The sequence below is a fragment of the Lynx rufus genome, unplaced genomic scaffold (genome assembly GCF_022079265.1).
Source record: "Lynx rufus isolate CCGP_SWC_20201006 ecotype Redwood Valley unplaced genomic scaffold, mLynRuf1.p SCAF_4, whole genome shotgun sequence".
NCBI lineage: Eukaryota > Metazoa > Chordata > Mammalia > Carnivora > Felidae > Lynx > Lynx rufus.
The window spans coordinates 24,650,314-25,227,029 of NW_025814856.1; the positions used below are offsets into that span (position 1 = coordinate 24,650,314).

Here is a 576,716-nt window from a genome sequence, read left to right on the forward strand (position 1 = left end):
TTCTCTAGGAGTAAAATAGCTTTTTCTTCATTTGTTTCTTTTAAAAGATGATTGGGGCGCCTGGGTGGCGCAGTCGGTTAAGCGTCCGACTTCAGCCAGGTCACGATCTCGCGGTCCGTGAGTTCGAGCCCCGCGTCGGGCTCTGGGCTGATGGCTCAGAGCCTGGAGCCTGTTTCCGATTCTGTGTCTCCCTCTCTCTCTGACCCTCCCCCGTTCATGCTCTGTCTCTCTCTGTCCCAAAAATAAATAAATGTTGAAAAAAAAATTAAAAAAAAAAAAAAAAAGATGCTCAACTCTGAAAAAAGGAAAAGTTCTGAAAATCATGTAACTCCACATTTTTGGAGGAACAGTCTTCCTGTTTATTTGTGCTTAAGTCAGGGAACCTGAGACTAGGGCTTGGCTAGAAAAAAAAAACACCCCACATTTGCAGCTATGAAGTCGCAAGACTGAACTTTAATATACAAACACGCACGGCCTCAAATTATGACCCATTGATTCTGATGATGTCATAGTTGCTAAAGACATTTTTGAACTTCTGCTCTGGGACTGTCTTCAGTTATTACTAATGTGTTAACCAAAAATGGTCTCATGACTTTAAGGCCCCATCTCATTTTGGTTCAAAATGCTATTACCCAACCTGAGGGCCTGGGCCTGGACCTGGACCTGAATGTCTTCTGATTCTCTCTGGAGATCAATGTGCCTCAAAGGCCCAGGATTTGGCCCTCTGGAGGATCCCCTGCAGGACGCTCTGTCCACTGTGTGGCTGGACTGGGTCTGTCCAGGTGGTTCTTGTTGCTTGTGGCCAACCTCTGGGAGAAAAACACACCTTTACCTGGGCTTCCACTTCCCCAATCCATCCCTGGACAAAGCTGACTATGTCAGATGCTAAGTCCTTTCTGTAGGGCACTAGGGAGTTAAGATGAACACCTAGCTCCCTACCTTCAACTACCTTCAAGATTTGCTTACCTGGGTCCTTGGACCTACTCCAGGTGTCCTGCCCAGAGAACACCAGCTAACTTAGCTACACAAGCCTCTTATTCTCAGGACCAAGGCTTTTTATTGAGATCATCCTTATATTCTAATTCTTGCTTCCCCAATTTCAAGAAGCCTGTGATTCAGTAGAACCTTTATCTGAATTCTGTGTTATCATTTCCATTGCCTGGAACAATGTATCAGTCAAAAACTGCAGGTCTGCTTAAAACAGATGTTTTGCCTTAATCTACAAGGCAACTATTCTCATTCCCAGCGGAAGATGGGAGGTTTAAAAAAAAAAAAAAAAGTGAAACTAGTAAGGCAAAACCAGGAAGTTGGGACATCTCAACACTGTGGTTTTGCTACTTGGTATGTTAGAGTCTGATTGTGTTGAACATAAGAAACATTAGTATTTGAAAATAAGTATCCAAACCATAAATCCAAATGAAAAGTTTACCTGATTTTTGGTCTAGCACATTTTTTCCCTTGCATTTTCACAAGAAGGAAGTTCATTCAGCAAGCTCTCTGCCCACATGCATGGAGCTCAGTTGATGCTCCCCACCCCCTGCCAGTCCTCCGTGCTGTTCCTGGGGTTGCTTTCTCAGAGATGCCTCATTTTCTGTGCAAAGCTGAATATCTAACCTAAAAGTAGCTCCTCGGGGTTCCTTTGGAGCACGTACCATTTCTTGGCTTCAATCTCTCTTGATACTGTTCCAGAGTGAATTTTCACGTTAGCAAGTTTGGACTGACCAATCTCCCTTGCAGAACGTATCCTGACAGTGGAAGGGCAGGGCAGGCATATGTGGGCAGGAGCTCTGCACTTGTCCCAGACTCTCCAGTATCATGGAACATCTCTTCTCCAACCGGATGCCTGGTTCTGTGGGGGAGGTGGTTGTGAGGCTCACTTGTCTCCCCTGCAGAGCAGCTGCAGGAAACTTGATGCCAGAGAACAGACAAACACGTTCTTCCCCCAAGAAGCCGTCAGCTGCCTTTACAGAGCATGGAGTGTGGCATTTGCATCAAAAATACACACAAACCTCTTCTTTGCAGCAAGGCTGAAAACCTTCCCTTCTCACCTGCTGAGCATGTGCTTGGATGGAAAGTCCTGCCTCATTCTACCTCCCAACCCCTCCTTGAGACATTCCTCAGTGTCTCCCTTAATATTGGTCCTACCTGCTAAAGGAGTAAAACCCAGGGTCCCCTGTGTAGTGCTGAGTAAAAGCAGGGTGCCCGAAGCCAACAGCACCCACGGAAAGGGTGGAGAAAGATGCTCACAACCCCTCAAGGACACAGGGAGAAGGGATTCCACAAAGACATCATCACACACATGCTAATAGACAAGCAGGATTTGAACAACTGTTTTCCCTTCGGAAGGAGAAATTCTGTAGAAACTTCATTCATTAAAAACAGAACATTTACTTTTCCTTTTTTAAAGCAAATTCTTTCCTCCTAAACTCTAAATACCTATTTTTGGTAGGAGCACAAGAGACCAATCTTTCACTGGGTAACTACAACAGAAACACACAGCGAAACATGATTCACAGGCTGAGTTGTGGGGGGAGTACTTTGAGATTCAAGAATTGAATGACTTCAGGTCTCATGTCTTCTTCAGATGATATTAGAAGAGCAAACTCATCTTTGTGACAGTCTCCTCTCCACCTTCTTAAAATGAGATTTATCATTAGTCAAAACCGTTCAGCAGATTAAGTGGCTGCCACCTGCACATCGCCATATTTCAATGGATTCTGATCCCTGATATTCTGGACACAGCTTTAGATCAGAAGCCAAATGAAGCACGGACTCCGGCTTCCAGTAATCCAGCCCAGTTGGGTATTAGTCTTTTAAAAATAAACTTCCAGGCAGCAACATCTAAGACACTGCGCAGTAAATGTAACCCCGGGAAACTTGGTGGGCAGATCCCACCCCCCACGAAGCCTACTCAAACCAAGAGGCGGTCCTGTGTCCTGAGTTTTGCTGCTTTCTGGACATTGACCAACCTATGCCAGAAAGAATTGTCTAGATGGTCAGCCTGACCCTGCAGCCCCCACCTCAGTGTGCCATGGCACCCACGAACACATAAAGACTCGTATTATGAAGGTGATACGATATACAGTCATTTCCTTGACCTTTGACTCAGAGCTTTTTTAACATCCAAGCCGTTGTAAATTCTACACCCAAAACAGACAAGAACATCATCTGTAAGAACATGGATTCCAGATAGACTGGCACTTGATTTCTGTGGCTGTAATGGTACTAAAAGTGCTTCTTCCACAAAGCATTTCCAATCAAAGTAGCCAACAGCGAATGGGCAAAGTCGGAAGAGATAAATAAAATCTGAATGAGCAGTGCAGGTATTTTCCTGTTTCTCTGTGCATGTTTCCTCCCGACCTCCCAGAGTTGGCTCTAATCCAAGGTCTGACCTAATGTGACCAGCTGCCGTCAGACCTTGTGGACATGCCTTCCAGAGATCCATATGGTTTTAGAAAACTGGAGACTTTGCCAAGATATCAGGTAGAGGGATGGGGCAAGGAGAGCAAGTACTGGCCCGAATTTCACTCCAAATATCCTTGTAGGAGACCTCAGCTCCAAGCAGACTGCTCAACCAGAGAGAAGAGCTGGGGGACCAGAGAGAGGCAGCAGCTAAAGTGGCAATGCGTAGACTCTTCTGTTTTGTTACAAAGGGGCGACTGCGTGGAGTTCACCAGTGTAGCTGCAGCAACCAGGCTCTGCTCGGCACGCCCCAGAGGTGAGGAGCTTGGAAGGGAAGGCGGGAGGATCCTCCTCACCTAAGGAAAGAAGACAGGGCAGAGACACGTCATCGCACTTCACTGGGCTGGGGGCTAAGGCCAGAGTGTGGCTGCATCTGGGCTGGGACTATGGGCTTTACAAGCGAGGCAGGCATACCAACCAGCTCAAGACAGGGCACTCTCATCCTGGTGGCGGGCTCCCTTAGCCCAGGGTCAAGGGTTTGCATGCATGACTCCCGCTGGCCACAGGGACCGTAAGGAGCAGTCCCAGATGGCATCCTGCTGGTGCTCCCTTGGGAGGTAGGACTCTTCTACAGAGCCCTCCTACCTGGCCCTGTGCTGAGATATGATGGAGAGAACATCGTGTCCATCAACCCCTGGATCACAAGATGTGGCTTTCAAAGCACTGGCATTGGTGAGGGGTGGTGAACACCTCAAATCCCAACAAAGATAGAGGTCCACAGCCCCTCATCCGATACCCCTGGGGCAAGCTGTCTTGGCAGTCAGATGTCTGTGGGGTTCAGGAAGGTGATATAATGCACACACTGCATGTTACATAACACCACTTGTGGGGCTTGGGCAAGCTCCCTGTAACTTAGCATCAGTATTTCTGCAGTTCCCGTGAACACTCCCAGTGCCTGGAATAAATCGGGACTACCAATGGAGTTGGGTTACTTCCCATGAGGTTTCATTGCCAATAACTCCACCCGAAAATTAGGAAAACCCTTGCATGGATTTGGGAATTAGGGACAAAGGCTGTGGCCTGCATCAGGAACCCAACCCAAAGACACTCTGGGCTCTGCTGCACCTTACCCAGGCCGGAGGAGGAGGACACACTCTCCGTCAGTGAAGATGTTTCTGTTTGATCCGCTGAGAGTCCTTCCATTAGGGGCAGAGACAGCTCCGAGGAGGGCACGGATGAGTCGTAGATGCCCGAGTCCCGGGGCATGTCCGAGGGGCTGGCGGCTTTCACCACGTGCAGCAGGGGGCGCAGGACCGAGCCGCTGCCGGGCCCAGGCCCCGCCTCCACGTCTGGGTCCAGGCCCAAGGGCTGGCCCTCCGAGGGCAAGTCGGCCTGCAGCCCGGGGACCGCCTCGGCCTTGAGGCAGAAATCGCTGTCAGGGCCTGGTTTGCACATGACATCATTTAACACTAAGCCCGAGTCAAACTTCTCCAGCACTGGCTCCCGGTAGTGAAGTGGGGTAGGGCGTAGGGGAATGAATTGCTTCTCAAACCAGTCGGGCTCCTCATCGATAAATTGGTGCATGTTGCAAATGGCGACGTAAAGGGACCGACCTGATTTGCTGCGAAAGTAGTTCCTTCTGCTCACCTGTCCGGGGTACTGCCCGGGCTCCGGGAGACCGTGGTCTCGGGAGTGCAGGTGGGAACAGAGCTGGGGAAGGTTGTCCATGAGTTTGTACTTGGTGCTCAGGTCCAGGATGCCGGGAACATCTCCCTCGCAGGAATAGTCGAAGTAAACGGTGATGAACTTGCTGAGCTGGGCTGAGGAGCTCTGTTTGGCCTGGCGGAGCTTTTCAGCGATGGCGGACACAGCCACCAGGAAGAGCTCGCCCTTCCCGGAGCCCCGGCCGCTGCCTTTGTGCTTGTAGTTCTTCTTGTCCACAAAGTACTTCATGCCTTTGGAACACACCACGATGATGAACTGGGACTCATGGATCTTCTGGATGACCCATTCTCTCTGTCCTTCTCGGCAAAGACTGAAGTCTTCCCACAAGTCCAGAGCCACCTGGAAATAGATCACAGACTTCACTCACCCCAACCGCCTGGCAAAAACAAGAGTGTTACAAGAAGGTCACATCATACGTCTCTTGAGTATTATCAGCACTGCCGTGTGAAGGCTCAGAGCTGCTGGGCTTTGAGAACAGCTCACATTCTGTGGGTGATGGTCACGTGCCAGGCCCTCTGCATTGTGCCCCTGTTTTAGCCTAACGCGGGGCCATTAACACACTCACCCTATGAGGGAAGATCCTGAAGAGAAATCTGGAAGGTGATGATGGAAGGATCTGGGTGAAGGACCCCGAAGCAGGCAGCAAATGGGGCTCACATCTGGATGCCAGAGCTGCCCACAATGCTGACTGACTCACATCTAGAGAGCGTGACTGACAAAGAAGACCTCCTTGGCCCCAAGGTCAGCCACACTGTTTACCAGTCAATGGCCAGAGAGGAGAGGGTGGTGGACCGTAGTAACACAGCCACTCTCCTTAATGCACTTAGTGAATGACTGGCACCTCCCCCCATGACTTCATGGCAATCTATGGGGTCATCTCCCTAGAAGGCCTTTAACCCCAAGGAGCCTCTGGGAGGGCATTTGGGGGGAGGGGCACTGACAAAGGAAGGAAAACCAGGCACGCATGTCCCCTTCAGAGGGCTTCACCTTCTCTGACCATTTTCATGTGATTCTGCTGAAAACGTCTCTTGGCAGTTGTATCAACCTTTCTTTCTGTGGCTCAGAAACTAATTCCCGGGGGTGCCTGGGTGGCTCAGTCAGTTAAGTCTTCAGCTCAGGTCATGATCTCACGGTTCTTGAATTCGAGTCCTGCATTGGGCTCTGCACTTACAGTGTGAAGCCTGCCTGGAATATTTTCTCTCTCCCTCTCTCTTGCCCCTCCTCCATTTGTGCACGTGCTTGCTTGCTCTCTCTCTCTCAAAAATAAACAAATAAACTTAAAAAAAAAAAAAAGGAAACTAATTCCCAGGGGCTATGCCTGAGTGCAGGAGCCACTGTCTCTTATGAGGAAGGGTGTTCTGAAATGATTTTCTTCCTTTTTGGCTCTAAGGTGTTATCAAAGGGAAGAAGGTCCCCAGCATTCACTCACTTGCTGAAAATAATCCTAAATCATCTTATGTTTCCTTAATTCTCACTAGCATTACACATTCTAAAAGCTAACTAGAAATATATACCAAGCATTTAAAAAATTTTCCCATCTTTGACCCAGCAATTCCACTTCCTGGCTTCTATCTCTGGAAAATCATTAGAAAGGAGGCAAAATTGAACTACTGAGCTGTTTAACAATATGAAATAACTCAATTATAGTAAATTGATATTATGGATCATGTGGCTAAAGTTGCATGGTGCAGTCATGCTGGAAAACAGTATGGAGGTTCCCCAAAAAGTCAAAAACAGAACTACTCTATGATCCAGCAATTGTACTATTATGTATTTCCCCACAGAATACAAAAATGCTAATGTACCCCGATGTTTATAGCAGCATTATCAACAAAAGGCAAATTATGGAAAGGCTCAAATGTCCATCGATAAAGAAGATGTGGTTTATATACACAATGGAATACTACTTGGTGATGAAAAAGAATGAAATCTTGCCATTTGCAACAATGTGGATGGAATAGGAGGGTAATATGCTAAACAAAATAAGTCAGTCAGAGAAAGACAGATATCATGTGATGTCACTCATATGTGGGATTTGAGAAACTCAACAGATGAGTTGAGGGGAAGGAAAGGAAAAATAAGATACAACAGAAAGGGAGGCAAACCATAAGAGACTCTTTAAACACGGAATGAACTGAGAGTTGATGGGGGTGGGGGATTGGGAGGGTGGGGGATGGGCATGGAGAAGGGCACTTGTTGGGATGAGCACTGGGCATTGTATGTAAGTGATGAATCATGAAAATCTACTCCTGAAGCCAAGACTACACTGTATGTTAGCTAACTTGACAATGAAAAAAAAAAGATGTGGCATGTATATATTATATATTATACATTAGATGTTATATATATTTCATTATATTACATATACGCCCCACATGATGGGACATTACTCAGCCATAGAAAAGAATGAAATCTTGCCATTTTCAATGACATGGATGGAGCTAGAGAAGATTATACTAACCAAAATAAGTCAGAGAAAGACAAATACCATATGATTTCACTCATATGTGGAGTTTAAGAAACAAAACAAATGATCATTAGGAAAAAAGGGAGAGAGAAAGCAAACCAAGAAACAGACTCTTAACTTTAGAGAACAAACTGATGGGTACCAGAGGGGAGGTGGGGGGGGGGGATGGGTGAAATAAGTGATGGGGATTAAGGAGGGCACTTGTCCTGATGAGCACCAAGTGTTGTATGGAAGTGTTGAGTCACTACTGTCTATACTGGAAAATAATATTACCCTGTATGTTTTACTAACAGGAATTTAAATACAAACTTAAAAAGTAATGAAATAAAATTATAGTTTACATAGAACTTTCAATAGTGTAAAAAGTTATTAAATGAAGAGACAGGAAAAAATCATTCCAATCACCCCAAAATGGAAAACTGTATGCATGACTTCATCTATGTAGAAAGGAACTGGAAGGAAATACACCAAGTATTAACTGTGGGTCCTCTTTTCTCCAGGTTGAGATCACAGGCCATTTTTTTTTCTTTGTCATCCTTTAGTGTTCACAAATTTTCTACAGTAAGCATTACCCTCATAATTGGAAGACTTTTTCCACCTGAGTCTAGTTACAAAGTAGAGCAAATGGGTTGTCTGTGTCTAAAGACTGTGTGGCACCCGCTAGAGCTTGTAATTGCTTTTTTAGTAAGTACATAGGCCAATCGGCCCATCTCTGTAGCTTCATGTGTCAGCCTTGTAAATAGGTGTTCCTGACACTAGGGGGCAGCCTCGCTACATGAAAAGACTAAAACCTACCAGGAGGCAGAGTACCAAGGCACAAATAACTTCAATTACACAATTACTGTACAATTCTTGCATTGGCAAGAAACAGAGTGTGCCTTCCATGAGAGCTTCAAACTTCACTCTAAAATTAGCACTATGACATTATAGAAAAGCTACATATTTAGAGCTTAATTCAAAAGAATAGGCAAGAAACCTGAGTGGACCATTTGAGTACTTCACAAATTATTGTTCTTTCTTAGCAAAACTTCTCCAAAGAGCTGTCTAAACCCAATGCTTTATTTTTCATGTTCTCTTAGACCTTTCAAGGCTCACCAGGATATTTTGAGTGACCACCCCCCAACATGTTTCCAGGGCACATGCTGCTTCCCTCCAGGCAACTGCATGGTCTTTTTGATGTTTATAAAACTTCCTGCCAGGTAGGTACCACTAAAGGCTTTTGAGCCGGAGTGTTTCAGGGTTAGGACTAAGCATTAGGAAACATTTAGTGCTGGTGATGGGTAGGACAGACTGAAGAAGTGTGAGGCTGACCCCGATTTGGAAGCCAGCCCCTGGTGGAAGGCAAGAGTCACCAAAGGAGGCAGGGAGGTGGTGAGGAGCATGGGAGCATGTGTCCTGCCCAGGGGAACAGAAGAGACTTCAGACTCCTCACCTCACAGCCGCAGAAGTCCTGGAGGAAGTAGGCAAAACACCGGACAACGTTCATGTGATTCTGGCCATCTTTACTGGAATAGCAGAGGAAAACCTTCGGCCGAGGCCAGAGCCTCTCTCTGGGGAGTGCCGTGGTGTACGAGGAGGACTCAGAACTCTCTTCATCTAAATGTGAATATATATTTTCTAAATTGGAAAAGAAGATAAGGTTGATGCCTATGAACAATGCTTTGTCCTGTTCCCTGAGACTCAGGACCTAATGCCATCTTCAAGAAACAACAGTTGACATGTCTGCCTGAGCATGTGCCCAGCGGCGCCCCCCCCCCCCCCCCCCCCCGCCCCCAGCCCCTGGGGACACCACCGGGAATGGGACAGCTGATTTCTCCAGTGGAGCAACAAATGGCCAAGATTTGTTGTTCACCTGACACTGACCTCAAGTAGGCTGGGAAAACTGCAGGGACCACCCTGGCCAGCAGAGAGCACCCAGAAGCAGCTGGTGCTCCAGGTGTTAACTACCAGACCAATTAAGCACTGACAGCTGAGCTTCTTAAACAAAAGGGGTGGGCGGGAGAAAAGAAAACCCTTTTACTGAGGTATAACTTATAAAGTATATAACTCTTAAGAGTACATCTCAACAGACTTTTATCTAAATATACACCTGTGCAACCACCACTCAGATCAAGGTATGAAACATTTCCAAGCTCCCCCAGGAAGTTCCTTCCCAACACCTGACTTTTATAAGTGATCACGCCCTACCTCTGCCCTTACACCTTTAAACTTCCTTTATGTTCTTGAATTTACTACCTTAAATTTGAGAACAGAATTACAGCTTCGTGTTCATGGCTCCTGAGGTTAAAAATCAAGCATTTTAATGCCAGGAACTACAGGAGCTATGTGGCTTCCCAGATGCCCACTCTGGGTGGGACCAAGGGCTCCCAGGCTCCCTCTGTTGGCCGTGGTCCTGCCAACCTGGGGGGAACACACCACACAGAGAGATACCTTGTTGCTTCTTGCGGCACATCACGGTGAAGAGAGTGGCAAATGCGGAGATGACAACCAGAGGCACGGTGATGGCAACAGCCCTAATGGGCCCCGCCCACGGGGAATGTGCTGGGAAATTTCAAAGACAAGAGGCTTGAAACTTAAGCAGCACAAGGTCAAAGGGAAATCTCCCCCCTACCTTTTTAAACACAAGCTGCATAACAGATTCTAGAACTTCTTGACCACATTTCTCTAGTACTGGTCTGGTGATTATAAAAGGATTCCTTTTAAAGGGTTATAGGATACAATACCACAGTTAGAGTTGCTGAACAGTAAATACCTATGAGTGGGAATTCTGCCCAAGGAAACCTCACCTCCCACCACTTTTCTTCCAAGGACAAGTGACTATTTAGTCCCAGCTACACACAAATACACACCAACCACACTGGGGTCAGTTTTCCAGACACTGACATTAGGATGGAAGGAAAGTCAGCTTTGATGGGATAGCTTTTCTTTTTATTGTTTTTAAGTTTATTCTGAGAGAGAGTGTGCACACACATGTGAGAGGGGGAGGGGCAGACAGAGAGAATCCCCAGCAGGCTTTGCACTGTCAGTGCAGTCTGACTTGGGGGGATGTGGGGCTCAGTCTCACAAACTGTGAGATCATGACCTGAGCCAGGTGAGCCAAGATTATGACCGGAGCTGAAATCAAGAGTCAGATGCTTAACCGACTGGGACACCCAGGCACCTCTGATGGAACATCTTTTTAAAAGACAGGAGCTCAAATGCTGTGTTTTGATTTTGTAAAACATGAAGTATAGAATGTTATCAAATAGCATGGTCTGCTGTAGTCCTGTGCCAACATTTCACACAGAAAATTAAAAAAAAAAATCATACCTGGCTTTAAGGCATAATGCATCACTTTTCTTGTTGTATTAGTGTCATCCACCAGCTACAAAACAGAGGATGATGTATCATTATTTTATAAAAGTGATAACATCTCAACAGATTCCGTCCATGTTTCCATATGTGGACAGTGGGGGGTAGGAGGAAGGAGAGCTGCTGTCTATGATCACGAATGAGCCAGGACTAGACATTACATCAGATCCATCTCTGCTTTACCAACTCAAAACCCTCAACCTCATCACCTTTCCTTTCATGAATCAAACGTGGTTCATTCATTGATGAATCAGCTGGTGAGTTCCACATTCTAACAATCTTCAATTACAACGGCATCCTACCACTAATTTTATGAGGCCCCCATTAATGCTTTAAGAGGGTTTAAAACCCTCTTAAAACCACATACTGTTACCAAGTCATACAACCAGTGTTTCTCCTAAAATGTTGAAACATGTTGGTTTCTCTGAATAGTGGGGCTATGGGCAAATTTTTAATTTCATTTCCTATTTTTCTTTTTTTTCTATTTTTGTTTGACTCCTATTTTTTGTAGTATGTTTGATACTAAAAAAGTAATCTAAAATAAAGAAGAAAAATATATATTCCTTGCATGCTTTTTTCCGTGGTATTTAGAACTTCATATATATTAATACAGAAAATGTCAGCAGAAACCTAGAGAGGGATAGGCAGATATAATGGACAGCACTTTTGCTGTTTTATTACTAAAAGTTTTTATTTTTTTTATTTTTATTTGAGAGAAAGAGCAAGCGTGTGAGTGGGGGAGGGGGAGAGAGAGAGGGAGAGAGAGGGAGAGAGGGAGAGAGAGGGAGAGAGGGAGAGAGAGGGAGAGAGAGGGAGAGAGAGGGAGAGAGAGGGAGAGAGAGGGAGAGAGAGGGGGAGAGAGAGAGAGAGAGAGAGAATATCCCAAGCAGGCTCCACACACTATCAGTGCAGAGCTCGATGCCAGGACTGTGACATCATGATCTGAGCCAAAACCAAGAGTCAGACGCTCAACCAAATGAGTCACCCAGGCGTCCCACTAAATAATTTTTAAATCTAAATTTTTAAAAACATATTTTTGTAGTATGAAGATGTAGGGGCCCAGGGCAGGTTGTCCCTGTAGGTATCACAATGGCCTATTGATAAATACTTTGAAATGAAGTTACTTGGCGAACAAGCAAGGACACTCAGACCCTCCCTTCTGTCCCCGGAAAGCAGGAAACAGATCTCCCATATAACAAATACTCTCACTATACGAACAAGTAAAAACGACATCCTTCTGGTCTGAGATAGGGACTTGAAAGTCGAGAAAGCTGTAGAAACAAACCTTGTTATTTTTTTTCTAATTTATTACCTCAGCCTAAATTCCACTTAGAATTCCTTATTAAGTAAAGCTCCCAAACATCTATTTTCTTTATCCTGTCAACTCCTCACTAATTTAGTATCTCTTTGTTTAAAAAGTATAAAAACTACACCTGCCTTTGTCATTTCTTCGGGTCTCAATTTCATTATTGGGCCTCTGTGCCCACTCAGTAAGACTCTGGTTTTTTTCTCCCCATAATCTGTCTCATGTCAATTTAATTCCTAAAACAGCTAGAAGAACCCAGAGAGGAAAGAAGGAGGTTTCTTCCTCCCCTACAAAGGAATACTGTCTAAAAATTCTAAATCATGGACTATATGGTTTCATTAAACTATTTATATGAAATATTTGAAATAATGAATGAGAAAAATCAAAGATTGATTACATATAAACTTTTTAAAAAGCATGTTAAGGACCATGTAAAAATATAATTGTACACACCCTCAATGGCTTGAAATTTTAGTGTTTTAAACAGTGGGAATTCTACATGAACTAGATTCATTCTGCAGAATTAATAATAGGGCTTTCTTGAGTTATACGTACCTCAATTATATAATCCCCAGGAGAAACATTTTGAAGGAGGCAGCTGGTTGTCTCTGTATTTTGCTCCTGCAAAGAAACAAAACAACACTTTTAAAACTCACTTCTTGGATAAAGGTCATCTGGACTGCTCTTTTCCCCCTAGAGCTGAAGGAGACTTGCCACCAGTCTTAACCATGTTCAGAACACTTTGGTTAGGGCAGAAAGCAACCATGTGTATCTGCTACATGTTATCTGAACTTCACTTTGATAAAAAGGCCCAGGAGAGCCCAGGACCAACCCCCCACCCCCCATAGTCTAAACTTAGCTGGTGATGCCCTCAGCAGGCATATTTCATCTGAAGACAAAGAAACTAGTTAGAATACCCTTGACTTATTGAAAGGGTGAGGAAAGAAATTACCCGCCCATGTTTGTGCATGTTTTATGTGCTGTAATTTTAACTCGAGCAGAAGGTCAAGGAAGATCAATGACACAGATGAGAGCCCACAGGAAAACAAAACTCAACAATATAGGAGCACATCCAGGAAGGCACTAAGTTCTGCTACCCTGACCCAAACCCTCTCCTGGTGCTCGCTAGAGGCAATCTAGCAGTCCTGTGCACTTGCACCAGACATCTTCCCCTCTTGCTGGCCACCCTCAGTTTAAGAACTTGGCTGTTGAGCTTCTACTTGACTTTGGCCTATGTGTAAAATCAGTAGGCCCCTAAAATCCCAGTGGTTTGGCTCCTAGATGTGGCATTTCCACTGACTAGCTGTGTGACCTTGAGCAAGCTAGGTGACCACCTGAGCCTCAGGTTGCCCATCTGTAAAGTGGGGTGACAGCAGCCTCTGTTGCATAGAGTTGTAATGATTCAGTGAGCATAAAGCACGGTGACTGGCACACAGTGAGCGCCCAATTAATGTTTAAAATGTAGCAGAAGGAACTAGAAATACTTCATTCTTTTGGCTCCTTGGTAATACCTTTCCCAGGCTACATCACCATGGGGATAGCTGGGGTGTAGGTAACTGGGGAGTGAGGATATCCCTGAGACTATGCTGGAATATCTACCAACTGCTGAGAGTCAAAGCCTAATGTTCATGTTGAACCACCCAGATTCCAGGGGCCCAGGGGTCACTTTAAAACATGTACTATTCCAGGGGCACCTGGGTGGCTCAGTCGGTTAAGTGTTTGACTTCGGCTCAGGTCATGATCTCATGGTTCGTGAGTTCGAGCCCTGTGTCAGGCTCTGTGCTGACAGCTCAGAGCCTGGAACCTGCTTCAGATTCTGCATCTCTCTCTTTCTGCCCCTCCCCCACTCATGCTCTGTTTCTCTCTCAAAAATAAACATTAAAAAAAATTTAAAACATGTAGTATTCCTTAATGTACACATAGCAGCTCACCTGTTTACAGGTCTTTCGCTTGAAGGGCCCTTCATGCTTGAGCTTATAATGAAGATAGAAGAAACGGAAGCCAAAGGTGTGTGGTGCGTGGTCGAAGGACACCTGCATGTCCAAACCGTGCTGGGTGATGTTCAGGTTCCGAGGCTTCCAGACTGGGAGGAGGAAGGACCCGGATGAGCACCCAGAGGCCACCCCGACACCACTGTGCTGCAAAGACTTGACGGATAGGAAAGGCTATACTCACAGGGTTTACAGGCCAGGTTGTCCGGCTGTAGCAGTAGGTCGCAGGCTATTAAGAAAGATGTATATTTTTAGTTATAGTACAGTCTGACATTTTCCTCATGCAATAATTCAATAAAATGTAAATACATGGCGCTGGGTACTGCTGGTCAAAGTATAAAATAGATCAATTGAGCAATGATTTCCGGTACAGTGCAGTTATATCTCATGAACATTTAAATTGTACAATATAAAAATATTAATGCAGTTCATTTTGTGCCAAATAAATGGAAACAGTGTAAAGTCACCCAAGCTTTTAAAGCTTGTCAAGCATTACATAGTTTCAAGGCAAGTGGGACTGTGTTCAGCCCACGGCCACATGGAGGCTCTGTTTCAGCTGTAAACAGAAGTGACGCCAGCCCTGCTCCACTGCACAGGTGCTTAGGCGCAAGAGAACTTTGGAGTGATCCTAGTAACTGCCTTGGGTTGTTTCCACATTTGCCAGCATTCTATTTTAAAATCCTTTTGGGGGTGTCTGGGTGGCTCGGTCAGTTAAATGTCCGATTTCAGCTCAGGTCATGATCTCAGGGTTCGTGAGTTCGAGCCCCGAGTCAGGCTCTGTGTGACAGCGTGGAGCTTGCTTCAGATTCTGTATCCCTCTCCCTCCCTCCCTCTCCCTCTCCCTCTCCCTCTCTCTCTCCCTCTCTCTCTCTCTCTCTCTCTCTCTCCCCCCCCGCCCCTCCCCCACTCATGCACATGCACACACACTCTCTCTCTCTCTCTCTCTCAAAAATAAATATATAAATAAATAAACATTTTAAAATCCTTTTGATGGAGTCTAAAAATGGCATGCAGGCATCTACTAAATAGTGGCACCAGCACTGGAAACTAGGCTGTAGAGTTTTGAAACAGGACTTAAATGTGATAAAAACACGAGAGGGGCCAAACAGCTAGTCCAATATGCCATGTTGCTAACCCAGGGAGAACCTTCTGGAAAATGTCCACATACTGCCAAGAAAATCAAAGGCAGCATCACGATCACAGGGCATGGAAATGGTGATAAACACATCTCCCGCCTCTGCCTCACCCCCAGATAGACACAATGATTCTGATGGGAAGACTTTATCTTAAATTATGCTAGTTCTGATTAAGGCAAGCTTTTCTTAAACATATTTGAATCCTCTAACTGGTTCTGTGTAAGGCACTGAGATGTAAAATGCACATAGTCTTTGCCCTATGGAATCATATTTTAATTAAGAAAATGAGACCAAACTGTTATAAAATAATTGTGCTGCACAGGAAACACAGTTTAAAAAAATAAAAGAAAAGAAAGGCAAAAAGAAAACAACCAGAGTGTGAATGCTGCAACTGAGAACAAAAACATCACAGAGGAGGAGGACGGCAACTGGGCCACATAGGAAGGGCTGCTGAGTTGGCCTGACAGCTGACCATCAGGGGTCTGGTATGCCGGACAGAAAGACTGGACGGGAAGGCAAGAGGGAATGGCTGCAGGTTTCAGGATGCCTCGGCACCAAATCTGAAAGCAGCGATTCAGGCTGAAGAAAGACACACCACACCGTGCACAGAACAGACGGAAAAGGGTTGGCTGGTCAGCGTGGCTGGCTGGAGTGTGTGGACTCCAGAGTCAGACTTCTGGGTTCAAATCCCAGCTCCCATCAGGCTCTTTAATCTCTGGGTGTATCACTGCACATGTAATAAGTGGACATGAGAGGATTAAATCCTTGAAGGGTTGGAATGGGGGTAAACTGAGTCAGTGTTTAGAAAGCATTTAGGGGTGCCCTGGGTGGCTCAGTTGGTTAAGTATCCAACTTCAACTCAGGTCATGATCTCATGAGGTTTATGAGTTCAAGCGCCACGTCGGGCTCTGTGCTGACAGCTCAGAACCTGGAGCCTGCTTTGGATTCTGTGTCTCCCTCTCTCTCTGCCTCTCCCCTGCTCATGCTCTGTTTCTCTCTCTCTCTTTCCAAAATAAACAAACATTAAAAAAAAAAAAAAAAAAAAGAGCACAGGACCTGACACGTGAAGGTTAAAAAAACAAACTTTCTAGAAAAAGGCAATCTCAGGGTTGTTGCTTAATTTTCTTAATGTAATCCTGAAAACAGGCAATCACTCACAGAAGCCACCTTCCTGATGACAGGTAAAAGATGGATTATTTCACGCTCTCCCCTTCACCCCAAAAAATCAACTTCTACTGTTTATTCCCGCTCTTCTTTTTTCCTAAATGGTTTTAATATATGGCTGTCTGACAGCACTTTTAAAAAAAAAGAAAAAAAAAAAGAAATCAAGCATCAACATCTACTCTTGAACAAGCGTGAAATGGGTGTCGTAGGCAGTATTAGGTGAATACTGCCTAGGCCAAATCCTAATTCTAAGAATTGCTTTTCTGGGTACTTTTCCTGGATGCTTTTCTCCTCACAATGCTGGTGTCATACCAGTATTTGGTATATTTCTCCAAAAAGTCATTAGAATCAGGAGCAGTCTCATCATGGGAACCAGGCAAGAAAGGCCATACTCACCGCGGGTTCTGAAGAAGAAAGGGTGGTAATTGCTTTCATTTTTAATGGAAGGAAAAGGGACGATCTTCACAAAGTAATCCGTTTCAAATTTCATATTCAGGAAAGGTTGAGATTCCATTCCCTAAAAGGGAATAAAAACAGACATGATATCATGAAGAAATTACCCACCCCTCCACCTACACACAGGACCTTCAGTCCTCTCTTATAGTCACCCAGACACCACTCCAGAGCTAGGGGCTATTTTCTGGACCAAGTTTAGGTTTGGATCCCTAACCGAAATAAAGACTGACAATGCTGCCTGTGCTCTGGCAAAGAAGCCCTAGGTGGTGAATGCGGAACCTCAAAGCTGGTGGGGAGGAGTCCGCGTGCTCTTGAGTGCACAAAGCCACCTTCCAGGACATGTAACCTGAGAGGTGTGTTTACCAGCGAGAGGTGCTGGAGGGTTTCTCTGGGTGTGGAGCAGGCTCAGGGTGTTGCCGAGCTGTTTCTCGCCCACCTTGGCAGGAGGGGTGGACCCCACAGCCCCTCCTTCTCCAGTTTCACAGACATTCAACAGACCATTCAGACGCCCAGAACAATGGCGTGTCTCCAGGGGCACATTCCCCGCGTGTGACTTACAGTTCTTTTGAAGCTACTGTTGAGCTGCTTTGGGTCCTTTAGAATCAGTTGTTGGCACCGTCTTCCCTCTGACTTCAGCTCCTCCAGTATTACTCGAAATCCTTTTAGGAATTCGATGCCTAAGCAGAGCAGAATGCTTTTATTAAAAGCCGACCTAATTACTTTTGAACACACTTTCCTTCCTCCAAGATTACCATCCTTTCCACCTACACAACGGAGGTAAAGGAATTCTTACTTTGGCTAGCACATCTGAGTCTTACAGAAAGGAAAACCACATACCCCGCATTCCTCTGGTACAGGCCAGGTGATTGTCTCCATCCCATCATTACTAATTAATTAGCTCTAATCCAGCCAGCTACTTCACAAATGCCCATTGCCTCTGTGACATTAGGGTTCAAATATATAGACTCAAGTCACAACTGATCCTAAAAGTCTACAGTGGAATACACAATTTCTAGGTCCTGACACAGAGTGTATTCAGCTGATGGTAATTCCCAATGCTGACTAGGGACTCCCGTAAACCATGTTTCTGCTTTAAGTTTTCGTCCTATATTTTGCTGGCATGGTTCATCCAAGTAATGCACAAAATTCCCAACAAAGTGTGTGTCTACACCCAAGGGGTTTCTAGGCTTGGGATTAAAGAGCTCAGAACGCCCATGTGATTTACAAAGTTCTTGCTCTAATCATGCCTGAAAGGCAGACACCCAAGGGCTGCCCAGTGTGCGCTCTTCATACAGACCTCAGAGGCCCCGAGACGCCCACAGTGCCACTGAAAGACGCCCGGCCCAGCCTCCCGCCACCTGAGGATTAAGCTCCGCTGATCACAAGAGCCAGTACCAGTGCTCTTCGTCATTTGGAGACTGGAGCGGTCCGACTGCAGCTGGAGATCCCCAAAGCCGGCCTCAATTGGCACGGTATCGATTTCGCATTCTTTCTGAACACTAGACAAGGAGACAATTTCAACCCTTCCCCTCCCGGGGCAGAAGTAATGACATAGGATGCAATTAACCAGGTGGAAAAAGTACCGATGGCAAAGGACAGGGAAATCTTTTTTGAAAAGGTTCTTTAATCCTATAATTATTTGATGAAGAACACGTATTTTATGGTGAGTAGGGCAAAGGAGTTACAACTAGAGCTTCACATTTTCAGGGGTCATGGGGTACAGTGTGCAGGCACTGACTCTGCTGTACTGTATTTCAAGTTTAAAGCTTCCTGTGGGGGTGAGAGCCACCTGACCCACAGCCCAAGATTCAGACGCAACAGGAGCCACAGTCTCTGACCAGCAACTAAGATTTAATTCATGTCATGTCCTTAGAACTCCTGTTTAACAAAAGCTGGATGATTCATATAATTAAAGACTGCACACCTCACAGTTTCATAAAATTCATCAGCTGAGGTAGGAGTAGGTGGTTCTAGTCCTTATTTTTATTTATTTTTAAAATGTTTTTTCAAGTTTATTTATTTAGAGGGAGAACACAAGTCGGGGCAGAGAGAGAGAGACAGAGACAGAGAATCCCAAGCAGGCTCCATGTTGTCAGCACAGAGCCCGACGCGAGGCTTGATCCCACAAACTGTGAGATCATGATCTGAGCCAAAATCAAGAGTCAAATGCTTGGGACACCGGGGTAGCTCAGTCAGTTAAGGGTCTGACTTCGGCCTGGGTCATGATCTCACGGCTCGGGAGTTCGAGCCTTACGTCGGGCTCTGTGCTGACAGCTCAGAGCCTGAAGCTTGCTTCCGATTCTGTGTCTCCCTCTCTCTCTGCCCCTCCCCCATTCTCTCTCTCTCTCTCTCTCCCCCCCCCCAAAATAAATAAATGTTAAAAAAATTTTTTTTTAAAAAGTGTCAGATGCTTAACCAACTGAGCCACCCAGGAGCCCCTCGTTCTTATTTTTAAGAGGTTAGTGTGAAAAACCACTATGCCAAGTCTGGCAGGTGGGGGTAAAAGCAGCAAATGTAAACCTTAACGCCTTTATCACAACGCTCTGAATTCCTTTTAGTTACACATTTAACAACTTTACAGAGCAACTTCCCATGAAGGGACGTATTTACTCCTTCTCATCATTTAAAACTCATTAATCCTTCTGGCATCCATGGGAGGAAGGTATTGTCCTCATTTTACAAATGAGGACATAGGTACAGAGACAGTGAATGACTTATCCAGAATCACACAGGAATTAAATGGCAGATGTGGGATTCAAACCCAGGAGTGTCTGGCTCTAAGCTGGTACACTTTTTTTTTTTTTTTTAACGTTTGTTTATTTTTGAGAGACAGAGACAGAGCGTGAACAGGGGACAGGCAGAGAGAGAGGGAGACACAGAATCCAAAGCAGGCTCCAGGCTCTGAGCTGTCAGCACAGCACCCGATGTGGGGCTCAAACCCACGAACCGTGAGATCATGACCTCGGTTGAAGTTGGACACCCTTCTAAGCTGGTGCTCTTAACCCATATGCTTTTCTGTCACCCAAGGAGTCTTTTTTTTTTTAATGTGTATTTATTTTTAAGAGAGAACACAAGTGGTGGAGGGGCAGGGAGAGAGGGAGACAGAAGGTCTGAAGCAGGCTCCGCACTGACGGTTTGAGCCCAACGCGGGGCTCAAACTCACGAACCAAGAGATCATGACCTGAGCCGAAGTTGGACACTCAACCCACTAAATCACCCAGGCTCCCCAGGAGTTTCCTTGATAGAACCTGATAGAAACAGATAGAACCTGTCCACCCACAAATCGTCATTCAGGAAAAGCACCACATTCTGCCCTCACTGCTCCACCTGTTAGTTTTCCAACCACCTAGCTTCCATCCCTTACTTGCATTCTAAAGGAGACTGCAATTTGTCAGGCCAGCCCCTCAACCGTATAGCCTTACATGGAATGACCACTTCCTGTTGATCCACAGAGAATGTTTTTATCTTTAAATGTTAAGATAATGTTATTTTTGGAAAACCCACTGGGTTCAGACCCAGCAGTATTTACACGGATAAATGAGTCAGGCCCATGGATCTAATCCTTCCTCCCTCACTCTGCACTCACCTCTCCTGCAGTCTGGTTTTTCTGAGAATTATCCTGTTCAGATTAAGAAATCCAGACTTTATGTTACTTTTCCCTTATCCAGATTTCTTTTTCTTTTTTTTAAATTCTAAGATTCAGTGGCAGTGTCAAAGAAACAGGTTTGAGGACCAGGTTTTGATGATGATAACAGTAGCCATTTTTTTTTCTTCTTAAAGATTTTATTATTATGCTTTTTTTTATTTGAGAGAGAGGGAGGGAGCACAGCAGAGGAGAGGGGCAGAAGGAAAGAATCTCAAGCAGGCTCCAGGCTCAGTGCAGAGCCCAATGCAGGGCTGGATCCCACCACCCTGGGATCATGACCTGAGCCAAAATCAAGAATCGGACACTCAATCAGCTGAACCACCCAGGTGCCCCTAAAGATTTTAAGTAATCTCTACATCCAACATGGGACTTGAACTCACAACTGAGATCAAGAGTTGCATGCTCTACCAACTGAGCCAGCCATGTGTCCCAATAGCCACTGTTTTAAATTGTAAGAGCTCTTTCTAGAGATGGCTGGCTGACACAGTTGGATGACTCTTGATCTCAGTGGTCGTGAGTTTGAGCTCCATGCTGGGTACCCAGATTATTTAATAAAAACTTAAAAGAACCCTTTCTAGAAATACTGCGTGCGTGCACGTGTGTGTGGAAATCTTACAAAAACCAGGAGGCTGTCAGTCATCTTCACATCACAGATGGGGAAGCCAGGGCTCAGCAAGGCTTAGCAGCCTCTTGTGGCAGGTAGAATCTGGGTTCACACCCAGGCCCATCTGAACAAATGGGCTCTGACCATGTCCCCCACCCAGCTGTCCCATCCTCTCTTATATCATCAACTCATTAAAGAGGACAAACAAACTCTGCCCTAATCTGAATCTGACCAGATAATGTGGGTTTGCTTTTTTTCTGTTTCTTCATTTTGAATTTTTTTCAGCCCACACAGTTCACATAAATTCAGTTAGTTGCCAAGATTTAAAAACTATTGACTTTAGAGTCACTTGGGTGGCTCAGTCAGTTGAGCATCCGACTTCGACTCAGGTCATGATCTCATGGTTAGTGACTTCAAGCCATGCATCGGGCTTGCTGCTGTCAGCATGGAGCCCATCTTAGATTCTCTGTCCCCTCTCTCTTTGCCCTTCCCCTGTTTGCTCTCTCAAAAAAAAAAAAACATTTTTCTTAAATTATTGATTTTATGGATTCTTACGAGCCCTGAGATATTCCTGTAAACTCACAACACGTGCCAGTGCTGTGCCCGGATATCCATGTGGGCATACAGATGTCCAATGCTGGACACTAAAGCCATTATGCCCTTGGACAGGTCACCGGTCCCCTGGCTACTGCTTAGACCCAAAGGCTAAGGCCTCAGCACGATTTATTGCCATACACTATTATTCTTCAAACCCACATCTCTCTCAGTAACAGCCAAGGGAACAAAAGATGAGTCATGGGGTACAGTATTAAGCTCTGTACATGCCCAGGAAGTACATGCAATGAAGCAGGAAGCATATCTGTGCCCAAGCACACCTAAGCTACACGTATGTCAAGACCTGCCTGGCCCCTGCAGGTTGTCACACTGGGACCCTTGCACTGGTCACCACCCACACAGGCCACATGCTGGGCTCCATTTTGACCACTTACCAAGGGCCCCTGGGGACCAAAGAATGGTGACTGCCACTTGCTCATGGCAAGCATACTGACTGATGGTGATGTTCTGGGCATCAGCAATCACGTGCTTCCCCACTGGATTCAAGTAAGTGGTGCAGTCTAGACAGTTGCGAGAACAAAAACAGTTAGATTAAAACTTTAAATTTTACAATTTTTTATTCCCAGGTTCATCTTCTCAAATTACACAGAGCCATCCGGAGGCAGCCAAAGCCATTCTGTTTAAAGACGTGTGCCTCAAAAGCCCAAATATGACAGTAAAGTGTGACTATTTGGGAAACTGTAAGATGCAGTCGTGGAATTTATTTATAGCACCACCACCACCCCACCACCCCCCCCCCCCACAACTTAACTTCTAGGACAGCATTAGGGGAGGATCATATACAGTCTGGAGTTGGACTATGTATCTGGCATTAACTTTTTTTTTTTACTGTTAAGACATCTTACCTAAATCAAGAATTATTTACATTACTTCCATCAGTTTCAGCATTAGAGAGTGATCTGAAGCAAAACCAATGGCTAAATACTGGGGCTTGTTTTTAGAAGAAACCTGGAGGCAAAGTGAGCAGGGAAAGGAAGTAATAGGGTAAGACTCATGGGGGAGGGGTGCACAGCAAGACAGTTAAAACAATCCAATTAGTACCTGCAAAAGGTACTAACTGACTTCCTGATGAGTGAAGCACCTCCAGTGTTAACTGGCGTCGCAAAGGGAAGACACCATGTGTTAATCCAAGACATCCACAATGCCCACCAAACCCAAAGAGTTCCACATTACTCAGCCAATGAAGACCCGATTCTCTGATTTTGCCTGAGGACATTACTTGCAGCCAGCTGTCAATGTGGCCACTACCACGTGAGCAACTGTGACACCTGGTATTGCTAAACACATCTTCAAAGTCTACAGAATCCTGAAAAGCTGCCAGAAGCTTCCAGCCAGACTCAGCTTGGGACTCCAGACAATGGCCGTGGGCTGTTCTGGCCACTGACGCAGGGGAGAACCATCGGCCCTCCTCGGCAATTTTTTCAAGGTTTTTATTTATTTGCGTTGAGAGAGAGCGGGCGCGAGCGAGTGAGCAGGGGAGGGGCAGAGACAGAGGAAGAGAGAGATTCCCAAGCAGGCTCCACACCATCAGCACAAAGCCCAATGCATGGTTCGAACTCACAAACTGTGAGATCATGACCTGAGCCCAAACCAAGAGTCAGATACTTAACAACTCCCAGGTACCCCAACTCACAGTTTTTATGCTGCTTCATCTCCATTTCTTTCTCAATGGTTAAACTTGAAAACTCTCTTTGGTATCTGCTGCAAAAGGTCCTCAGTTCCATCTAATGTCCAAAACTACTCATTACCCCTCCAAAGTCGGGGTGTTTTTCTTTGAGGTGAAGCAGTAAGGGGTTATTTTCTAGGCTCAGTGAGTCTGCTGCACTCCCAGTGCCCCTGCTGTGCACCGTAGCATACATTTCCCATTTTTATGACTAAAAACCTTCCCTCGATACTTGAAAATTATAAAAGAACGTAAGAAAACTATAGAAGTCATCCATACCCTCCCACCACGGAGATAACTACTATCAACTTCTAAAGGACATGCTTCCAAGCCTTTTAATGTGCATATAGCATAAGTCCTTTTAAAATTTCTTACTAAAATTCAAAACACATGCACCACAATGCACCCCCCCCCCCAACTCGGGTAACTCCCATCCCTCACAGAGCTTTGTGCCCTGCTTTCTTGCCTAACTGCACCCCCTTCCGGAAACTCCATCTGCTTAAAAAGCAGCCACCTCTACATTTCAATATTACTTCTTTTGAAAAGATGTTAATAATTAATAAAACCAAATTCTACTTCTAATGAAAATTGACTCTTGAAGCATACAACATATGTTCTCTGGGTGCAGAAGAGAATTTTAGAATAGAAAAAAATGTTTCTTTAAACATCTGGTTTAACACCCACATTGTACAAATGAGGAAACGTTTTGCAGTTAAGAGGCCAGCTGGGTGGCTTAGGATTCCGCTGCTGACCAGCCCTGGGTCTGGACAGAAAGCAGCCTGGCTCATGAAGGGCTCTTGCCATTCTAGCCTCAGCACAGAGATTACGACTATAGTAAATTTTGAATCAGAAGTGGTTAGCCTGAAAAAATCCCTGGCTGAAACAAGCTTCCCAATATTAAAAAACAAAAACAAAAACAAAAAACCATCAGACTTGTCAATTTCAAGCATTTTTCATTTTTCGAAACCTCTGACTTAAACAGCTGTTAGGAAAAGATGCACGAAAACAAGAGCAAATCATGGGGTTTTTTTTTTTCCTTTGTTCATTCCTAATGCCAAAATTAGCACTCTCCAGGTTTCTATAAATATAATTATGCAAATATAAAGTCAAAGAATTAAGAAAATGTATTACAACCTACTCAGGCATTACCACTCAGAGCCCAAAGAAGAAACGAGAAATGCAAAATGAAAGGAGGCGTAGAGACCTAGGAGATTCGGTTTTGACTTAATGGCAAGACATTACCTTTCTTTGTAACATCAAATGGCAAAAGAGCAGAAATATAAGATTTTGTAGTTTAACCCTTTTGGTGAAAACCTGATCATTGGCTCTCAGCTCTTTCAAACAGAATGAGTAACCAGTCAACTGAGCAAGAATAGAAACTTCCTTGTGGAAGAGAGAAAGAAATATCTTTTCAATGGAAAACAATGAATAAATTTTTTACACAAACCTGGATCCAATTATTAGCAACTCTAACATTTTGGATTCTGGTTACCAAAAAACTATGCCCAAATGACATTTTGCCAAAATGCAACCGAGCTTCAGATGTCTCAGGAGTCAATTCAAGTTGCAAATTAAATTCTAATTAAATGCTGAAGAGTAAGAAAGAAAGAAATGACTAAGAGACAGGCATCAGGCACGTGGGCCAAATGTTTAGTCCCATGAAGAAAACAATAGATACTTTTAAGTTTTACAGGTACAGATCCTCTTTCACAAAACCCCGTATTAAATTAGAGCTGCAAATACTTGTTTGCAGCTGACCGGAAAATTTTGAACTCTTGAATGTAATACAAGATCTGCCAGGACCAAGAGCATATATTAGAAATTAACTTTGTAGCTCAAAGAGAGATCTCTTACACATGTCTTTACTTAGCTGAATTAAGTGTCCTGGACTTGCAAATCTTTCATTAGCATTACAGCATTTAACCAGAACAGGCACCCACCACTAACTTGAAATGTCTGTTTCAAATGTAAGTCCTCATTGGTTAACTTAAAATACTCACGTCAGCAACTGCGGGCATAAATTTGACGCACATATTTGTATCTTAAAATTGTTAGATTGTATACATGACCTCAAAAATCTTGCTCTAGCAGTGATCATTTCAAAGGCCTCACTGTGACCTACACCCATTATTTACATGGATTCACAACCCTCTCCGAGAGATGAATCAAATGTCAGGAGTCACTTAAATAGGAGTCAAGCTCCCTCTTGTTAACGTTTTTACATATAAATTATGGCTCATAAGGCTAAAATGCTCACAATTCCATATAATTACCTTCTCAGGCATGCAAGCATTTGCTGAGGGGAGATTCTATATGCTTAATCAGAAAAAGCACCCCACCCTGCCCTTAGGAAACAATTCAGACAGATTAAGTCACACTTCCTTGAGAGAAAGGGCCAAAAAGATGCTGTATTCCAATTCTGGTTGGAATGACTTCTAATATTAACAGATATCAATTACTGAGTGCACATCGTAGGCCAGCCACTGAGTTAAGCAGTTAAAAGCATTACCTCATTTAACCCTCAAAATGATGCTGAGGAAGAACCTAATCTTTATTTTATATGATGTGAAAGCTGAGGCTTGAAGTCAAATCACCTGCCACAGCTCACAGCTGACAGGTAGGGAACCAGAGCTGGAATCCAGGCGAAGTCAGAGATGGCCAACTGGAGACCCTTGGGCAAATCTGGGGCAACGTTCACTTGGCCCACTCTATGTGTGTGAAAAATTTTAAATAGATGACAGTATTAAAAAATGGTTAGACAAAAAATGCAAATTTCTTACTCTTCTTCGAAATCACATCTGGCCACACTCAGGGAATTTCAAGGCCACCGTGAGCTGGAATGGAGAGAAGCCAGTGCCCCCTTCAGACCAGACAGTCCCTGCTACTCCCTAGCATCTTGCACTTGAGTAGCTTTGTCCCATGCTGGGCCCTACAGGCATCTGCCTTAGTTCTTAAGGACATGACTATGCCCTGAAGAAATCAGGGGAGGTCTCCCTCCATCCAAAATTTCTCCCAACACTATGGAGGGCACTTGACCTATCCAGGCTCCCAAATACTTGAGTGACTTAATGGAGACTCAGCCAGCTGCTTTAGTTCTATTGATAAACCTGAGCAGGTTCAGAAAATTCCTCAACCCTAGGACCTCAAGTGTCCTTGATTGAGCATGACTGTGTGAGCTTTAGATCACTGAATGGGCCCCATTCTTCGGCGGTGAAGCCAGTTACTTACTGTCATATCTGAAGGTGATGTTGTGCAGCCCACTGTTTCTGCTGGCCGGCCCCACTCCCTGTGGGAAAACAAGAGAACATGATGAGGAGAAAAGCCAATTTGCTTTTCCAGCACAGATCCCTTGGAGTCAAAATGTACACAAGATAACAAAGACCCAGGGTCATGCCAGTCGCTGAGCAGTATCTACCACTCTTCCCGCCCACTGACTGCCAACCTCCCTCCAGCCCAGGAGATTCCTACTGCCAGGCCGACAGCATCATGAGAATGTACTTCCCTAAGACAAGAGGAGCATGCTGTTCGTGTTTGGGGGTTAAATAATAATTCATTAACAGTAAAATTGGGAGAGAGATCATGAGCTGCCAGCTGGAGCCCTTCCAGTTGGATCTGCTTTGAGCAGTGATTGGTTATAAAATTCGCCTACCAGACACTCTCGTCCAAAAGCTCTATTAAGCCACGACAGATAGGCAATTCCTCAAGTCTAAGGAAACAGGTTTCTCATTCCAAGACTGGGAATGAGTGTGGGAATAAGCCATTACTTTTAATGAGAAAATTCTTCACTGTATCCATACCTATGCTTGGAATATATAGGGTGGGTCATAAAAGAAAAAGAAAAAAGACTTTAAAAGGGCTAACTCTAACTCTTGGTGATGTGGCCGTTAGCCATCTGCACTCTTAATAGCAGGGATAACAACTCCGCCAGACTCCCCACTTTAATTACAGCATCCACAGAGGGAGCACCGGATTCCTCCCGTTGCCCAGCCTTTTCCTAACCCACCACTTATCCATCATGGGAAAGAGCAGCTACAGACCTGCCGACTCTGGTTTAACTGTTTCTGTAATAATCTGCAAATGTGCCATTCAGCATTAATTGCAGAAGTCTCCAAAAACAGTTAATTCTGAAATGCTAAATGATGGGAAAATATTCTAACCACACAGCTAAAGTTTCCACTTAACAAAGGGGATGTTGGGGAAAACCATATGCTGGCAGCCCGGTATTTAATGGGCAATTGTCACACTGAGACACGATGTGCAGAATACTTCTGATGGAGCCCAGGGTCTCAGGCCACAACCCCATCATATCCATATGCTGTAGACATGTTCACGCTTTTTATCCTGAAGCCAGGCATGCCCACTGAAACCGTATCCTTGAGCTCAGATAAACATGGACCTTAGGAAAGCACAGCTGTGCAGAAAGGGACACACACACACACACACACACACACACACACACACACTTCTAATTCAAGTGAGAAATAAGCAGTAACAAAATCTAAATCAACATGGTACACTAGCCCATGATCTACAGAGGCTCCCTTTCTTCCTGATTCACCTTCCTCCTCCAGCTTTCCTGTTTCCATCCTCCTTTTCCCACATACACAAGATTCCAGAATTCCTCCCCTGAGCTAAAACACTTTGGAAAGGGTTGTTTTCTTATTAAAATCCTAAATGCCTCCGTAAATCCTTAGGGACAAGGCCTCTAATGTGCCACAAGAGTCTGCCCAACTTCCAGATGGTCAAGCCCAGACAGACACAACCAGGCAGGAGAAAATGCAATCTCTCCAAAACCCTTAGGAAATGCCCCAAACCACACCTTTCTCCCTTAAAAACCCCCGAGATATAAAATCACTTACCATTAATTACTATTATGAGCTAGACATCATGCTAGGTACAGTGGTGAGGAAAACAGCCACTGGTCCTGTCCTCAGGAGCACAGTAGTTCATTCCTTCAAAGGAGACTAGTTGGGTATGTGGATCACATGCAAGGTATATAGACAAATTTCAAACCACACCTTGACTCTCCAGGAACCCTCAGTGTGGCATACAAGGAGGGTGCAACTAGGTGAAGAGCCGGCCATAAATAAACATACAGCTTATGAAATGCCATAAGGTAGCACCTTTGCTACCATGCCATGAGGTAGCACCTCACAAAAGATGATTCAAGGGTGAGGACAGCACACACCAGAAGCTTGAAAGAAGGAAGGGTAACCGGACTACAAGGGAGAGGAAAAGGGAGCATCACAGAAGGCAAACATCTACAGGCCAAGGTAGGTATCTTAATCCTTCCATCCTCCTGCTGGTGACCAAGGGCAAACCTCTTCACTCCACCGGGTTGGAGTGTCCTCAACTATTTTCCTAAAAAGATAATTTGCATGACTCTCCCCTGGGACAGGAGTTTGAGGAGGACCACGTGAAGCCATGTAGAGGAAGCACTTTCCAAAAAGCAAATGCATTTCACTTAATAGCATGCTTTGAGGTCTGTAGAACTCTAGTGACCAGTGACTAGTCACCTTACTTGTAGGACTAGCAGCTTTTCACTTTGTTCTTGTTCTCCTCATATTTCCATCGCAGCATGTTTTTTTTTCTTTTTTTAAAGATTTTATTTTAAAGTAATCTCTACCTCCAATGTGGGGCTCCTACTTACAACCCTGACATCAAGAGTCACATGCTCTACTGACTGAACTGGCCAGGGGCTCCTGCTGCAGCATGTTTTTAACAGGTATGTACTGGGCACTTGCGATGAGCTTGCATTGTGGAAAGAAGCCCAATATCGTGAGATGTGTTATATCTTGCAGACAAGAACCTAAATCCTTCCAAATAAGGTCTGTGCTGTGTGCAGAGCTGTTCAGAAGAGGGCCCAGTGAGCGTGGCCTCAAAGGACAGTGAGGCTTGCATACAGCATCGATTCACTACCCACAGGGCATTCCACCTTGACCCCACCCCTGCAGGGCTGGGCACTTTTGGTCATCGACCAGAACTGGGTCCTAATCTCAGGGGCTTTGGCCACCAAAGTGATCTCCTAATGTGCAATTCTGCCCTCATTCCTCTGCTCCAAGCCCACCACTAGCTCCCTGTCCCTCCTAGAACTTTCCCGATGTGGCTCCTGCCTGTCTTCTCAGCCGCTCCCCTCCCCACCTGCCAAACTCCTCCAGGCACTGCATTACTGCTCAGCACAAGTTCAGGAGCACTTCTGTATCCCAGAATGCCCTTCGTACCAGCCAAGACCTGCTCCTCCCATGGGCTTCTGCCTTAGTCCGTCTAGCTCCATCACACGGTGTTCCTGACACACAGATGTGCCTGCATATTCACCCGATGAGAGTACAGTAACCCACCCTCACAACCTGACTGGCCTGGCACTTCTGTTAACGCACATGCAAAACGGTCATTCTAATCCCACACAAAAATCAGAGACCAAAAGACCCTGTGACTAAGCCTCATCCTTGAGTTCAGAGGCAATAGAGCACAGAGCTCAACTCCATCAGAAGTACCAGTTCCTGTGTGCACTGGGAGATCTGTCACTCTTGGCAGTCATCAGGGCATGGCTTCTGAGCACATGCCATTAGACAGATGCTCCATCAGGCTGTCCTCGCTTCGCACCCAAATGCTCCCGCTGCTCCAGAGCCCTGAGAAACCACAGGAGAAACGGTGTGCCCAGACTAGCCCACACAGCACTACTGTTTTCTTTATGCTTTGTGGTAGACAGAATACCAGCCCCCACAAAACAACAGGTCCCCAGGACCCATGCGGTTACTGCACACAGCAAAAAGGACTGTGAAGATGCAATTAAGTTTAAGGAACCTGAGATGGAGAAAGTATGTTGATGAGCCCAATGTTATCACACAGGTCCTTGTAAGTGGGATACAGGAAGATCAGAGAAGGAGATATGGCCACAGAAGCAGAAGGCAGCGAGGCAGACATTGATTTAAAGATGCTACACTACTGGTTTTGAAGATGGGGATAGAAGGGGCTCATAAGCCAAGGAACATAGGCACCTCTAGATGCTATAAAAGGCAGAAAAGGGTTCTCCCTAGAGCCTCCAGAAGGAGCCAGTCCTATCAACACCTTGATTTTCAACCCCACATAAGACTCATCTTGGAACTCTGACTCCAACAACTATAAGATAATGAACTCGTGCTGTTTTAAGTCACTAAATTGTGACAGTTTGTTACAGCAGTAATTGAAAGCAATACATACATATACTTTAGCTGCAATATGGATGAAACGGATCTCAGTGTCACACATGTGCTGCGTGTTGTCATTTTCCCCTTCCCACACCCAGGGCAGACTGATCGATCACTTGTCACAGCCCTCTATCCCACCCCGGCTGTAGGCAGACATGAAACACTGACCCATCAAGCTGTTGCTTCAGATTCTGCCATCCTGGATGCACGCTTTTGAGGGCTAGCCTGGGGCATATCTGGAGTGGAGAAGTGGTTAACAGGATGAGCTTTGGAGTTGTACAGATGTGTGTTCAAACCTCCCCCTTTCAGGCGGTAGGACCTTAGACAAGCTTCCAAACTTTCCTGAGCCTCGTTTTCGTGAGCTATTAAAGTGTTTGAATAAAACTTCTTGGAAAAGTTCGGTGTGGAACTGCATGAGAAGACATGTTATCAAGTATTCTGCACAGCACAGGACACATTGAAATAGTTATGTTACCATTCCTGGGAAGATTCCTGCCCTAATAAGCAAAGAGCTGTGCAGCGTGGGAGTACGTGAGGTAGACAGGGGAACGCTCACAGGAAGGGGCATCTCCAGATATGACCAGTCTTAGCATCCAAACCTGGGGGGTCTGGCAGATGGGTGGAAAGGTCAGGGCAAGGTGACAGAGGCACTAACCACCAGACTAAGGAATGGTCTTGGTGGGAACTGGGTAACCCAGTGACCCCCATCACTGGTAAGTGCTCAGGCTGGATCAGGTAGGAAGAGACTGGAGGCAAAGTGACCAGGGCGGCCCCCTACTCCCTCATCCTTCTCCAAGCTTGCACCACAGTCCGGCCCTGGCCCATAGCCAGCCCTTGATATATATTAGTTTTCTGCCTGAATGAATGAATACATGATGAAACTAGGGAATGCAGACCAAGAACCCAAGAGGACCTAGCCTTGCGTGACAGGGTGAGTTATGGGCTTAGAATCAGGACTCGCACTAAGAGAACATGGTGAGCAACTTACAAAGCTGGTGAATGGTTTTGCAAGCTGTTTTTCAGTAAACAATCCAAAGCTTTTAGCTACTATACCTGGTTTGATATTTAATGAGCTTACAATTAAGAATACTTGTTTGTGGCCTGTAACTTAAAAACTATAAAATGCCAATGCTGTGGCCTTAGGGTGTCACATTCTTAGTTAATTAACCACCCTCATTTGCTGCTCTTGGGGGCAGCTTTTAATTTGTTCCAATGCTAGGGGAGAAGCCAGCCCCAGGTGCCTGGGGCTCTGCTATGAACACTCTATGGTGAGCAGGGACGGAAGCAGCAAATGGGAACATAATGGAGAAAACATCTTTTACTCAGGAAAGGGGGAGGGGAGGATAACCCATAAGTGCTCTAAAGGAATAAAATCCAAAACCCACACTATGCTCCACCCATATGGCAAAGAAGCAAAGGCCTGGACACAAAGACAGCCACAGGGAGGGATCCCACACAGAGCAGCTAGCGCGCCCCATGAGGGGCCATCCGAAGGCCCATTTCCTGAGGGGCCCTTGGGGATTCTAAGTCCATTGAAGACACCAACTTCCCAGAGCAACATTTCCAATCCAGCTCCAAAATAGCTTAACTGCCATTTTGGAAAGACGCATTTTGAAAAGGACTGTGTTAATTATAGTAGCCCCTTTCCAGTGGAAGGCATGGCCAAACTACAAGGCCTAAACAAGACTGCTTTCTAATCAGTTAAGGGCCTCTCAGAAAGCTAGCAATGTTTTAGTGACCCGAGTTTGGATGAACATTTAAATAAGAGCATCCATCATAAGGAACTGAGAGAATGGGGTTTTTTGGTTTTTTTTTTTTTGTTTTTTTAAAGATAACTGAACAACTACTAAAAAAACCAAGGCCAGCTTATACTTTCTATTTTCCCTTTTCCTCCACCTTGGGTTTCCAGCGTGTCAAGGAGATTTAAAAGATAGCAGACAATTCTGTGAGGCTTCAAATGCACTACAGGACTGACATTTTTGCCTGTGACCAGTGGACGTGGTAAAGGCAAGAGGCAGAACATGGGGTCAATTTACTCTGCACAAGTTCGGTTCAGATGGTTTCATAGATGAATTCAGATCCCACTTAACTTCAGTTCAAACCTTTAACTAAAAAAAGGCCGGGGGGGGGGGGGGGGGGAGAAAAGTCAGAAAAAAGGAGAGAAGCCCCAGGTGATGTAAGCTGAGGAGAATGCCGGCAAACCCAAAACACAAGGAAAATAAATCACAAAGCCAGCCTGGGTCTGGATCTATTCAAGATATTCTTCTCCACATTCCCGAGAGCTGTTCTCTCCCACTTTCCAACTAGATGCAACCAACTTCAGAAACGAAGGGTGCCAGCTGTCTGATTTGGGGAGGTAAGGCTTTGGATGTCTAGTGGGGAACACACAAGCTCTGGGGGAGTGCCCGTGTGTTCCCACCAGCAATTACCACGTCGGCCCAAAAAGACCCAGAGATCTTAAGCTAATTAGAGAGATTTGCTCGAGGAGGTAGGAAATCACTACTCCAAAGCATCGCCTGTGTACCAGACCAAAGCCGTAATCATGATTCATCTCTGACATGTTGCTAATCAGCACACACATGTTCCTAATTTCACGCTCCCCAAAGGAAAGCTGAAGGGACAATTGTTTCTGAGCTCGAACATGGAGCCAACCTATGCCAAGTTACAATATGTTTTGCTTATCAAACTGAGAGCTCTCGTTTCCAACTAAGCTGCCTTTCACTATTTTACCCCTCCTCCACACCCCCACCCTCACCTCACACCCAAGGAAATCCATTCACTAAAGATAAAGATGTGTTAAGGAATTCATAGGAGTTGTCTCTCAGATAGTAACTTTTTTTTTTAAATTGAAATAGAATTGACATACAATATATGTTTAAGGTATACAATGTATTGACTTCATATATTTAGTTATTGCAATAGCAACTTTTCTAACTGGACATTACCTAAATGGAATTTAGTATGTTTTTAAATGTCTTTCCCTGCTCCAGATTTTGATTTTCTTATTGCTTTGCCACTGGAATATACACATGCAGTTAATGCCCAGAGATATCAACACACACACACACACACACACACACACACACACACACACTCTCTCTCTCTCTCTCTCTCTCTCTGACTTTTCTCCTGTGTTTAGAAACAAAACAAAACAAAGCTCTCCAGTCTCCTTGGTTTTCACAAAGCAAAAGCCCAAATACTTTTTTCCAATTAGTCTGTTAAGGATCTGGGCTGTGTGTTCTCCCGTGGCTGATACTCACAAATAGACAGGATTGTTCCATTTCTCCAGTTCTCAAAACGTTAAAAGCAAGCTATAAAACATGCCTCCGGATAGCGAGCCAGACCCTCTCCCTTGGCTGCACACAGCACTCCCATCCACTCAAATGAGAACGGCATGTTAAAGAACTGGCATCTGTAAGGTAACTATCAGCCCATCTGCAGTTTAAAATGCACACACAGACAACTTCGCAGACACAGATTAACTGGTGTTCTGTAAACACTGGGTACGAAGAGGAAGCAAGCAACCAGCCACCCAAACACCCACCTAGCAAACCAGCTACCGGCTTGCTCTCACTTAGCTGTTAAAGGTAGTTACAAAGACTTCACTCCAGAAGCTCAAGAAAGTATCTCCCTGCAAGGGCAAAACAGTGATTAGACAATAGAGGAAAACTTCAAGCTATACACATGCCTGTTATGCCTAAGCTCAGAGGAAATGTTCGGATCAAAACAAAACTACTAATAAAAAGCCTTAGGACCACACAGAGAGCGTGCACTGAATTGTACCGCTTCAAATACTGTTTCCGAGGCCCCGGGACAGAGTCTCCAAATACTGTATCACATCTGGAATTCTGCTTTTACAGCACAAATGCCTGCAGAAATAGGGGATTGTGACGTTGCCATGGGGACCAAGCCTCCTCCAGTCAGGCAGGTCCCCAGTGTGTCCCACACATGTGCTTCCTTCAAGGTGGATTTCACATATTTGGAAATTATGGAAGACCGCCCTTTTAGGTTTTAGTGCAAATCGAACATCACAGGCTACACTAGAAAGCAAGGGACCTTCTGTCAGCCTATTATTTCTGTCCACATGGTGGTCTCAGAGAGAAAAACCTCCTTAAAATAACAGTGGGAAGCAGCAAGTCAACATTAGACCCTTTTTCAAAAGTTATTTGTGGCTTTTCCCCCTTCCTCCAGGAGGGAGGCAGGCTTCAAGCACCCCTTTTAAGCTCTCTTGTTCTCTGGCTGCAAAAATCCAAGTGAGTCCGCCTATGTGCACAGCTGCCTCCCATTGCTGGTCTACGGGAGGGATCCCAGGCTCAGGCTCTGTCACTTGCCATCACAAGAAGTGAGCCACTAATGCCTTCCCAGTAGGGCTACTGGCCAAGGTAGGGGGTCTTCATTTTTAATTGTTGTTAAAGCAAAAAGGTTTCTAGAACCCATAGGAGAATCCTGTGAAAAACATTCCTTACCCAACTTCCCCCCAAAACATTCTTACACAATTTGGGGGCATACCCAAAACTCCCAGAGGCCACCGAGGGCTTCACAGAACCCAGGTCAAAAGCCATATATAGACACAAAGAATCTGGAGCCCCCACTTAGAAATACCTTACGAGGTACGTCTGGGCTTCTCCACCTCTCTGGGAGGCAGCCTGTCCAACCAACCCCCCCCAGGTATGGATTCATACATACAGGTAAGCAACCCTCATTGGGTGCTGGCAGGTGCCCACGACCACTCCTCAACCTGCCATTCATCCTACCTCCCTAGGACTCCAGCTGGCTTAAAACAATGGTCAAGACCCTCATCTCTCTTTCCCCTGGGAGCATTCTCCCATCAGTTCTAACTAGAATGTCTCAAGCCAAAGCAACAGTGACTCCTCTAATACGTATCTGCTTCTCCGCAAGGTCTGGCCTTTCCCAGATTTCCTGGGGGGAAGGGAGGGAATCAGCCAGCCCAGAGGTGAAGCAGCAATCACCAAGTCCCATGGGCAGATAGAGGGGGCTCAGGGGGAACTTGTTCTCAGCCCTGCCCCAGCTCAGTGTGACCTCCAGATTGAACCATTTCCATCTAGTCTCTTAGATATCACATCCCAAAATGTCCCCCTGAGATGCAGCCAAAGTTCGTGAATGTGTGTGTCTGTATGTGTGCATACCCAGCCACACAGAAGAAGGAGAAAAAAAAAAAAAAAGCACCAGGAAGTCAGCAGCTCGGCTCCAGGTGTTAACACTTAGCGCATCCTGCCCAGCCCCCTCCAGCTTGAGGCCGGCCGCCTGGGAGCCGGACACAGCAATTAGGCCCTTCCCGGGCTGGGCGCCTTTGTCCCCTCACTAACATCATTAGTGTCTGACTTCCTGTGCACAACAGGGCCTCCCGGGGGGCAATCGCCGGCTGACCGGGGCAGGGCATTAGACTTCCTTTGTCAAAGACCCTCAAATGTTAACAAGCATGTGAACAAGCTTCTCCTCCCCCACAACACCCCCCCCACCTCCAACACTCCTCCAGCCCACCAAACACTCAATTCTCTGAGGCCTTGGTTCTCCCCGACTTGTGGGAATCTGAGTTACTTGAGAGCAATACCAAGTCTCTGGGTTGAGTGAGCATAGCTTCCTTTTCTGCAGAAGAGGTCGACAAATGTGATTTCCTACAGCAGGTCCCCTACAAACATGCTACTTGCATTTACCCAGCGCCTGCCGGATACCAGGTCTGTATCACTTGTCTGACATTAACTGGGGAAAAAATGAACAAAGGTGAAGGTGCTCGGACAACATGAGTCCCAGGCTGTGTAACACCCAGCCCAGCATCTCTGTAGGCACAGGTGTCCCATTCATGTGTGCTCATGGGTTCAAGTGCAAGATGGTCTCAAGATGCAAGGATGTGCCGAAGGTTTGCGTGATACTCCCAGGCTTTGAAACACTGATCACATCTGAAACTGGGGGAAGTGTAAGTTGCTACACAGCTACAACCCTACTGTCACCTTCCCTTTTCTCAGCAATACTAACACCATCAGGACCAACATCACTAAAATCCTCTCGTTTATTCCTCCAGCCCTCTCAACAGAGGGTCTCAACTTCTTACGTGGGGACACAGATGTCTTTGAGAATTTGGTGAGAGCTGTGGCACACGTACAAACACACAAGCTGCACACAGTATGTCAGGAAGCTTCTGGCTGGACCCATGCAATCCATTCAGGGGCCCCCACCTGCCTGCCCTAACCATAGATCAATAGCTTAACACCAGGTCTGTAGAAGGACACCATGAGTGGTTCAGTGATCCAAGGGAAACTTTGGTGGTTAAAAGCTAAATTCAAAGGGCAGAGGAAGATGGTTGGTAATAAGATCTCAATTTTAAATAGAACTCTGGATTGATTCCTCAGTTATAATCCTTTATAGGCAATATTTGTTACAATTCAATAATTAAACACTAGGTTCAGGATGTTGGGACTCACAAACTTTACAAAGTAGCAATATAAAAGGCAAGTATTTCTACTGTTATGCAAAGGAGCCCATTATGAGATGTGCCTAGCACCTTCCAGACAAGTGACAATAGTCATGTCTGCAGTCAAGTCAGTTTCACTGAATCAAGTTAAAAAATAAACAATGTGGCTACTTCTCACCCCCACCCGCCATAGTTAAACAGTGGAGGAACATATTATGGTATCCAGAAGATGGAGAACTGATTGCTCCTGCTCAAGTGCCTTTGCAGTCTGTGGTGTCTGTGGTCAACACACAAAACTGGGTTAGGTTTTGGATGCATTTTAAAATATTCGCCCAAGAGCCACCCTGGAGGATAATCTAAAACTCCCCCCCCCCTTTTTTTTAATGAAGAATAATCTATGGTTTTGACTTCTACTCAGACATACCAAAACACCTTCAAAGCTTCAAAAAGATGTTGGTAGACAGCAGAGAAAGGACACCAGCCCATCTATGATACCAAGTCCCCCACAAGTTTATTTTGATGAACTTTACAGGTTTCAAAGGGTAAAGTATTTCATCATTGGTTCTGATTTTTACCTTCTGCCAAGCTAATTTCAAAATAGTAGGGAATCGGAAGAATATACTCAGACATTAGTGGTCTTTGCAACCTTACGTCTCCCCACTTTTTGGATGGAAGCCAGCAGTCTGCCCTTAAACTATAAGCAATAAATCTACAAGACTCTCCCAATTTCCCAATGATACCACATGCAATTCCCATTAAAGCACACACGTACACAGTGACATACCAGTTAAATCACTGTGTGATTTAGGCCAGGAAATAATTGTGTTCGCCAAGAAATATTCAGCTTTGTTTTAAATTCCTTGAACAGTTAAAATGTCATTCTGAGAAGGAGGGCAAAGAATGATGTAAAAATGGAGAATCACTGTCTTGGTTGATTTCAGACTTAGATAAACCTTCCCATGGGTGGAGGAGGCAGTACAGACTTCCCAGGAATGAAGGCCTCCCCAAACTACCTCTCCAAGGACTCCTGGCATGGATTGATAGAGAGGGGGAAATCAGAAAGCAGATTCACGTGAGACAGATGAGGCAGTGGAACCACACACTTCCTCCCTGAGAAAGTGGCCCTGGTACTGGGCTCCAGCTCCTCTCTGATGGGGCTGAGACCAGCAAAATGGCACACACCACTTTCTTGGCCAGGCAATAGGAAGAAATCAATGCACCTTGTCCCCTTCATTAGGTTTCCCGTGAGAGATGTTTACAAAATCAAAGCATGACAAATCATTTTGTCATGAGGTGAAACAGAGACTTCCCAGAAAAAAAATTAAAGCAGTGACTAAGTATTTAAAAACTAAAATTAAAAAGGGAGGTCAAAGTTCCTGGCTAAAATGATTGCAATCCAAGAATGAGGAGCTGAGTCAATACAAGGCCATCCTTCAGGTAAGTAGCACTGTTTTGTGGACACAGAGCCAGTGAATTCACAGCAGGGCTGAGAAGGAAAAGCCCCAGACAGGCACAGCTGTCCAGGACGAGGTGGGCAGGAAGGTGGGATGGGTACCATGTTGCACCTGCCACTTCCCCATCTGCCCGTGAGGGGTGCGATATTCCCTGGTTCTCAAATACAGCACCTGAGGACTGGGTTTTCAAGTTTCTAGGAAAAGTGTAGGCTTTTCTTTTGATGAGGGCTTTCTTATTTTTTGTAAATATAACAAATTCAAAGCAAAAGGAATTTAAGTACTGAGAATATGAAAATCCTCCCTAGTCAACCTCAACAAAACTGTACTTTATAGTTCCAGATTGCTAAGGGACCAGATCTTAAACATTCTCACCACAAAAAAGAAATGATAATTATGTGACTTGGTAGAGGTGTTGGCTAAGGCTTCGGTGGTAATCCTATTGATACATGTAAGGTAACCAAATCAACTTATCATATACCTCAAAATTACACACTATCATATCTCAATTATACCTACATTAAAAACAAAAAGAAAACCCTCCCAAACATCCTCCCTGCCCCAGCATTTTGAAGACTCTTCCGGACTGTCTCTATTTCATGCATCACATGGAGTATGGCTTGACCTAAGTTAGATCCTAACATACAGAACACTTGTTCTGATAAATTTCCATTAGCAAATAATGAATACAGTTCCTTTTGGGAGAAGCATGTGGGACGAATGAGAAAAACAACAAAAGATCCTAATGAGGTAAGAATTAGGACCACTGGGCCAAATGGTTTCTTAAGGTCCTGCCAGCTTTCATTATCCATCCATTTTTCACAATGAGAAAACACCACTATTCAAAAGCAGTAAGACAGGCCCTTTCACCTGTTCCACAGCTGGTTGTGTACATGGAAAAGGCAACAGGACACACATATCAAGAAGGTTTCCCGGTGAAGTGCCCAACACATGTAGGTGACCTGCTGATGTGGGTATCCTGAATGCTGTTCTGTTGGGTAACCCAATTACTATAACTCATCCTGAAAGTTTTCAAAAATTACACAACATTAGGGGATTTTATGATTCGTTGGCTAGTCTCATGTAAACAACAGAATTGGGTAAAATGAAAAGGGAAACTCTGACAAACCCAACAAGAGGGCTGACAACATCCTCTAGCCCACACAGTAAATAAAAATCTAGGAGCACCACTCTTCAGAGTAAGGCAGCTGGAAGAGCACCAGGGTGGGGAGATTCTACAGACCGAGTGGTGGAGAGGAAGTAATTTGCTTGTTAAAACTAAATTCTCGGTTAAGCGATCGACTCTTGATTTCGGCTCATGTCACATCACCGTTCGTGAGTTCAAGCCCCACATTGGGCTCTGCACTGACAGAGTGGAGGCTACTTGGGATTCTATCCCACTCTGTGCCCCTGCCCCAGTCATGCTGTCTCGCTCTCTCTCTCAAAATAAACACATAAACTTAAAAAAAAAAAAACTGTAAGTGTCATTTGTGATTAAAATCACAACATATGCGTTAGCCTGGTTATCGAAGAAGAATGATCTCTGCCTAGAAAACTTTGCCTGATCTAAAAGCAGTATTTAACTGTACCCCAAGGTTCTCTCTTCTCATTTATTCACGAATAACCTCAGATAATGTCCCAGAATTTATTAACTGATATTTTAAAGGTTAGAAATGTACTTTACACTGGCAAGGCCATTTTGCATGCTTGAGAATAACTTTCCTCCAAAAGTTTATAGTTCATTTTTGAAAACAAAGCTAAAAGGCATGAAATTAGAGATAATAATGTTATACCTTATAGAATGAATGCACTTAGTTATTATGCAATTGAGCTCCAAGTGTAAGGGAATTTCAGAGAAGGGGGGGTTGAACAGAAGAAGGCTCCCCCAGAGAAGTGTCTTCACAAGGTAGACGGGTCCCTAACTGGATCCTAGGGCACTGGGAGCTTTGAGGTAGGTAGTGAAGAGACCATTTCAAGCAAATGTGTATACAAAAGGCACATGTAACCAACTACACCACCCCCATGGTAAGCATTCAGTAAATGGCCATTACACCTCAAGGTAAACGTGCAACCTTCCTCATCAGCCAGAACAAATTGCTCTAGAAGCCCTGGAGTAAGCGACAAACACAGTAATGCTTCTGTCTGAAACACCCCCACCAGCCTGAAAGAATGGGCACCAGAGGGGCTGGGAGGCACAAAGGAGCTCATTTTGGCATGTGGCACATCTTGCAATCAGGCGAGACCTGAACACCGTGGTCCTTACAGAGGTGAGCACAAGCCTGATTTGGCAGGCAGGAGTTCGGGGAAGAGTCCCTGATCCAAGCCAAGGTGGCAATGGGCTAGGATCCAGGTAGTGAAGATGGAAGAAAGAGGCAATAAAACAGCAGCTTCAAAGGATAAACCAAAAGGACCAGAAAGTTGAATCAATGGAATGAGTCAAACCCCAGGGCCCGCAGACAAGAGGTGCCAGTGACAAAACAGAGAAGACTAAAGCTGGGGTCTCGTTACACACATCCCCTTATTTCCAGAATGGGCCTGATTCTCTGCCCATGATACAGATGAAAGGCATTCAGGAAGGAAGAAGTGGAGTCCTGGTCACCATCCACTTCCCTCCATGACCACAAACATCACTGGGGCATCTGGGTGGCTCAGTCTGTTAAGCTTCTGACTCCAGCTCAGGTCATGATCTCATGGTTTCTGAGTTTGAGCCCCGCGTTAGGCTCTGCTGACAGCTCAGAGCCTGGAGCCTGTTTCAGATTCTGTGTCTCCCTTTCTCTTTGCCCCTCCCCTGCTCACACTCTGTCTCTCTGTCTCTGACTCTCTCTCTCTCTCAAAAATAAACATTTAAAAATTTTTTTAAAAATTACTAACTTTTGGTGCTGATGAGTGGAAGTATCAGGATCCCTCCCATCTTCCCCAGTCCCTCCCACACATCCTGACTCCCGTCTACAGCTGGAGTAAACCAATGCCATGCTCCCAGGTAGAGTTCATTGAGGAAGGGAAGGAGGGATGGGGGGGAGGGGGGAGAGGGAGGCAGGGAGGGAGAGGGAGAGGGAGAGGGAGAGGGAGAGGGAGAGGGAGAGGGAGAGGGAGAGGGAGAGGGAGAGGGAGAGGGAGAGGGAGAGGGAGAGAGAGAGAGGAAGAAGACCCTGAAATAAAGGCCCTTTGTTAGCTTTTACCAACTCTTCAACAAAATTTGTAAAGACCAGAATCACTAAATACAATAAGTAGGATATTGGAAGGTACCTGGGTGGCTCAGTCAGTTAAGTATCCAACTCTTAATTTCAGCTCAGGTTATGATCTCACGGTTTGTGGGATTGAGCCCCATGTCAGGCTCTGCACTGACAGTGTGGAGCCTGCTTAAGATTCTCTCTCCCCCTCGCTCTCTGCCCCTCCCCCACTCTAAATAGATAGATAGATAGATAGATAGATAAATAAATAAATAAATAAATAAATAAATAAATAAATAAATGGGGCGCCTGGCTGGCTCAGTTGGTTAAGCATCCAACTTCAGCTTGGGTCATGATCTCATGGTTCGGGAGTTCGAGCTCCACGTCGGGCTCTGTGCTGACAGCTCACCACCTGGAGCCTGCTTTGGATTCTGTGTCTCCCTGTCTCTCTCTGCCCCTCTCCCACTCATGCTCTGTCTCTCTCTCTCTCAAAGATAAACATTACAAAAAAACTTTTAAAAAAATTTTTTAATGTTTATCTTTGAGAGAGAGCGAGCGAGCGAGCATGAGTGGGGGAGGGGCAGAAAAAGAGGGAGACACAGAATCTGAAACAGGCTCCAGGCTCTGAGCTGTCAGCACAGAGCCTGATGCGGGGCTTGAACTCATGAACCATGAGATCATGACCTGAGCTGAAGTCGGATGCTCAACTGACTGAGCCACCCAGGTGCCCCTACAAAAAAATTTAATAAAAATAAACAAAATAATCTGGTATTGGCACAAAAGGACAGATACTGTATGATTCCCTCTGATCTGAGGTTCCTAGAGTGGTCACATTCACAGAGACATAAAATAGAATCAGGAGGCTGAGGAGGGGTGAGAGGTTCAGGGCGGAGTAACTCTTTAATGGGCACAGAGTTGCAGTTTAGGAAAATCAAATTCTGGAGATGGATGGTGGTGATGGTTGCCTAACTATGTATATGTACTTAACGCCACTGAATTAATACTTAAAAATGGTTAAAATGGTACATTTTATGTTGTGTCTATTTCGCCACATTTTTTAGCAGGATTCTGAGCAGGAAAGTAACACAAATACAATAATGCTGTAGCACATCTGCAGGAAAAACTAGGAGAGTGGTCAGTTGGAGCTGAGGTGGGTAGGCTTGCGAGGCAGCCGCTGCAGACGTCCAGACGTGAGGTGGGTACAGCCAGCAATGGTGGGAAGATGACAGAGGACACGCTTGAGGGGCATTTTTAAGAAAAAATGGTGGGACTTTGGGACAAATGGGATACAGAGGTGATGAGGAAATATTCCAAGGTACCTTGAGGTACCTATTTTGGGAACTTGGGAGAGTAGTGGTTTTTGCAGCAAGAAAGAGAATACTGCAAAAGAGAACTTTTCTTTTTTTAAGGAGGATGTAGAGAAGAACTTAACGGAGGTGACTAGAGAGTATCTTCTAATACCATATTTTGTTTTTTGGAAATGTGGGATTCAGAGACAGGAAGTCATGCAAGTAGTCATGTCACAGAAACTTAAGGACATGTGGGCTAATTAATAGGAGGAATAAAGAAAAGCAAAGGATCAGGAATTGGGCTTTGTGGGTCTACCCAGTTAGGGCACATGAAGAGGAAAAGAAGATAGAAAAAGTGAAGTTGGCCAAGTAGAAGAGCCAGGAAAAGCTATCAGGCAGTGAAAAATGAAACAGAATTAAAGAATATCAAATAGGTTACATGTAAAAGAATGTCAAGATGGATATTTTCAACATGAAAACCACCTTGCTGATGATACAAATCCCTGAGAAAATCATCATATTGATGGATCATTTAGAATCACTCCTCCATATCAATTCCCAGGTCTTTGGCTGCTATTCAGACTCATCCCCTGGTTTCCTATAAAAGAAAGCATATTTTAAAAGACCATCTAAATAAAATCTTTTTATATGTTTGAAAACTTAGAAGAAAACAAGTGATGACAGCAGTGGGAAAAGGTACTGAAAGACCGTCACTGTCAGGCTTTTGTGTGCAGGTAAAAGTTACTATGCAGGCAAAGCTACCTTCAGACTCAAGATCCTGCCAGGACAAGCCTCCAAACTCTCATGTTAGGGAGAAGAACATAGGACACCAAGTCACCATGCCTCCCAAGATCTGCTCAGTGCTTTATAGTCTGAGCCACTGTTAAATGTATAAAACATTTTTGCAGGTTTTGAAACAATGCTATCCGAAAAATTTAGAGGCAACCAATACTGAATTTACCACTCATTCTAAATCAGATCATTTTCCTTAACCAAATACTCCCAACTGGTTTAATAGCTAGCATTCTGACTGACAATTTCCTAGAACCCAAAGGAAAAAAAAAAGATGGAAAGATAAGTTAGAACATTATCAGTATGACTCAAAATTACCAATTTCAGTTGAGTTGATGAAAATGATAAATTTCTTCACAAAGGCACCAATACAAATATTAATTTTCAGACTATTCTGTTTGGACATTACTCAACACTTGTGGCCATTTGACATGTGCACATCCAACAGCAACGACAGGTTTCATAGATCAATTTTGGCTTCTGAGGCTAACAACCTTCTTCCCCAAAAGTAAAGAAATAAAGCCAAAGTGTGGTCTTCACTGAAATTTAATTCATCTCTGAGAAGAGGATTATACTGTTTCCAGACACTCAGGACAGGCCAAGAGAAAATCATATTCTAAGAAGCAGTAGCTACCACACTGGTTAATGCTTATCACTAATGAACATTTTTTGGGCAGTAACAAAGCCCTAATCCTCACAACTTAATCATACTACACTCCTAGGCTTCTGAAGGTACAACTTCATTTCATAAACATGATTTTTAAAGGCATAAAAAAGAACTCCTGCAATCACCCGTTTGAAAAGAGTGACATCATCTTACACGTTCCTCAACATGGCAAACGCCTCTTATATCTTGTGTTTAAGTCTGACATACATTTAAGCTCTTTTGAAATTCTCCTGACACTAGAAAAACCCCATGCCAACAACTAGTAGACTAATATTAATGAAAGATTAGCCTTATTTTCTCAGCAGCAATAAGCTTCTAGAAGATTTCCTTCTTTTAGAAGAAAACAAATACTATCTGATAAAGGGAAGAAAGAATCCATTGCAAGACCTCTGGGCTCTTAGATCTGGAACATTATAAGCCGATTGTATCTATATGGTGTTCATCATAAGGGCAACGCATGGGTAGAGAGGGCAAAACAGAAGGACCAAGGCTATGAACACCTCTGCCTCCTGGTCCCAAAAAGGCTACAGGAAGGAGAAAAAGTATTATCAAAAGGGACATATGGATCCCCTACACCTCCCTTCCCCACTCCCACCAAAAATAAACTCCCCCCAAACCATAAACTTTTAGCACCTCTCAAAGACTTCAAGAGAAGCATAAAGGAGATTGTGTTGGCCTAGCTAAGGACCCTCAAACCAGTGCAATTTCTTTCTTTACAGTTTTATTAAAATATGCAAGCACAGTACTTATAAACAAAGGAGTCATTTCAGTTTTTGCTTAGAAAAATGGGAGCCAATACATTCCTTCTGGGAATTCAGGGTAAGAGCTTTACAAAAAGTGTCCAGATGTGCCTAAAAAGTTAGTCTGTTCTTTCAGGGAAGAGTGAAGGGAGAAACAAAGGGTGGGAGAGACATTTTATTAAAAATTGAAAGGGCTATTAGTTTTTCTTGGCTCGTACCCTAACCTGCCCCTGCCCCTGCCCATGGACAAACCACACGGGAGCACCTAAGGACCACTGTGGTCTCCCGCAAAGTTGCAGGCAGGCAGGGACTGGCTGGTGGCAGCATGAGCCTCTGGACCTGTGCAAACCTCCAGAATGCCCTGAGTGGCAAGTGGTTCCACCAGGTGATGAAATGGGACAGAGACTCTGAAAGCCAAGGATCCTCAAATGAGAATCAAGTACTTTTGTATTAAAACATAAAACAATAACCCTTGGGACAAAGTTTCACCAAAACAAAACAAACAAACAAAAAAAAGCCAACAACAACAACAAAAACTTTCTTAACTGAAATGTTTTGTCAACATCACATCCCAGTTTTAACCTGGAAGCTCTGCTGAGATTTGAAACTTCCTCAGCCCAGTGACTCATTCCCAGAGTCCTTTGTAACCACAGAGAGATCTAAGTCTGTTGTTAAGTGCTGCTTCGTTCTCACAGCCGTTGATGCTGGCTCTGGGTCCTGAAGGTAAAGGAGTGTTTCAAAAAGAGCATAAATAAGGGAGACAGAGAGTCAGGCACATATTGTGAATAAAAAGATAATCCTAATAATAGTTTACATTATCACGAACCAAAGTTTATATGAGCAGCTAAGCCCCCTTTCAAAGTAGAGGGCAGCTGCTGGTACGGGCTGAGGAAAATGGTATGTCAGAAATGTGACCTACCTTCAAGTTTGTTTAACTCAGCTGTCAGCCACCGCTTCCTTCCGCCACCTTTCACTGGGCCAGGGGCGGAGGCGGCATCCTTTTTGAAGTGTTCTGTTTGCAAAGGCATGGAACTGTCTCAGTACCAAGCACCTGATCTCCGCTGTTCCTCGGCACTCCTGACAAAGGCCAAGTCACCCTCATCAGTCCCCTCAGGGTGACAGTGGTGACCCCACCAGAGAGGCAACCCTGGGGGTGCCCTCCTACTGTCCCCCCCAGGAGTCAGAAGAACACGTTCCGGGTGAACAGTCTTCATCCCTGAGGCTGCCGGGAACCCTACATGAAGGAGGCTGGGGACTCAAGGCTGCGCTTACGTGGGGACCTGGCAGGTCATGACGACCCTCCAGGCCTCATGCATTCCCCAAAATGCCGCCCCCACATAAACCCCTTTAGCCAAAAGCCTTAACGTGTGTAAGCTGAATATCTGCACTCAGTAGCATAATCTAGCCCTTATTCATACATCACCTGTATGAAGGTGAAGGGGCGCCTTTCAGAAGTAGCCAGCATCACCTTTCCAAATTAGAACAGGGTTACATTCCCAGACACTTATTTGGAGTTAAATATTTCTGTACGTACAGAGGCGGGAGGTACACCAGAACAGGAGAAACAGTCTATGTCATTTATCTCCTTTTCAATCGGGACATGAAGCCCATTTCAAGATGCTTTCACCCAGCCACAAGCTCTCTGCAAAGGTTGCAGCTTCGACCAGCCCAAGGCAGCACAAGGGGAAGAGCCCCACAAAGAGCGAACCCCAAGGAGGCCACCTCCTCCCTCGCCCCATCAGCCTCACCTCAGCAGTCTGGCCCCAGCCACAGGAGCACACAAATACACTCAGTGAATGACCAGCTGGTGACACCGGGGAGACCCTCAAATGATCTCGCAAGCATAAGGGAATAGCCACTGTGCCCACCGTTCTTCTGGTGGAGCACCAAAGGCCTCAGGAAAGGGACCACCATTCAGGGGGTGTTGGCAAAGGTTCAGGGGAGGTGTTCACAACCAAGCTGCCTTTGGGTGAGAACACCTGGAGGTACAAGCTGCAGGGACTGTGCGATCTCAGGCCTTCCCACAGGGGATTAAGACACTATTTGCTCTGCAACCTGCTGCACGTGGAGCCTCTGGTTTAAAACCGCCCTGTAGTCCCTACTACCTATTTTCTTCAAGCACATCTCTGCTTTTATCTTCTCTCTCTCTACCCACCCATGAATTGTAAGTCCGGGTCCCCTGCTTGGTCTGTTGAGGGTGGCCCAGACTCGCCTTTGTGGAAAGGAAGGGGTTGCTTTACATTAGCTCTTCCAGAAATGCTCTTAGTGTATCCAAGGACCATCACCTGGGACCCACTAAAGCAACACCACTTCAACCTGGGTAGGTGGTGATCACTCAGGATGACAGCTCCCGGGCCCCAAAGGAATCCCGGGGGACAGCAATCCCTGGGTGAGGAGCTAGGGTGTCTGTGTGTCACAATTCCTAACCTCTTTGGGGTGCCTGAGTGGCTCAGTCGGTTAAGTATCTGACTTTGGCCCAGGTCATGATCTCACAGCTCATGAGTTCGAGCCCTGAGTCGGGCTCTGTCCTGACAGGATTCTGTGTCTCCCTCTCTCTCTGCCTCTCCCCCATTCATGCTCTGTCTCTCAAAAATGAATAAAAGTTAAACAAAATTTTTTTTTAAATTCCTAACCTCTTTAGTGTTCTTAGTAAGACAGCCTGGTACAAATGGGGGTGCAAGAGAAACAAAAAATGAAGTAATCTCTCAGCTCTGCAATTACTCACATGCAGATTATCTGCCAAACAATTTCTTTTCTCTGATCAATTTTATCTGTGGCTGCCTTTGCCCTGCCCCCGCTACCACCCAGCACATACCCTGGATCCTCTCCTCCCCTGACAGTTGCTGACAGAGTGGTCCAGGCCTCTGGTTCTGTCAACACCCCAATGTAATTCGGAGCTCATGGGGAATCTGAGGCAGTGCCCTTGTTTATGGATTCAGTGATTGATTAGGCCCTAAAAGCTCCTGGCCCAGAAGACTAAATGGGCTGAAATCAATCATTAACAGTAGTGCAATGTTAAAAAACGAGTGATGCAAAGGGGCCTCTGGCCATGTGAACAAACTGGAAAGTGCACAGGAAATGCTAAAGATGAAGCAGAGGGATACCCTGGGCACCTCCCGGTAAACAACACAGGCACAACAACAATGCCCACTGCAGCTGACAGGGCACACACTGTAAAAAATAAAGTCTTCTGTGTAAGAATTTTTTTTTTTTTGGTCTCTATTTCTTTTCTGTTTAAATTCCAGTTAGTTGGGGTGCCTGGGTGGCTCAGTCGGTTAAGTGTCCAATTCTTGATTTCAGCTCAGGTCATGATCTCAGCGTATGGGATCTAGCCCCACACAGGCTCTGTACTGACTGTGTGGAGCCTGCTTGTGATTCTCTCTCTGTCTCTCTCTCTGCCCCTCCCCCACTTGTGCAGACTCTCTCTCACTCAAGATAAATAAACTTTAAATACATACACACACACACACACACACACACACACACACACACACACACATAGATACACACACAGGTAGGGGTGCCTGACGCTCAGTCGGTTAAGTGTCAACTTCAGCTCAGGTCATGATATCACAGTTTGTGAGTTTGAGCCCCACATCGGGCTCTCTTCTGTCAGCATAGAGCCAGCTTCGGATCCCCTGTCCCCATCTCTCTCTGCTCCTCCCCCACTTGCTATCTCCTTCTCTCTCTCAAAATAAATAAACTTAAAAAAAAAACCCTCATGTTCACTTAAACATCTTCCCTTAATATTCTCTACTAAGCAACATCTCATCCACACCTCACTTTAAAACTACCAGACTTAGGGGCACCTTGGTGGCTCAGTCAACTAAGCATCTGGTTTCAGCTCAGATCATGATCTCATGGTTTAGGAGTTCAAACCCTACATCGGGGTCTCTGCTGTCAGCCCAGAACCTGCTTCAAATTCTCTATCCCCCTCTCTCTCTGCCCCTCCCCCACTCACACTCTCTCTCTAAAATACACATTTTTTTAGAAATCTTAAAACTACCAGACTTAAAAGCAACAAAACTTACTCAGAAGGTAAATCATCAGGTGGAAAGATTTAGGCCTTCTCTAATAAATGCATAATAAAACAAGTATAAGGTACACCCAAAATAACAATGAGTAAATGAGGATTATAAATGTCCATATTTTCCAGGATGTGAAAAATGAGCACACTTATTCCTCTGATAACAGACTGCCAACCAATGACTAAGCACTTGCTATGGGGCTCGGTGCAAAGTGAAATGTTTTAAAGACAGCATCTTATTAAGTCTCAAAACAATGTGGGGGATAAACTGTTAACCCATTCTACAAATGAAGAAAATTGCCCAAGGTCATAAATGACAGCAAATGGCAGAGATGGGATTTGAAAACCAAATCTTCCCTCTTCCCAAACACAATTCTTTGTCATTATACAGGACAAGCTGGCAAACAAGCATGCAGTAAGACCTACAAAACTTTCCCCATGGGGGACATATGCCAAGCGAACTAACCAAAATTGCAAAGGGGGCAGGCAGGAAACCAGACTGCATGACCACGTTCAAGCAGCTTGATAATGGCAAAATTTTGGAAATGGCACAAATGCTTCATCAATGGGGCTAAAGGGCCAGCAAAGGTCCAGCACACAACATGAAAGTATTACATGGCCAGTGGCAGTGACATGTCTGTGAACTATATCAATACATGGAAATGTCTTCAGAAAACAAATTTACCTAACTTGAAGGGATACATGCACCCTGATGTTTATGGCAGCATTATCAACAATAGCCAAATTATGGAAACAGCCCAAGTGTCCATCAACTGATGAAAGGATAAAGAAGATGAATGTATATGTGTGTATATATATAATGGCATACTACTCAGCCATAAAAAGGAATGAAACCTTGCCATTTACAGCAAAGTAGATGGAGTTAGTGGAGGGTATTATGCTAAGCAAAATAAGTCATCTGAGAAAGACAAATACCATATGATTTCACTCACCTGTGGAATTTAAGAAACAAAACAAATGATCATTGGGAAAAAAGGGAGAGAGAAAGTAAACCAAGAAACAGACTCTTAACTATAGAGAACTGATGGTTACCAGAGGGGAGATGGGTGGGGGATGGGTGAAATAGGTGATAGGGATTAAGGAGGGCACTTGTGATGAGCACCGGGTGTTGTGTGAAGTGTTGAATCACTAAATTTTACACCTGAAACTAAAAACAAAAACAAAGTTAAAAAAAAAAACAAAACAAATTTAAGTAAATTATAAGTAAAGTAAAAAATAACCATAAAAAATAAATTCAGTTCTCATAACGCTGCAGCAAGATGCATTTGTGTGTTCAAGAGTGGAAGACCACATTTAATGTTCATTAAGCCCTGTTTTTTTCCCCCCACTAGATTGAAGTTACTGATTTGTAAAGGTAACACAAGGAAACCCTGCCTCAAGATCCTATGATTCAGAATGTCCTTCTCTTCTGGATCCAAAGAAGTAAAGTTTTTATATAAAAATAAAGGAATAGCTCCACTAATTTTAAACCTCTCCCTCGTTTAGGCATTTATTTTCTTTTTTTATTTTAGAAAGAGAGAGAGAGAGAGAGAGAAAGTACAAGCAGGGGAGAGGAACAGAGGGAGAGAATCTTAATCAGGCTCTATGCCTAGTGTTGAGCCCAACATCGGGCTCGATCCCACAATCATGAGATCATGACCTGGGCCAAAATCAAGAGTCAGATACTTAACTGACCGAGCCACCGAGGTGCCCCTATTTTTACTTTCTTATTGAAGTATAGTTGACATGCTAGGCATTCTTATTTTTAAATCAGATTAACCAAACCTCCTAAGCCTAGACCTCATGAAATTTTTGTTAGCCATTTAGTAAATTTATTTAAGACCAAATACGTTTGCAAATGGAACATTATTTGTTACCATTTGGTTTGCACTCATCAGAGGCCACACTCTCAGAATCTCACTCTTTTATAACACATTTGAAAATTTAATGCTATTTAAGATAACATAACTCCATGGGGGCTGGAAGAGAGAAGTTTAAGAGTGTCTGAATGGGGACACCTGGGTGGCTTAGCCACTTGAGTATCCGGCTTTGAGAAAGGTCATGATCTCACAATTTGTGAGTTCAAGCCCCACATCAGGTTCTCTGCCGTCAGTGCAGAGCCTGCTTCAGATCTTCTGTCCCCCTCTGTGCCCCTCCCCTTCTCATGCTCTCTCTCAAAAATAAATAAACATTAAAAAAAAAAGTGTCTGAACATAAGCCAATATGGAGGTTTATGCCCCAAATGCAATTTTTATAGGATCTCATTCCCCGAAGAGGAGCAGGATAGGCCCACATGGTTCTTCATTACACTCTCTCTAGTTTGCCAGGTGGGCCCAGCACATCCCCAGCCAGGCCACAGACATTCCCTGACACTGTCTGCACATCACTCCTTTGGACCCTCCAATGGCTTCCTGAATAACTGATCACGTCAGGCGAACAGCAGCACAATTAAAGAGCATCCAAACTAACTGCTGCATCTTTTAAGATGGACAAGAAAGTGGGCCAAAGTCCGTGCTATCTGATCTGCACTAGGGAAAGAAAATCATTTTCCTCTGCTCAGCAAGCATGTCCTCTGCCTGGGCAGATCCCGCATCAGTCTTCATTCCAAGGTTCCTTTTTCCCTGTCCTTATCAACCTACACATCCTGTCCATGTTCCTGTCTCGCTCTCTACTTAGAATGACTTAACTATTGTCCCTCAAACATAAAGAATCACTGGGCTCCGTGTGCACCTGGCCCCAAGCCAAAGCCTCCCCCCCCCCCCGCCCCGCCCCCAGTATGGCAACGTCCGCCTCCAAGGGCAAGCTGTCCAACATGGTAGCCTCTAGCCATGTGTAGCTATTTAAATGTAATTTGAGTAAAATTTAAAATTCAGTTCTTCAGTTACACTAGCCACATTTCAAGTGCTCAATAGCCACAAGTGATTAATAGTTACTGAACTGCATAGTGCAGAGAAAAAAACATGTCCATCACCACAGCAAGTTCTACTAGACAGCACTGAGCTAAGAGGTTTCAGCACTCACCCACCTGCCTCTGCAGTTCCAGGTGTCATTCTCTCACAGGTGGACAACTTTTCCTAGCTGTCACCAGGCACCATCTGTCACCTCATCTGACACCAAGGTGACAGCTCAGTTTCACCTGGGCAGGTTTTGGGGTTTTTTTTTTTAGCATTTATTTAGAGACAGAGAGAGAAAGAGAGCAAGAGCAGTTTCCATGCTGTCAGTGCAGAGCCCGATGCCCAATCTCACCAACCGTGAGATCATGACCTGAGCTGAGATCAAGAGTCAGACAACTGACTGAGCTACCCAGGCACCCCCATTTTTTAAAGCATATTTATTTATTTATTTATTTTGAGAGAGTGAGAGAGAGAGAGAGAGAGAGAGAGAGAGAGAATGCACGTGTGGGCAGGGGAGGGGCAGAGAGAGAGAGAGAGAGAGAGAGAGAGAGAGAGAGAGAGAGAGAATTCCAAGCAGGTTCCACGCCGTTAGCACAGAGCCGGATGCAGGGCTCAATGCCACAAACCACGAGATCATGACCTGAGCAGAACTCAAGAGTATAGCAGGCTTAACCAACTGAGCCACCCAGGCACCCCTGAGCAGTTTTTTGTTGTTGTTGTTGTTGTGTTTTTAGACCTAGTAAGATGAACATTTCCATGAGTTTACACATTTATCAATGTTTACATTTGTGTATCCACCACCACACTCAGCATACCAAACAGTTCCATCATACCCCCCAAAATTCCCTTGGACAGCCCCTTTGTAGTCAAATCCTGCATCCACCCCAAAAACCCTGGCAACCACGGATCTGGCAGCTTCCTAAAAAAAAACCTCAGATTCTTGGCCTTCTCCTGAAACTCTCACTTAAGCAGGTCTGGGATTTCCCCCCCTCCCCCCCTCCCAAAATGTTCCTTAGGTGATTCTGATATTCAGCCAGGTTTGGGAACTTCTGGGGTAAACTCCGAATCCTAGTTTAATTTAATTATCTGCAGAGAGCTCTCTGGTATCTAGACTTGCTCTCTTCCCACCCCCATTAGCTGCTCTGCTGCACATGGCAGACATCCATCGCAGGCTGGGTGATCGGAAGGCAGGGTGAGCTAGGCTGCTGGGGGCACGGGCAGGGTAAGAACCCTGTGACTCTGGTTTCTGGCAGAGAGAGGCCTTTCCGAGTCACGTGGCCTGCCATCCTAATCCCTTCCTGGCTCTTTGTGCCATGGAATCCTCATCTGGAAAAAAAAAGGAACCACATCAGAAATAATTGCCTACCTCCAAGGTTCTCTGGGAAGCGATGATTCAGATAATATGTTCAAAGGCACTGAGCAGCCATGACAAAAGGTACCCTGTCCTGGATACATCATCACCACACAGGGCTACCTTTGGATGGAACTCTCCTTACTTTGACTATTTATCTGATGGATGTGGGGGATCAGGACGCAAATTACAATAAAATTGCAGCCATAGAAAATTAAAAAAAAAAAAAGTCAAACTGCTTTCTCCTCCTAAATTCATGATCCCAAGGGCTAGGTGCCAAATTCCATTTTTAAAGGGGAATTCGGAAGAGTCAACATCATCCCAGAAAACGTCCTCTGCTCAGAAAGTAAACAATTATTACAAAGAGGGTCAACACTTGAGTGTAGCCACTCTGTCCAGCTTGCCTCAGCTCTGCTGAGGATTCCTGGAAAACACTTTGAAAAGTTTAAGATGATCAAAGGAAAAGCATGGCCAACACAAGAAATGCTATCATTTAACATCGCATGTTTATTTAGCCCCACCAAGCCAAAGAGAGAAGACTGTTTGAAAGGGAGAGAATGCCTGCTTAATCAACTAAAAATGCATTCATTACTATGCTATTCACCGTGGCTTTCCTGAAATCAGACACTTTTGCCCCTAGACCATAAGATTGAAGCGATTTGAAATGAAAATATTTCCTGTCCACTGCTTGCCAGTTTCTAGCCCCAGAGTGATATAACAGATGACATCCAGTACAATAAATGCTTTTATTAACCATAAATTTGAGACTGCTTTAGGGATTTGAAGTGTTGGGTTTCATGCTGAAAAAATGTAATGTTATCCACAGACCATCAGTGAGTAACAAAAACAGAGGCACAGGTTATGCTACTTTGATCAAATTATGGCAAAAAAAAAAATCGTCTTTTGCATTTAATAGTAGTTGCATTCAGGGCATATCTTTCCAGGAGCACCACAATAGTTAAATCATATGTCTTGGAGAGTTTAATAGAAATTCATCCTGAATGCAGATTTATAGAACCAGCAGCTTCTGTGAAATAGAAAGGAAGTTGAAAAGTGTTATAAGGCTAAGTGAGCTGAGAAATTCAAATGCTAAAATGGGACCCCTAAATCAGGGTCTGTCAACCTCAGCACTACTGACACCTTGGGCTGGGTAAGTTTTTACTGGGGAGGGCCGGCCTGTGCATTTCAGGGTGTTTGGCCAGCATCCCTGGCCCCTACCCACAAAAAGCCAGTAGCAAACCTCTTCCCCATTGTGACAACCAAAATGTCTCCAGGGATTCTCCAAATCACCCCCAATTGAGAACTATTGCTCTAAATCAAATTCTAGGCCTGCTTATTAGCAAATGCTGCCTGATTTCTCTTTATCCAAAGTACGGGTCTGAGCCCTCGGAGTCTCGCGGCCTCAGCTCTCTGCCCCAGTGCCTCCCTCTGCACAGAAATGGTGAGCCCCGAGTGATTTCTGAAAATCAGAAGCACTCTGCACCCCCTCTCCCACCGAAACCAGAGGCAGCACAGCCATGGAAACAAGAACGCTCTCCCCTGTGACCACAGCCCACTAGCCTCAGCAAAGGCAAACCGCCACCCCCTCCTGAGGCACACCCTGGCCGGGCCTTTGTGTCCAGCGCATTCCAATACAGGAGCCGGCCCTGGGCTGGGCTGCACCACATCCCTGCCAGCCTCCAGACTGCTGCTTTCTGGCCTTTTACTGTCAGGCCAAGGAGGGGACTAGGGACCTGGTGCCAGAAAAGAAAATGAAAAGCAAAGTTGAACCTCTGCGGCCCATTCTCTGCATGCTGAATGTCCCACTATTACAACTCGGCATGACATTTCACGGCCAGCAGGGGAGGAGGCCCGGTCCTGAAAGCTGAACAAACGCCGGGCACACAGGCCCGCCTGCGCCCTCCCCGTCTCCCCGGACTTATGAATAAAAGATGGAGGGTTTGTCTCTGCCGCTTTCCTGGTACCCTGTAAGAATAACAACTGGTCACCTTCTGACGTTTTAACTTACTTTGAAAAATAATCAATATTAACTTTACACCTCTTTTACTTTACACGCCCTGACATCTGGGGTAAGGACAAAGAAAAGAAAGAAAAGCCATGTAATTAGGGAGAAGATAGTAATTCATGTTAAACTAATGTAACGGTCTGTGAGGGACTCTAATAAAATAATTTAGACACTAGGCAATCACAGAACCAAAGGGCTGGAAACTGACTTTGAGGACATGTTTTGAGTGAAGTGACCTTTACTGGAAATAAAGTTCAATGTTTTCTTAGCACAAAGGAAAGTAATGGCTGAATTTTGGTGTGAGGATGCATTCAACCGTAAACCTGCCTGAGCCAAATAGAGGTTTTAATAGGAACTCAGTTCCCAGTCGCTGAGGGCGATATCTACAACTGTTTGCAACAAGCCTGTGTGAATAGCAAAAGCCTTAAACATTCTCCAGACACCACACTCCTGAGAGCACAGTTGATTTCAAATAGTCTTTAAGCAAAGAGATTACATGACACCCTGCATTTTGGACTCTCAGCAAAGTAAAAGGGAAGCCTTAATGTAAAGCACCAGCTTTTTATTGTTTTTTAAATTTTTTTTAAGTTTATTCATCTTTTTTGAGAAACAGAGAACGAGCCAGTGGGGAGGGGCAGAGAGAGAGAGACACACACACACACACACACACACACACACACACACACACACACACAGAATTTGAAGCAGGCTCCAGGCTCTGAGCTGTCAGCATAGAGCCCAATGCGGGGCTCGAACTCAGGAACCAGGAGATCATGACCTGAGTTGAAGCCAGCCGCTTCACCGACTGAGCCACCCAGGTGCCCCGGCATCGCTTTTTTAAAAAAGACAATACAAGGCTGAACTGCGTTAAACCATTGGAAAGGTCTCTGTGGGCAACAATTTCAAGTAGAAAAACCAAAGTTTGCTCATCGCTGCAACTCCACCCATATTTGTAACCTATTGATATGTAACATATCAACGTCCCCATATCACCTTTACAGGGATCTTGCCAAAATATTTAACTTGACCCTAATCGTGAGGAAACAATCAGAAATCTAACTGGGACTGTCTACACCACAAGTAACCCTGACCCTTCAGAATGTGTGTGTTACAAAGGACCAAAGAAATAGGTGAAAGGACTGTCCTCAATTAAAGGAGACAGGATGTCTGTGTCTATGTAAAAGCAATGAATGATCCTTGTCTGAATCTGGAATGTGATTCAGAAAGAAATCATGAAGGACTCTATGTAAGACAACTGAGGGACGTGTGGCAAGGAACTAGTGAGTCTAGACAAAGGGGAAATAGGTGTTCATTTTACCATGCTTTCAAACTTTCTATAGGCTTGAAAATTTTCAGAATTCAAAATACAGGAGGGAAAGTAAAGAGAAGCCCAGGCACCAGTGACTGGCCCACCTACACAGCAACAATTTAATCTTCCTGTTTAGTTTCAGAAAATATATGCCCAAAATATTACTAATGTTTTTTATAGGAAAATTACATAAAGTCGTCACACAGCATAGATCCAGAATAAAGATAAAAATTTAAAAACATAACATGACTTATTAGTCACTTCACTGGGCAAGGGGGGTGGAGATGTGCACACAGCAGACATTTAAGACATTCAAGACGTTCATGTTTCTACTTTTAAAAAAGTCATAGGTCCTTTAAAATCTGTTTTATGCCTTTCCCTAAAACTCTCCTGCAATTTATCATTCTCTTTCTGCTCATGTCAGAAAGCCTACTAATTTAAAAACTTCTTAGAACAGCTCTTTAAAACCCCCCACTTTCCGTCCAAAGTCTCTCCCATTATCCACCCTCATCTTTCTTTAATGAGATAAAAGCAATAATTACACTCGTCTTGACCAACTCCAAAACTATGCACTTAAAAAAAAAAAAAAGTGTGACCCTTTGAGTAAAAAGGGAGAAAGCTCAGTAAATGGGAAATGTGCTCAAGTGAAAAGATGTGGGGGTAGAATTTCTGTCTGCTAAGGACTTCAAAACCCAGGCAGAACAATGAGAGAGGCAGCCTTATGAGGGACCTGGGTGACTGTCACCTTGGGCGAGTCAGACACTGGGAACCAAAGCACAGCTCCCTCCCGCCGCCCCAAAGCAGCCTTGGGGCAGCACAACCAGATGTTACATTTTCTCTGCTTAATTTCAGTAAAACTCCATGACCTCTTTCTCAAATTAAAAAGGCAATGCTATTTTTTTAAGCCACAGGAGCTATCTTTAGTGAAGCCTTCTAAGGATTTCATTAATTCATAGCCAGCCAACCAGGACCTTTCCCACAGTCTCCCACAAAAAAGCCCGGGAAGTCACTGACTGCTTGGCTGGATCTGAATATGAGCAGAGGTAAGATCAGAAATATCTAGTTCCTCCCACAGGGAGGCAAGCCATGAAAATCAAAGCAGAGCAAAAACTCATTACCACAGCTGGCCGGCAAACCCACAGCCCTGGAAAGAAGGCAAAGAGCATCTTTGATTCTGGATGGACCGTCTGGTGACTTCAGAAAATGAAACGTGTTCACAACCAGAGGGGATGAAACAGAAAGAGACCTGTACCTCTGTTAAAAAGACAGGGTTTTCATACCAGCTGGGGGCTGCTGCCTGGGAGTGAGAAACACTCCCACGTCATTTCATAAAGTCCAAAACCAGGATGCGTCGTTAGCACTGAGTGGTAACTTTTTACATTTTTTTTTTTTTTAATCCACAGTGCAGTGTAAATTGTGCGGTCCAAACATCCTCTCTGGAGGCAACCAACACTTTACAAAGTGGGATCCCCATCCAATACCGGCCCGATCGCCACCTCAGTCATCCGGCAGCCCAGCAATTGGCCAGGATGGGCACATGGTGCCAATAATCCATGATATGAATAAGTGGAGCATATTTTATGCTAACTCTCAGCACCTAATGCCACATGATGCACTAATGTTGAGGAAAAGAAACTACAGAACTTCCGAGGAAATCTGTATGACAATCGCTCGCTTTCTGTGCCACCTGGTCAGAGAGACTGCCTGAGATCATCCGCTTGTGCCACCATCCCTCTCCTGGCTGATTTTAATTTCCTGAAGAGCACTTGGTCATTCAAGGAACAAGCAGGAGAAACCTACGATGTGCCGGCCACTGATCTCCTGCTGCAGCACGGAACAAAACAGATACGGGCCCAGCCCTCACGCAGCCGACCCCGAGGTGGGGGACACAGACAGAAAACACCATGTGTGTCTCATTGTGAAAAGTTCTGTGGAGAAAAGCAAAGTAAGGAAAAGAGGGCAGGTTGCTATTTTAAACAGGGTGGTCAGGTTGGTATTGTTGTTCTACTTGTCTCTATGTTCCAGAAACCAGTTGCAGTTCATAGAAAACACCAAATACTCACTGAATAAAGAAATGGTCACTGAGGGTCACTCTTACCAAACCACTCATCTGCTGGAGAAACCTGCCAAGCCTCATCATTCTTGACAGGTGCACACAGGCAAAATTCAAGGCACCACATAATCCTGTCCCCACCCCATCCCCCAGCTTTGCCACTTCTTTCTTTCAGCCACACTTTCCTTTCAAAGGATCCCCCCACCTCCTGGATGCACTCACAGACAGGGCCTGCCTCCTTTGGCCATCCAATCCCTTCTTCTAAGCCTCCTATGAACCATCCAAATGAAGCTTCTTCTTCATAAACAAATCAAGTTTCCACTTTTTCTTCAATGCATCACTGCAAAAGGCTGGATGCATTCTTACTAAATCTGGAGGCATGATGGGGTGGGTCTGACTTTACTAAATGCATGCTTTCTGGCACAGGTGATGTTCACATGGGGAGGCTGAAGGAGGAAAACACAGTGTGGAGAAGCCTCAGAAAGGTGAGCCTCTTCCAAAGCAGGGGAAACTGAGGCAGAGCAAGAGATCAGAGTTACATGGACTAAAAAGCCAGATTTCCAAAGGTGGGTGCCAAGCAGTGCCTCGGGCACTGGCACATCATTACCCAGCTTCTCACACTGGCAACTGCATAAGCTGGAATGTTCTAGGATGAGAAGCAGCAGAAACTGTGGTTCATGTTTCTCTGGGAGGAGTGGGGAGGTGCAGAGAGTTCCCTGTACCTTGGAATCCTTCCTGCACTTCCCCGTCTCTAGGCCCCAATCCCTTTTTCTTGCAGCCTCAGCTGGGTGGGGAGCCACTGCAGACAGGGGGACCTGACCTGGTCCTACCATCTTTGTCCTTTCCCTGGAAAACATAAGTAACTACAGAACCACACTGAGACTTGACACAGAGTAGCTGCTCAAAAAAACCCTGACTTGCCTCCTCACTCCATGTAAGTCTTCTTGAACTTCAGATATTGAGCAGTTACAATAACTCCTAACCATGTGAATGCTTGTGTCCTAGCCAGAGCGACCTTGAGAGGAAGGCAGAGATAAACTGTCACTTAGCAGGGACCACACTTGCTAGGGCTGAACGCTCCTGCATTGGTCTGGATTGCATTGCATTTTCCTCTGATGAAAGGCGGGGGGGATTGGGGGGGCATTTCAGGAGAGGAAAAACCAGAAATCACCTGGACAGAATAAAATCACAGAGAAAGGGTTTTTAAACCATATGGCCTGTCTCAGGAAAATGTACTTCTTCGTTCCATGGAAACCTTCCCTCTATCCCCATCTCAGAACAGAAGTCTGGGGCCACAGCCAGCATTTTTTAAAGGGTGACCATTCACTGGGGGGCGGGGGGGGGCGGAATCTACAAAACTGAGAAATGAAAAAAAAACTGACAAATGAGAACACTTGGAAAAACTCCTAGTTTTTAAGGGAATGAAGTACTTTTTAAATCTAAAAAAGGTTATATTTAAAGCCTAATCCCTTGCAATTGCAAAAGGATTCATTTGAAGTGTTCATTTAATGTGTGAAATGTAAATAGCCACTCAAACATTTAATTAATGCTATCAATTTCCATTCCCTTTCAAAGTTGTTGCTTCAGTTTTGTAGGACATCTCTGATAAGTTCAAGCAAGCTTTCCTACAATGTAGTAATTTTAATTAAAAAAGCCTCATGATTAATGTCTATTAGTTCAGGTTTGGAATGAAGGAACATACAGTAAAATTACAATTTATAAAATTTCCAATACTTGCAGTCTACTGCCCTTTCAACTCTTAAGGTACCAGCCTTATGCAAATAAGACATTTTACCGTTAGGTTTACTATAAAATAAATGCTTCTTAAAAGCACACAGTAGTTTTTTAATGGAGTTAGTTTCCATTCATGCTATTAAATCAGACAATTTATAGGCCAACTTCCGTTTTAGAAGAGAATTACATGTGTGTTCACATCACATCTTTATTTTGTCATCCACCCAGTGATTTGTTGAGGACAGCTGGTACCTATTAAGTCCCCCCTTTAAATGTTGTAGCCTTAATTAGCTACATCCACCTTCCCCCAACATTTCCAAACAAGGAACCAAAGAAAAGAGAAGCCGTTTTTATCACAGATGCTTTGAACAATGGAGTTGCAAATGTTAAAATAATAGTCTCCATTAGAAACTAGCTAGTTATTCCTTAGTTAGGCCCCTCACAAAGACAGGGTATAGACAGGGTTTAAATCTTCTGCCTTTGTTACTTAGGTAATTTTTAGTTTCACGCCTGGTGTTATTAAACTTTCTCAAGAAACTGCTTGGGAAAGGTTGAGGGACAGTCTCTCCAGAGGCTTTTTTGGTTTTATTCAGCTACAAACTTCTTACTTTGACTTCTGAGCACATGAAACCAGCAGACAGAATCTGCAAGTAGAGAATAAGCCTGGCATGGTTTTCTATGAAGACATCATGCTCTTCCCAGATAATGAAGAGTTTCCAACTCACACAACGAGAAATCCACTTGACTGTATGCCTGTAACCTGCCACACTAGATAAAAACTCTTTGATTTGGTTACAATTTTGGCTTCTCTTCTTAAAAACAAACAAACAAACCAAAAAGTACCCCATTCTGTACTCAGAACTTGAAGTGCGAATTGTGTCAACAAGCTACATTTCCAGCAAGATAAGGAGCTTCTCTAGCATTTCCCCCTTGGGTTTGGTTTCTTCTTAGAGATGTGCCCCCACTTTAATCTGCAGTAAGACTATCTGTTTCAATAGGATGTGCTCACTCCTGGGTTTGTGTCTTTTCAATCAGCCGGTGGCCCTGCCGGGTTTAGAGTGGCAGAGAGGAAGTGGCCTGTGGTTAAACAGAGGAAATACCAAGGCATTTTAATAGAGCAAATAGTCTCTTTACTTCCCACAGGGAAGAGCTTCAAAGGCCCCGGGGCCCTGGAGGAGACAATGTGTTGTGGGGCCATCAGTCACCTAATCGTGTGTCAGGACCATTCAGAATGTCCCAGCAGCCAAGACAAACACTGCCCAGAAGGACATTGCCTCCCACAGGACGAGCAAGTCAGGCTGCTGGGAGATGGGGCCCGTGGCACCAGCACAGACAGGCCCCCTGAGCTTGCTGAGGGGCAGGGGAACCTCCAAATCTGGGGGAGACGTGAAACAGAAAAGGTCTCAGCTACCAGGGCAGGGTGCAGGAGAGAGGTCTCCTGCGAGGGCACTGTCCTCCACCCCAGCCTGTCAAGCTTCTAGGGGTACCTGAGCCCTTGCCTCTCCGCCCATACTCTTATAAACTGAGGAGTTGGGGGTGGGGGCGAGCTTCCTGAAGCCTAAAAACTCATCCATCAGAGGTAAAGGCAGTAAGAAACGAAAAGGTACAATCAATTGCTGATGGGGTGGCCCCAGCAGCAGCAGACATCTGCTGGGCATGGTGTGTGAAAAGCTCAGGGACCAATAAGGGGAAAAGAGGGTCTAAAAGCTTAAACACACACACACACACATTTTAGGCCAAATGAAGCATGAAAAATACTCAACTTAAAATAAAGACTTAGGAAAGCATTAGCAGTTCTTTCCTTTGTAGGGACGCTGTAAGGTTTGAACTGCAGAGAATACGATTTGGATCCTACCCTACTCTTTCCTAAGACTGTTTTCCAGACAAGCCCAGCTGTTCTGGGGAGGAACCCATGGAAGTCAGGGTCCCCTTCACTCGTGACCTCCCCTTCAACCCCAGGCTAAAGGCACCCATCCAAACCAGGGTGACCTGCCCAGCTGCCTCCCCAGGATCCCCTTAACCAGCCTGACCCTTCTCACTGGTCGGGGGCTCTGACAGTCTCCACTTCCTCTCTAAGTCCAGAGAAGTACTTTAAAGTCAAACTGATTTTAAATGTTTAGAATGTGGCTTCTCTCTCCCTCATCTGGCCTGGGGAAGCCTGGTCTTCTGAAAGCAATGGCTCTCATCATTGAGAGTGCATCAGAAGAACTGAACCCCCATCTCACTCCCATTCTGGAGGCATTATCTTTGAATCTGCCTTTTAACAAGCTCCCAAGGCAATCCTGACAGTGGAAGCTCCCGGACTTCACTTTGAGAAATTGTGTTCAGCGGGAAAGGGTCCACAGCCGGTACTTACTTGCTGTTCTCATCCACCCAGCTGTATCCCCTTGTTAATAACTAGCACAATGCCCCAGGCACTGCAGGGGCTCTTGGGGGTCGAAGGGATGGATGGGGGAGGGGAGACAAGGGAGGGCGGTTCAAGAAAGGTGGATTTGGGCTGACAGAATTCCCAATTAACATGGCAAGACAAGCCGGAGGGAAGCATTGCAGTTCTTATAAAAACGTCTCTCTGAAAAATGTGTCAACCAGGGCTGAGTCATTTTTAACGAAGAATTCTGTAAGAGACACAAGAGCATGTACAACATGGAAGACATGGCCGCAAGACAGGCCGACCAGATGCAGGCTGGGGAGCCATGAGCTGCAAGTGAATGAAAACGCATCCAATTCAGAATCAAATAAACATGCCTGGGCCCACAGCCAAGGAGAGTTCTTGGATTGGACTTTTATCAGGACCTAAATTTTAACCAGCTGGAACTTCTTTTCCAAGTACCACCCTATTCCTTCCTACCTTTCGAAATGAAGTTATTTGCCTTAAATGGGAAACTTGCACTTCATTGTAAAGACGATGCCAGCATTCTGGCTTCCTGAATTCCTGAAGGAGCAGGCTTTTTGCAGGCTAGACATTTGTTTCAGAGATAAAAGACCAGAGAAGATGTACCTCACCTAGCCAGGAAGGCATTCTTGTTCCCTCCTTCTCCACTGCAGAAAATGCCACTAAATAAAAACCTGTGGAAGCTGATGCCTAATTCTTTGTTCCATAAATGCTTTTCAAACAACCAGCAAGACAGGGGAGGGGGGGGGACCTCAAAGCAACTGATTGACATAAAGTTACCCATCACAAACACAATCATTCCACTATCAAGAAACAAGAGTTAAGGTCCAGTGTAAATGAGGATGCTAGCCCCTCAGGAAGTTTTAGAAATTGTTACTTCTTTGGGAAAACTATTTATTACTCCAATAGTTTACCTGGCAAGGGCCCTAAGAGATTTTTTTTTTAAGCAGTTGAGGAAGTGTGCCCACAACTCATTTCTAAAACACTGAGCTGTGTTCAAGATGGTATCAGCCCCTTAATTGTCCCACTAATAATGGGGAGGTTGTGAAATCTGACCACTTAAACCAGGCCGGCTCCTCAGAGAGGTGTGTTAGCAGAGCTCCTGTGGGTTAGCTGGCTGCGGTCTACCTTGCAAGTCCTGGGAAAATACACATTCCTGCAGGGGCAAGAGTTCGTGGAACAAATGCTCCATGGAGATCAAGGGGGTCATTTGCTCAGTTCCTCGGCAGCACCCAGATCCTGCCCCTCCTTCAGGGCTCATTTTTCCACCCTGGTGTCCCCTTCTCAGGTTCCATGTGACCTAGACCCACAGGAAACTGTCTCCTGGTTGCCTCACACACAATCGACCCTTCTTGTATGTCTGCATGGCCCCAACTAGACTGTAAGCAACCTCATAACTGAGACCAACATCTACGGGCTAAACACCACTATCTGGTAGGGGACTCAGACATGAATCGAATGCCCAAGTCACTGTTCACCAGTATTCACTGGCCAGTCCTCTGACAGAGCAACTTCTGGAAGAACTGATGCAGGGAGGTGGGGGCAGGGAAGGCTTCCTGCAGGAAGTGCTGCTCGAGCAGAGAAGGGACGCTGAGGGGTAAAGAAAAGGAACACAGACAGGAACAGCATGTGCAAAAGCGTGCTAAGGAGAGGACACTGGGGCTCAGTGCTCTCATCTCTCCAATCCACTTCCTAAAATATATCACTTAATGCAGGATTTAACAGGAAGGCTGCAGAGTCTAATTGGGCTCAGCCAAGACTTACAGGGCTCCAGGCTTTGAGGCCACTAAGATGAAGTATGTAGTTAAGGAAAACCATCCTAAGACACAGATGTGAACAAATATTGAAATGGTAGTCTGGTGGGAACCAAAGTGCAAGGACCTGCATGAGAAAGCAAACCAAGGGGAGTGGCATTTAGGGAGGGCTTCCCTGCGGTGGCATCACCTGAGCTGAGTCTTTGGCCAGGGGGAAGGCATCCTAGGAGCAGAGAAAGTATGCTTCAGCAGCTTTACGCTGGCACAAAAGTTAGGGAGCAGGCTGGAAAGGTGGGCTTGCAAGACAGGTAGGCAAGGGGGGTTGGGGAGAGCTGGTGGCTCCATCAGATGTACCAAAAGGCAAGTCCAGGAGGGAAGCAGCCATGTATCAGGTTGGAAAGAGTGTAGAATCTGAGAGATGGTCCAGAGACTTCCATGCTCATTCAAGAAGGAATGAAAATGACCCAAGGAGAGGATTAGTGGGACCAAAGTAAAAGCTGTTGAGAAGGTCACTCCCAACTAGGAATTGTGGTGGGAGAAAAGAGGCCAGCCTGAGTGTAAGCCTGCTGGACCAGGGGCCACTATTAACTTGTGGAGAATGCACAGTTAGGAGACAAACACATTCCCACAGGCAGAGAGAACAAAACCGCCAGCCTGGCTCTTTTAGGTCACTATTATATCCAAGGCATTAAGACTTCACAAGCTTTGTGCACTGACACATAAAGCCACCTAGACCAATGCAGAAACACAGCAATTAGGACTGATCCACCTGTGCTGTCATATGAAAACTCAGAATAAAATGCATGTGATGCTCCTACAGTTCTTCAAAAGCCAAAATACCTGTTTAGACCCAAAAAGTTTAGCAGGATCTTGGGCACCTGGGGGCTCAGTCGGATAAGCATCCGACTCTTGATTTTGGCTCAGGTCATGATCTCACAGTTGAGTTCGAGCCCAGCATCAGGCTCTGCACTGTGTCCTTGTGGAGCCTGCTGGGAAATCTCTCTCCTTCTCTCTCTGCCCTTACCCCATTCACACACTCTCTCTCAAAATAAATAAATAAACTTTAAAAAAAATTTAAGTTTATCAGGATCAGTAAGTCAATATGAGACAGCCTTAAGAAAAACTTTTTTATCTACATACTGGGAAAAACTCGGTATCTTAAAATATAATAATAGTGATATTTTACTAAAGTGGGACAGAGTACGAAAAGGTGATGTTTTACCCAAAAAGGAAGGCTATATTCACTATGATGTGGTGGAAGGGTGTATTATAGCTGTCTATAGCGAAGCTATTGGGTTTGAAGATATCCCATCTGCTGCCTCATACTTGGTTTTCTGCACTGCGTTTCTCTGAATGTGGGGCAAAAGAGCTGAAAGCAATAGCCTAAGATCCTAAAAGGGTGCCAGGTGCTAGGCCTGGACTGCTCTGAGGCCATTCAGAACATCCCAGAAGAGGTGGCACAACGTTGTTCTAAGTAAATGACCCATCTCTCAGAGAAACAGTGCTGGGATAACTAGGAAATCTCCATCTATTCCCATTTTCCAAGTGAAGAAACTGGAGCCCCGAAGCACAGACAAGGTCATGTTCGTGGCTGCCTATGTCCTCTCCACATGTCTGAAGGCCTTGAGTGCCCTGACGCCGGGCCACCCTGGCTTCAGTGGGAGGTGAGGGGCAGACAGATGCACTCTCCCTGTTCTGGCGCCGCCCAAACCCAGAAACCCTGGTGGGGACATGGGAACTCAGCATCCCCGCGCACACAGCCTACCACCCCACGCCCGCCACCGGGACAGCATCAAAGTGGTCGGTTACTGGGGGAAGTCTCCAAGCACAAGGCGAAATCTGTGCACCTCTCCAGTCTCCTCTGGGGCTCCTGACCGAGGTGATAAACTCATGCCTCCCTCTGGTCTAGAAAAATATCCGCAGGTCAAGCTGGGGACGGGGAGAGGGGGTGTAGGTCATCCGTGAGACCATTCTCTAGACGAAGGACGACGAGCAAAATTTCCCAGCAAGTCAGGAGTCGGGGCTGGGGTGAAAGTGGGGTAAGACTGCACAGCCTAGAAGGAACAATGCGGCCACGAGAGGGGGCGCATCCCTCCCCTGCGCTCTGGGTCCCTTCTCTGGCAGTCCTGGGCCTTTGCAAAGTTGTGAACCGGAGGTCCGCGGGAAGACCCCCACTCCGGGTCCAAAGCGCCCCCAGTTCGGACAGCTCGGAGGATCCCAGACCCGGGGCGAAGGAAGTACCGGTCCGGGAACAAAGGGTGGGGCGCCCTTCTCCCGCCCGCCGCGGGACGCCCTTCTCACCCGCCCTCTGGGAGCCGGACCCCAGCCAGTGACCGCGCCTCATTAGCAACACAAAGCCGGGGGTCGGGCGGCCCCTTTCATCCGGGCCGGGGCTGGCGGACGTGCACCCCGGGAGGGAAAGAAGGGCGGGAGCAGCGGGGATCCCAGCCCTGCCGCTGACTCTGCGAAGGGCAGGCACGTCTGCACCGGCTCAGCTGCCCGCGAGCACCTGTGCGCACCGCGCCCGCCGCGCTTTTGGGGACGGCGAGAAGTTTCTCCTTACCCTCCAGCCGCAGGTGTCGGCGCCCCGCGCTCTGCTGGAGCCGCCCGCGGCCACGGCCAGCTGCGAGCCGTTAAGGCAAGCGTTGACCGTGAAGAAGACGGAGCAGAGCTGCAGCCACGGGGCCATGGCCGTGCGCTTGTCCAGCCCTACCTACTCTGCACCCCGGCTGCCTGCCTCTGGCCAGCCCCAAGTGGGCGGTGGCGCCGGCGGCGGCGGCGGAGCTGGCCGCATCAACGAGCATGCGCCGCCCTCTCGAATCCTGCCCCTTCCCTCAGGGCCCCGCCCCCAGCCTCCACTTTCGCGTCCTGGCCCCGCCCCTCTAGCCCAGCCCTCCCTTTGGCCCCACCCCACTCTGTAGTCCACGCCCCCTACGGCCACACCCCGAGCCTCCACCCAGAAGCCCGCAGCTGCAGTTTTTTTCCCTTCACCTGACAGGTCTGTTTTTTAATCCAAAGGATTTGTCCAAGTGACGCCTGCGCCCAGCAAAAACTCGGAAAAATACAAAGAATGTAATAATAATGGTTCTAGTAATAATTTAACCAGCGCCTATTTGCCAGGCCTCTTTTTTGTTTTTAATGTTTATTTATTTTTGAGAGACAGAGAGACAGAGAATCCAAAATAGGCTCCACACAATCAGCACAGATGCCAGGCTTCTTCTTGAATCCTTCCAACCACACTGGTAAGTGTCACTATTGTTATCTCACTTTGGGAGGGCACAGTAAAGTTAGGGCAATGTGATGGTTAGAAAAATCCTGGCTGGGGCCTCCAACAAAAGACTTGCTCTCTCCATGCTACTGTTCCTGCAAACTGAAATAACAAAAGTATGCTAATTTGGGGAGGATTGTACTGGTTAGCACATAGCAAGGGCTCAATAAATGCTACAGTCTATCATTGACTGGCAGAAGGACACCCAGCTGGTACCCACCTGAGATTCAAATCCAAATCTGACAAAAGCAATACTCTTAGTCACTACGTTTGTCAAACTTACATTGTGAAACAGGTGGTGTCTCTGTTTGGAAGAGGAAGCTGAGGCTCAGAGAAGTGGAGAAGCCAAGGTCATATGACTTTTCACCACAAGCCCCTACCCACTTTCACTTGTGTCTGTGCACCTGAATCCCACCACTTCACTCTCCTCCACTGCCCCACCCCTCATCTAGGCCCCCACCTCCTCCTCCACAATTGCTTCCTAAGGGCTAAATTGCCTGCTTCCACTTTTGTCTCAGTATATAATGCATCTCTCTACCTGAAATCAGATCACTGACATCTGATTTAAAATCCTCCAGGGTGGCATTTATTCAATGGCCATTTACCATTAAATCCATACTGACCTCCTGTTCCCCTACATTATCTCTTCCCACTCTGCCTTCACCACCTGGCTCCAGCAGTGTAGATCTGCTAACTCAATTGCATCTTGGGCTTCTTGTCCCAGCAAACTCTCACCTCTGTCTTTCCAACAAGGAATCCTCCTCTACTTGACTTTCTCCTTCTAGGGCCCATAATCCCCTTCTTCTCCTCGTCTGTCTGGCCTAAATGTGGTGACAGCTCAGTTGCTGCTAACACTGGGTTCCTGCAGTTTCCCTCATGGCTCCACACACCCTGCCCATACCTTGTATTTAAACTCCCTGTGGAGACAGAGGCGGCCCCAGCTTTGCATGCTACCCCCGTGGAGAAGGAAGACTCTTCTCAGTACAGCTAGCAGAAGTCCTGGGCACTGGCTCTGACAAGACCACTTTGGAACCAGGGAGCAGAGCTAGCTTCATCTGAACCCCAGAGGCTGGAAGTGAAAAACAACGGTTGTGCAAAGAAAAACTGGCATTGTTGCCAGAGAAAGCGAGGATGGGTACCATGTTCACCAAACAACAGCGTCCACCACAAGCCCCAGGTGCTGTGACTTCCTGTCCATGTGCACCACTGGACAGAAATGTTTTCTTTTTTATCTCGCTGCCAGGATATTCAGGTATTCAGCCAGACCCAGTGAGGGCAAGAACCGCAACTTCTTTGGTCAACCAGAAGAACCAGGATCCACAGAAGGTTGCCTACAAAGTAGCCTTCTCTGAATAGACCTCACACAGCATGTTGCTTCTCTGGGGGGAACTGTTGGTTCAGTGCTCTGCTCCCTTCCAGACCTCTGCCCACCTCCCTGACACTCTTGGTACTTCTCTCTGGGTCGTTCCCAACTCCTATAGCAGGGGATCTTAGAGGTCTGGCCATGAATATCAGGAGCGCCAGGGGCTGAGACAAGGCCAGGACCACATGGGTGTCAATGAAACGCCATGGAAACCATGAGGCTGCCTGCTCCTTAAGCTCCTTAATGTGTATGACATTCCAGCCTAGATAAGCTTCATAATTTATTAACCAATCACCTGCTCAGGGACTTGTCTTATAATCAGTGATTCAAAAATATCCTCACATATTTAACTCGATACATCCATTCACCTATTTTCTTAAGATACATTCCTAGAATCAGAATTGCTGGATTATACACATTTAAAATTGCCAAACTGCTCAATATCTACTGCAAGCTTAACTGCTTTTCTGATTCATAGTGAGGCCATGTTCCCAAGTATTTAGTGGCCCTTTGCATTTCTTCTTTGTTCCAGGGTTGGACTCTAGGAAAGGCAGCAGTACTTGGAGCTTATGACCAAGGGAGAGACTTTAGGAGGGCGCTGGGGAGAGGAAAGTGTTTCTTCTTGGTCTTTACTCACATCACCATATGATTGAGTAAACAGGGAAGGCAGAGCAACACTCTCGCTCCCTTTCCAGTCTACACACACACACACACACACACACACACACACACACCACCTCCCAGCTCACTGCCCAGCCTGGCAACTGACAGCCTCTGAAAACATGCTGCAGAGTGCAGAGTGCTCCAACTTTTCTAAAGGAGTACAGAGGACACAAGAAAGAAAAGGCCTAAATGTCCATTCCAAACCTTGTTAGAATGACATCCCTCAGGACCAAGGATTGAGAGGCCCTCCTATTTACCTTCTCGGGAGGCCATACGCCAGTTGGGGGTAGGGGGTGGGTGGTAGGGGAGGGGAGAACCACATACATCAAAGGGTCAAATTTGGTCAGGAAATAAAGGTAGTAAATTGTCATTTGGCAACATCCTCCCCATTCTGGTCTTCTCCATTGATTCCTTGCCTCTCATTCCCCCCCCCTTTTTTTAAAGAACATTTTATTTTTTATTTTTTTAATTTTTTAAAGTTTATTTATTTAAAGAGAGAGAGAACAGGAGAGGGGCACAGAGACAGGAGAGAGAGAGAATCTCAAGCAGGCTCCCACTGGAGCTGTCAGTGCTGAGCCCAATGCAGGGCTCCAACCCGTGAACTGTGAGATCATGACCTGAGCAGAAATCAAGAGTTGGACGCTCAACCGACTGAGCCACCCAGATGCCCCCTTCATCCCCTCTTTTTACCCAGGACCCTTCAGAGTATTTGTGAGACTGTAAGAAGTGAATCTCTGTACTGAGAGCTGAGATAAAATAAGGGGGCTGGGCCTCTACATGGCCTCCATGGACCATACCGTCCTCCAGACTACAGTGGAGCCCAGCTGTGTACGTAGGTGACCAGAGGATGAAGCCCTCCTCAAATACAATATATGGGCTCATGTACCACAGCCAAGATTGCCTGTGTCCCAGTCACAATTTCAGCCATCCCTCACCACCCCTGACTGATCCACCTCTCCTGCCTCCACTGCCTGGCTCTCTGCCTGGTCCACATTAGTGGGCAAGAAACTGATGCTGCCTCCATTCCAGTTTGGAATGAAACTGGAGATTAAACAGATTAAATCATCTTTAAGCTGTTCGTGAAATGTAAATATATTTCCCCAATTTACCTAAAACCTAACCAGATAAGAAAAACCCTTAATATAAAGACTGGATTTTGTTAGGAGTCAAATTATCCCCTGAAACATAAGAAAGGGTAAAGTGATGATAGAAATAAGTTGAATCCTGGAATCATTTTTAGCAGAGAAAAACTAAAGACAGTTTTAATAAGCAGTGGTTAGAATCACTGAGCCAAGCTTCAAATTTATTTTCGGTATTATGCTCAAGTAGTATGTTTTATATACTAATCAAGACATTAAAGGTAAAGGGTGTTCCCAGCCAGGCTCCCAGCAGGCTTGGGTGCAAGTTTCCCAAGGCTTTAGGGGAGCAGTATGCAGAGAACTGGCAGGGTCCTGAGAGCCCCAGCCTCTGTCCTAGCCTTCTAAGGCTGCCGGGATGCTAGCCCGGCCACGGGCAGTCCTGGATCCCAGGAGGTAGATGTCCACTTCACAGATGGGGAAGCAGAGATTCAGTGAGGAGGTCCTAAACTCATCTGACTCCCTCGTCGCCTTCCTCCTCCCTCCTTCCCTCACACTGCTTCTGACGCCCCGCAGTCTTCCCAAACTGATCTTGGCTCCGCCAAGAGTGCCCAGAGGCCCGAAACGGGGACTGGAGGTAGTCCTGGGGCAGACGACCGAACCCCGCGCCCGGAAATCCGCGGACCCGCAACCCCAAAGTGCCGGAGGCGGTGCGTGCTGCGGCCCCTAAACAGAATTCACGGTTCCACCGCCACTTCCCATTTTTCCCCCCCAGGAGGAAAAGAGGACCGAGGCGCCCAGTGTCCACAGTAACCCCTAGGGGGCGCGCGTGGTCCAGATCGGAGACGCCAGAACAATCCTGGACCGCGCCGCTGCGAGCGCACTTCATTCTAGGGCAAAAGCCCCAGCGCAGGTGCAAATACTGGCTGTTAGAGGACCCGGTGCTAACTTTGGGGGTAAGTAGAGTTCAGGAAGTGGTAACAAAACAGGGTTAAATATGGGCTTTCAGTAAAATATGGGCTTTTAGTAACTGTACAGCTTTGAGCAATTAAATTCACTGAGCCACCCTTTGAGTGTCAATTTTCTCAGTGGTCACACAGGAATGAATGATGTGGATGAAGTCCTCAGTGGGTTTTTGAAATAAGCAAATGGCTATGAGGAGTGCTACTATTGCAAGCAGTAGACCAGGAGTTGATGCAGACAGGCCTAGGGGCAGCTGGAACCCAGACAGTAGCTTAGAGAAATGGGCACTCTTACCTCCTTCAGGAGCTAGTGCCCTGGTTTGGATCTGCACTAGACTAGAAGGCTATGGGCCATATCCTGTTTACCATTCATTCATTCATTCATTCATTCAACAAGTACCATGGAATTCCTGCACTACATCAGGCATTATGCCAGAAGCGGGAACCAGTTGAACAATCAGATACTGTACACAACAGACACGGTCCCAGCTGTCATAGAACCAACAAACAAATGTTCCATGGGGAACGCTGGCATTACTCAACTACATGCCCGGGGGATAATTAAAATTAGATGGATTGCCTCTAAGGAAGTGGTGCCTGAGATGAGGTACCTGGACAAAGGAGAGGGGAGCAAGGACAGGAAGAAAGTTCTAGTCAGAGGGAGCAGCATATGCAAAGGCCCTGGGGGATTGAGAGCATGGCATCTTCAAGGAACCAAAAGAGGCCAGTGTGATTGGAGAGCAGTGAGATATGGAAGAATGGTACAAGGTGAGCTCAAAAGGCCTGCAGGGATAGGCAGGCATGACGTTGTACCCTGGTTTGAACCTTAGAGTACCCAGTGGCTTCTGAGAGGTTTAAGGGCAATGGCAGGACTGTATTTTGAAAAGGTCCCTGCATCCCAAGTGCCTGTGTGTAGTAGGCATTTGATACATACTTGTTAACTGAATAAGTTACTAGGATCATTATTGAAATTCTGGGATTTAATGTCCTGAATGCAAAAATCATTAAAAAGCCTGGAAAAGCATCCAACCCTACTAAAGTTCTAAATAATGCAAATAAAATAAAATGCATAAAGTTTTCTTGTCTTTTGAGGTTATTTATACTATAAAGCCCTTTTTTTATCTTTAATAGACTATTTTTTAAGAACAATTTTAGATTTACAGAAAAATCGAGAAGATAATACAGAGAGTACCCATATACCCTGTCCCTAGTTTTCTTTATTATTAACATATTACATTAGTATAGTACAGCTATTATAATTAATAAACCAATATTGATACGTTATCATACCGAAGTCCAAATTTTATTCAGACTTCCTTAGTTTTTACCTCATGTCTTTTTTCTGTTCCAGCATCCCATCCAGGACACCACATAACTTGTAGTTGCCATGTCTCAGGGTCCTTTTGACTGTGACAGTTTCCCAGACTGCCCTTGTATTAGAAGAACATTGGTTAGGTACTTTGTAGGATGCCCCTCTATTGGGATTTGTCTGATGTTTCTCTCATGATATTACTGGATATTACTATGTTTTTACTTTAATCAAAGTTATACATAAAAAGTTTTGAAAGTCTCATTAGTTTTAATAGATGGAAAATGAAAAACAGTAACCTCTGACCTGTCCCTTGTGACCCTCACTCCCCAGAGCATCTTGGTTCAACTCTTCTTGCTATTTTCCGGCATTTGGTGCCATGTTTCTAAATCATAGGCTGATCTTGCTTTTCCTGACCGACCAGTTTAGATGCTGGCTCCTAACTTCCTGCTCTTTATGACATATGAAAACTGTGCTCTCTTTGTGTTCTCTTCCTCTATCCACGCACTGAGGTTTGTCCTGGATGTCTCCCTCTGCCCTTCCAGAGCCATTCTAACCTGTACAGACCTCATCAATGGACTTTCTTGCCCTCAGTCTTCAGGGTGGGTTGGGTCAATGTGGGGCACAGGCAGGCAGTTGGGGGAGGGAGAGAGCCAAAGTGTTTCTGCCCTCAGTTACCTCTCTGTCCGGGTGCTGTGGGGGCTGCATGTCTGGCATTGGTGTCAGACAGGCTCTCCAGTTCCTGACAACTGCTCCCACCCCCTTGCCACCTCAGGTCTCTGTGTGTGCGAGGTGGGTAATAGCCCCCCATACTGGTACTGCACCTTCCTTTTTGGTTTCTTTTCATCCTGCCCACAAAGCCTCTTTCATGAAGTTCTCCTCAAATTACCCCACTTGAGAGTTGTTTTGTTTTGGAATCCTGACTAATAAATTACAATATTTTGATTAAATCAACATTCAGCATTTATATCATTGTGATAATAATTATGACACACCATTTACTTTATAGACAAGTAGTGTTTTATGATAATATTTCCTTTCTTGGGGCGTCTGGGTGGCTCACTTGGTTGAGTACCCAACTCTTGGTTTCAGCTCAGGTCACGATCTCAGGGTCATGAGATCAAGCCCTGCATCAGGCTCCACACTGACAGTGCAGAGCCTGTTTGGGATTTTCTCTCTCTCTCTCTCTCCCTCTCTCTCTCACACACACACACACACACACACACACATACACACAATAAATAAACTTAAAAAAAATATTTCCTTTCTTGTTACAACTTTTTTTGGTGTGTGTGTGTGTGTGTGTGTGTATTTAATATTTACCTTTTTAATATAACCCTTGTTAAATTTTCCCATACAACTTTCCACATGGTCAGAGGCATTAGCTTTTCCCCTCAGGGTTTTATTTCAGGAGAATTCCCCCTGGAGTGCTCATGCTTCTGCCCAGGGTTGGAGTCAGGGTTGGAGGTTCTTCAGGTCTCCAGCCCAGCTGTTCTTTCCTTTCCTTCCCTTCTCTCTGGTGCTAAAATCCTATTTTCTGTCTCTTTAAAACTTTTTTTTATTAATTTTGTAATGTTTATTATTTATTTTTGAGTTGGGGGGGAGGGCAGAGAGAGACAGAGACACAGAATCTGAAGCAGGCTCCAGGCTCTGAGCTGTCAGCACAGAGCCCGACACAGGGCTTGAACCCACGAACTGTGAGATCACGACCTGAGCAGAAGTCAGAGGTTTAACCAACTGAGCCACCCAGGGACCCCTCTCTTTTATGAAAATCCTCAGTTAGCTGATAGATATGCCAAGTTTATCCTTCAATTTTCTTATTATCAGCTATTTTCCATCTCCTACTCACTTCATTCCATGCCTTAGAACATTTCTCCAACTAGATCTTCAAAATCTGATGAATTTTTATTTTATTATATTTCCTTTTTAAAAATTTTTTTTCAACGTTTTTTATTTATTTTTGGGACAGAGAGAGACAGAGCATGAACGGGCGAGGGGCAGAGAGAGAGGGAGACACAGAATTGGAAACAGGCTCCAGGCTCTGAGCCATCAGCCCAGAGCCTGACGCGGGGCTCGAACTCACAGACCGCGAGATCGTGACCTGGCTGAAGTCGGACGCTTCACCGACTGCGCCACCCAGGCGCCCCTATATTTCCTAATATCCAAGAGCAGCTCTTTCTTATTTGGTGATTGTCCCTTTTGCAGAACATCCTATTCTTGCTTAAAGGAAGTAATTCCTTCTCTTATCTCTCTGAAAAGTAGTTTCATTCAAGTTTCCTCTATTTTCCCAAATGCCTTTTTTAGTTTGTGAACTTTTACAAATGGAATTGGATTTTTCTGGATTTTCTAGAATTATTCTTAAGGAAATGGACATGCTATGTCAGCAGGTTAGGATTCACACTGGGTAATCAATGTCCAGAAACAAAGATCCCAGACAGGTCACATATGTCAAGAGGAAAGAGGCCCCACTGAGCCACTCAGATGAGACACGGTCAATAAACAGCCTGGAGCAACCATGCAACTCAGCCATTGTATTTCTCAAATTGTCTCACCTATAATTTTTAATTCTCCATTTACCTTCTATCACCAGATTTGTTTATTCTCTCCAGTACCATCTTGAACCTGAATGATACAGCTTGTGACATATACAAGTGCAGAATCATAATGACTAGTGTTTTATTTTTATTTATTTTTTTTTAATTTTTTTTTCAACGTTTATTTATTTTTGGGACAGAGAGAGACAGAGCATGAACAGGGGAGGGGCAGAGAGAGAGGGAGACACAGAATCGGAAACAGGCTCCAGGCTCCGAGCCAACAGCCCAGAGCCTGACGCGGGGCTCGAACTCACGGACCGCGAGATCGTGACCTGGCTGAAGTCGGACGCTTAACCGACTGCGCCACCCAGGCGCCCCAATTTATTAAAAAAAATTTTTTTTAATGTTTTATTTATTTTTGAGAGAGATATAGTGTTTTTATATTCAACTGTTTATTTAGCAAACATTTATTGAGTGCCTACTGTATGCCAGGCACTGGCCAGGCACTGGCCAGGCACTGTGCAAGGCATTGGAATAGAACATGCACAAAGTCATGAGGTCCCTGCCCTCCAGGAACTCACTTTCCAGGACAGTACCTCACACTTAGCAGAACCTCCTGAGCTTTGGAGGCAGCCACTGAGAGCTCTACTTAACAGATGAAGGATCTGAGGCTCACAAAGGTTTCCTGGTTTGCCTGAATGACACACAGCTATTTAGAGATTATGATGCATCATGAACCCAATCCTCTTTTCAAAGTGTGTAAAGAGGAGCTGTAGATAATGAACCATGGAAAGAGGGTTCAGAGTAACAGGAAGAAAGCTAAAAGGAAATGGTCTTAGGGTTCTCCAGAGAAACAGAACCAACAGAATGTGTAGAGATATATATAAGAAGAGATTTATTATAGGAATCTATTCCTATAGGAATAGGTTCATGCAGTCATGGACGCTGAGAAGTCCCACAATCTGCTGTCTGCCAGCTGAAGAATCAGGAAAGCTCGTGGTATAATTTAGTCCAAGTCCAAAAGCCTGAGAAATAGGGGCTGATGATATAAGTCCCAACCTGAATCTGAAAGTCTGAGACCAAGAGTACCAGTGTCCGAGGGCAAGAGAAGATGGATGTCTCAGCTCAAGCAGAGAAAGAGAGAGAATTCGCCCTTCCTCTGCCTTTTTGTTCTACTGGGGCTTCAACCAGTTGGAAAATGCCTACCTGCATTGGGGAGGGCCATCTGCTTTAGTCAATTCACCAATTAAAATGTTAATTTTTTTTCTGGAAACACACATCCAGACACAATCCAGAAATAATTTTTCACCAGCTATCTGGGCATCCCTTAACCCAGTTAAGTTGACACATAAAATTAACCATCACAGAAGCCAAGGGGAAAAAGTGTTTCAAAGTATTTGCTCAGGCCCTAGCTGCCCCAGTTTACATTTAAGCAGGAGTCAGTTCAGGGCAAATGGCCGGGAACAAGGGCTCCCAACGCACTTGGGGGAAACAGGACGGAAAGGAAGGAAGAAACACACGATGCTCATTTTACAATTGCAGGGTGCATCTTCTCTGCTCCTCTGGAGTTAATGCCAGTGGGGGAAGAGCCTCACAGTTGAATAACTTGCACAGTTGAATAGAAGCAGCAGGTGGCAACCCCAGTGTCAGAGCCTTCGAGGGTGTGCCCTCACTGTGGAGATAGGGCCAACCAGTCCCTCTCAGTTGTGAGCAAAAAAAAACAAAAAAACAAAAAAAAACCCACAGCACTCCCTGACTCTAGTCTCCCAACCTAAGGCCCTCAAGCAGGAAATTCTAGAGCTAAATTTCACTAGAGATGGAGCAAGGGAGTGACAGATTGCAAAAACAGACACAGAACAAGGCATTGAGCCAAGTTCACGAGCAAGAGAAATCAGCCTCGCACCAGCAACAAAAACGTACAGAGAACCCTGAGGGGCCTGGAAGCACCCACCAGGCCAGGCCTCTTCCTCCTCCCAGGGAACAGCTCTGAGGATTCAGGTGAGATGGCAGCTCCATAGCCCTGCCCCACAGGCGGACCCCCCACTCCTTGGAGGGGAGATTAGCATAGGCTGGGTGTGTGGGGACAGGAGTGGCCCCTGTCAGGGACAATGGTTCACCCTCCCCTCTCTGGAGAGGTCAGACGATGACTTCCACTGGCCTTCCCTGGTGCACATAAATATATATACTTAAACTGGAGACCTAAAATAAATTCTTCCATCGCTGCTGGCTGCCATTATGTAATGTCTCACAGTGTTTCCCTGGGACTCTCCAGGCGGTCTCATTTATTGCCTTGGTTGTGCTTCCAGCTTTGTTCATGACTTCCAAACTGCTTTCCATAAAATTGAGCCATATGTACATTGGCTACTCTCGACATAGTTTGTACCGTTAAAAGTATGCATATATTGTTGCGAGGCCAATGTTGAGAGTGGTGTGCAAGACCATAGATTGGATTCCTTTTTTAAAAACTGGCAACATTTCAAGCTCGTTTAAAAAAAAAAATGTTTTTGAAATATTTTTAAATTTACAGAAAAGTTGCAAAAATAGTTCAAAGAGTACCTGTATATTCATTCTCCACTCAGCTTCCCCTAACCTCTTATATAACCTCTTGTGTAACCGTAGCCCAATTACAGAAACCAGAAACAACATTAATATGATACTACTGCGTAATCTACAGATGTTATTGGGATTTTACCATTCTCCCTACTCGTAATGTCCTCTTTTTAAAAATAAATTTTTTAATTTTAGAATTGTTTTTTTTTATTTAATTTTTTATTTTTTTAAATTTACATCCAAATTAGTTAGCATATAGTGCAACAATGATTTCAGGAGTAGATTCCTTAGTGCCCCTTACCCATTTAGCCCATCCCCCCTCCCACAACCCCTCCCCTTAACCCTCCATTTGTTCTCCATATTTATGAGTCTCTTCTGTTTTGTCCCCCTCCCTGTTTTTATATTATTTTTGTTTCCCTTCCCTTATGTTCATCTGTTTTGTCTCTTAAAGTCCTCATATGAGTGAAGTCATGTGATTTTTGTCTTTCTCTGACTGACTAATTTCACTTAGCATAATACCCTCTAGTTCCATCCACGTAGTTGCAAATGGCAAGATTTCATTCTTTTTGATTGCCGGGTAATACTCCATTGTATATGTATACCACATCTTCTTTGTCCATTCATCGATCGATGGACATTTGGGCTCTTTCCATACTTTGGCTATTGTTGATAGTGCTGCTATAAACATGGGGGTGCATGTGTCCCTTCAAAACAGCACACATGTATCCCATGTATAAATGCCTAGTAGTGCCATTGCTGGGTCATAGGGTAGTTCTGTTTTTAGTTTTTTGAGGAACCTCCATACTGTTTTCCAGAGTGGCTGCACCAGCTTGCATTCCCATAGAATTGTTTTTAAAATCACAGAAAAATTGAGAAGAGAGTACTGAGTTCCCATGTACTCATACCCAGTTTCCCCTTCCATTAACATTTTATGTTAGTATACTATATTTGCCCCAATAAATGAATCAGTATTAATACGTAATTATTAACTACAGCCCATACATTATTCAGATTTCTTTCTTTTTTCTGTAATGCCACTTTTATGTGCCAGGATCCCATCTGAAATACCACATGATATTTAGTTGTTATCCTGCTTAGGTGCCTCTGGGCTGTGACAGTTTCTCAGACTTTTCTTGTTTTTGATGACTTTGACAGTTTTGAGTACTGATCAGGTATTTTGTAGGCTGCCCCTCAACTGTAATCTGTCTGGTGTTTTTCTCATGAACAGATGGGGATATGGGTTTCTGAGAGAAAGACCACAGAATTGAAGTGTCATTCTTGTCACGTTGTACCGATGGTCCACTAACGTCCTATTTCTGGTCCAGGCTCCATCTGGAATCCTGCAATGCGTTTAGTTGTCATGTCTCCTTAGTCCCCAGTCTCTGAAAGTTCCTCAGTCTTTGTGCTTCATGATCTTGACACTTTTGAAGAGTATTCAAAAATGTTCCTTAATTTGGAATTGTCTGATGTTTTTTCATGACTGGATTCAAGTTATGAAATTTTGGTAAGAATGCCAGAAAAATGATGTTGTGTATCATATCATGGGGTACATGGTGTCACTATGTATTATTTCACTTTTTTAAAAGTTTTTATTTATTTATTTATTTATTTAGAGAAAGCATAAGTAGGGGAGGGGCAGAGAGAAAGGGGGGCAGCGGATCTGAAGCAGGCTTTGCACCGACAGCAGAGAGCCCAATGAGGGGCTCGAACTCTCAAACCATGAGATCATGACCTGAAGTCAGACACTTAACCAACTGAGTCACCCAGGTGCCCCTTATTTTCTTTTTTTCCTCATATTTATTTATTTTTGAGAGAGAGAGAGACAGACAGACAGACAGAGCATGAGCAGGGGAGGAGCAGAGAGAAAGGGAGACACAGAATCCAAAGCAGGCTCCAGGCTCTGAGCTGTCAGCACAGAGCCCAACGCAGGGCTCATACCCATGAACCTCGAGATCATGACCTGAGTCAAAGTGGGAAGCTTAACCAACTGAGCCACCCAGGCGCCCCTTTCCTTTTTTTAAGTAAGTGCTACAACCCAATGTGGGGACTGAACTCATATCCCCAAGATCAAGAGTTGCATGCTCTACTGATTGAACCAGCCAGGCACCCTTCTTATTTTACTTCTTTTTTCTTTTTAAACATTTTATTTATTTAAGTAGTCTCCACACCCAATGTGGGGCTTGAACTTACAACCCCAAGATCAAGAGTCTCATGCTCTTCCAACTGAGTCAGCCAGGCTCCCCCTCTTATTTTACTTTTGATCACTTGGTTAAGATGGTGTCTTCCAGATGTCTCCACTGTAACATTACCATCTTGTCTTTGTACTTCATTTCTTGGTGGTGATACTTTGAGATGACACAAATATCCTGTTATCCTCAACTTCTGCTAGCTAATTTTAGCATCCATGAGTGGATCTTGCATCCAATAATCATTTTTGGGATGTTCTAATGCTGATTTTTCTATTTCCCTTATTCCTTCTACATTTGTTAATTGAAATTCTCCTATAAGGAGATGCCCCTTCCTCCCATTAATTTATTTATTCAGTTAATTATTTATGTCAGCATGGACTAATGAATGTTGTGTGGGTTTTGTTCTAATGCCTCTTTCTTTCTTTCTTTCTTTCTTTCTTTCTTTCTTTGTCAAATTGTTCCAGCTTTGGCCACTAAGAGCCCCTTCAAGATGGGTCCTGTATTCTTTCAACATGCCCCCATAATTTTTTGAGCATGTCCTACTTCCTGGTAAACAAAATGCCCTGGGATCATCTTGTATTTTCCCTATTCCAGTGCTAGCTAGATCCAATAATTTCTTCGAAAATTTCTGGCTCTTTTTATCAGAGAATCACCTTTTGAAACCAGTATCTGGACACTAAATGTGCTCATTGCTGCTGGGATGTCTTTGCTTGTAGGCTGTGTCATCAAACACAGCTAGGAAATACATCCACGTGTACTAGCATACGCATATATATACCTATATTTGTTTCTTTATCCATGTATATTCAGGGGTTCTCCAGGGTATTTCTTAGAACTTTCATGTCTAATAGTAAAGGTTAATGGAAAACCAAAACAACCAAGAAAAGCAGGTACAATTAAGTACCTAGAGTCTTTGAGAATTAAGGTTTGGGTCACCCCAACCAGCTGAGGTTCTGCCTGAGGGTGAGGGAAATAGTGAGTGGTAGTAAAGAAGAAAGTCATAGATACCAGTTATAGCCTTATGACCAATTATAGAAACCACATTTTATTTGCTTGTCATACATATATGTTTATTTGTATATGCTAACCATTTTCTTCTTTCTTCTTCTTCCCATTTTATGTACAGATTGCTGAAGCTAACTTTACAGTTTAGATTTTAGGTAACAGAATATTCCGTGAGACTGTGGTTGAATTTAAGGGTTAATTAACATAGTCAATGATGGATACAATAACTGTTGGGACTGTTTCCTCAATAGGGGGAGAGGATGAAAATTTCTTCATTTCTTTTTTTTTTTTTAATGTTTTATTTATTCTTGAAAGAGAGTGTGTGAGCAGGGAAAGGGCGGGGGCAGGGTGGGGGGCAGCAGCAAGCCCAATGTGGGTATTCAATTCATGAACCGTGAGATCATGACCTGAGCCTAAGTTGGACGCCCAACTGACTGAGCCACCTAAGCACCCTGAAAATCTCTTCATTTCTCACATAAAAAGGTGTATCTTGTTAGGTGGAATTATAGAGAGGTTTTGTTTACATGAGAGTTCAAATGTGTGTAAAAGGTAGCATATGAAACATGAGTTGACAAAAGCGTGAACTCAGCCAGTTATCAATTTATTGTATCTCAAATTCAAATTCATCCTTCATTATCTGATATGCAAAAATGGAGCTGGTTCATTTAAATATGGCACCATGTTGAATTTTGTCAGGAGAGGGCGATGGAGAGACATTGCAGGAAAAAGGAGGAAGGCATGGTCTGGTGTATTCCTTCTGGTAGGCTCCCGCAGTATGGGCTGCTCCTCCAGCATCTGCAGTGTAGGCAGCTTCTCCAATGTCCAGTTCCTGCTGTGTAGACAACTTCTCCAATACCAGATTCTAGCTGCCGGCTCCTGCAGTATGCAGCATCCAGAAACACTAGTGCCTGGCAGCTTCCCCCTGGCACCCTTTTTGGACAGTTTCATAGTCGAGTGCCTCCAGTGAGATACCTTCCCATGAACAGTTTTCCTGGCACCATAGCGAGTGGGTTTCTGGCAAGTTCTGATAGCATGGGACCACAGTGACTTCTCTGCCATTTACTGAGCCACGGCTGTCCCCTCTCCAACTGGGTCTGAGTCTCTGCCCTGGAGGAAGGAGACTTTTCCTTGGGTTGTCTCTCTAAGCCCAGGGAAGTAGCTGCTCCTTAGATATGCTATTCCTATATTCTCTAGAGTTCTCTCTGCTTCTTACTAGCCAATCACTCATTTCTCCAATCCCTTGCTATAGTTAATAATTCTTTTTATTAAATTTTCCCTGTTCAAATTACTGTGGTTTCTGTCTCCTAATTGGACCCAGACTAGTCTGCACATAAAACAGTTTCAGAATTGCTAACTCATTCCCCTGTGAGACCCATAGAGAGGAACAAATTTACCGACTAAACTACAATCTCCGTGTATAGTCCTTCCACCTTTTGTCTTATAGTATCGAAATATCATTTTTCAGTTACTTCCATTAGGTGTCCTCTTCCCCATCTCCTCCAGTGTGGTTATGTTATTTGCTTGTAATACACTTAGATTTCTTATTGTTGGTGTTCCTTGTTGGGTTTTCTTCTCATCCTGGTTGATTTGAATGATTTATTTATTCTGGGAGTATGTAAACTGGTTCTAAGAATCACAACTACATAAAAGGGCTTAGATATACTCAGAATGGGTGTGGCCACCTCATTCCCACTACTTGTTCCCATTCCCTCCTTCTTTATGTCCCATCTCTGTATACCCACCTTCAACTAATCTTTTTTTTAATCTAATATTTAGCATGTGGTTTAGCCTTCCTTTTGCCAGTTGATATATGAGGGCTCATAGATGAGTCATAAGCCTTCTTAGAAGCCAAAGACTCAGTTCATAGTCCTCCTGTCCCTGTTTTGTTTGGAGCCCAGGGTGAGCCCATTCTGAAGCTTAATAAAAAGAAATATTTGGGCACCTGGGTGGCTCAATAGATTAAGTGCCTGACTTCAGTTCAGGTCATGATCTCACAGTTTGTGAGTTCAAGTCCCACGTTGGGCTCTGTGTTGTCAGCACGGATCCCACTTGAGATTCTCTGTCCCCCTTTCTCTCTGCCCCTTTCCCTCTCTCAAAACTAAATAACCATTAAATATATATATACATATATTTTTCTGGAGTTGACCACTAAAAGTAATGTTGTGGGGAAAACTGGCCATTTCTTTTTTTTTTTTTTAATTTTTTTTTTCAACGTTTATTTATTTTTGGGACAGAGAGAGACAGAGCATGAACGGGGGAGGGGCAGAGAGAGAGGGAGACACAGAATCGGAAACCAGGCTCCAGGCTCTGAGCCATCAGCCCAGAGCCCGACGCGGGGCTCGAACTCACGGACCGTGAGATCGTGACCTGGCTGAAGTCGGACGCTTAACCGACTGCGCCACCCAGGCGCCCCAAAACTGGCCATTTCTATTAAAACAAAACATATGTAGAATTTCTCATTTCTTCTGCAAGGCCATTCTGCTTTATGAATATTTAACCTTGGGGAAAAAAGTCATATTCGCATATCGGTAGGTATATACAAACTTGCTTTCTGTCATGTTTTTAATGGTGAAAAGAAAAAAGTAGTCAGAAGCAACCTTGATGTCTATGAATAGAGAAATAGCTAAAAACATGCATGGAATAGCCAACTTGGCACACTATACAATTCATCAGGGTTGTTCATTTTAATAAGGTAGAGTTATGGAGAACTTAGAAAAAAAGCTCTAAGACATGTTGATGGGGTGGGGGGGAGAGAAAGCTAGTTATAGAATGATAAATATGGATTAATACCATTTATGAAAAATCAACAAATAAAACAATACATATATTGGAGATAACAATACCGCATATATTGGATACCACATATATATATGTGTATATATATATATATATGAAAGCTTGGAAGCATGTATATCAAATCAAAAAAGTGGTTTAATTTGGCAGGGGCTGGGAAGAGAAGACTGGAGATTTGGGGTGGAGAGAGGGTTTCAAAAGGAATTTTAATCTGCAATGTGTTCAGTTTTTCAGTGTTAATGTATTCATGTGTTATTTATATAATATTCTTTAAAATTAAGACAAACAAAGGGCGCCTGGGTGGCTCAGTCGGTTAAGCGGCAGACTTCAGCTCAGGTCACGACCTTATGTGGTTGGTGAGTTCCAGCCCCGCATTGGGCTCTGTGCTGACAGCTCAGAGCGTGGAGCCTGCTTCAGATTCTATGTCTCCCTCTCTCTCTGCCCCTCCCCCCACTCGCACTCTGTCTCTGTCTCTCAAAAATAAAATAAACATTAAAAAAAATTAAACAAATAAACAAAGCATTGACTACATTAACTAAATCTCAAAATCCTCAGAAAGAGACTACAACCTATTGTGGAAACAGGTGACACACTCAAATACTCAGTATCTGCCCTTCCTAGAAAAAATTCCAGAAATGACTGAGAGTTTCTACCTCTCCCTCTCCCATTAAATGTAAGAATCCTTTCCTGAAAGTTGTCTGCCACTAAGGCTTGCTGTCAGCTAATGAAAGCAAGTAATATAAGTAACACAATAACTTAGAATCTGGATTTACAGTGAACACCATATACCTATTACCTGTATTCTATAGTTAATATTCAGCTAATTCAGCTCTATCACATTAGATCACTGAATGAAAACCCCAATATGCACGGTCTACTTTGATTTTTTTTCTTTGCTGAGCTGTAGGATGGATATTCAACCTGAGGAAAGCAACTAATGGCTAACAGGGTCCAGGTATCCCAAGGCCTTTGCTTTCTGTTTAAACCATTTGATGATGAAGGTGGAAAAAACCAACATTCCCACATCAAGGTTGTTAAATACATTACCAGAGATAAAGAGTATATAAAATACCTTCAAGTTTGTATTTAAATTATTTTCCTCTGGGGGGAAATAAAAAATAAAACTAGAGCCTTAGCCTTATTACTTTAATAGTAATTTTTAAAAAAAGATTAAAATGATAATGAGCAAGAAAGCTGACTAAGCCACTAATCAAAGACACAGACACAAATACAATTAGTGTTTTGGGCGAGTTGCTCTGAGGATTCTTGGCTAATCCTGAGATATCCAGAGGCTTCACTTGGGGAGCCCCATCCCCGCCCGGACACAAAAAGGCACTTCCTGCCACTGCTCTCTGGTTTTTTGTGTAGCTTGAGTTAAGACCATGCAAAATAAACAACGGAATTTTGTCCAGGCGTCACATTCCCTTCTGGGAGGAAATTACTACACTCGTTTTGTAGCTCCTCTGTTTGGAGTTTATTTTCTGGTTTTTAATTTTTAAACCCCCTAGGCCCTTTCCCGCTTTTTAGGAAAATTACTCGTGTTTTCTAACTTTATAGACTCAAAGTTATACCTTTTGAAAACCTCTCTTTGAGGAAATTTGCACAAACAGCAAAGAAACCTGGTTGAGTGAGATTCAACTTCCCCTCATCAAATGCACATCATCTATGCACCTGGAATCATACTTCATCCAGTAAGAAAAACACATTATAAAGTAGCATGTGTAGTATGATTCTACTTGGGCAAAATGCATGTGTACTCATGTAGAGAATGTCTGGAAGGACGGTAACATCTCATGGCGGTGAGATTGCCGATGATTAATTTCTTTTTTTTACTTGTCTGTATTGTTTGCATTTTAAATATTGAGAATATATTGTTTTCATAATAAAAATAACATTTTCAGGGTGCCTGGGTGGCTCAGTCAGTTGTGTGTCTGACTCTTGGTTTCGGCTCAGATCATGATCTTAGGGTTCGTGAGTTTGAACTCCGTGATGGCAGCGAGGGGCCTGCTTGGGATTCTATCCTTCTCCTTTTCTTTCTGCCCCTCCCCACCTTTTGCAAGCACGTGCGCTCTCTCTTGCTCACTCTCTCTCTCTCTCTCTCTCAAAATAAATAAATAAACTTAAAAAAAAAGAACACTCTCATCTTGAAGTAGTAGGGGTGAGTAGGGGATAAAATAAGTGGAACAGAAGGGGATGCAAGCAGAAACAAAAGAATGCACCAGGACTGAGGTTAGTACTCAGAATCCTCACATCTCACCCTCCAGAAGCCTCCTGTCTTGTCCCTCTGCCTACCTTCTTGCTTTACCATCATCCATTCTGTACACAGCAGCCAGAGTGATTTTCTTAAAGTGACAATCTGATCTGGAGTTCTACCCACTTAAAACCTTCAGTGGCTCCTAGCTGTACTTAGATAAAAACCCAATCTCCTTATCCCAGACTCAAGGCCCTGCCTGTTGTGGTCCTTGCTTCTTCATCTCCTGCCTCTCAGTCTTTTTCTCACTTTATTGCTAGTTCCTGGAACACTCTTTCCTGCCTCAGGGCCTTTGCACTTGTTCCTTGTGCTCAGATAGCTCTTCCCTCGGCTCCTCATCAGCCTCTGTTCCTCGGAGTCTCCAGCGGTAAGGTCCAAGGAATCTGCATTTTAAATATGTACTTGAGATTCTCATGTACACTCATGTTGGAGAGTCCCTATTCCAAAGCACTGGCTTTTGATGAATATTCAAGGGGCAGAGAGTTCAGGATAAACTTCTGGAAGATACTTGGAGTTATTCTCTCTCAGCCCCCTGTGAGGCTACCTAAATCCTCTGGGCTTCAAAAAGGACATAGGTGTGGCAGCTCACAGAAGGATGGGATGTTAGGGTCTCAAAGTTCCTCTACCAAAGGTAACGATGGCTGAAATTTCAGCTAGGAAGATTTTTTAGTGGTGACTATTACTTATTCATCTATTGGTAAATTAAACATAAAACACCTACAGCAAGTTAGCCCATCCTCTGAGCTTGGGTTTGGAAACTGACCTGGGAAGAGTTCCGAGGCAGGTACGTTCAGGTTTCTGTCTTGGGCATTCACTGCCTGAGAACTGGTGCATTCTGGAGGGCCCTGTCGGACAGACAGATGATGGGGGCAGGAGGGTGCGGAAGGTACTGTAAACATGAAACAAACAAACGCTCTCTGAGCTTGTGCTGAGGGCAAGCCCCCATGCTAGGCACAGGTATGTGGGGGAGGACCCCACAAGACACACCCAGGTCTGCCCAGCCTGCCCACGATGGCTCATGGTGAGCCGTCAGAGAAGCTTGTCATGGGCAAAGTGGTTAAGGTAGTTTTATTTTTTATTGTTGTTGAGGAATTTACCTAGTTCCACCTGGTGGGCATAAACAGAAGTCAGAACTTTACTAGGAGGCTGTGGCAGGAAAAGCAATAGAGAGTCATTAATTTTGTTGGCCTCTCCTATGATTCCTTTCAGGAACCCCCCCCCCCACTCCCTGTGGTTTTGGGGCTCACCAGTCAAGGTGGCCCCATCTCTCTCATCCCACGAGCTGGACCAATCACAGTCCTTCCTGGATCTTCTTGACAGAATCTAGGAGGCAGGCTTTCTTTCTGCTGGGCTTGCTAAACTGGCCAGAGATGACCCTTGTGCTGTCCAGTTCCATCACACCCACCCAGCAGAGAAAGCCCGAGTGACAAAGAGAGAGAGCCGCAATGATATCATTCAAGCCCCTAGATCCAGACGGACCTGAAGCTAGACCCACTCCTAATCTTTCCACGGTGGGTACTAATAAACCCCCTTAGTGCTTTGATCAGTTCGAGCTCAGTTTCTTCTCTTGCAACAGAAAGAGGCCTGACTAATGCATAGGACTTAGACTGTTTCTTCCATTATTATTCCAAGTCTCCAAATAAAAAATGTGCTATTGGCAGAAAGTCATCTTTGTAATGTAATAGTGAGGCCAATCTCATAATGTAGATGGGCAATGTTACAATCCTACAGGGTGTGGGGCTTCTATAAATAATGGGCCAAGCACAGCCCTACCATTTATGGTTCTCAGAAGCTGTTCTTGGGTGCGGGAGTGTCACAGTCTCTTACCACCAAATGCTCTGCTCTCATACACCATGAATCCCCACTATTACTTCCAATTCTAGTCCAACACCACGGGGTTCAGTCCAGCTTTCCTCCTTTCCATATTTGTAACTCCCTTTCCCACCAGTGACAAACTGGCTCCCACTGTACTCAACATACTTACTGACTTGCTCAGACCTACAATGCATAGAGAATAGCTTCAGAATGGCTAATCCATACCACTACAAAAGCAAGCCTACTAACTAGAGCTCAATATTTGTTTACAGTTTTTTGTCATTAGTCTCAGGGGATATAGCCAAAACACAGTGTGCAACAGTTGTCCCTGCCCTATTTCGCTATGTTTATGTTTTTCATTTGAAATAACACTAAGTTCATTGTTTCTGCTTCTATTTAAATTTAAGGGATTTTTTTTCTTCCATCCTTGTTGATATTAATTTTTGAGTATGCGAAACATGAATACAGTCCTGAGAGAAAACTATGTGTAATATATATTCAGACAAGTGTAACCCCTATTCCCACCTCTTCCACCCTGTTCCTCTGCTTCTGTCCTCTTCACCCATCCCTACCCCCCGAAGGGGTCTCATTTCCTGGTTTATCCTTCCTGTGTTTCTCTGTTTAAAAATAAGCAGATATATCTATATGTTCTTACTGTTCCTTCTTTTCACACTATGGACACTCTTTAGCACTACTCTTTGTTCACTTAATAATATGTATCCTGCGTATAGCTTCTTATTGGTTCATAGAGATGTTAAATCTTTTTTACAGGGGCGCCTGGGTGGCGCAGTCGGTTAAGCGTCCAACTTCAGCCAGGTCACGATCTCGCGGTCCGTGAGTTCGAGCCCCGCGTCAGGCTCTGGGCTGATGGCTCAGAGCCTGGAGCCTGTTTCCGATTCTGTGTCTCCCTCTCTCTCTGCCCCTCCCCCGTTCATGCTCTGTCTCTCTCTGTCCCAAAAATAAATAAACGTTGAAAAAAAAAAAAAATTTAAAAAAAAAAAAAAATCTTTTTTACAGCCATGTCGTGTTCCATTGTGTGCATGTACTATGGTTTACGAAACTATTCTTCTATGTATGAGCATTTCGGTTGTTTCCAATAGTTTGCAATGACAAATAGTGCTTCAGGGCATATTATGCATAAGGATTTTTGTGTTATTGGAAATTTTCGTTTTCTTTTTTTTTTTTTTAAGTAAACTGTGTTCTGAATGTGGGGCTCAAACTCATGACCCTGAGATCAAGAGTCACATGCCCTACCAACTGAGCCAGTACCCCTGAAAATGTTTCTTTAAAGTAAATCCCTAGAAGTTGGATTGCTGAGTCAAAAGTAAAACACATGTCATTTTAATTTTTTTTAATATTTATTTATTTAGAGACAGAGAGAGAGTGTGTGCATTTGTGCAAGCAGGAGAGGGGCAGAAAGAGAAGGACAGAGAGAATCCCAAGAAAGCTCTGCACTGTCAGCATGGAGCCTGACATGGGGCTTGATCCCACGAACCATGAAATCATGACCTGAGCCAAAATCAAGAGTCAGACACTTAACCAACTGAGCCACCCAGGCACCCCGTATGTCATTCTTTACACATTGTCAGATTTCTCCTTAAATGAGTTATAGTAATTTGCATACCTACCACCAGTGAAAGTGCCTATTTCTCCACAGTCTTGCCAGCAGAATGCTTTGTCAAACTTTCACGTTAGTGCTTCTCTAATAGGAAAGACACAGTATCTCAGTGTAGTTTTTTTCATATTTATTTATTTAAGTAATGTCTACACCCAGTGTGGGGCTTGAGCTCATGACCCCAAGATGAGGAGTCACATGAGCCAGCCAGAGCCAGCCAGATGCCCCACCAAAAAATTTCTACATGATGAAAACATTTTGGTATGCAGTTCTATCACTTTTAACATATGTATAGATTTTTTTTTTAATGTTTATTTTTGAGACAGAGAGAGACAGAGTATGAATGGGGGAGGGTCAGAGAGAGACACACACACAGAATCTGAAACAGGCTGCAGGCTCTGAGCTGTCAGCACAGAGCCTGATGCGGGGCTTGAACTCACAGGCTGCGAGATCATGACCTGAGCCGAAGTCGGACACATAACCGGCTGAGCCACCCAGGCGCCCTAGATTCTTGTAACCACAGTGAAGATATGGAACTCCCAATCCACTCCATGACTCCCCCAAATTTACTCATGGGACCCCTTTTTAGTCAGACACTCTCTTCACCTATAAACCCTAGTCACCACTGATCTGTTCTCCATTCCTCATGTGACTTGTCCAGTGTCATATGAATGGAATTATACAGTATGTAACCTTTTGAGACTTACTTTTTTCATCTAGCATAGTATCTTTGAGAGTCACCCACACTGCTCTGTGCATCAATAGTTCACTTCTTGGTACTGCCCATCAGTGTCCCTCTGTACCGATGCACCTCTGTGTGCTTATCCATTGACCTAATGAAAGACATTTGGATTGTTTGCAGTTTTTTCTGATTATAAGCAAAACTTCTATAAATATCTGTGTACAGTTTTAGAGATTAATGCCTAGAAGTGGGATTGCTAAGTTATTTGGTAAACATATGTTTAACTTTATAAGAAACTGAAACCATCGAACTCCCTAGAAGAAAATATAGGTGGTAAGCTCCTTGACATCGGTCTTGGTGATGATTTTTTGGACTTGACACCAAAAAAGGCAAGAAAAACAAAAAATGAACAAGTGGAACACTACATCACACCAAAAGCTTCTGCACCAGCAAAAGGAAACCACCAACAAAATGTAAAGGCAATTTATTGAATGGGAGAAAATATTTGCAAATTATATATTTAAAGAGGGTTAATACCCAAAATACATAAAGAACTTGTACAACTCAGTAACAAAAAACAAACAGTCTGATTAAAAAATGAGCAGAGGTGGGCACCTGGCTGGCTCAAGTCTGTGAAGCATCTGACTCTTGATCTTGGGGTTGTAAATTCAAGTCCCACCAGATTACTCAAAAGAATAAATAAATAAAATCTTTAAATAAATGGGCAGAGGAGCTAAATAAACATTTTTTCAAAGACATACAGATGGCCAGCAGGTACATGAACAGGTACTCACCATCACTAGCCATCAGGAAAATGCAAATCAAAAGCATAATGAGATATCACCTCACACATGGTAGAATGGCTAATATCAAGGGGCGCCTGGGTGGCGCAGTCGGTGAAGCGTCCGACTTCAGCCAGGTCACGATCTCGCGGTCCGGGAGTTCGAGCCCCGCGTCAGGCTCTGGGCTGATGGCTCAGAGCCTGGAGCCTGTTTCCAATTCTGTGTCTCCCTCTCTCTCTGCCCCTCGCCCGTTCATGCTCTGCCTCTCTCTGTCCCAAAAATAAATAAACGTTGAAAAAAAATTTATAAAAAAAAAATGGCTAATATCAAAAAGATAAAAAATAAAAAGTGTTGGCGAGAATGTGGAAAAAAGGAAACCCTTGTCCACTGTTGGTGGGAATGTAAATTGGTGTAGCCACTAGGGAAAACAGTATGGGGATTCCTCAAAAATTAAAAATAAGGGCGCCTGGTTGGCTCAGCCAGTTGTGTCCAAGTCTTGATTTGGACTCGGGTCATGATCTCATGAGTTCGAGCCCTGTGTTGGGCTCCACACTGGGTATGGAGCCTCCTTGAGATTGTCTCTCTCCCTCTCCCTCTGCCCCTCCTCCACTCTCTCTCTTTTTCAAAATAAAAATAAATATAGAACTATCATATGATCCAGCAATTCTGCTTCTGAGTATTTGACCAAAGGAAATGATAGCACTAACTCTAAAAGATACACGCACTCTTATGTTCATTGTAACATTATTTATAATAGCCAAAACATGGAAGCAACTTAAGTGTCTGTCAATGGATAAATGGACAAAGAAAATGCAGAATATATATACAATGGAATATTATTCAGTCATAAAAAGATGGAAATCTTGCCATTTGCAACAACATAGAATGCCCTTGAAGGCATTATGCAAGTGAAATAAGTCAGAGAAAGACAAATACCAAATGGTCTCACTTATATGTGGACTCTTTAAGGAAAAAAAAACTGAACTCATAGAAACAGAAAACAGATTGGTGGTTGCCAGAGGCAGGGAGTAGGAAGTGGGCAAAATGGGTGAAGATGGTGAAAAGGTACAAACTTCCAGTTGTAAAATAAATATGTCTTGGTATTAGCAAGTAATGTACAGCATGATGACTATAGTTAATAAAACTTTGTTGTATATCTGAAAGTTGCTAAGAGAGTAAATATTAAGTTATTATCATGAGAAGAAAATAATTTGTAGCCATATATGGTAATGGATATTAACTAGACTTACTGTGGTGATCATTTCACAAATATACAACTATTGAATCATTATGTTGTGTACCTGAAACAAATATACTGTTATATATTAATTATATCTCAATCTTTTTAAAAAGGGGGAAAAAGTTTTTTCAGATATTTCCAGTATTTGAGTCATCTTGGGGATGGTATCTGTTTCTTTTCCCATGATAATACGTCAGACTTTTGTGTTTCTTTGTATGTCAAGTAATTTTGGATTGCATCCTGGCCATTTGTATATTATGTTATGATACTCTAAGTCTTTTTTAAAAATTTTTTTAATGTTTATTTATTATTGAGAGACAGAGAGAGACAAAGCATGAGTATGGGAGGGGCAGAGAGAGGTGGAGACACAGAATCTGAAGCAGGCTCCAGGCTCTGAGCTGTCAGCACAGAGCCTGACGCGGGGCTGGAACTCACAAACCGCGAGACCATGGCCTGAGCTGAAGTTGGACGCCCAACCAACTGAGCCACCCAGGAACCCCTGATACTCTAAGTCTTGTTTAATCCCTATGGACAATTTTTTTTTAAGTTTATGTATTTGTTTTAAGAGACACAGAGATAGCGTGAGTGGGGGAGGGGCAGAGAGACAGAGGGAAAGAGAGCATATGCCAAACAGGCTCCGCACTGCCAGTGCAGAACCCGATTCAGGGCTGAACTCACGACACAGCGAGATTATGACTTGAGCAGAACCCAGGAGTCAGACGCTTAACCGACTGAGCCATCTAGGTGTCCTGATAATTTTTTTTAAGCAGGCAATTGACCTGGTTAGGTACGGATTGCAAGTTCTGATCTGCCTTCTTCTTATTATTATTTTTCTTAATGTTTATTTTTGAGAGAGAGAGAGACAGAAAGTGTGAGTGTGCCAGCAGGGGAGGGGTAGAGAGATAGGGAGACAGAATTCAAAGCAGGCTTTGCACTGAGAGCAGAGAGCCCAATGTGGGGACGGAACTCACAAACCCTGAGATCATGACCTGAGTTAAATTGGGTGCTTAACTGACTGAGCCACCCGGGCACCCCCGATCTGTGTTCTGTGGGCTGCATTTCCAATGTCAATTTAATTTTCATTGCCTTTGTGGTGCCCTTAGATCTATCCTGCATGTGTGCCACCCACAGGCCAGCTGATACGTTGACAGTTACCTATTCTGTTTAGTTCTCAAAGATTTTGATGCATGCTCAGCACAGGAGAAGTCCAGGAATTTGTTCATAACTTTGTAAGATTACCTTCTGAAGCCTTGTCTCTGTGATCACTCCTCTCCTCTAGTTCACAGGGGTTCCCCTTTCTAGTCCTCTGGCCAGCCAGGGCTTTAGTCTCCCCTTTGCTATGCACTTCCTATGACTATAACTGCTTCTGCAGCCAAGCGGTGGGAAGATCGGGAGATTTAAATAAAAGAAATGGATGAGGTGCCTGGGTGGTTCAGTCAGTTAAGCTTCCAACTTTAATCTCAGCTCAGGTCTTGATCTCAGGGTTGTGAATTCAGACAAAGAAAGAAAGAAAGAGAGAGAGAGAGAGAAAGAAAGAAAGAAAGAAAGAAAGAAAGAAAGAAAGAAAGAAAGAAAGAAAGAAAAGAGAGGGAGGGGGGAGGAAAGAAAAGGAAATGGAGATTCCCTCTATGCTCTTTGAACTATGGTTCAAACTGTGGTTCCTCTGGTCAGAGTGAAGGATTATCTTTGCTCTGAGAGTGAAGACAGAATAGAATGGGTTTAACCCATCTTAATTGGAACTGAAGGGTTCTTGGTGTGATTTTAATTTGCATTTCTCTTATAATAAGTGAATTTGACATTTTTTGGTATCTTTAAACAAAGTCCATATTAAAATGTCTTTAATTTCTTGTTCATATCTTTTGCTCATTTTTCTACTGGATTTTTGGTCTTCTTTATCTTCAAATATTTAAGGGTTATTAGCTATTTACCTGTTATATATGCAGAAAATATTTTCTCCTAGTTTTTCATCTTTTACTTTGCTTATATTTTTAACCATGAAAAAAGTTTTTATTTTTCTATAATTAGACTTATCAGTCTTTTCCTTTATTAAATCTGGTTTTTGAATCAGTTAGAAAACTTTTCTTTCCTTATGTACAGATTATAAAGAAATTTACTGCTGTCTTTTTTTAATTTAATTTTTTATTTTTTTAAATTTACATCCAAATTAGTTAGCATATAGTGCAACAATGATTTCAGGAGTAGATTCCTTAGCGCCTCTTACCCATTTAGCCCATCCCCCCTCCCACAACTCCTCCCCTTAACCCTCCATTTGTTCTCCATATTTATGAGTCTCTTCTGTTTTGTCCCCCTCCCTGTTTTTATATTATTTTTGTTTCCCTTCCCTTATGTTCATCTGTTTTGTCTCTTAAAGTCCTCATATGAGTGAAGTCATGTGATTTTTGTCTTTCTCTGACTGACTAATTTCACTTAGCATAATACCCTCTAGTTCCATCCACGTAGTTGCAAATGGCAAGATTTCATTCTTTTTGATTGCCGGGTAATACTCCATTGTATATGTATACCACATCTTCTTTGTCCATTCATCGATCGATGGACATTTGGGCTCTTTCCATACTTTGGCTATTGTTGATAGTGCTGCTATAAATATGGGGGTGCATGTGTCCCTTCAAAACAGCACACCTGTATCCCATGGACAAATGCCTAGGTGTCCTGATAATTTTTTATCAGGTCGTAGGGTAGTTCTATTTTTAGTTTTTTGAGGAACCTCCATACTGTTTTCCAGAGTGGCTGCACCAACTTGCATTGCCACCAGCAATGCAAAAGAGATCCTCTTTCTCTGCATCCTTGCCAACATCTGTTGTTGCCTGAGTTGTTAATGTTAGCCATTCTGACAGGTGTGAGGTGGTATCTCATTGTGGTTTTGATTTGTATTTCCCCGATGATGAGTGATGTTGAGCATTTTTTCATGTGTCAGTTGGCCATCTGAATGTCTTCCTTGGAGAAGTGTCTATTCATGTCTTTCGCCCATTTCTTCACTGGATTATTTGTTTTTTGGATGTTGAGTTTGATAAATTCTTTATAGATTTTGGATACTAACCTTTTATCTGATATGTCATTTGCAAATATCTTCTCCCATTCTGTTGGTTGCCTTTTAGTTTTGCTGATTGTTTCCTTCGCTGTGCTGAAGGTTTTTATTTTGATGAGATCCCAGTAGTTCATTTTTGCTTTTGTTTCCCTTGCCTCTGGAGACGTGTTGAGTAAGAAGTTGCTATGGGCAAGATCAAAGAGGTTTTTGCCTCCTTTCTCCTCAAGGATTTTGATGGCTTCTTGTCTTACATTGAGGTCTTTCATCCATTTTGAGTTTATTTTTGTATGGTGTAAGAAAGTGGTCAAAGTTCATTCTTCTGCATGTCACTGTCCAGTTTTCCCAGCACCACTTGCTGAAGAGACTGTCTTTATTCCATTGGATAGTCTTTCCTGCTTTGTCAGAGATTAGTTGGCCATACATTTGTGTGTCCATTTCTGGGTTCTCTATTCTGTTCCATTGATCTGAGTGTCTGTTCTTGTGCCGGTACCATATTGTCTTGATGATTACAGCTTTGTAGTATAGCTTGAAGTCTGGGATTGTGATGCCTCCTGCTTTGGTTTGCTTTTTCAAGATCGCTTTGGCTATTTGGGGTCTTTTCTGATTCCATACAAATTTTAGGATTATTTGTTCTAGCTCTGTGAAGAATGCTGGTGTTACTTTGATAGGGATTGCATTGAATATGTAGATTGTTTTAGGTAGTATCGACATTTTAACAATATTTGTTCTTCCTATCCAGGAGCATGGAATATTTTTCCATTTTTTTGTGTCTTCTTCAATTTCTTTCATAAGCTTTCTATAGTTTTCAGTGTATAGATTTTTCACCTCTTTGGTTAGATTTATTCCTAGGTATTTTATAGTTTTTGGTGCAACTGTAAATGGGATCGATTCCTTAATTTCTCTTTCTGTCGCTTCATTGTTGGTGTATAGGAATGCAACCAATTTCTGTGCATTTATTTCATATCCTGCAACTTTGCTGAATTCATGAAATCAGTTCTAGCAGTTTTTTGGTGGAGTCTTTTGGGTTTTCCATATAGACTGTCATGTTGGTGTTTTCTTCTAATATTTGTGTGGTCTCCTATTTAAGATTTAACTTTCTAATCCTTTTGTGTAAGGTATGAGACATAAATCTAATTTAATTTTTTTCTAAATGGCTATCCTGTTTTCCCAGGACTATTTATTTGAAAGTCCAACTTTACCCCCATGATTTTACTTACTAAATTTCTATATGTCTTTGGGTCTGTATCTGAATTTTCTATCCTGTTCCACAAATCTATTTATCTATTCATGTGCTAGTATGATACTTTATATTTTTATTTTTTAAAGATTTTATTTTTAAGTAATCTCTGTACCCAGTGTGGGGCTCAAACTCATAACCCCAAGATGAAGAGCCACACACTCCATCAACTGAGCCAGCTAGGTGCCCCATATGCTTTTTAACTTAGTTTTTGTAGAATGTCTTAAGGTCTGATTGAGCTGTTGTAGATTTTTCTCTTTTGGTGTTTCCCTTGCTATTGTTCATTTTTATTTTTCCCTATGAACTTTGGCATTAACTTGCTAGCTCCATAAATAAATTTGCTGAAGGAGTGCCTGGGTGGCTCAGTCAGTTAAGTGTCTGACTCTTGATTTTGGCTCAGATCATGATCTTATGGTTTGTAAGATAGAAGCCCACATTGAGCTCTGTGCTGACAGCATGGAGCCTGCTTGGAATTCTCTTTCTGTCCTCTCTCTGCCCCTACCGTGTGTGCATGCTCTCTCTCTCTCTCTCTGTCTCTCTCAGGATGGATAAATAAGCATTAAAAAAAAAAGAACTTTGTATTTTTGATAGTGCAGATAGAGATACTCTTGCTTTGTTCCTTATCTTTATGGAAATGTCCCTAGTGTTTCCCAGAGAAATAAAATATGTTAAGAAACTATCCATTAAAGGGGCGCCTGGGTGGCGCAGTCGGTTAAGCGTCCGACTTCAGCCAGGTCACGATCTCGCGGTCCGTGAGTTCGAGCCCCGCGTCGGGCTCTGGGCTGATGGCTCAGAGCCTGGAGCCTGTTTCCGATTCTGTGTCTCCCTCTCTCTCTGCCCCTCGCCCGTTCATGCTCTGTCTCTCTCTGTCCCAAAAATAAATAAACGTTGAAAAAAAAAATTAAAAAAAAAAAAAAGAAACTATCCATTAAAAAAAAGAAGAAAAAGATGAAAAGAAAAAGAAAATATCCATCAATTTCTATTTTCTTGCATTTTTTTAATAGATCTCAAATTTTGACAAAGGCTTCTTTAGGATCTATGGAGGTAATCATATGATTTTTCTTTCAAGATCTATTAATATGATATTTTATTAGATGTCCTAAGATTGAACCAATCTGCATTCCTGGAATGAAATCCTACTTGGTCATGATATATTATTTTTCTTAATGTTTACTTATTTTTGAGAGAGAGAGAGAGAAAGAGAGGGGCAGAGAAAGGGAGACAGAGGATCCAAAGCAGGCTCTGTACTGACAGCAGACAGCCCAATGCAGGGCTGGGACTCGTGAACCGTGAGATCATGACCTGAGCCATAGTCGGATGCTTAACTGACTGAGCCACCCAGGTGCCAATGGTATATTATTCTCTTAACATGGTGTTGTATCCTGTCTGCTAATGTTTTATTCAATATTTTTGTATCAATAGTCATAAGCAATCATAGTTTGTTATTTTCTTTCCTTTTCTTTTTTTATTATCTTTTAAAAGTCAACTTCATTTGATTTGGGTATCAATGTTGTGCATTTGCTACATTCTACAATAATTTATGTAGCATTGGGACTATGTGGTGTTTGAAGGTTTAGTAGAATTCCCCTGTGAAACTATCTGGAGCTGGTTCTCTTTTGTGAAATAATGTTCTATTTCTTCCACAGAAATTGGTATATTTAAGATTTCTATCTTTAAAGGAATCAAATTTGGTAAACTCTGATTTTTTGTTTTATGTTTTTTGGTTTTTTCAAAAGGTTTTATTTTTAAGTAATCTCTACACCCAACGTGGGGTTTGAACTCACAGCCCCAAGATCAAGAGTCGAGTGTTCTACCCATGAAGTCAGCCAGGTGCCCCTGTTTTTTGTTTTTTGGGGTTCTTTTGTTTTTAATTCACCACTTTGTCTAGTTGTTTTTTTTTAAGTTTATATATTTATTTTGAGAGACAGAGAGAGAGTGAGAGAGCAGGGGAGGGGCAGAGAGAGAGAGAGAGAGAGAGAGAGAGAGAGAGAATCCCAAGCAGGCTCCACTCTGTCAGCACAGAGCCTGATGCAGGGCTCGAACCCACGAACTGTGAGATCATGACCTGGGCTGAACCAAGGGCCAGACGCTTAACTGACTGAGCCACCCAGGTGCCCCTGTCTAGGTTTTTAAAATGTATTTGCTTAAAGGTCTACCAAATAGTCTCTTATGATTTAAAATTTTTCTTCTACTTAAATTACTCTTACTATTTCCCCTTGTCATTTCTTATTTTGCATATTTGTGTTTTCCTTCTTTTGCCTGATTAAGTTAGCAAGTAGCTTATCTATTTTGTTAACTTTTTCCAAAAACAAATCACGATTTTGACTTGTTCAAACGTACTATTTCTCTATTCTCTATCCACTAATTTCTGATTTTATCTAATCTTTGTGGTTTCCATTTCTGTACTTTGTTGTTGTTTGTTTATTCTGTAATTATTTTCTGGTGTCTTGAGCTTGGAATCTTTTTACCACTCTCTCATTTTTAATGATATATATGGTTAGGGGTATGGATTTTCCTCTCATCCCTACTTTATATATACATTTATTTAATTGACTCTGTTATACAGTTTTATTATCAGTCTCCAGAGATTCGATAATTTTGGTTTGTCTCCCCCTCTGTACCCAAGAGTTAATAGGTTTAAAAATTTCCAGGTTGAAGATTCTTTTCATATTTAAACAATATGAAACTTACAAAAGTTGCAAGTATAGTACAAAAAATATTTTTTCCTGAATCATTTGAGAGTAAGTTACCAACTTCTAGCCCTACTCACCTCAAACACTTAGTGTGTATTTCCTTCAGACAGGTATGTTTCCTATATAACCACAATACAGGTACAGAAATGAGGAAATTAACATAACTAACATAGATGTTCTTGTTTTTCTTTTGTCCTGCAGAATCCCTAGGTTTCTCCCTTCTGCTCCTTTCCCGCTTTTACCGTACAGTCTCCTCTCTCTTCCTTTTTACTCTTTTCTCCCCCAAAAGCATTGCCTTTCCAAAGGCTTTTCATGCACACATTTTAGTCCCTTCCCTGTAATCAGTACTTTGATGTACCAAGACTCTTCACATTTAAAGTGGACTTTCCCTATTGAAAAAAAATTTTGAGATGTAATTCTCATACCATAAAATCAATTTTTTTAGAGTGTACAATTCAGGGAGTCTGGGTGGCTCAGTTGGTTAAGCATCCGACTCTTGATTTCAGCTCAGGTCATGATCTCATGGGTTTGTGAGATGAAGCCCCAAATTGGGCTCTACATTGACAGCATGGAGCCCTCTTGGGATTCTCTCCCTCCCTCCCTCTCTCTGCTCTTCCCCCACTTACGTGCACACATGCATGCTGTCTCTCTTTCAAAATAAATAAATGAATGGGTTTTTTTTAAGTATACAGGCGTACCTGGGTGGTTCAGTTGACCTGAGCGTCCAACTTTGGCTCAGGTCATGATCTCACGGTTTGTGAGTTGGAGCCCTGCGTCAGGGTCTGTGCTGACAGCTCAGAGCCTGGAGCCTGTTTCAGATTCTGTGTCTCCCTCTCTCTGACCCTCCCCCGTTCATGCTCTGTCTCTCTCTGTCTCAAAAATAAATAAACGTTAAAAAAAATTTTTTTTAAACGAATAAAAAGTATACAATTCAGTGGTTTTTAGTACATTCACAAGATTGTGAAACCAGTACCATATCTAATTCCAGAACATTTTTATCACCCCCTAAAAACCCCATTATCATTAGCATCATTGTCCAACTCTGCTCCCAGCCCCTAGTAACCACTAATCTACTTTCTTTCTCTATGGTTTTGCTTATTGTGGACATTTCATAGAGTTGGAATCATATAAAAAGAGGCTTTTGTATTTGGCTCCTTTTACTTATCATGTTTTTTTCAAAGTCTATCCATTGTAGAATATATGGTAGAATATATCAATACTTCATTCTTTTTTATGGCTGAATAATAGTCCCTTATATGGCTATACCGCATTTTCTTCAATTCATTAGTTAATGTTAATTGAGGTGTTTCCACCTTTGCACTCTTATGAATAATGTTGCTGTAAATATTCATGTACAAGTTTTTGTATGGACATGTTTTCGGTTTGAGTGTATATCTAAGAGTAGAATTTCTGAGTAATACGGTAATTTTATGTTTAATTTTTTGAAGATCTGACAAATGCTATCCAATGTGATTGCACCATTTTACATTTCCACAGCAATGTTTGAGGGTTTCCATTTCTCTACATCCTTGTCAATATTTGCTACTATCTGTCTTTATAAAAAATTATATCTATCCTAGTGGTCGTGTGGTGGTATTTCATTGTGGTTTTGATTTGCATTTTCTGGGCTTTCTCTTTCCTGTGATTTTAACCCAGTCTGCCTTTACAGCCCCTACTCTTTTTTTTTTTTTAATGTTTATTTATTTGAGAGAGACAGAGAGTAGGGGAGGGGCAGAGATAGAGGGAGAATTGCAAGCACGCCCCGCACAGTCAGCGTAGAACTGGATCTCACATTCATGACATCATGACCCCAGGCGAAATCAAGTCAGATGCCTAACCGACTGAGCCACCCAGGCAGCCCAGAGTCCCTACTCTTAACCTCTCTTCTATAACAGATACCACATAAAGAGTAAAAAGTATTTTTACTTCCTCTTAATGCCACAGTAACCACTTGTTACAGCTTCAACAGTTTATTATAAATTTATTATATATCCTTATAGACCTTGTCCCTGCATATAAGCACTCTTAGGGTCATTTTAGTTTACTTTTGTTTTTTACATAAATGATGCTGTAATATGCATATTCTGTAATTTGCTTCTTTTTACTCAACATGCTATTATTTTTAAAAGTCTATAAGCATGTATTATGTAAATAAAAATTATTGTAAGTGGAATAATGGCATCTTCTAGATGAGTGAGTACATCTGGATTTCTTCTATAAATTTCTGATTGCTATTTTAGGGTAACAGACTTAAATCTAGTGATTTTGTTAAATCTTAATTGTAAGTTTTAATATTTATATAAACAAGAATGTACATATCTCTAGCCAAAATACCACTTATATTTAGAGAATATGTTATTTCTAAGGAATTCTGGGAACTTAATAGATGCTGATTACTTTAACTATCAAACACTCAGCCCCCCTACCTCCCCTACCTCCAAAAAAAGAAAAGAAAAAAACAAGACTTCAGTGTACTTCTTTTTAACTTAAAATTTTTTTTTTAATGTTTATTTTTGAGAGAGAGAGAGAGAGAGAGAGCATGAGTAGGGAAGGGGCAGAGAGAGAGGGAGACACAGAATCAAAAGCAGGCTACAGTTTTTGAGCTGTCAGCACAGAACCTGACAGGGGGCGTGAACCTGCGAAGTGTGAGATCATGACCTGAGCTGAAGTCAGACTCTCAACCAACTGAGCCACCCAGGCACCCCAGTGTACTTTTTAATATATTGCCATTAGAGCTGTTAACTATGTCTTCTGGAAGGTTTAGTGGGAAGAGGCAACTGTAGAGTTGGGCAGAACTTAGTCTGAATCATACCTAAGCCACTTCCTAGCTGTGTGGCCCTGACCAAATTATTTAGTCTTTCTGTATCCCACAATTTACTCATCTATAAAGTGGGGATAATAAGTCATCATAATAAAAATATCTGAGGTTAGGTTTTCTTATCTTTTAAAAAAAATTTTTTTAACGTTTATTATTTTTGAGAGAGCAAGAGCCAGAGAGCAAGCAGGGAAGGGGCAGAGACAGAGGGAGATACAGAATCGGAGGCAGGCTCCAGGCTCTGAGCTGCCAGCACAGAGCCCGATGGGGGCTTGAACTCACAGACCGCGAGATCATGACCCGAGCTGAAGTCGGCCACTTAACCGACTGAGCCACCTAGGCCCCCAGGTTTTCTTATCTTTAAAGTGGGTTGGCTATATCCAACCTGCAGAGCTGTTGTGAAAATTGAATCAGATAATTTATGTGAAGTACCATATTGAGTAGCTCGTGGTAGGCAGCAAATAAATGGTGATATTAATTATTGTTTTTATTAGTAGTATCATCTTTTATCTTTATGACTTTGGTGAGGAGGCTCATTCACTTCATTGTTTGTTATGCAAAAGGATACTGATAGGCTAAAAAACGTCATAAAGATCTGTAGATCATAGAAATAACCTATTAAGATACTAGAAACACAATGGGTAATCACAGGAATGGGAAGGTGTCAGATAAAGCAGAGGGAAATAACAGTAAAGGATAAGATTGAGATTTGTCTAAAAATATTTCAATTTAGGGGCACCCAGATAGCTCAGTCCGTTAAGTGACCAGCTTCAGCTTAGGCATGTTCTCACGGCTCATGAGTTCAAGCCCTGCGTCAGACTCTCTGCTATCAGCACAGAGCCTGCTTTGGATCCTCTGCCTCCCTCCCCTGCTCTCTCTATCTCTCAAAAATAAACATTGAAAAAATAAAAATATTTCAAATCATGTATGTAAAAATCATAAGATTAAAAGGTAAATGTTAAGAAATTATGAGTCAAACTATGGTAATCAAATGTTTACTGTATAAGGAACTGACACAAATCAGTAAGAAAAACTGTAAGACTATATTGCTTACAACAGTGCTGTTTTTATAACCCCTCAAACTCAGTGGTTGGAAACTCTCTCACAGGCCTGGGATTTGGAAGAATATAGGCAGGTTTCGCTGGGCTTGCCTTGGCTGCAGGCTGCAGGTTAGGTTGAGGTCTGCTTCATGTTTCTCAATTTGGAGGCTAACCTAAAGGGGCAGTAGGTACTCAGAGTGTGTGCTTCTCCCGGCAATAGCAGAAGAGCAAGTAGATAAGGGGAAGGTCTCTTGAGGCCTCTTCCTGGAACTGGTACTGCATCACTTCTGTCCACATTCTATTGGCTAAAGGAGATCACATGACCAAACCCAACAGCAGCGGAGATGGCAGATGTACTCTGCCCTCAATAATGGGTGGTGCTGCAAAGCCACAGGCCAAAGGGCATGGATGTATGATTTTAAAATACGGAGGGCATGGGGCACTTGGGTGGCTCACTCAGTTGAGCATCTGACTTCGGCTCAGGTCATGATCTCATGGTTCATTGAGTTTGAGCCCGGCATCGGTCTCCCTGCTGTCAGAGCAGAGCCCGCTTCAGATCCTCTGTCTGCCCTCTCTTGCACTCTCTCTCCCTTTCAAAAAAAAAAAAAAAAAATACAGAGGGCATGAAAAACTGAACAGTGACTCAACATACCACAGACTGCCAAGAAAGTAATAGGTGAAGTAGGATTGACCAAATGAGAAGATAAAGTTACCAGGTAACATGCCAAAAGTTGAATCTCAAAAAATCAAGTTGAAATAACAATGAGAAATCACTTTTCATCTGCAAAATTAGCAAAAGTATTTCTAAAAATGATTAAACTCAGTCAGGATGAGGTAAAACAAGCAAATAAGTAAAAGATTTTCATTTTTGTAGTAACAGTGCAAAGAAACAATGACATCTTTGAAGGTACTTAAAAGCTTGTTATTTATTTTCCTGAGCATGGTTTGAATTTTTGAGAGAATACGTCAAAAAGGTAAAATTTGTCCTAAATTTCAATTTCTATGCCTAATACAGCTAACACACACACATGCAAATAATTGTTTTGGATCCCATTTAATTTTTTTAGGAATTCTCTGCCTTTTTAACATAGTTCTAACACTTTTCTCTAATGTATTTTTCATAGTAATAGTGATTTTCAAATGTTTTAAAGCTTTGGGACCCTATTTGAAGTCTAGAACAAACTAGCATGTGGCAAAGTAGAGATCATCGGAAAATTCTGTTAGCATGGTTACTGTTATTACTCATAAGGATGATCATTACTTGTAAAATTATTATTTGCAGGGATTCACTTGCAAATTGCTAAGAAAACCTTTTCTCATGACAGTATCAGAAGTAAAAGAAATAGACGTAGGTAAGTAAAGTCCCCTACCTCCTGAGTGTGCAAGTTACAGGGCCAAACATGATCCAGTTCTTGCATATTTAGTAATTTTCAAATGTCCCAAAGCTTGCAGTACTTTAAATTCACTGCCTTCTCCTTTTCCCACATAGTAGCTAAAGCCTCCCAAATTTCCCTTCTCTCTCTATAATCTCCACCTTTCCATCTCCACCACCCCTACCTTTACCCAGGTAAGGTAAAGGTCAACAACTTCAAAAATACGTATTGCAACTATAGGTAGGTGGGTCCCCTCAATCCGGCCTTTAACTTCACCCCGCATCCTGTTTCTGTCTTCCTAAACCATGGTGCAACCCTAGTTTAGTAAACAAACATGGTTCGCCATTTCCCGCCACATCGTTTTACTTCCTTGGCCTTTTTCAAAGGTTCTCCATAACCTGTATCCACCCCTAATGGGCAGGTCTGGCTGCATAATTTGGGGGGTTCAGTGCAAATTAAAATTGTAGGACTATTGGGGCAAAAATTACTAAGATTTTCAAAATGGCAGCAGCAGAGCATCAAACCAAGTATGGGGCCGTTCTGAACACAGGGTCCTGTGTAACTACAGGGGGTGCATTGTGCCCACAAAGCTGGCCATGCCAACAGTCACCCATCGCTGTAGAGAGGCCACCATTCTTGCTGTCCAGCTTCCGAGTCTTCTTACATATTGTTTCCTCACCTGGAACACCGTCCTCCCAACACCCAGCTCCTGCCCACATTAAGCTTTAGTCTTTTCACAGACCTATTCATGTAGAGGCAACGAGTTGAGAGTTGGTCTTTACATATGTCTGATCCATCCCCTCCTATAGCTTATAGTAGTCCTGACCATCTACAAATCTACAAACATTAATTTAGACCTTAATTATATGCTTCCATGTGTTATTATCTTACTGTTTCATTCATTCATTCATTCATTCATTCACCAGATATTGTATGCCAAATATTTGCCATGACTTTGCTAGGCACTGGGTATAGTAAGTCCCAAAACAGCAGAAACCTTGTTTTACTTGTTCACCATTCCATCCCCATAGTCTCACATAGTGATGGGCTCGTGGCAGATACTGAACAAATTGTTGTTGAATAACTGTTAACCAGTATTTTCTCTCCATCATATAGTGAGCTCCTAGAGACCAAGAACTGTTTTTATTTGTTCCAAGACTGCTGATTGAGAACCCACTATGTGCCACATATTGTTCCAGACATAACAACACTGTTCTAGACAACTTTCTTTACTTCTTCTATATTCCCTAGCACATTATTATAAGTGAACATTTCCTGATCATTTTGTATTTGCCAGGAATTAGTCTAAGCCTTATCCACTATCTCATTTAATTCCCCCAATGATTCTATGAAATAGGTCCCATTTTATCCCCATTTTATAGATGACAAAATCGAGGCTCAAAGAGATTAGAGAACTGACCCAAAGTCAAATACCTATTGGGGTTTGAACCCGGGTGACCAGACTCTACATTGCTAGGCTGCCTCCAATGAGTACTTTTTGATTGACTGACTTGACTGAAATAGAGAGCTCAAGGAAGAGTAGTATTGGTGGCTCAATACACCATCAAATAGGGGCTGTGTCCTGTAAAACCACTGTTAGGCAATTTCTTGACCAACACCAGATACAATAGGTGTATGGTTCTTTGCAAGCTTGTAATGTGGTAAATAGGACATAAACTGTGGCATCATTTACTTCATCATATGAACTTCCAGTCATAAAATGCTAAATAAAGGAGATGCCCACTAGACTATCCAAGGATGCCTGGAAGAAGAGACCAGACAGGAAGCTCCTAAATGTTAACTCTTTACTAGACAGAAGGTAAGCAATAAACTTTTTGGGCTGGGGTTCGGTTGTGGGACCCAGTAATTCCTGTCGACATCAACAAGCTTCCTAAGGCATCAGCAGGGGAAAAGGAAAAGGGTGGGAATAAGAAAACAAGAGAGAGGAAAATGGGAAGGCGTGAGTCTAATGAGATGTGGACTGGTCAGAGCCATCAAGAGCTGCCTTGGCTGCTTGGCCACTGTGGGCTGCTGCCCCAGCAGGAGACAGAACACTTCAAATGAGCTTTAGGGACGCCTGGGTGGCTCAGTCAGTTAAGCATCTATCGACTCTTGACTTTGCCTCAGGTCGTGATCTTGCAATTTGTGAGTTCGAGCCCTGTGTTGGGCTCTGCGCTAACAGTGCTGACAGTTTGGAGCTTGCTTGGGATTTTCTCTCTCTCCCTCTCTCTGCTCCTCCCCAGCTCATGCTCTCTCTTTCTCTCACAGTAAATAAAGTTAAAAATAAATAAATAAATAAACAAATAAAATGAGCTTTACATGCAGCCAAAGGCACACGGAAGGGCTTTCAGTCCCATGGGGCTCAGCGAGATGGAGAGGGCAGGTCACCATGTCATACTTTGATTTCTGTTCCTCATCAAGTAAATGGACTCAGCTCCCTGCTTTTGAAAGAAGTAAAAACAAGGCCCAGGTTGATGCTGTGTGCTGGGTTTGGTAATGGGGGATTCATGCGATTCGTGTGATGTGTGATAAGATACAGGGAGTGAAAGCAGCTATTAACACTGATTAACTCAAAAGTTGACCACCGGCACACACAGCCATTGTTTCCAACAGCACTCTCTAGCGATGGGCTTTGTCTGGCTGGCTTCACAAGAGACAAATGCCATTACAGGAGACCAAATAACCTTATTTAGGCAGCCGTCAGATAATAGAGACGCTCTAGGTATTAGCCTGACTGCATTAGTTTGATTTGTTACTACTGTTCACCTTGTCCTGGGTATTAATGGAGACAAAGGCTTGGAATTACCAGGAGCAGAGATAAGCTGTGGATTAGAGCCTGTGTGTTTTGAGGGAAAGACAATTCTATCTTGGGTTTTCATTTCCATTTCCACCTTGCTTGATTTTTCCTCAAAGTTAAAGTCCAGCTTTTTCCCTGAATATCATTATATTCACTCCAAAGTACTAGCAGTTATAATTGCTTTAAAAAAAAAAAAGTTACTAACTCATTATTTCCTCTAATAAGATCAATCAGCCTTTATCTTTGGAAATGATTTTGGGGGAAATTCACTTATAATCTTGTATATTATTTTGCTTCTTTGAATATTTTAATATATTACAGACTCACTTCAAAACATTTAAGGATATTATGTTATTAGTATCTGAAAATATGTGAAATATCTGAAAGAACGTGCATATTATATTCATAGTTACTTCTTTAATATTACAAATTCTAGTATTATTTAAATTTTTTCTGACTTCCAAATGTTATTTTTTATAGATGCATTGTTTCTATTATAAATGATTTCAGTTATAAGTATGTACCTTCAGTTGTAAACACAACTTATCTCAATGATAGATAAAATTGAATTTTAGGCCCACGTAAATAGGTTATATTATGGTCACTAGAGAATTCTGAGATAATGATATTCTAGAGTTATTGTTTCTTTCCTCACTAGACTTTTTATAGGTATGACCAGGTTTTATAACTAAAAAATAAATTTAAGTGCATTATTAGTTATTAATCAATGTTTGTGATATTGTTTCATTTTTTTCAAAGTCTAGCACTTTATATAGAAATTTCCCACTCTTCACAGTTAGGTTTAATTTCAGGTAAGTTCTAGATAAACTATGATTACTCTTTGAAATATCAATTTGTGAAAAGTACTACTTTAAAAATACTTAAGTGTTAATATTGTAAAATAGCTTGTAATATGCAGGGCTGAAATCCTCTTCTAAACTAAGCAAACATTAGGAAAGGGATAGAGCTAGATGTCTGACATGGCAAAATGTCAGAAAGATGCACAGAATGTTAAGTGTGATGACATTTAAAAAAATAACAAATAGAGGGGCACCTGGGTGGCTCAGTTGGTTAAGCGACCGACTTCAGGTCATGATTTCATAATTCATGGGTTCGAGCCCACATCCCCACACCGGGCTCTTTGCGGACAGAGTGGAGTCTGGTTGGATCCGGTCTTCCTCTCTCTCTGCCCCTCGCCGGCTTGTGCACACACACTATCTCTCTCCCTCTCTCGTGAAAATAAACATTTTTTAAAAAATCTTTTAAAAAAGTAACAAATAGAAATGCGTGTGTATATCTATGTATACATATGTACCTGCCTTCGTGTAGAAAAAGATACATAACAATGTTTAATGATGATTATCTGGGAAGGATGAGGCTTGAGAGAGATTTTCTTCTATTTCTACATTACTTGAATTGTTTACAATATGTAAATATGATGTTTGGGATAAAAATAAAAGACTGAGAAGCCTACCCATCACGTGACACTTTCCTCTCCAACGCACTCCAGTTGACTTCCAGTCCTCAACTTAATATAACTTCACAGAAACCTAATGAAGAGCAAAGAAAGCTCCCAGTGGATGAATTCTTACTGATATATTTCATAAATAGTGCTTCACATTTTGTATTAGTGAAAGCAGCTCCTTATATTGGGAAAAATGGCCCAGTCTGACAGTAGACTTCCTTGGAAAACATGTAATGCCTCTGGTTTTCCAGTGGCTGCCCTTCTGTTCTTCCTCCCTCTCCATCTCAGCAATAGTGGAACAGAATAAGACCGTCTATTGCTGACTAGTTGTTGGGACACAGCTCTCTATCCCCAATGTGCTCTCCCTAAATGATCTTTTAAAAGCTCTAAAATCTGAGTCACACTCCTTTTCCTCAGTGATAATATGCACACTCCTTTTCATCTTTCTCATGCAATTAAACAAACAAAAATGTATATAGTAGGTATAGATTCAATAATTCAACAAGAATCTTCTACTGTGGTCATTGCTAGGAAAGAAGAGAACAGAGGAGCAGGAAAGAAAAGGGAGGGGAGAATTCAACTCAATGAGGACAGCTGAAATATAGTTTCCAGGAGACCAAGTCAAAGTCCTCAAGTAAACATTTCAAAGAGCATACGCACTCTGGCCTTCCACTAATTAACTAGAAAACAAACACCCAGACTTCCAGTGGTAGGACTTCTTTTTTGTGATGCATCTTACCTATTCCTTCCCATCTTTAGTTGATAGGTACAATGGCAAGTGCAAGGAAAATACATAGTTTTTGTCCGAAAAAAGTGCCCTGATTTTTTCTAGCGACTATGTCGCAGCACATACAAAAGGCAGATCAGTTACCTCATCAGTCAACGTATTACTTTTAACAACAAAATATACAGTTGTTTGGAAACCACTAAACTAGAAATAGATATTAGCCCAATGATCATTATTCCTTTAATGAATGAAAGTAAAACACAACATTAAATAGCTAGGAAAATATTTTAAAATTTGCATGTATTTGCAGCTCAATCCTTTTTGCAATATAATATCAAGGGTATGAATATGACAACTGATGTCTTTCTATCTCTACTTTGGCATAATGATTTTGCTTAAAAAAAAACAGCTTGAAACTGGCATGCTAGAAGGATTTGTATTGATACGTGGTGAGAAAGTTTCACTGCTTTATGTCAGAAATTAAGAGGAGCTAATAATCATGTTTCAAAATGCACTTGAAGAAAACTAATTGAAACAGAGCATATCTTTGTGCCATTCTCCAGATTATTTTACTTGAATTATTCTGTAAATAGAATCCAGCTTGTGGAGTCACTTAGTCACGAGCTTGCTGATTTTAGCGAACTACTTTCTTAGATTAAATTTGCTCACTTAAAAAATAGCTGGCTTTTTCTGAAAATGTTTATTAAAATATATAGGAAAGGCCTTTATTGTAACTAAAAGTGCCCATGTATAATAGGTACCATGTCTTAATAGTGAATATTTACAATATATTTTCGGAAGAAAAATGACAACACTCAGATTAAATGCAGAAAAGATCACATTTTTAAAATTTGATATCTCCATTGATTCCTCGGGTTCTGCAATTGTAAAATAATCTCACGTGGTCAGTTTTCCGTCTACTCCAGGAGGTTCGTGTTGAAATTTTTTTTCGCCATTAGAAACTGTGATTCTCTATGGGACCTTTTCAGCTTTGCACGCCGATTTTGGAACCAGATCTAAAATTAAGGAAAAATAAAGTAGATCTCAGGAACATTATTTTACTATTCTTAACATTTCCATCATCACAGGTAACAGCTAAGTTTGAAAATTACCTGGATTCTGTCTTCCTCTAGATTCAGTTTTCGAGCTAAGTCTTCTCTGATATCAATGCCAGGATAGCAGTTTACTCTAAAGACATTTTCCAACACTTCAATCTATGAATAAGGTAATAGTTACATAAAATATTGATATTTCGTATGTCATAAAATGGGCTTTAATTCGTATAGCAAAATAATTGTATTTACATCTTGGGCAATTAATCTATATATGCCTTTTACATTTTTTAAATGACTATCCAGAAACTGTCAAAAAAAAAAAAAACACCTCCATAGAGTCTATTGTTTCATTAACAAGGCTTCTTTCTAAACTGAGATCCCAAAGTGATTGGGCTTTTGCCCAACAGGGCGTTAGTTAAAACCTTTGTATTATCATTACTGCTTGAAAAAACTTCCCACCTGGTTTTGAGTAAAAGCGGTTCTTGGTCTTCGTCCTCTATACCAACTCAGTTCTCTTTTCAAAGACAGTCTTTCTGAGGGTGAAAAGTAATTTTCATATTTCAAAAATCTTTCTTCTGGCACTGGACGATCCACAGTATAAGGGAATGAGATCCCGTTAGGAAGGCTCGGGATATGTACACATAGGTTAATATCTTTCCCTAAAAGCAGAAAAATAAACTCCATCTTAGATGTCCAAACCTGTATTCCACAAAGTTCTATAAGAAGGAATTTCAGGAACTTGTCTTTAATTTTCCTGGGGAAATTCCTCTGGGTTTCACAAGAGAACTGACCTCTCATCAACCAAAAACCAAAAAGCAAACAAAGATGGAGATCCTGCCTTGCTGCTAGAGAACATTTTGATCTCTGAATGTCATGTATTTTTTCAGTGAAAAAATAGAATATCTGATGTGTCAAATACAAGAGACCTTTTGAAATAAATGCAGGTTCTTGGCATTTCCTGTGAACGAACTTTATACTCCCTTGGATCTAAGGCCAATTCTCTTTTCATTTCCTATAGAACTCAGCTGGAGGCACTGAAAGTCCTAGATACTTCAGTTATGTAATTGGATGAAACTGCAGTTTTTCTCTAACTCTACGTAATATGAAATAAAGGCCAAAATAAACACTGCAGACGAAATAACAAAGAATTTAAAAAATTAACTTGTGGTGTACCTGAGGAGCCGCAGGTGTCTGCCCAGGGCCTGTGGGGTTTCATTGATGGAACACAGTCTTTCTTCTGGTCCAATCCCAAAATGCTCTCAATTGAAAAGGAGCAGGGCGAGGGTTTGCTTTCCCCGTGCCGAGCCCCTTCCTGCAGGCTGGGAGACATCCTCGAGTGGGCTGCACAGAACAGCGGCTCTGGCCTCTCCTTGCTTCTTGGCTGGCTCTGCCCCATGTGTACAGGGCTGGGATCTTCCTGTGGTTCACCTCCTGGCTCCGCTGACAAGGGGGCTGGATTTAGAACGTCACTAATTAAAATCCTGTCTTAGAAAGTTTTAGCATGTCAATGAACACTCTCCCAGCCAGCAGCTTGAGGAGTTAATTGTTTATTTGTTTGCAAGTAATTAGCAACTAATGGCTACACCAGGGGGGCCACCTACAGGGACAAAAAGTGTTATCTCTCCTAAGCAGAACACAGACTTAACTTTCTCGAAAGAAGTGATGCACAAACTAGCACTCCTCTTTTATTTGAAATCATTAATGTATAAAATCATGCCTTTTATTCTGAAGTTTATACTTTCATGGACTCCAGTTACCTAAACACACAGGCAAGATAGGAGAGCAGTCAAGTAATAAATAATCTAATTTAAGTGAATTTTCTTCCAAGGAAATTGGAAAAAATAATAATCTCTTAATGCTATTACGGTAATTCCAATGAAAATGCCTGTTTTTCATATGCATATGTAATAGTGAATGTTGTCAATGAAAACACAATAGTATTTGGAGTGCAGCATACCGGAAAAGGTTGGCAATGTTATTAACACTGAGTATAATTGTCTTCCAAGTGCCTGGATTAATTCATAAGGAACAGTTGCACCAAGTATTTTAAATAATTAATGAGCTAATTCCATTCTGTCATCTTTTCTTTTAAATGAGACAGATACAAGTTTATGTGAAGATCATATGTAACCACCTGCAAGTAACTTAAAAGCATGACTGTTCAAACTAAAAGGAAGAATTTCTCTTCCCAGCAGGGTTGTTTCAAAGAACAGAGCATGATTCACTGTATTTTCTTAAAGAAGAATTTCCCTGTGTTGATTTTTTGAGGGGCTGGGAAGTCTTCACGAAGACAATAAGATTTGTGAAAAATAACCAAGAACAGAATATTTTCATTTCATCCTCCTAAGAAAACTTGAAATTAAAAGAGAAATGCAGCTGCTAATTGGGAAGATTGTGAAGTAAGCACACCCTCAGATAGTGCAATATTTTTAGTCCTTGTACTCTGCGGCTCCTCTTTTTCCAGTACCTTCTTGAGGATAAATTTAAGAGTTCAACTTTATCCAGGATTTAAACAACTACGAGACAATTCTTCAGGGAAGAGGAAAAGTAGTCTCCACTCATAGAGGAAATGGACTCTACAGGATGGAGCTCAGCTTCATCTGATTTTATCCTATCATGAGGTACAAATATTGAACTAAATTCCTCTTTAAGCAACTTCTAGAATGAATAAAGGATTCACATACAAAACATCAACAGGCACACAGAAGGATGGGTTTATAAATACAGGTGTAAAGCCATTGTAAGAATGAACAAACTAGTAAACATTTAATGCCTCATGGAGGTTTTGCCTCTAGCGTCTTGGAATGTAGACTGTGACCTTACCCTGAGGAAGACTTGGATGAAGAGAGAGAATTCAAGATCTTCACAGATTCCTTTCTCTCGAGACATTCATCCATCCATCCGTTCATTCCACTATTGGTTGAGCATCTACTCAGTACCAGAAAGAACAGGATCCTTGCCCTCATGAAGCTCACAGTGGTATGGGGTGGGGTGGGGGTGGGGAGCAAACAATATTTGTAACAGTAATTATAAGTCAGTAAATTACCTCATATGTTAACTGGTGATAAAAATGGAAAAAGGAAGCGGTGAGCCAGGTAAGCCGGCTCATCAGTGCAGGAGGTGGAGATCCTGAAATCCTAACCCCACAGATTAGTGCCCTAGTGCACAAATTGCAATGCTCCTACAGCACACACTGAAGCAACTCTAATCCCCAATTTCTTCTTTATCAACAAGGACATTCCAATATCTTTACTGTTTGAGTTGACTTTATCTGGACTTACATAATACCATTTTATACATGGATGGTAGATGAAAATGAAAGGTAGGAAAGAATTTCTCTAAAACTATCAGGGAAACATTTTCTTATATATTTATTCAACAAATTTTATAGAGCACTTACTATGTGCTAGACACCATTCTAGGTGCTAGATATCAGTGATGAACAAGGTAATTTCAGAGAGAGATAAGCTCACTGAGAGGAAGAAACAAAATGTCAACCTCTCCCATTTACTACCTTTTGCCTTATTATGTTATATATCTGTTTATTATGTTTGTTTTCTATTATCTGTTTCCTATCTCTAGAATTTTTGTCTTTTTGTTCATTCCCTAGCATCCAAAAACAGTGCTTGGCTCATACTAGATGAAAGAATCTCATTGTTTCTTTTTGCATTCCTTCAAGTAAAGTTGGGCATTTATTTCTTCATGTTTTTCAGCCAATACGTGCTCTTTCTATTGTGAAATGATGGCTTATGTCTGTCTTAGTCTGTTCAGGCTGGTCTAACAAAATACCACAGACTGGGTAGCTGATAAACAACAGAAAGTTATTCCTCACAGTTCTGGAGGCTGGAAGTCTGAGATCAGGGCACTGGCATGGTTGGGTGAGGGCTCTCTTCCAGGTGGCAGATTTCTCCTTATCTTCACATGGCAGAAGGGGCTAGGGAACTCTCCAGGACCTTTTATAAGAAACTAATCCCATTCATGAGGGCTCCGCCCTCATGACCTAATCACCTCCTAAGGGCTCCCACCTCCTAATACCATCACAAGGGGTATTAGGATTGCAACATATGAATTTTGGTGGGACACACACATTCAGACCATAGCATGTCCTTAGCCCATTTTTTTTTTAATTAGGGTATTTTTTTGATTGTTGTTTCTTAATGGTAAGAGTTTTTCATATATTAAAAGATGATAACTCTTTGGTATGTGTAATAAATATTTCCCCCATTTTGCCCTTGATATTTTGACTTTATTGATGCTTTTTTTTTCTCGTATGAAGCTTCATATAGTAAAATGTGTTGATATTACCCTTTATGATTTCTACCTTTAAAAAGGGCCTTTCTAGCTCCATTTATGGTAGTAATGAAGTAGCTTCTATTGTACCTACCCTCCCACAGATACAAATTATAAACTCTGGACAAAATGTTTTTTAAAACTACCCCAAAGTACTAAAAAGTAGTCCCAAACAGGGAAAATACATTTAGAAGAGATAAACAGCACTGGGTGAGCTTTCCATTTTTATGGCTTTTTGTCTGAAATCAGGCACCAGTCAACACTATGTGGGAGGATGTACAATCTTATTGGCTTAAGGAACCAAAGGAGAGAGGTCAAGTCAACCACAGCAGCTAGGAAGTGACAGAGAATCCTAGGAAGGAAAGAGATACAGGGAAAGGCCCCAAATTCTGCATATAAATTCTGCCCAAATCCCCGGATGACTTCTGAATTTGGCATGCACATGGAAAACACCAAACATCTCAGCTAATCCTAAAATGATTGAACAAAAATTTCAACCGATGACGACCACAAGGGAAACAGAGCTTAGATACAGTTTGAGCACAGACTGATAAAACAAAACAAACAAACAAACAAATGCAAATCAACATTCTTCAGACAGGTAAAAAAGAATCTGGAGACTATAAATATCATTTACAGAGTCCAGGATACAACACAACATTATTAGACATATGAAGAAACTGGAAAATGTGTCCCATATTGACAAGAAAATGCAATCAATCGAGACAGATCCAGGGGTGATACAGATGTTGGAATTAGCTGACAAGTTTTGAGAGCAGTAAATGTAAAGACGCTTAAGGACATAAATGAAAATGTGCTCATAATGAATGTACAGACAGTATCCATCATCAGAGAAATAATAACTACAAAAAAATCAAATGTAACTTCTATTACTGAAAAATAAAATATGAGAGATAAGAAATTCACTGGGTAGGCTTAACAGTATATAGGAGATGCCAGAAGAGTCAGTGAACTTGAAGATATATTAATGAATATGATCTGATCTGAAGAATACACAGGAAAAAACATTAAAAATAAAATCAGCAGAGTCTGAGTAACCTGTAAGACAATAAAACAATATCTAGCATATGTGTAATTGGAATTACAGAGGGAGAAATAGAGAAGATATGGTAGAAAAAATATTTGAAGAAATAATGGCTGAAGTTTTCCAAAATTTGGTGAAAGACATAAATTTATAGTTTCAGGAAGCTCAAAGAACCTCAGTAGGATAAACACAAGCAAAACTACATCTAGGTATATCATAGTCAAATGGATAAAACCAAAGATAAAGAGAAAAATTTGAAAGCATTCAGAGAAAAATGGTATATTATATACATAGGAATAACAATATGATTTGACTGAGTTCTCATCAGAAACAATGGAGGCCAGAAGACAATGAAACAACATCTTTAAAGTGCTAAAAGGAAAAATAAGCTTTTCAACCCAGAATTCTATATCCAACAAAAATATCTCAGAAAATGAAAGCAAAATAAAGACATCTCAAGATAAATAAAAACAAAGAGATTTATCACCACCAGACCTGTACTACAACAAAGTGACCAGCGTGACCTCCACTGTTAGGTGTTATGGGGCACTGTGGGTTCTGCTTTGATCTTTTGTTTACATTTTTTTTTAACGTTTGTTTATTTTTGAGACAGAGAGAGACAGAGCATGAGCAGGGGAGGGTCAGAGAGAGAGGGAGACACAGAATCTGAAACGGGCTCCAGGCTCTGAGCTGTCAGCACAGAGCCGACGTGGGGCTCGAACTCACAGACCGTGAGATCATGACCTGAGCTGAAGTCGGCCGCTTAACCGACTGAGCCACCCAGGCGCCCCTCTGCTTTGATCTTTTGGATAGCTCTCTCCAGGGGAAGCCAGCCACCATGCCCTGAGGACACTTAAGTAAACCTGTGGAAAGCCCACATGGAGAGGAATTGAAGTTTTTGCCAACAGTCAACACCAAGTTGCCAGGTATGTGAGTGAGTCACTTGGGAAGTGAATCCTCCAGTCCTAGTAAAACCTTCAGATGAATGAAGCCCCAGCTGACATCTGACCACAATCTTAATGGATACTCTCAGACAGGACTGGATATCCAAATCACTCCTGAATTTCTGACACAAAGAAACTGTGAGAGGTATTAAATAAACACTGCTGTTTTAAACCACTTTTAGTTGATTTGTTATACAGCACTAGATAATTTACATAAGCCTCCATCATAAGAAACTGGGTTGGGGTGGGAGGACAAAATAATATCATAGTTAGAAGAAGAGAAAAAATATAAGAGCAGAAATGAATAAAATCTAAAACAAACAAAGCTGGTCTTCTGAAATAATCAACAAAATTGATAAAACTATAGGCAGACTAATCAAGAATAAAAGAAGGGTGCCTAGCTGGCTCAGTTGGTAGAACATGCAACTCTAGATCTTGGGGTTGTGAGTTGGAGCCCTGTGTTGGGTGTATAGATTACTTAAAAACAAAATCTTTAAAAAAAAATAACAAAAGAGAGAACACAGAACACAAATTACTAACATCAGGAATAAAGAGGTGATATTACTATAGAGACTACAGATCATTAAAAAGATAAAAGAATATTATTAACAACTTTATACCAACAAATTCAACAACTTACATGAAATAGATAAAAATCTTGAAACAATATGATTACCAAAATTGAGACAAGATGAACTAGAATATATGACTGGTTGGATATCTATTGAAGAAATTATTTCACACACACAAAACTCCAGGCCCAGATAACTTCATTGGTGAAATTTATCAGATATTCAAAGAACAATCTTATACAAATACCATCTTACACAAACTCCTTCATAAAATGGAAAGGGACCCTTCTAAATTCATTGCATGAGTCCTGAATAACACTGATAACAAACAATTTCCAGAAAAATTATAGACAAATATCCCTTAGGAACACAGACACAAAATCTTTAAGACATTAGCAAATAGAATATAGAAACAAAAAAAGATAATAAATTATGACCGAGGCTTTTCTCAGAAAGGAAAGGATGGTTTAACATTCAAAAATCAATGTAATTAACCATTAATAGAAAAAAAGATAGTCATGTGATCGTTTTATCAGATGCAAAAAAATACTCATTTGTGACTGTAAAAAATCAGCAAATTAGGTTTAGAAGTAACTTCCTCAATATGACAGAGGGCATCTATAGAAATTATCAACTAACATTTATTTGTTTACTTATTTATAAAGCTTATTTATTTAAGTAATCTCTACACCCAAAATGGGGCTCTAACTCACAACCCCAAGATCAAGAGCTACACACTCCTCTGAATGAGTCTACCGGGTGCTCGTTCTAAACATCAAATTTAATGGTGAAATATTGGGGTGTCTGGGTGGCTCAGTCAGTTAAGTATCTGACTCTTGATTTTGGCTCAGGTCATGATCTCACGGTTTGTGAGTTTGAGCCCTGCACTGGGTTCTGCATTGACAGTGCAGAGCCTGTTTGGGATTCTCTCTCTGCCCCTCCCCCACTCACACATGTACTCTTGTGCTCTCTCAAATAAGCTGGTGAAATATTGAATGCTTTCTCTCTAAGAATAGAAACAAGCCAAGGATGTTCACTTTCAGTATTTCTATCCAACACTATATTGGATCTAAGCCAGTGTAATAAGGCAAGAAAAAGAAAGAAAACTCATATAGATCAGAAAGGAAGAATTAGGGGTGCCTGGGTGGCTCAGTCGGTTGAGCGTCCGACTTCAGCTCAGGTCATGATCTCGCAGTTGACGAGTTCAAGCCCCGTGTTGGGCTCTGTGCTGACAGCTCAGAGCCTGGAGCCTGCTTCGGATTCCATGTCTCCCTCTCTGTCTGCCCCTCCCCCGCTCATGCTCTTTCTCTCTCTGTCTCAAAAATAAATAAACATTAAAAAAATTAAAAAACAAAGAAAGGAAGAATTAAACTTCTCTATTCACAGATGACATAATTGTTTACATTGAAAAATCTTAAGAATCTACAAAATAGATACTAAAACTAATACGTAAATTTAGCAAAATCATAAATCAAAGGTAAATATACAAAAATCAATTTAATTCTATATGTTAGCAGCCAACAACAAAACATATACCTGCTATGATCCAGCAATTCCATTTCTAGAAAAATGAAAACATATGTCCACAAAAAGCTTGCATGAGAGGGGTGCCTGGGTGGCTCAGTTGGTTGAGTGTCCGACTCTTGATTTTGGCACAGGTCATGATTCCAGGGTCATGAGATCAAGCTCTGTGTTGAGCTCTGAACTGAGTGTAGAACCTACTTAAGATTCTCTCTCCCCCCTGCTCATGCTCTCTTTTTCTCAAAAAATAAAAATGAAAAAACTTGCACAAGAATATTCACAGAAGCTCTATTCATAATAGTCAAAACTGGCAGGTAGGTGTCTATCAACAGGAAAGTGGCTAAATAAACTACAGTATAGTTATACAAATTGAATACAATTCAGCAATATAAAGGTATATACTACCAATGTATGTGACAACATTGATGAATGTCAAAAACATTATGCTAAGTCAAAGGAGCCTTATACAAAAGAATATCTATGGTATGATTTCATTTATATGATGTTCAAGAACAGACAAAATTAGTTTGTATTGAAAAAAATCAGAAAGGGGTGCCTCGGTGGTTCAGTTGGTTGAGCGACCAACTTTAGCTCAGGTCGTGATCTCACGGTTTGTGAGTTCAAGCTCCGCGTCGGGCTCTGTGCTGACAGCTTGGAGCCTGGAGCCTGCTTCGGATTCTGTGTCTCCCTCGCTCTCTGCCCCTCCCCCGCTCATGCTCTGTCTCTCTCTGTCTCAGAAATAAATAAACATTAAAAAAAAGTTAAAAATAACAACAAAAAAGAAAAAAATCAGAAAGTGGAGGTAAAGGTGGGGACTAAATGGGAAGCAGAATCAGGAAACTTGGAGGGTGATGGCAATGTTCTAGGGTTTGTATTACACAGATGCAAGCATTTGTCAATATTTATTGATTGGTACTCTTTAAGATTTGTTCACTTCACTGTATATAAAATTTCATCCATTAAAGCATAAACAAGTATTGAACTAGATGGTGAATGATATGCATTTGAAGAATTTAGGGGAGAAATATATACATATATACACACACACACACACATACATACATATACATATCTGCAACTTGCTTTAAAATGCATTTACTAAAAAAATTAAATAAATTGATGGATGGACATGTGATTATTAAACATTATAATTGTAGATCAAAGGACTTCTAATCCAGTAGAATTTTCTAAGCTGATGTAAATGTTCTATATCTGCATTACCCAATACGGTTGCTACTAGACATATGTGGCTAATGAGCACTTGAAATGTAACTAGTGCAACTGAGGAAATGAATTTCAAGTTTAATTTTATTGTAAATTATTTAAATTTAGATAGCAGATGTGGCCACTGGCTACCATTTTGGACAGCACAGACAGAACATTTCCATCACGGCAGAAAGTTCTGTCAGACAATGTTGGTCTAGAAGCACAGAACAATGTTGAAAATAGTGATGATGACAACAGACCTCCTTGTTTTGATTCTGACAGGAGAACAGTGTCCCACCATTAATATGATGTCTACTATGGGTTTCTAATAAATGGTACTTATCTAGAGTAATGTTATAATGAATACAAACAAAATATCTATAGTGCTTTATAGCTTCTAAAGCATTTAAAAAATATTTGTATTTAATCCTTTCACAAACCCTCTACTCTTGTGGTTGAGAAAACAGAAACTGAGAGTTCAATTGTATATTACCACCAACTAGCAAGTGGTAGAGACTTGACTCAGATTTCTGTCTCCAAATTCCCTTTTCTATTGACTTTATCAATTAATGTCCACAGTAACATAGTCATCAATGATCTCATGATATAAACATCAAAAGGTAAGATAAGAAAAGTTTGTGAAAAGTTGGATATGACATATCCTCAATACCTTTTATTTATTTATTTTTTAACGTTTATTTATTTTTGAGACAGAGAGAGACAGAGCATGAACGGGGGAGGGGCAGAGAGAGAGGGAGACACAGAATCGGAAGCAAGCTCCAGGCTCCGAGCCATCAGCCCAGAGCCCGACGCGATGCGGGGCTCGAACTCACGGACCGCGAGATCATGACCTGAGCTGAAGTCGGGCGCTTAACCGACTGAGCCACCCAGGCGCCCCTCCTCAATACCTTTTAACACTTATTTTGATATAAGAAAAGCCTGACACATTGACAGTGAAAATTACAGGAATCATAAAATTGGGCAGTCTACCTTTTAAACATCTATATGTACAAAGTGAAGTAAAAATTGAAAGGTTTATGTTTTATTTTAGTAACTTGTATATCTACCCAGGTTTTGCTAATAATTTATTTTCTAATTGTGTATTTCAAGTAACTCCCATATCACTAACATCAGAAAAATGTTCAATGTCTTAAATGTTTTAGCAGAGTTTTACAAATCAGCTATACAGTTATCATGCTCATGGTCTGTGAACATGAGAGAAACACAATAAGCAAAGCTTTAATGACTCTTGCCTCTTACTTTTGCATAGGAATTACACTGTTCTATTTGAGACTATTTTTAATTGCTAAAATGTTTTCTAAAGCAATGTAATTTTTTGCTGTTATACCTTCAGTATCTCCTAGAACAGTGGCAAAGTACACACTCAATAAATATTTGTGTATGAGTGCATAAATGGATGGATGGATGCATAGAACTAGGAAGAGGTGACATTTGTAAACTGAACAGGCAATGTAAATGCTGTAGGTTTACGACTGTTGTTGTTCAATGTGCTCAGGTACTCCCAGTTTGCTATGAACTATTGATGTATCACTCCAGTGTAATCCACAAATTAGAAGACATTTTGGCATTCTGTAACTAAAATTTAATAAGAAGGAAGATGGGGGATGTGTTTTAAAAATCGGAGCGTATGTGCACTGATATACTATTGTGTACCAACTATACTTACATAAGAAAAATTAAAAATCTAAATTTAGAACCAAAAAATCCTGAGTCGTATTGAACAAACAGTTCACAGCCTTGGCACTCAGTCATTCCTAAGGCCCTCATCTGCCTTTATTGCTATCGGAGACACACAGTATCTTTCCCAGTGATTCAGGAGAGTTGGGAAGGTTTCATACACATTTTTCTCCCCCCTAGCACTATCACAGTGCCCATCACACAAGAGATGTTAAATAAAGGTTTGTTGAATGAGTTAATTTTCTTTATAATATTAGAACAATGTTCAACCTTTGTTCTTCTGAAATCTCAAAAGCGTAGTTTCATAGTTTTACATTATGAAATCCGTCAAAATTCTTTTCAGTATAGTGTCTTGTACATATCGTGCCCTTAAAATCATCTGAAACACAAATGCGTTTTTATTTTTAAAAGATTCATTCAGGGTGCCTGGCTAGTTCAGTAGGCTAGGAATCTGACCCTTGATTTAGGCTCAGATCATGATCCCACAGTTTTGTGGGTTTGAGCCCTGCATCAGGCTCTGCACTGCTTGGGATTCTCCCTCTGTCTCTACCCTTCCCTGCTTGCACTTTCTGTTTCTCTCTCTCCCCAAAAAATAACAAAAACAAAAACAAACAAAACCCCCAAAACTTTAAAAAATGATTCAATCTCACAGTACATAGAATAAGATATGATCATCTCCTTCAATTCTACCCCATTTTTATTCCCCAACCTACTATTGGCTACCACTACTAACAGTTTATGCTTCTCTTTCCTGCATTTTTAAATTTATTATTATTATTTTAATATTTTATTTTTATTTTTGAAAGAGAGAGAGAGAGAAAGAGAGACAGCACAAGCAGGGGAGGGGCAGAGAGAAGGAGACACAGAATCCAAAGCAGGCTCCAGGCTCTGAACTATCAGCGCAGAGCCTGACGCTGGGTTTGAACTCAAAACTGGCTTAATCTACTGAGCCACTCAGGTGCCCCATTCCTGCCTTTTTAAAGTGCTTTGGTATAATAGGTGGGTGCACACACACATATTTTTATCGACATGGAGTCAGACATATGAATTGTTCTGCAGTGGGCTTCCCCAACATTGACATGACACTATGTCAGCACATACAGTTCTGTCTCACTCTTCAACAGCTGCTTGGCACCTACATCGGGTGGATGAACAGTAATTTATTTAATTATATCTCTGATAACGGGCACTTAGGGTTGTCTCCATCTTTTTAAACTATTATAAACATTATAGCATTGAATACCTTGTACATACATTTTAGCATACATGCGTGAGTATTTCCATGAAAAATTTCTTTGAAGAGTACATTATTTTTTTTTGGTGGATGCTGTCATGTTTCCTTTTAAGAAATATTTACCAATGAACACTCCCACTCCGTCTAGTTCTTGCCCTTCTGTTCTCGCCAGATTAACAGTAAGAACAAGAAATCTCAGGGCTAGGCTAAATTAGACTTAGGTTTTCCATAGACACAATATTCAAAGATGAAACAGTTTTGGATTTAGGGCTTTGAGGGGTTCAGGCCTACACTTTAGTGCCATTTAATCTAATCATTGCAGATTAAATGAGAGTTATCGGTCAACCTTAAGACCGGTTTGTTACTTATAACATTGTTTCTGGGACAAGAATGTTATGGTTCTTATGTAAAAAACAAACAAAAAACAAAAAACAAAAAACAAAACCCTTTTAAATCACAACAAACATTTATTAAACTTTAGCATATATATATCAAGGGTGCACTAGGTAGCCAGGAGATGAAATTGTTTCTGTCCTCAAGAAACTGGTGATCAAGGTGATAGTAACTAACTTTGTTATAGGTGTGAGAATGTGATTACAGTTCTGTTAAAAAAAAAAAAGCTCTTGTAAAAAAGATTCTACTTTAGTATTTATAGATAGAATTTCAAGATGTCTGGGTTTTGCTTTAAAATATTTCAGGAAAACAAGGGGCGCCTGGATGGCTCAGTCAGCTAAGCATCCAACTTCAGCTCAGGTCATGATCTCACGGCCCGTGAGTTAGAGCCCCGCATCGGGCTCCGTGCTGACAGTTCAGAGCCTGGAGCCTGCTTCGGATTCTGTCTCCCTCTCTCTCTCTGCCCCTCCCCCACTCACACTCTGTCTCTCAAAAAAAAAAAAAAAAAAAAAACCAGGAAAACAAGAAAACACGGAGAGAATTAAAACAAGTGTTGCAAATGTTAAGTGTTGAATTGGAGTGATGGGTGGATGTGGATTTATTATGTCTTATTATGTGTAATGACTAGAGATATAATAATGTAAATTCATTATTTTACCTTAAAAAATATTTTATTTTTAATTAATCTCTCTACCCAACATGGGGCTTGAACTCATAACCCTGAGATCAAGAGTCCTATGCTCCACCAACTGAGCCAGCCAGGCACCCCTCTCTCTACCTTTGCATATATAAATAATATTCTCATTCTTCTAGAAACACCAATATATAAATACAAAATTTCAATATAATAAAATAATAAAGATATATGCACAAGAGGTTATGAAAGCAGAAAAGGACCCAAATCTGTTTAGGTGGGATTGAGCAGGACTGAGAGTATAAGAGCCCAACTCCTGTATCAAACTATCTGGGTCCAAATTCCAGTACCTCCTCTTTTTAGTTATGTGATATTGGCATGTAACTTGGCCACTCTGTGCTCAGTTTCCTGTATAATAAAATGGGGATAATTATAGTACCTAATTGAGGATCAAATGAGATAGCTTGCAAAGCCCTGAAACAGTGCCCAATACATAGTAAACATGAAACTGTGTGTTATAATTTATTATCATTGTCAATGTTACTATGAAGGCTTTTCAGAGATGTATTGAGGCAGAGATTTTTTTTTTAACGTTTATTTACTTTTTAACGTTTATTTATTTTTGAGACAGAGCATGAACGGGGGAGGGTCAGAGAGAGAGGGAGACACAGAATCTGAAACAGGCTCTGGGCTCTGAGCTGTCAGCACAGGGCCCGACGCGGGGCTCGAACTCACAGACTGTGAGATCATGACCCAAGCTGAAGTCAGACACTCAACCAACTGAGCCACCCAGGCGCCCCAACGTTTATTTATTTTTGAGACAGGGAGAGACAGAGCATGAACGGGGGAGGGTCAGAGAGAGAGGGAGACACAGAATCTGAAACAGGCTCCAGGCTCTGAGCTGTCAGCACAGAACCCAACACGGGGCTGGAACTCACGGACCGCGAAATCATGACCTGAGCTGAAGTCAGCCGCTTAACCGACTGAGCCACCCAGGCGCCCCAGAGGCAGAGATGTTTTAAGAAAAGCAACATAACTTAAAGCCAATCAGATGTAGGGGTGTGTGTGTGTGTGTGTGTATATGCATGTGTGGAGAGAGGAAGTTAACATGATCCCATATTTCTAGCTTAGGTGACCAGATGGATGATTACATCATTAACTAAGAAGAGAATATAGATGAAAGAGAGTTTGTCACTTTCAAATTGTATTTTTAATCATATAAACAAATGAGCAAATATACAACAAACTGAATTACCTCAGAATTAAAATACAGTTCTGAGAATGAGAAGGTAAAGTACTAATGAAAATTGGCAGCATGAAATGTAAAATGGTAAAGATTCTAAAAATACTTTAAGGGCTAACTTTATCTAGAATAGTAAACATTATTGTTATATACCTCATACACATAACCTAAATAAGTGAGGTCATTTGCTAGAAGATACCTGGAAATAACATTATTTCAGAAATCCAACAACTCAGATATTAATGGAATTGCCTTAAAAATATATATTTCTCAAAGGTTATAATCAGATAAGGTAGCTGTCATGGTTACTGATGACTCCTTCCACATAGGTACTACTTGGGAATTCTCAGCAGTGTCTGGGTCCCCATTAAAGCAGACACTGTTTAGGGGACAGGGGCAGAAAAGAGCAGAAATGATCTCTGGAATATCTTACTTCGAGTGCCCCAAAGTCTTGTCCCTTACCCACAGTTTCTTCTATTAGCCATGATATCTATTTACTTAATCATCTCTCTTTAGAATTTGAAAAAAATTAAGGAAAAAATAAGCAATTTAGTAATGTATCATGCCACTGGCCTATTCATGATTATAACTATTACCAGTTTTCATTTTAATTTTTAATGTTTTCTACTTAATTTTGAAACAATCTCAGATCTCCAGAAAAGTTGCAAGTACAGTACAAAATTTCTCTCCAGTCATTTGAGAGTAGTTGCTGATACGATGCTTCATCACCCCTGTATACTTTAGAGTGTTTTCCTGCAAGCAAGGATATTCTCCTACATAATCACAGGAAAAGCATCAAAGTCAGGAAGTTAACATTGACATATCACTATCATTTAACCATCAAACTCCATTCAAGTTTCACCATTGTCCCAAATGACATCCTTTACAGCAAAAGGATACAGTTCGGAATCACACATTGCTTTCAGGTCTGTCTCTTTAGTCTCCTTCAATCAGCAACAGATGCTCAGTATTTCCTTGATTTTTCATGACCCGGACACTTTTGAAGATTACAGTCTGTTACTTTGTGGAACATCCTTCATTTAAGGTTTGTTTGATGTTTCCTTATAATGAAATTCAGGTTAAGTATCTTTGGCAGGATGTCCACAGAAAACATGCTATGCTGTTTTCATTGTTTGCTATCAGATAGCACATGACTTTTATTTGTCCCATTACTAGTGATGTTTAACATTGAGCATTTGATTAAGATCTTCCTCACTATGAAGTTATTCTTTTCCCCTTTATAACACAGTATTGGTGGGGAGGTGCTTTAAAGTAGTATGAATATTCTGTAATAATATTCTTTACAAACTTTCTATTTATTCATTTGCTTATATCAGGATGGGCTCATTTTATTCAATGAGTTATAATTTCATTATTTTTTGTGATGTTGAAAGTTTCCCTGATTTTCCCTGTTGATGGCTGCTAACTGATCAGGGTGGTAGCTGCTGAAGGTTTGTGGCTGTGGCAATGGCTTAAATAAGACAATGAAGTTTGCCGCATCAGTTGACTCTTTCTTTCACTTGAGCACTTAGAGGCCATGGTAGGGATATTAACTGACCTAATTTCAGTATTGTTGTGTGTCAAGGGATAGGAGAGGGATAGTGGGGAGCGGTTGGCGGAACAATTAGAACACATACAGCATTTATGGATGAAGTTTGCTGTCTTATATGAGCATGGATCCTGGCACCCCCAAAACAATTAAAATAATAACATCGAAGATCACTGATCACAGATCACCGTAATGAATATAATAATAATGAGAACATTTGAAATAATGTCACAGTTACCAAAATGCAACACAGAGACACAAAGTAAGCAACTGCTTTTGGAAAAATGGCACTGAGACTTGACACAGCGTTGCCACAAACCTTCAATTTATAAAAAACACAATATCTAGGGTGCCTGGGTGGCTCAGTCGGTTAATTGTCCGACTTCGGCTCAGGTCATGATCTCGCGGTTTGTGAGTTCAAGCCCCACGTTGGGCTCTGTGCTGACAGCTCAGAGCCTGGAGCCTGTTTCAGATTCTGTGTCTCCCTCTCTCTCTCTGACCCTCCTCTGTTCATGCTCTGTCTCTCTCTGTCTCAAAAATAAATAAACGTTAAAAAAATTTTTTTAAAAAACACAACATCTGAGAAGCACGATAAAACAAAGAGCAAAAAACAAGGGATGCATGTAATTCCAAACTAGCACCATAAGGGTCATTCTAACTTTGTCCCTTTCCATACTTGTAATTCCCTTCTCTGACAGCGGGAAACCTGGTTTCCATTATCCTCAATATATTTATTGATGTATCCCCTTATGTAACCAAACTTCCATTGCTATCACCCTCTCTCTGCAGAGATGCCCTACTCCCCCACGTGAGCTCTGACATCTTGTACTAGGCTCCCCTCCTACGTGGAAGGGTTTCTAACTCTACTAGAGCACCCATAATCTGTCCTAGGTACTTCCTCATGCACAAAAGCCCTTCTCTCTCTGTTTGGGTTCTGACCCCCTGCTCGTAACCACTCTCTATGTGGGTGTTCTCTTCACCCTCCTCAGGCTCTGAGACCCTGCATTAAGCTGCCTTCCTTCATGGATATTCCTCTCACTCCTTGCATTCTGAAATCCTGCACTAGGCTCCCAACCTGCATAAAAGCCCTCCTCATCATACCTGGTCTCCAAGACTGCCCTCTCATTCAGATGCCCTCCTCACCCCACTCTTCTTCTTCACACCTCTCTCTTAGCTGCCTTTCCACCGAAATAGACTCTTTATCCCTCCCATGTTCTGACACCCACCAATGCAGACATCCTCCTCACCTTGAGCAGGTTCTGACACCCCACACAAGGATGCCCCTTTTTGGGAATGCCCTCCTCATCCTTGTACTCCAACACCCTATTCTCGGCCCCTGTGGCTCACCCACCTTGCACAGACTTCTACTTCATTTGGCCCCACCTAATGGCTTTAGGACTGAATTATTCAAGAAGGGAAGAGGAAAAACCATACAGCTGTTTTTACATGAAGTCATTGTCTTTTGTTATTAAAACATTGCTTTTGGGGCGCCTGGGTGGCTCAGTCTGTTAAGCGCCCGACTTCAGCTTAGGTCATGATCTCGTGGGTTGTGAGTTCAAGCCCTACATTGGGCTCTGTGCTGACGGCTCAGAGCCTGGAGCCTGTTTCGGATTCTGTGTCTCCCTCTCTTTCTGCCCCTCTCCTGCTCCTGCTCTGTCTCTCTCTGTCTCTCAAAAATAAATAAATGTTAAAAAACAAACAAACAAACAAAACCATTGCTTTTGACCCTGTATACAAAATGTGATTTAGAGGCACCTGGGTGGCTCAGTCAGTTAAGCGTCCGAATTCAGCTCAGGTCATGATCTCACAGTTCATGGGTCCAAGCCCCATGTCGGACTTTGTGCTGACAGCTCACAGCCTAGAGCCTGCTTCAGATACTGTCTCCCTCTCTCTCTCTGCCCCTCCCCCTTCCCCCTTCTCTCTCTCTCTCTCTCTCTTTCTCTATCTCTCTCAAAAAGAAACATTAAAAAATGTGATTTAGCTAAACCACTGAAGCAATTTTTCCATTAAATCACTCTATCTCATAAACTATGGAGTTTACTTAGGACAATGTTAATTTGTCCATAATTTATGACATCTCCTATCACTAATTCATTCAGCTTCCCCAGCATTTGTTTCAAATTAGAACCTCTGTTAAAGGTGTTTGGATCCAAAATGAGGGTAAAAGTCAAAATCCTCACATAGGCCAGAAGGCTTCATGTGATCTGTCCTCCTCTTCCTCACGTCTCCCCCTCAACTCTTTCCACAGGCTGCTCCTTTCTTGTCACCCTGGTCTCTATGAAATTATTTTCTTCATTTGTATTAAGTATAGTTGGCATACAATGTTAAATTAGTTGCAAGTGCACAACATACTGATTTGTCAATTCTATACATTATGCAATGTTCACCACAACAGGTATAGTTACCATCTGTCACTATACAAAGTGATTACAATATTACTGACTATATTCCTCATGCTGTACTTTTCATCCCCATGACTTGTTTGTTTTATAACTGGAAATCTGAATCTCTTAGTCCTCTTCACCTATTTCTCCCATTTCCCAACCCCTCTCTCTTCTGGCAACTTCCAGTTTGTTCTCTGTATTTAGGAGTCTGTTTCTGGGTTTTGTTTTTTGGGTTTCTTTGCTCATTTGTTTTTTTTAGATTCCACATATAAGTGAAAGCATATGGTATTTGTCTTTCTCTGAGTTATTTCACTTAGCATAATACCTTTTGTGTCCATAATACCTTTGTGTTGTCGCAAATGGCAAGATCTCACTCCTTTTTATGGCTCATTCTTTTTTATTCATTTTCATTAATTCATTATTTATTTATACTTTACACACACACACACATACACACCATATCTTTTTTTTTAATGTTTATTTTAAGAGAGAGGGTGGGGGAGAGAGGTGGTGGGCAGAGAGAGAGGGAGAGAGAGAGAGAGAGAGAGAGAGAGAGAGAGAGAGAATCCCAAGCAGGCTCCATGCTCAGCATGGAGCCCCACATGGGGCTCAATCTCATGACTGTGAGATCATGACCTGAGCCACAATCAAGAGTCAGACACTTAACCAACTGGGAGCCACCCAGGCACTCCTGTACCATATCTTCTTGATCTCTTCATCTATCTATGGACACTTAGGTTGCTTCCATATCTTAGCTATTGTAAATAATGCTGCATTGAACATAGGGGTGCATATATCTTTTTGAAATAGTGTTTTATTTTCCTTGGGTAGATACACAATAGTGTAATTACTGGATCATATGATATTTCTATTTTTCGTTTTTTGAGGAACCCCATACTATTTTGCATAATGGTTCCACCAATTTACATACTCACCAATGGTGCATGAGCGTTCTCTTTTCTCCACATCCTCACCAACACTTGTCATTTCTTTTCTTTTTGATACTAGTCATTCTGACTGGTGTGCAGTAATATCTCATTGTGGTATTGGTTTGCATTTCCTTGAGGATTAGTGATGTTGAGTATCTTTTCATGTATCTGTTGGCTATCTGTGTGTCTTCTACACCAATATAAAAAGATTTGCACAGCAAAGGAAACCATCAACAAAACAAAAAGGCAACCTACTGTATGGGAGAAAATACGTGCAAATGATTTATCTGCTAAGGGGTTAATATCCGAAATATATAAAGAACTTATACAACCCAACATCCCCCAAAAAAACAAATAGCCAATTAAAAAATGGGCAGAGGAAGTGAATAGATATTTTTCTAAAGGAAACATAAAGATGGCCAACAGATACACAAAAAGATGCTTTATGCAATTCTTAAAACAGAATGGCTGGGCCATTTTTGCCTTAGGGCTTAGGGCCTCTGCCCTGGTTCCTCTTCCTGAAATACTTCCTCCCCAGATGTCCCCATTACTCATTCCAGTGACTCCTTCATGTTTTTGTTTAGATGTCACCTTCTCAATGAAGCCCACTCTAATGAGCCTGTTTAAAATCGGAACTGCCTCCAACCCTGATTTCCCTGCCACTTACCGCTTTCTAATATATTATACTCCTAATACTACTTATTATGTTTATTTTTCATTTGCTGCCTTTCTTCCCACCATCCCCACTAAACTGTAGCTCCATAAGGGCTGGGGTTTTTAATATTTTATTCATTACCTAACAAATATTTGTTGAATGCAGACAGCAGTTTCCTGAAGCAGATTGAATCCCAAAACTAAATTCAGAGCACCATCTAGTGTTCTTGGAAGGATGTGCTTGCTACTTAACCCTGAGAGTCATTTGCATTAGCCATGGGATAAACAGTACTGGTGTAATCAATTCTCACTTACTCTATTTTTTAGTGCCCTCTGTGGTTCTGTGAAAATTAAAATGTTTTCCATGATTTAACAGTCATGGTACATATTGACTTCTCTAAGAGTAATCTCTTCTCCAAGGACTTGCCTGTTGCTCCCCAGAATTCCTTGGGGCTACAAGTGTAATGAAGGGGGGCCCTGGGTGCCTCAGTCTTGGTTTCAGCTTGGGTCATGATCTCACAGTTTGTGGGTTCCAGCTCCGTGGCAGGCTGGCAGGGTGGAGCCTGCTTGGGATTCTCTCTCTCCCTCTCTCTCTTTCTCTCTGCCTCTGCTCGCACGCATACTCTCAAAATAAATAAATAAACAAACATTTTTTTAAAAGTGTGGAGGCACCTGGGTGGTTCAGTTGGTTAAGCATCTGACTCTTGATTTTGGCTCAGGCCATGATCTCATGGTTTTGTGCATTTGAGGCTTGCATCAGGCTCCGTGCTGACAGCTCTGAATCTACTTGGGATTATCTGTCTCCCTCTCTCTCTGCCCCTCCCCATTCCCACTGTCTCTGTCTCTCTCAAAATAAATAATAAACTAAAAAAAAAGTGTCATGAAGGTCTCATGTCTTTAAGCCTTAGGGCATCTGTCTTTCCCCACTTGCAAAAAACCCCCTAAATACAAACACAAGGTAATAACCTTTTCTTTTTTAGTACCTACACTATTTCTCCAGAATATAATAAATTATATTTGTTGATTTAAAAATTTTTGCTTTGGCCACAAAAGTCCCTAAATCAAAGTGATAGAATGCTAGCAAGGGTAATGGTAATAATGTTTAAAATAGTATCAGGATTCTCTAAGATAATGAGCACAGACTTCTGATTTAGAAAATATTGGTTTCTTTAGATACCATAAACAGGAAAAATGCTTTAAAAGCATTAAAACATTTAATATTTGGGGCATCTGGCTGGCTCAGTCGGAAAAGCATAACTCTTGTTCTCGGGGTCATGAGTTTGAGTTTCACTTTGGGTGAGATTACTTAACTAAGTAAATACACTTTCAGGAAAAACATTTAATATTTAACAGTAAGTAATGAAAAGCATAATTATCTCATTTTGACTGAATGCTTATTGTGCCCAGCACTATTCGGAAAGTTCATTACCATCTTTACAACCCTAACATGTAGATTCTCTACATTAAGTCCCATATTTCAGATGATGGAATGGAAACACAGAGAAGTTAAGTAACTTGACTGAAGTCACAGAACTAGTAAAGAGTAGAGCCTGGATTCAAAGCCAGCTAGGCTGGCTCCACAGGCCATGTCCATGAGCTTATGCCCATGCTTTTATTCACCTCCCCAAAGAAATGAATGATGCTGCTTTGTTTCAAAGTTCTTGGCTTGGTCAAAGAAATTAATTTGTTAATGTCCTCATCGTCCAAAAAGGAATCCAGGCAACCATAAACAAAATAAAGGCATATACAATTATCCTAAAAGTTAATTTTTTTTTTCACAGTTAAGAAGGTAGAAGTTATAGAATTTGCCTTTCTAAGGATTTATGTTTTGGCCACGAATTTACATTCAAAGGATGCTGTGGCAAACATCATAAGCAACATGAACATCAAGATCAAAGGGTGGTATGCAGAGGCATGGTGAAGAATCAGTTGGTCCTTGCTGCCCATCTAACTCAGAACTTTTGATGCTACCTTTTCAATTGCCCAAAGCTTCCCCCAACTCTACCACTAGTTCTAATGTTTCAAAGTAGATAGAAGTGACTTAAGTTCCCAAAATATCAATTAATATACTCCTTTCTTGAATTTGACTCATCTCAGCTGGATGTTAGAAAACAAGTGAATTCTTGGGAATGCAAGCTGGTGCAGCCACTCTGGAAAACAGTATGGAGGTTCCTTAAAAAACTAAAAGTAGAACTACCCTATGACCCAGTAATTGCACTACTAGGTATTTATCCAAGGGATACAGGTGTGCTGTTTCAAAGGGACACATGCACCCCCATGTTTATAGCAGCACTATCAACAATAGCCAAAGTATGGAAACAGCCCAAATGTCCCTCGATGGATGAATGGATAAAGAAGATGTGGTGTATATATATATATATATATATATATATATATATATATATAGGAGTATTACTCGGCAATCAAAAAGAATGAAACCTTGCCATTTGCAACTACATGGATGGAACTAGAGGGTATTATGCTAAGTGAAATTAGTCAGTCAGAGAAAGACAAAAATCATATGACTTCACTCATATGAGGACTTTAAGATACAAAACAGATTAACATAAGGGAAGGGAAGCAAAAATAATATAAAAACAGGGAGGGGGACAAAGCATGAGAGACTCATAAATATGGAGAACAAACAGAGGGTTACTGGAGGGGGTGTGGGAAGGGGGATGGGCTAAATGGGTAAGGGGCATTAAGAATCTACTCCTGAAATCATTGTTGTACTAAACGCTGACTAATTTGGATATAAACTAAAAAAATAAAATTAAAAAAAAATTAATTAATTTTTAAAAAGACTAAAAAAAAGAAAACAAGTGAATTGTGTATTAAAGTGAGTCACATTAATGACTGATTTATTAGGTAACATCCAGAATTATTTGCATTATGCGTCACACTCTTAAAAAGAATATGAAGTCCTTAATTTCAGATTGATGGAGTGTCTAAGGGGATATTTGTAGGAAGGAGGATTCCCAACCTCTCTTAGGTGATTCTGGAAATGGTGCCCCTCTCACCATCCTCATCTGGAACCAAAAACTCTTTTCCTAAATGTTTATATAACTCTTTAAATTTCCTAAAATACAAGCTTATTTGGGAAAGGGAAATGATTATTCTCCATTAAAAAAAAATATTTTATTTTTAAGTAATCTACACCCAACGTGGGGCTTGAACTCATAACCCAGAGATTAAGAGTCACATGCTTCAACTGAGCCAGCCAGATGCCCCTGGTTATTCTCCATTTTGGATAGAGATTTTCAACATGTAGTTTGAAGATTATGTTTGAACTCATCAGGGATTCCCAGCCCCACCTCTGACCTACCACATTAGAATCTTCCAGCTGGGCTGAGGAATCTGTATCCTAACCATCTTCCTGAGATAACTTGTGTGTATGCACGAGTTTGGTAACCAGTAACCTACGGGGATAATGTTGAAGAGTAAAGCACCAGCATCGTTTGGATTGTTGGATTCTTTCCTATTATAGACCACAGACTAGAACTTCAAAAAGTATCATGTAAAAACCTAATTATAAGAAGATAAAATATAATTTTAGGAGGCTAATAATTAACAAATCTATTTACAAGATTATATGTCCTTTTGTTGTAAATTATATGGAAACATCTCAATGAATTATATGTGTGAAACATCTCAACGAATTCTTTAGTGGGTGTTGTTTAATCCTGCCTTGCCTTCCATAAAATTAACCAGTTGGCCAAAGTTTTTACTATCCTACCCACAGGAGTCTACAGTAACCCCCAAGGCATTCTCTGAACAATCCTTATTTCCTGTATAAAAGGAACTGAATTTGGCCAACTGTACAGAACTTCAGCTGATTACACTGAAAGTGTTTACCAAAGGAGACTGAATTCTGGAGTTCTAGAAATGTTTTAAAATAGTAAATACAATCATTTTTTTTGGATGAGCAGAATAGCCTAAAGGTAGAGGATCCAAAAAGAAGGCCTAGTAAGATTCTTTCTAGTTTTGTAATTTGACTAAACTGCCTCTCCATCCAATTGAATGTCAACTTATTTTTGTTTTCATTTTTTTAAGTCTGCCCCTCCACCCCCCGTTTCATTTTTTAATTGGCTAAACCTGGCAAGAATTCCTTGCCACTCCCTGAATAACCTCTTGAGAATCCTTTACAAATACAGTTTAGATGCGCATAAATACAAAAAAGGAAACCACTTAACTGGATGATAATACACCACCCAGATAACTCAGATACCTAACAGAATTTTTCACCGAGTTGTTTGGTTTGGCCAAGTTAACTGACCAAGCCCCTTCAGTTACAACATATAATTACTCTTCTTTCTCACACTTGTTTTTACTTGTCACTTACTCTTGATTCTTATCAATTGCTACAACTTTTCTTCTCCTTCATTTATAAGCTAAGTCACTGTTCAACCAAGAAGGTCACTTACCTTGAAAGTCTTTCTTCTTTAGAATGAGGTTGCATGCCACTGTGCTGACAGAGTAGAAAGCAAATATCAAAGGAAAGAGTTGAGTTGGGTTGCTGGAATCTGTACAATGCTGAATACATTGAAGCAGCTGGGAACCAGGAACACTCAGTAATAACTGATTCCAAACCACCTTTCAAAATCTAAAAATCTCTTCTGGAGGGGGAGTAGTGGATAATCAATTTAAGGGGAGAACTCTTTTTTTTTTTTAAGTTTATTTATTTATTTTGAGAGCGCTCACACAGCATTAGCAGAGGAGGGGCAGAGAGGGAGAAAGAGAATAAGGGGAGAAGGCTTTATTTTTTTTAAGTTTATTTATTTTTGAGAGACAAAGCACAAGTGGGGGAGGGGCAGGGGGGGTGCGGGGAAGACACAGAATCCGAAGCAGGCTCCAGGCTCTGAGCTGTCAGCACAGAGCCCAAAACAGAGCTCTAACTCTTGAATGGTGAGATCATGACCTGAGCCAAAATCAGATGCTCAACTGACTGAGCCACCCAGGTGCCCCCGGGGAGAACACTTATTTAAAGCTTATAACACTAAGGATAATTCTGTGAAGTTATAGTGCACTCTACTTGGTAAAACTTTTTAAAACAATGTTTATTTATTCATGTTTGAGAGAGAGAAGGAGACAGATAATCCCAAGCAGGATCTGCGCTGTGAGAGCAAAGCTCCACTTGGGGCTGGAACTCGCAACCCTGAGATCATGATCTGAGCTGAGTCAGATGCTTAACCAACCAAGCCACCCAGGTGTCCGTCCCTACTTGGTAAAATTTTTTGAATCAGATTTTATTTTTCCTTCAAGAGATCATGGGAAACTCTAGCATTTTAGTTTAAATTATGCAGCTTCTGTTCCCGTTCTCGTATTTGTTCTACTGTATCTGGATTTCAAAAAATTCAGTAAAACTTTTAAAACCAGATTTAATCTTTCCTTCAAGAGATCAGGGAAACTCTAGCATTTTAGTTTAAAAAATGTAACTTCCATTCTTGTTCCTGTATTTGGATTTGTTCTACTCTGTCTGGATTTGTTCCAGTGTATCTGTGGAACCAGGCAACTAAGAATCTTTACTCAGCATTTTTATATTTCTTGAATGCAAATGGAATGGATTGGTGGGATTAATGGCTAGAGTGTTAGAGGACACTTATGATTTTGCCATTTTCTTTGTATACTGATGAAAGCTTCTTAAATAGCTCTACAGAGAAACGAGACAGTGTGAGGTTGGGTAAGTTGGACAAAGAAGCAGTTCTAATCCAGACCAGGTTCTGGAAATAGAATATCACTTTATTGTAAAATTAGAGGCTGAAGAAGCTATTTAAATCTTCCAAAACTTTTTGACCCCAAAGAAATGCTAATCAGTTACCGACATAATTAACCAGTGTATCCTGATCTTTAAAAGGTGCTTTCATCTGTGATTTAAAGGAAATACGGAAGTCTGAGTTGAGGCATGATAGCCCTTCAAGGCCAGGGAAGAATTGATGAATTGACAACAAAGTCACATGTTTTTAACCGGATATACTGATATCCAAGTGCCCAGAAAAACAATTGAGAGTCTACTACTGTCCATGAATTTACTGGAAAGCACTGTTAATGGCACAACTAGCGATCTCACAGATCTTTGAATTAGCCAGCACCATTTTGTGGGAGAGTCGGGGGTGGGGGGGGGGGGGGAGTAGCCTGGACGCCTCGGGCAGGGTTGGGAAGATGATAGTTTGATGCAGCTAAAGAAAGGGCCCCCGCAACAGGGTCTATTCCGTGGTCTCCGACGAAAAATGTTGGGGGAGAAGTAAAATCGCCCCAGACTCCCACTGTGGTCCTCCTCACTCAATGTTCTGGTTTCCGGAGACTTTCGTTGGCGGCGGTGGCGGGGGGGGGGGGGGTTGACGGTCCCCTACAATTTACATGAAAATGCGCGCGCACGGTGTAGATGGCCGCTGTGAGCGGGCAGCGCCACCCCCCAAGCCGCTGCTCACCGCAAAGCCCAACGCGGAGGAGGAAGCTCCGGACCAGCCCCGCCACGCTGATGGGCGTCGCCACGAGCCAATGGGTGCGCAGGGAGGCGGGGCAGGGTGGCCGAGGGGGCGGGATTTCCCGCGCGGCCGCTAGGCGCCTGGCGAGAGCTGCGCGGGCGGCGACGGCGGCCGCGCCTGCGAGAGAGGGCGGGTCGGGGTCAGCTGCTGCAGGCGGGCGGGCGGGAGCGGGGAGCTGTGGGCGGCCGCCGTGTCTCCTGCCACCGCCCTCCCTCCGCCACGATGCCGGGAATCGACAAGCTGCCCATCGAGGAGACGCTGGAGGACAGCCCGCAGGTGAGGCGCGGGCGGCGGCGGGCGGCGAGGGAAAGAGCAGGGCGGGCCGACCCCAGGCCCGGCGCCGCCGCGGCCGCAGGTGCCCGCCTGGGACCAGGTGGGCGCCACCGCCCAGTGTCCCCGCCCGTCGCGGGCCGCGCCCCGAGCCGCCGCGGCCCGGCCGCCAGCCGGAGGCCCGCGTGGGCCTGCGCGGCTGGGCCGAGAGCCGCGCGCGGGGTCTGGACGTCGGAGGGAGGCGACCGAGCCTCCGCCGCCTTCGCTCGTGGGCCCTGCGGTCACGTACGCGCGCGGGGCTCCCTTGTATTTGGTGAAAGGTGCATTTTTATCGCTGTAACGTGAGGCGATAAATCTCAGTCCTGGGATTTTCTCCCCGAAGGTCTCTTCGGAGGAAATGCAGGAGAAAAAACCCTGTAGACTTATTACATGGTTTCTGAGCAAGCTAGGGAAGGAAATGGATAGTTTTTCTTCGGGAGATGCTGGCAGGCTGCTGATTTGCCCGCGTGGAGAGTCATCGGCGAAGCCCGTCACGTGCCCGGGAGCCTCCCCGAGGAGTGTGTCCAGTGTCGTGGCCGCGACGGTAGCCGCTGTCACCCGAGCGGTGCACAGCTTGTGATGGACCGCGCCTTCGCGGCTGCAAGACTGCTGCGCGAAATGGTGCAGACTTGGCCCTAATAAACTCATCAAAATAAAAGCCCCGTGTTTCGTGTGTTTGGGGGCAAGGCTAGCGTGGTTGCTTTAGCTTAAAACAGTCTAGAGAAACGTGTTCAATACCGAAGAATGAAATGAGTTCTGTTAAAAACATGTTGGTAGGCGCTGTAACTTGCATTGAGAAACATCATCCCTAAGCCTGTCTTTCACGGAATAATTTAAGCTGTTTAAGATGATGTTGCTGGTTGTCTACCCCTCAGAACGAAGAAAATTTCCTGAAATGGTGTTCATTCAGAACAACAGTGGCACATATTTCATGTGTCTTCATAGTTTAATATAGCCCCAAAAGATCTGGAAGAAGGGGCTAGATCCCCTGGCCTGTGTGACACGTCTGTCATGACTTTGTGCCAGTAATAATCGCCAAGTTGAAGTTGGGCTCTGATCGTGGAATTGATTCTTTTTTTTTTTTTTTTTTTTCCTATGTGGAAAGTTACCTTCACAAGCCAGTTGTTTGCTGGTAATGTATTCTTATCAGCCTAAACTGACAGAAACCCACGTCTTCGCTTATCTGGACCGCCCCAATAACTATTTCAAATTCTTAATGATTTCTGTAGTATAAAGTTAGAAATTATGTTTGTTTCAGATGTTTTGCAAAAATTTTGTGGCATGTATTGGTCAGGTGCACTCTGTCATTTTACTTTTATTATATAAGACTCAACAGGTTGCCTTACCTTTCTTTCCTTGCCTGGTTTTTATGGCCCATAAAGATTATACAAAACCCCGGAATGGGTAGCACAGTGCTCTCGCCATGACTTGTGAAGAGGATGTAATCTGACTCATCTAATTTCTTGAACTTTTCACACAGTTAGTTTACAACTTGAGCATTCGTGTTTGTTTGCTTTTTTATAAGGGTGCGCCATATCAGTATCAGTTTTATGGTAATTTTTAATGAAATAGCCACATTGCTATTCTTTCAGTTTTTAGAAGTGGTAAATTTGAACTAGGTAATATTGACTTGGGAAAATTAGTTGGGACAAATGGGATTTAGAAAGGAAAGATATTGGAAGTAGTCCTTAGGGAGAACTTGTGGTAGGATGGAAAGCCCTAAATCTGGGACTAAGGGTATAAGGGTTTTTAGTCCTTCACTGACACTTGACTTGCTTTAGAGCAAGTCACTCAACGTCTCCGCATCTCAGTGTTACAGTGAATGTTTTTATTTTTGTACCTGATTATGAAAATCGTAGTTATGTGCTTCAGAAAAACTGAAAGGGACAGAAAACAGTTACCTGTCTTTTCCGAGGCAGCAAACCCTACTAACAGTTTTACTTGTTCCTAGCTTTCTCTTACATACTTTAATGTATTTGAAGTTATATTGTGCATAACAATTTTTGTTTGGCTTTAACTTAACATTACAGGGTAAGTGTTCACATATCCTTCATTCTGAATAAAAAAAATTAAAGGCTGCATGTTTCCTTAACTGATTTAACAGTTGTCCTATTGTTGGACTTAGAGATTTTTCCCAAGTTTTGTTTTTATATATAGGACTTTGGTTAATGCTTTGGGACATGAATTTTTGTTCTCATTTGGACTACTGACACAGGATAGAGTCCAAGAAGTCGAATAACAAAGAGTATGCAAACTTTTAAAGCTCCTGCTATAGATAAGTTCTTTTTTATTTTCAAATTTTTATTTAAATTCTAGTTAACATACAGTGCAATATTGGTTTTAGGAGTAGAATTCAGTGATTCATCACTTATATACAATACTCAGTACTCATCATAACAAGTGCCCTCCTTAATACCCATCACCTGTCTAGCCCTTTCCCCACCCACTTCCCTCCATCACCCCTCAGTTTGTTCTGTCTTTAAGAGACTCTCATGGTTTGTTTCCTGCTCTTTTCTCTTTCCCCCCCTCCTGTATGTTCATCTGTTTTGTTTCTTAAATTCCATATATGAGTAAGATCATATGGCATTTCTCTGTCTCTTATTTCATTTAGCATAGTACACTCTAGCTCTACCCACATGGCTGCAAATGGCAGGATTTCATTCTTTTGATGGCTGAGTAATATTCCATGCACACACACATGCATACATATATACATACCACATCTTTATCCATCTTCAGTTGATGGATATTTGGGCTCTCTCCATAGTTTGGCTATTATTGATGATGTTGCTATAAACATCAGAGTGCACGTACCCCTTCGAATCTGTATTTTTGTATCCTTTGGGTAAATGTCGAGTAGTGCAATTGCTGGATGGAAGGGTGGTTCTGTTTTTAGTTTTTTGAGGAATCTCTAACTGTTCTCCAGAGTGGCTGCACCAGTTTGCATTCCCACCAACAGTGTAAGAGGGTTCCCCTTTCTCTGCATCCTCATCAACACCTGTTGTTTCCTGTGTTGTTAATTTTAGCCATTCTGACAGATGTGAGGTGGTATCTCATCATGGTTTTGATTTGTATTTGCTTGATGATGAGTGATGTTGAGCATCTTTTCACGTGTCTGTTAGCTATGTTTGGCTTCTTTGGAAGAATGTCTATGCATGTCTTCTGCCCATTTCTTAACTGGATTTTTTTTTTACGTTATTATATTTTTGAGAGAAAGAGCATGCATGAGCAGGGGAAGGACAGAGAGAGAAGGAGAGAGAGATCCCAAGCAGGCTCCACACTGTCAGCCCAGAGCCTGAAGTGGGACTCAAACTTATGAACCATGAGATCATGACCTGAGCTGAAATCAAGAGTCAAATGTTTAACTGACTGAGCTATCCAGGCACCCCTGGATTATTTGTTTTTTGGGTGTTTGATAAGTTCTTTTTAGATTTTGAATACCAGCCCTTTATCAGATATGTTGTTTGCCGATATCTTCCCCCTTTGTGTAGGCTGCCTTTTAGTTTTGTTGATTGTTTCCTTTGTATAGACAAGGTTTTCTTTGTTTTGTTTTTAATTTTTTTGAAGTTTATTCATATTTGAGAGAGACAGACAGAATGAGCGGGAAAGGGGCAGAGAGAGAGGGAGACACAGAATCTGAAGCGGGCTCCAGGCTCTGAGCTGTTAGCACAGAGCCCAACATGGGGCTCGAACTCACGAACTGTGAGATCATGACCTGAGCCGGAAGTCAGACGCTTAACTGACTACGCTGCTCAGGCACCCCTCTAGATAAGTGTTTATTTAAATCATTTGATCCTAATCAAAAGTGGCTTGTCAGTTGCTATGTAAAAAGGTTAGAGACTTGGAGTCATGAAAGGCTATCCTGAATTACAGTTATCTTTTTTTAGTTTTGATTTATAGTAACTATTAAAATAGAGAGGAATTTGCAAGTTCAAATCCAGCTGTTTGGATATAAACATCTTTAGAATTATCTTGCCCAAACAATCTCCTGTTCTGCAAATGATCATATTATTTGTTGAGAAAGGAAATCTTTTTAAAAAAAATTTTTTTTTTCAACGTTTATTTATTTTTGGGACAGAGAGAGAGACAGAGCATGAACGGGGGAGGGCCAGAGAGAGAGGGAGACACAGAATGGGAAACAGGCTCCAGGCTCTGAGCCATCAGCCCAGAGCCCGACGCGGGGCTCCAACTCACGGACCGCGAGATCGTGACCTGGCTGAAGTTGGACGCTTAACCGACTGCGCCACCCAGGCGCCCCGAGAAAGGAAATCTTTAAGGCTATACTATACTAGCTGCCTTGTCCATACTTATATATTGTTTTGAAAATCAGGAGCAAAATGAAACTTGCTAGTTATTAAGAACAGATATGAACCTTTAAAAATAATTGTATAGATAAATACCAGTGACTCTTCAGTGCTGGAGCTATGAAGATAAAACTCCAGTCCCAACTGGCATAATATGGAATACTCATTTCTTTCTTTGGCATAACATGGAATACTCATAGATTATAAGACATACCTTTTTTTTCTTTTCCCACATTTTAACATGTCTGATATTGAGATAAATGCCCCTTACAGTTGATAATGTTTTATGTGTAATTGGTTGCAAATGTACACACATGGTTGTTTCTCCTAGTGGCATGACTGGTCAAGTGCAGCCTCTCAGTGTTCAGGCAGTTTGAAGGATTATCAGTCCTCTTTATTGTCTGAAAATATTCCTTTGACTCCTGCTGGAATGAACCAAGTACTGCCATCAAAGTTTGCTGAATCGGTATCAATGGTTTGGAAGAAAGTACTGGGGGCAAAAGTGAGCACTTGTAAGAAATACTTGTCACGTCCCCATGGCACAGAATAATATTGGATGGGAAAACATGGATATTGATGATTCTTCTGTCAAAAAGTGACTCAAAAGAGTTGAACTCTGAAGAAGTGTTAGGATTATATTAAATTCATGCTGTTTGTGTTTTGCTTTTATGTTTATATTAATTATATATAAAATTAATTATATATTATATATATATAATTATATATAAAAATGTTTAAAGGTCTATTTCCACAAATATAAAGTAAAAATTACAAGACAGAAGAATACCTCAAATCATAGCTTAATTGCTGGCATTGTTTTGTTGTAGTAGTATTTAAAAAGAGTGCAGCTCACAGTGGATGCCATCATAGATTCAATGAAATGGTACCACATTGATGTACTTTTTATAAGGTGCTAGCTAGATATAACTAGCTTTAAGTAGGGAACCCATTTTAACACTGGGCTAAGGAGATATTTTTAATTTAAGTCCACTACAGGTTTTTGCATAAATGTGTAATTCCTTGAATTAGAATAATTTTGGGGAAACAAAAAACGAAATGGCAGATTTTTCTTTGGAATGGCGCTAAGTCAAACAAGATTTCTTAATGCTTTCTTTTTTACATCTTAAAATAGCACTGTGGGGAATAGGGGTGGGGCACAGAGCTAAAAAAGTAAAAAGATTCTCTGTCAGATCTAAATATCTGGGGCATGGGGGAGTAGAGGACTGACGACATGGACTTCATATATTGGCATAATGATTTTGTCCCCCTGCCCCTCCTTTTCAAAACTGTGTTGACTTAGCTTTCTTTTCTGAAAATAGGAAACTAAAGAATAAGTTGATTTTTAAAAACCACTTTCTAAGGCTGAGACATAAATGAACTATTTGTAGAATAAAAATACAAGGTCATCTTTCAGATTTTAAGCTGCAGTTATCGCAATAGTTGTTAATATTTTCATTCTTTCTCTGCCTTTGGGATATGAAAAAGTGAGTATACCTTGCCTTGATTTGCTGAGTTTCTTTATCTCTATCCTTCTTATTGACAGTCTTAACACTTACTTAAAAAAATTCCCCTTAATACGAAGGGGAAATTCTTAGTGCGTTTAAAAAAAAAAAAAAAGAAGCCTAACAATATAGACAAGTGTAAAGAAGAAGAAAACAATAAACCCTCAAATTCTGTACTCTTTATAAGTTAGTATTTAATTGGCCATGTAATGGGGCGCCTGGGTGTCTCAGTCAGTTGGTTGGGCATTTGACTTCGGCTCGGGTCATGATCTCGCAGTCCATGGGTTCGAGCCCCGCGTCGGGCTCTGTGCTGACAGCTCAGCCTGGAGCCTGTTTCGGATTCTGTGTCTCCCTCTCTCTTTGCCCCTCCTCTGCTCATCCTGTCTCTCTCTTTCTCTCTCTCTCAAAAATAAATAAACATTAAAAAAATTTTTTTTTAATTGGCTCTGTTAGGGTTGGGTACTATGTTATTTTGAATTAGGACGGGGAGGGCTTTGGCTACTCCAAGAGAACATGGAAAAAGAGAAATAATCATAAGTTATCTGAATAATAAGAAATAAGTTATCCTGAAATAAGACATTTAAAATATTTATACATGGAATACTGTTAATTAGCCTTGAATGTTTTTGTTGATTTGTTCTTAGTTTAATCACAGGCTTTTTTTAATTCATAAAAATACACCTTTGTTCCTTCTAAAGTTTGTGTGCTGTAGTTGGAAAATCCCTGCGTTTTGGTGAAGTGAAATTGAGAACAAAGAACCCCAGCATCTTGGCATTACTATCAAAAGAGAGAAAATAGATTAAAACTCAGAATTATTAGAGCTCCAGTGTCCTAGGATTTTTCCTTCCTCTAGAAAAAAAATTTTCTATTTGATTTATATAATGGTGACCTAAACTTACTGCTTTTATTTTATACAGACAAGGTCTTTACTGGGTGTATTTGAAGAAGATGCTACAGCTATTTCCAACTATATGAACCAGTTGTACCAAGCTATGCATCGGATTTATGATGCACAGGTAAAAAGCTAAGGGCTGATTCAATGCTTTTTTTAAAAATGACTTTAAGCCCATGAGGACAGAGGGATAGAGTCTGTCTTGTTTACTGGTGCCTGAATGCATGAAGGAACTTTTAAGTATTTTGTATTACTGAGCTCACATTCCAAGTACTAGTGAGTGTATAGTTTGTAGCACTACAGAAGACGTGAAGATTTAAGCATTTTCCTCTTTCTACCTAAACACAGTAAGAGCTTTCTTACTGAAACTCACTGATCATGATCTTTGCCTAAGATTTAACTGAAAGCCCCATACTGTCACCAGTGTTTTCCCTAATCATGCTTTTAATCTCAAGAAACACTTCCCCCTTTTTGAGTAAAGGATTTGAAGGTGGTTTATCTTTAGTGAGAAGAACATAATAAAAATTAGATATAACTCTGGGTGCTGGGAGATTAATTCAAGAAGGAGATGAGTAGATTTTTTTTTTTTTTTTGTCGAGCAGGCTTAAGATTCAAGGCTGTTTATGTAACTCAGTTATAAGCCTTAACAGCGACTTGGGTGCTGTGTTAAACTTTCTTTGGGATTAATTAAGTACACAAGTTTCTTTTTCTCCTTCTCATTTTATCTCCTTTATGGACTCACATTTTCTTTATGTACTAAAGTTGCTGTGATAGTTTTTTTTTTTTTTCCCTTGTGATAGGTCTTTCAAGATTTGATTCCTGACCACAGAGATTAATTACAATGTAAAAGAAATGTTATATTTGTCATTATGTTCATCACGGAAAAAAAACTTCAAAAAGTATTTCCTTCATCTGGCTGTGTTGCTGTATTATGTGACTAGGCTAACCACATTTTGGTTGTATGTTATTAAATGCATTGGTCTAGTATCAGCACCTAGAGAGAGGAATAATTAGTCATTAATATAGAATCTCTCAAGATTTTGCTAAGATTATATACAGTTTACTTCTAACTTGAAAGCTTTAACAGCATTTAATACTTAGTTTTTATTAGCTAAAAAAAGCATACACCTAGAACACTGCTGAATTCCTTGATGGTGTCCATTTATTTCATGGTTTGAGTTTCCCTTAAAAGTGCTCTAATGGTAGTTCCCTTTACAGTGATTTAATGAGGGGTTTATAGAGCATGTTATATAGCATTTATGTTAAGTGGTAAAAGTGGTTTAGGTATCTTCAACTAAAACTTTCTTGATCAGTAATATTGCGTTAATTTGAATGCTGTTTTTTCCCTACAGAATGAATTAAGTGCAGCAACACACCTGACTTCAAAACTTTTAAAAGAATATGAAAAACAGGTATAGTATATGAAAATTTTCAAAGCGTAATTTAAAATAGGCAGTGAGGGGCACCTGGGTGGCTCAGCTGGTTAACCGTCCTACTCTTGGTTTCAGCTCAGGTCATGATCTCACAGTTCGTGGGTTGGAGCCCCGCACCAGGCTCTGCACTTTTAGTGCAGAGTCTGCTTGGGATTCTCTCTCTCTCTCTCTCTCTCTCTCTCTCTCTCTGCACCTTCCCTGCTTGCTTTCTCTAAATAAATAAACAAACAAACAAACATTAAAAAAATATTCAGTGATACAGTATCTGTATAGATAAACAGAACTTCTCACCAAGAATCCTAAGCTTTTTTGAATTTGCAGAAGGTAATTTGGGCATGCTGTTGAAATTCCACTATAGCACTTACATCTGATTTTAATTACTTATTGTTACATATTAGTTATTTAATTGACCTCTCTTTACAAATGAAGAAACTGAGGCTTGCTCAAGATTTTACGGTTGGTGATTGGAGGAATTGGAGCTAAACACCAAATCTTAAACTCCTTGTATGGTGTGCCTTCCTGTATACACATGTTAATTAGTTGCTTAGCAAACATTTTAACTAATGTTTACTAATTGTATGAATTATGCTGTTTTATTAAGTGACATTTTTAAAGTTTATTCAAAATTTTAGAAGTTTTTTGAAGTTTCAGTTGACCCTTTAACAACATGGATTTGAACTGCACAGGTCCACTTATTCATGGATTTTTTTGGTAAATACAGTACAGTAAATATATTTTTTCTTACGGTTTTCTTAACATTTTCTTTTTTCTAAAAGATTATGGAAATACGGTACATAGTACATGTAATACACAAAATACATGTTAATCAACTGTTTATGTTACTGATAAGGCTTCTAGTCAGCAGTAGGCTGTTAGTAGTTAAATTTGGGGGGAGTTAAAAGTTATATGTGGGGGTTGGCACTTCTAACTCCCACGTTGTTTGAGGATCAGCTGTGTTTTTTTATGTTTGTTTATTTATTTTGAGACAGAGTGTGAGTGGAGAAGGGGCAGATAGAGGGAGAGAGAGAATCCTAAGCATGGAGCCCAATGTGGGGCTCCATCTCATGCTGGCAAGATCATGACCTGAGTTGAAATCAAGAGTCGGATGCTTAACCAGCATAGCCAGTCAGGTACCCTGGGTCAGCTGTTTTTAAAAATGTAAATTATAGGGGTGTGTGGGTGGCTCAGTTGGTTGAGCGTGGGACTCTTGATTTCGGCTCAGGTCATTATCTCATGGTTTGCGAGTTCAAGCCCCACATCGGGCTCTGCACTAATGGTGCAGAGCCTCCTTGGGAGTCTCTCTACCAGCTCTCTCTCTCTTTTTCTCAAAATAAAAAATGAACTTGAACAAAAATAAAAATGTAAATTATAACATCATTCACAAAAGATACACAGCACTGGGCCTTTACCTCATCCGTGTTTCTCACTTTTCAGCGCTTTCCACTGGGGGGTGATGATGAAGTTATGAGTTCAACTTTGCAACAGTTTTCAAAAGTTATAGATGAGGTAAGTGCTTATTATAATTATATCTTGCTTGAATATATGGTCTTATAATTAAGTTACTTAAGTTGTTTAGCTTTTATTGGGAACTTGTATTATTATGATAGGAGCAAATCTCTATAATAAAAGTTTACTATTTAAAGAAGGACCTTATTTCCATCTTAGTGGCTGTCTCCTGTCTTAGTGGCTTCCTCATAAAAATAGTACTTTCTTTTTCTGATTAAAACAAATTGTTTTCAGGGGATAAGCATATAGATGTGCTCTCTCTCCTCCCAGTCCATGTCACATTCATCCTTTCACTGTGTTATTTGATGTAGGCAGGGAGAGAATTAAATTATGAGCTATAGGTGGGTTCTGGGACTTTTTTAATGATTAGTTCTGCTGACTGGTTAGAGAAATTAAGGGCTGATATTGGCTGTCTGGGATGGAAGGATTAATAAACTGAATGGCAAAATATTGCTAGGTGGAAGAAGTGTGGTGAGAGCTGTCTAGGGAGTCCATAACTGTTCTCAACTAGTGCACTGATGAAAGATCTTTTCACGTGAAACACTAGATCTGTCTTTTCTAGTCTATCTGAAAAAGTAATTTTTTGAAATATTTTATTTAAAAAAATTTTTAATGTTTATTATTTTTGAGAGAGAGAGAGACCAAGCATGAGCAGGGGAGGGGCAGAGAGAGAGGGAGACACAGAATCAGAAGTAGGCTCCAGGCTCTGAGCTGTCAGCACAGAGCCCGACACAGGGCTCAAACTCTGGAGCCGTGAAATCATGACCTGAGCTGAAGTTGGATGCTCAACCGACTGAGCCACCTGGGTGCCCCTGAAATATTTTAATAACTCATTGTAGCCAAGTATTGTCACAGGAAAGCAATATAAAGAAATGTTTGTAGAAAATGGAGTATTTTTATTGTGGTAAAATATACATAACATAAAATTTACTCCTGGTTATATTATGCATTCACAGTGTTGTGTAACCATCACCACTGATGTTCCAGAACATTTTCATCATCATCCCAAAGGAAACCCTGTGCCCATTAAGCAGTCATTCCCTACTCCCTCTCCCTTCAGCTCCTGGCAACCACAAATCTACTTTCTATCTGAATGGATTTGCCTGTTTTGGATATTTCCTACATAATTTGTGGGGTTTTGTGTCTGCTTTCACTTGGCATCATGTTTTTAAGGTTTATCTGTGTTGCGGCATGTATCAGAGTTTCATTCCTTTTTTAGGTGAATAAAATTCCATTGTATGAATATACCACATTTTATTTATTCCTTCATGGTTGATGGACATTTGAGTTGTTTTCTACCTTTTGGCTACTGGAAGTAGTGCTGCAGTGAGCGTTTGTATACAAGTTTTATTTTTGTTTTTTTGGGTTTTTGTTTTTTGAACACCACTTTTTCAGTTCTTTTGGGTATATAATCAGGAGTGGGGTTGCTGGATTATATGGTAATTTTATGTTTAGCTTTTTGAGGAACTGCCAGACTTTTTTCCACAGCTTCTGTGCACTTTTACATTCCCACCAGTAGTGGAGGGTTCCAGTTTCTACACATCCTCACCAGCGCTTTTCATTTATATTTTTATTATAACCATCTAAGTGGGTATGAAGTGCTATATCGTTGTAGTTTTTATGTGCATTTTTCTGATGGCTAATGACATTGAGCACTTTTTTCTATGCTTATTGGTCATTTGTATATCTTTGAAGAAATGTCTCTGGTAGCCCCTGCCCCCAATCCACAGGGGATACATTCCAAGACCCGCCCCCCAGCGGATGCCCGAAACCCTGGATAGTATTGAATCCTGTGTGTTTTACTGTATATACATAAATGTGATAAAGATTTATTTACAAATTAGGTGCCGTAAGATTCACAGAATGAGAGAATAATTAACAATAAAATAGAATTATGACATAATAAAATTTGTGTGAATGTGGTGTCTCTCTCTCTCAAAATACTGTGCTGTACGCACCCTTTTTGTTATAATGTGAAATGATAAAATGCCTACATGATGAGGTGAAGTGAGGTGGATAGTGTAGGCATTGTGATCTAGTGTTAGGCTACTGTGGCCTTCTGACACTGTCAGGAGGAGGAAGATCATCTGCTTCAAGACTGCAGTTGACCTTGGGTACCTGAAATAGAAGGCAACCCTGGGTAAGGCGGTGGCACTACGATATTCAGACCTTTGCCCTTTTTATAATTGGGTGGTTTATCTTTTGTTACTGAGTTTAAGACTTACTTATTCTAGACGCAAGTTCTTTATCAGGTATACGATTGGCAAATATTTTCTCCCTTTCTGTGGGTTGTGATTTTATCTTCTTGATAGTATCCTTTGCATAAAAATTTTTAATTTCAATGAAGTCCAACTTATATATTCTTTTGTGGCTTTTGCTTTTGGTGTCATATCTAAGAAACCACTGCCAAATCCAAGGTTATCCTGTATTTTTTCCTAAGAGTTTTAAATGGATTTTTTTACTGTATAATATTTTGCAGTATATCATATAATTTTGAGTGTTCTCTTATATAAAATGGATCAGCATCTGTTTACTAGATTTTATTTAATTTACATAACACTGGCTAAATGTCTCTGTATAGTTATTTATTTGGCCTTTTTGTCTTTCTTTTACTAGCTTAGCTCTTGTCATGCAGTACTTTCAACGCAGCTTGCTGATGCCATGATGTTCCCCATTACCCAGTTTAAAGAAAGAGATTTGAAAGGTACTGAAGTCAAGTTTATGTTTACTTTCATTAGCTGTCAGAAGATTAATACTTGCAAAATGCATATTACTCTATACCTTAACCATTTCTGACTACAGTTTATACCACTTTGTCACTGGTTATTTGTGGGAGATCCTGCTAGATGTTAAACTAGTTACTGGAAAGTACTGATATGGATAGTGTCACTTTCCTTGAGAAAGCCTAGAGAAGGAGATGGGTGAAGCAGATAATTATGATACTCTGTCTCTTATAATTAGGGAATGAGCAAGGTACTGTGGGGCCTCAGAGGAGGGTGTCAGGAAGGCATCACCAAGAATGGGACCCCAGCATTGAACAGTGAAGAGGCATTTGCCAGGAGAAGAGAGTCACTGTTCTATTAGGGGGACTAGAAAGCATAAAGGTATGGGTTGGAGAAATACATGGCTTGTTTCGTGGATGACGAGAACTCAGTATGGCAGCAATGTTGGATATGTTGGGGTATGACGGGAGACAGATCTAGAAATAGATCATGCTAAAGATGTTGGACTTGAGTTTATAAGCAAGGAGAAGCCAGTGGAGGCCTTTAAGAAGTAGACCCAATTCCTTTAGTTTTTAAGGATGGAATAGAGTGTATTTGATGTTGAGGAAAATGGATTAGGAAGTTGAGAGCTCAAGGAGGTGACAGTGGCGCAGGAGGTGTGTTTATGGGCTGCAGTAGTGGGAGGTAGGGGTACTGGCACATCTAGCAACCCATGACTTAGTAGTTTATGGTGGTTTTGTTTCTCCCCACTTAGGATTAGTAGGTGATAACATGTGAGTTTTACAGAATTGGCTGTTTTCTCATAATTCACAGTCTCAGACAGTCGTATAGACTTATTTATTGAAAATATAGGTAGAATTAAAACTGAACTAATGTATCAGTGGATGGCAAACTATTTAAATTATGCATGAAATAAAGACAGATGTATTTTAGAGATGGAGTTAATATTTATGGTGGTGATCCTTAAGAATGGTTATTTCCAAGGTCAATATAAACAAGTTCTTTTCTTAGTCTGAATGTCATAACCTTATTAATTATTCTTTGTTCCTCATTCAGCATTTTTACTTATTAGAGTCAGTACCAGTAAATGAATGAAGGGGGTGCTTGGGTGGCTCAGTTGGTTGAGTGACCAGCTCTTGATTTTGGCTCAGGTCATGATCCCAGGGTCATGGGATGGAGGCCTGCGTTGGGCTTCACGCTGAGTGTGGAGTCTGCTTAAAATATTCTCTCCCCCTGCCCCTCTCCTTTGCTTGTGTGCTTTTTCTCCTGCTCTCTCTCTCTTTAAACATAAATAAATAAATAAAAGAATATGTTGCATGCTGGTACTAAGACTAATCTGCATATCTTAGAATTTGCAGTGATTTTAAAATTTGTTTTTGTGTCATATTACTAATTTGTGGCAAGTCGATTTTCTGTTGGTGTAACTGTTGTTAATAATAGTGAATGTTCCATAGGCTACTTGAAACACAGAATAACTTTTTCACTTTGTTAAATTATGAAATGTTATTTGGAATTTTAATTGTAGCTTAAATGGCAGTTATGTTTTCTAAACAAAATTTAAGAAATTTCATAAATATGCTAAATTGAAACTATTCTTGAACTTTTCCAGAAATATTGACATTAAAGGAAGTGTTTCAGATTGCTAGTAATGGTAAGTTTTGAATACTTTACAGTTGGTTCTCGCAGTGATCTATTTCTTTATCAACACAAATCTGTGTTCTATGTAGTAGAAAAAAATGAACCTAATTAAAAGTTTCAGTGAATATTATGTAAATCAGTGCTCTTATTTAAGTTGCACTATTTGTGCTACAAGAAAAATTTAAAAGGAAACTAAATCAGATTTTTCAGTTTGTTGTCTTAATAATACCCGAGGAATTGGCGTAATATTTACCCTTCCTTGTTTTCCTGTATATTCCAAAGTTGTCTTTAGTGAGCATTTGCCATTTTTATACTGAAAAATACTTTTAAAAACTTAGTGGAGTACAGTCTACTTGGAATTAAATAGTTTGCCAATTAAATAAGTAGAAACATAATGGGAACATTTAAGTGGATTGCTCATATGGTAGAGAATTCTTGCTTTAGTACCTTTGTTGAAAGATGCACATGTGAAAACCATTTAAAGTTTTTTTGGTTTATAAGTTTTGTAAGTTTATAAGTTTTGTCAGGTAAGTTTTAACTTTTGTAAGGTACTATTGTTGTTAATAGTTATTTCTTTTCCAGATCATGATGCTGCAATTAACAGATATAGCCGATTGTCAAAAAAAAGAGAAAATGATAAGGTGTGATACATACTTACTCCTTTAGTATCACAATTAGCAATTGTTTCATTAGATGGTCTGGTTTTTCCTGTTTAAACATAGTAGCTAGCAGTTACTTTGTATGTTTTTCTGTATTGCCCTTGATTCTTTCCTTCTATTTGTTTCAAAGCCTTTCTGATAATTATTGGACAATAATTATCTCTTTGAACAAACTATTTTTCTGCTGACAAAATTTTCTAAGTAAACAGAACTATTCCAAAAATGCAATTGATGCACAGTATATAACATTGCTCCTTTTGCTTTGTGTTTTGATAACATTGCATGTGTCCTATTTTTATTTGACTATGTATGTATTCAGAAGTGTCTTCTGAGATACAGTGGTTAAACAGTTGAATTGTTGCATACATAATTGAATGAACTTCTGTTATGAGGACCTTCTCATTTACACGGAATATATACAGTTTTTGATACTTGTTCCACAAGTGAAATCCAGAAATATTTCACTCTATTTCAGGAGATATGCATGTGAGTAGAAAACAAAGAAATTACTAACAAGTTCATCTGGATGCTCCTTAAGATCATTTCTCTCTCAGTGCCTGATCCAGGGCTTGCTGAGTAGGGCTCCACTAGATGTTTTTGAGTGAGGTGATCTCTGGTCCTCAGAGTTGGTTTCTGCAGCCTTGGCTGTGGCTGCTGGTAGAGACACAGTGATCGCTTGTGGGAATCCACGACTGGGTACAGTTTAGTGTGCAACAGCTACTGTGACGCAGTAAAGGGAATGTGTCTCATAAAGTTCAGTACAAAGAACTTTCAGTTTCTAATTTTAGTTCACTGATTATTTGACGGTGCAAGTATTGATAAAATATATACATTTTGAATTCTACATTACGAAATAGTTTAAAGGTCTAGGTTAGAATTTTGGTGTATTTTTTATGTTGCTTCTGGCTGTTCCAGGTGTGTTGTTATTCCAGGTAGTTTTAAAAACATTCTTTTACCAATTTTGTTTTATTTGAAAAATTTTTGACCATCTGCTATAAGTTGGGTACCATGAGGCAAGAGTGTGAATAGGCTCCACCCCCATCCTCAGGAGTGGACAATATGCACTTAAGGAAGGCATATTCCTATGTGAAGGCGTACAGCTGGATTGGAGTGGGTGCCAGAGTACGAGGATAAAGAGAACCCATGAATTAACATTGAGTTAAGTACTTAGCAAATAGAAGTCTTAAAATGCTACAAGAGCATACAGAGAGCCTCAGTTAACTTTGGTGATTTGGTGAAAGGCTTTCCTTTTAGGAGGTGCTATTTGGATTGAAGATGAGTGAAAGCCACTGGTTTGGGACGGGGGACAGAGGGCGTTCCTGGAAGAAAAACAGCCTTTGCAGATGCACATGGTAGAGTCTAGAGAATGTAAAGGTTAGGAGTACTCACTGGCTCTAAGTCAGACTGCATGAGAACAAATCTCAGCTTTGCTGCTTGTTTGACGTCATTTTCAAGCCTTTATTTCTCTTGTCAAAAACACTCAGTAGTTTTGACGATGAAATGGGATAATGCATGCAGGGTACCTGGCTTGTAGCAAGTTTTCATTAAATTCTAGCAGTAATTATTATGATAATGGTATGTGTCTGGAGCATAGGATGTATTTGGGGAGGTGTGGCAGAGAGGACAAGAAAGAAGGAGTTTGGGGCTATTTCAGTGACTTTGAAATTTGAGTTAGAGAAAGTGGGCAGCCTCCTTAAAGGAATCCTACTTGGGGCGCCTGGGTGGCGCAGTCGGTTAAGCGTCCGACTTCAGCCAGGTCACGATCTCACGGTCCGTGAGTTCGAGCCCCGCGTCAGGCTCTGGGCTGATGGCTCAGAGCCTGGAGCCTGTTTCCGATTCTGTGTCTCCCTCTCTCTGCCCCTCCCCCGTTCATGCTCTGTCTCTCTCTCTGTCCCAAAAATAAATAAACGTTGAAAAAAAAAATAAAAAAAAAAAAATAAAGGAATCCTACTTAAAGGATTTTAAGTGGGTAACACCATGCAGTTGTGTTACAGAATAAAAATACTACTGGAAATGTGAAGGGGACAGGACTAGTGGGAACTCATTGAAAAAGTACCAAAATAGTTTGCAGAGCCTCAGCTAAGGTTGTTATGGAAAGTGGAGAGGAAGAAATACTTCTAGAAAATATTTTGTGAGTGGAACTGACAAGACTTATGATAGGAGGAGGAATTGAAAATGAGTCCTATAATTCTTTTTTTTTTGTTTTAAATTTTTAAAAAACATTTATTTATTATTGAGAGACAGAGAGACACAGAGCATGAGCAGGGGAGGGGTAGAGAGAGGGGGAGACACAGAATCTGAAGTAGGCTCCAGCCTCTGAGCTGTCAGCACAGAGCCCGACGCGGGGCTCGAACTCACAAACTGCGAGATCATGACCTGAGCCGAAGTCGGTTACTTAACCAACTGAGCCACCCAGGTGCCTCAGAGTCCTATAATTCTTGGATGATGGGGTGGATCTTGGGATAATTAAGAGAGCTAAGAAACGGAGGAACAGGTTTGTGGGGAAGATACTATATTTAGTTTTGTACGTTTCCAGCACATTTACACACACATGTGGACACACACACACATAAAGAGCCTAGTTGGAGATGTGCTTCTTCTGACACTTAGGAGAATGAAGGGCAAGAGATACAAATTTGAGAGTCATTGGTGTATTGGGATATACAATCCCAATACTTGGTATTGGGTACTTGATTAGGCATTCTAAGGAAAGCAAGAAGAGAGAAGAGCCTAATGCACAGTACATAATAGGTGCTCAGTAAATGCTTGTTGTCTGAATGCAAGAACTTAAAGGAGCACACATATTTTAAGTGTGGGTAAAGAAAAACAAGTACAAGAGAGGAAGAGCAGCAGGGGGAGAACCAGAAGAGGGGTATGCTGTGAACTGACCAAGATCAAAGACTGATGGCTAAGCTAATACCAAACCACTGTCTGCCTTTCCTATGTGTGGTAGACTTTCTACCACACTTAGTTCAGTTATTGTATCATACTTAGTTATGTGCAGAATTTGCTTTACATGTGCATTTGAAGATGGAGTAGTTGGTAGTAAGACAGGAAAATTAGCCAATATTTTATAGGATTTCTCGTATCTTAGAAAATAAAGATGCACAATTGCTGGTAATACACCTGTTTCCTTGGGTAGGCTCTTTCCTATAGCCACTACTAAAGGTAATTAAACATAAGTACACAATTAGATATATAATAGTATTTTTAATGTTTTTATTTGAAGGTAAAGTATGAAGTCACAGAAGATGTCTACACCTCCAGAAAAAAACAACACCAGACCATGATGCATTACTTTTGTGCATTAAATACTCTTCAGTACAAAAAGAAAATAGCATTGTTAGAACCTCTACTCGGGTACATGCAAGCTCAGGTGAATACTGGCTGTACTGTCTTTTGGATTATAACTGTTCTAAAAACTTGATGTTGAGTTTGATATTCATGTTAAGCATTAGGGTATTACAGACTAAGGTCACGATATTCTGTTTGGGTATGTATTTTCAAAAGTAATATAAAATGTCATCAGAATACTATTTTAAAGAAGCTAGAATGGTTTTCCTTGCAAATGAAAATTTCACATTTTTTCAGGTAAATGAAATTACTTACCTTGTATTTAGTCCTTGTCCATCACAGGTTGGCGACAAGGGACAGAAAGCTAAATGACTTCTGCAGTTACTTCTGCTGGAACTTCCTTTCACCCTTGCTTCAGAGTAGATTTGAAAGAGAATGGGCAAGTTTGAGTTTGTCTCATGTTCCCTGCATACCTCCTGAGTTAAAAATAATAGATTGAAACCCCAAAGTGGTCCCAGGAGGTGTGCATCAGGGAGGAGGCTAGAAAATTAAATTTGGTCAATATGAGATGGCATGTCCCTAAAAATTAAGAGTTTAAGGAAATTCAGATATTTCTTCAAATATGAGCACTTATTATTCCTCAGCATAAAACTTATCTTTGTAGTAAACATAGGTTTATCCTTATGACTTAAAGTTTTCCAGTTTTTGTTTACCATATGCATATATTAATATATAAAAAAAATGTATGGTGAAATTGAAGTCTGGTTTTTATAGTTGCTCTAAGCCCAGTAGAAGTCATTGTAAACTAGTACACAAATGGGAATACTCCCTTGTTCATTACCTTACCTTGTATCTGGGTGACTGTATGATTCATTTTAAGTATGTTTTGTATTGTGTGTGTTTCTGTTGCTCATTTCCCCACATGCACACCCTCTTGCCTTAGATAAGTTTCTTTAAGATGGGTTCTGAAAATCTCAGTGAACAGCTGGAAGAATTCCTGACTAATATTGGAACAAGTGTACAGAAGTAAGTATTTTCTTCCTTAAAATTGAAAATGAAGTTACAAGAATAACTTAACAGCTAAATGCCATAATCTACAAATATTTAGCATTTAGTTTCCTGAGGGCTATTTTCCCTGCCATGGGAGTGTGTCTCACATGTTTCTTGGTGTTTTCACCATCTTTTCCACAGAATTTGAACTCTGAATTTTATAACTGTGTCAAGGCTTATGGTATTTTATTGATTCTAAACTAGGTTTTATGTCTAAAAATAACAAACACATAATAGTAATTAACCACAAGTTAATTACCTTCACAGTTATCTGAATTGTGGGGGATGGGTGGGAATTGCTATGTACATCTTGCTTTTCAAGCCATGAAAGCTTAACGAAAGAAAATCATTCTAGTCAGGTTCAAAAGTCTGAGCAGTGATGTGGTCAGTCTGAGATCTGCAGGGAGACGAAAATGATTGTTTTAAAGGCACAGGACAGAGCAGTTTGAAAATTCCTCCAAAGTTAGGTATTTAGTGTGGTAGTTTTTTAATTTAGTATTGTTGCCGTAATATCTAAGTTTCACTTAAAACATAAAGCTGTTTCATAATGTGTTCGTTTTATTTTAACTACCCACACCACTACTACTCTCTTTAAGAAAATATATACAAAACAAATGTTTAGGTAAACATGATTGGTAAACAGTTCTTTGTTGTGGTTTGTTTTCCGTGTTAGTGTTCGCAGGGAAATGGACAATGATGTAGAGACCATGCAGCAGACAATAGAGGATTTGGAAGTAGCCAGTGACCCCTTATATGTACCTGACCCAGATCCCACGAAATTTCCTGTTAATCGAAACTTAACCCGGAAAGCTGGATACCTTAATGCTAGGAAGTAAGAGAACTACAGTTATTTTCATATATTGTATATCATCTAGGGTAATATCAAGTGAACATAATATATAATTGATATCTGCTAAATTATTTTGATTTTACTAAAGGTTGAATCTTTTTAGTTAGTGGTATTAGTGTTTTTGTCAGTTTTTTGACGGGGGTACGTGAATAATTTTCAGAAGTAAAATTTTATTTAGGTATTGAATAATTTAGAATTATTTTTATTTTTTTAATTTTTTTTTTTTTACATTTATTTATTTTTGAGAGACAGAGAGAGACAGAGCACAAGTGGGGAAGGGCAGAGAGGGAAGGAGACAGAATCTGAAGCAGGCTCCAGGCTCTGAGCTGCCAGCACAGAGCCCGTTGCAGGGCTCGAACTCACAAACCGTGAGATCATGACCTGAGCCGAAGTTGGACGCTCAACCAACTGAGCCACTCAGGGTCCCCCAGAGTTATTTTAAAAGCAAAACCAGTTTGAGTTTAAATCTAGGATTATATGAAATATCATTAAATATCACTTTTATCATACTTTATATGTAATTATACCATCAGGTCAAATTTCAGTTTTTACCTAAAGGTAGGATAAAGACAGTTAACCTTAGTAACAAAATGAATTCTTTCGATTTTTTTTCTCTTGAAAGTTGAACTGTAGTTTATGGAACATTGTTATAACAGTTGCAATTTGATCATTTCTAGCCTTGTTTTGGAAATACACGCACACACGCAAAAGTGGGTTGGCATACATGAATTTATTTTAGAGACTGAAAAACTGCTATTTGTATTTTCTAGGCACCTTGGTGCCTTTTTGCAAGCTGATTCTTTGTGATGTTTTATCTTGTGTCTGGCTTATGATGAGATTTCAGGTGTGTTGATACTGAAGAGTGAATGTACTTTCTTCATTTAGTAAAACAGGCTTGGTGTCATCTACCTGGGACAGACAGTTTTACTTCACGCAGGGTGGAAACTTAATGAGTCAGGCACGTGGGGATGTAGCAGGAGGCCTCGCCATGGACATAGACAACTGTTCGGTAATGGCTGTTGACTGTGAAGACAGGCGGTACTGTTTTCAGATCACTTCCTTTGATGGAAAAAAGTTAGTATTTTTTCCTACTATTAATAAAATCTGTAATCGTTTGAACTACTGAAATGCATGATAATTCCTTGCCATTCAGACATTTTATAGCTATTTTAGGCTTATTACATATTAAGATCATTTTCCTTTTAATCATGTAGAAATGATTTGAATTTTCCTTTCTGACTAGGTTAAATGACCTTGTCAAAACAAGGTCATATGGTAAAAACCCTTGATTTCATGTTAAGATACTGTTCACTGAAAATTCTGCATGGTATGGGGAAGGCAGCACAAGTTAGTGGAAAGAGCCCTAACCTTGGGGTCAGAAAGTTCAAATTTGAAATCTGCTACTTACCATGTGGTCTTAGACAAGTTATATAGCCTTTCTGAGCTCCATTTTTTTTTTTTTTTTACATGTGAAATGAGGGTGGGGTGGTCATAATCCCTACTTTGTAAATTGTTATGAAGAATAGAAATCTAACATAATGTAATGTGCCTAATGTGTAGTAAGTGCAAATACCAATGTCATTTTACTTATTTTTTATTAAAAAAATTTTTTTTTATGTTTATTTATTTTTGAGAGAGAGACAGAGTATGAGTGGGGGAAGGGCAGAGAAAGAGGGAGACACAGAATCTGAAGCAGGCTCCAGGCTCTGAGTTGTCAGCACAGAGCCCTACGCGGGGCTCAAACTCAGAAATCATGAGATAATGACCTGAGCCAAAGTTAGATGCTTAACCAACTGAGCTACCCAGGCGCCCCACTAATGTCGTTGTTAAATGTTATGTATTTCTGATTAAGTTAATGATTTAGTCCATTAATGTTTATGTGCAATTTTTAAAACTTCTGTTACCTTTGCATTGAGAACCCATAGACTAGCTTTTAGAATAAATTTTTGAAAAACAGAAAAATGTAACAAAAGGAATATTGAAAAAAGCTATAATCTCACTAACTAGAAACAAGAATTAACTTTTTGGTCTGTTGCCTTACAGTTTTTACTCTAACTACATTTGTTTTTAAGTTTATTTATTTTGAGAGGGGGGAGGGGCAGAGAGAGAGAAACCCAGTCTCTGCGCTGAGTGCAGAGCCTGACATGAGGCTCCATCTCATAAACCATGAGATCGTGACCTGAGCCAAAGTCAAAGGAGTCAGACACTTAACCGATTGAGCCACCCAGGCGCCCCTCTAATACATTTTTTAAAAAATACTTGAGGAAATACTGTGTGTGTGTGTGTGTGTGTGTGTGTGTGTGTGTGTGTGTGTGTGTATCTACAGCTGCTTATTAAAAACATTTCACAATGACTGCATTATAATCTATCTAAGGATGTAAACCGTAATCTAAAATTTTTCCTAATGATGTTTAAATTATCTGTAGCTTTTTTCTACTTAATTAAAATACTGTTTTTTGATGTTTCTTACTATTCAGATGCAGCTTCTGAATTTTCAGTCATTTTTTCTCTATGTTAAGATGCTGTGGTTCACTGTCTTTTATCAAATGGTGGTTTAATTTCATATTCCTTCTTTAAACATGTAATGAATGTCAGTTACTGTGTCATTTATCATGCTGGATGTTGGGAGTCCCTGTGTTCATTTGTCAGAATTACCAAATTGTTAGTATGTTACTACAAGTACTTACTTTTTTGTTTTTTCATTTTATTGCTAATAATGCTTTACATGATTTCCCATTTCACATTCCTAGTGTGATTCAAAATTAGTAATTATTTTTTTCTCTAACTTAGTAACATTTATAGAAAAGCTAAACATCCCAATGTTAGTGACTAATATATTGAAAAATTTTACTTAACTATATTTATGGAGAAATAATAACTAAGTATAATTGGTGTTTTCTATTAGGATTACTGATTTATATTTGAAATATATAGGATATGTCAGAAAGTTGAAGTGCATCGTCTTATTTGCAGTGTTCTTTTGCTACAGGTTGTCTTCTGAAAAACAGCACCTGTTTCTTTTTTGGTTATGTTTTGGCACAGACAGCCAAAGTCAAAGTTGTTAAAATATGAGTACAGATGCCCCTGGTGGTCTCCTTTTCCTAAGATATTGATTGGTTGTGTGTTTTGGGTTTTTAAAGTTTTGATACTGATTGGTTTTATATATACTTTGAAAGATAAAACATTTTCTCAGATCAATTTTTTTTAAGTTAGGGGTCAAACTTCTTTCTTTTTTTTTCAGATCTTCAATTTTGCAAGCAGAAAGTAAAAAAGACCACGAAGAGGTAAAATTTTATCTAGTTAATTTCTTCAGCAACCTCTCAAGATATCTCAGCAACTAAATATTAAGATAGAAATTTGGAAAATCCTAGTTAATTAAAAAATTTTTTAAAATAAAATCTATTGTCCCCAAGCAACATTCTTAAGTTTCACACACAATTTTAAAGCTAGACCTATAAGGGGAGACGTTAGAAATCGTTGCTGTCTGTCTTTTTAAAGGCACGACTTCAGAAATGACCTTGTGACTATTGCTTTCTGGCAAGTTAGTAGTATCATGAGGTGACAGTTTAATTTATTCTCTTCTCTCACCAACTTTCTGAGACCGTATTTGCTGCATTAAGAACATAGTGGCAACAGATGTAGCATGGCAGGAAGCAAGTAAAGCTTAAAATGAAAGACAGAAAAACAAAAATTTGGGAGTGTCTGTTCTTCCTCACGAGTCTTTTATTTTTGGCTCCATTTTTACTTCTAGTGCACCAAATATGGAAGGTAAGTTACCACCAAGAACTGACACTTCAAAAACTTTGTCTTGAGAAATACTCTCCGATGAAAGTATACTATACTTGATATTGAGCCATTTTATCTGGTATTATAACTGTGTTGGTAGAAGACAAGGTTAGAAATTACATAGAGATCTATTTTTATTTACCTCTTATGCAAAAGAGTAGGTATTAAAACTTGCTTTTGGTTTGTGAGGAACACAGACCTGTGTCTGCTCTCTGCAGGGTTTACCACACAGAATATTAGTTTAATGAGGCTCATCATGGACTGAAATCCTCAAGAGTGAAGTGGAAAATGTGGAAGAGAGAGCATTTTCTATGTTAATTAGTTATAAATCTGAAGAAGGGAAGTATGTAAAATGCATTCGCTGGGAATATATTTAGCTCTTTACTTTTTTGCATTAGTGTTAATCATGATATCTGAATCCAGACTCTCTTATTTGGTGGAGATTATGAAGGGAAGTGATATAAAAAGACAAATACAGGCTACTAAATTATAACTTAACATTATTGCTATATTTTTATTCCCTTGTATGAAGTTAATTTGGGCTTTAAAAATAATAAATCTATTCACTGTTCTGTTACACACAGACTATACTTATGTATATAGGAGAATACTGTTTTTGTGAGAAAGATTATGTGTTACATCTTATGAAACTTCTATTCAATGAGATATTGAACATTCTCGTTTAGAAGAGAAGCATTGTAGGAAAAAAGTCTTATTTTTCTTTTTCTTTTTCTCTTGCAGTGGATCTGTACAATAAATAACATATCCAAACAAATATATTTAAGTGAAAATCCAGAGGTAATGTTTTTATTTATGATATCCAGATCTGGCAAAATTGAATACTTCTGTGGATTACATGGCTTTTATTAATTATGTCTTAATCTCTCAAATTCTGTAATCTTGATTTGCCCTTGAATGGGTAGCCTTAACGTACCCATATATGAGCATCTGGTCTTCTTAGATAAATTATTTCAAATGTAATGGAAATCTGTCAGCTAACAAATATTTACTGGGTATCAATGCTGGATTTAGCCTTGGGCTGAGCGCCATGGATAAGGATACAGATGAATAAGAATAAGCCAGGGCTCTGCCCTCCAGGGGCCTCTGTGTATGGGAATACAAACGTAACATTTAAGTAACATTTCATATAAAATAGTATATAATTGAAAGTGTATAGTAATGACTAGAAGCTTAAGATTTGAAAATGTTAAGATCAAATATGGACTTTAATTTTAGAGAAAACTGTGGAGATGATACAGACTCCTGAGCTGGCTAAGATTTGTCCATATTTTGAGGATAAGAGAAGAAATTACAGACGTGAGAATAAAAACAAAAGCACAAAGGCAGAAACGGTGTGTTTCTGAAACCAGTAGTATAATCGGAGTTCAAGTTTCTTGTTGGAGAATAATTGAAAGCTGAAATGTGCATACAAATCACCTGGGGATCTTGTTAAAATACATATTATATCTAGGGTTCGGGTATTCAGCCTGAACTCTGTTTTGCCACATACACTTTGAGTAGCAAGGGTATCAAGCCAGATGAACTTCCATGTAGGTGCAATCCAGATATACAGGCAGAACCCAGAGAACTGTGGAAGGAAACAAGTGGGTCCATACTACAGTGTAGTTGGGAAAAGACTTGGTTTAGGACAGGAGCTGTGTGTCCTCTGCCAGTCTTGGTGGGCCCAGTTGTGCTGTGAACCTGGGGACGCCGCAAGGCTGTGCAGTACTGATAATTTGAGTTGAGGCAGAACAGGGCTGATTTCTTTAGGAAGCCCTCACTTTTTTAAGTCTTAAACTGTTGTTGGATAATAGTTGATTAGACAGGAGTGTCTGGGAACATGTAGGAGACCATTACAATAATTAAGGGATGAGCTGAGGGTCTGGACACCCTGGTAACTAAGAGAAGAGAGAAGAAATGATACATTGTAGAAACAGGTAAAAAGACATTGACTAGAGTACTTACTAACTGACCAATATAAAGGATGAAGGAGATGAATTAAAGATGACTTGCAGGTTTTAAGCTCAAGTGAATGGAAGAACAATTTGAAGAGTTCTGTTTTTATCATAATGGCTTTGAAATGCCACCCAAGACACCTAGGACTTAGATTCCTGGGAACAAGTTTTGAATAAAGAAACAGTATCTCATGATCTCCAAAATATTAGTAACTTCTATTAGTTGTATAATAATTTTATGAGCCTAATCTGAGAAAATTAGTGCTAATTGTAGAGAAGCCTTTTTGCTTGTAGTAATTAGATCTGTTGCCAGTCTAGCTTTTCCTTTCTGTTATGCTACTTGGGAGCAACAAAAAATTAAAATGGAAGTTGGATGATCTGTTAATACCTAGAGAATACGTGGTGAATACAGTGTTTGCATTTGAGTAATTCAGGGTTATCTTACTTTCCCACAAGTTATCAGAACTCTAAATTTTAAGTAGTATTTTCCAGATTATCCAGAATTACTTTATCTGTGTTCAATGAGAGGAGAAATTCTGATCAACTTGTAGCATTGTCGTGATATTTTTGCTAACTATAAGACACAGAAATGTAGAAATGTTAAGTGACGACGGGGTTCCTGGGTGGCTCAGTCGGTTAAGCATTTGCCTTCCGCTCGGATCATGATCTCACGGTTCGTGGGTTCGAGCCCCACGTCGGGCTCTCTGTTGTCAGTGCAGAGTCTGCTTTGGATACTCTGTCCCCCTCTTTCTGCCTGAATAAGTAAACTTAAAAAATTTTTTTAAATGTTACATGATGTTTTTTCTAATGCAAATATTATTTTATGTAGCCAATGTTTGAAATATGAAGTTTAAAAATATTTCTTATAGGAAGCTTTCTTTCACATTTTGGTCCAAAAATGATAACTTCATCAGTTAATAAATATGTAGATGTTTCTGAGCGTAAATATATTTTGGAAGATCATGAAAACACTCAGCTGTATAGTTATAAAATTTTTTAATAGTTTTGATATTTTCTGCTTGTTTCCTACTCTTAAATTTATTTATTTAGCAAATGTGTTGAGTACCTATATACTAGATGCTGTATTAGGTCTAACAATACAAACCTTAGTCTAGAAAATCTGGTAGTTAAATATTTAAAGACCTAGGTCTGTAAGAAGTAAGAGGAAGCTTATTATGTTATAAAGTTAATTATGTGTCTTAATATTAAGATGGAATGTGGAACTACTTTAGTTACTCCAGTTTGCATTTTAAGTGTTACTCAAGAGCATTCTGACAATTCAGAGTTCTGTTCAAACTTTTGGTTTTCTTGCTTTACTAATTCTAGTCCTTTTTAAAAAACAAAATAGGAAATTGCTGCACGAGTAAATCAGTCAGCTTTGGAAGCGGTCACTCCTTCCCCATCTTTCCAGCAGAGGCATGAAAGTCTGCGCCCGGCAGGGTGAGTTACCAGACTTTTGGTTATTTAAAACTGTATGGGCTATTGGGGCACGTGGGTGGCTCAGTCAGTTAGGTGTCCAACTCTTGGTTGGCTCAGATCATGATCTCACAGTTCATGAGATGAAGCCCCACACTGTGCTCTGTACTGACAGTGCACAGCCTGCTTGCGATTCTCTCTCTCCCTCTTTCTCTCTCTCTCTCTCTCCCCCTCCTCCCCTGCTCACCCGCTCGTTCTCTCTCTCTCAAAAATAAGTAAATAAACTTCAAAAAAAAATGTCTTAAAACTATATGGGCTATTGAAAGTGTTAGCAAAACACTTTGATTTTAGTAGTGCTACTTACGTTAGTACGAAATATGCCCCCCAGACATAGAAAGTATATTTTCACATTGGTAAATTTACCAGCGAGAATGCTAAATAAAAAAGATTCCAAATTTTCCTAGTGTTTACCTCTAGAGTGAGGTCATTTATGTTTTTGAATTTAGTCATTGGAAAGAAAGAAGTCTGTTATTAAATAAGTAGCTGTGATTGTATTTATTGAAATTTGTTCTGTTCCTCTTACTGACATAAAATTGTATTTTCTGGGCACCTGGGTGGCTCAGTCAGTTAAGTGTCTGACTCTTGATCTCAGCTTGGGTTTTGATCCCAGAGTTGTGAGTTCGGGCCCCATGTTGGGCTCTATTGGGTATGAAGCCTACTTAAAAAAAAAAAAGTTTCTCATAGTTTGTATTTAATTTCCAAAAGAGAAAACTAAATGCAATGCCTTCTGGTTTTCTTCTGTGCTTAGACAATCTCGGCCACCGACAGCTCGAACCAGCAGCTCAGGATCCTTGGGATCTGAGTCCACAAATTTGGCTGCCCTCTCTCTAGATTCTCTTGTTGCCCCAGACACTCCAATACAGTTTGACATCATTTCTCCTGTGTGTGAAGATCAGCCTGGCCAGGCAAAAGCCTTTGGCCAGGGAGGCAGGTGGGTGATGGCATCATAGTGATACGGTTCTATGGTCTATAAGGTTTATGATTCCATTTTTACACAGCGTGTCTCACATATATATATCAGCTGTGTTGTACTTTCTTTAATTACCTAATTTTGGTAGTTGAGAAAGAATCATGTAGGTTTTTCTCTTTGTTTTCTGCCTCAAATAAGTGAAGGCAATTCAGTTTAAGAGAATTTTGAATTTTTTTTGAGATTACTTAATTTTGAATTATTTGCTTCTGGTATTTGCTCTTTTTTTTTTTTTTTTTTTTTTTTTTTTTTTAATTTTTTTTTTAATTTTTTTTTCAACGTTTATTTATTTTTGGGACAGAGAGAGACAGAGCATGAACGGGGGAGGGGCAGAGAGAGAGGGAGACACAGAATCGGAAACAGGCTCCAGGCTCTGAGCCATCAGCCCAGAGCCCGACGCGGGGCTCGAACTCACGGACCGCGAGATCGTGACCTGGCTGAAGCCGGACGCTTAACCGACTGCGCCACCCAGGCGCCCCTGGTATTTGCTCTTAAAATTGCAGAAGAAAGCTAACAGTCCATTCTTTAGGTCACGACAATATTTCAGAAATTCTTGAGGGGCACCTGGGTGGGCTCAATCGATTAAGTGCCTGACTTCAGCTAAGGTCATAGTCTTGTGGTTTGGGTCCCACGTTGGTCTCTCTGCTGTCAGCACAGAGCTTGCTTCGGATCCTCTGTCTCCCTCTCCCTCTGTGCCTCCCCCAACTCTCTCTCTCTCTCTTTCTCTCTCAAAAAATAAAAATAAACATTAAAAAAAAAAAGGAAAAATATCATCTTGAGTCAGAGTAAGAAATCTCCTGGGGCACCTGGGTGGCTCAGTTGGTTAAGTGTCCGACTTTGGCTCAGGTCATGGTCTCACAGTCCATGAGTTCGAGCCCTATGTAGGGCTCTATGCTGACAGCTCAGAGCCTGGAGCCTGTTTCAGATTCTGTGTCTCCCTCTCTCTCTGCCCCTCCCCCACTCATGCTCTGTCTCTCTCTCAAAAATAAAAATAAACATTAAAAAAGTCTCCAGGAAGGCACTAAATTCATGTTGTGAATCATTAATAAATCATCTTTTGTTTATATAATGAGAAATATCAAATTTGTTAAAAAAATTTGTTTTTGGCTCTGGGATGAAGGAAATGTGACTTAAGGCAAATTTATTTAAGTAGGTTGGACACCTCATACATTGATTTGGATATACATGGCTATGACCAAGAAAAAATTTCTGTTTGATCATAGAAATCTACTTAGGATTTGATAGAATAGGTCAGACATGTATTATGGAGATCAATTTCATGTTATCTTAATGCCAATGTTATTTAAAACAACTTAGCTCTCTGTTTGTTTATAAAACCTATTTTCAGTTGTACTTTTCTTCCTTCATTGTGGGTGTGCCAAGAACCAAGCACCCTTAGGGGAGGTAGTTTCATCCCCACTTAGCTTTTCTTCTTGCATTCCATTACATATGCCTTCAGAAATACAGGTTTAAAATTTAAAAATGTTCAAGTTAGCATAGTTAACTTGCAACATGTAATAAAGGACCTAAAAAGAGGTTTTTAAAATCCCAGGAAATCCTTGGCATTTTTCTTAGGTAGCTAAAATTGAAGCTAAATCGGCTGTTCCTTTCCCCCTTTATTTGAATTCAAGGTTTTCACAACATGGTTTATTAGGATGTTGGGGTGTGTGTGTGTGTCTGTCTATAGTTCATCCACATCTTCTAGAACGCAGCAGCTTTGAGTTCAGCCTGCTAAGTGTGAAGGTAGAGGCCTTTGTCAGAGTAAGGTGGTCATCAGTAGTGTACCTTGACAGGATCAGGCATTTTAGAGCTTTATAAAAAAATGTGTGTACAAGTTTTTGTGACTCTTAGTTTTTAACTCCAGTTTCAATGATTGAGGTTTCTTCCATATGGCTCATGGTAACTGACCATTGGTTCATAATTCTTTAAAAACTTTTCAGGCGCACAAATCCATTTGGAGAATCTGGAGGAGGTACAAAATCTGAAACTGAAGGTAAAACAGATGTGCAGTATTCTTATATTTTAAAAATTCTCTGGTAAACTGTGTGAAGGATTTGTTTTTATTTATTCTGATGTATGCTGTTTTAATGGTACATTTACTTCATAGCTTTCTTTTTGCTCATAGTACACTCAAAGCAACAGAACTTAATCAGGCTTAAAGATTTCATTAAAATTCTAGAATATCATACTTCTGACCTCGTAGTCAAATTCTCAATGCAGAAGCTGTCCTTTAAGTTTTTCCTAGCAGTTCATGTTTTCTTCTGCTAACTGGAGCGTGACTTTTTTTTCTTTTTGCAGTAACTATTTATTTTGATACATTTCAAGCTTACAGCAAAGGTATAAGAATAGTACAAGAACCACCTATTGTTGAAGCAGAACCTTTTGCTGTTTGAATTTGAGACCTTAATTTTCTTATAACATGAACACTGTAGTTAGGAGTAATTTGTAAATACTTCTACTAGGTTGTATTTTTTACTACAAAATCTAAAAGGTGACAGTGTGTTTTATTCTTAGGAAGAGATATGTGGAATTTAGAAATATGTAATGTATCTTGTTCTTTTGTAGATTCTATTCTTCATCAGTTATTTATTGTCCGATTCCTTGGTTCCATGGAGGTGAAATCAGATGACAATCCAGATGTTGTTTATGAAACAATGCGGCAAATTTTAGCTGCCCGGGCCATCCATAACATCTTTCGTATGACAGAGTCACATTTATTAGTCACTTGTGATTGTTTAAAGTAAGTAATGACCTTCCCCTTAAAAAACTGTGCAAAAAATGGGGCGCCTGGGTGGCTCAGTCGGTTAAGCATCCGACTTCAGCTCAGGTCATGATCTCGCTGTTTGTGAGTTCAAGTTCTGCGTCGGGCTCTGTGCTGACAGCTCGGAGTCTGGAACCTGCTTTGGGTTCTGTGTCTCCCTCTTTCTCTGCCCCTCCCCTGCTTGTGCTCTGTCTCTCTCTGTCTCTCAAAAATGAATAAATGTAAAAAAAAAAAAAAAAAAGTACGAAAAGTTTAATTTCAGCCTAATTAAAATGTTTTCCAAAATTTTAATTATAGGTTAATTGATCCACAGACACAAGTTACAAGGCTCACGGTGAGTTTGGCATGTTTAAAGCTTTATTGGAAATCCCTCTGTGCACATACACATGTGTATCTTTATAATAATTCTGAACCTATATATTGAAATATGGTAGTAATTATGATTGGCTAAGTTATAATTAAGCTGATGGTGGACATCTTCCCCCATAAAGTTATAATTGAACATTCCATGCAACTTAAAGAATTGTGCAATCTGCTGTGATACTTAGGTTTTCTTAGGATATGATATATGCTGCCTGGTTAAGGATAAACACAGGAGGAATTAAAAGGTGAACATGATTGAGTTTATAGTTATCTAGGTTGAAATAGTTGCAAGTATATGCTCTTATTTAATCATTTAATAATATAGAGCATTTTTGTTATTCTATTATTGTAAAATGTGTAAATGACTAATAAATTCAGCATTCAACAACCTCTTATTCTGCCTGGTAATCCAAACCAAATATGACATTTTTGTTCTTGGATTGCCACGTTGTTAAAAAAAAAAAAAAATTGGCTCTAATGTTCTGTTTATGATATAACTTAGCAATTGAGTTTGTTATGTATAAGAGTGGGTTGTAAGTGTTTGAAAAATCTCATGTTTGCTTCTGATGTTTTCTTTGGCAGTTTCCATTACCCAGTGTAGTTTTGTATGCTACACACCAGGAAAATAAAAGGCTTTTTGGATTTGTTCTTCGGACATCAGGGGGCAGAAGTGAAAGTAATCTGTCATCAGTCTGCTACATATTTGAATCAAACAATGAGGGGGAAAAGGTATACATGGCCTTTCAAAATGTGTTTAGGTTGTGAAATATATATCATAGTCAAAGTTCTTAGTAAGATTTCTGGAAAAAACTCCCAAAGTTGGCCTACTTCAGCAGAGTTGTTTGACCAAAGCCCGTTGCTCTGAAGGTACCTGAGCCGATATGTTGGGCCTTCTGACTTACAGACCTGTGTCTTCCCTGGCCATTGAGGGCTAGTGCAGTCTTCTGGCCTCATTCCCTTACTCGGGGACTGCAGTATATTCCCGCAATCAGCCTTTTCCAGATGTCTTCAGCTTAGAACAGCATCAGCATCTGCTTAGTTCTCTGCAAACCTTAGCATCTCAGTAATGAATTTGAGATAACCGGAAGGTGGGTGTGTGAAAGAGGCGAGACGCAGCAGCGGAAACTCAGACTCTGAAGAAAATACACAGGTGCTTCGTTTGGGGACTGAAACATTCTTAAATCAGGTTTTGTCTGAAGCAGTGTGTTATAATGAGTTGTAAATCTAGTTGCACCAGCCATTTGGATACTTGAAATTATTACTTTGAATGAGAACTGGCTGAGTTTTTCCTATTTTTTCCCCTTTTAGATTTGTGATTCTGTTGGACTGGCAAAACAGATAGCTTTGCATGCAGAACTGGTAAGAATCTAAGATACTTATTAATTATCCAAGAATGTTATCTAAAGTAATATAAGATCTTTCATATTAGCAAGTAAATAAAATGATTTTGCTGTGCAACGTTATCAGTGGATACTATTGCTGATGCAGTATTTAGAATTTGGATAAATGACTAAGAATGTGTATTTTTAGTGTGCTTTCATGTAAATATAAAAATATGAAAAGGTTACAAAGGCCATATGAATTGAAAAGTCTAAAATTTAAAGTTGTTTCATATTTAATTCATTAGTTGTACTTATCTGTGTTTTAGGATCGTAGGGCATCGGAAAAACAAAAGGAAATAGAGAGGGTAAAAGAGAAACAACAGAAAGAACTCAGTAAACAAAAACAAATCGAAAAGGTATGTAGTCCTAGTATCTAGATCTTTTTTGATGTGATGTTTATGAAGTTTCCTTAATTCAGCACTGTGACTTTCAGGTTGGAATTTCCAAATGAAATTCTGTTTCTGCTTCCTCAGCCACTTCATAATCAGATGATTCATAGCGCAGCAGAAAAGGAAGACATCTGTCTTCTGATAGGATGTTTACGTTATAGTTACCGATGTGTCGTCGACTTGCTGTTTAGCAAACGTACCAGAACTTATATTTCCATATTCCAGCGAAGTTTATTGCTATCAAAGCAGGTCTTTTGAGAGGCTGTGTGTATATAGACTTAACTGCCATTGCTGGAAGCTGTGTTGGCCTCCAGGAATGAACATATATTTATGTAAATATTTAATGTTACCAGCAGTGTCAAATCATTGTCCATCCAACAGGATAATTTTAAGTTAGGCAAGTTTCAGAGCAAAATCTGGAAAATGCATTAGATGGTGATACATGAGAGTGTCAGACCCAGTTATGGGTGGTGGCAGTAGCAACAGAAAAGAGAAATTTGCGGGATACTTAATAAGCACAGATCAGCAGGAATTGGGAATTGATTGGACTTATGGACAAAGGAGAGGGACGTGACGATGACACTGAAGTTGAGGCTTCCTTGCTAGGTTAGGCTGAGGAGGGCAACGGCTGATTTAGCAAGGTAAGTTGGACAGAGAGGTGGAAGGGAAGGGCTGTGTAGTGATCCATTGTGAGCCTTTTGGTGTGGTATGTAGTGAAAGATAACGATGGTCTGAATGTTGTTAGCCATAGAAATGGAGAAGAGGGAAATGTTGGCTTTACAGGATTTCTAAAATGGTGCCAAATTTCACTTTGGTGTTGCACTGGTTGTGTGTAGCCTTTGTTTTCAGTAAGTTGCCAGAATTTTGCATACATGTTCATGACAGAAAGATTGAGCAGCTCTCAAATACATATTTTAAATGCATAGTTTTGCATTTGATTGCAAACAAACTTAGTTTCTTTTCTGTCTTTTCTACTAGGACTTAGAAGAACAAAGTCGGTTGATAGCTGCTTCCAGTAGACCAAACCAAGCCAGTAGTGAGGGGCAGTTTGTTGTCCTTAGCAGTAGCCAGTCAGAAGAGAGTGATTTGGGAGAAGAAGGAAAGAAAAGAGAGTCAGAAGCATGAACTTATCCTTGCTTTTTGGTTGGTATTACCCCCCTTGGAATTTATTGACGGTTTCTGTGGTGAAATGGCACAAGGTAACAACTTTGTTGATATACCAAGGAGACTAAAGTTTATATTTACCTGTTTTAACTTCATTTTTTAAAATAAGATTGACCTTGACCACTTAGGTATGCACTGTTTTTTTTTTCCTTAAAAATGATATACTATGCAGTAACATCAAATTCCACATGTCTAAAAGAAACCTGTTCATCTCCTTGAAGTAGATTGCTGAGGAATTAACACTTGTTCAAGCCTTTTTTCCTTCAAATTGTGAACTTCTTGCGTTGTAATTGGCTGTGACCATAAGAAACCATTTATTCTTCAGCTTCAGATATTCATGGATATGCTTCCTCTTCTCATTAGGAACATTTTTGCTGGCAGTGAGGAAGCTTTCAACTGAATCGGTTCAAAACCTTTATACAGAGAATTCTACAAGTTTGCAAATATTTTAACTATTAAATGTGCAATAGAACTTTTATAAAGTAATTAGAAAAAAGATTTTAGGCTTAAGGTTTCAAATTGTGGCAGGTGGTACTGTGATTTCAGGGCACTTTCTGGGATTGCTCACATTTCTCTGATGTATGACACCTGATGCCAGTGGGGAAGAAGCTTAAGTGTCTTCAGTTCAGGATTGATACAGCCCTTGGCATTTAATTATCTTATTCTTAGTTCTCAGGTTGGAACTTGAATTATTGCTGCAGAGCAGTAATGGTTAAAATAAGATTTTGGAATTTATTAAAAGGGATTTTTTTTGTTCAAGTACATTTTAGATTAGGACTTAAAATGTAAAGATATTGTTACAGGATAATACACCATATTTTCTGCATTGCGTGAAATAATTTTTATTGAAAATCAAGTGACATTTCAAAAGAAATTCTATAACGGTTGTTGCCTGCTTAAAGTAAAAATGCCCAGAGTTTAGTTTAGAAAATGTAATCTTTTAAATTTCAGACTGATATGCACAGTATTTTCATAATTCCATGTTTTGATAAAATACTGATCACCACTTTATATCCACAAAGGCAAATAACTAATATATGAGAATAGAATAATTTGCACTAGTTATTGTACATACTTCTACTCTTCAAATGCATAAAAGGTCTAATTCTATGAAATATTGAAAGGAAATTGAATGTTCGGTATAAGAGAGTTGACCAAGGAAGGATTTTAGCCTAGTGCCAAGGTTAAATGATACTTCCCTGCTGCCTCCCTCTATGTCAAAACTTGATTTTTTTCTTTACTCAGATTTTTAACATTGCTGATAGAAATTATGTTCCTTTGTTTCACGTGTAAAACTATATAGAGACAGGTTAATTATATTGAGTAAAATAGTCACATAACTAAAATTTTCAAGAGATTTGCCAGCCACTAAGACTAATTTTACAAGGGGAAAAGCCCTTTGTTCTTTGATATAGTCGTGTTAGTCCTGAATTTAGAAGCAGCATCTGTTTTAGCTCTCACAATATAGTGTGGCTGTTTCACACGGTATGCACCCTGTTTTCTGTGGAAGGGAATAATTATATATAGGATCATGATATTCTTTTTATCCATGTGCCAAATGGGAATAATGATTACTTGATAATCATTATTTTGAAGCCTTATGTTACCAAAACAGATAGTAAAAAAGTAGAAATTCACAGAATACTTTCTGAAGACAGTTGATTTTGTGCTTGCTAAATGGGAATGCTTTCTTGATAGTTTGTGTGTCATTCCTTTGGTAGAAGTCGAAATTTCTGTGGTCAGCACTTGATTTAGCCATGGCAGGTCCGGCTTTTAAGACCCTTCTGAGAATTAGTAAGCTCTCTGTTTCATTAAGTCTTTTGTTTATACTATTCAGTTGTTGCCTCGCTTGGTTCAGATGAAACTTGTCACCCTACAAGGAAGGTGGTTAGCATTAGGGGCAGTTTTACGAGGCTGGTGCTTTGCACGGTAACTAAGTGCTGCCCTTTGTTAGTACTCTGGGTCAAAGTGAAGGCTAAAGTTAAAGGCACTGGCAGACTTAGGTAGTTCCTTTTAAGTCATGTTTTGATAGGAATTTCCTCAATAATACACCCATGTCCACAGATCAGACCAAAGAGCATTCCAACACCAAATCGAAGTTATTATGTGAGATTAACAATTTTAGATATTTCAACTTTTGTTGCATTGCTCTAGAACTATGTGAACTATTCCATACTACAGATATTTAAGCATCAACTTTAAGAAACTCTCCTTTTTGTTTGACGAAGGCTGCCCATGGGTTTCTGCATAATGTTAAAGCTGATCTTGGTCTGTTACCCTTTGAAATCCCTTCTGGCTCTTGGATGCTTTGGTGGTGATTGAATTAGAATTTGGGATAGCTTTCTCAGATTCATACTTATGCTTGATGGTTTTTAGAAATTAACAAAACTGATTCTTTAAAAGAAAAGAAACTAAGTCTACCTAATTCAGCTATGCATTCTGCTACCTATACAAACAGTACTTTTATAACTATGGTAATGAAATCAGTAGACAGGAAACTAAGTATTGCTTCTCCCTTTCAAAATTTTAAAAACTTGCTAACAAGGGACTGGACAAAGTTCCCAAGGCCAGTCTTGTTTTTGCTATTTCTACAATGACTAGTATGTGTTTAATTTCAAAAGAATTCTCAGGCTCTAGGGGTGGTAAAATGACGTTTACCTTTATACTTGGGAAAAGGGGAGTAGGGTATGCGTAACACATTACATAACATATAACCCTGTGTGGTAAAGGCATCTGATGTTAATTTTGAGTTACATGTAGGAGCTACAAATATTTAAGATTTGAATCTTATAAATGCTGATAGACCCCAAGATCCCATGTATTGCAAAACCTTCTGCTACCTGAATTAATAAAATGAAAATACTAACATTGGTTTTGACAACGACCTCCTAGCATTCAAACTGTACTTAAAATATTCAAACACACTGATTGTAGCAAGCAAGGCTTTCATTTTATTTTTTAGCAAGTTTGACTTAACTCTTCTTTCATGAGATTTTGTTCTACATTAATGACACACATTGAAACTGGAACTATATGACACTTTTAAACTAGTCTCTTGTGGCTTGTACTCATGTAATTTACTTCAGTTAATATGAGAACTGGGGATTAAGTTATAACTAATGTGCAAAACTGCTTTGTATATTTTGTGATTTTGTAATGTTAAGTGAATTGGTTAATTCTTATCTCACTGATACTATTAATCATGCATATATACAATTAAAAATCATGCTACATTTCCTTTTAGAATTGAATTTGAAGAACTCAATTTTTATGTAATGGTGGTATACGTGTGGGGTGGAGAGCTTATTTTTTGTCAAAGTAGGTATTCTCTGACAAGGCTTCAGGAACTATGCTGTTAGAAGATTTTTAAAGTATAATAAAGTCCATGATTTTTGTATAGTCTTTTGTATGAGGTATTTGATATATACTCAGTTTTATTTCTCTAACTCCAAATGATGCTTATGAAACAAATGGACTTTTTCTTAATACGTTATGACACTACAGTTACACATCTAGCCCCATTGCAATTCCATAACAGCTAAAACGAAAAAAAAAGCAGTCACTTACTGGGACATAACACTAATTCATCACTAGTGACTTCTTTCTTTTAGAAAAATAGATGTTTCAGGAATTACCCCTAGACATGTTACACACCACATATACCTGCTATATTCAAAGAAACAATTTAAAGGCGCAGGATACTGTGTACACCAGCTTAAGTGAGCTTGATGTGTAATTTTAATACTAATGCATATTCATCCCATGTGCTCTTTATACTTTCCTATAGCACTTACCAAGTTCTTTTCTTCCATTGGGAGTATCTGTTTTAATTCGTTTTGAGTTTTATAAAATGTATATACTTTTAGAAGGTCCAGGGAGTAGATAAAACTAACTTTAGAATTATGTATCTATGTGCATGTATATCCTAAATATATTTGTATATTGACATATCTATAATCCGCTACTCACTTAAAACAGACACCACAATTTGATTAAAAAAATAAAAATTATTCATGCCAGCTAATTTTGCAAGTTTGAATGTGAAAATCATATCATTAAAAGTAACTTTAAGTCTGTGCTTACTGAATGTATAGCCATGAATCTCCACATCAGAAAGAAATTCTCTAACTTCAGTTTCCCTGAGATGACTATATTATGCAAAAAAAAAAAGTATACTAACACTAAACATACAAATAACAAGGCTATAGTTGACTGGGCCTGTGGTGAAAATGAACATCATCCTACCCATCACTCTGTTCTTGTTGATGTGCTATCGAAATGCTACACAGGTGTGGCTGAATGCATGTCTCTTCACTTTCCAAGTACAGAAACCTGTACTTACCTTCAGCACAGAATATACAGAAATAAAAATTTAACCTACATTCTATAACTGCTTTTATCACGTTTCTAAGAAGGAGGTTTATAGCAGTATAGGTCTACGTCAAGAAGCAAGAAAAATCTCAAAACAGCCTAACCTTACACCTAAAGGAGTTAAAGAACAAAAAAAGCAGCAGAAGGAAGGAAATAATAAAGATTAGACCAGAAATAAATGAATTGGAACAAAAACTAGATCACTGAAACCAGGAGCTGGTTCGTCTTTGAAAAGATCAACAAAATTGATAAACCTCTAGCCAGACTCATTAAAAAAAATAATATATGAAAGAGAAGAAATAACCAATACCACAGAAATACAATTGTAAGAATATATAAAAAATTATATGCTGATAAATTAGAAAACCTAGAAGAAATAAATTCCTAGGAACATAATTTTACATAAAGCAGGAAGAAATAGAAAATTTGAACAGACCAATTACCAGCAAAGAAATTGCGTTAGTAATAACAACTTCCAACAAACAAAAGTCCAGGACCAGATGGCTCCACAGGTGATTCTACCAAACATTTGAGAGTTAATAGAAGAGAAGGGAAAACTTGCCAATTCATTCTATGAGGTCAGTATCACACTGATACCAAAACCAGATAAAAGACACCACCAAAAAAGGGAACTATGGGCCAGTATCTCTGATGAACATAGATGCAGAAATCCTCAACAAAATACTAGCATACAGAACCCAACAATACATTAAAAAAATCGTCATAATCAAGTGGGATTTATTCCTAGGATGCAAGTGTCGTTCAATATTCACAAATCAATCAACATGACACATCGGTAAGAAAGGATAAAAGTCATATCATCTCAATAGATGCAGAAAAAGCATTTGACAAAGTATGACATCCATTCATGATTAAAAAAAAAAAAACCCTCTACAAAGTAGGTCTAGAGGAAACATACCTCAACATAATAAAGGCCAAATATGAAAAATCCACAGTGAACTTCACATTCAGTGGGGAAAAACCAAGAGCTTTTCCCCAAGGTCAGGAACAAGACAATGATGTACAGTGTCCCCACTTTTATTCAACATAGTACTAAAGTCCTAGCCATAGCGCTTAGACAACAAAAAGAAATAAAAGGCATCCAAATTGGTAAAGAAGAAGTAAAACTTTCACTATTTGCAGATATATATAGAAAACCCTAAAGACTCCAGCAAAAGACTACTAGAACTGATAAATGAATTTAGTAAAGTCGCAGGATGCAAAATCAATGCACAGAAATCTGTTGCGTTCCTATGCGCTAATAATGAAGCAACAGTAAGTGAAATTAAAAGAAAAAGAGGCAAAGAAACATACTCTTGACTATAGACAACAAACTGATGGTTACCAGAGGGGATTTGGGTTCAGGGATGGGTTAAATAGGTGATGGCGATTAAGGAGTGCACTTGTGATGAGCATTGGGTTTGGCAGTGTTGAATCACTAAATCCTACATGTGAAACTAATATTACACTATATGTTAACTAACTGGAATTTTAATAAAAGCTTTTTAAAAGTCCTCCCATTTGTAATTGCACCAAAAATAACAAACTATTTAGATACAAACTTAACCAAAGAGGCAAAAGACCTGTACTCTGAAAACTATAAAACACTGATGAGAGAAATTGAGGATGACACAAAGAAATGGAAAGACATACCATGCTCATGGATTGGAAGAACAAATATTGTTAAAATCTCTATACTACCCAAAGCAATCTACAGATTTAATGCAACTGCTATCACAATACTAACAGCATTTTTCACGGAACTAGAACAAACCTAAAATTTGTATGGAACCACAGAAGACCTTGAATAGTCAAAGCTGTCTTGAAAAAACTGGAGGAATCACAGCTTCAGGCTTCAAGTTACCTTATAAAGCTATAGTAATCTAAACAGTATGGTACTGGCATAAAAATAGACACATAGCTCCATGGAACAGAATAGAAAATCCAGAAATAAACCTACAATTTTATGGCCAATCTTTTTTTTTTTTTTAATCTCTGACAAAGGAGGCAAGAATATACAATGGGGAAAAATCTCTTCAACAAATAGTATTGGGAAAACTGGACCACGTTCTTACACCATATACAAATAAAATGGATTAAGGACCTAAATGTGAGACCTGAAACTATAAAAATCCCAGAAGAGGGGCACCTGGGTGGCGCAGTCGGTTGGGCGTCCGACTTCAGCCAGGTCACGATCTCGCGCTCCGTGAGTTCAAGCCCCGCGTCAGGCTCTGGGCTGATGGCTCGGAGCCTGGAGCCTGTTTCCGATTCTGTGTCTGCCTCTCTCTCTGCCCCTCCCCCGTTCATGCTCTGTCTCTCTCTGTCCCAAAAATAAATAAACGTTGAAAAAAAAAATTAAAAAAAAAAAATCCCAGAAGAGAGCACAGGTAGTAATGTCTCTGACATCAGCCATAGCTACATTTTTCTTTTTTTTTTTTTTTTTTTTTTTAAGGAGAAAATTTTCTTTTTTTATTTATTTATTTATTTATTTTTTTATTTTTGTATGAAGTTTATTGACAAATTGGTTTCCATACAACACCCAGTGCTCATCCCAAAAGGTGCCCTCCTCAATACCCATCACCCACCCGCCCCTCCCTCCCACCCCCCATCAACCCATAGCTACATTTTTCTAGATATGTCCCTGGAGGCAAGGGAAATCAAAGCAAAAAGATACTATTGGGATTACATCAAAATAAAAGTCTTCTGCACAGTGAAGGAAACAAACTGTCAAAACAAAAAGGCATCCAACCTACTGAATGAATGGAAGAAGATATTTGCAAATGACATATCTGATAAAGGGTTGTTCTCAAAATACATAAAGAACTGATACAACTCAACACCCAGGAAACAATCCAATTAAACAATGGGCAGAAGATATGAATACACATTTCTCCAAAGAAGACCTACGGATGGCCAATAAACATGAAAAGATGCTCAACATCATCATCAGGGAGATGTAACTCGAAACTACAATGTGATATCTCACACCTGTCAGAATGGCTATATTAAAAAAACACAAGTGTTGGCAAAGATGTGGAGAGAAAGGAATCCTCGTACAGTGTTGGTGGGAATGCAAACTGATGTAGTCACTTTGGAAAACAGTATGGAGTTTCCTCAAAAAGTTAAAAATAGAACTACCATATGATCCAGTAATCACACTACTGGGTATTACCCCCAGAAGAACACTAATTCAAAGTGATACATGCACCCCTGTTTATTGCAGCATTATTTACAATAGCCAAATTATGGAAGCAGCCCAAGTGTCCACTAATAGAAGAATGGATAAAGAAGTGGTATTCATACACAATGGAATATTATTTAGCCATAAAAAAGAAATGAAATCTTGCCATTTGCAATAACATGGATGGATCTAGAGAGTATAATGCTAAGCAAAATAAGTCAGAGAAAAATACCATATGATTTCACTCATATGTGGAATTTATGAAACAAAACAAATGAACGTAGGGAAAGAGAGGCGAATCAAGAAACAGACTCTTAACTATAGAGAACTGATGGTTACCAGAGGGGATGTCAGTGAGGAGATGAATGAAACAGGTGATAAGGATTAAGGAGTGCACTTTTGGTGAACACTGAGTGATTAATGTATAGAGTTGTTCAATCTCTGTATTGTATACCTGAAACGAATTTAACACTGTATGTTAAATACTAGAATTAAAAATTTTAAAATAATTTAAAAAGGGGCTCCTGGGTGGCTCAGTTGGTTAAGCGTCTGACTCTTGGTTTTGGCTCAGGTCATGATCTCATGGTTCATGAGTTCAAGCCCTACATTGAGCTCTGCGCTGACAGTGCAGAGCCTGCTTGTGATTCTCTTTCTCCCTCTCTCTGCTCCTCCCCTGCTCATGCTGTCTGTCTCTATCAAAAATAAACTTTAGGGCGCCTGGGTGGCGCAGTCGGTTAAGCGTCCGACTTCAGCCAGGTCACGATCTCGCGGTCCGTGAGTTCGAGCCCCGCGTCGGGCTCTGGGCTGATGGCTCAGAGCCTGGAGCCTGTTTCCGATTCTGTGTCTCCCTCTCTCTGCCCCTCCCCCGTTCATGCTCTGTCTCTCTCTGTCCCAAAAATAAATAAACGTTGAAAAAAAAATTAAAAAAAAAATAAACTTTAAAAAATAAATAATTTAATAAATACAGCTGCTATCAGTGAGCCCCTCTTGTGTGTCAAGTACTGTACTAGAGTCAGTACAGAAAAACATAAGCCATCTGAAAACCCGTTTAATTTCTATTCCAGTGATAACATTAACCAGTAAATGGGAACCCTTAGCCAGGGTTTTATGGAAAGAAGGACTGCATGTTTCCCATTAATGACGACGTTGCAATTGAAAGTTCTGTTTCAGTTAACCAAGTTACTCCACTTCAGTGCAGGACTCTACAAGTAAACACACATTAAGCTGGCCTTGGGACTTTTGCATAAGAACAGCGAACTTGTAGGTCAAGTACTGGGGTCAGTATTTTATTCAACGTAATTACTAAGACATTTTATGTATGTACTTCTCTCTAAAAAGGATTACTGTTAAGAATCCTTTTAAATTATTAAAGGTGACATTTACTGTTTTGAGCATGTAGAAATGTAGATTCTTACATTTAATACAAAATCAGTACAGAGTGAGAACTGATACATTTCTGTTAATTGAAATTTTACAGTTTGGTTTTTTTTTTTTTTTAACTGCCTTTCAGAATGCTCTTGAGAAGCAATATTAAGAATATTAAGAAATAGGGGGCGCCTTGGTGGCTCAGTCGGTTAAGCCTCTGACTTTGGCTCAGGTCATGATCTCACAGCTTGTGAGTTTGAGCCCCACGTCGGGCTCTGTGCTGACAGCTCAGAGTCTGGAGCCTGCCTCAGATTCTGTGTCTCCCTCTCTTTCTCTGACCCTCCCCTACTCATGCTCATGCTCATGCTCTGTCTCTTTCTCAAGAATAAATAAACATTAAAATTAAAAAAAAAAAAAGAATATTAAGAAATAGTATTAAGAACGTGTAGATTTGCATTGAGATTTTAGTTGTTAGGTAAAGTGAGAAATAATGAATCCTATGTAACAAGTCAAATTTTAAGAAATGCAACTCAAAGAAATATACCTTTTCATCCAGTTTGATTACCAGGTTCCTGTGAAAATTCCTTGTCCGTAAAGATCATATTCTTTGTAAAGGATATACGCTTTTAGACGGTTTGGTAATGGAAGAAATGACATGAAGACAGGGCAGCGCAAATGTAACTTCCCCATACACTTCCGGATCTTTAGGCGGCACAAATGTTTGAGGGATCGAGGGTTTGCTGAAATGAGAGAAACACATGTTATCCAAATGGAAAAGAGCTGTTCCTTCTTTTAGTGATCTTAGGGTTTAGTCAGCAAATGTATGTTATACTTAAGCCACCAAAATTTTCATTTGCTGTGTTGAAATGGAAAAGTTAAAAGCGAAACAGCTTTTCCCTTCTCTTTGCAACCCTTCCTGTAGATACGATTACAGAACCATGTCAAGTTAAGAATCCAAAGACTGGCATCAGTTGTGACTGTGGCCTGTGAGACCTGAAATCCTTAAATCTTTGTGTATTAACCACTCCCTTGCCCTGTCCTGTCCCTCTGGATCAGGCTGAGAACTAAAAGATCACCACCCAGGGGGAAATTAGATGAAAGAAACTCTTAATTTGACTTATGTGCTACTGTGAAAGAATGTGGTTTGGAGCATCCTTTGATATTCTCTGCGGGCTTAGATCTTCACTTTTTCTCATCCCTGTTTTTGTTGCCATTTCATAGCTTTTATTAATTCCTGTATGTACAGTGTTCCACAGGATTAGGAGAAAGGCATTACCTACTATATAATATGTAATTACCTAACAGATTTTATCTACTGGGAAATGATAAGAAGTACAAAGTAAGTAATAAATAGTAACTTTTTTTTTTAGAGAGGAATAGTATTTTCCTTGGTTTCTTTAGATAAAGCTTTTAACCAGAAGAGAATGTTTTATGAAACAAATAAGAATACCTTTTATTTTTGGTAAAAATCCTTTAGAAGAAAGGAGGATACTCACTTAAGATAAAATGGATTTCTGACCAGAGCCCTTGTTTTTGGAGCACAGCTTTCAACTTTGAACAGATTCGAACTTGATCAACATAATCAAGCATCACTCGAACAACCTTCCCAGAGAGATGTTGCAGCCATGACAAAGTTATTACTTCACAGAACTAAGGAAGAAAATTGGAACTATGAAAGCAAATGAAAAACTGGAGTAACTATGGGGTTTAGAACACTAAACTCAAAGTTAGGAACCAAGGTCTCAAGCCCCTCATTTATAAACTAGGCATTGAACAAGGAAATGATTTCTTAGCTCTGACATTTGGAAAAATACTTAACTGCTGTATCTTCAGAACTATGTAAGATGTAATCAAGGTGTGAAAGAGACAGTTGTCTAATATCCATTGTTCCCTTTGGTTGGCCACACGACTCTCTGGAATAAAGATTACCTCTCCAGCTTCCTTGCACCTAGACGTGGCCACTTAAGTTCTAGCCAGTGAGATGTGAGTGGAAGTGTGAGCAACCCCCAGAATGCACCTAAAAGAACACGGTGTGTGCTGCTTCAGCCTGCCTGCCTCCTTGCTGGCTGGAATGTGGATGCAAGTTTCTCCTGTGTCAGGAGCTGTCCAGTTAGAAGGCTGTTTACCTGTGGCCTTTATATGAAGGGAACGAGCCACCTTATTAAAGTCACTTTCATTTGGGGTTTTCTGTCATTCACAACCTATTCCTATCCTCATGCCTGAAAGATATCGTTTCTGCCGGTAGGTAATTTACATGCTCCTAGACAAGATGCCCATGTAAGAAGTCAAGTACTACTACATAATAAGTCAGGAAATAATACAAGATGATATACACCTAAATGCCAGCTCCTACATTAATCATAACCTAAAACTAATAATACAATATTAATATGTTGCCTTGGCTTTCCAGAATTGATTCAAAGTGCTTTCTCCGTTCGCTATTTAATTTTTGATTTTAATATGAACTCAGGTATTTATAGTGCATCTGTGTGCTGGGCACAGATCTCTAAGCTGAGGAAAGTGGTGAGCAAGAGCTTACTTACACTGATGTATTTGTGGAGGAGACACGTAATCAGTAAATGTTAAAAAGATAATTTCAGAAAGTGGTAAGTGCTATAAAAGAAATAGCATTATCAGAAGATTAGGGAAGACAACTACCTTAGATAACGGTGGATGGGTAAGGAAGGGTCTTTTTGAGAAGGTAACGTGTGAAACTTGAAGAGTGGCAGCTTTTTGAAAAGTTGGGGATGAGCTCAAGTTGGGGAAAATAGAAATGACCGGTTAGGGGGGAAATAGACTGGTGTGATGCAGACATCACAAGAGGAACACATCTCAAGAAGAAAAGGGTAGTCAACTGCATTTTTTGTGTTTCTTTCTCATTAAAAAGGTGGCCAAAGAAACCTATTCAATCAAATTTTAGACCTAAAAGAGATAGCCAAGACCTAAGGGATACAGGTATCAGGACCCTAGAAACATTTTAGCTCGATGACTCAGCACTTCAGAGAAAAAACATAACTAGTTTGTAAGACTACATTCATTCTTTAAAACCTTACTCAGATGCTAGTTCATTTGTGAAACTCCCTAAGTAAAGTTAAATCACTTCCCTCTGAACTGTTTCTGTACTTTTTACATCTACCATCATGTTTATTTTACCACGTATTTATCACATTAAAATCTTTTCAGGGTTCCTGGGGAGCTCAGTTGAGCTAGGTAGCTGGGTAGCTCATGAGATTGAGCCCCACGTTGGGCTCTGTGCTGACAGCATGATGCCTGCGTGGGATTCTCTCTCCCTCTCTCTCTGCCCTCCTCTGCTCTCTCTTGCTCACTCTCTCTCAAATAAACTTAAAAATCTTTTGAACTATGATCTTCTGGAGACAATGGATGGAGTCTTATCTCTTGGTGTAGTCCAGGGCCACTAATAATGATTGTATAAGTTGATACAGACAATACTGTGCACTTACCATAGTGTCTTTGATAACTGTAGATGTCCAGCCTTCAAAAGTATAGCAAGGATGAACTTTGTCTCCATGGGGACAATCAAAGCATCGCTCTGTGTCATACCCATAGTTCAAGAGCATCCTGAGCATGACTTCATCTTTCAATGTGTATTGCAGTGCTGATGGGAAATGTAAAGGGTTGACTCTGCAGAAGTAATTGACGTTGGCCCCATGCCGTAGCAGCAGACTTATCAGCTCATAGTTGCCCATCCTTAGGGCTATCTGGAGGCAGTTAACTGGGTCTTGATTGGGCAGAGCTCCAGCACTCAGAAGCAGCTTAACTGAAGAGAGGTCACCATTTGATACAGCAAAATACAAAGCTGACTTCCTATGGTCATCATAGTGTTTGCGAATTCTCTGATCTAGCATGAAATTTACATCAAATCCAGCCTGGATGAGGAATTCCAGGCATTGGGGGTGTGCTCCTGCTGCTGCACAGTGGACCGGACTGATGCCACTCTGCTTAATGGCAGCAAAATCCGTAACTGGAACCAAAATCTTCAGGGCTCTGAGAAAGAGTTTCAGGGGGTATTTAAAAAATTGTTTTTGTTAAGATGTAGTATTAACCTGTTTACGATTATTATATACTAGTACAGGTGGTATTAGTATCAGGTGGCATTTAGAACCCCCTAACCCCCAAAAAGTATAATTCCTGCATGTAAATGCTCAGCTACTTAGTGAAGTTAAATAAAACTGTCTAGATATAAAACTCAGAATTAGTCCGATTAGTGAGACCGGGAGCTCCCCTTATTGCCCAAAGACCCGATAATAAAATAGTTTTATGTCTCTTCTGTGGTTACAGAGGATGCCTGACTTCACTGTCTTACTGGTTGAGTTTATCTTTAAAAGGGTGTTAGAATTATATGATCAGAGAAGAAGAATATAAAGTTCCCAGAAGCTGCTCCAAAGAAACCCCACAGCTTTTGCTATTTCTATTATTTGTGGTGATGTAATTGAACTTACAACAAGTGGCCTCTGTCAGCTGCAACATGAATGGGAAGGTGGCCTGAATTCTTAGGGATGTTGGCATCAGCTCCATGCTCTAGCAAGAGGGTCACAGAATCTGGATTTCCTCCACTGGCGGCTTCAAGTAAGATGGAAGAAGAGTCAGAGGCCTGACCAAGAGCATTAGCTCCTAAGAGGAGAAAAAGTCTTGTTATGCAAAAATCTTTTCCGCTCTACTGCTTATGCATTCTTAATATAGAAGCACTACCAAAAAGCAGTTATTAAGCAGCCACTTGAGCAAAGTACTACAAAGTCAAAGAAATAAACTGGCTCTCAGCCAGTTTATAATGTAGTTGGGGAAGGAAGAAATGGTGCAGGCAGTCTCTCAGTTAAAAGTAGGTTGGCTTTCAGAGTAACTTTATAAGTTAATTGTTTGGAACTTGCAAATTCCAGGAGAAATCCTTTTAAAGGAGATTTTATTTCCAGACTAGCCTATAAAAGTCCACTTACCCCACCCTTATGTATAGGATGGTACCAACAATCCTGTTGGACTGTAACACCATGCCATCTGTTGATGTTATGGTGAAAAATGGGTGTTTGTTCTGTTTTTTCACATGTTCTTAGGTGGCTGTTCATAGTAAGACATACTGTGATTGTTTGTTGTTGAAGTTGGGGACTTATAGTTAAAAGGATAAATTGTAGTGCCCAATATGCTGTCATGTGATGGTGTGGGTAATAAGAGGACAATTGTAGGCAAAATGTCCTCTAAAAGATCTCAGTTCTGGATTTTGAGGGGAACTGGATGGTGAAGGAAGGAGAAAGGAGTTTTGGGTCAGTTGCAGAAGGCCTCTGAGTAAAATGGGTTTTGAAGAAAGAGTCACCTTTGAAAATGGACAAAGGGAAAGGAGATCATTCGGGGCCTATTCACAGCTCCTATAAAAAAGATGTAGTGGCTTTAAATTAGTAAATAGTAAATTAGTAAATAGACTCCATAGTCATCAGAATACAGTGATTAAGAACCCCCCCCCTCCTGGAATGCATGAAGAAATGTCTAATAAGCCTCCATGGGATGAGTGCTCACTATGTGCAGGTTCCTGTGTGCATACTTTCTAAACAACAGCCCTAACAAGCAGGTGCTAGTATCTTCTTTTTAAAGAGAAAAAAACCATGGCTCATTGAGGTTAAGTGACTTCCCCAGAGACGCACAGCTGGTAAGCAAGGCAGTTCGGGATTCACATACAGGTACACCAGACCCAGGGCCTATTTTTATGAAGTCGTGTTTCCACTCTAATAATGCAGGGCAGTAAAGTAACATGATTTGGAATGAGACAGATGTGGTTTCAAATCTTGGCTCTGCCATTTACTAGTTATGTCACTTTGTGCAAATTACATCATAAGGCACTTACCTCGGAAAGTATTCACTGAGGTCAACCGATATGGTTTCTTTAGAGTTAAGGATTTAAAATCTGGTGCCTCTCTTTATATTTTAATCAGTGATCTACACAAAAGGTTACTCTTGCTATGTAGATGAAGGGTCTAGTATTTATTTTTGTTATTCTAGCTAATGACTTTAGACATCTCTGCTGTTGCTCATTTAAAACATCTTACTTAAAATGTCTCATGGCCACTGATTGGGAACTACAACAGCCTCTCCTGTATGATAGTAAAGTTTCAGGTAAGTCTAAAAAGCAGAAAGTTGTTCTTAAATATAGGAATCTCTGTAGTCTAGAATATTGGAGACCAGGACCATGTATTGTTAAAGAAAGAAATAAGGCTTCTGGACACACACAGGAAGGAGAATACAAAAGGTAATTCTAATATTGGGACTTTATTAAATATTGGTAAAGATTTGCTTTGAAAAAAAGCTTTAGATACTACATTGCTTCACTTAACAGGGTCTTCAATGGGGGTTCTCCTCAAAGCCAATAAATTGCAGAGTTCTCTGAGCCAAGGACTCTGCCAGTTAAACCAGATCTCGAATTAGTGGCAGGAGAGGGCATGTTTAAAAGGAAGTCCTGCAACTGGTACCATCCCTGACCCTCTTTCCTTAAGTGTAAAATGACAATAATGCTTACTTCCTAGGGTTTTAGAAGATCACGTGAGGCAGCGGTAGCTTATTGCCTGGTGCTTAGAAAGTACTCAATAAATGTAAATTGCCTTCCCCTTCTCTCAGGGTTTTGGTTATTACTAAAGGAAGAACTGGGACCCAAAGAGGAGCAATCAGGAAAAACTTCCCAACACCAGAAGCATCTGATAACACATTGGAGTGCCTCATGACTTAGCAGAGACAACATGTAGGGGGTAATATGAGGACTTTTGTTCTGTGACTCTAGAAAAGGACAACAGGCAAAACATTTAAAAACTGACCATCCTCAGCATGGTCGAGGAACATTATGCTAGAGTAAGGTGCATCCTAGTAATTTTAGGGAAATTGCTCCACATCAAATGAGAACTGTTCAATCTCTAGGCTTTTTAGTAGCCAGTATTAACACATACTTTCATCAGACATTTGTTAGGCTTAAATAAAATGTTAATTTCTATCATCTTGAAGCTCTTCACAAAAAGGAGGATGCTTGCGTCACGTTATCCCTTGGGGGTGTGCTGACCGTATAGAAAATCTTGCCTTTCTGCAGTAACATTTCCATGATTTCAGTGTATCCACTTTGGGCAGCAAGAGCAAGAGGAGTGAATCCATAGGAGCTCTGTGGATCAGGGTGAGCCCCGGAAACCAGCAGCAACTTTACTATGTCCTGCCTGCCCAGTTTGGCTGCTTCATGGAGAGCGGTCCTCTCGTTGGTACACCGAAGATTGACATCTGCCCCGTGGCTGATCAGCAAGGCAGCCGTGTCATAGGAGTCACGTAGAACAGCTGGGAAATTGGAAGTGAAATGTCACCAGGAAATTATGGCCAGAGTATCTTATTAGCCAGTGTCCCTCAAGCTTCTTAATGAGCTCTTCCTAGCTACCCCCCTGTGCCAACATTTTGTGTTTAGGAAACACACTGTTAAATGAGGCATATATCAAATAATACTAATAGTGTTTTACATCAATACCCTATTGTCTTTTCTGTAAGCCATGAACAGTTACTGTCTATTGGCTGCTTATGTGTCTGAAAAACAAAACATATAAAATTTTCATTTATCATTTTTGTGTTCCTCCCTCAAGAAAATGGGAACTTAAGTACCCAGTACAGTACTAGAAATGCTCCTGGGTACTTTAAACAAAGAAAAACAAAAACAGCAGTAATTATGAAATTATTTGTAACCTCGTGTTTTGTTAAAATTTTCTAATTGGTTTTCCTGCATTTATGCTGTTATCATTCGCATTTGGATGATAACCTTTAAGTCCTTCAAGATTATAAAACAATTTACTGTATCCATCTCCCTATCCATTTGTTAATTATTGGCACCCACTGTGTATGAGGAATCTTGCTAGGAGCCAGATGTTGAATCAGTGTGAATTCTGTCTATAACGGTTTATAATGTGCCATAGAAAGTGCTGTAGGACTGGAAATACCAAGTGCCAAGGGTGTTGGGTCTTTTTTTAGCTCATTGAGCTGGCACTTAGTGTGCCCTTTGATTCTGGAAACACATGTCCTTTGTTTTAGGAAATCATTTTCTTGACTTATTTCATGATGGTATACCACCTCCATCTTGTCTCTTCTCTTTCTAGTGTTTCTGAGATTCATGTGTTGCTCCTCTTAGATTGTCCTAGTTTTTTTCTTTTTCTTTCCTATTTCCCATTTCTTATCTTCTGGAAACTTCCCTAAACTTTATCTCCCAGCACTTGTTTTGAGTTTTATATTTCTACTATCATATTTTTAATTTTCAAGAGTGTTTTTGGTTCTGTTTTGTTCAGTTTTTTGGTAATATCCTATTATTTCATTAGTTTTCACTAATTGCTCTAAATGAATTCTAATTTCCCCCTACATTTTATTTTGCCTAAATAGTCTGTCTCCTCCAAGTTTCTTATCTCTGTTGAAGACTTTTCTCAGATAGTCCTTGGCTATCTGCTCATGATTAAGAGTTGGGGACTAAAAAGCTGACTGGGAATCCTAAATGTTGGGAGGCGCTCTTGGAGTGTGGTCATAGCTATATGTTGCTATGTCTGGGCCATTTGTTGGGGAACCCCCAATTTCACTCCCTTCAGTTCTTTCTTTTTGGGTATATCATATTCCCCAGAGAAGCTTCTTCTTGGAGGATAAAGTTCTGGTTGCCATCTTTCTAGAATCCTGGTGGAAGAGGAGGGCTGGGAGGTCTTGGCTTATGCTTAATTCCTCCAGTATTTTCAATCCAGTACTCCCACCCTTGTCTAATACCCCCCCCATCCAGAGAGCCTCTGTTTAAACTTCCCAGATGATAAATGTCCAGAACTCGGGTGGTTTGGGAGAAGGGACCACTCTGGCTACTCATTCCTTAATAGGGTTCAACCAATCCTCCTGTTAGCTGCCTGTCCTTCACCCACATTCCACGAGGTAACTGCCGCCAACAACTTCCAAGCCTTTGATGTAATTGTGCTGCTTTCCCCACTACCAAGTTGAGTTGGCTTTCTTGTCACTGAGTATTAATCCATTTGCTCTCTAGGTTTTAAAAAACTGTGTTGTTGTTGCCTCCTCTCCTGTTCTCCTCATTCTTTTGTATCTTACCTCATTAAGACAATTTCTTGACTATAATTTTAGTGAAGACTCAGGAGGGAGGAAAATTAGCCATTCGTATTCAATCTGCCGTCTTTACCCCACCATTGGTTGCCTCTCCCTACTCTGCTCACCTTTTATCGTTCTTACACCTAAATTAATTGGTTAAGACACCATGCAATGCAAAATGATCAGCCAGTTGGCAGAGATTTTGCCTCAGGCCACCTCAAGGGCAAGTCTGTAGAAAGCTTGAGGGTCAGGTACCCATGACATGGGTCAGTTGGGACCAGAATGACAGCACTGCAACTATGTACAAAAAGCTGCCTTTCTATTTGCAACGATGTGGATGGAGCTAGAGAGTTACGCTAAGTGACATCAGAGAGAGACCAATACCATATGATTTCACTCATCTGTGGAATTTAAGAAACAAATGAGCAGAGGGGGGAAGAAAAGAGGCAAACCAAGAAACAGACTCTTAACTATAGAGAACTGATGGTTGCTGTGGGGGTGGGCAGGGGTGTGGGTGAAATGTGATGGGGATTAAGGAGTGCACTTGTGATGAGCACCAGGTGTTATATGGAAGTGTGGAGTCACTATATTATACACCTGAAGCTAATATAACATTGTTATCTAACTGGAATTAAGATGAAAACTAAGAAAAATTTTTAAAAAGTTGCCTTCAAAACCTCTGGGATAGGGGACACTCAGAATGACAGACTGTTTTCCAGAGACAAGGTACTAATTTACCTGTAAGAAGAGGAGAATTGCCTTCAGAATTCTTGGCATTTGGATTGCAGCCGTTGACAAGAAGAAAACTGGCGTTTTCTAAGAGGCAACTGCTGACAGCCAAAAAAAGTGGCGTTTCCCCGCTGTGGGTGGTTTGCTCCCACACACTGGGTTTTGAAGCTGAAATAATTCCATTAGACCACACAGGTTAAGATACAGAAATAAATTTTAAATTCATTTCTCAGAAGCATCAGGAAGTGTTGTAAAGGGAGCTTACCTTTCAGGGTTATTTCCAAAATGTTCTTGCTTAATTGCACCGCAGCCTTATGCAGAGGAAGCCAGCCTACCTCATCTGCTTCATCAAAAGCAGAATGGCACTTGGTCAGGCGTGCCAATGCATCTTCCTTACCTATTAACGAGTCGAATGGGCACAGATTCACATTTGGCACACACACAAGGCAGCCCATACTGCTTCCGAATTCCACCATCAAGGTTGGTGCACGAGACGACAGAGTTCTAGCACCACCCTTTATGAGAGACACGTTCAAATGGCATAGGACGAACAAGCAGGTGTTCGCCTAGTGTTCCATACCATCCCAGCCAGTGGCCACCCCTCGTGTGGTTACAGAGAAAGAGCCCAGTCCACCGAGGAGCCCAGGAGCTCTTGGCTAAGTGGTGCTGTGGTGTTTTCTCGCAGGCTCTTGACAATCAGCGTTGGACACCCCCACAGTGTTGAGCATTTGGGAGAACCTGCTTCTAGGCTTTCCTCAGCTCAGAGGGGAAGTGCTGCCCTTTGTCCTTTGTCAGCATCACATCTTACCACAAGTTGGAGGGGATAGAATAAGAAGAGTACTTAACTGTCTCTATTGTTTCAATTATCTTCTTATAGTCAGCGCTCACAAAGGAATGGGAACTGCATAGAAAATAAATATATATGTAATCCCCAAAGTGAGGGAAAACAAAGGCATGTGACAAAAAACAAAAGGAAACAATAAGGGCAATAGTAGTTAACCAAGGATGAACTCTTACAACAAACTCTTAAAATGAGGCTTAATGGGAATACTTCCAAAATACATGTGGTGTGACCCTAAACATGCTCCAGGGAAATCGGTCTCCTGTGTCTGTCTTCCTTTGGGGGGGGGGGGGTGGCATTATTCCACCTGTCTCAGGTAGACCAAGTCAGCAAGCCTTCCTAAGTTCCATATAATTCTTGCAAGTCTAATAACTGAAATCTACAACTATAGTCAATTTCTGTAAAATATTTCAGTCCTCAAAATCTTATGCCTTCCAATCTAAAATCATGACTTAATTACTGAATGAACTTAAAAAATTTTAATCACAAGGTTAATATAATCTAATAAACCCAATTTTTTTTTTTTTAATTTTGAGTGAGAGAGAGAGAGTGCAAGTGTGGGAGGGTCAGAGAGAGAGGGGGACAGAGGATCTGAAGCAAGCTCTGTGCTGACAGCGGTGTGCCCAAAGTGGGGCTTGAAGTCATGAACCATGAGATCATGACCTGAGTGGATGTCAGACCCTCAACCGACTGAAGCCACCCAGGTGCCCCTAAACCCAATTTCTTTACAAAACTTTAACTATTTAAAGATTATTCTTAAATGTAACACAAAAGTATAGGAATAGTGTGGTAAAGAGACGCTGAAGCCAGACTGCCTGCCTCTTACCTAGCAGCTCTGTGACCTCGGGTAACACTTATCTGTGCTTATCAGTCTTCTTATTTCTACACAGGGATAACAGTACTTACAACATAGAAAGGTAATGAGAACTAAATGAGTCAATATTTAAAAAATGCTTAGAAATAGTGCAGCACAAAGTGATCACTCCGTGAGTTTGTTACTTTAAAAAAAAGTATAGTTTTAACGTATTTCAACATCTCTATGTTTAATTACAAAGTCTCTTAGAGCTAAAACCACATTTATCCAGTTTTACCTCCAGCAGGCAAATAGAGGTCACCACCCCAAGCAAACAACTTTTATCACCCCTGAAAAACAATAGTAACTGCTGGGGGGGGGGGGGCGGGTAAGGTTGCAGATCAGTCAGAGAGCATCTGAGCAGGTGTGCTTGGCTGTGCACATTCCACCTCCAGGGTGATTCTTTTACATCAGCGAGGGACCCACGGAGTCCTTTTCTAGTGCCATTATTACAGAATTCTGAAGACACACCTCAGAAAGGGTTAGTCTCTTCTGGGTTTAAGTTTACATAATTCCTTCTTTTGATATGAATCAAAAGACTGGACCTTGCTCTATCTCCCCACGAAGGCTGATAATTTTCTATGTGTATTGCTTAGCTTTGTGCATTTCCTTGGCTCCCCAAAGACAGGGTGCATTAGAGTTCTCTAGTCTTTCACATCCTAATGTATTTCTTCTGGTTTCCAGTCTGCAAATCCTCATGTAGAGCTGCTCCTAACCTCCTTCAACTGTTTACTAATTACATTCTGAATTCTTTCCAAATTGTTCAAGTCTCATAGATACTGAAATGATAATTGAAATGGATTTTGACCCCCTCTCCTGTTTTTATCACAACACTAGAAGTATACTAATGACAAGTCTTAACTGTTGAATCCTTCCAGTACATCACCAATGAGATCCCATTACCTCTCATCTGCAGGTGCCTGCTGTGTAGTTCCCGGCTTGTGAATGTCCTGTAAACTCTCCTGGATGATGAGCTGGGTATCAAAGTCCTCATCTGTGTCTTCATCACTGGCGTAATTATCCATGTGAGACGCTGACAGATTTCAAGTCAGAATGAATTGACAATATTTTTCCAGTTACGAAAAGATTATCAGTTTCATTACAAATGAAACTCAGAAAACTACAAAATTGAAAGGAGTGATAAATGAAGCAAATGCAAGATTTAGAAAAACCCATTACATTTTTTTCCCATAAATTCAAAAGAGTTTTCTGGACTGCCACAAATTCAATATAAATTAGAAGTTGCCATGATTAGCCATTTACTTAATGCCTACTCAGGAAAATCAACCTTCCGTATAAAACTTGGGTCAGTGTCGTTTTAACTATGAAAGTAATGGTTTATTTTAGACCTGGCTTATGAGTTTTTTCTCAGTGATTGTAGCCCTCACCCAAAACATCTTTATGCTGCAACAGCAAATATTAAAAATAAACACATCATAGGAATATATGCACTCTCATAACAACATATAACAGGAATAGTGGTAGTAAAAAACAATGTATTTTCTTAGGCAATAACTCAGTTGTTTAAAATAACATTTCTGTTGTATCATAGAATAGGTTCAATCACATACCAGACTTTTTACCTTCTGTTATATCCTTTAGGAGAGCATGGAAGTTCTCACTGTAAGATTAGCACATCAGGATTTTCATTTCTATTTAGGGTCTCCCCTCCCCGTAGTGGCCATTCCATTAATAGCTTTGCTATAAATACATGATCATAAGACAGTCTGGCACATTCTCCTTGTTTTTTACATGGGGTTTAGCTCTATTTGGAAACATGATCCCTTCTCTTCACTGCTATATTCATCAAATTTAAAGGACTAAACATTTTATTCCTGGTATAAAATGCTTTTGCAAGGGGTTGGCTGTGTGAAGTGAATTCATTCTCCTGCTCATGGCCACTGCAGACCAGAATCAATTTTTCATCTGAGAGGCCATTTTTCTCTGACCGATTTATCAAAGTGACTGTCCCAACAGTCCTGATTCACTGGGTAGCTGCACCTACATTTTCTTTGGGCTACAGAGCTGCAGCCTAAAGTGTACTGGGAATCCTAAGGAAGGAATTAATTCCACACACAAGATAATAAAATTTCAACTGTAATTTTGTATTGTTGAAATGTTTTAAAATCGATAATCTATACTAATATTTTGAATGTATATACTAAATGAGAACATTAACTATTAAAAATAATGAAGAGACACTTGGTATTTCCAATTAAACATGAAATAAATGCCAAGAAGCACGCTATGGCCTGGGGCAGACAGGCCTGCCGCCAGCCACCTTACTGCCTCTGTATGTACGCTTCCTGCCTGGGGGACTGTGAGAAATGGAGCTGATGTTGTAAAAGTATGATGTAAGGGGTTACTTCCAGAATTGTTTTGATACTTCCTTATTTATAACCATCTCTGGTAAGTGAGTAGAAAGGGAACTACTCTTGAAGCTGAAGAAATGACTGCACACTTGTGAAAACAGGTATTTTCTGATATTAAATTTTATCCAGTGGGACGCTTGGGTGGCTCAGTCAGTTAAGCTGCTGACTTCAGTTCGGGTCATGATCTCGCGGTGTGTGGGTTTGAGCCCCGCATCGGGCTCTGTGCTGACAGCTCAGGGCCTGGAGCCTGCTACAGATTCTCTCAAAAAATGAATAAAAACATTGTTAAAAAATTTCAAAATTTTATCTAGTTTCCCCAAATATGATTTTCACATATATATCAAAAGTTTCAAGGATTTTTCTCTTTTAAAAAAAAAAGTTCACTTATTGAGTTTTAAAATTTCCTGTCACATGCTTTCCCCTATAAAAATAATAGCAATTTTTAAAAAGCAATTAAATATAAGGCGATTCCTTATATGACATTTACTTTGAATTATAAAAATAAATTAGAGAAATTTTTAAAAAAAGTTTATTTTGAGAGAGTGCAAGTAGGGGAGGGGCAGAGAGACAGAGAATCCCAAGCAGGCTCCACACCATCAGCACAGAGCCCAACATGGGGCTCAAACTCACAAACCGTTAGGTCGTGACCTGAGCTGAAATCAAGAGTCGGACGCCCAACCCACTGAGTCAGTCACCCAGGTGCCCCTCAAAGACTTTTCATGTGCTTTCAAGAAACAGTTCTCTTCATGTTTTCTAGAAGGCTGTATTGCAGTCAAGAGTGGTATACCAGGGAGGAGAACAGTGCAAAAACCATTTAAAAGAAGGACACAAAGATACTTGATTTCATAACATATGTATTTTGAAGTGAAGACGACATAGATTTTCTTTTTTACTTCTTTCAGATGTTTTCTAAGTTTGTCCAATTTAGTCATCCAGTTGACAAAGCAAGGCAACCCCACGCTTGATCCAGTGTTGAGTGGGTTGGTCTGTCTTTAACAACATTGCAATAACAAAGTTGGTAGAATGTCCTGTTGTGGAGAGAGTTCCTTTACGTTCACTTGTCTTGTAAAGGGGACAGGTGTAGGCATTCGACTTCACAATCTCAGTCTTTTTAGCTTGGAAAAGAAAGAAATACATTCATTTGCTAAAGGGAAAACAGCCATTGGTACTAAACAACTTTTTTCATACTAAATCTAAGATCATGATTATGATATTTGAACACTTCAATGCTGTTATTGTTGTTTACAGTTGGGATATAATTATGGCTGTGAAACAAGACAAGCGATTTCATACGGGGCATGATTCTAGGGCTAGAGGACAGGAATCGATTCTAAGTTCTGATGACTTAGCTGGCATGAAAACACTCCAGAGGACCTGGGAGAGGAGGAGAAGGTAGGGAAGAAGTACTAAAATCCAGCACATGTAATGCAGCAGACATAGAGACCCCGCTGCTTACAGCCCTAATACAAGAAACTCATAGATCAGAAGAAGCAGAACTTACTGTTTGCTTTCAGCAGGTTGTTCTTAAGAAAAACACACCAACACTTACCTACTCACAGAAAGAATCTATATATTATCCTTGAAAAGCCAGATAGGAGATATTAGGAGTCTTTCTAAACTAAGGCCACATTTCTCATAATTGAACTGTGTTAATAAAAATATTTAATGGGCTCAGTGGTGATTGTGGATGATTTGGACATGCTTCCATTGATAGTTATCTGAGGACAAAAAAACCTAGAGAAGAAAAAACAAAAGAATGAGCCTCATTTGTTCAGACTTGTGGGAAAATGATGATGGCCAGAGGAGGGAAGGAGCGAGTCTTTCCCAGGAGGGCAGAGTTGGCTTCCCCGGCCTTCCCACCTGTGACTTGCAACATCTATGCCTGTGGGCACCTGTCTGGTTCCTAGGCCAAGGAGTTTCTTGTAGCCAGAAGACTCTAGACACTGGCTGGTGTCAAGCCTACGTGTCTCTGAGAGGTGTACAAAGGCAGTTCAGAATCAAAATATTGATGGGAAGCCCTGGACTCTGGAAAAGTAGAAGTGGGGGAGGGCAGAGAAAATGTTACATCCCTTGGGATAAGAGCAAAAAGAGGCAGAATGATATTCCTGAAATAATATGAATGCAACACAAAACGGGAATAATATATTCCCAATGTAAACAGTAAGTCACTAAAAAAATTTTTTTTCTTTCTGCAGTTTATTTTTTTATCATTTACATCCAAGTTGGTTAGCACATGGTGCAACAATGATTTCAGGAGTAGATTCCTTAAGCCCCTTAACAATTTAGCCCATCCCCCCTGCCACAACCTCTCCAGCAACCCTCTGTTATCCACATTTAAGAGTCTTTTATGTTTTGTCCCCTCCCTGTTTTTATATTACTTTTGCTTCCCTTCCCTTATGTTCATCTGTTCTGTGTCTTAAAGTCCTCATATGAGTGAAGTCATATGATATTTGTCTTTCTCTGACTAATTTCACTTAGCATAATACCCTCTAGTTCCATCCACGTAGTTGCAAATGGCAAGACTTCATTCTTTTTGATTGCCGAGTAATACTCCAGTGTGTGTGTGTGTGTGTGTGTGTGTGTGTGTGTGTACCACATCTTCTTAAAAATGTTTTTAATATTTATTCATTTTTGAGAGACAGAACATGGTGGGGGAGGGGCAGAGAGAAAGAAGGAGACACAGAATCCAAAGCAGGCTCCAGGCTCTGAGCTGTCAGTACAGAGCCTGATGCAGGGCTTAAACTCACGACCTGTGAGATCATGACCTGAGCAGAAGTCAGACACTTAACCAACTGAGCCACCCAGGTGCCCCTAAGCCACTATTTATTGTAATTGAACAAAGTCTTAATAGATTTGAGCAGAGACTTATTTGGGGGAGCCATTAAAAAATGTCTATCATTATCCTCCCTAAAACTCTAACAAATTTTGTTAGGAGTATATTTACTTGGTTTTATCCATATGATGGGCATCAGGTCAAAGAGAAGTTTGGGATGTTGCTCGGCAAGCAATCCACTGTGAAGAGAAATGGAAACATTTATTAGAAATAAGATGAAATTTGCTTCTAGAAATTGCTACTGAGATATTGGCTTTTAATACAAGAGAGGACTGGAAATATGCAGAGAAAGAAATATAAAACAAAACCAAGGAGGAAGCAATGAATAACAGTGGACAAATACCAATTCTTGCCACTTTTTAAGTACCATCCATGAAACACACACTATCCTATCATGTTTGATCATCACCATGATCTTGTCCCCTTCCTTTTCCACACACAGGTGAACAGTGAAGGCTCAGAGAGGTTGAACAGTTTTCTCATAGTAACACAGCTCTTAAGTGCCAGAGTCAGGATTCAAACATACATCTGCCTGTCTAGTAAACCTGTCTTCTTTTCCCTGTGCTATATCGTTTATTTATTTGTTTGAGAAAAGGAGGGAGGGAAGGAAGGGAGGGACAGGAGAAAAGATGAATATATATATTCATCTATGTAAGTTAAATGATAAAAATGGAGAGGTGTGCATCGGTGGCTTAGTTGGTTAAGCGTCTGACTCTTGATTTCAGTTCAGGTCCTCACGGTTTCTGAGATCAAGCCCTGCATAGAGCTCCATGCTGACAGTACAAAGCCTGTTTGGGAATCAATCAATCTCTCTCTCTCTCTCTCTCTCTCTCTCTCTCTCTCTCTCTCTCTTTCAAAATAAACTTAAAAAAAGGAAGAGAGAAATAACCAAATGAACTAGGTGCAGCTAAGTCTGCTGAGAGCTCGGTCTTGGAATTATCTTTGTAATAATACAAAGGAGCTCCTTCCTGCTCCTCCTCAAGCGATTTTCTGGGTCTCAACATTCAACCCTCCCTTGAGAGCAAAGCCTAGCCCTGACCCTGGAAATAGAGGGTTATGCTTATTAACGGACTGATAAAGAGCAGGGCTCCAAGGGAAATAGTCTCTCCCCTTCTCTCTTACCCCTATGTATCTTATTTTTTTTTAATTTTATTTATTTTTGAGACAGAGTGAGAGTGCAGAAGAGGTGCAGAGAGAGAGAGAGGGAGACAGAGGATCTGAAGTGGGCTGCACGCTGACACATAGAGCCCGATGTGGAGCTTGAACTCTGTGAGATCATGACCTGAGCTGAAGTCAAGAGCCAGGCGCTTAACTGACTGAGCCACCAAGGCCCCCCACCGCTACGCATTTTAAAAAGAATAGCAATGCTTGGTTTCCTAAGCTGGAAATTCAGTATTTATTTTAAATATTTATTTATTTTGTCATATAAGAGAAAGTTTTCCATTCACTAACAGAAATGGGAAGTTCATTCTAACTGTGAAATGTTCAAAAGTTAGGTGCTCCTGCACATTACAAAATGGAAGGTAACAGTCCTAAAACAGAAGAAGTAAGAAATAATTTCAACTAACTTTTCTAGTCATAAGACCATTGAAATATTAACTAAAAATTCTTCAGGACCTAAAAATACTCACTTATCAATTGCCCCAGCCTGAGTAATGACTTATGGCAAGAATTCTGATATTATTTTTTACTTGCCATAGTCCCTAGAAGAGCCCTTTTGTTGCAGGGGTGGGGTGGGGTGGGTGGGAAGCAGTGTTCTACTTATTCATCTGCAATGAAGAAGTCTCGGCAGTTGAAAGCCCTGACCTTGTTCGGGACCAGCGTGCTCCATCAAGATATAACCCGTGGATGTAAACACCGTCCTCTGGCGCCGTCTCAGGTGTATCTGAAGGAATAACCTGAAGGGAGAGGCACATGCTAGTAACGGTCTCTTCCCCAGACAACTTTGTCTCAGAAGGAAAACATCTGCTCAATTTTCAGAACATACTCAGGGGAACACGACTATATGATAGGTTGTGAAACTATAAGTTTTTCAGTAGGAGTGTAAGTGTCAAAATGTATAATACAGTTCTTTTTGAAGCATTTTATCACTTTTTATTGTACCTCATGTTTTTGCTGAAACCGGAGAGCAGCATTAGATGATCTGAGTTAAAAATGGAGCTCAGATGTATGTATGTAGCAAGGCAAACATACACTTTCTTCATGAAACACAAAGAATGGAAAGAAGTCATTTATAATGGACCATAAAAATATGAATCCTGCATATCTTCCTTGATTAACTACATGATTTTGAAATAATGATATACTGTGGAATTCAGGGGGGTTTGTACCTCAAATTCATATCCTAGTAAGTCAATAGGGATGGTATATTTTCTGGCATAATTCTGCATCGCTCCAGTGAGAAAGGCTTGGGTGAAAAAGAATCCTGAGAGCCAAAACACACAAGGTTTTCCTGACGTATACCAGTCCTGGAAGGGGAAAACACAATGCACTATGTTCATTTCCAAACTCACACGAGCACCACCTGATCTGTAATTCCTGATGCTGGTTTGTGTGTTGTCCACACTTTCCACCACAGGACTCTCTTCCCTGACACAAACACGCAACCTACTTTGGCCTTCTACCTCTTTTCCCTTAGAGTCACTCTTCTTGGATAATTCAAACTAATTTTAACATTAACCTGAATAACACAAAGTTTGAAAGGTTCAAATCTACAAAGAGCTGAGAGTAAATTATTTGGGGATGTGTGACTTACTCCCACTCAAAAGCAACCATCTTCAGATATCTCATGCGGTATATGACAGTGTTGATTCCAGCTCCTTAAAACTCTGGACTCCCCCCTGCCTCCACGCTTACTTCAGTTCAGATGTCCATTGTCTTTTTTCTGTATCGATGTGCACGTCTTCTCACTTCTCCCCTCTCTCTGCTCAGTACATCTAGAGTAATGTTTCCAGAGTATACCTCACCATGCATGGTTTGGATTGGATTTAGCATCTTGCATAATTCTTCAGTAATCTGCTACTACTCTACCAAATTAAAGTCTAAGCACCTTAGTCTCCTATTTAACATACTTCATAATCTAGCCCCAAATTGTATTTCCAGCTTGATTCCTTTAAAAAATTTTTATGTTTATTTATTTATTTTGAGACAGAGAGTGCGCATGCAAGTGGGGAGGGGCAGAGAGAGAGGGAGGGAGAGAATCCCAAGCAGGCTCTGTGCTGTGAGTGCAGAGCCTGACGAGGGGCTTGAACTCATGAGCCATGACATCATAACCTGAGCCAAAACCAAGAGTCAGATGCTCAGTTGACTGAGCCATCCAGGCACCACCCCCGCCCCCCAGCTTGATCCCTTAACAGAAGACCATGGGGGAGGGGAAGGGGAAAAAGTTACAGAGAGGGAAGGAGGCAAACCATAAGAGATTCTTAAATACAGAGAACAAACTAAGGGTAGATGGGGGGTGGGGGAGAGGGGAAAGTGGGTGATGGGCAGGGAGGAGGGCACTTGTTGGGATGAGCACTGGGTGTTGTATGGAAAACAATTTGACAATTATATTAAAAACATAAAAGTAAATAAACAATTCTCCTTCAAGCATCTTACATTGTAACCAGGCTACACTATGTGCTGGTCTTTTCTCTGCATTGGGTGGACATCTGTTGTATTTTCTGCTTGTCTTAAAGTGACACTACTCTTCCATCCTTCTGGAAGAAGAACCTTTCTATACTCTCAACCCATCCCTTCTGGTGCAGGAACTCCACTTCCTGGGGTGGGCATGTGATTCCTGCCTGGCCAATGATACCCCCCAGTCATAGTGATTGATACAGAAATGGACATGTGACCCAGGCAAAGACAGAGATGTGGAGACTCTTGTTAGGACTTTTGGGGAAAAGATGCTCAGCTATTTGAAGTTGTGTGGATGTGAGGCCAGAGTTGCTGCTGCTGTTTTGCTACCATCACATGAGAACCTACCTGAGAATGGAGTCAACCCTCAGAGAAATGGAGCCAGGAAATGAGGTGCAAGAATCCAGGACCAGGGCACTATTTTGCACCCCAGATCACCACTTGGCCCCCTGGATTTTTCAATTACTGAGGTAATAAACTTTATTTTTGTATATGTCAAATTTTGCAACAGAATCAATTCTAAATGATACAGTGCCTTTCGGTGCTCAGCTATCTCTAAGTTCTTTTCCTTTTTTTACAGTGTCTGAAACCTCTCATAGTTTAGACCTGGCTCAAATGCTTCTTCATCCAATAAACAAACCCTGCTTTCCTGAGCTAGAAGAACTCTCTCCCTTTGAATTCCCAGAGCATTTTACAAGTTGATCTGCTATGACACATCCCTTACTCTATTATATTCGTGGTTGGTTTGTTTTTTCTTAGATACATAGCTTATCCCCCTGTAGGCTATTGGCAACTTGAAGGCAGGGCTTACGTTGTCATTGCCTTTTTATCTCACAAAGCACACAACAAGATGTTTTGGACAAAATGGGTCTCAGTTCACATTAGTTGAGAGAACAGATGAATCAATAAAATGAACTTTGTCTCTGAGCGAGCAGTGCACTGTGGGAAGAAGCCAGCTTTGCTTCCTGGGAGGAAGAGAACAAACCACTGCTGGAGATGTTGCAATAGTCCAAGCTACCAAATCAAGAAGAGGTAGAGAAAGAGGCGGGGCTTGACAAGGACACAAGCCAGGCAGATCCAGCACTGTGCGCAAGAAAGCTGTAAGAACCCAGAAGGCAAGTGTATAGAAAATTCCCTGGCTCACTCCAGGGCTTCATTTAGCCAAGAATGTCATGAGTGTCTGGGTCAGTGACTTGTACAGTTTCTGAATTAGCTACCATTTACTGGATGCTTAGTGCTTGCCAGGCATTGTGCTAAGCACTTGACATGCATCACCTCGTTTAGTCCACAAAATAACTCCGTGAGTTATTCCTCCCATTTTACAGACAAGGAAACTGGAGTGCAGAAAGATGAGTAATATCTTGCTCCAAGTCACACAGTCACTAAGTGTCAGATCCAGGATTTAACCTGAGAGTATAACCAGTGTGTAAAACGCTTAGAAAAAAAAAATAAAAAGCACAAGAAGGAGAAAGGGAAGATAAATAGGGTAAATGGTGATAGAGAAATGAGGAAAAGACAGAAACTCCAGATGACTCATTTGCTTAATTAAGAAGCATTAGGAGATGAAGTCAAGACTCCAGGAGAGGGGGAGCCTGGGTGGCGCAGTTGGTTAAGTGTCTGACTTTGGCTCAGGTCATGATCTCACATTTTGTGGGTTCAAGCTCTGCATTGGGTTCTCTGGTGTCAGCACAGAGCCTGCTTCAGATCCTTGTCCGCCACCCCCCCCCCGCCTCTCCCCTGCTTGTGCTCTGTCTCTCTCAAAAATAAATAAACCGTTAAAAAAAAGAGTCCAGGAGAAAGAAAGGTAAGAGGAAAACTGTATGGCTTCTCTAAGGGTAAGAGGACAATGGGGACAGATCCATTAGAGGGAGGCATGTGGTGAAGGATGATAAAGGTGCCTGATAATAGAGTGAGGTCTTTCTTACTCATTCGAATGGAATGATTCCAAGGGAAAATCCAGATTTCAGGAAGTAGGGAGTTGGACATGAACTTCACATCAACAACAAAAGGAATTTGTCCTGGAGACTATCCTTGCTGGCACCATGCCAGGACCCCTCTGAAAGACCAAGGTAATGGCTCTTGAATGCCCTTCAGGAAGAAGCAGTATATGGAAAGTGCAAGCAGTTCCAAAAAAAGCTTGGGAAATTAACTGGAGTATAAAAAAAAGGAAGACTGTGACAAGGGGAGGATATGATTAACTACAAGGCAAATGCCTTTTTTTCTTTATTTTTTTTACTATTTATTTTTGAGAGAGAGAGACAGACAGAGGGTGAGCAGGGGAGGGGCCGAAAGAGAGAGGGAGACACAGAATCCAGAGAAGCCTCCAGGTTCTGAGCTGTCAGCACAGAGCCCAACACAGGGCTCGAACTCACAAGCCGTGAGATCATGACCTGAGCCAAAATTGGATGCTTAACCGACTGAGCCACCAGGTGCCCCTAAGGCAAATGCTGTTGATAAGGGATGGGAAGAGGCAGGTCCACACAGGAGGAACTCTGAAGACATGTTGTACATGTGGCCAGGATTCACCTAGTAGACACAGTTTACCTATCAAATTAGCAAAGATAAAAAACAACATATATCTGAGAAACAGGCCCTCTTATTCACTATTGTTGGGGATACAATGAAATAATTTTTCTGGCTGATTAGGTAATATCAAAACCCTAAAAATCAAAGCCCTAAAATATCAAAAACCCTAAAAATATCCAAATGGAATTGATTACAGCATTAAAAGAATGAAGATCCACTGACCAAACGAATAAGGATTCACTGAACAAGAGGAATTTTTCTAGAAACGCAAGGATGGTTTTCCACTTGGAAATCTAGTGAATAGTTCAATGCAATAATAAGCTAAAGAGGGGGAAAAAATCACATCATTAGCAATAAATGCTGAAAAGGCATTTGATAAAGTTCAACAATTTATGATTTTACCAAAGAATAGTCCACTTTTACTGAATTCTTACCACATACCATGGATTGTTACCCTATGAGGTAAAATTAAACATTTTATGGATGAGAAAACCATTATGTGGCAACTCTTCTAGAGCCTGAACACTGACAACCCCAATGTAGACTGTTTCTTTTGTTGAATGTAAAATCTATACAACCAGCTCCTATAAATTAATTTTTAAGAAATAGTTCAAAAGAAAAATGGGCCTAGGAAGGAGATGAAGAGGCGATTCATAGGAGAAAATACAAATGGTAAGCACACACACCAAAAGAAACACAAGCTCACCAGTTACCAAAAAAAAAAAAAAAAAAAAAAAAAAGCAAATTGAAATAATAAGATATTATCAATCTATTCAATTGGTAAAAATTAAAAAGGGGTATATGAGAAAGCTGCTCTCTCCACATCCTCACAAGCACTGGCTGTTTTATGATTAGCTTCTACAGTGAAACAAATAAAGCTCTTCTGTAATAAAAAGGCAACTAGGGACACCTGGGTGACTCAGTTGGTTAAGCGTCCAACTCTTGATTTTGGCTCAAGTCATGATCTCACTGTAGGTTGTGAGATCAAGCCCCAAGTCTGGTTCTGTGCTGGGTGTGGAGCCTGCTTGAGATCCGCCTTCTCTCTCTCTCTCTCTCTCTCTCTCTCTCTCTCTCTCTGCCCCTCCCCCCCCAAAAAAAGAAAAAAAAAAGGCAACTAAACAGGGAAAGGTCATATACCTAATTTGAATTTCCAAAAAGTGTTTTTGGGGCTCTCCCCAACTCTCATAAATATTAACCCACATAAATATTAACCATACAATGGGGGCAAGCCAAGGAGCTAAGGAAGAGAAATAGTGCCCTGAACATCCTTTATATGTGTATTTTGGGATTGAGGGTGGAGACTTAAAAGCATTCAACGTTTCCCTGGTTTTATGAGATAAGGGATAAGAAGCATGGATTTTAAGTCAGTGGCCAATTATTGGTAAATCCATATCTCAGGCTCTTTTTTTGAGATTTACCCCCAGTAGTAAAACTACAAGACCAAGTATGTGGTCTCAGAGAACCACAGACTTAGAATCTTTTTTTTCCCCATGTTTTGTTTATTTTTGAGAGGCAGAGCATGAGTGGGGGAGGGGCAGAGAGAGAGGGAAAGAGAAAATCCCAAGCAGGCTCTGTGCTGACAGCAGTGAGCCCAGTGTGGGGCTTGAACTCATGAACTGTGAGATCATGACCTGAGCTGAAGTCAGACATTCAACCAACTGAGCCACCCAGGTGCCCCAAACTTAGAACGTTAAAAAAATATGTCACATTTTACTTGGACTATGTAAAGTAAAATTTTAATTTTCTACTGAGTACTTTGAAATATGTGTAATTTTTAACATTCTAAAATTTTGGTTAGATTACCATGAAACCACTAACCACATTCCATTCAACCCAGAGACACTGAAGTGACCAGAGTGTTTTCTAATCTCTCCCCAGTCAACCAAAAACTAAAATTCTACACACACACACACACACACACACACACACACACACACACACACATAATCCTTTACCTGTAAAAAGTTCAACCGGGCTAGAAAATCTGTGATGTAACTTCCTAGGGGTTTAAGACTTGGATATGATCGTGCAGCCCATATTTCTGGAACCTTTCCAACAAGCAAACTGCCAGAGAGTGCCTCCAGTGCAGAATCCATTACGACCACACCCTTAATAGCTTTTTCAAGGTCCCCTAGAGTATTGCGTATAGTTCTAATTAAACTGCAAAGAAAAGAATCACATGATCATTGTACATACGCTGGTAAATATCAACATACTGTTTTTCCAGAAAAAGAAATCTCACTCACGGCTTTATGGGAGTGTTTCCCCGAATGTACTCACCTCCCTCTTGGTAATGGAAGGTACTTTTAGGTGATACTTGGATGAACCTTTTTTTAAGTTTATTTATTTTGAAAGAGAGAGAGCATGAGAGAGGCAGAGAGAGGGGGAGAGAGAGAATCCTAAGCAGGCTCCGCACTGTCAGTGCAGAGCCCGATGCAGGGTTTGAGCTCACAAACTGTGAGATCATGACTTGAGCTGAAATCAAGAGTTGGATGCTTAACCGACTGAGCCACCCATGCACGCCTGGATGAAACTTTTTCATTTTAATCATTACGTAATACAGAAAATGGTACCAAACGGCATATCAAAATTGTTTTCTGGGTGTTATGGCTTAAGACCAGGCTAATTTAAGCAGAGGATGATTTGGGGGAAAATATTAGGTAAATGATGTTCCAGATGGCATGAAAATATGGAAGAGTTATAAACGTGTAATGCAAAGGCTGACATTTGTGAAATGATGCATTAAAGCATAAAGCATATATTCACTGATATGCTTGCAAAGACTTTGCTTCTCACATAGGCCCAAAGTGCTGAGAACACCATAAATATACCTGAAGTAAGGGTTTTAGGCTAGAAGCCTAAGCAACAGAGAGATAATATGGTAGTACATATAAACATGTATGGTCTTTAAATAAAAAATACTGAACTAAGGCATCATAGTGTTTTAATATGTTTTGTTTTTAAATGTCAGCAAATCCTGAAACCCAAATAAACTTGAAAACATCTTAGAAAATTCATGACCAAAACAATTTCTCCATCCCTTAAGCCGTATTGTACTGTAGAAAATTCAGTGAAAAAATTCAAAGGGGCACCTGGGTGGCTCAGTCAGTTAAGTGTCTGACTCTTGATTTCAGCTCAGGTCATGATCTCATGGTTCATGAGTTTGAGCCCCAGGTTAGGCTCTGTGCTAACAGTGTGGAACCTGCTTGGGATTCTTTTTTCCTCTCTCTCTCTGCCCCTCCCTCACTCTTCCTTTCTCTCTCTCTCCCTCTTTCAAGATACATAAATAAACATTTAAAAAATTCAAAGCAAAAATTTGTTTGCTATCATGGGGTACCTAATCAACCTAGGTTGGACTCAGGAAGAAAAGGGAGGGTGCATGTGTCACATGGTGGAACAATGACAAAAGAGGTAACTACATACAGGCTCAATTAATATTCATTTGGTCCTGAGTTCCTGAGGAGACTAGTAAAGGATGGATGAAAAATTATGATGAATGAATATTTTCACATAAATTTCACAAAAATAAATTCACATGTAAGTAAAAATAGATCTCATTTCCATCATCATTTTTGCATTCTAAAAGATACCCTCGCTTCTGGGGCGGAAGATGATACAACTTTAAAGAGTAGGAGTGGATCCTAAGGAAATGGCAGGTTTGGATAATTTTTTCTTAAAATTTTAATGTGTGTCTTTTTTTTTTTTATCAACTTGGGTTGGTTGTCTTCTGAATCCACAAGGGTAGAGATCCTTACTTGTTAAATCTTTCCATTTCTTGTACTAACACAGTATTCATGCTCTCTTCATAGCTCACAGGATACTTCAATAGTGCTGTTTCAATGTTGAAATCATTCGGTAGCTAAGAGAATGGGTTTAGAAGGTCACATATTACACTCAGAATGGATAATTCACTTCATTCAGCTGTCCTATCACTAATAGCTAACACGAGGCAGTTACTGTGGGCTGAGCATTGTGCTAGCTGCTTCCCATACATTATCTCATTTCACCTTTACCTTACACTCTCAGGTGGCCATTATCATCTCCATTATACAGATGAGGATATTCAAGTACAGTTAACCCTTCAACAGTGCAGGTTAGGGCACCGACTCCACACACCCCCCCCAATATAGTCAAAACTCCATGTATAAATTCAACTCTCCAAAAACTTAAAAAAAAATTTTTTTTAATGTTTTTATTTTTGAGACAGAGACAGATCGCAAGCGGGGGAGGAGCAGAGAGAGCGGGAGACACAGAATCCAAAGCAGGCTCCAGGCTCTGAGCTGTCAGCACAGAGCCCAATGCGGGGCTCGAACTCACAGACTGTGAGATCATGACCTGAGCTGAAGTTGGATGCTCAACCGACTTAGCCACACAGGCGCCCCCAAAAACTTTTTTTTAATTAAAAAAATTCTTTTTGATATTTGTTTATTTTTGAGAGAGAGAGACACAGACAGAGCATGAGCAGGAAAGGGGCATAGAGAGAGGGAGACACAGAATCCTAAGCATGCTCTAGGCTCTGAGCTGTCAGCCCAGAGCCTGACGTGGGACTTGAACCCATGGACTGTGAGATCATGACCTGAGCTGAAGTTGGACGCCCAACCGATTGAGCCACCCAGGTGCCCCTCCAAAAACTTAGTTACTAATAACCTACTATTGACTGGAAGCCTTACCACTAACATAAACAGTCAACACATATTTTGTATGTCATATGTATTCTATACTGTATTCTTGCAATAAAGGAAGCTAGAAAGAAAATATTAAGAACATCTTAAAGAAGGGAAGAAACATACTACCGTGCTATATTTATAAAAATAAATTCATATGTAAGTGTATCTGTGCAGTTCAAACCTGTGTTGTTCAAGGGTCAACTGTACAGAGAGGTTAAACAACTGCCCAAGGGCACACAGCCAAAAGGTGATTTGTTTAAACCCACAGGTCTCTAACTGTAAAGCCCATGCTCTTTACTATAGGCTATGGCACTTTGCAGAAGATACAGATTTCTGAAAAGCCATGTGATTTCTTTTGTAAGCCGAATCTCATTTTCCACTGATAGAACAGATTTTCCATTTCATAACTGTTTTAGGGTTATTTTCAATCAGTTATTAAGTGGCTCCAAATAGCTTAGCTTACCCCACTTTCAAATAATTAATTGTGACTGTAGCGGGGTTCCAGGTTATAGAGAGAGAAGACTATCTGATTTCTATGAGGCACCTCAGAGATGCTTGAGAAGTGAAGGGGACTTTGGGACTGATAACCAAGTCTTAAGACACTGGAAGTCACACTCCTAAAAGGCAAAGAAGTTTCCCAATCAGGGAAGTTCTGAACAAAGAACTGAGCTGCCCAGAGTGTCTGTAGATGATGGTCCCTGAGCGGTGCAAAAGACTTACAATAATGTAAGTCACACTAGCTTCTGTCATTCAAGGACCCTTGATGCTAAATAAGTCCAAAATGCCATTGTTAGGTAACTTCCTGTTAGGGACCTTGTGAGAGCCACCATTCTGCAAGGGCCAGAACCACCACTCCCCATCCCCCGAGATAAACTGCAGAACCAGTAAGGGACCACGGGGGAGAGAGGCAAAGAGCAGAAGCAGCAGTCCAGGGGACAGAGTGGGAGGAGGCTGGCTGGCTTTCACCCAAGGGTTACAGCAGGGCAGCTCCCCTCTTTCTCCAGTGGCTGCAGCAACATGTCCTGCGAGGAGGCTCTCCTTAAGGGGGGGGCGCGTGCTGTCCATGGGTCTTCAAGACAGATGGACTATGGGTCAGGCTCCGCTCTGTCAGAATACTTGACACTGAAATATGGGGACAATTACAGTATTTACCCCAGAGGGGAATCGTGAAGATCTGTACATGTGATCATAATCCTTCTAAAGTTCCCTTTGTAGTTCCTTATGGAATTTAAGACACAGAAAAAAGGTGACAGGAAAGAGTATCATCCCACTCTACCTAGTAGGCTAGGTACTTCGAGCTATATTATGAAGGAAAAAAAAGGTGTAGTTGCTAATTTAGTGCTGATCTTACCTCCCTGTGCCCCCTCACTCCCTAAGATACAGATTAAAAACTGTTCACTCCTTGAACCAGCAAATTCAGACCATTTCCTCCAGTTTTTAAAAAGTAGGTCTATTCATTATCTTTGGAAACAATAATAAGTCATATGTTCATTCGCTCATCCACAGCTATAGTTGCTAAGAACTTACTATGTGCCATCATGCAAATCATTTTAAATTCATGTTTTGTTTTTGTTTTAGAGAGCGTATGTGCACACATGAGCAGGGGAGGAGGAGGGAGAGACAGAATCCTAAGCAGGCTCCATGCTCCACATGGGGCTCGATCCCACAACCCTGGGATCATCACCTTAGCCAAAATCGAGAGTCGGATGCTCAAGTGAGCGAGCCACCCAGGCACCCCAAATTCATGATCTTTTAAATGTTCACAAGAACCTTATACAGTTGGTACTATAATCACCACTTTACAGATTTGAGAACTAATCCTCACAAAGGCAAAGTATCTCACTCAAGATCCTAATGCTGTTCAACCGGAGTGCTCAGATTGCCATTTCAGGACCACTTTAATTTACATTATAAGCATCAGATTCTAAACTAAACATCACCTTGTTGAGAATATCTTCAGTAATTTCTAATAGAATCTGGTCAGTACTTCCTGAGGACCTGGTCTGTTTGGAGCCTCCCTGGGTGAGAAGCAAGGACTCAAAGAGGACTTTGGTTTGATGCAGATCTTTGGAGATATCAACATTTTCATGTAATCCAAATATCTCAGGGTGTTGAGTAAATGGAAGTTTCTACCAGAAAACAGATGAAGAAAGAAGCATCACATTTTCACCAGATACATTAATTGAAAAGGTAAACACATGCAGCCCCAAAAGGGTTAAAAATCAACTACACATTAATCCACGAGACATCAAACTCTCCCAATTTTCAGTAATTTCTAGAAACAAAAGATACTGAAAGTTGATTGAAAACCATACTACTTGGCTAGCCCTCTATATTACAGGGGAACATTTCATTATTTGCTTTTAGAAAAATCACACTTAGGTCTAACCCCATTTTCAGTGACATCAGTTACCTTAATGAATTCAATGTACTCATCGTAGGAGCCTTTGGGAGGTGCAAAATAGTTTCCACTGGGAGAAAACTTGTAATGAGGGTTTTCAATTATTTGTGGATTATAAAAGTCAGCCAGCATGGTTAAGAGGAGACGTCTGTCCCAATCATCTGTCACTCTTCCTCCATAGTTACATTCTCCAGTCAGGTAGGAGATGGCTTCAAATGGAATTGTGTTGTACTCATTTATAAATAACTGAAACAAAGAAAAAATGAAGTGAGAAAAACCTTAAAGTCTTTCACATCATTTCCATTTTAAGATGAAATTAAATGTCAAGATGCATAGAGGTGGGGTTGAAAGAATTATCACCATGAGTTACCTTTGGATGGCTGGGATTGTTCATATTTATTTTAAATTACTTTGCTTATCTGCATCTTCCAATTTGGGGGGGGGCAGGGTGGGAAATAAACATGTATTGCTTCTGTGATAAGAAAACTGTTTAACAAAAAAAAGATGACATGAAAATTACCAAGTCTTTTTCATATGGATTTGGGTAGTTTGCCCTTGTTTTAGGGTATTGGTTGTTAATTAGGGGCAATTTTGTCCCCAAGGGGACATCTGGCAATATCTGGGGACATTTTAGATCTGTGGTTGGAGGTGTTACTGCCATCTAGTGGGAAGAAACTTGAGATGCTGCTAAACAGTGCACAGGACAGCTGCCCACAGTAAGGAGCTATCTGACCCCAAATGCCAAAAGCACCAACGCCGAGAACCAGGTGCCTGGTTTTGGGCACTGTCTGCAATGTGATAAAAACAAAGAAATTCCAAACTTTAGTGCCAAAGCCTGGTTCACACATCATGACACCATTTACAATAGTAATAAAAGCTGGAACACCTGGCTGGCTCAGTCAGAAAAGCATCTGATTCTTGATCTCTGGGTTGTGAGTTTGAGCCCCAGTTGGGTATAGAGATTACTTAAATAAAACTTTAAAAAGTAATAAAAACTACTATTTGCATAGCGTTTATATTGTCTTGTTCATCTCCCAATAACCCTGTAAAGTAGGAAACTGAGTCTTGGAAATGTGAAATGATATGAAGGCCTGAATTTATTTCTCCTTTACATTTTCCCACACACAGGAATTTTGGTAGTATATGTATTGGGATGGTATAAGTTACTGGATGGGAGCTTTTTCTTGCCCCTGAAAATTACCTAATAGTGCAGGAATTATAGCAGAAATGGTACACAGTTAAGAAAAAATATCTCTAAATTCTCCAGAGCCAACTTAAAAGAAGATATCAATCTTTTTTGGAGACTTCCATGTTTTCAGGAGGAAGAGAAGTGTCAAGAGATATGAATAGGAGACAGACAGAGGGAAAGTACTCTTTGGGGGGGGGGGCGTGGTGAATAAGTTGTTTGTGAAAGAGGAGAGTTTCTCCCTTTCTTCTCTTTGGGGGAAAGAAAGGTGTGTTTAACTGGGTTTCCCTCCTTTCCCAAAACTAAAGGAAGAAACCACAAGAGAAATTCATGTTAAATTCATGGCAAATGCAAGATGTAGAGAACAACTCATTCCTTGGTTGTCTATCAACTTAGCCATCAGTTTCATTGATTAACCTTTTTGGAAGCAAGCAGTATTTTGCTGGTATGACTAGGTAAAGATGGTTTAAAGACTGCCCCCTCTCAAGTACCCTGTTCTTGAAGATATAAAAGATAGATTTAATCTATGCCTTCCAGCTCCAGTGTTGGGACCAGAAAGGTTGATGACACCAGAGGCTGCAGGCAGGGAGGGGCCTGGCCAGAAGGTGGAGAATTCTCAGTTGACTGGTTTTCTGCAGTAGGATGGTTTTAGCAAGACATTCTCCAAGCTTGCGCTCTATCTACTAAATTATTTTTAAAAAACAAACAAATCCAGTATTTAGAATCAATGTCATTTTATCATGTAATCGTGATTCTATAAGCGCTAATTTCATCAGTTGTTCAGGGATTTTCAAATTGATACGTTTGTTCTAGTTAAGGTTTCTGCCTTGTGTAAAAGAAAAAAGAGGGGCACCTGGGTGGCTCAGTTGGTTGAGCATCTGATTTCATCTCAGGTCATGTTCTCATGGTTCATGAGTTTGAGCCCCACATCGGGCTCACTGCTGTTAGTGCAGAACCCGCTTCAGATCCTCTGTCCCCCTCTCTCTCTGTCCCTCTCCAACTCATGCTCGCTTTCTCTCTCAAAAATGAATAAACATTCATTTTAAAAAAGGAAGAGTTGATAAAATATCAGCAGTTTCTATAAAAATTATTTGTTATGCTATAAATATGATTAAATATGCATACCCTTACAAAACCCCACCTAAGTAAAACCTAATAGCATCAAGTGGGTTTTATCAACACTTCTGGTTTCCCTTTACGAGGCTCCATGTCACAAAGGCTCTTGTCACAGCAAAGAAGCAGAAATATATTAATACTCTGGTTGTCCATCTGGATTACTATATTTATTAAAATATGACAGAAATAGTGGGAAAAGTATTGGGGTTGGAGAGACTGGAGTTCAAATCCTACCTCAGTGGGCAAACTCATTTCTTAGCTTTGGTTTTCTCAAAAATAGGGATAATACCAACCTTACAGGGGTGCTGTGAGGAATAAAATTAATATAGGTAATGTACCTAGTTCTAAGTCTGAGTCAGTAGGAATTTACAGCAGTTTTTTTTTTTTGCCGGGAGGGGGCCAGGGGCTGCTGACTATCAGAATAGATCACATTGTGAGTCTACAGAAACTGGAAAACCCTGCCACTCACTCTTCCAGCCTCTTTTATTTATTTTTTAAATGTTTATTTGTTTTTGAGAGTGTGAGCAGGGGAGGGACAGAGAGAGAGGGAGACACAGAATCTGATGCAGGCTCCAGGCTCTGAGTGGTCAGCACAGAGCCTAATGCAGGGCTTGAACTCACAGACCGCAAGATCATGACCTGAACTGAAGTCAGATGCTTAACCAACTGAGCCACCCAGGCACCCATTCCAGCCTCTTTCAGAGTTAAAGGTTAGGCCTGCAAGTTAGACGTTGAACTGGGGTTTAGAGGTCGAAAAAGCAGGAACAGCAAAGAATCTTTTTTTGATGACATCAGAGGGCCTGGAGTAGACCAGAGTCTGTGCAGCAGCTCTCTGAGCAGGGGTGTCTATTATTCCACCAGGGTTGAGGAGCTGCTGTTACCAAGACATGGTGTGAATCTGGATATGAGTCTGGATGCCTGGGCTGGCCAGCCATCTTGGTGATTCTATGATCTACCCAAATATTCATTTCATAAATTCCTTTTCTACTTCGAGCTAAATTGTAGCTTTGACTGAGCAGAGGAAGAGAGTAGAGAATAATAAGGACCTATAGAAAGCCAACACTTAAGGCAGGCACTGCAGAAAGACAGAAAGAACCAAGGTCCTTGATGGCAACACTTGCTGAATCAACCAACTCCAGAGCCTGTCCTTCCTCTGTACCTCTTTATTATGTGAGATGATAAGTTCCATTATGGCTTAAGCCAGTTCGAATCAGGTTTTCTGTTATTTGCAGCAGCAGAAATCCATAGAGATAGTGCTTCATAAACCATAGTTATAATTTTTACTACTATCTCCCACCTACTAGTGATGTTGGGAGGAGTAAGTTTATCTAAGCAAAGGGAATTGCCTAGGGCCTGACACACAGTGATCCTCCAGCAATGTTAATTCCTTTCTAATTTTACCTGTAGTTGTTGAATACTGATGCGTAAGTCAGATTCATTAAATCCATATGGAATATTCCAACCAAGAGGACCAAATTTCTTCCTCTCTTGCACAAGGGCATGAAAAAAACAAACTCCAAACAGCAACTTCTCCCATGCCTTTAGTATAAAAATTATGCAACAAGAGAAAATTTTGATCAGATTTCCATTAGTAAAATGAGGGGAATCAACAGTATTTTTCATTATATGAGTCTATGATCATATATTTCTGCAAACTTCTATTTAAAAACAATGCATACTATAAAAACTATTAATCTTATGACTCAAAACCTCCAAAGCTAGACAAACTGCAATATTAAACTTGATTAAAATGCAAAAGTTCTACCATTTGCCAAAGTAGTAGCTACTAATACTTTGGTATTGTTTAGATATTTACAACTTCAGTAGCTCAATGTTATCCTGTAGCCTCACTGGCATATGCTCACTACAAGTGAGCGAACATAGTCATTATGATAGGAATAAACCCAAATACATAGTTCCTGATTCTATGACTTTCCATGTGGAGGTCACTTTTGAAACCCTTGTTTATGCTCTCCTGGCGTCTTCATATGTGTCGGTGCTCTGGAGGATGGCCATCCACCTCTATGAAGATCCCCTCCCCCACCGCCCCAAGTAAATTTCAAGTATGCTACCTTGATGGTTTAAGTTAGATCATTTCAAACATAGCTCCAAATGCAGTAAAAATCCTTCCAACTACCTTCATATGACGCAGTAGTAGAAATTATTTTTATAATATTAAAGTACAAGCACAGGGGCACCTGGGTAGCTCAGTTGTATAAGCATCAGACTTCTGCTCAGGTCAAGATCTCGTGATCTGCGGTCAGTGGGTTTGAGCCTGACATCGGGCTGTGTGCTGACCCCTCAGAGCCTGGAAGACTGCTTTGGATTCTGTGTCTCCCTCTCTCCGCCCCTACCCTGCTTATGCTCTCTCTCTCTCTCAAAATAATAAACATTAAAAATTTTTTTTAAAAAATACAAGTACACCATGGCATTACTGAATACCTATATTCCTGAAATGTACATAAATTAAAGCATATTTTAAGTAATACTGAAAGAAAACTGTGGTGAAAGTTTTTTTTTAATGTTTATTTATTTTTGAGAGAGAGAGAGAGAGAGAGAGAGAGAATGCAAACAGGGGAAAGGCAGAGAGAGAGGGAGACATAGAATCCAAAGTAGGCTCCAGGCTCTGAGCTGTCAGTACAGAGCCCAATGTAGAGCCTCAAACTCACAGACCGTGAGATCATGACCTGAACTGAAGAAAGCCTCTTAACTGACTGAGCCACCCAGGTGCCCCTGTGGTGAAACATTTAATAGGGGAAACCTTTTGGCAATGAGAGCAATAACCTAATTTATGTGTATTTCCCACATATTTTCACACAATGGAGTTTTTCTTAAGGAAGTCATAATCCCTCCACATTTTTGGTCTGTGCTTGTGGGCCAGAAACGGTCCTGTGGTATGAGAGAAATCTTGGGATTTCTTGCAGGAGCTCAAACCCTAGATGGGGATCAGACATCATACCACCTTTTCCATTTTATTAAGCTCTTTTCCTAGCTAAAACACCAAATATCATCCTTTTCTCCCAGATTTTCAAATAAATTTATTGCTCAGAACTAGGGGCATGCAGAAGGTATGAAGCAGAGAGAAACTAGCTGGCTTACAAAGAATTCAATTCTTTATTTTCAATTCTATTATTTTTCTAGCTCAAATAGGCCAGTGTGATAAATGGCATGTTGGGGTGAGGGCAGGGAATCAATTTCCCTTAGTATTGACGTTTCTTTCCATGTGCAGAGACCTCAGTGTAACACTTCTGGATTTTCCCCATCCTTGCATTAATCACTGCAGGAGAAGGGACCTATCTGGTTGATAAATTTGGGAAAAGTTAACCAGATATGCTTTGCTCAGCTTTTCCCTCTTCGTCCTAGAAGTGAGCTTCTCTTGGGGAAGAAAATGTTCCTCTGTTCTCACTGAGGGTGGTTAAGTCTGTTTAATTCTATTCAGTGATGCCCCATTTGTTCACAGGTGTCTACTACATCTTCCAACCTAGTCTATATCAGTAACTAAGGTTAAAATTTCGTTCCCTTGAGGTGCCTGATGGCTCAGTCGGTTAAGCGTCCAACTCTTGATTTCGGCTCAGGTCAAGATCTCACGGTTGGTAGGACTGGGCCCCACTTGGGATTCTCTCTCTCTCCCTCTCTCTCTGCCTCTCCCCCACTAACGTGCATGCACATGCTTTCTCTCTCACACTCTCAAAATAAACTTAAAAAAAATTGTTCCCTTATGTTTATACTTTTTCCTGTTTCTTAGTGGTTAATGAAAAAAAAAAAAGGTTGATATTTATTTACTAGGACTCCTAAGTCCCCAATACCATGTGCAAATTACATGAGCACACTGAAAAGCATTATTAATATGTCAAAACAGTATCACTAGAATTTAAGTTCCATGATGGCAGATTTGTGGGGAGGTGTTTTATTTTATTCTCACTGCTTTATATCTAGTACCTGGGAAAGCACCTAACACATTTTGTGGAAAGAAAGAATAAATGATATGAAAATAGATTGCTACTCTTGGGTCTTAAACTCATTATTGGATTTTGGTGTACTAAGATATGTTCATTCAGTCAACAAACATTTATTTAAATGTCTACTCTGTGGGAAGCAGAGCACAAACTGCTGGCAAGAAAATGATGAACAAGATAGGTACAATATCAGTCTTCTCAGAAAATGCCAAAGCTTAACATTATTAAATATTTATATTACCATATTTTCTCACTTTAAAAACACATTTGAAAAGCTCCAGAAGCTGAACATTACCAGTTCCTTTCCCTGGCATCCACTGAAAAACTGAGAATCAGAAACGGGATCAGTGAGATATGATTGGAGGAGATTTAGCCGAAGACCTGTGGGAGGCTCATTAGTCATTTTTACTCCATTCTGTAGGATGGTTACTGGGAACTAAAGACAGAATAAACAGAGCATTACACAAGATAAGCAGCTTGAATCCCCAAAATTCAAACACTAGTTGGTTAAAAGTGCGTATGAAAGAGGACTCCAGAAATATATATTTTTAAGTTTATTTATTTATTTTGAGAGAGAAAGAGGTGGGGGAGGGAGGGGCAGGCAGAGGGAGAGACAGAGTCCCAAACAGGCTCTGTGCTGTCAGCACAGAGCCTGATGCAGGGCTCCATCTCACGAATCATGAGATCATGACCAGAGCTGTAATCAAGAGTCAGATGCTTAACCACCTGCGCCACCCAGGCGCCCCACTCTAGAAATATTTTTTAAGACCTCTTAAGGTTAAGCATTTAAGGCTTGATTAAGATACACAACGTTGGGTGCCTGGGTGACTCAAGTCGGTTGAGCGACCAACTTCAGCTCAGGTCATGATCTCGCTGTCTATGAGTTCAAGCCCCGCGTTGGGCTCTGTGCTGACAGCTCAGAGCCTGGAGCCTACTTCAGATTCTGTGTTTCCCACTTACCCTGCCCCTCCCCCACTCATGCTCTGTCTCTCTGTCAAAAATAAATAAACATTAAAAAAAATAGAAAATAAAAAAAGATATACAACGTAGGGGTACCTGGGTGGCTCAGTCAATTAAGTGGCCAACTCTTGATTTCAGTTCAGGTCATGATCCTAGGGTCATGGGATTGAGCCCTGTGTTGGGCTCCACTGGGCGTGGAGCCTGTTTAAGATTCTCTCTCTCTCTCTCTCTCTCTCTCTCTCTCTCTACCCCTCCCCCACTTGTGCCCCACTTGCACATGCTTTCTCTCTAAAGTAAATAAACTTGGCAACTTGTACAGAGCATACTGTGTGTTTAAAAAAAAAAGTTACATGGGTGCCTGGATGGCTCAGTTGGTTAATCATCAGACTTTGGCTTGGATCATGATCTCACAGTTCATGGGTTTGAGCCCCACGTTGGACTCTGTGCTGACAGCTCAGAGCCTGGAGCCTGCTTCAAATTCTGTGTCTTCCTCTCTTTCTCCCCTACTCCCACTCTGTCTCTCAAAAAATAAACATTAAAAAAAAAAACTTACACAATGTAAGAGATGACTAAATATACGTACTAAACTCCACATGAAATAAACATACTTTTGGAGAAGGATAACTTGTGAGCCAAAGCCTAAAGGATGGATTACAGACTTCAGGAGTAAAATCTTCACATATTTTTTCCAATACGGGCATCCAGGAGACAGCGAGGTGACAATTCTGTAGGCACACCCAAGTTCCTTCTTCTATCGCGGCTTTAATCATTTTTGTTGCAACTGGTCCTTGTCCTTGTCCCAGTGAAATAGCATGAAATTTATTTCCAGACATTGCTTTATCATTTGCAAATTTCAGCAGGCCTAAGAGAGCACAAAACATAGTTCCACTGCTTACTGTAAAATCATGAAATATACCTTATGTTTCAGTGTGCAGGCACATAACTGGAAGATTCCAGTTGCTTTTCCTTACATATACCAGATTTACTAACTGATCTACGATCATGTAAGAAATGGACATTGAGCAAAATGGATCATTTATAAGTTCCTAAAAGTTTGCAGGAGGTAGACTTACTGGCCATGGGATCTGCTCCTGGAGAGAGCACAAAAATTAAAGGAATGGTACAGTTTGAGTCCAAATAACTCTTTGTCAAATCAAATGGTGGAGGCTCCACAAACTTTTTCCCCAGTTTATCAGTTACATAATTTGTTATAGCTGGAGTTATCTGTTAAAGAGACAAAAGATATGATCTTTAGGTTAATTTTCATTTCACATAACAATTTTGATTATTACTGGAAATCAACAGAGTACAATTTGAGTCTAATGGTCAAGAAAAGCATGAAACATATCATGAAATGCAAATTTTTCTAATACATAAAAGATACCTATCAACTGATAGGACAAGACTAACAATCCAAAAGAAAAATGGGCAGAGAAGATGAACAGTTAATTGAAATCATTCTGTACAGCAGAAACTGCAAAATGTTCCCATTTCTCTCCTTTTGGTGATACAACCTCAAGTTTTCCCAACTTTTCTTGTACCTAGATGTGGCTGTGTGACTAAGTTTTGGCCAGAGGGATACAAGTAGAAGTTATATATGGAGCTTCCAGAACATTTTTTTTTTTATAAAAAGCAGTTTTATAAAAAGACCCCCCTCTTTTGGGGACGCCTAGGTGGCTCAGTCGGTTAAGCAGCTGACTCTTGATTTCAGCTCAGGTCATGATCTCAGTTTTGCAAGTTCGAGCCCCATGTTGGGCTCTGTGCTGGCTGTGGTGTCTGCTTAAGATAACCTCTCCCACTCACTCCCTGCCCCTCCCCTGCTCTTGTGCTCTCTCAAAATAAATAAGCATTAAAAAAAAATGCTCTCTTTTGCTTTTCAACAGATGTGGTATTTATGAGCCAGCTTCAATCTCGCTGATGAGGACCATATTCTAGGGGACTTTACTAGCATGAAAGAAAGAACTTGAATGTCTGGATGATCTCAAAAACAGACCTGCCCTGCCAGTCCTCAGGCATTTGCTCTGGGCTTACTTAAGAGAGACAGAAAGATTAACTTCTATTTTATTTAAGCTACTGTATTTTAGGTCTCTTTGTTACAGTGGCCTAGTCTATACCCTAACACTCATAATAAAAAAATACAAATTATAACTATACTTAAATGCCATTTTTTGCCTTTCAGATGGTTATGTTAAGGGACAAAGATAGTCTCTGTGTATTGACCCTTAGATTGTTTCCTTCTTCATAGCAGGCTGAAACCTATTAGTTCAAAAGCCCACTGACACCAAACTAAAATTTTTAGATATTCAATTATTGTAAACATAGCCCAAATAAGCAGATTTTTAGCCATTTACAGCCTGCCTATTTGCACCCAACATCTCCTAGCTATGGTAAATCCTAGGATATAAAGACCCCCAGCCACTGTAGCCCTTCAGAGCTCTGATCCAGGGACTCCAAACCATAGTGCTGTTGATAAATGCTACCAAGACCCCACACAAGCCTCTTCTCCCTTCCCCCAAGGGAGTTTCTTTGCCGTCTTCCTCTTTGGAGTTGTGGGACCCCCACCCCCCAAATCCCAGCATCTAGAGAGACTCCTGCTATGAGGGGCTTCCACCTCTCAGCATGCAAACCTGTTCCAGCATCGTCCAGCATAGCTCTTGTATGCTACTGCCACCTTACGTCCATGTCTTTTCCCCGATCGGTCCCCAGATTCCTCAACCCCCTCGAACAGATTAGCAAAGATACAAAAGTTTGCCAGCATTGTGTGCGGGAAAAATTATGGGTTAAACTGGTATTCTCATACACTGCTGTGGAAGAGTAATCTGGCCTAACTTTCATGACGGGCAATTTGGGAATGTCTATAAAATTACAAGTGGGCAAATCCATGGACTCAGCAATTTTATTCCCAGGACTTTATTCTGAGAGAGAGTTGCACATGGGAGAAATGACTTTTGAATAAGGTTATTTATTGCAGCATTTTTATAATTGTAAAGGTCCATCAATAGGAACTGGTTAAAGAATTTATGGTGTACACTTACAATGAAATAGCATGTAATTGTAAAAAAGAATGAGAAAGCTCTTTATAAACTGAGAGAGGAAAAAGCAACACGCAAAAACAGTGGATATGACTATTTGTGTTAAAAATAAATGGACAAAGAATTTGTGTGTATGCATATTTATATGTGCATAAAGGGGAACAAGAAGCAGATAACATTAACTGCCTGAGAGAAAGGATGCCCACTGACTGGGAGGTGCAGATTGGAGGTCTATCTTTCACTGTATTCACGTATTCTTGTGATTCAAACACTGTTTCAGTTTTGAGCCACAAGAATTAATTTAAAATAAAAGAGTGATATTCATCAACAGTAGCAGCAGAAAATAAGTAGAGAGGTATTAGATATCATCTTCTAAATGCCAAATAACTTTCTAAAGTAACACTGTAGGAATTTGGTGGAGGGAGGAGAGATCATCACAGACTTCTGCAGTCCTGGCATACATGGGGAAAAAGGATGGATCTTCTATATGAGAAATTTTGAGACGTTGTGAGCAATTCTGTGGGTTAAAACAGTGGAAGTTTCTCTTTTTTTCTTCAAATGTTTATTTATCTTAAGAGAAAGAGCATGTGTGTACAGGGAAGAGGCAAAGAGAAAGGGAGAGAGAGAATCCCAAGCAGGCTCCATGCTGTCAGCACAGAACCCAACACGGGGCTCCATCTCACCAACTGTAAGATCACAACCTGAGTGGAAATCAATAGTCGGATGCTTAACCAACTGAGCCACCCAGGCGCCCTAGAAACAGTGGAAGTTTCTTTTTTTAAATTTTTTTTTTCAACATTTATTTATTTTTGGGACAGAGAGAGACAGAGCATGAATGGGGGAGGGGCAGAGAGAGAGGGAGACACAGAATCGGAAACAGGCTCCAGGCTCTGAGCCATCAGCCCAGAGCCTGACGCGGGGCTCGAACTCACGGACCGCGAGATCGTGACCTGGCTGAAGTCGGACGCTCAACCGACTGCGCCACCCAGGCGCCCCAAAACAGTGGAAGTTTCAAAAAGATAAGAATGGAATGGCAGAAAAGAGGTATTATTAGCCAAGGTAACAAGACTATCAAGCTGTACTTCTGTCATTATTCTATAGGTATTGAAAGGCCACTGAAGGGTTTTCAAAAAGGACCTTGTAATGATGTAATAGATTTTTCTTCCTTTCTTTAATAACTTCACCTGGGCAATGAGGAAATCTTTTTTATCCTTTTACTATTAACACTATGTATAATTTCTATCTAGCACAGATCTTCAGTTGTACATCTTAAGGGAAGGGAGATACTGAGTACACAGAGACCTTGCCCCTCATTAATCTATACACAGACCAGGGCCAATGTTCCCTGAGATGATGTAGCTGCAATGAAGCATGATAATTTTCTGTAGAAAAAGTACCTTGTTCCAGTAATTTAATATAAAAAAAAAGTTATGACTTTTCTATAAGATTTTGATCCTTTATGTAAGATACTCTAGGGAAGAAATTATGGAAACTTGAACAGACCTGGAGATAAGCTTTGTGGTAGTTAATTTTAGGTGTCAGCTTTCTTAGGGCATAGTACCCAGATATTTGGTCAAAAACTAGTCTGGCTGTTGCCATGAAGATATTTTTAAAATGAGATTAATTTTTTAAGTTTATTTATTTATTTTGAGAGAGAGAGAAAGAGAGAGACAGCGTATGGGAGGAGCAGAGAGAGAGAGAATCTCAAGCAGACTCCACACCAACAGTGTGGATCCCAGCACAGAAGTTGAACTCATAAACCATGAGATTGTGGCCTGAGCCAAAATCAAGAGTCAGAGGCTTAACTGACTGAGCCACCCAGGCCCCCTGAGATTAATTTTTAAATCCGTGGACTTTGAGTTAAGTGAATTACTCTCCGTAACGTGAGTGGGCCTCACTCAATCAGTTGAAAGGCTAAAGAAAAAAAAGACTGTCTTCCACTGAGGAAGAGGAAATTGTGCCAGCACACTGCCTTTGGACTCGAGCTGCAATATTGATTCTTCCAGGTCTCCAGCCTGCAGATTCTGGATTTACCAGCCTCCACAATCATGTGAGCCAATTCCTGTCAATCTCTGTTTCTGTCTCACCTATCCTATTGGTTCTGTTTCTCTGGAGAATCCTGACAAACAGAGGCTTTAACTGAACTTAGTTTAATTTGATTCAGTTCAACTCAATTCAGTGACATTTACTGAGATATCCTATTATCTTCTAGGCACTGTTTTAAGTCCTGGAGATATTGAGCAAAATAAGACATGGGTCCTGACTTCCAGAAGCTCAGAATATAGTGGGAGACACTGACAAACAAACAATATATTTATTACAATATAATTATTGTATATTCCAGCGTGGTAAGTGCTGTAATGTTTAAGCACAGGTTCCCAAGCATGGCAGACTAGGCAATTACCCCATACTTGGCATTGAAACAATATCTCCATTGGCCATCAGGGAGCCATTCTGTGGAGTGCAAATTAGGCAAGAGTTTCCCAGATGCAGAGCTAATCATTCCTAAGTTTCTAGTGAACAAGGGAAGCTATAGGCGATAAAATAATGAATATATCATTGTTTTGGCCTTAAAGAGACTATTGTCCAATGAAAGGAACGTATATATACATACAACTATTGGGTAGGAAATAATGAGGTAAGTTTTAACAATGTACAAAGGTCTTTGAAGTTAAAATAAGAAGAAATACTCAGGAGTCAAGTAATTATGTAAACTTCTGTTTGAATCTACTCAGAGCCTAAGTGAAGCATTAGATAATGCTCCTTCTGAAGCTCTACTAAAAACATAAATGTAAAAAAAAAAAAAAAAAGAAAAGAAAAGGAAAAAAGGAAAGAAAAGAAAGAAGGGATCAGTGCAATTCTTTCAATATCTCATTTTATACATGGAGCTCAGAAGGGTGAGGTGACTTTCTCAAAGTTCAAACTACATGTATAAACATAGTTTTTGGTTTTCTGCTTAAAAGTTTTTCTTTTGAGCGGTACCTGGGTGGCTCATTTGGTTAACCATCTGACTTTGGCTCAGGTCATGATCTCATGGTTCATGGGTTCAAGCCCCACGTCAGGCTCTGTGCTGACAGTGCAGAGCCTGCTTGGGAATCTCTCTCTTTCTCTCTCTCTCTCTCCCTGCTCCTCCGCCACTCATGCTTTCTCTCTCTCTCAAAATAAATAAACTTAAAAAAAATAAAAGTTTTTCTTTTGTAACACCATAATCGCCTTTCTTGAATGTGTGAAAATCGGAACTAGCCTGTTTAATTCACCAATAGAAAGATTTTTGTGTCCATTAGCCATCTGTATGTCTTCTTTGGAAAAAGGTCTGTTCATCTCTTCTGCCCATTTTTTACCTGGATTATTTGTTTTCTGGGTGTTGAGTTTTGTAAAACAGTATGGAGGTTCCTCAAAAAGTTAAAAACAGGACTACCTACCATCCAGCAATTGCACTACTCAGTAAAGGATACAAAAGTAGTAATTCAAAGAGATACATGCACCCCACCTCCATGTTTAACAGCAGTACTATCAACAATAGCCAAATTTTGGAAAGAGCCCAAATGTCCATTGACTGATGGATGGATAAAGAAGTTTGGGTATACACATACATACACACACACACACACACACACACACACACACACACACTGGAATATTACTCAACCATTAAAATGAATGAAATCTTGCCATTTGCAATGACATGGGTGGAGCTAGAGAGTATTATGCTAAGCAAAATAAGTCAGACAGAGAAAGACAAAACCCATATGATTTCACTCATATGTAGAATTTAAGAAACAAAACAGATGAAAATAGGGGGGGACAGAGGGGCAAACCATAAAATAGACTCTTAATTATAGAGAATGGAGAGTTGCCGGAGGGGGTGGTGAACAGGGGAGTGGGCTAAATGGGTAATGAATATTAAAGGGGGCACTTCTTGTGATGAGCACTGACTATTGTATGTAAGTGATGAATCACTAAATCCTACACCTGAAAACTAATATTATACTGTATATTAACTAACTGGAATTTAAATAAAAACTTGTTAGAAGAAAAAAAGATTTTTGTGCATATTTAAACTAATAAAATTATGACATGTGTAAGATTTTCTAACACCTTTTACTTCCAGCCAATATGGTCCTTTCTGCTAACAGGGACCAGATTTACCCTCCCACATAAACAACAAAAATGGGCAAAATTAAAACAAAAACAAAAACAAAAACAACCATTTTCAGACACTGAGCAATTCAGACAACAGGTGGTAGAGGACTTTGATCTCTGCCAAAGAGGAAACATACAAGGTGAGTTTGCTTAGGCTTTCTTCTGGGAGGTACATTTCAGCCTGTGGAACAGGAAAAGCCATTAAAAAGCAGAGCAACACAGTGTTGCAGAGTTGGGAAGACAGGAAACTCTTAAACTCTGGTTTAAGGAGGGAGGCTACTGGAAGTTACAGAGTTCAGAGCAGAAGGGAACTACCCAGAATCTGCCTAACAGTACCCTTGTATCTCTGCTGAATGCTGTGGTGTGGAAGCATAGGCCAAGCAAAGAGTGGCTGGGAAGCTATGAACTGGGGATCTACAGAGCTACCAGAGTTCATGCAAGGCCGGGAATCATTCAGATTCCCAGCCGCCATAGTGGAGAGCTCTTGGTGATCACTGGGATATTCAGTAAAGTCCCCAGAAGGGTCACAATTTAGTAGTGGAGTTAAATTATCTGTTGAGCTAAACTATCTGTCGAGAAAAGGCTATTCTACACTTGTGCTAACAATTTTTTTTTAATTCTTTAATGTTTATTCATTTTTGAGAGACATAGAATCTGAAACAGGCTCCAGGCTCTGAGCTGTCAGCACAGAGCCCGATGTGGGGCTAGAACTCAGGACCAGCGATATCATGACCTAGGCCAAAGTCAGACACCCAACTGACTGAGCCACCCAGGCACCCCAAAATAAATGAACTTTATAAACAAACAAACAAACAAACAAACAAATAAATAGAAATAATTAACAGAGCAGTCACCTATAGTATAATACCAAGCAGTCTAATACATATCTAATTGGAAACATAAGATTGGGGTGGCAAAAAATATTTGAAGAAATAATGGCCAAAATTTTTCCCAAGTTGAGAAAAACTATAAACCCATATATCCAAGGAGCTCAATGAACCCCTCTGAGCATCTAGAACGAGGGCTAAAGAACCAAATAACAATTACTTTAAACCTAGAACAACTTCTGTTTTTAAAATTTGAGCATAGTTGACATACAATGTTACCTTTGTTTCAGGTGTGAAACTTAGATTTGATAAGTTTATACATTATGCTAAATTCACCACAAGTGTAGCTACCATCTGTCCCATTACACTGCTTTTACAAAGTCATTGACTATATTCCCTTATATTGTGCCTTTTATTCCCCAGACTTATTCTTAAATGGCAAATTAGCTGGGTTCGAAATAGAACACATTTGTCTTTTACCTTATCAGGTCTTAGGCACCGAAGAATTATTATCTTCTGTAGTTCATTCAGTCTTTCATCCATTGGTGCTGGAAATTTAGCATTATGTGGCTCTTTACTGTCATAGATTTCCCGCCATTCAGTTATATGTTTGCAAAAATGTTCCCTAATGGAAAAAAAGCTAATTATTATTTCACTGGCAGATAATTTAAAAAGATATTGTTAAACAAGGAGATTACAAATGTACCCATCCTTACTCAATTCTAAATCATCAAGTTTAAACAAATACCTGAGTTCTTTGAAGGCAGGAAATTCACTTGCCCGACAAATTTCCTCCCAGCTTTTATCTGATAGCCAAGTTGGGTCAGGATTTTTCTCAGTACTCTTAAGACTTACTCCTCCAGTTAAAAGAAACATCAGTTCCTGGTACTCAATCTCTTTCTTTGCCCTGTATTCCCAAAATAAAGACTGCTGTAAATTGCTGATTTTAAAATGGAATGAAATCAATTTCTGCTTCTATAGCCTCAATGAAATAATCAGAACTGATTTACCCTACTGCCATAAACAACTAGAAAACTGGAAAAAGTGAATGAAACGACTGTTTCTGGAAGTTATACAGTAGCCAGTGCAACACTGCGGTCCCTGAAAAAAGGGAGACAAATATGATTGTCCAAATCAATCGCTATGATTGCCCCAGATATTTGCCTGGAGGCACTTTCCAGACTATAAAACAGAGAGGTGATCAAAATCAGAACCTGATAGTATTGTTGAGTTGAATGAACAGAGACCAGAGTTAAGGAAGGCTCAGGTGGTAGAATTTGTGGGCTGAGTCCCAGAGAGGATGGAGATACATGGAAAAGGGCTTCAGAAATCTGCATGGGTATCCTCTTGATTCAATTGCTAAACACTAAGTCATATGTGAATAGGGTAAAACTCCAGGAGACCAGGCAGAGGATATCTGGGAAGCTGTAGCCTGAATAGCTCCTGAGCTTACACAGAACTTGGAGAAGTGAATTCTTACCAACTAGAGATAAATCTTTGTTAAACACCAGAGGAATTCAGAGGCAACATCAGAGGGATCACGCCTTAGTAGCAAAGCTAACCTAGTTTTAGAATTAAGTCTATTCTAGAGCTACTGTAAGAAAGCTTAAAAACAAGCCTTGGAAACATCAAACTAATGCAGTAATTTAACTACTTGCAAAAGTAAAGTCTAATGCTTTTTAAAGGAATTAAAAGCCCTTAGTATTTATCAATGTAAAATTCACAACATCCATAACCAGGAGAAAAGATCAGTCAATAGATACATAGAATGATAGAGATAATACAACAAGAAGACAAGAATGTTACAAGAGCTATTATAAATATGCTGAAGGAGTTAAAGCAAAACGAACGTAATGAAGAGAGAAACAGGCCATAGAAAAAATAACAAAATGCAACTTCTAGAGATAAAAAGTACAAAATCTAAAAGAAAAATTCAGGGGCACCTGGGTGGTCTGTTGGTTAAATGTCCAACTCTTGATTTCAGTTCAAGTCATGATCTCTTGGTTTATGAGATAGAGCCCCACGTGCTTGAGATTCTCTCTTTCCCTCCCCCTCTGCCCCTCCGCTGCACACTCACTCTCTCTCTCAAAATAAATAAATAAAAATAAAAGAAAAATTCACTGATTTCTTTCCAGATGTAGAGAAACCGAAAGGATTCATTGCCAGTAAGACATACAGCATTAGAAATGTTAGAGAAGTTTCAAGTAGATGGAAATTTAGATCAACACAAAAGAATAAAGACTGCCAGAAATAGTAGCTATGTAGGTAAACATAAAAGACTTTTTTCTTATTATTTAAGTGTCTTTAAAAGATTATTGACTACTTAGAGCAAAATAACAACATGCTATGGGATTTATAATATGTACAAGTGAAATATATGACAATAATAAAACAAAGGCTAGGAGGAGAGAGTTGGAAGTAAATAGTTATAAGTTCTTATACTATATGTATATATATGTATATGTATGTGTGTGTATATGTATGTGTGTAAATATATGTATATATATAAAGTTTACCTGAAGATAGACTGTGATGTGTTAAAAGGTATACTATAATCCCAAAGATATCACTACAATAATAAAACAAAAAATTATAGTTAGTAAGTTAACAAAGGAGATAAAATGGAATCATAATAAGTACTTAATTCAAAGAAAAAGAAAATGAGGAAATGAAACAAATGAGGAAATGAACAGATGTGCGAAACAGAAACCAAGTTGTAAGATGGTAGATTTCAACATAACTCTATTATGTCATTGAATATAAATGGTCTAAACAATTTCATTAAAGGTAGTGATTATCAGATTGGACAAAACAAATAAGACCTAACTACATGTTGTCAACAGAAATACAGCTTAAATATGAAGACACAAGTAGGTTAAAAGGAAAAGTATGGAAAAATATATACCATGCTAACACTATTCAAAAGAAAGCTGGGGACAATAATAATATCATACAAAACAGATTTCAAACAAAGGATAACCCAGGGATTAAAAAAAAAAAGTCAAGTCAATTCATTAAGAGGTCGTAACAGTCCTAGACACTTACACATCTAATAACAGAGCATCAATACACAAAGAAATATTGATACAACTATCAGAAGCAATCTCCATAGCTAAGAGATTCCAATCCTCTCTCAAAAATTGATTGAACAGGCAGACAGAAAATCAATAAGGATACAGTATATAGACTAGCTTGACCTACTTGGCATTTATAGAATATTCCATTCAAGAGCAGCAAAATACACATTCTTTTCAATGGCATATGGAATACTTGCAGAGACAGACCACATTCTAGGCCTTAAAATGTCTCATTCATAAAATTTCTAGAAAAGGAATAATTGTGGAGACAGAAAGCAGATCAGTGGTTACCTGGGGCTGGGAGTAGGAATAGTAATTGACTAAATAGGGAAAAGGAAACTTTGAGGTAATAGAATTGTTCTAAAACTGGAATTTGGTGATGGCTGCATAATTGTATAAAAATACTAAAAATCATCTAACTGTATTATGATGGGCAAATTGCATAGTATGTCAATTATACGTAATAGGGCTGAAAAAAAGAGATGTTCTCCAGATAAATGAAAACTAAAGTTTATCACCACTAAACTGGCCTTACAAGAAATATTAAAGGGACTTCTCTGAGCTGAAAAGAAATGGCACTAATTAATAACAACAACAAAAACTGAAAGTAAAAATCTCACGGAAAAGGTAAATAAATAGTAAAGGTAGTGAATTCAATCACTTTTAAAGCAAGTATGAAGGTTAAAACACAAAAGTAGTAAAATTAAAACTACAATAGTTAGTTAAGGGATGCAAAATGTGACATCAAAAATATAAAATGGGGGTACGTCTGGGTAACTCAATTGGTTGAGCTTCTGACTCTTGATTTCAGCTCAGGTCATTATCTCGTGGTTCATGGGAGCAAGCCCCACGTTGAACTCCATGCTGACAGTGCAGAGCCGCTTGGGATTCTCTCTCTCTCTCTCTCTCTCTCTCTCTCTCTCTGCCCCTACTTACCCCCTTCAAAATAAATAAATAAATTTAAAACAGACTATTATAATAATTTTCTTTCTTTCTTTCTTTTTATTATTAGAGAAAGAGAGAGAGAGAGAGAGAGAGGGCATGTGGGGAGGAGCAGAGGGAAAGAGAGAGAGAGAATCCCAAGTAGGTTCCATGCCCATTGTGGAGCCCTATGTGGGGCTTGATCTCACAGTAGTGAGATCATGAACTGAGCTGAAATCAAGTTGGATGCTTAACTGACTGAGCCACCCAGGAGTCCCCAAAACAGACTATTATAAACACAGGATGCTATATTTGAACCTCACAGTAACCACAAAGAAAAAATTTCCTGGTAAATACCACAAAAAAAAAAAAGAAAGGAATCTAAATATAACACTAAAGAAAGCCATCATACCACAAGGGAAGAAAGAAAAGAAAAAAAGGAACAGAGAAAATCTAGGAAAACAGGCAGAAAACAATTGCAAAATAGCAATAAGTACATACTTACCATTAAAAACTTTAAATGTAAATAAACTCTCCAATCAAAAGACATAAAATGGTTGAGTGGATTAAAAAAAAAAAAAGACCCACCTCTAGGCTGCCTACAAGAGATTCAATTTAGAAGTAAGGATACACATAGACTGAAAGTGAAGGGATAGGAAAAGATAGTTCATGCAAATAGAAATGAAAAGAAAGCTAGTGTAGCTATACTCATACAAGACAAAACAGACTTTAAAACAAAGACCAAGATGGGAATTACATAATTATAAAAGACCAATATGGGAATTATATAATGATAAAGGGGTGAATTCAACAAAAAGATACAACACTTATGAATATATCAAGAGTACCAAAATATATAAAGCAAAAATTAATAGATCTAAAGGGAGAAACTGACAGCATGACAGTAATAGTAGGGCACCTTAACACCCTCACTTACATCAAGAATAGATCAACCAGGCATAAAATCAATATGGAAACATTGGCTTTAATGACACATTAGACCAAATGGATTTAGTAGACATATTAAGCATTCTCTGACCATCACAGTATAAAACTAGAAGTTGATTACAAAAAAAAAAAAAACCCTGGAAAAACAACAAAAATGTGGAGATAAACAACATGCTACTAAACAACTAATGATTCATCAAAGAAATCAAAGAAATAAAAAAAAATACATAGAGACAAATGAAAACAGAAATATGACATACCAAAATCAATGGGGTGCAGCAAAAGTGGTTCTAAGAGGGAAGATCACAGCAATATAAACCTACCTCAAGAAATAAGAAAAACCTCAAACAATCTAACTTTACACCTGAAGGAGTTAGAAAAAAGAGAATAAATGAAGGCCAAAGTTAGTAGAAGAAAGAAAATGACAAAGATCAAAGTGGAAATAAATCAAATTGAGACTAAAACATAAATAAACAAATTAAAAAGATCAGTGAAACTAAGAGGTGGTTCTTTGAAAAGATAAATAAAATTGACAAACCTTTAGCTAGACTAACCAAGAAAAGAAGAAAGAGGGCTCAAATAAGCGAAGTTACAACTAAAGTTATAATTATACTACAAATAATTATATGCAAATGAACTGGACAACCTAGAAGAAATGGAAAAATTCCCCAAAATATATAGCCTTCCAAGATTGAATCATGAAGAAATAGAAAATCTGTATAGACTGATTACTAGCAAGGAGATTGAAACAATAACAAAATCAACTCCCAACAGGGGCACCTGGGTGGCTCAGTTGGTTGAGTGTCCAACTCTTGATATCTGCTCTGGTCATGACCTCATGGTTTGTGAGACCTAGCCCCCCATCTGGCTCTGTGCTGACAGCATGGAGCTTGCTTGGGATTCTGTGTCTCTCCTTCTCTCTCTGTCCCTCTCCTATTTGCTCACTCTTGTTCTCTCTCAAAAAAAATAAATAAACATTAAGGGGTGCCTGGGTGGCTCAGTTGGTTAAGCATCTGACTTCAGCTCAGGTCATGATCTCGTGGTTTGTTGGTTTGAGCCCTGTGTCGGGATCTGTGCTGACAGCTGAGAGCCTGGAGCCTGCTTCAGATTCTGTGTCTCCCTCTTTCTCTGCCCCTCCCCACACCATGCTGTCTCTGTCTCTCAAAAATGAATAAATGTTTCAAAAATTACTTTAAATAAACATTTAAAAGACTCCCAAAAAACAAAAGTCCAGGACCAGACAGCTTCATTGGTAAATTTTACCAAACATTCGAAGAAGACTTAATACCTATCCCTTCTCAAACTCCTCCTTCAAAACACTGAAGAGAAGAAAACACTTCCAAACTGATTTTATGAGGGCAGCATTACCCTGATACCAAAACCAGACAAGTACACCACAAAAAAAAAAAAATTATAGGCCAATATCCTTAATGAACATAGATGCAAAAATACTCAACAAAATATAGCAAACCAAATTCAACAATACATTAAAAGAATCATACACCATGATCAAGTGGGATTTATTCCAGAGATCCAAGGATGATTCAACATCCACAAATTGATCAAGATGATATGCCACATTAACAAAATTAAGGATAAAAATCACATGATCATCTCAATAGATGCAGAAAAAGCATTTAACAAAATTTAACATCCATTTATGATAAAAACTCAATAAAACGGGTACAGAAGGAACACACCTCAATACAATAAAGGTCATATATGATAAACTCACAGCTAACATACTCAAATGGTGAAAAGCCAAAAGCTTTTCCTCTAAGATCATGAACAAGACAAAGATGTCCACTCTTCACACATTTATTCAACATAATACTGGAAGTTCTAGCCACAGAAATTAGGTAAGAAAAAGAAATAAAAGGCATCCAAAATAGAAAGGAAGAAGCAAAATTGTCACTATTTGCAGATACTTTATACAGAAAATTCTAAAGACTTTGTTGGAACTGAGAAAGACCATTAGACCTAATAAATACAGTAGAATTTCAGGATACAGTATCAATCTACAGAAATCAGTAGCATGTCAATACACTAATGAAGAACTATCAGAAAGAGAACTGAAGAAAACAATCCCATTTACAATTACATCAAAAGAATAAAATATCTAGGAAGAAATTTCATCAAGGAGGTGAAAGATCTGTACACTGAAAACTGTAAGACACTGATGCAGGAAACTGAAGACCCAAATAAATGGAAAGATATTCTGTGCTCATGGGTTGGAGGAATCAATATTGTTAACATGTCCATACTACCCAAGGCAATCAACAGACTGAATGCAATCCCTTTCAAAATGCCAATGACATTTTTCACAGAACTGTAAGTACTAATTCAAAAATTTTTATGGAATCACAAAAGATCCTGAATAGCCGGGATCTTGAGAAAGAACAACAAAGCTGAAGGTATTATGCTCCTTGACTTCAAACTAGATTACAAAGCTTTAGTAATCAAAATAGTATGGTACTGGCATAAAGACAGACACACAGATCAATACAACAGAATTGAGAGCCCAGAAATACATATACAGAGCCCAGAAATACACACACACACACACACACACACACACACACACACACAATTTATGACAAAGGGGGACGAACGCACAATGGAGAAAGGACAGTCTCTTCAACAAATGGTGCTGGGAAAACTGGACAGCAACATCCAAAAAAAAAAAAAAGAAAAGAAAAGAAACTAGATCACTATCTTACACTATACACAAAAATTAACTCAAAATGGATTAAAGATTTGTACATAATACCTGAAACCATAGAACTACTGGAAGAAAACATAGGTGGTAAACTTCTTGAATCAGTCTGAGCTATATTTTTGTGGATAAGACTCCAAAGCGTAAGGGAAACAAAAGCAAAAATAAATGGGACTGTATCAAACAACACAGTTTATACACAGTGAAAGAAACCATCATCAAAATGTAAAAACAACAAGGGGCGCCTGGGTGGGTCGGTCGGTTGGGCATCCGACTTCGGCTCAGGTCATGATCTCACGGTCCGTGAGTTCGAGCCCCGTGTCGGGCTCTGTGCTGACCGCTCAGAGCCTGGAGCCTGTTTCGGATTCTGTGTCTCCCTCTCTCTCTGCCCCTCTCCTGTTCATGCTCTGTCTCTCTCTGTCTCAAAAATAAATAAACGTTAAAATTTAAAAAAAAATGTAAAAACAACCTACTGAATGGGAGAAGATATTTGCAAATAACATATCTGACAAGGAGTTCATATCCAAAATATATGAAAATTGCATACAACTTAACCACAAAAACCAAACAACTTGATTTTAAAATGGGCCTAGGATCTGAATGGACATTTTTCCAAAGAAGAAATACAGATGGCCAACAGGCACGTGAAAAGATATTCAACATCACTGATTATTAGGGGAATGTAAATCAAAACCACAGTAAGGTATTACCTCACACTAGTTAGATTCATTATGATAAAAAAAAAAAAAGACAAGAAATAAGTGTTAAGAGAATGTGGGGAAAAGGGAATTCTTGTACCCTGTTGGTGGAATATAAATTGGTCTGAGCATTATGGAAAATAGTATAGAGATTCCTCAAAACATTAAGAATAGAATTACAATACAATCCAGCTATTTCACTTGTGGTATTTAATCCAAAGATTATGAAAACTCTCATTTGAAATGATATATGCACCCCAATGTTCACAGCAATATTATCCACAATAGCCAAGATATGGAAAAACCTAAATGTCAGTTGATGCATAAATGGATAAAGAAGATGTGGTCTATATATACAATAGAATACTACTCAGACATAAAAAAATAATAAAATATTGTCATTTGTGACATGGTTGGACCTGGAGGGTATTATGTTAAGTGAAATAAGTCAGAAAGAGAAAGACAAAAACAGTACAATTTCACTCCTATGTGGAATCTAAAAATAAACAAAACAAAAACAAACTCATAGACACAAACCACAACAGATTGGTGGTTACCAGAAGGGAAGGGGGTTTGTCAGTGGTGAAATGGATGAAGGAGGTCAAATATATGCTGATGGATGGTAACTAGCTTTTTGGAAGTGATCACTTTGTAATGAATGCAGATGCTGAATTATAATATTGTATATCTAAAAATTATATAATGTTATATACCAATCTTACCTCAAAATATCAGAAACAAAAACAAAGAACAATGGCAATGAATAAAAAAACAGTAACACATATGATAGATATTAATCCATCTATGTCAATAATCCACTTTAAATGTCAATGGTTTCAGTACATCAATTAAAAGACATAGACTATCAGAGTACAATCAAAAAATAAGACCTAACTCAGGGTGCCTGGGTGGCTCACTCAGTTAAGTATCAGACTTAGGCTCAGGTCATGATCTCACAGTTTGTGAGTTTGAGCCCCGTGTCAGGCTCTGTGCTGACAGCTCAATCCTAGAGCCTGCTTTGGATTCTGTCTCCCTCTCTCTGTCCCTCCTCCACTCGCACTCTGTCTCTCCCTCTCTCTCTCTCTCTCTCTCTCTCTCTCTCTCAAAAATAGACATTAAAATTTTTTTTAAATATTAAAAAAATAAGACCTAACTATATGTGGTCTACAAAAAAAAAAACCATTTTAACTATGAAAACAGAGAGTCAAAGAAAAGGGATGGAGAAAGATATAGCGTGCTAATGTTAATCAAAATAAAGCTGGAGTAGCTATATTAATTTCAGAAAAAGAAGACTTCAGAGAAAGGAAAATTATCAGGGATAAAGAGGGTCATTACATAATGATAAAGGGGTCAATTCTCCAAAAGACCCAATGTTGTTAATGTGTATGTGCCTAACAAAAGAATGTCCAAATATATGAGATAAAACCTGATAGACAAAGAAAAATAGATCAATCGATTACTAAAATAGTAGTGGACAGATCCAGCAGCAGAAAATAGTAAAGACAGAGTTGAAATAACAGTACCATTATTCAACTAAATGCAATTGACATCTATACAATACTTTACCAAACAACATCAAAATACACATTCTTCTCAGCCTCATATGGAACATTCACCAAGCCAGAACACATTCTGGGTCATAAAACACACTTTAACAAATTTAAAAGAAGACAAATCATACAAAGTATTCTCTCTGACTACAATAGAATTAAACCAGAAATCAGTAACAGAGAGATAGCTAGGAAACCCCCAAATACTTGGCAATTAAACACACTTCTAAGTAATGTATGGCTCAAAGAAGTTTCAAGAGAAATAAAAAAATATTTTGAATGAAATAAAAATGAAAACACAACTTATTCAGATTTGTGGAATGCAGCAAAAGTAATGCTCAGAGGGAAATTTAGAACACTGAATTCATTTATTAGAAAAGAAGATAAATTTAAAATCAATCATTTGGGTTTCCACCTTAAGACACTAGAAAAAGAAGATCAAATTAAATCCAAAGTAAGCAGAAGTGAAGAAATAATAAAAATCAGAGAAGAAATTTATGAAATTAAAACAAGTCAATAGGAAAAAAATCAATAAAACTAAAATCTGGTTCTTTGAAAAGATCAATAAAATTGATTAACCTCTAGCCAGGATAACAAAGGAAAAAAGTGAGAAGACACAAATTACACATATTAGAAATGAAAGAAGGGCCATCACTACTAATTCCATTGACATAAAAAGATAATAAAGGAATATTATGAACTGTATCTCCTCAAATTTGATAACCTACCCGAATGGATCAATTCTTTGGAAAATACAATCTGCCAAAATTCACAGAAGGAGAAACAGATAATCTGAATAGACCTTGTGTTAGTGTACTCATGCTGCCTTAACAAAGTACCATACACTGGATTGCATAAATAATGCAAATTTATTTTCTCAGAGTTCTGGAGTCTAGAAGTTTGGATCAGGGTTCTGGCTGATTTGGTTTCTGATGAGACCTCTTCCTAGCTTGTAGACAGTGACCTCCTTACTTTGTCCTCACATGGCCTTTCTTCTGTGTGCATATGGACAGAGAGAGTACTTTGGTATCTCTCTTTTTAAAGGGACATTAATTCTGTCAGATCAGGACCATACCTTTATGACTTTATTTAACCTGAATTACTTCCTTAGAGGTCTCATCTCTAAATATAGCCACAATGGAAGTTAGTGCATCAACATATGAATTTGAGGGAAACACAACTATTCAGTCCATAACTATATCTATTAAAGAAATTGAATTGATAATTGAATTGATAACCTTCCAAAACAGAAACCACCACATTAAAATGGGTTCTGGAGAATTCTACCAAACTTATAGGAAGAAATTATACCAATTCTTTGCAATCTCTTCCAGAAAATAGCAGAAGGAATACTTTCCTAATTACTCTATGAAGCTAATATTACCCTAATACCAAAATTACACAGATAAAAGAAAACTACAGACCAATATCTCTCAAGAACATGGATACAAAAATTCTCAACAAGATACTGGCAAGTTGAATCAAACAATGTATAAAAAGAATAACACACCACAACAAAGTGGTATTTGTTTCAGGAATGTAAAGCTGTTTCAACATTAAAAAAATCAATAAATGTAATCTATCATATAGATAAACTACAGAAGAAAAAGCACATGATCATATCAGTAGATGCAGAAAAGGCATTTGACAAAATCCAATACCCTTTCATGATAAAAATTCTCAGCAAACTTAGAGGGGAACGTCCTCAACTTGATAAAGAACATTTACAAAAAAAACCTACGGCTAACATCATACTTAAAAATAAGAAACTAGAAACTTTCCCACTAAGATCAGTAAAAAAACAAGGATGTTCCTTTTCATCATTTCTTGTCAATATCATACTGAAAGTCCTGACTAATGCAATGAGAAAAAAAGATGTATTGCCTTTGTTTGTGGATAACATGATTATTTATGTAGAAAATCCAAAAATCTGAAAGAATTGACAACAAACTCCTAGAACTAATATGCAATTATATTAGCAAGGTTGCAGGATACAATGTTAATATACAAAAATCACTTTCATATAGATCAACAACAAGTGGAATTTGAAATTAAAAACACAATGCCATTTGCATTGGCACTCAAAAAGTGAAATACTTAGATATAAATTGAACAAATCATGTACAAGATCTATGTGAGAAAAACTATGACAATGTGATGAAAGAAATCAAAGAACTAAATAAATGGAGAGATATTCCATGTTCATGAATAGGAAGAATCAATATTGTCAAGGTGTCAGTTCTTCCCAATTTGATCTATAGATTTAATGCAATCTCACGCAAAATCCAAGCAAGTTATTTTGCATATAATTGATGGAGTTATTCTAACATTTATACAGAGGGGCAAAAGACCAAGAATATCCAACACAATATTGAAGGAGAAGAACACAACTGGAAAACTGACATCACTGGACTTCAAGGCTTACTATAAAGCTACAGTAATCAAAATAGGATGGTGTGGGTAAAAAAATAAATAGACAAATCAATGGAACAGAATTTTGTGAATACTGACAAACTGATTTTCTATAAAGTTCACTTTATATGAAGAGACACAAGACTCAGAATAGCCAAAACAATATTTAAGAACAAAGCCTAGGACTGACACTACCTGACTTCAAGACTTAGTATAAGGCTAATTAAGTCAATACTACAAAAAAAACCAAATAGATCAGTGATACGGAATAAAGAATTTAAAAATACACCCATAAATAGAACCACCTGATCTTTGACAAAAAGCAAGGGCAGTACAATGGAACAAAGACAGTCTTTTCAACAAATGGTGCTGGAACAGCTGGATGTCCACCTGCAAAACTAATAATAATAATAATGATAATAATAATAATAATAAATCTAGACAGAGACCCTTCACAAAAATTAACTCAAAATGAATCATAGACATAAATGTAAAATGCAAAACTATAAAATTCCTAGAAGATTACATAGTAGAAAATCTAGGTGACCTTAGGTATGGCAATGATTTTTTTATATATAACACCATGAACCATGAAAGAAAGAAGCTGGACTTCATTAAAATTTAAAACTTCTGCTCTGCCAAAGACACTGTCAAAAGGAGAAGGCAAGCCACAGACTGAGAGAGAATATTTGCAAAAGGCATACCTGATGAAGGACTGTCATCCAACTCAACACTAAAAAATGAACAATCAAACTGATTCAAAAGTGGCCAAAAGACCTAACAGATACCTTACCGAAGAAGATATAAGGATGGCAAATAAGCATACAAAACATTAACAGCATCATGTGTCGTTAGCAAATTGTAAATTGAAATGAGAGAACAATACATATCTATTAGAATGGTCAAAATCCAGAATGCTGACAAGACCAAATGCTGGCAAGGATCTGGAGCAACAGGAACTCTTACTCATTGCTGGTGGAATGCAAAATGGTGCAACTACTTTGGAAGAGAGTTTCTTAAAAACTAAACATACTCTTACCACATGACTCAGCAGTCTTCGGTAATTAAATGAGTTGAAAACTTATGTATATGCAAAAACGTACATACAAATGTTTATAATTTTATGGTTAATATTCAAAACTTGGAAGTAATCAAAATGTCTTTCAGTAGGTGAATAAACTGTGGTACATCCAGAGAATGGAATATTATTTCGTGCTAAAAAGAAAGAAGCTATCAAGTCATGCAAAAACATGGAAGGGTCTTAAGTGCATATTATTAAGTGAAAGAAATCAATTTGAAAAGGCTCTAGTTCTTTTTTTTTAAGTAATCTCTACACCCAATGTGGGCCTTGAACTCAAAACCCCAAGGGTAAGAGTTGCATGTCCTACCAATTGAGCCAGCCAGGCACCCTGAAAAGACCTCTATTTCTTGACCTGGTTGGTGGTTACACTTCTGCTTTATAAGAATTCATTGAACTGTACATGAATATTTTGTCGACTTTTATGTGTGACTCACATTTTAAAAATATAATAAACATCCAAACACCAATACTATTATAGAGAAATGTACAAGTAAAATCATGACTTAAGCAGAGCAAAAACATGGTATCTTTCTGAGAGAAACCATCCTCATAGATTAGTTTCCCCATGCAAGTTTTTAAAATAAATAAATTAAGATAAAGCAAGTAACTTACAGAAGAAGATTGGCACATAATAAAAAGGAAAACAGAAGCTTGTCCTTCTCAAATAGTGATCGGCATATATTACAATATAAGTTGTATGTGAAGTGGTCATTTAAATATCGTAGGCGCTTTTCCAAAATTTTGGATTTGTTACTGAAAGGTTGAAAAACAGGCAAATATACTGTCAAACAAAACTAAGAAAAATAAGTAACAGATGAACTAACATATAAGTAGCCACTGTTAAACACACACACACACACATACACACACACACACACTCACACACACACATACACACGAGTGCATATAAAATGGTGAAATCTGAGGAAGTTCTGTGAATTTCCTGGTTGTGATATTGTACTATAATAATGTAAAACTGTTACCACAGGAGACACTGAGTGAAGGATATATATGGGGCCTCCTGTGTAGTTTTGTGTGTGTGCAACTTCTCCTAAATTTATACGTAAAAGACAGGGTATAAGACTATGAGAAAATAAAATAGGGTTTATACCATCTCTCTATTTTCAAAATTCTGAACTTATTATATTCCAAAATGACTGAAAATAATCACTAAATTAAGATACTTGCTGAATCTCTATTGGCGTGAATTTTTTTCTGGGTAGGGGACTATAAGAGATAAAGAATTATGAAATATTTACCTGTCCCAAAGAAGCATCAAATCTAGATCAAGATGTATACATTTAACAAAAAAAAAGATGAAAAGTCAGAAAACATATGAACAAAAGGTTACTTCCAGATGTGGTTATGGCTAATATCTGTCTTCTTTATGCTCTTATATGTTCAAAATTTTGCAATAATCACATATTACTTTCATTTTTTTAGTCCAAAAATTTTATCAGTAATATTTAAAAGACACTCATTCTGGGGAAGTTTGGGCAGCTACATACATACATACATACATACATACATACATACATACATAAGCAAGCAAGCAAGCAATTACCACATGACCCAGCAACTGCACTCCTGGGCATTTATCCTAGAAATGAAAACTTATGCTCACATAAAAACCTGTACATGTTATTCATAAGAGCTAAAAATTGGAAATAACCCAGATGTCCTGTAGTACATCGATACCATGAAATATTTCTCAGCAATAAAAAGGAACAAACTACTGACACACACAACAACCTGAATGAGTCCCCAGAGAATTAAGCTGGATGAATAAAAGCCAATCCTTAAAAGTTATGTGCTATATGATCCCATTTATATGACATTCTTGAAATGACAAAATTACAGAAATGGAGAATGGATTAGCGGCTCTCAAAGATTAAAGAGAGGGTGGGGATGGGAAAGAAGTGGGTGTGGCTATACAAGGGCAGCATGGGAATCCTTGTGGTAATAGTGGTGTTCCCTATCTTGACTGTATCAACAGCAATGTCCCGGTTGTGATCATTGTAGAACTTTTCAAGATGTCACCATTGAGGAAACTGGGTAGAGAATACACAGGATTGCTCTATTTTCTTTCTTTCTTTCTTTTTCTTTCTTTCTTTCTTTCTTTCTTTCTTTCTTTCTTTCTTTCTCTCTTTCTTTCTCTCTTTCTTTCTTTTCTCTCTTTCTTTCTCTCTTTCTTTCTCTCTTTCTCTCTTTCTTTCTTTCTAATCTCTACACCCAACGCCTGGCTCAAACTCACAACCCCAAGATCAAGAGTTGCATGCTCCACCAACTGAGCCAGCCAGGCACCCCCACTGTATAATTTCTTATAACTGCATGTGAAGCTACATATATCTCAAAATTAATTTTAATTTTAAATTTTAGTTTAAATTTTAAAAAGCAATCCTTTGATCCATGCAAAGGTGATAGAAGAGTAGGGGATAGTGACACTTCTCTGAGCAGACCTTTTAGTTCAGGATTTACTTCTGGAGTCATATTAATGGGTAATGTGCTCAAAAATATAATAAAATTAAAATCAACCAGGGTGAAGGGAAAACTCTAAAATGAAATTAAAAAAAAATCCAAACCAACAACAAATGAACCTAACTGTATTTCACATCAATAACATTGCCATGCTGAAGGAGGAAAAATTAACACAAGTAATGTTTTGAATATAGTTTTTTATGTCTAAAAACAAAAAGACTGTAATTTTCTGTGAGAACATCTGTATTCAATTCTCTTCAGTATATACCTAAGAATCACTGGATTTGCTGATTACTAGATCATATGGCAAATCTATGTTTAATATTTTCAAGAATGTCCTCAATATTTCCAAAGTGACAGCACTAATTTACATTCCTGCCAGCAGTGTATGAGGGTTCTGATGACTCTGCATCCTTGCTGACACTTGTTATCGACATTTATGTCAATTCCTCAACTTGAATTTTCTCCATCGTGTGGATGGTGTAAGTTCAAATTCCAAATCCCAACTGGTAATCTTAGGGATTTCAGTCACTCCAGGGAGACTGTTCTACCAAGAGCCCACGTAGACCATATATGGTAGGCTCAAATCATATTTTTATTCTACTTAACAAATACAGTAGTTAGTAAGTACCAGATGCTGTGATAAACACTTCACAAATATTAAATTCTTATAACAATTCTAAAAGGTAGGTATGATTATTATCTCTATTTTATAGATAAAAAAAATTTGAGGCAATTACAGAAAGGTTAACTGACTTGACTGTACTAATGTAGCTAGTATGTGGCAGAACTGAGATTTCACCCCCTACTCCAGTCTGACTTTAAAACCCGTGTATGTTTATTAATTGATTAAAGTGAAAATATCTAGCAAACAATTAGAAATGTGGGCCTGGGAGCACCTGGGTGGCTCAGCCAGTTGAATGACTTGATTTCCCCTCAGGTCATGATCCCAGGGTCATGGGATGGAGCCCAGGTTATGATCCCAGGGTCATGTGGGGACTCCATGCTGAGTGTGGAGACTGCTTGGGATTCCCTCTCTTTTTTTCTCTCTCTCTCCCTCTGCCCCTCTCGCCCGCTTGCACACACTCTCTCTACAAATAAAAAAAAAAAAAATTTAAGGGGCGCCTGGGTGGCTCAGTTGGTTGAGCATCCAACTTCAGCTCAGGTCATGATCTCATGGCTTGTGAGTTTGAGCCCTGCATCGGGTTCTGTGCTGACAGCTCAGAGCCTGGAGTCTGCTTCAGATTCTGTGTCTGTCTGTCTCTCTCTCTCTCTCTCTCTTTCTCTCTGCCCCTCCCCCACTGGCGCTCGCTCTCTCTCTCTCTCTCTCTCTCTCTCTGTCTCAAAAATAAATAAACATTAAAAATTAAAAAAAATTAATTACAAAGAAATATGGGACTGAAGCTTTTTATTTTTTAAATTTTATTCATTCATTCATTTTATTTATTTATTTATTTTAATTTTTTTTTCAACGTTTATTTATTTTTGGGACAGAGAGAGACAGAGCATGAACGGGGGAGGGGCAGAGAGAGAGGGAGACACAGAATCGGAAACAGGCTCCAGGCTCTGAGCCATCAGCCCAGAGCCTGACGCGGGGCTCGAACTCAGGGACCGCGAGATCGTGACCTGGCTGAAGTCGGACGCTTAACCGACTGCGCCACCCAGGCGCCCCCATTCATTCATTTTTAAAATTTATTTATTTTTGAGAGAGAGTGCACACATGAGCAGAGCAGGGGCGGGGCAGAGAGAGAGGGACAGAGTGAGAATCCCAAGCAGACTCTGCACTGTCAGCGTGGAGCCCAACACGGGACTCAACCTCATGAAACCTGAGATCATGACCTGAGTCAAAATCAAGAGTCAGAGGTCAACTAAATGAGCCACCCAGGCACCCCAAATTTTATTTATTTTTTTAAGAATTTATTTTTAAGCAATTTCTACACCCAATGTGGGGCTCAAACTCACAACCCAAGATCAAGAGTTGCTTGCTCTACTGACTGAGCCAGCCAGGCACCCTGGGACTGAAACTTTTTAGAGATCTCAAAGGTGGAGAAAGATATTGTAGTTGCCAGCAAAGATAAGTCAGGTGCCATATTAAAATATTTAAAAGAGGCAGGGAGGACTAAAGCTAATCCTTCTATGCCTACATTTTGAGTGGGGGTGAAATAAAACTTAGAATAAAATGGAGGCTTTCTCTCTCCCTCTCTTTCTTTCAACTTTTCCTATTTTTAAATACTCTGTAATGAATGCATATTACATATTAAGAAAAAAAAGTTATGTATTTTTTAATGGAAAGCATGGTGGAAATCCAACATAGGGAGGATGAATGAAGCTAGAGAAGGTTTACCTGTCATGAATGGAGTTGATGTAAAGGTTCACAAACCAGGTGAGAGAGTACTGGTACATGGGATCGATGTTAGCCAGGTCTGCAATGCTGAAGAATAATACTGATGAATGTTTAGCAATGGGTCTGTAGCCTTCTCGAGACTCTGCTATTTTGAGTTCTGTTTTCTCTGCAATCTAGAAGAAGAGAAAAATCAAGATTAAGAAGTAGGAAATGTTTTTTTTAATTATGTGTTTTTCATGTAATAAAGTTTATGTTAAAAAAAAATAACCCTCTAACTCAATGGCAAAATTACAGAGGTATGGTTTACAAGGAAAGGTTTTAGTATGCTAGAAGCTGGAAAGACAGAAAGACAAAAAGAAAGACAGAAAGACAGAAACAAAGAGGGAGAGAGAGAAAGGGGGAGGGAGAGAGGGAGGAAAAAGGAAAAGGAAGGAAAGAATTAGGAAGGGAGGGAAGAGGAAGAAGGGAGGGAGAAGAATGAATGAAAAATAGTTTAAGGTTGTGTTTCTTGTTTGGGGAATACCAGAGCTGTCAATCTTTGCTTTTTTTGTCTGGATCTGACATGTGTCTACTATAGTCACTCATCTTCTTTTATTTCAATAGGTCAGAGACAGGGAGAAAGAGAGAAAGAAAGAGGGAGAGGGAGGGGGAGAGAGAGAAGGAGGGAGGGAGGGAGGGAGGGAGGGAGGGGGGGAGGGAGAGAATGTGCACATGTGTATGTTTAAGGTGTCAACATGTGTACCAGAACCCAGCAAAAGTCTGGTAAAGTAGATTTCACAAATATTTGTTAGCTGATGGGGTTATAGAACAGTACCTTTTCAATTAGCTTCTTGTATGTTTAACATTTCTGGACATAGTAGGGGTGTTAATATTTGACCCCAAAAGAAAAAACTTCTGAAAGATAACAGCTCTTCAGCTGACAACTCTATCTGATAGAATGCTATTCTATAGGAAAAATGTGTAGAGCACTTATTCAATCCACTTTTCCTTCTTTGGACACACTATCTACAGACTCTGCTGAATGTGTGTGCCTGGGTAGTCATGTTTATACTGAATGATCCTCTTTGTAGCTGATTCAGTCAGGAAGTAGAGATAGAACTGGGCCGAAGATATGCTAAATCAATTCTTCCCCCAGAGAATTAGAATTTTAAGAGCCTCAGAAGCTGAAGTCAAGTGGTACTGGGCATTAGTGCTAATAAAAGGTAATGGAACCAAAGACGGTTTCTACAGGCAAGACAAATGTTTGAAGGAACAGATGTAAAGTGTTACCAGAGAAATTGGTTTTAAGATGGAGAGGCACATATAAGGACTACACAGTCTTAGAGAGGGGCAGACAAAGAGCATAGAAACTTTCTATTCTTGAGGCGGGTATGTACTTCTGTAATTGGGGAAATAAAATGCTCCCTTGTATCTTTTTTTTTTTTCAATTTGAGCATAGTTGACACACAATGTTACATTAGTTTCAGGTATAAATATAGTGACTGGACAAGTTGATACATTATGCTATGTTCACCACAAGTATAGCTACCATCTGTCAGTATACAACACCATTACAATGTTTTTGACTATATTCCTTATGCTGTCCTTGTATCTTTTTTATTTGAGCTAATTTGAGTGTGCTTCTGTTCCTTGCAAACAAACTTTCTCCAGAGTTATACTGGGAGAAAATTGAAAAAGAGTCAAAAGGTTGCTAGGACTCTTTTTTCACCTGCTGTTTCTTTGTTATCTCATTGGACATCATTTTAGCAGAGTCTAAGACTTTAATTGCACTTTCGTCTTCTAAAATGTTGCCTTCTGAAGATGATAATGTTTCTAAAATTTTCTTCTCTATATCTTTTAGCTGTTTCTTATTAGCTGCAGACTGAAGAATAAGGGCATTTCGTTCCTCTTCTAATTCTGGTCTAAAAAAATAGAAACATTTAGTCTAAACTTGCAGTATTTTATCAAGTTCATATCTAAATACTAGGTATCACAATTTTGTAGACATTTAAATAATTTTGTAGAAATGTAACACAAACTAAGATATATAACACAAACTTTATCCTAAGGAAAAAAGGTTATTTCCATACAAATGATAGTTTGAGAAACATGAGCAAAAAATGATCATTAAATTCACATATGTGAAATGTGGCAATAACTTAATAAGTCTAAGAATGCGCTATGTTTATCCATATGGCTTAGATAGTTTTGTGAGGATAAGAACTGGAGAAGAAACACAACAGAAAACTTCTTATCTATTCGTTGGCTTTTTCATATTCAGTGTTACTTTCATTATCTCTTCCGCAAGAGCAGAATCAGAAAAGATGACTCATCATACAATTGTCTCTTCAGGTAAAAGACAAAATTGGCACTTAACATCTTTACAAATATAGTATAAAACTTCAAAATATCATAATTCACCATGTTCAGGAATATGTTAGGACATGGTTCTGTCTTGGATACTATACAAGTGGGATTCAAATATTGGAAGTAACAAAAGTAACACACGATTACATAATTTCCCTTATAATTTGGTTTCATAAAATAGAGTGCTTGATAATGCTATGTGAAGCTCCAAGTGGAATCAAAGATTTCTTTCAGGAAGCAATCCTTTACTAGTAGCCCTATCAGGTATTTTAATATCTTTTTCTCATTTAAAACATAACACATGCTAGTAATGGAAAAATACATAAAGTATAAAAAAATAATTAAAATTATCCACAATCTTACCACCCTTAGAGATGACCACTGTTAACATTCTGGCATATTCCCTCCCAAGTGGACAGATATATATACATATGATTCATGCATTAACTTTTTTTTAACAAAATATTACCCATACCATGTATAGTTTTGCATCCTGTTTTTTCATTCTTATCTAAGTATTTCATCACTCATTCTTATTTCACTATTTCACTATATAACTCAACTATTTCATTATTTCATTAACATCCTATATTTAAGTCTTTCAACACATTTCTGATTTTGTCCACAGCATATATTCTTAGGGATGAACTCTTTGGCTCAAACAATCAGATACAAGTCTGAAGTCATGGCATGTCTCCTGAATCCTACTACCCACACTAGGAGCCCAATATAACATGGTTGGCTTATGACTTACTTGTTACAGAATGGCTATTTTATTTTATTTTTTATGTTTATTTTTATTTTTTGAGAGAGGGTGAGCGCATGCAAGTGGGGGGTGGGGAGAAGGAAGGGGAGGGAGAGAATCCCAAGCACAGGGTACAATCTCACGATCATGAGATCATGACCTGAGCTGAAATAAGAGGTGGACACTCAACTGAATGAGCCACCCAGGTACCCCCAGAACAGCTATTTTAAAGGATTACATACTTATTTTATAACAATACATAAAATTTGACAAGGTTTTGGAATAATCACATAACAAAAGTATTAATGACCTACAAATATTCCTCTTTAGGCCATCTGGAAGCATATAAGGAAATGTATACACTTCACTCATATGAGGACTTTAAGATACAAAACAGATGAACATAAGGGAATGGAAGCAAAAATAATATAAAAACAGGGAGGGGGACAAAACATAAGAGACTCTTAAATATGGAGAACAAACAGAGGGTTGCTGGAGGGGTTGTGGGAGGGGGGATGGGCTAAATGGGTAAAGGGCATTAAGGAATCTATTCCCGAAATCATTGGTGCACTATATGCTAACTAACTTGGATGTCAATTTAAAAAAATAAAGAAAATTTAAAAAAAATACACACCTCTCCTTTGCAACAACAATACCTAGTAACTGATCTTCAAGTCCTTCCGGAGTTATCATGAAATTGAGCAAAGACACCTTTGTAGCCAGTTCTGGCATAAAGTGTGGATTTCTCAGTTTTGTGGTGATATAAAACTTGAAATCAAAGGAATACTCAATAATGACCTCACCAAGTCTGATGCAGTCAATGCCACCTATATTTCAGAAAGCAAACACATGATAAGTAAGCCACAGTTAGCTCCTCCATATTAAGGCCATTCCTGAGATAAGTAACGGGTCTTAAAGTAATATAAAATAGAATAGAGGTGTGACAAAAGTCATGGACACACAGGCAAATAAGCAATTATACAGCAGGACTCATTCATTCTGGAGTGGTCTAAGACATTTTCTGTCATTGTCATGGAGCCTTCTAAATCAAAATTCCTTTTGATCTTACCTCCTCTATAAATTTTCAATCATGAGTCCAAGATTATTTGTATATTACTAAAGCTCTTAAAAATACTAGAGTTTGGCAGAGATAAAAATTTTTATAAGCAGAAAGATGTAAGGTTGGCACTATCTACCCAAAGTCAACTCTGGCCCACATTAACCATTACTATTCATACTAATGGACTTTCTGAGCTCCATGGTCACAAGATAAAGTAATTTCAGGCTGGCTTCAACTTCTTTATATTCTCTACTGAACAACCATCTAGATAACAGTGGTTAACATAATGAACAGAGGGCAAGATATTTATTTTAGAATATCTGACCAAAATTCATTCCTGATACTTGTTTCAAATTTCCTTTCACACATAACAATGACCCAGAAGTTTGAGTTATTAACATTATTCTTAAATTTATGTAGTGGCTTTCTTGCCTCAAAGATATGTCTTAAAGATAATCCAACCATCTTTCAGTGCTACCAGCTAATATTAATGAACTTCTACCTTGCTTAAAAGTCTGTCTAAGTAGTAAAGGCTCCAAAGATGGGTCCAGTTCTTCACCAACATTTTCTAATAGAAGTGGAGTTCCAAACTGAATACAATTTTCCAGTGTTCTCATATAGTCCGAATCAGATAACTTAATAATGCTAAGCTGATTTTCTTTTTCAGAGTTTTTGATCCACTTATTGGCTTGACCCTGAGGGTCAATCATTAAGGGCCTAGAATATAATAAGAAAAATTCTGAGGGAAATAAATACATGTCAGTATTTCTTTAAAATTATGTAATTTAAATAATAAACATCACCATCAATCTGTATCAATGCAAAGTGTTTACGTACATTATCAGGATTAATCTTCACAAGAGTCCTATGAGAAAAAAGTAAACACTTTCTTATACTATACACAAAAATAAATTCAAAATGGATGAAAGACCTAAATGTGACACAAAACCACCCTAGAGGAGAGCAATAACCTCTTTGACATTGGCTGTCACTACTTCTTACTAGATATGTCTCTTGAGGCAAGGGAAACAAAAGCAAAAATAAACTATTGGGACTTCATCAAGACAAGATGCTTCTGCACAGAAAAGGAAACAATCAATAAAATGAAAAGGCAACTGACAGAATGGAAGACTATGTTTGCAAATGACATATCTGATAAAGAGTCTCCAAAATCTATAAAGAACTTATCAAACTCAACACCCAAAAATATCTAGCTAAAAAATGGGCAGGGGCACCTAGGTGGCTCACTGGGTTAAGCATCTGCCTCTTGATTTCAGCTCAGGTCATGATCTCATGTTTCATGGGTTCAAGCACCACGTCAGGTTCTATGCTGATAGTGCAAAGCCTGCTTGGGATTCTCTGCCCCTCTCTCTCTGCCCCTCCCCTGCTCATGCATGCATATGTGCTGTGTGTGTGTGTGTGTGTGTGTGTGTGTGTACATAAATGGTAGAAGACATGAATAGATTTTCCCAAAGAAGACATAAAAATGGCTAGCACACACATGAAAAGGCGCTCAACACCACTCAACATCTGGGAAATACAAATCAAAACCATAATGAAGAGAACCTAGGTGACTCAGTCTGTTAAGCATCCAGCTCTTGATTTTGGCTCAGGTCATGATCTCCTGGTTGTGAGATCAAGCACCGGATTGGGCTCCATGCTGGGTGTGGAGCCTGCTTAAGATTCTCTCTCTCCCCCTTCCTCTGCCCCTCCCCTGTCATGCACATTCTATCTCTCTCTCTCTCAAAAAAAACTGCAATGAGATATCACCTCATACCAGTTAGAATGTCTAAAATTAACAACACAGGAAATAAGAGGTGTTGGGGAGAATGTGCAATTTTTGTCATTTATCTTTGAAATGAAGAAAGTCAGTCTCAGGGAGTACTTTGTCCAAGGTTCCAAAATTAGTTCCAAGTCAGAGGTAGAATCTTGTGAACCTGTAAGCTGTGCTCTTTCAAATATAATGCATGGTCTTCACGGTAATTTTAATAAATGACATCTATTAACATAATATGAAACATAAACCTATTTATTTGATAAAAACTTAAAATGGGAGCTACCAGCCTATAATGGATTCCCTCAGGTTATGAGTAGAACCAAAAACTAAGTTTCCAAATTTTGTCTGGTATGTACTTGAGACCTATTTAGTAAATTTTTCTATGCCATTATGGTAAAGGCTTTGTGATCAATAACAAACAATTCATGGTTTCAGATATTTAAAAAATAATGTGCTTTCCTCTTTTTCTATGATGATATTGACTGTCCTAGGTTCCTTTTATATTCAGTACAGTGTATGAAATCATTCCCACTGTTGGTGGGAATGCAAACTTGTACAGCCACTCTGGAAAACAGTATGGAGATATCTCAAAAAGTTAAAAATAGAACTACCCTATGATCCAGTAATGGTACTACTAGGTATTTACCCAAAGGATATAAAAATACTGATTTGAAGGGGCACATGTATCCCCATGTTTATAGCAGCATTACTAACAATAGCCAAATTATGGAAAGAGCCCAAATGTCCATTGACTCATGAATGGATAAAGAAGATGTGGAATATTACTCAGCCATCAAAAAGAATGAAATCTTGCCATTTGCAATGACATGGATAGAGTTAGAGTATATTATGCTAAGCAAAATAAGTCAGAGAAAGACAAATACTATATGATTTCACTCATAAGTGGAATTTAAGAAAAAAAAAACAGATGGGGAAAAACAAAGAGAGACAAACCAAGAAACAGATTCTTAACTATAGAAAACGAACTGAGGGTTACTGGAGGGGAGCTGAGTGGAGGGTTAAATAGGATTTAGGAGGATTAAGGAGGGCATTTGTTGTGATGAGCATTAGGTGTTGTATGTAAGTAAGGAATCGCCAAATCCTATACCTGAAACTAATATTACACTGTATGTTAACTAACTGAATTTAAATAAAAACTTGAAAAAGAAAAAAAAGACAGAACAATCCAATTATTAGCTGACTGGTTGTTTTCATTCCCAGCTCAAATTGTGCTGAAATCCTATTAAAAATACAAAAAGGTCCAGATACTAGTTAAAATTTACTTTTGCTATCACAGCAAATAGTGGAAAAGTGTTCTGGAAATGAGAAAGTTATTTTGCATACAACTGCTTAAAAATTTTTTTTGGGGGGGCACCTGGGTGGCTCAGTCGGTTGAGCGTCCGACTTCGGCTCAGGTCATGGTCTCACAGTCTGTGGGTTCGAGCCCCGCATCGGGCTCTGTGCTGATGGCTCAGAGCCTGGAGCCTGCTTCCGATTCTGTGTCTCCCTCTCTCTCTGTCCCTTCCCTGCTCATGCTCTGTTTCTCTCTGTCTCAAAAATAAATAAAAACATTAAAAAAATTTTTTTTTATGTTTACTTATTTTTAAGAGCAAGAGAGAGCATGAGGAGAGGGGCAGAGAGAGGGGAGGGGCAGAGAGAGGGGAGGGGCGAGAGAGGGGGGAAACACAGAATCTGAAGAAGGCTCCAAGCTCTGAGCTGTCAGCACAGAGCCCGACACGGGGCTCGAACTCACAGAATGTGAGATCATGACCTGAGCCAAAGTTGGACGCTTAACCAACTGAGCCACCCAGGAACCCCAGCATACAACTGCTTAAAAATGGACTAGATGCTCTTAGTACTTTTCAAGGTCCTGTTTGAAGGAATTGGTTTTCATTTTTATATATCCTTATCATTGGAAAAATATAGTATTGTTGACTCCCTTTCAATAAGTAACAATTTTTGTAAATTAACACTTAATACTAATCAACGTTTTTGTTAATACATAAATTAATGTTCTTGGTAATACAGTAGAGATTGTTGTTTATTATACAAGAAATCCGGGGTGCCTGGGTTGCTCAGTTGGCTAAGCGTCCGACTTTGGCTCAGGTCAGTATCTCATATTCTGTGAGTTTGAGCCCAGCATTGGGCTCTGTGCTGACAGCTCAGAGCCTGGAGCCTGCTTTGGATTCTGTGTCTCCCTCTCTCTTTGCCCCTCCCCTGCTCATGCTCTGTCTCAAAAATAAACAAACATTAAAAAAGTTTTTTAAAAAACACCAGAAATCCAATTCCAACTTAATACACTCTTATGTATTACATACATAAGTGGAAAACTGAGTTGTATCCAGAGAGACGAGACCTTGCCATAGCATTTGTATTTCAAGCATACCTTACTAATAGGTATGACAGTATGCTAGCCTACATTTGAGATCTTTGGGCAGTCTGAATAAAAAAGCATTATCCATCTATGCTTCTGACAGAGGAAGTAATTTGGGGCAAATAAAAGCATTGCTGTTAAGTAGCCAGAACGATGTGTTAATAAAGCAGCAAAGTATTTTCATTGTGGTTAAAAAGTAAGCAAAGTCAGCTCTCTCCCTGGTATCTCACCGCTGCGTCAGTGCAGTTAGGCATCAACAAATTAATGAGAGGAGAGAGGAGGCCCCTGCTCTTGGGCACCCACAGGAACTTACTCCAGCTCCAAACACACCGTAAACACTTTCATCTAACGGAAGATAAGCTGTGAAATCGGATTTCTGAACCACAAGACACTTGTGTAAAAACTGCATTCCATGCCAGGCCTGAAATGTTCCAAAGCTCAGTTCGCTATCAGCATCCCAGGTGGTGCCATTAATAAAGAGCTAGCGTGGGGCCACTGGCACAAACAAGGCAGCTCCTTAGAACCTGAACTTCCTATTTGTTCCATTCCTTGGGTAGATAACGCCTGTTAATTACTCTGGAGAAATTATTTTGGCGAGGAGAGAGGGAAGATGGCAGCGTAGGAAGACGCTGGGCTCACCGCGCGTCCTGCTGATCACTTAGATTCCACCTACACCTGCCTAAATAACCCAGAAAACCGCCAGAGTATTAGCAGAACGGAGTCTCCGGAGCCAAGCGCAGACGAGAGGCCCACAGAAGAGGGTAGGAAGGGCGGCGAGGCGGTGCGCGCTCCACGGACTGGCGGGAGGGAGCCAGGGTGGAGGGGCGGCTCGCTGGCCAAGCAGAGCCCCCAAGTCTGGCTGGCAAAAGTGGAGGGGCCTGACGGACTGTGTTCCGACAGCAAGCGCGACTTAGCGTCTGGGAGGTCATAAGTTAACAGCTCTGCTCGGAAAGCGGGAAGGCTGGAGGACAAAGGGAGGGAGAGCTGCTGAGCCCCCGGACGACAGAGCTCAGTTTGGTGGGGAACAAAGGCGCTCGCCAGCGCCATCTCCCCCGCCCATCCCCCAGCCAAAATCCCAAAGGGAACCAGTTCCTGCCAGGGAACTTGCTCGCTCCGCGCAAACACCCAACTCTGTGCTTCTGCGGAGCCAAACCTCCGGCAGCGGATCTGACTCCCTCCCGCTGCCACAGGGCCCCTCCTGAAGTGGATCACCTAAGGAGAAGCGAGCTAAGCCTGCCCCTCCTGCCCCTGTGCACCTTGCCTACCCACCCCACCTAATACGCCAGATCCCCAGCATCACAAGCCTGGCAGTGTGCAAGTAGCCCAGACGGGCCACGCCACCCCACAGTGAATCCCGCCCCTAGGAGAGGGGAAGAGAAGGCACACACCAGTCTGACTGTGGCCCCAGCGGTGGGCTGGGGGCAGACATCAGGTCGGACTGCGGCCCCGCCCACCAACTCCAGTTATACACCACAGCACAGGGGAAGTGCCCTGCAGGTCCTCACCACTCCAGGGACTATCCAAAATGACCAAGCGGAAGAATTCCTCTCAGAAGAATCTCCAGGAAATAACAACAGCTAATGACCTGATCAAAAAGGATTTAAATAATATAACAGAAAGTGAATTTAGAATAATAGTCATAAAATTAATCGCTGGGCTTGAAAACAGTATAGAGGACAGCAGAGAATCTCTTGCTACAGAGATCAAGGGACTAAGGAACAGTCAGGAGGAGCTGAAAAATGCTTTAAACGAGATGCAAAATAAAATGGAAACGACCACGGCTTGGATTGAAGAGGCAGAAGAGAGAATAGGTGAACTAGAAGATAAAGTTATGGAAAAAGAGGAAGCTGAGAAAAAGAGAGATAAAAAAATCCAGGAGTATGAGGGGAAAATTAGAGAAGTGATACACTAAAAAGAAATAATATATGCATAATTGGTATCCCAGAGGAGGAAGAGAGAGGGAAAGGTGCTGAAGGGGTACTTGAAGAAATTATAGCTGAGAACTTCCCTGAACTGGGGAAGGAAAAAGGCATTGAAATCCAAGAGGCACAGAGAACTCCCTTCAGACGTAACTTGAATCGATCTGCACGACGTATCATAGTGAAACTGGCAAAATACAAGGATAAAGAGAAAATTCTGAAAGCAGCAAGGGATAAACGTGCCATCACATATAAAGGGAGACCTATAAGACTCGTGACTGATCTCTCTTTTGAAACTTGGCAGGCCAGAAAGAATTGGCACGAGATCTTCAGTGTGCTAAACAGAAAAAAATATGCAGCCGAGAATCCTTTATCCAGCAAGTCTGTCATTTAGAATAGAAGGAGAGATAAAGGTCTTCCCAAACAAACAAAAACTGAAGGAATTTGTCACCACTAAACCAGCCCTACAAGAGATCCTAAGGGGGACCCTGTGAGACAAAGTACCAGAGACATCACTACAAGCATAAAACATACAGACATCACAATGACTCTAAACCTGTATCTTTCTATAATAACACTGAATGTAAATGGATTAAATGCGCCAACCAAAAGACATAGGGTATCAGAATGGATAAAAAAACAAGACCCATCTATTTGCTGTCTACAAGAGACTCATTTTAGACCTGAGGACACCTTTAGATTGAGAGTGAGGGGATGGAGAACTATTTATCATGCTACTGGAAGCCAAAAGAAACCTGGAGTACCCATACTTATATCAGACAAACTAGACTTTAAATTAAAGGCTGTAACAAGAGATGAAGAAGGACATTATATAATAATTACAGGGTCTATCCATCAGGAAGAGCTAACAATTATAAATGTCTATGCGCCGAATACCGGAGCCCCCAAATATATAAAACAATTACTCATAAACATAAGCAACCTTATTGATAAGAATGTGGTAATTACAGGGGACTTTAACACCCCACTTACAGAAATGGATAGATCATCTAGACACATGGTCAATAAAGAAACAAGGGCCCTGAATGAGACATTGGATCAGATGGACTTGACAGATATATTTAGAACTCTGTATCCCAAAGCAACAGAATATACTTTCTTCTCGAGTGCACATGGAACATTCTCCAAGATAGATCATATACTGGGTCACAAAACAGCCCTTCATAAGTTTACAAGAATTGAAATTATACCATGCATACTTTCAGACCACAATGCTATGAAGCTTGAAATCAACCACAGGAAAAAGTCTGGAAAACCTCCAAAAGCATGGAGGCTAAAGAACACCCTACTAATGAATGAGTGGGTCAACCAGGCAATTAGAGAAGAAATTTAAAAATATATGGAAACAAACGAAAATGAAAATACAACAATCCAAACGCTTTGGGACGCAGCAAAGGCAGTCCTGAGAGGAAAATACATTGCAATCCAGGCCTATCTCAAGAAACAAGAAAAATCCCAAATACAAAATCTAACAGCACACCTAAAGGAAATAGAAGCAGAACAGCAAAGGCAGCCTAAACCCAGCAGAAGAAGAGAAATAATAAAGATCAGAGCAGAAATAAACAATATAGAATCTAAAAAAACTGTAGAGCAGATCAACGAAACCAAGAGTTGGTTTTTTGAAAAAATAAACAAAATTGACAAACCGCTAGCCAGGCTTCTCCAAAAAAAAAGGGAGATGACCCAAATAGATAAAATCATGAATGAAAATGGAATTATTACAACCAATCCCTCAGAGATACAAACAATTATCAGGGAATACTATGAAAAATTATATGCCAACAAATTGGACAACCTGGAAGAAATGGACAAATTCCTGAACACCCACACTCTTCCAAAACTCAATCAGGAGGAAAGAGAAAGCTTGAACAGACCCATAACCAGCGAAGAAATTGAATCGGTTATCAAAAATCTCCCAACAAATAAGAGTCCAGGACCAGATGGCTTCCCAGGGGAGTTCTACCAGACGTTTAAAGCAGAGATAATACCTATCCTTCTCAAGCTATTCCAAGAAATAGAAGGGGAAGGAAAACTTCCAGACTCATTCTATGAAGCCAGTATTACTTTGATTCCTAAACCAGACAGAGACCCAGTAAAAAAAGAGAACTACAGGCCAATATCCCTGATGAATATGGATGCAAAAATTCTCAATAAGATACCAGCAAATCGAATTCAACGGCATATAAAAAGAATTATTCACCATGACCAAGTGGGATTCATTCCTGGGATGCAGGGCTGGTTCAACATTCGCAAATCAATCAACGGGATACATCACATTAACAAAAAAAAAGAGAAGAACCATATGATCCTGTCAATCGATGCAGAAAAGGCCTTTGACAAAATCCAGCACCCTTTCTTAATAAAAACCCTTGAGAAAGTCGGGATAGAAGGAACATACTTAAAGATCATAAAAGCCATTTATGAAAAGCCCACAGCTAACATCATCCTCAACGGGGAAAAACTGAGAGCTTTTTCCCTGAGATCAGGAACACGACAGGGATGCCCACTCTCACCGCTGTTGTTTAACATAGTGCTGGAAGTTCTAGCATCAGCAATCAGACAACAAAAGGAAATCAAAGGCATCAAAATTGGCAAAGATGAAGTCAAGCTTTCGCTTTTTGCAGATGACATGATATTATACATGGAAAATCCGATAGACTCCACCAAAAGTCTGCTAGAACTGATACATGAATTCAGCAAAGTTGCAGGATACAAAATCAATGTACAGAAATCAGTTGCATTTATACACTAACAATGAAGCCACAGAAAGACAAATAAAGAAACTGATCCCATTCACAATTGCACCAAGAAGCATAAAATACCTAGGAATAAATCTAACCAAAGATGTAAAAGATCTGTATGCTGAAAACTATAGAAAATTTATGAAGGTAATTGAAGAAGATTTAAAGAAATGGAAAGACATTCCCTGCTCATGGATTGGAAGAATAAATATTGTCAAAATGTCAATACTACCCAAAGCTATCTACACATTCAATGCAATCCCAATCAAAATTGCACCAGCATTCTTCTCGAAACTAGAACAAGCAATCCTAAAATTCATATGGAACCACAAAAGGCCCCGAATAGCCAAAGGAATTTTGAAGAAGAAGACCAAAGCAGGAGGCATCACAATCCCAGACTTCAGCCTCTACTACAAAGCTGTCATCATCAAGACAGCACGGTATTGGCACAAAAACAGACACATAGACTAATGGAATAGAATAGAAACCCCAGAACTAGACCCACAAACGTATGGCCAACTAATCTTTGACAAAGCAGGAAAGAACATCCAATGGAAAAAAGACAGTCTCTTTAACAAATGGTGCTGGGAGAACTGGACAGCAACATGCAGAAGGTTGAAACTAGACCACTTTCTCACACCATTCACAAAAATAAACTCAAAATGGATAAAGGACCTGAATGTGAGACAGGAAACCATCAAAACCCTAGAGGAGAAAGCAGGAAAAGACCTCTCTGACCTCAGCCGTAGCAATCTCTTACTCGACACATCCCCAAAGGCAAGGGAATTAAAAGCAAAAGTGAATTACTGGGACCTTATGAAGATAAAAAGCTTCTGCACAGCAAAGGAAACAACCAACAAAACTAAAAGGCAACCAACGGAATGGGAAAAGATATTTGCAAATGACATATCGGACAAAGGTCTAGTATCCAAAATCTATAAAGAGCTCACCAAACTCCACACCCGAAAAACAAATAACCCAGTGAAGAAATGGGCAGAAAACATGAATAGACACTTCTCTAAAGAAGACATCCGGATGGCCAACAGGCACATGAAAAGATGTTCAACGTCGCTCCTTATCAGGGAAATACAAATCAAAACCACACTCAGATATCACCTCACACCAGTCAGAGTGGCCAAAATGAACAAATCAGGAGACTATAGATGCTGGAGAGGATGTGGAGAAACGGGAACCCTCTTGCACTGTTGGTGGGAATGCAAATTGGTGCAGCCGCTCTGGAAAGCAGTGTGGAGGTTCCTCAGAAAATTAAAAATAGACCTACCCTATGACCCAGCAATAGCACTGCTAGGAATTTATCCAAGGGATACAGGAGTACTGATGCATAGGGGCACTTGTACCTCAATGTTTATAGCAGCACTCTCAATAGCCAAATTATGGAAAGAGCCTAAATGTCCATCAACTGATGAATGGATAAAGAAATTGTGGTTTATATACACAATGGAATACTACGTGGTAATGAGAAAAAATGAAATATGGCCTTTTGTAGCAACGTGGATGGAACTGGAGAGTGTGATGCTAAGTGAAATAAGCCATACAGAGAAAGACAGATACCATATGGTTTCACTCTTATGTGGATCCTGAGAAACTTAACAGAAACCCATGGGGGAGGGGAAGGAAAAAAAAAAAAAAAAGAGGTTAGAGTGGGAGAGAGCCAAAGCATAAGAGACTGTTAAAAAATGAGAACAAACTGAGGGTTGATGGGGGGTGGGAGGGAGGGGAGGGTGGGTGATGGGTATTGAGGAGGGCACCTTTTGGGATGAGCACTGGGTGTTGTATGGAAACCAATTTGACAATAAATTTCATATATTAAAAAAAAAAGTAAGCAAAGTCAGATTTTGAGGCATAGACACTAAAATGAGGAATTTGAAGATGATGATTAGTTTTAAAAATTAATATTGATTGAGCACTTATTTGTGCTGGGCACTTTCTCACAACATTTCTATGAGGTAGGAGTTATTATTATCCCCATTTACAGGAGGGGCACCTAAGGCATTGAGAGGTCAAGTATGTTACCAAAATCTCAAGACAGAAAGTGACAGGGGAAAATTTGAATTCGCCTATCCTGACACTGGAATCTGTACTGCTGTGACCACTGCACAATATTATAAACAGATAAACGTCTAGAAATCATGAACAAGCACGATAAAGATTAATTATAAACCATAGTTCTCACTGAGTGAGTGGCTAAATAATAAAAAAAAAAAATCCTCCTGCTACCTAGTACTGGTAGATAAAATAGGGCATTTGAAAAATACATAGGTGACATACATACATAATACATAAACATACACAGGGAAAAACACAGAAACACAGGCAAAACTGAATTCCAGAATAATATGTATGGGAGCTGAAATGACAGCTAGCCTTGGGGAGACTGTCAGTTCTAATAAACAAGGGGGTCCTTGAGTCCATATATGGCAGGAAGCTAGAACCGAGACCCATGTATTAAGCTTAAACCCATAAAAGGCTTAGTGAAATCACAGAAAAAAATCTATGCATAAGGAGACAGGAAGGTAGTGTTTTTATTCCAGTTTTACCTCCAGCTGGGAAAAAGTCCCCTGAGAATCTGTAACCATTGGTCTATATTTCATGCCAGAATTCAGCTGTCATGGGAAGGAGGGACAGGTGAAAAAGTTCTACCCTTGAAGACCCACATGAACAAGGATTTTCTAAGACTGAGTAAGAATCAAAATTATAGAGAACTCCCACTTTGCCCATAACAACCCAACATGGTACACAAAAGAACAGCAATCCACCTCCAGGGAAAAAGCAAAAATGTAGAGGCACACTTTCAGTGTCATGGGCATTCATGAACAGATGAAAGCTGAAGACAAAACTAACACAGATTAAAAACACTCCAGAACTCTAACCCTCATTCTAAGCATCGACCCATGGCTAGATTAATTTAAAGTTTTTGGTCTTCTGAACTTTATCTGAGCAACAAAACCCAAACCCAGCGCAACTCATGATTAGGCGGACTCAAATCTCTGTACTAATGTCATGATAGAAAAAGAGGAATGCTCATTTCCAGTAGTTAATACTGTTTAGCTCAGTCCCCATTGTTAGACCCATGATATCTGGCATTCAAGCAAATATTATGAGACACTTAAAAAAGCAAGGAAAAAAATGTCTAAACATTCTCAGGAGACAAAGAAATTAACAGAAACAGACTCACAGAGGACATAAATGTTGGAAATATTAGACAAGAAATTTAAAAATAACTGTGATTAAAATGTAAAAGAGTTACTGGAAAAGGTGGATAACATGCCTAAAGAGAAGATCTTCATCAGAGAGATGAAATTATAAGAAAGAGTCAAATGGAAACACTAGAAATAAAAAAATATGATGTCAAATCTAAATATTTCCTTTCATGGGCTGTATGTAGTGGACTCAGCAGAACCAGACAGTTTTATAGAAGTTACCTAGACTGAAACTCAAAAAGAAAAAAAGTGGCTAAAACCAAAACAGAACATCCCATAGCTTTGGGACAGTATCAAAAAGACTTACAAACATAAGTAATCCCAGAGATAAGAGAGAGAGAAAACGAAATAGATCTGAGAAACTCAGAGAACTTCAGAAAGAATACCAAGATGAACTAACTAACTCTCTCTCTCTCTCTCTCTCTCTCTCTCTCTCTCTCCATCGATGCAGGAAAAAAGCCTCTGTGGCCACTTATATTGGTGACATCAAGGGTGACAGCCATAGATGACTATACTGGGCTCAAGTGGCAAGAAGCAAAGTCTGAGTTATGAGGAAGGAGATTAATCCTTTAAAAGTACCCAATCCATGACCAGCTATTCTGCAAATAACAGGTAAAAAGGGTAACTCCATTAGAAAATTACTTTATTGGGGCGCCTGGGTGGTGCAGTCGGTTAAGCGTCCGACTTCAGCCAGGTCACGATCTCGCGGTCCGTGAGTTCGAGCCCCGCGTCAGGCTCTGGGCTGATGGCTCAGAGCCTGGAGCCTGTTTCCGATTCTGTGTCTCCCTCTCTCTCTGCCCCTTCCCCGTTCATGCTCTGTCTCTCTCTGTCCCAAAAATAAATAAACGTTGGAAAAAAAAATTAAAAAAAAAAAAAAAGAAAATTACTTTATTAGAAAAGTCAACTTTCTGCCAGAAAATGACAGATTGTTTTCCTCAATTTACATACAACCCTGAAATCTCTAGTTTCCTTGAATTTCAATTAAGACATAGATATACCAACAGCGTTTTCTGAATTACAATTTAAAAAATCTGAATAACCACCCATGCATTGAAAACAGTTCTAAAACAGAACTATAAAGACTTAGGGTCTAATATTCTGTTAAGTAGAATTTTCCCTGCTCTGCCAGAGAACACATGTCTTTAATAACTATACTTTCTCAGATTATAATACATTTACTAATTTGTCTAGAAGTTTCAGCCTAAGGATGTTCATGCTCAAGTAAACTTTGAGTGGATAAACACCAAAAAAATGATCACTCACATCCTTATTTTGTTAAAACAACACTGTCAACGTAAAGGAGACTTAGATGTCTTGAAGTATCTAGTAGGGTTTCCAAAGAATATAACAAACAGTAACTCAGACTTTCACAATGTAAGATTTCCTTATATATATACCTCATATTCCACAAGATGACTGAAATTTCCCTTACAGTTTTAAAGGTAATAAATGTGATATCCTGTCCCACATTTCACTTAACATAGTAATCAAGAACAAGGATTTGGAAGTTAAATTGTCTGGGTTAAAATTCTGGCTCCACCATTTATTAGTTCAGTTATCTTACTAAATTTCAAATTATTAAATCACTCTGGGCCTCAATTTCTCATCTGTAAGATGGAATAATAATAATGTCAATTCATAGGAATTTGTGAGAATACAGGACACTTACAGCAGTACCTCATGAATATAAGAGCTCAACAGTATTTATCACAGTATGTTTGAGATATAGTCCCATGAAAAGACTAAAAATGAGATGATAACATGAATAAATAATCATTTATAGGAAATGAATTCTCAGATATGAATTCTTTTTCAAGTTTTTCAAAGTGAGATAAATAAAAGGATAATAAAACCATTTGAAAAGTTGATATAGTTATTACACTATCAATGATAGCAATTGAAAAAAGATGTCCATGAAGTAGCACAAATTATCAAGTTATAGTATCTTGAAAACAGGTAGAAATACCCAGTAAAAATAAATACATTTAATAGCCAAAACTCCAAAGAGCCGAGGTGTCCATCAACAGGAGAATGCATGGTGATATAGTCATATGATGGAATATTACTCAGCAACAAAAAAAAAATAGGAATGTTATGCTTTGTGGAAGAAGCCTTACACAAGAGTACCTACAGTATGTTCTGTTTATATGAAGTTCTAGAACAGGCAAAACTAGCCTGTGGTGGAAGATAATCAGAATAATTTCCTACTGTGGGGTGAGAGTAGAGATTTACTGGGAAGGGACATAAGAGAACTTCCTCTATGTTAGTCATGTCCTGTATCTGTACCAAGTGTACATTTTTGTTGGAACTCATTGAATGGTATACTTAAGTCTTGTGTATTCCATTGTACATAAATTTTACCTCAAAAAAAAAAAATGGGGGACCTGGGTGGCTCAGTCGGTTAAGTGTCTTACTCTTGATTCCGGCTCAGGTCATGATCTCACAATTGTGGGATCGAACCCTGCATTGGGTTCTGCACTGAACTCCACATGGAGCCTGCTTGGAATTCTCTCTCTCCCTCTCTCTCTGTTCCTCCCCCACTCTCTCTGTTTTTCTCTTTCTCAAAATAAATAAACATTAAAAAAAAAAGAAAGAAAAACAAACAGAAACAACTTAAGTTAATGATATGCATGCTGAAGCATTCGGGGTGGGGGGGAGTATAACCGTATCTGCAACTTATGTTGAAAGGTAGAAACAGGATGAGTTGGAGGATGGATGGAGCGATGGATAAACATGTGATAAAGCAGCAAGAATAATAAACTGTCAATTGTAGAATCTAGGAGGTGGCAGTTATGTAGGTACTTACTTTAAAATCCTGTCAACTTTTCTCCATGTTTAATTACTTTCAAATAAAATCATTGAAAAATACTTTATGCTCCTTACCAACGCCTGGAGTTATTAACAATCACTCCATTATCTATTGAGAAAGTATCTGTTGGCAGTCCAGCTATGTTCCAGGCTCTAATTTTTACTGGATCACCCAGAGTCTTACTCAATGAGAACTCCTCTGAACATGGAATTCTTTTCTTCTGTAAGAAATAAACAAATATCTAATGTTTCCCTTATTCTTGTTGGTTGAAATATTTTTAAAATTATTGATTTGTCGGGGCACCTGGGTGGCTCAGTCGGTTAAGCGTCCAACTTCAGCTCAGGTCACGATCTTGCAGTCCGTGAGTTCGAGCCCCGCGTCGAGCTCTGGGCTGATGGCTCCGAGCCTGGAGCCTGCTTCCAATTCTGTGTCTCCCTCTCTCTCTCTGCCCCTCCCCCATTCATGCTCTGTCTCTCTCTGTCTCAAAAATAAATAAACTTAAAAAAAAAAAGCTGCTGAGGATTCAACTCAGTTTAAAAAAAAATTATTGATTTGTCATTAGATATTATTTAATGACTCTAAAAAATAGAAAAAGCTGCAAGTTGGAAAATGAAAGCATTTTACTGATCTAACAAGAAGCAAAGAACAAGACCCCATACTTCCAGCTATTTCTTCCCTTCTTCATTTTTATTACCATCTTTTCCTCCACGATACCCCAACACATACTTTGCATGTTCAAAAAGAAACTCATGAAATATGAAAGCACTACCTTGCACAACATACTCCAATCTTCTGTACATGTTTGTCGAAAGCCAGAAGTGAAAGCACCAAGATAGGCTATTACTCCTGCTGATACTAAGACGTCACCAGTCAAATTTTCATATATCACCTGAAGGTCATCTGCAGCTTGAGACCATCTGTGAGATCAACCAAAGGCAAAACAGCCTCACTATAGAGAATGATGGAAGACAGCATTTGAAAGGGTAAGGGGCTTCTAGTCCAAACTCTATAACAAAAAGTCATGAAATGTTGTACTTTTGCTTATCTCTACAAAATGAGGAGGCTAGGTCCCTTCTAGTTCTGACAATGCTATAATCCATATCTATGCAATATGAATGACAATCCACCTTTCATTATTAGATTATTAGGCATTTCTTGCAGAACTTGACCCTTCAGAATAAACAAGAACAAAAACAAAAACAGGCCAGCATTTTGTCTAATAATTTTCTCCGGGATGATTTGGTCTAGAAGCCCTGTTATTTGTTTCAGTATTTATTGTTAGTCTGTAAAACACAAAAACATTTGTAATTCATTACCAAAAAATACATTTAAGTTGTATACTATTGTTTAGGTATACTATTGTTTAAGTGGCATACTATTTTTAAGGTCGGTTTTTTTTTTCCATTTAATGAAGCTTTACAGTAAAAAAGTGCATTTCAAAACCACCTAATCTGCACTACAAAATACTGTCAAAGGCCTATTACCTTATCACGCTATTCATTCAACATACAGAATTAATAAGTGAGAGAGTTGGCTGGTCAGTACGAATAAATAGATTAGAATAAAGCTAACTGGTTTAGTTAGATCAATCCAGTTATATCTTCTTTGAAATAAATTTCAAGAAAGTGAGCCATATGTCTACTACAAACATAATAAAGTTTGAACACACATAAGATCGGAAAAAAATTATATAATGATGACCCACATACACACCACTTAGATTAAAAGTGATCATTTGCCTTATTTTGCTAATTAAAAAAAAAAGCATTTAGAAAGAAGTTGCAAACACCATCCTTGACATTAATATATTGTTTGGAGAAGCCTGGCCAAGTGCCTTGTAGAATGCCCCACATTCTAAACCAGCCATTTACAAATCAGTAATCATAATAAATACCCAAAGAAAGTAACATATACATGCCTGACTTTTTAAAATACTGTTCAAGTGAGCAGAAATCTGACCTTGATTTTTCTCCACCCAGTCCTCCAATTAGTTTTGAGGCTCTTTCTAGTTTCTTAGCGCAGAGTTCCACCTGATCTTCTAAACGAGCCTTTTCCTCAGTTTTCTCGATAAATGTTCTTTGTAAATTTTCCACATGATGTTCTACTTCTGCCAGTTCTGCTCTCTTCTGATTCAAAAGCTCCATGGTCTCAGCTAGGGACTTCTGAGCTTCTGCTAAGCGGGCTTTCTTAGGAGCTACTACCTGTTTGGGAACAATGTATGTAGCCACGATGTGTGCTATGTAAAACAGACACCTAAATAACCCTTTACAGATACTATGGGTTAAAAGTTGATTAATTATTATTAGAAATACATTTGTTACTTATAATAATAAATTATGCAAAATAAGCATTTTGCCTTAAATCTTATGTATTTTTTACCCAAATAAAGTAAAATATATTTATATGTCATATAAAACATATAAATCATTCTGGACTAGCAAATGATCATCTATAAAATAGATGAATTATTCTGGACCAACAATATGTTAGAATATGTAGCGAAACCAGTACAATATGTAGCAAAACGTCTCAAAAGAATGAGAAGTTGCCATTCAACTGTTGCCAAAAACACAGGAAAACACATGTAACGGAGATTATAAATATTTAAAATATATGAATATGCCTGTGTGTGTGTGTGTGTGTGTGTGTGTGTGTGTGTGTGTGTGTGTGTGTGTGGCATTTTCAAGTCTGTAGTCTTTTTCCCAGTTGGCTGAGGCATACATTTGCCCTGGAGGGATTAAGACTATGATAACAGGTACAAAGAGAAAGAAAGCCTTGATGTTCAGTTTCACTACCAAAACAAACTTTTCCTCAACAAGTCTTGAAAAGCCACACTTTGAGAGAAAGGGGATTTTCTAAAGTTCTTATCCTATTATGCTCATTAGTATATCAAGAATGGGGTTTGGCCAACTTGATCGTGGAGTGTATTTTAAACCATGGGGAAAAAGAATTTAGAAGATGACCAAAAAGACTATATGCCAGTTTGAAAGAAGGAAGTTCTGTATCTTCTGGTTCATTGCCATGAACAAAGCTGATGGCAAAGAGGGAGGGAGGAGGCAGGGATCAGACACCAAATGTCCTGTTTTCTCTCCTTTGGGCTGAAATCCCGGAATGCATTAAATAAATAGAGAGAAAGCAGGCAGCTCCACTTTCTACTTTTGACTTCAGAGGAGACCTTCCTGAATATCTCCCTTTCAACCCTTCCCTAACAACATGGGACAGCTGCATCAGAACTGAAATGGCAGTGTAGTGTAAATGCCTTGGCTTCTCTGCCTTATTCCACATGCCTTGGGAGATGTGTGGAGATGAGCTAGGTTGAGAGCTCAAAATTTGCAATGCGGACCTCTCCCCACGATGCTCAATGAAGAATATCCCAGATAAAACTAATTTCTTTCCCTTTGACAAGTCTACTCCCCTGAAACTAACAATCAAAATCCCTACCTCTCCACAGGCACATGTGTATGTTTCCAAATTGTGACAGCTTGATCATTTATTCTATACTCTGAGGTTATTCTAAACACTTGCTACCATGTATTTTTCTCTGACATTTTATTTGTATTTCCTGCTTCCCTCAGTAGAATTCTGCAAGCTACAGAGGGCAAGGCCAGTGTTTCCCTGGCCCTTTGCTAGCCAAAGTTACAAAGTGCTTTTAACCATTCTCCATAAAAGTTTCCCTATCAATGCATGCCATTGCTTCAGGGCAACTTTCCATGCTCTACCTCTTAACTTTACTGGACCTTCCTACTTTTGACCCCTTGAATCAGCTTTTTAATCTGCCACTTTGCCCTTGATGTTTTGTAATTCTTTTATGCCCTAAGTCTCTATAGCTATAGGTCAGTCTGGCCAATTCACCCCTGTTCCCACAGTGCTACCACTCACACTAGCCCTGGCAAGGTTATGTCACACACAAGTATTCTCTTCATCTACTAGGTACTTAACATCTGACGTTTGTGCTGTAGCAAGACAAATTCTTGCTGATATCATTTCTAGAAACTTAACTTGTCAATATAGGCATAGATTTTAATTTCTGGGAATATTTCAAGACAAAATGAATGTACTGATCCTCAAAATACCTTTGCAACTCTGTCATACACTTCCATAGCCATGATCCACTTACACAGACCCTCAGCAGCAGAAGAAGCTTTCGCGATCTTAGAAGGGTCAAATTCAGGGTTTGTTAGGTACTCGCCACGTATCTTCTGCATAACAGTCACCTACACAGCAAGCATTTAGATCTTAAAATTTCAACATGTATCATACAATCATAAGATGAAAAAATAATCATGCACAGCAAAAAATTGTGTAAGAAAGTTATGTTGTCTTTAAAAACCAAGGTCAAGTATTGTAGCAGAAACACAAGTCATATTTGTGAGCAAAATATGCAAGATTATAGACATCGAGGCAAGATGTTTCCTCTAAAAAAATTAAGACTTTTGGAGATTGGAAAGATATATGGAAAAGGAGAAAAGAATAATTAGACATAAATAAATACAAGTTTGGATGGAAAAGTGCACTATACTTTTTTATCTCACATACACTTGTGTTTCAGATTTATTAAACTATTCTAAGAAGACAGAGACTTGTTTCATGTTAATAATACACTAAAATAGTAACTTATTAAATGACTTTCAATGGTCTGAAGCAGCAGTTTTATGCATTATGAGAATTCATAAGAAAGTCAATAATTCCTTCATTCTTTTAATCTTAAATATGGACCATCCTCTTATGTTTTATATAACATTGCATAATGTTAAAGATCTTATACATCTTGGCAAAGTTATACAAAAAAATCAATGAAACTCACTGGAATGTTGTCCTTGTCATATTCTCTCAACTCTCTTAAGAAATTCATATCTCCCAGAAGCTTTTTGCTAGGTCCCCAGTAATCTAATATCTATAAATAAAATTTATGGAAACGTATTAAATGTACGATTAAAGATGCTCAATATAAATTTTTCTTCTTGAAGTTTAAGCTGTATTATCCAGAGAAACCATACACTTTCAAAATATCAACTTACATCTCTTTGGAAATAAAGAGACTCCTCTCTCCAAGAACATATTGAACATATCAAACATTTAAAATATGAACATGTACTTATACATTGAATTTATTATAAAAAAGTAAACATTGAAAGGGCAAATGATGCAATTATTTCTCTTTAGGAAATGTAAGAAAAGCAACTAGCATAAACACCATCAGAATTTCATATAAGAAAATGTATTTTTATTATTTCCAGTTTTGTTTTCCTTTGCTCTTGATTCTTTCAAACCAGAAAAGTAGTGCTATTGACTGACAATTGTGTCCTCCCCCATCAAAATTCGTATGTTGAGGGGCGCCTGGGTGGCGCAGTCGGTTAAGCGTCCGACTTCAGCCAGGTCACGATCTCGCAGTCCGTGAGTTCGAGCCCCGCGTCAGGCTCTGGGCTGATGGCTCAGAGCCTGGAGCCTGTTTCCCATTCTGTGTCTCCCTCTCTCTCTGGCCCTCCCCCGTTCATGCTCTGTCTCTCTCTCTGTCCCAAAAATAAATAAACGTTGAAAAAAAAAAATTAAAAAAAAAAAAATTCGTATGTTGAAACGTAATCCCCAGTGTGATGGTATTTGGAGGTGGGATTGTGAGGAGGTGATTAGGTCACGAATGGGGTTAGTGTCCTTATACAAGATTCCTCAGAGAGCTCCCTCCTACTTCTGCCATGTGAAAAGCAAACCATCTATAAAGCAGAAAGTGGGCCTTCCAACAGACACTGAATCTACCGGAGCCTTGGTCTCAGAATTCCCAGCCTCCAGAACTATGAGAAATAAATATAAGCCACCCCAGTGTATGGTAATTTGTAATAGCAGCCCAAATGGACTAAGATAGGTAGCAAACATTTTTCTTATACATGACTGCCTCACCCACCTAGGCTCCCCAAGTGAGATAAAGAAGAGTAAGAAGAAAAAGATTACACATCACTCTGCCAGTTCTAGGATAAAGCACATAGTACTTGTGCTGGCAAAGATGTCAAGCAAGTAGCTCACCATCCTTTTTCCTAATTCCAGAATCCTGATAGGTAGGGTTGTAAGTGTGTGTATAAATGAGAATAACTTGGTAAAGTAAGAAGCTATTTATTTTCTATTATGCACGTACACACACATCCCAATTCCCCAATTCAGGAATTGAAACCTAGGTACTATAAATAAGCCTGAAAAGAAAATAAGTCCATAGATTTAGTTTAGGATGGATGTTATGCCTTCCTTTTTAAGGGCTATAACCTTGACTAATAATCATAATAACAACAGCTAACATATGGGATGCCTGGGCGGCTCAGTCGGTTAAGTGTCTGACTTCGGCTCAGGTCATGATCTCACAGTCCGTGAGTTCAAGCCCCACGTCGGGCTCTGTGCTGACCGCTTAGAGCCTGGAGCCTGCTTCAGATTCTGTGTCTTCCTCTCTCTCCGCCCCTCCCCCACTCATACTCTCTCAAAAATAAAAACATTAAAAAAAAAACAGCTAACATCTATTGCAAACTTATTGTTTATAAGGCTTTATACATAAGAACTTTATATGTATTATCTACTATATATATAATCCATATGTATCTACCTGTATGTATAATCTATATGTATCTACCTGTATGTATAATCTTTATGTATCTACCTGTATGTATAATCTGTATGTATCTATCCATATGTGCAATCTAATCCTCACATTAACTTTGTGCAGCAGGTACTATAATAATTATGTACTATAATAATTCCACAAAGGTTAATTAAGTATCTTGCCCAAGGTCACATGGCTGGCAGGACAGGATTTTTGAATACAGACTTTCTGGTTGTAGAACACATGCTTTGAACAACTTCACTATATTGCTTAACTCAGCAGAATTTTTTGAATGCTCTGAAATAACACCTATGTGGTTATAGAGAAAGTTCCTGAGAATCTTAGCTGGAAACATCTCACAAACCTCAGTGTTTATTTAATCCCACCCTGTGATAGCAGGTAACACTGCACAGACAGAAAAAGAAACAGAAGCAATTGGAAACACATTTTTCTGAGGCTGTACTGCCTTCGCTTTACCCTGGAATACATGCAGATAGTGTTTTCCATACTTTCTTCTGAATCTGTCCAATCTGGAAAACGAGGTTTCTTTCCTGAACTGGATACTGTTGACATTTAATTTGATAATAGTTACTGCAAGGTGTTATGTATAATCATGAATATGATTTAGATTTGTGTCTAGTTATTACCTTGCCTCCAGTTCCTGAAGGATCTGAAATTTTTTCTGGTTTTATATCTTTCATGACACAGATAGCGGCCATAACTAATTTAACACCAGACGGAGGATTCTTCATTGATTTCACAATTGTAATGTCAGCTGGCTAAATTGAAAGAGAACAGAGTACCCTCAGAGTACTTTATTTTTAAGTAATGAGAATTTAAAAAAATAATGTTGGAGAATAACATCAATTATGTTGGAAATTAATTGATTTACCGTAATTTCCAACAATTATGTTAGAACATAGCATTGATTTTCATTTGAAATTATAACTGGTTTTGGCTTTGCATAATTATAAAATAATTAATAAAAGAGAATTTAAATTCAGCACAGATTAAGACCAATGGTTCTCAAATGTTTGGGAGTTCATAGATCCTCATGAGAATATTGACACCTATGAAGCCTCCAGAAATATTTTTGCACGTATACAAAAAATTTGCATACAATCATATAACAAGCCCATACACTGAGCCCAGGTTAAGAACACTAAGTTAGATAAAGACTTAATTCTATATTTACTTATATATTAGTTTTACCAAAAAACTGAAGTAGAGGTAGACCCTAATTTAAACTTATTTTCTAAAAAGACATATATTGTTATGACAGACACAATAGATCCACATACATATCATCCATTCCAATATCCTTCTGACATTCTTTGCAATTGCTGGAAAGCTAACAACTATATATATATCTTAGTTCCTCATAAACTGGAGCTGTGGGTGGTCATTGGGTTCCGCCATAGATCACCTGAATGATACCAGAGTTCTGACTAAATAAACAGGGCAATGGGCAGGGTGTGAGGCACCTTGTTTGCTGATAGAGATTACAGTGGAGGCTCTGGAGGGTGGCTCTGCAGGCTTCTGACTCAGAGGGATCGTTCCTCTGGTAGGCCATTTCAGTTTGTCTTTGGGAGTCATTCCTGGCAGTTCAGCCTTGGATGTCTTTCTTCAGCTCTTCCAATACTTGTGTAATCCATTGACAGAATTCTCTAAGGAATCCTTTAAGGAATCCCTGTCTGCTTGTATTAAATAGAGACAGTTCTCTACCCTGCAACTGCAACCTAACTCATATAGCCTGATACCAGGAACAGTACAAGGCCACAGACTCTCAGTGAAAAGGGAACCTAATATCAATGATATTAATCGGCGAGGTTTGAAGGCATCATGAATCCTCTGAGTTTCAGAGGATGGAGTGCTAAGAGTCCTTGGCACACAGTGATAAACAGTTACTTAAACTAATGCTCGTGGTCATCTAGAGTGAAGTGCCACCCAGCGGAACAGAGCCACACCTAATGAAACAGGAACCTGTGACCTAGTTTGTCGATGAAACGCAAGGTAGTGAATTCAAACACTTGCCTTGAGTGTATCCAGGGCAGACAGGGCTGCTTCCAAGGCTGGAATTGCCTCAGCCAGGTCACTCTCACACTCGTTTTTCAGAGCTTGGGCTTCCTCAGCCTTGCCACTGGCTATCTCTTCATCTAATTTCACAAACTTTCTTTTTGCTTCCACTTGTGCAGACTCTATCTCGATAATCTAAAGAAAGAAAAAAACAAAGACAATTCCTTCAACATCCTATTGCTTTCTCCTTCCTAAAGGCAAAAGAATGTTTGGAGATTAGGGAATTCAACATATCATGTTGAAGGGCAGGAGGTCCCAGGATAGAATGAGGAGAAATGCGAATACATGGGACCTAACAGGATAATAGGCTTCCCGCTTCCTTTCAAAATCAACAGAACTCATGTGGGACTCCGGAAGATAGCCAGGCAGTAGAAAAGGGTAAGGCCCCTAAGATCTAGTGGTGTAGTGTCAAAAAATTAAGGCATATTTTCAAGGCTAATTTTACACATTTCAATTGTCGTCTGACATCAATTTTTAAAAACTCACGATAGGGACACCTGGGTGGCTTCGTCGGTTAAGTGTCTGACTTCAGCTCAGGTCATGATCTCACGGTTCATGGGTTCGAGTCCTGCATTGGGCTCTGTGCTGACAGCTCAGAGTCTGGAGCCTGCTTCAGATTCTGAGTCTCCCTCCCTCTCTGCTCCTCCCCTGCTCGTGCTGTCTCTCTCTCTCTCTCTCAAAAAAATAAACATTAAAAATAAATAAAAAATTAAAAACTCAGGATACTCTACCTGCATCATATGTGCATTTTCAATTTTAGCTTCTTCCAATTTGGGCTGTAATTGAACAAGCTCCATTTTCATTTCTCCAACCTAAACAGACAATTTGTCATTAAGTTTTCATAGCTACAAGAGCTACGAAAGCTAACCACAAAAAATTGAAACATAAAGCGTATCATACAGCATTAGGGCCAGCGAACCTTAACTTTTTCCCTCACTATTTATATGATAAACAAAGCCATGCCAGTTTTCTTCACAAGAGACTTTATCTTCCTCACGTATATGACAGAGCTGTGAGAGAATGCGGTTGTCATGGAAGAAATGCAGATAGAAAAAAGGTGGCAGGGTGGAGTGTCCCTATTATATGATGCATGGTATACAGTGCATATGAATCACCCAAACCTGTATTGCTTGCAGTGAACTAATGCTAGTAAGTATTACTAGCACTTGACTTATTTAAAAAAATCGTATATTTAATAAAACCTTATATTACAATAAAAAAAGGAAACTCAGGGGCGCCTGGGTGGCGCAGTCGGTTAAGCGTCCGACTTCAGCCAGGTCACGATCTCGCGGTCCGGGAGTTCGAGCCCCGCGTCGGGCTCTGGGCTGATGGCTCAGAGCCTGGAGCCTGTTTCCGATTCTGTGTCTCCCTCTCTCTCTGCCCCTCCCCCGTTCATGCTGTCTCTCTCTGTCCCAAAAATAAATAAACGTTGAAAAAAAAATTAAAAAAAAAAAAAAAAGGAAACTCAGACTTCCTGTATTCTCTCCAAATGCCAAAAAATTAAGAATAAAACAGGACTATTTAAGTCTGTATTTGAGTCTCGGAAACTTAGTGAATTTCTCTAAAACTGACTTTAACTCGTTTGTAAAATGAGGATCATTAGTGTCTAACTCACTGAGTGGTTATGAGGAATAACTGAAGGAATGTGTGTGAGGCACATAACACAATGCCTGGCACATAATGTATTCTTGATAAATTGTAACTCTTTGTTATTTATGATTTCTTATATTTCCCAATGAAAAATTATAATTATATATTACCGTTGTGAGCAGCTCATCAAATTTACCTGAGACTCGGCAAAAGCTAATTTGTCAAGCCCATTCACATATCGCTGTTTTGCTTCCATGACAGCTTGTCGCCTCTTAGTCAAAAGCTGTCGAAATGAGGCAATAAGTTCGAGGTAAGAAGTAGCAGTAACATAGTTATGCCGTCCTAACTGCTGCAAGAACCTAAGAGAGACAGATAACATATCTTACTCCAAAGTAATGAGTTGCACAGAGTAAGAAGTGCATTCAACAAAGCATCAACAACAAACCTATAAGAATAAAGGTTAATTTCATTCAGAAGCTGCTGAGTTCTTAAACTTTATAACATTCTAAGAATTCTCCACATAAGCATGCCCTGATTTCTTATCTGCAAAATATCAAATAGCAATGATGTATTTAAAAAGCACAAATCACCAAAGATGGGTATCAAAGGTGAGCAAGAACAAGAAAGATACAGGCCTTTTTATATGTGTCATAAGCTAGGAGGAACTAGCACTGTAAGGGACTCTAGATACTGTGTAAGGTAGGGAAGTGTCGTAGGGAGTGGTGTTGCAGATAGGATAGCAAGGACGAGTCCCCATTCCTTGCACAAAGTGTTGTCACTTTGGCTGAGTGGAGTATGGCCAGAAGCGTAAAACTACTACACATAACACATGGAAACAATGGAAGCAACATTGTTTCATGGCAAGTACACAGAGTAGAGCCCACTGCTTGGTGCACCCATCCAATCCAACCATGCCAAGAGGCTGTATGATTCTAGATAGGCAATATACTATGAGCGCTTGGCTTTACATACTTTTGAAATGAGGGTGTCAAGAGATGAACAGAGATGAAATAGATACTTCTGAGTTATCCACAGCCCACCACCCCTCTTCCCTTTTCTGAAAACTTCCATCCAGTGTTCCATCAGCAATGTTTGTTCTCTGAAACCTGCCACTTTAACCACAGCTGATTGGACTAGGGTTGGGCACTGGACACAAATGAGGCTTATCACATTTTGGGATAAATTTAGAACAGGGAGCTGGAAACAGCCAATCTGCCTGCCTGTTGGTGGAATTGCAAGAAGTAAACTTGAGAATCAAGAGGTAGACAATTTCCTCCACATGCAAGGAGATGTAGAAAACTCAGTCTGCCAAATACATATGATCTCATTTATATATTTATATGTGGAACCTAAAGAAGAAGAAGGAGGAAGAGGAGGAGGAGGAGGAGGAGGAGGAGGAGGAGGAGGAGGAGGAGGAGAACTAGAACTCATAGACATGGAGAATAAACTAGTGGTTCCAGAGGCAGAGGGTAGGGGTTGGGGAAATGGATGAATGTGGTCAAAAGATACAAACTTCCAATTACAAGTTAATAAGTTCTGGGGATGTAATGTGCCCTATGGTAACTATGGTTAACAATACTGTATTATGTGTTTGAAACTTGCTAAGAGAGTAGATTTTAAAAGTTCTCATCACAAGAAAAAATTGAGAAGAATGTTAACTAAACTTATTGTAGTAATAATTTCACATTATATACATATATCAAATCATTAGGCTGTACCTGTTAAATTTATATAATGTTATATCAATAATGTCAATAAAACTGGAAAAAAGTCAAATAAATGCAAAAAAAAAAAGAAAAAGAAGGAAAATACAGTCTACAAAGAGAAAGAATCAGAAAAGAGAGGCAAAATAGGATGAGAAACAGAGAAAAGATATTTCTGGGTTTAGGATGACTTTCTAACTCTTGTTTCCAGTGTATCTGTGATCCAGCTGTATTCTTTTTCTTAAGCTTTGTGAGATACCCTTGTATCTTTATAATAAATTCTCCCCTTTTCCTTAAACCTAGATTAAATAGTTTTCTATTCTATTGCAAGCTGAGATCTTAATTAAATGATCAGAAATGTTTAGAAGACATAGAAATCCTATTAAAATTTTGAGCTTTTCACAGAGAGAGACATGTTAAAATATAAGGCATTATTGTCATTTTAAAATTTATTAATATTAACCTTTCTGAAAGATCCATAATGGTAGTGTGAAAGTGTTTGCAGATTGGAACTATCTCTCGTCTTTCAACCTCAGTAAGCTCCAGTGTTTCTAAGAATTTCATAGCTACAAGTTCAAGGGCATCTTCAGGCCATGGCTAAAAATAAGAAAAAGAAAAACTTAAGACATTTAAGATGGGTAGTCCCACTCCAACTATGTAAGTGTCTTCCTGGATGAAAAGAATTTGGGGTTAAGAAAATTAAAACCTTAATTGGAAAAATAGAATTAGGTGGACTGAGGTCACAACTAAATCTATGAAAGAGTTTATAATTAAAGAGCAAATATAAAGGAAGCGTCAATGGTATTTTACCTAACAAGAATACATTACACTGCTTTCCTAACTCTTCCATTTGGACATCTAGTAGACATCCCAAAGTTAGCATGACAATGGCAGAGGATGCTAGTTGCCCACCTAATACCTATCAGCTCTTTTTCTTAAGGACTCCAATTTTATTCTAGATGGCAATAGGCCCAGCTAAAAGACCACATTGCCTAGATTCCCCTGCAATTCAGAGCAGATTAAGGCATATACACAGTTGTTGGGTGGGAACCTCAGGAAAGGCTCTTTAAAGGGTTAGAGCTGGTATGTATCCCTTTTTAAAAAGGTTTTTATTTAAATTCCAATTAGTTAACATACAGTGCAACATTAGCTTCAGGCATACAATGTAGTGATTTAACACTTCCATACAACACCCAGTGCTCATCACAAGTGCACCCCTTAATCCCCATCGCCTATTTCACCCATCCCCCCCCACCTCCCCTCTAATAACCATGTTTGTTCCCTATAATTAAGAGTCTGTTTCTTGGTTTGTCTCTTTTTTTCCCCTGTGCTCATTTGTTTCTTAAATTTCATATGAATGAAATTTTATGGTATTTGTTTTCTTCTGTCTTATTTCACTTAGCATAATACTCTCCAGCCCCATCCGTGTCATCGCAAATGGCAGATGTCATCCTTTTTGATGGCTGAGTAATATTCCATTGTATATATGTACCACAGCTTCTTTATCCAATCATCAGCCAATGGACACTTGGGCTGCTTCCATGCTTTGACTATTGTAGATAATGCTGCTATAAACATTGGGGTGCATGCACCCCTTCAAATCAGTATTTTTGTATCCTTTGGGAAAATACCTAGTAAGTACAATTACTGGATTATAGGGTAGTTCTATTTCTAACTTTTTGAGGAACCTCCATACTGTTTTCCAGAGTGGCTGCACTTGTTTGCATTCCCACCAACAGTGTAAGAGAGTTCCCCTTTATCCCCATCCTCACTAACGTCTGTTGTTTCCTGTGTTGTTAATTTTAGCCTTTCTGACAGGTGTAAAGTGTGTCAGTTTTGCCCTAACCTTCTATTATTCTATTTCTTTCCTGGGACACAGATGTGGAAGTTGGAGCTCCAGCAGCCACCTGAGACCATAAGATGAATTTGAGGGTAGAAACCACATGTTAAGGATAGTAAAGAAGAAAGAACCTTAGATTCTGATGACTTTGTCAAGCCATAAAAGCCCAGTCTTCTTACCTTCAGATTTTCTTCTATGAGAGAGAAAAACTTCATACATTTAGCTTGGGTTTCTGTTATTAGCAGTCCATCATAATTCCTGTTATGACATCCAGAGCTGAACTTTTGATTTTCTTCCCCCCAAATTTGCTTCTTTTCCAGCCTTCCCGGTCTCAGTGAAAGGATTCCTCTGCTTTTCCTGGAACATGCCACCTGTGTTCCTGCGTCTGGGCCTTGGGTCTTGCTATTCCCTCTGACTAGAACCCTCCTCACCTAGACCTTTGATGTGGTTCTCCGTCACATCTCTGCAGAAAGGCCAACTTATTAGGAAGGTCTTCCCAGAGCACTCATTGTAAAACACCACTCCTTTCCTCATTTCTCTCTTCCTGGTCCTGAATTTTCTTCTTAGCACTTAAAAGTACACAACGTAAATTTTTTTGTCCATTTGTTCATTGTCTGTTTCCCCTGACCACTAAAATGTAAAATCCATGAAAAGACTTTTTCTCCCTGCCATTATCTTCAGTACGTAAGACAGCACTTGTCAATAATGATTCCAAATATTATTCGATGAAATAATTTATACTAAATGAGCAATTAATTTTTACTTGCTCATTAGAGTATTTTCCAAATTTCATTTAGATTCAACAAGATGCTTGTAATTATTTTCCTTTGTGTCAGACAATATTCATTTTAAGGTCAATTTTTCTCAGTGTCTGGCCCTCCATTCTAGTGAAATTCAAACTTTTTTGACCTAGTACACCATTAGTAAAAAAAGTTTTAAACACACACTGCCAGTATATGTTTAGTTTACTAACAGATTGTATTCATGTTATACTAACAAATTTTTCAAAGAGGCTTCTAAAGATTGAGATCAGTGAATTTTTGTAAAATGCCAGAGTAAGTGAATGTCATAGGAGTCATACATCACTGAAAACATTACAAAGGTTTATCTTTGTGTTCTGGGTGCTTTTTTTTTAAATTATCCTGTTAATCATGAAAGTTTAATAACTATCTGTACTAGTTAGAATATTTATGGCCACAGTGACAGAAACCAGTCTTACTGTGTCTTCAAAGGGAATGTATCATTGTATATAGTAAGAAGTCTAGAAGTAGAGTACTTCCAGAGCTGCTTAATTTAGAAGCTCAGTCATATCAAGGATCCAGTTCTTTCCAGCCTTTTGCTCTACCATTCTCCATGTACTTTATTTTACCCTTGGGCTTGCCCCATCTTGGTGGCAAGAGGACTGTTGCAGCTATGGACATTACATCCTCAAACAACAAGTTTGAGAGACAGAAAAGGCCCTTTTCCTACCATGTAACACTTCCTATAGTGAAGAGTTATACTCTTCTTACACTAATCCCCAAAGCTTCCCAACAGACTTGAATTCAGGATCCATTGGCAAGGAGTAGGTCATGAATAGGCTCATGTATAAACCAATCAACAGTAGGAGGCATGAGAGCACCAAAAATGACTTGGACGAGCCAGAAATCAATCCCTGTGATACATGACTACATGGAGGGTGATTTTCCAGACAAAATCAGAATTCTATAGACAAGGATGGAGTGGGTAGAAAATGGCTACTGACAGGAAAACATCATGAGCTAATATTGCAAGGTATGATACGCCCTGGGGATAAGATTTGTTGTTTAAATGGTCAGTATAAATCCATATTTTAGACAGCCTTCTTCAATATGTTCTAACCAATATCTTGTCAGATCTTGTTAAGTAGTCACTGCTTTTGCTTCAAGATGTGGCTGACACAGAGCTCAAGCTAGCTCATGCTGGTTTATGCCATTTTCTTAAATCCATTTAGATCTTCATTATATTACATCTTCAATTTTCAGTTTATCACAGGGATCCCTCAGGGCACCTTACATACTATCTATGACATATGGTCATCTGACATACAAACTGAGTAGGAGTAGACTGTTAATCCATATAAAATATTTCATACAAAAATGAATGAATATTCCAGTAATTCCTTCCCTTATCATCTGAATTTCTTTGGTACCCCTGGTAAGTACACACGCTACTTTGAGACTAAAGATCTAGCCAGGGCTCCTGGGTGCCTCAGTTGGTTAAGCGTCTGCCTCTTGATTTTTGGCTCAGGCCATGATCTCATGCTTTGTGAGTTCGAGCCTCTGTTTGGGATTCTCTCTCCCCCTCTCTCTCTGTTCCTTCCCCCCACTTGTGTGCTCTCTCTCAAAATAAATATATAAAAAAAAAAGAAAAAAGATCTAGCCAAAAATTCAATGCTGTCCTGAGCTATGGGACACATAGTGGTTTATACTCACTTCCTGAACTTCACAGACCCCGGCCCCAGACAACGCCATTAGCATCATTCTGACACAGATCCTCTATCCCCCACTGTTTCACTGCAAAACCTTTATTCCTCTGTTACCCACCTAAATTCCCTTATCTATTTGCAACTCCCAGCTCCCTCTTTTAAAAAAATTTTCTCAACAGCTATGAATCGCTTATAATAGAATACAAAGTCTATGGTTATGACAAAGATATTCAGAAGTAGCCAACTATCCTTATAAGATTTCATGAAAGAAAAATTTATGGTTGGACAGAGTTGGGTTGGTTTTTGGCTGCTTAATAGATATAATATTAAGATACAGTTTACATAAATCAAAATTGTTTCACACAACTTTTATTATTGTGTAAACACTAAAATATCCACTAGCTGAACATATGTACAGTCCTCAAAAGGGAAAACTAGTTGGGCGCCTGGGTGGCTCAGTCGGTTAAGCATCCAACTTTGGCTCAGGTCATGAATGATCTCCCGGACTGTGGGTTCAAGCCCCGCATTGGGCTCTGTGCTGACAGCTCAGAGCCTGGAGCCTGCTTTGGATTCTGTGTCTTTCTCTCTTTCTGCCCCTCCCCCACTTGTGCTCTGTCTCTCAAAACTGAATAAACATTAAAAAATATTTTAAAAAACAAGGCAGAACTAGTTTTGCAACTGATAAATAGGTAAAAGAGAATAAAACAAATTAGCACCAGAAATTTATTTTTAATTTATTTTAATGTTTATTTATTTTTGAGAGAGAGAGAGACAGAGACAGAGCACGAGTGGGGGAGGGGCAGAGAGAGGGAGACACAATCTGAGTCAGGCTCCGGGCTCTGAGCTGTCAGCACAGAGCCCAACACAGGGCTGGAACCCACAGACCCTGAGATCATGACCTGAGCCGAAGTTGGACACTCAACCGACTGAACCACCCACATGCCCAAAGAAACTTATTTTTTTTAATTTTTTTAATGTTTTATTTATTTTTAAGACAGAGATACAGAGCATGAGTGGGGAGGGGTAGAGAGAGAGGGAGACACAGCATCTGAAGCAGGCTCCAGGCTCTGAACTGTCAGCACAGAGCCCAACGCGGGGCTTGAACTCATGAACTGTGAGATCATGACCTGAGCCAAAGTTGGACGCTTAACCAACTGAGCAACTCAGGCGCCCCCAAAGAAATTTATTTTTAAAAGAAATTGTCCAGGATACCTGGTGGCTCAGTTGGTTGAGTGTCCAACTTCAGCTCAGGTCATGATCTTGCAGTTGATGAGTTCAAGCCCCACGTCGGGCTCTGTGCTGACAGCTCAGAGCCTGGAGCCTGCTTCACATTCTGTGTCTCCCTCTCTTTCTGTCCCTCCTCTGCTCATGCTCTGTCTCAAAAATGAATATAAACATTAAAAATTAATTAATTAATTAAATTAAATAAATTATCCAGGGTCAATCTATAGTCCGCATTCTTTTGGACATAAAACAATTAAATAGAAGATACCATGAGCTACTATTTTTTTTTAACATAATTTATTGTCAAGCTGGTTTCCATACAACACCCGGTGCATGAGCTACTATTCTCAAGGGCATAAGTACTTTATGGTCTTACGTAGGCAGTGACAACCTGCCTTAAGGTTAAGTGAAGTGGCAGCCTTCATCATTTGCTGCTGGCTTGACTGAAATGTCCACTCAGTTGGTCTTCCTGTCTCTTGTTTTGCCCTATTCCAAACCATCCCATATAGCCTCCAAGTATTTGGATTTTTTCCTCTAAATATGTTAGCTAAATATATGTTAATGCCCCCACAATGTCTTTGGTGCAAAACCAAATTCCTAGGCACATTCACAAATTCCATATGACTTGGCACCAACTCAAAGCTCCAGCTTAACTCCTGCTACCCTCAGTGCCAGTCACCTGTACCAAACTATATGCATTTGCCCAAATGAGACATGCCCGCCTCACTGTTCTCCCTTTGCACTTACTATACCTTGTGATGGTTAGTTTTAAGTGTCAATTTTACTATGGGCCACCAGGTGCCCAGATATCTGGTCAAACATTACACTGGATATTTCTATGAAGTGTGCTTTAGGAGGAGTTTAATATTCAAATTAATAGACTAAGTAAAGCAGACTACCCTCCCTCATGTGAATGGGTCTCATCTAATCAATTGAAGGTCTGAAGAGAATAAAAATACTGAACATTCCTACACCCCCCAGAATAAGGGGAACTCCTTCTGCCTGACTGCCTTCAGTTTTTTCCTGCCTTTGGACTCCAATGGAAACATTGGCTCTTCCTGGGTCTCAAGCCTGCTGGCCTTCAGACTGGAACTTACACCATTAGTTCTCTTGGGTCTCCAGCTTGCTGGCTGCAGATGTTTGAACTTGTCAGCCTCCATAATCATGTGAGCCAGTTACTTATAATAAATACATGTATAGATAGATAGATATAGATATCAATATCAACAGATATAGATCTACCTATATATCTTTTTAGACATATATATGTGTGTGTGCGTGTATGTGTGTGTGTGTGTGTGTGTGTGTGTGTAATACATTCTCTTGGTTACTAATACACTCCTCCTCTATGTATTTCATTTTCATAGTTTAGAGATTCACTGTCTTAATAAGTACATCTTTTCCACACCAAGGTTATAGCTCTTTTATGTGATTGTGATGACTCCTTTACCAACTGCCTTTTCTATCTTCCAGTCTAGAATGTGAGCTCCTTGTGGGGATCATGTAGACTTATCAGTCCCTGGCACCGAACATTATGCCTGTCATTAGAGCAAGCAATCAAGAAACAAACATGTGCTGAATGTGTATCAATAGAGCTTGAGTAAGATTTCAGAAAAATTCTAAAAGATTTAGTTGCCCATTCCCCCCACCCCTCTGCCCCCAAATTACAAACCTGAAACCAGTCAATGGTACAGCAATTGATGAGGGATGGGAACTGTCTCAAGCGATTCCGAAAAGCATCTCCAATGGGGCTAAAGGCCACTACAACATGAAGATTATCTTTGCAGCGATTCACAAAGAATGCAAACAGGGCCAAGGGACTGAGTTCATAGTGTTTACTGCCAGCCTGAGCTACAGGACGAACACCCTAGGGAAATAAAAACCTTGTAAACAAAATCAGACAATCTGATAATGAGATTAATAACTACCGGAATGTTAAGAATTTTTACTATTCCCCTTGTAAATATCTTTAAAGTTTTTATATCAATAAAGTGACTTTGATATAGTTTGTACTTCTTCCAACTCCATAATTCTATAATTTGAAAATAAATATCTGTCAAGAATTTAACTTATAAAGGTACTCACAAAAAGTTCACCATGATATATGTATAGGACTATAATTCAACGTTGCTTCTAAGAGGAAAAACCTAAACAACCGAAGTGTCCAGTTAAAAACATTATAAAGCATTCATAGGTTGTAAATTTTATACAACTGTTAAATGAAATGCATTGATGAATGTGCTATGTCAAGATCAGCAAGATAAAATAAGTGAAAAGAAAACAAGTTATGAAACAGTGTGTAATATGATCTTTGTTAAAAGAATACATAGGTGCATGTGTGAGTACATACACACCCGTTTATGAAAGTAATCACAGAAACTATTAACAATAGTTACTTTTGGTGAGATGGACTTAAGGGGGAGTATGAGAAGAAAGGTTTCACTTTTTGTTTTGGACTTTTTTTTGGTTTGTATCATTCTTTTTTTTCATTCTGGACATTTTTATGCTATTTGAACTCTAACTTTATTCTTACAACATTGTTATATTTAAAAAATGTTAATAGGGTTGTCTGATAATGAGATTATGGGGGACTTTTAACTTTCTTTATCTCTACACGACTTTGGGCATCATGGTTCCAAAACCAAACTTCTTGAATTCAGGTCACAGCCTGCAGTTTAGTACCTATGTGCCCTTCGGGCAGGTTATTTAACCTCTCTGTAACCTAATTTCCTCATCTGTAAAATGGGCAAAAGAGTACCTATATCAGAGGGTTGTTGAAGGATCAATTGAGTTATTACACATGAATACATGCAATAGTTCTTGCTGCATAGTTAAGTGACTGTTAGCTTTTACTTCATATCCTGCCTTTCTCCTTGTTCAGAGCACAAAAAAATTTCATAGTCAATAAATTATCTTATAAATAGATTTAAAAAAATGTTTTGATAGCAGATATAAGGAATGGTCACAATGATCATATAAGTTCTGTTGCTACTGCAAGGAATTGATTTCTCAAAGAATTCTCTATTGTAGATATGTTCTGCTTTATGGGATATCTATCTTCATGGAAAATTATAAATTGACTCTGTATATACATTATGAGAGTAATTCTCAAATTATGATTATTATGATCAGTGTTAGTCTACGAAATTATGTTCAGGTGGTCTACCTGCATTAAGTCTGAGTTAATACTCGAGATGCAAATAGAGAAAGGTAATATATGGTTGTAACTGCAGAACAAAAGTTTGCGAAAAGAGCTAGGATGGTAATTTAAGTATGGGGGTTATTTACATAGAAATAATGGTTAATGCTTCTAGGTAGGTAAGCTGTCTGTAGGAGAATAGTCCCCCCCCACCCCCTCCCCCACCCCACACACATATATTTTGTGAACAGGACTGATTCAGGGGTGTAAGAAAATGAGCAGCTACTGAAAAAATTAGATAAATGGAGTAAAATTTCACAACACTCAAGGGAAAGTAGAATTGAAACTTATGTTCACACAAAAACCTGCACACAAAGGTTTATAGCAGCTTCATTCATAATTGCCCAAACTTGGAAGCAACCAAGATGTCCTCCAATAGGTAAATGGATAAATAAACTGTGATACTTTCAATCAATGGAATACCACTCAGTGATAAAAAATAAATGAGCTATCAAGCCATAAAAAGATATGGAAGAACCTTAAATGCAGACTGTTAACTGAAAGAAGCCAATCTAAAAAAGCTACATACTGTATGATTCCAACTATGTAACATTCTGGAAAAGCTAAAATTATGGAGACCATAAAAAAGAGCAGAGGCTGGTAGGGGTTCAGGGGAGGAAGAGAGACATAAATAGGTGGAATTCATTGCATTTTTATGTCAGGGAACCTATTCTGTATGACACTTAATGGTGAATACACATCAATATTCATTTGTCAAAACCCATAGAATGTACAACACAAAGAGTGAACCTTAGTGTAAGCTAAAGAATAGATCTCACGGTTTCTGAGATCAAGCCCTGTGTCAGGCTCTATCAGAACATGAAGACTGCTTGGGAGTCTCTCTCTCCCTCTCTCTCTGCCCAACCCCTACGTGTGCTCTCTCTAAGTATATAAAAATAAAAACTTAAGAGAATAATGAATTACATGAAATATGAATGAGAATTGTAAAAAGGAAATGAGAAAATATCACTAAGTGTGGCGAATAAGAAGTCCCTGTTTTGGGGCACCTGGGTGACAGAGTCCATTAAGAGTCTGAATCTTGATCTCGGCTCAGGTCATAATCTCACTGTTCATGCATTCAAACCCCACACTGGGCTCTGTGCTGATGGCATGGAGCCTATTTGGGATCCTGTCTCTCCTTCTCTCTGCCCTTCCCCTGCTTGTGCTTGCTCTCTCTCTCAAAATAAACAAACTTAAAAAAAATTTTTTTTAAGAAGTCACTGTTTTATTCAGGAAGACACTGAAATAATTTAATTCTGCAAGGAAGGCAAATAGAACAGTGGAAAAAATAGTCTGGAAAGGAGGTCTGAGGCTGGAACTCTATTGCTGAAGTCAGAGACATGTGCTGACATGTCTAAAAGGTATTCTCTAAGCAGGGTCAAGTCCAAGCCATACAGGCCAGTTATCAGAAGTGAGGTTTAAACTAAAATCTTTGTCAGAGGGATAAAGTAAGCAAAGCCTAAGACGTAGTCTTCAAAGGGGGATGTACAGGATAGTACAGAGTATAGAAAGAAATTATAGAACTTCTTTCATATTACCTTTTCAACTTTATTTTTCTAATAAGTTTATTTATTTTGAGAGAGTGTGTGTGTTTGTGTGTGTGTGTTCATGTGCATGCACACATGCGCTCAAGTGAGTGGGAGAGGGGCAGAGAGAGAGGGAGAGAGAGAGTCCCAAGCAGGCTCCACACTGTCAGTGCAGACCCCAACATGGGGCTCAAACTCATGAACCATGAGGTCATGAACTGAGCCAAAACCAAGAGTCAGACACTTAACTGACTGAACCACCCAGGTGCCCCTTACCTTTTCTATTTTAAAAGGTCAGCATAAAGCAAAGAGAAACAGGGATGTATTCTTTCATCCACTTCTTTGTGGATGAATTGATATGATGTTCCTAGACTTGGAATGTGAAGGAAAGAAGTTCTTAAGGTCACTGCTGGATCATACCACAAAAAAATACTGAAGCAGCAATTCTTATTAAAATAACACCAGCATTCTTCACAGAGCTAGAACAAACAATCCTAAAATTTGTATGGAACCTGAAAAGACCCCAAATGCCCAAAGCAATCCTGAAAAAGAAAACCAAAGCAGGAGGCATCACAATTCTGGACTTTAAGCTGTATTATAAAGCTGTAATCATCAAGACAGTATGGTTTTGCCACAAGAACAGACACTCATCAATGGAACAGAATAGAGAACCCAGAAACGGACCCACAAAAGTATGGGTAACTAATCTTTGACAACGCAGGAAAGAATATCCAATGGAAAAAAGATAGCCTCTCCAGTAAATGGTGCTGGGAAAACTGGACAGCGACATGCAGAAGAATGAACCTGGACCACTTTCTTACACCATACACAAAAATAAACTCAAAATGGATGAAAGACCTCAATGTAAGACAGGAAGCATCAAAATCTTAGAGGAGAAAACAGGCAGCAACCTCTTTGACCTTGGCCACAGGAACTTTTTACTCAACATGTCTCTGGAGGCAAGGGAGACAAAAGCAAAAATGAACTATTGGGACCTCATCAAGATACAAAGCTTCTGCACAGTGAAGGAAATAATTATCAAAACTAAAAGGCAACCGACAGAATGGGGGAAGATATTTGCAAATAACAATATCAGATAAAGGGTTAATATCCAAAATCTATAAAGAACCTCTCAAACTTACCACCCCAAAAGCAAATAATCCAGTGAAGAAATGGGCAAAAGACATGAATAGACACTTTTCCAAAGAAGACATCCAGATGGCTAATAGACACAAGAAAAGATGCTCAAGATCACTCATCATCAGGGAAATACAAATCAAAACCACAATGAGATACCACCTCACACCTGTCATAATGGCTAAAATAAACAAACTCAGGCAACAACAGATGTTGGCAAGGATGCGGAGAAAGAGGAACCCTTTTGCACTGCTGGTCAGGGAATGCAAACTGGTGCAGCCACTCTGGAAAACAATATGGAGGTTCCTCAAAAAATTAAAAATAGAACTGACCCAGAAATTGCATTACTAGGTACTTATCCAAGGGATACAGATATGCTGTTTCAAAGGGGCACATGCACTCCAATGTTTATAGCAGCACTATCAACAATAGCCCAAGTATGGAAAGAGCCCAAATGTCCATCGACTTATGAATGGATAAAGAAGATGTGGTACACACACACACACACACACTGGAATATTACTCAGCGATCAAAAAGAATGAAATCTTGCCATTTGTAACAATGTAGATGGAACTAGAGTGTATTATGCTAAGTGAAATTAGTCAGCCAGAGAAAGACAAATATCATATGACTTCACTCATATGTGGAATTTAAGATACAAAACAGATGAACATAAGGGAAAGGAAGCAAAAATAATATAAAAACAGAGAGGGAGACAAATCCTAAGAGACTCTTAAATACAGAGAACAAACTGAGGGTTGCTGGTGGGTGCTGGGTGGGGGAAAGGGCTAAAGGAGTAAGGGCATTAAGGAGGACACTTGTTGGGATTAGCACGGTGTTATATGTAAGTGATGAATCACTAAAATCTATTCCTGAAATTATTATCACACTATATGTTAAATAATTTGGATTTAAATTTCAAAAAATATTAAACCAATCTTGAAAAAATAAAGGTTTCTTGGGGCGCCTGGGTGGCGCAGTCGGTTAAGCGTCCGACTTCAGCCAGGTCACGATCTCGCGGTCTGTGAGTTCGAGCCCCGCGTCGGGCTCTGGGCTTATGGCTCAGAGCCTGGAGCCTGTTTCCGATGCTGTGTCTCCCTCTCTCTCTGCCCCTCCCCCGTTCATGCTCTGTTTCTCTCTGTCCCAAAAAAAATAAATAAAAAACGTTGAAAAAAAAATTAAAAAAAAAAAAAAAAAAAGAAAAAATAAAGGTTTCTCATTTTTGTTTATCTTTTCAAAAAAAATTAAAGGTTTATCAATTTTATTTATCTTTTCAAACAAAATACTGAAGCAATGGAAAAGTTTTGTAGCAACATGACAAGATGAAAAAATAAATAGCTAAAGTGAACAGGAAAGTTTAGCAAAGCTTAGGAATACCCACTCCCCAGGGGTGGCTATTTCTTGGATGAGAGTAAAGGGATGAATTTTTCCTATGAATCAGGAAAGTCACTATTTTTTCATCAGTCTTGGCCACATCCTTGACATTACCCAGATGAAAGAGAGAACTTGGGATCTTTTCTTTACTCCTTTTCTCCTTCCCCACCCCAGGCCACAGACTGGTAAGATACCATTTACTGAGGGTTTTCTAAGTACCTAATGCTCCATAAATGCTTCATTTCATTTGACCTTCAGACCTCACAACAACCCTATGTAGGAGGAACTATCATGTATATATATTAGTTCCATCCCATACAAGAGAAATGCAGGTGCTTCAACTACTAGGGTGAATCCATTTTACTACAGATGTTATCTCTGGAAACTGAAATGAAGCATCCATCTATGAGTGATATATTCTATGGGTAAAAGTAGTTATAGCAACAAGAAAGAAAAAGCACTAGTAGAGATCTTGTGTAGGAAGATATTAGAAATGGGGGTAGAAGGAGAGGACATCAAACGTGTTGGCATTTCACAACTATCTTTTTTTGTCTATTAAATCACAAAGCACGATTTTCACACGTCAGAATTGTTGACACAAGTAGTTTTACTAAAACTACTTTAGTACTTTAGTACTTGTCTTTACTAATTTTTAAAAAATTTGTTAACCAGTGGTAAACCATAACAGCTATTCAAGCAGTGTTTCAAAGTTCTATTTTTTCTTATCTTTGCAACCCTAAAATGTGATTTAAAATGTCTAATCACTCATAAGACATACTAAATAAAAGAGATGAAATTGCCATCATTAGGAAAAAATGAATTATAAAAATTCTATCTCATAACTATGGTAGAAGCCATTTGAAGTTTACCAAAAAAAAAAGATATATTAAAATAGTATACTTTAAATTTTTTAATTACAAAAATCCTATTCACAAGCTGTACTTATTCTGAAGAGCAGAGAAAAAGTTGCTAGACAAGAACATTTCTGTGCTGGGAGTGGCACTCCCTAAGAAGCATTTACCTCCATCACTTCCTGTTTTTCATCTGCAGCAAAAATGTTAGGTACTTCTCCAGTATTGAGCACACTGTCAATATCCTCTAGAAAAGCTTCCTCTTTAATCTGAGTGTCCGTGATTAGAAAGACTGTCTTCTGGCCCTTCATGCCCACGTCCCTTAATAGAACCTTAAAATAAAAATACACTTGTAAGCAGAATGTGGTACACATCTGTTGTTTTTGCTTTCCCTTCCTTTCCCTTCTTTTGAGAATGATATCTCAATTTTAGAGTGGTACCTCTTTCCACTTCTGATGGGGCTATTTTTCAGTGTCTCCAATTTTCCCATCCCCTGAGTAGGAAACCCCAACTAGTCAGAGTTTCCTGAGCCTTTAGACATAGTTGTTGATTCAGAGGAGGGCATGATTTTAAGACAGCCCAATGAGATTCTTACTTCAGGGACTAAGATGGATTTGAAAACAGAAAGAATCTCTGTCATTCTGAGAGGGAAGATATAAGACCAGTAATCTAAAACTGCTAGGGGCCAACAGTGTTGTCTCATGGAATGAGTCTGTTGGAGAAGGAACCAAATAGAGGTGAGCAGTGCCAGGAGATAGAGTAATTACCGAGTGCTTAATTTGAGCTCCTAAATTCAGCCATATCAATGCCTTATCTACCTCTGGACCCTTCTGTCATGTAAGCCAATTACTCCATATTTTGCTTAAGTTGGTTTTTTGTTTTGTGTTGTGTTGTCAATTGTAACCAAAGATTCCCAATTAATATAAAGATACGGACTCAGTGGCATAGTGGAGCAGACTTGTTTAGGATGCTAGAACTAATCGTTAAAATTTCAGAACTTGTGAAAAGATTTTTAGACACAGCATTAAAAATTAAATTATATAAGCTTATAATTATAATAACAAAGGTAACAAAACATAAATCTTATCACTTCTTATATTTACTACTATTTATCTTATGGAAATTATTTAAATTTATTGTTGTCTATACAGTAAAATACCATATAATGGTGCTCAAACACAGAACTCTTCCCAGCTCTGTTTTCAGTGACATCATCCATGCATAAGTTTCAATCATCCATGGTGGGAGTTTTTACACCACAGAAATTGTCAAACGCCAGAGGTTCTCCTGAACCCCCTGGAGAGTTGGTTGTTAAACATTTGTCAGTAGTCCACTAGATATATTTCAGGTGAAAACAGCATTACTTCTCCGCAAATTTTTATTTATTTATTTATTTATTTATTTATTTATTTAATTATTTTTAATCTTTATTTATTTTTGAGAGGGAGAAAGACAGAGTGTGAGCGGGCGAGGAACAGAGAGAGACAGACACAGAATCTGAAGCAGGCTCCAGGCTCTGAGCTGTCAGCACAGAGCCTGACATAGGGCTTGAACTCACAAACCGCGAGATCATGACCTGAGCCAAAGTCAGATGCTCAACCAACTGAGCCACCCAGGTACCCAAATGATTTTTACATTTTTTAATGTTTATTTATTTTATTTTTGAGAGACAAACATAGAATGTGAGAGGGGGAGGAGCAGAGAGAGGGAGACACATAATCTGAAACAGGCTCCAGGCTTTGAGCTACCAGCACAGAGCCCGATGTGGGGCTTAAACCCACAAACTGTGAGATCATGACCTGAGCTGAAGTCGGCCGCTTAACTGAGTGAGCCACCCAGGTACCCCCAGCAAATGATTTTTAAAATAAACTTCTATTTCTAGATTATATCTTTTAAATAAATCATATCACTTAAATAAATGCTGAATGTTAATATATACAAAATTATGCCTTCCCCATAAAAGTCATCCTCCAATATGGAAGTTGGTGTGTTCCTAGAAATACTTTTCTATCAACAAAACTAGTAAAGGTAGCTTTTAAATAAGTATTATATCTAATCATATCAGATTTGTTTTTAAAGAGCTTTTTCTTCAAGGCAGAAGGAATAGAGTTGAATTACTTTGAACATTCTGGCTTGTCTAGGGGCCACCTGAGGCACTGATTTCTGTCTCACCTGTCTTAGGGCACTTATGGGGAACAGGGCTTAGTTTTGATATGAGGTTGGAGGCCACTGAAAACAGACGCAAGTGCCCTTACAAAATGGAGCAGCAGAGACTCTGAAGTTCCACAGGAAGGTGCCAGGGGGAGCAAGAGATTAGGGGCAGTGGAATACAACAAAAACCAATACCAACAGATCATGAGAAGAAACAGGAAATTAAGATAGCCCAAGGCACCTGTATATACTAGAGTACACAAAAGTGCATGCACAACCCATAAAAAAGATGTACCCCCCCAAAAAAAGTTCTGAGAAGTCCCAGATTTTCTAACATGGTGATTGGTGAAGATTCCACGCTGCAAGAAGCCAGTCTATAAAGACTGGGAAAGGTGGCAGTTTATCGAGTGCTCAAAACTCAACAGATCACAAGACATACAAGGAAACAGGGAAACATGGCCCAATCAGAAACAAAAACAAAATAAACCCTAAAATAACAAAAACAACAAAACAGATCTAAGAACTACATAACAAGAAACTCAAAATAACTTTTAAAGATGCTCAATAAGCTAACAGAGAATACAGATAGACAACTAAAGGAAGTCAGGAAAATGGTGCATGGACAAAATGGGAATGTCAAAACAAATATAAACTATTAAAAAATAACTTAGAAAGAGTCTTATGGGATACCACTAAGTGAGATGGTATACATACATAATGGGATACACATTATGGGAGCACGAAAAAGAAAAGACGGGGGGAAAAGGCAGATAACTTATTCAAAGAAATTCTCAAATCTGAGGATAGAGGTGAACAAATGAGGTAGAAATAGAAATTCAAGAAGCTCAGGGACCCCTGGGAGGCTCAGTCGGTTAAGCAGCCAACTTTGGCTCAGGTTGTGATCTTGCAGTTCATGAGTTTGAGCCCCGCTTTGGACTCTGTGCTGACAGCTCAGAGCCTGGAGCCTGCTTCTGATTCTGTGTCTCCCTCTCTCTCTCTGCCCCTCTCCTGCTCATGCTCTCTCTCTCTCTCTCCCAAATAAATATTTAAAAAAATTAAAAAAATCAAGCAGTTCAACAAACTCCAACTAAAATAAACCCAAATAGACTCACACAACAAGGCACATTATAATTGAACTGTTGAAAGTCACAAATAAAAAGGGAACCTTGAAAACAGCAAGAGAAAAACAATGCATCACACACAAGGGAGCTTCCATGATATTACCAGCATATTTGTTAGCAGAAACCTCGGCAAGAGGGGAGTAGGATAATATATTCAAAGTGCTGAAAGAAAAGAAAAATCTGTCCACCAAGAATACTGTATCTGGAAAAATTGTCCTTCAAAACTATAAAGAAATTAAGATCTTCTCAGATAAAAGCTGAGGAAATTCATTAACACTAGATGTGCCCTTCAAAAAATGCTAAAGGGAGGGGTGCCTGGGTGGTTCAGTCAGTTGAGTGTCTTACTCTTGGTTTTGGCTCAGGTCATGATCTCAGGGTCATAAGATTCTCTCTCCCTCTGCCCCTCTGCCCTGCTCACACACACTCTCTCTAAAATAAAAATTTTTTAAAAGTTTTTAAATTAAAACCTTCAAAAAAAATTTTAAAATAAAGAAATACTAAAGGGAGTCCTTCAAGTTGAAATGAAAGGATGCTAGGGACGCCTGGGTGGCTCAGTCTGGCAACTGACTCTTGATTTTGGCTCAGGTCATGATCTCATGGTTGTGGGATCAAGCCCTATGTCGGGCTCCACACTGAGCATGGAGCCTGCTTGGGACTCTCTCTTCCTCACTCTCTGTGCCTCTCCTGTTTGAGCACACCCATGTGCACGCACACGCTCTCTCTCTCTCTCTCAAAATAAATAAACATTAATAAACAGAAAGAAAGGATGCTAGACAGCAACACAAAGCCATATGAAAATATGAAGTTCTCCAGTAAACATATGGACAAATAAAGAACTCTGTATTATTGTGATTTTAGTGTATAAATTCACTTTTAATTCCTGTATAGAGGGGCGCTTGGGTGGCTCAGTTGGTTGAGCGTCCAACTTCGGCTCCGGTCATGATCTCGCAGTCCGTGAGTTCAAGCCCTGCATCAGGCTCTGTGCTGACAGCTGGGAGCCCGGAGCCTGCTTCAAATTCTGTGTCTCCCTCTCTCTCTGCCCCTCCCCCACTCATGCTCTTTCTCTCTGTGTCAAAAATAAAAACATTAAAAAAATTAAAAAAAAATAATTCCTGTATAGAATCTAGAAGACAAAAGCACAAAAACCTTTATAAACCTTTATGTTAATGAGTACACAGTCTATAAAGACATAATTTGTGACATCAAAAACATAAAGGGGGGGCAGATGTAAAGGAGTAGGTTTTGTGTGTCCGTTTTGTAAAGGAGTAGTTTTTGTATGTGATTGCAGTTGTTACAAGTTTAAAATAGATTACTACTTTAGGATATCTTATGTAATCACAATAGTAACTCCCTCCCCCTCCCCAAAAATCTAGTTTTGTGTATATTCTATAAATGAGAAGGGAGTCAAAGCATGTCACTACCAACAATCAACAAAACACAAAGGGAGGCAGTAAGAGAGCAAAGGAGGGACAAAAAAGGTACAAACATTCAGAAATGCCAAATACACATAGGGGAAGGGAAGGAAAAATAAGACTGAAACAGAGAGGGAGGCAAACCATAAGAGATTCTTAAAAACAGAGAACAAACTGAGGTTTGACGGGGGTAGGGAAAATGGGTGATGGGCATTGAGGAGGGCACTTGGTGGGATGAGCACTGGGTATTATATGTAAGTGATGAATCCCTGTATTCTCCTCCTGAAGCCAAGACTACACTGTATGTTAATTAACTTGAGAAAAAAAAAAGCGCCAAATACAAACAAAACACCAACAGTAAATCCTTCCCTATTAGCAACGACTTCAAATGCAAATGGATTAAATTCCCCAATCAGAATATATAGTTTTGCAGAATGGATTTTAAAAACAGGACCCAATGATATGCTGCCTAGAAGAGACTCACTTTAGACCAAAGGGCACACCATTGGTTGAAAGTGAAATAATGGAAAAGATGTTCCATGAAAATGGTAACCAGAGGAGAGCAGGGCAGCTATACTAATACCAGACAAAATAGTAAAAAGTTGTTATAAGGGACAGGAAACATTACATAATGATCAAAGGGTCAATTCATCAGGAAGATGTAACAATTATTTATGCACAAAACAGCAGAGCTACTAAGTATATGAAGCAGGGGTGCCTGGGTGGCTCAGCTGGTTAAGCATCTGACTCTTGGTTTCAGTTCAGGTCATGATCTCACGGTTCTTGGGTTCGAGCCCCTTGTCAAGCTCCACGATGTCAGTGCAGAGCCTGCTTGGGATTCTCTTTCTTTGCCCCTCCCCTGCTCGTGCTCTTTCTCTCTCTCAAAATAAATAAATAAACTTAATTTTTCTTCCCCTAAATATATGAAACAATGACAGAATTGAAGGGAGAAATAGCAACACAATAGGAGGAAACTTCAACGTTCACTTTTAATAAGGGCTAGAAGAACCAGACAAAATGTCAATAAGGAAAAGGAGTATTTGAACAATACTATAAACAAACTAGACCTGACAGACATATATAGAACACTCTACCCAACAAGAGCAGAATATACCTTCTTCTCTAATGCACATAGGACATTCTCCAGGACAGATCACATATTATGCCACAAACAAGTCTTAACAAATTTAAGAAAACTGATACCAAATCAAGTACCTGTTCTAATCACAATGGAATGAAACTATGAATCAACAGAAGGAAAACTGGAAAATCTGCAAATTCATGGCAATTAAACAACACACTATTAAACAATAGATCAAAGAAGAAATCACAAGGGAAATTAGAAAATTTCTTGAAACAAATGAAAATGAAAAGTCAACATACCAAAACTTAGGAAATGCAGCAAAAGCAGTGCTAAGAGGGAAGTTTATAGCTGCAAACACATCAAAACAGAAGAAAGATCTCAAGTCAACAGTCTAATTTTACATCTCATAGAACCTCAAAAATTGAATAAACCAAATCCAAAGCTAGCAAGAAAAAGGAAGCAATAAAGATTAGAGGTAAACAAAATAGGGGATTAAAAAAATCAGTAGGAAAAAAAATCAGTGGAACTTAGAGGGTTTTTTTTAACCAACGAAATTAATAAAATCTAGCAAGATTAAGAAAAAAGAAAGAAGATTCAAATAACTAAAATTAGAAATGAAAAAGGGGACATTACAACCCATGCTACAAAAATTAAAAAGGATTATAAGAGGGAGCATGGATGGTTCTGTTGTTTGAGGGTCTGACTCTTGATTTTGGCTAAGGTCATGATCTCGGTGTCATAGGATCAAGCCTTGTGTCAGGCTCCACGCTGAGTGTGGAGCCTGCTTACGATTCTCTCTCTCCCTCTCTGCCCCTCTCCCCTGCTTGTGTGCACTCCTTTCACTCTAAAATTAAAAATTAAAAAAATAATAAATAAATTAATTAATTGAGTAGAATACTATTAACAATTGTATGCCAACAAATTGTATAACCTAAAATAAATTCTCAAAAATGAATGAAGTGGGGCGCCTGGGTGGCTCAGTCAGTTAACTGTCCGATTTTGGCTCAGGTCGTGATCTCCCAGTTCACAGGTTCGAGCCCCGTGTCAGACTCTGTGCTGACAGCTCAGAACCTGGCGCCTGCTTTGGATTCTGTGTCTCCCTCTCTTTCTGCCCCTCTCCCACTCATGCTCTGTTTCTCTCTGTCTCTCTCTCTCTCTCAAAAATAAACATTTAAAAATGAAAAATTAAAGTACAAATAGATTTAGTAACATGCTCAAGATAGCTAACAGAACATGCAAAGCAGTAATTAAAACTGAATCTGCCTAACTTTAAAGTCTATGTTCTATCTACTGAAGAAGGCTGCTTTCTCAATCTCTTAGTTCATTTGGTAGTAAATGTATCAAAACTTTTCCTCTAAAGTGAGAGCAGAAAAAGAAACACTGTAATTTTTTGCTCTGTGTCTAAGTAAACCTCTTTGATATCAGCTTGGATTCTACCACTTCCATATCCAGCTCTCTAGGCTAACTTTTAGGCTATAGAAACTTCATATGTGAGGGTGAGTGTAAGTGAAAAAAGTCCATCAATCTTTCTATTTTTCATTTTGCATCATCTCCCTTCTGTGAGGGATGTGAGGCATGTGAGGATGAAGCCCCAGGCATCTACCCCACTATTCTATTGGTTACTGGGAAAGCAACATTAATTGGGCAACATTAATGACATCATCATCACCATCAGGGTTCACGTTTAACAATCTGCTGGAAAACATACATTTATCGGAAATGAGACCTCTCTGAACTAGAATAAAGATAGAGTCAGCAGCTGCAGTGGAAAAGACAAATGATAAATCCTGCTCTGCTGTGGATACCTACCCTCAACTTCAGTTTCCTCATCAGTAAAACAGAGACAACCATACCTGCTTCACTGAATTGTTGTACCTACAGAATGAGATCGCGTATTTAAAGCACTTAGAGCAGTGCTCAGCACACACAGTTACTGCTCTATGGATAATATTATCATCATCACCAACGTAGTCAGCACACAGCTATACAGGTTGGCTTTCTCTTCACAGCACTGATAATTATTTTAGACACTAGGTTTCTTCATAATTTTACCTTCAAATCCTCTCTCCACTCATTCATACCATAGCTTTTAGAAATTTCTGGTTGGAAAATCTGCATTTTTGCCATGGATGTAGCCAGACGGGTTAAAGATTGACGACCACTGCCTCCAAGTCCAACAAGCAAGGCATTTCCACCTGACTGCTTTAGAATTCGACATATTCGTGATAAATGTTCCAATACATACCTATGAGATATCAATATTATTATACTTGGAAATACGAATGTAAATGTATATTTACAGGTAACTATTATTTTATATTCTTGGAAGGATGAACTTTGCTATCCCATGTTATTACCCTAATTTTAAAGAGATAATCGTCAAAAAGTGCGGTTTTTCAAAAGATGTTACCATTGAATCATTTGATGCAAAGGAAAACTAAAGTACAAATTCAGGAACTGTAATGTACAAATTATAGAAATGAAATGCAGTTGTAACCACTTATACTGAAAGCATATCACTGTTTTTGTTAAAAACATCTCTTCAATCTTTTTTTAAGATTTATTTTTAAGTAATACCTACACCCAACGTGAGGCTTGAACCTACAGCTCCAAGATCAAGAGTCACACGCTCTACCAACTGAACTAGCCAGGAACCCCTCTTCAATCTTTTAATACTAGGATTTATATGTGAGAAATAGAAAATCCGTTATCTACAAAATTAACAATTTCTGTGAAGACCCAGCCTCATTAGTAATTAGGGAAATTAAAATTGGAGCCACAGTGAGATACCATTCCACTCTCCTTTAGATTGGCAAAACTTACCAAGTCTGGCAATCCTAGTGTTGGCAAGGGTGAAGAACAATGGAAACTCTTAATCATTTTTGAAGATACTTCAGCGAAACTTAGTAAAGTAGAAGATCCTTACACACCATAATACAATAATTTCACTTTTAGGAATATAATCTAGAGAAATTCTAACACACGTACCCAAAGAGACATGAATATTCAAATCTTTTTTTTTATAACTGCAAAAACTAGAAAGTCACCTAAAAGTCCATCTCAGAAGAATGACCACATTGTGTTAGTAGTAAAAACTCATTTGTTGTGACTCTCACAAACAATATGGAAAAAACCTGAAGAATGTATACAGTATATTATTTATAAAAGTTTTAAACATGCAAAATCAGGGGCACCTGGGTGCTTGGTCAGTTAAGCATCTGACTTCAGCTCAGGTCATGATTCCCCAGTTTGCGGGTTTGAGCCCCACATTGGGCTCTGTACTGACAGATCAGAGCAGAGCCTGGAGCCTGCTTCAGATTCTATCTCCCTCTCTCTGCCCCTGCCCTGCTCAGGCTCTGTTTCTCAAAAAAAAAAGAAGACAACTCTTTAAAAAAATTAAACATGCTAAATAAGACTGTGCATATATATTCAGGAATACACATGTGTAGTAAAAAGCACATGACATGAGTTCCTTTTACTCCTACAGGGTATGATGGGGATGCAGAGAGACAGGATTGACTACATAAGGGACTTCAAATAAATTTCTAATTTTTTATGTCTTAAGCTGCATGACCAGTACAAGATTATCTACCATATTTTTCTTTATATCTTTTCATACATTTTAAATATTTCACAGAAAAATTTTACAAATAGCAATTTCCACCATGAACACCAAATGTAGGTACCTAAAAATGACAAGATTCATTCTTGTCTTGTGAGTTTGATTATACTCATCTAAGCATTGTTCCACAATGTCACTAAAATGATGAATATTTGGAATTTCAACATAAAGTCTGTCGTCTCCTTCAAGATCAGGATTCATATAATCACCAAACATGAGATTTCTCAAGTCTCCTTCAGATATCTATAGAATGAAAATCAACACGTTATAAAATTCAACATTTTATAAAATACATTTAAGGAAATATTACATAAAATTTTGTTTTATCTATGTTATAGGATGATTATCAATTAAATAATTCTTTTAAATGGAGAGGTAAATAATATACTTATAAAATTAATTCCTAAAATTATATTATATCCTCAAAAAACAAAAAGAACAGAAATTTTTCTGTTATATAAGATTTTCCCCCAAGAGCCTAGAAAAGTCATTCTGAGTGACTCTCACTTATTGAGTAGTTACTAAGGGATGGTCACCATGTTAAGTACTTTGCATTTATTATATCATTTAATCCCTATCATATAAGGTTTTATTCTTTTTTTTTAAATTTTTTTAACGTTTATTTATTTTTGAGACAGAGAGAGACAGAGCATAAACAGGGGAGGAGCAGAGAGAGAGGGAGACACAGAATCTGAAACAGGCTCCAGACTCTGAGCTGTCAGCACAGAGCCTGACGCGGGGCTCGAACTCACGGACCGTGACATCATGACCTGAGCCGAAGTCGGATGCTTAACCGACCGAGCCACCCAGGCGCCCCAGGTTTTATTCTTTAAATAACTTCTATGTTACATATATATTTCCCCTGAAGACAAATCTTCTCAAAATAAACACCTATCATTGAGGGAAGTGAAAAGAATTTGATTGTTAAGAGGAGACAGTATTTTTTAAAGATAGGTTGATTGTCACAATTCATGCTATTGTACTGTTTTAACTTAATATTTATACAATCACTAAATATACTCACGGGTGCATTATCTCTCCTCAAATGTGAAAAGACACCATCAAATGATTCTTTAAAATGGTCCTTTATAACAGCTTTGATTAAATTGAACAGCCAGTATCGATCCTCGTTATTAACGAGGCGGTCATAAAACACCCGGAGAACTTCATGTACAAACAAGCGGGTCATGGTGTGTTTGCTCTCCACAGCATCTTTTTCAATGAGTAAGCAGCCCCGGATGACACGTGAAAAATCCCGCAAGTTGAAAGTGTAATGGGATTTTGTGGGAGTGGGCAAAAGATTTTCCATGGATCGTTTATATACCTGCATTTGAAAAACAACAATGGAACAATATAATGATTATAATAAGCAAAGTCATGTAACAAATAGTATATAATATGAAATATTTTATTTATGCTATCAGATTATATTGGTTTGGGGGCACCTGGGTGGCTCAGCTGGTTAAGTGTCTGACTCTTGCTTTCAATTCAGGTCATAATCTCACGGTTTTGTGAGATTGAGCCCCACATTGGGCTCCACACTACCGGACAGCGCAGAACCTGCTTGGGATTCTCTCTCCCTCTCTCTCTGCTCCTCCCCTGCTCACACACATGCTCTCATGATCTCTCTCAAAATAAGTAAATAAACTTAAAAAAATTATATTGGTTTAGAAAATTGTATAGTACCCAGTCTAGCATGGCACACAGCTTTTTTTTTTTTTTATTTTGGCTTATAGCAGGCATTATGAAGTCGAAGGAACTTAATATTATCAAATTCCATCCAAGCCCAAGAAGTGACCATGCGTTTATTTCCCAGTTATTACAGTTGTTCCATTTAAAGCTGAATGACCTGTGATTAAATAATTAGCAAAAACTTTAGTAGACAGTGAAACCAGATAACTCATTCTGAATCATTCCAAATGGTGGCAAGGATGAAACAATTTCCTTTGGCTACCCTTGACTTCAAAACAAATCAATGTATCCTCTTCCTTCCCTTTGCTCTTATTTTCTCTCTGCCTCTTCTCCTTTCTATCTCGATTGGCTATAATATGGAAATAATGTATGTTTTTACTATTTGCTAAATTCACCAAATAAACTTTAATATTTTCTATAAGTAAATTAAGTCTTTTTATGATATAGCCCCCCAAAAAACGTCAAATGAAATTATTTTTTTATTTGTCTGTGTTCTATGATTATCCCCCCTCCCAGCATCTGCAATGTGGTAGGTCTAAAATGTTTCAAAAAAAAAAAAAAAAAAAAAAAGATCCCTTTCTGCCTCACCAACTCCCTTCTTTTTCCAGATGTCTGAAATACATATAACATATTTTATAAAATGTTTTTTTTTTTTTTTATTTCTTTTTGGGACAGAGAGACAGAGCATGAACGGGGGAGGGGCAGAGAGAGAGGGAGACACAGAATCGGAAACAGGCTCCAGGCTCCGAGCCATCAGCCCAGAGCCTGACGCGGGGCTCGAACTCACGGACCGCGAGATCGTGACCTGGCTGAAGTCGGACGCTTAACCGACTGCGCCACCCAGGCGCCCCATAACATATTTTATAAATAGAAGAACTTTTCTGTATCAGAATAAGTTTAGTACTTTCAATGCACTATCCCTTTGCTCATAGTTTCTCTATTTTAACAGCACAAATTTTCCACCAGAGTAAGGGAGAAACTTCAGAAAGACACAATGCTCTCGGAAACTGATGGAATAATTCTAGGGAGTTTTGTGCTTCTGGTTGCAGTGATCCCACAGTGAACCCCACTTTATCAACGCTCCAGAAAGCTTAGTTCAGTGATCTATCACTCACTTACCTTATATACAATTTTCCCTTTTACCATTGGTGATGAGGCTGGCTATGCCCTCTGAGTAGAGGCAGATAACACACCCTGAATTATGCAAAGCCATTAGGCAGTCTTGTTTTCTGTTCCCACCCTTGTGTTTCCTTACTATTATATTTTTTCACTGCTACTCCTAAATTATGTTGTATGACTAAAAAGGATGCATTCATAAGCTAAAGTCCCCCACCTTCACCATCTCCCTATCTCCCTATCTATCTCCCCTATTTATCTCCGTATCTATTTCCCCTATTTATCTCCCTATTTATCTATCTAGGCTCTATGCCCAATGTGGGGCTAGAACTCACAACCCCAAGATCAAGAGTTGCATGCTCTACCAAATAAGCCAGCCAGGCACTCCCTCTATTTCTTTTTAAAGACAGGGGCGCCTGGGTGGCGCAGTCGGTTAAGCGTCCGACTTCAGCCAGGTCACGATCTCGCGGTCCGTGAGTTCGAGCCCCGCGTCGGGCTCTGTGCTGACTGCTCAGAGCCTGGAGCCTGTTTCCGATTCTGTGCCTCCCTCTCTCTCTGCCCCTCCCCCGTTCATGCTCTGTCTCTCTCTGTCCCAAAAATAAATAAACGTTGAAAAAAAAAAATAAAAAAATAAAAAAAATAAAGACAAACATGCAGATTAGAAGGGAAGAAAAAGAAAATTAATAAACACCAGGGTAGAAACCTAACAATTAGGGAGACCCCTGTGGTGTGGCAGATACTAATTCTAAATTATTTCCTTATAACAACCTTGTGAAATAGGTGCTATCTTCCATTTTAGTGATTAAAAAACTGAGTTTCTAGAAGTTCAAATTACTTTCTCTAGGCCACTTATAGCTAGGAAATAGCAATCAAGGCTCAAACCCAGTTAGATTCCCTGATTTCAAAGCCTCTGATCTTCCTGTTCTCAAGCCTCCTTAACAGTTTCTTAGATACCGAAGACCAAAGTAAATGACTAAGAAAAAAATGTTAAAAAAAAAAAGGACCAAATGAGGAATATATGAAATACTGAAACATTTTATATTGCATTATTTGCTCACCTCCATTGTCCCACTGACAAGTTGGTTCCCAATTAAAAAGTACTCTGGAGGAAACTCATGAGTCCTAAGGTAGAATGCTACAATTGAGGAGAAGATTCGGACCATAGTTTCGTCACTGAAAGTATTAATAGAGCAGATGTTGAAATGTCGAATAAAACGAGGAGTGACTGGATTTCTTCCACCACCTGGAGGGCCCATGGCAGCCATCAGCTCTATGTCAACCAATGTGATTTTACTTGTATCCTTAAGGTCATACCTTGAAAGCACATAAAAATTCCAAAGCAATCAGTTATAAGCCAGTAAAGATAGAATGAAATGTTGATCTGCCTAGAAATGTAATCTGATTTTAGCATCTCTAAAAGAAAGAACCCTAGGGGTACTGGATGGCTCAGTCAGTTGAGTGTCCAACTTTAGCTCAGGTCATGATCTCCTGGTTCGTGGGTTTCAGCCCTGCATTGGGCTTCATGCCTACAGCTCAGAGCCTGGAGCCTGCTTCAGATTCTGTCTCCCTCTCTCTCTGCTCCTCCCCCGCCTCTCTCTCTCAAAAATAAACAAACATTTAAAATTTGTTTTAAATAAATAAAGGGAAGAACCCTAGAAAATGCTTCGAGTAGAAAAACAAAAATAATTAAAAATATTTTTTTATTTGATGTAACATTATATTCCTTTCAGGTGCACAACATAATGATTCCATCTTTGTATATATTGCAAAACAATTACCCCAGTAAGTCAAGTTAACATCCATCACTACACATGATGACAAAATTTTTCTTGTGATAACTTTCAAAATCCACTCTCCTAGCTACTTTCAAATATGCAATACAGTATTATTAACTATATTCACCATGCTATCCATTACATCCCTCAGACTTACCCATTATATAACTGGAAATTTGTACCTTATGACTCCCTTCACCTATTTCACCCATCCCCCAACCCCTGCCTCAGGCAACCACCAGTCTGTGAAGAGAATGTGTGTGGTGTGTGTTTTTTAATGTTTATGTATTTTTGAGAGAGACAGAGTGCAAGTGGGGTAGGGGCAGAGACAGCCAGAGACACAGAATCCAAAGGAATCTCCACGCTTTGAGCTGTCAGCACAGAATCCAACGCGGGGCTGGAACTCACTGACCATGAGATCATGACCTGAGCTAAGTCGGATGCTTAACCAACAGAGCCACCCATGGGCCCCAGAAGAGAATGTTTTTTAAAGCAGTGTCCTATTTCTCCTTCCAGTGACACTGATTCTGTTGCCAAATTCTGGGTATCTATAATGTCCTTTCATTTTACCCTTCCCTTTCCAATTTGACTCTCTACTTTTTCCTCCCTCACTCCAAATCCAGAAGCATGGATGATGAGAGATCATTCTTGTTTGTAGCTGGTTATAGGTAGGGTGACCACATATGCCATTTTGCCTAGGAAAATTCTGGTTTGTGCTTGCCTGGAGTCATTATTAATAACACTCCCCTTTTGTGCTTAGGAATGTCCCAGTCCGAACAATAAATTATATAGTCATCCAGTTACTTACAGCAAAGTCCTGATTTTGTTTTCGCATCTCAGATCTTATCTTCAGAGCACATAAAGATCCCTAAATAGTACCTGTAATGCTTTTGTTATGTAAAGAGAGACACAATGGGGGAATAGCAAAGCTCCAAAGAAGTTTTAATCAGAAAGGAATATATAAATGGCTCAACTTAGTTGGAACCAGAGTGAAAATGTGCCTATTTCTAACAGGCCATTAAGTCCTTTAATATTGAAGTTCTTACAAAAAGGGGGAAGGGAATGTGGGAGAAATCTATATAGGCAGCCCTTAGTCTAATAGTACTCCTAACAAAAAGTATGAAAATATGACTTGGTTTTTGGCAACAACCCTAATAACTATCAGTAGGGGGCTTGTTAAATAAATTATGGCAGGATCTACACAACTAAATTGTATTAAAAGCCAATGAAATGGAAAAATAAAAGGCCAATAAAATGAATGAAATAAACAACATGAATAGGTGCTCAAGATAAATTTTTAAGTGAAAATAAGTTATAAAACATTGTATAACATGTCTGTTTTTTAAAATAAAAATGTATTTGTATAGAAAAAAAACACCTTGAAGGAATAGGAGTTATCTCCTGGAGGCAGGATTCCAAGGGTCTGTAGTAATAACAAAAATGTATTTCAAAAATATGACTTAGCTTCAACATTAGTCTACCCTTGCCTTTGATTAACAAACAAACAAACAAACAAAAAACCATGCATACTGGGGCCTTAGGGAAGTATATTTAAGAGGAGGGAATGAAGAATTACTAATCCTAACTAAAAAATACAATATCTCACATATTGGAAACTAATCATATCATCATAAAAATGGGATGGAGGGACGGGAAGAATTATCTATGAAATTGCTGTCAAAACCAAAATGGTTTTGACAAATCTTTCTCAAAGATATGGCAGTCCTATCTCAAAGATATGGCAGTCACATAAAATACAGAAATTTAAAGCAGCAGAGGCATAGGGTGCTGATTATGGTTCCTTAGTTTGAAGCCTACCCACAAATTCTCAGCCCTGGGAGAATGGAACTTTGAAAGATGTAATCTGTAAGTTATTTTCAGTGACTGAAAATAATAGTTGAAAAGGAAAGAGTTTACTACATTATTGAATAAATACATTTCCAATACCGGATTACCCATCCCAGGAATCTAACTCACACGTTCAGAGGACAGAATGTCATCAAAAGGTATAGAAAAGTCTTCTAAAAATTTCTGTAGAGGAAAATCTAAGCAACCGTTTTTTCCCATAAATACTGAAAACATGTATTACTTTGATGTGAGTCAAATAGAAAAAGAGAACAAAAATGACTTTAGCACGGCTAATTAAAACTTCAGTTAAATAGTTACCAGTTCCCACAGTCAAAAAATTGTCGTAATAATTCAATAGGAGGTTGAGCTCCGTATTTCTCCAATGCAGGCATATTCATGTCATCTATAAAAATTACACACTTCTTTCCCATAGGTGGTCCAAAAACTCCTTTGCGTCTTTTATCCAATCTAGCCATAATAATATTCTAAAATATAAAGAAGAGTAGTATTTAAAGCCATACTTAACATTAGGGGGAAAAAAAAGAATTTACAGTCTAATTGTATAAGGAAATAATGACAAGAAGCACTCTTGTGTGTTTATATTTATTCATTTTTAGGGTGATATCAAACCTTATTATATTCAACATCAAAAAGCATTTACTGAAATCGTTCTATGGGCTCAGAATTGTTACATACATACCTATTTATATATTTATATTGCACACAAATGCAAAATATTTTCCTCATTGGATACCCCAACATACCTATTAACTTTAACTTAATGTCTAAAAGCATGAATCTAAATTTATACGACTTTGAAATTAAGGGAATTCTATAGGCTTAAAACAACAGAAATGAGTCCCATAGGTCAGGTGAGAATGCACACACATGAATTTAGGCATGGATGATTAAAATGGTGACTAGAAAGGGTCTCATGCAGTACTTTAAACTTGGCACAAAGATGGGGATGCCCAGCTGCTAGGTTCCTGTCACCTATTGTCACCTAAGATCACACAAAAATCCACAGTTTGAAAGATCTTTCATGGACAGAGCTTCAGTAGGCAGTAAACACCCTTAGGGACCCTCTAGGAAAGTTTAAAAAGAACAGTTGAAATTTCTTGTTCTCTCTTTCTCTCCCCCGGTGTCTTCTGCAGTTAAGAAATCAACTGTGGCTTCTTCTGGTGCTTATAAAAAAGGATGACAAAGCTCAATAATTTAGCAATCATGCAAAAATGTTCCTTTGAATGTGGTTCCAACATTATTATGTTGGTGTCCTCTTATGTTTTCAAAATTTATTCGAGAGAGAGTGCACACATGTGTGCGTGAGCAAGGAAGGGGCAGAGAAAGCAGAAGAGAGAGAATCCCAAGCAGTCCCCACTAATGTCAGCACAGAGCCACATGTGGGGATCCATCCCAGGAACCATAAGATCATGATCTGAGCCAAAATCAAGAGTTGGTTGCTTAACCGATTGAGCCACCCAGGCGCCTCAACTGGGGTGCCTCTTATCCTTTGTTTTTAAATAGGCAAGTTTAAAATAAAAATCAATATTCAACCCCAAAATTTAATTAATACAGATGGGAACATAAATTTTTTAAAAATGCTCTCTTGAACTTTTGTCTTAAAACTTGTTTTTAAAACCTTACTTATAGGGGTGCCTGGGTGGCTCAGCCGATTAAGCAATTAAGCCCCTGACTTCCACTCAGGTCATGGAGCCCCACATCTGGCTCCCTGCTGTCAGCACAGAGCCCACTTAGGATCTTCTGTTCCCCTCTCTCTGTCCCTCCCCTGCTCCCACTTGTGCTCTTTCTCAAAAATAAATAAAAAATTAAAAAAAAAAAACAGAAACTTACTTATAATGCAAAAACCAAGAGTTCTTTAGTTTTACTTAAATTTATAGAAGATTTACACAGCTGCTCATAATTTATTATCAAATTGGTTTCCATACAACACCGAGTGCTCATCCCAAAAGATGCCCTCCTCTATACCCATCACCCACCCTCCCCTCCCTCCCACTCTTAATATACAATTTTAAGAACTAATCAAATAAGGTAAAAAAGTTCATTATTGACCCATGTTTCTGGCTTTAAACTAACCTGAACCTGGTTGGCACTGGTCCGTGCAGAGAAATTAATATAAAAAGGGAAATACCGGTCCTTTTCCAAGTGATTCATTAGTTTATCCTTCACATACACTGATTTTCCTGTACCAGTTGGACCCACAAAAAGCAATGGCCTTTATGAAAACAATGAACATATCATTTGAAAGGGAAAAAGACAGAATAACATTTTTACTGAAGAAGGCTGAAATTGGTTGCAAACTTAAATAATCAAATCACCTTCATCTAAAAATTCATGTTTTAATCATGTAAGACTGGAAAAAAGTGAGGACTGGCACACACTTCGTTTACTGTTACTGAGACTTTAATAGTATCAAGCTATTATTTGGACAGATGTAACATTACTATATGCAAAACCACTCATAAACAAGTAATAACATGCTTTGCTTTTCAGAAAAGAAAGCTAAAGCTTGTCTCCTCAGAAAAGGGATATATTTTTGTACTTTCAGTTGGAGGTACGGGCAAGGGGGTGCAATGTTGAAGAGACTAATAAGGTGAGACATTAAGACAGGATTAGGCTGTTTCACAGTTAGTAAAAACTAGGTGACCATGAAGTCTAAAGCTAATAGTGATATATACCTCTTAACTGGATTTTAGAATCTAAAATAGCATTTTAGAATAGCCTTTAGAAACATTTGTCTAAAGCGCCACGTCAGGCTCTGTGCTGACAGCTCAGAGCCTAGAGCCTGCTTCAGATTCTGTGTCTCCCTCTCTCTCTGACCCTCCCCCACTCACACTCTGTCTCTGTCTCTCTCTCTCAAGAATAAACATTAAAAAATTAAAAAAAAAAAAGAAACATTTGTCTAAAAGTAAACTCTAAGGAATTCTCAATTCAGTGGGGCCTCAAGCAGGGTTTCTCATTCTTTTTTTTATTTAATGTTTTATTTTTGAGAGAGTGCAAGTGGGGAGGGGCAGAGAGATAGGAGAACAGAGGATCTGAAGCAGGCTCTGTGCTGACAACAGAGAGCTGGATGTGGGGCTCAAATCCATGAACCTGAGCCAAAGTCAGAAACTTAACTGACTAAGCTACCCAGAAGCCCCAGGGTTTCTCATTCTTGAGTGATCATAACTAATTTAAAAAGGAAAAAAAAATCCTATGAATTTATGTCCACAGAACTGTGGGGAATCACAGTGGAAATCTTGTTTAGAATTAAAAATTAAATACCAACACTCTGAGTGATAATTTGGCACCCCACAATACATAAAGACAAACACAAGGATGGATGCTAAAGCTGAGAAGCAGTGTCCTGTTGTACACGGTCATCTAAGGGACCCAAATTATGCTAATATTAATTTTAAAAATTATCACTGAAGCACCATAAAATTAAAGTTCTTTTAGAACTACAGTGGCCCATACAGGCACAAGAACAGACACTCCGATCAATGGAACAGAATAGAGAACCCAGAAATGGACCCACAAACATATGGCCAACTAATCTTTGACAAAGCAGGAAAGAATATCCAATGGAATAAAGACAGCCTCTTCAGCAAGTGGTGCTGGGAAAACTGGACAGTGACACGCAGAAGAATGAACCTGGACCACTTTCTTACACCATACACAAAAATAAACTCAAAATGGATGAAAGACCTCAATGTAAGACAGGAAGCCATCAAAATCCTTGAGGAGAAAGCAGGCAAAACCTCTTTGACCTTGGCTGCAGCAACTTCTTACTCAACATGTCTCCAGAGGCAAGGGAAACAAAAGCAAAAATGAACTATTGGGATCTCATCAAAATAAAAAGCTTCTACACAGTGAAGGAAAAATCAGCAAAACTAAAAGGCAACCAACAGAATGGGAGAAGATATTTGCAAATGACATATCAGATAAAGGGTTAGTATCTAAATCTATCAAGAACTTCTCAAACTCAACACCCAAAACACAAATAGTCCAGTGAAGAAATGGGCAGAAGACATGAATAGACATTTCTCCAAAGAAGACATCCAGATGGCCAACTGACACATGAAAAAATGCTCAACATCACTCATCATCTGGGAAATACAAATCAAAACCACAAGGAGATACCACCTCACACCTGTCAGAATGGCTAACATTAACAACTCAGGCAACAACAGATGTTGGTGAGGATGCGGAGAAAGAGGATCTCTTTTGTGCTGCTGGTGGAAATGCAAACTGGTGCAGCCACTATGGAAAACAGTATGGAAGTTCCTCAAAAAATTAAAAATAAAACTACCCTATGACCCAGGAGTTCCACTACTAGGAATTTACCCAAAGGATACAGGAATGCTGATTCATAGGGTCACACACACCCCAATGTTTACAGCACTGCTATCAACAATAGCCAAAGTATGGAAAGAGCCCAAATGTCTATCAATGGATGAATGGATAAAGAAAATGTGGTATATATATATATATATATATATATATATATACACACACACACACACGATGGAGTATTACTCAGCAATCAAAAAGAATGAAATCTTGCCATTTGCAACTACGTGGATGAAACTAGAGGCTATTATGCTAAGCAAAATAAGTCAGTCAGAGAAAGAGAAATATCATATGACTTCACTCATATAAGGACTTTAAGATACAAAACAGATGAACATAATGGAAGGGAAGCAAAAATAATATAAAAACAGGGAGGGGGACAAAAACATAAAAGACTCTTAAATATGGAAAACAGAGGGTTGCTGGAGGGGTTGTGGGAAGGGAGACAGGCTAAAAGGGCAAGGGGCATTAAGGAATCTACTCCAGAAATCATTGTTACACTATATGCTAACTTGGATGTAAATTAAAAAAATAAATTAAATAGAAATTAGAAAAAAAAAAAAAAAAGAACTATGGTGGCCCCTGAAACTTCATCTACATGTTTCAGTCTGAGTAACACTTGCCTTATAGACAACTATTTGTTAAAAAAATTTTTTTAATACAATCCTGTTCTTGGGGCACCTGGGTGACTCAGTTGGTTGAGCATCTGACTTCTGCTCAGGTCATGATCTCACAGTTTGTGAGTTTGTGTCCCACCTCGGGCTCCATGCTGACAGCTCAGAGCCTCGAGCCTGCTTTGTATTCTGTGCCTCCCTCGCTCTCTGCCCCTCCCCTGCTCATGCTCTGTCTCTCAAAAATAAACAAACATTAAAAAAATTAAAAAATAAATAAAATAAAATACTGTTCTTAACTTGGGGCCCAGGACCAATGGAAGAAATTTCTAGCGTTCAGAGAATCTGTGAACTTGGATGACAAAAAAGTTGTATCTTTGCTTTTACTATCCTTAACTAAAATGGAGCGATTGTATCAATAGTACCTGTGTCTTTGTCACCAATAGAAATCACAGATAATATTCTAAATATTACAATGGTTACAGATATCTCAAAAATATCACTTATGCTTATTACTTCTTCAAAATTGTGATGGGCATCAGACTCACTGCTAGATCATCGATCTTAATGTGTCAACAAACATGAATTACACAAACATAGGTCAAATTTGTTCAATATTTTAGTAAATGTATTTCAATATGTCCTTTCCTTCACAATTTTGTATTTGTATGTATTCATTTAAAAGCATTATTCTAAAAAATAATAAAAACATTTTTAAAAAGCATTATTCTGACAAATGGTTCATGGCACAAAAGGGGAAAAGAATTCTTATACTAGGATATCCCCAGAATTGGCAAGTGCCTTCCGTTCCTTTTTCTTTTCAATATTAGCCTCTACGTGTAAAATTTTAACAAATAAGCACTGAGTAATGTATAGAAGTTTTGAATCACTATATTGTAAACCTGAAACTAACGTATAACACTGTATGTTAACTATACTGGATTAAAAAAAATTGTAATCTAATAATAGAAATAATGTACCTCACGGGCTATTTTTTTCTGTTTTTTCTTTAATTAAAAAGATAAAACTGTCACAAAATTCACGTAAAAACAGGTTCTTCATCAAAAACAAATAAACCATGACATTCATGCACACTATGTAAGCTTGTCTCATTTAAATAGCATCAATGATAAATTATGCCTAATGTTTTAAAAGAAAAATAACTACAGAAATGTTATTAAGAAAGTTGGTATGGGGGCGCCTGGGTGGCGCAGTCGGTTAAGCGTCTGACTTCAGCCAGGTCACGATCTCGCGGTCCGTGGGTTCGAGCCCTGCGTCGGGCTCTGGGCTGATGGCTCAGAGCCTGGAGCCTGTTTCCAATTCTGTGTCTCCCTCTCTCTCTGCCCCTCCCCCGTTCATGCTCTGTCTCTCTCTGTCCCAAAAATAAATAAAAAACATTGAAAAAAAAATTAAAAAAAAAAAAGAAAGTTGGTATGAATATGCCTACAGTACAGACTAGACTTTTGATCAGTTTCCTGTCCTCTTCTTTGATGGGCTCTTCTGATTTAAGTCTGAGATCTCCACGTTCATCTTAAGCTATGAAGAACTGGCATAGGACATACTTGAAAAATTCTAAGTGGGAGGCTGTGGATCATAGTGTGTCTGATACTCAGGAGCATATCGAACTTGTGAGTAGAATGCATGCCTTTCACCAACTGCAACTGACTTTTAGTCTGCTGTTACAAATACAAGAAATATAAAGTGGTTTATGAGGCAACAAATATGGCGGGTAATTTTCTGGAGTAGGCAGGAGAAAAACCTGGATTCTAGGTTTACCACTAGTAACAGAGGTCACTGCTAGCATGTCAATTAGTCCCTGGGGGTCTCCATTATCTGAAAATGGATTACCTTTAAGGTTACTTCAAAAATCCTATGATCCTATTAGAATGGCACTGTTATATTTAAAATGCATTTTCATAAGAGTTTCTTACTTTGCATAGGTAATACTCAAATCCATTAGAAATGTATATCTAATTGTGTCCATTGTAGGGACTATTATATCTTGAATCTTGACATGTTTTTCTCCTAGATAAGCACTTTTAATTAATTCATTCCAGTGGACCCAGCGACCTCGGTTTTTCAACTACAAGAGAACATAAGTTTTAAAATAGAATCATGCACTTGATATCTGAAAGTCTCTTTTTAACATACTGTTATCATATTCGCTTTTAAAAACCCTAGTCTATCATAATAATAAAAACTTTCTGTAGGAATAATTCATCTAAAATAACATATATGACATTTTATAGTCATGAAGTAGATTAATCAGCACCTATGAATCCACCACCCTATTTAAGAAACACAGATTTATCTTTGGATTAATTATCCCCCTGCTTCAGTGCTATGGCTGGCATTGAAAAATCTTTTCCTGTTTTCTAGCAAATTGTGTCTGGATGGTGGTAATTTTCCAAGTTTGAGTGTATATGTCTTTAGTAATTCATATTCTTATTTTTTTTAGGTTTTAGCTTTTATTTTTATCAAAGTTACATATACACATATTTTAGAGTTAAAACTTTTACAAAGGTTAAGAAAAAGAGCAGTTTCCCACTCTCGTTTTCTCCTCTCCAGTAGCAACTACCTTTGCCTCTTTAAGCTGGACATTTTGGGATTCACCTCCAACTCAAAGAATCTAATTGTGTGATCATCTCTTGATTTTTTAGTTTTAGAGATTTTTTTTTTTTTACTTCCCACTATGACTAATGAAGATAAAACACTCTCTCTCTCTCTCTCTCTCTCTCTCTGGCCATATTCTTAAAATTCTATATTAGCATGGTGTTGGGGAAAGATTTCCACACTAGTAGTCAGGAGAGCTGGATTCGAGTCCTGGCTCTGCTAGCCACTCACCTTTCTAGGCATGCTTCTCTATCTATAAATCCCGAGATTTAGTTAAAGTTGTAACAAAGCCCTCCACAGATCGTATGTCTCTGAAGTAAAATTTGCATGAATCAAATGATTATTCAGGTGCTTGCTGTTTAAAAGAATCTTTTTGCAAATTATTATTTTTTAATGTCCATTTATCCTTGAGAGAGGAAGAGAGAGAGCAAGTGTGTGGGGAAGGGGCAGAGAGAGAGAGAGAGAGAGAGAGAGAGAGAGAGAAAGAATCCCAAGCAGGCTCCACACTGTGAGCACAGAGTCTGATGTGGGGCTCAAACTCATGACCTGTGAGATCATGACCTGAGCCAAAATCAAGAGTCAGACACTTAACCGACTGAGCCACCCAGGCAACCCGTAAATTATTATTTTTAAGTGGAGAAAATACATTTAACTTAAATCTGAAATTATAAAATATCCTTAAAGAAAGTTATCTACACTGTCCACAAGTTAAAGGAGGAGAAGCTAAAGAGAAGGGACTAAAACACCAACCACAGGGGTCAAAACAACTGGGAACCCAGTTTTGCCTGCTGACCCAAGACTTTGTGTTTTGTAACTTACCATGCCAAGTATTTTATATCATACCTCATACATGTAGTCATAGACCAGGCCTTTTTCATCAAAGTGGCATTCCCATTTACCCACAGAGTCTGGCACCGGGTTGTTTACGTCTCTTCCCATTATGATTAACCGTAGGAAGGTGTCAAAAACAATCCGACCCTCTGTATCACAACTCCCTCCAATGGACCAAATCAAAGAAAATATGAAGGAAGCCTGTTGGTTAAAAAATTGTTTTAATTTAAACTAATAATTTAAAATAAATTTCTCACAAATTAACTAAAATTTTACATATTAAGGAGGCCTGGTTAACATATTTAGAAAGGGTCAGATGTCCAGGTAAAGTGGAATGGAGCACAGTTAAGTCACAGAGAGTGTTATTTCTCTAGCACTATCTATCTAAATTTAAAATGTCCATGCCAAGTGATCTAGGAATTTCTCTTTTAGGAGTTTATCCTTGAATATATTACCACCTGTCAAAATGATGTATACATAAGAATATTTACTGCAGCACTGCTGGTGACAGCCAAAGATAAGGAGCGACCCAAATGTTCTTCAATAGGGCTCTATTTAATTGGATTATGCTATGCATATTGGAATACACGCAGCTGTTTAAAAAGGTAACTCGATAAGTATATGGATATGGGACAATCTCTAAGGTATATTGTGAGAAAAGGTACAAATCTGCATGTATAGTATGTTAACATGTGTAAAACATGTATTCACATAAAAGAGAGTATGGATCAAATACCTCAGCAGGCTACTTAAGGCAGGTAATGGTATTTGCCTTGAGAATGGCTAGGGCACTAGTATGGATAGAAAACCTGCTTTTGCCTTTTGAATTTTACTCTAGGTACATGCCTTATCTAGTTTAAAAAATCTATCAAATTTATATATATTTTCAAGAGAAAAATTCTAACCAGGTATCAATTTATAGTAGTCTTTTTTTTTTTTTGAGGGGGAAGTAGAGGGAGAGGGAGAGGAGGCAGGGGGAGGGAGGGAGGGAGAGAGAGAGAGAGGGAGAGAGAGAGAGAGAGAGAGAATATATCTTAAGTAGTCTCCATACTCAGCACAGAGCCAGACTTGGGGCCAGATCTCACGAATGTGAGATCACGACCCGAGCCAAAATAGTCAGATCCTTAACTGACTGAGCCACCCAGGCACCCCAATTTATATTAGTCTTTAAAAATGATTCTAAACCATTAAAAAAAATAGAGGGAATTTAGGCTTACCAACAGAATAAAACTTTTAAAAAATGTGTATATATATATATATATATATGCACACACACATACACATATATACACATATACATATATACATATACATATACATATACATATACATATACATATACATATATACCATGAAGGTTATACAGGTGAGCTATTCATAAAATACTTTTAATTTATAAGCAGGTAACATTGATAGGTATGGAACAATATTAAAAACTAGTTCTGTAAAAGGCAGTTCCAAACTTTGGGAGACAAAAGGGGATACAAATAAATTATGCTTCAAACATGTCTGTTCTATTTCTTCTAATAAAGGTGAAAGGAGAGGAGGAAAGGAGGGGATGCTGAGCAGGAAACCCTGGAATGTGAGGTGACTGAGGTAGAAGATTTTCTGTGGCAACGAGGTGAAGGGAAAGCAATGGAAGGGAACCACTCTTACCACAGAGCAGAAGAGAAGGTAGACTCAGTAAAGAAGATGAAGGTATTTTCAAATAAGGTGCCAGATGGTAAGAAAGCACAGAGCAGGGAAGAGAACAAAACCTATTCCCTTTGGCTCCCTCAGAGTCCTGTTCTCTGGCCTTCTCTGACTCCTCCCTAACTACGTTCTCTATGGATCCTGCTGGCCTCACCCCCACTAGTTGGATGCCTATTTCTGGTCTCTTAGAACCAGCTTGTAGCAGCCTACATCCTGGCTTCACCTTAAGACAAAATTAATTCACTAAATTGATACTGGATTAGTATTAAGTCACCATATTAAGTGTTTATCAAATTATGATCTTTCATAAGAATAGGATAGTTTGGGTTAATTTGGGCATATGTTACTTTCTTTAAAATGTTTTTTTTTTTTTAGTTGGAATACCAGGTCAGGGCAACTTCATTATTATCTTCAGTTATTCTTTCGGTGCTCACCAAAAAAATAGTTCTGGATCTTATAATGCCTTCCTCAGTACAATGATCATTTCCAGAGGCACATTTGATTCTGTGAATAAAAATCCCATTAAGTATAAAACCTACCATAATCCAAACACGAATATGTTTGCTTGTAGGATCATTTTCCAGCACGTCACAGAGTAGTACTTCAAAGAGGCGTGTAAGAGATACAACCACATTGCTATCACTTGTAGGAATCAGTTCCTGCAAAGTGAAAAGGATAAAATACTTTGCCTTCATCTTACTTGGAGAATAAAAAATGATAAATAATTCATTTAAAAATTCCTCACACCAGTCAAAATAAGTAGTATCAAAAAGGATAAGAAATGACAAGTGTTGGCAAGAATGTGGGGAAAAGGGAACGCTTACACACTGTTGGTAAGAATGTAACCTGGTGTAACTGCTCTGGAAAACAGCGTGGAGGTTCCTGAAAAAATTAAAAATAGAACTATCATCTGATCCATTAATTCCAGTTCTGGGTATTTACCCAAAGGAAATGAAAACACCAATTCAAAAAGCACAGCTATGTTTATTGCAGTATTGTTTACAATAGACAAGAAATGGAAGCAACCCAAGTGTCCAGATGAATGGAAGATGTGTGGGATATATACAATGGAGTGTTACTCAGCCATGAAAAGGAATCAAATCTTGCCATTTGCAACAACATGGATGGACCTACAGGGTAGTATACTAAATGAAATAAGCCAGACAGAAAAAGACAAATGATTTCACTCATATGTGGACTCTTAAAAAACAAATGAACAAACAACAACAAGATAGAAACACTTCATTGAATGTAGAGAAAAAACCGGTGGTTGCTAGAGCAGAAGGGGGTGGGAGGGTAGGCAAAACAGTGAAGGGAATTAAAAATAATACAATCAAAACTGATAAAAGTACATATGGTTTTTATAATATTTAAACAGTAAAGAATTTAAACTGTAGGCATGATAAAAACATCTCTCAGAGATCTTAGCTTATCCTATTACACAATTGTACATAATATACTCTTATTCTAAATTCTCTGAGAAATGAAATCTAGACACTATAAGAAAATAAAGTGTTCTCAGGGTAGCAGAAATGAAGTCTCTAACAGCCATTCATTCATTTTTTTCAACAAATATTTATGAAAAACATACTATACCTATATATCAAGCTAGGAGATATGCAAATAAAATGGAAGATCCCTGAAAAAGAGTGATATTGAAATTAAATAGACAAAAAATAATATGATGTAATAATGACGTGACAGAGGAAGTCCCAGGAAAGTGTGGGTGGGGGAAGACACTAGAGCACTTGGATTAGCCTAGATCCAGGGAATAGGATAAAAAGGGAAATTAGGAGAGGACTAATTCAAGGAAGGCTTCCCAGATAAAGGATTAGCTGAGCTAAATTTGGAAGGAAAATGTCAGTTAGCCAGGTGCAGAGGGGAAGGATATTCAAGGCAGGGGAACTACACATAGGCAGAAATGGAGGTGTAAGCAGACCTGGAGTGTTAGGAGGATTCCGTGGGATGTAAGAATAGAGTGTGAAAGAAGAATGACAAGAAGTAAGTCTTGAGAAGCAGACAGAGGTCACATCGTGAAAGGTTTTAAAGGCTGTGTGTAAGGATCTCCTGAGAAGAGGAAGAGGGTTCCAATGGAGGGTAAGTACGGGAGTTCACGGAATGAATTTGTGTTTTGGAATCTTCATTCTGGTAGTAGGATATAGTCGGAACCAGAGCAGCTCTATTATATTGATTCAGGCAAGAAATTATGAAGGTCAGGACTGAGGCTACCATACAAGGAAGGAGGGATGGTCAGAGGAACCTGGATGGAAAGGAGAGGACAGATATAAAAGTTAGCAAGGACAGAAAAATCAATAGATCCTGGGGACTAACTAGAAGTGGCAACTATGGGAATAAATTATGAAAAAATCTATTATTCATGAGAAAGATGGAGCCTACTTTGTATTATTTGCAGCATATAGTATTAGAGTTTGTTTTTTGTTTTTGCTTTAGATTTTAAGTAATCTCTACACCCAATGTGAGGCTCGAACTCACAACCCCAAGACCAAGAGTTGCATGCTTCACCAACTGAAGCATTCGAGTTTTAAAATTTAAAAAACTGCACACCATTTACAAAAATAAACTCAAAATGGATAAAGGACCTAAATGTGAGACAGGAAACCATCAAAACCTTAGAGGAGAAAGCAGGAAAAGACCTCTCTGACCTCAGCCGTAGCAATCTCTTCCTCGACACATCCCCAAAGGCAAGGGAATTAAAAGCAAAAGTGAATTACTGGGACCTTATGAAGATAAAAAGCTTCTGCACAGCCAAGGAAACAACCAACAAAACTAAAAGGCAACCAACGGAATGGGAAAAGATATTTGCAAATGACATATCGGACAAAGGGCTAGTATCTAAAATCTATAAAGAGCTCACCAAACTCCACACCCGAAAAACAAATAACCCAGTGAAGAAATGGGCAGAAAACATGAATAGACACTTCTCTAAAGAAGACATCCAGATGGCCAACAAGCACATGAAAAGATGTTCAGCGTCGCTCCTTATCAGGGAAATACAAATCAAAACCACACTCAGGTATCACCTCACGCCAGTCAGAGTGGCCAAAATGAACAAATCAGGAGACTATAGATGCTGGAGAGGATGTGGAGAAACGGGAACCCTCTTGCACTGTTGGTGGGAATGCAAATTGGTGCAGCCGCTCTGGAAAGCAGTGTGGAGGTTCCTCAGAAAATTAAAAATAGACCTACCCTATGACCCAGCAATAGCACTGCTAGGAATCTACCCAAGGGATACAGGAGTACTGATGCATAGGGGCACTTGTACCCCAATGTTCATAGCAGCACTCTCAACAATAGCCAAATTATGGAAAGAGCCTAAATGTCCATCAACTGATGAATGGATAAAGAAATTGTGGTTTATATACACAATGGAATACTACGTGGCAATGAGAAAAAATGAAATATGGCCTTTTGTAGCAACGTGGATGGAACTGGAGAGTGTGATGCTAAGTGAAATAAGCCATACAGAGAAAGACAGATACCATATGGTTTCACTCTTATGTGGATCCTGAGAAACTTAACAGGAACCCATGGGGGAGGGGAAGGAAAAAAAAAAAAAAAAAAGGACGTTAGAGTGGGAGAGAGCCAAAGCATAAGAGACTGTTAAAAACTGAGAACAAACTGAGGGTTGATGGGGGGTGGGAGGGAGGGGCGGGTGGGTGATGGGTATTGAGGAGGGCACCTTTTGGGATGAGCACTGGGTGTTGTATGGAAACCAATTTGTCAATAAACCTCATATATAAAAAAAAAACAACAACAACAAAAAAAATAAAGTGGTAACTCCTTCTTAAAAAAAAATAAATAAATAAATAAAAAACACTAAGTTTCTAATTCAAAAAAAAAAATTTAAAAAACTGAAAAATGACTTTGTATTTTCTCTATGAAGACACTGCACAAAATTTTCATAAAGTGGAATTCATTTTTTTCTTGTGCACAGAGTATTTTTCTTATCTCTAAAGTTATATTTTAGGATGAAAAAATCTACTGAAAACCCCATTTCCCTTCTCAATATCAATATATTAGCTTATGTGTAAGTAACTAATGTGTACGAGTGTATGTGTGTAGCAGGTTGAATCCCCGAAAAGAGAGGCCCACGTGCTAATCCCAGCAACCCATGAATGTGATCTTATTTGGAGAAAGGGTCTTGGAAGACATAAAAATCTCAAGATGAGGAGATCATTCTGGAGTATCTGACCCTAAATCCTTATAAGAGTCACACAGTAAAGAGACAGAGTAGAGGCCAGGAGAACATGAGGGAAGAGACTGGAATAATGCAGCCAGAAGCCAAGGAATGCTTTGAGCCAAAAGGAGCTGGGAGAGGTAATAAAGATTCTCCCTTGGAGCTTCCAGAGGAAGCTTGGCCCTGCCAACATCTTGATTTCAGACTTCTAGCCCCAGGACTGTGGCAGAATAAATTTCTGTTGCTTTAAACCAAGTTTATGGTAATTTGTTATGACAGCCCTGAGAAACTAATACAATATATAAAGTTTTCTCATAAAATACTAAATATACATGTGAGTTTTAAAGTCACATATTCAAAATACCTTGAAAATATGGAAAACGATTGGGAATTTTAAAGCTTTAGTTAATATAGTTTTATCCAAAGAGTTTAGCAGGAATAAATTTTACCTCTGGGTTTATTCAGGTATAACTTGAGCAATATAAAACCAAAGGTGGATATTACTATAATGGTGGTGGGTAAATCACTTTTAAATTCTGCTATAAAAGTTAAAAGATAAAAGTATTAAGTAACTATAACTAAATTATGTTAATGGATATGTAATATAAATAGATGCTAATTGTGACATCAATAGGGAAGGAGGTAAAGTGGAGAGTTCTTGAATACAAATGAAGATAAGTTATTAGCTTAAAAGAGACTGTTATAACTATAAGATATTTTATATAAGCCCCTTTGAACTACTAAGAAAATACCTATAGAAGTCACACACACAAAAAAAGAATCAAAACCTATCAATACAAAACAACCCAATGAAACACCAAGGAAGACATCAAAAGAGAAAAGAGAAACAAACAAACAAAAAAACACAAACAAACCCAAGACAAACAGGAAACAGTTAACAAAATAGCAATAGCAAATTCCTCCCTATCAAAATTACTTTAAATGTAAACATATTAAACTCCCCCAACTAAAAAGATAGAGCAGCTGAATGGATAAAAACAAACAAACAAACAAACAAAAAAACCCACCAAGATCCAGGGGCGCCTGGGTGGTTCAGTCAGTTAAGTATCTACGGCTCAGGTTATGATCTCACGGTTCATGAGTTCGAGCCCAGTGTTGTGCTCTGTGCTGACAGCTCAGTGCCTGAAACTGCTTCGGATTCTGTGTCTCCTCCTCTCTCTGCCCCTCCCCTGCTCGCACTCGCTCGCGCTCTCTCTCTCTCTCTCTCTCTCTCAAAAATAAATAAATAACACTTAAAAAATCAAGATCCAACTGTATGCTGCCTAGAAGAAATACACAGGCTGAAAGTGAAGGAATAGGAAAAGATATTCCATGAAAATGGTAACCAACAGAAATCACAAGTGGCTATATTTGTATCATAGTAGACTTTAAGCAAACCTGTCTCTAGAGACAAAGAATGTCATAATGATGGAAGTTCAATTCAACAGGAAGATAAAACTATTTTAAATATATATGCACCCAACATCAGAGCACCTAGGTATATAATTGACAGATCTGGTGGCACCTGGGTGGCTCAGTTGGTTGAGCATCTGACTCTTGGTTTTGGCTCAGGTCATGATCTCATGGTTCATGAGTTTGAGCCTCACGTGGGGTTCTGTGCTGATGGTGCTGAGCCTGCTTGGTATTCTCTCTCTCTCCCTCTCTTTCTGCCCCTCCCCCCTCTCTCAAAATAAATAAATAAAAACTTTAAAAAACTATTAAAAATACTGACAGATCTGAAAGGAGAAATTGATGGCAATATAAAAATGGTAGTGGATTTCAATATCCCACTTTCAATAAGGTATAGAATATCTAGACAGAAATTCAGAAAAGAAACAGTAGATTTGAACCACACTAGATCAAATGGACCTAAGAAATACATGTAGAACTGTTCACCCAACAATAGAAGGATACATATTCTTTCTCAAGCTCACATGGAATATTCTCCAGGACAGACCCCATGTTAGGTCACAAAACAAGTCAACAAATTTAAGATTAAAATTATATCAAATATCTTTTCTGACCCCAATGGAATAAAACTAGAAATCAGTAACCACAAGAAAATGGGAAAATTCACAAATACACATGTAAAAAAGATGGTCTTAAACAACTACTGAGTCCAAGGGGAAATTAAAAGGAAAATCAAAAAATATCTTGAGATAAATGAAACACAACATACCAAAACTCATGAGATGCATCAAAAGTAGTACTAAGAGGGAAGTTTATAACAATAAATGTTTATATTAAAAAAGAAATCTCGGGGCACCTGGGTGGCTCAGTCTGTTAAGCATCACGACTTCGGCTCAGGTCCTGATCTCACAGTTTATGAGTTTGAGCCCACTTTGAATTCTGTGCCTTCCTCTCTCTCTCTGTCCCTCCCTGCCCCTGCTCATACTCTGTCTCTCTCTCTCTCTTAAAGGGAAATAAACATTAAAAAATAAAAATAAAATAAATAAAAAAGAAATCTCAAATAAACAACCTAACTTAAACCCCAAAGAACTAGAAAAAGAACAAACTAAACCCATTGTTAGCATAATGAAACAAATGAGATCAGAACAGAAATAAATGAAATAGAGAATAGAAAAACAATAGAAAAAAAGTCAAAACGAAGAGTTGCTTTTTTTGAAAATATAAATAAAAACAATAAACTCTTAGCTAGACTAAGAATAAAACAAAGACTCAAATAAGTAAAATCAGGAATCAAAGAGAAAGCACACAACGAATGCCTCAGAAATAAAAAGGATCATCAAGGGATAATTATGGATGATTATATACAAATAAGTTGGATAACTTGGAGGACATAGATAAATTCCTAGAAATATACAACCTGCCAAGACTGAATCAAGAATAGGAAGCCTGAACATATCAGAAACAGAGATTGAAGTTGTAATGAAAAACTTCCCAGAGAAAAGTCCAGATGACTTCACAGCTGAATTCTACCAAACATTCAAAGAATTAATACAATCCTTCTTAAACTCTTGCAAAAATTAGAAGTAGAGGAAATACTTCCAAACTCATTCTATGAGGCTAGAATCACCATGATACTAAAACCAGATGAAGATATCACAAGAAAAGAAAATTATAGGCCAATATCTCTGATGAACATAGAGGCAAAAGTCCTCAATAAAATACTAGCAAGCTGAATTCAACACACCAAAAAGATTACATACTATAGCCAAGTTGGATTTATCCCTGGATGCAAGAGATATGCAAATTAATCAATGTGATACACTGCATTAACAGAATGAAGGACAAAAATCTCATTCTCAACTCAATAGATTCAGAAAGAGCATTTGACAAAGTTTAACATCCATTTCTGATAAAAACTCTCAATAAAATAGATATAAAAGGGAAATCTCTGCAATGAAATAGAGGACATTTATGAAAAGCCCACAGTTTTTTTTTTTTATTTTTTTATTTTTTTTATATGAAGTTTATTGACAAATTGGTTTCCATACAACACCCAGTGCTCATCCCAAAAGGTGCCCTCCTCAATACCCATCACCCACCCGCCCCTCCCTCCCACCCCCCATCAACCCTCAGTTTGTTCTCAGTTTTTAACAGTCTCTTATGCTTTGGCTCTCTCCCACTCTAACGTCCTTTTTTTTTTTTTTTTTTTTTTCCTTCCCCTCCCCCATGGGTTCCTGTTAAGTTTCTCAGGATCCACATAAGAGTGAAACCATATGGTATCTGTCTTTCTCTGTATGGCTTATTTCACTTAGCATCACACTCTCCAGTTCCATCCACGTTGCTACAAAAGGCCATATTTCATTTTTTCTCATTGCCACGTAGTATTCCATTGTGTATATAAACCACAATTTCTTTATCCATTCATCAGTTGATGGACATTTAGGCTCTTTCCATAATTTGGCTATTGTTGAGAGTGCTGCTATGAACATTGGGGTACAAGTGCCCCTATGCATCAGTACTCCTGTATCCCTTGGGTAGATTCCTAGCAGTGCTATTGCTGGGTCATAGGGTAGGTCTATTTTTAATTTTCTGAGGAACCTCCACACTGCTTTCCAGAGCGGCTGCACCAATTTGCATTCCCACCAACAGTGCAAGAGGGTTCCCGTTTCTCCACATCCTCTCCAGCATCTATAGTCTCCTGATTTGTTCATTTTGGCCACTCTGACTGGCGTGAGGTGATACCTGAGTGTGGTTTTGATTTGTATTTCCCTGATGAGGAGCGACGCTGAACATCTTTTCATGTGCCTGTTGGCCATCTGGATGTCTTCTTTAGAGAAGTGTCTATTCATGTTTTCTGCCCATTTCTTCACTGGGTTATTTGTTTTTCGGGTGTGGAGTTTGGTGAGCTCTTTATAGATTTTAGATACTAGCCCTTTGTCCGATATGCCATTTGCAAATATCTTTTCCCATTCCGTTGGTTGCCTTTTAGTTTTGTTGGTTGTTTCCTTGGCTGTGCAGAAGCTTTTTATCTTCATAAGGTCCCAGTAATTCACTTTTGCTTTTAATTCCCTTGCCTTTGGGGATGTGTCGAGGAAGAGATTGCTACGGCTGAGGTCAGAGAGGTCTTTTCCTGCTTTCTCCTCTAAGGTTCTGATGGTTTCCTGTCTCACATTTAGGTCCTTTATCCATTTTGAGTTTATTTTTGTAAATGGTGTGAGAAAGTGGTCTAGTTTCAACCTTCTGCATGTTGCTGTCCAGTTCTCCCAGCACCATTTGTTAAAGAGGCTGTCTTTTTTCCATTGGATGTTCTTTCCTGCTTTGTCAAAGATGAGTTGGCCATATGTTTGTGGGTCTAGTTCTGGGGTTTCTATTCTATTCCATTGGTCTGTGTGTCTGTTTTTGTGCCAATACCATGCTGTCTTGATGATGACAGCTTTGTAGTAGAGGCTGAAGTCTGGGATTGTGATGCCTCCTGCTTTGGTCTTCTTCTTCAAAATTCCTTTGGCTATTCGGGGCCTTTTGTGGTTCCATATGAATTTTAGGATTGCTTGTTCTAGTTTCGAGAAGAATGCTGGTGCAATTTTGATTGGGATTGCATTGAATGTGTAGATAGCTTTGGGTAGTATTGACATTTTGACAATATTTATTTTTCCAATCCATGAGCAGGGAATGTCTTTCCATTTCTTTAAATCTTCTTCAATTACCTTCATAAGCTTTCTATAGTTTTCAGCATACAGATCCTTTACATCTTTGGCTAGATTTATTCCTAGGTATTTTATGCTTCTTGGTGCAATTGTGAATGGGATCAGTTTCTTTATTTGTCCTTCTGTTGCTTCATTGTTAGTGTATAAGAATGCAACTGATTTCTGTACATTGATTTTGTATCCTGCAACTTTGCTGAATTCATGTATCAGTTCTAGCAGACTTTTGGTGGAGTCTATCAGATTTTCCATGTATAATATCATGTCATCTGCAAAAAGCGAAAGCTTGACTTCATCTTTGCCAATTTTGATGCCTTTGATTTCCTTTTGTTGTCTGATTGCTGATGCTAGAACTTCCAGCACTATGTTAAACAACAGCGGTGAGAGTGGGCATCCCTGTCGTGTTCCTGATCTCAGGGAAAAAGCTCTCAGTTTTTCCCTGTTGAGGATGATGTTAGCTGTGGGCTTTTCATAAATGGCTTTTATGATCTTTAAGTATGTTCCTTCTATCCCGACTTTCTCAAGGGTTTTTATTAAGAAAGGGTGCTGGATTTTGTCAAAGGCCTTTTCTGCATCGATTGACAGGATCATATGGTTCTTCTCTTTTTTTTTGTTAATGTGATGTATCCCGTTGATTGATTTGCGAATGTTGAACCAGCCCTGCATCCCAGGAATGAATCCCACTTGATCATGGTGAATAATTGAAAAGCCCACAGTTAAATCATAATCCATGGCATAAAACTGAGAGCTCTTCTGCTAAGATCTGGTGTGAGGCAAGGATGCTCACTCCCACCACTTCTTTTCAACAAGAAGTACTAACTAGAGCAATTAGACAACAAAATAAAGGGCATCCAAATCAGAAAAGAAGTAAAATGATCTCTATTTGCAGATGACATGTCCTTATACATAGAAAACCCTAAAGACCACATACAAAAAAATACCTTTTAAAACAAACTAACTCAGTAAAGCTACAGGATGCAAAAATCATTTGGGGAAAAAAAATCAGTTGCATTTGTTTACATCACCAATGATCTATCTGGCAAGGAAATCAGGAGAACAATCTGACTTATGATAGCATCACAAAGAATATAATACTTAGGAATAAATTTAACCAGTAACATGAAATATCTGTACATTGATAACTATAAAACATTAATGAAAGAGATTGAAGAAGACACAAATAAATGGAAAAGTATCCTGTGCTCATAGACTAGAAAAATTGGCATTGTTAAAATGTCCATACTACCTAAAGGGATCTACAGATTCAAAGTAATTCCTATCAAAATTCCAATGGCAGGGGCACCTGCGTGGCTCAGTTGGTTAAGTGTCCAACTTCGGCTCAGATCATGATCTCACGGTTCATGAGTTTGAGCCCTGTGATGGGCTCTGTACTGACAGCTCAAGAGCCTGGAGCCAGCCTCAAATTCTGTGTCTCCTGCTCTTTCAGACCCTCTCCCCACTTACACTCTGTCTCTCTCAAAAACAAATGAACACTAAAATTCCTATGGCAAAAAAAAAAAAAAATCTAAAATTTGTGTGGAACCACAAAAGACTCTATCTAAACAGCCAAAATAATCTTAAGAAAGAAGAAAAGAGTTGAAAGCATCACAATTCCTGATTTCAAATTATATTACAAAGCTCTAGTGATCAAAACAATATGGTACTGGCATAAAAACAGACATATAAACCAATGGAACAGAATAGCAAATCCAAAATAAATCCAAGCATATAGTCAACTGATCTTTAACAAGGGCAACAAGAAAACACAATGTGAAAAGGAAAGTCTCTTCAATAAATGGTGTTGAGTAAATTGGATATCCACATATAAAAGAATGAAACTTTTATTATCTTACACCATACACAAAAATTAACTCAAAAGGGGCTCAAGACTGAAATGTAAAACCTTAAATCATTAAAATCCCAGAAGAAAACACAGGGGGAAAGCTCCTTCTTTTTTTAAGTTTATTTGTATATTTATTTTGAGAGAGAGAGAGAAAGCACAAGTGGGGAAGGGGCAGAGAGAGGGAGGGAGAGATAGAGAGAATCCCAAGCAGGCTCCACACCACCAGTGCAGAGACTGATGCGGGGCTTGAACTCATGAACTGTGAGATCATGACCTGAGCCAAAGTAAGACGCTTAACCTACTGAGCCACCTAGGCACCCTGGAAAAGCTCCTTTTAAGAAAAAAGAAAAGAAAAAGTATTTCTTTAAATTCACATTAGCATACAATGTAGAATTGGTTTCAGGAGTAGAACCTAGTCATTCCTCACTTACATATAATACACAGTGTTCATCCCAACAAGTGCCCTCCTTAATGCCCATCACCCATCTAGCCCATGCCCCCCACACACACACCCTCCAGCAATCTTAAGTTTGTTCTCTGTATTTAACAGCCTCTTATGGTTTGCCTCCCTATTTTTCCTTCCCCTTCCCCTGTGTTCATCTGTTTTGTTTCTTAGACTCCACTTGTCTTCCTCTGACTTATTTCACTTAGCATAATACAACTCTAATTCCATACATGGAATACACATATACACACATATACACATATACATACATACATATGTATACATATATACATACGTATATACGTATATACATACATACATATATATACATATATACATATGTATATACATATATACATACATACATATATATACATATATACATATGTATATACATACATATATATATATATATATATATATATATAATCTTCTTTATCCAGTCATCTATCTATGGACACTTGGGCCACTTCTATAATTTGGCGATTGTAGATAATGCTGCTATAAACTTCGGGGTGCATGTAACACTTCAAATTAGTATTTTTGTATCCTTTGGATAAATACTTAGTAGCACAATTGCTGGATTGTAGGGTTACTTCTATTTTTTAACTTTTTGAGAAACTTCCATACTGTTTTCCAGAGTGGCTGCACCACTTTGCATTCCTACCAATGGTGCAAGAGGGTTCCCCTTTCTCCATATCCTCATCAACACCTGTTGTTTCTTGTGTTTTGAGTTTATTCTGACAGGTGTGAGGCGATATCTCATTGTAGTTTTGATTTGTATTTCCCTGATGATCAGCAATGTTGAATACCTTTTTATGTGTCTATGAGTCATCTGAATATCTTCTTTGAAAAAGTGTCTGTTCATGTCTTCTGCCCATTTCTTTACTGGATTATTTCATTTTTGGGTGTTGAGTTTGATAAGTTCTTTATAGATTTTGGATAGTAACCCCTTATCTGATATGTCATTTGCAAATATCTTCTCCCATTGTGTCAATTACCTTTTAGTTTTGTTGTTTCCTTTGCTATAGAAAAGCTTTTTATCTTGAGTTCTCAGTTCATTTTTGCTTATATTCCCCTTGTCCCCAGAGACATGTCTAGTAAGAAGTTGCTATAGGAAAGGTTGCAAAGAGGCAAAGAGGTTGCTGCCTGTTTTCTACTCTAGGATTTTGATAGTCTCCTGTCTTATGTTTAGGTCTTTCATCCATTTTGAATTTATTTTTGTGTGTGGTGAAAGAAAGTGGTCCAGTTTTATTCTTCTGCATGTTGCTGTTGTCCAGTTTTCCTAGCACTATTTGCTGAAGAGACTGTCTTTTTTCCATTGGATATTCTTTCCTGCTTTGTCAAAGATTAGTTGGCCATTTGTTTTTTGGTCCATTTCTGGGTTCTCTGTTCTGTTCCATTGATCTATGTACTTGCTTTTGTGCCAGTACCATATTGTCTTGGTGATTACAACTTTGTAAAACAGCTTAAAGTCCAGAACTGTGATGCCTCCAGCTTTGGTTTTCTTTTTCAACATTATATTGACTAGTCAGGGTCTTTTCTGGTTCCATACAAATTTTAGAATTGTTGGCATTTAGAATGCTGGTGCTATTTTGATAGGGATTGCATTGAATGTGTAGATCACTTTGGGTAGTATAGACATTTTAACAATATTTGTCTTTAAAGTCTCCTTGACATTGGCCTTGGCAATGATTTTTTGGATAAGACAAAAGCTCAGGCAACAAAAGCAAAAATAAAGTGGGACTACATCAAACTGAAAGTTTCTGCACGGTAAGGGAAATCATCAACAAAATGAAAAGGCAACCTATAAACTGAGGGGAAATATTTGCAAATTATATATCTGATAAGGGGTTAATATAAAAAATATATAAAAATTCATATAATATAAAAAAAGAACCCAAACAATCTAATTAAAAATGGGCAAAGGACCTGAATAGACACTTTTCAGAGAAGACATGCCAATGGCTAACCAGGTATATGAGAAGGCACTCGACATCACAAATCATCAGAAAATGCAAATCGAAACCACAGTGAGATATCACCTCACACCTTTTAGGATGAGTAGAAAAATGAAAGGTGACAAGTGTTAGGATGTGGAGAAAAGAGAACCCTTGTGCATTGCTGGTGTGAATGTAAATTGGCACAGTCACTGTGGAAAACAGTATGAAAGATCCTCAAAAAACTAAAAATAGAATGTTTAATCTAGCAATCCCTCTTCAGGACATGAAATCAGTACCTTAAATATATATCTGAAATTAGTTGGAAGATGGCAGTGTAGGAGGATGTTGGGCTCACCTCATCCTGCTGATTGCTTAGATTCCACCCACATCTGCCTAAATAACCCAGAAAACCACCAGAAGACTAGCAGAACGGACTCTCCGGAGCCAAGCATGGACAAGAGGCCCAAGAAAGAGGGTAGGAGGGGCAAAGAGGTGGTGTGCACTACATGGACTGGAGGGAGGAGCCAGGGCTGTGGAGGGGCAACCAGCCTGGCAAGGCAGAGCCCCCGAGTCTGGCTTGCAAAAGCAGAGGGGCCAGACGGAGTGTGTTCTGACAGCCAGCGGGACTTAACATCTGGAATGTTATAAGCAACAGCTCTGCTCTCAGAGAGCCAGGAGGGCAAGAGGACACCTGGAGGGAGAGTTGTGAACCCCAGAAAACAGAGCTCAGCTTGGCAGGGAACGAAGGCGCTGGCAAGTGCCGTATCCCTCTCCCATCCCCCAGCTCCCCTCACAGAGCTTGCTTGCACTGCGCAAACACCCAATGCTGTGCTTCTGTGGATCCATCACTCCAACGGGTCTGCCTCCCTCCGGGTGCTGCAGGGCTCCTCCCGCAGGGGACCACTGACAGCAAAGCAAGCTAAGCCTGCCCCTCCCGCCCCTGTGCACCTTGTGGATCCACCCCAGCTAATATACCAGATCCCACTGAAGCAGCACCACAAGCCTGGCAGTGTGCAAGTAGCCCAGACAGGGGCCACACCACTCCACAGTGAGTCCTGCCCCTGGTAAAGGGGAAGATAAGGCACACAACAGTCTGACTGTGGCCCCAGTGGTGGGCTGGGGACAGACATCGGTTCTGACTGTGGCCCCACCCATCAACACAAGTTCTCCAGACAGCACAGGGGAAGTGCCCTGCAGTTCCACGCCACCCCAGGGACTATCCAAAATGACAAAACGGAAGAACTCTCCTCAAAAGAAACTCCAGGAAGTAGCGACAACTAACGAATTGATCAAAAACGATTTAAGCAATATAACAGAACAAGAATTTAGAATAATATTCATAAAATTAATTGCTGGGCTTGAAAAAAGTATAGAGGACATCTAAGAATCTATTGCTACAGAGATCAAGGGCCTAAGAAATAGTCATGAGGAACTAAAAAATGGTATAAATGAGGTGCAAAATAAAATAGAGGCAGCCATAGCACGGATTGAAGAGGCAGAGAAGAGAATAGGTGAATTAGAAGATAAAATTATGGAAAAACAGGAAGCTGAGAAAAAGAGAGATAAAAAAATCCAGGAGTATGAGGGGAGAATTAGAGAACTAAGTGATGCAATCAAATGGAACAATATCTGTATCACAGGAATTCCAGAAGAGGAAGAGAGAGAGAAAGGGGCTGAAGGTGTACATGAACAAATCATAGCTGAGAACTTCCCTGATCTGGGGAAGGAAAAAGGCATTGAAATCCAAGAGGCACAGAGAACTCCCTTCAGACGTAATGTGAATCATCTTCTGCATGACATATCATAGTGAAACTGGCAAAATACAAGGATAAAGAGAAAATTCTGAAAGCAGCTACAGATAAACACGCTCTAACTTACAAAGGGAGACCCATAAGAGTAGTGGTAGACCTATCTACTGAAACTTGACAGGCCAGAAAGGAATGGCAGGAAATCTTCAATATGATGAACAGAAAAAATATGTGGCTGAGAATCCTTTATCCAGCAAGTCTGTCATTTAGAATAGAAGAAGAGATAAAGGTCTTCCCAAACAAACAAAAACTGAAGGAATTCATCACCACTAAACCAGCCCTACAAGAGCTCCTAAGGGGGATTCTGTGAGGAAAATGTTGCAAGGACCACAAAGTACCAGAACATCACTACAAGCATGAAACCTACAGACATCACAATGACTCTAAACCCGTATCTTTCAATAATAACACTGAATGTAAATGGACTAGATGCTCCAACCAAAAGACATAGGGTATCAGAATGGATACAAAAACAAGACCCATCTATTTGCTGTCTACAAGAGACTCATTTTAGGCCTGAGGAAACATTCAGATTGAATGTGAGGGGATGGAGAACTATCTATCATGCTGCTGGAAGTCAAAAGAAAGCTGGAGTAGCCATACTTATATCAGACAAACTAGACTTTAAATTAAAGGCTGTAACAAGAGATGAAGAAGGGCATTATATAATAATTACAGTGTCTATCCATCAGGAAGAGCTAACAATTATAAATGTCTATGCACTGCATACAGGAGCCCCCAAATATATAAAACAATTAATCACAAACATAAGCAACCTTACTGATAAGAATGTGGTAATTGCAGGGGACTTTAGTACTCCACTTAAACCAATGGATAGATCATCTAGACACAGGATCAATAAAGAAACAAGGGCCTTGAATGATACATTGGATCAGATGGACTTGACAGATACATTTAGAACTCTGCATCCCAAAGCAACAGAATATATTTTCTTCTCGAGTGCACATGGAACATTCTCCAAGATAGATCACATACTGGATCACAAAACAGCCCTTCATAAGTATAAAAGAATTGAGATCATACCATGCACACTTTCAGACCACAATGCTATGAAACTTGAAATTAACCACAGGAAAAAGTCTGGAAAACCTCCAAAAGCATGGAGGTTAAAGAACACCCTACTGAAGAATGAATGGGTCAACCAGGCAATTAGAGAAGAAATTAAAAAATATATGGAAACAAATGAAAATGAAAACAACAATCCAATCACTTTTGGATGCAGCGAAGGCAGTCCTGAGAGGAAAATACATTGCAATCCAGGCCTATCTCAAGAAACAAGAAAAATCCTAATACAAAATCTAACAACACACCTAAAGGAAATAGAAGCAGAACAGCAAAGACACCCCAAACCCAGCAGAAGAAGAGAAATAATAAAGATCAGAGCAGAAAAAAACAATATAGAATCTAAAAAAAAACTGTAGAGCAGATCAACGAAACCAAGAGTTGGTTTTTTGAAAAAATAAACAAAATTGATAAACGTCTAGCCAGGCTTCTCAAAAAGAAAAAGGAGATGACCCAAATAGATAAAATCATGAATGAAAATGGAATTATTACAACCAATCCCTCAGAAATACAAGCAATTATCAGGGAATACTATGAAAAATTATATGCCAACAAACTGGACAACCTGGAAGAAATGGACAAATTCCTAAGCACCCACACACTTCCAAAACTCAAACAGGAAGAAATAGAAAACTTGAACAGACCTGTAACCAGCGATGAAATTGAATCAGTTATCAAAAATCTCCCAAAAAATAAGAGTCCAGGACCAGATGACTTCCCTGGAGAATTTTACCAGACATTTAAAGCGGAGATAACACCTATCCTTCTCAAGCTGTTCCAAAAAATAGAAAGCGAAGGAAAACTTCCAGACTCATTCTATGAAGCCAGCGTTACTTTGATTCCTAAACCAGACAGAGACCCAGTAGTAAAAAAAAAAAAAAAAAAGGACTACAGGCCAATATCCCTGATGAATATGGATGCAAAAATTCTCAACAAGATACTAGCAAATCGAATTCAACAGCATAGAGAAAGAATTATACACCATGATCAAATGGGATTCATTCCTGGGCTGCAGGGCTGGTTCAACTTTAGCAAATCAATCAATGTGATAAATCACATTAATAAAAGAAAAGATAAGAACCATATGATCCTGTCAAACGATGCAGAAAAAGCATTGACAAAATCCAGCATCCTTTCTTAATAAAAACCCTTGAGAAATTCGGGATAGAAGGAACATACTTAAACATCATATGAAAAGCCCACAGCTGATGCAGATGCTAGGAAGATGGCGGCGTAGGAGGACGCTGGGCTCACCGCGCGTCCTGCTGATCACTTAGATTCCACCTACACCTGCCTAAATAACCCAGAAAACCGCCAGAGGATTAGCAGAACAGAGTCACCGGACCCAAGTGCAGACGAGAGGCCCACGGAAGAGGGTAGGAAGGGCGGCGAGGCGGTGCGCGCTCCACGGACTGGCGGGAGGGAGCCGGGGCGGAGGGGCGGCTCGCCGGCCAAGCAGAGCCCCCGAGTCCGGCTTGCAAAAGTGGAGGGGCCTGACGGACTGTGTTCCGACAGCAAGCGCGACTTAGCGTCTGGGAGGTCATAAGTTAACAGCTCTGCTCGGAAAGCTGGAAGGCTGGAGGACAAAGGGAGGGTGAGCTGCGGAGCCCCCGGACGACAGAGCTCAGTTTGGCGGGGAACAAAGGCGCTCGCCAGCGCCATCTCCCCCGCCCATCCCCCAGCCAAAATCCCAAAGGGAACCGGCTCCGGCCAGGGAAATTGCTCGCTCCGCGCGAACACCCAACTCTGTGCTTCTGCGGAGCCAAACCTCTGGCAGCGATCTGACTCCCTCCGGCTGCCACAGGGCCCCTCCTGAAGTGGATCGCCTAAGGAGAAGCGAGCTAAGCCTGCCCCCCCTGCCGCCGTGCACCTTGCCTTCCCACCCCAGCTAATACGCCAGATCCCCAGCATCACAAGCCTGGCAGTGTGCAAGTAGCCCAGACGGGCCACGCTACCCCACAGTGAATCCCGCCCCTAGGAGAGGGGAAGAGAAGGCACACACCAGTCTGACTGTGGCCCCAGCGGTGGGCTGGGGGCAGACATCAGGTCGGACTGCGGCCCCGCCCACCAACTCCAGTTATACACCACAACACAGGGGAAGTGCCCTGCAGGCCCTCACCACACCAGGGACTATCCAAAATGACCAAGCGGAAGAATTCCCCTCAGAAGAATCTCCAGGAAATAACAACAGCTAATGAGCTGATCAAAAAGGATTTAAATAATATAACAGAAAGTGAATTTAGAATAATAGTCATAAAATTAATCGCTGGGCTGGAAAACAGCATACAGGACAGCAGAGAATCTCTTGCTACAGACATCAGGGGACTAAGGAACAGTCACGAGGAGCTGAAAAACGCTTTAAAGGAAATGGAAAACAAAATGCAAACCACCACGGCTCGGATGGAAGAGGCAGAGGAGAGAATAGGTGAACTAGAAGATAAAGTTATGGAAAAAGAGGAAGCTGAGAAAAAGAGAGATAAAAAAATCCAGGAGTATGAGGGGAAAATTAGAGAACTAAGTGATACACTAAAAAGAAATAATATACGCATAATTGGTATCCCAGAGGAGGAAGAGAGAGGGAAAGGTGCTGAAGGGGTACTTGAAGAAATAATAGCTGAGAACTTCCCTGAACTGGGGAAGGAAAAAGGCATTGAAATCCAAGAGGCACAGAGAACTCCCTTCAGACGTAACTTGAATCGATCTTCTGCACGACATATCATAGTGAAACTGGCAAAATACAAGGATAAAGAGAAAATTCTGAAAGCAGCAAGGGGTAAACGTGCCCTCACATATAAAGGGAGACCTATAAGACTCGTGACTGATCTCTCTTTTGAAACTTGGCAGGCCAGAAAGAATTGGCACGAGATTTTCAGGGTGCTAGACAGCAAAAATATGCAGCCAAGAATCCTTTATCCAGCAAGTCTGTCATTTAGAATAGAAGGAGAGATAAAGGTCTTCCCAAACAAACAAAAACTGAAGGAATTTGTCACCACTAAACCAGCCCTACAAGAGATCCTAAGGGGGACCCTGTGAGACAAAGTACCAGAGACATCACTACAAGCATGAAAAGCCCACAGCTAATATCATCCTCAACGGGGAAAAACTGAGAGCTTTCCCCCTAAGACCAGGAACATGACAGGGATGTCCACTCTCACTGCTATTGTTTAACATAGTGTTGGAAGTGCTAGCATCAGCAATCAGACAACAAAAGGAAATCAAAGGCATCAAAATTGGCAAAGATGAAGTCAAGCTTTCGCTTTTTGCAGATGACATGATATTATACATGGAAAATCCGATAGACTCCACCAAAAGTCTGCTAGAACTGCTACATGAATTCAGCAAAGTCACAGGATACAAAATCAATGTACAGAAATCAGCTGCATTCTTATACACTAACAATGAAACAACAGAAAGACAAATAAAGAAACTGATCCCATTCACAATTGCACCAAGAATCATAAAATACCTAGGAATAAACCTAGCCAAAGATGTAAAGGATCTGTATGCTGAAAACTATAGAAAGCTCATGAAGGAAATAGAAGAAGATACAAAGAAATGGAAAAACATTCTGTGCTCATAGACTGGAAGAATAAATATTGTCAAAATGTCAATACTACCCAAAGCAGTCTACACATTCAATGCAATCCCAATCAAAATTGCACCAGCATTATTCTTGAAGCTAGAACAAGCAATCCTAAAATTCGTATGGAACCACAAAAGACCCCAAATAGCCAAAGTAATATTGAAGAAGAAGACCAAAGCAGGAGGCATCACAATCCCAGACTTTAGCCTCTACTACAAAGCTGTAATCATCAAGACAGCACGGTATTGGCACAAAAACAGACACATAGACCAATGGAATAGAATAGAAACCCCAGAACTAGACCCACAAACGTATGGCCAACTAATTTTTGACAAATCAGGAAAGAATATCCAATGGAAAAAAGACAGTCTTTTTAACAAATGGTGCTGGGAGAACTGGACAGCAACATGCAGAAGGATGAAACTAGACCACTTTCTTACACCATTCACAAAAATAAACTCAAAATGGATAAAGGACCTGAATGTGAGACAGGAAACCATCAAAACCCTAGAGGAGAAAGCAGGAAATAACCTCTCTGACCTCAGCTGCAGCAACTTCTTACTTGACACATCCCCAAAGGCAAGGGAATTAAAAGCAAAAGTGAATTACTGGGACCTTATGAAGATAAAAAGCTTCTGCACAGCAAAGGAAACAACCAACAAAACTAAAAGGCAACCAACGGAATGGGAAAAGATATTTGCAAATGGCATATTGGACAAAGGGCTAGTATCCAAAATCTATAAAGAACTCACCAAACTCCACACCCAAAAAACAAATAATCCAGTGAAGAAATGGGCAGAAAACATGAATAGACACTTCTCTAAATAAGACATTCAAATGGCCAACAGGCACATGAAAAGATGCTCAACGTTGCTCCTCATCAGGGAAATACAAATCAAAACTGCACTGAGATACCACCTCACACTGGTCAGAGTGGCTAAAATGAACAAATCAGGAGACTATAGATGTTGGAGAGGATGCGGAGAAACAGGAACCCTCTTGCACTGTTGGTGGGAATGCAAACTGGTGCAGCCGCTCTGGAAAACAGTGTGGAGGTTCCTCAAAAAATTAAAAATAGATCTACCCTATGACCCAGCAATAGCACTGCTAGGAATTTACCCAAGGGATACAGGAGTGCTGATGCATAGGGGCACTTGGACCCCAATGTTTATAGCAGCACTTTCAACAATATCCAAATTATGGAAAGAGCCTCAATGTCCATCAACTGATGAATAGATAAAGAAATTGTGGCTTATATACATAATGGAATACTACGTGGCAAAGAGAAAGAATGAAATATGGCCTTTTGTAGCAACGTGGATGGAACTGGAGAGTGTTAAGTGAAATAAGTCATACAGAGAAAGACAGATACCATATGTTTTCACTCTTATGTGGATCCTGAGAAACTTAACAGAAGACCATGTGGGAGGGGAAGGAAAAAAAAAAGTGAGAGAGGGAGGGAGCCAAACCAAAAGAGACTCTTAAAAACTGAGAATAAACTGAGGGTTGATGGGGGGTGGGAGGGAGGGGAGAGTGGGTGATGGGCATTGAGGAAGGCACCTGTTGGGATGAGCACTGGGTGTTGTATGGAAACCAATGTGACAATAAATTTCATATTAAAAATAAATAATAAATATTATATTCAAAAAAATATATATCTGCACTTCCATGTTCATTGTAGCATTATTCCCAATAGCTAAGATAGGGACACAAACTTAAGTGTTCACTGATGGACAAATAAAGAAATTGCCACATATATATGTGTGTGTGTGTGTATATATATATATATATATATATATATAATAGAATATTATTAAGACTTAAATTATTAATACTAAATTATAGATATTATTAAGACTTAAAGAAAGAGAGATCCTGTTATTTGCAATATGGGTCCACTGTAAGACATTATGATAAGTGAAAAAGTCCAACACAGAAAGGAAAAAGTTGCATGATGTCACTTATATGTACAATCCAAAAGTTGAATACATAGAACTGGAGTAAAAGGGCAGTTACCAGGGGTGGGGAGGTGGGGGAAACAGGGAGACTTTGGGCAAAGGGTACAAAGTTGCACTTATGTTTAAAATTATAAATTATTAAAAATTTTAAAATAAAACCCAGAGAGATAAACACACACCTGTACAGATATAACTAGGGGAATCTGAATAATATCAGTAGATAATATCAATGTCAATATCTTTGTTGTGATATAATATAGTCTTGCAAAATGTTACTATTGGGGGAAATTGGGTGAAATGAGCATGAAATCTATTACTTCTTACAACTGCATGTGAATTACTGATTATCACAATAAATATTCCATTTTAAAAAGTGGATACTAAATGTCAAGGGGAAACTGATTTTGTTTATTTATCCTACTTATTGTGATTTTAGCCTTAGTCAAGTTGAATGAAAACCAAAGAAACTTGAGTGGGTTAGAGAATTACAGTGTTACCTTGCATTTTTTCTTACGAAGTTTTAAAGAGGGCTTTATTAACCAGTCAAAGAGTCCTCTCAGAAGAGCTTGATGATCTGGTTCTTGTAGAGGTCCTCTCAGGGAATTCAACCACGAGGATACAATTGGTTCCCATCCTAACTGTGAGGGTTCCAAATAAATCATGCCACAGCGGCTTACAGTGGCAGGCTAGAGAAAAAAGACAAGTTTTCTTTTTCCAATGTTGCTTTCATGCCAGTAGTACCTGGCAGTCATTAACTACTTCTTTGAATGACTTATAAGGCCTGTCATGATCTAGCACCTGTCTTCCTCTACAGCCTCCCAGACGTGTCATGGCTTCATATCTTTACATATCATGTTGTCATGATTTGGAATGCCCAGCCCCAACTAATCTCCCTAGAGAAGTGTTGCCCTTCAAAGCCAGATCAAATACTCAGACATTTTCCATGGTCCTCCTCTACCCATTCGCCTCTTGGGTACCCACCCCCTCCATATTCTTAGAGCACTTACATGTAGCAGTATAGTGGGATTATTTATTAGCATGCTTCTCATCCTTCCTAAATGAGCATAAGCTATATCTTATTCATCTTAGTATTTCTGGTGCCTAACTAGTCTTCTGACACATAATAAAAAATACTTATTGACCAAATGAACAAATAAACAATCTACTGTTATGTTAAAACATGAACTTACCGAGGCCTGGGAAAGGTCCATTGCTTCAAAGATGAGGCTCATTTGAGGGGACATCTGAATGATTTCTCCACTCATAAGGCAAAGCTAAAGGCAATTATATTTCAAACATTTATTTTTTAAAAAACTCAAACTTCTCAAATAAAAATATATTGTAGGTATAAGATAATGTATATCCTGTGATGTAAGTATTACATAAAAGCCAGAAAATTGTAAGCTAGATCTAGCTCGGTCAATTACTTACTAGGTAAGCAAATACGTAACATCTCTGACTCTCAGCCTCTTCATCTATAAACTCGGTTAATTTCTCTCCCATAGAGTTAGGTGGGAGGAGAACTACATAACATACTACAAAAATCCTATACAAATCTCAGTCCTTGCTATTAATAAAATTACATCGGTCAGGCACCTGGGTAGCTTAGTCATTCAAACATCTGACTTTGGCTCAGATCATGATTTCATGGTTCTTGAGTGTGAGCTCCACAAGGGGGTCTCTGTTGTCAGAGCAAAGCCCCCTTTGGATCCTCTGTCCCCCTCTCTCTCTGCCCCTCCCCCAATCACACTCTCTCAAAACTAAATAAACATTTAAAAACATTACATGGGTTGCTGGAGGGGAGTTGGGTGGGAGGGATAGGCTAAATGGGTGATGGGCCTTAAGGAGGGCACTCATTGGAATGAGCACTTGGTGTAATATGTAAGTGATGAATCACTGGGTTCTACTCCTGAAACCAATAGTACGCTATATATTAACTAACATGAATTTAAATATATATAGTTTTAATCTTTTTTAATGTTTGTTTTTTGGAAGAGCGAGACAGAGCATGAGCAGGGGAGGGGCAGAAAGAGAGGGAGATACAGAATCCAAAGCAGGCTCTAGGCTCTGAGCTGTCAGCACAGAGCCCAATGCGAGGCTTAAACCTATGAACTGCAAGATCATGACCTGAGCCGAAGTCGGATGCTTAACCAACTGAGCCACCCAGCCTCCCCTAAGTAAATAATTTTTTAAAAATTACATGAAATACTCCTGACTTTATAAAGTTGTCAAAAGGTCTCTTTGTTAATAAAAAAAGAGAAAAATTGAAAATAAAGAATAATATGGACACTAATATACCCATCTCCTGTACTTAACCAACATTAAGATTTTCCCACATTTGCTTCCTTTTATAAAGAAGTATTTTTAAGAGGCACCTGGCTGCCTCAGTTTGTAGAGCATGCGACTCTTGACCTTGGGGTTGTGAGTTCAAGCCTCATGTTGGGTGCAGAAATTACTTAAAAAAAAAAAGGGGGGTACCTGGGTGGCTCAGTCAGTTGAGCATCCGACTTCGGCTTAGGTAATAATGTCATAGTTCATGAGTTCAAGCCCCGCGTCGGGCTCTGTGCTGACAGCCCAGAACCTGGAGCCTGCTTCGGATTCTGTGTCTCCCTCTCTCTGCCCCTTCCCCACTCATGCTCTCTCTCTGTCTCTCAAAGATGAATAAACGTTTTAAAAAATTAAAAAAAGGATACTGAGGAATAAAACAGTATTTTAAAGAGCATTATGCCCACCACAGCATTTCACATCCAAATATGTCAATATGCAGCTCTAAAAAATAAGGAGTTTTCAGGGCACCTGGTGTCTCAGTCGGTTAAATGTCCAACTCTTGGTTTCTGCTCAGGTCATGATCTCATGGTTTGTGAGATAGAGCCATGCATCAGACTCTCCACCAACAGTGCAGAGCACTTGTTTGGGATTCTCTCTCTCCCTCTCTCTCTCTGCCCCTCCCCCACTCACTCTGTCTCTCTCTCCAAATAAATAAATAAACTTAAAAAAAAAATAAACTGTTTTCTATATTACCTCAGTAACATTATCACACCTAACAAAATTACCAATAAGTCCTTAATATGATCTAATACTCAGCCAGTACTCAAATTTCCTCAATGACAACAGGAATATCTTTTCAACTGATTTACTCAAACCAAAATTCAATCAAGGAATTTTGCACTGCATTTAATATGTGGATATAGATCACTTTTAATCTAAAACATTCCTCTTTGAGAGAGAGAGGCAAACCAAGAAACAGACTCTTAACTATAGAGGACAAACAGAGGGTAACCAGAGGGGAAGTGGGTGGGAGGGATGGATGAAATAGGTGATGGGGATTAAGGAGTCCACTTATGATGAGCACCTGGTGAGGTATGGAAGTGCTGAATCACTATATTGTACACCTGAAACTAATATTACACTGTATGCTAACTAGAATTTAAATAAAAACTTAAAAAATAAAATAAAATGTTCCTCTTCAATCAAATATGTAAAAAATCTCAATTTGTGAACTGCTTCCTTTCTGCCCAATTCCTTTCTTGTTCATTGTTATTAAAGCCATCTCATCTTCTCAATTTCCTTGGCATCTACCTTTGGAATTATCATTAACTTTTAATAATTTTAATAATATTAATTCTTGATATCCCAATTTCATTTCTACATTGTTTTTTTTTTTTCAATTCTTCCTCTTCATTTATTTTTCTGGGTTTCTCCTCTACAACCATCACTCTAGTCCCAGTTTTGCCCCTATCTAGTTAAATGTCGACAATGTGGCATTTAGCATTCCTGGACCTCTGTAAAATAAATGGATGGCCTAGAGCTGGATTGTCTGATAAGCTAGCCCAGTATTCATATGTGCCTATTTATACTTTTTACTAATTAAATCTAATTTAACTAATTAAATAACTTCATCTTAAGTAGTTAAATAAGATTTAAAGTCAGTTCTTCAACTGCACTAGCCAAATTTCAAATGCTCAATAACCACATTTGACTAGTATCTACCTTCCTGGACAATGCAGACATTTCCATTATTGCAGAAAGTTGTTTTGGACAGTGCTGGCCTATAAAACTTTTAATTTCCTACCAGATTATTTCAGCAAACATCCTCCTATTTACTTCATATTTGGGAGATGGAGTCAGCTTTTTCCTCACTCCCCCATAGTGTTTCCTAAATACTCTACCCCACCCTTTCCACCTTCTGCTCCTTTGACAACCCATGCTCCCTGCTGTCACTCACCAGCACCTCAGCATTCCCATCGTTAGCTAAAGCCTTTGATACATGGCTCAATTTTTTTCACTCTGGCCTGATCCACTGTTTGTGAGGGGGGAGAATCTCAATATGGCAGCCCCTCAGATCCTTGACTACCCTATCTTCACTTAGGTTTTTCCTACTGCACTCCAGCCATCCAGTTTATACACCTGGGACCTTCTCTCCTGGAACACTACACAATTCTGAAATACTAAATTCAAGCTTCCCAGTCTCTGCCTCCAGTCTCCGATGTATCCAGTGCTCTCACTCATTGACTACTCATCTACCCAATCATCTACACCACTTACTCTCCACTTTCATATCCCTGCTGTTTTCACTTCTGTCATTGTTAAGCAGCTTCCTTCCATGGCCTAGCTCTTCTAGAACTCTCATACCAGTATCTTCAAAGTCTTTCTGTACTTCCAGTCCAGCAGCATAATCTACACTCACATCCAAGCTGCTTAGACTGGTAGGGAAAATCTCACAAAGGCAGACCTTGGCACTACTACTACTACTAGTCCTCAGACAGGCTTCTGTGCTTTCCTAGCAATTATCTTTCCCATTTTCCATAATGGCTAATTTAAATCTTCCTCCTTTTCTCCTCCAGTGTACAAAGAACTAGGGTCTACCACTTCACAAAGAAAAGATAAATCATCAAAAGGACTTGCTTTCAGATTTCCACTATCAAATTCATACATCCACCTATATCTATACCTATCATTTTCCTACTTTCCTCTCATCCAATATGAGACAATCCTCCCGCCTGGCTCTGAATTCGACTTTGATTAGCCCCTCTCCTCTTCTGAATCATTATTACTCCTTAGCTCAATCAATGTAACTGAAAGAAGGAATTTGAATAAATGACCAACCACCTACGAAAATGTGCTGGTGTATTTGAATGCTAATTAAATTAATTTGCTTACTTAGTAGTGTGGTTATTTCATGTAAGTATGAAAATAAGTTGTGATATATGCAGTGGAATACCAATACAGATATAAAAAGAATAAATAAGTAAAATGGAAGTACAACACCATGAATATCACAGATGCCACATTGACCACAAGAAGGAAAATACTCAGGAGTATGATTCCATATACATGAAGTTCAAGAACCAGCAAAACTAATTTATCACAGTAGAAGAAAGAATAGCAATTGCCCCAGTGGGGAGGGTATACTGATTCAGAAGGAATCAGTGAGTGTAGCTTGTAGAGTGAAAGAAATTTTATGCATCTTTATTTAAATGATGGTTATGTGAATGCACAAGTTTTAAAAAAAGCACAGAATCTAAACTTAAAATTAGTCATATTTTATAATTTACATATGGTCTCTCATAGAAGACTTCTATTTTCTAGTCCTTTTGTATATTTCACAGCTTCTAAGGTAATGCAACATATACAAGTACTGAAGCATTCAATGTTTTCTTTTTTTTTTAATGTTTATTTATTTTTGAGAGAGAGAGAGAGAGCAAGTGCACAAGGGAGAGAGAGAGAGAGAGAGAGGAGAGAGAAAATCTGAAGCAGGTTCCAGGCTCTAGATGTCAGCACAGAGAGCCTGATGCAGGGCTTGAACCAATGAACTGCAAGATCATGACCTGAGCTGAAGTGGGAAGCTTAACTGACTGAGCCACCCAGGTGCCCCGCATTCAATGTTTTCAAAATGGAATAAGGCCCTTTTATTTTCTCCTAAAATATTAAAGTTCTATAAGAAACCATAAGACAGGAGTCACTTAACAACTTAACACCTACTACAATACCACACCTTCCTGTTAACACAACGGTTTTAATATACTTTTATTCTATAAAAAAAAAAAAGCAGAGAATTTATTATAGCATAGTTTTCATTTAAAAGATAATCTATAAACTTACTACACTTGCTGCACCCTTTGCTTTAAATATATAGTCCTAGTCAATTAGTTGTTGAACACATAACATTGCTTAAGCATATTTACATGTATTTTGTTTTATAACTGGCAAAAAAAATCATTTTACGTTAAATCTACCATTTTAACCCTTCTTAAGTTTACAGCTCAGTAGTGTTTGGTATATTCATATCGTGTATCAGTTTTGCTTTTAATCAGGAGGATTTACCTTTTTATTATCATCCAATACTGTGTTCATGCTCTCTATCCACAAAGTGTCAATGGGACCATCGAATACAACCCATTTCCGGTCAGGTGTTTCTGATAAGGCAAATTCTCTAAAAGTGTTGGCCACAATACCATCAGTCCACTGGGGAAGAAAAAGAGAGTTGGGAAGCTTTCTTTATAAGACTATAAAGTGATCATATAAAAACATTTCAAATTTCGTGGTTTAAAGCACACTGTCAATAAGAGAATATTTATACTGTAGATTACCTCATGAGACACTGGGTCAAACTGTCCAAAAAGTTGACCCATAGTAATGGATTTGGGGTTTACAGTCCTATAAATAACCTTTTCTTCCTCTCCATAGCCACGTTCATTCATAAGAGTTAGAGTATCAGCCAGCATATGCAGAACTGTTGTCTTAGCAGCAAAAGGCTCTCCTACCAACATAAAACTACAAAAGAAAAGAATTATACAATATGATTCTAAAAAATAATGGTAAATTATTTTCCTGTTTTACTGGTATTTATAATTTTTGAAATTCTATTAATTTTTCTCAGACACGAGAATACATTTAACTTCTGAGCTGGTTGATTTCTAAGATTCTCTTCATTAATACCACTACCTACAAAAGAGAATAAAAAAATGTCCAAATGAAAATGAAAACTTAATTATACACTCTTAAAATTAAAAAAATAAAGTAAAATAAAGACTTTGGGCCTCCCAAGAAGAGAAATGGGAAAGATTGCCCTTCCTGAAGTCTTTACTTACTATGGTAATTACTTTTTGTTTTTTGCCAAATACTTCTGAATCTCCTCTCTCCCAGCACATAGTAGGATTCCTCGCCCTCTTGTTGAAATACTAGGTGACTAATGAGTACCAAGTGGAAACACGGATGTTACTTCCTAGCAGGGTATAGATCATTGCCTGCAACGGAGCCTACAGAGCTCTCTTCTTACAGGACTTTTCCCTCTAGCACAGCTGTGACCATCATGTTGAGATGGTGGATGCTCCAATAGCCTGGGACCCTGAGTAATTATGATGAGCAGATACTTCCTGTTAACCTGGAGTGGACACAGCATGAATGGGAAATAAACCTTTGTTTGTTTGTTTGTTTGTTTGTTTGTTTTTTAAGTCACTAAGATTTGGGTTTTAGTGACTGATCGTTTCTAAATAATCATCTAGCCCATCCTTACTGGAGAGAAATTAGTTCCCAGAAGGGGGTAAAGTATTCTTAAGACTTAAATATGTGGTAATGACTTAGAGGCCAGGTTGTTGGTGGCAAATTAACCATTATTACAGGCTAAAAAAAGATTGGCAATTAATGTTATGCAATGATGAAACATTTGGCAAATTTGTTCGTTGAGATAACTTGGAATACAGATAATATACATAACGAAATTGTCATTTTAGGAAAAAGGGTAGTAAACAGATGATTATTAATATATGATGGCAGCTGATGGCTGCATTTAACAAAGAACTACAGGAGAGAAATGAGCCCAGAAAAAAAATAGCCAGTTTGAAAGTTGGAATGAAAGAACAGAGGGAGTCCAGAAATTCAGGAACCTATAAGCAACTTATTCTTATTCCCAACTGGCAAATAAAGATAATTTGAGAAAGCCTTTGAACAACAAAAATCTACTCAGCCTGGCAACAAGGATCACATTAAGGGTAGGGCCATTGTATCACTTTATTAAAATCTATGAAAGATTAATATAGTTCCCAGTAATCATTTCAGGAGGATAAAATAATTCAGGAAAAATAGATTAAGTTTGTGGCCTTCCCAATTAAGCCTGATCAATTCAATGATACTGCAAGGAAATTTATAAAGGTATGACTTAGTAAGGACTGTAGTTGTAGCTACTGGCACATAGAGCTGCCTGGAATCAAATAAGTTTATCAAGTTTTTGAGGGATTTTACTGACAAACCATGAGTCTAGACTAAAACATGTGAATGTTCAAGATTTAAAAATGATCCTCATGTATTAGATGCATAAGGGTTGATTGTATTAGTTCCTGTATTTTTTTTTTTTAGTTTTTCAATTCCATCTATTTTTGTCTACATTTGAAAATTTACACAATGTGAAGCTGTTTAATTTTTTTTATCCTGCCTTTAAAAAAAATCATAACTTTTGAGACCTCAACTTTCTATAGGCAGGAAGCAGGCTAAAAACATTTCTCAGCTCCCAAAGACATATTCTCTATTGTCTACTTTACATGTGACTTTACAGGGAAAAAAATGAAGATGGAAAGCTCTCTCAAGAAAGTTGAACCAAGGTCCACAGAGAACAATTAACAGGAAAGACCCTTTCAGGGAGCAAAACCATGCAAAAGTAGATCCAGGTTTTAGGGGATCTAAAGTTTATACAGTTAGTGGAGTGAGCTCTCCAAGGAAAAAATTATATATGTAACTAGTGATGCAAAATGTCCACAGCCACTTTAATGACACCCTATATAATAAAGCATGTATATCAAATGATTATGACTCCTTGGAAAGCCCTCTACAAGCAAAAGTATCTGAGGTTTAAATGATCAGTTTCGTAGTCAATGTATCTCTGGAACTGGGGCTCCTCACATGCCCAGCTGGGTTTCAGGACTGCTACCCACAATTGCTGAACTGTCTCCAGTTCTTCAACTTCTGGTTGGTAGCGTTTACTCCAATAACCTGTTCTGGGAAGCCCACTATTATAATGAAGACTGGTGTGTGGAGGGCAGATAACTTGTCTTTCTACTTTGTAGGTCTTTGGATCATGAGGAACAACTTCCAAATCTGATATAGAAACCATCATGCATCACCTAGAGAGCCTGAACTTTGAGTATGGTTCATTGACTAGAACTTTTAAATTGTATTCCTGGGAAGGGAAGAGTGTGTTTTATGTGCACGAAGGAGAGTAAATAACACATTTGATGACCAAAAGGGCAAATTGTGGTGGTCACTAGTGCTACATCACTGAATGAGGACGCCTTACCAATCAATCCATGTTGGATGGGCAGCATGAGACGGAAATAAACCTTTGTTTTTAAGGGATGGGAAATGGAGGATAGGGCTCTTTGTCTCTTAGCCTACCTGAGTAGCTGAATCTTTTAACAAATTGTAGTTGTTTTAATAGTTTAATTTGAAAACAGCATCTAACCATGGCAGACAATGATAATCTATAATCTTACCCATGTCTAACAATCATCATTTCATATGTCTGAATCATTTTTTCAAGAAAAAATTTAACTGGCTGAAGATTATGTACTTTGCAGGCTTCATGAGCACATTCCAAAAATTCCTAAAGTAAAAGAAAAATGGAATAAATTCTTATAAAATGGTATTACAAATGATATCCATGTCTTATAAATGTAGACTTTTCATTTTAAAATAAAAAATTGTATCTTTTTATATTGATAAATTATTTCTTAAAGTTTTATTTTTTTTTATTTTTTTTTCAACGTTTATTTATTTTTGGGACAGAGAGAGACAGAGCATGAACGGGGGAGGGGCAGAGAGAGAGGGAGACACAGAATCGGAAACAGGCTCCAGGCTCTGAGCCGTCAGCCCAGAGCCCGACACGGGGCTCGAACTCACGGACCGCGAGATCGTGACCTGGCTGAAGTCGGACGCTTAACCGACTGCGCCACCCAGGCGCCCCTAAAGTTTTATTTTTAAAGCTGAATGTTTTAATTAAAAGGAAGAACAAATAGAATTAAACTACTTTAAAAATATTATTATTCCCTATTATAAGTTAATGATCATAGCACCACAGCATTGGGTGCAGGCTGCATGGAAACAACTCCTTTTATTTTTATTTTTAAAAACTTTTAATGTTCATTTATTTTTGAGAGAGACAGAGCATGAGCAGGGGAAAGGAAGAGAGAGAGGGAGACACAGAATCTGAAGCAGGCTCCAGGTTCCAAGCTGTCAGCACAGAGTGCGTTGTGGGGCTCAAACTTGCAGACTGCAAGATCATGACCTGAGCCAAAGTCGGACGCTCAACCTACTGAGCTACCCAGGAGCCCTAGAAACAACTCCTTTTAATAGGGTTTTCGAGAATTTCACCTTTGGTTAGGATACAGAAGGACATGCCAAACAATCCTTCACACTGTCGTAACTAGAAATCAACAGAGTTTAAAAAAATCAAAAAAATTTAAAAATACAGGAGTGCTTTGGATACAAATATGTCTAATGGAACTAAAGTTCAGAAAAGGATAAGCCTTTCTAGGTGAGCACAAATGAACAGCTAATTGAGCCTGGGGGAGGATTTTTCTAGGTATGAACAGAGGTGGGCATTGGATTGGGCCTGCCATATCTCAAAATGCTGCTAGAGGGAGGGCCCTGTAATACAGTAGGACAATTCTCACTCTAAAGACTTTTGAGGGGTGCCTGGGTGGCTCAGTCGGTTAAGCGTCTGACGTCAGCTCGGGTCATTGATCTCACGGTTTGTGAGGTTGAGCCCCATATAGGGCTCTGTGCTGACAGCTCAGAGCCTGGAGCCTGCTTCAGATTCTGTGTCTCCCTTTCTCTCTGCTCCTTCCCTGCTCACGTTCTGTCTCTCTCTCCTACAAAAATAAATAAACATTCAAAAAAAATTTATAGACTTTTGAAACTAGAGGTAAACTAAAGCTTGATAATGCTGCAATAAAACTGTGGCTTGGGTCAATTCTCAACTGAATTGATCACCACTCACTCTAGCTATCTAACAAAGGATAAACATAGTTTTTCTACAAAACACCATACCGCTTTAGTCTCTACAATTATTTTATACATAGTTTTTAACATAAAATCAAACTTTACAAGTCATGAGAGAGAATAGCTGAAGATGAAGAGGAAAAAAATAGAAAATAAACTCCCAGATGACCCAGATGTCATAATTAGTAGACAAGAACATTAAAATAATGTCCTCTCTCCTTGCTCCTCCCCTGCTGGTGTGTGTGCACGCTCTCTCAAAAATAAATAAACTGTAAAAAAATTAAGAATAAAGTTTTTATATTGTTTCTGAAATGGTAAAATACAAACCTAAGGTAAACTGTAATAATTCGAGGATGTATATTATATCCTGTGGAGTAACCACTGAAGTAAAACTAAAAATTCAACAGAGAAGAATAATGGAGAAATAGACATTATCTGAAACCCAAAAGAAGTCAGTAAAGGAAAAATAAAGGAATATTATACATATTAAAAAGCAGTATGACATAGTTTCGAGTTTTTTTGTTTTTGTTTTTGTTTTTGTTTTTCCCTTTGGCCCTGGGCCCCTTGGCTCATCTGCAGGTGTTGGCCACACACCTCCCAGCACTGACTCTTAGTAGTATTTTTCAAGCTGAAAGCTGTAGGTCCATGGATTTGTTGCTATATTCATAGAAGTACAGGAATTTTCCATGACAATGTTACAGTTTTTGTATTTTTATTCTGATTTTTAAAAATAATATTAGCATACCCTGAATCATCTTGTTTATTACCCGTAGTATAATATAACAATATATATGGTCTTTATTCCCAGTTCCTGGCACAGAGCTCCTATAACCCTGAAAATTTCATGAGTGATAGGAGTGTCTTCGTTATTCTTAATGAGCCCTTGTCAATCACATCCAAGTTTATGCTGATGAACTGACTTAGAGTGGGGACCTGAGATAGTCTCAGGATGGGACTGGTGGCAAGAAAGACCCAGTGATTAGAGGGTTGGAACTTTCAGCCTTTGGTGAAGGCATTGGGAGGTAGGGAGGGAGGGACAGGGTGGAAGATTGAGCTCTGTAAAAACTCTGACACAATGAGATTCAGAGAGCTTCTGGTTTGGTGGCACACCAAAATGCAGGGAGAATGACATACCTTGAAGCATGCTGCCACCCACTATATCACCGTATCTATACATCTCTTCCATTTGGTCCTTCCTGAGTTGTATCCTTTATATCTTTTTTTTTTTTTAAGAGAGAAAGAGAGTACTAGACTGGGGAAGAAGAGCAGAGAGAGAGAGACAGAGAGAGAGAGAGAGAGAGAGAGAGAGAGAGAGAGAGAGAGAATCTTAAGCAGGCTCCCCCCTGCTCAGAGCAGAGCTCGATGCAGGCACGACCCTGGGATCATTATATGATAGGAAAAGATAGGGTAAAATAGGCAGAGAGAGAAAGGTTAGGACCTGGGGTCCCTGGATGGGTAAAACATATTTTTAATTTTTTTTAACATTTATTTATTTTTAAGAGACAGAGAAGAAGGGGGAGAGGGGCAGAGAGAGGGGGAGACACAGAATCTGAAGCAGGCTCCAGGCTCTGAGCCGTCAGCACAGAGCTCAACACAGGGCTCAAACCCACGAACTGTGAGATCATGACCTGAGCTGAAGCCAGAAGCCCAACCAATGAGCCACCCAGGCGTCCCAAAAACACATTATTTTAAAACAATGCTGGGAACGTCTGACCATGAGCAAACTCCTTCAGGGGTAAGGTTCTAGGGTTCCTCTTACGAATTTAACGAGAGCACCTACTACCCCTCACATGTTTCCCTCAGGAATGTGACAAAATAACTAACTAAAAGTTAGTAGCAGACTATAAAACGTAAGGCCCACAAGGAACTGGTTTGGCCATAGACCATCCCTCATACAATGGAAACCAGCCAATTGAAAAGGAATGACTAGACATTTAGAGTTACCTAGCTAATAAGGGTAAGACCTAAGAAGGGACAAGGGGGAAGATAAGGAGCTGACCAAAACCCTATAAAACTAAGTCCCTTGCCTACAGTCCACAAGCTTTCACTTTCAAATGCCCCTTCCCTCTCTGTAATGAGAGCTTTCATACTATTCTTACTTTCTGATCTTATACTCTAATAAACTTTTGCCTGCTGCTCATTTTATTCTGTGTCCACCTCTTCATTCTTTGAAGCAGCGAGATAATGAATCCAGGGTACTGAGGTGAAAATTCCTGCAACAAAGACCTGAGTTCAAAATCAAGAGTCAGACCCCTAACCAACTGAGCCACTCAGGCACCCCTCCCCACTTTTTAAAGTAGCTTCCACACCCAACATGGGGCTTGAACTCACAATCCTGAGACCAAGACTCACATGGTTAACTGCCTGAGCCAACCAGGCACCCCCCCTGAGTTGTATCCTTTATAATAAACCAGTAAACATTAATAATAAACTGTGTTCCTGAGTTCTGAGAGCTGTTCTAACAAATCATCAAAGCTGGGTGGGGAGGTTGTGGAAAGTCCAGCCAGTCAGCAGTACAGGTGACCAGAGACTCAAGACTGTCTGAAGTGAGGGGAAGTCTTGTAGGACAGAGCCCTTAATCTGTGGAGTCTGACCAGGTAGCTAGTGTCAGAATTGAACTGTTGATCAACCAGTTGGTGTCCAGAGAAAGAGAATTGGTTGTTGGCTTTGGAAAACACCCTAGAATCACATTAATCTGATATTGCCATAGAATGTAGATTAGTATTTGAGTTTGAATGTTTAAAATAAAAAGGCTAAAAGAGTAAATGATGCCTTTAAACAAAGTGACGCCTTAATGATATAATAGCTCAAGCAAATTGAAACTTTTATACTAATATCAATAGGAAGAGGGGGTGGAAGAATTGAATCATCAAATGGTAAAAGGTAGTTTATATATGCTGAACTCAAAAAGTCTTCACTATACATTTTATCATTTAAATTGCCATAAAGTGACATTTAATTTCAGCCACACATCCTCTATCTCATTAAGATTGTTTTGTTTGTAATTTTAAATTTTATTTTGATTTTGGCACAAAAATAGACATATAGATCAATGGAACAAAATAGAAAACCCCAAAGTAAACCCATAATTATATAGGCGATTAACGTCCTTCAACAAAGGAGGCAAAGATATGCAATAGGAAAAAGTATCTTCAACAAATGGTGCTGGGAAAACTGGACAGCTACCTGCAAAAGAATGAAACCGTGCCACTTTCTTACACCACACCCAAAAATAAACTCAAAATGAATTAAAGACCTAAATGTGAGACCTGAAACATAAAAATCCCAGAGGAGAGCACAGACAGTAATGTCTCACATCAGCCAAAGTGACTTTTTCTAGATATGTCTGAGGCAAGGGCAATAAAAGCAAAAATAAACTATTGGGAAATCTTCAAAATAAAAAGCACAACAGAGGAAACAATCAACAAAACCAAAAGGCAACCTACTGAATGGGAGGAGATATTTGCAAATGACATATTTGATAAAGGATTAGTATCCAAAATATATAAAGCAACTACAAAACTCAACACCCAAAACACAAATAATCCAGTGAAGAAATGGGCAGAAGACATGAATAGACATTTCTCCAAAGAAGACATCCAGATGGCCAACAGACACATGAAAAGATGCTCAACATCACTCATCAGGGAAATACAAATCAAAACTACAGTGAGATGTCACCTCAGACCTGTTGGAATGACTAAAATCAAAAACAGAAGAAACAACAAGTATTGGTGAAGATGTGGAGAAAAGGAACCGTCTTGTATTGTTGGTGGGAATGCAAACTGGTACAGCCGCTCTAGAAAACACTATGGAGTTTCCTCAAAAAGTTAAAAATTGAGTTACCCTATAATCTAGCAATTGCACTTTGGGGTATTTACTCAAAGAATACAAAAACATTAACTCAAAGGGATATATGCACCCCTATTTTTATTGCAGTATTAATGACAGCCAAATTATGGAAGCAGCCCAAATGTCCACAGATAGAGGAATGGATAAAGGTGTGGTATATACACACAATGGAATATTATTCAGCCATAAAAAGGAATGAAATCTTGCCATTTGCAACAACATGGATGGAGCTAGAGAGTATAATGCTAAGTGAAATAAATCAGTCAGAGAAAGCCAAATAATACCTTATGATTGTACTCATATGTGGAATTTAAGAAATAAATGAACAAGGGCAAAAAGAGAGAAAGAGAGAGAAAAAACAAACAAGAAACAGACTCTAGAGAACAAACGAAAAGTTACCAGAGGGGAGGTGGGTGAAATAGGTGATGGGGGTTAAAGAGTACGCTTATCATGATGGGCACTGAGTGATATGTAGAACTGTTGAATCACTATATTGTACACTAGTATTATACTATAAGCTAACCATTCTGGAATTAAAAAACTTAATTAAAAATTTGTATCTTGACTTTCCATAATAATAGCTATTAAATAGCAGACACTTCTTATGTGTATACATATGTATATATATGCACATTATAATGTCTATAATTTAGAAGAAATTGGAAATACACATGGTTTGTTTCCTTTAATTTTTTTTTTAACATTTACTTATTTTTGAGAGACAGAGAGAAGCAGAGCATGAGTAGGGGAGGCGGAGAGAGAGAGAGACACAGAATCCGAAGGAGGCTCCAGGCTCTGAGCTGTTTGTTAGCACAGAGCCCGACGTGGGGCCCAAACTCACGAACCGCAAGACCATGACTTGAGCCAAAGTCAGACGCTCAACCCACTGAGCCACCCAGGAGCCCCTACTTTAAAAATAAAAAAAGTCAGGGGGCACCTGACTGTCTCGGTCAGTGGAGCATGCAACTCTTGATCTCAGGGTTGTGAGTGTGCGCCCCATGTGGCAGGTAGACATTACTTAAATATAAAATCTTAAAAAAAAAATGTCAGCCTATTACTTAAATTTGAAAAATCCTTATGTTAACTACAGGATGTTTTGCCACTTGCAGTTTCCCATCTTTTCTACCTGCCAAAGTACACAATAGCATTATAGTATACATTGTAGACTTATTATAAGTCACAAGATAGGAAATCAAAGAGTACTCCTTCTCTTAGAAAGAACATTATCTTTGATCTGAATCTTGTTGACATTGGTATCATACAACAGAAGACACTAAATTTTATTCATTCTCATTGATGAAAATGGCCAAAGTAGGGGTTTATCCTCCAAATAGAATAATTTCACTTATTTGAAACTTTGGAAATGACTGAGTGATCAGATAAATTTATTTGCAAAATAAGTCATTCTCACAGGTTTACTTACATGATAGTCAGCTTCAGGAAGTTTAATACCAGGAAACAGATCACTAGTTATTCCATTAAATAAGGGGACATCATGTGATAGAAACTTCGGTTCATTTACATCCTTAATTGATCGAAGAAGCTAAAATCATCCAAATAGTGCAATAGAAGTTAATTGTCCTGATTCCTCACCCTCCCCACCACCAAAAGTCAAAGTTCCTTTCACATTCATCTATGGAAGCCCCCTACTAAAACACCAACTTTATATTCATATAAAGTGTAATGAATAACATAACCCCAAACTATTATTTCAACCTCACATAAAAAGGCTCAAAGCAGGGGCGCCTGGGTAGCTCAGTCAGTTAAGTGTCCGACTTTGGCTCAGGTCATGATCTCACAGTCCATGAGTTCGAGCTCGCATCTGGCTCTGTGCTGACAGCTCAGAGCCTGGAGCCTGTTTCAGATTCTGTGTCTCCCTCTCTCTCTGACCCTCCCCCATTCATGCTCTGTCTCTCTCTGTCTCAAAAATAAATAAATATTTTTTTAAAAAATTAAAAAAAAAAAGCTCAAAGCAACAATTTTCTTATTTGCCTATTTATAGCTCCAGATCAACCTTCCTAAAATCAAAACAAAACAAAACAAAAAAAGATCTTCTACTGAAGCTTTCACGGTGTATATATTTAATACTTACAAGTATATCTTCATTTTCATTTGGAAATTTTAGTTTAAGGTTTCCAGCAGCCACTAAAACCGCTTTTACTGCTCGCATTCCATAGTCGTAATGAAACTGTGAGGAGAGCTGCTCTGAGCAAAGCCTGTAGGTCATCACGATCTTCACGGACAGAGGTTTTGCATTCAAAAATCCATAGGAGTAGAGGGAGATTTCTGCTATGAGGGCATAGTTTGGAACCATCATAGCCACTGTTCTAAAAAGAACCTGAAGTATATAATGAACGAAATATATTATTTTTTAAAGGAAACCATTTTTTTTTAAATTTTTTTTTCAACGTTTATTTATTTTTGGGACAGAGAGAGACAGAGCATGAACGGGGGAGGGGCAGAGAGAGAGGGAGACACAGAATCGGAAACAGGCTCCAGGCTCTGAGCAGTCAGCACAGAGCCCGACGCGGGGCTCGAACTCACGGACCGCTAGATCGTGACCTGGCTGAAGTCGGACGCTTAACCGACTGCGCCACCCAGGCGCCCCAGAAACCATTTTTTTTTAAAAGATGAGCACAAGCACCCCAACAGAATGCAGTGATATTCACGTTTATTCCCCCAATGCAACAAGATTTCACTATCTCTGTGGTTTTCTTTTTCTCAGTAGTGTTCTAATGGTTTCACATACTTTAATATGTGTTAGACACCCAAAAAATGTTTTTAGAGGTTTACCTTACAGCTATTGTAAGAGGCAAAGGGGAGATTTACAAATACATGTGGGAAAATCACACCATTTTGAGTGGATTATGCTGTTATTTTTGATTAACAAATTTATATTCTTATAAAATATTACCTTAAGATTGTCTGGCAATTCAGAACGTCCTGCATAGCCAGGATTCATCGTGATAGCTACAAAACAGTTTGGATTGAGCTTAAGTTCTGTCCCTTCAAAAATAAACACATCCAGTTTCTGTTGAATGGCTCGCTGAATGCAAAGGATCTGTTGAGCTACCACTGACAACACTTCCAACTCAATTCGATTAAATTCATCAAAGCAAGCCCAAGCACCAGAAGAAGCCAATCCTTTAAAAAACTAAGGACAAGAAAAAAGGAGATGAGTTTTCATATGACGGGGCATCATCTGTTAAACAAATATTTAATCTTTTAAGTCAAAACTGAAAATGAAGACTAATAATCCCTTCAGATAAAAAGAACGTCTTATAGAGGGCAGAGGGGTTTGTGGGAGGGGCGATGGGCTAAATGGGTAAGGGACTTTAAGGAAGACACTTGGGATGAGCACTGGGTGTTATACATAGAGGATGAATCACTGGAATCTACTCCTGAATTCGTTGTTGTGCTATATGGTAACTTGGATGTAAATTAATTAATTAATTTTTAAAATTTACTGGTCACAATTTTTATTTTTCTAAAAATAAATAAATAAATAAATAAATAAATAAATAAAACCCTTAAAAAAAAAAAGAATGTGTTTACCTCTATAACTGAAGTTCAAGCAATGCATAAACCATATTCACATAATGTTTAAATGTTCAGTTTATCCAGTTGGACATAGCTATAGATTTGTAACATTTAATATGAAACTTTACCTTTCCCATGGCTAGATAATCTAGCCCATCTGAACAGTTGAACACCACACATTGGACAGCAAGAGCTTTAGCCAAGTCCTTGGTAGTTTCAGTTTTTCCTGTGCCTGCTGGCCCCTCTGGAGCTCCTCCAAGGTTTAAATAGAAGGCACCTATCTGAAAAGAAACATACATTTTGAAAGAAATCCTTGCATAACTGGACAAAAAAAAATAACTATATAATAGACGATTGCTTAGAAAATGGATTGAGTCTTATTTGTGTAGCCTCAAAGAGGCACTAATACAATCATACTGTTCAGTTAATTTTTACTATGCAATTTTTCAGCTGCATAAGGAAAAAGCAGTTCCAGAAAAAGTAAAAATGTATCAAAATCTCCTTGTATTATAGTATGCCATGGGTATCCCATTTGCCTTTAAAAACAAAAAGAATCTAGCCTTGAGGTATTAACATTTGGTCAGAAAGGTTTAACTAGAGATTGTTGTGGAGATCATTAATAACAATCTCCATGGCTAGCTGCCAAAAGTCAACACCTGAAAATGAGTGTTGTAAATGGGAGCCCATCAATTGGAAGAGACACAATACCTATCATATAACTTTGTCTATAATTCACCCTGGCTATGGCATTTCACTCTTGGTATGTTCTCCATTTTCTCCATTCCTACAACACTGTTTTGTACTTCTCTTACCAGTAGGATCACTGTCTACCTTGCCTTACATTAATTTTGTACGTTGTTTTTTTTCTCCCAATTAGTCTTTAAGCCCCTTAAGAACAATATCAGCAGTAACTGAATTCTTCTTGAATTCTTCCCCAAAAGGACTAGAACAATGGTTGGAAATTTTTAGAAGCATATAAATTATAGTCAACTCCAACTATGGGGTTTATTTCAAGAAAACTAGTATAAGAGTTTGTAAAATTTAACTCCTTTTAAAAAAAAATAGGGTTAAAGGACTAAAGCTGTACATATGAGGAGGTAAGGGATATGTGGGAACTCTCTGTACTTTCTTTTGCTGTACTAATTTTGCTATGAAACTGAAACTTCTCCAAAAAGAAAGATCTATTAAAAAACAATTTAAGGGGCTCCTGGGTGTCTCGGTTGGTTAAGCATCTGACTTTGGCTCAGGTCATGATCTCACAGTCCATAAGTTCAAGCCTGACATCGGGCTCTGTGCTGATAGCTCACAGCCTGGAGCCTGCTTCAGATTCTGTGTTTCCCTCTCTCTCTGCCCCTCCCCGGCTTGCACTCTCTCTCACTCTCTCTCTCTCTCTCTCTCTCTCAAAAATAAACATTTTTAAAAAATTAATAATTTAATAATAAAATAAAAATAAAATTTTTGATTAAATAAAGGCTATATCAATATTTTACCCACCTTAAGTTTGTAATAAATGCTATACCATTAACGCCCATTAACTTGATTGCTGGAAACCTCAGGTTTTTCCTTCATTATTTCAAGAAAATGCTTACAAATTTTTCAATGTCTAATGTTATATAGAAGTTTAATGGGGGGGCGCCTGGGTGGCGCAGTCGGTTAAGCGTCCGACTTCAGCCAGGTCACGATCTCGCGGTCCATGAGTTCGAGCCCCGCGTCGGGCTCTGGGCTGATGGCTCAGAGCCTGGAGCCTGTTTCCGATTCTGTGTCTCCCTCTCTCTCTGCCCCTCCCCCGTTCATGCTCTGTCTCTCTCTGTCCCAAAAATAAATAAACGTTGAAAAAAAAAATTTAAAAAAAAAAAAAAAAAAAAAAAAAAGAAGTTTAATGGGATTCTGATCTTACAACTGGAAGCTGTGAGCTTCCACAAATATTCACAGCTTCTGATTTCACCAAGGTCCCACATAGGACACAGAAGATTGAGATTCATTTACACAACAAATATTTAGGGATTGACCATGTACCTGTTCACTACTAGAGTAGAAACCAAGACAGACATGGTCTCTGCCCTCAAGCAGCTTTCCAAGAAAATAGGTGGTTTGGTGAAATATTGTATCATAGCCGCATTGGCAGCCTTTACCAGCCATTGTCTCTATCTTCCAATTGCTGAATCAGCTACAAATAGCTCACAACTGTCCTTTTCTCCTGAAAATTGCCCTTGACTAATAGGAGCTACCTTATCAGCAAATACCTGAAAGCTTCCTCACCTGAGAGCTTTACCTTTCAAAGTAAACCTGTCAGTTTACCAGCAAAAAAAAAAAAAAAAAAATGGGTTTACATGGAAACAGCAGACAATTGCAATTCTCGACACACAAACTGCTGCAAAACCATAGGCAACTCTAGGAAACAGAGGAGAGGAATGCTCTTTTATAGAGGAAAGGGGGGGCTTTGGGAGGGGCCACTATAAACAAGAAGTCCATTGGAGGAAACTGGGAGTTCCAAGTGTAGTGGCTTTTCATTGGCTGAGTTGTGACAGTTTCTCAAAGGCTGGGATCTTGCCAGACAAGAACAAAATCCTTATTCCTGCTGGGGTAATCAAGTACATGTTTCTTCCTGTCAGGAATGTAAAGTACATCTCCTCCTGTTGGTTTTGCAATTGATGATGAATGGTAGTAGGGCTTGAGAGCTTCTCCTTCATGGCCTCCCAACTCCATTTTAGTGAGGTTTGCCTTTCTCAATTTTCATACCCCTAACTCCAGGGGTGACTGATAGCCAAGGGCCATAAGGAGATATAAAAGCCAGGCCCCTTGCCTTAAAGAGGGGTACCCCCATAATGCCATCCATGCTCCAAAGCTCCCCCTGAGATCAGGCTAAATCTGTACATCTGTTAAAACTACATCTTTACTTTTCCCTGTTTTCCTCACTTCCCTACAGGCTTTTACTGAAAGCATTCCCTAGTAAATCATTTACCCAAGAATCCCCCCATTTCATCTCTGCTTCTAGAGAACTCAAAGATACTTTCACTTACTCAGCACAGGTGGATTGGTGTTTCTTGATGCTTCTCCTCAATTTCCAGGTAGGGTTGCCAGACTTAGCAAATAAAAATACAGAATTCCCAGTTAAATTTGAATTTCAGATAAACAATGAATAATTTTTTAGTGGAAGTATGTCCTGTATGATATTTGGAACACACTTATACTAAGAAATTATTTGAAATTCAAATTTACCTGAGAATCCTGTATTTTACACAGCAACCTTATTCCAAGGTGTTTGGGATTTTTTATAGTCCTAACTTCATCTTCCAAAGCTTCTCAACAAGCACAGACCTTATCACCACCCCCTACATTTCAGCTCTCTCCCTCCTATTCAACACACCTAACTCTTTAGGGGTGCCTGGGTAGCTCAGTCGGGTAAGCGTCCAACTTTGGCTCACGTCATGATCTTGCGGTTGGTGAACTTGAGCCCCGTGTCCGGCTCGGTGCTGACAGCTCAGAGCCTGGAGCCTGCCTAGGATTCTGTGTGTCCCCCCCACCCCCACCCCGCCCTCTCCGCTCCTTCCCCACTCATGCTGTGTCTCACTCTCAAAACTAAATAAATATTAAAAAAAGCAGGGGGAGGGGGACGGGGGGTGCCTGGGTGGCTCAGTCGGTTAAGCTTCTGACTTCAGCTCAGGTCATGATCTCACAGTTCATGGGTTCAAGCCCCACGTCAGGCTCTGTGCTGACAGCTCAGAGCCTGGAGCCTGTTTCACATTCTGTGTCTCCCTCTCTCTGTGCCCCTCCCCTGCTCACTCTCTCTCTCTCTCTCTCTCAAAAATAAATAAAAATTAAAAAAAAAAAAGAACTAACTAGGAGTTCTAAGGCCCAGATGGACTTTATTCATCTTCCTGTCATGTCTCCCAGGAGTCTCACAAAAACCAAATCCATTCCCTGAAGCTCCAGTTTTCTCTTTAAACCTCTAATACCTTCTTTTTCTAATTATCCTGAATGACTCATGATTTTCAAACATTAGAATCCAAACACTCTTGTATTCTACAAAAGCACCCAGAAGTAAATATTCATTGCTATAGTTTCACATAAAGGGAATTGGGATTAGGAAGGGATAGCTCTATTCAACTATTACAGATAAAAGAATAAAATGAGGACAGCCATGTTAAATTTGGACAAGGAAACATGACACCACACCGAAAAGTAATCTTTAATGTATGAATTAAAATAATTTAAATGCATACCAATGTTCTGTAACACCTGTCAGTTAGAGGAGTAATGACAAGTCGAGGTGAATTACCAAGATATTCATAAGCATATTTTACATTGCAATTAATGATACGAACTCGAGCATTGTCATATTCCCAATAATATCGAAGCTGAGCAAGCCACTGAAAATCTGTGTCATGTGAGACACCTAGAAAGAAGAAAGTAAAAGAGACAATCCTGAAATGTAAAAATAATTTGAAAAATAGATATTCTATCATTTTTTATAATAGCAAATATTAAAATAATTTGTTTTCCAGTTTATAGAAAAGATGACATAAAACAAACCTTGTGGGGAGAGGAAAAGATGTACAGTATAAATCTTTGTTTCTAGAAGCTATTAATATTTACCTTTAATATTAAAGAAAAGAGTCACATACCCATATCAATCATGTCCATGACCACATCTCTAGCATGGACATCAATTGTAACCAAAGCCCCCAGAGTAGTCCTGGTCTGCTTCGACAGTTTTCCCCTTACCAGCGCTACAATATCATTCAGTTGATTCTGGAGTTCCTGATAGTACTTCTTTAATGCCTACAAAATAAAAAATCAATTAAACTAATGGTATATAGTAGCTAAAACCTGTATTTTATACACCCTTTTACAAAACAATTTTGACATCATAATATATTTCAATACAGAAATTAATTACAGAACAGAGTGAGTTTGCCTAAGCTTCATAAAACACTAACACATTTTCAAAGAATTGTAAATTTAATTTCTTAATGTTTATTTATTTATTTTGAGAGAGAGAGAGAGAGAGAGAGCGCGCGCACAAGCATGGGAGCGCCAGAGAGAGAATCCCAAACAGGCTTCTCACTGTCAGTGCAGAGCCTGACGTGGGGCTTGAACTCAGGAACCACGAGGTCATGACCTGAGCTGAAATCAAGAGTTGGGTGCTTAACTGACTGAGCCACTCAGGCACCCCAAAGAATTGTATAATTTTAATGCTACCTGTACAAACTGGTGGGAAGACTGCCGTTACAAAGAATAGATAAGCCAACTAAGAAACATAGCAGTAGAAAAGAATGTTATGTTAAAAAAAAAAAAAAAAAGCTTTACCTCTGTCCCACCACTTATAACTTCTTGTGTCTCAGAAGTCCAGAACATTTGAGAAACACAAAGGACAACTTGTCCAGGCCACTCTAGAACCCAGTCTCTTCTTGCAGATTCTGGATAAGCCTGAATAATGAAAATGCATTCCTAACTTTAAAGATTATGGAAGGGGGGGGAAAAGCTAAATGTCTGAAATATTTGGTACATTTCATAGGTTAAAATATCACATAGTCATGAAAACTTCTAGATGACTAAAAGAAAAATTGTTATTAATTATGTTTTTTAATCATTTGTTTATTCATAAAAGAATGGGAAGATGAACACTAATATGTTAACAATCAGTTGTCTCTGGAAGAATTTATTGTTGATTCTTCTGGAAATTGATTTCTTTATGATTTTTATGTTGCTTTGCTATGAGAAGTTGTCAAGTTTTCTACATAGAATACATACTACTCCTATTATAATGAAGTATAAGGGTTTTATTAATCCATAAAAAAATAAGTCTAATAGATTATATATATTGATGCCAGGTATAATTGAAAAGGAGACTATACAATCTAGTGGGAAACTGGATTAGTAATTAGAACCCCTGTATGATTTATCCATAGCTTTTCTAAAAACTTACATGACTAGAGTTATATTTTGAACAATTATATATTTGTTGAATTATAATAATTTAACTATCTGTGCTTTTGAGTTCAAAGCATGCTCTCATTTCTCTTAATATTTTTATGTTCAAAATACATTAAAATGGATTTGGAGTGGGGCAGAGTTTAACCTTTATTTATTTTTTTTTTTTCAACGTTTATTTATTTTGGGGACAGAGAGAGACAGAGCATGAACGGGGGAGGGGCAGAGAGAGAGGGAGACACAGAATCGGAAACAGGCTCCAGGCTCTGAGCCATCAGCCCAGAGCCCGACGCGGGGCTCGAACTCACGGACCGCGAGATCGTGACCTGGCTGAAGTCGGACGCTTAACCGACTGTGCCACCCAGGCGCCCCGTGTTTAACCTTTAAAAACAATAACCTGCTTCATGTGATAATAGTAGATTCAAATTATAAATGGAAAAAATATAACTGCAGAACAAAATTTGAAGTTGATGCTAATGGAAACTATATTTAAAAAATGTTTTTAAATGTTTATTATTTTGAGAGAGAGAGACAGAGTGCAAGCAGGGGTGGGGCAGAGAGATACAGGGAGACACAGAATCCAAAGCAGGCTCCAGGCTCTGAACTGTCAGCACAGGGCCCAAAACAGGGCTCGAATCCACGAGCTGTGAGATCATGACCCGAGCTGAAGTAGGACGTCTAACTGATTGAGCCACCCAGACGCCCCAGAAACTATATTTTTAATACAATAACACCATCTTAGATAAAATGATGTTAAACATAAGGATAGAAACATATTATTACTTAAATGTGTTTTATTAGGAATGTTTAGAAATAAAAACAAATGACAAGTTTCAAAGAATGTATGAGCTATTGCCAGATACATAGAGAAAATATTTCTGTACTAATAAAGAAAATACTTTCATGGATAATGTTGATAATGATAATGTTGTTTTCCTATGTGTTTTAATCTGTTTGGGATCACAAATGGAAAAGGGGGAGAAAAAGTCAAGATTTATCTTCAGGAACCCTGAAGCTGAATACAATAGCCATTGTAGTAAGATATGAGCATTATAGGATGAAGGAAAATGGATACCTCACTCATATAAAGTGAGTCACTGGATTATAAAGCTGCAATGCCTTTTAAAATAACTTTTTTGGGGGGTGCCTGGGTGGCTCAGTCAGTTAAGCGTCCAACTTCAGCTCAGGTCATGATCTCATGGTTCGTGGGTTTGAGCACTGCATCAGGTCCTGTGCTGACAGCTCAGAGCCTGGAGCCTGCTTCGGATTCTGTCTCCCTCTCTCTCTGCTCCTCCCCTGCTCATGCTCTCTCTCTCTCCTTCAAAAATAAATAAAAACATTTAAAAAAAATTTTATGTAACTTCTTTTTTTAACTACATAACTGTTCCTTTGTGGTCCTGAAGACAGAAATATACTGAATTTTATTATTCAATATTAATAGTAGATTAGGTTAATTGGATTAGCATAAGTAAATTACATGTAGTGCTCAGGTGTTACATTTTTTTCAAATATTATATACCCTCTTTTAATGTTTGTTCATCTCACTTCCAGTTTCTAAGTAATTGTTTAGGTGTAAACAGCAGTAGACCGTTCATTTAATACCCCCATCTGAGGTTCTTTTTGATCCCAGGGGCTGTATACAGACTACCTAGATGTTCTCCTACTTTCTCTTTATCTGGTGAATTCCTACTTTGGGTCTCACTTTCAATTTCACTTCCTCCAAGAACCTATCACTAGAAACGTCCCCCTCTCCATATTCTAAATTATATATACCTTGCCTATTCTTTCTCATGACACCTATTGTCTTTTGTAGCACTTAATTATATACTGTTATCAATTCTTAACTAATATCATTATCTTAATAATGTTAGAAACAAAGAGTAAAAAATAATGATTTTACACAGTAAGAACTGTGTTAATTTACCAGCACACATTCAAAACCTCCTAAAAAGAAAGCATTCACAGAATATATGGTGTACTTTATATCTCAGGAAACATACCAGCCTGGCTGCAGCGATCACATCGTGAATACTCCGGAGCATTAAATCTTCCACTTGAATGAGCCACTTTTCCACAGCACCTCGCGCTGCAGACGTGGAAATAAGTGCAATCAGTTCCACTCGCTCCCCTTCAGAGCTATACATGGCCTTAATGTCCAAATTGGGAAGGAATTCCAGTTTAGCAATGCCCTCAAAGCATTTTTTTAAATGAGGCTGAACTCTCAGTGGATCTTTGGTCTCTGACAAAATCTCTAACATTTCATCATTAGATAAGAAGAAAAAACTAGAGAAAAACATGCAAATACAAATGCTTTAGTTATAATTAATTCATCACATATCAGAAAATAATTTTAATTATAGCACAATTAATTATCCATCATACCGAGGGAAGAAAAGCCGTTTTTTTTCAAGATACGCATTGAGCCCTTTCATAATTTTCTCCAAAAGTTCATTGCAGTTCTGCAATTTTTCCAATAAACCTGTTAAAGAAGTAGCAGCAAGGACCTAAAAGATACACATTTGTTCAGGTCAGCACTTACATACCAGATATAATTATAAGACCTATGCATTAATCTATAGTATATGTCAAAAATGTAGAAATGTCAAAAGGCTTATGAAAATTGTAATTTTTTTGTAATGTAAAACTATTATAATTCAATAAATCATAAATATTCTTATCCAAGGATGCAAGTTACAAATGAGAAGTTATGACTCTCATGCACATTTTCATTTCTCCTATATTGTTCTGAATGATGTGGGAAAAGTCTGTTAGGATGGTGTGTGGTTTAATTTTTACATTTATAACCATCAACTATAAACTTAACAATCTACAGTATGAGTCGGCAAATTGTATCCCATGGGCTAAATCCAACCTGCTGCCAGTGTCTTTCTTTCTTTCTTTTTTTTTTTTTCAGCTTTATAAGATATAATTGACAAATAAAAATTTTATATAGTTAAGGTATACAACTTGATGTTTTGATATATGAATACACTATGCTGCCAGTTTTTGTACGACCTGTGAACTAAGAATTATTTTTATACTTTTAAAAGATTGAAAGAATTGGGACACCTGGGTGGCTCAGTTGGTTAAGTGTCCGACTTCAGCTCAGGTCATGACCTCACAGTTTGAGCTTGAGACCTGCATTGGGCTCTGTGCTGACAGCTCAGAGACTGGAGCCTGCTTCGGATTCAGTGTCTCTCTCTGTCTCTGCCCCTCACCTGCTCACACTCTGTCTCTCTCTCTCTATCTCTCTCTCTCTCAAAAATAAATGAACATTAAAAAAAAACTTTTTTTAAGGTTGAAAGAGGGGCACCTGGGTGGCTCAGGTAGTTAAAGCACCTGACTTTGGCTCAGGTCATGATCTCACCGCTTGTGAGTTCGAGCCCCGCATCGGGCTCTGTGCTGAAAGCTCAGAGCCCGGAGCCTGCTTCCAGTTCTGTGTCTCCCTATCTCTCTGCCCCTCTCCCACTCATGCTCTGTCTCTTTCTCTCAAAAATAAATAAACATTAAAAAATGTTTTAAAATTTAAAAATTTTTGAAAGAATTAAGAGAAAAATCATATTTCATGGCGTGTGAAAATGTCACTGTCCAGAAACAGTTGACTGTAGCACAGACACATCCATTCAGTTACATATGGTCTCAGGCTGCTTTCTCCCTACTACAATGGCAGAGTTGAGTACTTGCAAAAAAGACTGCCTGTCTCACAAAGTCTAAAATATTTATCATCTGGTCCACTGCAGAAAAAAATATACTGACTTCTGGTCTATAACAAATCATGTTTCACAAAGGTTCTAAAGTCAATGTGTAAGACAAAATCCTCAAAACTCATAAATTTCAGTGTACTATTGACTCTCAAGAAGTCCAGCATGGCTAATTTTCACCCAGCATTGAAACAAATTGTTATTTCTTAAGTTGAATGCCAGATTTAAAAAGTGGATGCTTATCTATGGACTATGCATACTATGTGCATGAAAAATACATAGTCTGTCTTTCAACATGAGAATCACACTCAACAAGGTGCTATAGTTACTAGGAGAGACACATAGCAAGTGAGGTCAACTGAGAGAACTGAAAAATTTTTTTAATTAAAAAAAAAGTATTTTAGAGAGTGCGTGAGCAGGGGAGAGGGGCGGAAGCAGAGAAATAGAGAATCTTAAGCAGGCTCCCTGCAGCATAGAAACCAACACGGGGCTTGATCCCACGATCCTGGGATCTCGACCTGAGCTGACAGCAAGAATTGGACATTTGGGACACCTGCATGGCTCAGTCAGTTAAGCTTCCAACTTTGGCTCAAGTCATGACCTCATGGTTGAGTTTGAGCCCCACATCAGGCTCACTGCTCACAGCTCAGAGCCTGCATCAGATCCTCTGTCCCCCTGCCCCTGCCCCTTCCCTGCTCACAACACCTTTCTTTCTGTCTCTCTTTCTCTCTCAAAACTGAATAAACATTAAAAAAAAAAAAAGTCGGACAGATGTTCAGCCAACCAAGCCACCCAGGCATCCCAAAATTGCAGATTCTTTATTCCTATCACTCCCAAGAATATAGAGTCATTAAGTGGAATATCAGGTGAATCACCTATACTCATTCTCTATCTCTCTCTCTCCCTGCTACTCCTTTCTCTCTCTATCTTATTTCATTTTACAAGAGAAGAACAGCAGTCAGTATGTGCCATAGTCAAGTGAGTTAAATGTACATTTGTGAGTCAGCTCCACTGTTAGAGTTACAAGTAGTTTATTATAAGAATTGAAAAGTAAAATTATTTTAATGCTTTGTGCTTTCTTATATTTTTCTGAACTTTCCAGTTTGTATTCAAAGAGCAGGTTTTGTTTTTGTAATCAGAAAAAAAAACAACAAAAACAAATGCTTTCTTTAAGAGCCAAAATGAAAGGTCCTCTTTATTTGTAAGAGAGAAAACAAACACTTCACCTTGGGATCTTTTTTACAAAACTTCATGATATCTCTCCAATGTCTGTCTACTGTCTGAAACTGACGCCCTTCTTCTGGCATCTGTTGCATGATATCCTCAGAACAAAAAATGGGCTCCAAGTACAGCCACTGAGCTTGTACTTTTAACCATTCATCAATCGTTTCTTGTATTCGAATCAAACGGTCTTCCCAGGCCTTAATGAAAAGCACACTGTACTAAATTCCAGTCATTAAAGAAAACCCATAAATTACAACAAGGAATATTTACTTAAAATTCACTGTTATTTAAAAATAATAAATAAATAAATGAATAAATAAATAAATAAATAAATAAATAAATAAAATTCACTGTTATTTTCAAATCAATGCAAAACAGCTCAACGTCACTTATGGGTATCACATGGACTTAGAAAAACTCTAGGAAGTCCAAAGTTTTCCTAAATCATTGGAACTCACCATCGGAAATGACTGCAGTTACTTACACTAAACTCTTAATCTCTAGGGAATCATCCCAAGTCTGAAAAGCATCCAGTAATACCCTGCTGTATACCAGTGGTTACCACTAGGTTATCAACCTAGTGACTATTTCACCCTCCACCTCAAGGGACATTTGACAATGTCTAGAGACATTTACAATTGTCACAACTGTTGAAGTGAGGGTGCTACTCATATCTTGTGGGTGATAATGTTTCAGATCTGTTCTATATGGTTCCACATTAATTTTTAAATATCCATTCCTATATTTCACCCAAAGCTATCCACAAACTGACTTATTTCCACAGTAATATATATGTAATAAGATTACAGTTTTGGGTGTTTTTTTTTTTTTTTTTTTAAGTAGCCTCCATACCCAGCATAGAGCCCAACACAGCACTTGAACTCACAACCCTGAGATCAAGACTGGAGCTGAGAGATCCAGCCGGACGCTTAACTGATTGAGCCACCTGGGCACCCCAAGCTTATAGCTTTTATAAATAACTGGAAACTATCATATTTGACATACCTTGATCTCTTTTTCAAATGGTTTGATGAAAGGTGAGCCTCTCATTGTCTGAGTTTTTATAATTTGATCATCAAGGAGAGTCTGAATCTCATCTACTGAAGAAAGAATAGAGACTCCAGTATCACGATATGGAGTTATATGAAAAACAATATCATCCCAGGTTCCTATCATTGTATGCATGGCTTTCTCTAGTGAAAATTCCTAAAAGGGAGAAAAGAAAGAATGAGTTAGTGAAGAAAGGTCTTATTTACTATACCAACTTTTCCCTGGTGAATCCAGTAATGAGTGCATTACACAGTAATTCTTTTTTTTTAATTTTTTTAATGTTTTATTTATTTTTTGAGAGCGAGAGACAGAGTGTGAGTGGGGGAAGGGCAGAAACAGAAGGAGACACAGAATTCAAAGCAGGCTCCAGGCTCTGAGCTGTCAGCACAGAGCCCAATGTGGGGCTCAAACCCACGAACTGTGAGATCATGACCTGAGCCAAAGTCTGACGCTTAACCGATGAGCCACCCAGGCACCCTTACACAGTAATTCTCTTAACATAATCTGTGGCGACACTGTAACTGTCTTTAGGTTTAAAAAGATTTCTTAAACAATTAAAAAATTCCTAAGAATAATATAGTAGTGTTGCAGATAAACATAAGGGAAGGGAAACAAAAATAATATAAAAACAGGGAGGGGGACAAAACATAAGAGACTTATAAATATGGAGCACAAACTGAGGGTTACTGGAGGAGTTATGGGGGGGGATGGGCTAAATGGGTAAGGGGCACTAAGGAATCTACTCCTGAAATCATTGTATGCTAACTATATCACTATATATGCTAACTATATCACTATATGCTAACTAATTTGGATGTAAATTTAAAAAAATAAAAATAAAATTAAAAAAAGAATAATAGTGTAGTTTTAAAAAATTCACTTGCTATGAAAACTACCACTGCCAGTATTAAAATAGACACGAGAATAAAATAGCTGCTGGGCGTTCTCTGAAGTGGCCTTTCTGCAGTCTATAGTCTGAAATGCCTTTGTATGTTTTAAGAACCCTGGAAGACTGTACTTATTCTGCTAGAATGCAGACACATCAAATGCCAACACACACATGAAGAGGTCAAAGGAACCATTTCTAGCCTGGATTCAGGACAAAGAAGTAATATAGAAGCACACACTTTGTGGGGTGGGGGGAGGGGGAAGAGCGGTCTTCTGTCAGGTTCCCCCATCTCCTCCCATTGCTATCCAGTACCATACACTCGACCCCAACAAAAACTGTGATTATTTTATTAACAAACTCATCAAATAAAGTGTTTCAGTTGATCTTCATATTTACCTTGCTTGCACCTGCACTTATCACTTCAAATTTTTCCAAGTATGGTGTAAGGTTTAATTTTAAAATTTTTCTCAGTGTAGTTCCAGAGTCTGGAGTCAAGTCATAGCCTACAATTTCTGATATCTGCTTCCAGTGACGAGCTCTCATTCCTGGATTGCACAAGATGGAGACAGTAGGGATATAGTCCTAACAGTGAAAGTATAAACAATAATGAGTCACTCTTTTGACTGACCCACACACATAGATTTTATAGATGAAACCTCAATAGTATAAACGTTTCTTGAGATTATTTAACATATTTGATTAGTCCAATCAAAATCCCAATTAGATTTGGAGGAGAAGAGAAACTAACAAAATGATTCTAAAGTTCATCTGCACAAATAAACATTTAGAAATAGCCTGGAAAATTATAAGAGCAAAAAAGAAGAGGAGTAAATGTTCCATAGAATATTAAAGTATGTGATAAAATTATGCTAATTAAAAGTGTGGTATTATTATAGAAACACAAAGCTGTTATATATATATATATATATATATATCTCAACATAAATATATAAATATTTATAGTAATATATATATTTATAAATATATAAATATATAACATAAATTATAAATACGCACACCTACACACATAACATAAATGCGGGAATGGCCTGTACCAAAATGCCAAAATGTAACTTCTGTTTGGAGGTGAAAATGAAACATCAAGTGAAAACACTTAGTTCATCATTCTTGATGTTGACATTAGGACATGTTCTTTAAAATCAGGAAGAAGATAAGCATAGTTATTGTTACTACTTCTAATCAACATTGTATTGAGTGTCCCAGCCAGCGAAGTAACATACATACATACATACATACATACATACATACATACATACATAAAAGATATGGGGATGACACCAGTCAGAACGGCTAAAATTAACAACTCAGGCAACAACAGATGTTGGCAAGGATGCAGAGAAAGAGGATCTCTTTTGCACTGCTGGTGGGAATGCAAACTAGTGCAGCCACTCTGGAAAACAGCATGGAGTTTCCTCAAAAAATTAAAAATAGAACTACCCTACGACCCAGCAATTGCACTACTAGTTGTTTATCCAAGGGATACAGGTGTGCTGTTTCAAAGGGGTAGATGCACCCCAATGTTTACAGCAGCACTATCGACAGTAGCCAAAGTATGGAAACAGCCCAAATGTCCATCAACAGATGAATGGATAAAGAAGATGTGGGATATATATACAGTGGAGTATTACTCAGCCATCAGAAAGAATGAAATCTTGCCATTTACAACTACATGGATGAAACTAGAGAGTACTATGCTAAGTGAAATTAGAGAAAGACAAATATATGACTTCACTTATATGAGGAATTTAAGGTACAAAACAGATGAACATTAGGGAAGGGAAGCAAAAATAATATAAAAACAAGGAGGGGGACAAAACATAAGAGACTCTTAAATACAGAGAACAAACTGAGGGTTGCTGGAGGGGTTGTTGATGAGGGGATGGGCTAAATGGGTGGGATGAGCACTGGGTGTCATACATAGGGCATGAATCACTAGAATCTACTCCTGAAATCATTGTTGCACTGTATGCTAACTAACTTGGATGTAAAATTTTTTAAATTAATTATTCAGTTAATAAAAAAACCAAGTAAGTCACAAGTGTTATTAATAAAATCATTTTCTCCTCTAAGGTTCTGATGGTTTCCTGTCTCACATTTAGGTCCTTTATCCATTTTGAGTTTATTTTTGTAAATGGTGTGAGAAAGTGGTCTAGTTTCAACCTTCTGCATGTAAGCAGGAAAAGACCTCTCTGACCTCAGCCGTAGCAATCTCTTACTCGACACATCCCCAAAGGCAAGGGAATTAAAAGCAAAAGTGAATTACTGGGACCTTATGAAGATAAAAAGCTTCTGCACAGCAAAGGAAACAACCAACAAAACTAAAAGGCAACCAACGGAATGGGAAAAGATATTTGCAAATGACATATCGGACAAAGGGCTAGTATCTAAAATCTATAAAGAGCTCACCAAACTCCACACCCGAAAAACAAATAACCCAGTGAAGAAATGGGCAGAAAACATGAATAGACACTTCTCTAAAGAAGACATCCAGATGGCCAACAGGCACATGAAAAGATGTTCAGCGTCGCTCCTTATCAGGGAAATACAAATCAAAACCACACTCAGGTATCACCTCACGCCAGTCAGAGTGGCCAAAATGAACAAATCAGGAGACTATAGATGCTGGAGAGGATGTGGAGAAACGGGAACCCTCTTGCACTGTTGGTGGGAATGCAAATTGGTGCAGCCGCTCTGGAAAGCAGTGTGGAGGTTCCTCAGAAAATTAAAAATAGACCTACCCTATGACCCAGCAATAGCACTGCTAGGAATCTACCCAAGGGATACAGGAGTACTGATGCATAGGGGCACTTGCACCCCAATGTTCATAGCAGCACTCTCAACAATAGCCAAATTATGGAAAGAGCCTAAATGTCCATCAACTGATGAATGGATAAAGAAATTGTGGTTTATATACACAATGGAATACTACGTGGCAATGAGAAAAAATGAAATATGGCCTTTTGTAGCAACGTGGATGGAACTGGAGAGTGTGATGCTAAGTGAAATAAGCCATACAGAGAAAGACAGATACCATATAGTTTCACTCTTATGTGGATCCTGAGAAACTTAACAGGAACCCAAGGGGGAGGGGAAGGAAAAAAAAAAAGAGGTTAGAGTGGGAGAGAGCCAAAGCATAAGAGACTGTTAAAAACTGAGAACAAACTGAGGGTTGATGGGGGGTGGGAGGGAGGGGAGGGTGGGTGATGGGTATTGAGGAGGGCACCTTTTGGGATGAGCACTGGGTGTTGTATGGAAACCAATTTGTCAATAAACTTCATATAAAAAATAAAAAAAAATAAAATAAAATAAAATCATTTTGTGACTTCAAAAAAAAAAGAATGAGTGGAATTCATTTTGATCAATATTCAAATGATACTGAGATTTAACTAAAAACATTAATTTGATAAGGAAAATTTTAAGAATGATCTTAACTGGAATCCTTAAAGTAAGTCATGATATAAAAAGGGTTCTTTTTCAAGAATATAAAATTACAAAATCTATTCCTGATATCTTTCCTTTGTGTTTGGCTCAATATATGACTCATCAAAAGCTAAAATCCAAGGTTGGCTAGAATTAGTTTTTATATATAGAATACAAGGCACTTATTAGCATTATAAAATAATAAAATGTGAAGAAACTTAGATACTCTAAAAAAAAAGATATGGGGAATAGAAATTTAAAAAACAAAACTACCCAAAGAAAACAAAAACACAAATTCAAAAAGATATGTGCACCTCTATGTTTACTGCAGCATTATTTACAACAGCAAAGATATAGAAGCACCCAAGTGTCCATCAATAGATGAATGGAGAAAGAGGATGTGGTGTATATATACAATGGAATATTACTCAGACATAAACATGAATGAGATCATACCATTTGTAACATGGATGGACCTGGAGGGTATAATGAGAAAAAAAAAACCCTAACATTGTTCGCAAATTGTTGTCTGTGTACAATGACTGGTTATTAAATTAATATAAAGAAAGTTAAAAGAACCACTGAATACAAGCCACAGATAAAAAGCATAATTAACAAAAAGATGAATTTATGATGGCAACAACAAAATAAAGTACGTAAGGATAAATTATTTTGAAAAAAATTTAAGCTTATTTCTTTTTTAGTAATCTCTACACCCAGTGTGGGGCTTGAACCCACAACCGTGAGGTCGAGAGTCACATGCTCTTCCAAATAAGCCACCTAGGCCTCCATACCTAGGGATAAATTAAATGAAAGCTGTGCAAAGTTATTTCGGAGAAACTATGTTAAAGAAAACCTGGGCACCTGGGTGGCTCAGTGGGTTAAGCGTCAGACTCTTGGTTTCGGCTCAGGTCATAACCTCATGGTTTGATGAGTTCAAGCCCCTCATTGGGTTCTATCCTGACAGCATGGAGCCTGCTTGGGATTCCCTCTCTCCTTCTCTCTCTGCCCTTCCCCACTTGCACTGTCTCTCAAAATAAATAAACTTATTTAAAAAAAAAAAAAGATGTGAAAGAAAATCTAAATAGAGATGTATACCACACACTGATAGATTCATTATTATGTAAGTGACAAAGGATTATTATTCAGAATATATAAATTAACAACAAAAACAATGGAAACAAATACTGAAACAAAAATAACAAAAGAGTCAAAGGGCATTAATAGACATTTCACAGAAGAAGAAATATGAAATGTAAATACTTTGAGGGCGGGGATTTTTTGTTCATATGACTCTAAGTAGGAAAATCAATAAATTAGATAAGTAAGCAATAATATATAGCAGTGAAAATGAACGACTACAGTCATTCCCAAGACATGGATGAGTTTTAGAAACATAATGTTAAGTGAAGAAAATCAAGTCACAGAAGACTACATACAGATGATATGTTTTTATAAATTGTTACATACAAATGTGAATTAACAACAAAAAAGAGAAATACAAACAGAATTTATGACACATTTATCTTCAAGGGAGATTAAGGGGCTTAAAATAGGGAAGGATCACATAGAAGGAAGCAAGAGTATTGATGATCTTTTAATTTTAAAGAAGAGGGGAGGGTTCATGGGTGTTCATTTTCTTCATAGCTTACATATATGTAACATATATTCTCCAAGTATTGGATAATAAAAATTTGCTAACAAAGATAAAGAAAGAATACTTATCTTTTCCTCTTCCCAATCCAATTCAAAGCCCAACAAAATTATACTTGCACTTCTGGTCACCTCCTTAGTAAAGCCTTACCTGTTTTCCAAATGACAAAATTAATTGCTCCGTGCCCTATTCTTTCAGAGGATGCTACCATCCTCTACCTATGAATTGCCTTATTCTACCTCGTACTACAACCAGTTGTTCACAGCCTATTTCTCTTTCCACATTGTGTTCTCTCTGAGAGGCAGAAGCCAATTTGTGTGAACTGGACAACAACAATTTTAAACTGTAAGACTCTAATGTCAATATCTAAGCCACTAATTATGTGAGAAAAATAAATAAAAGACAATTAGATTGGAAAGAAAAACATAAAAATACCTCTATTTACAGATTACATGATCTTGTATATAGAAAATTCTATGGAATTCATTTCTTTTTTTTTATTCTATATTTCAGTAATCTCTACACCCAATATGGTGCTCAAACTTACAACCCTGACCTCAAGAGTCATATGTTCCACCAACTGAGCTAGCCACGTGCCCCAAAAAAGAATTTATTTAAGAACTGTTAAAACTAATAGATGAGTTCAGCAAGATTGCAGGATACAACATCAACATACAAAAATTACTTGTGTTTGTATAAACTAGCAATAAACAACCCAAAATTGAAAGTAAGGGAAAAAATCTCATGTACAATAGCATCAAGAAATACAAAATACTCGAGAGTAAATTTGATAAAAGAAATGCAACGTTTGTAGACTAAAAATTACAAATAATTGTTAAATAAAATTAAAGAAGGCCAAATAAAAGTAAAAATACTCCTTGCTCATATATTGAAAGAATTAATATTGTTAAGACAGCAATCTTCCCAAGTCAATCTAAAGATTCAATGCAATGCCAGCTTCCTTTTTTTAATGTTTAAAAAAATTTTTTAAGTTTAATCATATGAGAGAGAAAGAGAGAGAAAGGGGGGATGGGCAGAGAGAGAGGAGGACAGAGGATCAGAAGGAGACTCAGCTGACAGCAGTGAGCCTGATGCGGCGCTTGAACTCAGGAACTGTGAGATCATGACCTGAGCTGAAGTCCGATGCTCAACTGACTGAGCCCCCCAGGTGTGCCTAAGGTTTAAAATGTATTTTTTTTTAATTTTTTTTTCAACGTTTATTTATTTTTGGGACAGAGAGAGACAGAGCATGAACGGGGGAGGGGCAGAGAGAGAGGGAGACACAGAATCGGAAACAGGCTCCAGGCTCTGAGCCATCAGCCCAGAGCCCGACGCGGGGCTCGAACTCACGGACCGTGAGATCGTGACCTGGCTGAAGTCGGACGCTTAACCGACTGCGCCACCCAGGCGCCCCTAAAATGTATTTTAATAAGTTGATACTGCATTGTTGCTCCACTTCTCAGAAAAATTCCAAGATATTAGGGACAAATAGAATATGGTACACAAGTAAAAAATGCACAGCATAACTAAGATAGGCAAAGCTAAGAGCTGCTGTCCTAGATGCAGCATATAGCAACACTCTTCCCAAGTTTGTGCTAGGTCTGTCAACAAAAGCTGTGAACAGCAATATCATAGACACAAAGGGGCCATCCCTGGGTTGTCCTTATCCAAAGAAAATATGGAAGAAAGATTTTTCTAAAGACATACTAAATGAAAATCTTTAAGAGATTTCATGTCTTCCAAAAGCACAAGCAACAAAAGAAAAAAATATATATAAATGAGACATCATCAGAATTTAAAACTTCTGTGCTTCAAAACACATCATCAAAAAAAACTAAAAGACAATCCACAGATCACAATGAAAACAGCCATCAATATTTTGTTTTTAAAAAGAGTTTTGAAAATGATCACTTAACTAAAACTTGAAAGCTATAAATTAATTATCCACACTCTCATGACAATTTTGTTGGTGAATAACAAACAGAGATCTATTTCTTTAAAATATATTTGTGCAGAAACTGCATATAACTCTAAGTTTTACTCCTAACATAAGTATGTTTGGGAGTATTCTATTCTATACTTGCCAGTGTGGAGAACAAAATAGTTTTTAAGAATAAAGAAGTATATATATACTGTATTTTACATGTAGCAGAATTATCATCCAGAGGGGTTTTTTTTTGTATTCACAAGGTGATATGTGTATTGTAAAACAATAATGGTGAAGGAAATAAAGAGGCTTTTAAAATTTTGTTTTAAATATTTATGAAGTTATTATTCCAGAGAGTATAGTGATATCTTTTTTTTTTAATATTTTTTTAAGTTTATTTATTTATTTTGAGAGAGAGGGAGACAGCGTGAGTGAGGGAGGGGCACAGACAGAGGGAGAGAGAGAATCCCAAGCAGGCTCTGTGGTGCCAGAGCAGAGCCCGACATGGGGCTTGAACTCACAAAACCGTGAGATCATGACCTGAGCTGAAACCAAGAGTCAGACGCTAACAGACTTATACACCCAGGTGCCTCAGAGAGTATACTGATATCTTAACAGCTTACCTAGATCATAAATTAATCAAAATGCACTTTTTAATAAAACCTGATACTTAAAATATATTTAAAAAATAAAATAATAAAAGACAATCCACAGAATAAATGGGAGAAAATTTTTTTCTCCCCCCCCCATTTTTTTTTTTTTTTTTTTAAATTTTTTTTTTTCAACGTTTATTTATTTTTGGGACAGAGAGAGACAGAGCATGAACGGGGGAGGGGCAGAGAGAGAGGGAGACACAGAATCGGAAACAGGCTCCAGGCTCTGAGCCATCAGCCCAGAGCCCGACGCGGGGCTCGAACTCACGGACCGCGAGATCGTGACCTGGCTGAAGTCGGACGCTTAACCGACTGCGCCACCCAGGCGCCCCTCCCCCCCCCATTTTAGAGAGAGAGAGAGAGCATGTGTGTGAGCAGGGGAGAGGAACAGAGGGAGAGAGAGAGAATCCCAAGCAGGCTCTATGTTCAGTGCAGAGCCTGATGTGGGGCTTGATCCCATGACCCAGCCCAAAATCAAGAGTCAGACATTCAACTGACTGAGCCACCCAGGTGTTCCCAAATTTTTTTTTTAATTTTTTTTTAACGTTTATTTATTTTTTTTGAGACAGAGACAGAGCATGAACAGGGGAGGAGCAAAGAGAGAGGGAGACACAGAATCTGAAACAGGCTCCAGGCTCTGAGCTCTCAGCACAGAGCCCAACGTGGGGCTCGAACTCACGGACCGTGAGATCATGACCTGAGCCGAAGTCGGACGCTTAACTGACCAAGCCACCCAGGCGCCCCCCAAATTTTTTAAATCATATATTTAATAAGGGACTTATCTCTAGAATATACAAAAAAAAAACCCAAAAAACGACAATTAAATAAGAGACAAATAACCACTCAATTTAAAAATGGGCAAAGGATTTAAACAGATGTATTTCCAAAGAAAATATAAATATGGGGATGCCTGGGTGGCTCAGTTGGTTAAGTGTCTGACTTCAGCTCACATCATGATCTCACGGTTTGTGGGTTCAGGGCCTGCGTCCGGCTCTGTGCTGACAGCTCAGAGCCTGGAGCCTGCTTTGGATTCTGTGTCTCCCTCTCTCTCTGTCCCTCCCCCGCTCATGGTCTGTCTCTCTCTGACTCTCAAAAATGAATAAATTAAAAAAAAATTTTTTTAGGGTGTTTCGGTGGCTCAGTCAGTTAAGTGTCTGGCTTCGGCTCAGGTCATGATCTCGTGGTTCGTGGGTTCAAGCCCTGCATCGGGCTCAGCCTGGAGCCTGCTTTGGATTCTGTGTTTCCCTTTCTCTCTCTGCCCTTGCCCCACTCATGCTCTGTCTCTGACTCTCTCAAAAATAAATAATTTTTTTTTAATTTTTAAAGAAAATATAAAAAGGGCCAATAAGCACAGTAAAAGATGTTCAACATCATTAGTCATTAGATAAATACAAATCCAAACCACAATGAGACACCACTTTATCCCACTGGGATGGCTATACTCAAAACAACAGACAATAACAAGTGTTGATCAGGATGTGGGCACATTGGAACTCCTGTGCATTTCTGGTGGAAATGTAAAACAGTGAAGCCCCTTTGGAATATAGTCTGGCAGTTCCTCAAAAAGTTAAACATAGAATTTTCACTCCTACGTATATACTCCAGAGGAGTAAAACATATGTCCACGTAAAAACTTGCACATGTATAATCATAGTGACATTATTCCTAAGAGCTAAAAAGTGCAACAATGCAAATGTCCATCAACTGATGAATGGATAAACAAAGTGTGGTACATCCATACAGTAAAATATTATTCATCAATAAAAAGAATGGGGGGTGCCTGGATGGCTCACTTGGTTAAGCCTCTGACTCTTGGTTTGGGCTCAGGTCATGATCTCATGGTTCGTAAGTTTGAGCCCTGGGTCAGGCTCTGCACTGACAGCACAGAGCCTGCTTGGCATTCCCTCTCTCTCCCTCTCTCTTTGCAACCCCCACATCTCCCTCACTCTCAAAATAAATAAATAAACTTAAAAAGAATGAACGATACATGTTACAACACAGAAGAACAATGAAAACATGTTAAGTGAGAGAAGTCAGTCACAAAGGCCACATATAATATGATTCCATTTATATGAAATGTCTGGGATAGATAAATCCATAGAGACAGAAAGTGGATTAGTAGTTGTCTTGGAGGAGGAGGAAATGGGGAGTGACTGCTATTAGCTACAGGCTAACTTTCTGTTATAATGAAGATGTTCTAAAATTAGATAGTGGTGACGGTTGCAAAACTGTGAATATTCTAAGAAGCCACTGAACTGTATGCTTGAAAGAGTAAATGTTATGATATGTGGATTATATCTCAATAATCTGTTGAAAAAATACAAGCTAGTAACAAACTGTAAGCTAATGATAAAATTATAAGTACATAAGAATATATTTTTTCAAGTTGAAAGCAATCAAACAACATTACCCAACACTAACTTTGTTTCCAGCACCATATTATAGGGCACGGGTTCCCCCAATTTTTGGTTTCACAACAGGTGTTAATAAAAATTATTTAAAACTTGTGTGACGAGGGGGAGCAAAAAAAAAAAAAAAAAGGTAGGTGGTGTGTCCTCTCAATGCCATCTCAGGTACAGGGCCACCTGAGAAAAATGTAACTAAAGACTGTATTATGTTCAACTCATTGTTTATTATTCAAAGTCCCAGACATTGTAAAATTATAACTTGCATTTTTGTGTCCAGTAGAGGTGCAAATAATTCTATCTGAAAAAAAGGTAAGTCCAAATATGTTTACTTGGTTTATTCTGTATGACATTAACCAGCTTTATATCAATACTAGCAATCTTTTTTTAACATTCCTTTACTAAATTGCCCACAAATACTCAGCTCCTGAAATGCTCTTTGAACCAGACTTACCGCCTAACTGGTTCTCTCATTAATTAATAAATAGAATAAAATATTTGATACGTTTATTTTTCTAAATTTTTTTAGTGTTTGTTTTTGAGAGAGAGAGAGAGAGACAGAGTATGCGTGGGGGAGGGGCAGAGAGAGAGGGAAACACAGAATCCAAAGCAGGCCCCAGGCTCTGACCTGTCAGCAGCCCAATGCGGGCCTCGAACTCACAGACTGTGAGATCAAGACCTGAGCCGAAGTCAGACGCTTAACTGACTGAGCCACCAAGGTGCCCGACACATGTTTATTTTTATATTTGTATGACAGTTATGTTTACATTTTTTTGCAAATAATAATTTAATTAGGTAATTTTTTAAATTGGAAGATCATAGATTATCCAACTTTTCCTTTTTTTAAATGTTTATTTACTTTTGAGAGAGGGAGAGCAGGGGAAGGGCAGAGAGAGAGGGAGACAGAGGATCTGAAGAGGGCTCCACACTGTCAGTTGAGAGTGCAATGCAGGGCTCAAACTCACCAACCAGGAGGTCATGACCTGAGCTGAAGCCCGATGCTTAACCAACTAAGGCACCCATATTATCCAACTTTTCATTTTGATTAGTAAGGACCTTGTTTTTGATTTTCCATTTTTTATCACCATCATGTGTTTTTGCTTACCATTATATTCCCCAGCATTCATTGGAACTTGGTATAACATAACAGGTGCTCAATAAGTATTTGTTAAATAAATGAATTTTTAACACCTATGAAATAGAAAGGACATACTCTCAAAGTGAATAAATTTAGCTTTATTAAAAATTTATTATTGAGCACCTGGGTGCCTCAGTCAGTTAGGCGTCCAACCTCGATCTCACAGCTCGGGAGTTCAAGTCTCACATCAGGCTCTGTGCTCACAGCTCAGAGCCTGGAGCCTCTGCTTTGGATTCTGTGTCTCCTTCTCTCTCTGCCCACCCCCCTCCCCCCTGCTAGCACTCTGTCTCTCTCTCTTAAAAATAAACATTTTTAAAAAAAAAAGAAAAAAAGAAAGAAAAAATCATTATCGTGCTCACTTTGGCAGCACATATACTAAAACTAGAACGATACAGAGAAGATTAGCACAGCCCCTGTGCACGGATGACATGCAAATTTGTGCAGTGTTCCATATTTTTTAAGTTATTTATTTATTTATTTAGTAAATCTCTACACCCAACGTGTGTCTTGAACTCATGATCCCGAGATCAAGAGTTCTGTGCTCTTCCAACAGAGCCAGCCAGGCACCCTGAAGCATTCCATATCAAAAAAAAAAAAAAAATAATAATAATAATAATAATAATTCCTTATCCTTTCACAAAAGGTGAGAGGCTGGAAGGAGCTGAGTGTAGAATAGGCAGCCTGCATGGACAGTACCTTAGTAGGAGGCTGGAGAGGAAACAAACTCTATACTCAACAAGTCTTAATGAACTAGCATATGTCAGGCTCAGTTATAGTCATGGAGATACAACAGTGAACAACACCACCAAATCATTACATGGTCTTTATTCTGTGATTTTGCCATTTACCAGTAAAAATGTAATCATCAACTATCACAGTCCTTTGCTGTGGAGTTTATTTTATTAAATTTTACTTATTTATTTTGAGAGAGAAAGAGAGAGAGCATGAGCAGGAGAGGGGCAGAGAGAGGGAGATGAGAGAATCCCAAGCAGGCTTCGCACTGTCAGCATAGAGCCTCACAAGGAGCTTGATTTCACCAACCGTGAGATGGTGACCTGAGCCGAGATTAAGAGTTGGATGCTTAACCCACTGAGCCACCGAGGCGTCCATATTTTAAAAGGGAAAAAATATTAACTCCATGTAATAGTAGGAGTAGGGTCCTAAAAACTCTCATGATGAAAGAATATAAGGAAAATAGGATTAGAAGGAATTAACAAAAAGCACATATATGAAATTCCTTATTGACTTTCTATATTCATTTACAAATACTTATTTAGCATCTACACTGTTTAGTATCTACATCATTGTTAGTGATTATGATATATCAATAAATTAAACAAATATCCTTTGTACAAACTTCCAGTGATAAAGTAAATACGCTCTGGGGATACAACGTACAGCCTGGTGACTATAGTACCATACTGTATATTTGAAAGTTGCTAAGAGTAGATTTTAAAAGTTCTTACCACAAGAAAAAAATCTTGCCATTATGTGTGGTAATGGATGTCAACTAGACTTATTGTGGTGATCATTTTGCAATGTATACAAATATCAAATCATTATGTTGTACTCCTGAACCTAATACAATGCTATATGTTATTTATATCTCAATAACGATTTAATTATATGGTATGTTAAGGGGTAATAAATGATACAGAAAATAGGGAAATTAGAGCAGGATAAGAATCAGAACCAGTGGGGGTATCAAGCAAGATGCTCAGGGAAGGCTTCCTGGATATGGTGATAATTTGAACAAAGATTTTAGGAGGGGAGGATATGAGACAAGAGCATATGTAAGTGAAGAGAACAGTAGGCAGGGGTAATAGCTGAAGCACAGGCCCTCAGGCAGGAGGGCTTAAGAAACGAGAATGGGGGGCAGTATGGCTGGGGCATCCGCTGTGAGGGGCAAGAGAAGGTGGAGGCAAGGTCAGAGAAATAAAGAAAAGTTCAAGTGAAGTTAGAAGGATAAAGAGGAGCCAGATTATGGAGTGCTATGTAAACTTTTTATCTGAGTAAAACATGAAGGCTTTGCAGAACTTTGAGGAGAGGAGTAACATGATCTGACTTAATTTTTCTAGTTGCTCTATTTTTAACAGACGATGGGATGAAGGTAGGGGCAAAGGTAGACACAGGGAAACCCATTAGGACCTTTTTGTAGAAATCCATGTAAAAGATGATTTAACGTGGACCAGGGCGATGGCAATGGGAGAGTGAATTTTGAGTTTGCCACGTAGTTAGATATCCAAGGAAAGGTTACAAGTAGGAGGTTGTATATATGAATCTTGGGACTGGCTAGAGAAGTCTGGGATACCAGTTAAAGATCTGGGAGTTGCCAGCATATAATCATGTATAAACTCATCTATATTTTTGATGAGACTGATGAGATCATCAAGAGAGTTAAGGTAGATAGAGAAAAGGACCAATGACTGAGCCCTAAGATTCCAACATTAAGAGGCTGGGAAGAGTAAGAAAAAATAGCAAGGAAAAATATAGTGATGCTACTAGTGATATGGGACAGTTTATTTATCTTCCATCTCAAGATGACTTCCAGAGATGATGACACTATGCCACGGTGATAGAGATGATGGTGATGTGACGGTGGTGATAAGAAAAGAAAGGAGAGGGGTGCCTGGGTGGCTCAGTCTGTCAAGCATCCAACTCTTGGTTTCTGCTCAGGTCATGATCTTGCAGTTTGTGAGTTCAAGCCCCAAGTTGGGCTCCACACTGACAGCACAGAGCTTGCTTGGGATTCTCTATCTCTCCCTGTCTCTCTGCCCCTCCTCTTGTCACACACCAAAATATTTAAATAAACTCTCTCTCTCTCTCTCTTTCTCAAAATATTTAAATAAACTTAAAAAAAAAGAAAAAAGAAAAGAAATGAGAATATCATGAGGATAAATTTTAAAAGGATCATATAAGCTAAATGTGAACAATGAACTGTAACTAAGTTCCTTACTAGGCAAATTAGGGAAAAAAAAGAGAGAAAATTTAAATTAACAACATTTGGAGGACTCCAAGCTGTATTACAAAGCTGTAATCATCAAGACAGTATAGTACTGCCACAAGAACACTCAGATTAATGGAATAGAAAACAGAACTCAGAAATGGACCCACAAACATATGGCCAACTAATCTTTGACAAACCAGGAAGAATATCTAATGGAATAAAGACAGTCTCTTCAGCAAATGGTGCTGGGAAAACTGGACAGCGACATGCAGAAAAATGATCCTAGACCACTTTCTTACACCACACACAAAAATAAACTCAAAATGGATGAAAGACCTAACCATAAGACAGGAAGCCATCAAAAGCCTTGAGGAGAAAGCAGGCAACAACCTCTTTGACCTTGGCCACAGCAACTTCTTACTCAACCCGTCTCCAGAGGCAAGGGAAACAAAAGCAAAAATGAACTATTGGGACCTCATCAAAATAAAAAGCTTCTGCACAGCAAAGGAAACAATCAGCAAAACTGAAAGGCAACCAACAGAATGGGAGAAGATATTTGCAAATGACATATCAGATAAAGGGTTAGTATCCAAAATCTATCAAGAACTTCTCAAACTCAACACCCAAAAAATAAATAATCCAGTGAAGAAATGAGCAAAAGACATGAATAGCTGCTTCTCCAAAGAAGACATCCAGATGGCCAACTGACACACGAAAAAATGCTCAACATCACTCATCCTCTGGGAAATACAAATCAGAACCACAAGGAGATACCACCTCACACCTGTCAGAATGGCTAACATTAACAACTCAGGCAACAACAGATGTTGGTGAGGATGTGGAGAAAGAGGATCTCTTTTGCACTGCTGGTGGGAATGCAAACTGGTGCAGCCACTCTGGAAAACAGTATGGAGGTTCCTCAAAAAATTAAAAATAGAACTAGCTTATGACCCAGCAATTGCACTACTAGGTATTTATCCAAGGGATACAGGTGTGCTGTTTCAATGGGGCACATGTACCCCAATGTTTATAGCAGCACTATTGACAATAGCCAACATATGGAAAGAGCCCAAATGTCCATCGATGGATGAATGGATATAGAAGATGTGGTATATATATACAATGGAGTATTACTCAGCAATCAAAAAGAATGAAATCTTGCCATTTGCAACTATGTGGATGGAACTGGGGGGTATTATGCTAAGCGAAATTAGTCAGTCAGAGAAAGACAAAAATCATATGACTTCACTCATATGAGGACTTTATGGGACAAAACAGATGAACATAAGGGAAAGGAAATGAAAATAATATAAAAACAGGGAGGGGACAAAACAGAAGAGACTCATAAATATGGAGAACAAACAGAGGGTTAGTGGAGGGGTTGTAGGAGGGGGGATGGGCTAAATGGGTAAGGAGCATTAAGGAATCTACTCCTGAAATCATTGTTGTATATATGCTAACTAACTTGGATGTAAATTTAAAAAAAAAATTAAATTTAGGGGCGCCTGGGTGGCTCAGCTGGTTAAGCGTCCGACTTCAGCTCAGGTCATGATCTCGCGGTCCGCGAGTTCGAGCCCTGCGTCGGGCTCTGGGCTGATGGCTCAGAGCCTGGAGCCTGCTTCCAATTCTGTGTCTACCTCTCTCTCTGCCCCTCCCCCGTTCATGCTGTGTCTCTCTCTGTCTCAAAAATAAATAAACGTTAAAAAAAATTAAAAAAATTAAATTTAAAATATATGAAAAAATTTTTAATAAAATAAAATGAAAAAAATTTTTAAATTAATTAACAATATTTGGAATTGGAATGAAAAGGGAATTATCCATACAGATTCTTCAGACATTAAAAAGATAATAAAAATATTATGAGCAACTTTATGGTAACAAATTCAACAACTTAGAAGAAATGGAAAAGTTCTTTGGAAAATACAACTTATCAAAATCGACACAAAATTAAATACAAATCAGAATATCCCTATATCTATTAAAGAAATTGAATCCTTTTCAAAACCTTTCCCACAAGAAAATCCAATGACTTCACTGGTGAATGTGCCTCTAAAATATTTAAGAAATAATTAATACCAACTTTATAGAAAACTCTTTCAGAAAATAGAAAACATAAAACTCTCCAATTTCTTTCATAAGGACATCATAATCCTGATACTGAAACCTGGCAAAGACATTACAAAAATGTTAAGAACAACATCTCTCCTGAATTTAACCCCAAAAATCCTCAATAAAATGTTAGCAAATAATAAACTATGGAAGTACTAGAAGAAAACATTATTTTGGAATGAGGAAAGCATTTCTAGCTATAATTTAAAATTCAGTAGACAAAGGAAAAGAATGGGGGCACCTGGCTGGCTCAGTCATTGGGGCATGCGACTTTTGATCTCAAGGTCATGGGTTCAAGCTCCATTCTGGGCATAGAAATTACTTAACAAAAAAATAAAAATAAAAAAGGAATAGAATGATGACTACATAAAAATAAAAAACCTCCCTTTTCCATTTACTTCAGGAACAATAAATCTAAATTCAAATAAAAAGGCTTCTGCAAGGCAAGATACATGATAAATAAAGTCAAAAAACAAATAATAAATATTTGCAAAATACATCATACATAGAAAAAGCCTAATGTCTTTAATATATGTGAATTACATATATATATACTTACAATATAATACCCTGGGAAATTAATGTGTCTTAGAAATATTAATATAATCAATATTAATGTATAAATAATATCTATATATATCCTAGAAATCAGTAAGAAAAAGATCAATAATTCAATAGACAAATAGACAATGATAAGACCAAACATTTCACAAAGAAATACAAAACATTCTTAAGTATATAAAAATATGCTTAACGCTTTACATAATAAGAGAAATAAAAATTCTCTTATATTAGCAAAAACTCAAGTTTGATGATATTCTCTTGTTGAGGGTGGTGAGAGTTTAAACTGGTATAGCCCCTATGTAAGGTAATTTGACTATAGATTTTATTCTGGCATTTACTCTTCTGGAATTTGCTTTGTAGTCATACTTGCACACACATGAAATCATACCAGTATATAACACTATATAGGTGTAACAAAAAAAAGAGAAAAAGTTTGTATGTGATGAGGAAAGGTCTCTAAGATAAAGTAATCAAAACAAAGAGGGAAAATAATACATATAGGACACTGTATTTTATGTAAAAAGATGGAAGAATAAGAACATATGTTTATATGGTTGTATGTGTAACAAAACTCAAGTGTATACACGAAAGTAGTAACATTGATAACCTGAGTTATACAGGTAGAAACATGGGAAGGAGACTCTTCGGATATATCTCTATTTTTTAAGCCACATAAATATATTAAATATTGAAAACGATTTTAAGTAGTTTCTTTAAAAAAAATCCAGGCAGCTCATGGAATCTCTGAGAGTGCTACATACAGACACAAACAATGCTTAAAATCCCATCCAAGTTTCCACTGCATTGACAATGGAAATGGCACCACCCCTGGAACCCGGCCACTACTGCCTAGGGAAGCTGGAGGCCTTATTAACTGTCACAAAAACTGTTAGTATTTCCTCATTAAAAATGACTTGAGGGGTGCCTGGGTGACTCAGTCAATTAAGCGTCCACCTCTAGATTTTGGCTCAGGTCATGATCTCACAGTTTGTGGGTGAGAGCCCTACACTGGGCTCTTTGTTGGGTATGTGGAGCCTGCTTGGGATTCTTTCTCTCTCCCTCTCTCCTTCTCTCTCTCTCTCTGCCCCTTGCCCCCTGCCTTCAAAATAAATAAATAAACATTTTTTAAAAACACAACTTGAAGCACGGGAGGCTAAATACCTTGCCTAAGATATGCTACTAGCAAGTGTGAAATTGTGATACAAACATAAGTGGTATGACTTTAAAACTCCCCCAACTAACTGCTATCCTGTGCTGTTGCCCTTAGATAGGCTGACTGGTCTGCTCTAGTAATTTTTTACCCTCTTTATATCATTGTAGTTAGTCATTCCAGTCTTTTCTATTTGCCACACATAGTTCTATGAAAGGATTGCTTTCAATGACTTTATTGGGGAAGAATGAAGCATGGATTTAGTAATAGATCAAGTAATAGATCTACTAATAGATTAGTAATAGATCAAGTTTTCCAGATTCAGCTTTGGTTTTGCTTCTAAATCATTCTATTTCTCTTCATTAGCACTGGATGATGTGAACAGCTCTGGCCAGGACTTTCTAAAATGTCATTAAATGTGTTCATACCTTAAAAACTTTAATCTGCTCCATTACTGTGGAGCACATAATAATAGTAGGATTCTCTTTCGGTTCTTCTTCCAGTTTGTCCTCTCCCAGAGACCGCTTTTTTGCTGTCTTTCTTTTTTCTTGCAATTCTTTCTTATGCTTCATTTGGAAAAATTTCAGTGTCTTAAAAACTTCTCGGGAAAATTCATCTACATCAGCTTCCATGTTTTCTCCATTGAGGTCCAAAAAGCCTCCATCCATCCACCTGGATTGAAAGAAAAAATACTAAACTCAGAAATGTCTGGAGTGCAAAGGGGGACTTAGATATTCTTTAGGCTCGACTCTCATAAGAGAAACAACTGTGGGCAAGAGAAGTTACATTTTTCTTAATCACACAGGTAGAGCTGATGGTAGAGAGAGAAGATTAACACCATCATCTCAGCCACGCTGCATGTGCTACAATACCTATCAGACTGTAAATGGATGACTAAGGGTAGCCAAATAAAATGCAGATTTGACTCCAAAAATATTAGTCAAATTCATTAATTGCATAAAAAAATGAATCAGTTCTGGAAAACCCAAGTGACACTTTACATATTATATTGGTAAGGGTAGGTGCTACCTTAGCAATGGTTGACACTTTGTGTGACACTTGGTTCTCTTTCAAATGGATGAATATGTCCTACTTTCAAACACTTAACCAACAACAACATCAAATATCACTGCAACATTTTACAAGTCCTTCCATATCATTTGCTTAATTTTTTAAAAAATGTTTATTTACTTTCGAGAGAGTACTAGCAGGGGAGGGGCAGAGAGAGAGGGAGACACAGAATCCAAAGCAGGCTCCAGGCTCTGAGCTGTCAGCACAGAGCCTGATGCGGGGCTTGAACCCATGAACCATGAGATCACGACCTGAGCTGAAGTCGGATGCTCAACTGACTGAGCCACCCAGGTGCCCCAGATTTGCTTAATTTTTATTACACTAACAAAAATTACCGTTTTTCTGTTCGCTGCCACTTGAGAACAAAATTAAAAAACTTCTGATAGGGCTCAATGTTCACTTTTAATTTATCCAGTTCAGGATATTTTGTCAATTCCCATTTGAAAAGTTCCTCTTCCTTATTAATAAACTGAACTGCTTCTTCAGACTCCTGAATACGTTTCTGTAGTTGCCTTACATCTGTCACATACTGAAAGCAAATAATTGTTTATCTCAAGAAATATCCAAGTAACGTTATTAAAATAAGATTATATGACACTGCATGGGCTGTGTTCTTGCATTTATATTAAGGCTTTAAATATCAACTTCACAACAGAACTATGGTATAGAGTACAGAGCAAAATGTATGGGTCTGTCTATTTTACAGATAGAAAACTAAGTCACAAGAAAGATACATGAATAGTACCAGCTCAGGCCTAAGAGTCAGACCTTGTTTGCCAGAGTAAGCATATGTTTTTCATGTTTTTAAGTGTATGCAAACATGTCGTGTATTAATCTACAGGCTTGTCATAGCTACCGTCTTCTGTGTTCATCACACCTGTTGCATGCGGTCCAGTTCTGCAAATTCTGTAAACTCTTCCATGCGGCGTGATTCCTTTTCTATTTCCAAAATCACTTTCTCTCTCTTGGCTATCAGCTCATTTTCTTTTTCATGTTTTGCATTCTCAATAAGCTTTTTAAGAGACAATTTAATCAGGTTAATTATTTTGTTACAAAGGAAATTCATCAAATCAGAAATCTGAACACTTTTTGTAGTAATAAAAACTACCACAGAAGTAAAAATGAGTACAAGAATGAAACACCAACCAGTATAAAAATGCAAATAATAATAAACCACACAGAAAATTTTCCCTAGCTTTCTGAGTGATGGTAACAATTCTTACATATTAATTAGATACTTTATTTAACAGATAGATCCCGTGTGTCAAGAACTATTCAACACGTTACTTATATTAGCACAGTTATTGTTATTATTCTTATTACTTCAGAGATGAAGACATTTAGACTTATAGAAATCAAGAGGTATGCCCAACGTCACAAAGTCATAAAAGTCAAGATCTGCATTAGAACTTGGGTTTATCTGACTGAAGTCCATGCTTTTTATTACTACACCATCTCACTTCCCACCATAGGAGAGACTGCTTTACACTAGAACTTTTCCAAAATCTAAAGTATACTCAGTCTGATACTGGGCAAGTTACTTAACTTCTCTGAGACTCATTTTTCTCATCTATGAAATGGGGAATTAGGAACACCTGGGATTTTTGCGAGTATTAAATGAGTTACTAAATGCAAAGAACTTAAGGCAGTGTTTACTATTATTATTATTATCAACTTACAATAGTTCTGACCTCTTTTTTTTTTTCTGTTTCATTTGCAAAGTTTTTATTAGGACCTTTTATATATGACCTTTAGAGCTCATAAATCACATTCTTAATCTGGCTCTGCTTACTACTTTTTCCCTCCAAGAAGTCTCCCAAAGTTATAAAAAATAGAAATTTATAAATATACATTGAGAATTATGCACAGTTTTTACACAATAATAGTCGGGTCGATGTTTCCAGCTGTCTAATCATCTCCCAGGACCTCTCATCCGAAACAGAATGATGGACTTTGAAATCTCGACAGCAGAAATGGCAACTGTGGCCCCAACCCACCATCCGCCCTCAGCATCACGGCACTGGGCAGGTGTTGGTTTTGGACAGTCATGGCAAAAGAGGAACTGCAGAAATGGTAGTTGGGATGGCGGTGCTGTGAGCAGAGGACAGCAAGCCGGGAAGGTTTCAGCCCTGTTTCTGCCACAGCTCATACCTGGGACTGTATTTAAACTCTTGGCCCAAGAATCGCCAAGAGCCGAACCACAGACTCAGCATAGGCCCAATCTGACTGTGGCCAACTGGAAGAGTTCCAGGCCATTACAAACCTGAAAAACGCTTCCTTGGTCCAGAGTTGGGGAACTCAAATGTCTCCCTAGTCTGTCGTCCTCAGTCACTAACAAGCAGCTCTTTCCTTCCAGGCAAAGGGATGGAGTGCCTGGAGCTACAGTAAGGCCAGAGGGACATGGTAGCTGCTGTCAAGTAGTTCTGACCTCTTTAATGTCAGTCCCACTTCTTACCAGACCCTGTATTAAGCCTAACATCCTGTCCTAAGCCTGCAGGACCATAAACGTTGCTGGCCCCAAACTCATATTGACACACGAAGTTACTTTTTAAAGGTAGATTAAATAAATGTGCTTAAAACGTCAGAATACAAAAGTACATACTGAAAAATATATTCACCTCATCATTTTCATCAAAGATGGGATTAATTTTCCAAGGCCACATAAGGACAGTTGAATTTAAAGCTAAGTCTTCTGGAGGAAATAGGAAAACATCTAAAAAGTAACTCATTCGGCGTTTGGATTCCTACAAAAGAAACTCCAGGTATAATACACCATATAGGAAATAAACGCATTAGGGAAAAGAAAAGAACCAACAATTTCTAATACTCTTTCAAATTTCAATTTGACGCAGATTATTGACTGATATTTCATATTACCCAAATCACATGGGTATTTCAGTAGCTGTAGGATTATTTACTTGCTTCACACCACACAGCTGTAGACTTCTATGCTGGAAATAAAGCATTTTAAAGGTTTTATCTTTAAAAAAATCTTTTAATGTTTATATATTTTTGAAAGAGAGAAAAACTGCGTGAGTGGGGGAGGGGCAGAGAGAGAGGGAGGCACAGAATCCGAAGCAGGCTCCAGGCTCTGAGCTGTCAGCACAGAGCCCAATGCGGGGCTCGAAACCACCAATTGTGAGATCATGACCTGAGCTGAAGTCAGACACTTCACCAACTGAGCCACCCAGGTGCCTCTAAAAGTTTCATCTTGAAGTTGACTAACCATAAAGGTACTCTTGGTCCTCCTTGTGCATGACTGAAAAAGGTGATCAAATATGCAGCTTTTGTTTGACACTTTCAACTTTTGATTTCAAAGAATTTTGTATTTTTGGGGTGCCTGAGTGGCTCAGTTGGTGAAGCGTCTGACTTCAGCTCAGGTCATGATCTCATGGTTCGTGGGTTTGAACCCCATGTTGGACTCTGTGCTGACAGCTCAGAGCCTGGAGCCTGCTTCAGATTCTGTGTCTCCTCTCTCTGTTCCTCCCCCACTCAAACTCCCTCTCTCTCTCTCTCTCTCTCAAAAAATAAAGACTTAAATTTTTTAAATGAATTTTATATTTTTTATTATTATGTATTTATTTTTGAATCTTTGGTGACATAGATCTTAGCATCTTTTGTTTTGTTTTGTATCTTCAATGACATTATCACCTTTCTCGCCTACCACTGACATACAGCAATTGTCCAGGAAGAGTTTGGGGTGAAAGTCAGATCCTGTTTCCCATAGTAAGTACATGTTTTTCTTACATATTTTTCCTCTTTGCAAAGGGGAAAAATAACCTTTAAACCAGTAGATTGACATGAATGGATAAATTGAGGACCTTTACCTCTTATCGCTTTCATTGATTCATCGGCAGTGCTGTAATTTTTAAGAATTAAAATACATGATGGGTATTGAGGAGGGCACCTTTTGGGATGAGCACTGGGTGTTGTATGGAAACCAATTTGTCAATAAACTTCATATAAAAAAAAAAAAGAATTAAAATACATATTGAGGAGGGCACCTTTTGGGATGAGCACTGGATGTTGTATGGAAACCAATTTGACAATAAATTTCATATATTGAAAAAAAAAGAATTAAAATACAGACTCAAAGATCTAATTTACAAGTTTTTGGTATGACATATATAGTATATATGTATATAATACGTATATAATGTGTACAATGCATATTATATTGCATGTAGAAATATAACTTTCAAAACTTCATCTATGCAATTAACTATATTAATAGATTAAAGGAGAAAAAGCATAGATGCAAAAAAGAAAGGATTTGATAAAATTCAACATCCATTTGTAATATAAAAAAAAAACCTGAAAGGTACAGCCTCCAGTTATGGAATGAATACGTTACGGAGATAAAAGGTACAGAATAGGGAATATAGTCAATGGTATTGTAATAGTGCTGTATTGTGCAAATATGGTAACTACATTTGTGAGCACAGCATAAGGTACAGAGTTGTCGAATCACTATGTTGTAAACTTGAAACTGATGTAACATTGTGTGTCAACTATACCTCATTTTTTTTAAAAAGGGGGGGAGCTCAAAATAAACAAATAAATAGCACCTAATAGAAGAGCGCATACTAATCCGATAAAGGTACCTATTAAAGAAACACACACACACCAAATGTCATACTTAATAGTGAAATATTGAAAGCTCCCCCTTTGAGGTTGGGATCAAGTGATTACTGTACTAGAGTCCTAGTCAGTCCATTGTAGCAAAGAAAATAAACAAGATTTTGGAAATGTGTAATGTTTATGAGGATAGAACCAAAACTCTCATTATTTGCAATTTATATGATGGTTTATGTAGACATCCCAAAAGAATCTCAACTATTAAGATAAAGAAGGGAAATAAAATATATGTAACATTTTTGAAGTTAAAGTTTTTAAAGAAAAAAGAAACCTCAAAAATTAAGAAAAAATTTAGCAATAGATATTAAGGTATACATAACAATAAATTTATATTATAGCCCTAAGTAGAAAATAAATATCCCTTAGTTCATAGTGATATGAATAAGTAATTGAATAAATTAATAAGTGGAAAAGCAGACAAATCTCTCATGCAGAAGAAATCCAAATAAATTATGTAGCTACTCCATGGTAAAGGAGGAGAGCATAACTCCCCAATTCTGAAGTGTGGGTTGCATATAGTGACTTCCTTCCAGAGAGGACATCACAGAAAGGGGGAGAAAAGAGTGGAGAGACTTGATAAACACTACTTAAGACTAGTGGTCAAGGTCAACATTAATAGTGATAAGTCATGTTGATAATTTGTACCCTTGATACGATGTGATGATGTGTGTACACTTAACCTTTGTGATTCTCTTTCCAAAAGCCCACTACCTTAGTCTAGTCAAAAGAAAAACATCAGATGAATTCCAACAGAGGGCCATCCTATGATATACCTGACCTGTACTTCTCAACACTGTCAAGGCCATTAAAGAGCAAAACAAAACAAAACAAAACAAATCTGAGAAACTATCAGAGCCCAGAGGAGCCCAAGAAAACACAACTAGAGGGGTGCCTGGGTAGTTCAGTTGGTTAAGTGTCCGACTTTAGCTCAGGTCACAATCTCACAGTTGGTGGGTTCAAACCCTGCATCAGGCTCTGTGCTGACAGCTGAGAGCCCGGAGCCTGCTTCGGATTCTGTGTCTCCCTCTCTCTCTGCCCACCCCACCCCCATACTCTATCTCTCTTAAAAATAAACATTAAAATAAAATAAAATTAATTAATTAATTAATTAATTAAATATTGTAATTAAAAGATTCTTACCTTGATCCGTAAAATCAACTCTTGAATCCCTATAGTCCGGGCTTTTTCTACATAAGATATCAGATCCATCATCTCTTCTGTTGTCTCAGGGACTTTTAATGCATGCTCTTTAATTGCTTCAAAATCACTGCAGATACTGACACAATGCTCTGCTTTACTATGGTTACAGTAATTAATGCTATATCATATTTGATATATGTGTTATAAATATTACAAAATATGAACCGTGATAGCCTCAAAATATTAAATTACTAAGACGTCTTGAAACATTTAAGGACAACTTAGCTGATGTAACTTGGTATACATCATACATCTACAAAAATCTATGAAATTGACATAACGTTTTTATGTAGAAATTATGGTATATTAGAAAAAAATTTTCTATGGATCTCTTCAACTCTCTTGAACATCCAGCTAAGCAGTGTGATGTAGAGTGTACTTAGGAATGGTAAGCAGGCCAATGTGAATACAAAGAAGGGGACATTATGAAGCTGGAGAGGTGAGCAGTAATTAGATCACGTAGGGCTTAATATGTCATTCTTGATTTTCAAAAATTTAGGAGGGATGCAACAAAGTGGACAATGCCAAAAAGACAGGTGATCCTACGAGGGCACTTTCACCTTGCTAGAGCAGAATCTGTGTCCCTTTGGGAGAGACAGTACCACAAAAGACAAAGGCAGACAAAATGAGAGCAAATGATTGGCCCAAACAGATGCTAAACTAAACAGTGAGTAAGAAAAGCGTTCTTTAATGATTATTTATTTAATAAATTGTACCTAGTGGCACACATTCCTCCTTTTGACGTTATCTATCTCAAGTAGGGAATTTAAATAGAAAAGAATGAAAGAATGAACTAGATAGAGGAAACTGGACAAATTTTCAGCTGCTCTTATGTCATGGGTTTATAATAATATACAGTTATTTTGTTGGAAGTGACAGAATTTTCCAGAAAAGTCACAGATACCACAAAAATAAATACCAAAAAATGTTATGTTAAACATAAATCATTTTTTGATTAAGGCATTGTTGTGGCTCTTATTCCATGGGATTGTTAGAAACGAATGCTTTGCCATTGTTGGTATCTTTTTGTGTAGTATACTTTTGTACAAAGCATGCCTGACAACACTTCACTTTTTGACAGTCAAATTTTAAGTTTATTTATTTATTCATTTATTTATTTTATTTTTGAGATATAGCAGGGAAGGGGCAGAGAGAGAGGGAGACAGAGAAACCCAAGGCAGGGCTCCAGCCCACGAACTGTGAGATCCAGACCTAGCTGAAACCAAGACAGACACTTAACTGACTAAGCCACCCAGGTGTCCCTGACAGGCATATACTTTTTGTTTACTTAAAAATATTTATTGATGTGATGGCTCCCTTCATTGGGTGACTATTCTACACCAAGCACAGTGCCAGATGCTTTACAAACATAATCTGTGGAGGTTCCTGGGTGGCTCAGTCAGTTAAGCATCCAACTTGAGCTCAGGTCATGATTCCATGGTTTGTGAGTTCAAGCCCTGCATTGGGCTCTCTGCTGTCAGCACAAAGCCCACTTCAGATCCTGTGTCTCCCTCTCTCTCTGCCCCTCCCCCTTGCCCCCTCATGCTCACACTCTCTCTCTCAAAAATAAACATTTAAAAAAATGTAATCTGTGATCCTAACATTAGTCCTTCAGGGAAAGTATTATTTTTCACAGCTGGCACAGCAGAAAACTGAGGCTCAGGGAAATTAACTAACTTGCCTGGAGTTATAGAACTAGTTCATTACAGAGCCAGGATTCAAATCTAGATCTTTCTGACTCTAAAGCACATGATTTTCTCACATTGCTTCTGGGAAAATAAACATACTAGCTAACATTGATTGAATGCCATGTCCCAGGCACTGTGCTAGGTGCTTTACATGTATTAGTTTTAGTCCTTACAGAAGTTACAAACTAAGATTCTTTTGGAGACAGGCAGGTAACAAATGAATTAAATGAGTTGGATGATGAGTTGATTCAGCAGTGGGTGAACAAACCAAAGGACACATTCCATATAAAATGGAAACTGCTTCTCAGTTCCACCTACCACTGCAGGCCCAACAAGGCACAGTCTTCCCACCTTTTCAAGAAAAGTAAAAGATCTGGATTGTGTGTGCGTGTGTGTGTGTGTGTGTGTGTGTGTGTGTGTGTCAACATTTTGAAATGTTGACAGATAATTCAAAATGTGTTTAGACAGGGGCACCTGGATGGCTCAGTCGAGAATCTGACTTCGGTTCAGGTCATAATCTTGCAGTTCTTGAGTTCAACCACCACATGGGGCTCACTGCTGTCAGTGGGGAGCCCACTTCAGATCCTCTGTCCCCATCTCTCTCTGCTCCTCCCCTGCTCTCTCTCTCAAAAAATAAAATAAAATACAGGGCTCCTGGGTGGCTCAGTTGGTTAAGCATCCACTTTCGGCTCAGGTCATGATCTCACAGTTTGTGAGTTCGAGCCCCGCATCGGGCTCTGTGCTGACAGCTCGGAGACTGGAGCCTGCTTCGGATTCTGTGTCTCCCCTTCTCTCTACGCCTCCCCTGCTCACGCTCTGTGTCTGTCTCTCAATAATAAATAAATGTTAAAAAATTTTTTTTAAAAATAAAAATAAAAAATAAAATAAAATAAATTTCTAAAATGTGTTTAAACATGGGTGCCAGGGTGGCACAGTCAGTTAAGTGTCTGACTTGGGCTCAGGTCATGATCTTGCAGTTTATGAGTTCGAGACCCACGTCAAGCTCTGTGCTGACAGCTTGGAGCCTAGAGCCTGCTTGAGATTCTGTATCTTCCTCTCTCTCTGCTCCTCCCCTGTTCTCTCTCTCTCTCTCTCTGTCTCGTTCTCTCTCTCTCTCTCTCTCAAAAATAAATAAACATTAAAATACGTTTAAAAAAATGAAACCCAGCATGAGACAAGGAAAAAGTGTCTGCATGACATATCCAACTAGCAAGCCACTAGTTTATGAATCTAATTTTACAACCACTCTGCAAAGTAGGTATTGCTGTCTCTATTTTACAGATGATAAAAATAAGTTAGGTAAGACCACAATATTGGGGTCAGGAACAATCCAAGATCTTCCCAATATCATTGAAAGTTTATAGTCTTTCTGTTTTCATGCAGCCTGTATCCAAACACTAGTTTATTTCAGTTTCTTAAAAAAAAAAAAATTCTGTGTTTCCTCAAAACAATTCTCAAACCATATCAAACAAACAAAAACCAGACCAATGGGACTACAAGGGAAAGTCCTTAGGAGGCAGCTGTGAAGAAAAAATTGTAAGAACTTATATTTTAATCTTTTAAAAATTTTTTTTAAAATTGGGGCACCTGGATGGCTCAGTCGGTTGGGCATCCGACTTCGGCTCAGGTCATGGTTTCACAGTTCATGGATTTGAGCCCTTCATCGGGCTCTGTGCTGACAGCTCTGAGCCTGGAGTCTGTTTTGGATTCTGTGTCTCCTTCTCTCTCTCTGCCCCTCCCCCGCTAGCACTCTGTCTGGCTCTGTCCCAAAAATAAACAAACATTTAAAAATGTGTTTTTAATTTTTTTAAGTTTATTTACTTACTTATTTTTTAGTAATCTCTACACCCAGTGTGGGTCTCAAACTCACAACCCCAAGATCAAGAGTCACATGCTCTTCTGAACAAGCCATCCAGGCACCCCCTGATCTTTTAAACAAGAGTTATCATTAGCAAAATATTTCTTTTAACCCTATAATTCCAAGTTTAGCAATTAATTCTACTTACCTTTCATTTTCTTTTCTATGTTTTGAAGCTATGTCATTTAATAATATGTTTGCAAAGGCTTTTGCTTTGTTTGTTAGACCTGTCTTCAAATCTTCACAATCCAAACGCGCCATAGGGAAATGAACCCACTGAGGCAAAAGCATTATTTCTGAGGCGAGACTGAGAAATCTTCCTATAAACTTAAAAAAATAAAAAAGCATTTAAAAATCAGATCCAAGTATATTACTTGCACAGCTAGAAACCTTCAAAACAAAGTACAAACTGTTGAGCAAAGATACTTTAAAATTTTTCCCACATGGCTCCCACTTACATTTCCAACTTCATCTTCTAAATTTGCTGTGTACTACATTCCTATGTTACCTATTCTTCACCTATCTTGGTCATGCTACAGTTCCTCTGTACCTATAAACATCTCCTTCAAAGCCTGGCTCACTTTTCACTTCTTCAAGAAACTGTCACCAATATTCCGAAGCAGATGCAACCACTCCCTCTTCTGTGCTTCCACAACACCTTGTTCACATCTCCATTCCAGCACCTATCTGTACATATCATGGTTGTTATTCCTATGTCTGACTTCCAGGCCAAATATAAGCTCCTGAGGATAACGTGCGTGTATTGTTTATCTTAACGTCACCAAAACCTTGCTAGGTGTCTGAATGTGATGAAGAGATTTTTGTTGAAGCAATGAATGAGTTAATGAATGACTAAAGAAATTATGGGGTGAGGAGAGCCTGGGTGGCTCAGTTGGTTGAGCATCGGACTCCTGATTTTGGCTCACGTCATGATCCCAGGGTCGCAGGATTGAGCCCCATGTGAGGCTCAGCACTGAGCATGGAGCCTGCTTAAGAATCTCTCTCTCTCCCCCTCTGCCCCTCTCCCCCACTTGCGCTCTCTCTCTAAAATAAAATAAAATAATAAATTATGAAATGAACCTATGAATTTACTATAATGATGTTCTGAATGAGAAATTCTATTAACTTCAATTGAAGCATTTACTTTACAGGGAAAAAAATTCACCCTAATTTTAAAACAGAAATTCAGAGGCACTCATGAAAAACAGAATTACCACTTACTTCTGTGTATTCATCAAAAGTATGATCTTCTGCTTGGAAAGTCTCTATCAGCTCAACCGCGGACCCATCAAGAAGCCAATTATATTTTTCAACTGAAAATTAATAACCTAATTTAAATCTCAACAATAAGACCCATTCAAAAAGATAAAGTGTTTTGTTGATATGGTCAGGGAAATGAGTAGACTATTCAATTAAATATTATTAATAGAGAATTAACATACATTAATAAAATAGACCTAACAAGCAAACCAGGTTAAAGATGACATTTTAAAATAAAGATAATAGTGTATGCTAGTGATCTTACAATAATATAGAGGTACTGTTAAGCCAGTTAATAGAAAGTTTTGATTAACAGAATGTCAAGTAACAATCCTGACCCCATACATACTTGAGACTATAAAACTGAGCTGCAGTCTCTTCAAAACTATTCTTCGAAATTATCTTGATTTAACTCTTGATTTAGCTTTCTCCTTATTCCAACATCTCTTCTCTCTATCTTTTTGCTTCATCACCCTGTTCCAGTTAACATTCACCCATTAGACTTGACAACAGAACTCAAGTTTCTTAGGTTGGGTTGGATCTGTGATTCTGCCAAAAGCCATGCCTATGCTCACTTCTGGTTCTTCCTGCTCTTTCATGACAGCCCAAGACAACCAAATATCTGACCAATTTCTAGTAAAAATAAAAATGGTATTATTTTACGATAAAATAATATATGTCATATATACCATATGTCTCATAATGTTTTCTTGCACCTTCTAAGTTATGATGTACTGCTGCCTTCAGTGTAGTAACAGCCCATTGTGACACATGTTCAGGAAGTTCTGTGTCCAGATTTACAGCTGGTGAAGTTCCTGAGAGCCAAGAGGGAACTGTTTGGACATTCTAACAAAAATTAAAATGACAATTTATGAAACCAATATCTGTGCAATTGGGCTATACATAGAGCTTATACTATATTTTTAAACATTTTTATCATATTTCAACGGTCCAAAAAAAGATAACTTGATAAAAAATAATGATTTAGAGTTGTATATTTTTAATCTAATATAAAAACTTGCGTTAGTTTTCTATCATTCAACAAGTATTTATTGAATAACTATATCTAAGTGATTATATTAGAATGTACAAAAAACAAACATGATGTGGATCTTGTCCTTAAGAAGCTCACAACCACACAGGGAGAATCAAATGTGCACAAAAATACCAATTCACAGCTACAATAAAAGTTCTAAGAAGGAAAAACATCATTTCCATCCAGGAAATGTTACCAAAGAGAAAGCACTTTCTAACTTGAAATAACTTGGGAGGATGGAAATAAAACAGAGTTATAACATTTTATGTACACGTCCACTTTATAGAGTTTCAACTCAGTTTAAATTTTTGAAAGAGGGGGCACCTGGGCGTCTCAGTTGGTGAAGTGTCCAACTTCGGCTCAGGTCATGATCTCGCAGTTCATGAGTTTGAGCCCCACATCAGGGTCGCTGTTGTCAGCCTGTCAGTGCAGAGCCTGCTTTGGATCCTATGGCCCCCTCTCTCTACCCCTCCCTCGCTTGCACTCTCCCCCCAAATAAATAAATATTAAAAAATAATAATAAAATTAAAATAAAATAATAAAATACTGAAAGAGGCCCATATAAAGAAACCCAATGGATAAGGAAGACGAAATACCTGCAGAGCTTCAGTTATTCGCTCTACCAAACCCAAAACAACATCTTCCAAATCTTGAAAGGTAGGATAAAATTCCATTTTATCATCATCAAATGTCAGTTCCATCTTAAATATTGGCAGCCCACATTGATCTTCTTGGTCAAAGAGCTTCACAAATCCTTCTACAGTTCTCTTTAAGAAATCCTTTAGCTGCATGATGTCGTAAATTACCATTACTTTAGAAAGTACAAATTCAACCTTTAACCTTTTAACCTTTTGTTCAAAATCAGTGAGATATTACCTACGATTAATTCATTCTATCAATTCATTTAGTCCTCAAAATTATCTTCATTCAGCACAGTATGTTCTTACTAAGTGTAGTCTAAAACAATAAGTAGAATGATATATGCAAACTTTGATTTTTTTTTTATAGACTAGCAACAATCCTAAAATGGCAACTCAGAATCTTCCACATTCTTCAGTAATTCTTTCCATGGTACAGAAAACATTCCAGAAAAACTAAACAAAGTGAAGATTAAGGGGAGGAGAGGCCCGACACCTGAGAATGAGGGTGCCATGGGGTGACATGCACGTGAGGTGAGGGACAGTTAGTATGCTAAAGCAAGCTGCTAAGGTTGATAATTAAATATTCAAGAATTTTGTGAGCCAGTTACTAAACCCTTGGATGCTTGAAAATTACACTGTGGGAATATTTCCACCAGGAAATTGGCAAACACTACAAATTAGGGCTTCTCCCCAGCCTGGAGAGTTGGATTTCCAGCAAATCACCAGGTGAGGGTGAAGCCACTGGACATTAGAAACATGCACAATAAGGGGAAACTGGGTGGCACCGGACTTCGGAACAGGTCATGATCTCACAGCTCATGAGTTCAAGCCCTGTGTTGGGCTCTGTGCTGACAGCTTTGAGCCTGGAGCCTGCTTCAGATTCTGTGTCTCCCTCCCTCTCTGCCCCTCTACTGTTTGCTCTCTCTCTCTCTCTCTCTTAAAAATAAATAAACATTAAAAAATTTTTTAAAATGTGCACAATAAGTTACCAAACTATGAATAATGCATTCTTATGTAGAATCAACTATTTGAAATTTAGCCAAGGGGACAAATATAATGATCTTCAAAATGTTCCTCATCTCTATTTCTTATCAAATAATCATAGTCCTCTTAAGAGGATAAAGATAGAAAGTACATCATGTATATTAATTACAGAGTTATATACTAGATATTAAATGTGTCCTTTTAAGGATGTGTTGCAGGGCACCTGGATGGCTCAGTCAGTTAAGCATCTGACTCTTGATTTTGGCTCAGGTCATGGTCATGATTTCATGGTTCTGGGATGGAGCCTTTTTTTTTTTTAATGTTTATTTATTTTTGAGACAGAGAGAGACAGAGCATGAATGGGGGAGGGGCAGAGAGAGAGGGAGACACCGAATCGGAAGCAGGCTCCAGGATCTGAGCCATCAGCCCAGAGCCCGATGCGGGGCTCGAACTCACGGACCGTGAGATTGTGACCTGAGCTAAAGTCGGACGCTTAACCAACTGAGCCACCCAGGTGCCCCTGGGATGGAGCCTTAAATCAGGCTCTGCTCTGAGTGTGGAGCCTGCTTGGGATTCTCTCTCTGCCCCTCTCTCACTGGTGTGCTCTCTCTCTCAAAATAAATAAAAATTTCTTTTAAAAAGTATACATTGCAAAATTCATGGAATCTTTGGGGATATTTTACAAAAGGGAAAGGTTTTATTCAGAACTGTTTTTGTAGAACTATATTTCTATAATTGTAAAAATTTGAGGAGAGAATTAATATTCTCTTTAAAGATGATCAATTCAAGGGGCACCTGGGTGGCTCAGTCAGTTAAGCGTCTGACTCTTGATATCAGCTCAGATCATGATCTTGCAGTGGTGAGATCAACCCCCAAATCAGGCTCTGTGCTGACAGCATGGAACCTGCTTAGGATTCTCTCTCCCCCTCTCTCTGTCCCAGCCCCGCTCACACACACACACACACACACACACACACACACTCTCTCTCTCTCTCTCTCTCAAAATAAATAAATAAATAAATAAATAAATAAATAAATAAATAAATACTGTAAAAAAGATGATCAATTCAATTTCAAACCAAGATTTTACTAAGAAAAACATGAGAATCAATCAACTTGAAATTTCATATGTTCAAAAAAATGTTTACTGGGATAGTCCTTTTTGTTAATATTCTCCAATAAAACTATAGATAATTAGTTGATAGCCTTTAAGCATGAGCCCAGTTATCACTCATAATACCGACACATACTTCTAGAATTTCCTTTCATTTTAGATTGCTTCAGATCTTGCTTCAGAAATGAAGCATTTTTATGCTAAACGTATTTAAATAAAATTATGATAAAAATGTTTTTCTTATTTCAAAATAACTACCTAGCACTATGTCTGAATAGAATTTTATTTAAAATAATAAACTAAAGGGCACCTGGGTGGCTCAGTTGGTTAAGCATCTGACTTCCCCTTAAGTCATGATCTCACAATTCGTGAGTTTGAGCCCCATGCCGGGCTCTACACTGACAGCTCAGAGCCTGGAGTCTGCTTGATTCTCTGTGTCCCTTTCTCTCTCTGCCCCTTCCCCGCTTATGTGCTCTCTTTCCCTCAAAAATGAAATAAATACTTAAAAAAATAATAAAATAAAACATCAGTTTTAAATTTAGCACCCAAAAAATGAATAATCCAATTAAGAAATGGGCAGAAGACATAAATAGACATTTTTCCAAAGAAGATACACAGATGGCTAACAGCCACATGAAAAGATGCTCAACATCACTCATCATCAGGGAAACACAAAACCACGATGAGATGCCATCTCCCACCTGTCAGAATGGCTAAAATCAAAAACACAAGAAACAACAGGTGTTAGGGAAGATGTGGAGAAAGGGGAACTTTCTTGCATTGTTGATGGCAATATAAACTGGAGCAGCCACTCTAGAAAACAGTAAGGAGGTTCCTCAAAAAGTTAACAATAAAATAAATAAATAAAAATTTGTTTAAAAAGTTAAAAATAGAACTACCCTACAATTAGGCAATCACACTACTAGGTATTTACCCAAAGAATACAAAATTACTAATTCAAAATGTTACATGCACCCCAAAGTTTATAGCAGCATTATGTACAATAGCCAAATTATGGAAGCAGCCCAAGTGTCCACAGATAGATGAATGGATAAAGAAGATATGGTATACAGACATGATAGATGAATGGATAAAGAAGATATGGTATATAGACATGCAATGGAATATTATTCAGCCATAAAAAAGAGAATGAATCTTGCCATTCGCAATGACATGGATGGAGCAAGAGAGTATTATGCTAAGTGAAGTAAGTCAGAGAAAGACAGATACCATATGACTTCACTCATATGTGGAATTTAAGAAACAAAACAAATGAGTAAAGGGGGAAAAATATAGAGACAGAGAGGCAAACCAAAAAACAGTCTCTTAACTATAGAGAAATGATGGTTAGCAGAGGGGATGTGGGTGGGGGATGGGTGAAATAGGTGATGGGGATTAAGGAACGTACTTGTGATGAGCACCGGGTGTTATATGGAAGTGTTGAATCACTATACTATACACCTGAAACTAAATATTACATTGTATGTTAACCAACTAGAATTTAAATAAAAACTTAAAATATAATAAAATAATAAACTAATTATAATAGCATTATCATTTAAGATATATAAAATATATTACCTGATTTGACATAAGTGTAGAAACACAGTTATAAAATGCATCCCATTTTTCAGGTCTGATGCCTTCTAGAGCCTCCTTCTTTGTGAAAAGATTTATGACCTTTGGATACCATGTGTTCATTATCTTCTCTTCTGCCTTTCTAGCTTGTATTGACAGATCATTTTTTAGTGATTCACAATCAATTGGCCCTTTAGCTCTATTTATGAGAAGTATAAAAATGATTTAAAGCAAATGATAAATATTGGTCCTAATACATAATTGTTGAAAAAAGTAAGAAAATTTTAATCTAAAGAAAAGTTCTCAAGATTCATCAGTTTAAAATGTCTACAGTCAAAATATAAAGATTCAAGCATGAGATATTCAAATCTTAAATGTTAGTTAATAAATATGAGATTTTTACCTAATTCCTGTTAAATCTAGCAAAATCGTATTGGAAAATGTCGTATAACCAAGGTCCAGTAATATTTTCATAGTTGGATGAACAACGTGCAAATTAGCTAATATTTGACTTCTTGTCTGCACATAGCTAGAATGCCAAGGCTTAGAATAATCCAGTCCTCTGGAAAAGCAAAACACCGTATCAAGCAGAATTCAAACAATATACTCTAACTTTTAGGAAATAATAGTTATGACATGGAATTAATATTAAAGCGAGAAGAAGACTGGGAAATGTGGTCAGCGATCAAAGCTTTATGCATGTAATAAAAAGGCATCAAGATCTTGAAAGTGTATTATCGGCACACCTGGGTGGCTCAGTAGGTTAGGCGCCCAACTCTTGATTTCAGCTTAGGTCATTATCTCACCATTCGTGGGATTGAGCCCCGAGTCAGGTTCTCTGCTGACCACAGGGAGCCTGCTTGGAATTCTCTCTCCCTCTCTCCCTGCCCCTCCCCTGCTCACATGCGGCTTGCTCTCTCTCTCTCTCTCTCAAAATAAATAAATAAACATTAAAAAGACAGAGAGAGAGTGAGAGAGAAAGTGCATTATCTTCAGAGAGGACAGACTGATGGGCCAGGTACCCTGCTAACTTCCACTGTGCTCTGGCTCAGTTACCCTGGGTATGGGTAAACGAACTCAGGACTGGAAGAGAGGAAGAAATCTGTCTGGTATACACCAGAGGTTACTTAAGGCCAAGTTGACCTATACATCCTTAAAGATTCCCCTGATTGTGTAAGCAACAAATAGACAAGTTCAGAGCAAGGATACACCGCAGTAGTGCTATTCTTCAGATGTATTCAAAATAGCTTCACAATTCTAGACTTAAATGTTAGATCAGCTTATTTTCAACCTGTTATCAAAACCTAGATGCAGGGGCATCTGGGTGGTGCAGTCGGTTGAGCGTCCGACTTCAGCTCAGGTCATGATCTCACAGTCCGTGAGTTCAAGCCCTGAGTCAGGGTCTGTGCTGACAGCTCACAGCCTGGAGCCTGCTTCGGACTCTGTGTCTCCCTCTCTCTCTGCCCCTCCCCTGCTCATGCTCTGTCTCTCTCTGTCTCAAAAATAAATAAAAACATTAAAAAAAATTTTTTTAAACCTAGATGCAATACTGTTTTTAAAATAATTTACTCACACAGGGGATTCAGGTAAAGGGCCTCCTTCATCTTCAAGCCATTTAACCGGAGGTTTCACGAGAACACTCCTCACTAAAACACATACATGTATTAATATTTCTTGAAGGCTCTCACAAGTCCTACTCAAACTTTCTAACTTTTCTTATTGGATAATATAGCTTATTGAGCATTAAAGTGAGTATGAGAAAAAAAATCCTTTATTTGAAAAAAAATCAAGTTGTTGGTACTATTTAGGTGTTACTTTAGGGGTGAATTCAGATACAGTAAAGCTTTAAGTTTCAGCTTTTTGCATTCTATCTACTCAAAGGCCACTTAAGAGAATTTATTCCAGGGGTTCCCGGGTGGCTGGGTCAGTTGGGCATCGGACTCTTGATTTTGGCTGAGGTCATGTCTTCATGGTTCCTGAGATCGAGCCATGCATCGGTCTCTGTGCTCACAGCATGGAGTTGCTTGGGATTCTCCCTCTCTCTCTCTCTCTCTCTCTCTCTCTGCCCCTCCCCTGCTTGCACGCTCTCTCTCTCTCTTTCTCTCACAAAATAAATAAACATTAAAAAAAACTTATGCCAATAAAAATTTCCAATATTAAATCCCTAATAAATTTCTTTAAATACACTAATACTTTTTTTTTTTTTTACAATCCGGTAAACAGTGTAACTACAACCATAAAGACAAAGAGAAAAATGAAAAAGCCCTTAGCTTATAAGCACAGGAAAAAAAAAATTATACAAAGTTCCCTTAAATTACAAAGATTTTGACTAGATTATAAGCTCAAAATAAAAGCTTTAAATAAAAATAGTATGTAAGAAATACATACAGCTAAATATATAAATTATTCATTATTCATATTTCTACTTTTGATTGAAGGGGTGGGAAACAAAAGTAAAAGAAGCTTGGCATTTGTGAAATGCTACTTACCCAGATATCTCTTCATGCTTTTTTCAAAGTCACTTGACACCTCATTTATGAGACTTTCAACAAGTTTTTCTCTTTCTTTCCCTTCCTTTAAAGACTCAGGTATTAGCATTAACATGTGATCCAGCCATTCCTGCTGAATAGGCACCATAGGACTACTTTCTACACATTGCTTCATATAAATATAGTTGAACTGAGAATGTAATAAGAAAAAACTTAATGTTCTAAATGGTATATCAGTGTAACTCCGGTGCTCTGTCTTTTCAAGACAACATTTTTTTGGAATAGAAGTATTCTGAAAAATAACATGTTTTCAGAATAAAAACACTCGGAAGTATGAGCTGCAAAGAAACCATTTTTTCAAGTACTCAGTATATATTTGTTAAATGAATAAGAATTGGAAATTGGGAGTAAGGCCTGGGCTAGGGAAGCTGGGCATGCCCACGTTATCCACTCTAACATCGAAATATTTGGCATTAATCCATTAAACAGTCAAAAATTAGTAAATATGCACCCAGCACAAAGGTACAAAGTCACAATTGATAAAATAGCCAAAAATGACAGGAAATAGTAGCAATAAATTATGCGTAGGTATTATTAAATATTTTAGAATATTAATCAAGTTGATTAATTTAAAGTATTATCAGGGTGTTTCCCCACCCACCCCAAATCTGCATTTTACACTTGAGAAAACTAATTTTGTCATTAACTCTTCACTCAAACCAGGGTTGGAGTTTAAGGTTTTCTGTATTAAAATACATATAACTGTTGGGGTTCCTGGGTGGCTCAGTTGGTTAAGCATCCTACTTCAGCTCAGGGCATGATCCCATAGTTCGTGAGTTCAAGCCCTGCATCGGGCTCTGTGCTGATAGCTCAGAGCCTGGTGCCTGCTACAGATTCTGTGTCTCCCTCTCTTTCTCTCTCTGCCCCTCCTCTGCTCATGCTCTCTCTCTCTCTGTATGTCAAAAATGAAAAAATGTTAAAAAAAATACATATAAATGCAGATTCATCAGAATCTTAAATATACAATAGAAATAAATAAGGTTATCTTTAATATTTAAGAGTGTACTATGAATTTAATATGCCAAATTTGTTGGGACTCTCTGAATAGGAACACAGTATTGTGGGTTTTTTTTATTTTTTTAACGTTTATTTATTTTTGAGAGAGACAGACAGACAGACAGAATCCAAAGCAGCCTCCAGCTGACAGCTCAGAGCCCAATGCAGGGCTTGAAACTGTGAGCCCTGAAATCATGACCTGAGCCAAAGTGGGATGCTCAACCGACTGAGCCACACAGGCACCCAAGGAATACAGTATTGTAAAACAAAAAATAGGGGCGCCTGGGTGGCTCAGTCAGTTAAGCATTCAACTCTTGATTTCAGCTCAGGCCATGATCTCATGGTTCATGAGATAGAGCCCAGAATTGGGCTCTGCACTGACAGCTTGGCGCCTGCTTGGGATTCTCTCTCTCCCTTTCTCTCTCTGCCCCTCCCCTGCTTGTACTCCCTCTCTTTCTCTCAAAATAAATAAATAAACATTTAAAAAACAAGGTTTTCACTGAATAATAGTTTTTAATTTTGATGAAATACAATTTATTGGGGTTTTTTTCTTTTATGGGTTATGCTTTTTGTGTCAGTCTGAAGACTCTGCTTAGCTCCAGGTTTGCTTCTAAATTTAAATAATCTCTACACCCAATGTGGGGCTTAAACTCACAACCCTGAGATCAAGAGTTGCATGACAGCAGCAAGCCCGATGTGGGGCTTGAACTCACGAACCAAACCATGAGATCATGACCTGAGCCAAAGTCTGACGCTTAACCAACTGAGCCACAAAGGTGACCCTAAAAGTGTTTAGTTTTATGTTTTACATTTAAATCTATGATCTAATTTTAGTAATTTTTGTACAAGGTGTGACATTTAGGCTGAGGTTTGAGGGTTTTTTTGTTGTTGTTGTTTATTTGTTTTTTTTTTTTTTTTTTTGGGATAGAGAGAGACAGAGCATGAACGGGGGAGGGGCAGAGAGAGAGGGAGACACAGAATCGGAAACAGGCTCCAGGCTCCGAGCCATCAGCCCAGAGCCTGACGCGGGGCTCGAACTCACGGACCGCGAGATCGTGACCTGGCTGAAGTCGGACGCTTAACCGACTGCGCCACCCAGGCGCCCCTGTTTTATTTTTTTATGGATGTCCAATTGCTCCACCCCATTTGTTGAAAACACTATCCTTCTTCTGTTGAATTAATTTTTGCACTTTGTCAAAAATTAGCTGGCTGTACTCATATAGGTCTACTTCTAGGCCATTTATTCCACAGATCCATGTGTCCAATTATTTAAAAGTAAAAGCATTTTTGAAAAGTCAGTGAGAAGTCTAGTGAAAGCAGTATTGAAAAAAATGTCCCTTGGATTTGGCAATTCATGGTCACTGGTGACATTAATGATGAAGAGGTGGAGTTCCTACATGCCAGATGACCAAGAGCAGTGGGTTCAGGAATGAAAGACTGTGTCATGCCCAGCTGCCTGTTTTAGATTGTAAGACACTAGAAGGCAAGAACTCTGGACAAAGAGTGAGGATGCTAAGTGCATACACACAGGTACATTCTGCAATTCACCCAACCTCATGTTAAATATTTATGAATGCTTTGTATCAGTTCTTGTATCTATTAAAGAGGCAAATACAGAGGCAAAGTCTCCAGAAAATTTGGGAGGGAGAAAGTGAAGGAAGAAGACCATAGAGAAAGAAAGAAAGAAAGAAAGAAAGAAAGAAAGAAAGAAGAAAGAAAGAAAAGGAAAGGAAATTTAGAAGAGAAGAGAGAAAAGAAAAGAAAAGAAAAGAAAAGAAAAGAAAAGAAAAGAAAAGAAAAGAAAAAACTTAAGAGTAGATAAAATTAGGTTCTCCCAAAGATCCTCAATACAGGGAGGTATCCTGAGCCCTTCATCCCCAACAGGAACTTGAAGAGACTTGGAAAGCCTGTACTCCCATCTGGGAACATGCTGCATGAATTTCTCTTTTGTGTAGACAGCTGCATAAGTTTCCATATCCTTTGCTGTTAAATACATTTTACATGTTATCATCTTCCACCAATTATACCACAGGCCCATGTTGTCACCCATGCAGTCAGTGCCATTTTTTAAAATCCAGCACCTACCATGTGTCTAGCACCCTCTGGATTCTCAATAAGTAATCATCATTATATCAATATCAGAACAATGAAAAGGGAAATGCATTTCCTTTATAACTGCAATTTTTCAATTTTTTCCCACTTTTTGAAATAGGAACTAAAACATTTACAACTAATTCTCAAATAACAAATGGCAACAAAAATATAATTCTTAAATCCCATATTTGTCATCCATGACATGTTTGTTCCTTTACAGAAAATTAAAATCTCAGTTTCTAAATATTTTTTCTCTTCTAGAAAGGGTCTTATTAGCAGGTGGTCTTAGAAGGAGCTACTTTGTAATAATTTCTTTGAACATTTTCAAAAAGAGAAATATAAAAAATTGAACTCACTCCTTTCTTTTTAATTTCACTGGTCATCTGTCAAAAGCAAACAAATAAGACATAATTAAATCAAGGAGAAAAAATTCTAAGTGATTTAAATGTATGTATTATTCTCTTAAAAATACTAGTTATGTTGAGATTGACTTAAAGTAAATAAGAATTAAAATTGTATAAGGACAAACTTTTTAAAGAGAAAACATAAACTTACAGTTAGAGGATAATCTGGCTCTGGTGTTGGCAGTGTTCTTTTATCCAGTGTTCTGTCTAAACTTCTTTTGGCTCCATCAATTCTGAAATTTATAGTTAAAAAATGTCTGACTCCAACATGATACCCTACATGGAAAACCCAAAAGACTTCCCCAAAAGGCTGCTAGAACTGATACATGAATTAAGCAAAGGTGCAGTGTACAAAATCAATGTACAGAAATCGGTTGCATTTCTATACACCAATAATGAAGCAACAGAAAGAGAAATCAAGAAATTAATCCCATTTACAATTGCACCAAGAACCATAAAATATGCAGGAATAAACCTAACCAAAGATAGAAAAGATCTGTATGCTGAAAACTATAGAAAACTTATGAAGGAAATTGAAGAAGACACAAAGAAATGGAAAAACATTCCATGCTCATAGATTGGAAGAATGAATACTGTTAAAATGTCAATACTACCCAAAGCTATCTACACATTCAATGCAATCCCAATCAAAATTGCACCGACGTTGTCCTCAAAGCTAGAACAAACAATCCTAAAATTTGTATGGAACCACGAAAGACCCCAAATAGCCAAAGTAATATTGAAAAAGAAAACCATAGCGGGAGGCATCACAATCCCAGACTTTGGCCTCTACTACAAAGCTGTAATCATCAAGACAGTATGGTTTTGGCACAAAAACAGACACATAGACCAATGGAATAGAATAGAGAACCCAGAAGTGGACCCACAAAAGTATGGCCAACTAATCTTTGACAAAGCAGAAAAGACTATCCAATGGAAAAAAGACTGTTTCTTTAGCAAATGGTGTTGGGAGAACTGGACACCAACATCCAGAAGGATGACACTAGACCACTTTCTTACACCATACACAAAAATAAACTCAAAATGGATGAAATACCTAAATGTGAGACAGGAAACCATCATAACCCTAGAGGAGAAAGCAGGCAACAACCTCTTTGACCTCAGCCACAGCAACTTCTTGCTCAACACATCTACAAAGGCAAGGGAATTAAAAGCGAAAACGAACTATTGGGACCTCATCAAGATAAAAACTTCTGCAATGCAAAGGAAACGATCAACAACAAAACTAAAAGGCAACTGATGCAATGGGAAAAGATATTTATAAATGACATATCGGATAAAGGCTTAGTATCCAAAACCTATAGAGAACTTACCAAACTCAACACCTGAAAAACAAATAATCCAGTAAAGAAATGGGCAAAAGACATGAATAGACACTTTTCCAAAGAAGACATCCAGATGTCCAACAGACACATGAAAAGATGCTCAACATCACTCATCATCAGGGAAATACAAATCAAAACCGCACTGAGATACCACCTCACACCAGTCAGAGTAGCTAAAATTAACAACTCAGGAAACAACAGAGGCTGGCGAGGATGTGGAGAAATGGGAACCCTCTTGCACCGTTGGTGGGAATGCAAACTGGTGTAGCTGCTCCGGAAAACAGTGTGGAGGTTCCTCAAAAAATTAAAAATAGAACTACCCTACGACCCAGCAATAATATCACTACTAGGAATTTATCCAGAGGATACAGGAGTGCTGATTCATAGGGGCACATGTACCCCAATGTTTACAGCAGCGCTTTCAACAATAGCCAAATTATGGAAAGAGCCTAAATGTCCATCAACTGATGAACGGATAAAGAAGATGTGGTTTATACATATATACAATGGAATACTACTTGGCAACGAGAAAGAATAAAATCATGCCATTTGCATCAATGTGGATGGAACTGGAAGGTATTATTCTAAATGAAATAAGTCAGTCAGAGGAAGACAGATATCATATGTTTTCATTCATATGTGGATCTTGAGAAACTTAACAGAAGACCATGGGGGGAAGGGAAGGGAAAAAATAGTTACAAACAGAGAGAGAGGGAAACAAACCCTAAGAAACTCTTAAATACAGAGAACAAACTGAGGGTTGATGGGGGTGTGGGGGAGAGGAGACAATGAGTGATGGGCATTGAGGAGGGTACTTGTTGGGATGAGCACTGGGTGTTGTATGTAACACGGGAATCTACCCCAAAAACCAAGAGCACACTGTACATACTGTATGTTAGCCAACTTGACAATAAATTATATTAAAAAAATAAATGCAATTGCTTATATAGAACCCTTCAATAAATTCATGGCATCTGTTGGTGCTATTATTAAAAAAAATAATAATAATAAAATCATTAGCTATTAAAAAAATGTCTGACTCTCTTGAAGATAACATTAGAATATATTAAAACATTACAGTTTAAGAGTGTCTGGCTGGCTCAGTCGGTAGAGCATGTCACTCATGACCTTGGGGCCATTATTTGAACTGCAAGGGGGGGATAGAGTTTACTTCAATAATAATAATAATGATAATAATAATAAGCATTACAATTTGAACATCTTTTCAATTATACTTAAAGAAGAGATATTCAATGGGGGGCGGGGGAGAGGGGAAAATGGTTGATGGGCATTGAGGAGGGCACTTGTTGGGATGAGCACTGGGTGTTATATGTAAGTGATGAGTCATGGGAATCTACCTCCGAAACCAAGAGCACGCTGTATACACTGTATGTTAGCTAACTTGACAATAGATTATATTTTTAAAAAAACAAGAGATATTCAAGAGTTCTTTATCTTACTGAATTTTTCTCTCTCTCCCTCTCTCTCTCTCTCTCTGTTTTTTTGAGAGAGAGAGCATGGGGGAGGGGAAGAGGGAGAGGGAGAGAGAAAATCTCAAGCAGGCTCCACACCCAGGGAGAGACAATCCCACAACCTTGGTATCATAACCTGAGCTAAAATCAAGAGTCAGTTGCTCAATCTACTGAGTCACCCAGGTGCCTCTGAATTTTCTATAAGAAACAAATCCTTAGTTTTCAAATTATTCATGTATACTGTAAAAGAATGAGACTAAAAGTAAAAATGAAATTTTTTTTCAATAAAAACTTATGGACAAATTTTAAGTTAATCCTCATGTCTAGTGGGCCGTCATGTGTATTGTGCCTATTCAAATGCCACTCTGTCAGAGAAGCCTTATCTTACCCCTTATATTAGGTAGCACTTCCTTCACTATCCAATCCTTTCATCCTCACCTTGCTTCATAGAACTTACCACTATTTGACATATTACATGCTGTAGATTGTTTTACTCATTGCCTTGTCTCTAAATGTCCAGAATAGTATTTGGCACACAGTAAGTACTCAATAAACAATTTGAATGTTGGAATTTATCATCTATAAAATATAATTTCCTCTTTAAATAAAGTTATACCATCATCTAATCCATCTGTCACCAAATATTTATTCAATGCTTATATTATGCAAGACACTCTACTAGGTTTTATTAAAGTATAACACCAATAGGAGCACCTGACTGGTGAGCTAGTGGTCAGATGCTGGTTGAGCATCTGACTCTTGGTTTCGGCTCAGGTCATGATTTCTCAGTTCGTAAATTGAATTCAAACCCCATGACTGGCTCTATGCTGACAGCACGGAGCCTGCTTGGGATTTTCTCTCTCCCTCTCTCTCTGCCCCTCTCCTGCTCAAGTGCCCTTGTGCTCTCTCTCTCTCTCTCTCTCCCTCGCTCTCTCTCTCTCTCTCAAAATAAAGACATCTTTTAAAAATATATATAACAACAACAAATCTCAAGGAATTTATAAACTGAAATGGTGAGGAGATAAAAACAGGTACCACATGAAAGGCATGGGACTCTGATGGTTCAGAGGAGGGAACAAGTTCACTTCTACCTGGAGGTTCTGTAAAGGCTACATGAACAAGTTGGCATTTACAATGAGCTTTAAATAAAAGAAAGGATTTCAGGTAGAGATGTAGTTTTCCTGGGTAGATGGATCTGAAACACAAGACTCTCCTGAGAAACAGGAAGGCAAGGGAATGATCAGAGGAAAAAACAGGGAGTAGTGGGAAGTTGTCTAATATGCTCAGAGGTTATGGGATCAGATGAAGATAAGTTTGGAGAAATGGACTGGAATATCCAAATAAGGGCCTCAAATAGCAGGTTTTTTAATTCAATAGGCAATGGGAGCTGCTGAGAGTTTTTGAGCATGGAAACATTTTTAGGAAGATAAATCTACTAGTTGGTAAAGGTTAATACACTGGAGAAGATGGCCAAAGCAGAGAATACAAGGAAAAGAAAAGAGACCTGAGAAAGAAGATTGGAGGATGCCAAGCATGACAGGAATGAGAAAAAAATCACAATTGAAGGAGGCAAAGATGTGGTCAGAGAGGCAGGTGGAGAACCAGAATGAATCTCAAGGAAAAGATGGCCACCAGAACCATAAACATAGATTGGTAAGCTCCAGAGAGACAAGGACCATGTCTGTTTTGTTCATTGCTCTATGCACAACACTTAGATAACGTCCATCAAAGTCAATAAATATCTGTGGAATGATCAGAATAGTGGATTTGGAAAAAACCTTGTATATCTAATTCAGTACCTTATTTGATACATGAATACTCTCAAAAACATCAAGTTGTACCCTGAGATGAGTGAGGGAGATGGCTTTCATCACTTTCTGAGGTAGCCCAATTTATTGTCAGCTAGTTTATTTTTAAATTGAGTTGTATCCTTGTAACTTTTATTCTCCAGAGCTATACACAAAGAGTCATATTTTTTTTTCTGTTGCCCTTTAAAACTTGATGGTACTCGTCCAGTTCTTTCAACTATTACTACCAATAAAAGTTACCACTTACTGTGAGCTTATTATGTTCTAGGCATTAGCTTAAGATCTGTAAGTACATGGATCTCCTTTAACTCTCATTAAATTCTAAGAGAAAAGCACTATTCTTATCTCCATCTTACAGATAGGAAGATGATGATAAGTAGTTATTTAACTTGCCAAATTCATGCATGGCTAATAAGCTGCAGAGACAGGGTACGAACCCAAGCCTGTGTGATGCCAGTCTATACTCCATTAAGCAAATCAGCCTCCTTTAAAGATGGGATAGTTTCAAAATTCCTCTCTCTTCTATGGTTGTTATGGTTTATCAACATCCCTCTTAAAGCGTGACCCCAGAACTACAGATGTTGTTTGATCAGTTCAGAGTGAAAATTTTCTACCATTCTAGAATTCTACATTTATTAAAGCAGCATAAGACTGAATTTGCTTTTTTTTTTTTTTAAGGTAGGCTCTATGCCCAATGTGGAACTTGAACTCTTGACTGCAAGATCAAGAGTCCCATGCTCTACCGACTTACCCAGCCAGGAACCCCTGAATTGGTTTTTTTGAGTAGCTTCATCTCCATGTTGAATCTTACTGAATCTGACTAAACTAAAATTCCAAAGGCGTTTTCACATGAAATAGAAAATATGGCTGGGATAACTTCATTCCTCTTTTCTTTATTAATCATCAGGGTGCCAGCCAGACTTCCTTTCATCCATCATTATTTCCCTGAGTAGCCTAGCTCTCAGTGATCCATACTTTCAAGGAATTTGCCTTATACTTTGGTATGCTAGCTGGCACTCGCTGACTTGCACTCTAATTATCCCAGCAAATATATGCCTGACCTCCTTGAGCTCATTATATAAGAAAAGCCATCCTTTAAGATAGCAACAGTTTCCTGGGGTGTGTTTTCTCCTACTGGCTATACATACAAAGAGTTGAGAAGAATATACAAGTGAGCCTTTTCATTCCCTGCCTGTTTTTGCTTTGTATGTTGACAATCACAAACAAATAAATAAACAAAAATTGGATAATTTCAAAAGACTGTGTGAGAGATGCAGTGAAGGAGTACAGCGCAGTGAAAGAGAGAAAGGCTGGTCTAAATCAAGATGCAGATAGTGGCCAAGGAAGAAGTAACTCATTCCTGGGACTCTGGAAAGCTATAAAATGATTTTGTCTCAGCTAAGTGTTCCCAGACACTGGCCACAGGAGGAGCCCAGTTCGGCCCAAGATAACTTACATCCTGTCTCAGTCCTGGAACTCTATCAACAGACTTCACCCCATCTTCGACCCAGGGAAATCTCATCTCTATATCCTAATAGGTAGAGGTAGAAAGAGATGAAGAAACAAAATCCACAGTTTTCCAGGAAAAAAAAAAAAGTGTTTCTGGTATAAAAAACTTTAATTGCAAATGAATTTCCCCTAAATAAACAATGGCAATTCTAATCTCAGTATTAATAAAGCACTATGCTTAAGGCAATTTTGAGACACTATTTTTTTTTATTAAGCACCCAAATGAGAGAGGTACTACTTATATGTCTATACAAAGCATAGAGTTACGTTCCTCTTTTAAAAATTCATTTATTCAGGGTGCCTGGGTGGCTCAGTCGGTGGAGCAGTTGAGTGTCTGACTCTTGATTTCAGCTCAGGTCATGATCCCAGGGTGGTAGGATCGAGCCCTGTGCATCAGGCTCTGCACTGAGTGTGGAGCCCACTTAAGATTTTCTCTCTCTCTTTCCTTCTGCCCCTCTCCCCCACTCATGCTCTCTCTCTCTCAAATAAAAATACATATTTTTTATATATATTTTTTAAAAATTCATTTATTCACTCATTCAGTTCACCAACAATAACATGCCAGACACTGTGCTTTTTTGTTGAGATCTCTGCCCTTTTTTGAAATTTTTATTTATTTATTTATAATTTACATCCAAGTTAATTAGCATATAGTGCAATAATGGTTTTTTAAATTTATTTCTTTTTAATTTACTTCCAAGAGAGATCTCTGCCCTTAGACATGTGAAAGTAGAAGAGAGGAGCGACTAAGAAACAACAATACATTGTGTAGTTGAGGAAGTCATACTTCCTCAATCTATTTGCTGATTGACCCTTCTGCACTGAAGATTTAAATATAATTCCTTCTTTTTAATTTTTATTTAATTTTTAGTTAGTTAACATACAGTGCAATATTAGTTTCAGGCATAGAATTTAGTGATCCATTACTTACATACAACACCCAGTGCTCATCCCAACAAGTGCCCTCCTTAGTGCCCATCACCCATCTAACCCATCCCCCCACCCACCTCCCTCCATCAACCCTCAGTTTGTTCTCTGTTGTTAAGAGTCTCTTGAGATTTGTCTCCCTCACTCCTCCTTTTTTTCTCCCTTCTCATATATGTTCATCTGTTTTGTTTCTTAAATTCCACATATGAGTGAAATCATATGGTATGTCTTTCTCTGATTGGCTTATTTCTCTTAGCATAATACATTCTAGCTCCATCCTAGAAGCTTAGTTCTGGGCCTTCTTCTCCTCTCTGTTTGCTCTCTCTAGGTGATTTGAACTATTCCCCATAGCTTTAACAATTATCTACATTCTGTTGGTTCCCAAATTTGTATCTTTAGCCTAGATCTTTACTCTTATATATCCATCTGCCTACTTAACATATTTCCCCTTAGATGTCACATAAGCTCCTCAACTTCAAAAACTACCTCCCCAATCTCCTGGACCTCTGATTCTTTACAGATATAAACACTACCATCCACCTTGTTACCAAAGTCAATCCAATAGCAAGTTCTACTGATTCTGGATCCAAACATATCCCCTGCAAATTTAGTTCTCTCCTCCTGCCCTGTTTCCAGCCTTATCAAACCACTGTAAGCTCTCATCTCTGCTACTACAAAAGCATCCCACCTGGTCTCCTTGTTTCCTACTACTCTCGCTTTCTCCCTTTCCCTACTTCAGTCTATTCTTAATAGCCAGAGTGAATTTCATATCATGTCCCAGTTTAAAACATTTCAATGGCTTCCATTGTACTTAAAGTGGAATCTGAATTCATTATCATGGCTTACAAAACCTTTCACAATCTGCCCCCACCTTTCTCTCCACCTTTACCTGGTATCACTCTTCCCCAGGCCCCTGATACTCTAGTGACCCTGGCCTTTGTCAGTTCCCAGGACATGCGAAAGCATTCATATACCAGGACTTTGAATGCTTGCTATCTCCTTTGCTAGAGTGCTGTTCTCATGTTTATTTAAATGAAAAACTTCCTATTCTTAAGAGCGCCTGGGTGACTCAGTCAGTTAAGCGGCTGAGTTCGGCTCAGGTCATGATCTTGCATGATTTGTGAGTTCAAGCCCCATGTCAGGCTCTGTGCTGACAGCTCAGAGCCTGGAGCCTGCTTCAGATTCTGTGTCTCCCTCTCTCTCTGCCCCTCCTCTGCTCACACTCTGAGTCTCTCTGTCTCTCAATAATAAATAAATGTTAAAAAAATTTTTTTTAACCAAAAAACAAAAAACTTCCTATTCTTTAGATTTCTACTTAAATATCATCTCCACAGAACTTTCCTGTGATGTTCCTAGAACACCTTCCCTCTCTATCTCACAATCTCATATCTTCACAGTGCTCAACATCACTTAAAAGGTTAACATACTCTTTTTGTTTGTTTGTTTGTTTGTTTTTAAATGTTTACTATGTCTCCTCCCACTAAAATATAAGCATCTTAAAGACTCCCTTCTGTTGTATTCTCTATGGTCTCCCTAGTAACAAGCACAATGTCTGTGTAACAGTTGGTAGTTAATATCTACTAAATAAATTGATGTAAAAGAAATACATAATAAAAATTAAAGCTGTACAAAGGGGATTAGGAAACAGCTTTCCAGAGGAGATGATCCATAAAGTAAGCCTTGAAGAACTAGTATAAATATTCAGGCAGACAAATATTTTCCAGTGAAGGAAATTGCAGGGAGCAATTATGAAATTTATTTTTTCACTAAACTGTGAAAAATATACTCCTGGAACTGCAAGTAGTTCAACATAACAATGGAAGACGATGAAAAGTTTTGGAGTAAGAACAATATGTAACTCCTAAGGCACCTTGTTCTTTATTCTCTAAGTGAACTAAAACATTGAGTAGACCTACATTTATAAACTAGAGGTGATAAGAATAGTACCTATTTTATAGGGTAGTTGTGAGAAATACAGGTGAAGTGATAAAAAAAACAATGCTTAGAATAAGCAGTGATTAGCACAATCACTATATGAACTATAGATACAGTGACATATATATGTATAACATATATATTAGATACATAGATATAGTCGCTATATATAGTGACATATAAGATATATACAATAGTGATATATAACATTAACTTTGTGATTACTTTTTAAATTGTTTCCCTAACTGAACATTTGCCCCTTAACAACCTACATAGTTAAAGTTTTTTTTATGAGAATATGAACACTAATTATTTCACTTGAATTCCAAAGAATTATTTACCAATATGCCACTTACACTAACTGATTAATTGTCTTCTGCTGCTCCTTATATCTTCTGTAATTCAGCAGCTTACTTTGTGCTGGTGTATCAACACCTATGTTTTCAGGGGGGCGCACAATAGGAGGCAACTTCAAGTTCAGAGCTTCCTTTTCTGCTGCAATGACAGCTTTGTTTCCATCCGACATTTTGGTCTCCTAAAGATTAAAATACTTTATACTCTGAGGAGAAAAGGCCTATAAAGCAGCTATTGTAAATGTTAGCCTCGATATACTCATAGCATATCTTAGATATCAATTCCAAAAATTCCAGACCTTTTGAGATCTTCCTCCCAAGTTTGGTGTTAGTTTAAAGAATGACAGTTGAGGTAACTGGGAGGGATTCCTGTTACAGCTCCACATCCCACTTGCTACGAAGAAATGAATCCAGTCACTTCCCAGTTAGGGTTTCAGTTTCCCCCAGGATGAAATTGAGGAACTGGATTAGACACTCTCTAAATACCCCTTCAGTTCTAAAATCCTGGGTTCAAATTGTTCTCTAAAATGCAAACCACCACCACCACCACCACCACCACCACCACCACTGCTAAAAAATCCAGTGGTTCAGGTATAATCCCTCTCCCAAAGAAGCTGATGCTTGACATCATTAAGATTTTTAAACATCAATATTCTTAGTCTTGCTCCTTCCTAGGAAGTGATACGGTGGCCAAGCAACAACAGGCATACTTAACGCACAAGAAATCTAAAATGTCATGTAAATGTTGAACAATTAACAGTGATACCAGCTGTTTTTGCCGTCAACGCCCACAGAATGTGCAGATTCCTGCCTTGAAAAAGAGAGTATTTCTGTCGGCACCCAGTTAGAGACCTTCGGCTCTGGGAGAAGAGGGAAGAGAAAAGCTGAGGACAAGAAGTACCTATCTGATTGCTTTTCACCACTTCCCAGCTGCGCAGGCGAGAGGCAAACGGTTCAGTTACTTAGTTTCTTCTCTGGTGAAAGGAAGAGGAAAAACAAAGTGTGAAACCTCTGGGAATCCCACCGCTCGGGAAGAGCTGGGCCGTCGCCTGTAGCGTACAAACAAAGTTGTCGCCATGGAAACTGTCGCGGTTGCGGCTGGAGAGACTGGGTAGAGGTTGCCTGGAGAGGGCACATGCTCAGCTGCAACAGCCTAGGATCACCTGTCACAATAATTCATTACTCAGTTCGTTACTAACTAATCACGAATGGAGGGTGAGTGAATGAGATTTTTTTACCTGTCTTCCCTTGGAACGGGTCCAGGGAATCAGGATCTTCAAGTTGTGGAAACCTGCAAGACTGGAAATTTGGATGTGTTGGAAAATAGGATTATGTACACACTCGCTCTCACAGGAGGATCAAGTTTTCTAGCGTCCCCACAGTGACTTCACTGTAAATAATCAGCAATACAGGTTAGTTTGTTTCTATATTTGATATTTGTTTATACAGCACTTTTCTTTCAGGAAATCCTTCATAAAAAAGGTTACAGTGTGCCAATTTTGCGTGTATGCTTGGATATAGAAACGTGAAACTTTGCTATTTGAGGCTGCACAATGGATACTCCATCTAAATGATAATAGCCTACACAAACATCATGTGCATAAATAAAATTGGGGGGTAAGTCCTGGTGGTATATTGATGGCATATTCATTCAACAAATATTTGAGCATCTTTTATGTTCTAGTAATGTAAAGAATTGTTTTTAGAGTACAGCCTAACTTGTATGTCTGGCACACAGCAGGTCCTCTGAAAACATGCAGGTGAGTGAATGAACAGGTTAAATATCCTTGTAGCTTGTAATAGGAAACTGTCTTCCTGTAGAAAACAAAATACTTATATAAATATGTGATTTTTTTTTGACATTTGCTTAAGCTAAACTAAAGCTGTGGACTTAAGAGAAGATAGCAGTCTTTTGTATTATACCTACATCTTCTCCCAGTTATTCAATCAAACACTATTCTAGTGCTGCACTAAAGAGATTTTGCAAGTACAATTCAAATCCCTAATAAAGTGATGTTAAACTAGAGAGAGTATCTGTGTGGGTCTGACTTAATCAGTGGAAATCCTTTCAAAGAGAAGGTTTAGGCATGCACTGAGTCAGACTCTTAACAAGCAGTTAGGTTTATAATTGCTCTCTCCTGTCTGGATGTTTCCTTCCTGACAGCCTGCCCTATAGATGTTGGACTTGCTTAACCAGTCCCCACAATTGCATAAGCTAATTCCTTGTAATAAATCCATATATACACATATACATACATATGGATGTATATAAGGGATATATAACATCTGGTTCCACTTCCCTCATTAAACCCTAATACAATGCATATCTTTTTTTAAGCAGCTTTATGGAGGTATAATTTATACACTGTAAAACTTACCATTTTAAAGTATATAATTCAATGCTATTTCCTAGTTGTAAACATTTAATTTTTAAAAAATATTTTATGTTTTAAGTAATCTCTACACCCAGTGGGACTTGAACTTACAACCTTTAGATCAAGAGTCGCATGCTCTACTGACTGAGCTAGTCTGATGCCCCCAACAATGATTTTTTTAGCAAATGTAGAGAGTTGTACAACCATTACCAAGATTCAGATCAAAAACATTTCCATCACTGCACAAAGTTCCCTTGGGCTCATATGCAGTCAATCCCCACTCCCACATCCAGCCCAGGCAACCACTGATTTGCTTTTGGCCTCTAAAGATTTACAATTTCTGAAATTTTCATATAAGTGGAATAAAAAATTATGTAGTCTTTTGTGTCTGGCTTCTTCCACTTAATGATAATATGTTTGAGATTCATCCAAGTGTAGTATGTAACAAAAGTTCATTTTCATTGCTGAATAGTCCTCCATTATATATATATATATATATATATATATATATATATATATGTCATATTTGGTTTATCCATTCACCAGTTGATGGATATTTGGATTGATTCCAGTTTGGAGCTATTATAAATAACCGTGACATTCACGTACGGGTGTGTGGATGAACATACATTTTCACTTCTCATCAGTAGAAACCTAGAGTGGAATTACTGTGTTGAATGGTAAGGCTATGTTTAACCTTTTAAGAAACTGTCAAACTGTTTTCCAAAGTGGCTAAAAGATTTTATATTCCTACCAGCAATATATAAGGGGTCCAATTTCTCCATATCCTTGCCAACACTTGGCATCATGTATTTTTTTTTATTACAGCCATTCTAGGGAGCACATTGTGGTATCTTGTGTTTTTAATTTGCATTTCCCTAAATACTAATGATGTTGAACATTTTTTCATATGCTTATTATCCACTAACATATCTTTTTTTGGTGAAATGTCTATTCATACCTTTCATCCATTTTAAATTGGATTATTTAACTTTTTTATCAGTTGTAAGAGTTCTTTATATTCTAAATACAAGTCCTTTATCAGATAATTTGCAAACACATTCTCTTGGTCTATAGCTTATCTTTTCATATTCTTAATGATGTCTTTTGAAGAGCAAGTCTTTAATCTTTTATAAAATCAAACTCAAGATACTTTTTTTCTTTATGGGTCATGCATTTGAGGTTATGATCTATGAAAGACAAGGTCATGAAGATTTTCTCCTATGTTTTCCTCTAAGTTTAGGTTTTATATTTAGATCTATGATCTATTTACAGTAAATTTCTATATTTGGTGAGAGGTATGGATCCAAGTTCATTTTTTTTTTTGCATGTAGATATATAATTGTTCCAGTATCATTTTTTTAAAAAGTTGTCTTTTCCCCACTGAATTGCCTTGGCATGTTTGTTGAAAAAGAATTGACGACAAAAAAGGGAAGGAAGGAAGGAAGGAAGGAAGGAAGGGAGGAAGGGAGGGAGGGAGGGAGGGAGGGAGGGAGGGAGGAAGGAAGGAAGGAAGGAAGGAAGGAAGGAAGGAAGGAATTGACCATTATGTAAGGGTTTATTTCTAGACACTCAATTCTGTTCCATTGATCTACATGTCTATTTTTATACCAATGCCACACTGTCTTGATTACTGCAGCTTTATTAAGAATGGTTATAGTTTTAAAATTGGGTAGTGTCAGTCCTTCAATTTTGTTCTTTTATAGAAAGTAGTGATTTTAACTCTTCTACGTCCTTTGCATTTCCATATAAATATTAGGATCGGTTTGTCAATCTGCAAAACAGCCAGCTGGGATTTTAATAAAACTTTTGCTTTGAAAAAAAAAAGTTATCTATATATATATATAATTTGCAGCTTAAAATTCCTCCTTAAAAACTCTATTTCTTAGTCTGAGGGTTAGAAATATTATTTATGAGAGCAGATTATATTTCACAAGCCCTTGATTATTTAAAAGCGCTTATTGGGGCGCCTGGGTGGCGCAGTCGGTTAAGCGTCCGACTTCAGCCAGGTCACGGTCTCGCGGTCCGTGAGTTCGAGCCCCGCGTCTGGCTCTGGGCTGATGGCTCAGAGCCTGGAGCCTGCTTCCGGTTCTGTGTCTCCCTCTCTCTCTGCCCCTCCCCCGTTCATGCTCTGTCTCTCTCTGTCCCAAAAATAAATATAAAAAACGTTGAAAAAAAAAAATTTTTAAAAAAAAAAAAAAAAAAGCGCTTATGGACATGACACCAAAGTGTGATTCTCTAATACTATACAAAACGTTTCTTCCACTTATTAAATGTTGAACATGCTAAGAGAACTTCTGAGACTAACTTACTACGCTTTATACTATGCATTATTCCTTTCAAAATTAAAAATGGGATAGCACAGAAATGAGTCCATATGCGTAAGTTCTTTATGGAGCGAAATTGCATATACCTTATATTAAATTATATAACTATATCATATATTACATATACTATGCTATATAGTAAAAGTATATATAATAATATAACCATTATATATCACAATAACTTTTAAAATAAAAGAAATACTTAGCACTGTTGGTGGGAACGTAAAATGATACAACCACTACAGAACACAGTATTCAGATTCTTCAAAAAACTAGAAATACAACTACCTTATGATCCAGCAATTCCACTTCTGGGTGTGTACCTAAAGGAAACAGAATCACTATCTGCACCCTCCTGTTCACTGCAACATTACTTACAATAGCCAAGACATGGAAACAACCTAAGTGTAAGTGTCCATCGAAGAATAAATGGATAAAGAAAATGTGATATAGAAAGACAGATATATAGATATTAGAACACTATTCAGCAATAAAAAACGGAAATCCTGGGGTCGCCTGGGTGGCTCAGTCGGTTGAGCATCAAGACGTCAGCTCAGGTCATGATCTCACAGTTCGTGAGTTCGAGCCCCATATTGGGCTCAGTGCTGACAGCCGAGCCTACTTTGGGTTCTATGTCTCCCTCTCTCTCTGCCCCTTCCCAGCTCATTCTCTCTCTCCCTCTCTCTCTCCCTCTCTCAAAAATAAACATTGAAAAAATTTTTTAAATTTTTTTAACGTTTATTTATTATTGAGAGACAGAGAGAGACAGAGAGTGAGCAGGGGAGGGGCAGAGAGAGGGAGACACAGAATCTGAAGCAGATTCCAGGCTCTGAGCTGTCCACACAGAGACTGACATGGGCTCGAACTCACAAACCGTGAGATCATGACCTGAGCCGAAATCTGAGGCTTAACTGACTGAGCCACCCAGGCGCCCCAACATTGAAAATATTAAAAAAAAAAAAAAAAAAGGAAATCCTGCCATCTGTAACAACATGGATAGACATTGAGGGCATTAAAAGACAAATACTGTATGATCTCACTTATATGTAGAGTCTTAAAAAAAAAAAAAAACTGAACAGATTGGTGGTTGCCAGAGGCAAGGGGAGGGTGGAGAGAAGGGAGATGAAGGAAACAGGTGAGATGGTGAAAAAGGTAAAAACTTCCAGTTATAAGATAAACAAGTTATGGGGATATAATGTGAACCATGGTGACAATAGTTAACAATATTCTACCGTATATTTGAAAGTTGCTAAGAGAGTAGATCTTAAAAGTTCTCATCACAAGAGAAAAAAGTATAACTGTGAGGTGATGGATGTTAACTAAACTTTTGTGGTAATTATACACATGTATCATCAAATCATCATGTTGTATACCTTGGACTAATGCAGTGTTATAGGTCATTAATAGCTCAATAAAACTGGAAAAACAATTTTTTTAAGTTAAAGAAACAAATAGAGGGGCACCTGGGTGGCTCAGTTGGTTACACAGCCGATTTTGGCCCAGCTCATGATCTCGTGGTTCCTGAATTCAAGCCCCATGTAGGGTTCTCTGCTATCAGCATGGAGCCCTGCTTCAGATCCTCTGTCCCCACCCCCTCCGCCCCTCTCTTGCTCTCTCTCTCACTCTCAAAAATAAACATTTAAAAAAACTTAAAAAAAATAAAGGAACAAATAGAGATTGGTCCCTTAAACAAAAGCAAATGAAAGTTATCAGATTTTGAATACATAAGGAAGTAGCAGATTACCCTGAAGTAATAGCACCAGGTACTACTTAAAATTTCTAAGTACTATCACTCAAAACTACAGTATCATGTTGACCTTAAGTAAAAAAAGATAAAAGTATATTATAAATTATATTGTTAGCTACCAATGTTATTAACCAAATGACAAGAAACTAGTCTTCACATGGTAATCTTTGCAGATATAAGTAACAAGAAAAGTCCATCAACCATAAGTTTTCATTAGTGAAAGTTAGCCTGTATTCCTTGGTATAGACTGAAAATGGATGAATACAATGATTTTTATTAGCTGCTTCTCCTTTTGGTATCAGGGTATTGGTTCAGCCTTCTGATCTCAATTATTAATTATATAATTATAATGCATATAATTTAAAAGTTTTTTTAAGTTTATTTATTTATTTTGAGAGGCGGGGGTTGGGCAGAAAGAGAAGGACAGAGAGAGAATCCCAAGCAGGTTCCACACTGTCAGCGTGGAGCCTGATGCAAGGCTCGAACCCACAAACTGTGAGATCATGACCTGAGCTTAAAGCACGAGTTGGAGGCTTAACTGACTGAACCACCCAGGCACCCCGATAATGTATATAATTTATGTGTATAATTATGCTATAATTTAGCCTCATAAAAAGAGAGCTTCAAATACACCATTTATTATGTATTATTTTCAAATCTGTTGAGTTCAAAACAAGTTTTATTTTTCTTTTATTATTATTATTATTTTTTTTTTTTTGGTGCAAAAAAAGTGATTTTATTAAAGCACAGGGACAGGACCCATGGGCAGGAAGAGCTGCCTCAAATCAAATTTTCTATAGGAGGCTGTGATACTTTGAGACACTTTCTCTTGAAAGAACTGACAAAAGACAGTGACAGTGTAGCTGGAGCACCGGAGTGCAAGAGCACCAGGCTCTGGGAGTCCCAAACAGACCAGGTTTGGTCACTCGCCCCAGACAAACTCCAAAGGCAGAGAGATGAATGGCGGGGAAACAAGTATCTATTTCACTGAGGCCAACAACAGGAAGACAGTGGCCTCAAAGCCAGTCTCCAAAGTGCTGAAAATAATTGAAAGTGTGCATAAGGAAAATGTGGGCAAAGGTCAGTGGGTACCTGCAGGCAGGTAGTAAAGACCGGGTGGTTCATTGTCACAGGGCAGGTCTTGCTGCCTCGGGGCAATCTTTATTGCTCAAGGGGGTAGTTTTGGTACCCATCACAAGATGCACTGCCTGCAGGGTCTTTTGCCTGAGTTAGAAGCTGGAAAGAAGAATGTAATCAATTAGAAAGTTTGAGGTCAAAATGGAGGTATTTGAAGTTGTCTTTCAAAAAGAGGAAGGTACTGAACCATGGGTCCATTATATTCCAATTTGTGTAAAAAAGTAGTTGGAAGGTACATACATATTCGTGTTTGTGTATTCACAGGAGTCAGCAGTGGAAAGATTACTTTTTTTTCACCATGGGTATGTTTTACCCTTTCAAAAAAATTAAAAATACATGTATTTAAAACTAAGAGAAGTATGACACTTAAAGTCATCTGTCTCAAAACCAGGTTTAAGGGGTGCCTAGGTGGCTCAGTCAGGTAAGTGTCCAACTCTTGGTCTCACCTCAGGTCATGATCTTAGGGTTGAGTTGGAGCAAGTCCACCTCCTCACTGAGACTGGAGACTGCTTGGGATTCTCTCTGTACCTCTCTCTACCCTCCCGCTCCCTCAAAATAAAGTAAATAAACATTCGGGGCGCCTGGGTGGCTCAGTCGGTTGGGCGGCCGACTTCGGCTCGGGTCATGATCTCGCGGTCCATGGGTTCGAGCGCTGCGTCAGGCTCTGTGCTGACAGCTCAGAGCCTGGAGCCTGTTTCGGATTCTGTGTCTCCCTCTCTCTGACCCTCCCCCATTCATGCTCTGTCTCTCTCTGTCTCAAAAATTAATAAACGTTAAAAAAATTTTTTAAAAAAAGTAAATAAACATTAAAAAAAGAAAAAGACTGCTAAGCATTAAATTATATCAGTTTGCTTGAAGGAAACTCACATTTTCTAGTAGGGCTTCTATCTTTCTTTAAATAGGCTGATTTAAGATTGACTGGACTCTGCAAAGTTGCATGAGGGCAAATGCTGTAGATAAGAAAAATGCCATTTAAAAATTCATATTTGTAAATGGGGTTCTATAAACTGGACTACTGAGGCTTATTTTCTTTATTCCTTAGGTTAGTCCCAGCTAACACAAAGTAAAGACTTTTATCCCTATACTGTAGCCTGGCATTGCATATATACTATCAGTAGCCAGTCACCTTATCAAATATTTGGTGGGTGGGGAGAGGGGAGGACAGGAACAGAAATTTCAAATGATTGCAAACTTCATCCTGCTTTTAGAACACAGTTGAAAAGGTCTATTTTCTTCGTGGTAAGCCAGGGGGAAATGTATGGCTTATTATTAGATACCCAGTAAGTAAGCATTCTAGTTGTAGGAGAAGGAAAAGTGGATACAAATAGAGCATTTGTGGACAGAAGTGACTTCCCAATTTGTTTTTTGAATCTTCAAGGTGTTTTTTCATCTAATCACAGAATATTAATTATATTCAACACAGTCCCTCTTGAAACACTTTATTTGGCTTTCAGCGAAGCTACACTGTCTATTCTCCATCTCATGAAATATGTGTGTGACCTTCAGCAGGTAACTTAGTCACTCCGGACCTCGCAACTACAAAAAAAATGTTTTTTAACGTAGTCGTCAAACCCTAAGTGCTAATTCTTGTATAACGCTCGTCGTTATTAACTACCACAAAAACGGCTGTGTCCTTCTGCGCCGGCCGGCCTGAGGCGAACCCATCCACAACTCGGAGAGGGCGAGCAGCATGGAGAACGCTATGGAAAGAAACTGGGCAACGCTTTCCAAGGTCGGAGGCAGCTGGCAATCCCAGTCGAGCTCCCCACGCTCTCGCGCAGGTCAGCCCGGCAGCGCTCGCAGACAAGAACGCGGGCTAGAATCCAAAAACACCACGACGACAACGCCCCAGCGACTTCCGCACTTTTCCTTCAGCCCCATAACTGTACTTTCGCTAAAACCATGGGAGTCTAATATTTCCCTCTGGCACCTTTACAGTTGCTTTATTCCCCCCTCTTTATGGCTTTATTTGAAGATAAAGATTAAGTTGGAAAGGATCAAAGACAGGTGTGGCTATGGAAAAAGGGATCAGTTGAGCGGCGTGGCGAAAGTGCGGAGCGGAAGCACTCCGAGCGCCCTCCCCATCCCCAGCCGGAAGTTGTGGGACTGAATGGATCACGGAGCCGGCGGCTGTAGCTCTCCAGTCTTCATCTGACGCTTGGCGGCCGCTGAGCCTCCAGGTTCATGTGGAGGCTCCCAGGCTCCCGCGCCGCGCTTCGTGGGGTCCGCACGGCGGTGGGGCGGCACACTCGGGCCGAGGCGGCGACTGAGACGGCGGCGGGAGCGATGGAGCGCGCTGTGGTGCGCTGTGTGCCTTCGGAACCGAAGCTAAGCCTGTCGTTCGCTCTGGCAGACGGCAGCCACAAGAACATGCAGCGCGACCAAAGCGAGCCGCTGGGTCGGGCCCTCAGCCGGATTGCTACCAACGCCCTCAAAGGCCACGCTAAGGCGGCCGCCGCCAAGAAGAGCAGGAAGAACCGGCCAAATGCAAGTGGCGGGGCCTGTGCGGGGCCTGTGCCGGAGCCGGCTGCGGCCTGCGAGCCCGTCGTGAAGCTGTACTACCGGGAGGAGGCAGTGGCTGAAGACGTGCTCAACGTGGACGCCTGGCAGGACGGCGCGGTGCTGCAGATCGGCGATGTCAAGTACAAGGTGGAGCGCAACCCGCCCGCCTTCACCGAGCTGCAGTTGCCACGCTACATCATGGCCGGCTTCCCGGTGTGCCCCAAGCTCAGCCTCGAATTTGGGGATCCCGCCAACTCGCTCTTCCGATGGTACAAGGAAGCCAAACCCGGAGCGGCGGAGCCTGAGGGCGGGAGCCCCTCGTCATTGTCTCCCTGTTCACCCTTTCCTAGTTGGACAGAGACGGGTGTGAACGAACGCGTCTACACGCCGTCCAATGCAGACATCGGGCTGCGACTCAAGCTTCATTGCACCCCAGGCAATGGGCAGCGCTTCGGGCCAAGCCGGGAGTTGGAAAGTGTGTGTCCGGTGGAGGCTGGGCCCGGTACTTGCACCTTTGACCAGCGGCATCTCTACACCAAGAAGGTCACGGACGATTCTCTCATTCGCACTGTGTCTTACAACCTCCTGGCCGACACGTACGCCCAGACTGAGTTTTCGAGGAGTGTCCTCTACCCGTACTGTGCCCCTTATGCCCTCGAGCTCGACTACCGCCAGAACCTCATCCAGAAGGAGCTCACGGGCTACAACGCTGACCTCATCTGTTTGCAAGAGGTAGATCGCAACGTGTTTACCGACAGCTTGGTGCCGGCACTCGAGGCCTTTGGGCTGGAGGGCGTGTTTAGAATCAAGCAGCACGAAGGCCTGGCTACTTTCTACCGAAAGACCAAATTCACTCTCCTTAGCCAGCATGACATTTCTTTCCACGAAGCCCTGGAGTCCGACCAACTTCACAAAGAACTGCTGGAGAAACTAGTTTTGTACCCGTCTGCGCAGGAGAGGGTGCTCCAGAGATCTTCTGTCCTCCAGGTAAAGTAGCTCCACCATTCTCTTTACATACACATCGATTTTTAGGGGCGTGGCAGGTTTTTTCAGATTTTACTGAAAGGTGTTCGCTCTTTTATCTTCAGCACAAAGGTTAGCTTTCATTCATTCATTGAGCAGATATTTATTGAGCACCTTTACTGTGCCACAACAAGCTGCAGGTTGCCTTGAACAGATTAGCGGACTTTCATAGTGCTTACACTCTTAATGGGAGAGCTCAATACGCTCAATACAAGAACATAGTAATAGCTAATATTTTCTCACTTCTTGCCAAGCATTGTTCTGACATATTTTAAAACTTGAAACAAGGGCGCCTGGGTGGCTCAGTCGGTTGAGCGTCAGACTTCGGCTCAGGTCATGATCTCACAGTTCATGAGTTCGAGCCCCACATCAGGCTCTGTGCTGACAGCTCAGGGCCTGGAGCCTGCTTCGGATTCTGTGTCTCCCCCTCTCTCTGCTCCTCCCCTGCTCACACTCTGTCTCTCTTTCAAAAATAAATAAAGATTAAAAAAAATTTTTTTTTAAACCTTGAAACAGGGGCGCCTGGGTGGCGCAGTCGGTTAAGCGTCCGACTTCAGCCAGGTCACGATCTCGCGGTCCGTGAGTTCGAGCCCCGCGTCAGGCTCTGGGCTGATGGCTCAGAGCCTGGAGCCTGTTTCCGATTCTGTGTCTCCCTCTCTCTCTGCCCCTCCCCCGTTCATGCTCTGTCTCTCTCTGTCCCAAAAAATAAATAAACGTTGAAAAAAAAAAAATTAAAAAAAATAAATAAATAAAACCTTGAAACAAAAAAATTGAAGTAAAAAAAAAAACACCACAAAGCTTTTAAAATTTAGGTGTCTGGTATGTTTAATTAAGTATTCCATAAATATTAATATTTTAATTTTGGCTCACAGTAATCCTGCCATTTCCATTTTACAGATGTTATTATAAATAGGGAAGTGGTCAAGTTTACTTATTCCAAGTTCACACAAAGTGAAGCCAGGATTCTTACCCAGTGAATTATATTCCATCATCACTGAGCAGAGTATTAAGCTGCCTTAGTTTTTAAAAAAACAATGTTATTTGTATATTTGTCCAGCGTTTTTAGCTAACTGGTTTTGTTCATAGTAAGATTTTAGAGTAGCTACTTTTTTTTTTTTTTTTTGAGCATCCAGTGTGTTTCCTGAACTTCTGTAAGCTCATTTAGTTGGATCCATACAACAGTCCCCCTTGAGGTGGATATTGCCTTTTTTTAAACCAGTGACCAAGCTGGCTTAGGAAAAAAGTATCTCTCTTCAGGTCACACTGCTGTGAATGTTTAAGAGTGGGGATTCTATCTAGGTGGACCTGACTCCAGAGCCTGCCCTTATCCACTTAAAAACACTGTCTCTAACCTTAGTGTTATCCAAAATATGTCCTTTTCTTATTTCCTGTATATGTTGAACTGTTACTAAGACATGTTAGGCTGAATGAATCCTATTCATGTGTATTCTAAAACTTGTAGCAAAAGTTTAATTTAATTGCGATCATACTTCATTAGTCAGGGAAGGTTATGAAATGTCCGTTCATCATATATAGTCTTAGATTTAAAAAAAACATTCAGGAAATTGGCAGATAGCAACTGAACTCTTGGCACTTGGTTTATTTTAGGTTTCTGTTCTTCAGTCTACAAAGGACTCTTCTAAAAGGATATGTGTTGCTAATACCCATCTGTACTGGCATCCAAAAGGTAGGTTTTATTGGTTTTCACAAGTGACATAACATGGTAACTTAAACTCAGTAAGGCTGTTTTACACACGTACATCTTTTTTGTTTCTTTCAGTTTTATTGAGATGTAATTGTCATAACAGCATCATGCAGTTTAAAGTGTACAGCATAATGACACATATTGCAAAATGATTACATTCATCACCTCATATAGATCTGAAAAAAATACATTTTTTTTTCTTGTGATAAGAACTTTTAGGATATACTCTCTTAGCAACTTTTAAATATACCGAATAGTAATGTTAACTGTGGTCATCATGTTGTGCATTACATCTACAGTACTTATGTATCTTATAACTGAATGTTTCTTTTTTACATTTGGACCGCCTTCATCCAATTCCCCTTCAAATATATATCTTGAATGTCACCCAGATACTGTATGTAGTTTTGGGGCTTTTTTTTTTTCTTTTAAAGGCAACTTTAAAAAATACTTACATTAATGTTTTTTGTATTCATAGGTGGGTACATTCGTCTCATTCAAATGGCGGTAGCCTTGGCTCACATTAGACATGTCTCGTGTGATCTGTATCCTGGCATACCAGTTATATTTTGTGGAGACTTTAATAGTACCCCATCAACAGGAATGTATCATTTTGCTGTCAATGGCAGCATTCCAGAGGACCATGAAGACTGGGCTTCCAATGGGGAAGAGGAACGTTGCAACATGTCCCTCACCCATGTCTTCAAACTGAAAAGTGCTTGTGGTGAACCTGCTTACACAAATTATGTTGGTGGCTTTCATGGATGTCTGGATTACATTTTCATTGACTCAAATGCCCTAGAGGTTGAACAGGTGATTCCATTACCTAGTCATGAAGAAGTCACCACTCACCAGGCGTTACCTAGTGTTTCCCATCCCTCTGATCACATAGCACTTGTGTGTGATTTAAAATGGAAATAGATTTGTGTTTAATGGAATTTGAGTCTCTTTCGTAGGAAATTTAATATGAATCAGAGCTTATATGTAACCTTCAAAGAGGAAAACTACACAGACACCGAGGCAAAATGTTTTTATTCTGTGTTCCAGTGTCTTCATTACATGACTGTTCATAATTGCAGTTTCTCTACTTTTTTTTTTCCTAAGGTTGAAGGAAAAACAAATATATTTATGACTACCAGGAAGAACACTGAATTATGTACATTTTATAAGTACTTTTTTTTTAGCTAGGAATTAAGAATTTTGTAAAAAAAAAAAAAAAAAACCAAAAAACCATTTGAATGATCCTATAATTTTTCTATCATAACACATTTCAAATTGAATCATGTTTGTATAATTAGGGGAAAAATGCATATGGGTTAAGGTGAGAGGCCTAAGTCTGACATGAATGAACATTAGGGTCTACCTCTACCTCAATTTGGTTAACAATTTAATACAACTTCAGAGCTTTAACGAAAGATTAAAATGTGCCATCCACCAAATGTTATTGCTCCTCATCTTTCATTTTTCAACCAACATAAGATATTTTAATTCTCTTATTTGTAGGATTTTACTTTCTAGTGTATGGTACAAATGAACACATTTATATTATTCTAGCCAGCTCATTTGAACTTTTAGGATGCAAGCACAGTTTAGTATTCAAAGTGAATAGCAACATAGTCAACTTGATCCCATTTTCTTTAATTATTCTTGCCCATGAAAAACGTCCATAAATCATCAAGGGTATTTGGCCATATGATATTAGAGAATACAGCATAATACATTACTTTATGAGAAACTGTCTACTGATATGGGGTTGACATTTTGGGAGAACCATTGAGCATTTCTATGCTGGAAGTATTTTTGAAATTGTTGGTCTTTATAAATAGGAGAAGGAGGAGTAGCGGATCTTTTGGGCATTTCTGAAATAAACTATTCTTTTTATAGATTTGAGCATTACATTTGAGTTATAGGAAAACACTGTATATAATTTATATGCTGTAAAAAAAAAAAGTTTAAATATGAAGCCAGACTTTTTAAAATTAGGAATTATTGTTTTACTGATTAGTTTCTAACCTAGAGTGGTAACTGGGCTCTTCTAACTCAGTTATCACCATACCTTATTTGTAATGCTTTAGCTGTTGCTTTTTGATGTTGAGGGTAACTGTAGTGTTATCTCCTACTTCTGCAATTAGTTTCTAGCTTAGACATGAAAAGCTCACCCACTTCAAGAAGAGTTCTGATTTTCCACAGTCATGAGAGTTTTTGTCTCAAATTCTTTAATCTCCAAACTCAAAACCATAAGAACTTTCCTCTTTTGATAAAGTAGGCTGTACTTCCATATTCTGCTCACTGTCCAATGTATTGTTAACTCTTAGTAAGTTTGAGAACAAGAATTTTACTTTGTTCAGATTGAACCTTGAAGTACTTAAAATACTGGAAAAGAAAAATTAAAGTGGCAGTTTCTTGGGATCTTTAGAAAAAGCTATAAATAAAAATTGATGCTACCGAATTGTGCCTTCCTAAATAACATTTTTGAGAGCATTTTAACATCAGTTTACAACTACATGAATATGTTAAAGCCAGAATCTGATTCTTTTGCAAAATACATCTTTTTTTTTTTTCCTTTTTAAAATGTGTTTTTGGTCTGCTTTCAAACATGTTGACAGGACCCTTAAAATAACTTGAAAAAAAGTTTCTAAGCAAAAAGTTGAGAAACATTTTGAAAGAAGAAATTAAGTTACATACTTATTCATGCTCATGAGAAAAACATTCGGATTCTGTATTAACAAACACCCTGGCTAACTAGATTGAACTCTAGTCAAAGGAACTAATCACTTATCAAAGATTCCACGTCCTGAGTCTTTTAATTTTATATTTACTGACTTAACAGTGTGATCTGATTATAGACAGGCATTTCAGAATAGGAGAAGGTAGATTATTGTGAAGTGCCATATACTCTGGTCAAATCTCCAGTATATAGATAATGTTAGTATGATTGGAGTCCAAAGTAGGGAACGCTAAGAAAATTGTATAAATAGGATACCAAAATTACCTTGTATTCATGAGTTAGAATAAAGTGTTATTCAGAAATGTTTATGTGCTTAAAGCCATGTTTGTGATTGAATTTTTCTATTACATTTGGATTTTTTAGTACATTTAATAAAGTATGGAAAGTCCAGCACCTCTATAGTGAACCCATTTTATGATGTCACAAGTTCTTGCTATCGGAATTAATATTCAAAAAATTTTATATTATTATAAATAAAATTATAGAACACTGTCCTCTTAAGTGAACTGTTACACAGTTGCCACTATAGACACATGCACTGGTAGTTTATAATATGTTAGCAAAAAAATCATTTCTGGCTGTAAATGTGATGTTCTTTAAAATTCTCAATACCAAAATCAGTTGTTTCAAATTTCCAAGTATTTCACTGTGTGGTGACTTTTCTGAGAACTAAGGCCTCATATCAGAACATGGTAGTTTTAGACTGGAGGTTTATCTGAGAAACAGTACAAAGGAGAAGGTTCAAAGAACACCACTGTAGGAAGATGTTCCTGGTGGAAGTTGACACCATTAGATCTCATATTCTCCAACTGTGAAATATAGGCAGAGGTTCCCTACAAACCTGGTTTGAGGGCAAATCCATATTAATGAATGTTAAAGGTTTGCATTACTAGTTGATCATAAAATCCACAAGACAACACAATAGGGGAAATCTTTCCTCTAAAAAATTATAGCCAACACTAGTTTTCTAATCATAATTCAAAAACATTTCAATGTTTTGCTCAATCTAGAACTTATATCTAGACTTAATTTAGGGTAAGGAAATAATTTTAAGAGCTCATTTGGGTAATCAAATTCTGTGGTCCCACTTAATGAGAAAGTATGCTTTAGCATTGAAGGTACTAGAGCTGTATTGGGTGATTTTTTTTTTTAGCACTAACTTGAGGATAAGTCTATATTTTGAGATGACAATACCAAAGCATGTTTTCAAGTGAAGTGAAATTCACATAAGATGAACCATTTTAAAAGTTATGATTCCACTGCATTTAGTACATTCACAGTGTTGTGCAGCCATTATCCCTAACTAGTTCCAAAACATTTTCATCACCCCAAAGGGAAACAGTGACCCATTAAGTAGTCACACCCCATTTCCTCCTCCCTTCCAGACACTGGCGACTACTAATCTGCTTTGTGCCTCAATTTCTCTGTTTTGGATATTTCATATAAATTGAATCATATATATATGACCTTCTGTGTCTGACTTTCCTTTATTTAGCTTAATGTTTTTTAAGGTCTTCCATGTTTTCTATTATATATATTCTATTGTATGGTTATACTACATTTTGTTTATCCCAATGGATGTTTGGATTGTTTCCATCTTTTGGCTATTGTGAATAATGCTCCTATGAATATTCACGTACAAGTTTTTGAGCACCTATTTTCAGTTCTTTTGGTTTGGTTATATACCTTTTGAGAAACTGCCAAAATGCTTTCCACAATAGCTACACCATTTTACGTTCCCACCAGTGATGTATATGAGAGTTCATTTCTCCACATTCTCACTGATATACGTGTTACTATAGTCATTCAAGTGGGTGTGAAGTGGTATTTCTACCAATGTATTTTTATCTTGTTTAGTTTAATTATGTCATTGCCCTCATGAACTAGAGTACTCACAATGGATTACCCAACCTCCTATATTTTTTTCCAGAGAGCTCATCTTCAGCAATTCCTACTCAATCTTCCAGCTTTTGTCAAGTTGCAAAGGTCAGTCCCATTGCTTCTTTGGGAGATAATTGGGAAGAAAAGCATAAAAAATACAGAAGTCCTGGAATGTAAATAAATTAGAAAGAATAAGCAGCCAAAGGGGAAAAAAAAAACGTCACTTAAAAAATGTAGATCTATGTCGGTGATTTCAGAGAACGAACTTACCAACATTGGCTTTTTTTTTTTTTTAATTTTAATGTTTATTTATTTTTAAATTTTTTTTTTCAACGTTTATTTATTTTTGGGACAGAGAGAGACAGAGCATGAACGGGGGAGGGGCAGAGAGAGAGGGAGACACAGAATCGGAAACAGGCTCCAGGCTCTGAGCCATCAGCCCAGAGCCCCACACGGGGCTCGAACTCACAGACCGCGAGATCGTGACCTGGCTGAAGTCGGACGCTTAACCGACTGCGCCACCCAGGTGCCCCAGTGTTTATTTATTTTTGAGACAGAGAGACAGAGTGCGAGCAGGGTAGGGTCAGAGAGAGGGGGACACAGAATCTGAAACAGGCTTCAGGCTCTGAGCTGTCAGCACAGAGCCTGACGCAGGGCTTGAACCCACGAGCTGCAAGATCATGACCTAAGCTGAAGTGAGACACTCAATCAATCGACTAAGCCACCCAGGCGCCCCTCCCACATTGGCTTTTAAATGGCTTAGCCATGCTCCACTATTACCTAACACTTTTTAAATCCCATTTTAGGTACAGAGTAGCAGATAGCAAGAATGCCTGAAGACATATCCCTGAAAAACTGAGATGGCTATGGCTGAATATAACTCACCAAGTTACAATGCAGAACCATAAAAAAGACTAAACTCTGCTTATTAAAAAAAAATTAGGTTTTGAAAAGAAACCTTAACAAGGTGAGCTTTAATAATACATTTTTTTTTAATTTTTTTTTTCAACGTTTATTTATTTTTGGGACAGAGAGAGACAGAGCATGAACGGGGGAGGGGCAGAGAGAGAGGGAGACACAGAATCGGAAACAGGCTCCAGGCTCTGAGCCATCAGCCCAGAGCCCGACGTGGGGCTCGAACTCACGGACCGCGAGATCGTGACCTGGCTGAAGTCGGACGCTTAACCGACTGCGCCACCCAGGCGCCCCTAATAATACATTTTTTAAAACACTGAGTTAATATATTAAAAATTATAATATGGAACAAAATTATTTTGTAAGTTGGCCATCTTTACACTGTATTAAATAATATTGAAGTCAGATGCTAAAATTAACTTTACATATAAATGATAAACATATCTTTAAGTTGTAGACCTTAAAAATACTAAATCTTCTAGTTCATCTGGCTGATGCCATCCTCTATAACAAGCACCTACCAGCTGGATTTGTGGTTCCACAACAAAGTCTCAGCTGTTAAAATCCATGTTCATATTTATTGTCAGTGTTAGGTTTTTCCTCATAATCTTCAATTTCCTAGAGAAACTTCATTGACAACAAACTATCATTCATCTCCATCTTCTGTCCATTTTGAGTTGATTGTATGTTAAAGGGTTTATGTGATGCAATCCATTTTGCCTAATAACTCACTCTACTGGTGTTAGATTGTTGCTGATGTCCATCTTCGTGTATTGGAAGTATTCCTAGTTTGCATTTTGCATCTCATTATTGTTCTTGAAACTGAAAACAGTTCAGTAGGGAATTGGATAGGCTTCATGTGGAGTTCTCATATTGAACAATATACACACTTTTAATAGTATTACATATAATCTTTATTTCCCATGTGGAATAGTTTGGAGAAATGGTGTATCCAGGGATGAAAGCATTTAGAAATAAAGTTGGCCTTCCTCAAAAGCTGGATTAGGTATAGTGTTTTGAATATCTTAAACCAAAGAAAAATATTTCTGCTGAAGCTGTAAAGTTTTTAAGTACTCTAAATAATGGAATTATATTACCCTTTTCATCCTTTTATTACATACCTAAAACAATCTGGCTTTTTACAGCCTGGCTTATATCATTTTTCTTCATCCTGAATGAAAGAATCCCACAATAGTTCTTTCATCCAAAATTGATCTTTATTTTTCTCTTTAAGGGTTTTTGTCACTGCATATGAAATCAATTTTTTTTTTTAATTTTTTAAGTTTATTTTGAGAGAGAGAGAAAGAGAATCCCAAGCAGGCTCTGCACCATCAGTACAGAGTCCAATGCAGGGCTCGAGCTCATGAACTGCAAGGTAATGACCTGAGCTGAAGTCAGATGCTTAATGGACTGAGCCACCCGGGTGCCCCCATGAAATCAATTGTTAAAGACTGGCATCAGAAACAAACTCCATACTCATTACCAGTCACTCCCTAACCCACCTTTCCCCTCAGGTCTTGGCAACTGCTTACCTATGGATTTACTCTATGGATTTGCCTCTTCTGGGCATTTCATATAAATGAAGTAATTACGTAGCCTTTTGTGACCAACTTATTTCACTTTGTATGTTTCTGAGGTTCTTCCATGTTGTAGTATGTATCAGTACTTCATTCCTTTTTATGATAATATTCCATTGTATGGACATAAACCATTTTATTTTATCCATTCATCAGTTGATGGACATTTGGATTACTTCCACCTTTTGGCTTCTATGGATAATGCTGTGTGTTTGTGTACAAGTTTTTAAGTGTGCATGTTTTCATTTCTCTTGGGCATGTATCTAGAAGTGGAATTGTTGGATCATATGGAAAATACTTAACCTTTTGAGGAACTAGCAGACTTTTACCCAAAGTAGTTGCACAATTTTGCATTCCCACCAGCAACATATGGGGGTTCCAATTTCTCCACATCCTAACATCTGTTATCTTTTTGATTACAGCTATCCTAGTGTGAAATGGCATTTTATTGATTTTATTGTGGTTTTGATTTGCATTTACCTGATGGCTTATAATGTTGACAATCTTTTTATGTGCTTACTGCCCATTTGTGTATCTTTGGAGCCCATTTTAAAAATCGTGTTGCCTTTTTGTTGGGCAACCCTTTCCCCCTTTTTATTTATTTTTTATTTTTTTTCACGTTTATTCATTTTTTGATAGAGACAGAACGTGAGTGGGGGAAGGGCAGAGAGAGAGGGAGACACAGAATCCAAAGCACGCTCCAGGCTCTGAACTGACAGCACAGAGCCCACGCGGGGTTCAAACTCACGGACCGCGAGATCATGACCTGAGCTGAAGTCAGACATTCAACCGACTGAGCCACCCAGGCACCCTAACCCTTCCCCCCTTTTTAAAAATCATCATTCCTCACTTCTTCAAAGGCTATGCAGGCCAAGGTCAACTTTGGCCAGTCTGCAAAATACATCACTGTTACTGGAATGGCATTGAACCCAGCCTAAGAAAAACCATGCCACCAAAGAATTGATTCGTTCCTGAGAGCCAGCTCCCTGTCTGCAGATGGCAGTGTCAAGCCCCCAAACACCAGCTGAAAACTTCGGTGCCCAATATAATTGGAAGCTTACAATGAAAACAATGCAGAAATACCTGACAAGGTCGGGAAGACACCTGGCTCTACTGTTCTTTAAAACACAAAGGACATACATTGCAAGGCTCTGCTCACTAACTAGATACAGCTGCCTTAATTATTCCTTACCTGGGTCCACATTATTGCTTTTGCTATTGATTTCTCAGAATTTTTGTTGCTAGAATATAACCACTTAAACTTTTTATGTGGTTTGTGGAAACAGGGGATAAAGGGATATTTGCAAGTAAGAAACAAAAGCAGCCAACTAACCTTCCAGTAGTGGTAACCTGAATATAATGTCACGATGTATATGCTAGAAAAAAATATATCATGATTTCACTCGTGGAATTTGAGAAACAGATGAACATAGGGGAAGGGGAGGAAAAATAAGATAAAAACAGGAAGGCAAACCATGAGACTCAAATACAGAGAACAGAGGGTTGATGGGGGGGGGGGAGCGTGACGGGCATTCAGGAGGGCACTTTTTGGGATGAGCACTGGGTGTCATATGTGAGAAATGATCAGTGCGTTCTACTGAAGCCACATGTTCTACGTACTGTATGTTAACTAACTTGAGAATAAAAAAAGAATATGCTGGGCTTAAACAATTCTCAGGAGTAAATTTTAGAACCAAATCTCTTAATCAAGCCCATATTTATTATATTAATGTTGCTTTTAAAGTATTTAGATTGCCTTAGTGAGGATACTAATTAAGAATGATTTCATTCCTAACATTTTCCTGCTAAAAATAACTAAGCTGGTAATATAAACAAATGTCATTTGGGTAGAGTTTTTGGGGTGCCAATACTACCCCAACACTAACTCTACTAATCCTTGGGAAAATGCTAGTAGTAGATTCCTTCTAGTCACCTTCTCAGAATTTAACCATCTGAACAGATAATCAGACTCTAGAACTGTTTCATTAATTTTCCCCTATACCAGACCTTCAGATAATGTACTTGCCGATATACCAACCATTTGCTCTTTCTTAATCTAAGTTCTCATAAATTCTACTGAAGTTGGTAGCTAATATTTACATTATTGAAACATCCAACATGCTGCCAGGAAGCATAAGCACTTGTTTCCAATGACAAGTCAGAAGTCACCTTCACCTCCATACCAAGAACGAGAACTTCCACATTTAAGGAAGTTTGATCCAGGACATCTGGTTTCTGGTCCAGCATGCACATAAGAAGCTTGCGAGTTGCCACTCTTGTCCTATAGAGAAAACAAAAACTGAACAAACTGAAAAATCAGTAACTATTCTTAGATCTGAAATGTCACAGGGCAAACTGGTGCGCTGCTCGCCGCCCCCCCACCCCCCCGCCAGCGCCCCGGTGATTGAAGCCCAGCGGGGGAATACAGGGAATCACAACCCGCAGGGACATCCAGGGATGTTTTGTTCTACCCTGAAGAAATCCCGGGTAGGGACACTGGAACTGTAATTGAGGACTTGCTAGAGGCACAGTCTGAACAACCAAGTTAAAAGCTTCAGAGGCCCCCACAACTTAATGAGTTTTTACCTCCTGGATTTCTACCAGCTTATCACAGAATATCAGAGAAAAATCTCATGCTTCTGGCAGAGGAAGGGGAAAAGAAACCATCTTCAAATATGCCAGAGCATCCTGTTTATAACAAGTTCTGTTCTCAGAAAAAGTAACCAAAACCTCACTTACAGGGGTTTTATCAGAGACTAACTGACCTGGGGGTGTGGGGAGGGAAATGCCCAACTCCAGCCCACTTTACCATCCTACCCCACCTAAGGGGGAGAAAAAATAATTGAGAAGCACATGTGAAGTTCACAGTCCAGAGGCATAAGGCTCACTAGAAGACTGAGACCAAATCATAGGATTATAAAATGCTTCCCCTACTCCCACACCTTACCATGACATTACTGAAGGCCTAGTTAAAGCAGTTACTTTTACCCAGTACATCATGTCCAGTAATCAAAAAAAAAAAAAAAAAAAAAGACAAGACATACTAAAAGGCAAAAAATGGGCGTTTGGCTGGCTCAATCAGTAGAGCATGTGACTTGATCAAAGGGTCATGAGTTCAAGCCCCATGTTTGGCATAGAGCCAACTTAAATAGATAAATAGGTAAATATTTAAATAAACACATACATACATACATACATAAATGGCAAAAACCAGCTTGATGAGAGAGCAAGCATTAGAACCAGACTCAGATATGGCAGGGATGATAGAATTATCAGACTGGGAATTGAAAACAACTATACTATGTTAAGGGCTCTCATGGATAAAGACAACAGAAAAGAGCAGATGAGCAATGTTAGCAGAGATGAATTCTAATAAAAGCAGTAAGAAATGCTAGAGAATAAAAAAAAATAACAAATGAAGAATGCAATGCCTTTGATGGACTAATTAATATACTGGACATGGCTAAGGAAAGAATCTGAGTGTGAGGACATTGCAAAAGAAACCTCCCAAACTGAAAAGCAAGGGGGGGGGGGGGGGAACTTGGAGCAGGGTGACAAAAACCAAAACAGAAAAACACCCAAGAACTGTTGGACAACAAAAGGTGTAACATAAACATAATGGGAATAACAGAGAAACAGAAATATTTGAAACAATAAGGACTGAGAATTTCCTCAACTTAATGGCAGACACCAAACCACATACATATCCAGAAAACTCGGATATCCAACACCAAGCAGGATAAATGCCCCAAATCCTCCATCTATGTGTATAATTTTCGAACTACAGAAAATCAAAGATGAAAAAAACAGAGAAAGAAACCAAAGGGGAAAAAACACCTTACCTATAAAGGAGTAAAGGTAAGAATTACATCTGACTTCTCAGAAACCATGCAAGCAAGAAGAGTGGAGTATTTAAAACGTCGAGAGAGGAGCGACTGGGTGGCTCAGTCAGTTGAGCATCTGACCACTTGGTTTCAGAGCCCAGAGCCTCTTGGGATTCTGTCTCCATCTCTCTGCCCCTCCCCCGCTCACACTCTCATTCTCTCAAAAATAAACATTAAAAAAATAAATGAAGTCTGACCCCAGGGCTGACTCCTTGGCTCAGGTGGTAAAGCACGTGACTCAATCTTGGGATCATGAGTTCAAGTCCCACATTGGGTATAAAGATTTAAAAATAGGATCCTTAAAAAAAAGTCTGACCCCAATAAATTATCTGAAAGTGGTTATTATTACTATATGAGGTAATTCTGTACATATGCTAAAGAATTGGAAGCCTCAGTGAATGAGACATGAATGCTCTGGAAAACTGAAGTAAACATTTCACTTGTATTTTCGATAGAGAATATATAAGGTAAAGGGGGAAAATTCATGTGAACAGAAACATGTTAACAAAATACCAAGATGTTACATCACAGGAAAGCAACTCAATAAGTTAGACAAAGGACAATGGGTGATATTCTGCCCTCCACCCTCACCAAAAGCTTATTGGTCAGAGGGACAGAAAACAGATAATGGTTCCATCCTCAACTCCAACGCTGCTGCTTATCAGCCTTTAAGAGAACCACAATTCTTCTTCAGTTTTCCTATTAACATACTTAACAATTACTTGACAGAATATTTTTTACTCTAGGGATATAATCAACTGTTCTGTATAATAGGGGAGGTCACAGAGACCTCTTATTGATTGACCAACACTAAGTTTAACATTAGTGTGAACAGTAAGCATTGAATCTTGATGGTGTCAAGTATTTCCTAAGAGTACACAGCATGCCAGTAAGTTGGGACAGTGATAGTGACTTTTTTTTTTTTTAATTTTTTTTTTTCAACGTTTATTTATTTTTGGGACAGAGAGAGACAGAGCATGAACGGGGGAGGGGCAGAGAGAGAGGGAGACACAGAATCGGAAGCAGGCTCCAGGCTCTGAGCCATCAGCCCAGAGCCCGATGCGGGGCTCGAACCCACGGACCGCGAGATCGTGACCTGGCTGAAGTCGGACGCTTAACCGACTGCGCCACCCAGGCGCCCCGATAGTGACTTTTTAAGTTAACATCATTTGCAAAGAATGTTAAACACAGGGAAAGGCATTATGGGGGTTATTTCTTAACTTACACTTTTTCCCAAAGAATTGACTTAACCTCTATTTGTGGGTGGTGGTGGGGAGGAACTTTTCAATGTGACTTAAAAAACTACCACCACTGGGACTGAAGAAAAAGCAGTAACTTCTTAGGGTAAAAAACATGCCAAGTTACCAAGTTAATGTTTTCTTAAAAAAAAAAAAAAAAAGGCAATCTTGCAAATCTAGCCCATTTAGTGAAAATTAGGCAATTTTAATTTCTTAATGCAGTCATTTACAACGATAATAAGAGTTCCTTTACATCACAAATAAGATTATATGGATTCTCTTTACTCCTTTTTCAGAGTCTGTGAAAGCATCCTGGACTTGCTTTAAAAATTAATACAGTGGTGATTTAACTATGATCATAACGGTGAACCCATTCAAAGTTTAGTATCTCCTAGTTGAACCCCAGGAACTACACATACTACACCATATCTTACTTTTATCCAACAAGAAATAATAACCTTCTTATTCAGAGAGAAGGGAGAATTCACCCAGTGAGCTAATGAAGTTACACTTGTATCAAGTGATCCATGTTAAACACTTTACCCCAGTAACCTGTATGTCAATCATCAATTACTTAATTCTAATTTCCTTTCACTTGATCCAACACTTTATTATTCAAAAATATGTTTTACTAGCATATATTTGGTTTGAAAATAAAATTTCAATCTACAAATTTATCTGAATCTATACAAGCCACTAAGAACTTTTTTTAAGGTTTATAAAATACATAAAACATTTTAGACAAAAACTAAGTCATAAGGTTACCAAGTTGAGTCCTTAATAACTTAATAGATGTAGTTAATGAAGTATATATACCTTTATTGCCTTATTAACAAAGAATTAGTCACATGCAGCTCTCTGTAGAAGTTCTGAAAGAGGTGAAGCCAAAAAGGAAAGTGCTTGTGAACTCTTCTACACAGGAGAGCAGCATCACTAACAGTCTGTAGTCTGCCATGCAAACAGCACTTGCATTTTTTAAAAGCTAACATCGGTTGTGAAACAAAACACATGCATACATGCTTTTGGGGCAGTTCATTTTATTACAGCTTTTGCCTCCTTATCTGAGTTTAGAAATGTACAATGTCAAACTCTATTTTATTAAAAGAAACTAAAATTTGAAGTTGCTCCCCATCACACTGTTATATACATGATAGGAACCTATATTTTATTTCCACTGTAAACAATTAGTAAATTCACGGAGACCTGGATTACTGTTCACAAAATGTAATATATTCAAATTAACTTCGCTAAATAAGAAAATCCATTTCAAACATCTTCAAGACTCAAAAAGAACACACACAATAACATATTTTTATCATTTTATTAGGAAGAATTCCAAATGGGTTATGAAGAAAACTTACTGAGTTTGATGAGTTTTCCAAAAACTCTTAATGAAGATATGTTCACCAATAAACAATAAAACATCAGCAGAACTATCATATACTGGGCAAAGAGTCAGGCTGATACCAAAAAGCAACATGCAACATAAAAAAGATACAATATAAAGGAAGACAATCTGCTGGGTATTAAAAAATCATCTCAATATGAACTCTTTGCAACCAGCACAGAACTAATTAGCTATCAAATCCAAACCACACTAAGGTAAGCTTGGCTGATGAAAAGCCAGGATTCAATAATGGGGAGAAAATAGAAGGTCCTCAGTGCAAGAGATCTGAATAGTGTTTTGGAGCATTTCCCTGGCTGGTACAAGCAGGATTAGAAAATCTTTTTGGCAAGGGAGAAAAATAAATACAAATGGAATGCTACATTTTTTTTAAATCAGCAGACTGTCCCAGGAATGATAAAGGTATCAGTAAAGTAGCAAGGGGATAACTTTAAAACGTTATTTCTTGTGGGCTCAAAAAACATTCAAAACGGATTTATTTAAAGGTGTCACAATAGCTATGTCCAGGCATTTAGGCTTAAGAGAAATAAAATTAAAAGAGGACACTTTTTTTCCCAAGTTAAGGAGAATTTCTTTAAAACCAAGCATATTGCTTAATAGCAATATTATACTTGGCAAACAATAATTGGCAACAAAATAAGTTTAAACGCTGTAATATTCTGCCCAAACCAGTCCCAGATACTGTTTAATAACCAAGATGCAAACTAATTTTGTTGTAACAAGCCTAGACCAATTCTATCAAATGTGTCCTTGGTTAGATATCCAGTTTCATTTAACGTTTTGAAAGCTCATTTGACAGCCAGTCAAGTCCCTCATACAGACCAGTTCCTTGTGTAGCACAAGTGGCTTGAACATACCACTGTAAAGAAAGAACAAAAAATACGTGATTAACAGAATACTATATATAACCACAGCCTTTAAAATTTCTTAATCAGAAAATTGAATACTTCCTCCCAAATGCCCAAGGTATTTAGTCAGCAGTTACCATAAATGTATAGGAAAAAAGTAAATGAAAAAATTAATATATAAAACTAAAGGAATAATGGCATAAATACATTAAAGTTTGCATCTTACAAATGTTTAATTTTATAATGGTCTCACTAACTATATTGATTAGGAGTGTTCTAATAATACATGCTTCTCACAAACTCTTGCCACATTTAAATCTACTCCTACTGATTCATTATTAGATTTAATCAATGATCTAGTCCTTAATCCGAAAAGAACATTCATAGGAAGATTAGTAACTAAGTACCCACCAGGTCCTTATAACCCTCGTTTCCCATAAAACTAAGTTCAAAGTACAGAAGGCAAAATTTTGAAAAAAGTAGGAGCTGCTGATAGAGGCAGGCTTTTCAGATAACTTCACTATCTGTATGTAGTCTCATGTATTCTAAAAAGTTCCACTTTTTAAACTGGTAATGAATTATATCTCAGTAACTCCATGAAATACCATGAAAAGCTAACAAAGAGCAAGAAAAAGATCTAGAAAGCAATTTCATTACCTTGAAGGATAGTTTATTTTCAATACTTTTCTTTACTAACTAGTTTTATTCTACCTTACAATAAAGACTTTGCTTTAATATTGCAAGTTCAATGCAAGTATACAATGCTATCAATTATTATTTGAATATCAAACACCCAGAAACCTAGAAGGCTGGGAAAAGGCATAAATTATTATCTTCACAGCACTGGAAACTGGTAGCATTTACAGTTTATCTTGTTTAAATCATCCTGGGACATCTCAAACATACTATACAGTTATTGCCACAGCACAGTATTTACCTTGTTGACAACTTAGTAAAAACCTTGTAAAGCACAAGTCACACTATAGTTTGTGATATCTTTATATATAAAACAGTATATTGTGTTTTCCCAGTATTTAAATCACTGACCTAAACAAGCTACTGGAGAACAAGTATAACATTTCTTATAATTTTTTTTAAAGTTTATTTATTTTTGAGAGAGAGACAGAGCACGAGGGGTGTGGGGGCTGGGCGAGAGAGAGAGGGAGACATAGAATCCAAAGCAGGCTCTGGCTCTGAGCAGTCAGCACAGAACCCAACGCAGGGCTTGAACCCATGAACCACGAGATCATGATCTGAGCCAAAGTCAAACACTCAACCGACTGAGCCACCCAGGCACCCCTCTTATAATTTTAAATTCAAAACTTGTTTAATGTCATAATTATAGTTCACAAGCTTTTGATGTTAACAGGCAAACAGTAAAAAATAGTATTATTTAAAATATGGCTGCTAAATACTGCAGTTTTAATAAGAAAACCAAATTACAAAATACTTGCTGCAAAGCTATTTAAAAGATTTTAAATTAAAATTAACAATATCAATAATCTTTATATAATTCTCATCAAGTACAATTTTCTCATAAAGTATTTATCAATACTAAATGGTTTGAGGGTAAAGTTAATAAAAATCAAAATAAAGGTATCTGAACATTTGGATTCTTAAAGGATATTAAATGTTAAAAAATGGAGAAGATATTAAAGTAGTTTAAAATTGAACACACACTTACAAAAGCCTGAAAGGACTCGTGTCTGTAAGCAAGAGTATATTACTGTATTTTTTTAAATGATGTGCTCATTATCTATTCAAAAGGGACAATTAATATGTATTTAAACTGAATACGTGCTTAAACAATTAAACTATTAATTCTAATAGGAGGTTAATACAAATCTCCAAATACTTACTGTTCTGTTACGAAGAGACTGAAGACCTAATTTATCTGTCATTTCACTGATGGCCATAGCATTTGGCAAATCCTGTTTGTTTGCAAAAAGCAGCAACACTGCATCTTGCAACTCATCTTCCTGAAGCTGGAAATAAAAGCTGAGAGTTTAACAACTAACAAACTGGAACTCAATTATTGTCACAAAGGAGGGAAAACACTGTCTTCCTATATATATCACTTATTCAACATTAAATACATTATTAAACATCAACATAATTTCACTACATGAAGTTCATACACGCTTAACAACTTAAACCTCATATCCTTCAATTTTTAAATCCCAAGCAAATAATCATATGCCTTTCAAGTAAAGCAAAACTATTTTTCAAGCCAATCATCCCACACTCCATTAAAGTAAATCATTTATTTCAGCTTTCATGATCATCCATTAAGAGTCAGGATTGGCAAGGACCACAAATAGAAATGGGAATATGTATTTACGGCAGAATCTTATGGTACTCAGTAGTAAAGTTATTGAGAGGATTCTTTTTGGACTTGTATTCCTTTCCAGCCAGCTGGACCATACACCAGTAGGACAACAAAACAATGATTATGGTATTAGCAGTATCATGAAAAATACAAGAACACAAGAGTATATTACAATAGGAAACAATTTAAGAGTAAATAAGTAATAAGTAAAAGTATATAGAAGCTGGCAGGCATGAGTACTGACACATGACACAACATGGACCAGCCCTGAAAACTTATGCTAAGTGAAAAGTAACAAAAAGTTAAAAAAGACCACATATTGTATGATTCTATTTATATGAATGTCTAGAATAGGCATATACACATATAAAGTAAATCAGTGGTTGTAAGGGCTGGGGGTATGGGGTGGAGTAGGGGAAGGAATGGGGAATAGTTCTAGAGAATTTCTTTCTGGGTCAATGAAAATGTTCTAAAAAAGTAGACTGTGGTAATGTTTGCATAATTTTGTATACTAAAAACCAGTAACTTACACATTTTAAATGAGTGAAGTTTATGGTATGTGAATTGTATCTTGATAAAGCTGTTTACAAAAAGAGTAGAAGGGGTGATATTTAACTCATCAGACAAACTACCAGTGACTTAGTTACACATCTATTGGCACAATGGCTTTACAAATTGCACTACAGTCTTAGAAGTAATGAATGAGAATTAAGACTTCATTTCAGTACATATTTTATGGCTACACCATGAAACCATGACAAGGTGCCTCTAGCAAGATTCCTCAATAAATTTTCACAATATAAATACAGCTGACCCTTGAACAACTTGGGTTTGAACTGTGTAGGTCAATTTATACATGGATTTTTTGCAGTACATTACTGTAAACACATTTTCTCTTATAATTTTCTTAGCAATTTTATCTAGCTTACTTTGTTGTAAAAATCTAGTATATGATACATACAGTATTTGAAATATGTGTTAACTGTTATCGGTCAACAGTAGGCTATTACTATATTACTACTTTTTTGTGTGTGAGATAAATCTAAAATGAGATTTATTTCAATAAAATACAACTGACGGTTGAAAAAGAATTGAGATATGAATATCCTTTTCTAATTTTTCTAATATTTTAGTTGACGGACAAATGCACAGAAACATTCCAACTGAGAGTTGGGATTGCCAGGAATATTGCAGAAAAAAGGTCCACGTTCAGCAGAAAGCTGGATTACAGGTCTTCTGGGACCCTTCCAACCCTAAGATTTTCAGATTCTTTTAGAGTATGCCAGTCACTTTAAATATATTTAAAACAACAGATTTCATGTTATAGCGTGAAGCTACAAAAAACTGCAGGTATTAGAAGAGTTCCAAAAACACTAAAAAATGTTCACTCCAAATTTGCTATTTAAATGACCTATCAAAGACTGAAACAAAAAATGACACAATGGAATTCTTAATTAGATCATGGTGTGATTCTTCTCAAGCTATAGAACAGGCTCTTTAAAGGTAAAATCCTCTGCCCAACTGCTTGACTCCCTAAATGAGGTTTTGGAACATATGTTGAATAAATGTGTATCTCTAATTTGTAGGTTTTGTTGTACTGGCTTTATCTTGTCTGAATTTTCCATATTGTCCCAAATCATCTTTCTGTTTACTCTTTTCAGTCTGTATTTCCAAAAGCTTACTTTCTGAAGCTTGTTTTAATTGTAATCTCTTCTTCCCAACATCAAGCAGTTTTTCCTCCAAATCCCAGATTCCTGGTGTGATTTCATTATTAATTTAGCTTTAGTACATGTTTCATGTGATCCATGAGCACACTTGGGGTTAATTTTCTCCAGATTTTTTTTAAGTGCAGTCGAAAGTTGCATCCTAACACAAGCTTTTTCATTTCAAAAGCAATTTTCCAGGTCTTCAATTTTAGCTTCAATTTGCTTATCTTGCATGATTTGTTCTACTGGAGTTTTGTTTTTGTTTTTTTCATTTACATGAACCACTGAGTTATATTCCAAGAGTTTTTTTGTCTGTGCTCTCAGCCTGAGCAGAAGGGTCGAGTGGTCCTTGGTCCCTGGGCTGCACCACCTGGGCGCCGGTGGCCTGTGCTGCCCGCCTTCCCCGCCTCCTGCTCTGGAGTCCAAGGGCTTGGCAGCCGCTTGCTCTTCAGGCTGCTTCTCCATTGTGACTGGCAGGAAGAGCTACCACCTGGGATGGGAAGATGCGGCCTCAGGAGCCAATATTCCCACCACTAAACTGTAGCCCAGAAAAGCAGCAGTTTTTGAGGATTCAAAAGTAATATGTGGATTTTCAACTGTACATATGGGTGGGTGGGGCCTGAGCTGGCACCCTTAATCCCCATGCTGCTCAAAGGTCAACTGTGTATGAAAACAATCTGATACATGACAAAGCCAAAATACCATCATCAACTGAAATACTACTACCTTCAGGTAGAATTCTTTATCATGGCTACTATTACAAAACATTTCAAAGTATTGGTTATACAGGAACAGCACAGAGAAAACCAAACCCAATGACCTTGCGAATAAGGGATTTGAACCAAGATTCTTACATCACAAAAGTTTCAAAACCATAGATTTTTTATCTATTAAATAAAGGACTGGACTAATGGAGACATCCTCAACCAGAGACATGTATCACCCATGGAGCACTCTAAAAAGCTGAGCCTTCTTCTCAACTTAATGAAGTAGCTACTCTTCTGTGTGTTTTTTAAAAAGCTCTGCCGGAGACTTTTACGTGCATGGTTCTTTCTAGAAAAATTCATTTCTGTAATCTAATCACAGTATGGTACCATCCACTAACAATACTGCTGTCACCCTGAAAAACATATCTTGCACACAAAAGATTTAAAAAATATTCTTACCATTTTCTGCAGCTCTTCAGCTCCTTCCTGAATTCTTTCACGATCATTACTATCTACCACAAAAATAAGACCCTGGGGAAAAATTGTGTAAATAAATTATTAACAGTTAACTTTAAAGGAGACACTAAATATAAAACATAAGTAAGTACAAGCAGAAAAACCATACTGAGTTAAACGTTAAGGAAGACAATGTCTCCTTATTAATAGAAAAAAAAAAGGAACAGGGCCCTAAGTACTAAAAATGATTTGAGCACTATTTGTGATTTTAACTTATGTTATTTAAAAAAAAAAATCTTGGGGCCCTGGGTGGCTCAATTGGTTAAGCGTCTAACTTCGGCTCAGGTCATCTCATGGTTTGTGGGTTTGAGCCCTGCAATTTGGCTCTGCACTGACAGCTCGGAGCCTGGAGCCTACTTTGGATTCTGTGTCTCCCCTTCCTCTCCGCCCCTCCCTGCTTGTGTTCGCTCTCAAAAATAAACATTCAAAAAAATAGTAAAATAAAAATCTTATTCTTAACCAATTGATCACTTTTTTCAACTACACTAAGAATAAATTTTATCCCTCTTACCTCACACAGGAAAGTATAGATGGGAACAAAAGATAAAAGAATAAACCAAAGACTCTAAAGATCCATGAATTTACTAACTGAATTAGCTTATTCAGTCAAAGGCAAGCACAAAGTGCTTTAAAAAAATAAGAGGGGGAAGACGCACCCTACAGTAGTTTTTTTTTTTTTTTAACGTCTATTTTTGAGAGACCGAGAGAGAGAACACGAGCAAGGGAGAGCAGAGAGAGAGGAAGACACAAAATCCCAAGCAGGTTCTAGGCTCTGAGCTGTCAGCACAGACATGAGGCCTGAACTCACAAACTGTGAGATCATAACCTGAGCTGAAATCCAATGCTTAACCAACTGAGCCACTTAGGCGCCCCTACAGTTTTTATAGGCTTCACAGGAAAAATCAGTTCTGCTCCATAATGTTGTTGACCTATCAAATAAGAAGACTTTTTTTTTTTTTTAAGTTAAGCTCAATGTGGGGCTTGAACTCACAACCCTGAGATCAAGAGTCCCACAGACTGAGTCAGCCAGGTGCCTTCAGATATGAAATTCTTTTTTTATTTTTTAAAATGTTGATTTATTTTTGAGAGAGAGTGAGTGTACACGCGAGCAAGGGATGGACAGAGAAGGTGCGGGGGGACAGCTGACAGCATAGAGCCTGATGCAGGCTCGAACCCACAAACTGCGAAACCATAACCTGAGCCAAAGTTGGACACTCAACCCACTGAGCCACAAAATTCTTAACAAAAAGAAAAATAGTAACCATTCTTATTGATATTCACAAATATTAAAATTCCATGCTAGAAAAGAAATGGAATTAAGGGAACAGTTAAGACTTCTCTAAAAACTTTCAAATGGAAAAGTATAAAATTTTCAACTGGAGTAAGAAAGAGAGGGCAGATTACCTTGATACCTTTGTTAAAATCTATTCCTATTAATACTAAAGTGATTACTTTAAAAATTATTCTCCCTACAACCCTAACCATTGAAGTATTTCTGATCATTTGTCACTTTAGCACAAACTGTCTTGTGCTTATTTATGTCAGTAACTTGATTAAATCCACTGAGAGCATAAAATCCACTTAAGGCAAAGGGCTACATTATTTTCTATTTACCCCTCAGGACCACCACAGTACTAAGCTTGCCAGGTTTACCAAATATTTATTTTAGGCTATGGTCATTAAATAACAATTTCCTTTGGTCTAGCAAATTTCAAACCCATTTCCTTTATCTCTGCTGGAAACCATCATTTTAAACATCCTAACCATTGAAAATACTTCTGGTGCTATGAGAGCCAGTATGGCATAATGGAAAGATAACCAAATTCAAATCTCAAGACTACTTATTATATGAATTATCTAATCCTTGAACATGTCTCCTCTTTTATAAAACAATGCCATCAACTTTATAAGCCAGTTAAATGTAATCATAGAGGCACAAAAAGAATCTAGCATCATACTTGACTTATCACAGGCATTTAGGAAAAGTTGTCTCCTTCCTCTTCTATTCCAAAAGCCATTCCTTTTTTATAATTTCTTTTTTTAACATTTATTTATTATTGAGAGACAGAGAGACACAGAGCATGAGCAGGGAAGGGGGCAGAGAGAGGGGGAGACACAGAATCCGAAGCAGGCTCCAGGCTCTGAGCTGTCAGCACAGAGACTGACGTGGGGCTCAAACTCACAAAACTGTGAGATCATGACCTGAGCTGAAGTCAGACGCTTAACCGACTGAGCCACCCAGGCGCACCAAAAGCCATTCCTTTTTAGAATCTACCCTTTGGAAGAGGCAATGCCTCCAAAAGGGATCTAATTTTATATGGATTACTAACAACCCATTTTTATTCTCTTTTAAAATGAAGGGGCACCTGGGTGGCTCAGCTGGTTAGGAGTCCAACTCTCGATTTCAGATCAGGTTATGACCTCAGGCACTGGGTGTGGAACCTGCTTGAGATTCATTCTCTCTCTCTCTCTCTCTCTCTCTGTCTCCCTCTGCCTTCCCCATCCCCTGCGTTCTGCACACAAGTGTGCTAATAAGAAACTGCTAATTAAAAATAAAATAAAATATAAAATAATGCTATCAGTCCCAAAGTAACACTATTGGGAGAGAGAAGTATTTCAGCAATAAATTCAAAGTTATTCACTTCCTGGGACAACCCAGAATCAAGAATGTAGAAAAGCTAGGATTCTAAAGATAAGTTCCGCTACAGTAAGAAAAAACTACCTAAAAGGGCAAGTATTTACTTATTTAGAATAGCAAAATAATTGGAATTGTCTAATGAGGGAAAAGCAATTTACTACAACAAACACTGTGTCCTGGCTTGTTAAAAAAGTTACAAGCATGATTAAATGGTATTGGTTTCTTTTACATTTTATAGCTAAAAGAACTAACCAGGAATGCTAGAAAAGCTGGTGTTAAGAGCTTAGCTGAGATTACATCAGGTAACACATAAAACTTTCTCCTACAGGAATGAGTTCTCAAGGAAAAAATACTTGGACTTTTGATTATAAGGTGATCTAAAGAGGCCAGGAATGGGTCTAATCTCAATTAAGAGCTCAAGAGTAAGTTACAAAGCATTGTAAACAAATCTAGAATAAGATTAGGGTTACTCTTGGTCAAGAATAACAAATTAAGAATTAGCAAAGCTTTACTTCATCCCTAATTTTACTTCAAAAACATCTTTCCTAAATGAAAGGACTATGACTTGCTTTACAATAATCTAAAAGGTGAATTACATAAGAAAGGAATATCGATTAAACAATACTGGCTATATCCTAATAACTGAAGTTGGGTAACAGAGATGTGAAGTTTATATGCTATTCTCTCTACTTTTGCATACATTTGACAATTTCCATAATAAAGTTTTTTTAAGCATGTGACTCTTATCAAAATAGCTTTTTTAAAAAAATGTTTATTTACTTTTGAGAGAAGGAGAGAGAGAGCGAGCAAGCAGGGAAGGGGGAGAGGGAAAGGAAGACAGAGAATCCAAAGCAGTGCAGAGCCTGACACAGGGCTCGAACCCACAAACCGCGAGATCATGACCTGAGCCAGTCAGAAGCCCAACCAACTGAGCCACCCAGGTGCCCCTCAAAATAACTTTTCTAATCACAGCTAATGAACAGAAACATTCTTATTTTTAAATAAAAAAGCATGTTATTTACTGGATATGACATACTACTTAAACCTGGTAGTTCCAGCCACTCATGTAGGGTATTCACTGCCACCTGGTGGCAATATACCTCACTTGCATACAATGTTTTATGAGTTGGAGACCAAGAATGACCTGTGCAAATCTTACACATATGAAGTGTTGGTAACATCACACATTACTTAAAAAATGTTATCTATCAACTCCGGTAATAAACAAAAACTGATGAGAAACTTCTCCTGTGGTAGAAAACACGAGTGGGGTGCCTAGCTGGCTCAGTCAGTTAAGTGTCTGACTTTGGCTCAGGTCATGATCTCACAGTTCGTGGGTTCAAGCCCCATATTGGGATCTGTGCTGAACACTTTCTCAGAGCCTGGAGGCTGCTTCGGATTCTGTCTCCTTCTCTCTCTGCCCCTCCTCCACTCGCACCCTGCCTCACTCTGTCTCTCAAAAATAAATAAATGTAAAAAATAAAAAAAAATTTTAAAGAAAACACAAGTGAGTTGGAACAAGTTTAAAGAGACATGTAGAACAAGAACCACCTCTCCAGTCTTAGGTAAGTTATTCCAAGCTTCAGCTTGCTCCTATATAAGAGTTAGCCTAGAGTAGTGATTTTCATGAGGGAGCAATTTTGTCCCCAGAGGATATTTTGCAGATATTTTTGGTTACTGCAACTGGGTGGGGTGGGGTTTGCTACTGGCACCTAGTGGGTAGAGGACAGGGATGCTGCTAAACATCCTACGATGCAGAGAGCCAACAATAGTTACTCAGCCCAAAATGTCAACAGTGCTGCTATTGAAAAAACTTATTGTAACAGAGCCTTGCTCTTCAAAGTAAGGTCCTAAACCAACAGCATCAGTACTACCACTGGAGAACCTGCTAGAAATGCAGAATCTCAGGCTTTGGGGCACCTGGGTGGCTCAGTTAAGCATCTGACTTTTGGTTTCAGCTCAGGTCATGATCTCAAGATTCAAGGGTTCAAGCCTTGCATCAGGCTCTGTGATGGCAGCATGGAGCCTGCTTGGGATTCATTCTCTCGCCCTCTCTCTGCCCCTTCCCTCCTCGTGCTCTCTCTCTCAAAATAAATAAATATTAAAAAAAAAAAAAAAAAGAATATCAGGCCTTAGCCAGGCCCTACTAAACTGATCTGTAAATACCCAGGTGATTCATATGCACATCAAAGTCTGAGAAGCACTACTGATACATAGTTTATATCTACAGAAATTTCAAGTCAAGTTAATGATCAGCACTTTGGGATTTTTTTTAAAGCTCCCCAGGTGAATTCTAATGTGTAGCCAAATTTGAGAACTCCTACTCTACAGGATTACTAAGGTCTCTCCCATGCCACCATTATATATACTACGTGAAAATATAAAAATATTTTATAAACCAACAAGGTAGATCTACATTAATTTTTTTTTCTTACTGTATTTTAATAAACACTTAATGGGGCTAAATTAAGGAATATTAATTACCCTTTATTCATTAAAAATTATAACGATAAGTTATACAGACCTTACTTTCTAGACTAAGAACAAAACCAACAGAACTACTGATGAGACATCTAATTTAATCTTGAAAATCATCCCCCCCCAACAACTAATCTTCCAAAATATTGTTATGATGGCTATGTAAATCTTCCACGTTGGGTAATTTAGCCTTCAAAGGCATGAGTGAGAGAGTTCACTGAAGAATATGTAAGCAATGATAAGAATGGCAACTCACAGAGTAAACACCAACACCCGAACAGTAGATAGTAACAGAAACTTTAAAGCATGAAACATATAAAGAAAAGTTATACAAACTGTACAGCATTCCTTACCTGGGTATTTTGGAAGTAATGCCTCCAGAGAGGCCTAATTTTATCTTGACCACCAACATCCCATACCGTGAAACAAATGTTCTTATATTCTACTGTTTCCACATTAAAACCTACAAAGAAAAAAAAGACAGTGGTGCAAAATGTCATAAAGAAAATAGACCCCTTTATTGTGAATTGCCTCAGAATTGCTTTTTTAAAGTCCTACTAGATAATTAACAAACTTAAAAAGAATCTAAGCCAGTTATAATGATAGATATATGCCACAGGACATTTATCCAAACCCACAGAATGCACAAAACCAAAAGTTAACCGTAAGGTAGACCATGGACTTTAGATGATTATAATGTGTCAATGAGGTTCATCAATTATAACAAATGTACCACTCAAATGAGTGATGTTGATAAAGGGAGAAGCTATATATACATGAGGGTAGGGAGTATATGGGAAATCTCTGTACCCTCCTCTCAATTTTTCTGCAAACATAAAGCTGCTCTAAAAAATAAACCTTAAAAAACTGTTTCAAAATTAAACCATATTCTATTTCACTTTATAACATACTACTATGATATAAATTAAACTCATCTGTAAACTTTCTTACCAATGGTAGGAATGGTGGTGACTATCTCCCCTAACTTCAGTTTATACAGAATGGTCGTCTTGCCAGCAGCATCCAATCCAACTAGAAAAAGACATTATAGATTTTAAATCTAGACTAAAAGCACATACTAAGAATTAATTCTACAATAAATTCATAGTTTGAAAGCAAAAGCCAACTGGACAAGGCACAAATGAGTTAGAAATGAAATTACTTCATTTCTGATCCCCAAGAGCAACATTTGCTACACAAAGCCTTTCCGTTTTTCTTTCTAGACTTAGACAACATGTAGTAAAGAAAAGAGTATCAGGCTGACTCAGGCTCTAGTCTCTAGATTTGCTTTGCCACAAACTAGTTAACTGCCTTTATAAACAAGTCACTCTAGAAAACTGAGACCAGAGAAATTAAGTATAAAACAAGGAGAGACTGAATCATTTAATCTAAGATTTTTTCCAATTCAAGTTCTTATTAACTCTATGAACTACTCTCATTTTTAAAAACACAAGTCACAAACTGAATCAGAAAACACACAAAAACAAGTGAATAAAGGAGCGCCTGGGTGGCTTAGTCTGTTAAACATCCAACTCTTGATATCGGCTCAGATCATGATACCAGGGTGGTGGGGATTGAGTCCTACTTGGACTCTCTCTCTCCCTCTGCCCTGTTCCCTCATTTGCATGCTCACCCTAAAAAAAAATTTTTTGGGGGGCGCCTGGGTGGCTCAGTCGGTTAAGCATCCGACTTCGGCTCAGGTCATGATCTCGCAGTCCGTGAGTTCAAGCCCCGCGTCAGGCTCTGTGCTGACTGCTCAGAGCCTGGAGCCTGTTTCAGATTCTGTGTCTCCCTCTCTCTCTGACCCTCCCCCATTCATGCTCTGTCTCTCTCTGTCTCAAAAATAAATAAACGTTAAAAAAAATTAAAAAAAAATTTTTTTTTAATTAAAAAATTCAAAAAATGGGGGTGCGTGAGCAGTTCAATCGGTTAAGCATCCAACCTCAGCTCAGGTCATGATCTCACTGTTCGTGGGTTCAAGCCCCACGTCAGGCTCTGTGCTGACAGCTGAGAGCCTGGAGCCTGCTTTGGATTCTGTGTCTCCCTCTCTCTCTCTCTCTCTCTCTCTCTGCCCCTCCCCCACTCATGCTCTCTGTCTCTTAAAAAAATGAATAAACATTAAAAAATATTAAAAAACTAAAAAATTAAAAAGTGAATAAAAATTATCTTTAAAAAATATGTAACCATGCCCTAGCATCCAAAGGAAGATGGGGCCAATTTTACCCCTATTTATATCCATTCCTACATCAAATGCACAGAAATGAAAACACAAGATTGGTTAATTTGGGTAACCAAACAGCCCTATCATATTCACCTCCAATGTAACTAATGTCTAAATTCTTTAAATGACTCCTTTGAGGCAGATACAAGTAGGGAAGAATGTGCTTATTTCTGAAGAAAAAAAATCCATACTGGAACAAGACGGTATATTTATTACATTGATAGTAATGAGCAAATTAAATGTTCATTCTAAGTATGAATCTCTCAAAACCTGCATATTCTACATTGTTTACTAAACCCTTCCAAATGAAAGGCCAATATCTAATAGCCTCATCGAATTTATCACTGTTCCAAGGACATCACATTTGCCCACCTAGATTTACACTATCCCAGATTTTGAAATGAGTTCAACGGAGTATTGATTTAAGCAAGGATGCTTTTTAAATATTTAAATCAAAGCATGACTTGGCACATGTAACAAATGCTATTAAGTTGAAAAAACAAAGAAATCACCCCACTTACCTAAAACAGACCTAACGGCCACAGGCAATTTCAGACCTCCTGTACCCATGTAACAACTATTTCTTTTTTAAAAAAAAATTTTTTTTTAACGTTTATTCACTTTTGAGAGAGAGACAGAGCATGAGCAGAGCAAGAACATAACGTGAGCCAAAGTCGGACGCTCAACCAACTGAGCCACCCAGGTGCCCCGTAACAACCGTTTCTGCTCTGTACCCTCCAAAGGTAGCTTTAAGATCTCTCTGGACACTCAAGCAATTTATATCTTCATATCTTGTGTCCTCTAATCAAACGGTGTTCCCTACTTCTTCATACTGAGATATTCAGGTTTATTCTTTCCAAAATACTATGACACTTACTAGTCAGAGTGAGCAGCCAAGCCCTCACTCACAGGCATAAGAAAAACCACTGGCACCAGGAGGTGTTTTGTTTTTTGAGTATGGGACAGTATCAAAAAAAATCAGGAAACCTAATTCTAAAATATACACAAAGAAACAAAAGAAACTGCCTCAAATTTGACAGCTTCAGTAAAAATACAGAAAATGAAGAGTAGAACAAGATGATTGGTTCCTTGTTCAAAAAAGCGGTCTCTTGGAAGAGTCCTTCTCAGGTGATTTTGATAAAAAAAAAAAAGTTTTTAAATGTTTATTTTTAACAGAGAGAGACACACACACATGCACACACAGCACAAGTGGGGGAGGGGCAGAGAGAGAGGGAGACGCAGAATCCACAAAGCAGGGTCCAGGCTCTGAGCTTGATGGCGGGGCTCGCATCAAACTCACGAGTTGTTAGATCATGACCTGAGCCTTAAGTCGGACACTTAACCGACTGAGCCACCCAGACACCCCTTGATCAAATTTTAAAATAAAGCAAAATTCACCTTTAAGTAACTAAGTCAAAATATGATTAAACCCAAGTCAGAAGAAGTGAAACTGAGATACTGATTAGAAAAAACACGAGGGGCACCTGAGTGGCTCAGCTGATTAAGCATCAGACTCTTGATCTCAGCTCAGGTCTTGATCTCAGGGTTATGAGTTCAAGTCCCAAGTTGGGCTTCATGCCCAACATAAAATAATAATAATAATAATAATAATAATAATAATAATAATAATAAATAGATTTATTTAAAAGAAAGAACAAACGAACATGAGCTAGGTTTGAGAACTATGACACATGCCAAACTCAGTCAAACTGAACCTCACACCATCACTGAAACAATTTAAATACAAAAATACTAACAATGAATGGAAGAAACCCAAGACAAATTATGATTATATAACTATTTTAAGTTCTAGAAAAGCAGAGGTAACCCAATTTTTTTAAATGAAAGTGTTACACCCACTCATGTACATAACTAATATTCTTCTACTTCTACAGTTAGAATTTTACACAATAAACATGTGTTACTTTCATTTAAAAAAAATCCCAAACAGCAGATTTCCTTTATTAATATGTTGGACTGGTTACATTTCCTAATGAATCTATCAGGAAGATGACTGCTTTAAGAGACTTGAATATATTTTTTATGATTATTTTTAATAAAAAAATAAGGGAAGGAGTATTTACAAAATAATGCAACTATAAGGATTTTTCAGCAAGTTATTTTTAAAATAAAAATTGTGGGGTGCCTGAGTGGCTCAGGCAGCTAAGTGGCCAGCTCTTGGTTTCAGCTCAGGTCACAATATCAAGGTTCATGGGATCGAGCCCCAAATCATGCTTTGTCCTGACAGTAGGGACACTGCTTGGGATTCTTCCTTCCATTCTTCCTTCCATTCTTCCTTCCATTCTTCCTTCCTTCCTTCCTTCCTTCCTCCCTCCCTCCCTCCCTCCTTTCTTTCTTTCTTTCTTTCTTTCTTTCTTTCTTTCTTTCTTTCTCTTTCTTTCTTTCTCTCTCTCTCTCTCCCTCTCTCTCTCTTTCTTTCTTTCTCTCTCTCTCTCCCCCCCTCCCCGCCGCCCTTCCCCAACTTGCACCATGCTCTCTCTCTCTCAAAATAAGTAAAACTTTAAAAACTGTAGACAACAGTTAAATGGCTCACAGCCACATATAAGATTTTTTTTTTAATTTTTTTTTTTCAACGTTTTTTTTTATTTATTTTTGGGACAGAGAGAGAGACAGAGCATGAATGGGGGAGGGCCAGAGAGAGAGGGAGACACAGAATGGGAAACAGGCTCCAGGCTCTGAGCCATCCGCCCAGAGCCTGACGCGGGGCTCGAACTCACGGACCGCGAGATCGTGACCTGGCTGAAGTCGGACGCTTAACCGACTGCGCCACCCAGGCGCCCCTTTTTTTAATTTTTTTTTTCAACGTTTTTTTAAGATTTTTAAATCACAAGAGTTTCTTTTGAGTTGCACCCAAAATAATAGTGTTGTAATAAATGCAAAGCAGAAGTTTTTAAAAAGAAATTTCTACTGCGAGATTAAAGATGCATAAATTAATGTGTACCACCACTTAAAACTCACTGTATAGTTCTTTACTCAAAAATGTGTTGATCTAACAATTTTGCACTACTTTAGTCATTTCTTATGTATTTCCTTAATGTGGCAATATTTGGCAACGAGATTTCTCCACAAAATGAAACTATAACCAATTCTCAACTAGCCAAGATAAGACTCTAATCTGTACATTCCAGTAATGTCCTCCCTCCCTTCCACCCCCATAAACAAGTCACTGTATTGAAAGATATACTGGAATTACTTGTTCTCCTTGACTGAACCTGCACTTTGACCAAAGTATTAACAGCAGCAAAACTACCCCCAAAATCTTTACCAATCGTTAAAAAGTATGTCTACTAAAATGTAGCAGCAAAAAATATTCTAAGTTAAAGATGCTAGATCCCAATGATCTTTACTTAAGGAAAAAAAATGCAAAAAAGAGACTTAGATGAAAAAAGTGTATTTTCAGATGGGTAAAATTTCACATAGGATTATTTCTTCTTCATGTTTTCTTTTATCTTGAAAATTTTCTACACGAAAGCTTGAAATACAACTTCACAATTATTTAAAAATAATTTAAATTGAGTGCTTACTGTGTTTTGAGCACAACACTGGGTGGATTCCATACATTTTTATAATATAAATCTCACAACTATCCTCCATTTTTCACACACAGCATCTAAGGTTCAGAAATGTCCCCAGAATCACAGGAGTAGAACAGGTATGCAATACCACAGGTCTTATAGAGAAATTAGATCTCTCATACAAAGCTGATGGGAATGTAAATGGTGTAGCTGATTTGGAAAAGTTTTGTCAGCTCCTCAAAATGTTAAATATAGTTAACACAGAACCCAAGACAATTAAAATCATATGCCCATACAAAAACTTGTTTTCAAACGTTCACAGCAGCATTACTCATAAGAGCCAAAACGTGGAAATGATCAAACTTCCATCAAATGATGAATGGATAAACAAAATGTGGTATGTTCATATTATGGAATTACTCTTCAGCCATAAAAGGAATGAAGTACTGAAACATGCTATGAGCTTTGAAAACATTATGCTAAGTGAAAGAAGCTAGATACTAAAGGACATATATTGTATGGTAACATTATGTTAACTATCATGGACACACAAATCCATAGAAACTAAAAGTACATGACTGGTTGCAGAAAGAACTGGGGAAGAAGGGGAACTGCTAACGGGTATAGAGTGTCTTTCTAGGCTGATTAAAATGTTCTAGAATTAAAACTGGTGGTGGTGACACAAGTTTGTGAATACAGTAAAACCTCTGAATTGTATACTTTAAAGGGATAAATTTTATGTTACATGAATTGCATCTCAACTTTTTAATTAAAAGAAAAACAAAAAAAGCCCCGAAGTATATGCCAAAGCTCTCAAAAGATATTTATATATTGCCACCCTGCCTTTAGTTTTCTCTGATGGACACACTTTATCTTAAAAGGTATTTTATCTAATTCCTCAGAAGTTTGACCATCAAACCTGAAAGCGAGGCTGCCAGGTGAAAAGAAAAATTATTATAAGCTTAAGTTTTACTTCTACCCAATACATCAGAAGTATCTGCACTTTGATCAATGTGTTAATTAGCAGCAAATTATCAGTCTGAAAGCCATTTGCAATAATGCCAGAAGGTGCATCTAAAAATTGTTGTATCAACTTCTAGTGGCATCAAACTAAAGACTTTTGCCTTTTCTACTGTTTCCTTAAATCACATAACTAATCAAAAGGGCTTTTTTTTTAAGCCTGATAATTATGTGTTCAACCAATGACCTGAGAAAATGCTAATATGCTAAGTCAAAAAGAGAGAACACAAATATCCTCTCAAAAGCCTGAAAGTAAATATAATAAATGTTAACAGTGAAATGGTGGAATTATAGTTATCACTTTATTCTTTTCTCATATTTTTAAAATTTAACAAAAAGGACATGTTGTTTTTATTTATTTATTTTTTAACGTTTATTTTTGAGAAAGAGAGACAGAGAGACAGAGTGTGAGCAGTGGAGGGGCAGAGAGAAAGAGAGACACAGAATCCGAAGCAGGATCTGAGCTGCCAGCAGAGCCCGATGCGGGGCTCAAACTCATGAGCTGTGAGATATGACCTGAGCCAAAGTCGGATGCTCAACCAAATGAGCAACCCAGGTGCCCCAGGACATGTTATTTCTAGAATGAGGACAAAAAAAATTAAAAATCACACAAGAAGTGTATTTACAAAATATGCTAGGGAAAAAGCATGAAATGCCACTCCTCAGCTTGAAGCCTCATTTAAAATATTAGTAACATTTTTCAAATTGGCAAATAGAGGAACCTCCCGTGCCACCCCCAAAAAACAGTCACAGTCACATATAAGGCAATACAAAATTATACCGTAATTAGCAATCTTTTAGAAAGCAACATTTTTTCCAGCTTTTCAATAGCAAGAAACTTTCAAGTTCAAAGAGTGCAGGATTAATAATTCCTCTATAGAAACTACATTAGTGTTTTCCAATGTAAACAAAACTTGGGGGAGTCATCTACAAAAGTACATCTTACCACAGATCAAGACACTGGAGATCAGTCTAAAAATAAGATAATGCAGGGCTACATGAGAAATCTAAGATGGAAATTGGTCATCTTTGAATTTAAGCTCAATAATATAATTCACATGAGTGATTTCCCCAAACAAACAAAAAAAAAACTATACAATTTCTGTCAATCTATACATTACATTTGAAACACTGTATTGGTTTTTAATTACTTAACTACAAGCTGTAACTTCAAACATCTTTTAAAATTACTTGAACTTTCTGGGAGAACACGTGTAGGAATAAAATTTTAAACTTAACAGTAATTTGGCAAACCAGACTCATGAGCTAACTACTACCATCTTTCAGTAACACTTTAAAATGATAAAGTCTGAAAGTCACTTACTCAAGAAGGTATGAATTTCATGTGAACCTTATAAAGGAAAACAAAGCCCACATACCTGCCAGAGAACATTAATATGAAAACAAACAACAAAAAAACCCAATTAACTCCTAATTCTTAAACTTGACTGGGGCCTGCCCCATTCACCTTAAGAGTGATTATTTATGCAGACACTCATAAAGCTAGACCAAAAAAAAAAAAAAAATCATTTATCAAACTTCCAAATCACCTCTTTCCCTACCCATGCACATATCCTTCTAAGATTATGCTTCATCTGATGAGTTACTATAAAAGTTGACCTTGTGACTGAAGTGTTTTTAATCAAGGAAATCTGATTATCCCAAAACTAAACTGCAAAACAAGTATAGGAAACCTAATAATAAAACATTTAACATAAAATGAGTTCATTCCAAATCATGACTTCGATCCCTTGCAAAGTTAAATACTTTTTCATTTTCTTTCAGTCATTATTTTTTAGGGGTAGGGGGAGAAATGCTCCTCTAATATAGTAAATTTAGGAAAGTTCTTAGAGCATAATTCTACCTTTCTTCTCCCTCTGAAACTTTTAGCCATCACAGAAAACTTAGAATGTGAAACAGCAATTAGTTTAGAATGTATCTTAAGTAAAAGGACCAACTCAGTACATTTCCAGGAACACAACTAGGTACTAATTTCTTTAAGGAACAGCCTGGAAATTCATTTATCACAGTCCAAAGTCCTCCCAATGACTTCAGATCCTTTTCAGACTGTCAATTTCCAGCCACCTTAAAAACTTAATATGCTTGTCCTCCTTTAAAAAATTGTCTCTAGGGGCGCCTGGGTGGCGCAGTCGGTTAAGCGTCCGACTTCAGCCAGGTCACGATCTCACAGTCCGTGGGTTCGAGCCCCGCGTCAGGCTCTGGGCTGATGGCTCGGAGCCTGGAGCCTGTTTCCGATTCTGTGTCTCCCTCTCTCTCTGCCCCTCCCCTGTTCATGCTCTGTCTCTCTCTGTCCCAAAAATAAATAAACGTTGAAAAAAAAAAAAATTTTTAAAAATTGTCTCTAAAAATGAAATCTAAAAAACTTTTAAAGAGAAAACATTTGGACATCTTTCTGAATGAATTATTAACAATTGTTCCACGAACTGTGAAGAAGCTGGAATAACAAACAGTCAAGTGAAAAAAGAACTAAATGTGTATGTCCTTAACCTTCATACACCTCCAATTACTGAATCTTGCTTTGGAAAACTTTCAATGGTAGTAGAACTAGAAAATAAAACTTCCTCCCCACTGTGGAAAATCTAACGAACCGACAAGTTTCAACGTTTAAAGTTAGAGGGCTCCTTGTGGCATTACTCAGGCCCACACAGCTTAGCTGTGATGTAGAGACTACTCACAGTAATATGGGGGAGGGGTTGCTCGTATCACCCAAGTGACATGCAAGCCTCTTCTCCCTCAGCTGGAATAACTAAAAACAGAAAAGCTGGCACCGAAAAGCAGTGTTTTAAAAGCCTATTTCCCAAACAATTAAAACAAAAAACAAAAAACCCCGCTTTGTAACTGTTATTTAACAAGGCTACCCTAAAGTTGAGTGTCAGGATGTTCAGTTACTGGAAATTTGTTACCGGCTTAAAAAAAAAAATAGCTTTAAAAGTTTTTTTTCATTAAACCTTAGTCAGCTAGATAAAAATCAATTGAAAACCAAAGAGCATAAACCAAATATATTTAGTTTTTGAGAATGGCCAAAAGATAAGGGGACATTAATAAGGAAAAGAAGTAAATACGAAATGGAATCCAGCGCGAAGTTTGGCGAAGTGAGCGCTGAGGACTCCGGACTCTTCTGAAACCTTGGGTGCTCCCTGACCACCGCTCTGGGCCTGGTCACTTCCTGGCCCGGCCGGCTCCGGGCTCCTGGCGACGGCTCGCTCACATACCACTGGAGTGTGCAGAGTGTGTACACGGTGCAGAAAGGGGGAGGAGGAAGGCTAGAGTTGTTCTGCCTCACTTCGGACCGCTGCCCACACCGGAGAAGAGACGAGCCAGACCGCACTCTCAGAATGGGCCTCGCCAGTGTCTTCCGGGCTTAGGGAGATGGGAGTTCGCTTCCCCCACATCTGCGCCCGATCTTGTGTAGCTTTCAGTAAGATCAAGTAGAGAAAACCACAGCCACAAGGAAGAAACCTTGCCCCGCGGCCCTGTCCAGTCCTTTTACACAGATCTGGGGCGACCGCCCACCTTTCGCCCCACTGTTCCCCGTTAAGAATTCCTCCTGACCCCGAGCCCGCCGCCCCTCCCCCACCACCGCGGGCGGAGGGGCAAACAGGCCCCAAGGCGGCCCCTAGCACCCACACCCGGCCTTACCCGATCCCTACTGGGGCCTGCCCTCGGTTCTCGGCCCCTCACTCACCCATCAAAATGCGCATCTGCTTCTTGCCGAAGAGGCGGGAGAAAAGGGAGGAGATGGTGAGGCCCATGGCAGTAGTGGCACTTGCGATGGGCAGGAGCAAAAGGGGTTTTGGGGCGTCCCCGGGCCTTCTCTTTTCACTCTCCCGACAAACTGAGCGAAGGAAGACGGGCTGAAGGAGAAAGAAGGCGACAGACACGGCTCACTGGCCGGCGTGTCGGACGAAGCTCCAGAGCAAGAATTAACGGGGCGAGGACCTGCTCGACGACTGGCGCGGCAGCTCCGGCTCTGGCGTTTTAGGCTTTTGCTATGCCACGTCACGCGGTAGCCGCGGCTACTCCGGCGGCGGCCCGGCCCCTCCAACGCGGACAGAATCGCGTCACCGCCGCCCCAACCCCCTGCGCTTCCGGTGCTGCCTGAACCACTGCGCCTGCGCACGAAAGGGATTGGCCAACTTCGGGGACGCGATTCTCTGGCAGTTGTCTCCTCCCGGACGTGGACAATCGGGGCGACGCCAGTTAGCACATGCGTACTGGGAGACGGACAAAGTCCCACAATGCCCTGGCTGGTCACTTCCAATCAGAGTCTAGGCGAGACGCTTCCGCCCGGATAAATACTTTCAGGAGGCTGTTGTCCTTACTTCCGGAAAGGCGCTCTGTGCATTGTGGGTTAGGAAGTGAACCTGTTCTTCCTGCCTTTGAGCGACCTACTCTTAAACTGAATGCGCGCCGGGGACTCCCCCGTCCACGAAAGTACAAGTTTCATGCGCAGCACTAGGCACTTCCTCTAGTGGAGAAGTGAAGACGGGCCCTGCTTTCCCAGGAGATAAGTGGTTAAAAGCTGTCGTGCAGAGATAGAGGCTGTGGCCTAGACGCATTGACCTCTCCGCTCCAGGTCGTAATGAACATCCCCTAATCTTATGTCAAGATGAGGTAGCTCTGAGACATTTTCATCGACTAGTGCAGCTTTTTAAAGAGAAGCCAACGAGGAAGGATTGTTTTTCGTGTACCTTTTCTCTCTCTGAACCCTGGAAAGCTTATTTCTTATTTTGAGAAAGTGGAAAGCCTTCTCACTTCGAAAAATATTTATGATCTTGGGGCACCTAGGTGGCTCAGTCGATTAAGCCTCGACTTACTTCCGACTTGTCTCGGGTCATGATCTCTCTCCCGGTCTGTGGGTTGGAGCTGTGCTGACGGCTCAGAGCCTGGAGCCTGCTTCAGATTCTATGTCTCCCTCTCTCTCTGCCCCTCCCCACCTCTCGTTCTGTCTCTCAAAAATAAACATTAAAAAAATAATATTTATAACATTAATGTTTTCCTGATTACCAAATAAGGTATATATCCTATAAAAAAAATTTTAAAAGCACGTTCCCCATAATCTTCGCCACATCACCATTATTTCCTCTACACCGTTATGCAGTTTAGGATTAGTAGCTCCTCCTACCTACACCTCTGTATCTTAGTTAAGTCCCCATCACCAACCCTTCAGATCTGTTTAACTCCCTTGGAAAATATTTTATTGATCTCACCAGATGAATTACTCAGGCTCAAAGAATCATAGCCTCTCTTCGTTGTTACGATTTCACACTTAATATTATTGACAAACTTTCTCCCTTTCCTCCACCCTTGTCTGAAAGCGCTGAGAAGGCAGGACTCTAGTCCGTTTTTATATATCATTGTATTCCCCGGAGTTGGCACACCATGACACTCAAATATGGTTGAGTGATAGAGGGATGGCTGAATACACTGTTATAGCCATACTATGTAATACTATCAGAAGTTAGAATAATACAGAATTATATATTCTAATGAAAAGGTCTCCAAGACACAGCTAGTGGAAAATACCAAATGATGACTAAGCAGTGTGAAACAATATAAAAGTGTGGATTTCCCCTGTGTGTGTGTGTGTGTGTGTGTGTGTGTGTGTGTGTAAATGCAGAATAAGAATTTTGAAGTGGAATCTGTTGTGGTGATAAAGGCTACCTGTTTATCCTGTTTGGAGAGAGGAGGGGATCGTTCCCAGAAGTGAGGGAACCTGGTTTTGGTGTAGTAGTCAAAAGAGAGCTTAGTCTGTACTTTAACATTTTTGCTTTATTGAAATATAATTTGTACATGCAATAAAATTCACCAATTTTAACTGTACAATTGTATGAATATAAACATGTATACAGTAGCAGAGCCAATACCATTATCATATCAATCATTTTTAATACCCCCAAAATTTCCCTCATACTCCTTTATACTCATCCTCTTCCCTTAGCTTCAGCCCTTGGCCAAACACTGGTCCTTCCCCAAATTTCATATAAATGAAACCATACAGTATGTATGTAGTCTTTTGTGTATGGCTTTTTTCTCCTAGCATAATGATTTTGAGATTGATCTATGTTATAGTGTGTATCAATAGTTTGTTCTTTTTCACTGCTGAGTGGTATTCCACTGTGGATATACAATTTCTTTATCCGTTCACCAAGTGATAAGGCTTTGGGTCGTTTAAAGTATTGAGATTTAAGGAATAAGACTGAACACTTGAGTACAAGTGTTTGTATATCTGTATTAATTTATTTTTACAAGAAGTATTTATCCATGCATTGCTTTCGTAATTTAAAAAGTAATCTTTGAATTTGATTAATGAATCAACCACTGTTTGACATAAGTTCTTCCACATTTTCCTCCATGAAATACTAACATGTCTACATAAATGTTAATGGGATTTTATACTGCTAAGCAACCCCTTTTTTTATTTAACAAAATAGTATGGGCATTTAAAAATATCAGTACTTGGGGTGCCTGGGTGGTCAGTTGAGCATCTGACTCTTCATTTTGGCTCAGGTCGTGATCCCAGAGTTGTGGGATCAAACCACATGTCAGGCTCTGTGCTGAGCATGGAGCCTGCTTAAGATTCTCTCTCTCTCCCCTGCCCCTGTCCCCAGCTCACAATCCCTCTCTGAAAGAAAGAAAAAATGACAAAAGAAAAAGAAAAAAACAGTAATTATAGATTTAACTCATTGTTTTTAATAGCTGCATTCCATTGTAGGTACATAAAATAACTTATTTAATTGATCTAGAAGATTATAAAAAATTTTTTTTAACGTTTATTTATTTTTGAGACAGAGAGAGACAGAGCATGAACGGGGGAGGGGCAGAGAGAGAGGGAGACACAATCGGAAACAGGCTCCAGGCTCTGAGCCATCAGCCCAGAGCCCGATGCGGGGCTCGAACTCACGGACCGCGAGATCGTGACCTGAGCTGAAGTCGGACGCTTAACCGACTGCGCCACTCAGGTGCCCCGCTCTAGAAGATTATAAAACATGCATACTCATGGATCTTCGAGGAATTTATGGTAATGAAAATTTCCCACAAATTTATTGTCTTCAAAGAATGTTTATTACATCATTGTTTGTAATGGAGGAAACTGGAAATATCAATTTTTTAAAAAAAGAAATATTTAGGGGTGCCTGTCGGTTAAGCATCCGACTTCGGCTCAGGTCATGATCTCTCGCTTCTCTGGGTTCGAGCCCTGCGTCGGGCTCTGTGCTGACAGCTCAGAGCCTGGAGCCTGCTTCAGATTCTGTGTCTCCCTCTCTCTCTGCCCCTCTCCCACTCATGCTCTGTTTCTGTCTTAAATTTAAACAAACAAAATTTTTAAGAATAAAAAAAATATTTAAATCGCCCTCTGTTTCTTTCTCTTGCTGATCACTAGTCCAGATACTCCAATTTTGCTTTTTCTAACAGTGCTATCCTAGGAGGTTCTGCAGATGCTTATTTTAAACAGTACATTCTGCCGGGTGGGGTTGGATAAGAAAAATCTGCAGGGTTTGAAAAAGAATAAGATATTTTGTATTCTTTAAGGTCTGCTGAGGAAAGCTCCATTTGGTAGAACTACCCTTCAGAAGCTGTCATTTCTCATAATGACCCTGAGCAGTCAAAAGCAAAAACCTTAGTGGATAATAAGGTAAAGCCATTTTATAGACTACAATGGATTTATTCTGCCCTTTTTAAAAATTTCCAGATAATTCCAGAAATAACAATGTTAAGTAAGGTGAAATTAAATGTAATTAAATACACAATATTTAAAGAGCACCAGAGAAATGCAAAGAGAAAGTAATTGGTTTTTGCACTCAGACTTTTAAACTCTTTAAGCAATTTAACAGAAATGTTTATTAATTTCTGGTGTGAAGCAAAATACTATTTAATTTGTAATAACTGAAAGTCTATATAATTACCTGAGAGATCCACACATTTTCCTAGAATTTAACTTAAGCAGAATTAAAGACTATATCTCCCTTGAAAAGAACCTTACTTTGCACTGGAAATACATGTAATGAGTTGCTTAGCAGTTGAGTAACTTAAAATTGCATTTTGGAAGCTTGTTAGATTAAGTAGACTTATGTCTGTTTTGCATTTTATATAGAATTCCGTAAAACAATGTTCACCTGATTCTAAGGCTCCTCCCAAGTTGACTCTCTGAATTTCTCAAGACAAATGAAAATGGGTTCCCTTCCTCATACCTTCTTCCAAATCTTTTTTTTTTTTTACATTTTTAAATGTTTATTTATTTTTGAGAGAAAGATAGACAAAGTGCAGCTGGGGAGGGGCAGAGAGGAAGACACAGAATTTGAAGCAGGTTCCAGGCTCTGAGATGTACAACGTGGGGCTCAAACTAGTGAACCAGGAGATCATGACCTGAGCCAAAATCAGACACTTAACCGACTGAGCCACCCAGGTGCCCCACTTCTTAATCCATGTTTTTGGTTTAATTAAGCAAAACAGATGGAAAGAATTCTGATGTCCATCTCTAGCATCTAAAATCTAAAACAAAACAAACAAAAAAAAACAAATGAAGATGTCAGAGTAGAATTTTCAGATTTCCATTTAAAATATGCTATACATCAAGTAGCTAATAGAGGTAACACAACAGGATGTATATGCTATACATCAAGTAGCTAATAGAGGTAACACACATTAATAGGTCAATGGCCTACTGAAATGTCTCTATTGTAAAGATAAGGATAATCAGGATCAGAGAGGTTAAGTAACGTGCCAAAGGCCTCACAGCTAATAAGCAGTAGAATTACATATAAGAGGGGCACCTGGGTGGCTCAGTCAGTTAGGCGTCCGACTTCAGCTCAGGTCATGATCTCCCAGTTTGTGTTTGAGCCCCACGTTCGTCCCTGTGCTGACAGCTTGGAGCCTGGAGCCTACTTCAGATTCCTTGTCTCCCTCTCTCTCTGCCCCTTCCCCTCTCACACTCTCTCTCCCAAAAATAAACATAAAAAAATTTTTTTTAGAATTGCAGATAAGAACCCATTTCTTCTGATGTCAATACCCTTTTTTCTTCCCTCCCCTCCCCTCCCCTCCCCTCCCCTCTCCTCTCCTCTCCTTTCCTTTTTCCTTTCCTTTCCTTTCTTTTCCTGGAATGAGTGCATGACCAGGGGAGAGGGGGCAGAGGGAGACCAAGAGAATCTTAAGCAGGCTCCACACTCAGTGCAGAGCCCAACTTGGGACTTGATCTTATGACCCTGGGATCATGACCTGAGCTGAAACCAAGAGTCAGACTAGGCCACCCAGAAGCCCCTGATGTCAACACTCTCTCTCTTTTAAAAAAAAAAAAATGTTTATTTAGAGAGAGAGAGAACAAGTGCCGGAGAGACAGAGAGAAAGAGGGAGAGACACAGAATCTGAAGCAGGCTCCAGGCTCCAAGCTGTCAGCACAGAGCCCGATGCAGGGCTCAAACCCACCAACTGTGAGATAATGACCTGAGCCGATGTCAGACGCTCAACCGATTGAGCCACCCAGGTGCCCCACAACACTCTTAACCACTATTCTCACTGCCTTCTTTTTGAAAATGAGAAAATTGAGCCCCAAAGGGAGAAACTGCTATTGTTTATTGATCATTTACCATGTAGCAAGTCCTATACTTCATTTAATTTAACAACTATGAGAAAGGTGTTATGAGGTTGCCCCAACTCTAAAGTGTGTATTAAAAAACAACATACTACATTATATATCTTTTCCTCATCTCTGATTTTTTTAAGATTTTATTTTTCAAAGTAATCTTTACACCCAACTTGGAGCTTGAACTCACCACCCTGAGATCAAGAGTCACACATTCTATCGACTGAGTCAGCCAGGTGCCCTGATTTATGTGTGTGTATACATATGTATACATATGTGTACATATATATATATTCATTCCAGTTCTTTAGGTTTAATAATGTAATTACTTTTGCTGATTGTTGTTTATATTCCATTAGAATGCCAGTTTCTTGGGGCACATGGGTGGCTCAGTTGGTTGAGTGTCCGACTTTGGCTCAGGTCATGATCTCACAGTTCATGATCTCACAGTTCATGAGTTCAAGCCCCCCATTGGGCTCACTGCTGTCAGCACAGAGCCTGCTTCGGACCCTCTGTCCCCCTGTCTCTGCCACTCCCCCACTTGCTTGCACATGCTCTCTCTCTCAAAAATAAACATTAAAAAAATGCTTCTTAAAGAAACCATATCCTTTGAAATTTTCAAAGCACTTGAGACTATGTATTATATAAATAGTGCCAATGTATTTAATAGCAACAACCGACGTACTGAGCACTTACTATATGCCAAACATCATGCTTAATATACGTTATCCCATTATTCTTTTTTTTAATGTTCTATTTATTTTTGAGAGAGACAGAATGAGCAGGGGAGAAGCGGGGGGGGGTGGGAGCTAGGATCTGAAGTGGCCTCCGCACTGACAGCAGTGAGCCCAATGTGGGGCTTGAACCCACCAACCACAAGATCATGACCCAAGCAGAAGTCGGACGCTCAACCGAGCCACCCAGGTGCCCCTCCCGATATTCAACAGTTTAATCCATGTCATTCACTTTGTTCTCTGCAAGAATGACTCAGCTCTGTTTCTAGTCCACTTGTTAGTAGTACAATAGTATAATTTTCTTTTTACCTCATTTCCTCCCAACCTATGTAAACTCCATTTTGATATCATTTCTGACTGTAATTCATCACTGATCTTGCTTAAAGCTCACATTCTCTGAACACTGTTATTTATCTGCACCAGTGGAAGAGTATCGAGTATCTGTACTTCTACAAGGAATCTTGCCCACCCACTTTCTCTTCCAAAGGGGAGTAGCATGTGAACTCCCAGAGTCTTTGGATAGTTTGGCCAAACCTGTTACCTCTCAGCATCTCAAAGCTTCTGCCATGTAGTTAAGAACTTTCCTTAATTTCAGTGCCTTTTATTCAGTCTTCTTTTTAAAAAAGTTTTATTGATTCTATCGTTTTTGTGGGAAGGCTTGTATATCTGGATCTATGCCCTCGTCTTTCCTAGGAGTCAGAGTTTTGTTTGTTTTTTAACAATTTTGGTAAAGCTTATTAAAGTCAACACTTACCTACTTCCCCAATTTAAAATACTTATGCTTTATCTGTTTGATAATGGTAGCATAAATTTTATACATATCTTAAAAGTTTCTTACAGGAAACTTTAAAAATAAGGAATGAACTACTTGTTTAGTTTCCTTCAAAGTATTTACAGTAGTCACATTCCTGACTTCCAGAAGAACTGGTACTCTGGTTTTCTGTATGCTTTAAGCAGAGTGATTTTATACTAGGTACATAGCCTGAGGCCACGAATTCTACTTAAACTTGTATTTACTATTTAACATATAAAAATTTCACAGTTAGCTTAAAACTATATGTCTGACAACTATGTACCATGGCAACATTAAGAAATACATTATTTCACAAAACCTTCCTCTTCTTGCCCAAGTCTCTGTCTCTCCTGACTAAATAAATATTTCAAATATCTCACAAGTACTGACGTATCTTTCATGCTACAAAGCACAGAAATGAGTGAATTTCCTTGAAAAATTTTTTTCCTCCAAATATTAGATTTACTGACTCATGTAATCCTGACTTTGTGGCTTATGATGGTTGAGAGTCTTAGTGAAATAATCACCTAACGGTCAATTCCTATATCTATCTGGTTATCAAATTTTAACATCCACCAGAATTCTTTGGAGGGCTGTTAAAATCAGAATGCTGAGACTCTTGCTTCTAGTCAAAAGCAAGTAACAAGGACCAGGTCTACCCTCTCACCTAAAATAATTTTTTTTAAACAGGTAGCAAAATATACAAAACAATGGTTTTCAAGACACTAGATGCCAGGCAGTGAAGGATAGTGATCTTGAGAGACCGAAAACAAATGCTATGAGCCCTGAACCTGAGATTGCCCCAGTTTACTATCTTGAGGGTATTTTTAGGCCACAGTATAGAAAGGAGTATAGAGGGTAACCTGGTGAACTCTGAGCTGTAAGTCTGGGGAAACCAAACTTTAGGACGGAATTCCAGAGAGAAAGGAGCAGCACAGAAGGAAAAAAACAAAACAAAACAAAACAAAAAACCCTTATACAAAACCCTTGTACAGATCTGCAGAAGGTTCACTGGAGTATCCAGCAGAGTACTGATCAGCAAATGCATGTGAAGAATGACCCAAAGCCCAGGAAAGAACCATCAGAAAGGAGATTAAAAGGGAATAGTGCCCAGGGTTGGTTGGAAACAATGCCTGTTCCTATTAGCCAAATTGGAAAAACTCATAAGATAGTGGCTAGATTCAAGAAGGTCTTGCCTCAGTAGCAAAGAATAATTACTTCTACACTGAGCACTGGTTGGTGGGAATGCAAACTGATGCAGCCACTCTGGGAAACAGAATGCAGGTTCCTCAAAAAGTTAAAAATAGGACTACCTATGACTCAGCAATTGCAATACTAGGTATTTACCAAAAAACCACAAAACCACTAATTTGGAGGGATACATGCACCCCTATGTTTATAGCAGCATAATCAACAATAGTCAAATTATGGAAAGAGCCCACATGTCCATCGACAGGTGAAAGGATAAAGATGTAGTATCTATATACAATAGAATTTTACTCATCCATAAAAAAAATGAAATCTTGCCATTTGCAACAACATGGATAAGGCTAGAGAGTGCTAGGCTAAGTGAAACAAGTCATTCAGATTTTCTGTCTCCCTCTCTCTTTACTCCTCTCCCACTCATGCTCTCTCTCAAATTTAAAAAAATTTTTATAAAAAATGTTAAATAAACAAACTGAGCGCTTCTTTGGGCCTATCAACAAATCATAAAAAACTGAAAAGGACCAAGTTATTTTCAAGTAACTGATTTCTAGAACAAAGCTCAAGAAAATTTGTAAGAACACAAAAATATCCAACACTCAACAAGGTAAAATTCTGACATATAACCTAAGATTCTCAGGCATGCAGAGTCGGGAACACATGACCCATAATAATGAGATAACCAGTTGAAACCAATTTAGAACAGACACAATGTTATCTTAAATATAAGTAGAGACACGGAAGACATAAGACAAATCAAGCTTCTAGAAATAAAAACTACAATGTCCAAGATGAAAAATGGACTAGATGGAATTTAACAGATTAGACAATACAGAAAACTAATGAGCCTAAAGGCATAGCAGTAGAAACTATCCAAAATGAAATAGAGAGAGATACAAGAGTAACAAAACAAAACAAAGCATGAAGAGTATCTGTGAGCTGTAGGACAACTTCATACAGACTAACACATGAGTAATTGAAGTCCCTGAAAGAAAGGAAGGGGGACTGAAAAAATACTTAAGGAACTATGCCCCCAATTTTCCAAATTTGATGACAACTATAAAGCCACATATACAAGAAGATCAACTACCCCCAAGAACAAGAAACATGAGTAAACCTACATCAAAGCATATCATTATCAAATAACAAAAAAACAGCAATAAAATCTTTTTATTTAAAAAACATTTTTTAAAGCTTATTTATTTATTTTGAGAGAGAAAGAGAGCATGCAAGTGGGGTAGGGGCAGAGAGAGAGGGAGCGAGAATCCCAAGCAGGCTCCTGCTGTCAGCACAGAGCCCCATGCGGGGCTTGATCCCATGAACTGCAAGATCATGACCTGAGCTGAGATCAAGAGCTGGCCACCCAACCAAGTGAGCCACCCAGGTGCCCCAAAACTTAAAAGCAGCCAAAGAAAAAGACTTATTAACTACATAAGAACAAAGATAAAGATTATAGTCACATTTCTCACTGGAAATAATGCAAATAAGAAACAATGGTGTAACATTTTAAGATACTGAAAGAAAAAAAATGCCAACTTACAGATCTATACATAGTAAAAACATCTTTTTTAGTCACATTTCTCACTGGAAATAATGCAAATAAGAAAGAATGGTATAACATTTTAAAATACTGTAAGAAAGAAATGACAACTTACAAATCTATATATAGTAAAAACATCTTTTTTTTCCCCAAAGATTTTAAACTCTACACCCAAAATGGGGTTGAACTCACAACCCTGAGATCAAGAATCCCATGCTCTACCAACTGAGCCACCCAGCCACCCTCACAGTAAAAACATCTTTTAAGGATATTCAAAATAAAGACATTTTCAGACATATGAAAGTTGAATTCATTCATTTTAGGGTGCCTGGGTGGCTCCAGTATCAGGAATGAGAGAGGCTCTCATCTCTAAAGTTTATACAGATAGTAAAAGAATAATGAGAGACTATTATGAACGATTTTATGCCCATAAATATGACAGTTTAAATAAAACTGGCAACTTTCTTGAAAGACACAAACTACCAAAGTTCATTCAAGAAGGAATAGATAAACTTAACAGCTTTATATCTATTCTTTAAAATTGAGTATAAAAACCTTTCCACAAAGAAAACTCCAGGCCCTAATGACTTCACTGGTGAATATCACCAAACTAAGAAATACAGAATACCATTTTTTTGTAATTTTTAATTTTATAGACAGAGTGTGAGTGGGAGAGAGGAGCTGGGGGAGAGGGAGAATTTTAAGCAGACTTCATACTCAGCACAGAGCCCAACATGGGGCTCAATCCCATGACCCTGGCATCGTGACCTGAGCCAAAATCAAGAATCAGACTCAACCAACTGAGCCACCCAGGTGCCCCTACAATACCGTCTTGATACAACTCTTCTAAATCACTCTGTGAAGTCTGATACCCAAACCAGACAAAGGCATTACAAAGAAACCACAAACCAATGCCCACCATGAACACAAAAGCAAAAATTCTAAACAAAATTTTAGCAACTCAAATCCAAAACTGTATTAAAAGGATAACACATCAAGACCAAGTGGGGTTAATTCCAGGAATACAGTTGGTCTAACTTTGAAAAGTCAATGTTGGGGAAAGATGGCGGCATAGGAGGACGCTGGGCTCACTGTGTCCTGCTGATCACTTAGATTCCACCCACATCTGCCTAAATAACCCAGAAACCCACCAGAAGACTAGCAACGGACTCTCCAGAGCCAAGCATAGACAAGAGGCCCACGGAAGAGGGTAGGAAGGCCAGAGAGGCAGTGCGGGCTACACGGACTGGTGGGAGGGAGCCAGGGAAGTGGAGGGGCAGCCCGCCTGGCAAGGCAAAGGCCCTGAGTCTGGCTTACAAAAGTGGAGGGGCCGGACTGTGTGAGTTCTAACAGCCAGCAGGACTTAACATCTGGAATGTTATAAGTCAACATCTCTGCTTAGAAAGTGGGAGGGTGAGAGGACAACTGGAGGGAGAGGTGTTGAGCCCCAGAAGACAGAGCTCAGCTCGGCAGGTAACAAAGGTGCTGGGAAGCACCATCTCCCTCGCCCGTCCCCCAGCCAAAATCCAAAAGGGAACTAGTTCCCCTCACAGAACTTGCTTGCACCACACAAAAACATCCAACGCTGTGCTTCTGCGGATCCATCGCTCCTATGGTTCTGCCTGCCTCCTTCCCAGTGCTGCAGGGCCCTTCCCACAGGGGACCACCAATGGCAAACCGAGCTAAGCTTGCCCCTCGCACCCCTGTGCACCTTGCGGATCCACCCGGGCTAATACGCCAGATCCCATCAAAGCAGCACCACACGCCTGCCAGTGTGGAAGTAGCCCAGACAAGGGCCACACCACTCCACAGTGAGTCCTGCCCCTGGGAAAGGGGGAGATAAGGTACACACCAGTCTGACTGTGGCCCCAGTGGTGGGCTGGGGACAGACATCGGGTCTGACTGTGGCCCCGCCCACCAACACAAGTTACTCCAGACAGCACAGAGGTAGACCCCTGAAGTTCCGCACCACTCCAGGGACTATCCAAAATGACAAAACAGAAGGATTCTCCTCAAAAGAAACTCCAGGAAGTAGCAACAGCTAACGAATTGATCAAAAACGATTTAAGCAATATAACAGAACAAGAATTTAGAATAATAGTCATAAAATTAATCGCTGGGCTTGAAAAAAGTATAGAGGACATCTAAGAACCTATTGCTACAGAGATCAAGGGACTAAAAAATAGTCATAAGGAGCTAAAAAATGGTATAAATGAGGTGCAAAATAAAATGGAGGCGACCACAGCTAGGATTGAAGAGGCAGAGGAGAGAATAGGTGAATTAGAAGATAAAATTATGGAAAAAGAGGAAGCTGAGAAAAAGAGACATAAAAAAAATCCAGGAGTATGAGGGGAGAATTAGAGAACTAAGTGATGCAATGTAACGAAACAATATCCGTATCATTGGAATTCCATAAGAGGAAGAGACAGAGAAAGGGGCTGAAGGTGTACTTGAAAAAATCATAGCTGAGAACTTCCCTGATCTGGGGAAGGAAAAAGGCATTGAAATCCAAGAGGCACAGAGAACTCCCTTCAGACATAACTTGAATCAATCTTCTGCATGACATATCATAGTGAAACTGGCAAAATACAAGGATAAAGAGAAAATTCTGAAAGCAGCTAGGGATAAACACGCTCTAACATATAAAGGGAGATTGATAAGACTAGTGACAGACCTATCTACTGAAACTTGGCAGGCCAGAAAGGAATGGCAGGAAATCTTCAATGTGATGAACAGAAAAAATATGTGGCTGAGAATCCTTTATCCAGCAAGTCTGTCATTTAGAATAGAAGGAGAGATAAAGGTCTTCCCAAACAAACAAAAACTGAAGGAATTCATCACCACTAAACCAGCCCTACAAGAGCTCCTAAGGGGGATTCTGTGAGGAAAATGTTGCAAGGACCACAAAGTACCAGAGACACCACTACAAGCATGAAACCTACAGACATCACAATGACTCTAAACCCATATCTTTCAATAATAACACTGAATGTAAATGGACTAGATGCTCCAACCAAAAGACATAGGGTATCAGAATGGATAAAAAAACAAGACCCATCTATTTGCTGTCTACAAGAGACTCATTTTAGACCTCAGGACACCTTCAGATTGAATGTGAGGGAATGGAGAACTATCTATCATGCTACTGGAAGTCAGAAGAAAGCTGGAGTAGCCATACTTATATCAGACAAACTAGACTTTAAATTAAAGGTTGTAACAAGAGATGAAGAAGGGCATTATATAATAATTACAGGGTCTATCCATCAGGAAAAGCTAACAATTATAAATGTCTATGCACCAAATACGGGAGCCCCCAAATACATAAAACAAGTAATCACAAACATAAGCAACCTTATTGACAAGAATGTGGTAATTGCAGGGGACTTTAGTACTCCACTTAAACCAATGGATAGATCATCTAGACACAGGATCAATAAAGAAACGAGGGCCCTGAATGATACATTGGATCAGATGGACTTGACAGATACGTTTAGAACTCTGCATCCCAAAGCAACAGAATATATTTTCTTCTCGAGTGCACATGGAACATTCTCCAAGATAGATCACATACTGGGTCACAAAACAGCCCTTTATAAGTATAAAAGAATTGAGATCATACCATGCATACTTTCAGACCACAATGCTATGAAGCTTGAAATCAACCACAGGAAAGAGTCTGGAAAACCTCCAAAAGCATGCAGGTTAAAGAACACCCTACTAAAGAATGAATGGGTCAACCAGACAATTAGAGAAGAAATTTAAAAAATATATGGAAGCAAATGAAAATGAAAATCCAACAATCCAAATGCTTTGGGATGCAGCGAAGGCAGTCCTGAGAGGAAAATACATTGCAATCCAGGCCTATCTCAAGAAACAAGAAAAATCCCAAATACAAAATCTAACAGCACACCTAAAGGAAATAGAAGCAGAACAGCAAAGACACCCCAAACCCAGCAGAAGAGAAATAATAAAAATCAGAGCAGAAATAAACAATATAGAATCTAAAAAACTGTAGAGTAGACCAATGAAACCAAGAGTTTGTTTATTGAAAAAGGAAACAAAATTGATAAACCTCTAGCCAGGCTTCCAAAAAAGAAGAGGGAGATGACCCAAATAGATAAAATCATGAATGAAAATGGAATTATTACAACCAATTCCTCAGAAATACAAGCAATTATCAGGGAATACTATGAAAAATTATATGCCAACAAACTGGACAACTTGGAAGAAATGGACAAACTCCTCAGCACCCACACACTTCCAAAACTCAAACAGCAAGAAAAGGAAAACTTGAACAGACTCATAACCAGCGATGAAATTGAATCAGTTATCAAAAATCTCCCCCAAAATAGGAGTCCAGGACCAGATGACTTCCCTGGAGAATTCTACCAGACATTTAAAGCAGAGATAATACCTATCCTTCTCAAACTATTACAAAAAATAGAAAGGGAAGGAAAACTTCCAGACTCATTCTATGAAGCCAGCATTACTTTGATTCCTAAATCAGAGACTCAGCAAAAAAAAAGAGAACTACAGGCCAATATCCCTGATGAATATGGATGCAAAAACTCTCAATAAGATACTAGCAAATCAAATTCAACAGCATATAAAAAGAATTATACACCATGATCAAGTGGGATTCATTCCTGGGCTGCAGGGCTGGTTCAACTTTTGCAAATCAATCAATGTGATACATCACATTAATAAAAGAAAAGAGCCGTATGATCCTGGCAATCGATGCAGAAAAAGCATTTGAAAAAATTTAGCATCCTTTCTTAATAAAGTCGGGATAGAAGGAATATACTTAAACATCATAAAAGCCATTTATGAAAAGCCCACAGCTAATATCATCCTCAATGGGGAAAAACTGAGAGCTTTCCCCCTGAGATCAGGAACACGACAGGGATGTCCACTCTCACTGCTATTGTTTAACATAGTGTTGGAAGTGCTAGCATCAGCAATCAGACAACAAAAGGAAATCAAAGGCATCAAAATTGGCAAAGATGAAGTCAAGCTTTCACTTTTTGCAGATGACATGATACTATACATGGAAACCCTGATATACTCCACCAAAAGTTTGCTAGAACTGATACATTAATTCAGCAAAGTCACAGGATACAAAATCAATGTACAGAAATCAGTTGCATTCTTATACACTAATAATGAAGCAACAGAAAGACAAATAAAGAAACTGATCCCATTCACACTTGCACCAAGAATCATAAAATACCTAGGAATAAACCTAACCAAAGATGCAAAAGATCTGTATGCTGTAAACTATAGAAAGCTTATAAAGGAAATTGAAGAAAATATAAAGAAATGGAAAAACATTCCATGCTCATGGATTGGAAGAATAAATATTGTCAAAATGTCAATACTACCCAAAGCAGTCTACACATTCAATGCAATCCCAATCAAAATTGCACCAGCATTCTTCTCGAAGCTAGAACAAGCAATCCTAAAATTCGTATGGAACCACAAAAGGCCCCGAATAGCCAAAGTAATTTTGAAGAAGAAGACCAAAGCAGGAGGCATCACAATCCCAGACTTTAGCCTCTACTACAAAGCTGTCATCATCAAGACAGCATGGTATTGGCACAAAAACAGACACATAGACCACTGGAATAGAATAGAAACCCCAGAACTAGACCCACAAAAGTATGGCCAACTAATCTTTGACAAAGCAGGAAAGAATATCCAATGGAAAAAAGACAGTCTTTTTAACAAATGGTGCTGGGAGAACTGGACAGCAACATGCAGAAGGATGAAACTAGACCACTTTCTTACACCATTCACAAAAATAAACTCAAAATGGATAAAGGACCTGAATGTGAGACAGGAAACCATCAAAACCCTAGAGGAGAAAGCAGGAAAAAACCTCTCTGACCTCAGCCGCAGCAACTTCTTACTTGACACATCTCCAAAGGCAAGGGAATTAAAAGCAAACATGAACTATTGGGACCTCATGAAGATAAAAAGCTTCTGCACTGCAAAGGAAACAATCAACAAAACTGAAAGGCAACCAACAGAATGAGAAAAGATATTTGCAAATAACATATCGGACAAAGGGATAGTATCCAAAATCTATAAAGAGCTCACCAAACTCCACATCCAAAAAACAAATAATCCAGTGAAGAAATGGTCAGAAAACATGAATAGACACTTCTCTAAAGAAGATATCCAGATGGCCAACAGGCACATGAAAAGATGCTCAACGTCGCTCCTCATCAGGGAAATACAAATCAAAACCACACTCAGATATCACCTCACGCCAGTCAGAGTGGCTAAAATGAACAAATCAGGAGACTATAGAGGCTGGCAAGGATGTGGAGAAATGGGAACCCTCTTGCACTGTTGGTAGGAATGCAAACTGGTGCAGCTGCTCTGGAAAACAGTGTGGAAGTTCCTCAAAAAATTAAAAATAGATCTGCCCTATGACCCAGCAATAGCACTGCTAGGAATTTACCCAAGGGATACAGGAGTGCTGATGCATAGGGGCACTTGTACACCAATGTTTATAGCAGCATTTTCAACAATAGTCAAATTATGGAAAGAGCCTAAATGTCCATTAACTGATGAATGGATAAAGAAATTGTGGTTTATATACACAATGGAATACTACGTGGCAATGAGAAAGAATGAAATACAGCCTTTTGTAGCAATGTGGATGGAACTGGAGAGTGTTGTGCTAAGTGAAATAAGTCATACAGAGAAAGACAGATAGCATGTTTTCACTCTTATGTGGATCCTGCGAAACTTAATAGAAGACCATAGGGGAGGGGAAGGAAAAAAAAAAGAGGTTAGAGAGGGAGGGAGCCAAACCAAAAGAGACTCTTAAAAACTGACAATAAACTGAGGGTTGATGGGGGGTGGGAAGGAGGGGAGGGTGGGTGATGGGTATTGAGGAGGGCACCTGTTGGGATGAGCACTGGGTGTTGTATGGAAACCAATTTGATAATAGATTTCATATTTAAAAAAAAAGTCAATGTTAACATGCCATTCACATTCATATACTCAAAAAGCAAAGCCATATAAAGCAACTTGATAGGTTCAGAAAAAGCATTTAATAAAATCCAAAGCCCATTCCTGATTTTTTTTTTAAGTTTTTTTCAACGTTTATTTATTTTTGGGACAGAGAGAGACAGAGCACGAACGGGGGAGGGGCAGAGAGAGAGGGAGACACAGAATCGGAACCAGGCTCCAGGCTCTGAGCCATCAGCCCAGAGCCTGACGCGGGGCTCGAACTCACGGACCGCGAGATCGTGACCTGGCTGAAGTCGGACGCTTAACCGACTGCGCCACCCAGGCGCCCCTGCCCATTCCTGATTTTTAAAAAATCTCAGCAAACTAGGAATAGAAGAGGCCTTCATTGGGGCACACAGGTGGCTCAGTGAGTTAAGCGTCCAACTTCGACTCAGGTCATGATTTCACAGTTCATGGGTTCAAGCCCCACGTTGGGCTTTGTGCTGACAGCTCAGAGCCTGCAGCCTGCTTCGAATTCTGTGTCTCCCTCTCATTCTCTGCCGCTCCCCACTTGCTGTCTCTCTCACTCAAAAATGAATAAACGTTCAAAAAAAATTAAAAATTATTTAAAATATAGGCCTTCATCAACTTGATAAAGGACATCTACAAAAAAAAAAAAAGAACCCACAGCTAATATCATACTTAATTATTAAAGGCTGAATGCTATCCTTTTAGATCAGGAACAAAACAGTGATGTCCTTTCTCACCAGCACTATTCAACATTGTACTGGAGGTTCTAGCCAGTGCAATCAGGCAAGAAAAATAAAATTCATCTACTGGAAAGAAGTAAAATAGTCAATATTCATAGGTGTAATAATCTTCTAAAAATATGATGGAATCTATAAAAAGAAAGCTACTAGAACTAGTAAATGAATTTATCAAGGTTATGGGATACAATATCACTATACAAAAATCAACTATATAGGAGTATTTTGAACTAAGCTTTTGAATGAAAAACTGAAAATTGAATTTTAAAACTGGTATCATTACATCAAAAATAAGACCAGCTTAGTGATAAATGTGACAGATGTAAAACATTTGTACCCTGAAAACCACAAAATATTGCTGAAATTAAAGAAGACATAAGTAATGGACAGATATATATATTTTAAAAAAAATTTTTTTTTTCAACGTTTATTTATTTTTGGGACAGAGAGAGACAGAGCATGAACGGGGGAGGGGCAGAGAGAGAGGGAGACACAGAATCAGAAACAGGCTCCAGGCTCTGAGCCATCAGCCCAGAGCCTGACGCGGGGCTCGAACTCACGGACCGCGAGATCGTGACCTGGCTGAAGTCGGAGGCTCAACCGACTGCGCCACCCAGGCGCCCCGGTAATGGACAGATATATTTTGTTCATGGATCAGGGGGCAAAATTATTAAGGTATCACTTCTCCACCAATTTATCTATAGATTTAATACAACTGCAATCAAAATCCCATGAAGATTTTGTGTAGAAATTCACAAACTTTTGCTTCTTCAAAAGATGTTGCTATGAAAATGGAAAGACCCGTCACAAAGTAGGGGGATGGGGGCGCCTGGGTGGCGCAGTCGGTTAAGTGTCCGACTTCAGCCAGGTCACGATCTCACGGTCCGTGAGTTTGAGCCCCGCGTCAGGCTCTGGGCTGATGGCTCGGAGCCTGGAGCCTGTTTCCGATTCTGTGTCTCCCTCTCTCTCTGCCCCTCCCCCGTTCATGCTCTGTCTCTCTCTGTCCCAAAAATAAATAAACGTTGAAAAAAAAATTAAAAAAAAAAAAACAAAATAGGGGGATGGAAGGGGAAATGTTTGCAAACCATATATCTGAAAAAACTTGTATCAAGAATATAGAGAGAACTCTCAAAACTCAACCATTAGAAATTAAACAACTCATTTTAAAAAGAGCAAAAGAATTTAGCAGAAACTTTACCAGAAAAAAAAAAAAAGTATGTAGATGAATAAAAAGAACAAAGATCGATGTTCAATGTCATAGATCATCAGGGAAATGCAAATTAAAATCCCAATGAGATAAGAATATAAACCAATTAGAATGGCTAAAATTAAAAAGGCTGCCATACTAAGTGCTGGGTAGGATGTGCAGAGAATGGAAATCATACACAGCTGGTGGAAACAAATTGGTACAACCACTTCAGAAAAGTTTGGCAGTTTCTTAAAAAGGTAACCATTCACCTCATCATTCAAGTCCTAGGTGTTTACCCAAGAAGAAAGGATATATATGTCTATACAAAATGCTAATACATGAATGTTTATAGCAGCTTTATTTGAAATAGTCAAAAACTAGAAATGACCCAAATGTCCATCCACAGTTGAGTAGATAAGACTTTTTTGTTAGAGCCATATAATAGAATACTATTCAGCAATAAAAGGAATGAACTATCAATACATGTAACATGAACAAATCTCAAAACAATTATGCTGAGTAAAAGAAGTTAGATCCCTCTCTGCACAAGGAGCAGGTCTCCTGCCACAGCCCCTTACTCTCTGAAAATGTACATACATACCAAATTTGTCTTGACCCCTTCACAAGTCAGGAGCACGTCTCAGCTGCTAAGTTGACCACTTTTTGCAGCAGTGCTAAAACAACCAGAGAAACTGCCAATGAGACCCTCAGGAACTGGGCAGCCTCACTTATCACTAGTCATAAATTCTAAATGAGTGCCATTTCAAGGGACATTGACACAGCAGCTAAATTCAGTGGGGTTGCGGCTGCCACAGCCAGATGGCTGGCTCTGGGGCTGGGATTTGGACTGTGTTCGGGAGCCTTATCACTGGTTATGTCAGGAACTTTTCTTTGAAGCAACAGCTCTTCTCGTATGTCATTTGGGCTTTGCCCTCTCAGAGGCCATGGGGCTCTTTTGCCTGATGGTAGCCTTTTTCATCCTCTTCACCATGTTAAGGAGTCCTCTCCACCACCCAGTTCTTTCTCCCATGTCTCATCTGCTCTGTATATTCCTTTTCCTGTATATCACCAGGCAGGCTGGGGAAAGTGGTTGGCTCAGGGTTTGACAGAGGGAAGACAAATACCATATTAATAACATGTTAAGAAAAAAAAAGTCAGATCAAAAAAAGAAGTACATACTATATAATTCCATTTATATCAAACTCTAGAAATACAAACGAACATATAGTGACAGAACACACATCAGTGGTTTGGGGAGAGGGGCAGGAAGGAGTGCGAAGGAGCATGAGGGAATTTTGGGAGGTGATGGGTATGTTCCTATCTCAACTGTGGTGATGGTTTTATGGGTGTATTCAAATGTCAAAACTTATCAAATTGTACACTTTAAATTTTAGTCTTCAGTTTATTATATGTCAATTATACTTCAATAAAGCTGTTTTTTTAAAAACACAAATTGCTGGGTTCTATCACCAGAGCCTCTGGCTATAAAAATATTTACCCATTTCATTAGATCAAAATCAATCATTTCAATAGTTTCCTACTGAAGTCTAAAAATCTATTCACTTAATGGCAAGTGTGACAACTCTGGAATGTAAAGTTAACTATTTTTCTAAAGTACCTCAATCATTCTACAAGTAATTTATGCTACAATGTATTCATACTGGTTAGTATGGGGAAACATGAGGAACAGGAAAAAAATGAAGGATCTATGAAGGTTAGCTTTCTACTGGCTAAACAGAAATGATATTATGACACAGAGAATGGGGAGGCAAAAACAAACAAACAAACCCAAAAGACAAAAAACAAAACCAGAAGAACCAAAGCCGAGTGGTGACACCAGTAAAATGGAACGAGAGCTCTAATTATTAGAAAACAATAATCTTAATTTGATTAGGCACAGCACAGCATTCAAGTAATGGGTAACAGAGAAAGGCTGGTACTCAAAAGTGGAAGTAAACCTTCAGAACAGGATATAGCTGAATTCTCCTGCCATGCTTTAACTATTTCAAACAAACTGGGAAGTGTAATTGAAAAAAAAATTTAGGAGCTCTATCTTATTAACAAGTACTAACTTCTATTGGCACAATAATAAATACCACAATTCAGCCAAGTTGTAGATGGCATATAAATATTGTATCTTGGATACATGGAAAGATATTAAATTCTTAATGATAATTTAGTTACTAATACGAGTTAACATATTTTGTTATTTAGATATTTATCCATAGTTAGAGACTTTTTTTGTCTTCCTAAACTGTTTTTAGAAGACTAATATTGGGAAGTTAGTAATTAAGTTTTTCCCCAAGTTCTGTTAAAAGGAGAAAGTTAGTAAAATTCAGTTGTATACAAACAAATGAATTAAGTTATGAGCAAATGAAAACAAAAGGACAGATTTTAATGGAATTTCTTTTAAATGAACTGAAATATTTCATAGTGTACGTTCAAGATATTACCTAGTAACTTCAAAAAAGAGTAACATCCAATATATTTTATTAATAAATTAAAATCCAAAGAATAGTATCATATACTTTAAAAAAGGAGATGAAGAAATAAGTAATTTGAGATTAAAAAAGAAAAGGTAAAAAAAAGGTAGTAAATAAGGGAGAATCTAACAATAACTATGTAGATTACTAAGCTAAAATTTTTTCATCAGAACATTTCATGAAATCAATACACTACCACGAAGGATATGAAATCACTTAATTATCTGTTATTACACTGGACTGTCCACTTGCTCATAGTAAACAGAAGAAGGTTTTCATTTGAATTTTTAAAAATAAGTTAGGAAGTAAAAGACATCTCATAATGCACAAGTTTCATTTATTATGTGTTTTTTCAAGCATTCCAACCTTACTCAGAAATAACACAAGATATCCAAGTGCTTTAAAATCCAAGGCCTTTAATTCACTTTTCAGTAATGGCCATAAATGCCTTCATAAAACCTCTTTTCCACTGAAAACAGAAGGCACTAGGCATTACATAACACCCTGAAAGCAGTGATTCCTTCTGATGCTGGTGGAGATAAACATTAAACGGTAGGTTTTAGATCTTAACAATGTCTCCTCAAAAAAAAAAAAAAAAAAAAAAGGCAACACTGAAAATCACACAAAAAATTGTTACTAGTCAGTCTTTCTCAGGTTCCCAATCCAATTTTAAGTTATTTTTACAAATACATAATTTGAAATTAATAGATAAACTAGGTAAGTATGATAATGGTTTTCAACATGTGTTACGTTTTAGTTAAATATGAAGATATTGTTATTGTGCTACTTGGCATCCTTTGTTACTCATTAGCTGTGCAAAATAAACTTGAAATGATACATCCTGTAGTGGTATAATTTAAAAGATCCTTGATATGACACTAAGGACTTCCAAATTCTGGTCACAGACTGTATATAAATTGTAAGATTATTAAAATACCCCTTTTTGAAAAATAATAAGATGACCATTTATACCTAAATAAGGTTTCCCAGAAAGATATGAAATACTTTAGCATATAAAAGTAGTTGCCCCTTTTCCATAAAGACAATGTTGTTTCACAAAATAACTCATATGGATCCAAGGCAAATGATTTCTTTCAAATGCCATATTCTCTCTATGACTTTGAGGTATGCTTCAAGAGACTGTATCCATGAGAAAAGGGCACATTTGGGTATAAGACCACAGTTACAAACACAAGGAGGCTTTCTGGGTCAGAAGTGTCCTTAAGAGTTGCATTAACAGAAAACAAGAGATAGCTTCTGAAGTCATTTCTATTACAAACACATAACAACTAAATTTGGTTACTTAGAGGGTAATTCAAGACACAGCTATTTACATATGTGCTATGTCATGTGTGGCTATTTTAAATAGTGGCTTCTGGAGGACACTCCTACTCAAACACAAACCAAACAACTGTACTCTACCAAACCACAATCTTCTATTTTTGGCAAGGTAGCACAGTTTAAACAAAACAAAACAAAAACAAACAAAACAACAACAACAACAACAACAAACTAGCTCTAACAGCGAGTTAGGCAAAATTCCCCATGTCTAACAACAGTAGGGAAAGTGTTCAGAGAAATATGAATTTGGGGGGAGAAAAGCTCCATACTAAACAAATAATGCTGAAAATTAATCTTATAATCACCCAAATGACTATGACATAAAAGGTTTATGAATGCCTTTGAAATAAGAATAGTTCAGTTTTAAAAATAGCTGATTATGAGTTTTACAATTAGAGTGTCTCTGAAAAACATACAAGCTAATTAACTTAAACAGGTCCAACCAGTAAATGATAAGAGGAAATAAACCCTTCCATAATTAATGCCAGATGCTTTCTTGCCTTTGGAGAAAGTGGTAAGATTAAATCTGAAATGGTATAGAATATACTGAAATGAAACTTACATGACCACTGAAAAAAATCACCCACCAGGGCACTAACAATAAACATGACGGGAGGCAAGAAATGTATTTTTAAGCAATGATTACTCAGAAGAATGCCTTATAAAATTATGTATCATAATCAAGAAAAAGCTTCAAGAGTAGCAGCTGGGCTTTGTGAAACATGGACAACAGAAGGCACTACAAAAGCATTAATCACTTCTAACTACAGTTGGACAGTTCAGTATTTTCCTTCTTCTTAAGAAGAGAGCCAGTGTGAATGTTATTTTTATATATCCCCCTGAGTTTTAACATGATTGGGCAAAGCAGCACCAATTTAAAAAAATATCTGCAATGCCAGCACTGCAGTTTGGAATCACTTATATTGATGGCCCCACAGGTCTCTCATAAGAGCACTTTAGAACATGATTAAAAATATAGAAATGCCTCTCGGTGTTTCAATATTAAAGTGGAACCACCACAGATGTCCATTTTTAAAAATAATGCACTAAAAAGGTCTGTTTAGTCAGTATAGTCTTTCCACCCTGTAGCTAGCATTCACGGCTATTTTCCACGCTGAGACATCTCCTTTGCGCGTCGGGTTGAAATGTCAGTATGCTTCATGGTGCACAATCCTTTTCGGCTGGAAAATCCTGGCAAATATCATGTCATGCCCGTTTTGAGCAGTATGCCTTGTAGGTCCTCTGGCAACGCTAAGATAATTGCATCTATGTGTGTCCGTAACTTTTCCATAGTGTCAGGTTTCACAGGTAAATGTTCTCGATCAGCCTGCAACTACATAAGGAACATTTGGAAGCATTTAAATTATCCTCTGAGTCTGTACTAGGACATTATATTCTCTAAATGAACAGTTTTATGATCTAACGATTGGAAGATTCAAACTTATACCAGAATTTATAGAAACTGTAAAAAAGCAAAGAATATGCCATTTAAACAATATATTGCTGGCTCAATAAAAGACTTCTATGTAAATTAATAGATAATACCTATAAGTACAATGTGGTATTAAATATAAATGACAATATTTTTTTCTTAAGTTTACTTATTTATTGAGAGAGAGAGAGAGAGAGAGAGAGAGAGAGAGAGAGAGAATCCCGAGCAGGCTCCATGCTGTCAGCACAGAATCCGATGTGGGGCTTGATCTCAGAAATTGTGAGATCATGACCTGAGCGGAAATCAAGAGTTGGATGGATGCTTAACCAACTGAGCCACCCAGGCGCCCTGACGATGTTTTTTGTAGAGCTCAGTAGACCCCTTATAAATATTTTTTAAAATAATATGGCACCATTATGATCTGTTTGAGTGACCAAGTATTTTCACTCAGATCTACCATCAATTGACCAATCTTAAGTCCTCTCATTTAAAAAGCTACTTCGGCAACGTATCATGAACTATCACCTCAGCTGTGAGAAAAATATCGTCATGGATCTTTGCTGTTTTGGCTACGTACCAGCTTGTTTTTTAGCTTCAATACAAGGTCAACTGTTTCTACCTCTGTGTGTTTCTGGGTCCAGAGAAGTAAGTCCTAGAAGAATAAACAAATCCCAAATCAGCAAACAACCAAATGACTTCTCAAACTGCTCTATTTTAACAGGCAAGGCTACTGACAAGGAAGGATAGGAAGGAAAAGGAGAACAGAGTATATAAATCAGATACAGCATTACAGTACAAGAATAATTCTGTAGATAATATTCTAACAACATTAATTAGATCATTTTTGGCATTAGCTAGAACAACTGTCTAATACTTGGAAATAAAACAAAATATAAAACTCGTGTCTGAGATAGCCCTTTTAGATCAATAAAGAAAAAACTGCAATTCAAAGTATAATACTAACGCCCATCCCTACTAAGTAGTGCGTATTTCAATTTATAAGGAACAAATTAAGATACTTGTGAACATGAATATATTACTGGATATAAGCTTTATATCTACAAATAAGTTCCTCCTGGGCTTCTCTGTAGTTGTCTTCATTGTATTCCTTCTCTCAACCACAGTCACTGGGAGTTCACTCCAAGACTAGCCCACCTCAAGCTAAATAAAAATTAGGCTATCCTTTATATTTTCACAAGTAGCTTAATTTAAAATAGTCTGGTAACAAATTATAGATTATAAACAGTCAAAATACAGGAAAAAATTGTTAATAATAAAAATAAAAAATTGTTAATAAAGGTGCTCAGATCTGAATCTTGATTCTATCCAGTGGCATGCTAGTAAATATTTAACCACCAGTTCTCCAGGAAAAGTCTCTGGTTTGTAGCATTTGCCAGTGTGGTGTAATACTCCCACTATAGCCAGTTTCAATCTACCAACCTGAGATCACCGAATGCAAAGCTGGGAAGAGATGTACACAGTCAGCTCCTGTGGGTCAGTGCAAGTGGACTCTAGCTCACTGCTGACTCCACCACTTAGCAGTGATATGATCTGAAGCAAGTCACTTAACTTATAATCTTTGGGGATCTCATAATGAAGATCATAACACACCCACTTCAATTAATTATTGTGTGGACTAAAAGACATTATCCATATAAAACACCTATACAGTCCTTGGCACATAGCACATGATCCAGAAAAGTTAGTTATTATTATTTACAAAGTAGTGGATATGGGTATAATCTCCCAGCTTCTAAGGATAATGTTATCTTTATTTTCAATAATTGTTAATCATCACACAAACATACTGTCTTCTAACCTCTTCACAAAGAACTTCTAAATGCAGTGCCTCCAATTTCTGGGTCATTTCCTTCCGCCGGGTCTTGAACCAACCATCAAAATTCGGAGATTTTAGAAAATGCCTAAAAAAACAAATTTTAAAAATGCAAAGTTTGATTATGACTTACTTGTTTCCTCAATACCTTTCCTAAACTACAGCTTGGATAACTGAAACAATGGAATTTTTTTTTTAAATATAAGTTTAAAGCCAGTTTTTTGTTTTTATTTTTTTAATGCTTATTTATTTTGAGAGAGAGAGAGAGAGAGAAAGTGCATGCAGCAGAGAAGGGGCAGACAGCAAGGGATAGAGAGAATCCCAAGTAGGCTCTGTGCTGACAGCAGAGCTCGATCCCATGAACCATGAGATCATGACCTGAGCTTAAATCAAGAGTCAGATGCTTAACTGACTGAGCCACCTCAGGTGCTCCTTTGTTTTGTTTTTATTTTAATTTTATTTATTTATTTTTTAACATTTATTTATTTTTGAGAGACAGAGAGAGACAGAGTATGAGCAGGGGAGGGGCAGAGAGACAGGGAGACACAGAATCCGAAGCAGGCTCCAGGCTCCAGGCTCCGAGCTGTTAGCACAGAGCCCGATGCAGGGCTCGGACTCACAAACCACGAGATCATGACCTGAGCTGAAGTCGGACACTTAACCGACTGAGCCACCCAGGCGCCCCTGTTTTGTTTTTAAATAAGGCTCTACAGATGGGTGAAAAAGAAGAAAAAAAAAAATGACCAACCGGTAAAGTCCAATCCAATCGCCTTTTATTCTAGAGGTCAGCTGAGGTCCTGTTTTCTCAAGTGTTTTCATAAATTCTTCTGGAAGGAATTGTCTTAATTGGGGTGGACTCTAGAAATTAGGACATACTGATTTAAAAATCAGAAATAGATATATTCACAAAAGTTAATTACAGTTAGAGAACTCAAATAGGAATTTAACTGAATAAGTTATACCTTCCATGGAGAGATGCTTTTCTGCAAAGGCATCAAGCTTGCCACATATCTTTCCTAAAACCAATAAAAAAATTCATCAAAGTTAGGCATTCTTACCTAGAGAGTCTTCAAAACCATTTAAACAGACCGACCTGAAAGAAATGAGTTTCTAAGTTTTCCATCATGTGCTCTTTCAATGGACAGCAGCAGTGCCATCACAGCCCACGACAGACATAACAAAACTTAGATTGAATTGAGAAGTCAGACTTTCAGTAAGAATTTAACTAAATCTTAGATAATCCAAGGGTCTGCATAATCATTAGCCTTAATGGGGGAGTATGCGCCAGAAAATGTACTCAACATTTTACATGCATGATCTCTTTTAATCCTTGCAAACATCCCATGTGGCAGTAATTACTGGAAAACAGGCTTTGAAAGGCTGAATAACCTGCTCATGGTCACAGAGCCTGAACCTGAATTCGGGTGTATTGACTTTAGCCCATGCCTTTAAGGACTGCAGTAAAGTTCATTTACTTAGACAGATTTAAATGGAACAAAATTAATTAACACGCATAGAACAAGAAAGACTATTTCATCTCAAAATGTAACAGCAAAGATCTCCATGTTGCTCCCATATAATATTCACAGATAGATATGTTAGTAACTACATGGAATCTCTCTCTGATGCAGTATCCAGACTAGGACCACATTATGGTACTGTTGGATACTGTGAATCATCTTTTAGTATTTTAATATATTATTCCACTAAATTTCATAGAATACCCATATCATCTAGCCATTTATTCCATATTGAGTGCTATCAGATGCCAGACTGAGGAAAAGATAATGAACAAGACAGACAAGGCCCCTGTCATCATGGAGCTACCAGTCTCATGGATATCATACCAAACTGTGCTCAAGAAAATAACATCAGAGAAAGAAGCTCCAGGTTAACTTTCTTTTAAGGTGCAAATGCAATAATCATATAACATTTCACAATTATCTCATTTAAGATTCACAACAACCCTGAAAGATATTTAGGAAAAGTGGAATTAGTCACTTTTACAGTAAAAGAAAATGAGTGTCAGTGAAAGGAAGTGACTTGCCAAAGTCCCAAAGTTAATATTAGAACAGAGTCCAGGTCTCCTGCAAATCACTCTATTTTTAATCACCAAACACATGAGCAAGCCAAACAACTTAAGGTTTTTGTGAATGGGAAAAACATGCATATAGCCTTCAACAAATCATTAAACAAATATATATGTTAACTTACTAATGGAATGATGAAACTTTGTGTCAGTTCCAAAAAATAGCGACGGAGAATAACACTTTGAGCCTCAGAAGGACGTTTCTGTTGTACGCCCTTAAAAGAAAAAGCAATGAGAACATACATTCTAGTATAAGGGAATATAAAACAGTGGATAATTATAGTAGCTCGACTGATATGTAAATATGTATTTTACTTGATTAAAAAAAAACAAAACCAGAACTTCACCTTGAAGTAATTTAACCTAAAGTTCATTGTGCAATATCCTGTGGAAAAAAATCCTTAGAGTAAAATATCACATGTTCATCCTGTACTTAAAAGTATCAGTTTACAATGAATGGTCTTTACTTCATACTTGCTGTATTAGTATTATTTACATTTCCCCAAAAAATGGTAACTATCTCCTGTTAGGTGCTAAACTACCTCATGGAAGAAGAGTACATTACTTTTTCACTGTAACTCCCAAGTTTCTAGAAAGACTGGCACTGTTTGGTAACTGCAGCCCCACATTTCAAGCCCATAACTTTTGCTTGCTTTAGTCTCCTGATTTTTATGAAGCTTTGGTTCAAAAGAAAGACCTCATTTCGTATCATTATACCTAACGCACATGCTGCCTAACTGGATATTGCATACCTGAACAAGGAAATTTAAATTAATAATATGAGCAAGTAATTACCTTCTGTAATTGTTTTATGATCTCTTCATCTCTATTTAGATATGGCTTATAAGAAGTATAAACTCCTAAGAAGTAAATGAAAGAAAATAAGGTGAACAGTAAGACCCAGGTACTCATTTAAGTATATATTTAAAAATAATTTAAAAAAAAATAAAAATTAATACCAGGTTTAGAATCCAGAGTCTTTAGGTTCTTCAATTTTTTCACTTTAACCTGCTTAGGAATTTCACCTGAAGGAAACATCATAAAGATTCTTACACTATTCAAGTTTTACACATTATAAAACTGGGATTTTATCAGATTAAGAATTGTCTCTTTATTACTTAGGGATCTTGTAGCTAAAACATTCTTTGGAGTTTTATTTTATTATTTATTTATTTTTAAGAGAGTTAGCAAGCAGAGGAGAGGGGCAGAGGGAAAGAAAGAGAGAACCTTAAGCAGGCTCCAAGCTCAGCACAGAGCCCAACACAGGGCTTGATCTTATGACCCCAGAATCATGACCTGAGTCGAAATCAAGAGTCAGATGCTCACTCAACTGACTGAGCCACCCAGGCACCCCATGAAGTATTCTTAACATCAAATAGTATTGAAGAGTTTATTCCTGGTACTTTAAAACTGGATAAAGGGAATGTGGGATTATTATAGTATCACAGAAACAATGTGTGTAAATTATATAAAATGGGTATTTGATCTTTCATTAATATCTATCATTACTCAAAATTTTTCCTTTTGTCACTCAACTTATAATTTAAAATCTTTGTGCCAAATACATGAAATTGAAAATCTATGTGGCAAATATTAATAAAATACCCCTTGAAGAGTAAATGGAATTATAAGGAACTCCTCAGTTAGTATGCAGATATAGTATTCAAAAGTGTTTTTCAGACACCTCCCCAAATTGTTTTTGCACTGCAGAAACTTACACTGCCACCAGGTGGTGACAGTGTATGCCACAACCACAGGTCTGAGGCACAGATGGACAGGACTCCTGAGCAGGACTGCTGTGACAACTTGCACAGCATATGCTGTGGTTCTGGTTTTGGGGTCAAGGGAAGCTGCAATCTAAATAACCCTCTCATCAGCAGAAAAATGCCTCAAGTTAAGCACTTAGAAGAGTCAACAGCACACTAGACTTATCAGACTTTTTCTTTTCCTTTCTCTGTCCTCCTCTCTGCCTAAGAGTAAGAAGACCTAAAAACTGAAAGACAAACTAGAGATTATCTAATTCAAGGCTCTAAATTGACACAATATTTTTGTTTACATTGTTATGTACATCAAACTGCTATCTAAAGTTATCTCTGGGGTTGAAATTACAGGAACACAGAGCATTTTCGCTTGTAATGTTACATCATTAAAGAATTTTTAGACCACGTACTGTGGTAAAACAGGTATTCTATAAACTCTCTACTTTGAAATAATTTCAATTTTACAGAAAAGCTGCAGTATGATAAAGGTGATACTCTAATTTTATCAATTGTCCCAATAATAACTTTAAACAGACCCTTGTTATAGAAGTCAATATCATGGATACACAGGCTAATTTTTTTTCATTGATTCAGTAAATGTCAGTAAACCAAGATACTGGAAATAAAAAATAAAACAACTAGTTCCTGGCATCAAATATTCACAATCTAATGGCAAAGTAAGACAAATAGACATACATGACAATACGAAAGGATATACACTTGGATGAAATTATGAACAAGATACGATGGAAACACAAAAGAGTGTTTTGGCCAAACAGGAGCGAAAAAATTATCAAGGTTTCCTAAAGGAAGTGATATGTAAGCAGTCTTATAAGAGAAATAAAAAGTTATCCAAGGGAAAAAGACCTTTTTAGGTAGAGTTAAGTCCAGAAGCATAAAGAGCATGTTGCCTAAAGAGTTATACATATGGTAAGGATAGTAATAGCCACCATTTACTCAATCTTATCTGTGCCAGTCCTGGGCTCTGAATACTGTACGAATGATCGCATTTATTTTTTTTTTTTTCAACGTTTATTTATTTTTGGGACAGAGAGAGACAGAGCATGAACGGGGGAGGGGCAGAGAGAGAGGGAGACACAGAATCGGAAACAGGCTCCAGGCTCTGAGCCATCAGCCCAGAGCCCAACGCGGGGCTCGAACTCACGCACTGCGAGATCGTGACCTGGCTGAAGTCGGACGCTTAACCGACTGCGCCACCCAGGCGCCCCACGAATGATCGCATTTAACTTTCACAAAGAAGTATATTTTATCATGCCCATTTCACAGATGAAAAAACTAAGGCATGGATAAAACAAACTTGGTAGGCCACCAACACTGGCTCTTTATTGCCATTATCCACCCTCATTGGTCAATGTCCCATTTAGACAGGTTGTTAGCTCTAGAAAACAACTTGTCCAAGGACACACAGATAACATGCTTGAACCAGGATATGAAATAAAGCAGTCTAACCCCCTGAGCCATTACTCTTATCCACTACACTACAAAGGTAGGAATGGAGAGTATGCTAAGAAGGGCAAGAGATAAAGCTAGAGAGGTATTCAAAGGTCAGATCAAGAGGAACTATAAAGATGTCTGACATCTAAGGTGACTGAGAGATTGAAAGCATGGGCACGGGGGATGGTGGTTAGGGACAATGAGCTAACAGGATCAAATCTGCACTTAACATACTCCCTGACACCAGGTGGTGATAATGTAAGCCACACTGCAGATCTGAGCCACAGATGGACAGAACTCCTGAGTAGGGCTGCTGTGTTGCACAAAGGAGTTTGAGGTGGAAGAGAAAAGCCTATAGGATAAAACAGAAGCATTGTGGAGTACCGCTCCTGGGTAGAAACAGAACCTGAAGCAAGACACGTGCAGCCAGGAAAGAGAAGAGAGGGAGCTACTGGAGCTCCGTGGAGGAGGTAAAACAAGAGGCTATGGGGACAGCCTGAGAGAACAGCACTGTCCAGAAATGCCCAGGTTTCCAGAATATTTTTGATTCATTAGCCCATAGTTTTTACTTTGTCAACATATTTTATCTATTCCCATGTACTAATTCTTATGAGAATGTCTCTCATCTTGAATCTTGTGGTTGTGCTTTCCAGAGTTCAGAGTAGCTTCTCACCACAAGATCTGTAAAACTGTTCATAGAAGTATTGTTTGCAATAACTCAAAAGTAGAAGTAACCTAAGTGTCCACTGACAGATAAATGGATAAACAAAATGTGGTATATATATATATATATATATATATATATATATACAATGGAATATTATTTGGTCTTAAAGAAGTAAATTCTGACACATGCTACAACATGAATGAACCTTGAAGACATTTTGCTAAGTGAAATAAGCCAGTCACAAAAGGACAAGTAAAATTCCACTTACATGAAATACCTGAGTAGTCAAATTCTTATCGACAGAAAGTTACTAAAGGCTGGGGCATGGTGGCAGAGAGAGAAGTGGATGGCAAATTATTGTTTAATGGGTATAGAGTTTCAACTTTACAAGATAAAAAGGGCATTTGAGTATATGGTGGTGACTACAGTTCAACAATGCGAATGTACTTAATGCCACTAGACTATATACTTAAAAAATGGTTAAGACGGTAAATTTCATGTTATATTCATTTTACTTTTAAAAAAAGGAATACGGGGCGCCTGGGTGGCGCAGTCGGTTAAGCGTCCGACTTCAGCCAGGTCACGATCTCGCGGTCCACGAGTTCGAGCCCCGCGTCGGGCTCTGGGCTGATGGCTCAGAGCCTGGAGCCTGTTTCTGATTCTATGTCTCCCTCTCTCTCTGCCCCTCCCCCGTTCATGCTCTGTCTCTCTCTGTCCCAAAAAAAATAAAATAAACATTGAAAAAAAAAATTTAAAAAAAGGAATGCAATTCTTATGCACACTACAACATAAATGAACCCTGAAACAGTGAAATAGGTCAGACACCAACGGGCAAAAGTCAACTTCACAGAAACAGTAATTAGAATAGAAGTTACCAGGGGTTGGGGGATGCATTAATTGGGGAGTTATTGTTTAATAGATTTTGTATTTGGGTGAACTAAATCCAAATCCTTCTGTTTGAGATTATGAAGAAGTTCTGGAAATGGACAGTGGCAATGGCTGCACAGTATGAATATACTTAATGCCACTATATTATTTTTAAATGAATTACATACTTAAAAATAGTTACGATGGTAAATTTTATGTTATGTTTATTTTACCCGCAAAAACAACTTTTAGGGTAAGTGGGGGAAAGTATCATAAACACTCTAAACGTAATGAAATTTTGCACTTCTGTTAAGACTTGTGCTCCTATACTGGGGCGCCTGGGTGGCTCAGTTAAGCGTTTGACCTTGGTTCAGGTCATGATCTTGTGGTCTGTGGGTTTGAGCCCCGTGTCGGGGCTCAAATAAATAAACATTAAAAAAATAAAAATAAAAATAAAACAACAGAAAAGACTTGTGCTCATATAAGACCTGTGAGTCCCAGAAACAGTCAGACATTAAAGTCTTGACCCAAATCATTGAACTACCTCTGGTGTCTTTGTCCACAACATATTTTCTCTACTAATTGAACAAGGACCAAACTGAGGACACTGACAACCTCTAGCATTCACTCCTCACTGACCACTAAGGATCTATAAAGCATAATGTTTCCACACACTGCCATCACTTTCTACAGAAAAAATGATACCTGATGAAGTGGTCCAAATAAGCTCATGATAGAAATAATGAGAAAGAATACATCAGCTCTTCTCTAAAGTAGGCTGCTTAAAATGAAGTCTAATATTCCATACCTGCCCTCATCCCCACTTTGAAAAATAAATTCAAGAATTGTCCCCTCCCCTACCTTGGTCCTAGGTCTTACTTTTATTTTTATTTATTTTAGTTTTTTTAGAAGTTGATATGTTTTTAAAATTTTTTAAATGTTTACTTATTTTTGACAGAAACAGAGCATGAGCAGGGGAGGGGCAGAGAAGAGAGGGAGACACAGAATCTGAAGCAGGCTCCAGGCTCTGAGCTGTCAGCATAGAGCCCGATGTGGGGCTTGAACTCACGAACTGTGAGATCATGAACTGATCCAAAGTCGGATACTTAACCAACTGAGCCACCCAGGTGCCCAATTTTTTTTAATGTTTATTTAGTTTTGAGAGAGAGAGAAGGGGGGGGTGGCGCAGAGAGAGAGGGAGACAGAATCAGAAGCTGGTTCCAGGCTCTTGGCTGAGGGCACAGAGCCCAATGTGGGGCTTGAACTCACAATCTGCGAGATCGTGACCTGAGCTGACGTGGGATGCTTAACCAACTGAGCCACCCAGGCACCCTGGTCCTAGGTCTCGCTTTTAAATGGTTAACTTGAGGGGTGCCAGGGTGACTCAGTCGGTTAAAGCATCTGACTTCGGCTCATGTCATGATCTCACGGTTTGTGAGTCTGAGCCTTGCATCAGGCTCTCTGCTCTCAGCACAGAGCCTGCTTTGGATCTTCGTCTCCCTCCCTTTCTCTCTGCCCCTCCCTTACTCGCTCTCTCTGTCTCAAAAACAAACATTAAAAAAATTTTTTTAATTAAAAAAAATAGTGACTTCACTTGCCTGAAGAGGATTCTCAGAGTAGCAAGAATATTAGCTGGCAAGATATCACAAGAAAAGAAAACTACAGACTGCTATCCCTCATGACTATAGATGTAAAAATCCTCAACAAAAATGTAAACAAATCAAATCTATCAACAGAAAAAAGGACTATATACCATAACCAAATGGGTTTTGCCCAAGGAATGTTAAGGTTGGTTTAACATCGAAAATGCAATTAATATGCCATATTAATAACGAACAAAAACCACATGACAATCTCCATAGATACAGGAAAAGCATTTAACAAAATTTAACACCAATTCATGATAACCATTCTCAACAAACTAGGAATTGAAAGGCACTTGTCAATCTAATGAATGACATCTATGAAAAACTACATCTAACATCATAATTAGACCTGTATGTTGAAAACTACAAAACCTTGCTGTGAGAAAAATTAAAGAAGACCTGAACAATGGAGAGATGTCCCAAGTCCTGGATTGGAAGACACACAAAAAACCCCAAACTAACTGCGAATTAACATAATCCCTATCAAAATCCCAGCTAGCTGTCCGCAGAAACTGACAAAGTGATCCTAAAATTATATAGAAATGCAAAAGACCAAAGAATAGCCAAAACAACTTTGGATAAGAAGAACAAAAGAGGGGCACCTGGGTGGTTACGCTGGTTAAGCATCCAACTCTCTCTCTCAAAATAAATAAATAAATAAACTTTAAACAAACAAAAAAAGACTTATACTTCCTGATATCAAAACCTGCTATAAAACTACAGTAGGGGCAACTGGGTGCTCAGTTGGTTAAGCATCCAACTCTTGATTTCAGCTCAGGTCATGACCTCATGGTTCGTGGGATAGAGCCCTGCATTGGGCCTCTGACAGCACAGAGCCTGCTTGGGATTCTCTCTTTCCTTCTCTCTCCTTCTCTCTCTGCCTGACTTGTGCACACTTGCATATGCTTGCTCTCAAAATAAATCAACATAAAAAAAAAAAAACCTACAGTAATCAAGACACTGTATTAGTGTTGATTTTCCACAAAGGTACCAAGGCAATTCAATAGAAAAAAGACAGTCTTTAATAAATAGTGCTAGAGCAAATGAGTTGTCAACATGCACAAAAGATTATTTTGGACTCTTAACCCATATCATACACAAAGAATAACTAAAGTGGTTCATAGACTTAAATGTAGGTGGTAACATAATAAAACTTTTAGAAAAAAACATAGGAAATCTTTGTGACCTTGGGTTGGGCAATGAGTTCTTAGACACAACATCAAAAGGTCAATCCATAAAAGAAAAAAACTGATAGGCTAGACTTCACCAAAATTAACATGTTTGTGGTTATCAGAGGTTAGGAGTAGGAGAAATGGATGAAAGTGGTCAAAAGGTAGAAACTTCTACTTATAAGATAAATTAAGTATTGGGGATTCAGTGCATAACATGATGACTCTCATTAACACTGTTGTATAGTATATTTGAAAATTGTTAAGAGGGTAAATCCCAAGAGTTCTCATTACAAAAAAACAACATTGTTTTCCTTTTTTTTCTGGCATCTGTATGAAGTGATAGATATTAACTAAATTTATTGTGGTAATCATTTGACAATATATGTTAAGTCAAGTCATTATGTTGTATACCCTAAACTTACACAGTGCTGTTTGTCAATTATATCTCAATAAAACTTGTGGGGAAAAACACTTTCACACTTCAAAGATACCATTAAGAAAACAAAAAAAAAGAAGCCAAATACTGTGATAAAATATCTGTAAATCATATGTCTAAAAACAGACTTGTGTCCAAATTACATAAAGATCTCTACAACTAAATAAGCCAAGTAACCTAATGAAAAATTGGCAAAAGATTTAAATCAACATTTCAGGGGCGCCTGGGTGGCTCAGTCGGTTAAGCGTCCGACTTCGGCTCAGGTCATGATCTCGTGGTTCGTGAGTTCAAGCCCCGTGTCGGGCTCTGTGCTGACGGCTCAGAGCCTGGAGCCTGTTTCGGATTCTGTGTCTCCCTCTCTCTCTGACCCTCCCCCGTTCATGCTCTGTCTCCCTCTGTCTCAAAAAAAAATAAAGGTTAAAAAAAATTTTTTTTTAAATCAACATTTCATCCAAGAAGATATGTGAACGACTAATAAGTAGATGAAAAGATGCTCAGCACGACTGGGTGGCTTAGTCAGTTAAGCATCTGACTCTTGATCTTGGGCCAGGTCGTGATCTCATAGTTCATGAGATTGAACCTCATGTGGGGCCCTGTGCTAGTGATGTGGAGCCTGCTTGGAATTTACTCTCCCTCTCTCTCTCTCCCTACCCCACTTGTGCTGTCTCTTTCTCAAAATAAATAAACTTAAAAAAAATTAAAAAAAATAAAAAGATGCTCAACATCAATTATTCACGAGGGCAAAGCAAATGAAAACCACCATTTCAAACCCACTAAATGGTTATATTAAAAAATGGCAGTATCAACTCCTGGGGGGGATATGAAGAAATAGGAACCCTCATACACTGTTGGTGAGAATGTAAAATGAGGGGCACCTGGCTGGCTTAGAAGAGTCTGTGGCTCTTGATCTTGGGGTTGTGGGTTCAAGGCCCAAGCTGTGGGTAGAGAGTACTGTGCTAAGCGAAATAAGTCAGTCAGAGAAAGACAAATACCATATGATTTCATTCATATGTGGACTTTAAGAAACAAAACAAATGACCACAGGGAAAAAAGAGAGAGAGGCAAACCAACAAACAGACTCTTAACTATAGAGAACATACCGATGGTATGCGAGGGGAGGTGGGTTGGGGAATGAGTGAAATAGGTGGTGGGGATTAAAGAGTATACTTGTGATGAGCACCAGGTGTTGGTGTTGAATCACGATATTGTACACCCAAAACTAATAGTACACTGAACATTAACTGGAACTTAAAAACAAATAAATAAACTTAAAAAAAATTTTCTTAATGTAAAATGGTGGGCCACTTTGGAAAACAGTTTGGCAGTGTCTTAAAAAGTTAAACAGGCATTATCAATTCACGCTACTTTACCAATGATTTTATGCAAAAGTTCCTCTACTTAAAGCCCCAACAAAGAGACTTTTTCATTGGAAAAAGACAATAAACAGTAGTCAACAATATTACAGTTAATCAAATAGTCTAGATTAATAGGACAAAACCATGAAAATAAATATCAATATTAAATTAAGATTTTAAAAAACTCTGTATCTTCTCAAAGTTAAGACTCTGGTGACTGCTGTGTTCTAAATTATCATTAAATCAGAGAGGACACCAGTGAAATGACAGGTGACTATGACATTTACAGAGTGCCATGAGTCAGGAACTGTTTAATCTCTCAGCAAACAAAGAATTTGAGGCTTAAATAGTCTGTTCTGCCTAAGAACACTAAGATCTGACTGCCAAGGTAAAGCTATTTACTCTTTCCTCTATTTCTTAAGGCTTCTAAGGATTTCAGTATAAGACTAATATTTGTAAATAGTATGATTTGAACTGTTATTGCTTGAGTCTAACATATCTATTTAGATTTAGGTATATCCCCAAAGGCACAGTTCATAAAATAATATTATTAAACAATAGTTCAAATATACCTGTGTAGGGGCACCTGGTGGCTTAGTGGGTTAAGAGGCCAACTCTTGATCTCTGCTCAGGTCATGATCTCACAGTTAGTGGGATCAGAGCCCTGCGTCGGGCTCCATGCTGACAGTGCAGAGCCTGCTTGAGATTCTCTCTTTCTCCTTTCTCTCTCTGGCCCTCTCTGCTTTCTCTTGCTCTCTCTCTCTCAAAATAAATACATAAACTTAAAAAATTAAAAAAAAAACACACACCTGTGTATACCAAAAGAAGTCTTTAAAAGTAACACATCATAACATTATTTAAAAATATTTTCAGGCTTTCTCCCTAAGGTCGGGAACAAGACAGGGGATATCCACTCTTGCCACTGTTATTCAACATATTATTGGAAGTCTTAGCTTCAGCAATTAGACAACACAAAGAAATAAAAGGCACCCAAATCAGCCAGGAGGAGGTCAAACTTTCACTCTTTGCAGATGATATGATACTCTATATGGAAAACCCAAAAGATTCCACCAAAAAATGCTAGAACTGATCCATGAATTCAGCAAAGTCACAGGATATAAAATCAATGCACAGAAATCAGTTGCATTCCTATACACCAATAATGAAGCGACAGAAAGAGAAATCAAGGAATTGATCCCCTTTACAATTGCATCCAAAACCATAAAATATCTAGGAATAAATCTAACCAAAGAGGTGAAAAATCTATACACTGAAAACTTATGAAAGCTTATGAAAGCTTATAGAAAGCTTATGAAAGAAATTGAAGAGGACACAAAAAAAATGGAAAAATATTCCATACTCCTGGATAGGAAGAACAAATGTTAAAGTGTCAATACTACCTGAAGCAATCTACATATTCAATGTAATACCTATTAAGATAACACCAGCATTCTTCACAGAGCTAGAACAAACAATCCTAAAATTTGTATGGAACCAGAAAAGACCTCGAACAGCCAAAGCAATCTTGAAAAAGAAAACCAAAGCTGGAGGATCACAATCCTGGACTTCAGGATATATTACAAAGATTTAATCATCAAGACAGTAAGGTACTGGCACAAAAACAGACACTCAGATCAATGGAACAGAACAGAGAACCCAGAAATGGACCCACAAAGGTATGGCCAACTAATCTTTGACAAACCAGGAAGAATATCCAATGGAATAAAGACAGTCTCTTCAGCAAATGGTGCTGGGAAAACAGGACAGTGACATGCAGAAAAAAGTGAACCTGGACCACTTTCTTACACCATACACAAAAATAAGCTCAAAGTGGATGAAAGACCTCAATGTAAGACAGGAAGCCATCAAAATCCTCAAGGAGAAAGCAGGCAAAAACCTCTTTGACCTCGTCCGCAGCAACTTCTTACTCAACACATCTCCAGAGGCAAGGGAAACAAAAGCAAAAATGAACTACTGGGACCTCATCAAAATAAAAAGCTTCTGCACAGCGAAGGAAACAATCAGCAAAACTAAGAGGCAACCAATGGAATGGGAGAAGATATTTGCAAACGACATATCAGATAAAGGGTTAGTACCCAAAATCTATAAAGAACTTACCAAACTCAACATGCAAATAACAAATAATCCAGTGAAGAAATGGGCAAAAGACATGAATAGACACTTCTCCAAGGAAGACATTCAGATGGCCAACCGACACATGAAAAAATGCTCAGCATCACTCATCATCAGGGAAATACAAATCAAAACCACAATGAGATACCACCTCACACCTGTCAGAATGGCTAACATTAACAACTCAGGCAACAACAGATGTTGGTGAGGATGTGAAGAAAGAGGATCTCTTTGGCACTGCTGGTAAGAATGCAAACTGGTGCGGCCACTCTGGAAAACAGTATGGAGTTCCCTCAAAAAATTAAAAATAGAACTACCCTATGACCCAGCAACTGCACTACTAGGTATTTATCCAAGGGATACAGGTATACTGTTTCGAAGGGGCACATGTACTCCAATGTTTATAGCAGTGCAGTCAACAATAGCCAAAGTATGGAAAGAGCCCACATGTCCATCGATGGAAGAATGGATAAAGAAGATGTGGTATATATACACAATGGAGTATTACTTGGCAATCAAAAAGAATGAAATCTTGCCATTCACAGCTACATGGAGGGAACTAGACGGTATTATGCCAAGTGAAATTAGTCAGAGAAAGACATCATATGACTTCACTCATCTGAGGACTTTAAGAGACAAAACAGATGAACATAAGGGAAGGGAAGCAAAAATAATTAAAAACAGGGAGAGGGACAAAACATAAGAGACTCTTAAATATAGAGAACAGAGGGTTACTGGAGGGGTTGTGGGAGGAGGATGGGCTAAATGGGCAAGGGGCATTAAGGAATCTACTCCTGAAATCATTGTTGCACCATGTGCTAACTAACTTGGATGTAAATTATAATAAATAAATAAATTATAGAAAGTTAAAAAAATAAATAAACCTTTAAAAAAAAAAAAAAAAGAGAGACCCAGCTCTCTACTATCAACTCAACATTGGCAATGTAGGTCCAGCTTACACCCTTCCAATAAATTAACACTGTTCCTTTAAAAAATAATAATAATAAAATAAATACAGTTACTAAATTGTTACCATTAGCAAAATAGTATATATCTTTTCCTCAAGGAAGGCACCTTTGACCACTTCCTTAATTAGTACCAGTGCCACAGAAATTGTATAATACTGGTTTTGAAACCTAGCAGAGAATTTTGTGCCAAGTTGAATAATTCAAGCTTCTACAAGGTTTTATTCAAACAGTATTGGAAATCCCCGTTGAATTGGGTTTACATGTATACAAAAAGTAGCTCAAATTTTTAAGGTTTCATTTTGTTATAATTCATTCCACGTTTATAACACTAGAAGTACATTTGTTAATAGGAGAACATGATGGGTTACATAATTTTAGTGGGAAGTTACTACGCTCTTCTCTTAAGGCCTTTATGCAGTCTGCCTCCAAAAAGGTTACCATAAACATAATTAAAAAGTAATCAAGAGCTTATAAACAAAGGGGAAGAAATTATCCTGCTTAGCCACATTACATAGTAAAAACAGAACACTGAGTTTATACTTTACCTGCAGGTTTAAGGTCTCCTATTCGAATAATGTGTGGCCAATGCTGGAGTGTTTTTGCAAAAAAAGGGTTGGTTACTCCTAATATGACTGAGGGCCTACATAAAAACAAAACAGAAACAAAGTGAGAAAAAGACAAATGCGCCATCAGTGAAGAATAGTTTATAATTTCTTTAGATTGAACAACAGATTATCTTTTCCTTCACTCCATGCATTACATAACAACTAGATGCCAGGCACCATGTTTAGCCCTAGACAAGTAAAGATGGAAAGACATGGTCTTCCTAAAAGCATACAGGAAGAAACGTATGCATACCCCATCACAATGCCACAGATTAGAAAATGGTGATGGGGGTATCAAACATACAATAATTACAAAGGAGAAACTGTATCTATCAAGAGGATTAAAAGACAGCTTCACTAAAGAGATGACATTTGCACAAAGATATGAAAGATGCACAGAAGTTCTTTCCCAAATGGATAAGGGAGGTAAAGGTGATGCAGGAGAATAACTAATATGTGCAAAGCAATGAAATGAGATGGTGGAGTGCCTGAAGAACTACAAATAGCTCAGTATTTCTACAGCACAAAGCAAGAATGATGAGTGAGTTGGAAATGAAGGTAGATGGCTGGATGCTGGCCAGATTATTAAGTACCAAGTTAATATGCTAAGAAGTTTAGAAATCTTGTAGGCAAACAAAAGCTAATAGAGAACCAAGCGGAAGGATGCCACATGAATGAAAATGTAGGAAGATCACTCTAGGAAATCTGGAAGGTGTCCTACAAAGAAGGTAAGAGATTTAGGAAAAGCAACAGCAGACATGACAAAGACTGGAGACAGTTAGGCTGAGAATAGACTTTTGGAAGAAGATAACAAATGTTATTATGAGAGATATTTTATGGTGTTAAATTGACAGATTTGGTAAAATTTGATGTGGGGCATATAAAGAAGGAGAAATTTATGACAATTTTACCATTCATGAAAATAGGAAGGAGCATGGGTTTAGGGAAGAAAACAAGAAGACAGAAAGAATTCAGTTTGTACATGTTTAGTTTCAGTTGCCATTAATATACCTAGGTGGTAAAGTGATAAAAAACAACAACAAAACCCTGGACATATAGGTCTGCACCTTGCAAAGATCTGGGCTAGGCAGATAAATTTCAGTCATTGGTATACAGGTGTTAACAGAGTCTGTGGGTAGAGATAAGATAGCTCAGAAAGAATCATCAGTGTGAAATCAGATCCCAGAACACAGTGCGGAGAACACCAACACTTAAGGTGCTGACAGAGACAGAGACATCTGCACAGGGGACTGAGATGCACCACCAGGCAGACAGGTGAGAGTGGTGTCAAAGATTAAAATGCTTTCAAGTTCAACAGCTTAAATGTTATTAAGAAAGGGAAGGCAGGGAAAATAGGACAATAATATGCGCACAGGGTTGGGCAGTGAGAGGGTCTTGATGACTCTGACTTCAGTGGAAGTGGAGAAATCAACCTGTGGGTGCCTGGGTGGCTCAGTCAGTTAAGTGTCTGACTCCTGGTATTGGCTCAAGTCATAATCTCACAGTTGTGAGATCGAGCCCCACATTTGGCTCCACACTGACAGCACAGAGCCTGCTTGGGATTCTTTCTCTCTCCCTCTCTCTCTGTCCCTCTCCCACTCACACAAGCATGTACACTCTCTCTCAAAGTAAATACATAAACTTGAAAAATAAAAAAGAAATCAACCTGCAATGGACTGAGAAGCAACCAGAAAGCCAAGAAGTAGAGACAGTACGTGGAGATTTCTTGTTGTTGTTGTTATTCTAGAAATTTCACTATGAAAAGAAGGTAAGCAATAGAGCAGGAGCTAAGGGGGAAAGGGTAAGATAATTTTTTCCCTTTAATATATTGGGAAGAATTTTGATGTTTCCATGCCAATTCAACGAAGAAGAAGGAAAAGGAAGTTATAGAGCAACAAGAGATAACAGAAGGCAAGAAAACAGAACTCAAAGTATAATCAGATGGCTATTGATGACAATACATCCTCCACTAATAAATAAAATCATTGAAAAGAAAACAAGTTTGACACTTGACAGGTAGAAGTATTACAAGCAGTTCATCAAACCTTCCTTTACCAAATCAAGATGCCAATAAGTTCAAAATTTAATTTTACATAATTTGGTTATATAGGAAATACTTGGTCAATAAAAATTATTTTGTTTACTCACGGGGCTTGAGTACGAGTAGTATATTCTTTGAATTCGCTATCATGAATAGTGAAGTAAGGTCGGAAGTCACTGAAGTACTTTAATGGAGAAATACAGCTGTGGAGGAAAGAAGAACATTTTAAACAAAGGACACAGAAATTAAAGGCCCTACTCAATAACTATAAAACATCAATAACACACAGTATACCCACATGGGATTACTTATTTCAGTAAACAGCAAACTTATTTCAGGAAATCAGAAAGACAAATGGAAATACATAATAATATGAAATGGAGTATTGAAAGAACACGGGACTTGGGGCAGAAGATGGGTTGAAATTCTGGCATTACCATTCCCTAGTTACATGTCTTTTACTAGACACTGACCATTCATGCAAAGTTGTCAGGTACCAACTTTGCATAAGTGAATGAATGTTTCTTGTTCTATCAATCAAAGCAAAAAAACCCCCCATGGTTCCAGCCTTCCTGGAGCATGAATTACTTATCTCATCCATGAAATGGGGCTATAATGAGCACCCTTCTTATAAGAGAGGTGTTGTCTGGATCAGTGCAATGAGTGTGCAAACATAACACAGATGGAAAAATGCTGCAACTATCACCATCAGGAACCAAATATACTCACTTCACAAGTGCCAATACAGTCTCTGATGACTCTGATGGTGACGGTGCCATGACCACGAGGGGCTCCCCCAACAGGACCAGCTCCCAAAGCATCTGACTATGAAGGAAAACTGGGCAGAAACACCTAAAAGGTGTTTATATGGTAGAAGTATTATTTTCCAACCCTGTTTTTTAAGTTCTTAATCATTCTAAAAACTTCATACTGATATAAATTCTTCCAGCTATTTGTACCTTGTTGTGACATACAAATTCATTTAGAATACGGTGATGCATAAGTCTCTTTAGTCCACATTAAAAAACATATCAATTTGACTCATTCCAAGTTTTAGAAAATGAAACGTGATATATTGACACAGAATGGCTGACAAATAATAAAAGCACATAAAATAATTATTAAATTATACCATATGGTAGATTTATTTCATCATTATTGCTTTCTTACATTTGAATTTCTGTTGTAAAATTTTGAAGGAAACAAGAAAAATCAATTTTCCAAAGGATATTTATTGGATGTAATTAATTTAAGAGCCAAGGCATTCAATGTTAAAAAATGATGGAAACAAATCACAAGGGGGAGTTCGAAGGCCAAACAACAGAAGGATTTCCTGGGCAGATCCTTCCCTTACAGAAATGCTGCAGATTTTTATAGTAGCCCTGGAACTAGATGGAAGCCTATCAGAACAGAGCTCTGGCACACTACTTAGCCTCAGACATTTGGTAACTTTTACTTATTTAGTAATTTCTTCCATTAGGGTAACAACTTTTCCTACTAGATTGGAGGAAAAAATACTTATCTATTTATAAAAATCATAATCAATCTACCCAGTTAAAAACATATATACACACAAGAAACAAAGAAAGGCAGAAAGTAAGTCTCTTTTGTCCACATTAAAAACCATATCAATTTGACTGATTCCAATTTTTAGAAAATGAAATGCAACATATTGACACAGAATGACTGACAAATAATAAAAGCATATAAAGTAATTATTAAATTGTACCATATGGTAGACCTATTTCATTAATATTGCTTTCTTGCATCTGAATTTCTCGTGTAAATATTTTGAAGAAAACAAGAAAAATTAAACAAGAAGGAAAGAAAGAAAAAGAAAAAAGCTTACATGCAAAAATATAAAACAGATTTGTGGAATGGAAATTAGGGAAATTTAGTTTTAACTATTCAAAGGCAAGAATACAAATGTGAAGGAAGTGCAAAAACACCCAAAGCAAAATAATAAACAGTTCAAGGATAAGACAAACGAGCTCTTCTTCCTCTTCCTTTCCTAAACAATTCAATCCTAAAACAGAACATGGTGCATGGTAGGCATCTCTGCCAGGAGAGAAAGGAAGACATGATGGCTCAGAGCAGGGTGTGAGGGCTTATGTGAGATAAGGGAGACGTTCACATGGAGAAGGTAACTTGCTGTGGGGCTGCTGGAACCCAAACGTGGTGAGGAAGGTGTACATGTGTGAAGGTGATCTGGTTTGAGATGACAGGCCAAGAAGTGTGAGGGGCCTGGAGGGGCAGCCTGGTATGAAGTGTCAGAGCCAGAGTGTGTTGAAGTTGTCCACGGTGGAATGTAAGAGCAGGGGGAATAGTGTGTGTGCATGGAGAGGTGGTCTGGGATGAGGTATAGGAGCACTGTAGGGTAAGGAGGGCTTTCCTCTGGGGGCTGGCCTAACATCGGGAGCCAGAGCACAAGCAAGCATATGGATAGGGGGCCTAAATGTGCAATACAGAAGCCTAACTGGGGTAGGAGCATAACCACATGGGGGGAATCTGGCATGGAGCACAGCCTGAGAAGGTTGAGGAAGGGTATCTATGAAGGGCAGGTGGGTGTGGAGTGTCAGAGCCCAAGTTGGGTAAGAAAGTCATCTGCACGGAGGAGAGGGTTTAAGCAGCGATGAGATACTTGTTACTAACAAGGACTGATCAAATAAGTAAATAAATTAAGAATAATAGGAGGTAGTTCCTCAGAAAGGGAAAAGAAATACCAATATAGAAAGAAAACTAGAGTGAACCTTGTCTTGTAGGATTGGAATTGGGGGTACTGGTGTGACTTTAGGGTTTTCAATAAATACAGATATAGAAATACATATGCAAAAATGTATACGTATTATATATGAGTAGGTACATATGCATCCCTTTACAAATATATATGTATGTATGTGTATATATATATATGTATACTCCCTAGCTCTGTCCACTGAGAGGGCCTAAAATCAGTGATATTCCAATAGCAATGAGCTCAACCAGTACCCAGATTTTGGCTTCTGAATCCTATTCTCCACTAAAAAAAAGTCAAGGCTTTTTGAAGAAATGGGTGATTCCAGGGCTAAGGAAGAAAAAATACAAGAAAATCTTGGCACCCAAGAAAACATAGGTCCACGCAAAAGCTTATGTACAAATGTTTGTAGTAGCATTATATGTAACAGTCAAAAAGTAGAAACCATCCAAATATCCTTCAGTGAATTAATGGATAAATAAAATGTGGTATCCACACAACAGAACATCATAAAGTGAATCAAATAATGATTCAGGCTACTGCACGGATAAACCATGGAAATGATTTGCTAAGTGTAAGCAGACACAAAAAGCCACGTATTTTAGGATTCTATTTATATGATATGCCCCAAAGAGGCAAATCGATGGATGGAGATAGAAAGTAGATTAGTGGTTCCCAGAGGCTGGTAGAGGAGAGAGAATGGGGAATAACTGCCACTGGGTACAGGGTTACTTTTTGAAGTGATGAAAATGTTCTAGAACTAGATAGCAGTAATGATTGCACAACTTTGTGAAATACAGTAAAAACCAGTGAATTGTATATTTTAAAAGAGCGAATACTATGGTATGTGAATTATATATCTTTTTTTAATTAAAAAAAAAAGATAAGCTTGGCACATTTTATACTAGAAAGCAAGGAAGTGTTTCAGGGTGCCTAAGTGGCTCAGTCAGTTAAGTGTCCAGCTCTTTGTTTTGGCTCCGGTCACGGTCTCATGGTTCATGAATTTGAGCCTACATCAGGCTCTGTGCTGACAGTGCAGAGCCTGCTTAGGATTTTCTCTCTCTCTCTCTCTCTCTCTCTCTCTCTCTCTCCCCTCACCCACCTCCCACTCGTGCTCTCTCTCTCTCTCAAAAATAAATGAATAGACTTTAAAAAAAAAAAAAGAAGGAAGGAAATGCTTAAAGAATGACAAGGATCGGGGCACCTGGGTGGCCCAGTCGGTTGGGCGTCCGACTTCGGCTCAGGTCATGATCTCGCAGTCCGTGAGTTCGAGCCCCGCGTCAGGCTCTGTGCTGACAGCTCAGAGCCTGGAGCCTGTTTCAGATTCTGTGTCTCCCTCTCTCTGACCCTCCCCCATTCATGCTCTGTCTCTCTCTGTCTCAAAAATAAATAAATGTTAAAAAAAAATTAAAAAAAAAAAAAAGAATGACAAGGATATGTAAAAAAACAAAACAAAACAAAACAGAGGCCAACTTGAAGACAAGTGTCACTGGCCAAATTGGGGACAACTGGAACACCAAATGAGAATAATGGATTTTAATAACCTATTGAATAAAACAGAAAAAAACAACAGCCCATAAAATATACACAATGTAATGATTTAAAATATTTCTACAAATTCTTTGACACTCCTTTTAAAACATGGAAGCCTAGCAGCTCAGTTGGTTAAGTGGTTAAGCATCCAACTTCAGCTCAGGTCATGATCTTGCAGTTCATGGGTTAGAGCCCTGTGTTGGGTTCTGAGCTGACACCTCAGGGCCTGGAGCCTACTTTGGATTCTGTGTCTCCCTCTCTTTCTGCCCCTCCCCCAACCCTGCTCTGTCTCCCTCCCCACCCCCCTCAAAAATAAACATTTAAAAAACAACAACAACAACAACAAAAAAACCATGGGAGCCCAATCCTCCCCCTCTTAGCTGTGGGCTACGTTATTGGTTTACATGTAACAAACAGAATAAGGTAAAGCAACAGTGTGCAATTTTGAAGGTTGGGTCATAAAAGACATTTTGGCTTCTGCCTTCTCTCAGATCACCTGCCCAATACTGTGAGAACATTCAACTTGCCCTATGGGCCAGTCCACATGGCTAGAAATGAGGCTCCTGCTAAAATCCACAAGAAATGGTGACCTCCAGCCAGCAGCCAAGTAAGCCTTTTAGGGAAACAGATACTCATGCCCCATTTGTCCAAATGACTAAAACCCTAGCTGGTATTTTGACTGCAACTTCATAAGAGATTTAGAGCTAGAACCATCTAGCGAAGCCATTCCCAGATTCCTAACCCTCAGAAAGTGTATGAAGTACTATTTGTTCTCTCAAGCCTCTAAATATTGGGGTAATTTATTACACAGCAATAAATAACTCATATACATAGTTTCAAAGTGCCTCCCCACAAAATACTTATTCACAAAAAGAAAACGAGTAACTACCAATCAAGAAGCTTGGAGAATACCACAAAGTAAACGTCACCAGTAATAACGCAAGCTACCTCCATGTCAAACATGCAGAGCTTGAATCTAATTTTGAGTAAATCCCAGACAGACCTAAACTCAGGGATTTCCTGCAAAATAACTGTCTTGTAACCACAAGAAGCTTAGGTGTATGAAAAGAAGACTTGAAGATCTATTCCAGACTGAAAGAGAGACAGAAGAGACAGGACAAGGAAATGCAACAGAAAATTCTGAACTACTGGTGACATCTGAATTAAATAATATTATCAATGTTAACTTCCCGATTTGATGGCTGCATTATATCCTTATTTGTACGAAATAGACTCTAAAGTATTCAGAGATGATGGGAACATCAGGTCTTCAAATGACTATCCACTGGTTCAAGGAAAAAAGTTTTCTATATTATACTTACTACTTTTCTGTAAATTTATGATTCTTTCAACTATCTATATGCATGTATACACATATACATTTACAAATATAAGCATATATATATATATATATATATATATAATTTTGAAACAATCACAAATTTACAGAAAAGTGGCAAGTGTGTGTATGTGGGTAAGTATACATTTAATAGTGGGATGCCCTTAAGGCATTAAAGCTGGAAATTATGTTTTCTCACAAGTATTGTAATATATTCTCAGTAAGGGCAAAAACAGACAGCAAGTACAGTTATAAGATGAAGCATTCTATGAAATTATAGTACATTAGAAATATCCATTATATAAAGTACTTTTATTAGGGGAGATAAGTATTAAATATTCAAGGAAGAAACCTATCTCCAGCTCGAACTTTAATAAATATTGATGGTATGTGTCTAATTAACTGCAGTGTAAAATTACTAAAATGAGAGTTCTGTAGGAAAATCATAGGATATTTTTTCAGTATTATTTTTATATCTCCACTCTGGAGTGGCACGCTTTATGCTAAGCTCTACTGCTCCCCACCTCTGCCAAAAGCCATCCTCTGGCAAAAATGAGAAACTTACTCCAAATAGATAAATAAATGAATAAATAGATACATACATAAATAACTAGATAAATAAAGGTTTCAACCTTTTTCAGAAAGATATACCATGTTATTATAATCTTGAAAATTAAACTAACATCAAAGAGCATCAGACACATCAGATTTTATGTAGTAATAGCAATAGACTTTTACACTCTTTGAAACACAAAAACACTCATAACTGTTATCTATCCTGCCAGTGGGGTAGAAAGCCAAGATGGCTCATTCTCAAGATGAGGGCAAAGAGGAAGATGACAACACATCACTGATATGCCTCCTGCTGCGTGAAGAACCAACAGCAAGTATCATTAGGTAAAACGTCCTTGACTCCAGGCAAGAGAATGTCCATTTATTTCAACAGAAAACCATCCCTCAATTCTAAGCCCAACTTAAAAACTGAATGAGAAGACTATGTACATGATTGAGAGGGCTGAAACGAAAGCCATGGTCCATGGATACGTGGTAGCTTAACAAGCCTTGACTTGCTAGAAGGAGGGTGACAAGCCCTTACACTCAACTGCATCTCTGGCACTCAGCTCCAAACATCTTTCCAGGTCTCTTTCCTTTGCTCTCAAGCTAATTGTGGGTATAAAAATATCACCTTCAATATAATGATAAACATTTAAACTCTTATTCACAGGAATAAATGTACAATGTAAGCTCTCCACAAACAAAATGAAGAGTGCCATCATGGACGAAGCACTAATCTGAACATCAGATGTTAAATGCTCGGTGCAATGCTCTCTCTGTGTGGGACTATTATTGTTCAAGTTTCCATTTTCTCACCTCCTGAGCAACAAGAATTAAAAGAACAACACACTAACTTGTCCTACTTTAAAAACAATAACATGTCATTCATAATCAGGAGAAAAGATACATGCTAATAAAAAGTGTTAGTGGTAGGAATAATTAATTGCCATGAAAGCAAAGATAACTGATAAACTGAAAGGCATTAAGACTTGCACCCAGCAGTTCAAAAGAAAACAAGTCTGGTAATCAAATTCTATATCAACTTGTGCCAGTGCTTCACTTATTCCTAAACGAATGAAGTATCAAAACTACTAACAGTATGGATCCTTCTTAGTGTATTTTTCCTGTAATAATTATTCATGTATTTGGGGGGCACTTCTCCTCTTTATTCTAAGAATGCTACAACACTTAATTTTTTAAAAGAAAATCGATTTGAGGGTGCCTGGGTAGCTCAGTTGGTTGAGAGTCCGACTTGTGAGTTCGAGCCCTGGATCCGGGTTTGCGCTGAAAGTGCAGAGCCTGCTTTGGATTTTCTGTCTCCCTCTCTCTCTGCCCCTACCCCACTTGCATGTTTTCTCTCTCTCTCTCTCTCTCTCTCTCTCTCAAAAATAAATAAACATTAAAAATGTTTTAAAAGAAAATCAATTTGTTTTTAAGATTTATCATTTACGGGGGTGCCTGGGTGGCTTAGTCAGTTAAGCGCCAGACGTCAGCTCAGGTCATGATCTCACGGTTCGTGAGTTCGAGCCCCGCATCGGGCTCTGTGCTGACAGCTCACAGCCTGGAGCCTGCTTCAGATTCCTTGTCTCCCTCTCTCTCTGCCCCTTCTCACTCTGTCTCTCTCTCTCAAAAGTAAATTAAAAAAAAAAGATTTATCATTTACATACAGAAACATTTACACTTAGCAAAGATATAAAACACTTCCATCACTCCAAAAATTCCCTCATCCCCTTTTACTCAATTTCCCTCTCCCACCCTCCAGGCAACCACTGAGCTGATTTCTGTCCCTTTTCTAGAATATCTATAAATGGAGTCACTGAGTAAGTAGCTCTTTAAAATCTGGTTCCTTTTGCCAAACATAACACTTCTGAGAGTCACCTATGTTGCTGGCTGTATCAACAGTGCTGTCTTTTTTTAACTGCTAAGTAGTATTCCACACACATGTAAGAATCACATTTGTTTATCCATTTACCAGCTTATGGACAAATGCAGTTTCTGGTTTTAGGCTGGTATGAATAGAGCTGCTATAAACATTTGCATATAGGTCTTTGTGAGGATGTATGCTTTCATTTTTACAGGATAAATTCCTAGAAGTGGGATTAATAGGCTGTGCTAGGGCCAAGTGTATAAAACAAATCAAGCATATAGAACTAATCATCCTCTGAAGTAGTATTCCATGTAGTTTAAAGGTCACACATACACAAAATTCCACATACACCCCAAACCAAAAATCCCATTCTAAGCCTTTCACATGACTCCCAATTGCATGTATTACTATTTAATAACTGCTCTGCAACAACAGTGGTTTCTCAAGCCAAGGAGATCTACCCAGGAGCTGGAACTTGGGCACTAATCCAGAGATTTCTATTCAGCTGCCCTGGGTAAGGCACAGGCATTGGTACTTTTCCCTGTTCTTTTTTTATGTGCTAGATTCTCTTTTTTTATTTTGCATTTTAAAAAGCTTCAAACATACGAAAAACAAAGGCAGTAGTGTAAGAACCCCCATTTACCTATCATCTAGAGTTAACAATATTTTACCATTTTTACTTCATTAATTTTTTTCTTACGGATGTATTTTAAGTCTTAGGCTCTGCGAACTAAGCTAGCTGGACACTTCTTAGTAAATATTTAAAAAAAAATTTTTTTTAACGTTTATTTATTGTTTTTGAGAGAGAGAGAGAGAGAGAGAGAGAGAGAGACAGAGCACGAGCAGGGGGAGGGGCAGAAAGAAGAGTGAGACACAGAATCCGAAGCAGGCTCCAGGCTCCAAGCTGTCATCACAGAGCCCGACACAGGGCTTGAACCCACAGACCGTGAGATCGTGACCTGAGCCGAAGTCAGACACTTAACCAACTGAGCCACCCAGGCACCCCTTACTGAAGTATTTTAAAATAAAACACAAACCTCATGACATTTCACTTCAAAATAGTTAAAAATTCATCTTTAAAAATCAAGTCCATTTTCTTACATCATTACAATACCATTCTCACACCAAACCAAACAAAAAATAATTTGTTTCTACCATGTAATAGCCAACCACATCCAAATTTCCCTAATCATCAAAGTTCGTAACATGCATTAGGGATGAACCATTGATTTATAACCTGTGAAACACAATATGACTATTTTTTTCCAGTTTTTTCCACATTTAAGAACATTCATTTTCTAAAGAAATTAAAAACAATATCACAAAGCAAAGGAGGAAAGGCACTTAATAAAATTTACCTGAAAAGATCCACCTCATGAACAGTAGGTAAAATAACAGATATATGTGTGTCTGCCTGAGATAAAAGAGAAAAAATACAGAAGATATCACTAAAATTTACAGAAATTCATTTTTTAAAAATGCCTATCTATCTTGTGATCAATAAGCCATATTGCCCTATCTTTTAAGATTCTCTTCCTCCAGGAGCAGCCACAAAGAGATTGGGCCTTAGCAATCCCTCCTAACACAGCAGAAGGTCAAGGATGACAGATTCCTTGGATAAAACATTAATCTAATAGTCAGAGGACAGATTAATTCACAACTGCATTATACCAGTTGATATATGTATATAACAGGAAAAATTAGTTTTCCTACTGCTTTCTATTTTAATTCAATTCAAACAATGGGAGTGTTAATATACCAGTTAAAACATTTCAAATAAAAACTTCAACCGGGGCGCCTGGGTGGCTCAGTCGGTTGAGAGGCTGACTTCAGCTCGGGTCATAATCTCACAATCCGTGAGTTCGAGCCCCACTTCCGGCTCTGTGCTGACAGCTCAGAGCCTGGAGCCTGCTTCAGGTTCTGTGTCTCCCTCTCTCTCTGCCCCTCCCCTGCTCATGCTCTGTCTCTCTCTGTCTCAAAAATAAATAAAAACATTAAAAAAAATTTAAAAAAAAACCAAAAACTTCAACCCCACCCATGAACAGATGTGACTGTGGGGGAAATGAAAAGCAATCATAACTACAGAATCCTTTGACTGAGTTTCCTAAAAACAAAAGCCTGTTGACCATTCTTCTAAGAAGGTAAGAGGTTTTATGTACTTTCCCCTAGTCCTCACAGTTACATTATAAATTGAGTTCTCCAGTGTCTGCTAGATAACAAACAAGAAAAACAATCTGAGAAACATTAGAAAGTTTATTATCAATTTATTACAAAATTATTTAATGGGATATTTCAGTAATATTCAGAAATATAAACCCAAGAAGCTCTATATTTGCTAGTTTAAGAATTCTGTTAAAGAGACTATATATGCTGGATTATTCTACCACAGTACCACACTACCTGCTGAGTTAACTGCGCTATTTGAGTTGTCCCAGGCTTGTCATGACATGTGGGAATCTGTACCTTGAAGAGACAGAGAAGAAATTAACTTTGGCTATAAAAGAATGTCCTTTATATGGTCTGCGACTCCCACTACAACGAGGGATCAGAAACACTCTTACCACTAAAACAGTACACTCAGCAATGCATAAAAATCCATAAAAACAAAGTATTTATATCAGATTTTAAAACTACAGTCTTATTTATCTTTAGTCACAGAAGGTAAGTGAACCAATGTCTCCATATTCCCATACACATGGAAATCACTAACTCACTGAGAAGCAAATGTGCTGAAAAACAGAAAAAGAGCATCAACTTCATACTGCTTCCTATTTATTGTTCCATTCTTTGCTTCATTAATATACACACACCCAAACACACCCTCTCAAGCTTGCCAAATTATGGGATAAATCTCACAGGAAACCATGAGAACTCACAACCCAGAGCTAGGAGTACCACTTTGATAATCTCCCAGGGAAAAAAACAGAACACATCCTACAGAAGTAAGTACATCTAAAAACACAGCATTGCCAAAAATAAGTCCAATTTGAAAATGAATTGCAAAAGCACTACAGCACATTCATACAAAGCCTGAGAGCAAAATGCTATTCCATTTTTAAAAAAAGAAAAGAAAACTGAATAAAAGCACCATATCCTGGGATGGGCATGTTTGGTCTGACATCACACATGAAGAAATTTATTACTAAGAACCAATGGCTTTCCTAATTTCTTCCCATTTTTACTAATTCATACTTGACTCTACAAGTATTCTGCAATGCCACCCATCTCTGGAGGGCCATGGAGTTGCAGAAGTCTCAAAGGCTGCATTTACAGTCACATGTATTATACAAGAATGACACCCTTGTGTAAAACTCTAAGGATGAAATGGGACAGGTAGCCCCTGGAGTTGTGTAACTAATGGTTCTGTACAGCAGGATGAACTGTGGGATCTCTAACTCCTCACATACAAATGATAGCAATATTGACATTGAACATTATTAGGAAGTTAAAAAGCAAAACTCATCTATGAACTTCCTAGAGTTCTCTAGAAAAGGAGACAAATGAAATAAAAGCTATTACCTTCATTACAACCCCCATAATAGGCAGGTGTAATGTCTTCCCTGGCACTGGGGCAGGCCATCGATCAACATCATTACAAGCTGAAAAAATAATACAATCTTTCCTTAGTGTAAGTTCAAACTGCAAAATATGAAAAATGAAACATTAGAAATTAGAACTCCAGGGGCGCCTGTGTGGCTCAGTCATGATCCTAGGGTCGTGGGATCAAGCCCTGTATCACACTCTGCACTGAGCATGGAGCCTGCTTCAATTTCTCTCTCTTTCTCTCCCTCTGTCCCTCTCCCCACTTACATGTTCTTGCTCTAAAATAAAATAAAAACTAAAAAAAGAAAAAATTAAAAAGGTAACAGAAAAGTAAAAGTGGTGAAAATATCTTGCATTTCACCAGAAATACACCTGTGTTCTTTTTTTTTTTTAAGTTTATTTGTTTTATTTTGAGAGAGAGAAGAGAGAGGGAGGGACAGAGTGAGAGGGAGAGAGAATCCCCAAGCAGGCTCCGCACTGGCAGCCCAGAGCCCAACATGGGGCTTGAATTCATGAACCATGCATGAGATCATGACCTGAGCCGAAATCAAGAGTCAGACATTTAACCAACTGAGCCACCCAGGCACCCTGAAATATACCTATGTTCTAAGATACAAACTAGTTCATAAATTTTTTGAAAGGGAGTTTTCCTATTCACTTATCACTACCCAAATTAGCAACAAAAACATAACACTCAATAGAGGCCTCTGCATTGAGTGACATAAAGATTTGTTTAAACACTACTCTGAGAAGCAGAGCTGTCAACTTCATATTTGTTCATCATTAACCTAATAAATAGGCATCATCTATGCTGCAAAAGGAGATAATAAAAGATACGGTCTTTTGTGTTTGTAGGTAAAGATGAAGAATAGCTTTTCATCTGTCTCCTACCATATAGCCCTTACAATTCTTCTTTTTTAAAACAATTTTTAAGAGATATTTTTTAAGTTTATTTATTTATTTTGAGAGAGAGGGAGAGAGAGTGGGTGAGGGGCAGAGAGAAAGGGACAGAGGATCCCAAGCAGGTTCTGTGGTGTCAGCTCAGAGCCCATCATGGGGCTTGAATTCATGAACTGTGAGATCATGACCTGAGGTGAAATCAAGAGTCAGATGCTTAATTGACTGAGCCACCCAGGTGTCCCTAGCCCTTAAAATTCTTAATTAAATTTTTTAGAAAGTCAACTTTATATTTATCAGCCATTTCCAGGAAAATTTTTAAAACTCCTTCATAAAGTATCTAAGTCACACAGTATTTAACTTACCTGCTTCCAAATAAGGTTCGCTCTTTTCAAAATACTCTGGTGCTATCTGTTTGAGCACGGTATGAAAAAAATGAATGTAAGGTAGTTTGCTGATCAAAACCAAGGACTGGAGAGAAAAAAGAAACATGATTTTTTATTTTACTGATGATTATAATTTAAATTTGTCATTTCTTATAAAATCAATTACTAACAAGCTAAATTCAGCAAAAAGTGTGGATTTTGAAAGAAAGTTTTTGCAGTAAACGGTTAAAAGAAAAACTACATAAAACTACAGTAGCAGAATGCAAGAACTTTAACCTTCTTATTACACCTTAAGAGCATAAGGGCATATTCACAGATTCTCCTGCTCTCCAGGAAAAAGAATTTCCTACAAAGAGACAAATATTATGGATAATTTCCAAGGCCTCGCTACTACTGTCATTTGCAAAGCAGTTCTACCAGGAATTAGTGAGATGAACTCTTCCTAATATAGGAAGAGCAAATTGTGATGCTTTTTCAAACTAAGACCTATGATTGCTGTTATTTTAGTTTTCAATGATCATAACCATATACTTAGAAACTCTGACTTTATAGTTGGGCCAATTCAGATATGGATTATGCCAATTTTTTCATCTATTTCTCTTGAAAACTACTTTTTACCTTTCCATCCAATATCAATTAGTGGTCAAGGCACATTCTAGTTACAAAAGGTAAAGGTGTGTCCCTGTTAGCTGTAATTAAATCAGAACCAATTATTATTTTTAATGATGATTGGGATTTTTTAATTAACTAATTAATCAATTTAAGTAATTTCTACACCCAATGTGGGGCTCAAACTAACAAACCCAACATCAAGAGTTGCATGCTCTTCTGACTGAGCCAGCCAGGTGCCCCTAATTTTTTTTTTAAAGAAAATAAAATGACTGTACATTTAGAATGGAAATACTAATGATTAAGATGTTGCTAAGATGTAATTTAGTGACTCTTAGCTGTTCAAAAAAAGATACTGCAGACTTTTATTAGTTGTAACGATATTAAAAATCATCTGTTCATTCTTTTCCTCATCCCAAAATGTGGAAATTAAGCAGATTCATTTGGCTTTTAACAATTTCATACAATATGTATAACTGTCAGGAATCTAGCACAGAGATAGCAGAAAGGCAAAATTCAATCCCAGTTAAAAATCTAGGGACAGGGGCATCTGGGTAGCTCAGTCGGTTAAGCATCCAACTCTTGATTCTCAGCTCACATCTTAATCTCAGGGTCCTGGGCATGAGACCTACTTTAAAAAAAAAAAAAAAAAAAAAATCTAGGGACAGGTATCTATAATCTAAAAAAACAAAAAAAAAGTAAGTTCTAGTATGTTTAAAGATAAAATATCAAAGACTTTAAAGACTATTCAGTTTCTATTTTTCTAGCCACAGTATAAAAACAATTTCCCTATTAGTGCATATGAAATTTACCTTCTGGAAGTAGCCTCTTTTTAGACTTTTATCTCGAACTTGTCGGAAATACACATATCCGTAAAAATAAGCAGGATCCTTCTATGAAAGAAGTGACAAATAAAAAAATACATATTGCCATCCTTTTGTTATTATTAACATCACATTCCTTTACAAACCTGAACTGAGATATGAAATACACACAAAGATCTAGTTATGCTTTTCCACCAACACAATCCTGATAGTAACTGGCAGATATAAACTTGGAGCTTGCCCAAAGGTGAAATAATTTCAACTAAAGTACTAAAATCAGATTTTTCCCATTATAACCTCCTCAGCTTACGTTGTTTATTCATGTCTGTACTAGTTAATAGACGTCAGGAAACAATCAAATTCTACGTTTTCTCCAATGCTACATGTATATTTTTAAATTGTGCCTACAAGTATGAGTTAGGGGTCAGTCTTAATAAAATGAAGTATCCTAATGTAAAATTTTGAGAGAGAAAAAAAGGAGTTAAATGCCAATCTGAATGTTACATAATCAGTTCTATTTTTACCTAATAAAAATGAAACACCGAAATATTTATCAAAATATAATTTGAAAGTAAATACATTCCAAAAAACATAAGAAGTTTTTACATCCTAATGAAATAAACTTTAACCCAGTTCCTAACTGATTATTCTTTGCACAAATATTTATTGACCATCTACTTTGAACAAGGCATTGTGTTACAGAAGTTAAAAGATGCATCAGATATAGTTCCTTAAGAAGACCACAATCTATGAGGGACAAAAACAAACCTCAAGGTAGGTACTATGAAGAAACCACAAAGTGTTACAGGGAGGCCAAGAGGGAAGAGATTACTTCTGTCTATGGGGATCAGTAAAGATTTCATAGAGGCAGCTGTTTTCGAATGGGGCATTGAAGGATGCATAGGAGTTAAACAAAGACAAAAACATCCCAGGTTTAGAGAGCCAGGAGTTTGAGCAAAAACAAACACACAGAGACTGAAAAATACAAGCTACCTCAGGAAAAAGCACATAGTTCAGTTTGGTTAAAATGTGGCACATGTACAGAAAGGAGATAAAGTTGGAAACTGGAAACGTAAAGGTCTTATCTTGGAAGGCCCAAAAAGTGAGGACAAGGAAATAGCACTATCATTGCCTCTTTATTCATTAAGCAACAGATAGCCATTTTGTATTTATTTTTATATAATATATACATGTACTTTAGCTGACAACTCTGTATACAATACATTACATTGAAAAAAACCAAAAAGATGGGATGTCTAGGCAAAATTATTATCCTCATCAGCCCTCAATTCCCTCATTTACAAAAGAAACTCTCAGAACACTATGAGGACTGATGAGATAACACAAGCTTATTAATACAGTGCCTAGAATATAAGCACCAGTCAATAGTAACTATTATTATCAGTTGAAAGAATATGTTGATAGCGAAAGCAAAAGGTCATGGAAAGGAGTAGATGGCTATAAGACATTTCAAAGGTAATAGCTTTGCTAACTGGGAAAGGGTTCCTGTCATTACTGGAACCAGAGAGGTTAACTGTAAATGCTGATTTTAGGCAAATGAGGTCATACTGGATGTGCTGATAGGACATCCAGACGGAAATGTGCCTCACACAGTCAGAGATGTAAATATGGAATACCAAACAGAAGCCTATACTCTGAAATCATCTAAATTATTAAAATTGTTTTTAATAAATAACTGGAAAACAAAGCTCAAAAAGAGACAACTACAATTCTATCATAAAGTAGGGAATCTTCAACTCTAAGTGATATTTACTGGTATGGTACCACCCCAACTCCACATCTAAACAAAGAGGTATTAACAAATGAAAGAAAACCACCTCAACATTCTAATTGATTTCTAAAATTCACAGTGGCATTATATGTTTCAAGAACAGTAACTTTGTAAAGTTTCTTTCTTTCACATGCTGAATCCTTATGAATTAGACTCACTTAGGAAATCTAACAGTATAATATAGTAATAACACAAAAGTAAAATATTTCTGAATGCTTTAGAGGTAACTGAGTTCTAAAGTTTCCTCTCACATGGACATTTTTTCTATTGCTACTTTTCCAACCTTTAAGTAAACTGGTAAATCTTTGTCATAATGATCCAGGAGACAATGCAGTGACACCCTCCTCCCAGAAGATTGTCGAAATCTAAAACAAAACTGGGTATCTCCAAGACAACCTAATGAAAACAAAAATGAAAGTAATTAAGAATAGCATAGCATAACATTTATTTACCCAGATTCATCAAATGTTAGAGCTAATAAGGTCCTATCAACCGTTTAAACCCATTCTATCATGTTTTAGAAGAGAACAAGGAGATCCTGAGAATTCAAGTGACTTGTCCAAAGCTACCTTTGCTGGTTAGAGGCAAAGCCATTAGCAAAACATGCATCTTAACTCCTATGTCTCCTTACTATTTTCCTATTCCATTTTCCCCAAGTAATTAAAAAAAAATTTTAACTGTTTGCATGTAATGTTGACTCACAGACATAATAATGAGAAAAGGAAGCCAAATGCAAAAGGACGTATACAGTTCAAATCCATTTATATAGTTTTTGTTATTTTTTTTAAAGCAGGCAAAACTAAACTATAGTGTTTAGGGATGCATACTTGGGTGATAAAAGTATAAAGAAAAGCAAGACACTTATCACTGTAAGAATCAGAATTGTGGTTGTATTTGGAGGGAGGAAGGAAACAGTGTTTAGGAGGGGACATGAGGGAATATGAGGGGGCTTTTAAGGCGCTGGCAAGTTCTATTTCTAGACCTTGTATGTGTTTTGTATTTCACAATGAGAAGTTTTTTTTTAAAAAGACATAATATAGCAAACTCAGGAAGAGCCCAAGTAATAGATTCACTATTTTCCTCATTTTAATTGAAAAGGTTTTTGATTAGGAACGGCTGGGTGGCTCAGTCAGTTAAGCATCCGGCTCAGGTCACAATCTTGCAGTTTGTGGGTTCGAGCTCCGCATTGGGACCTGTGCTGACAGCTGGGGGCCTAAGCCTGCATTTTGTGTCTCCCTCTCTCTCTGCCCCTCCCATGCTCATGCTCTGTCTCTCTCTCTCTCAAAAAATAAACATTAGAAATAAAAATAAAAATAAAATAAAAGGTTTTTGATTAATAAAGTCTTTAAACATTAATCATTTCTACCAAACCTCTTAAAACATGTAAAATTTACCTAAACTATCTGGCAATAATTACAAAAAAAAAACATAAATAGTCTAAAAAGTCAAAGACATATTAAGTAGCTTATCACTGAAATTCTTCCTGGTTATTATATTTAAGAACTAATAAGATTATATTAAATATGAAATGTGCTCAAGATTTTATTATTTACTATTACACACTGAAGTACTTATATTTTCTTAGCACGTGAAGTTCTCAACAAAGGAGGTAGAAACTTGTTAATGTTTAAGTTTTTTTAAAAAACAACATACCTAAATGCAGTTATAGAAACTAATATTTCTTATTTATTTTTAATTTTTTTAATGTTTATTTATTTATTTTCAGAGAAAGAGAGCACACGCGGGGAAAGGGGAGGGTAAAAGGGAGAGGAAGAGAATCCCAAGCAGACTCCACGCTGTCAGCACAGAGCCCGATGTGGAGCTTGATCTCCTAAAACATGAGACCATGACCTAAGCCAAAACCAAGAGTTAGCTGCTTAACTGACTGAGCTACCCAGGTGCCCCTAGAAACTAATATTTCTTTGGTGATGAAGTGGGCAGGGGACTGGAGGATGGGTCAAGTCAATTTCTTTACTTGTTACAATAGATAGTTTAAAAATAAGGAAAACACATGAAACCTGAGATAATGGAAAACACTCCTAGCATTGTTTTAGTTCAAGAGATTTATAAATTGATGGTTCAATTTTTCCCTTTATTAGACATTTAAATATTGTGTTTTTTTTAAAAAAAAAAGGGAAGAAAGAGCCAACAGACATGAACAGATGCTCAACATCACTCATCATAGCAAAATGCAAATCAAAACTACTATGAGATACCATCTCATTCCTGTCAGAATGGCTAAAATCAAAAATACAAGAAATAAGTGTTGATGAGGATGTGGAGAAAAAGGAACCTTCATGCACTGCTGGGGGGAATGCAAACTGGTACAGTCACTTTGGAAAGCAATATGGAGATGCCTCAAAAAAATTAGAAGTTGATCTACCCTGTGATCTAGTAATCACACTACTGGGTATTTAGCCAAAGAATACAAAACCTAATTCAAAAGAATATATACACCCCTATGTTCATTGCACCATTATTTACAATAGGCAAATTATGGAAGCTGTCCAAAGGTCCATCGATAGATGAGTGGATAATATATACACAATATATATACACACAATGGATTATTATTCAGCCATAAAAAAGAATGAAATTTTGCCACATGCAACAACAAAAATGGATCTAGAGAGTACAATGCTAAGTGAAAAAAGTCAGAGAAAGACAAATACTACATGATTTCACTCACATGTGGAATTTAAAAAGCAAAACAAAGGAAAAAGAGAAACACAAACCAAGAAATAGACTCAACGATAGAGAACAAACTGATGGTTGCCAGTGGGGGGTGGGTGAAATAGGTGATAGGGATTAAAGAGTGCACTTGTGATGAGCACTAAGTAACGTATAGAATTGTTTAATCACTATATTGTACACCTGAAACTAATATAACACTGTATGTTAAAACATATTTAAAAAAAAAAAAAGAAAATGCTACTAAGAAGTACACATTAATTTCTCTGAGACACATCATAGGATAGAGCAGGAAAAGATAATGGATTTTAAGAAACAGATACGTAGCATGTGGAAAATGCAAAGAATGCTGAATTTTGTGAAAGGGAAGTAATGAAGCTCCCATAGCCTTAACTCCCTACCCATCCAGCTCCATTCTCAAATCACGGGCATGCTGTGAGAACTTTCCAGTAATCAGCTGCACCCACAAGCTGTACAGAATTGGTCAGGAAGACAGTTCACCAAATCAAAAAGCTTTAGCCATGTTATCCTTGTCAACTGAGGTAAATGGTTCCTGTTTTATGTTTCAGAGGTCTGTCCCTTCACACACTAAAGGCTACTAAAGAAATATCAACTCTTGGGGCACCTTGGGTGGCTCAGTCAGTTAAGCGTCTGACTCTTGATCTCAGCTCAGGTCTTGATTTCAGGGTCATGAGTTCAAGCCCGTGTGGGGCTCCACGCCAGGCATGAAGCCTGAGAAAGAAAGGAAGAAAGGAAGAAATATCAACTCCTTATCTTGCTAGACCTGTGTTCTCCATTCTGACCTCATCATTATGATGAGAAAGGAGACATTACAGATTGACGATCAGATTTTTTGCATTTGCTATGCAGAAAATGATACCTAGAAAGAGCAAGGAAATCCTGACACCCTACAACCTCATCAAAAATAAATCTCTACTGTTAGTATGAGCCATTCAGTTTGTCAGTGTAACAAGAGACTGCAGCTCTACACAAGCAACATAACAATTACATGTGAAAAACGGTTACATGAATGTGATCGTGGGGGAAAAGTTGGGACCTGAGGACAAAGGCACCACGATCAATGGAATCTAGTCCCAGGTCTGTCAATAATTAGTGTTCTAGAAGTCACTTAACCTAAGATTCTCAATTTCCTTGTCAACAAAAATGGTATCATAAGATACTCTCTAAAGTCACTTCTAGTGGCTATGTTCAATTATTCTAAAATAAAACTCCACAACTGACCTATAATTGTACTGAATTCCAAGCATCCTTTACCCAACATATTCACTAAGCTCTACAAAACTCCAAAAAGACCTAAAAGTTATGCTATTTGCACCACACCTTTCTGATTATTAACATTAAAAATGAGAAAACATTTTAATGGAAATCATTTTTTCCTTATATAAACCAAGGTATAGGGATTAACTTACATAACTTTTAAGATCAAGTGACAGCTCTCCAAGGAAAATAAACCTTAATATGGGTTCTTGATCAAGAGCAACATAAACCCTTTCCTTTGATAAAATAGCAAGTATTAAGAAAGCAGCAGATTTGCTCAGTAAAACCCCACAGCTTTAAGGTAAGTTCCAGTTTAACTAATCAAGACCATGGTTACTAGCCTAGAAAACAGAACTAATAAACCAACACTCTTTAAACCAAGAAAATTGCTGTGACCTTTCCCCACCATCCTTTTCCAAATAACTAAGTTCTTACAACAGAAATCAAACACAATCCCAGGTCAAAATTATTTTCATTATATTTTGTCACTATTTTGGAAGTGATTTTTCCCTTTCAATATATGAGTTGAACACTACTATTTAATGAGTGCTTATCCTGTTCCAGGCACTGTTCTAAATGCTTTAGATATATTAACTCATTTGGTCTTCATGCTTCTCAGGTACATCCCATTATCATTCCTGTTTATGAAGAGGAAACCAAGGCATAAAAAGGTCATGTAAACACCCAATAAAATAAATCTCCTAAATGGCAGAGCAAGAATTTAAATCCAAGAAGTTTGACTCTGGAGCTGGTACTCCTGACCACTGCATCATACTGGCTCTTTCAAGTCAAGACCTAAAAAACACTCCTATTGATATGAAATATCCAGAGTATATAAATCCATACAGGAAGTAGACAGGTGGTTGCCTAGGACTGGTGGGGGGTGAAGTAGGTGGAAGGGAAATGGAGAATGGAGTTTCTTTCTGGGGGACAAAAGTTTTCTAGAATTGATCGTGGTGATAGTTGCACAACTCTATGGATATACTAAAAATCATTGAATTATACACTTTACATGGGTGAATCATATCTCAATAAAACATTTTTAACGCGACTTTATTGCCAATTGGAGCAGAGATCAAAAGCTTCTTCACTCAAAAAAAAAAAGTCCTTCTTTGGGGCACCTGGGTAGCTCAGTCGGTTGAGCATGCGACTTTGGCTCAGGTCATGATCTCATGGTCTGTGAGTTCGAGCCCCCCGTTGGGCTCTGTGCTGACAGCTCAGTGCCTGGAGCCTGATTCGGATTCTGTGTCTCCCTCTCTCTCTGCCCCTCCCCCGCTCATGCTCTGTCTCTCTCTCTCTGTCAAAAATTAATAAACATTAAAAAAAAAAAAAGTCCTTTTGGGCGCCTGGCTGGTTCAGTCTGCACAGTATGCAACTCTTGATGCTGGGAGTTGGGAGTTCAAGCCGCATGTTGGGTACAGAGGTTACTTAAATAAATAAACTTAAAAAAAAAAAAAAGGTTAGAAAAAAAGTCCTTCTGAAAAACACCCTTCAGATCACACTTCTTGAACTCACTGGTCTCTGTGCCACACAGTTCATTCAAGTAAGGAGCTGGTTCTTTCAGTCATGGCTCTTCCTACATAAATGTCACATGGAATACCAAGAAGAGCTTTCCCTCCATATGGTCAACTAATCTTCGACAAAGTAGGAAAGACTGTACAACGGAAAAAAGACAGTCTCTTTAACAAATGGTGTTGGGAAAATTGGATGGTGACATGCAGAAGAATGAAGCTGGACCACGTTCTTACACCACACACAAAAATAAATTCTAAATGGATGAAAGACCTAAATATGAGACAGGAAACCATCAAAATCCTAGAGGAGAACACAGGCCGAAACCTCTTTGACCTTGGCTGGAAGCAGTGTAATAGACACGTTGCAGAAGGCAAGGGAAACAAAAGGAAACATGAACTATTGGACTTCATTAGGATAAAAAGCTTCTGCCCAGCAAAGGAAACAATCAACAAAACTAAAAGGCAGCCTACAGAAAAGGTATTTGGAAATGACATATCTGATAAAGGATTAGTATCCAAAATCTATAACTTATCAAACTCAACACCCCCCCCCAAAAAATCCAGTTAAGAAATGGGCAGAAGACATGAATAGATAGTTTTCCATAGGAGACATCCAGATGGCTAACAGACACATGAAAAGATGTTCAACATCACTCATTATCAGGGAAATACAAATCAAAACCATGATGAGATATCATCTCCCACCTGTCAGAATGGCTAAAATTAGCAACACAAGAAACAACAGGTGTTGGTGAGGAGGCAGAGAAAGGGGAACCCTACTGCACTGTTGGTGGGAATGCAAACTGGTGCAGTCACTCAGGAGAACAGTATAGAAATTCCTCAAGAAACTAAAAATAGAACTACCCTACAATCCAGCAATTGCACTATTAGGTATTTAGCCAAAGGATACAAAAATACAGATTTGCAGAGAGTCCAAATGTCCATCAACTGATGAATGGGGTAAGGAAGATGTGATACACACACACACACACACACACACACACACACACACACACACTGGAATATTACTCAGCCATAAAAAAGAATGAAATCTTGCCATTTGCAATGAAATGAATGGAGCTAGAACGTATTATGCTAAGCAAAATAAGTCAACCAGAGAAAGACAAATACTATATGATTTCACTCATATGTGGAATTTAAGAAACAAAAGAGATGAACATATGGGAAGTTGGGGGAAGAGAAGAGAAGGAAACAAACCACAAGAGACTCTTAATGATAGAGAACAAAGTATGGGTAGATGGAGGGAAGTGGGTAGGAAATGGGCTATATGGGTGATGGGAACTAAGGAGGGCACTGGTGATAAGCACTGGGTGTTGTATGTAAGTGATGAATCACTGAATTCTACTCCTGAAACCAATATTGCACCGTATTGTAACTAACTAAAATTTAAATGAAGAAAAAAAAATACCTGGAAAAAAAAAGAACTCTCCTCCCATTTTAAATTCTCAAGGGCATAGGGTATTTTCCAAGCCTCTTTCACATCTGCCAATCAAACCAAGACTGCAAAGCTAAACAGAGGACACCTTCCTGTACCAAAAATATCACTTAAAGATTCGAGATAAAAGCTTAAATACTATTTCCACAGGGAACAGACAACTTTAAAGATTATTTCTATATTAGCACAAACACAGCTATAGAGTAGATCAGAATGCATAAGACTAAGATAAAACACGAGACTTCAAGAGCTAGGCTGGCTCTATGTAGTCACTCTCCCTGTGATTAAGAGCGGATGAGTTGGGAGTTGCAGAGAAGCAGGTCTTTAGACCAGAGCTTCTCAAAGTATAGTCCACAGACTGATGCCAGTCCACAAACTCTTGTTACTAATCCATGACAAAATAAATATCCAACTTGAGAATAATTATTTAGAAAGTCTTACAGAAATCCGATACTGCCATAACAAATTTGGACTTTTATTTTGCATTTCTTTCATTTTTCTCCCGTTCATTTTTCTAAATATGCATTTAGATTGCATTTCATAAAAGCATGGTCCACAACAGATTGGAATTTTTTAAAAACCCAACTGGCCCTTCAATACAGATAGTGTGTGAAGTACTGCTCTCACCACTGGGAAGGGTAAAATACATGATGATGTCCCTGTTGTTTACAGAGAAGAAATCTGTTGAGACAAATACTGTCTGCATATCTAATCCATCCAGATCAAGAATTAATCTTTCCAACAGCACCTGGGTGGCTTAGTCGGTTAAGTGTCCCAACTCTTGATTTCCGGCTCAGGTCACAATCTCATGATTGTGAGATCGAATCCTGCATCTGCTGGTGCTGTCTGCTGTCTCCCTCTCTCTCTGCCCCTCCCCTGCTCGCTCGCTCTCTCTCTCTCTCTCTCAAAAATAAACATTAAGAAAAAAAAAGAATTAATCTTTCCCTTGGATTCATCCTTATTTGAAACTCCCTCTACTAATACTGAATTTTCACTCTGGACATATTTAAAATATAGTGATTATAGTCCTTGGGTACCCATCATAGCTTAAGCCTCAGAAACACCTACATCCAGATGATATTAATGGTAATCAACACAGAGAAAAAAAATCTGACAAATATTTATGAGAGAGAAGGCACACTTTAAATTTAGGCTCCTAAAGATAAAAGTCACTCAAATGGAACAAAAGAAACTGAAACCTAAAAACAAACTAAACAAAAAATTTTCTTCTAAAGTCACAGGATCTAAGGTATGTGTGGCTGTTAACTAACTTGGATTTAAATTTTATTATTATTATCCTCAACGGGGAAAAACTGAGAGCTTTTTCCCTGAGATCAGGAACACGACAGGGATGCCCACTCTCACCGCTGTTGTTTAACATAGTGCTGGAAGTTCTAGCATCAGCAATCAGACAACAAAAGGAAATCAAAGGCATCAAAATTGGCAAAGATGAAGTCAAGCTTTCGCTTTTTGCAGATGACATGATATTATACATGGAAAATCCGATAGACTCCACCAAAAGTCTGCTAGAACTGATACATGAATTCAGCAAAGTTGCAGGATACAAAATCAATGTACAGAAATCAGTTGCATTCTTATACACTAACAATGAAGCAACAGAAAGACAAATAAAGAAAATGATCCCATTCACAATTGCACCAAGAAGCATAAAATACCTAGGAATAAATCTAACCAAAGATGTAAAGGATCTGTATGCTGAAAACTATAGAAAGCTTATGAAGGTAATTGAAGAAGATTTAAAGAAATGGAAAGACATTCCCTGCTCATGGATTGGAAAAATAAATATTGTCAAAATGTCAATACTACCCAAAGCTATCTACACATGCAATGCAATCCCAATCAAAATTGCACCAGCATTCTTCTCGAAATTAGAACAAGCAATCCTAAAATTCATATGGAACCACAAAAGGCCCCGAATAGCCAAAGGAATTTTGAAGAAGAAGACCAAAGCAGGAGGCATCACAATCCCAGACTTTAGCCTCTACTACAAAGCTGTCATCATCAAGACAGCATGGTATTGGCATAAAAACAGACACACAGACCAATGGAATAGAATAGAAACCCCAGAACTAGACCCACAAACGTATGGCCAACTCATCTTTGACAAAGCAGGAAAGAACATCCAATGGAAAAAAGACAGCCTCTTTAACAAATGGTGCTGGGAGAACTGGACAGCAACATGCAGAAGGTTGAAACTAGACCACTTTCTCACACCATTTACAAAAATAAACTCAAAATGGATAAAGGGGGGCGCCTGGGTGGCGCAGTCGGTTAAGCGTCCGACTTCAGCCAGGTCACGATCTCGCGGTCCGGGAGTTCGAGCCCCGCGTCAGGCTCTGGGCTGATGGCTCAGAGCCTGGAGCCTGTTTCCGATTCTGTGTCTCCCTCTCTCTCTGACCCTCCCCCGTTCATGCTCTGTCTCTCTCTGTCCCAAAAATAAATAAAAACGTGGAAAAAAAAAATTAAAAAAAAAAAAATGGATAAAGGACCTAAATGTGAGACAGGAAACCATCAAAACCTTAGAGGAGAAAGCAGGAAAAGACCTCTCTGACCTCAGCCGTAGCAATCTCTTACTCGACACATCCCCAAAGGCAAGGGAATTAAAAGCAAAAGTGAATTACTGGGACCTTATGAAGATAAAAAGCTTCTGCACAGCAAAGGAAACAACCAACAAAACTAAAAGGCAACCAACGGAATGGGAAAAGATATTTGCAAATGACATATCGGACAAAGGGCTAGTATCTAAAATCTATAAAGAGCTCACCAAACTCCACACCCGAAAAACAAATAACCCAGTGAAGAAATGGGCAGAAAACATGAATAGACACTTCTCTAAAGAAGACATCCAGATGGCCAACAAGCACATGAAAAGATGTTCAGCGTCGCTCCTTATCAGGGAAATACAAATCAAAACCACACTCAGGTATCACCTCACGCCAGTCAGAGTGGCCAAAATGAACAAATCAGGAGACTATAGATGCTGGAGAGGATGTGGAGAAACGGGAACCCTCTTGCACTGTTGGTGGGAATGCAAATTGGTGCAGCCGCTCTGGAAAGCAGTGTGGAGGTTCCTCAGAAAATTAAAAATAGACCTACCCTATGACCCAGCAATAGCACTGCTAGGAATCTACCCAAGGGATACAGGAGTACTGATGCATAGGGGCACTTGTACCCCAATGTTCATAGCAGCACTCTCAACAATAGCCAAATTATGGAAAGAGCCTAAATGTCCATTAACTGATGAATGGATAAAGAAATTGTGGTATATATACACAATGGAATACTATGTGGCAATGAGAAAAAATGAAATATGGCCTTTTGTAGCAACGTGGATGGAACTGGAGAGTGTGATGCTAAGTGAAATAAGCCATACAGAGAAGGACAGATACCATATGGTTTCACTCTTATGTGGATCCTGAGAAACTTAACAGGAACCCATGGGGGAGGGGAAGGAGAAAAAAAAAAGAGGTTAGAGTGGGAGAGAGCCAAAGCATGGGAGACTCTTAAAAACTGAGAACAAACTGAGGGTTGATGGGGGGTGGGAGGGAGGGGAGGGTGGGTGATGGGTATTGAGGAGGGCACCTTTTGGGATGAGCACTGGGTGTTGTATGGAAACCCATTTGTCAATAAATTTCATATATAAAAAAAACAAAAAAAAATAAATTTTATTATTATTAAATATAATTTATTGTCAAATTGGTTTCCATACAACACCCAGTGCTCATCCCCACAGGTGCCCTCCTCAATGCCCATCACCACTTCCCCTCTCCCCCAGCCCTGACCAACCCTCAGTTTGTTCTCAGTATTTAAGAGTCTCTTATGGTTTGCCTCCCTCCCTCCCACTCTGTAACTTTTTTTTTCCCCTTCCCCTCACTCATGGTCTTTTGTTAAGTTTCTCAGGATCCACCTATGAGTGAAAACATACAGTATCTGTCTATCTCTGCCAGCCTTATTTCACTTAGCATAATACCCTCCAGTTCCATCCACGTTGCTACAAATGGCCAGATTTCATTCTTTCTCATTGCCAAGTAGTATTCCATTGTATATATAAACTACATCTTCTTTAACTTGGATTTAAATTTTATAAATAAAGAAATAAATAAATCCAAGATGTTACCACTGAGCTTTTATATAAATTAATTTATTATTATAAATTAATATTATAAATTAATAATAAATTATAAATTAATACATATATATTTATATTATCTATTTATATATCATCTAAAATTATAAAAATATGTATAATATATATTATCTATTTATATATTATATAAAATTATAAGAATATATATGCATTTTATATATAACTTATATATATTTATGAATATATATTAATAAATTAAAATAAAAATAAATTATAAATAATTTATTTATATAAATATAAATTATATTTAATATAATTAAAAAATAAATAAATGTATTAATATTGTCAAAAAATAAGGTATGTATGGATAGCAGCTGGAGGAAGTGGAGGAATGGCAAATCATTCCTTTGGGAATCCCAAAAGCACTCTTCTTTACCTATACACCCTTGATTCTGAATCTTGTTTCACTGTTTTTAAGTGTGCACGATGGAAACAAAACTTAGATTATGATTCTTTCCTAAAGACTGTTCTGTGCCTGGATTTCCTTCCAAAACAATAAAAGCTATTTTGAAAAAAATTCAAATCCATTTCAAAGTTAGCACAGCAATCCCAACTTGCATTTCATAAACATGTAAGTGAAACAAATTGTTTGGATAATCACAACTGAGAATAGAACTCTCAAATACATAAAAACTCACAGCCTATTGCTATCTAGATTAATATTCATCTCTTAGGATGACAAGGTGTCTCCTTTTAAGACCTTTTGTCAATTTCACTTCTAAGTATCAACCGTACTTTAACGTTTTATTTATTTTTGAGACAGAGAGAGACAGAGCATGAACGGGGGAGGGGCAAAGAGAGAGGGAGACAGAATCGGAAGCAGGCTCCAGGCTCTGAGCCATCAGCCCAGAACCCGACGCGGGGCTTGAACTCACGGACCGCGAGATCGTGACCTGAGCTGAAGTCGGACGTTTAACCAACTGAGCCACCCAGGCGTCCCTCAACCATACTTTAAATAAAACAAACCCTACTTCATTTGATGTGCAGCTTTTAAATTTTTTTTTTTCAACGTTTATTTATTTTTGGGACAGAGAGAGACAGAGCATGAACGGGGGAGGGGCAGAGAGAGAGGGAGACACAGAATCGGAACCAGGCTCCAGGCTCTGAGCCATCAGCCCAGAGCCTGACGCGGGGCTCGAACTCCCGGACCGCGAGATCGTGATCTGGCTGAAGTCGGACGCTTAACCGACTACGCCACCCAGTCGCCCCTGATGTGCAGCTTTTAAAAAAGGCATTACAAAACACCTGTAGGTCACTCAAGTGACTAAAATACTGAACAAATTCTGATTTACATTTGAGTTTAACTTCTAACAAGACAGGGATACATGGAGTGACTGACTAAAAGAAAAACTATAATAAAAACTAAAAATAAAAAAGGCTATCCAAATTATCTTCTTAGCCTTGAAACTCATGCAGAAAGGTGAAAAAGAGAGCCATGAAAACCAGCTATAATCTCAAAAAGAAGAGTGTGCAGTGTAATGCACCAGGACTCCAATAACAACAAGTCAGTTTATCCTGTAATGCAGCTTACCCTGAGACCTGGAAATCCAATCCCACACTCACCACATTCAGAACTGCATGTGTAGACTTTGTAAGGAAAATGTTAACTGAAATGAGGAAAAATCCTATAAGACCCCTCTATCATTTATTTCATTAATGGACAAACATACTAAGAAATTCCAATAATTCCAAGTTAGAACAAAAGTCCTACTGGGATTTCTCAAAAGCATTTTCTTTTAACCAAGATACCATTTCTTTTTTATACAATTCATGAAGGCTGACTTGCAAATGTATAGGAAAGAACTCTGGAAACATTTATAAGGAAAGGAGAAAATGCTTTTACAAATTAAAATGTCAAATCTCCCAAATCAGATTAACTAAACTAAATTAAAAGGATATTAGAAGTAACCACTAAAGGAAAGGGAATAATGGAGTGCCTTTGCTTCATAGGGTTCTAACTGTGTGTGGTCTCAGATGTTGAATGTTCTGGTCACTACAAGTCTGAAAAGCTGTTTTGAAAGTGAAACAAAAGAGGCAACCTGAAAAATTTCAACAATTAGGACCACACAAAGGGAGAGTTTGAAAGAGACCAGAAAAACCAAATTTAATAATAATAGCAAACACTTATATGTGTTTACTATACACCAGGCACTATTCCAAGTCTTTACATATATTAACTCACACAAACTATTACAAGTAATTGATGGCCATGCTTCATAACCAGATTCACTCTATTGTATTTTTTTTTTAAGTCACTGCTTTTACAGTTCTTGGTAAACTTTCAAATCCCAAACTGAAAGTAAACTACTTACTATAAATCCCCAAACATACCAACATTGCTGGTTTTCACTCTCTTCACTATTTCAACAGTTTATTGCTCCTTGATGTTTTACCTCTTTACAACATAACAGTTATTTTATTTTTTATATATTTTTTAAAAAATTTTTAATGCTTATTTATTTTCGAGACAGGGATAGACAGAGCATGAATGGGGGAGGGTCAGAGAGAGAGAGGAAGACACAGAATCCAAAACAGGCTCCAGGCTCTGAGCTGTCAGCACAGAACCCGACGCGGGGCTCGAACTCACGGGCCACGAGATCATGACCTGAGCTGAAGTCGGACGCCCAACCAACTGAGCCACCCAGGCGCCCCCGTAACAGATATTTTAAAAATTGAACCAACTAAAATCAAAAAAGACATGGCTGGCGTCGCAAAACTAAGAATCACAATCACTGACTTGCTAGGCTGAAACTGAGTTTGCATTCTAAAATTCTATTTCAATCCATTTTCATAAATTAAGAGTATAATCAATATTCTCAGTATAAAATTCAACAAAAACACCACATGAAAAATAGTTACCTGAATTTGAATCTGGAAAAGACAAATAGCAAATATTGGTTTTCTGAAAAAGAAAACAAAAGCTATATATGTTGATACACATACACCAATAAAAACAAACAGAAACACCATAGTAGACTATACAGAGCAACATTGTTACTTACTTCCTTATCAGTAAGTTTGGAATGTTGAGGATAAATTACCTGGAAGAAAAAGAATAAAATTTTGTTAGACAAATATATTGAGTGTATATTATAAACATTAGCAGGTACTTCTATTACTAGTTGGCTATGGTCAAACAGTTTTAAGACATAGTTCACAGGGGCACCTGGGTGGCTCAGTCGGTTAAGCGTCCAAACCTTGATTTTGGCTCAGGTCATGATCTCACACTTCATGAGATCAAGCGTCTCACATCGGGCTCTGTGCTGAAAGTGCAAAGCCTGCTTGGGATTCTCTCTTGCCCTCTTTTTGCTCCTCTTCTGCTTGCTCCCACTCTCTCTCTCAAAATAAATAAATAAACATTAAAGAAATAGTTCACAAACTCCAATAATGAAACATGAAAGAAGCTTGGGAGAATTGAGTAGGATTTACACTAGGGAAAAAAAAAAGTTCTGAATCAAAGTTATCTCTAACAGATTGGTGAAGTCTTGGGTTATCAAGAATAATTTAGGGGCAACTGGATGGCTCAGTTGGTTAAGTGTCTGACTTCAGCTCAGGTCATGATGTCACAGTTCGTGAGTTCGAGCCCCACGTTGGGTTCGGTGCTGACAGCTCGGAGCCTGGAGCCTGCTTTGGATTCTGTGTCTCCCTCTCCCTCTGCCCCTCCCATACTCATGCTCTGTCTCTCTCGCTCTCAAAAATAAATAAACATTAAATTTTTTTTTTTAAAAAAAAGAAGAATTTACCAACTGAATTACTAATAACTCAAAGCTTACTGAGTCTTTTCTTTGGAAGCCTAAAATCTAAAAAGAATTGGATCTATCAGCTGGTAACGACTTCAAGAAGTAATGATTTTCAGTCAATTCCAAGAAGTACTGCAAATCACCAGATACCAAAGAAAAATGAAAGGAGAAAATAATTATCCATAGTTTAAGAAATCTCAAAGACCATCTCCCACCATAAAGTCTATCCTAATTTCCTTCAATCCCTTTAAATAATCATTGCATTTCTTAGGTCAGTTTAGTGTCTGCAGTGATCACAGCCACCTTCTGAGGGAAACTCCTGCCCTATAGCCACTGCAAAGAAAGCAAGAATAAGCCAAAACAGCTACTGTCAGAATAAGCACTAGTGAACACCAGATCCAAGAACAACTCTGCAGGCCAATCAACTGCCTAGATGTGGCTGGGTGTGAAAATTCTGCCCAAAAGAATACCAGTGCTCAAGTGGGCCTATTCACACTCTCTTGGGAATGTGAAGAAGAGATGAGATTAGGAGCAGCAGGTTAGCTAGTGGCTGATAACAAAAAGAAGAGAAAACAACACAGAGTAAATTATGTTAATGTTGGGCTGCTAATGTGGGGATCCAAGACTTCCCACTTCTGGAAGAATTCATGAATTCTTCCATTCCCCAGCTGCCGTCCAAAAGCCTAAAAATCTTCCATTTCCAGATAAAACATCCATTTCCAGATATCACATTATAAACCATATTAAAGTGGTTTCACATATTTACTTCACCGATTTAGTTCTCACAGTGACAGACAAGCCCAGTATCCCCACTGTAGATATAAGAAAACTAAGGTAAGAAAAAAGATGGGGAGAACCAGTATTTTATGAGTATCTCCCAGAGTTTTTAATTTTCACAATAATTCTGTCAATTCTGCCTATCTTTACAGAAGAAGAGACAAGTTCATAGCAGTTAAAATAACTCTTCTAAAATTTACTTGTTTACTAAGTGCCAGAGGTAGGGGCTGAATTTCGGCCTGTCTGATTCCAAAGTACACAAGCCACCATCCTCACTCCATGCCTAGAAGCGATCGTTGTATGCAATCACAGCCCTCTTTCCCCCCTAGCAAGAATGTGGCATATAATTCTTCTCAATCCAGGGTTAAGGGAAGGGTCTAGAGAGCTGGTATACTACATGAAAACCACGCACCATTCCTGGATAGAGAATGATACCAAAGCCAATATTTCTCTCTACATACTCTACTTTGTATCCCACATTTTGACCAATCTGATTTAACCCCTGTCTCCATAATTCATGAAGGCAAGAATCTGGTCTGTTTTGTTCACAACTCTATCTTTACACCTAGAACAGTCTCTGCTGCATAGTAAACACTAAAAATATATTTCTTCAACCAGTGGATATACCTTCAAATTAGTTCTATCCAACAACCTAGTATTTAATTTGTACTTCTTTTTTATGCATACATAGATCTCCCTTGCTTAACCCTGAAACCATTTTGCTCATTACTTTTAAAGCAGAAATGGCAAACTTATAACCAAGTTAGCCCTATTTTATGAAAATCTCATTAAAGTTATACCAGAGTTATCATACTGGTAAATTTAGTGGTCCATAATAGCTTTATCTTAGACTTTAAACTCAGTTTTATGTGAGTGCCCTTCAGATTTTTATTTCCTGCAATTAAAATATAAATGCAAAACCAAATATACATAGTGGTTTCTTAGAACTTTGGTTTCCTATGGTTTAAAACACCATCATGACAATATAGAAAAAAATGTTGGTATGTTTTACCCATATATATGAGTACCTTAAATATACACGTGTGTATATATCTGTGTGTGTATGTGTATTTCAGGGGCTTATGTATGCTATATATATTTAAGTAAACTAAAAAGATGTAAGAACTACATAAACTATCAAGTGTACCTTTTAAAAGCTCTGACTGTACTAGTCAAATATTCTAGAATTTCATTTTAATGTATTCTGTTACGACTACCCAGTGTTATATCATACTGGAATAGATATGATATTCAAAAAAAATAATGCATGTTTATATGCTATAGGTATCCAATGTCTACTATGTACTTAAGATCAAAATATAGAAAAAAATTTAATTTTAAAACCTCAATTAAACTCCATAAAAATCAAGAAAAGTAACCATTGCCAAGTATCTCAAACTGCACTAATTGCCACAGTTACTAGATTATCCTTGTACATACTTTATCTTGTAAAAAAAAAAAAAGTATAAATATAAGCTTGGGCAATCACTGTTAGTCAGTTAGCTCCTGATAACTATACAGGCATTAATCAACTGTGGATTGGCCCCAGTACCTGGAGACGCCTCTCTCTTGAAGTTTCCTCTCTCCACAGCTCAAGTCCAGGCATCTCTGTCCCCCAGGCCACTGGCATTCCTGGGAGGCATCAAAGGGGGACAGAGAGCATCAGCTAATGTCACCCTGGTTCTGTTACCTATGTTAAGATCTTCCATGTTATAAGAAATAAGGGAGAGATGGCCAGGTGATAAGCCAAGAAAAACATAAATTTTATTTGATATAATTACTAAGGCCTAAAAATGATGGTATAGCATAAATATTTCACATCATGATGTAACAGGAAAAATGCACTCCAGAAAAAATATTAATATATATACTGGAAAATAGTATTACAAAATGTTTTAAATCAGGTTATTCTCTTCAAAGGTATATCTATCTACCACTTGCCCCTGCACACCCTAATGGGGATGACATTCCCGTATCAGTGTGGGAGTAATTATGGTCCCAGGAGAAAGAAAATTAGGAACACCAGTTAACTTATTGCTAGTAACACTTGGACATGGGAAAATTCATGCCTGCCATGAATCTCAGTGATCTGTGAACAGGCGTCTGCCTGTTGCCATGTCACTCAGTATCTATCTCCATTTCATAATCCTACCTAGCATCTCAGGCCTGGTAGAGATTACATCCTAGGCCATCCCAGGCCTGCCTTGACCTACATAAACATTAATTCACATACAAACATCACCAAAACCTTAAAAAGAGGATCAATTCTAAACTCAGTAAGAGTTATGTCTTCAGGGGCACCTGGGTGGCTCAGTTGGTTGAGTGTCCGACTTTGGCTCAGGTCATGACCTCACGCTTTGTGGGTTCAAGCCCCGCATCGGGCTCTGTGCTGACAGCTCAGAGCCTGGAGCCTGCTTCAGATTCTGTGTCTCCCTCTCTCTCTGCCCCTCCCCTGCTCATGCTCTTTGTCTCTCTGTCAAAAATAAACAAACATTAAAAAAAAAAAAAAAGTTATGTCTTCAGAGGCACCTGACTGGCTCGGATGGTGGAGCATGTAACTCTTGATCTCGGGGTTGTAAGTATGAGCCCCGCGTTGGGTGCAGAGATTATGTAAAATAAAATCTTTAAAAAAAATTATGTCTTCAATATTAGACAATAACATTTATTCAAAACCGAAATGAAAACTGCTTACAGGCAAAAAACAAGTCTACCTTTTTCATGTAATTTTTAAAAACTAGCTGGAAAATAGTTTAAGATCTATTAAATACTATATAATGTCTCCTTTAAAAGGCCTTTTAATGTGAAAAAATAAAGCAATGACACCTCAGTAGCAGTGAGTACACCTAACACCGAGATGTTGATTGTTAAATACTATTCTGCAACAAAAAAGAATCAGGGCTTCTTAGGGAGGTAGCTGATTACAGGGCTAGCACAGGAAAAATGCAAGATGAGCATGGGGCGTCTTGTGATGCCAGAAAGGAAGTGCTCAAAAGAAGGGTGGGGGTGGGGGGGCATGTCTAAAGGACATAGGAGCCAACCTAAAAAGGCACCAATGCTCAAATTTGTAATGATTTGGTTAATAAAGTAAATAATGATAGTACTAGATTATAACCCAAATAATAAGTATCCTTGAGTTCCCATTGATATAGATAGGTGGATGGATGAGCAAGAAGGGACAACTTTTCCTTATAAAAGAATTCTAATACAGAAGGAGTGAGGAAAATGAAAAATCACTATTAGAACACCAGAATAATTGCTGCAGGTAAGATACACTTATGGATGCTAAATTAGCAGGCAAAGTATGGAAAACAAGATACTGTACAGTCTCAGTCTCTAACAAAATAAACACTTACTTATTAATTACAAAGAGAAAAATAGTAACTTTATAGTGGATTAGCCTGGGAGACATCATCTTAACCAAGTGATCAAGGTTTAAATCACCAATAATGCGACATTTTAATTTTAACATCCTGTACTCCCTAATATGATATACTGAGAAGGATGCATCATATCTGGGGTATTCTTCCCAGTAATTCATAACCTCAGACTAATTATGATAACACACCAGAAAAAACAAAATTGAAAGGCATACTACAAAATATATGAACAGTATTCTTCCAAAGTATCAAGGACATGAAATACAGGAAAAGATTGAGGAACTTCCACAGATTGAAGAGGACTATGGAGATATGATATCTACATGCAACGTAGAAACTGGATTGGATCTTGAAACAGAAAAAGCACATTAGTAGAAAAACTGGTGAATCCCAATAAACTCTGTGGTCTAGTAAATAGTATCATACCAATATCTATTCTTGTTTTGGATTATTGTACTATGTTTATGTAAAATGTTAACTTTTGACAAAGCTAAATGAATGACTTTTGTAACTATGTAAGCCAAAAAATGTATCAAAATAAGGTTAAAAAAGTAACATCTCTACTTCATATCATATATAAAAAGTAACCCAAAGTGGACTAAAGACCTAAGTGTAAAAGTTAAAACTACAAGTCTTTTTTTTTTTTTTAATGTTTATTTATTTTGAAAGTTCACAGGAGTGGGGGAGTGGCACAGAGGAGGAGAGAATCCAAAGCAGGCTCCACACCTTCAGCTCGACGACATGGGGCTTGATCTAACAAACCATGAGATTATGACCTGAGCTGAAACCAAGAGTCAGATGCTTAACCGACTGAGCCACCCAAGCACCCAAAAACTACAAAAGTCTTAGAAGAACACATAGGAATAAATCTTTATGACTGTGCATTAGCCAATGGTTTCTCAGATATAACAAAAGCATAAGCAACCAAAGAAACATAAAGTGGACTTCATCAAAATTTAAAACTTTTGTGCTTCAGGGCACCTGGGTGGCTCAGTCAGTTAAGCATCCAACACTTGATTTTGGCTCAGGTCACAATTTCACAGTCATGAGACTGAGCCCTATAATGGGCTCTGTGCTGGGCGTGGAGCCTGCTTAAGATTCTTTCTTTCAATCTCTCCCTCTGCCCCTCCCCCTCTCACATGCATGTGCTCTCTCTAAATGAATGAATGAATGAATAAAAATAGAGAACTAAAACATAAAAAACAAAACAAAAACTAAAAAACTTTTGTGCTTCAAAGAACACTACCAAGAAAGTGAAGACAACCTACAAAATGGAAGGAACTACTTGCAAACATGTATCTGATAAGGATCTAATATACAGACTATATAAAGAATTCTTACAATTCAACAAAAAAGTCAAATAACCCAATTTTTTAAATGGATAAAGGATCTAATTAGACATTTCTCCAAAAAGATATACAAATGGCCAATAAGCACATAAAAGGCCACTCGACACCGTTAGTCATCAGGGAAATGCAAATAAAATTAAAATAAGATACCACCTCAAATCCACTAGGATGGCTGTAATCACAGACAGACAGTAACAAGTGCTTACAAGATATGGAGAAATTAGAACCCTCACACATTACTAATGGAAATGTGAAAATACAGTCACCCTGGAAAACAGCTTAGTAGTTTCTCAAAAAAGTAAACATAGTTACTTTATGACACAGCAATTTCACTTCACTCCAAGACAAGTGAAAGCATATGTTCATACAAAAACTTACAAGTGAATATTCATAGCAGCATTATTTATAATAGCCAAAACTGGAAAAAAAATCCAAATTTCCATTGAATGATGAATGGATAAACCAAATGTTATATTTCCATATACTGATATAAAATTCAAAAAATGATAGAAAATTCAGCCATAAAAGGAATGAAATACTGATATATACTACAACATGGATGAACCTTGAAAAAATTATACTAAGTGAAAGAAGCCAGACAAAAAATGCCATAGGTTGTGATTCCATGCATATGAAATGTACAGAATAGGAGAATCCAGAGAGACAGAAAGTAGATTAGTGGTTGCCAGGGTCTGGGGCGGGGCGGGGGGGGGGGGGGGGGGGAGTGGCAATAGATCATGACTGAAAGAGGACATAAGGGAAATTTCTGGGGCGGTGATAATATTTCTATTTCTTGATCTCTATGGTAGTGAATGGTATGCTCACTTAATGTAAATTCACAGAACTTAGGATTTATATGCTTTCCTACATGTATGTTATACTGCAATAAAAAATGTTTACTTATTTTAAAAAGTAGAAAAAATGGCCTGACATCACAGTATCAGAACAGGATGGACCTAAGCCTAAGATTCCAGCTCATTCAAGACCTAAACTATGCTACTGGAAATGTGATCAGTTTGCCCATGGAATAGACAGTGAAGCATTTCTCTCTAATAAGAGTAAAAAGTTAGATACAATTGTTCATGTTTCACATCATTCATCACCAAGTACTTGTGAATGGACTAGATGGCATGGGAACATCCCAGATAATCTCCATATTGAAATTATACAATTTCATAACAGAACCAGAGCTTAGTAACACTGAAGAAGCCTCTGTAAAATCTGGGAGCCTAAGCTCAGGACGCCACTAAAGCTTTAACTCTCAAACCAGAGACCTACATCAAGCTACTATGAAGTGCTACAAGTTCACAAGGAAATGTACAGGCCATTATTGGTACCTGAAAACCATCCTATTACAACCCTCACTGTTTAATGGCCTACTATCCATGATACACTGTAAGCTAGTTGAGGGAGGGTTGATCAAGGTTTTATCTCCAGAACACAATGGTGTCTGGATGTGGTAGTTGCCCAATATCTGATGAATAGACAGTTCAATGAGACGGTCCAGCAACATACAATTAAACGTAACACCCATTTTTATTAAAACAGTAAACTTGCTGAGGATCAAATACTGAGGTTATGGAACACCCAGTTTAAGAGGGAAAGAAAGGAAACAACCCTTCACACAACTGCCTTTCACTCTTCTCACAAAAATAAACAAGAAACTTTGCTAGGATAAAGTAAACTATGGTGACTACTTCTGGCTCCACCTTGCTAAGGCATAAAGGGGAATAACTCAAAAAAGCAGAAGTGAAAAAGAAAGGGGAGTCAATTCTTTCACTGCTTTTAAAAAAAATGACATAGAAGTTTGCCTTCACTCCAGAGCAGAGCTTTATCTTCAATGTGTTTTTTTTAAAAATTTGGTGCAGGGGGCACCTGGGTGGCTCAGTCAGCTGAGCGTCCAACTTCAGCTCAGGTCATGATCTCGCGGTTTGTGAGTTCAAGAGTTTGAGCCTCACATCAGGTTTGCTGCTATCAGTGCAGAGCCCACTTCAGATCTTTTGTCCCCCTCTCTCTGACCCACCCCTATTTGCGCTCTCTCAAAAGTAAATAAACATTTTTTTTAATCTTTCAAAAAGATTGGGGTTCCTGGGTGGCTCAGTCAGTTGAGCAATTAACTCTTGATTTCAGCTCAGGTCATGATTTCACAGTTCATGAATTGAAGCCACACATTGGGCTCTGGACTGATGGTGCAGAGCCTGCTTGGGATTCTGTCTCTCCTCTCTGCCCCTTCCCAGCTTGTGCTCCCATGCATGCATGCACTCTCTCTCTCTCTCTCTCAAAATAATAAACTTAATTTACAAAATTAAAAAAAAAAAGAGTTGCATGCTCTTCAACTAAGCCAGCCTGGTGCCCCCCTACAAAGTGCTTTAAATACTTGTGATACACATCCAAAACCATGAGGTTTTCTTTTTTAAATCAATTTAAGGCAAAATAAGAGGTGTGAGAGAACAGCCAAAAATAGTCCTACACTGATTATTGAATATGCAAGGACACTAACTATAAAAAGGGATCAACATTTGGGCATGCATTAAATGACAGGCATTAATTCTTACATGCATTATCTCTCTTCGTATTTCCAACAACACTCTTGGATATTATTTTTCCACTTAAGTTGAAGAAACTGGCCAAAAATCAGACAACTAGCAGATGTTCAAAACCCCAAAGCTTGTGCTCTTTTCACTAGTTTAAAATTGTCCAGAGAGTTCATAAGTAAAGCCTTCAAGGGGGGAAAACCACCAAGGATGCCTCAATTCTTATAAAATCAGAAACTAGAGAGCTTGAGGAAGTGACTTCAAATAATAGAAATGCAACTTCCTAGGACATTCTAGAAGTTCACATGAGTTAAAGGCTCTCAAAAATGCAAAACATCTCTAAGATGTATGTACAGGCAATACGTAGCTTTCTACAGTGTGAAGAAAAAAGAAACTACTAAATATCCAAATTAAGGAAAATGGTTAAATAAATTATGGTTCATAAAATTGTATTTATGAAGAGTCTTTAATGATCTGGCAAATCATTTATGAGAATGTTTATCAATAAAAGCAGACTCTTGCAGTAGACCTGTTTGGGGGACTGCTGTCCAGCCCATGCTTTGGAAATTGTCCCCTCCTCCTTTTACAAGGGTGAGCCTAAGTGGTCACTACTGTTACAGAAACCCTGTCTCCTAACACAGCTGACTGAACAAAAGGGAGCATCTGACCCATGCTGAGCCAATCAGATACTCCGTATTTGTATTAAGCTTCAGTCTGGTTCCAGAATACAAAAGTAGAGTTTGGCCAAAATCAGAACTACAATAGTCCAAAGTCAAGAGAAATGGGGGAGCAGAAACTGAGACCCTTGCAGGAGAAACCAGCCTCAGCACGGAAAACGGAACAGAATTGCAAAGAGAAGCAGAGACAAAAGACCACACAGCTCCCAAGAAACAAAGACAAAAAAGCCTAGGGCTTTCCAGTTCCCAGGAGGTTCGTTCCCCTTCCAGCAACTGGGTTCCAAGAGACTCCTTACAATCATTTTTCTTAAACTTTTTTGAGAGAGTTTCTGTTCCTAACAAATTAATTCTTGACAGATATGAAATTATGTAAAGAAGAAAAAGCATTAACAAAAATGTCAAATATTAATAGCACTTGTTTCTCAATATAATTATGAGTGATGCTTCTAGTGTTCATAATTTTCTTTCTTGCCAAGTTTTCAACAATGAGCATATTATTACTCAATCAGGGAAAAATTCTGAATAAATGAGGCAATTCTGGATTCAGATAATTAAGGCTTTACTACATAATCAGGTAATTTCAGAGCTAGAAGTGATATAAAGTATATAAAATCCAGAGGATTTCAAACCTTGTTCCAGAGGACACTGGGATTCTGTGGTGATGTTTCAGGGCCACTTCAAAGGAAAAGGAAGAAGCTGAGCATACCTCCTATAGTCAACACATTTTATAGTCTCTTTCCAACTTAAAAGATACCCTTCCCTGTCCCCTTGATAATAGGACCAAACAGACATTTTATGCAACATGGACCACTCCCCTAACCACACAGGTCTTCAGCTCATTGTTTGCCCCAAACCAGGCCTGAGTACATTCCTCTGGTGTGTCTCTTCATTAAAGTGGCTGAAAAGCACAACTTGTCCACCATAACGATTATAGAAGCAGAGGATAGAAGTTGCAGGGAGCATTATCCCAAATATGGGATTTATGAACAAATCCCATAAAACAAGAGCATAAGTCAGAGGCTTCCCAGTTCCAGGCTCAGCCATTTCATGAAGCCCCACTAGGTTTGTACCTTGGAGACGTTGGAAAATCTGTTGCCTTACAGCAAGTTCCTTTTCTGCTTGAGCTATAGCTTAGTTTCTGCTGTCTGCAACCAAATATACACAACATAGGCCCCATCACAACCAAGTCAGCCACTGAGGTCCTATATTAGATTTTTATTTATACAGGGAAAGAAGTTTCCCTGCTTTAAAATAAAAGTACTGATTCTACTTCCTCAACTTCATATTACTACTGAGAAAATTAAGGTTCAAAGGCCTCATGTTTACAATCAAGTTAAGGATTCTCTCCATTGAAAATTAAAAAGGTGGGGGGGATACTTGGGTGGCTCAATCAGTTAAGCATCAGACTCTTGCTTTCTGCTGAGGTCATGATCTCACAGTTTGTGAGATCAAGCCCTGTGTCAGGTTCTGCATGGTTGGCATGGAGCCTGCTTGGGATTCTCTCTCTCTCTCTCTCTCTCCCTCCCTCTCCCCCACTCTCTCTCTGAAAATAAATATTAAAAAAAAAAAAAAAAAAAAAGATTTCAATACTTCCCAAATACACATTGACATAGGTCTGAGTCACAGGTACTGTTCCAAATGTTTCACCAACATTATCTAATTATCACAGCAATGCCATGATGCAGATTGTTAACAGAGAAGTGTAAGGCAAGCTAACATGCCCCAAATCGCAGACTCAAACCTAGGCAGTCCAGCTCTGGAGTCTGAGTCCTTGATTGATGTCCTATATATGTTGTCTCTTTGTTAAGGATTTAAGCTTAACTAAGTGGCACTGTTTATGCATTTGTAAATGGTACTTTCTGTCATGGCACAACAGATTCTTACATCTCTTTCAACTGTACAGTTCAAAGATGGTGATGTCACAGGTGGCTTCTAGGACTAAGTTTTTACCTATTCTTTAATTTTTACCTACTCTTTAATTGATTTCCCTTTTGAGTCTTCATGGTTGTGCATCATAGGAATTAGGGCTGGAGCTACTATATTCACTTCTCCAACATGATTCTACATTCACTTTCTTGTCCTATTTTTGGCCTGGATATGGTCATAATACACAAGTGAACTACATTTCTCAACTATTTCATTATATTCATCACTAACTTGTGTTCCTTTTTCTTCTTTTAAAAGTGGCAAGGTGCAATATTCTACATTTCTTAGGAAAACAAAACAAAATTAAGTTGTGTTGCAATTCATTTAATGTATTTATCTTTCTTTGGATCGTTTCTTAGAGAATCTTCCCCACCCTCATCCTATGCCTTCTAAAATCAGTGATTCTTGGGGCACCTGGATGGCTCAGTCAGTTAAGCGTCCAACTTTGGCTCTCATCATGATCTTGTGGTTCGTGAGTTTGAGCTCTGTGTCAGGCTCTGTGCTGGACAACTCAAGAGCCTGGAGCCTGCTTCGGATTGTGTGTGTCTCTCTCTCCCTCCCACTCCCCCACTCGCACTGTCTCTCTCTCTCTCTCTCTGTCAAAAATAAATAAACATTAAAAACGTTTTTTTATAAAATGAGTGATTCTTAATCTGGGGACAATGAAATAGAAGATCCACAGATGACCCCCAGATAGTCCACAGAAGCATATACCTAATTTTGTATCAGTAAGCATTTTTGTAATGGAGTTCATATTTTTTTTAATTTAAAAAATTTTTTTAATGTTCATTGATTTTTGAGATAGAGACAGAGCATGAATGAGGGAGGGTCAGAGAGAGAGCAGAATCTGAAGCAGGCTCCAGGCTCCAAGCTGTCAGCACAGAGCCCGACATGGGGCTCAAACCCACAGACTGTGAGATCATGACCTGAGCTGAAGTCAGATGCTTAACCGACTGAGCCACCCAGGTGCCCCTGGAGTTCATATTTTTTAAAAGGTCCAGGATGCAAAAAAAGAACCACTGACCTAAAGAAAACTCTGTTGAGTAGCATATCCCATTGGAAATGAAATTCAAAATAAGTCCTTTAATTCACATTTTTGTAGCACCTCAATTACGCTAAATGTTGCTTATTTGGTCAAAAAAAATCCTTAAAAATAATGTCCCAAATGACGAGAGTCCACAAGGATCTCATTTAGCTATTTTAAAATGCAATCAACTATAACAACCCAATCCTACACTTTCTGGTTAAATTGTATTTTGCTACACATACAACTTCAGGTTAACATGTCAATGTAAACAATAGATGACTTCTAAATCTCTGAAGTCTTTGGAAACTGTTGTTTCTGTCATAGTAAGATACAGAATTGCTCATGTATCCGCTCATTCTATCAACAAGTATGTATGGAACACCACTACGTGCTAGGCATGGCATTTGGCCCTATCTCCTGCTGTGATTAATTCTTGGTTCCCCTCTAAATTGTAGTCTAAACCTACAAATACAGGTTGAAGCATTTGGTTCGTATCTGGATGCCCAGCAACCAGCATAATACCTAGATCTTAGCGGAAACTTAATGTGTGTATTGAACTGTGTAATGATAAAACAGAGAAGATAGGTTGAATACAAAAGCAGTAGCTTTGCTTTAAGAAAAACATCCCTGGCCAGTTTTCATAGCCAACTCATTCCACTAAAGTCTGAATGAGATGGTTTGTTAAAATCTGCCATCGTCACCAAAACAAACAGACAAAAATTTTCTAAACATACCTCCTTCTGATAACGTTTTCCTTGTACACAAAGACAAGCAATGTCTTATGCTACAAAAGGGATCCTAAACAATGTCAAGAATAAATAACACTGGAAGGCCTTTCAATAAGGTGACATATAAATGGAAAACTTGACAGATTCACAAGCAAAGGATTTTCCCTATGTTCATCTTGATAGTAGCTTTCAAGCCAACTGTTTCAGAAGCAACATCAAGAAAGAACAGTAAAGGGGAAAAAAAAAACACAAATAATAGAAATGAGGAACAAAAGGGGAAACGGAGAAAATCCTGCTGAAATAAGCATTTCGGCTCAAGTTGGGTGGTCTAAAGTAACTATAAGAGTTACTGGAAATGACCGAAACGTCTAAGAGTCTAAAAAAAGTTGGCTGTGTGAGGTTTGGCTATTATAGTTCACCCTATGTCAGGGGCATTGTTCGTTTCTTCAAAAAGTCGCCAACATCCTGCCTGCAGCCTTCTCGGGGTGCCGCTACCCATTTTAGTCACTCCTGTGACACCGGGTTAAAAACACAAACAAACAAAAACGAACCTCAGCAAGTATTTAGGAGGGGCCTAGAAAGAACTTTTCACCCCTAGCCGCAGCCCACGATCCTCCCACGGGAACTGCCAATGGACCGCAGCCCGGCCGACCGGCGGAGGGACGGCCAGCCACGCCCGGATGCGCGGCGGCCGGGGTCCAGACCCGTCGGCCCGTGGGCCACACGCCCTGCTGGAGCCGCCCGGGAGCGGGAACCCGAACGAGGCGCGGGGGCAAGGTGCAGCCGGGCCTCACCTCCACGGCTTGGCCCAGCTCCAGGTCGAAGCCCACCACACACACGCAGTGCAGCCAGGCCGAGAAGCCGTCCCAGCGCAGCAGGCCCCGGCCGCGGCCCTCATCTTCTTCATCGTCCTCCGGCGCGCCTCCCGTCGCCAGCACGGCCGGCGCCCCGCGCTCCTCGGCCGCCGCCACGGCCTCGTCCAACGGCCCGCGGGAGCTGGGCCCCGAGGCTGCCAGGCCCCGCAGAGCCATCCGCCACCCCCTTGCTGTTCGCGCCGCCTCCACTGCGGACCGCGCAGCAGAGCGCGCCCAGCCCCGCGCAGGCGCAGCCGCCGCTGCCGCAGCGGCGGAGGACGGGCTCGGCCGGGGCGGGGCCATGGCCCACGTGACCCTGGGAGCTGGGCTCGGAGCTGGTTCTCCCTTGCCACCGCGCAGACGTGGAGTCGTAGTGCTTAGCTGGAATTGTGAATACCGCCCTGGCATTCTTGCCTTAAAGGTCTTCAAGAGTAGTTTATGAATCCTGACACTCTTCTTCGCAGTTCAACGATCTGGGGAAGAATTATGCTTGGCATGACAAGGTTCATAACTATAAGGTATTATTAAAATTATTACACATAATGATTACGGTGGCTAACGTTTACTGAACACTTACTCTGTGCCAGTTGATGTGCCAGCAAGTACTTTATAAACATTACTCCATTGAATCTTCACATCATGACTAGTAGGTAGACTTCATTATTTCTTTCTTTTCACGAATAAGGAAATTGAGATTCTGAGAAGTTACATGACTAGACCAACAAGTATTACTACAACTCAAATGCTGGCTTTCAGTTCGCTCTCTGCTCTCTCGCCTCCTGATTAAGAGATCTGTTCCCTTCACTTAACTGTTCCCTTTCACCAAGGTCCCACCCACCTTTCTTGGCCTGGTTGCCTGTGACTCATTCAACACTCACACAACATCTGCAGTCCTTTCTGAAACACCAGGTTGGCCTCCACAGCAACCTGTGGATCACTCTCTCTTAGCAAGGGTCTAGTCTCAGGCAGCTTTATTGTTGTTTAGATTTTATTTTTAAGTAATCTCTACACTGGACATGGGGCTCAAACTCACAACCCTGAGATCAAGAGTTGCATGCTTTAGGGACTGAGCCAGCCAGGCACCCCAAGCAGCTTTGCATCTGTGCCAAGAAGGCACTTGATCTATTGAATTATTACTGATTATTGGCCCAGTGGGATACTACTGATTAGGATTTATTCAGCACCCTGAGTATAAACAACACAGTGAAAGTAAATAGGAAACACACAACAATACTCTAATAGAAAAATGAGTAAAAGACAATGGATAATAACTCACAACAAACATTTTTAAAAAACAACAACACAGTTTTCATGCTTTTACACACATTGTCTCATCTGATCCTCCTAGCAACCCAAAAAGGCAGGTCTTATTATTATTCCCATTTTTCCAGTAAGGATTCTGAGGCTCCATGAGATGATAATGATGTCACAGCCAATAATAGGTGGCAGAACAAAGATTTAAACCCAGATCTCTGACTCAGCCAAAGCTCCTAAGCATTTTGCTGCACTACCCAGTCAAATCTACCCTAGTTGACAAACATTGTTCTGTATACATTCTTATGATTTTTATTTAGAGTGTTAGCATCAATACTTCAAGGAAAGGGTCAACTATCATCAGACATCAATAGTGATGTTTGCTAAAGACTATTTTTAGGAAGTAAGATGAACTAGGGACAGCATTCAAGTTAAAAGCCAACTTTGTGGCCAAATCAATCTGCCCTCCTACCCGAGAGAACCACTGTAGTTAAGAGAGAAAAACAATGTTCTGCATTTAAGTAAGTCTCTAAACCCACTATTAGGAAAGCACAATAGCCTTTATTATTAAAAACAGAATTACAAAGAGCACTGGACTAGCAGTCAGAAGTTCTGGATTCTAGTGCCAGCTCCACCCATGATCATGGTAGGCAAGCTGCTCTAAGACTCAGTTTCTGCATTGATGAAATAAGAATGATCAGTCCCAGCCTACTCACCTCACTGATTGTGGGGAAGAGCCAAGCTATCTCAACGCACACATTTTACTGGGTGCTACCACATTATTAATGATTAATAAGTTCTAAACACCAGTTGTTCCACAGGGCTGGTTCTTTGACATGTGGACACAGGCTGCCATTCCCTGAAATTCTGCTTCATAATTTGAATTAAAAGTAACTGCAAAATATAGTATCCTGAAAACAACATACTTAGAAGACTGTAAGTTTGATGAGAAAGAAAGCACACCAGGGCTCTAAAGAATCTTAAAGGTAGAAAAAAATAATCATTTGGTTAGCTTTGGAAAAAACTAACCAACACTACAAAACCTTTTTTTTTTTTAATATTTATATATTTTTGAGAGAGAGAGGCAGAGCACAAATGGGGGAGGGGCAGAGAGAGAGGGAGACACCAAACTGGAAGCAGGCTTCAGGCTCTGTGCTGACAGCTCAGAGCCCCCAACACGGGGCTCAAACTCACAAATGGAGAGATCATGACCTGAGCCAAAGCTGTATGCTTAACTGACTGAGCCACCCAGGCGCCCCTAACAAACGCTACTAAATTTTTTTTCACAAAATCCACAACCACTAGGAAAACAGAATGTTCCTATGGTTTTCTTTTTTCACCCTCGTAGCTTTGATTTTTGGCCTTAGCTCCAATTTTAACCTAGTTTCTGTGGCGAATACTTATATGGGTGCTAGGGGAAAAGTACTAATAATACTTCCTTTCTTCTTAAGGTTCTGTCATTAGAACCTTTGAATCTGAAAGGATCTTGGATCAGCTCATCTCTCCAAACTTCTCATCCTATTCATGAATCTTCTGATGTTTGGTCAGCCAGCTGCCATTCCAACACCCCGTATTAAGGTAAAGTATCTTGCAAAGCTGCTATGTTCTGGATGTTTATAAGGGCTAGGAAATTCTTCCTTTTATGGAGACAAGATCAGCCACTTTGTAATGTATACCCTTTGGTCTAAGTTGTGCTTGCTGAGATTACACAGAAGTGTTCAACTCTTCTACACAATAGCCCTCCATATATTTGAAAATGGTTATCCCACATCCACATGTCTTCTAGTTTCCAGGGTAAACTACCCCAGTTCCTCCTACTATTCCTCAAAGGATGTAGTTTGTAGGCCATTCATCAACCTGTTGCACAACTGGGGCATACTCCAATTTATCGACATCACTCTTGGAATGTGGTGCCCAGGAGGAAACACCATCCTCCAGGTATGATCTGACTACTGCCTAGTGTACTCTGGGACTATTACCTTACTTGTCCCAGCCACCAGCCTTCTATTAATGCTGGTTCAGATCACATTTGCTTCTTTTGGCAGCCAGGTCATATCGCTGGCTCAGGTTGCATTCACTGTCAACTAATGTGAGGAGTACGTAAGTCAGGGTAGGCTGCTTTAGCCAAGAGTATGACTGTATTCATGGCTCTGCTGCTCTTCTAATATTACCAACAACACTGAGGACAGGATTAAAAACATTCCAAACTTCCCTATTTACCCCAACCAAACTCTTGGCATTTCAGCAATTTTATAGTTAAAAAAAAAAAAAAAAAAGAAAGAAAGAAAGAAAAAGAAGAAAAAGAAGAAGAAGAAAGAAAAAAATGAAAAGAAAGCGTGAGCTTTAGATAATGGTGTAAATTGCAATGCCAAATATCTGGACTTAATTTTACTAAAAGGGAGGGAGCCCAAATGCCCCAGATATCCACCTACGTAGGCAGCTAGAGGACTTCCCTCTTGCTTTTGAGCTAAATACTGCTGCAGCTGCCACAGGATAATTCCACTTGTGGTGGTAAGAAAATACACGCAGAAATACAGAGGCTCAAGTGCCAGTGTGTTACCGACAGAGAATGGAGTTTATTGCCACACATCTCTGGGAGACAAAATGCTTAACTGCAGGTTTATAAAGGAGAATCCAGGCAAAGAAGACAATGAAATACACTGTTGGGTGCTTCCTAAATAGTATTTATGAAAGCTTAAAGAGAAGATGAAGAGCTTTTGGCTTTCATCTTTACATTCCCAATATCTCTATGATGTCTTGTATATGACAGGCACTCAGTAAATATTTACTGAATGGATGAATGCACTTTAAAAAATCTCTAATTGATCATCTCCTATTTTAGAGTTTTCCTTTCATGGTCAGTTGTAGGAACACATGAAAAGTTAATATGAAAATGTTTCTTTTTTTAATTTATTTTATATATTTGCTTTGAGAGAGAGAATGAGCTGGAGAGGGGCAGAAAGAGAGACAGAGAGAGAATCCCAAGCAGGCTCCACACTGCCAGCATGGAGCCCACTGCGGGGCTTAAACTCACGAACTGCAAGATCATGACCTGAGCCTGAATCTAGAGTTGGACGCTTAACTGCCTGAGCCACGCAGGTGCCCCAATATAAAAATGTTTTTTTAAATGTGGCTTCCTCTTAGTTTATGAGAAGCAAAGATAGTAACACCTCACTTATTTGAAAATTTACTTTTCCAACTGCCTGACCCAGTTTGTACCAGGAGACAGGTTTGGAGGCCTATTAGCAGTCAACATGCAAATCAGAAAAGGTAGCCCGTAAATTTCATGCTCTTTAATCAGAGGTGTGAGGCCTTCACTTGCAAATTATTTTGTCTAAATTCACACATAATTCTAAAGATATGCTTGTCTGGCTTCCCAGGCAGGGTAAGCAGCAAATAAGGAAAGTGGGGAGGCTTGAGGCTGAGCATGAAAAGAACAGAAAACAAAAGGCTGCAGGTTAATAGAATGGAAGGAAAAGGAAAAAAGGAATCAGAGAACAGAGGAGTTCAGAAGGACATAGTGAACAGTTAACAGTGGTTGCCTCATGGGGAATAGGAATGGTGGGAAATAGAAGCACTGGTGAATAGAAATGGGGAACTTTGCTTTCTATTTTACACAAGTCTGTATTGTTTTAGTTATTGAGAGAGAGCATATATTGCTTTGTAACTAAACATTAAGAAATAACAAGAGTGTAATAAGAGTTGCTTACAATAGTGAAAAAATGGAAACCACCTAAATGTCCAACAATAGGGGATTGACTGAAAAATATCCTATATCCAGTCAACAGACTATTATACAGTCATTTAAAATGTCATAGAAGAATATTTTGTAGCATAAAGATGTTCAACATACATATTTTAAGTAAAAAAGTAGATCACAAAATAACATATAGTGAATAATCCTGTTTTAAAACAAATTTTTTTTAATGTTTATTTATTTTTGAGACAGAGAGAGACAGAGCATGAATGGGGGAGGGGCAGAGAGAGAGGGAGACACAGAATCGGAAGCAGGCTCCAGGCTCTGAGCCATCAGCCCAGAGCCTGACGCGGGGCTCGAACTCACAAAACGTGAGATCGTGACCTGAGCCGAAGTTGGACGCTCAACCGACTGAGCCACCCAGGCGCCCCTGAATAATCCTGTTTTAATGGACTATATGCAAAAACAAAAGGCACTAGGGATGATACAAAATATCTTGATGTAGAAATTTTTTGTTTGGAATTAAACATTTTATTCTTCATCTGTGTAATATCTATATAACTAAAAGCTATTCTTTTAAGTTTATTTATTTTGAGAGACAGAGAGAGAGAGAGCGTGTTCACATGAGCATGCACATGGGGGAGGGGCAGAGAGAGAGAGAGAGAGAGAGAGAGAGAATCCTAAGCAGGCTCTGTGCTGTCAGCTCAGAGCCAGACATGGGGCTCAAACCAATGAACTGTGAGATCATGACCTGAGCCAAAACAAGGAGTCAACTGCTTAACCAACTGAGCCATCCACACACCCCTAAATGCTTTTTTAAAATATGTATAATGAGAAATCAGCTAAAATACAAGGGAAAGAAATTAAATTACAATGTTTTCACTTATATCTTTGTGGCAGAAACTGCTATGCCACTGTGATGATTAATTGTATGTGTTAAACTTGACTGGGCCATGAATGTCCAGATATTTGGTTAAATATTATTCTGGGTGTGTCTATGAGGGTGTTTCTAGATGAGATTAACATTTCAAGTGGTAGACTTGAGTAAAGCAGAGTGCCCTTCCCAGTATGGGTGGGCCTCATCCAATCCATTAACAGGCTGAGTAGGGAAGAATTTGCTCTCTGCATCACTGTCTTTGACTTGGGACATCAGTCTTCTCTTGCCTTCTGACTCAGACTGAAATTGGAACTTATAGCATCAACTCTCCTGGTGCTTAGGTCTTTGACTAGGATAGACACTATACCACTGACTTTCCTGGGTTTCCAGCTGGCCACTGCAGATGTTGGGACTTCTCAGCCTACACAACCACACAAGCCAATCCTATATAATAAATACACCCCCTCCCCCCCTCCCACCCCATCCACCCATCCAGTATAATTCTCCATCTTACTGGGTCTGTTTCTCTGGAGCCTAATACAGACTTTGGTACTGAGAGTGGAATGCTACTATAACAAATACCTAAAAATATGGAATGGCTTTGGGACTGAATACTGGGGTTGAGGCTAGAGGAGTTTTGCTGTTCATAGAACTATGGCTGGTAAGGGGAATGATTCTGGTGAGGACTCACAAAGAAAAATGGAGAACTGGAGAAGAAGCTTCTGTCTTTTTAGAGAATACATACATAATCATCAAAAGAATGTTAATAAAATATGCATGGTAAAGGCCATTCTGGTGACATCTCAGAAGGAAATGAGGAACATGATTTTGGACAATGAAGGAAGGTGATCCTTCTTATAAAATGACAAGCGAACTTGGCTGAACTATATTTTTAGTGTTTTGTGGAAGGTAAAACTTGCAAGCTATGAATTGGATAGTTAACTGAGGAGATTTCTGAGCAAAGTATTTAAGGGGATGTTTGGTTCCTCCTAACTGCTTACAGTAAAATCCAAGGGAGAAATGAGTCAAAGAAGGAATTATTAAGCAAAAATTAACCAGAAAATTGTCAGCCTATTCATAATGAAAAAATAAAAAGAGAGAGAGAGAGAGAGAGAGAAAGATTGGTCTGAAGAGAACACTAGGATGTGGCCAAACAACCGTTTGATGAGGAGATTAGCATGGATGTGAATCACAGAACTAATAGCCACCCCAACACAAAATGTAGGAAGGCTGTCAGACTTCTTAGATCCCACAGGGCTAGACCATGGAGCTATGCAGGTGCGAACTTGCGCTATTCTTCAAGACAAAGGAAGAATAACCACAGAGGTGATTCAGAGGTCATCAGGGCTGTCTCCTCAGTTCAGTGTGTGTGTGTTGTTGGGGGTGGCGGGTGTGGGAGTAGTAGCTGTTGTTTCCGTTCATTGTTCCAGACAGCAGCCACCTGGAGCCTGGGCGCCAGGGCCACCCAGAACTTAGGGAGTGTGACCCCCCACCTGGCAAAGCTGCAGAAGCAGGACTACCACCTCACTGAGTCCAAAAGCAGAGCATCCAACAAAAAAAAAGGATTATTCTCAAGCCTCAAGATCTAATGTTATCTGCCTTACTGGGTTTCCAAAGTACTTGGTATCTGACACCCTTTTCTTCCTTCCAATTTCTCTCTTTTAGAATGGGAATGCCTATCCTATGCCTGTCCCACTGTCATATTTTTGAAGCATTGTAACTTATCTGGTTTTGTATGTTGACAGCTAGAGAGGAAGAGGAATTTTACCTCAAGATGAATCATATCTCACCCATATCTGATTTAGATGATATGTAAATGCATCTTTGAAGTTTAGACTTTAGGATTGATGCTAGAATAAGTTATGACCTTGGGGACTATTAAGATTGAATAAGCAGATTTTGCACGCAAGAAGAACATGAATTTGGGGGCACGGCTGAGGGTAGAATATTATGGGCTGAATGTCTGTGTGTCCCCAAAATTCATATATTAAAGCTCTAATTACCAGTGTAATGGTATTTGGAGCTGGAAGATAATTAGGTTTAGAAGAGGTCATGAGGTGGGGGCCCCATGATTTGATAAGTGTCCTTATAAGAAGAGACCAGAGCTCTCTCTCTGCCACGTGAGAACGCAACAAGAAGGGGGGCATGTACACGCCCTGAAGGGAGCCCTCACCAGGGAACTAAATCATTCAGCATCTTGATCTTGGACTTCTCAGCATCCAGTACTGTGAGAAGTAAAAAACTACTGTTTAAGCCACCCAGGCTATGGTATTTTGTTATAGCAGCCCAAGGTGACTAACATAGCTATCCAATATCCATTATCCCCCTTTTCGTTAGTAATGTGGCCTGTTTTAATTTGGGGTGGCACTGAACACAAGTCAAATGCTGTATTTCTCAGCCTCCATAGAAAAATATATGTGACCATGTGATGAATAAAATGTTTGCAAAAGTGGTCATTGGTACATCTGGTTATACTCTTTTTTTTTTTTTCAACGTTTATTTATTTTTGGGACAGAGAGAGACAGAGCATGAATTGGGGAGGGGCAGAGAGAGAGGGAGACACAGAATCGGAAACAGGCTCCAGGCTCTGAGCCATCAGCCCAGAGCCCGACGCGGGGCTCGAACTCACAGACCGCGAGATCGTGACCTGGCTGAAGTCGGATGCTTAACTGACTGCGCCACCCAGGCGCCCCTGGTTATACTCTTTAAAAAGCACGCAGAAAAAAGTAAATAAACACAGCAAGCAGTTCTTGTCCTTTTGTACTCTTTACCTTTCTCCTCCTGCCAACCTAGATATAAAGGTCAAAATTCCAGCAGCCATTTTGGGACTGTGAAGAAAATATCAAGAGACTCGTATCCATAAGGAACGAAACCAATGCCAGCAATAACCTACCTCTGGACTTCTTAAAAATTAACTCTTATCCATTTAAGCCTCTGTAGTTAGAACTATCACTTGCAACTAAATGTAATTAATAACTGACATGAGTCAGAGTTTACATCAGAAAACTCAAATGGTAGGCAGAAGTTAGAACAAATTTGTACTTAGAGTTCACTTCTCAGTTAATTACTTTTATACAAAAACAAATCGAAAAAAAAGTTTTGTTTTGCAGAACTAGGATTTGGTTTTTGTTAGCTTTTTTTTTTTGTTTTCTGAATTCCCACTGCTCTTATTTGCCCATCATCCATTGTATCTTCTTCTGCCTAAGAGTCCTCGGTTTTTCAACAGGAAGTCACCCTCCCATCATTCTCAGTCCATGAGATTCAGGAGGAGGTAAATGCTATCTCTGAACTCCAGTGTGGGCACCTGAGTCCTAGCCAGTCAGTGTATTCCATATACCTAGAACAATGATGGGTACGGATACATCCTCAGCATGACCCAATCAAAGAGTGCAACTTAACTCTGGAAGTCATTTGAACTATTCTGAAAGAGGCACTGTCCTAACATCAGGATTGCAGACAGGATAGAATGTAAGCTTGGAGCTCTTTGCAGCCTTATCACTATAAAGGAAGAGCTAGACCCAGAATGGAGCCAACAGAGAAAAAAACAAGAAATGCAAAGAGTAAGATTAAGTCCTAATGACATCATTCAGTACTGGATTCAGCCAAGTCTGAACTTTTCAGATACATGAGTCAAATACACTTTCTTTTTTGGTTGAACCAGTTTGAGCTAGATCTTCTGACATTTGCAACTATGAGAGTCCTGACTAATATAGTTACACATGGTAAATAATCTGGATTCGTCATATTAGCCTTTTACCATATCAAGTGCTCGTGGGAAATCTTCCCTGAGAGTTTATTTACCAAAAAAGCAGTATTATAGAATGCTAATATAATGCATTGCTTATAGGTCTTTATATTATAAAATAACCCACAAATTATTTTTAATTCGAAAAAAATATTATCATTAGTATGATATAGTCATTATACTCTAGCCAAAGGATATTTATCTCACTAAAAAGTAAAAAAAAAAAAAAAAAGAAAAAGAAAAAGAAAAGAAAAGAAAGAATTATCATTGGCAAGTGACCTGCAAACAAAAAAAGAAAACACATTCTCCCTTCCTTCTTCAAATATTTATTTAATTTATGAAACTTATAGTGCTGAATTGTAAGGGATAGCAAACTGAATGTGATTTCTAAGACCTTATAATTTAGCAGAGCAGACAAAACATTAATGCTAATAACAGTTATATACAACATTCCCTGAAAATTAGAGAATATTAAGAAATAATATCTAGGGAGGTAAAAAAAATTTTGTAATATTATTATAGCCACTAGAGTTCTTAGAGATCCAAGAATTCTTTCAACACATGGTTGAGGAAACTGAAACTCAAAGAGCCAGTGACTTAGTTCCCATGGCAAAATCCCTCTAGAAGCCAGACCTCCTCAGACACAGTCCAACATTCTTTCTTACCACCCCACCCTACCTCTGTTAGGAGAACAGCAAAACACCAAGAAGTTTCTCCAACTGTAATTTTTCTTCTGTTTAACTTAAAATGGAGAATCTTAAAGACCACACTAAAATAAGTTTGACTCTCTTTTTATCATTTACAGAGGCAAAATAGTAAAGCTGTGCCTCAGTTATCAGAGATTGCCTTCAATTTCTGTAATGGTTTTTGTCCCATTGACTTTTGTTTTTTATTAGACTAACCTTGAATGTGTAGCATCCCTGCCTGGAAAAAAACCCCAAACAGCTTGTTTTGAACAAGCTAGACAAGCTAATGGAGTCTGATAGCCCAAACTAAACGAGTTAGCTAAGTTAAACTTAATACAGAAAGTCTTCCTGGCTGATTTCCCAAAGAGGCAGTGCCAGCCTGCAGAAAATACTAGAACACTGCAAATTCTAATTCTGTTGTGAGTAAGACTTGTGTCTAAGGAAATAAAGGAAATGCAATGATTCCAAGCTGGTACTGCTGTTCCTAGATGCCTTGATGTTAAGTATTTACAAAGACTAGTTCTCATTTGAAATAATTGCTATGAAGAGCACCTGGGTGGCTGAGTCAGTTAAGCATCTGACTCTTGATTTCAGCTTAGGTCATGATCTCCTGGTTCGTGAGATTGAGTGTCAGTCTCTGTGCTGACAGCACAGATAAATAAATAAATAAACATTGTAAAAAAAAAAAAAAAAGAAAGAATTGCTATGAAGTATGTATTTTTGCAGTGTCACTGAGGTGGGAACCCCCATGAATAATCTGAGAAAGTGGATTAAAAATTTTGTTACAAAGAAGAACAAAGTCAGAGGGCACACTTTCTGATTACAAACCTTGCTGTAAAGCTGTAGTTACGTCAACAGTATAGTACTGACTTAAGGACAGACAAGTAGACCAATGGAATAGAATAGAGAGCCTTGAAATAAACCATTGGGTGTATGGTCAAGTGATTTTTCCATGTGGAAAGAATGGTCTTTTCGACAAATGGTGCTTGAAAAATTGGATACCCATATGCAAAAAGATGACATTGTACCCTTATACCATATACAAAAATACAGCTGACCCTTGAACAACACAGGCTTGAGCTGCATGGGTCCATTTATGTGTGGATTTTTTTTTTATAAATACAGTACACTACTATAAATGTATTTTCCTTAAGATTTTATTAATAACATTTTCTTTAGCTTATTTTATTGTAAGAATACAGTATATAATGCATATAACATACAAAATATGTGTTAACTGTTTATGTTATTTGTAAAGCTTCTGGTCAACAGTAGGCTATTAGTAGTTAAGTTTTGGGGGAGTCAAAAGTTACATGTGGATTTTCAACTGTGCCAGGGACTGGTGCTCCTAATCCCTGTGTTGTTCAAAAGCCAATTGTAATTCAAGATGAATCAAAGACTTAAGCATAAGAGCTAAACCCTATAAAGCTCTTAGAAGAAAACACAAGAAAAAGGCTTCATGACATTGCATTTGGCAATGATTTTTTTTGATATGACATCAAAAGCACCGGTAACAAAAGAAAAAAATAAGTAAATTGGGCTTCATCAAAATTGAGAACTTTTGCGCATCAAAGGACACCATCTACAGAGTGAAAAGGCAACCTACAGAATGAGAGGAAATGTTTGCAAATAATTTACCTGATGCGAAATTAATATCTAAGAATAAATATATGAAGAAGAACTCCCACAACTTGAACAATGACAAAAAACAACACAATTCAAAAATGCACCAAGGACTTGAATAGACATTTCTCCAAATAAAATGTACAGACGGCCAATAAGCACATGAAAAGATGCTCAGGGGCACCTGGGTGGCTCAGTCGGTTAAGCGTCCGACTTCGGCTCAGGTCACGATCTCACGGTCCGTGAGTTCAAGCCCCGCGTCGGGCTCTGGGCTGAAGGCTCAGAGCCTGGAGCCTGCTTCCGATTCTGTGTCTCCCTCTCTCTCTGCCCCTCCCCCGTTCATGCTCTGTCTCTCTCTGTCTCAAAAATAGATAAAAACGTTAAAAAAAAAATAAAAAAAAAAGATGCTCAAAAACATCTTTTTTAGGGGAATTTCTATACTCTTTTCTACAGCAGCTATAGAATTAGGGGAATGCAAATAAAAAACAGTGAGAAACCACTTCACACTCATTAGGATAGCTATTATGAAAAACAAACAAAACCCAGAAAATAACAAGTGTTAGTTTTGGAACCCTTGTATGGTGCTAGTGGGAATGTAAAATGATACAGTCATGGTAGAAATATATAGAAATTCCTCAAAAAAATTAAATATAGCATTACCAGATAACCCAGCAGCCCCATTTCTGGATATACACTCAAAAGAATTGAAAGCAGGACTCAAACAAATATTTGTCCTTCAGTATTCATAGCAGCATTATTCACAATAGCCAAAATGTGGAAGCAACCCAAAAGTCCATCTATATGTGGATATGTAAAATGTGTTTATACACACACACACACACACACACACACACACTGAAATATTATTCAGCCTTAAAAGAATAAAATTCTGGGACATGTTACAGCATAGATGAACCTTGAAGATATTATGCTAAGTGAAATTAAGCTAGACACAAAAAGCAATGATTGTATGATTTCACTTAATATGAGGTACCTAGATTCGTGGGGTCACAAAGTAGAGGCTGGGAGAAGGAGGGAACAAGGAAGTTGTTGTTCAGTGGGCACAAAGTTTCAGTTTGGGATGATGAAAAAGTTCTAGACATAGATAGGAATAGGTTGCACAACAACGTGAATGGACTTAACGGCACTGAACTGTAGGCTTAAAAATGGTTAAAGGGTAAGGTTTATGTTATGTGTATTTTACCACAATAAAAGAAATTAGGGCTTTAGGCATATAAGTACATGAAAATAATTTTTAAGAGCCAGACTTGCTGATTTGTACAATTTTTTTTTTTTGGTCAAACATTAATATGTTCTTTGGAGTTTCATTCATTCATTTTCAGCATGAGCTCTGACGTTCCACTTATAAATATTCATTGACACCTTGCTGAGGTTACAAAAATGAGCAAAACAGACATTGTTACAGCCATAGCAAGCTTACAGTTTATTGGGGAAAACAGGTTCAAGCAAATAATTAAAATAATGATGAGTTATGTTAAGTGTGAAGAAGTAAATATCATAGTAAGAAGCAGATTAACAGGAGCAGGGAAGACTTACTTTAGATGGATCTGGTAGATGGTGTATTTGCCTGCTAGTGCTGAGTAATATAATGAAAGTAAGCATGTGGTCTTTGTCCCGAGTTCCTGGCACACTGCTCCTAAAACCCTTGGAATCTCTGGAGAGATAAGAGGATCTTTTGTGTGCTAATGAGATGACTGGTGGCTGGGGTCCCTAGATAGCTTCAGGATGGGGGCTGGTTGCCAGAAAGAAGGAGGCATGATTACAGGGTTGAACTTTCAGTCCCACTCCATGACCTCCCAGAGAGAAGAATATTGGGTTAACTACCAATGGCCAGTGATCTAATCAATCATGCCTCCATAATGAAACCTCCATAAAAACTCCTACGTTGTGGAATTTGGAGAGTGTCTGAGTTGGTGAACACAGGAGATAATGAGAGGGTGGTGCACCCAGAAAGAGCATGGAATCTCTACTCTTCCCCTGTACTTTGCCCTATGCCTCTCTTCCATGTGGCTGTTCCTATGATGTATCTTTTTTTTTTAATGTTTATTTACTTATTTTGGGAGAGAGAAAGACAGAGAGAGTGTGAGCAGGAGAGGAGCAGAGAGAGAGAGAGAGAGAGAGAGAGAGAGAGAGAGAGAATACCAGTCAACCTCTGCATTCACAGCATGGAGCTCGATTTCATGAACTGTGAGATCATGACCTGAGCTGCAATCAAGAGTCTGAGGCTTAACCAACTGAACCACCCAGATGCCCATGTTGTATCTTTTATAATAAAATGGGAAGAGTAAATAAAGGGTTTCCTTGAGTTCTGTGAACTGTTCTAGCAAATTATTAAACCTGAGGAAAGGGTTGTAGGAACCCCTGATTTATCACCAGTCAGAAGTGCAGGTGGCAGCCTGGGACTTCCAAATGACATCTGAAGACAGGGCAGTCTTATGGGACTGAGCCCTTTAATTTGAGGGATCTGATGCTAACTCTAGGTAGATAGTGTCAAAATTGAATTGTTGAACACACAGTTGATATCTGGAGAGTTGGAGAATAGGTTGATGTAATGAAAAAACCCACACGTTTGGTGTCGAAAGTATTAGTAAAAACAGTTCAAAGGCTGACTTAACAAAATACCATAGACCAGAAGTATCTGGCATCTCTTCTTCCTTTAAGGATACCAAGTATTCCTATAGGACTATGACTCCACACTTGTGACCTCATTTAACCATAATTACCTTTCTAAAGACTCTGTCACCAAAAATAGCCACATTAGGTTTAGGACTTCAGCTATGAATATGGCCAGGAGTGTGGGGGGCACAATTCAGTCTCTAACAGAAGGGTGATCAGAGAAGGCCTTTCAGAGAAGTTGACATTTCCACTGAGACCTAAAGGCTATAGGAGCCTGTTATGGGATGAGCCAGAGGAAGGTCACTCTACAAAGAAGAAACATGCAGAGGTATAATGTGCATTTGTTATACTGTTAGAGAATATTGACTTATGATACAGAGGAAAAGAAAAAACACAGGATAGATGAAACTCATGAGATGTGTTAAATATAGAGAAGTAGCCAGTGGGTAGAACACATGTGTGTTAAATGTGGATAGAGATTAAAGGACCATGAGTAATACTTGAGAGGCACTAAATATACATGAAGCACCTAAGCACTAAATATTCATGACAAATTAAATATATACGAGATAGTTAATGTCCAGAATGCACTAAATATACATGAGCACTTAATATTTATGAGGTCATAATCCAGTAACTCATTGGTAATATCTATTCTGGTCCATGTGTCCTCTGCCTAAAACACATAAACCCTTGGCTCAAATAAAACCCATAGCTGTTTAGCAGGTTAACTGGCAAGCTACAGCTATTGGCAAGGTATACTTGGCCCCATGTCTTGCTGGTAGAGCAAATGTATGTCATTGGCCTAGGACACCTTCTGTCTGTGGGCTCCCTTGCTTGAACTTCAACTCTGGTTGAAGTTAGCAGAGAAGGCTAATGCAGCAGAGAGATGTAGGACATACAAATATTATGTAATCTAGGATTTAGGTAGCAAGATCTTTTGCTTCTTTTGCACCCTTTCCTAATAATGTGTTAACTTAACCCTGCATCTCTTTTCCATTGGTTTTCACTGTATTTTAAATAAATAAACTGTGTGACTCAAGCATTTTTTTACGTTTTTTTTTTTTTTAAGTTTATTGTCACTGAAGCATTTTAATATGATCTGTGAGTACTTCTGTTCTATAATATTTGGGATACCCTGCCTAATAATATAATTGATGTTTACCATTGCTATCAAGGTAATTTCCCATACAACAAAAGGCCTTAAAATGGGAAAAGCTCAGTGTGTTCTAGAACTGCACTGCTCAATATTGTGGCCACTAGCCACATGTGGCTATTTAAATTTAAAATAAGTAAAATAAAATAAAATTTAAAATTCATTTCCTTAGTTACACCAGCCATATTTCAAGTGCTCAATAGCTACGTGTAGTCCAACAGCAACTGGACATTGCAGAACATTTCCAGTATCATAGAATGTTCTGTTGGGTGGTTAATGCTTTAGAAACTTAGAGGAGGCTAATAAGGTCAGAGGGTGATGATGAGGAAGGTAGCTGGAGATGAATTTGTGGGGGAAGGAGCTGTCAACATCATGCAGGGTCTTAGGGATCATGTTAGAACTTGAACTGTAGTCTAAGTACAATATACATAATTTGGTTTATATTTTAAGAAGATTCCTTCTGGCTATTGACTAGAGAATGGGTTGGAAGATGTGCAGAAGAGAGTTAGCATAGCTGGCCTGACTGCTATCTTTTGAAAGCCTGGCTTACAAGATTGGTGTTTAGCTCATGTTTGGCAACTCAGATTTTGGAAGGGTTCTCACCACGCAAATGTATGAATTGCTCACTTTCTCAAACTGAACACCTGCATAAAGTTGAACACCTGCCTTCCTTTGAGGACTCTGGAATTTTGGTACCTGCTAGGCAGAAGATGCTTTTATGACTAACCCCCTATAAAATCCTTGGTTACTGAGTTTTAAACAAGCTTCCCTGATTAACATTTCACATGTGTTGTCATAACCCATTGCTAGGGGGAATTAACCACATCCTGTATGACTACAATGGGAGAAGACTCTTAGAAGCTTGGGTCTGGTTTCCCCTGGACTTTGCCCCATGTGCCTTTTCCCATTGGAGATTGCTTTGACTTTTTTGCTGTAATAAATTATGGATAGCCATGAGTACACTATACTCTGAGTCCTGTGAGTCTTCCTAGCATATCATTGAATATGGTGGTGCGTAGTCTTAGGGACCCCTAAGAAAGAGGAGGCAGAGATAACAATGAAAGGGGAAAACCATTTAAGGAGCAATTTCAATCATCCAACCAGGTGAGACATAATGATGACTTGGACTGGAACAGTGGCAATTAAGATGGAGAGAGACAAATCAAAATTTTCAAAATAGTGTCTTCACTGCAGACATACAGACTTAAAGAGGGAATCCTAGGCTGATATAGTGTTGGGAAATTTGGTCTTTCTCCCAAGTTCCCCACTTCTTTTTGTGTTTTAACTTGGATTCAAGATGTATGTATATATCTGCCTATAACTTTCAGAGAGTGAAAGCAGCTATATGTAACTCATGCAGGTTTTTCATTATCCATGTGCTCCAAAATTTGTAAGTTTTTCCCTTTAAACAGATTTCATTTCTGTCCCTTCTGTCTCTGCTTTCCCATTGCTGATCTCACCATTGTACCTCTTGATTCCGTATTAATGCATCAACTTACGGAATCATTCTTCCTTAATGTTTATTTATTTTTGAGAGAGAGAGAGAGAGAGAGAGCAAGAGAGGGGGGAAGGGGCAGATGGAGACACAGAATCCAAAACAGCCTCCAGGCTCTGAGCTGTCAGCACAGAGCCTGATGCAGGGCTCAAACCCATGAGTGGTGAGATCATGACCTGAGCCTAAGTCAGACACTTAACCAATGGAGCCACCCGGGGGCCCTAGGGAATCAGTCTTCTTAATATCAGGTTCACCCACATAATCTAATCTTCCTTAATCACCAACCCTTCCCTAGTCTCATTACATTAAATTCCTTTATCTCAGTTTTATAACTCCCATAACCTATCCCCACACTATCTGGCTTAACTTCCCATCCAGATCCTCTCTGACACTTGTCCTCCTCTCCTTAGGACTCCAGTGGCCCAATGTGCTCATTTCTAGTCCAAGGCTTTAGTTAGGCACTTTCTCTATTTTCTCTCTCCTTATCTCTTTCAGTCATAAAGACTTCCCTGATTGGCCCTGCCCCAATTGTACTTCTTAGTCCCTCTCAACCAAAACATTACGGGGTACCCCGTAATTTAGAATGTATGTATATATCAATTAGGACCTTTTTGTTTGGAAGTGACAGAAAACCCAACTCAGGCGGATTTATTAAACAGTAAAAGAAAATTTAGTAATTCATGTCACTTAAGTTTTAGGGTCTATCTTCCTTTATTGGAGTTGTATCCAAAGATTCCAACAATGTCATCAGGATTTGGTTGTTCTCCATTTTTGGGTTCCACCTCCCATTAAGTTGGCTTTATTCTTGAGCTTTATCTATGTAATTTAATCTCATCCCCCAACACACCTCAAACCTCCAACTTCGCATCTTCCCAGGTTCAAGTCCAATGGAAACATAGCATTTCTTCCTGGAAATTTTTAAGCAACTCTTGGAACTCACCTTCTCTGTCTTGAATTGGTCATACCCATCCCAGTACCAACATTGTGGTAAATAGAATTCTGGGTGGTGGCTGGTCAGACCTGGGTCACATGTTCCACCCCCTGAACTAGGAGGAGAGCCCTATCTGAATCAAGTGGACTCAGAATGAAATAAGGAGCATTTCTAAAGGAAAGTTAAGATAGGGTTATCAGAAGGGACACTGGGAGGCAAAACCAACAATTATGATCACCATAATTCATGTAATCTTATGAACTGCTTCATAACTTGCAGAAATTTCACCCTTTTTATTTTTCTAAATTGAATTAAATTTGGCACTGGCTAATATTAATGACCAATCTTCATGTGTCCTTCCCCACTTGAACATAATAAATCCTGGAAATTATGGAATTCAGGAAAATTGAACCAAGAGCTTTGGCCTAGGTTCATCATATTAGATAATAGCTTGGAGATATTCACTGCCCTCATTTTCCATTTGTTTTTTGTTTTATTTTGAGAGAGAGAGCAATAGAGAGCACGTGAGCAGGGGAGAAGGACAGAGGAGGGGAGAGAGAGGGATAGAGGGAGAGACAATCCCAAACAGTCTCCATGCTCAGCACAGAGCCTGATGCTGCAGGACTCTAAACCCATGACCCTGGGATCATGACCTGAGCCGAAATCAAGAGTCGGATGCTCAACCAACTGAGCCATCCAGGTGTCCTCATTTTCCATTTAAATATAAGCAGCTCTACTGAGGTCCTCTACTCTTTCTAGACCACTGGGATTTTTACTGTAGATCCTAAGGCTAAACTGCATAGTGTTGGACATCCATACTCCTCTTCAGTGGTTTTTGCACCTCCCTAGACAGACCTGTATGGTATCAAAACTCACATCTCTATTAGTCATATACTTATATGCTTTCAGAGTAATTGCTACAGTTTTACATAGGTAATATTTTTCTTCCAGGCTAAACTATTTGTTTTCTAATTTATGCTTTTGTGTGCCTCACTTTGCTGAGCATAGAGAACACAACAAATACTTGTTGATAGGTACAAAGAGGAAAATACATAGTTTTTCCTAAGAGAATTTACAACTGGCCAAGGGGATACAACCCAGAAGAAGAAACCCAGATAAGACCACAAATCAAGGAAGAATAGGAGATTTAGAAAATGAGAAATGGAAGCACTATAGGGACTCTAGGAGTATAAGATTAGATCTTGCTGGGGGTTTAGGACAGGTTACATAAAGATAGACTCATTAAAGAATGCTTCTGAAGTCTTGAACCCTTTTGAGAGAGGAAAGAGACTTTTGTTTTTGATTTTCTAATATTTTGAAAGAGGAATTTTTTTAAATCTAAAACAACACTGTTGGAGATGGATGCAGAAGTCTGGAATACAAATTATTCTCTCTGTCTCTCTGTCTCTGTCTCCAGATCCCTCTTCATTAAGATTCAGACTTCATTTAAATTTAATTTGCAAGAGGTGTCATTTTTATTAATTTAATATTTAATATCTATTAATGTGGATTCAATCTGTGTAATTTGATTTCATAATGGTTATGCAACTAGTGCTACCATTCTTTCACCCACTCTTTTCAACTTTCATGTCAGTGGCAGGAGCCCTTGACCTGGTCTGGAGGGATAAGAAGGTAGACCAGCAAACTGCAGGCACTGTTGTAGCATTTGTCTGCCCCTCAACTCCTAGGCCCTAAAGAGTAGTATAGTGTTTAGGTATATAATAACACTAACTGGTGAAAAATATATCTGATATTCCCCTCTTGCTTTTCCCAGACACTTTTCTAATAGAATTGACAATGAAACTAGCTGGCCTAATGTAAGATATTGGTGAAGAGGAACACAGTGACTTAAAGCATCAGACACAAGAAAAACATCCTCTTTTATTATAAGAAAATGCTAAGAAGCAGAGAAATAAACATTAAGTTTTTTAATAGGAATATCTACATCTCATTTGTCTGTGAGTGACTGATAACCAATAAAAAATGAGGGCCGCCTGGGTGGCTCAGTCAGTTGAGTGTCCAACTTTGGCTCAGGTCATGATCTCATGGTTGATGGGTGCAAATCCTGTGTTGGGCTCTGTGCTGACAGCTCAGAGCCTGGAGCCTGCTTCAGATTCTGTCTCCCTCTCTTTCTGCTCCTCCCCTGTTCACGCTTTGTCTCTCTCTCAAAAATAAATAAATATTTTTAAAAAATGAAATTCTGGAATGCTTTTTGCATACTTTTGAAAAAAGAGGTACCAGAATAACATTTGTGTGTGCTCTTTTACAAAATAGTACTAACAAGAGGGTCATTACTGTATTTCAAATAACCCACTACAGGACTGGATAAGAGAGTGGGGTCAAAGCTGGAAAGATAATTCAGTATGGAGAAGGGGGAGCTAGTATACTCAGAAACCGCTTTTGTTTCTGCCACCAGAGTTCTCTAATTGTTCTTTGATGGTTATTATGTATCAGATGTTAGATGAAAAAGTGGTTTGCACTTCCCTTAAAGAGTCCCTTAAAGATGGGGACAGGAATCTGCATTTTTAACAAACCCTGTAGGATTCAAATGTAGGTGATCTGAGGATTGTACCTTGAGAAACACTGCACATTCAGAGCATTCGGTGCTTCAAATTCCTATACAGAAAGTAAAGTGTAGAAAGCTCTCTAGTTGGAGAGAGTGGTTAGGGGGACTCATCCAGAAAGTTTGTTTAGAAGACAAACACCCTGGGGACACCCAGGTGGCTCAGACTGTTAAGTGATTCTTGATTTTGGCGCAGGTCATGATCTCATGGCTTGATTCATGAAATTGAACCCCGAGTCAGGATCTGCACTGACAGCTGGAACCTGCTTGGGATTCTTTTTCTCCCTATCTCTCTGCCTCTCCCCCACCTGCATGCTTGTTTTCTCTCTCTCTCTCTTTCTCTCTCTCAAAATAAATAAATAGACTTCAAAAAAAAAAAAAGAAAGAAAAAGAAAACAGACACCTTGTATGTTTATTTAAGATAATGGGGAGCTCTTGAGGGACACTGGTGCAGGCGTTGGTTAAGAAATGCTTAAGATGAGCACTTCTTAAACTTCAATGTGCACACAAATCACCAGGGATCTTATTAAAATGTGGATTCTAATTCAATGGGACTGGGTGGGTCCTGAGGATTCTGTATGTCTAACAAGCTCCCAGGTGATGCCAATGCTGATGGTCCCAGGACCGCCCTTTGGTAAGATTTTAACTGAAAGTGGGGTAATGTAATGGAGAGAGGCATGGTCAGAAATTGTATGCGAAGTGGAAAACTAAGATATGAAACATAGCCAAGGTCTGAAGAAGACTTAATAACCAAAGGTTAAACAAATCAGAATCAGGAAAGAGGAGGTAGCTGGTTAATTCAGACAGGCTAAGAGTGAATCACCAAGGTTTTTTTTCTCCTACATGGAGCATGTTTTATGTGTACACGAAAAAAGGGTGGTCACAGATAGGGTCACAGACCAGGTCTAATCAGCCTATACCCAAAAAAATCCAGCCAAGTTTCTTAAAGAAACTTCATTGTTCTCTCTGATTAAAAAACCCACCTCCCACAAGCTAGAAAATGCAACTTTGCAACACAGGATAACTGATCATCACCACAGAAGTTTCAAAAACCAAGATCTCATATCTTTCTTTGCTGAAAATCTTGGACGGTTTCCCCTGTTAGGACAAATCTAGGCTTCTGAGCTCTTAGTTCAGTTTCTTCCACTTCCTTTAAAAAAAAAAAATTAATGTTTATTCATTTTTGAGAGAGAGACAGAGACAGAGGGTGAGTGGGGGAGGGGCAGAGAGAAAGGGAGACACAGAATCTGAAGCAGGCTCCAGGCTCTGAGCTGTCAGCACAGAGCCTGACACGGAGCTCAAACTCACAGACCAGGAGATCATGACCTGAGCCAAAGTCGGATGCTTAACCGACTGAGTCACCCAGGCGCCCCTAATTTCTTCCACTTCTGCCCTAGCCCTGCATTTCCAGCCCTATATCTCACCAATATCCAGTTTTCTCCAGGGTATTTCCTACTTTTAGGCCTCTGCTCTAGTCAGTTTTTTGTTTGTTTTTGTTTTTGTTTTTTTGCTGGAATGCCTTTTTTCTAATATATTATTCAAAGCTTTGTTTAAACATGATGATGATTATGTTTAACAATATTTGTCTGCTCTGTACTGTTTGGTAGGCACTACATTATCAGAATGAATTCCTACTATGACTCTGAAAGGTAATGATGATTATGATTGTCCATTCATTCACTCAGCAAATATTTATTGT

At 39.1% G+C, this 576,716-nt stretch overlaps 8 protein-coding genes, 1 long non-coding RNA gene, 1 other non-coding gene and 2 pseudogenes across 16 annotated transcripts; 5 read left to right on the plus strand and 7 right to left on the minus strand.

Moving 5' to 3' along the window:
• Positions 1–290: 290 nt before the first annotated feature.
• IL17RD (interleukin 17 receptor D) lies at positions 291–67,512 on the minus strand. Its single transcript, XM_047096018.1, has 13 exons — positions 67,335–67,512; positions 26,755–26,812; positions 22,238–22,363; positions 17,557–17,675; positions 16,939–17,059; positions 14,427–14,471; positions 14,183–14,334; positions 12,807–12,872; positions 10,904–10,958; positions 10,025–10,135; positions 9,027–9,211; positions 4,533–5,466; positions 291–3,758 (listed from the first exon to the last, which is right to left on the minus strand). The coding sequence occupies exons 1-13, from the start codon at positions 67,458–67,460 to the stop codon at positions 3,646–3,648; spliced, it is 2,211 nt and encodes a 736-aa protein (XP_046951974.1). The 5' UTR covers positions 67,461–67,512; the 3' UTR covers positions 291–3,645.
• Positions 67,513–67,732: 220 nt separating this feature from the next.
• Positions 67,733–114,819, plus strand: LOC124524443 (uncharacterized). 3 transcript variants are annotated; one of them, XR_006965235.1, is made up of 4 exons: positions 67,733–68,013; positions 71,917–72,097; positions 104,982–105,051; positions 113,218–114,819. It is a non-coding gene; the product is annotated as an uncharacterized LOC124524443 (long non-coding RNA). The 3 variants fall into 3 exon arrangements; XR_006965234.1 differs by lacking the exon at positions 104,982–105,051 and adding an exon at positions 111,195–111,286; XR_006965233.1 differs by lacking the exon at positions 104,982–105,051.
• Positions 110,979–112,512, minus strand: HESX1 (HESX homeobox 1). The gene is made up of 4 exons (XM_047096719.1): positions 112,290–112,512; positions 111,576–111,775; positions 111,174–111,275; positions 110,979–111,077 (listed from the first exon to the last, which is right to left on the minus strand). The coding sequence occupies exons 1-4, from the start codon at positions 112,510–112,512 to the stop codon at positions 110,979–110,981; spliced, it is 624 nt and encodes a 207-aa protein (XP_046952675.1).
• Positions 114,820–138,055: 23,236 nt separating the features above from the next.
• APPL1 (adaptor protein, phosphotyrosine interacting with PH domain and leucine zipper 1) lies at positions 138,056–175,699 on the plus strand. Its single transcript, XM_047096717.1, has 22 exons — positions 138,056–138,173; positions 144,930–145,028; positions 146,257–146,316; positions 147,772–147,843; positions 150,460–150,547; positions 152,176–152,217; positions 152,787–152,845; positions 156,093–156,239; positions 157,101–157,183; positions 157,881–158,039; positions 158,943–159,131; positions 161,299–161,341; positions 162,585–162,641; positions 165,147–165,238; positions 166,023–166,205; positions 168,182–168,234; positions 168,807–168,981; positions 169,300–169,336; positions 169,948–170,094; positions 170,674–170,724; positions 171,014–171,103; positions 172,115–175,699. Exons 1-22 carry the CDS (start codon positions 138,120–138,122, stop codon positions 172,259–172,261), a joined length of 2,127 nt encoding a protein of 708 aa, XP_046952673.1. The 5' UTR covers positions 138,056–138,119; the 3' UTR covers positions 172,262–175,699.
• A 6,075-nt stretch (positions 175,700–181,774) lies between these two features.
• ASB14 (ankyrin repeat and SOCS box containing 14) lies at positions 181,775–193,749 on the minus strand. The gene is made up of 10 exons (XM_047096718.1): positions 193,628–193,749; positions 191,877–191,931; position 191,545; positions 191,296–191,427; positions 191,040–191,198; positions 188,283–188,528; positions 185,678–185,849; positions 184,679–185,222; positions 182,714–182,867; positions 181,775–181,957 (listed from the first exon to the last, which is right to left on the minus strand). The coding sequence occupies exons 1-10, from the start codon at positions 193,747–193,749 to the stop codon at positions 181,779–181,781; spliced, it is 1,764 nt and encodes a 587-aa protein (XP_046952674.1). The 3' UTR covers positions 181,775–181,778.
• A 2,271-nt stretch (positions 193,750–196,020) lies between these two features.
• On the minus strand, positions 196,021–418,837 carry DNAH12 (dynein axonemal heavy chain 12). The gene is made up of 73 exons (XM_047096900.1): positions 418,668–418,837; positions 409,466–409,547; positions 409,267–409,293; positions 405,761–405,950; positions 404,845–404,917; positions 403,675–403,833; positions 403,275–403,470; positions 399,551–399,739; positions 398,608–398,764; positions 397,880–397,971; positions 396,807–396,985; positions 393,053–393,188; positions 389,893–390,018; positions 388,152–388,286; positions 387,610–387,803; positions 386,632–386,875; positions 368,612–368,797; positions 367,282–367,482; positions 366,279–366,473; positions 363,734–363,855; positions 363,352–363,634; positions 360,728–360,847; positions 360,043–360,199; positions 359,641–359,813; positions 355,546–355,698; positions 354,792–355,031; positions 353,970–354,215; positions 353,301–353,420; positions 346,519–346,628; positions 343,624–343,807; positions 343,358–343,498; positions 338,224–338,307; positions 337,531–337,719; positions 315,601–315,720; positions 313,382–313,570; positions 311,857–312,008; positions 307,059–307,197; positions 305,283–305,449; positions 302,400–302,655; positions 299,558–299,857; positions 298,598–298,776; positions 296,964–297,156; positions 289,314–289,475; positions 282,728–282,922; positions 276,009–276,142; positions 274,039–274,201; positions 272,984–273,064; positions 272,211–272,387; positions 270,824–270,955; positions 268,404–268,493; positions 267,673–267,813; positions 265,559–265,800; positions 264,369–264,516; positions 263,674–263,819; positions 249,240–249,454; positions 248,312–248,504; positions 246,295–246,487; positions 244,587–244,759; positions 240,377–240,517; positions 227,110–227,268; positions 226,842–226,986; positions 219,433–219,583; positions 218,968–219,221; positions 217,695–217,835; positions 214,845–214,982; positions 211,154–211,387; positions 210,681–210,869; positions 207,829–207,932; positions 206,029–206,233; positions 200,260–200,397; positions 199,736–199,827; positions 198,041–198,108; positions 196,021–196,211 (listed from the first exon to the last, which is right to left on the minus strand). Exons 1-73 carry the CDS (start codon positions 418,835–418,837, stop codon positions 196,021–196,023), a joined length of 11,883 nt encoding a protein of 3,960 aa, XP_046952856.1.
• LOC124525180 (U6 spliceosomal RNA) lies at positions 379,785–379,891 on the plus strand. Its single transcript, XR_006965404.1, has one exon. It is a non-coding gene; the product is annotated as a U6 spliceosomal RNA (small nuclear RNA).
• A 9,552-nt stretch (positions 418,838–428,389) lies between the features above and the next one.
• Positions 428,390–436,327, plus strand: PDE12 (phosphodiesterase 12). 2 transcript variants are annotated; one of them, XM_047096533.1, is made up of 3 exons: positions 428,390–429,739; positions 431,384–431,462; positions 436,139–436,327. In XM_047096533.1, exons 1-3 carry the CDS (start codon positions 428,435–428,437, stop codon positions 436,264–436,266), a joined length of 1,512 nt encoding a protein of 503 aa, XP_046952489.1. In that variant the 5' UTR covers positions 428,390–428,434; the 3' UTR covers positions 436,267–436,327. The 2 variants fall into 2 exon arrangements, with proteins under 2 accessions (XP_046952489.1, XP_046952488.1); XM_047096532.1 differs by lacking the exon at positions 436,139–436,327 and adding an exon at positions 431,959–434,709.
• An 8,683-nt stretch (positions 436,328–445,010) lies between these two features.
• On the minus strand, positions 445,011–467,161 carry ARF4 (ADP ribosylation factor 4). Of its 2 annotated transcripts, XM_047095434.1 has the most exons (6): positions 466,814–467,156; positions 457,282–457,362; positions 456,684–456,793; positions 451,158–451,229; positions 447,816–447,941; positions 445,011–445,967 (listed from the first exon to the last, which is right to left on the minus strand). In XM_047095434.1, the coding sequence occupies exons 1-6, from the start codon at positions 466,878–466,880 to the stop codon at positions 445,881–445,883; spliced, it is 543 nt and encodes a 180-aa protein (XP_046951390.1). In that variant the 5' UTR covers positions 466,881–467,156; the 3' UTR covers positions 445,011–445,880. The 2 variants fall into 2 exon arrangements, with proteins under 2 accessions (XP_046951390.1, XP_046951391.1); XM_047095435.1 differs by lacking the exon at positions 457,282–457,362 and having other exon boundaries at positions 466,814–467,161.
• LOC124523624 (centromere protein H-like) lies at positions 449,740–451,150 on the minus strand (annotated as a pseudogene).
• Positions 467,162–486,457: 19,296 nt separating the features above from the next.
• Positions 486,458–487,000, plus strand: LOC124523329 (ATP synthase F(0) complex subunit C2, mitochondrial-like; annotated as a pseudogene).
• A 1,697-nt stretch (positions 487,001–488,697) lies between these two features.
• DENND6A (DENN domain containing 6A) lies at positions 488,698–554,548 on the minus strand. Of its 3 annotated transcripts, none has more exons than XM_047095334.1 (20): positions 554,294–554,548; positions 540,367–540,405; positions 540,224–540,266; positions 526,541–526,653; positions 524,454–524,531; positions 523,012–523,117; positions 521,726–521,805; positions 520,607–520,669; positions 519,565–519,620; positions 510,908–511,030; positions 510,286–510,381; positions 508,078–508,172; positions 496,033–496,098; positions 495,869–495,933; positions 495,199–495,288; positions 493,947–494,000; positions 493,733–493,842; positions 492,970–493,072; positions 491,728–491,802; positions 488,698–491,051 (listed from the first exon to the last, which is right to left on the minus strand). In XM_047095334.1, the coding sequence occupies exons 1-20, from the start codon at positions 554,528–554,530 to the stop codon at positions 490,920–490,922; spliced, it is 1,824 nt and encodes a 607-aa protein (XP_046951290.1). In that variant the 5' UTR covers positions 554,531–554,548; the 3' UTR covers positions 488,698–490,919. The 3 variants fall into 3 exon arrangements, with proteins under 3 accessions (XP_046951290.1, XP_046951289.1, XP_046951291.1); XM_047095333.1 differs by having other exon boundaries at positions 524,454–524,534; XM_047095335.1 differs by lacking the exon at positions 520,607–520,669 and having other exon boundaries at positions 524,454–524,534.
• Between the last annotated feature and the right edge of the window lie 22,168 nt (positions 554,549–576,716).

What these genes read in the sequence shown, in the direction of transcription:
- IL17RD (XM_047096018.1), bottom strand. Translation starts at nt 67,460, where the DNA reads ATGGCCCCGTGGCTGCAGCTCTGCTCCGTCTTCTTCACGGTCAACGCT. An exon ending in TTTCTTCTTCAGAACCCGCG is followed by an intron (nt 14,472 to 16,938) that starts GTGAGTATGGCC and finishes CTTTCTTAATAG; the next exon opens with CCTGCGACCTACTGCTACAG. An exon ending in CAACCTGGCCTGTAAACCCT is followed by an intron (nt 14,335 to 14,426) that starts GTGAGTATAGCC and finishes TCCTCCTCCCAG; the next exon opens with TCTGGAAGCCTCGGAACCTG.
- DNAH12 (XM_047096900.1), bottom strand. Translation starts at nt 418,837, where the DNA reads ATGTCGGATGGAAACAAAGCTGTCATTGCAGCAGAAAAGGAAGCTCTG. An exon ending in TGGACCTTTCCCAGGCCTCG is followed by an intron (nt 337,720 to 338,223) that starts GTAAGTTCATGT and finishes TTTTTTCTCTAG; the next exon opens with CCTGCCACTGTAAGCCGCTG. An exon ending in ATTGTTGTTGCAAAGGAGAG is followed by an intron (nt 246,488 to 248,311) that starts GTGTGTATTTTT and finishes CTATTTTTTTAG; the next exon opens with ACCAGAATTAGAAGAGGAAC.
- ARF4 (XM_047095434.1), bottom strand. Translation starts at nt 466,880, where the DNA reads ATGGGCCTCACCATCTCCTCCCTTTTCTCCCGCCTCTTCGGCAAGAAG. An exon ending in GCAGATGCGCATTTTGATGG is followed by an intron (nt 457,363 to 466,813) that starts GTGAGTGAGGGG and finishes GTCTTTTTCTAG; the next exon opens with TTGGATTGGATGCTGCTGGC. An exon ending in AGTCTCTTCGTAACAGAACA is followed by an intron (nt 445,968 to 447,815) that starts GTAAGTATTTGG and finishes CTTTCTTTACAG; the next exon opens with TGGTATGTTCAAGCCACTTG.
- HESX1 (XM_047096719.1), bottom strand. Translation starts at nt 112,512, where the DNA reads ATGGGGCAGAGCCAGCCAAGAAGCAAGGAGAGGCCAGAGCCGCTGTTC. An exon ending in AGACACCTGCGGCTCCTCAG is followed by an intron (nt 111,776 to 112,289) that starts GTACACCACAAG and finishes TTCTGCTTTTAG; the next exon opens with GGAAAGATATTAACCTATGT. An exon ending in CCGCTTTTACTCAAAACCAG is followed by an intron (nt 111,276 to 111,575) that starts GTGGGAAGTTTT and finishes CCTTATTCATAG; the next exon opens with ATTGAAGTGTTGGAAAATGT.
- APPL1 (XM_047096717.1), top strand. Translation starts at nt 138,120, where the DNA reads ATGCCGGGAATCGACAAGCTGCCCATCGAGGAGACGCTGGAGGACAGC. An exon ending in TTTCAAAAGTTATAGATGAG is followed by an intron (nt 147,844 to 150,459) that starts GTAAGTGCTTAT and finishes TTCTTTTACTAG; the next exon opens with CTTAGCTCTTGTCATGCAGT. An exon ending in GCCTTTGGCCAGGGAGGCAG is followed by an intron (nt 166,206 to 168,181) that starts GTGGGTGATGGC and finishes AAAACTTTTCAG; the next exon opens with GCGCACAAATCCATTTGGAG.
- PDE12 (XM_047096532.1), top strand. Translation starts at nt 428,435, where the DNA reads ATGTGGAGGCTCCCAGGCTCCCGCGCCGCGCTTCGTGGGGTCCGCACG. An exon ending in AGAGATCTTCTGTCCTCCAG is followed by an intron (nt 429,740 to 431,383) that starts GTAAAGTAGCTC and finishes GGTTTATTTTAG; the next exon opens with GTTTCTGTTCTTCAGTCTAC. An exon ending in TCTGTACTGGCATCCAAAAG is followed by an intron (nt 431,463 to 431,958) that starts GTAGGTTTTATT and finishes TTGTATTCATAG; the next exon opens with GTGGGTACATTCGTCTCATT.
- DENND6A (XM_047095333.1), bottom strand. Translation starts at nt 554,530, where the DNA reads ATGGCTCTGCGGGGCCTGGCAGCCTCGGGGCCCAGCTCCCGCGGGCCG. An exon ending in TTTTCCAGATTCAAATTCAG is followed by an intron (nt 526,654 to 540,223) that starts GTAACTATTTTT and finishes TGTTTTCATTAG; the next exon opens with GTTGTCTTGGAGATACCCAG. An exon ending in AAAGAGGCTACTTCCAGAAG is followed by an intron (nt 523,118 to 524,453) that starts GTAAATTTCATA and finishes TTTTCTCTCCAG; the next exon opens with TCCTTGGTTTTGATCAGCAA.
- ASB14 (XM_047096718.1), bottom strand. Translation starts at nt 193,749, where the DNA reads ATGGATAATTACGCCAGTGATGAAGACACAGATGAGGACTTTGATACC. An exon ending in CAATTCTCCTCTTCTTACAG is followed by an intron (nt 188,529 to 191,039) that starts GTAAATTAGTAC and finishes CCAATTTCCCAG; the next exon opens with CTGTTCTACGTGACTCCTAT. An exon ending in AGAAATCCATTTTATCTTAA is followed by an intron (nt 181,958 to 182,713) that starts GTGAGTATCCTC and finishes CTCTCATTTCAG; the next exon opens with CAAACCCTCGATCCCTCAAA.